Source organism: Dromaius novaehollandiae, chromosome 2, assembly GCF_036370855.1.
Source record: "Dromaius novaehollandiae isolate bDroNov1 chromosome 2, bDroNov1.hap1, whole genome shotgun sequence".
NCBI classification, from domain to species: Eukaryota; Metazoa; Chordata; class Aves; order Casuariiformes; family Dromaiidae; genus Dromaius; species Dromaius novaehollandiae.
In genome coordinates this window covers 36,460,719-37,017,762 of record NC_088099.1, presented here as the reverse complement: position 1 = coordinate 37,017,762, position 557,044 = coordinate 36,460,719, and the positions used below count along the sequence as shown (strand labels likewise).

Genomic DNA, 557,044 nt, shown 5'->3' with positions numbered 1-557,044 from the left:
AAAGTTATTATTAGAGAAAAAATTAGTCAGTGTGAGTGCATGCTCCTTGCCCTGTCCTTCGGGGGGGGAAGCAGCCAGAACTAAGCTGAACCGAGAACACACTGGATCTGCCAGAAGGTTGCTCTCATTTACACCAGTCCGACCAGTGCTGCAGAGAGACTCTTTCCTCCTGCCAAACCAGCCCCCTTGTGCTTTGGCTGGACCCTCCCTGCCTCTCAGCATGCCCTCAGCTTTCTCCCAAACCTAGGCTGAATTCTCAGCTACTTGCTGTAAGGGGACACAAGACTAACGGTAACATACTGCAGGGAGTTTGGGTGGAGATAATAAGCTCGCATAGCAGGCACCCTGCATATCCAAATGCACTGGCACAAAGCAGACAGCATAAACCAGATCCACAACAGCAACTTGGAGAAAGCAGACAACCCCTCAAAAATGTGTGTGTGGGAGGAGTTGAGCCCAAAGGAATCCAGAGGTAAATGGAGGCAAGAGCTGAGAAACTGCAAGGAGACTTAGGCTAGATAGTTCTTTCAGGTGAAGAAGCAGACAGAAATTAGTGCATTTTGTTGTTCTGAGCTGATTTTTTTTTTTGTCTTAAGACTTGGTTTATGGCTACATCTAAAGCTATGATGACATGGCATGATTAACATCAGCTCAGGCCCAGGGTGCACAGTGCTACCTGGTTTAAGAGGAGGAGTATGAGCTAGAGGAAGGCCTCAGCTGGACCCAGAAATGGATTATGGTAAACTGGTGCAGCACCACCTGAGCTGCTTGGGTAAGTTTAGAGGTGCCATGAGGAGACACTCACTGTCATACATTTCTAGCCTCATTTCATTAAAGGTGTGCAGCAGGCACAGGGTAGAGGTAACGCTGAACATCCTTCAAGATACAAAGCGCTCCGATAGCATGTCGACTCTCAGACAGCATACAAGGGCCAAAGCCAGCCCATTCTTCCTTCCTGGGGAATCGTCCTGCACACAGGAGCTGGGACAGGCTACAGAATGGTCAGGCCAGTTGTGTTCCCACCAACCCTAGCCATGCACAGCTCTAGCAAAGCATTGCAATCAAGACCCAGCTTTTGACTCTTCCTATCTATCCTAGAGCCAAGGCTGCCCGGCTGAAGGCAGTGCAAAGGTAAGTTCAGAGGGAAAACAAGCTTTCCTCATGGCAATAGCTACTGGCTACTGAGGCCCCACCATGGGAGACTCCAGCCTTGGGACTATCCCCAGAATTACCATATTGCATCCATTTTCTTTATGGAAAGGTTTTAGTCACACCCATTTGAGAGCTTGGCCCACAGGCAATAATCACAAGAGAAAAACAAAACATCCTAAGGATTAGTTTAAAGAGCGACAAATCATTAAGAAAGGATGAGTGGGAAAGGAAGGATTAAAGTTAAATACCACCACCCTTCAGATTAGAACAAGCAAGTGAGGGTTTGGGGCCATATGCTGAATTCTTTGGTCTGCCTTGTTATTGCAAGTGGCCTAACTTCTTGTTGTCTTTGACCTGTCCTGTTGCAATAGGAACATTTATTTTAGCCACGTATAAACAGAGCACTGGTGCTTATCATTTGCTTAAAATGCTCTTTCTGCAGCACTCCTGAGCACCATTTTTCCTCCAGCCTCCTATATTCTCCAGTGCAACACAATGCCATGTTTCAAAATGACCTCTCAAAGCTGATAAAAAATTTAAGACGTGTGTTCTGATTGTATTAGGTAAGCAAATACCACGAGAAGCCTGACCATTACTGAACGTGATCAGCCCATTCCCGAAGGACTTGCTGGCTGAGCAATCCAGATGAGCCTGAACTACAAGCAAGTTGGGCAGTCGTCTGTCCCCCAAAACAGGGGAACTTGGATGGATATTTTGCAGGGGATGGAGGGATTAACAACCTGTACACCCAATGTGAAAACAAATATAGATCCAGATTCAGGTCCAGATGCAGAGATAGAAATAGAAAAAGGAAAAGAAATAGACGTGTGCATGTGTGTGTATGCATGTAGCAGTTCAAGCAGCTGTTTTCATAGGGCACTGCATTCAGCTGACAGCAAGTCAAGCTAAAAGAAGCAAAATACTTGACATAACTGGTCAGTTCATGTACAAAACTGAGGCAAAAAAATAGAGAAACACATCAGTTTAAAGCTGGGGTCCTCTGGATTATAATGGTTCACATAAAGAAGCACAGAGCTAGGATTTGCACGGAAGGACTCTATACCCTCCCCCCACTTTCTCTTTGGTTTTATTAATCATTCTCATTCTGTGTTATAAAGCAGCAGAACCAATTCCAGGCTAGCAAAAGCTTTTTGTTAGCTACAAGAAGCTGTGCTGAAAAGACAACGTATAGCTGTGTATGAGAAAAAGGAACTGTCCACAGCAGGACATCTCCAAGGATTCAGGTTACACAATATTGTGTTTTGTATCACAACATGGGCAGTTGTTTTAGTTTGGCTTTTTTGTTGTTGCTGTTGTTTTGCTTTAGCTATTCCATGTGCTTTGATCTAAAAATTAAATCATTAGAATTAAAGTTCAAGACACGGTTTTCAGAACGCTGAACACAGAGGATAAGGAAGTGATTGCTTTGACTTTGTTTTGCCCAAATGCTAGCTTGCCTTAAGAGGCAAAGCTATTATGTATTATCATTCACCTTGAGTATATGCAATCTGCACTGACTGACATCACCTTTGCATCTAATTACCACAGTCTTATCAAGTCCATCCCCTAAAATAGTCAAGTGACTGTTGGCCCCCTACAGAGGTGTTCCTGTTACCTCTTTTGGCTAATACTCTGCGGAATGGAGGGTCTATGGGGCACCTGGAGCCCCACCACTTCCGCACCAATACACTGAGACACCACAGAAACCCTGCTCCCGTCCCCCTGGCCACACCGACAGCAGGGTTTGCTGGGGTCCCCCTGGGCTGGGCTGCTCCACTCCAGCACTGCAAATAACTGCCTGCACTGCTAAACTAAGGTCCCAGTGAAAAAAGGGAATTTGCAGAAATGGAGTCATGTGGGTGAGCTCTCTGCCTCTCTTGGCTCCTTTGCAAGTATATTCACCTCGCAATTGAGGGATCTCAGCGCAGCAGCTCCACAAAGTGAGACCAAGAGCTCCCTGAGCCAAGACAACTTGCTGTGACAACAACCAGGGAAGCTATCGAGGATGGAGTTCTGGATGCATCTTGAGCCAAAACAGCAGTTTCCACCAGTGAGAGGTCTGGGTTTCCCCCTCTTGTTTCAGGCCCTTCCTCCCCATTCACCTGATGGTGCATTATGAGGCCTGTTGTTCATCTGATTGTACCTCAAGCCAATTCGACTGACTAAAAGAGAAGAAAAACACACAGGAGAGGCATTTATCGAGTTGCCAGATTAGCAAATTGTCCTGGCTTATCATGCAGCTAACTGTAAACACCAGAGCCCCAGGGAGGGCAGGAGGAGAGTCACATGCCAGTGAGCAGAGAGTGAGCAGAAAGGGGAAAGGCAACAAGGCAGGGATGGCGAGGAATTGCTATTGAAGCTGTTCCCCTAGGCCGTCTCTGATAAGGGGAGCAGGCCAACTGCTCCATTACAGCCAGGGGAACCTGAGGGAAACTGCAATGAGATGGTATCTACAGCATGTGCCATCAGCTAGAGCTGTGCCGCCCCATTGTCCCTGTGGGACTTATCCGCTTGCCTGCGGTTGTGGTACTGACCGACAGGCAAGGTTTCACGCAAAGTTTTATTGCCCCTGCAAAGCCCACGGAGCCAAAAGTAGCTTTAAGACATAACGTCCTTTCTGTCATCAAAAAGTCAGCAAGTCTCACTCTGTAGACACAGTGAAAACAAAGCTGATGATTAAAACAATGAATATTTTTCTTATTTTCATAGTTGCTTTCCAGAGCAGAGCCCACATTTGTAAGCACTTTGGAAGAGTTTCAGGCTTATCTTCATGAGGGCAATTTCCTGTTGTATGATGTCGAATGTCACTCAAGGAGAATGGTGCAAAGTCCTTTTTGCAGCAGCAGCACACTAACATTAGTGCCACTGCAATGCACAGCCCTGACGCAACATTTTGGTGCCTCCTGGAAAAATGGTACTGCTTCCCTTGCAAACCCAGCCTGAGTGCGGGGAGCACAGGGGCCTGGGAACAGCTGAGGGATGATCTCGCTGGAGGAAGCGGGACACCCAAAGGGACTCTGGCTCTAACAGCTCATTTTTGCAACCGGATGAGACAGGCCCATTTAATCCAGAAAATCTAGTCTCCTCAGCTCGCTGAAATCACTGAAGATTTCAGGAACAAGGCAGTAACTCTTCCAGGAAAGTTCTATTCCTAATGTCATAGAAGAGCAGTAGGATATCATGTGTGTCACAAAGCGGAGCTCCTACAGCCGCTATTCAGCTAGCCTAAGACAGCAGTTATAAGAGAAAGCCAAGGACAGCTTTTAAATGCAAACGGCATAGAGATGAATGAAAAATATTAATTTTAAATGGATCGACAGTGGCCTTGGAACTTTCCACTAAATAGACAAACTTCCAAGCCTGTCAGAAGGGAGTAATGAAGACCTTTAAATTTGATGTAATCACCTATCTGTGGCTGTACTAGAATATTTGCTGTGTAGCACCAATACCTTAGAGAGGACCCCAGACACATAAAATTATGAATGTGCTGTCCATGTTCGGGGTCTTTCATCAAAAAACTTCAAGCGCTTCTCAGGCTGTAATTTAGTGCCATAATTACCCAGGGAGTTAGGTAAATATAATTGTCTTCATTCTCCCAACAGCATGCAGAGAGGAACAGACTGACAGAATGAGGAACAGAAACCAGAAAATGTGAGCACGTCCCCCACTTTCCTACCCCCATTTCCTGCTCTTACTCACAGTCCGTACATCAGAGCCTAGCCAGGAGACTGCAGGCAGGCAAAGTTTTACCTGTTGAACGCATAACAATTCAGTCCTTTCTAGAGACTGTAATCCTTGCCCTTAAGCAGAACTCAGTTGTTTTGCTTTCTATTTGTCCTCTTCAAAGCTCTGACCAAGCTTGTCCTCATTACCTGGCCTTTAAAACACCAATGTTTTTCACATTATGATTTCCTCTTGCATTAGATGAGAATATTTTTATATGCTGTAACAAGATTCTCTGGCACTGACATATCTTTCTTATTTGCCCAGCCTAAGAGCTTGCAAGATACATCGCATGAAGGGGAAGCCATATCAGTGTTCAAATAAAATGCTACAATCGTATACAGAGGCAAGAGGAAAGCCCTGCAGTCTCATTATCCAAACCTGCACATGGTTATAATCAAATGGGGGGAGGGAGGCACTCCCCTGGCCAAGGATACCATTTATTTTTTCTTAAGTTCCAATTCTGTAACTCTTATTCATCTAAATATAAACGGGCTTTTCAGGCAGGGAAAGTGGGCTTCAAGACTGGGCTCTAAGGGTTTTAATGTATTCAGTTGTCACTTGCCTTTTACATTCAAATTTTGATGGGTCAGACTTCCTAGACAGTATTTTTCAACACCTAGTAAGTCACCCTGCAAGCTCCAGTGCTAACACAGACATCTTCTTATCAAGCTTGAAATGCTTTTTTGGATTATTTTAAAGATATTCTATGGTGCTCTCTCCCCCTTCGTTTACACTGACTCCTTCACAAGGATTATTTATGTAGAATTTCTTTCCCATTACACAGTCAAAAACATCACCTGTTTCAGCAGCAGATTTCTGGGGTGAGTGCAGAAATATTCTGAGGAGTTTAGTCATCGGCATTTGCTAATGGAAAATCTAGTAACTGAAGGTGGGTTTTTTTAGAACCACATTAAATTTTATATTTCTTACTGCTGGATTCCCATTAAATGCATTAATTACAGGAATGTTTAATGAAGCAAATAAAAAAAACATTATGTATAGAGCACTGTGAAAAACACGGTATTCAGCAGAGTGCACTCTTATATATTTTTAATAAAAGTCCTTACCTTAAGGTAAAAACCCAATAAAATATACTATAATGTGCTATGGGACCCACCGTTGATTTACAATGCATTACTCGTTTAGCAGTAAGCAACTTTTGCACAATACACAGCAAGCTTTTATATATTTATATGTAAGACCTTTTTTCTTCCAACAAAGATTTATTGAATTTCCCCAGAGCATATTCATTTTCTAAAAAGTTCTTTGTTTTGCTCTACTATATTAGTTGTAATAAAGGCAATGATCTCCTTCCTGATTGACACTTGCAATATTAAAAGTTCAAAAAATATGGGAGTCAATATCACAATAATTTAAATTTATTATTTCTATAATGCTAAATGCAAACAGGGTTTTGTTAATATCTGCTATTTCGCAAAACCATAGCACATTGGGCGAGGTCTAGAAATACAGGGTCAAATTATCATAAAGTCCTCTAATTCCTCTAAGGAACTATAAATGAATAACTTTTAAAATAAGTTCATACACCTTCTTCTGTTCCCTCCAATTTAAATGTGGAATATGTAAAACCCACACCAGTAAGTTAACCCTAACCACAGAGAAGTTAAATTATGCATAACATCATGAACATAGGTTGAAATCCTTTAAGAAGTAAAAGAGGATTCCCTAAAATACACTTGCCAATCCTTCACATGTCATCACAGACTGTTTTTCAGGAACGATGTAATGTCTCATGATATAATGGAACAGTATTCTTAATGTTCCATATTAGTCACACTGATTATTATAGTTGGCACAGTGTCCTCTCTGCTTTCATTCCTCAGAAGTATTGAAAACTTTCTGTTTGCTCTCTGATTTCCATTCACTTTACCATAAAATCCCCAAGATCCAAGGCTGGTTGTAAAAGGGCCCACTTCTCTCTGAACTTCACCTACAATAACAGGAGGGAAACATGCATGGCCCTTGCCCTGCAAATACATGCACATACGTGCAGAGGGACTGTCCCGCCAAAGTCATGGCCACGCAAGTCAATGCCTTAAGTTCCACATGCACTTAACTACGCACAGAACTATGCAATACACTACAATAAGTGCAAGAAATTACGGGGGAGGGGGGAATGTCTCTCTGCTTGCTTTGATCATCTGAGAAAAGTCTGCTTTGCAGACAGCCAGTTTCCCCTGTGTTTGCAAGTCTTTTGGGCAGCAGAGTGGAGAGGAGATGCCTCTTTTGATTGCAAAGCCCAAGGTATGCTGAGGTGGTTGGAAGCACACAGGCATGCGTGACAGTATGGGCTTAGTAGTGTGTCAGGAAAGTATGTAATCAACCACACGATAGTGGCTGGATTCCTACATTTTACTTTCTCTTGGTGCTTTCCAGGGAGCAAAAAAGCAAATGCTCCTAATATGATTGGCTGAGCGCACTTTGTGTGCATGAAGAAGATCAGGCTTCATACATGAAATGAGGTTTACATTATATGTTTACCAAATCTTTTCAACACCCTGGATCATCTTACAGCACTTTGAAACAAGCCAACTTCTTACTTAGGCAGGCCTGTGGCACCCCCGTCTCCAGAGCTGCCTCCCTGGGGAAGAAGACGCTGAGGCCTGCCACATGTCTTGCGGCATCACCCCCAGACGCCGCAAAGGGCTTTGCCACCAGCTCCCCTACCCGTGCCCTTCAATCGAGGCGAGAGCGCAAGTGGTGTGCCAGAGCGCCACTCGCCTCCCAGCAGGCAGGGGCCAAGCCTGGCTGGGGCATGCACAGGTGGCAGGGGACAAGCCCCAAGCGCCTTCTGAGTTTTGCAAGGCCTCAGGCAGATGTGTTTGCTTGGCCAAGACGAGCGTGCAGCACCGCCAGCTGCGACACATGCATTGTGACATCCCGTTCGCTATGAGGGATCGGGGTGTCGCAGCAACCGACGGGAAGCCTCTCTGGGGCCGAGGCCCTGCCCTGGCGGCAGCGAGGCCCCGAGCCCGCACGGCTGCTCCGATACGGGGCTGCGAGGCCAAACGCGCATTAAGCGGGGGCGGCGGGGGCGCGGGGGCGGCCGGCGGGCAGGCACGGCGCCGGGGGCCCCGCTCGGCGCGGCTGGGCTGCGTTGCCGAGCCGGCCATGCCCCCCTGTGGCGCGTCTGGGAAGCTCAGGCGGCCGCGTTCGTTTGCCCCCTGGCCCCGAAGCGCCGGCCCCTAACGGTCTCTAACGGCCGCGGGGGCGGGAGGCGCCACCACGGCGGGCGGGCGGGCGGCGGCGGGAAGGTGGATGGGTTTTTTTCCGAGCACAGTCCCAACTCGGTGGGTGGAAATAAGGTGGCATAGCGCTGTTAAGAAATCCGCGGGGCCGGCCAGGCAGAGATTGAGGGAAAGTGAGGCGAGGTGCGACGTTACACCCCTCAGCTGGGAAAGGGAAGGGCATCCTGCAATTTGGCGGCAACCCCAGAGCGCACCAGGTCAGTGGCCATGTGGAAATGACACCGTGATTTACATAACGACTGTCATTTCTCTGTGCTACTCTCACCCTTCCGGGAGTGCCCCCGCAGATTCGGCAAAGGGGATGCACTTGCAGTTTCTTCACTTTCCTGTTTCAGAGCTGACGATTTCCACTGCCCTCTCAAGTCCCTCGCTACGCACCTGAAATTGCTGTCCTGCTCTATTTTTCGGCAAGAAACCCACTATGAAGTGGCAGCTGTGGGAATGAGAATGAATAATTCCAGCCAAAGAATCAAAACTTCAGAGGAATTAAACCAAGACATGTCTGCTGTACAGCAAGGGCAGTGCTTGAGCTTTCTGAAGCATTTCCTGTTAAAACACTCACCACAAAATAAGTTAAATGAGCATCATGGAGCTCTTGGCTGGCATAGGGGTGCACCCATGGGGTACAGCATCACGACCCATGGCAGCAAGCACCAGCTGCATCCCGTTCAGCTCTGCAGAGGGATGACACAGCCTGCAGAGTGGCACTGCACACTGGGCATAAACTGCAGGGTTCAGGGTGCCCTGTGGGTATAAACTGCACGGTAGCTGGGGCTGCAGGGTGCCCCATGTGGGAGGAGGCCACAAACCACCTCGTGCCAATCATAGCTGGCTCTGAAACCAATGGAAACTGCCTACCGTCCACCAGAATTTCTGCCAGTCAGAAAAGATAGAACATATTTAAGAAAGCAAGTGGCAGGCACAGGGGCAGGCGATGCTCTCAGAGACATGGAGCTGGAGATGCACTGCGGAGGACAGGCCTGATGAGGCGGCTGGAGATGCACTTTTGGACAGAGGCACTCCACACAAGGGGGGGCTTCAACCCCAAGGGACCACAGCCAGGGGTGACCCATGCTGGGGCTGGGACACCCCCAAGGGTCACCCAAGTGAGAAGTGAAGAGCAGCAGAGGAAAACCTGTAAAGGAGCACAGAGCAGCAGAAAGAACCATGAACCGCCTGGCAGACAGACCATTACTCATACGAGCCCAACCTCCTGTGCTGCCCGTGGCCTCACCGAAGGGATTGGGGCAGGCTGAGTGTAACCCACTTCGAAAATAAGGGAAGCTGGGACTAGGAAGCGGAAGGAGAGGTGTTTGACATAAACATTGGGAAAGGGGAGGAAAGGTGTTTACTTAAGTGCTTAATTGTTTTTGTTTTGTTTTTCACAATAGCCTAATCAACAATCAGAAGTTTATGTTAATTTGCAATAAATAATTAAGTAAAAATTCCCCAAGTTGAGACTGTTTTGCCCATGACGCCTTGAGCACATTATGTTGGGGGACATTAATGAGGAGGCCATAACCGCCTATTACCCATTCATGCCATAAGTCTACCCCGGTACAATACACACTACTCTCACCGTCCTGAAAATGATATTATTCATTGTAGTAGTTACTCATGCATTTCCAGCTATCTAATTCATCTTTGGACCTATATCGTATGGAAATCTGGCAAATTACCTTTTGGGTTATTGATACTTGAGGCTTCAGTGGGAAGAGCAGGAAGCGAGACAAAACACAAGCAAGTGCCCAAAAAAGCCAGATGGGTTTTGAATATTTGTAAGTTTCCAGGAAAAACCACTAAAACAACGGGTGTAGAATGCAAAAGAAATCTCAAAAATCTGAAAAAAATTCTAAAAGTTTAACGCATTTTACAGTTCAAACATTGTAAGTAAATAGAATTAGAGACAAATACTGTTATTATTCACTGGTTAATTGGTTTTCTCCATTTTGCTGTGTGTCCTGGCAACTCCCTTTTATTGAAAAGATCCTTCTTAACAAGATAACACAGATATCCTTCTTAATATCTTTGTATAGAATGAATACTTAAGGCAGATGCCCCAAACATAAACTGACCTTTTGAATCATGCTACTGAAAGTGGGTTCTGCTGAAAACTGCTTCTAAAAATAATCATTCGTTTAAAAGCAAAGTTGAAGCCCTCCTTCTTTGCACCGCTATTCCAATACTATACAGAAGCTACCTGTGCATGTGCTGATTTTTATGTCTGTGCTTAACTTTCTCTACTGTGGGACTATTTGTGGTAGTGAAGATAAGCACAAGCATAAGTGTTTGCAGAAACCAAGCTTATCTCAAGTCTGTATTAGCAGGATTCAGGATAGTCAAATAGACACAAACTGTTTTCTCTCAGGAACCACAGGATGAATAGGCTCCAAGTTTCGTATCTCCTTTTCCACTTTAACTTTAAAGTCAAAAACTTCAAAAGTCTCCAGTAAGAACCTTCAGGGATTAATGTAATTCATTCTTTCCTGTCCAAGTTTTACATTGTGAGGTTATTACGCTGCTCACCACCACTGCAAACTGTTGGCCCGAGACAACTGCTTGAGTTTATTTTAACAGGGTGTTTACCTTATTTAAGTAATAACAAAGGATGACTGCATTAATTACTACATCATGACCCTCCCCCACCAACCCTCCAATCTATTAATTGCATCTGTAAGTCAAGTAATTGAGGGATTTTTTTATTATTATACCTTTTACCCCTTTTTAAAAAAAATCCGTTTTGCAATTAATGGTGTCTCTTCAAGAGAAAGTTACCGTTCTTCACTGAGAGGATGAGAAGATTTAGATCATCTCCTCACATGTGCTAAGAGGCTTGAGGCTTGATTCATGGTTGCTCAGAACTTTCTGAAGTGATACATACCTGACAAAGTGATTTTAAAACGCTACTATTTTCAACTAGTAGCAGTTTAAACTCGCCTTCCCCTGGTATAATGGGTTACAGGGGTGCCAAAAAATGGTAAACCTTCAGGGCTGTCTTATCTCCATGCATGACTGACACTACTGTTGTCACACTGATGTAAATCCAGTATTAAGAACGTGACCAAAACATAACTATATTTTTTGCTTGTACTTTTTGTTTTAGTTTCCTAAGGAAACTATGGTTATTTGCTGTGTGCAGGGGAGTGAGCAAACATGTTTATGTCCTTCCCAATAACTTTTTAATCCATTGAACAATTTCAAAAAGACAGATAGGCAGCAGTCACAAAGTTTTGTGAAAGTAAATGGCTGGATAAACAAGAGTGAGAATGCTTGTCCCATCAGTGAGGAAAAGGTTAAAATGTGAGCCCTTACCATTCAAACATGAGGCCCAAATCCACAGCACCACCACTCCTAGAAGAGCGTGGACTTAATGTGTTGTTCAGTGTTTTGGGAGACACCAACTTTTTTGCTTTCCCAGACCCACACCATTGCAGATGACCATCCTGGATATTTATTTGCCCCTCAAACTCTGAATGGATAAGTGCAGTCAGTATTTTTAGGGGCAGGAGTTCATTTTTACATTACAGGGGGGAGGGAGCACCTCCTTGCAAGCTGTGTGCAGAGAGAGCAGTATACAGAGCACAGCCTTCTGCATCACTGGTGAGTATAAGCAACAACTCCCGCGGCATTTTAGCAGTACCCTATATCTGCCAGTTGCAGCTATAAGGTAGAAGGACAACAGTGGAGCTGGCTGCTGCTTCCCAGCTCCAAATTTATCTAAACCAGATCATGAGCAGTTCAAAAATGCCTTGGGGCTTCTCTAAGCTAAACCAGCTGTTTATCAAGAGCTAACAAGAGCAGGGGATAGCAGTACTATTAGTGTCATCTCCTGTCTTTGGCATTCTGTCTACCACCAGCTGCAGAAGCCAGTGGGGCCGAAGATTTCCCAACAATGGAATAAATTCCACGGTGGGAAGATCCACCTCTTTCTGGTCCCATTGTTCTACCAGTACAAAATGTCTCAGTGCAGCAGAGGATCTGTCTCTGTGCATCTCTCCCAGCTTCTAAGAGATTTCAGCAAGCAACTGTGTTGCTTCTCCCATTTCCTTGAGAGGACATCATCTCAGTCAGAGATGCTCTAACAGATGGGGGAGGGGACAAATTTTGCACATCCAGCATGTTAACTTAGGTTGCTCAGGGTGGAGATAGAGAGAAATTCAGGAGAGGCTTCTGCCCTGCTGTTTTTCATGGCAAAAATACTAAGGCAGAAGACCATTTTCTGATGTTGCATGCTCACCATGTAAGTAACAACCTCAGTTTCACTAATGCATTCAATTAACAGGAACTTTGCAAACAAAATTTTGAGAAGGTTGTTGGTATCTCTGGGTCAAATTCTGCTAGGGGTGCTTCCATGTGGCTTCCATTTCCTTCAACTGGGGCCTCATGTATTTATCCAAGAGTAGCATTTGGCCCAAAAAGGGGAATTGGCGCTTCTGTTAGAAGCATTTGGTACGTCTCACATGGGATTTCATTCCTGGACGGAAAAGTCTGGGGAGATCGACAGGGTTCCTTTGTTGCTCAGTGATTTAAGGTGTGTTGATTTGCATGACTTCATCTTCCACCTTCCAGCACTCATGAGGCTTTACTGAATTAACCGAAAGGAAAGAGAGGCAGCAGAGGAGTGGGAGAATGGGACCATCCCACACAGATTGTTCATGTATGCTGGTATTTACAACATTAGAGAATTCCTGTATTTAGCAAGAAAAAAAATAGCCCACCCACCATTGCTGCACCCTGGTGCTTACAGAACTATGCCATGTAAGTAATAGAGGGTATGTTTGTATTTAAGGGAGTGTTTCAAAGCCAAGTGTGGTAAAGAAAATACCTAGCTTGATAATAAATTACTTAAGATGTTTGCAATCTTATAAAACAGGGATTGTTGAGAATTTTCATGTTTCATTCCATTTTTTCTTTCAAAGGGATGGGAGGAGAGAAAGTTTTCGATTTGTCTTGCAAACATGCAATTTCCATGTTTGTGTTATATCTTTAATTATGGCAATGAGAAACACTAAGCAGAATTTTCTTCCTTTGCAACGCCTTCTGAAATGAAGAATTAGATTCCATGCTAGTTGTAATAACAGGATTATTCTCATCTTCATTAAAAAAAAATCCTCGCACTTAAGGGATTTCACTGGAACTGAGCACATGTAAGGAACAATTCAATGTTCCCAAGCCCAGGCATTTAATGCAATAGGTGTATGGTAGCCCATGGTGCCCTGTGGTATCCAAGACTCAGATAGCTTGCCAGCTTGAGGCTGACAGATGTGGCAGAGGACGTATAGAATATCCGCAACCTCTGGAATGGCAGGTGAAGACCATGCAGGGTGTCTAAAATGACACTTGTTACCATTGCTTCGGCACTGGCATTGTTACCCAGTACTGCCATAGATTCCTGCGTAGGTCTGGAATTCGCCTGGTTCTGGATTCAGTGGGAAACACATTAGAATATGTGTGCCTCTGTCACTTATTTATGTCCTACTCTGTATCTTACTGAAAATAAAGTAAGTTCTGGTACAGACTGGGGTCTCTTCTCTAGTACCATAATACAAACAGGTAAGTATTGTAACAATCTTATTCTCAATAATTCATTACAAGTCCAAAGATTACTTCTTCTAACACAGGCAGGTAATCTGACAAAACATGGGATAAGATTCACCTACCCTGATGTTTTTTTGCCAATACTGCATTGTACATAACACTGATGACTAAGTGACAAACAGGTGTTCCTTTAAACACTGCAAGAACATAATACTTTGAAATTATACATGAACAGCAGAATGACCAAAGTAAAGGCAGCAGTTTAGCTGGGATGTGTTTGGTGGCAGTAACAGTCTGAGAAGATGAATGTACTGAAGAATTTACAAAAGAATATTGAAGCATGGAAAGAAACAGGCAACAGAAGCTGCTGGCAGGGCAGACGTTCATGTGATGGTGGCTGGAGAGAATACAAGTTGATGTAAATGAGAGAAAAGAGCATCCATATGAAGAAGTAGATAGCACATAGATAAGACAGTACATTTATATTGTGGTGATTGTAAGGTAGACATACTTGAGCAAGAGATGTATAGAAATGATGCTATAGTGCTTACTGGACTTCTCCCTCCATCTCACTGACAAGATGAAGCTCCATCAGGAGTTGACTGCAAGTAGGAAACGTAGAACAGAGTCAGAAAAGGAAAGGCTCTTCAAAGGCATAAAGATAAATTCTGGAGCACTGGCTTCATGTAAGTTAGGTTATGTAACCAGTATGTTCCAATATGACAAGAGTCATTGACTGTCACTGTGATCTGAGGAAAGAAGCACTCCCAGAACTTATCTACAGTTGAGAATTTATTGCAGTAACTACTCCGGAATAACTGTCCTTAGAGGTAGTTACCCAACATGAACTGAGCGGAAATCAGAAAAAGATACGCTCGTACAGAATAAGGCTGTCTATGCAGCAAAACAACAATTCTGGAATAGGTATTCCAGAGAAACCCAAGATTAATCAAACCTATGGCCTTGAAAAAAAAAGAACTTTAAACAAAATCTATTGGGGTAATGCTTCAAAGGTTTCCCTCACTTTATTTGTTCTTGGCCCAGGAATTACTTTTTGACTAGAGCTTTACTACTTTTGGAAGGTCACAAAGAAAAGCACTCAGTTTTACAAAATTAGAGCTCCTTCGGTAGTGCAGTGTGGTACTGTTCCCCATGGTCTCAATTGGAGGAGCACTGCCCAAAGGCTAAATTGTACCCTTTGTTGGGAGCACACAGTTCTCACGGGTGTCAATAGAAATTCTGTACACAGCCCTAGCTAGTAAATTGCACTGCATACTTATAGTAAAAATTGGTGGTAAGGAGAACACATGAGATCTTTCCGGAACTTGTGCTTTGTGAGAATGATTGATATCATTATGCATAAAGTACTGAATATTTAAATGGGCTGGGGAATCTCATCTGCTGATTACTTGCTGTTAAAATATGTCATTTCAGAACTCAGAATACCCTTTCAAAGAATTTTCAAACTTTCTCACACTCTCTGGAGTCATTAATTATACGGTTTTGAGAATCAGTCAAGGGACATACTTAGCTTTTTCTCCAATAGGCAGAGAAATCCAGTTCAAAGTGTTCTACCCAGTCTCCCAGCAAATTAATAGACTGCCATATGGGCTTCCTTGGCTAACACTTTTCACCTGTGACAACTACAGGTAATTATTTGCCCAAGTGAAACTGATTCTGGGCATTCTCAATGAGAAACCCTTTCTTTCCAGGTTCAATAAAATTTGGTATATGTTTCACCCTTGGAACTTAGATCTTTCATTAAAAAGTTGTATGGCAGTTAAGAGCTGACTCTTTGCATTTGAATATTAGTTTCCAAAGAGACAGTGACAGTGAGAGCAAGAGTGCCAATATTATTCTTTAAAGACGAGGTAAGTTACATCCTGCCCAAACTTCAGAGAGAAATGAGTTTGTACAGTTATTTTTATTATGACAGGATTGCTTGCAGTGGTTGAAAAAAAGCAGCCGCCCCAAGAGTTTTTTTTAGGAGAAAGGTTGGGAAAAAGTTGAGTAATTCTCTTATTTCCAGTGGAATTGGCTACAACCAACCCTGAAATCTAAAGGCCAACAGAGCTTTGGCAAAACCTGCTATTTTATAACTACTGATTGTTGCCCAAATGTTAACAGAAATCCCATCAAAGTAAGATCAAATGAAACATCATGTTTTTCAGGTAGACCCTTCTAAAAAGGTCTTTGCCTTTGCAATCATAAAAGTGACAAAGAGAAAGCCACAGAAAGGTTCAAAATTCAAAAAGATTTCAAGACTTCTAGCAATTGTGTTCATAACTCACACAGCAGAAGAGCTCGTTAGTGCCTCCCTTCCAGCGTCACTTTTCAAACTGGTACCATCATGTGTTTTGCCATATATGATCCCAATGCCACACTTTGTGTTCTTTTGAGGAGCTTTGTTATCGGAGCTCAGCTGTACTTTCTAAGCCACGTGGCTGTTTCAGCATCTTGCTGTTAACTAGCTGACGTACGTTCAACGAAATCTTAGTCAGGGCTGATGCAAAGGAACAAGGTAATGATGAATCCACTCAGCTTTAGTTATATCTTAGGATATTATCTTTGCCTATTTACTTGCATGATCTGAGAAGAAATAAACAGTATACTAGAGGAGACAGCATAACAAAACTAGTGTAATCATGGCATTCCGAGAGTTGTTTGTAAAATATTTTCAGATATTCAAATGAAAGATGGGCAAATTTGGGATATCACTACTAAAAATCAAAGCAACTATTGAAGTATTCCTGAAGTGAATGCAAGAGTTACATCATTAGTCTTCAAAAAACTTCTCACAATTGAATTCAGCAGATCAGCAGACAATGAAATTACTCCGTTGGCTATTGGCTGTGGTAATATTCACTTCACTACTACAAGTCACTTTTATTGGGCATTGTTACATCAGCTAATCATTAGCAGGTCTGCCCTTAGGAAATTTTGTTTAGCAAACCAAAAATATATCTCTTTTTAATGTAAAACAGTTGACATGAAGGATTATGGATATTAGATGAGGATTGGATTTCGAAAGGGGGAGTTGGAATGCGAGAGGCCACCAAGGACATATATTCATGAGACATCCATTGTGCCAGCTACGCAAAAGTCAAAGAGGACCAGAAACCACTTAAGCAAAGGCGCTCTGCCGTGAATACCAAGGCAAGGAGAATCCACGCAGACAGGAGCCTGAGAGCCACACACATAAGGGCAGGGAGGAAAGAGGAGCATCGGGAGCAAACTGAGGATCCAAATTGCATCCACTCTGCTTTTTGGGGCCCAGCACTCCCGCCAGCCACTTGCTAGAAACAACTGGTGCCTTTATAGCTATGAACGCTGCAGATACCTTTCAGGGCAGTTCTGGAATTTGGATGCTAGGGGACTGCTCAAGATTCATTTGCCCTTTCTCATGAGGAGAGTCTCTGATACTTTTTTCTCAAACAGCCAGCCACTCTCTCCTGGAAAAATTCCAACACTGATGAAGACTGAGAAGCAACTTTAAAAAAAAGAGAAGAAAAGAAAAAAAGCTGCAGTCCTTCATTCTAGTTAGAGAGGAAATCAACCCACTTTCCATGGCTGTGTCATGAACACTAGTGTGCCATTTCTTTAGGCAGCAATGACTGCACTTTTCATTCGATTATTCTAAATACTTTTAAAGCTGGCTTCTGTCATAAGCTTTTAAAAAGCTAGTATTAAGTCCTTGAAAGGTCAAAAGTACTATAGAATAGATAGTTAAAATGTAGCACAATAGATCTGCAAAATAAATTTAAGGGCATAGAAACATGTCATGAAAACTTCTACAGCAGAAACACACAGTACCCATCTCCTGTTAAATAGAAACAAATACGAGGTGGTTACTTCAAAACCCACATTTTTCCTTGCAAGACCCAAACACATTTCTGAATGGCACTGGGATTGCTCACAGGAGTAAGGAGAAATTCACAGAGAGTTTTCAGGATCAGTCTCTCTGAGTCAGAAACACCTCAGACAGAATCTCTCACTAAGTTCAGGAGGCAAAAAAAATTGTTCAGTCTTCTTGCCACTAGGCCTCTGTTCTGCTCCATGGAAAGGCAGCAGTTGTGATGGTGGCCTTTTGTGGTGTAAACGGCATTTCACTCATAACAGAAAAAAAAAGATCACTGAGCTTTTCAAACCACTGGAAAGAGGTGACAATTTTCATTCCCTGCTTGACTGAAATTTAGTCTTGAATCCTGTTTGTGGAAAAAGCATATACCCTTCTCATCTATTCTGTGACTGACTTCCAGCTTCCAGATTTCGAGGTAGAGGAGGAGTTTGTCCTGTTCATGCCACCCTTCATGGACTAAAAAGCCAAGAAAATTAGATATACAGAGTCAGAGAGCCATGGGATATCAGCCTTGAAGATTTTCATCTCCACCTATCCACACTCTGTCCATGTGGTACAGAGAGGCATAAATACAGAGTTCACTCATTTCAAAGTCTGGACAATGTACAGTTTCTCACTGCCTGGCCGCAAGCGGAGAGCCATTGTTTATTTACTGAAACTCATTTATTTTGGCAAACGTTTGCTACCATGTCACTATTGCCTCCCTTCCTTTCACACACGTGCCCCCACAGCTTCCTGACACCACCCTGCTCCCAGCACCTTGTGCCTGACTCCCTCCTCACAACAACACGAGGCTCCAGCTGAGTTTGGCACCCTGGCTATCCAGAGCTGTTATCTCGATACAAACCAAAGGCCTATGGCAGCCCCTGGAGACCTGTGGCTGAGGAGCTGTCTCTTTGCAGACGGACAAGGTGGATTCAAAGGGCAGTATTTTTCCCTTCTGCATGCAGGTCAATTGGCTACTGCTGCCAGCTAGGGTGCAGTTCATCTACCCACGTAGGAACTGTCATTGACTTTGGAGAGGGTCTGAGGTCACCTCATACCTTTTACATGAGCTAAGTACATTGCATGATACCTCTGCTCCCTAAGGACAATTTGCTGTATACTTTTCAAAGTGTTGAAAAAGAACTTTATTTTCATTAATTTGGCAAGCAAAGGAGATGGGATTTGCAACAGAAATTTCTCATCGCAATTAAACAACATAAATTGAAAAAGGAAAAAAAAGCTACAGATTCCATTAGGAGAATAAAAAGTGTAAGACCTGGTGGGTTTCCACCTTTTTATTTATAATTAACCTGATGTTTAGAGAAGTAAGATAAGGTGTCTAGATGAAGTAATTCTCCATATGGCGTTATAGAGATTCCACTATAAATTCCTTCAATTTTACTGCACCACACTTTATTTAACCTCATTTATATAAATAATACAAATGATTTAATTGCTTTCCATCTAGCAAAAGTTATGTAAATATTATTGAGACATTGACTTTTTGTGCCTTTATTTACACTGCCTTGACAGCAACTCACTCATGTAAACCAATGTTCTTGAGCACTGAGGCTTGATGTCCAAAGATGTGTTTAATCATGACGCTTCAAAGGCAACACAAGGAAGAGGAAATTCAGAAACATCACATTTAAAGCAATTATTGAATATGCCGTAACAATTTAGAGCACACCAAACATTTCACCAAATGCTCACCAGCTCTCATCTGTGGTACAGGATTAAGAGACCAGTTGCAGTTTTGATGTGCGAAATGACCAAGAAATCTCAAGACAAGACATGTATTAGCCCAGTGGTACATCTCTAAAGCAACCCAGATCCATTGTATCAATTTAGTGCCATAAGGGCATCATGTAGCTGAAGAGAAAGTTTTGAATACATAAAATGTATAGAGGATGCATGGATATGAAGTATGCCATTCAAATTTTTGGAAGCATATATGCCCTGTTTGTCCTAATATCCAGCCAAATTCCAATTGGAGTAATTAATGCTGTTTCTTTAAAGTTCAACAATAGGATTTGAACAAAAAATAAAAACAAAAATACCCCCACAACCCCTTGATGTCCATCCAAACCGTCTCCCAGTTTCTGCTTAAGACCATTATCATAAAATTCATAAAGTTTTCAACTTATCAAAGATAAGTCCCAAATAACCCTTCAATTCTAGAATATCCTAAATCCTGGAAATTTTTGTATGCAAAATTCACATGTTGTGGAATTAGATTCCCAAACTGAAACACCATCATGCTTGAAGAAAGTTAAGAACAAAAACTTTATTTGGTGGCCCAAGCTTTGGTGTGGTTGCTGTGATGAGAAGCAATAGCTTCCCAAATAATCACATGACATGTTCAACCGACATTTTGGAGAATACTCAAAAAGAATGACAATTTATTTACTGGAAAGGGCAAAATTACATTTTTGTTATGCTCTAGTAGATACCTATACTATTCCTTACCTCCTGTAGGGGTCCAGCTCCTATGAATCTTCTATTGGCCTCACTGAGTTTTTAAGACAGGCCCAAGGATAAATAAGTTGAAAGACCATGGTTAAAATAAGAGTTTTGCTTAGTAAATAGAAACAGCCTTTTCAAAGAGGCTTCAGATTCTGGGTGCACCACTGGCCTACTCTTCAAAAATGTTCAGCACCTGCAGATCCCACCGCAGAGACACTGGAGAATCATACATTCATATATTCCTCACCTCAATTAGAGTACTCAAGGCACAAAAGTTTTAATTACAATAAAATCCAAAACAGTGTTTTATGCAGATTTACCTTATTTACAAAGTTGAGCTTTAACAGGTGTTTTGCTGACCAAATTTAATAATCTTTTAAATTTTTCACTTAAGCAATCAAGCAGAAACTCAGTTAAATAAATACATAACAGTATTAACTCAGTTAAATAATTACATGGCTTTTGCCATTCTCATTTTGCAAACGTCATTGAATCACAGAAGACTGGACATCATCATTACAAAAAAAGAATGCCTTATAACAAAGGAGAAACGAATTATGAACAAACTTGCATGTATAAGAGTGCCTTCCAAGAGAGACTGAATACTGGATGAATAGAGTCCTCGCAGTAAAGCTTCATGTATTGTACCTTCATTCTTGGACTGTCAGCATTATGCCTTGCCAATTTATAATTAACATCTGCTGTAGCTAAAAAACCTGATGCCAGATGCAAATCGCTAAGGTCCTTTTAAAATGTTGCACTACAAGTGCAAAAGAACAATTTTGCAGTGAGGGGGAGAGAGAGATTCAGGACGTGCTCTACAAAGTGATTCACTTCGAAGTCAGATAAGCATTATTTAGCTATGTTCTTTCTGTAGTTACCTGAAAAACAGTGATATGGAATTAGCTTGTGGGAACACTTTAGACTATGATGCCACATCACCATCACAGCAGTGACTTAGCTTTGAGTCTTCATCCTGACCTGGCACGTTAACTCAGAGGGGATATTTTGCCTATATAGTACCAAAAAGAAAGGCTTTATGTCCTTCATATATTGCCCATTTGGCCATTCATAAAGGATTTTGTTATGATCACCTGCAAACCTTTTTAGATGATGGCATGTAATCCCAAGAAATAGATGTAAGAGAATAACCTGGAGACCTTTAGTCAAAAATATACTTCTATCCAGTAAATAGGAAGGTGAATTTAAAGGTAAAAGAACTGGAGCCTCCTCCAAAATTAAAATTCACTGTGGTATCAGCAAGCAAAGCTGTGTGTGTGCATACAAAATTAACACTGTCTGTGAAAATAAATAGCCTTGGCAGCAACACTCCAGAGCCAGAGCATAATTGGCCTGCATTTTACTCCCTTCTTTCTCCTTGTAATTTCTTTGTGCTGTGTTTCTTTGTGTAAAGAAACCCCCATTCAAGGGTTTTATAGCCTTTCAGGGAGGAAATTAAAGATTCAAAGTTTCTCTATCAGCCACAAAGAGATAAATTTGATTTTTAAAATAAATTATGGCTGTTATTTGTGAATGCAGTTTATCTATGTATCTTCAGCCAACTTTAGCCATTCTTGCATGAGAGTTTGAAATGCAGCAACTGATGAGTGTGACAGGATGGAGGTTAAAACAGGAAGCCTTTCTTCTTTTTCCTCCAAGGCATATTCAGAACACTGGTTCATCTGAAGAACGAGAAGACAGTGCATATTTGTACCTCCCCCCCTCACACTTGTGTGCATCAGACTGATTACCAGATTTAGTTTCATACCATTCCTTCCCCCAGTCCTCCCAACACTTGATAAAAATAAAACTCAGGCAACAGATTATGCATGCATTTTTTTTCCTCCAGACATTACACTGAAACTTCAGGGAAAAAAAATGAACTAAAGAGAGTCTTAAAAGCAGGGTGAGAGGTTATTCATTACCTCCTGCAAACTGAACTGCTTTAAATGCCTAGCCCTCCAATAGATCCGATCCTGAAAGAGAGGGAAGGCCAAAGTCCCCCAATGAGCATTGTGTGGCAGACCCATTTGCGTGCACAGGATTGCGCTGGCCGCGATGAAATAGTCTGACCTACTGATGGCCAGCACTGACCATGCCACAAGGTTTTTCCAAGAATAGCTACAATTATTCATCCTAAATTGCCCAGAACGTCTAGAGCAGCTCACATAATTTTGTTGAAAATTATGTGTGCAAACAAAAACTCACAGTTAGCTGCAGACTTAAGAGGGAAAAAATTAAGTACCTAGTTTGTTCTAACTGCTTAAATCCATTTTCTCTTAGAAGTGTGAGACTTAGTCTGGTGATATATAACCAACGTCTCTCTTCTGAAGACTGCAACAACTGGAAACAATGAGAAGTGCTAAAGCTAAATCCGACCTCTGGGTAAATTACATAATCCTCCCCTGTGCCAAAATGTTGTCTGAGGAATTCCTCGGTGTTACACTAACCTGCTGTAATTCTTTTAGATGTCCCTTAACTCTCATACCCCTCCCACAGGCACATGAGATGTGGCCATTTTACTAGGCGCAGGCGTTGGGACTGCATAGACAGCAAAAGAAGAATTATACAGGGAATTGAGCTGATATGTTATGAAAACAAATCAGTACTATTTTTCAAAGGATAAAAACCAACATAAACATTACCAACATTAAAGACTATCACTGCCTCATTTGTTGTACAATCCTCATGCAGAATAAAAATAGCTGCTCTCCTGAGCTTGTTGACCACAGCCAAATTTCACTCCTATTTAATTTTGCCTCATTAACTTGGGACAGCCACCCAGTATTTCAGCAATGACCTTTTCTCTTTTCATTCAAAAAAATCTATTTTGGGGCAGAGAAAGCTTTTTTCAGTACAAACTCAACTACATATTGATCTGCATGGTACTACCTTATATTTTCAAACTAATATTCTTTTCTGTACATATATATGTTTCATATAGCAACATCTCAAGTGCAATTGTGAATTATTGTGATAGGACACTTATGAGTTGAATCCAAAGACAGTTTTCCTGAAGATAGACTAAAAAAGACCTGAGCAAGACTGTGAAGCACAGAATAATGCCTTGGCCATGAGAGGAAGGGAAATCATCACCTTTTCCTAAAAGAGAAAAAGGAGGCTAACTCTCCCAACTAACGACAGAACAGAGTGGATCCACAGCATACTGCATAAAGTGTCAACTTTTGTGGCTTGAAGAAGTATGTAAAAGACTGCAGAGGTAGATGTGATAGCATAAAGTTGTGTATAAGGAGTATTATAAGCATCTGAACTCCACAGGGAACAGGGACAGAAAGTCCCTGATACCTCACAAATATATTAGAGTTCATCCACTAAACTGGCCAGCACATGGTCAAGCAAGATGGAGTTGACTCTGCTTGCCTGAATTTCCAGAAGACGTTAGGTAAGTTCTCTCACCAAAGAATGGTGAAGAAGTTAAGCTGCCATGGAGCAAGAGGGAAGGTCCAGAGGGAGGAACGAATCATCAGTTTTCTCAATAGGAGACCATCAAATACACTGGTAAAGCCCAACAGAACTGTGCTGAGATCCACACACAAATTCTTAAAAATACAGGAAAGGGGTGAGTAGTGCAGAAACAAAGTTAGATCAAGATACTAAATTACTGGGGATAGTAACGATAATGGTCAGCTGAGAAGAACTACAGAAACATCAGAAGATGCTAACTGATTGAAGAAAATGGCAAATGAAATTCCAGGGGAACATACCTAGGAAAGCAAGTTCTCATTTGTATATTATTTACATGATGGAGGCTGCTGAACAGTCCATGACCACTCAGGAAAGGGATCTTTAAGTTACAATTGCTCTGTGAAAATGTCTCCGTTCCAAAAAGCAGTTGAGATGGACAGATCATATTACAAAAATCAGTATGAAAGGGGAAAGAATAAAACGGAGAATGTTTTAATGCTGCACCTCTGTCTTGAATATTGTGTGCAGTTCTGATACTGACCCACCTGAGAAGATGCAGAAGACCTAGAAAAGGTGTGAAAAAGTTGACAAGGATGATCAAAGATATGGTACAGCTGTTGTATCAGGAATGATTAAATAGACAGATTCTTCAGAACTGACTGAAGGGTGGCATGCTATAGTCTGATGAAATCATTAGTGCCAAGAATAAGGTAAATAGGGAAAGAAAGGTTATTAATTTGGGGGCAGAGAAAGCTCTTTTCAGTATAAACTCAACTATATATTGATCTGTATGGTATTACCTTATACTTTCAAGCTAATATGCTTTTTTGCGCATATTGTATCTTCCAGTGCAAGATCTAAAGGGCATCTAAAGATACAAGGAAGTGGCAGGTTCAGATAAACAAGAAGAAACATTTTTTCATACAATATATTCTTATGCCATAGGTCATTTTGGAGCTCAGATTTATGGAGAAAAGTCTACAGACACCACCTTGTTCCAGGAAGTCCCTGAGTGTGAAAAGCTGTAGGCTGGGAGAGTACATCACAGAAGTATCACTACATGTTTTCCTCTTCTAAAACTCCCCCAGGCATCTACTGTTGACCACTGTCAGAGATAGTAATGCCCTAGGCTTGTATATATGAATTAAACCAAAAAAAACCCTCATGTACTTGAGTTGCAGGAGAGTCATGGCTTAATGGGGTGGGGGGTCATCTTAGAAGACAACTAAAAAGGAGACACTGGAACAGTACCTAAAATAATGCATAATTCACAAACCGTAGGCCAAAGAGAAGTTCCTAATCTCTTCCATTGCAGGAACTCAAGGGGGCATTCAATCAAAAGAAGTGTTGACAAAACTCAGCCAGCTCAAGAAAACACCTTTCTGCATGATGTATAAAGAAACTTCAGCATTCACTGCACTGGGAAGTTGTCAAGGCCATGAACTGAATCATCATTAATGATGATTACTTTGGAAGAGACATTAAAATTCACACTTCTGAGGTTAAGCCAATCCTTAAAGGCTAAGCTAAAAATCTAATGTGGGAAGCAAGTCATCTAACATCTGCTTGTCCTGGATTCTCACGCCTTCCCTTTCCGTCAGGCAGGACACAGGCCTACGTGGCCCCTCACAGCAAATGATGAATTCTACCAAAGGGGTAATTTTGTATCTTTTTCTATTTTTGCACCAGTTGTAGTTTCAAAACTGATTTATTATGTGCTTCTTCCTCTTTTTAATAAGAATTAGTAAGGATATTGCATGATACCTTAGTGTCTTTTCTGTTCTTCGGAGAAACGAATAACAGGTGAAGCATAGAGTACCTGTGAAAATTGGCCTTTGTCAAGAGCTTGATTTATTCGCCATGTCACCACATCCTTGGTAATAATCATAATAACCAACCTGTGAGAAGGGGCTAGAAATGCCCAGCCATATCAAAAAAGAAAACACAGGAAAGATCAAAGCAATAAAGTGTGGAGCTATTACCTTGAGACTATAAAGCACACAGAGTTATGATACTCATAGCAAGGACTGTAATGGTAACAGAAAGCAGCACCATATGAATCCATCCAATTAACAAAGATCACAGTAAAATAAAAAATAAAAAAGACAAAATAATTAGCCTATTGAATCTGTCACTTACGAGCACAAGCCTGAATTATGATTTCTAGGCAATCAATAACTCCATAAACAAAGTTTCATCAGTCTGGGGGTGGTGAGAATTATTTAAAACAGGCCAGTCAGGTGAAGTTTACCCACAAGTCTTTCTTTTGATAAAATTGAAGCCAGTCTAAACCCAGATCTGAAAGAAATGCTTCCAAATTAAAAATTAAAACAAAATCAATCTCTCCAAAAAGCAATGAGTGAAAAGTCTTCTGTGTGTTTTGTGTCCCAGCAATATTGTATCACTCTGTGAGAAGGACTGAAAAAGGACTTAAAATAAAACCGACTAAGCTCTTTGCTTGTGTAAACAAAGGGAAAACAAAATGCAGCAAACCTAAGTGACAAAAAATATTTTCATATTTTAAAATGTTTCGACAATCACTGCTACTGGTAACTTACAGGCATAATTCACCTCCTTTTTTTCCCCATGAGCGTAACACTTATGACTACTAATTTGGTCAATGGCATGACCTGCTGGCCCAAAGCAGCAGCATCACCCACACATTTGAGGAGGCTGAGCTCTGTGGCAGAAGGCGCCTGCATCACCCACCCCCGTACCATGCGGTCCCAAGGGCAGAGCCTGGGAGCAGCTGTGGAAAGACACTTCTGCTATGGTCCTGGAGTAATAAACTTCAGGCCTGGTCCTTGTTTCCCACCACTTCCCAAATTATCACACCCATTAACTTCATAAAGATGTCAGGAGGCTTCACTAACATCTGTGAAGTGCCTTAAAATTATGTCATATTATTAAATGTGTGTTGTACATGCCAAAAGGGCTCAAATCCTCCAGCTCTGGCTTGCCCAAATCATTCAGCTAAAGCCAATAGGAATAGTAATATCTGGGTGAACAAGGAAAAAAAGTCTCTTAAGGAAAAACACAGATCAAACCCCAGGGTATTTATTGTGAGAAGAGGGGAAAATGCTTATTTTACGCATTTTATGACATACGAGGAGCTATTGCGCAAAGTTGCCCTCAGCTGCTTACCCCAAGGGGTTATATCCTTTCCAGTGATAGCTGTCCTTGCCATTTGCATCAGCCACTTTAGCCCCAAGGTCTGTTCTCGTGGAAGTTGAAAGACATTTTACTGGGGCCGCGTGCGGCAGCCTCCCTAGCCTAGCAGTCGCTGTCGACATTTAGTGCAATCAATCTTATTTCCACCACTAAAGTGAGGAACTGGGTAATCTTCTGCGCACATAGTTACAAAATAAGTATTTATAAATGAATATACAAAGGACTTATTTAAAAGCAACACAAAGAGGACTTGAGAGGGTACTGGACTTTATGACCCCAGTACACAGTTAAAGCGGATGGACAAAGGAGTGGGGGGAGACATTAGAGAGTTAAGAAGTTTTAAGGATCAAGTTTTAAGGAATTTTTTTGGCATGGAAATTAACATTAAAGGAAGGCCAAAAAGATTTCTTTGCTTCTTCATTATTAGATGTAAGCCATTATTGCATAGAACTGAAAAATGAAAACCTGTATTGTATATGTTTTAAACCAGGGTCGTGGTTAAGTATCTTTCTTAATCTGACCTGCTCTGGAAAGGGACAGATCCCTCCTTCACCCCTTTTTGTGCCACTTGCTATCACCACCTCTCCTGTGCCATCATGGCTCCGTTGAACAGATCTAGCTGAAAGCAAGCCCCCGTGTTTTTTCTTGAATTACCCATCAACCAGAGCAGTTCCCAGATCTGGCTTGCAGATATTCATGGCCCAATGTGGTACAGGCAAGCAAGCAGCTGAACCACAAGTGGTCAGTGGAGGGACAGAAAGTGGGAAGGACTGATCTATAGTAGAGAACAGTAACAGGTAAAGTGATTTACTAGGAATTAGAAGAGCGATCTTTCCCAACTCAAAAAAATCCAGGCGGGGATTATTGAGAAGGAATACTGCTGCTAGTAACTAGAATCTCAAAGGAGAAAAAAAACCCGAAAATAATAAAATTACAAGATTTCACAGTCTTTCTGTCTTGCTTGCCTTGATAGCCATTTGCTACACAGCTTGAAAATGTAAACATCTTTCAAAAAAGAGCAGCAAATAAAAGATGTAGAAATTCTCTCTCATATTCCCACATTACTTGTTCCCACCTGTTTAGAGGCTGAACAGGATAACTCTACCTGGATTTTTACTACAGTATTAGGATCATAAAGCCTAGAAGAATGACAAAAAGGTAGGTTTTAAGCAAGTCTTTTACTGACTGTTTGCATAGCCTCGTTCTAGTGGGAATATGTTGTGCGAAGCAGCATATGTGAAGCATTCTGTTCAACCCTAGTAGAAGTCTCTGTTAAGCCTCAGAGCTCTCCTGTGGCTGGCTCTTGAAATATCATTTGAAGCTCCAAAATGAGCATCTGTAGCCATAGCATGAAAGCATGAATGCATGAGCAAAACTAAACAAGATTATTGCCATTCTTCAGAGAGTCAATAGATTTTGGAATGCAGAAAGGAACAGTATGATTTTAACTGCATAGTTAAAAAGAATATTAAAATGAATATAAAATATAATCTCTAGCATATAATAATTTCAGCTGAACAGCTTTAGAAAAGAAAACTGGTTTACAGGTATCCTCTTTTCAGGCTCTGTGGATGATTCTCTCATTTTGCTCAGCTTGTTTTTTTTCTCATTAGTTAAATCAGAAAATTAAAATATTATAGCACCATGGATTATGTTAAAACATTATAGGACCAGGCCTGATATTAAGTTTTGGACTAAAAGCCTCATGTAAAACACAGTGTTATCCAGAACCCTACATGGCAGCACATATGCCTAGTGACAGGCTGGGGGCATGACTGAGTTCTAATAGTTAAAACGAAAAGCATTATAAAGCTGTTGAAAGTTATAGAAGGAAAAAACCTATTGGGTTATTCAACCCACCATGCTGCTGGTGCACGCAGCTCTCTGGTGTGTTCGCCAGCACCTTTCGGACTCTAAAACTCTTTAACTTGAAGAGTGTCCAATGTTTTAGAGTGCAGCGAAGGTGCCGGTGCAAGCAAACAGATTTAATGGATTCCTTTTGTATGGTACTAGGAAGACTTTAGACTCTGCAAAATGAAGACAAAAAAGAAAAAAAAAAGACATTGTGTTGAGTGTTTTTCACTATCTATGGTATATCTCATTCTTACATTTCTCTTAGTTTGAAAATTAAGAAGGGATAATTTTGTTTCTGGTTTCACTTTTATAGTTCACACACACTAGCTAATCATACAACGAATACACTAGGTTGAAGGGTATTTTTGTAATTTTTGCTGCATTTTTTTTAAAGTTTCATGAAAACCCCCTGTCAGGCTCACAAAGGTTTTATTTTCAAAATCTAAACGTGAATTGAATCATCGTACTTTTAAAACAAGTTCTTTGCTGGGTCACATTGAAGAAAAAAAGGAGAAATAGATTCAGACCAAGTCTTTCTGTAAAAATGTTACAGAAATTTAACAACATAATATTACTGAATTTAACAAAATAATGCAGTTCATGATATAGTGTGGCAGCTACAACATATGATCATTTATGCCTTTCTTGCATTCTCACAATATTTAAGAAACATCTTCATAATTTTTTTTGTAAATCCATGGCAAAAAACTTGAATAAGAGGGTTTTATATTTGAGCAGTCTTTGAAACCTTTTTGTAGTGTTTCATTCATTAAACAACATTGTCAGTCCTCACTTACTGTGATCACTGATGGAAGTAAGGATATTTTTTTAAGTTGAGCAAAATTTGCAGGTATTCAGACACCTCAAGTTTGCAAGTTAGTAAACACCACATGTTGTTTTGCAGAAATATTGGCAGAACCAAAATAAAACAGCTTGAAGCACCTCAAATACAAGCAATTCATTTGCATCTAGAGGAGGTAACACCCTGTACTCCTGAGATCCTTTACTCTGCTTTCTTCCTTCCAGCACTGCAAAAAAACATTTAGCAGCTGAGACCTTAGACCACTTCGTTATGGATATTATTGGCTCCATTTCTCACGGCTTCTTCCACTACCAAGAATAACATTGCATTTTACAAAAGAAGAGCCAATTTCTATGAAAAAACTGTCTACAAGGACTTGTTCCAACACATGTAATAATTCCCGGCACCACTGGGTGGTACTAGCTTTCTGCAGGTGAAAAGCAAAGTTAAGCAGAGGGAGAGGATCTTGCAGAGGGAGGCTGAAGTGCCGCAGCTGCCGAGCAGGCTGAGCATTGCTGAGGAGGCTCCTGGAGCCTGCGGCTGTGCTCCACCAGAGGCCAGCATTGCCGCGGTGACTTCGAGGGAGCGATACTTCACGTTGCCTGCAAATCACCGAAGTTTTATGGAATCCGCAATTTATTGCAGTCACAGCTCGTTTGAAGGGCTGTGGATATCCTGCAGGTACTCTCTGGCTAGCCACTTAAACGCTCGTTCCTCTCCAGAGAGTAGAGCATGGCATTGCACAGATACTGCTGCAGTCATGCACTCTGCACAGTTGAGAAAACTGAGTAAAAAATGAGAATTTTTCTAGACACAAATACTATCTGGAAACCCATAAACTAAGATGTTCTTACATGCTAGTTCCAGTAAAAGATTTCAGCAAAGTGTGTGGATGCTTTTATTCACATTTTTGCAACCTCAGTGTATCTTCAGATATATAATTGTTGCTGGCGTTTAATCCCAGAGAAACTATTATTAGGAAATACATCTTGTACCAAGCTAAATAGCAACTCCCTCAGTTTCTTTAGCCACTGCTGAGCATGGGCAGAGAGCTCACTGGCTCTTGTAAGCAAATGATGTGAATGTTATGTTGACGAGCAGAAATACTGATTAAGTATGCTGGGCCCTAGCAGAATCTATAGGGCTCCGTAAGTATCTTTGAGCCTGCAGAATTCTTATTACTTGTGATAGATGAGCTGGAAAAACACAGCTTCAATCTCAAACCCAGCTGGAGGTTGGAACCAGAATTTAGCCACGGTATCCTTTTACTTCTGAACAGAAGAAATGTCTTAGAGGGATTGGAGAAATCTAAACATAAAAGCAATTTACATCCTTTCAAGCCCTCTAAAACAGGTCAACAATTCCTATCACAGTTTAGAAAGATGTGCTGCGGGCTGCTAGTTCTCAGCAAAGTGAGTGACATTAACATCTTAAAAGACCAAGGACACCTGTATCCAAATCACATATAATTCTTTCACACTGCTGGAGCGGTGAGCAATTTCTAAAAGCTTCACTTCGCAGTGGCTCAAGTGGGGGGCGTTTTTTTCTGCTAGGAGCAACACACTGTGAAAAATGTGAGCTATGTAAGGAGTGATTTGTTTAGCAACAGGGAGATGCTGGATTAGCAGCTAATGAACTGTTGTAATGATCTGTCACAGCAGCTCTGTGGCCTCACTATCTTGATCCATTAACAACAGGAAAGTTGCAGCATCCTCTCCAGCAGAGATCAGTTAGCTGATGCTTAAAGCATCGTTTAATCATGCTGAAGACGTTAGGGTTGAAATTCAAAGTTATATTTTAAGATAGCAAAGTCAGACTTTGGAAGTCTACATGCTTTTGTTCTACTGCAGAATGCATTTGTTCGATTACAAACCAAGCACAGAAGCCCTGTGACCATCCACTGATTTGGCTTCCCACTCCTCTCTGAACATTGAGACTCTGCACTACACTTTATGGAAGTTGACTACATGAAAGCCAAGTTATCTCATATAACTGCCTGCAATTCAAGATTGGTCCAGAGACTTGTTTTCCATTTTTCACACTGAAAGGCCATGGGTCAGCAGCAGGACTTTGCCTCTTGAGCTCCTACTTGAGCTGGACCTGGTGGGGATCCAGCACAGGCACATACCCTACATTTATGTCATTTGGCTTCTGTGAGATTTTCCCACACACGCATGTGCTCTCTCTGCAAGAAGGGCTGTAATTAATGCTACTCAGTGCACTGTGGGTATCTTTATTTAATTAGCATTGTTAAAATACATGGTTAAGAAGCAACTCCTCCTCTCCTTTCATGTGCACAAAGGGTCCCACAGACAGCAGAAGTGGTACCTTCCTGGAAGCCAGCTTTGATGACACAAGACAGGAATTGTTCAATCCCCAACACACCATAGACAGCCTCTGCAGACTGTGTGTGTGTGTGACTGAAGACAGAAGCAACAGCCTGAACAGCATCAAATTGCAGCTCCTCTTAGGGCAAGGTCTAGTATGTTGTTGATTGCTTTCAGCCCTGTTGCTGCATTAGTACTGTCTTGAATGAGGATTGCTTTTTGCCTTATTTCTTTTTGCCTTATTTCTTTCCTCTCTAAATTTATTTCCAAATCACAATATGAGTTTGGACAATGTACAGAGGAGTCATTGTCAAGTGTCCAATTAGCATGGCAACAGGAGACCTATCATTCAAAACAAGGAGCAGGAAAGAACTTTGGAGCATGTTTTAAGGTCCTATAGTACATGAGCTCACTAACATACTCTGCTTTCCAAGAACACAGATTTCTGTATGCATCAGTGTTAACAGCTTGCTCAGTACCTGAATAAAATAACTTTCCTGCAAACATTAAACTACTGAAGCTGGATGTTTTATTATTTTTGTTCCCTTTACCTCAAACTGATCCTCTCTAAGAGGTATAGATCTTTCTCTGGTTTAAAAGTACTGGTTCTGCTCCAGTACATCAAGTGGTTTTAGTCTATAACAAGATTGTTATTTTGTTACATGTACAAGGAAATGAGAGGGAGGACTTCTCCATCTGGCAGATGATCCTCTGAAGTGGAAAAGAAGATGTGCAAGCTTATGCTATTAAACTTTTTAAGTTCAAATGGAATCCAGCTGTTTAGGATCCACAACATTCCTGCAGTTTAACTGCTCACAGTATGTATACTTTCAATCCCTTTATTTTTGTTTTCTTTAATTGTTGGGGCCTGAGATCATAAAGGCCTCAATGTTTCAAATGTGAAGTGCAGCTCTTGGTAATTCGCTCTAATCAACTGCAGTAAGAAATGTCTACTCCATAACATTGAATGCTTTTTCTCTCCCCTGACAACAGAATATACTTTTTGCAAAAAATAAACATCTGGTTTGAATTGAACATCAAATTGCAGTAACTTTAAGTGCCAACTATTAAATTACCTCAAATGTTTTATGTTTGAACATGATTTTTCAGGACAGCTAAATTTTTTAACTGTGGCACAAATGTACATGTAAAATTAATTTAGAAGGTTAGTTTGCTTGAAGGTGCTTTTTTTCTTTTTAACACGTGTAGCTTGGTCACTCTTTCTTGGTTATCCACAAAGGTTTTTATACAACCAAATATGTCTCATCACATGCTAAGAGAAGCAAAAGTACTATCTAGTGCTCAGGGCCTTGACTGTGAACTATACGGCATATGGAAGGATTGTCAAGACTGTCCAGAATCCATTAAATCAAGCCAGAAAATCACATGTAGCAAGATTACATTCTGCATTTCAATCAGGAAGATAAACATTAAAATTCATATCTAAGACTTCTCTCATTAATAAAAAACACTTTATCTAACAATATTTTCTGGGGCTGAATCTTACAGCCTGATTTCCAACACAGCATTTCAAACATACAGCTTTACAGAAATACTTTCTTTAAAATATCCAGCTCTTGAAGTGCTAAATTTTTATAAGAAAACTTTTTTCTTACTTTTTAAGTACATTTCCAGCCCTCTCATAGAAAACTTTTAAAAATAGAAACCATGATGATTTGAACTATTGAAGGCAAATTCAAATGAACACCAAATCCACTGTTTTACTTATGCTCATAATTTTTGTATGTTTGGGACTTACAGTGTTGCTGAGGCTTCCTTATGCTGCTCTGGGGAAGCAAAAAAAAGCCTATGAATTTTTAATTCACTGTGAGAGAGCTCTAAAAGGGCATAGGGAAAGTGTAAACGAAAACCTTTTTTCTATTCCCTTCAGCATTTCTACATAACCCTCCTCCAAAACAAAACAGAGCAACTGCAAGTGCAGACCAACGCTAACCATTGTTTACTTATTCTTCCTAGACACTGATCTAAGTGAAACTACAAGGAGAATTGAAGCAAAAGAAATTAAAAGCACAGATGACTACAGCTGGGCAAATTACTGGCAATTACTCTTGACTTCTAAATTGGACATGACCCAGTGTCAGTGGCTGTCTAGGCAAGTATTTTCAGAGAAAGTGACTGTAATTGTTGTGATGATAAAACAAGATTACTCCAAGGAGGAAGTAGCAATTTCAAAGGTGGGCCCCTCTGATCAGAAGTTTCCGTGTCATTTAAGTGACTATTTATACCGACTGTGGTTTTAGCTGTAATATGTGAATACTAAAACATGGATTAATACTGCAACTATTCACTGAGAAAATAAAATGAAAATTTGATCATAATTTACTGAATTGTTTCAGGTATTGCATGGGAAAAACAGACTGATCATGGACAGTTTATAAATAGAAAGAACAACCTAATTTAGCAAACATCTTTGCTGAAAGTGATCTGAACAAGCTTAAGAGTAACCAAGGTGAAATCTAGCTCAGACGATGGAGAGGACACTTTCATTCTGGCGGAAAAAAACAACTAACCGACCATTGCTAGACTTTTAAAGTGCTTAGGCAATGGAGGCATTTAGTTTTCATCTAATGAACTTCAGCAGCACATATACTGATACTGAGCAGGGGAAGAAACAACATATCTTCAACCAGCCATACTGCCTGTAACAATGTATTTTTTCCTAGATGGTCCCTTCAGTGAGCCACCAGCTTACAGTGCAAGGTAAAGAGCTTCAGTTGCTATTTATAATACGAGTGGCTAGGGCTGAGAGATCAGTAAACTCCTCGCTAATTCTATTCTTTAACTTCTTTGCTGGACAAGTACGTTTCAGTTTGTTACTTATTGGTAAAATATACTGATAGAAAACATGGTGAAAAAGAACTTTGAAAAACTACACTGTTCGCTGTTATTTGAGTCCTAGAGGAAAACTGGATCAGGAAGCAACACTAAAATTGTGGTCACGCTAACAACACTATTGCAAGGAAAATACAGAGCGGGGAGGTAAATCCTGGAGGCACGGCCTCATCTTGGGTATGCAACAGCTCCATCTAAGTGGAGAGCTGAAGCTGCCTTCTGGAACAAGATGGGGTGAGCTTAGTAACTAATATGTGAATATTCAAACTGACATGCAATCAATAGAGTTTGCAATTACATACCTTAACAAAGTAGAAAATGTATTCCCGAATACCCATTCAACTATCAAAGCTAGTTGTAATTGAAACAGTATAAATTATTCCACTTCTACGTTTTTTCTTGAAAATTCAGCTGTTTGACTAATGTAAACAATAAAAAAATAGAGGGGCCAATAACCTTAAACTCCTAGTCTTCACCTCAGGTGGCTTCCTATCGACTGAAACCTCTTCTGAAGAAAGCCACAGTTTTCAGGAAAGCCTCTCTACCGCAGCTTCCTAAAATAGCTTCCTCACAACTTAACCCGTTAGGATAGGCAAGCCCTAAAGCTCTAAGGCATGTTCACATGTAAAGATATTTTCCTGTTGAAATAATTAGTGGGAATATATTCTATTTGAAGTTATGACATAATTATGGAACAGCACTGAATATCTGAGCACAGGGAAGACATCATTTTTCATACGGATTATTTCATGACTTTACTACACAAGGGTCTATAGTCAGTCTTTAAACACAGCGTCAACTACTGAACTGGATACGCCTGGATCAACAGTGAGGTTGAAATCTAATATAACAACTTTTTATCTCTGTCTATGGAAGTGGCTGGAGACTGAAAATTACTAATTTCAGAATAAATATACTTCCAGATTTTATGAAGGAGACATATAAACTCATTCACCAAGTCAAACAAGGATGTTTGGACAAGGGAGAGAATGAGATAAGCATGATTTCATGCTGGGAAAGGGGATGAAGTTAAACAGGGAGAACGGGGTCAGAGAAGACTAGCTGACCTAGAAATGCTCCACATTTTTCAGGAGGAACCATGTACAGTAAGAAGGGGCCTGGAGTCCAATGGATGTTGCAGACTGCTAGGGAAACTAAGGCAGAGAATACATGTGCCGAGACTGTGCATGTCATCTAGCTCTGTACATCAAATTAAAGAGTAGCACATTTATAATCCTATGGTAAAATGCCAACTCTGTAATTATGTGCTACGACATCAAAATTCTGAAGAGATAAACTGTGTATCCCCAAGGATGAACTTCCGAGGAAACATGCTTGAACTAAGACTTTTCAACAGGCTTAAATGGGATGATTTGTAAGCCTCCCATTTTTTGAAGCAAGAAAAGAGAAGCTGTGCTCAGGAAATGGGTCAGAGTTACCATGAGAAAATCAGCATGTCTGCATAGATGCTGGGAATCTTCAAAATACAATGTATCCTTTTTTTTTTTTTCTTTCTTTTTTTGCAATGCAGCACAAAAACTTAATCAATATCCAGCCTGAGAGAACACTGCAAGGGCTCTAATGTATGTGCCGGAGCAATGTCAGTAGCAGGGAGTTAGATGGAGAAAAAGTAGAAGGAAAATACAGACAGAAAAATTAGTGAAAATAAAAAAGTGATGGTCTTCCTTCTCTCTATTCCTATGTAAGAGTTCCAAATCTTCCAAAAATTCAGCTGCTATCTTGAACATACAGTAGTGCTTTCTCCCCATATCATAATAGCTTGTTTCCGGCAGCTTCTCCAACCGTATAGAATCTGTAGGGGTTTTGGCTCTTTCTTATCTCTTACTCTTAGTGGAAAAGAAGGGACATTCAAGGTGGAGATACATACACAAAGGCAAAATGGAACAGAGTCCGTATAATGCCTGAAATGAGTAGCTGGACTGTTTAAAAAGATAATTATTAATGTGTGCCTTGAGCCCTTCTCAGAGCTGAGCTTGTCAGCTTCACTGGGGGTACATCACCGCTGGCTGAGCCCTCAATCTAGGAAACTCCTTCTCCAGAGGTCAAGTCTTTCCCAAGAGCTTTTCTGAAGACAGTAGGTCACTCTCAGTGGGGAATCGCCCTGCACACCTCTGCACTCTGTATGAGACCTGCAGGGAGGGCAGAGGAAGGAGATCCTATTCACCCCAGGACAGCACCTACCTGACTCAATTACCTTAGTGTTTTGTGGCTAAGAACTGCATATCTACCCATATCTCACTTTTTCTCTCATAAGTGGAAGAGCAACTCCATGTGAAACCCACCTACATCTGCTAAGGATTATCCTTGAATGTCTAGCCACCACCATTAGCCCAATGGGAGCACAAACCTCATTCAATAGTGCAAATTTCCCACAACTTGCAGCAGCTTTTAAAGAAATGACTTTTTTTTTCCAATAAATGGGATTTTTGCTTTTGCTTGTGACTTACAAGCATCAACGCATGGACCTAACCCTAATACTACTTACCAAATCAAGTGGGAGGTACTAAAACATGCACAGGGAGAAATGGGCAAGCAACAATGCTCTTTGACAATGGTTGAAGCTTGGCCATGGTGCCTCTCCTTTCAGCTTCCCCAGAATGAGGAAGAATCTGTGATCTTATTTGGACTGCTTTTAGACTTGTTTACTGCCATACAGTGAAACTCTGCTGCTGGAGGTGGCAGCCTACAGTGTGGCTGTGGCTGTTTTTTCAAGAAAAATTCTGTCTCCAGAGGTCTCTGACAAGTGATTGAGAAAGTGTTGAAATGGTCCTATGCCTTTCTTCTGGGGCAAAAAAAAAAAAAAAAAAAAAAAAAAAAGAGGAAGCTCTATCTCCTGACTGCCAGACAGGGATAGAGGAGTGGAAAAATCCAGCAGGCCAAAACAATCCCACTAATGCTTCTGGCCTTGAATTTTCATAAGCCGGTCAAAGGTCCCACATACTGCAACCTTTTCTCCTCACCAAGCCCTGTTTGGCTGTCTTCATTGTCCTCAGTGCAGTTTTGTCTCCAGGCCTTCCTCTTTTTCACATCTCTACCTACTGGCTGCATAATCGGTCTTGAAGCTTCAGTTCGTCCTCTGGGCTTCTTGCCCACATGGCTGTGGCGGAAACCTCAGGGTCCTCATGCCTTCCCACGCTTATTCCAGCTGCTGCTCTCTGGGAGGCAGATGAATGCTGTCCTTTGTGTCTCATCTGGTTAGAGAGTAGGAGAAGCCTGCAGGGATGGAGCTCTTGCACACAGGGAAGGATTTCAAGATCTGAGTAGGAGGAACTGCTGGGCATGGAAAGCAGCAGCAGGAAGGAGCAAGGCATGCTGGAGTCAGGTTGCAACAGCCAGTTAGAGTCACCTGTGATTTTGAACAACCAGCTTGACCAAACCAAACGGAACAACCCCGAGTGCACTGCAGCTCTAAAATTGATCCTACTGAACCTCTTCAGTGAGGGCCTTGGGTGTGTAGACCTGCCACATAATGATCATAATCAACATAATAATTAAATATTTGCATTTATCCTCCCTTCTCTCCTGACTGCTTTATCTGTTCACTTTTCAGAGTGGGATGACCTTTGATCACAGATCTATAATTTGCTTTGCAGAGTCGACTGCTGCTATTATTTGTCATTCACATTCACAGGTGCAAATAAGCAAACCAGTGATCCTCCAATGCTATGGGAACTGCAATGTATACTGCCAGGAGTGCTATTCTTACCCAATACATGAGTTCAGTGGAAGGATGGAAGGAATAAGCACCCACAAGCAAATGGGACTATTAATTTAACAGCATTATGGTTTATGCTAGCTTAAACTTACCGTGAAACTACAGCTTGTTTTCCTCAGCCAGCTTTGCTCAGCACACCAACAGACAAGGGAGTCATGGATTTACAAAGGACAGAGAACTTGAAATGCACATGGTGTTTTAAAGAAATATGTGGAGAAATATTCAAAGACGGTATACGTTAACATGCAACAAGAATACTGATACAAAACTGCGGTCCATTGGGATATTTTCTTCTGGAGAGACAGCATGCAAAGTTTTTGAGAGAAAAACATTTCCCCCATATTGTTTTCTAATCATTTGTTTATCTTCATCCTCTCCTGTTCTTCCTGCTTGACATACTGCTCATCATGAGAATCCAGACAGGCTTCAAGAAGTGCCAAATTACAGAGACCTCAGGGTTTTCACAGTTAGTTGTTCCTTTCACTGTTGGATTCTTCTAAAGCAAATGAGATTGAATTAATATGTTTTTACTGTATCTGTTCCTCTACTCTACTGTTTCCCATGGCCTAACAGAGGAAGTCTGATTGCCAAGTGTTTTCTCATTTTGTTTAATCTGATACAAAAGGTCACCTCAAGTATTCTTTTGGTATTTGCTCCAGTGCTGTGCATAATAGGTGGCAACCCCAAGAAGAATGCATGTTGCTAAACTTCAGAAATGTTTGGGGTTTTAGATACAAACAGATGTTTCCTTTTGGTAGCTTCATTTTGCATGTGATATTCCAAGAAGTATAGTGGGTGTAGCTGAATCACAGATGAACATTTTCCAGAAGCTAATTAGTTTCACACGCTGGGTCACAAATAATGAGAGTATAACCTGTCACATGAAAGAAATCATAATTGATTTGTTTAATCAGAGTCCTGTTTAAATAGACTACCACTTCTTCTCAATAGGCAGAATTACTTCTGCAGTGGAAGTGGGGAAATCGAAAGCCCGGGCCACATTCAGGTTTGATATAAATCCACTGAAATTAATAAAAATGGGATTGGCTTGGGATGCACTGTGCTATTCCAACTTGGCATTGTGCATTTACACTGATTAACTAAATTATTCTAGGAGTAACAACTTAATTTGGAGAATTAGTAACCAATTGTGGTTTTATGTAGGCTGTAATCCTGTAGTCTACATTTCTTAGTAATCTGTAGTAAACATACTCCTACCTACACCACAGCTGTTCTCCAAAACATTCCCTTTTGCAAAGTAATATTTAACTGTATATAATTTTAAAGGGATGGTTAATAAAGTCTTCCTGGAGCAATTGAGAGGGTTTCTCTCCCCTCAAGAAAATACATGCTATTTCAACCTTTTCAGATGCAAAGTATTTGCTCTTTGGAAGTTTTTATTTACAGGTCAGACATAAAGGCTTCTATGGAAAAGATGAGTGAGCCCTACTCAAAAAAACTACACTAAGTTTTCTAGAAGAGTAAATTGAGAATTTCAGGGCCCCAAAAGAGCAGAGGAATTATTAAACAAAATTTATTTTAAACATTTCAGCATTCCAGTTAAGCAGATAAAGCATCAATTTTAAGCCCTGGCTTCAAAACACACAAAGGACATCAGTTTCTAAGGTTCTGCTGTAATGATCCGGTTGCAGTAATTCTCAAGTTTAAAAACTTAATATGGCAAGGAAGGAGGGGACATGGATGGGACCTATTATTACACAGCAGGAAACAAACAAAGAGAAGCAAAAAAGGGGAGTTCTGAAAAAATGCAGGCGAATCCCAGCAGCACGCTGAGGGGTGGCATGTTTCAAGGGAGAAAGCGAGTGCTGTGAAAGGCAGACAGTACTTCCCTTGGGGTCTAGAGAGAAGGCTGTGTAAAATGAAGTTAGTGTCTTTGAGAAGTATGCTGGACTTGAAGTTCCTCTCTGCAATGTATGAATTGCTGTTGGTTTGGTTATTGAAATTCTTGAATAAAAATTCTGTTTCTATCTGATTCTGACCATTTTAGGTCAAAAGGGCACTGCCTGAAAAAGAGGAAGCTACACAATCTCTTCGATGTCAGGATGTATACAGGTGATAAAAGCTCCAACACTGTCCCTTATGTCAGAGTTTTACCTAAAGTAAAGAAACTTAAGCAACTAGTTTCATTCAAAACAGAAAGATCACAAATTCAGAACAGGAGAACTCCACAGCTATTCCCCTCTCAAGGCAGAGGCAGCAGTTTTTCAGAAGAATTAGATAAGATTACAAAACACTAGGGTTGCTTGCCTAGACTATTGTCAGGAATGGTAAAGCTTTAGGAAAGAGCCGCATTTTTCTAAATCCACAATCCTTTTCCTCTTGTACTTTGTTCATACTACATACAAACAGTATGCAGTGTGTTTACGGGCCATGTGCTCTGGACAGAAATGAAATCTGAGTGGCTACAATAGCCAGGACCAGGTCAAAACGCAACCTAAGAGGTACAAAGCTTGAAACACCATTACAGACCCCAACAGGAATCAAAATGCAGCTACTCCAGTAACCAGGATAAGGGGATAAACAAGGATGAAAAGCACATATGAATTTGGATCGGTATCCACCTAATGGCCAGAACATTGGAACTTGAGTGCCTCCATAGATCTATTTTTTGCATATTTTCCAGGGCATCACATTTTCTAAGCACCTGCGTCTTCTCAGACATAGCAGATGCTCAGCATCCTTAAACACATATTTCAGTCACTTTTGCTGCACCAATCCAAGCACCTCTAGCCAGACAAAGATAATAAAACAGAGGAGAAGACAACACCTTGAAAAAAAGCACAGTAAAAATAACTTCCAAGTCCTACTGTTACAAAATCACTGCTTGTGATGTTTTGTCCATTCCCAAATTTCGTGGAGTTCCCAACCTGAGCAGCCAAATGATTCCTCCAGTACACACACATGTCCGGGAGCTGCTGCTCCTGTCACTACTGGTAGCATATAACTTATGCAGCTGCAGTATATTTGCAAAACTCTAGTCCAGCAGTTATATACCACAGCAAAAAATCACAGTTTTGGTTGTTACAATTTGGCTCTGGGAAGCTGGGTAAACTGTCAACTCTCTTGTTTCATAAGCAATTGCTTATCAAAAAGTCTAGGAGCTTGTAGATTAAGATGATTTTCTATCATTGTACAAGTGAAAAAGCTAAGAGAAAAAAGCTGTAAATGAGAACGTCAGCAATATTCCAGGTACAGTGGTGCTAATGGGAATGGCAGGCAATTTTAACAGGTTGTGTAAAGACGTGTGATCAGACTGAAATTCAAGAAAGCCTGAGGTGTACTCGCAAGTACAAATTTAAGCAATGAATGCACCCCAAATCTAAGCAGGTCAGTACCATTACAAGCTAACAGTTTGGAATTCATTACTATTTTCAGCCAGGGACATATTCTAAATACCTCTAAATAAAACCTATGAGAAACTAATTTAACTGAGTAAAGTGTACCCAGTTGCATATTACAGACACCTCAAAGACCTGTTAACACCTTCAGCAAACTGCCAGTTACTTCAGTCCATGCTGACTTCATTTTAACAGAGGAAAGGTAAGGGGGTTTTGTCTTCAAAAACAACAGGTTTTTGATGCTGCCTTTAGTGTAAAACCTAAATTTAACTCTGTGGTTCTAAAATATGCTTAGGTCAATAAATCTAGTGTTATAGCATGAATAAAATTCTTAGCCATTCCAGTGAAAAAGATGCTGCCCCTGAATCTCTTTCCCATTTGAGCCACAGAGGTGGAAGGAAGGCATGTCTTTGGCTCCCACTGGACCTCTGCAGTCTCAGGTTCTTAGGGATACATCCTGCTAGGAAAACCTGAAGCCACTATACTTTTTTTTGTGCCAACAGAACAGTATCAGTAATATTACAGCAAATCATTCCAATCACAAATTGTTCATGAATAAAATAACTTCTGTTTAAACAAGATTTATTTAAAATTCATTTATCCCATCTGTTTCTTTTAAAAGAAGTACAGACTATTTTAAACATCAATCCTCTCTCTTTAAAATCAGATAAAACAAACAAAAATGTTTCTAACCTTATCTACCTCTGTCCCATTCCACATGCAGCAAAGCTCCCCCCACCAGAATTTATGTGCATTAACCAGGAGAAAAAAACCCAACTTTCATAACGCAGAATAAAAATACAGAAATAAGAAAATCCAAATAAATGAATGGATACCAGGTTGAACAGAATATCCCTAATCTGTTCTATTGAAAAGCTGGTAAAGCCTTAGAAGCAGTTGATGCTGCAGCAGTGGGAGCAGTCAGGCAGGAGGCAAAAGAGTATTGCAGACTGGACAGTCAGGACCCATGAATCTGCCACAGGTTTATAGATACTACTGGCAACTTCCAGGTATGTTGATACTTTTAGGACATTATTCATCTTCATACTGAATTCAGTGAGCCCAGTCATCTCTGAGTTATTCGTGCCCCTCTGGCATTATAAAGTTACAATAGGTTGCAGACTTTTATATTGTCAAAACCTAATGCATCACAGCTGCTGTGAGAGAGAAAAATTGAAGGTTTTGACAAATATTTAAACAACAAGTAGGTCTTTTTAGGCAACAGGAGGAAGTAGAGAAGTTTGGTTTTGGGGAAAATGAGTTAACTGGATGTTTATAACAGTGTCATTAGCAATGAAACAGTTGATGTCTGTTTTGGCATCTTTAGGTTTCAGAGTTAACAGCTCACTACAATGAACATGAAAGATTCCAGCTCTTAGATAATTATCAGTGGAGAACGACATCCTTGCACGACTTGGCAATCAGGTTCATCACTCCAAGCTGACCAGACTTGAGAGCTGAAAATATTTTTCTTTTTTAAGATGAACACTAGATTTTAAAGCACAATTCTGCAATACAATCAATCAAGTCAATTGCCACAGACCTGTTGGTGGGTACCTACATTAAGAGTCTTAAACTCATTTCACTCTCACTGAGCAAAAACAGAAGCAGGATCAAGCTGTTTCTGCCAAAAATGGCATACTAAAACATCTGCTGTATGTCCTGAGTGACACTCCAAATTGTCTCATAAGTCTAACATATGAGCCTTGTCTTGTAGTATATGCATTAGAGACTGAGATCGTGATACAGCAATGGCAAATATCCCATGTCATCTCTCAATTATAAACAAAACAAGTTTTTTTTTTCTGAAAGCATGCTTTTCCTGAGTATATTCCTCAAAGGTAAAATTAATTATTTCTGATCTCTGATCTGATAGGCATAACCACTGAGTATTTTTCCCTTATTTTAAAATATTTTATAGTAGTCAGATAAGGACTGCTACTATGCTAAGTAACTACAGAAGTGTGACAGTGTATCTTTTATCTTAAGAGTGACAGCAGTATAATCATTTCACTGAACTCTCCTGGATCCAAATAGGATGCATGCATATCCTCATGTAATACAATTTGGTAATGGAATGTCGAAGTTTTCTCTTATTTCCACGGAATTAAAAAAGATTCATATAATTATTTACAACCTTTCTAACTCCTTCATGTTCTAATGAAAAAGAATACCCTTCTTGACTTAAAATAGGCATTCAGGTTTATTTCAAAGACAACAACGTCCCTGAAATATTTGTCCCACAGGAGATAAATTTGTCTCTCAAAGAGAAAATGTATCCCATTATCTTTCTGTAAACGATTTTTATCTATTACATGTATCCAGACTTTCATTTAAATACTCAAATGATTTCTAAACATTTACTAGAACTAAACAAACATATACTAAATTATTGACAATGAAATGAACCACATACTTGATGAGTTAATTAAATGAACCAGACAAAAATCTTGCCAATGGGATTTTTGCCAGGGACTTCACAAAAAAGCTTATCCACTGTATTTACTTAAAATTCATAATTCAGATCTCATAATCGAGTTTCTAATGACAAAATAACATGAACTATACTCAACTAGACTGATACATAAGGAGCTATACTAGAGTAATACATCTGACGTAGCTAGAAGGCACAGCTATGGCGCTATGTGCATGTTTTGCTCGTCATTAATTCTCACAAGGTTATAAAAAATAAAATCCTCTCTTCACAACCTGTTAACATTTGCAACATTACAAGGTGGTATCATATATGGACTGCCAGATTACTCTAATGTTAGTTCAGATTCTGTCTTGGTATAAGATCCACATGGATGAGTGTCCAAAGAGCAGTGAAGGTGAAAAAATATTAACATCATTTGAGAACATGTCTGTCTGAAGACTAAAAAAAGCCTTTGGTAAAGTAAGCATTACACCTATTTATCTGAAGCCAAGGGATACCATTTATTGTATTAGCTAAAGGACTACTGTGCCTGGCAGCAACTTCAAAAGAGCTTTGCAATGAAAAAATGGACAATATATTAATAAGTATTAGTGCTTTTAACAGTACCCGGAATTCTTTGTAGCACTCACTGATTTAAAACTGTATCTGCATGGGCACCTCCTCATCTCTGGACTAACAGTTTATTTCTGTGATATAAAATTTTTACACATAGATTATCAAATTACAGGTAAATTCACCTTGAAACATCCAACAGCAACTGAGATACACATCATACTATAAATGATCACAAATTCTCTTTAAAGTGTTAGATTCTTCTTTGATAATAAATATCTCAATTACATATTTAGGGGGGTTTCTTGAAGCTATTTATTCATACTGTATTACTCATTTTAATTTTTATGGCCTTGTTTGTAAAAACAAATGAGATATAGATTTACTTTAATAAAACATATCATGGAGCATTTATATAAATAAATTCATGTAGAATGATATTAAGATAAATATTTGTGTTCAAATACAATTGACTGTTTTTCTATGGGAATTTATTTTCTATGGGAATTAAAGCATGCTCTTGAGAAAAGTCAACTTTTTATGAAGAAAAACACAACAGCAGTATTTGGACAAACTGCCAAAACTATGCTATATTTAGAAGAGAACAAAAAGAACAAAACCAGCACCCAACAAACACACAGTTCCCTAACATTTATTCCCCATTTCTACTTAACAGACATCAGACTATAGATCAACATGTATATAGCAACTCCTATAAAAAGAGTTGCCCAGGTGAAAAATCATGTATATTAGTGTATACATATAATTTTGCTGTTTTGATTTTGAAAACCATTTTTTAAGCAAAGCTTGACTTGTGGACCACACGCAATATATGTATGTCCTCGGTGGCCATCTGAATTAGTGTGTGCAGCCACATTTTTGGAAATGCAGTACCGTTTCTTTTGCTCACTGCAGGAGTTTACTGCAAATACACATACTATCATGAATGCAGATGATTTTTTGTGAACTCATACACTGCAATCTAAATGTATGTTTACTAATTAAATCAATATACTGATGAAACTGGAGTGGATTTCTTTTTATCTCCCAAGCCCTTGTTTTCCAATTCTCACCCAGGAAAGAACAAGAAGAAACAAGAGGCACAAGAGAGACATATCGCATTTATGAGATCCCTTGTCATAAGAGTTAAAACATGGCTTAAATGATGGCAATACTTTAAAATGTGGCATTTGCAGCACATTGTGAAAACTGAAGACAGCACTGCATAAAGAAATTTGTATTTGTATAAATCCAACTGTTAACCCAAACTCTGGTCAAGCAGAGTTCTTTTCAGTAACAAGGGCTCTTCATGCACTTGTAGTCCTTCACTGACACAGTTATAGCCCTGTTCTCTTCAGATTATTCCTCTCTAACCATGTGTCTTAACTTCAGTGACTGTTTTCAGGATCTCATAGAGGAGTTTTAAGCATTTTCAGTTTCCCGCTGGTTAACAATTCCCAGTAAAGGTATGAATTCCTGTACACAGCATTTAAGTCCAGTGGGAATAGTCTAGCTTTTCTTAGGCTGTGAATACATTTGGTGTCAAGACTACTGAAGATTGTTTAAGCAGCTTTCCATCTTCAGCCGCTCTTCCCTGCTGCTCTTTGACTGCTCTGCATTGCACCCCTGCGTTTTGCCACTACCAATACTTGACCAGGATCAAAGAAAGTCAGCTGTCTGAGAAAACAAGGGAGAGGGAAGGTACTAGTAAAGGTTATTTTCCAGCAGGATTAATTTCCCAGTTCACCTTACAGCTTCACAAACAACTGTGCCAGTGGACTGCAGAGGATGGTCAGGGCTTGTGGGTGGGCGAAGGAGGTGGGCAGAGGCTGCTGAAGCAAGCAGTTCTGCCAACAGGGAAACCCCGCTGCCCTTATCTTCTGCACGCCCTCCAGCTGCAGTTCAATAAACCTGACAGAGGTTTATCACGTGAGTGATTTTCAATCTTTGGGCTAACTAACACGCCTAGTAATTAATTCCCAGCACTCAGTGCACTTTTCCCCAAGCTGCATGGATTCCAGGAGGAGATAGGACAGTAACATTCTAGTTCTGCCAGAAAAAGAAATATTCTGAGCACAGTTTGATGACAGATTCGTTCAATTAGAAAGAGCTGTTTTATGGTCATTCTTTTGAAAGGACCTTCATTTAAAAAGAAGAAAAAATACATAAATACTTTACTACTGGTAAAACTAGAACCATGTAATATTTACATCATTCAGTCACTGAATGTCACTGACATTTCTCTTTCCTCACTCACTTGCTAGTGCAGGCCCCCCCCCCCCCAATACAAAAAAAGCCGTAAAATCATCAGTACACAAAGCCTAAGCATTCCTATAGTAGACATGACTTTCAAGAAGTCACCAACTTCATCGTGTTAACTATCTTTTTTTGTTATGTAGATCTACATATTTACTTCTCCTAAGTTGGAACAAAGAGCCATTTCATTCTTATCTCTAGCATTTCTTGAGAGGTTTGTATAAACTCAAAAAGCAGCAGTGAACTGTTAATTAGAAAAACATGTATATGTCCAGTATGACAACACATTTTTATCATTAGCCTGATAATATGGAAAAACCCTCAGAACCGTAACTTCCTATTAGTATAAAAGGTTGATACTATCCCAAACAATTCATCATTTATTATTTAGCTTAGAAAGGATCATTAGTTCAAGGATCTAACAGCACTTTATTAGTCTATCTTGGGCCAATGCTATTACTGTCTCAGCATTTCTGACCATTCTAACTATTTTAGTGTTTGCATTATTGGTATATTGAAAGGTGCTCTTTGTCTGCCTAAAGTACCCAAACTATCTTGCACTAGCCCAACATAATACAAGCAAAAGAGAAAACATAATATATAGGAAAAACACACTGAAAAGGCAAGACAGAATGAACTCTGAAGAGCTGCAGTCCTAAGAAACTGCACTCTAGTAATATCAAAAAGTTACAGCTGGTCTAAGTATGTCATATTGTATCACTCTTAAATCAGTATTAGGACACCAACTTTCTTTCAGCAAATGGATTTATTGACATATTTGATTATAACCATGTACAGCATCTATGCATCTCCCATTGGAAGAATATCCAGTGATAGAGCTAACATTAGTGTGATACACAGCTTTACTCAGTAATCCCCATTACATTTCTAACAATAAACAGTGGTGTATTCCATAGATAGTCATAAACAGCCGATAGCACCTAGGTGTCCAAAAAAGAATAAAACTTTAAGACTTTTAAGGACCTGATTCTGAATTCCTTCAGTTAAATTCCATTAAACATTGTATCTATAAATGTTATGGCTCTTAACCTATACACTGACAGTTGAGTTTGGCCCCTGATATTCATGAAGACTGCTGCCCATCAAAATGAAATACCGAAGGACTTTTTGCTAAAGACTTGAATAGAATCAAGACTGAACTCTCAGATCTTCTCTCCCTCTAAAAGGCAAAGGTTAAGGCAACTATTCACCCACTCTCTCCTCTCTTACTGTTTGGATATTAAGATTGAACAAAAATCCCTAAGAACTCAAAGTCTTGTTCTCTCCATTCACTCACTGAACTCCAAATGAAGGTACCGGTTACTATGGTGTCTTTTGCAAACACTTGCTCATTTGAAAAGAACCCCTCCCAAATTGCCTACTTGCAAGTATGGTAACAAATAACTTGTCGTCACGAACACTTTGGGTCAGCAGTGAACTCATGACATTGAGATGAATGTCTCCACAGTCCACTAACCACTTCCTCAAGCCACTCCATTCCACAGGAGTTCATCTGAAGTTGCACATTGAATTCAAAGGAGCTGATGCAGTATCCGTGGTCTCAACAAGTTACCAAATGCCATCTAAAACTTTCGCATTTCAGATGTAACCACAGTTTGGACCTTTTTAATTAGTTCACTTCTAGACCACACAGAGAGACTTATTAATGTAAACTAAACCACCATACTTAATAGTAACAGAACACATTCTGTAAATATTTAGAAACGTAAAAATCCCAGAAAGTAGAGAGCAACTGATCATAAAATGATTAGCATTGCTCTAAAGACGAAAAACCCCAACGAATTAGAAAAAAACCTCTCAGATATCATATACTACTTTCTAAGGGTTTAACTTCAGCGTTACTCACTCAGCTACACAAAACACAGAACCTAGATTAACATACAAAAATGATTTATTTCACAGTGAGGTACATAAAGCTTCTAATTTTAGCAGACTAAGGCTAAGAGAGAATTGCCTGTTAGGGTAAGATTGTTTCACATTTATGAAATATCCTCACCTACCATTTTTTCTGAAGAAAGGCACCTATATCATTTATCCACCAACAGTTTACCTCTGCATCCACTCACGCAGAAACGAAGATGGATTATTTGGGAGTCAGTGAGCTACTGACCATCACGGACCAGAGAACTAAAGCACACGTTTAGTGTACAAGTACCAAGCGGTATTTATTCAAAAACAGTTTAAAAATATCTCATTTGTAAACATATTACAAAACTCTGTTAGTTTTTCCTAGTGGCATCAGCAATATTTTCCTGTAGAACTAACCAGCTGCAATATTGCTTCCCACCTACAAAAAAGTATGAAAACGCCCTCACGCACATTACATTGCCTCGCATTCAGTTTGAGTTAAAAAGGCACATCATTCAAACTGCCCGGCACAACGCCAGCGCATCCAGCCCTCTGGCTGACCTGCGGGCTGCGCAGTTCAGCTGGATCCATACTGAAAGATGACCCTTCGTCCAAACGTTTGATGGGGAAGGCCCGATGCCTTCTGAAAAGGTCCATTCGAACCACCCCCGCACGGGGCCAGCCAGCTACTCCTAACTGTCGTTCTCAACCGCAGCCCGAGAAAACAAGCTGCAAAATATGGTATTAAATGTATGGCTCTGAGGTTAGCAGGCGGGAGGCACCGGTTGTGTCCGCAGCAGTGCCCGCCACTTTGCTCTCTCCACGGCAAGAAACCGTTACTTGGGAGTCAGGGTTTCGCCTCGGGTTAGTGATCTTTTTTGAGGACACAGAGACTGCCGAGCAGAGGAGACGGACCAAGCCCATCTCGCGGGTGGCCGCTGTCCCCACCCGCCCGCAGCAAGGGCCCGGCAGCGCCAACAGTCACCTCGCCTCCCCGCAGCCCCTCGGACTACAGCTCCCGGCAGGCCTCGCCGCAGGGCGGTGCTGTGCCGCCGCTCGTCTCCTGCGCGCGGCCTGCCGGGAGCTGTAGTCTCCCGGGCTTAGTCGGTGAACCGCTGCAGCAGGTGGTCGTCACCATGCCGGACGGCGCCGCCGCCGCCACTGCTGTCCATGAAGCGCTCGCAGGGGAATTCGATGAGGTCGGCCTCGCTGAGGGCGCAGACGGCGCTGCGGGGCGGCCGGTGGGACTGGAAGCCCGAGAAGTCGGCAGAGACGCCGGTGCCCATGGAGCGGAGCGGCCGCCGGGTGGAGTAGAGCTGCCGGACGTGGACGGGCGCCGCTTTCCGCCGCCGCCGCCCCAGCACCTTCTTGCGCGCCAGGCGCGAGGCCCAGGCCGCCACGGCCACGAAGAGCAGCAGCGCGTTGACCGCCAGCAGCACCAGCGTGAGGAGCTGCTGGTCCGGCCCGCGGGGCCCACCCGCCGCCACCGCCGCGTCGCCCTCGGGCAGGGTGACCAGCCCTGCGCAGTGGTCCCGTGGCGCCATGGGGCACACGCGGCCCCCAAGGATGCCCTCGACGCACACGAGGTAGGGGGTGTCGGGGCGGAGCTCCCGCAGCGTGGCAGCCGGCTCACCGCGCTCTGGCAGGTAGACGAAGCGCTGGAACTTGACAGCAGCGCCGAAGCGGTCAAAGAGGAGGCGGAAGCGCGCCGGGCCCAACAGCCGGGGGCTGCGGTGCGGCCGCACCGCCCAGCGCACCGTCACCGAGCTGGAGCTCACTGCCTCCACCGACAGGTTGCACAGGAACAGCTTGTTGAAGTCGCACGGGTCGGACACCAGCGGCAGGCCCCCGGCGGACACTGGTGAGCGGGTGTTGCCGGCCCGCCGCGGCCACGCCACGCTGGGCAGTGCTGGCTGGGAGCCCCCCGGGCGAGCAGGCATCGGCGGCGTGGGGCTGGCCCCGGCGGTGCCCCCTGCCACCGGCACCACTCCCTCGGGCCCCCCCAGCAAGCGTGCCGTGGAGGCAGACGGCGGAGCCCCTGGCGGCGCACGGGGCAGGCCCGGGCCACCGCTGCTGTTGCCACCAAGCCCCTCAGCAGCCGGCAGTAGCCAGTGCTGTTCCTCTGCTGGCGGTAGAGGGGATGCAGAAGAGAGAGAGGCGCTGTCATGGCAGGTGGTGCCGTCAGGCGGTGGCAGCAATTGAGTGTCTTGTAGGTAGTCAAGGTACTTGCCGGTGAGGGCGGGCGGCAGGCGGCATTGCACAAAGACGGTGAGCAGGCGGCCCTGGGAGTGCCAGGCCCCCAGCCAGCGCTTGAGGCCACGCAGGCGGCAGTCACAGCTCCAGGCGTTCCCCTCCAGCTCCAGGCGGTAGAGAGCCGGGCTGGAGGCAAAGAGCTCGCCGGCCAGCGTGGTCAGCGCGTTGTCTCGTAGGCTGAGCTCCCGCAAGTGGGTGAGGTGGCCAAAAGCGGCAGGGTGCAGGGTGGTCAGCGTGTTGCGGCTCAAATCCAATGCCTCCAGGCTGCTCAGCGGCTCCAGCAGGGCAACGGGCAGGTGGCTCAGCAGGTTTCCCTCCAGGCGCAGCTCTTTCAGCAAGCCCAGCCCCATGAAGGCATCTGGAGCCAGGTGAGAGAGCCGGTTGCCACTGAGCGAGAGCTTTGCTAGGCCAGGCAGGTGCTGGAAGAGCCCTCCCGTCAGCTGCTGCAGGCTGTTGCTGGCCAGCAGCAGGGTATGGAGGGAGCGTAGTGGCCCAAAGATATCTGGGTGGCGAAGGGAGCTCTGCTGGTTCCCAGAGAGGTCCAGAAAGCGCAGTTTAGCCAGGCCAGTGAAGGCGCCGCGGCTCAGCCAGCGGATGCGGTTGGACTCCAGGTGCAGGTAAAGTAAGTTTGGTAGTCCCGAGAAAGTGGAGTCACCCAGCGAGCCCAACTCGTTGCCATCCAGGCGCAGCTTGACCAGGCTGCCAAGGCCGGAGAAGGAGGCGGCGCTGAGGCGTCCGATCTCGTTGGCGTTCACGTAGAGGATGCGCAGCTTGGCCAGGGCGCTGAGGGTGCCGGGGGCCAGAGCCGGCAGCAGGTTGTTGCCCAGGTAGAGCTCCTCGAGCCGGCCCAGGCGCTCAAAAGCCTTGGGGTGCAGCGAGCGGATCCGGTTGTACTGCAGGTCCAGGCGCTGGAGCCCAGCCAGGCGGTGGAAGTCGAAGGCGGAGATGTTGGCGATGAAGTTGCCCCCGAGGCTGTAGGTGAGGATATCCTGAGGCTCAGCAGCCTTGGGCACCGAGCGCAGGCCCCGGTTGGTGCAGAGGAGGTGCTGGTGCTGCTGGCAATCGCATGGCTCGGGGCAGATGGGCTCCGCCGCGGGCAGCAGGAGGAGGAAGAGGGGGACGGGGCAGCAGAGCATCCGCGGCAGCCCCATCAGGCAGAGCCGGCGCGGCGCCCCCATGCCGGGACGAGCCGTGGGCTGCTTCCCCCGCCGGCTTTGTGCCCCTGCCGCATCCCACCGCTGCTCCGCGGCTGCTAGCGGGCCCCCGCTCCGCTGCTCCGCGGGACGAGCCCCGCGCCGCTCGGGCGGGAGCCGCGGCGGCTGCCGGTGGCCGTGCGCCGCACCATGGGCTCGGGCGGGGGGCGCCGAGCGGGCTGGCCGCCTGCCGCAGCCGCCCGGGCCCGGCTCCCGCTGCTCCGGAGCTGCGGCCGGGCTGCCGGCGGGCCGCTGCTGCTGCTGCTGCTGCTGCTGCTGCTGCTGTCGCGGCGCCGGCGGCTGCGCGGGGGGCGGCGGCGGCCGTGCGGGGCGCGGCGGCGGCGGGGCGAGGGGCGGGCGGAGGGGCGGGCGGCGAGCGGGGGAGGGCGAGCGCCGCAGCTCGCCGAGAAAACTCGGCGGAAATCCGTACTTCCCACACCGTGCCCTGGGGGACCGGAGGGTCGGATGGAGGGAGGAGGGAGGGGGGAGGAAGCCCGCGGCCGGTCCTGGCTGCGCTCGGCGCGGGCGGCGAGCAGGGGCGCGGAGCGGGAGAGCCGGAATTGGAACCGGCTGTTGCAGCCTGCCCGGCCACATGGGCTGCAGGAGAGCCGCTCGCCGGCCGGGGGGAGCGGCAGCGCCCGAGCCCCTCTTCTCTTCTTCATTTCCTCCCGGTTGTGCTTAGAAGTCTGCCAAAGGCAACAGTTACGGTTTTCCACAGATTAGGGATTTTGTTTTGCTTCAGACGAATGGCAATCAGAGGGCAGAGCCACCTACAGTACATCAGGGAGTGCATTTTCAGCCTTTCTCTGCGTATCCTGCCCAGTAGGGTCCCGACGAAGCTGACAGCGTTTGAACATAGCCCCAGCTCCATGCCGGGCTCTTCAGAGTGATGCAGGTGCCCTTTAGAAATCATTCCCGTTACAACGAGTCTTCTGTCTTGGCAGCATATACATTCAGGGTGAAAGGACGGTGTTGGAGTGCATACTGAGAAACAAAATAGGCTGTGTACCTGGTCCGTTCCGTGACTTGTCTTTCCTTCCTGTTGGTATTTTTTGTTTTCCTAAGATGTCAGCAATGGGGTAAAGTAGGAATTGAAGGGAAATGCATTTTAAGGAAAAGCAGATTGGAAATATGGCAGAACACAAGGGAAATTCAGAGGCTGCATTGAAGTAGGATCTTTCCAGTACCAGCCCTTTCTGTTCTCCCTCTTATTTTAAGCGTTTGAAGGCAGGAGGAGAAGAGCAGGTAGGAGGGCTATAGAGGGCTGTCAAGGATGATGAGAGAAAGAAGATAATGCCCAGCGTATCGTGTTGCAAATTTAATAATAAATACTTTGGAAACAGCATCATCACATCCAACTCAATACACTTCTGGACCAAAGCAGTACACAAACCACACTCCTTTCTCTCACCAGAAGACAGGCTTTAGATAGCTTTCATGGAAGCTTTGTTTGTTTTTAGTGGCTGTGTCAACATTAGCAAGTAGTATGGTGCAGTAGCAGCAGATCTGTTGAGCAAAACAGCTTGTGCTGAGGCCCTGTTGCCCACATTTGTGGATAGGCGTTACTTTGGGCTAGCTCTAATCTGGTCCTGTGGACCAGTCAGTGGCATTTAATGGTTGGAGAATGTGAATTGTCCTCCAGCACTGCTCTGCAGTATGAACCAAAGTGTACCAGTGGAGATGATTAGCAGATTTACTTCAAAAGCACACTGTCTATCTGAAGAAACCATGCGGAGAAGGCATAAGGCTTGGCTTGGTGAAGGGAACATCACTATGAGCACACTGATTCTTAGCACTTGTAGTTAGCTGAGGCTGGGCGTTATGAAGGAGAGTCTTTTGGTAGTGCTAACTGCATTGTGCTGCTGTGGGAAATCATATTTGGGGCACAAGAGTGGTATTTCAGATAATCTGGATGAATTTTGCAAATATCTTCTTAAAATCACGACAGCAGCTCTCAGCTATAATGTGCTCATTGTGAAAACCCAATGTGAACAGTGGTGTGCTGGAATATGGTTATGGCAAAGTCAGATGGTTAAGCACGATCATGAAATTTGAAGCTAGAGATAGTTTTTAAGGGAGAAATGACAGTTGCAATAGTCAGTCTAGATAGACTGAAGAGTAAATGAAGGGTTAGGTAGATTAAATTTCTACCCAAAAATCTGTAGGGGAAGGCGCCATAGTATGTTGCATCAAAAATTAAAATTTTCAAAGCAAAAATGTCAGAAATCTGAGTTGTCAGATTCCAAAACTTGTCAAGCATGTTCTTAGATTGATTTGATTTAGAATTGTGTAATAAATTGTAGGTACATCATTTTCTAAGGATAGAGAGATGTGCTTCTGCTTATTGAAGTGGGAAGTTTCTGTTCTGACTATTTCCAAGTACTTCATTTTGAACAATGTATGCTTGTTAGCAAGGTATTTTTTTCCTGAAATAAATTGCGGAAGAATGCCATCTATCATTCATTCATGATTCCAATGTCCATCGATTAAGAGTCCAGACGTTTTAGCTCAGTCCCTTCCTTACTGAATGTGTTTTCACTTGGCTTTTTTTTTTTTTTTTCCCAGTATCTATCACATCACCTCTAATATTCAGGAAGAAGTAGAGGGATTTTTTTCCCTTACAAAGACCATGGGTTTCTTTCCTCATTGTCAATGCCTTTGCATTGTAAGGGGGACATCCTGGCTCTCAACGATTCTGAGTAAAGCCTAACCAACTAGTGACTTTTTTTCTGCAACAAATTTGATTCACTATGGTGTTTACTTAAAATAGTGAAATCTTGTAAAACAATCCTGTATAATAGTATGCCTATTTTCTGTTCCTTTGGGTTTTCCTTTTGAAACATACTCAAGTTTATAATGGCAATTTATGGATTGTCCTTCCTGCAGAAACACTGCCTATCTTTTAGTAGTCTTGGGTCATTGCAAATACTAAAAGTTTAAGTCAAATTATGTCTTTTATATATGTGTATATATATATATATATATATATACATACACACACACACACACATACATACACATACATATACATATATATAGCTTTCAATTTATGATTTCTGTCATTTAGCCAGCACTATTAGACTTATTAAGCACTTATTAGTTGTAAGTAACAGGAATTTAATAAAAAATTTTACTAGTGATTCTTGAGAAGAGAATTCATCACAGTCTTACTCTAACGTTGAAAATATTTTATACAAGAAGCAAAATAAACATAAATACACTGGATTTGGGGGGGATTTTTTTAATTCAAGTAGGAAGTTATTATTCAAAATACATTAGGACCACATCTGTTCAGATGAAAGATGCCACATTTGTTTTCCTACTTTGGAATAGGAACTTTCCAACTGCAGTAGTTCTTGTTTCCCTATGCAAGTGCATCAACAAAATTTTAATGCATGATTGAGAATATAGTTTTTTTTTTTTTTATCCTAAACTGAAAGAGCATTAATCTGACTCTGGAAGCCCTGGGAGAAAGAGAAATTTTAAAGTAGCGTATTTTTAAAAGTGTTAAAGGTTACCTTAAGATGGAACTTCATGATTAAGATTTGATATACGAGGACTTTTGAAGGCCAAGAACAAATACCAAAACAGAAATCTTGTCTTTCTACTGATCCTTATCTATTCCTGGCTTGATTATGAGAAAACTGACCTTAAATTGGTTTCTGTTTCATGGCTAAATAGTATCCACATGTTTGTTATCCCTAAGACCAAATGACTTTTTTTTTTTTTTTTTTTTTTTTTTTTGCAAGGCAGATGTTGAGAGAACCTATCTAGGCATTGGTCAGAGGGTTGGTGGTTAGAAGTGGTCAAATATATTTTTAAATAGAATACAAAATGGAGTAAAAGAAGAGTCATGCTCAGCATAGCCTATCCCAACATATATTGGGACTGTAGCCATATCCCCATGACAAACTTCCATTAAACAAGGAAAATTTATTCTTGACTGATACCGGAGCAGGACAATACTTGGCACCGAACTGGTAAGTTTAAGGGCTGATATTTGATAACTTTATGTATTTACCAGGAACTGGAGCTTTGTCTCTCAAAAGAGAGGAATTTTCTTTCGGTCTATATACCCTTCCTTTTTTCTAGCTGATAAAGTATCACCATTGCATATGAAGCTGTAGGAATTTATGCTTTTGTAGGTATCTTTACTTTTCAACAGATAAAGATATTGCAGAACGCTGCAAAGTATTAACATGTCTGACAAAACAATTTATACACTGTGAGTGTCTTTGTTAGCTGCTCCTGCATCTCGTGGATTAAAGCATCTTTTAAGTGGTTGCTGGTTTTGCTGCTATTACATATGTCAGTGCCAGTAATGCAAATACCATAATGTAGGAAAATGATAATTCTAGTACCAACTATGCTAAAATATTTTTTCCTTTAAAACTGCACAAACAGTTCACCTGTGTTGTATAATTTATGCTGTTTGCAATTATTTTAGTAATTAACATTTTAAATAAAGCTTTTTCCTGATGTGATGGTTTGCGTTCATTTATAATGGAATGTTCCCTGAGACATGCAGTTCCTCTTCAGAAATAAAGCATGAATCCCAGATCACCGGTTAATATTATATGCCTGTTCTGCTTCTTGGAAAGAAGGCTACCAGATGTTTAATAGATATCTGAGCCCATTATCCTTAGGGGTCCTTGGGCTATAAGGCTCTGCTGATTGTAAATATCTTTAAATCTTTTCAGAATTAAACATCTGAGGAAAGGATGTGTATTATTGGTGGCACTAATCAAGACTTGCTTTTACTATCATGTGCATGTTTTCCTCAAACAATGAAACCCCACTGAATTCTCACGAAGTGTAGGCTGCGCTTCTTAGGCTTCCTCTGAGCAGGTGATTCCAACATTTAGTGTTGATTATAGCAATTGACACCCTTATGTGTTAGTACCGCCCAAGCAATTTGAAATCTGGTTTTGGGAGCTCCCTGTGCAAACTGTGTAAAAAAACTTGTATTTTTATCCACTAGTAATATAAGATATTCACATGTTCTGTTGATAAGTGAAAATAAGCTAGCTCAGTCTATACAATTAAATTCAATAGAAGTCAAGGAACGTTGTTCCTAACAGTACTTCATAAAAATAAAAGGGGAAGTTATGTATCTGAATTCTCATGTGCAGTGATCACTGCCAGTATGGATCACTTTTAAACTAGCTTTCATCAGTTAGATTGGTTTAATCATACTTGCAAAGGTCTAACCAATTATTTAGCTAGTATATTTTGTATTTTCCAACACTTACTTCCTGAGGGAGAGACTTTTTGCACAAGTACATACTTTATTTGTAGTTCAACATCTGTCATGGTAAGAGAGGAGAGAACCTGACTCGTGTCAGGAAAAGAGTGGTGTAATTTATGTAAAACAAATGCTTATGTAGCTTATGCAGGGACAATTAACTGTTGCAGTGTCTGCAATTCTTTTGCATGATTATCTGTTTATATATCAAATCTCTGCAGTATTGTTGGAGCAGTTTTTCCATAACTGGGTAACAAATCAGACAAGTATTCTTGCAAACATTTTTCCCTTCTCTTTCTCCATAAAAGGATATGTGTACTCATGGCAATCTATTTTATAAAGGATAAAACTTTCTTGCCATCCTTTTTAGTGTGATAGACACTCTCTTCTTTTTCTTACCGTCTGAGAGCAGAAAACTAAAACAAAACATCATATGGACCAGGACTTCTGTGACTAATTTGTAAAACACGTTCTGATAGATATGCAGAAAAATAGAAAAGGTTCACCATTTGATATAGTCAGATAGTACCTATGTCATAGAATCATTAAGGGTCGAAGAGCTCTCTCAATGTCATTTAGTTCAGCCTCCCAACTAGATCTGGCTGCTCAGGGCTTTGTCAAGTCTCCAAGGATGGAATGTCTCTGGGCAGTTGTTTTGACCATGTTTATGATGGAAAAAATTTCTTTATATCTAATCAGAATTTCCCATGTTTTTCCGGTTTTGGTTCCAGCTGAGCTTTAGCTTTCCCATCAGTATCCCAGCAAGCTCAGGCAATGTCTGTTTCTCCAGGTAGCCCGTTCCTGCATTTACCATCTGTGGTTTTCTGCCATACTTGCTTGACCTCCTGCATGTCAGAAAGGACCATTAATGTTCAGTGAGGAGGCTGTCCTTAAAAATCAACCAGTGCTTTTGGGTCTCTTTGTCCTCCAGGGCAGTATCCCATGGGATCCAGCTAAGCAGATCCCTGAACAAGCCAAGATCTGCTTTCTTGAAGTCTAGGATTGTAATTGTATAGTTTGTCTTCCTTGTTTGACTCAAGACTTTAAACTCTGCAGTGTCATGGTTGTTACAGCTAAGGTTCCCCTCAGCTTTCACATTCCTGACCAGTTTTGGCTTGTTCCTGGAAGCAGGTCCAGCAGACCATCTCCTCTACTCAGCTTGTCAATCACCTCTATCAAGAACTTGTCATCAACACACGTCAGCAACATGTCCTCATAACACCTATTTCATAGCTAGTATATATTAGTTCTAAATAATTGAAAACTACACGCTAGAGGCCGAACTGGAATGAATCAGCATACCTTTGGTGTTAATTGTGTTTTTTCACTGGAAGATCGGGCCTCATGGCCCAGATGTTTTTTAAAAAAATATTTAAGCACATGACTAAGATATGATTAGAAAGACTCTCTGGTTCACCAAGTTTAGTCATCTGTTATCAGAGTAAGGTATGTCATATGAGTCCTTTCACAAGAATATCAACATCCTTCCTAAAAATTATTTAGCTTTTTTTCTCCCTTTGCTGCTATGGCAAGCATCTTGCAGAACATTCTGGTTGCAGCAGGAAACCTTCAGATTTTTAACCTAACTGTATTCCTGTTTAGTATGCATTTGTTCTTGCAGGTCTAAATTATACTTCAGTGCGAAAAACTCTACTTTTCTCCTGGCATTTAGTGTTCTGATATTTACAGAGAGTCTGGTCCTATTGCTTCTGACTGTTTTGCTATGGTAAGCCATCCACTCTGGTTTAAGCTCCCTTAGGCAGATAGACTCTTGATTCCTCTGAGGATGTCAGTGAGTCTCATCCCTATTTGAATTCGTCTACCTTGGATATGAGTAATCAGAATTGTACACACAACTCCAGGTAAAGTCCCTTTAGTGCTTCAAAAGTGTTTCATGTGCTTGAAAGTATGCTTGGTTTGAAATCGCTTACAGGTATTTCATTCTGCCCCCTTCACTAATTTGTACACTAATGGGCGTATCTCAACAGTGACACCTCTAGATTTAACTGAAAAAATTTGTAAAATTTTGTCACTGCTTCTCAGTGCCACATTTTTGCTATATATGGCAATATGTGATAATGTGTCATAATTTTTAGAGAAAAATGTGTGGTAAGGCAGTTATACAATCACTCAGGCTTAATCACTTAACGTTTCTATATAAGTTGACTTATATAGACATATAGCTATATGTCTATATATGTATATACACATATAGCTATATGTGTATTTAGGGTAGCAGGCATAAACATTATGTCTTTCCCTTAACACTGTAGACAGTGAGCCTTTGGGGCAGGAGAAACATATTTTTAATCTTACAATGGGAATAGTTCTGTGCAGCCACTTCATTTGTACAAGTACCTTGATAAAGTGTTTGTAGACTTTTTCAAAACATTTGCTTATTAAAATGAGAGGACCTAGAAAAATGAAGTAGAAGCAAAAGCATTGTAGCCCTTGCATTCTTTTGTTTTTATAAATATTTGCACTTTGATTATATTGTACTTAGTACCACATGATGAAATGTGGTTTTGGATCAAAGCTGTTGTTCATGCTGTAGCTGAGACTTGTTTAAAATGGCTGATTTGTTAGTAGTGTTCCATTATTCTTCATAGGATTGGGTTACAAATTACATCAACTAAATATGTTTCAGTTAGCTGAAATGAGGAATAAGTGATACTGTCTGGCATGTTACGACACCTGACTTAGTGTATAGAGCTGGTAAAGAAAGAGTTATAAGGAGACAACATAAATAATAAGTAAATAATAAGTATTCTCAGAATGTAGGAACATGTAGGCTAGATAATAATATTATAAGGTGGAACTAAACCTGGTGGGAGAACTTGCACCTGACCCGCATTAATAATTACTCTAAAAATTGTCGGGTTTATTAACTTTGGTTCTGATAGGATTTATTCTGTATCTGCTATGGGTCATTATATATCCTTAAAGGTCTGGATGATGGAACAGAATGTGCTGACTTCATTTGCTGGCAGTGCTAAACAGTGGAGAGGCTGCAGATACTGAAAGATAGAGTGAGAGTTCAAAATCATCTTGACAATTAAATGATCTGAGGAAAAAAAAATCCTAATCCCCAAAAGAATATAGTTGGGAAATGGGAAAATGTAGAGAGGGAAGACAGCAAGGATGATGAGTGTTTTGAAAGAGTTTTGATAGTAGAAGAGGATCAATAGCCTGGGTCTGTGCAGTTTAGAAATGAGACAGCTAAGGAGATCTTGAATGGTACAGAGAGGAAGAAGAGTAAATTATTTCTCACAGTAGCATGGAGAAGCACCTAATGAAATTCTCAGGCAGCATATTTTAAAAGAAAGGTATACTTTTTCATATAATGTGTAATTAAATTGTAAAATTCCTCTGTACCTCTGTAGAGGTTGAAATATAAAGACTGAAAAAGAGATTAAACAAGTTATGTGGAGGGTGGATTCATTGGTGTCCGTTAAAGATAATGGTCTCTCTACAACTACCAGTTCAGGCGATCCCTGGAGTGCTGACTGCCAAAAGCTGACAGGGTATATTGGGGCAAGAAACTCTCTACTGCTACTGCCCATGACTTAGGTTCTTAACATTTAAAGAGCTCTAATAGTCCTGTGAACTGTGGTGGTTCTATATATATATATGTGTGTGTATATATGTGTATATATATACTTTTTTCTGTATCAGATTGTGAAGAACAGTCTTTACCTCCTCCCAAATAAGATCACTATGATAACTGATAGTCCTGCTTGAAATTCAATCTTCTGAAAACCCTGCAGGTGATGCTGAGTTATGTTCTGAACTGAGTGTTTTCTCTGATTAAGAAGGCTCCCTTCCTATGTAGAACATATTCCTTATGCAGCACACTGGATTCAGAATATAAATTTCTGTTGTCTTGTACAATGTGTTTTTTATTTCTGTAGACTTGTATAACATGAATTGAATAACATGATACAGTCTCAAGAGGGCTTGTGCACTGAGTCTTGTTCAATTAATCATAATAAAACTAAGTGTCAAACAGAAACTAATTCAGATTAACGCTGGATATTTAGATATCTGCACCGACACTTTTCTGTCAGTGTTCTTTTAAATCACTGTTGTTTCCCCCTTCCCACCTTCATTTGTTTAACATGATGGGTAGTGTTTGCGCACAAAGTTAGGAAAACAAGCTTATACCAAAATTAGCATCCCCAAAGTAATAAAACTTAATAGAATCTGAATTTGTGATGGTCTGCTTGTTAACAGCAATCTATAGGATCAATGGAAGCATTTCATATTACAGATATCTCATGCTAATCAATGGAGGTTCAGAAAGCTAGTTTCAGAGATAGAGGAAGGGAGAAATTCTACAGACCTAGCAAAAGGATCTTTGTTGATTTGTATTTTTCTTGTATTTTCAAGTTATTTGGTGAGGAATCGGTCGTTCTCATCTGTTGCTTTTATAATGTAGTTTATTGCCCTCATGGCTTATTTAATTGTCCGTACTATTTCATCAATTAATTTTACATTACGGTCATTCGTTATAGATGACCTATTTTTGATTGTAGAGTCCATCTGAGAAAAGGGTGGGTTGGAGTTAACAGCTCAGCTTCCATTACTAGGTGCATACTGCATAAACTTTGCTTTCTTGAATTTATTGTTATGTAAGTAAGTAACCACTAATGCAGTCAGGATGCTTGCTTAACACAAGGCAGTGCTATCCAACATGAAAATATGGGAATTGGTTTTTATGAACATATTCATTTGCCTGGCATGTCTAATGAAACAATATACTATGGTAGACCATACACATACTCTTCTTAAGGGGTAAGTTACTATTTTAGATGCAGTATGCACATAATATTCAATTTGTATTGATTTCTATGCCTCAGTGACTGCTCTGTTAAACTGAATTTAAGTTATATTTTGGGCCAAACCTTCACTTGGCATAATTTGGTGCAGCATTACTGGCCTAAGTGCTGGCCTATCAACATACTACATTTTTAATTATTCCCTACTGTAAACATTTTCAAATCTTCCATAACCTAAACGGATTGAGTTAGTTACCTGTGTTACAACATGTATGAAGGCAAATTACCATAAAAATGAAACTGAAATTTTGTTTCCAAGAAAATAAAGTCTTTTTTTTTCAATAGTAATAATAGCTTGCTCAAAAGTTGGAATGTAATGGGAAAGGTGGAGAGAGGATAGCTGCCTCTTTTCAGTTATAACATTTCCTTTTTGTATGCTGTAAAGCATGCTGTAAAACAGATGTGGATCTGAAGCAGGTCCACTGTCTTCATTAAGACTTACTGTGGACTTCACCAATATAATATTCATTGTATAAAGGGTTTAACATTCAGCAGCAGGGACTTCTGCCTGTTATTTTCACACTTGAAATAATCATATGCATTATAATTTGTATGTTTAATGACTGTTACATCTTTGGGGGATGATCCTTGTCTTTTTGGGCTAGTAGCAAATGATGCAATTTTGTATCATGCCATAATTAATTGTGAATACAATCTATTTGGAAGACTGGCAAGTTAAAATTGGCAAACTCAAATATCAGTTATTAAAAGAAAAGTGTTAGTAGCTCAGGGATTAAATATCTGAAACAGAAATAATGGAAGAATTCTAATTAGTTGCCACTTGTGCATAAAGGTTGTAACGTCTTTTTTTTGTCATGTGAGAAGCTTTCAAGCTTCACAGTCTCAAAGAAAATTTATTTTTTCCCATTTTGGGATTGTCAAGTTTGTCAACAGAAAAAAAACCCCGCAAAATGGAATGCTTGGAAAGAAGCCCAGTATATGGATGGGACTCTCTTCCTTCTGCTATAGGAAGTTCAAATGGGAAATGCCAATGGCAGTGGGGTCAGATCACACTCCCTTGCCCAATAAAAGTGAGACTCTTTGATCCTGCTCCTATCTTAAAGACCTGTCTCTGGAAAAGAAAAAAAAATCAAATTTAGCCTTGGTAAGCTAGAACATAAAATCCATCAGAAGCCCAGTGCTATGTCTGCATTTAAAATAGAGGCTTTACATATACAGGCTTTACTCAACTGACAAACTTTTGACAGTAAAGAATAAGTTTCTGAAAGAAAAGAAATTCAAAGAGTGAGATTGTAATTGTGCACAAACAAATTTTGGTCACAATTTCAATTTTAATGGGTTGTACAAATTATGAAATTTAGAAACCTTACTTAGATCAGGAAATATAAGACTGAAGACTTCTGCTGTATGCTGGTCTGACCTTAACTGGCCTCACTGGTCATAGGGAAGCCAGTATATAAACAGAATGGTTTCTCAGGCAAATCCAAGGCTATGTGTAAAGCATTGTAGAATAGAGCCAATAACTTGCCTGACAGCTGTAGACAGAAGAGAATCAGCTGTGTCAAAATGTTGAGGTAACAACAACAAACAAAAACATTGCAGAGGAAGATGTGGAATAACCTATCCTACCATATGCATGAGTGTTGCCTTTTATTCACTTGTGTCCTTAAGTCTTTTCTTTTTCTTTTTCAGAAAAAACATTTAGTTTTTCATAAAAATGTCAGATATTCCTATTTTTGACATCCTTCTTAATTCTTTCCTTTGGTTTAGATCCAAATTTCTATTTTCTAGAAATTAGACTTGATTCTACAGTAAAGGAAGATTAATATGCTCTTCATGCATTGCTACTTGCAGTTCACTATAAAACTGCTCTCGTGCAGCCTGATCAGCTATTTCTGTTGTCACACAACAGAGCTGGAGTTTTGCCTAGAGTAGCACAATCTTTTTATTCGCTGGAGACACAGCTAGTCACCACCTCAGCCATATGATACTCTGCCTACCGCTATGCAGGAACATAGTTTCTCACTGTTTATGTGCTAATGCCCACACCTCTAAAGCTCTGTGATGTCCACACTTTATCATTTCATTTTTTTTTACTAACACTTCTCTGTATTCCTGGTTTTCATGTGTTTCTGGTGGTTTCTTCCGCTTTGTGCTCTCAGTAAGTGCCTGACTGGACTACTTGTTGGCAGTTGTCATGCCAACTCCCAAGCCTGGAAACTCAAGTAGAGAGAGGATTTATCTTTTTTTCCTTTCTTTCTTTTTTTTTTCCAAGTACTCGCTTCACAGTTACCAAGGTGCATGAACTGAATGCATAAGAAGTACTGGCAAACAGCTCTGCCAGTTTAGTCTGACACTTAAATTTCCTAATATCCATTTCTGCTTCAGGAGCAGTTTTTTCCCAACCCTTTCTTAATCTGCGCTGCTTATCTTCATGCTGAAAATTGGGAAAATTAGAAAGAACAATCAAGTGGGGAAAGGATTTTATAGACTAGTCACTACATTTTTCCTATTTAAACTGAACTACAAACATCTTTCAAATGCTGTACATGGAAGTAATTTTTGAAAAATCCATGAGTCTGCTCAGTCTTTCTGAAAGTTAGGTATTACTGAATTTGATTCATTTTTCATGCTGACTCATTCGAGAATTATGTGTATCGGCTTTCCAAATAACCAAGGTGAAAAATACAAGAGAAGTACAGGAAATTAAAAATGCAAACTCTTAACTCCATATACCAAGATCATATGTAGTCATTATGTCTTGTTATTAATGTATTTAACAAAGATGTAGTTCCGTGAAACAAATGCTATCCAAAATAAACAGTAGTTTAAATAGTTTTGCCATAATTGACAGCTACATTCACAGGTGAATCTCATAATGGGAAACATACTGTGTTTGAAAGGAATTGGTTGAAAGAGGAGGAAACATGGAAATTTTGGCTCAGACAATATCGCTCTTTGGAGATTCCTACAGATAAGTATGTTCTAGATCTCATAGGATTCACATGTATGACTTGTGTAATATTACACCTAACGTGTAACTTGCATTTCTCAAGTTCAAAAATTTGTCATTTGTCATTGAAGATATTTCATGTATAAATGCTTACTGGAATTCATTACAATTCTTATTTAAATAGAGCTTTTCTGGCTGCAAACTTTTGCTGGGGAAATGCATTTTGCATGAAGAACTTCAGAGAATGATAGAAACTGGCTCAGCTTTTCACAGTTGTTTATTAATAATTTCCTTTTCTTCTACCGTATCAGACAAGTATGTTTGCTTTAACTCAACCCATTCTGAAGTGGAGGGCTTTTATATCTCCTTGAAAAAGTCAAGAAACCTCAGATAACTAAAGCTTTAATCTAGGAGGTGGCTGTTGTGGATCAGTGTTCTAGAGCTGTCGTACACGTTGTCCTGCAGTTGAGCCACCTTGTAGTCATCTCAGATATTACTATCCAGTTCCTGGAGACTATGCTGTTCATCTAAAGCATTGATTTCTTCTAGCTGTAGCCTCTTGCAGAGGCTTCAGATCTCTAAAAGAACAGTCCGCAACTTGCATTTTGGCCTTTTGTAAGAAGAGAGGACTAGAGGCAACTGGGCAGCAACTACAGATCTTGGTGACTGTAGGTAATGGTGGAATAGACTTTTAGTCTAAAAGTATCCAGAGACCATCTGTACCACTTCGCACCAAGCACCCCACAAAAGCCTGTAAAAAAGGCCATCAGTTGTAAATTGCTATAGGAAGCAAGATGAAGCATTGCGAATGTTTTGGGTTTCTGTGGTAACACAACCTTTGATCAGTAGTTTCTGCATGATCTTTAGAAGTACAGATCACACACGACAGTGGAGGGCAAAAAATTCCCAGCAGACCTTGCATTTCTGATCCTAATTCAGGTAACTTAAGTGGATGTGTGAGCAAGGTGAAACAGGCTGTCCCTGAGATGTTTTAACACCTTGAGGAGCACCAGCACAGCTCAACTTGTTTATTTCTTCATGTACTTTCCATCATAATGCTTGTGCATGATGAGACAGAGAGGATATAAAGCACATACAAAAACAGATGACCGAGCTACCCGATGACCAAGAAAGATTGTTTATATTCTACATCTGTCAAGAGGAAATAAACTCTTGGTCTTCTATGCAAGGAATGCAGCTCAAAAAGCAACAAGACTTTCACATCATCTCCCTGGTACCTCCTTGATACTGCCTTTTATGCAGCTTGTCCTAACTAGATTCACTGTGAGAAAATCCTGGAAGGGGAGGACAGAGGGGCAATTAGGGCAGCTAATCAGCTGGAATGCTGAGAACTACTGCCCGGAGACCTCACATCAGTGCAGTCCCATCACATGCGTTTCACTGAGGAAAGGAGAGCCTGTTTGTTTTGGCCATGGCTCATGTGAGCAGAGATAACTAAAAGCTAGGGAATCCAACTGGATAAAGAACATCTGCAAATGATGTTCTGTTAATGCGTGTTATATCCAAAGAAGCCTCAATGCTCAGTCCGAATCCAGTGTCGGCCACACATGTTGCTTCATCAGGTTCATTCAGAATCAGCTTTTGTTTCCTGTAAATAAAGGGGGTGCAGAGTTTGTTTCATGCTAGTCCACAGTAACAGCTTTAACTATTTAGCAAAAAAAAGAAAAAAAAAGGCTAGAGTGTGGAAGTCTATTCATGAACTATGGATTTAGCAGCTCGGTCAAGTCTTTGTTTGAATCTTGCCTACATTTCTGAATGTTTTCTTTGACTTCAGTAACTAAAGAAGATGGACTAATTTGGCAGTTCATCAATATGAGAATGTAAAAAAATGAGGGTCATCTGTTTCAGAATTTTTATATCCTTCTTTCCTGAACTCTTGGACCATATGTACAGCAATGAATGTATTAGAATTAATAACAGGTTTAATTATTTGAAATGGGTAAGTGAAGGAGAATATTAACTGCAGGTTAAGCCAACTAGAATATTCACAACTTTCTGCGGAAGTTAACGTTAGGTGCAAACAATAAGCAACATTGTTTTGATGCTTTTTTCTAATGGTCACCCTAAAATGTTCCTTAATGTTGTATTCTAAGAGTGAATGTGTGAGTCTGGAATAAAATTTATTTTAAAATGTACTTTCATATCAAAAAAAGAGGCGAAACATGTTTTGAATTATAGAGCTCCTTTTCTAGTTGGTACTTCTTCTTTACTTAGGAGAATCTGATTTTCTTTAAGCCTTTCAGGATTGGACATTCAATTTTATTCACTCAAAAGAATTTGAATTCACAAAAAAACATGAAAAATGTTATTGGTAGCATGCTTTTAAGTAGAACAGATATATTCCTCCCCCAAAAAACAGATACTAACATTTGAACTTAGCTACATGTGATGTAGAGGGCAGAAAGGTAAATATAAAATTTTGAAGAATTCTGACATGCCAGGTATCTTCAGAGAGGAAATTGGATAGTATTCCTGCAGAAGAGACTGCTTACTGTTCTTCCTAGCTGCGGTACACTTGTAGAAAGCTTACCTGTAGAATTAGATTATAAGCAATCTATGATTTTGATCTAGACAGCTGGAAGGACTGGTTTAGGCTGGACCTTTCATGAATCTTTTTTTTTTCCGTGGATGCTTTCAGGGTAAAGGCAGGTAATTCAGTATTAGTTACCAGGTATGTGAGCTAAGGTACTTCTAAGACACAGTAGGTGGAGCTTCATTCTGATAATCTTTTTCTAAAGCAGAAACTTTTATTATTCACTTTCAGGGTCCTACTGTATTGATAAGCAGGAATAACTGGTTATTACAGCTGTGCTGTATTATTAGCTCAGCACAAGTGTTCATTCTGTTTGGTTTATTTCTAGCAATGTGGGATGAACACAATCTCAAAGTTGCTTTCAGAGAAAAGAATACATCCAACTTTTAGAACATAAGGTTGGAGAAAATACGCACTCAGGATGAAACCACATTTAGTTCAATTGCTTGAAACCACAGGTTGAGTTCTGGTTGGAGAATTTTATGTCCTGCACAGGTACTTCGCAGCAAGGACCTGGAAGATAGGTGTTGTCCAAGGAGGTATTGTTGCAATACCTTTCATTAAACTTCTGTCTCAGCGGTTCAACCCCTGATTTAGGTTATCTTCTTTGCAGCCTTTTTTTTTCATGAAGAGAAAAAAAGATTCATCATGGAGTGACTTACGACTCCTTAATTTTTATGGCATAGCCTCCAACAAGGTAAACAATATGTTGATGGCCAATATTTCATTGTCTAGCAATTACAAACATTTGTTTCCACAGAGTCATCTTTTATGAAATTGGATTGTTTGGCAAATTAAGGTAATAACCTTCACTTATTTTACTACTAATTAATTTACTTTTAAAACTACTTATCATTTTACAGTTGTTTCAACATTATGTTTAAAAAATAAAATATCTACATTTTCTTCATGACTATAGCATATCAGACTGACTTGTCAGCAGTTTAGACACTTTTGGAAAAAGAAAACTTAAAGTTGAAAAGATTTAGCTGTTTATACATATATCACTATTACAGTCTATGAAAACTATTTTGTAACAATATAATTCTAAGTAAGTCTGTCGAAATTGTCACATATCCTCATGAAATAGCTGAATAGGGACCAGCTGCATTGGTTCTCTATCTGCTGAGCACTCCAGTCACCCTAGGTAACATTTTAATTGAAAATACTCATCTACTTTCTACCTGAGAAATGCAAGGAATCTGGAAAGCAGTACAGAATGGAGCTCTTTCTACACAGAGAGACCAAATAAAATAGCTCTCGTGAGCTATGCTGCCTCTCCCCTCATCACATGAATTACTTAAGCCTATGAGAATCTCAGGGAGGTTGTAAATTCACTCAGGAACTTTGCCAATGTCTCTGACTTGAGATATATAAATAGTAGCCTGAAAATTTGCTGCTATCTGGACAGAATAAGAAAAATTTTCAAAAGCATTTATATGAATAAATTAAATTAGTGAGTCATAACAAATCAGTTTATTGCAAACGTCAGCTTACATACACTCAAAGCCTAAGAGCCTAAGCCCTAACTCTAGAACAAAATACATAGCGTTCAAAAATTATCCATGCTTGATATCATAAAACTGCAGGAATTAGGACTTTCATGCATGTGTATACTGTTAAGTAGTTTTAAAAATTTAAACTATTTTTAAACTAAAAGATTTTAAACTAAAATCTTTTGATAAATTGAGTTGCTGACTTCTTTCCAAATTTAAGCATTTTCCTCATAAGTTTAGGCAACTTCAGAAAGTGGGATCCAGACTTTGTTCTCTTTGGGCATTTTATCGAAGTATAGTTTCATCAAAGAATAAATAAATAAAAAAGGACACTTCTATCCACTTAATTACTGTCATTTTCAGTTTAATGATATTTCCACATGACAGTGATCTTTCTATATGGTCATAATTTCTCTGAAACACTTGGAAGGGCAGCTCATTAATACTGTCTTTTTAATCTTCATTGCAGTTTCTTCTTCCAGGCACAAATATGTCCATCACATCCCATATCCTTTCAGGCTGGTCAGGACAATGAATATTCTCCATCTTGAGCAATTACTTTTAAGATGAGAGGATGGATTAATACTAATTCTTCATCTTCAGAAAGTACCTTTTCAAAATTAATACTGGGTTTTAAGAATATAAATTGTGGAGAATTTGAGGATTTGATGCCATTAGTGACTTAAAGTCAATAATTTGTAAATACAGCTGGTTTTATTAAAGTTACGTTTTTTCCACTCAGTGACATTAGCCTCAGACAATTCAAAAATGCAGCTGATAGTCTTTGATATAAAGGATGGGGAGAGTATGAATACAGTTTGTGATCTAGAGAAGATTAGTAACTTATCATTGCATCTTGTCCGTTATTTTTCCTAATTTAGTCAGGTATCCTTTTCCCTGCAGTTAAAACAATATCTCTGCCAACACTCTATTTTCTGTGGGTATTACCCAGTATTGTGTCAAAAGAAAAATTGGGTTCTTTCTAGAAAGTGTGAGTGTAGGATAGTTGATTTTATTTTCATATTAACCCCTTATTTTACTTGGTAATCCTATTGTGTTAGTATTAAGCATTGTTCCATCCCATAGTATTCCAATTTTTATATATGTTTAGGAGGGAACATATAAATATATGTATCATAAAGATACATAATATTTACTGTATTAAAACATTTTATTTATTCTGATTGATTGAAGGAATCGTGGGAGGAGAGTTTCTGTGAGGTATGCTATCGCCAGTTCTTTATTTGATTTATAAACCATTTCCCTCTCCATGTTTAAAGCATGTTACTGTTCACTGGGTATTACCCCTTCTCCATGCCAGCTGTTTGAAATTACTATCAAAACATAAAGATCAGCTTAAGTATAGTCTGGCCCAATATGATCATTAGGAGCCTAAATTACTCATAGCATTGGCTCAGGTTGTTGCTGAGCATGGGCTTACATTGCCAGAAGATTTGGAACAGGCTCCTGGACTAGTTTGGGGTTGGAATTAGCATTCACGTGGGTCAGTATCTTGCAGGGGCTAGAAACAGCCATCAGGCTAGGCTGAGAGCCTCTTTGGACTGCAGATACTTAGCTGTATTTAGTTCTGATCCTGGCAGGAGCTACACTGTGCGCTAGAATTAGTATAAAGGCTCCAGCCCTGGCTGTCAGAAATGGGTGATCCCATATTACAGCTGATCCCATATTATGGTACCCATCAAGCAACTTGTGTCTCCCAGTAAGCTGGGCCGGTAAAGTGTGCTGAGGTGTAAGTCCAGCTGTATTTACTGAACAATTGTTGGGTGCTGGCTTATTGTGAGACATAGGTTTGGGCTGACATAGATGAGTGTGTCTGTGTCGCTTTGGTATCTAGAACAGATATCAAAGTGTTTATAGTTGCTGCCAGTGAGGGACACAGAACTGTGTTCAGCTCCATGTCTTCTGAGAGTTACCAAACTAGATTTATGAATAGCTTTTGGGGTGTAGTCAGGACAAGGTTAGAGCTCAGATTAGGTTATCGTATCAGGTTAGGTTAAGTTATGACATTGTCTGCCATTACTGTTGGGTTTGAAAGAAGCTTTTTGGGCTAGATGTGGTACTGTTACCAGTTGGCAGTGATGTTGCCTAGATCTAGGCGGTGTAGTCAAGCTATGTTTAGGATTGTCATCAGCAGGAGCCACCTAACTGTGCTTAGTTCAGAGTCTGACAGTGATTGTTGATTTAGACATAGCTTTAAATTTAGGATTAGTATTAATGTTAGGCTGGCGCGGGCAGGAAAGACTGTAACTTCTTGGTCTAGTCAGGTCAGTGAACTAGGATTTGTGTTCTTGACAGAAGGATGTGTTTCCTGCCAGGTCCAGAAGTACTTACAGCTACGTAAATGACCCTGGTCCACAGCAGCTCTGTTTAGACTCAGCAGCAAATCAAGTTTCTCAGGCAACCCTGGTCCTTTCATGAAGCCTTAAACTCTCCCATATTCAGAGGATAGTGTATTAGTGCCACCATTAGTCATTACTCTCAGCAGAGCTCGACAACCTTTCCAGGACCTGCAGCAACTCAGGTTTGCCAGCCTTTATCCCCTGCCTTTGCCTACCCAGGACTACGTTAAGGGAATCTCTAAACAACAACTGTCTGCTTAAGCTAAACTCAGTTGTATCTCCCAGGCTATGCAGTGATTAAGGCTCTTTAGTCTTTATCAGCTCTATCACCTTTATCAGGCTCTTTGGTCTTTATCAGCCCAAATTCTAGTGCTATAGCCTCTCTGAAACTTACTTTTTAGACCAAAATCTCCTACAAAGAGCAGAATTAAGTGCAGTTAGCTGGCTCTTGTCTATAGCAACTGTAAACATACATTGATGGCCCCTTCTTCAGTAACCCAAACTCTCCCATCCATTCTGGCCTGAAGTCCAGTCCTACCCTACAATCCCTTTGCTCAGGAGGATGGTTGCATATCTGAGGGGTGCTAGTAATCCAGTACTTCACATCATGCAGAGACTTTTGTTCAGTGTTAATTGGTGGGCAGAATCCTTTTGATTCAATAGGTAACTCTTCCTGCTGAGCTACTTTTTAATGTGAAGTACTTCATGTGTCTTTGCGACCTACTAAAGTACAAACAGAGCAAACTTTGCTCATGCCAGAGCACCATAAAGCACAAAAAGGGTATGGCTTGAAATTTCTGAATATCTGTGAATGGCTATTACAGAGTTTTAAAGTGGAAATTTTGGAGAAGGGTTTCAAATGCCTTTAAATAACATAAAAACTGAAATACCTTCTTTTTTGGATGAGTGACTTAGTGCTATGTGTCCAACTTGATTTTAAAAGTAGGACATTAGTAACTTTAGAAAATTTTGCCAATATTGTTAAGATACATTTGTTAAAAATTACATTTTTGCAAATAGACATTTACAAATTAATTGTTGCTCTACTATTTGGTTTGCTTTGCTTTGCTAAAAAATTTTTGCATGCCTTGCTCATGGCAAGAAAATAAACTTAATACATACTAGGTTGCATGCAGCTTCAGCATGGCTAGATATACCAAGTATCAAATGACATCTGAACTATTCTTTCAACTATATACAAACATGAGCAAAGAGGGTCTTTCTGGTTGCTAATCTTTATTGTTGAAAGAAAAGTGAAACCCACTAAGGTAAAATAACAGAAAATCTGATTTAGATCACAGAATGACAACTTTGCTTTAGCCTCTCTGCTATGTTGCTGTCTAACAGCATATGTGTTAAACCCCCTATCAGTTATGTTTTGTTGTATTTTGGCCAAATTAGACTTCTAATCTAGAGTATCAGTTTCAACTCATAACGTTCACCTTTTTTTAAAAAAAGAAATATTACTTCTGTCTATCTAACTCGTTTTTACCAGTTCAATTAAATACCTAGAAGAAAATTATACTATCTGGTTTTCTAAAGTATGAGCTTCTCTTTTCTGGAGAGACTTTTGAAATTTGTATTTATTTCCATGGGAGGATTAGCAGAGCTTCAGGATCCGTGATTTCTGACATTCACATCAGACCAGAAGAAAACGCAGGAAGAGAAGCGTTACTGTATCACTCTGTCCCTGCACCTTGACTCTGCCTAGGAAAACCCAGACTTCTAAGGGTGAGAGAAAGTTCAGCCTTCATGCTAAATCAGTTTTGGGCCTTGCTCCCAGGATTTGCCAGCTACTCCATTTTTTTTTTAAGGGCATACACTGCAAGATAATATTAACTGAATGAAAACCACAGCCACCACACTCATTTTTGTTTGGCTGGGGGATCAGTTTAAATCCCCAAAGCGGCCAATGCTGTATCCTTCCAGACAGCCCTCTCCCGCCTAATCCAATCGCTACCACGGCCAGAAGCTGCTAACTGCTCTGTGGATTCCCAGATTTCTGTCTTAATTGCTGAACTGCCGCAACTGCAGGCACAAAACAATAGCTGGCTCCATAACTTGAGCAAACAGCTGCAGCCCCCCCTTCTTTATGCTCTGCTTCAAAGAAATGCTCACGGCTCGGAGAGAATGAGCTCGCAAAGTTCACATGCTTCGGCTGCAACTGGCACTCTCACAAGAAACAAAAGCACCAGTGGGATGCAGCGTCCCTGCTTACATTTACTGTGACCCAAACTTCCTTCTCGACCTCTGTGTTATTGCTGAGAAGGGCAGTGGCTGTTGGATGTGGCTACACTCGCTGATTGGGGACATGCAGGAATTTAAGTAAGACCTAACATCCAGCTGGTTTAATGGCATCATTGTGGGTCTAAGTCGTGCTCACATCCATGGAAAGTTCTGATTAAAATCGTCAAGACTAAAATAGTCTTTAATCTCTGTTTTAGTTTTATTACTATCTGCATGAGAGGTTAGATGCTCTGTAAGACAACCCACGCATACCTCAGGCGGAGCGTGCTGCACATGGAAGTTGCTGCCCTCGCCCCAGGTGTCCTGCTTACCACGTGCAAGCTCAGATACTGCTTTTAAAATTTTTCAGTCTCTCTTTGAATCAAACCGCAGCCGTAGACCGACCTGCTGCCATAATGAATTCCACAGGCCGACAACATGCTGTGCAAAGCGATGTTTCTTTTGGGGTTGTATTTACTTACCTTCCTTTTACTTCAAGCCGCCTTTTGTTCTTTTATAAATGACACAATTTAAAAGGAAACCGAACCTTTTTTACTATAACCTGCCTGTTGCAGTAGCTATAATAGGTGCCTCCAGCTCTCTTTTTAGTATCCTTGTCTCTATCTTTTCCCTGCCCCAATACTTTTGACAAGTATTATCTCTTTCTGGATGAACTTTTTCGTATTTCTGATGAACGCTGTTCTGGCGAAGACTGGTCAAGTCTCCAGAACATACCTCCTACAGAGAAGCCAGGATTGGTATGGACATAAATACAATTGCATTTTTCACTCTGCCCAGCGAAGGACTGAATATTAACAGCTACCTCTGGAGGCTTGCTGTCAGGACAGCTAGAGCACGGGCTTTAAGTCCCTGTGGCACTTTTGCAGCACTGCCCTTGAAAGAAGTGGAGGGTGTGTTTCTCCACACCGTATTTTTACAAAATAGAGCAGCAGTGTTCCACATCTTAAAGATGAGCAACCAGATCAAAGTCCCACAGGCTTCGGTGATGACTTCTAAACATAATGCTTACATGGGCAATCCTATTGTCTAGAATAAGTACTGAAACAATTGGTGGAAGTAGCCAATTTCCCCAAAGGATTAATAGATTTTAAATGGGGCAGTGTGTGTGTCCTGGGTTTCACCAAAAACAAGCTCTCACCCACATTCTTCTTTTTCTCCAAAAAAATCATCACTAACAGCAAGCCTGAGATTTAGAGTGAATATTGCAGATTTTTTTAAAGTAAAAATGAATTGAATTTGTGCTTGTACTTAGCAGCATCTGCAGACAAAACATTAATATTTTGTGATCCAGAAATAAAAATAATGTTACATTGATATTTGTTGAAAATGTGCTATTTTTCCCCCCTTTCTTTTCTCCTTCCTTTGTTAGTTAGTGAACTTTATACAAGTGGTTCTTTGTGGTTTGTCTAGGATATCAGTAAGCATGTACAATTAAGCCCATGAAAGGAATACTGCAAAACAGATGTGGACAGACCCGAGCGTAACTGGGCAGGTAATCTGCTGGAAGCACCAAGTGGAGAAGGCCAAGCATGTTCCTGTTTGCTGGTCTCTGGCAGGGGAGTGCAATTGGCCAACAGTGGATTTTTTGAACAGCCCTGTGGCTTTGTGGTAATACGCTGCAATATCATGTGGGAGACCAGCTGGATCCCTGATGTGGAGTTGTTGTTCCTGGCTGGGACGTGCCGGGGAAGCAGCGTGCCCCGCTTCAAGACCTGCAGAGTAACCTACCTGCCACAGGGAAGACTGGAGAGCAGAGCGCTGACAAGAGACACCATCACATGGGTGGCTGGCAATGGCTGGAAAATGAGAGAATCGGCATCAAGTGAAAATGCGAAGACCAAGAACTATGGGGTGGGCAGAGATCAGTGGTTCTCAGATTGATTGTGGAACAACTTCGAATGAGTGGAGTGGGTGTCTTAGCTTACGTTCCCTTCTGTGGTTCCCAGTGACTATAGAAAACCAAACTGGAGCACTGAATTAGTAAGTATTGACATCACATAATCAATATATCAAGGTTTTAGCAAACAGTTTTTGCACCCCACATATTTAATTCCAGCAGTCAAGTAAATATTGCTCCTCACCTGGTTCAAGATCTTAGACATTATTGGAATACTGAAACTATGAAAACCTTGTATCTTTAGATAAAGCTTTATGAAACATTCCAGAGATAAGTTCAAGTTTTCTTCAATTTTAACTTTAAATTAACTATAACTACAGCAATTAGTTTAATTTGTTTCTCTTAAGAATAAACCCTGTACCTTCTACAGTGTTTTCGCAGTAATAAAGACAGCGAGAATTTAATGTGAACTCACATACCTAACAGAAAAAGATGAAACAGCATACTGGACAGTCAAACATCACTGTAAAATCTAACCCAGCTGTACAGTTTAAAATAACAAAGCCAAACTTTTTATGTATTAAACAAGTGTGTTTCCTTTGTTGGCTCCCTACATCATCACCAAAAAAGGACCATTTACTGTTCACGCTCCTTCGCTTTTTGCAAGAGTGAACACCATGGAGGAGGGTCCTGCTCTCTCTGAGGAAGAGTGTGCAGGACAGATTCCCTCTTCACTCTGTACCATGCCCCAGAGAAGTCACCACTGACTCATAATCAGTGTTAGCAAAGGCAATACCTATTCTGAGTCAGTTGTGAACACTAGATGATATAAAGAGCCTTTTATTTGCTGTGACTTCTTGCTATGAAAATCATTCTATTAAAAGCCACTTCTTTCTCTCCCAGCATAAACTAAAAATTTCTTCTAAGCTGTTTTCAACACGACGGTGGTTTCTGCCTGTCCAGTTTGACCCTTAGTAGTTGAAATGAATGTAGCAGCTCTTCATTCTGCAAATACGAATGGCAGCCCATACCGCATTTTGAACACACTCTGTAAGCTGCTCATTGTGGCTGCACTTGTGTTTTATGTAGTGGTTGTCAGCTGTACCACTTGCATTCTTGTTCCAAGACAAAGGAATCCCTGGTGATTCAACAGGCAACCGTGGGAATCTGGAGCCTCAAAATAAAACTGAGGTCACCAAGAACTTATTTGAAATTAGTTAAAGCCATCAGCTTCAAATAAATGCAATAAAAATCTCAGAGGGGGAGGTGAGAGGGGGCGTTGCTTACTTGTTCTATGAAGAAGGCCCCAGCAACGGGCTAGATTGGGGTCAATCCTATTTTGTCATATGAATTTCATTCAGAGCTGCATCACTCAATCATAAAATGTTGTGTTACAGTTACACTTATGAAGTACCTAGTGAAGACTGCAGTCTTCTTGTGTTACACATCTAAGGTGCAGGTATTTGGACTCCAAGGTAGGTCCTTGGGCTCACTTTGCAGTCCCCCTAAGTGACTTACAGGTTTTCACTTCCATGTAGTATGACAGAGTGGTGGGAACATAATTAGTCCTTTCTCTTTTCAGGATATTTTCAGCATGTATCTTTGCATGTTTATCTCAACCAGAAACTGCAAAGAAGAACTGTGTGCTATTTTTCTTGGTTCGTGTAATCAACCTGATTGGTTAAGTTGCAGCTATGTAGGTAGTTGAAGTGGAGTACTCACATTCACTTCACGGAGTGAAAGGACAAGCAAGAGACAAGCAGCAATAGAATCGTATTTTTTATATATTCATTCTATAAAGGTAAAAGTTAAAGCCAACCAAGCCAAGCTGAAGCAACCAAGTTGCTCTCTTGAAAACATTAATGATGCAGGCCTTTGAGATACGCAGGCTATTCCTGGCAGCCTCAACTATTGGTGAAGAGGTATTGGAAGCACGCTAGATAATTAAAGACAAGACACAGCCACCCATGTCTGGGGTTGCCGGCATATAATTGTAATTTGACAAACAGCAGTTCAGGTGGAAAGCTATAAATGATTTGGCATGTTAGGTTTTTTCAGTCACTGGACAAGAAGTGTTTGTTTAACACATTAGGATTACAAAGGCTGTGAAAATAAGCAGGGTCACAATAAAAAAATACAAGACGGATTTTGACAGACTGGACAACCACCAAAGATTTTTTAAATTTAAATTAAAAAGGTGATCTGGTGGGCCGAGTTAAGCTACTGTTCTGTGATTTCCTAATTCTAGGAATTGTTTCCTATTTAGAATCACTGCTATCTTGAGAATGCCAAAGCGGGCTGAGTCCTATTGTATTTGACTACCCAAACAAAATCCTAGTGCAGTTAAGCTTCTCTGAACTCAGTCTGTGATACACATGATTGAGTTTTTTAGTAGTGACATTGCAAAACGAACATATACTGAGAATTATATGTGAGGAAGAAAAAGATAATCTAATGATGACAAAATATGTACACATCCATCTATTGGGTTGGTACAGACTTGTATCTAAGAATTAGTATCAAATACTCAGAGGGCCTATACTGCATATGTGTTATACCACATCTTTCTCTGAGTTTTATTTTCAGAGAGCTGTGCCTAAACACAAAATGTGAATCGTATTCAGTGCTTGGAGGGCATGTGTCTGCATTTCTAATTTAACAAGGGCCACAATGAAAATCAAGATTTGCTTCCTGAGAAATAGCTGCTCCAGCAATAATTATCCCAAATCTATTTAGCAGTTTGCAGACTGATTAATATGATGTAGTGTAATGCAGTTGCAGTAATCCAGAGGAGCCTGAATTCAGGAAAATGTTTTAAGCACAATGTCTTCGACAGGTTTTTGAGACTTAGCCTTGTATAGCAGTAGTTTGTTCCAGTTCAATATTAAATATTAAGCAGTATTTTCTATTAATAGCAGAATTTTTGTTCTTAGGTTTTAATTATGATGATTAAATAACTTCTTCTAGGACAAAGGGGAAAAGCAGAAATACTCGATAATATCGTTTGTCAGTTATCTGTAACTGTTGACTTTAAAAGATCTTGCTTAAAACATAAAAAAATTTGCTTTTTTTTAAAACTCAATTGTTTTGGTTAAATTTCACACTGCTTCCTCTGAGGTTATTACGTACATTAACACTGTGGCTTTAAAAATTATGGTGCAAATATTAGGGTTTGATGAATGTCACACTTGCTCTGTTGAAATGTGACTAACCGAGGACCTGCCTCTAAAGGCAAAGGCATTTGGGGTTGTTTGGGATTTTTTTGCTTTTGTTTTGCTGTCAGGGCAATACATGTAAATCTGTTCTAGTTTGGTATAATAAGCTAGCACTCGGAAGGCTAATCAAAATCCCATTTTGAATGTACAAATGTGGCAGCCTGTTACTAAAATATGCTTTAACATGGCTTTAACACCAATGCATTGAAGTTCCTATACTTCTTTCTTTGTGGTGTCTAAGCATTTTAGTCTTTTTTCTTCCTTATTTTATCAAGATATCAGCATGTGATAAATTTGCAGGTATTTTCCACCTCCGTCGTGTATTCCCCCAGAGGCTCAATATTGCATGAGTTTATCTTTCTCTCTCCCCCCACCACTCCCTCCTCCACTCACAAAGGTTATAGGAGGGCTGGGGAAGGGCAGGGAGACCCATCGGAGGAATCCACATCCACCTGAAGAACAACTCTTCAGTCTGGAGAGGGGGCAGTTGAAATGAAATACAATATATGACTATCAAATCATAAGAGGCATGAGGAGGGCGGATAGGGATCAGTCGTTCACTGTCTGCAATGCAAGCACTAAAGAGTAGCTAATAAAACCAGAATTAGGCAAAGTTAAACAAAAGGAAGTGGTTCCTCACCTACCATGTAGATGATAAGCTATGAATCTCCTTTTCCCACAGTACGGTGATTACTAAAAGGTAATAGGGAGTCAAAGGGAGAGTATAGGAGAATTGCATAGAAACCACATTTGGCTCAGACAGTCCCTGAATGATGGATGGCTGCAGGCTGGGACAGCCCTTGCTCAGCTCTCAGTCTTCCCTAGAAATCTGCTTTTGGCCAGTGTCAGAGGGAGGAGACTGACCTTTCGTTTTGCTCAGTAGGTCCGTTCCTATAATGCCAGGCAAAGTATGAACTCAAGTGTGGAAGTGTGCTAAGATTTGTATTACTGGGACTAGTGAGCTATACCATGTAGTACTACCATGTCTTTAAATCTTCATGTTCTCCTTTCTTTGGCCTGATCTATACTAGAAAGTGTACCAGACAAAATGTATTATAAAGAGATTCAGTGAAATTGTGCAAATTCCAGAAACATATCTATACTTTAATTATGTTAAGTTTGACTTCAGTGGATCCAGCAGAAATTGGTAATATGTTAACTTTGGTTGATTTGAAAAAATGAGTTTGCAGTGCGTTCAAGATCAAAACTTTGACTGTGTCCAGTTACTTGGACTCATGTTTCTTTATTCTTAGTATTATGGCCCTTTTGTTTAAAGATGACATTTTCTCCCTGTTCTTCAGTACACTGAGCGTGGAAACTAAGCATCCATCACATTATAGCTTGTCGTACAAAGTTAAGAGCCAAAGAGTTTGGCAGCAAATGTCTTCATTTTTGGTCAATATAAACATATGCTTCTGTTTTATGTAACTAATGCTAAAATGAAAGTCCATAGCAATTACTGTCCATTTTTCCATTATCACATGCTTATCATTTGTAAAGTCTCTACAGATTCAAGTTTCATGGAGAATGCTTTTTTGTTACTGCTCAACAATTGTATTTGATTTTTGAGCAGTAAGAAGACAGGACCTCTGCCAAAGTTTTTAAATCACCTATATAAAAATGCAAAGGCCTGGATATGGAATTAAACACTTTTTACTTATCACAAACACATGTAAGTCTCTTTTTCTTTTTCCTTTCTGCATGTTATGAAATGTTAGACTATCTTCTCAATGTATGCATAGAGGCAGTGTGGTCTATTGGATAAGTCACCAGGCTTAGGTTTCTAAGACCTGAAAATTCTGTCCTTGACTTTGTGACTGGTCCGTTGGGCACCACAGAAACTCCTGTCACTTCCTTCTGGCCAAGCTTTTCACCAGAAAATGGAATGACAATAGAATGAGCTAGATGGCCATATAATTATTTATGATTATGTGCTTTATTTTATAGGAAAAATTAATTGTAAGCTGTAATTTGCTAGTAGCTTTTGACACCAATAAAACAATTTTGATTGCCTTTTTGTGTGTCTGTGACTGTCATATTCTGGTTTAAATTGGATATACCTTCCTGGTTACTAGCAACTCCAAAAGCACCAGCTGCCACTAAGCCAGGCAAGTGAGGAAGGGTGCTAAGGTCTTTTTGAAGACCTTGTCTTCAAACAGGAGCTTATGGTGCCAAGCATTTTTGTTCCACCTACTATATATTTCCAGACACATAATGGAAAAAACAAAAATCGTCTCCTCTTCTGGCAGGGTGATGCTTTCCCCTGGAGCCAGAGCAGGGGCACCACCCACCAAAGGACAGCACAAGGCAGCTGTCAGTGCACCCTGTGAAGTGAGCAGCTTAACAAATCTTTCCTGTTGGACAGGGTCTGCCATCAAACACAATATTCACAAGACATTTCTGTGACTTTCTAAAAGCAAAGAACTGGACTGCCTCCAGCTAAGAGGTGCACTTTTTCTAGGTGGTAAATTGAATGGGAGGAAGAAGAAGGTGTGAGTGGAGGGGACGGGGCCAAAGGGAGAAGACAGGCACATGGGAAAGCTGCCAGAGCAGGACAGCACAAAAAAGTTGTGGGCCTATTCTCAGACAAGATTACTTCAATCTGCAGAATAAAAACTGTGGATGGACATTAAATTTAACCCAAATGATTTACAAATCCATAGGATGTCTGTGCTCTCCAGGGTCACTGTTTCTATGCCTCTCTGAATGGGATCCTTAGGGTCACAGACAAAATTATTCTTGGCTTTAGCTATAGGATCAGTGTGTGTTCTGGCACTTTTCTTTTTAACCATTTTGTGTCTAGGTGGAGCAGTATTAAATCAAGTTTCCATTTTTAATACATTTTCATTTTACCAAGAAGTACATTTTCATTTAACCAAGAAGCGACTACAGACAATTTAAAGAGTATTTTAACAGGAAGGAGTTCTGGAGGAAGATTCAAAAGAAATAGAACTGCTTTCAGGTACTATTTAAAAGAAGCGTGTTCCCTTCTGCTCTGACAATCTTGAACTCATCCCTATTACACTCCTGAATAGATTTTGGTGTGTAGAAGAGATCACTAAAGAGATCTCCATCTGTTACCATCCCCCTTCAAAAGTTTGTCTTTCTTGTAAAATATCCTTTACATTTATAGACATTTATCTGAGCATTTTGCCAACTTGTTAGTATGACCATAAGAGGCCTCAGACTCTCAGTTTTCATAGTTATATTCCAAAATCAGTGTTCTCATGAACTGGCAAGTTTCCAGTTTCTGAAACAAAGTATGGCAAAATCCAGCACTGTGAGCTATTAGCACTTGTCCCTACATCCAGTGTCCAGTCGCCGCTATTTGTGTTCTCCAGTTACCTGCAGAAGGTACCTGTACTATAGTAAAGAGATTATGTGTAGTTAGAACTGTAATTTGGTTAACATAAAATTTAACAAGGGCCACAAAGAGGTCACACTTAAAGTGAAAAATATTATAGGAACCTTAAGAATATGCTTCAAACACAGCAAGAAACCTGGTTATTTGGATACTTATATTTGCATTATTAATGCTGAGATAATTTGGCTTGTATGTTGGAGATGCAGTAAAGAATTCAGACAAACTCATTTGGATTTCTTTATTAGTTGGGGTTTTTTTTCAACTGGAGACCAGGCTCTTGTTTTAATTTTGGGCAAGAGAACAGTCCTAGTGAAGAAATTTCTTGAGCCTCCTGTCTCCGGCTACCTCCAGGGGCGAGAGACAGCGCAACTCTCCCACTGTGACACCGTGAGGTTTCCTGAAATTGGGGGCTGTCTTCCGTCCTCTGCCCTCTGCCAGGGCTGTGCTGGTAACAGTTCTCAGTACTGATTTCACTGTCTGGGCCCTCCGACTTGACGCTACCCTTTCCCATGGTGAGAAGATGCCGTTCTTGGCGAACCCTGGCCTGCTCCTAACAATCCCAGTTTATCATTGTTTACAAGCACAGGGTTTCTAAAGCCATGCTGCTGTATTTGAATGCATTTTGTTTCCAGGAGAAGTGCTTTGTTTCCCAGAGTTGTTGAGGTGTCACTTATCTGTAGACAACCTTAAAGGAGACCAAAGAAGAACAATGGATCCCAATATAGCTACAAAAGACCATGAAAACAAGAAGATACAAAGTTGGATTATTTCTGAAGTCAGTGACTTGTCTTAGCTCTCCTTTAGTGGTACTTCTGGCTGCTGGGATCAAAGGGATTTCTTGGCTACAGCTGCCAGGGGACCAGCATGCTGACTTTCTGTGCGGGCTCTGCTCCCTGACTTTCTACAGCCCATAGACCCGTATGTCCCATATATGGATTCTGTGACTGAAACTGCACTTAGTAATAACGCATGTCTCAAAACCTCTGTACTTCTAACTTCAGGAACCTTGTACTGCAGACTTAGTTTAGCAGATCTCTAGGCTCGATCCTTTATTTTGTGGAAAAGCTGTATCTTGGTCCATCTTCCTTATCAGCTTCCTAGGTGTACAGTTCTGGTTCGGGAACAAGAACTAGCTCTGTAGTTCTCTAGTTGTCCAGTATCCTCCACTATTCTCCAGTTGTCCCTGCACCGCTTAGCATGCTGATAAAAAGAAAAACCTTCAACCAGCAACAGCAACAAAAGTGCTATTTTTTTACAGGTACAATTGCTGATAAAACCAAATGATAATCCAGAAGCCAGTTTTCTTCGTATTTTTTCTTGGCCTTCTTGATTTCTATGCATATGTGCAGAGTTGCTTGTTTTAGAATCAGAAAGCTAAACACATAGAATTATATCCTAAGCATTTGCACTTCACACCAATGCCTGCTCATGTCTTGAAAACAGTTGGTCTTTACCTGCTGTAATTGCTCCATTTGGCAGATGCACACAGCCAGAGCCTTCTCATTGGGGTGGATCTTCCAGCTGAGTCTGTCAACAGTTTTGTACTCATCAGCTCTTCCTTAGAGCTTAGGCAGCTCAGGGCAGAAAGTGCCCTATCACCGAGGATGCTATTAGGACACCAAATTGCCCATTGTATACCAGAACCCAGGAAAACCCAAAAGATACTGAGGAATCTGTAAATCTCTTACACTCCGAATGCAAAGTTCCTGATTTAGTGTCAGTTCACACAAACGCACAGAATAGTTGGGGTTGGAAGGGACCTCTGGAGAGTGTCTAGTCCAAACCACTGCCCAAAGCAGGGTCAACAAGAGCAGGTTGCTCAGGACCACATCCAGTCAAGTTTGAATATTTCCAAGGATGCAGACTTCACAACCTCTCTGGGCAACCTGTTTCAGTGTTTTGACCACCCTCATGGTAAAAAAAGTTTTTTCTAATGTTTAAATGGAATTTCCTTTATTTCAATTTGTGCCCATTGCCTGTTGTCCTTTCACTGGGCATCACTGAGAAGAGTCTGGCTCCATCTTTTTTCCCCCCTCATCATATACTTATAAACATTGATTAGACCCCCCCCCAAAAGCCTCCCCTTCTCCAGGCTGAACAGTCCCAGCTCTATCAGCTCAGAGGGAGCTGAGACTCACAGGAGTCTCATATGTCAGATATTCCAGTCCCTTAATCATCTTTGTGGCCTTTTGCTAGACTCACTCCAGTATGTCTGTGCCTTTCTTGTACTGGGGGCCCCAGAACTGGATCCAGCACTCCACATTTGGCCTCACCAAGGCCGAGAAGAGGGGGAGAATTACCTCCCTCAACCTGCTGTCAATGCAGCCCAGGATACCATTGGCCTTCTTTGCTGCAAGGGCACATTGCTGACACATGGTCAACTCGCTGTTCACCAGAAGCCCCAGGACCTTCTCAGTTTGGCTACTTTCCAGCCAGTTGGCCCCCAGCATGTACTGGTGCATGTGGTAATTATTCCTTAGGTGCAGGACTCTGCAATCCCCTTTGCTGAACTTCATGAGGTTCCTCTCTGCCCATTTCTCCAGCCTGTTGAGGTCCCTCTGAGCGGCAGCACAGCCCTCTGGCATATCAGCCACTCCTCCCAGTTTTGGATCATCTGCGAACTTGCTGAGGGTGCGTTCAGTCCCATCAACCAGGTCACTGATGAAGATGTAAATGACATTGGCCTCAGTATTGACCCTTGGGAAACACCACTAGCTCTTACTTGTTTACTCTATTAGGTTTATCATCTTTTGAAGCAGCCTAAAGTTTCAAAGATGAAAATGCCTTCAAGCAATCTTTGCCCATACACTTTGCCTTTTGCCTCCTGCACCATGCCTTCTGAGGCCACAGAATCAATTTGCAGCTCTGCTCTTTTTCTTTTTTTCTTTTTTTTTTTTTTTTTGAGAAGCAAATCTGTGCGAGGCCCAAGTTGTTGTCAGAAAGACCTCAAAATCCAAAGATTACAAGGTGTATTTGACTCCAGCTCCCTCAAAAAACTCCTAATACCCAAAGAACAAATAAAACCAAAAGCACTGTTCTCTGAGAGGGCTCAGTGGCAGCATTTTATCTGGCTGTTCTTTTTCCTATATAGTGTACATATATTTTGTATTTCAATAGCAAAGGAGAGACTCACAAAGGTTCACTTCAGTGGAGAGGCAGATCAACAATAAGGAGTTTTGGAGGGGTGATTTAGAGCAGGAGCTTAACTTTAGATGGTCTAAATTGTACCTCTCTCTGAAGGAGCCCCTTTCTTTCCATTGCCTGCAGAGGAAGTGCAGAGAGATTAGCCTCCATCAACGCTCCTCTAAACGTCAGTGCAACAGATTGCATATGACTTGTGGTTCGGAAACCAGATAGTTTAATGCAGCCATTAATTAAATGAAACCGTCAAGCCGGTCTCACCATACATTTCTGGAACTGTAACTGAATGAGAATTTCAGTGTTTGGAAGGATTTTTGTAATTAACTGCATCTGTGGAGGCAACAAAATAGTAACAGTGTCTGAAAAATTACCCCTTGATGCTGTTAGCATATTTATGTGAGCAAAAAAGCTCCCCTGCCTTTTCAGAAGTGCACTTACGGTACAAAAAGAAATGGTTTGAAGAACTGTCATTCAAAACATGGTATATAACTGTTACAGCATATAAATAAAGCAGGGTGAAGACTTAGTTAAAATATTTATACACAGTGTAAGATTTAATGTTTCCTCAGAAACACCATTTACAAAAATGTTTGACATAGTAAAAAAAAAAGCACTTAACCCTTGGACTGTGCGTCTGAGCATTTACTGGTATAGGTTCATGGTGGCAGCACCAGGAACCATAAATCCAGAGATGACACCTCTGTAACTGTGCGAATCAGATCTTCCTGGACTCCATCACGTGTGCAAGCGGGGGGAAGGAGGCTGATGCTTTATGCTCTCCGTTGGCCAGAGAAAGAAGGAATTGTACCCATAAACTGAATGCCCACATTACTTTAAAGGAAACATATCATCAATAGCTAAAAAAATACCTTGGGTAATATTTCTTTCTAAATCCCACGCTGAAGTAGTATTTACATTTTCTATCAATCAGGAGCCAGCAGCAATTTAGTAGGATTTAAATCAAGATAAAGACCCGTCTATGTGTAGAATATGAATGTGTTTCCTATATAAGTTTTTCCTAAAAAAACCAAGAAGGCCACAAAGCTTTGTTTTCTAGAAGGCTCTTCCCAAGCATATGAATGAATAGCTGCACCGTTTATATATGTAAAGGATGTGTGAGAGATCTGGATTCTGCACAACTCTAAGAGAGTTTTCTGCAGCTGTTATATTTACCAAGATAGAAACCATTATATCTGCATTATACACCACAATATGGGTGAGAACACAAATTATTATTATATATCTAAGATTATGCATTTTAACTGTGGCATTTTTCTGTGAAGTATTCTTTCAGAAATGTTAAGAAGCACTCAGATTACATTCATTATTGATTTCTTCTATTGTTTGTTACTGTGAAATGTTTTCATTACAGTGTATGCAGCTTTATCTACATAGAAAAATGCAATAAAATGTATTCCAGTGTAATGCAAATATTGGACTACAATACAATTCAGCTACAAATCATAATCTTTTTCCATCATTTTCTTCATCAGCAATTGTGGCAATAAGGAGCTTATTTGAGACAGAAGAATGAATTGCTAATTTAATGATTTTTACTGGAAAGAGCTGGACCTCTAATGTGCAAGAAAACTCAACAGGGCTGTATGTGTTAAGCAGATTACTAAAAGAATGCAATATGGAAAGATGAGCTAGACCTTTCCAGTGCATATAAAACATTTTCTCATTAATGCTATTTTATTCAGAAGCAGTCATAGATTTATTAAATGCAGTATCAGTTTACCAGAATTTCTTTTATTTTCAGTGCAAATAATTTTCTCTCCTTTCCCCCTTGACCCCACCTTAAGGCTCTGGCATTGCTCAGTGGTAATTATTAATATGATATCAGTATTTTGGCCCCTATTATATAAATCCACATTAGATATGCAGGTCCTGAGCCACAGAAACACCATCAATTTTGGACTGAGGAATTCAGGGGGACGTATTCATGGCAGCTGAGTTACGGCCGATGCAGGGTCGTGGCTCGGCTCCCTGCCAGCCTCCCGAGCCTGCCTGCACTACCAGCCGTGGCGGGCACACGCTGCCGGCGAGAATGTCAGTGCAAGACTGGGTAGGAAAGCTGAGACACAGGGAAAGGCGACCATGGGAAAGCCGGGTCTGAGGCGGCTTGGCAGCAAGTCAGCTCCTAAGCAGCGATGCTTGTATTCAGGACATTCTGCCTTCCACGCTTAGAAGTAATAAAATTTGATTGAAGACATGTTCAGATTGCACTCGGTCTCATGCCAGGTATTTAATATTAAGTAGATTTGGGAGTTTGGCTATCTGAAGCAAAAGGGATTTATTCCAGACTTTCACAGTAGAAACTTGCCCTGTGGCCTGGAGCTGCTGAGCTAGAGAAGAAATGGCTACTGGGGGTCTGACCACCTTCCTTTTCGGCAGAAAAACTCAACGTGCTTTGCATGCTTTTCTTAAAATACTTCCACTGAAGGAGGAGTTACCATTTGCCGCAACACTAGGAAATCCCCATTTTTTCCTTAAAACTGCTGCAGGGTCCTATATATATTACATATATTTTTTTTTCTGAAAGCACCAAGACTGGGACTTGTGTGACAGTGAGCTCTTGTCCTCCCTCTGTCTCACTCGCACACACACCCTTTCTACCCCTTGTGCTTGCCAAGTTATGTTTGCTGAAAACTATAGGCTCAAAAACAAAGAAGCAAATTAAAAGAGCCACAAGCAGCATATCGGGTTTTTTTTTAATTTAGAAAGTTTTCTGATTCTAAGCCAATCCAATTATATTTGAAGCCTGACTCATGATTTTTTAATGCTTGATGACATATCAGTATCCTTGGGGATCCACACAGGCTATGGCTATTGCACAAAACCTGTATTAGGTTTATATACAATTCTCCATCTTAAAGGAAGAAGGACAACCTTGCCAGTACATGTTTTTCATTTACTTTTAGGTGATAGGAAATACAGTGCCTGTATTTGAAGTTCTGATTAAAGAATTTATTAGCTCAGCATTTCATATCACTAGCTCTCATATCACTAGCACACATGCAAATACAGGCTTTATTCATTTGGATTTGCATATGCATGCATGGTTTAACCTACAATGTAGCCATAGACTTTTATATTGTCACTAAAGTAAAGTGTTTACTGAAGGAGATAATGCCCTGCCTGGAGCCTAAACAACAAAGAATTTAAAATTGAGAATGCCCAGAATAAATGCATCTGCAGGATATGTCTCCTTTTGACACTAAGTGCAGGTAGCTGGAGGGAATTATTTGACATCCTTCCAGGTTCACTTATGGGCTCAGAAAGCAGATAACCAGCCACAGTGTCCCTGCAAGCCTTATCTTCATGATACTCATAGTTATATGGTTACAGTAACAGCTGGAAGTTGTTTCAGGCTCTCTGCTCAATGCAAAGGAAGTTTTACTCTTCTGTCTCAGTTTCTTTTGCATTTTTAAACTAGTTTCTGTGTTCATCTTGACCTATTTCTAGCATGGGATACTATTCTGCATACAAACCTATGTGCCTTTCCTACTGACCCAGCGACCTTAATCTCTAATGGCTTGTGGTTTCCTGTTTGGGGAAGCACTAGAGCAGCAGCCTAAGCTGCTTCAGCCAGCAGACTGATCTCTGTTGACTGCAGTGTATCTGCATTTTGAATGCTCTTGTATTCACTGACCAAAACATGCCACTAGTCAGGAAGTCAGTGAAACATCTGCAAGGAATGGTTGCATATTTCGCCTTTCCATTACTGGAGATTCCTAGCTAATCTGGGAATGCTCGTGGCTACAGCAACACTGTAGTTTCAGCTTTGTGCTGTTTCATGTGCAATGTGTTCTTCTCTTGCTGCAAGGGAGGAAGGGGGAGCAAAGGAGTTTACCTGATGTAATTGTTTGAGTCAGATAAACTTGCCATAAACCTCTTATTGAGGAATTCAGTTCATTAAAGCCAATTTAGACACCAATGGCTTGATTTGCCTCATTAAGGCTTATTTAAAGTAGCAGTAACAGTAAACTGCTTCGAGATTTATAGCGAGACATTTAGCTGACTGTGAACAGACAAATAGCAAGACCAAGGCTTTTCCTTTTGCTATATTTTTCACTCACTCATACATTTGGGCACAGATACATATCAAAAGTACATTTACTGGAGTACATTTACTGGAGTACATTTACTGGAGTCAGACCCTGAACATGTAACAAGGAAGACATTAATGAATATAATAATTTACCTGCAATTCTTCTGTTTGTCTATTTAAAGGACAACTATTTTTTTCTTTGTGTTATACTAGGTGAAAAGACTCAGAAAGCAAAGAAAATAGCTTTTTTTTCAAAAATATAAAGTTTATCTTTTTCCATGAAACTTGAAATCAAAGAAAAGAAATTCCCTGCAGAATTGGTGTTTATTTGCATTGTGTCTTCCAGGTAGACAGCAGAATTGCAAGAAAAGGTTTATTTGGCTTCTGAAACAATTACGTTGCAAGAGTCTGTACATATGTGAAGGAGAAGGATATGGGCATTAAGAAACGCTTGGGATTTCAGCATCTTTTCATAATGAGGATTCTGGGTAAGAACGACGTAGGTAGCATACCCAGTACTTTCCGAGGCCCAGGTCCTTGTGAATGTGAACTTTGGTCCTTTTCCTTACCAAGATAAAAACAGGAATGAGATTATCTGATGCTTCAAACAAGGCACTACCCCAGAAATGGCTACAGTTTTGCTCTGTGAGTATAGCAGGAGATCACCTGCACACTTCTGTGGATCTATACCTCTGTATACTCTGTAACTCTATATCACTGGCATCAGTTTGTGGTTTCTTCAGCTTAAGGCCCTTGAAGACAGAGGAACAGATCACAAGGCTTAAGTGCTTGAGCTTTTGAACTTAAAGGTTATTATTTAAGTTTATAATAAAGTTGTATAGCAGAAAGACAGTGAGTTTGGCTCGTATTTCTCTGTTGTGCTAGAGACATTGCAAAGATATGCACGATCGAGAACAGTTTTAGCTTAAAATATCAGCTGTTTACAGTTAAACTCTCAGACAAGCTGCAGACTGAGAGTTCATCAAAGCCATTAGGCCATGTCTAATGAATCAAAAATTATATGTATGCATTCAGCATTCACAAACAAATGGAAATATGCAAATAAAAATATTTATCCATCTCAAATGGAAAGTCACTTCTGATATTCTGAAAAGAAGCTAGAGTTTTAAGAGTGAAAGAAAACAAAAACATAGCTGCACTCACACACTGCTCAAGTTCCCAAAAAGTTCTGTTGAAGCCTTGTAGTCATGTCTCTTAGTAACAAAGAGATAAATCCTACACTAAGACTTTTGGAAATTCATCTTCAAAATATCCATTTTTGCCATAGCTCTCTGTTCCCATCATTCTTGCTGACCCCTTTCAGAGAGCATGACTAGGAAAGAGATCCTGAGAAAAGATAGTCTCCCAGCTCTGGAAGCGTCTTTATTTATTTTTTTTTTAATGTTCCTTCTCCCATTTACCTAAGAGTCACTACTAAAAAATGTCCATCTCGCATGCTAGAGCTCAACGTCATTTTGAAAGCCGTGTTAAAATCTAAATGTTGAGATGTACTTCATCTGGAAAAGTCTCCTTGGTGAAGTTCATGGGACAGATCAGGAGATCATTTTACATGGAAAACCTGAAATCTGTCATAGTAATTTAGGCAACGCAAAGTGAGTTCTCTCAATTAAACTTAATTCCCATTTTCCCAATAGAAAATTTTGTATCTGAGTATTTGTACATGCCACCTAAGGGGAATTTTTAAAAGCATCTATGCAGAATACCCTTCATTCGATGCTACCTGGACTGCGAGTGAGTCTACATTTACTGAAAAGTTAAAATCAACCATTAGAAACTGCACCACAGTGCGGTTTGATGAGCAGTTGAGCTGGTCTAGGCTTGCCATTGCCAAAAGGCAACACTTCCCCCCTACTGCCCCTCCTCACACCCTCCCCCTCATCCCACTTCTCCAACTTCTCCCCCAGTGGTTCAGCCCCTCCAGGCATCCACTCAGGCACGCCACAGCCCTAGACACAAAGAAGCAACAATCTGAACAAAAAGGGAAAACAGAGGCCCAGAAATTGAATGATTCTCTCAAGATCACACAGTAAGTCAGCAGAAAAGACCAGGCCAAAGTTCTGATTTTTTGAACTTTGGCCCTTGACACTGGTCCTTGCTGTGCCTTATCTAACCATTCAAAGATAGCAAGCTCAGCAAAATAAGAAGAGGCAAAATGAGCAGAGGATTTTCTTCTCCTTCCTTTCAGGAAAAAAATAGTAAAATCAAAGGAGCTGATTTTCTGCTTATATTGCAAGGAAGGCATTGATATATAGGTCATTTTTCTGTTTGACAAGTAATACTGAATAATATCCAATTTGCGCAAGTCATAGGTGAGTGCAGCAGTCTGTTTTTTAGCCTGACTTCATAAGGATCTGAGGCTTATGCAGCTGTGGTGGACATCCATCTCTCCCAATCACTTTTGAACCCACTGGCCATTTTCAACCAAATCTGATACAGAGAGGTCTCAGAGATATTAAGCAGATATTAACCTGAGAGATATTAACCTGAACAGAGGAGGGAGAAACCTGAATTAATACTCTAATGAAAACAAGGCTATAGTCTGGGGTCATTTAGGAGAGAGAGGACAGAAACCATGGTATTGTGGGAGGATGTAGGAGACATGGACGTAGTTTAATGGACTGGAAGAGAAGCTGAGGCTATTACCGTAGAGCGTTGTAGGAACCACCACCATAGGAATCTAGGTTTGTTAATTCTGCTGTTTCTTTCATGGATGAAAAAATACATTTGTGGGTTTTCTAAAACTGCATAAGGTTTGAAACATTCCATTCAAAATCTTTTGACTGACTGACTGCTTTCAAAGAGGAAGGGCTTAAGTGTTAGAGTCTTTTATAGACAGAGATCTTATGCAGAAAATAAATGATCAATACATTTACTTAATTTTGAATCTTGCATGACCACAGACTTCCAAAGCAAAAACAAAACCACAAGCCGACAACAATGTCTGTATTTATTTTGGCCTTTTCAAAGTGAAGTTCTACAGCTTTTTACCAGGGTGTTCCTAATTGCTAAAGTAAATGCAAAATTAGATCCAAAATTTGAAATGAGACACCGGTGACTGACTGAAATAGGAAAAGAGATGCTTCTGCTAATTGTTTTCCTGTGAGAGAAAGACAATGCAATAACGTTCCTGAACAGCGTGACAAGTTCAGAAAGAAGTGCGCAGTCATGGGCTGTTGCACATCATGGATTTTGTCTTTCAGGAATTAATGAGCAAGGTTACCGTGAAACAGCTTTAACATTTTACAGTCCATTCAGAAATAACTATGACAAATATTCCTGGATGATACAAGCCCAGGAGCACTCCCTCATGGCCTTTCCCAACAGCTCTTTATGGATTCATATCCCTGATTTTTGCCTGCCTTCCTCGATTCCTCCCCGCCAGCTGGTGCTGGGGGGGTGTGGAGAGGGCATTGCTCTGCTCTGTCAGAGTGGACTCCAGAGCTCACCGAGCCACATGCTCCAGCACTGCGGAGGGTGTTGAACTTGGCTTGGGAGCTAAATATTTCTCAGTCTTTCAAAATCAATTATTGTCTGAGCTTTTTGAAGAAACTCCAGATTATCTCATATCCCCTTATTTTTCCTTGCCTGGGGGGAGAGTGATAACCAAATAAAACTCATAGCATTTAAGTTAGAAATGTTATTGTGTTCCAGAGCTGTCATTCCTGTTATAACTTTTGGAGGCTGTGAGGGGCACACGCAGCACTGGGAGCCTGGCACGTGCTCTGCAGAGCCCCTTCTGAGCCCTGCTGCCCTGCTGAGCAGCCCTGCTCCCATCCGCGCCGAGGCTTTCCCAACGCAATGCGCAGTGCCTGAAATATCAGAGTCATTGCAGATTGCCCCCAGGCTGCCACCTGGGCTAGCAGGACCTCAAGAGTTAAACAAATCTATCCAGGGGAGAGCCAGCACCTTCAAATTCTCCGCATGCCTATCAGGTGCACAGCTGCAATGTTAGGAATAAACAGAGGCGTCTCAGCAAGACTCCAGCAGTATCAGCTTCAAAAAGAGTAATAGCATGGGCACTTTTTAGTATATAAAACAGGCTGCATGAAGACTATCATGCTCATATTATTCAGCTGTTCTCCTATCCCCTTCATACTAGTCAACAAGAGAAAAAATAGGTCTGGAAGAAGACTTTTGGCCTCTAGCACTTGATAAATTAATGCAAATTAATAACTAATCTGGGATGAATTGAAAAATCACGGCTGAACGTTTGTATTTCTGTGCAGAAAGAAGTATGCAGGGGTAGAGTGCCTCAACATCAATCAACAGAGGAAGGGAAAAAGACTCCAAGAAGGCTATCGGCCCAACAGCCAAATGAAACCCTTGTAGGCTTTCCCGGAGAGCCTGGAACACTGCCTCATTTATTCCAGATGTAACCTACAAGACTCATTTGTTCTGATGATGGCTAGATAGCAATATTTCATATATGTGTCTCAAATAGTAAGCGACTAGAGGTTAAAAATAGCAGTCACACAAGTACTGTTCACATCCGTAAGCAGGAGATTTGGGATCAAACTTCACAAGACCGTCTTTTGTTCTGAGTCCCCAGAGGCTGAGAGCATGTCACCGACAGTGGCACGAGATGACTCTGCTTGGTCACCACATGAGCTTTAGTTCAGGGAAAAACTGCCAGCTCCTCAACATTTTTCTGTGCAGTTAGTCCAGTGTTAACTTCTCTGATCCCTGTGTTTTTTCATCTGTACCATTTAGATATTCCATATATCACTCAAGTTCTACAAGACCTAATTTGTTAGTATTTATAAAGTTGCTCTGCTTTGGAAAATGTACAGTGACAGCTCTCATAAGAAAGTTTAAGGGTTCCAGAGTTTCTTAATAGGAATAACTGTACTGAGATCGTCTTGGAACAAGTAATGATTAGTATCCAGGCATCATTATTTAGGATCAGAAGATTCATGAGCAGTCTTGCAAAACTGTACTGCCATTCTCTACAAATAAAAGTGCGGCTTTTTAAAAAATAAAGTTATGCCATATTACAACTTAGAGAACAATCCCCTTACACGTGGTAGATATTTACATTAACTACAATTCTAATTTTTTGTAATTTGATTTTATGGGTTTCCCCCCCCTCAGGATTGTTCTTTATTACTTTAAAAAAATAGAAAGCATGTCTGAAAAGACAGCCAGTACAAAAGAACAATATAATTACTAAAAGCAAACTAGTTTAACAAGTATAGCAAAACCTAATAAAAACAGCTGTGATGACTAATGTGTCAGCACGCTTACAATTTCAGCTGCTCATGGACAATTACACAGTGAAGGTATATCTAAAACAAGACGTTTAACTAAAAATTGAACTTACTTGCCAAGGATGCTTATTTGAAAAGACAGTTCTAGTCTTGCCGATCAAGTTAGAATAACGATGATGAAAATGTTGAAAAATCAGAAATTCCATGCAAAAAGGCAAGAACCTTTAATTTATTTCAGTGATATGAATGCAGTTTGTAGTGGAAGGATTCTCGCTGCTACATAAATTCTTAAGAAAACTTGCATAACAAATATACACGTCTATTTTCGAGTCTTTTTTTAACAAAAGAAACTTGCCAATAGATAAAGGTGGTTTGGGGAGAATAAGAAAAAACGGCATTTGCCTCATTATCATTTATACATGACTGAAAGAGATCACTTTCTTTAACTGCAAAGTAAAAGTCAAGAGTTCAAATGCAGACACAACTAAGCTTGGTGCAGCTCATCTCCATCTTCAAAAGCCCATGCTGGAGAAAAAAGGCACTCTATCACAATTTTGACTTGCGGGTGATTCCTGAGGTAAACTCATGTGAAATTGTGATGAGTTCTAAATTATGCTCTTTCTTTACTTCATGATAATAGAAAATATCTGATGTTGTTAAAAGCATCCAAGAGTTAGATGCTATTTTTATTTCAAGGAGAAGATATGATATATTCCAGCATGCTCTTTAAGCTGGACAGTGGCAACAGAACCTTTTGGAAACAAAAATATACTTTGAGAGTTCCAGTGAAGTGTAGGGATGTGCTATTTATAGTAAATCACCATTAAAATAATTTCTCATGTAATTTTGTTTATGAAACATTTCTCTGGTTGTCAAAGAGACACATAATGTGACTCTTCACAGCATACTATATGATGACAAAAATGTAATAGATAATTCTTCAGGGAGTTATTCATGAGAATGGACAGTTAGAGGGAGAGAAAAGCAACAAAGAGTAAATGAGAAAGAAACAAGTAAGTTTCACACACAAACTAGAGTATCTTACACTAAAAAATATCTAATTTCAAATACATTTCCAGCTGTTTCTGGGAATAAGCACTCACCTCTTGAACAACTGAGCTAAAGGACTGAATAACCAAGGTGTAATTTTAACTTTATTACAACCAGTTTAACCTTTAAATTCTATTGTTTTCTGTACAATAAGTGACTAGAACAGGAAAATGATTTTGATTTTAGGGTTTCAGGACCTGGATACCAGGGTGAAGCTGCAATTAGCAGAGATTTAATGAGCTGTGTAATGATAAGTGACAGGGATATGCAACTTTACAACCATAATTTCCTGACTAGATGAACTCTTAAATACTGCAATTCTATGTCCTACCCCAAGGCACTTTGACCCTTCTAGCTGCCCAGAGGAGAAACAACAGCCTACAAAGTTTTTAGGACCTACACAATATTTTAGCAACAGGAAATTCCTATAGTTTCAGGGCAATTTCTTACTGTGATCAGAACAAACATCATTTTCCATGCTAGTCTAAACATTTTCTTGCTCCTTCTAATCTATTTTATGTGGCTAGAAGAGTTTGTCTGATGACAAGAGGATCCTCTGAAGTAGCCACAGATGGATAGAATATCACGGGCATCCAATATCCTCAGCCACATCAAATACAGTTTGGGTGATGGAAAGGATGCACAAAGAAAGCCTATAATAAAACACCTCATAAAATAAGACCAGAAATGCAATCCCAGAAAGAAAGCAAAACCCAGCATTAGAAAGACTGTATTTGTAGCATTCACAGACATCAAGGAGAAATTCTACTAGATAAAGCATGGGTCTGAGAATCAGGTTATCTGAAACCATTAATTGCTTCTGACTATCCACGACTTTGGACAGGCCAAACTCCCTCTGCCAATCTTAACATGGGGAATGTTACAGCTAACAAAATTATTTGAATGTGATGAAGTCCTCAGATTCCTGATGGCAAACACTAACTTATTGGTAATGATTTAAAACTCAGTAAAAGGAATATTTTCTTTCAAATCTTAATCTTTCTTAGATAGATGAATTATAATACATGCCATACCTATGTGATCACTTACAATTTTTTCTCCTTCACTCACAGTTTGCCTCCTTCAGTGCTTAGCATGTGTTTGTTATGATTGAGATAAGCGCTCTGTAGAACAGTGCCTGAATTTTATTCCCTATTCTATTTTCAATTAACTCAGAGTAAATCCAGCATTAAACAAACTACATTCTATCCTTCCATTTTAACAGACTTTATAGTGAACAAAATTGAGAGATAATGTAATTAAAGAGTCCTTAGAAAGGTCCAAATGGCCTAGATTCTGCCTATACTGAGATGCTGGCAGAGTTTAAGTATCTGTGTCAATGCGAATGATAAAAATCCTGTTCTCCTGCAACAAATATCCTTGGTGGCACCCAAAACCTTGCTAGACACCCACATTGCATTCCTGTATTGCACAAAGAGGCTGATGCTCTAGAGTGGTACAGAATTTCTGCGTAAGTCATGGATGCATCCAGTACTTGGGATTCAGCAGAAAACCCAGCTGCGTGGTCACACCTGCTGAAACTATACACAGATGAATCCGGCCAAAGCTGGCACTGCTTAGGGCTTCAAAACAAAAAAAACTTACAAAAGTGGGTGACAAGAGAGGAAGTGATGGAAAAAACAGATCAGACAAGGCATCACCCAAATGCCAGGTCTGTTGTCTACGCTGTTATATATCTGTTACAACGGGTGTATAAAGCTAGCAATATGATAAAACTCTATGTTTATCAAAAGCATCGTACAGGTAATACTTGCTATGACAGGTAGTTTAGAAGTTCTGAGGCTATAAAATGTTTGACGACATGGAAATCTGCAGCAACTTTACCAGGTTATAACATCTCTCAGCCTCTCTCCCCGCTGCCTGCTGCTCTTTCATTTCTCAGTGGCTTGACATTGAAGATGAATTTTTTTTCCTGGGCTGACAGCAAAATACGCTTTTTTTTTTACTTGCCCTTTTTCACTTATGCTGGAACGGTTCCCTGACCCAGTGCCTAGTGTGGTGGACAAGCAGTCACATTTGCACAGCCGAGAAGGCATGGCTGATGTGCAAGGGAGCAGGAACGCATTAACCTGATTTTGCTACGAAGGGTAATGTGTCATGAGGCCATGTAAGACCTGTGGTCTTATCTAGCTGTGAAAGCAGGTGTCAAATAGAATTGCAACTTGATTAACATCCTTAAGAATTAATTACCAAATACATTTTGTGATAAAAAGCTGGCCTAGCATCGGACAAATATTACCAACGCTTCATTTGCAGTACTGCCAGCACCCACAACTATTCAGAACTGCCACAAGGTAGGTCTCCAGTGTTTAATTGATTAGGCAAGGAGGAATGCGATTGTGCAAGACAGATCTTAGCATTTACAGATCCTAAGCGCTTTGCTGTGGAATTCTAATATAAGCAACTTTCTTCTGCTTTATCTAACCAAAGGGGATGGGAAGCAGGATGGCAGCAGGTAGGGCTCCAGGACACAGCTCCATAGTACCAAGCTTATGCTTGGGAACAAGCCTCTATCTTCGTTTCTTGTCTAAAACTGGGCAAATAGCAGGAGTGGATACGGAAATGGATTTTGCTGCAATCTTGGTGGCTGCTCTGCACAACTGTGTGCTGGATCAGGCAGCATCGCTGAGGGAAAGGCAGAGCCATGATCTGTCTGCCTTTGGAAAAAGCCAACCCATTTCTTTCTTGAGGAACGACAGACTTGGTAAAGAAGAGGCCAGTTTCTAGCAGTACTGTGTATTATGCTCTGAGGGAGGGGAAGAGCAGAAAAAGCAAGCATTGAGCTGTCTGGGATGTCAGGTTGTTACTAGCTACCTTTGACCCTGGCATATCTATCTCCCTGCTCCTAAAACAACTTCATGCAGAAGCTGCATCTTCACAAAAATCAGAGTTGATGGACTGTCTGCTGATAGGCCTTGCTTTTCTTTATTTCCTCACTTATCTTTACAGGCCACTCTCTTGTGCATTTCTCAGACTGTGAAATGGCTTTCAGAGACTGGTGGATAATGTCCAGCTATGACAAAAGCTTTCAACAGTCATCTAATGTCCCAACTGAATAACTCAATCTGGAACACAAAGCCCATAGAACGAAGTGCCAATAACAATTATATCCAACCTTTCCCAAATAACTGCTGCAACATGCACAATTATCCCTTGCCAAGTAACACAAAAGTGAAAAGTGATGTAGCGCAAGACTTTGGGAAATAAAGAGAAGAGTCATACAAATCACACTGGCAGCCCACAAACAGAAAACCACTGCTTGGTCCGTATAGTACTTGGATTTTGGACTATTCTCATATACCATTGGCATAGCATAATCACTGGTGTGTGGATAACAAGACAGTTTGCTCTGCTAATGTTGTTTTATGAAACCTCTTTCTCAGCTAGTAACAAGGATTTGAAGAATACAGTGTACCATTTACCTTATTTTTCAATTAAAATAACAGCAGCCAACCATTTAATGCTAGAAGATTAAATGTATGCGGATAAGTTCCCGTAGTCTTTTCCTGATTTTAATATGAATAACACAGCTGAAGTTGTAGGATAGCCTTGAAAGATGGCCAATTTGCCTGCATACCATATTTTAATCACTGCTTAAACCCGTTGGTATAAGATTTCCTTGGAAGTGGCAGTATAAAACATCATCTGGAAAAGCTTGATAAAAATCTGTAAACAATGCAATGAAATTCTTAAACAGCTGCAAGAGGGAAAGGTACCAAATTTTCTACTTTAAAGGCAGCTTGATAGAATCATATATCCAAGTAGTGGAGAAAAAATCACAGCCTAACTTCCAAAGCACAGCACAGGAAAGAATCCATCTCCTGCTTCCAAGTAGTGAAAATGTTTTCATAAGATTTGCACACTTTATCTTCAGTGAAATAATATGAATTAATTAAGAACCCTTGTTAAACATGCTGGAATCTAATGCAAATTTGAGAGGACGAAGCAGTGAGGAATCCATGATGTTTTTGATCCCTCCTGAGGACTGAATCTGATTTAGTTGTCTGTTGTGCAGGACTGTCCAGGCAAAAATCCTCCTAATGCAGCAGCTCCCTCACTTGCAACAGTAATTCATCAAAACAGTTAAGTCAATGGAAATTATCCATCCCCTGTTCCAGCATGAGTATTGCATGATGAAGACTAAGTGGCCATTTGGAAACAATCACCTTCTTTCTGTTCCCTCCAATTTCTCCCAGTAATTCCAGTAGTCCTCCTAAAATAAGATTTATAGCCAAAAAAGGGTTTTCCCACCCTAGTGAGTCTTTAGCTTTGCATTCTTATCTGGAGGAGTACATATATTGATAATGCTCCAGTCTCAAGACCCCTTGCATCTAATTTTCAAAAACAGCTGGTTGTACCCATTAACCAGAACAAGCATTTATTTTAATTCCACCAGATTTTGCCTCCATGCAACAAGTACTCTGCTATGATTAGAGCAATATGGAGTTGGAATCCCAACCTAGCATGTTGAAGGCATATTCCTTTAATTCATTTTTCACCTATGTGCTCCAAGGCAATGCAAAGTTGTTCAGCTGTGCACTTCTGTATCTGTGTGATTTTCCTTGAAGTTTAATCTTCGTTCTGGATTCCTGAGGACGTAATGCTTATTCTTAGGGTAATGATACCAAAAATGTAACATATTTGCTCTTAAATGACTGATTTATAAACAATCTTAACTGCAGTCTGGTATTACCTCCTATAAAAGGACCTCCTTGTGATTCCAACATCAAAAATTTTATACATATAATCTAAGTAAAACAGTCAAAGAAAAATGCTTTGGTACAATACTTGTTTGAAGATACGTACCATGCTAAAACATTTGTTCCTACTAAGTTGTGGGATTGTTTTTTTTTTTAACTCTTGTTACTGTCCGGGGCTTTAGAGCAGCCCGACGCTGTACATACCCATCCGCTATGGCTATTCTTTGTGATTTCTTGCAGCTCGGAAGGGGGGAAAGGGGCCGGCGTTGAGACTCACAGGCCTTGGAAATGGTGAAGGCAACAAATTTCAGAAACTGCAGCAGGCTGAGTGGTGAATTTGGGCAGGCAGCTGATTTGGAAAGTGCTGGCATTTGTAGGGGACAAAAACTTCTGCGGTAAGGGCCAAAAGCACCAATTCCAGGGCTTTCAAAAGAGTGAATAACATTAATCACAAGGTACACTGAGAGGAGACAGGCGCTGGGAGGCAGAGACAGATGGGCAGCGTAACCTTCCAAAACACGCAGAGCCTTTGGGAAGTTTCATGGCATTAGAGGCAGCTAATAAGTGGATAACATTTTAGTTTGAGAACGCTGCATTGACCAATTAATCCCAGCTCCTGATCTCTGTATTGCTCTGATCTTCGATCTCCTACCCCTTAGTCCTGCTTTTCTTGTTGATCTTAAACTACAGGTTGAGTTTTCTTTCAGGAATCTCCCTTCTTCCCTCCCCTTCTTCCACTTTTTTTCAAGACTGAATATTTCTCCTGTGTTATGGGGTAAAAACCAACCTATGCCTTAAAGGAACTCTTCCAGGAAATGCTTCTTTCAGAACAGTCTCTTCTACTGTTCTCAACAGAAATGAAATTATTTTTTCCTATTTTAGGATTTTTTTCCTTCTTTCTACCCAATGCTCACTCAGCTTCTCTTTTTCTTTCTTCTTTTTTTTTAAGTTTATATTGTTGGCTATGTCCACATCAGGACATGAAACAAGGGCATGGCATGATTTCCAGCACTTGCATTCATCCATACAGCTCAGTCTCTGATAGGATTTTTACCTGTGCTAAGCAGCACTCCCTCATGCAGCGGCCAGCCCCACCAGGGGAGGAAATGCATGCTCAGGACTGTTTGTGAGGGCAGTTTGGGGACAGCCCCCCAGTTGTGGGGAGGAAGAGAGTTCAGGTACATGGATACAAGATGAGCTAGGATGCTTTGCCACAGGGGCACTGAATAGCTTCTGACCTCTCTAATTTAATAATGCACATGTAGCTACTGAGTCTAGGAAGTAGGTATCATTTTAAAAAGAGGTAGTTTTACATAGGATTAAGAAGTAATGGGAAGTGAAGTCTTTGAAAGGGAAGCTTTGTCTCAGTGAAAAATGGGAAAACACAACCATTATACATTCCCTAGAGGCAGCTAATGCATGAGATTTCACTGAGTTTTTAACTAAATGAGAAGTTTAAACGTCTGTATTGTTATTCAGATCAAAGAAGTCTTTTGCAAGTAAAGCTAAATTTCATTAAAGAAGTCTTACTTAATTTTTACCTCAAGTAACTATTAAATCCAGCCATATTCTAAAGTTTTCTGTATAAGTCTGGAGCAAGTATCCTATCTCATTTGTGCCTAGCAAAGTGTTTGAATGCAAACTGTGCTTCATGCAGTCGTCGTGATCTAGATGAAGAAATGTGGACAGAAGTGGCTGAATTATTTCTTAGTGAATAAGAGAAAGAAAGTTGCACTCAGCAGCTGGAAAGTGTGGCAACAGCCGAAAATTAACTCAGACACATGGAAAATAAAGCATATTACACAGGGCTTAAGCTAATTGCAATCACTAAGTGAAAACCCCTTCTGGCTTTTGGACTAGCCTGAACCAGTTGCTTCACTTGGTATTTGCATTCTGCACAGATAAGCTGAGTAATACCTGCCTCAGCAAGTATTCAGGCAGGATTTGTACACTCAGTTCAGTCCCTCACTGCCAGTTTGCAGCGCGCAGGTTTTTCTGTGACAAGGATTATGCTCCATTTTAGAGGACAAAAAAATATATCACTCATCAGCACACAAGTTGTGCAGCTAAGAAGCTTTGTAATTAAGAACCTTCACAATTGCATTCCGTAATTTATTCATAGTATCAATTACGGGATTCCTAGTAGAGAAAGTCAACCTAATTATATTTTTAAAAATTTAAATTAGTTTCTTCTGTTCAATTAAGGCAAGCCAGAAACTCTTCAGGGCACCCACACTGCCAATGGCAAACTCTAATAACTTTGAAGCAAGATGGTCAGCCGGAGCAGCTGGTGGAAGAGTACTCTTTGCAAAACAAAAATTCTAGTCAAGCCAGGTTAGCTGGTTTAGTCTTTCTGAGTGAGTGCTTAGCCTGCTGAATACAGTAAATTAGGACTGTTTTTATATGTGATAGAAATTCTGAAACTTCTAAAAACAAAAATAGCCAATGGGAATTACATTTAGCAACTCCAGTCTGCCTTTCAGTATGATGAGTAACCTTTCTTGTCCCAGATGCATAAGTGCAGATGACTGTTTTTGAGGTGTATGTTAGGGACAGCGTCATCCAAGACCCAAGTCACCTTCTGGGCATGTCTGGTCCTCTACATTGATAGATAAGAAGCTTCCTAAAGCAGGCCCCTCACAGGCACAAATGGAGGGGGTGGGTTTGGTCCTGCATTCCCAGAACATGGCCGAGCTTTGTGTTCATGTAGCCCTAATGCCACGTGGCTTCTCAGAGATGCTGGCACCGCTGTGGCTGGCGGAGCAGCCTCCAAACTGATACTGCTAGTCCAGGGGGCCAAAGTCAGCAGAGCCCCACTTTGCACCCTAGGCTGCACCACTGCTTCCCCTCTGCCCTCCTGGATGAACTGGCCCCGTTTCTTCTTTTACTAGGCCAAGGACACCAGCTCAGCCTGGGGGAAGGTTAAGCTTTTAGTTAGAAACAAAGCTACTCTATTTATATTAGATCGTCAAAAGAAAAACATCACAGCTAGCAACTAGAGCGGTGCTACAAACAGTGTTTCTGGCAGAGAATGCTGTGGGCATTTTCGGATGTAATTCCAAGTACCAAATAAAAGAGCACCAGGTATGTAGTTCATCCACAAATGCCTCTGCCCTGATAAAAGAACAGTGGGCCCCAGGACCCATCACAGCAGTTATTACAGGACATTCCTTCACATATCCCACACAGTGAGCTACAGCTAGCTGCATTATAAATCCAGCTGTATTTTTAGGTGCATTAGTGGTCGCTTGACTACAACTGAGTCCGGTCAGAGTTCAGATGTTTGGTGAACTTTTTTCATTCTTCCTTTTCCTGCTAAGAGCTATAAACTCATTTTCCAGATATTTCACCCAAAAACCTCAGGGCTGCAACTTCCATCTACTGATTTGGGATTATGATTTCTTTCAAGAAATTTTCCAGAAGGATAAATAAGTCCCCAGGTAGGTTACTGTATTTCCTAATTACAAAGTGAGCACATTACCAGATCAAGCAAAATCAGCACCTTTTCTTTGATCCATTCCTCTTCATACATCAGTCAGTCTTTGGTAGACACTTCCTAATATCTGGATCAATGATTTCTGCATGACCAGGAGGTGAGATATAGGCAGCATACAAGTGGCAGGGAAACTTATTTCTGCACAGAAACAAAACCAGAGATTGGGTGGTTAAAAGCCCTTGTATTCATTATTGCAGTTAACAAGGCTTTATTGTCTTCATCATATCTTCAGTTAAAAACTGTGCGACTACAGCCCAGTTGTGGAAGGCGTGGTTTCCCACATGGGTGAATTTATTCAGTTCTGGGAGTGATGAAAGGTCTACAAAATAGCTCCAGTCTTCAGGCTTCTCTTGTAAGGGAAATTTGGTGAGAAAGCTGCTGTAAACAAAATAAAAAATAGCCCAAACAACACAGTCTGCACCTATTTACCAGAGAGAGTCAATGACATATTATGAAAAATACCACATAAATGAGAAAAGCATCTCCTGATTTTGAAACCTCTCTTTAGCACTTCAAAGTCACTTGACATGTTTCATCATATTTGAGTCAGAAGGGGGAAAAACAACAACAAAGTAACCGAAACACTTCTCATGATCATTTTCTAACAGAACAGGAGGAGGAAGAAGGTTTTTCTCAAAATACTAAAATGATCATGCTTTAGAAACCACAGCCACAATCTCACTTTCTCCCTAGACCATGCCATGGGGAAGTAAAGGTATCATTCATAGTCTGTCTTCTCTCCCTCTCAGTGGGACAGGGAATGAATAGGTACTTCATGGACTCTGGACCCAAAACATTTACTTTTCATTCATGCTGCATAATGAACAGAAGCTGATTACATCAAACCCACTCTCAGCAATATTGTAGTGCATTCTTGGTCAGCTGACCAAGCTGGTCTGTGCTCACAAGATCAGATCTACTGTTTTGTTTCTGGGCTATATGGTGGGAACAATAAACCTTATTTTTTAAAAAAGAGAGGTGAACCACTTGAGGTTTACATTTAAATTTTAGCCTTTTAAATATCTCTTTGCAAGAAAACTTACAGAGCTTGAGGTGCAGCTGTACCTTTAATCAGTCATTGATTAAAAAGTGTTATCAATAATGCCAAATATCTGATCTTCTCAAAGATACAGAATGTACAAGTAACACTCATTTAAGAATTCGTTTTCCACCTTTAAGATAATTCCAAGCAGAGTATGAACATCTTCTTACAGACTTAAATACACCAATAATCAATAACTGATACCAGTAAAATAAGTCTCACATAAAGAAGTTCCTTAAAAAAGTTTTTGCGTGGGACCTAAACATCCAGTTGTGACATACTTTACCAAATATTTTGGATCTTCATTGTGAGAATTTCGAAAGATCATGGTTCTAGAAGGGAGTGCACAAGTTACAGGCAGTGTAATCAGATACATCATTTCACTTTTGAATTTAATAGCCAAAATGACAAAAAAAAAAAAAAAAAAAAAAAAAAGCAGCAATTTTCAACAGTTTGTCTTCAGGCAACAAGATCAGAACATGACCCATATCATTCAAACTTGCTCACAACATCTGTGAGTGTGTCCACTGCTGTCTGCAATAACCCCTACAATAAGGGGAAGTGCCTTGACAAAAAATGAAGTGGAGGAGAGATGAGATCAAGACCATGCAACAGAAAGGAATTCATCTCCAGCTAGAGTCAAAGATCTAGTATAAAACATGATCAGGCTTGAACTTAAGAGATACAGAGAAGCTTGCCAATGTTTCAAAATGCATTTACTGAAGGTGTCTTATAGACTAAACTTTAATCTAAATGAGCACATAACCAAATTTTAGGTGTACAAGTAGTTTCTTTGAAATCAGTGGAACTGCTCCTACACTTAGATCGACATACACTGAAATGCATGACTAGACAGTGAGGATAAGCTAAATTTTACACGAGCTGCATTTAGACCATTTGCTAATGCTGGTATAAGAATAAGACATTTTTATTTTTTGCTTGTGCACCATCTGAGTGGCATAGCAAGGTTGTTTGTTTGAATCATATTGAGTGCTTATCTGGCAAAAAAAAAGGCAATTATAGAAGTTAATGCATTCTGTAACAGTCTTAGAGAAGGAAGGAAGATGTTTTTCATTATTGTAAAGCAAACCTGGTAATATGGGCAGAAACGATCACTGTAAAATAAGATGAATGTCTGTATTTAAACCACAAAACCTATAATCAAAATTGATTCCTGCTTGAATTGGTTCTTTAGGCAATTTTCATGATGAAGTTTAAATTTGAATCTCATTCCAGGTATTAATGTTACATAACTGTGTTAAGTTCCTTATACAAAACCTACAGTGAGAGAATAGAATCCTTTCACATTATACAAAGTGTTCCCTTACACCTGGAAGGAACTGCATTACTTTTTTAATTTAAATGGCTTTCAAATCTAAGCTTAGCTACAGTATAAGGAAGAGTCAAAGGTTATCTAGTCTCTGTGGAAGCTAATTTAGAAGTATTTGTAGAGTGTAGGATGAGTCTGTTAATGTTTGTGGCTGCCTACATTTACTCATGGGTTTCAACCATTCATTTTGTCTTTAGTTTTCTGCAGGGGACTTGACTACACAGAAAACTCAGTCTGAACTGGAATATTCTGTTCTCCCATGAATATTGGGTTTTCACTTTCTTCCTCCCCACCCTTAACACTGGTTTCTGTTTGCTTTCTGGGTACACCCCAAGACCATGTCTTTGAAATATTAACAAGTTCAGGACTTGGTGACCCTTTTTAGCCTCCATTCAATAATCCTTGATTTCTATCAAGATGTTCTCAGAGAAGCTTTCCAGTCTGAATTTTGGTTCAAGAGATTGAGATCTAATGCTATTTGAAGGGAGCTCTGCAATGTTTCCAGCCCTAGAAAGATTCAAAGAGAAGGCTCACACATACATTTGAACAGCAAGTGCCTGACTGGCTGAAAGTGAACTATCCCTGCGTGCATTTTCACTGCAATTAAGCACACTCCTCGTGAGCGGGATCTCCTTGTGCCAGGCACAGGGCAGACAGCAAAAATGCAGCTTCTTCAACTACGTTATAGGCAGGTCTTTAGCTACTATTTTATAGGTCCCTGTGGCATCCATGTATTGTCCTATATGAAGAGTTCAGCCAAACTGGATGTAGGCTAATTATCACAAAACTTCTCATTCAAAGTAACTATAATGCAATTTATTTTCTTTAACAACAGTCAACCAATAAATGCTGAATTACTATTTGCCTGAAGCTTCTACTAGAAAAGCAAAATGATCCTTAAGTTTGAACTTGTCTTATAAAATGGCCTGACATGTATTTCTTTGAAGTCTTTAACTTTGTTGTTTAAATTCAGTATTTGTGATTATCTGAAATGTAAGCTGAGTGATAATGTAATTTATTCCACTATTTTACTGGCGGTCTTCTCAGATACAGTAAATATCTTAGAAAATTGTTAAGTTCTTCACTTTGGTTCCCACAGCAGACTGTTCATTTTTAAACATCAAAGCTTGTGGTAGTTGAAAAAAGAACCGAGTTGAGTTTAAAACTGATCTGGAATATCTTCTATTACTCTGACATTACTGTCACAAATAAGCTCATTTAAGATGGCAGCCAACAGGAACAGGCTCAGCAAAATAGATTAATGATTAGTTCACAGTCACTGAACTTCTGGCCTGAACAAATACCTCTTTTCTTAATATACTGTGATAGCTTTTATTACTCACACAGATGTAATATGCAAAAGAATCGCTCAGATATACTAAATCAGAGAAGCAAAATTCTTTGCTTTCATTTAACAGTTGACACATCATTTTTACTGAGACAAAGATTAATGGAACAGATAGTTAGTGTAAATCAGCTTTGTGGTCCAATAATTTTTTTACTGCAAGGTTATGAAAGCCATCTTCAAAGGTTTATTTTCTTTTTACGTGACACTTATTCAAAGTATTTATTTTTCATCTAAGTTGTGGCATTAATTTAAAGCACATCAGCATCTCAGACCCATAATGGTATTCAGAACCCAAAAGGACCATGTCTTCCTAGTCATATCATTAAATATTGTTCTCAAAATTTCCAGCACCCTCTGCAGGGGCAGGATTTTACCCTGAGGCCCATACCTGTTATGTTGTGGTAAAGAAGCTATGGAGCTGAAGAATTAATATACGATTTGGTGTTCCCAAGCAATCTTAATTTCCAGTTTCAGATTTGTTGTTGTTGTTGTTCTTTGGATTCAAATATTATCTCATCATGGGGCACAGAAACAGACTGTAACTTCTTATTTCAGGGATGCTGAGAACAAAAGCAGTCACCATCTAAACAGACATTTGTGTAAGTAAATTTTGCCACATTGCTTTGCTTTCATTAGCCTTAAATTTTTTGTTCCAAATTCAATTTTGGATGATTCTGGAAAATTCTGAGTGACTATATAGCAACTTCCCAATAGCGCCAGTCTGAGGAGAGGCAAGGTTTGTAGGGAAAGGTCATACTTCTCAGTTAAAAAGTCTGAAATTGGCTTCCTGCAAGTAAAAATACAAACAACAACAAATTTAAGCCTCTGGATATATCTATTGCCAAATTTTCAGAGTTGCATAACCTGAAATTATGTCTATATTTAGCCCTAAAACAGAAGGGACCTTTCCTTCAGACATAGAAATGTCTCATTATCGGAGGCAAACAAGTGGCAGACACGAGCTTTGCAGAAGTGATACGTTGTCTAAATATGGATGTAGATACACAGATATTTATCTGACTTTGCTCCTACAGTATCTGAATACTGTGTTGTCTTTAATTAATTTGTCTTTGTAGCATCCTTGTGAGGTAAGACATGCTGCTTTGCCTGCTTCACATAGGGGACACCAGCAGGTGAGGCCCTATGGGCTCACTGCAAGTCTTTAAAGGCATCAGGTGAGTGGAAACAGCCAGCACTGGGACTAACAGAGAATTTAGGTCCAGTGAATCTGGACCTTACCTAACGGAGAGATTTAGCAGGTTTTGAAATATGAGAACAACATACAGCAGAGCATGTTTAGTGTGGATGCAGCCGTGTTAGCAAAATGTGTACTTTATGAACTTGTCCCAACAAAGCCAAACAACGTACGATAGTGAAAGCTGGCAGAAGCCTCTAGTAGAGCTGTGATTTTGCTGGTATATTTACTTCATGGCCCAACTGATTGACGGAGTTGTATCAACATCTCATCTCTCCTAGGACCACTGTCCCAGCGACGCAGACAGGCTGCTCCAGAGCCAGCTGTGCTGCTAGGGGATACTCCTGCTGCCGGTGCTGAGCGCTGCCCGGCTCCCAGAAGCCTGCCCATGCAGCAGCTTGCCTGTGCACCTTCCAGCACGTTGCAGGCACCAGTCAGCTGGGTTAACGTGGCAGGCTGGGTCGAACTGTTTCAGCTACCTGAACAGATTTCCCCCAAGCAGATTACAGAGTGCTTGCATTAACTGCTCTATGGAGAAGAAGGTACTTTCGGTAGGAAGCAGTGATGGGGGGCTCCTACAGAGCAAGCTGTTTGCTCAGTGACTGTTTGTCTTGAGCCTTATTCTGAGCAGAACTTTTGTGCCCCGACCCAGATGAAACACAAAGTCTTCAAGGACTTAGAGGCAGGTGTCCAGCTCTCAGAAGGCATGTTGACCAAAACTTGTCACCACATATATACATACATATATATATATATATATATATATATATCTCAAGCTCCAACTTTATCAAACTAGCTAAGTGTTCCTCTCCAAAATGAGTATCATACTACCAGCCCTGCTGGGAGACTTCTAATAGAGCTTCACCTCCTTTTTAAAGTATAACCATTGTCTTAGTTGATTCCTTTTTTTGCAAATGTTAATGAGGGAACTATTATCTCCATACTAAACACATAGTAGCTCAGCTACAAGGGATGGGCATTTTCTGCACAAATATAGGATGCGGAAATATTTATAGGAAAGCAAAGTTATGCATTAGACATACAAATGATAAGATTATCAAGGTAGAACTTGCTGTAACTTATTGGGAGTTTCTTAGTTTGTGCTTAGAAAATGTATGTGCACCATAACCTTGTTGGCAGCTGCAGTGTGGGCATCCATCACAGAGAGCAACATTTCCTTGCAGCTGTGCCTTAAAACACATCCACCATTCCTGAATATGAAACTTATAAAGCATGCAGTTGAGTATGCATCACCTCTCTAGTCTGCATTTCTTCTGATTTCCATGGGATAAGTTAAACCTTCAGGGCATGCAGACATTTAGTTAAAGAAATTAAAACACTTCATGAAAGACACGATTGTATAAACACACTCTGAAGGCACTCTGTTTGAAATTAGGCCAAAGCAAATGCTGTGGACAGTTCTTCCTTTTCCTCTGGTTCCCGCTCCTCCCCTCCGCCGCGTTCTGCAGGACACCTCTGCCAGACGGCTTCTGACCTCCACCGCGCTCCTCTCTGACCCTGAAGCATTCAGCTGCTTTTAATTCCTGAAGGCCAACAAGAGGTCCTTCAGTATGTACTTTAATGACATCTCTCCATTTCTTCTGCTGGATATATTTCATTGCTTGCTCAGTCAACTGCTGGACACACTCCCTCAGCCTCTCACCCTGTAAGCCAGTTAGGCAGAGGAATTTGGCCAGCGAGGCAAGCAAGATTTGAAACTGATTCCTGGGGAAAGGATATTTTACTTCTTGAAGATAATTTCTCTTTGTTTTTGGTAATTCTAGCAGAAAATTAAACAGGTTAGAGCACATTTTATACTTAGAAAACAAAATGAATAGTTGGTTCTGTGACATTTGAATTTTTTTGACAGATATTAAAGGTTTAAAGCTATTACAAAATCATTTAGAAAATGGCTTTTATCAAAGTAGGACAACAAGATGATAAATAAGTCTACTTAATTACACACAAAAGAAGAGAGGAAAAAAAGAAAAAGTAAAGATTATACCACATCTGAGTCACAAAACCCATCTCCAATAGCAATTCCTTTGAAGCTGATCTTAACCTAGGTGCTAGGATTATGGGTATGAATATAGTACCCAATAGTAGGTGCAAACTTCCCAGCCTAAGACTGAGGGAATAGCAGGGTGAGTGATTCAGTGGGTTTGATTAATTTGAGATTACAGTGCTCTATTGTGTATCAGTGCTGGAGGATTTCTCTGTTAGATTGCTCAGCAATATTTCTTGATTCAGCTTTCATATGGTCGCTGCAGGTTTCTGGGTGTTTTATTTTTTACTTCTTGGCAGTGTGCGCCTAATCAGTTCCTAATGAACAAAGACTATACTTAATATCATAACCAAAGGACTTTAAGATTCTGTGGGTAAAAACTGTCAAATCATCTGGAGGACCTGAATAACAAAATCTCGTTACTTAGGATGGAAATTGAGCAATCCAAGCACATAGAAATCTGATCCTTTAAAGTAGTTTTTGTCGAATGATTTTATATCATTAGCTAGGAACACAGTGACATGGCATATCAGCTTTGTTTTCAAGCTTCTGGTTCACTCTGCACAATATTAGGTTTATTTAAACAGTGCCTTTAGTAGTTATGGTCGCAAAGAAAAACCCCAATGTCTGAGCAGAATAACAGGTGCAGAGCACCTGGAACAGTAGCATGAGCAGGAGTGAACTGCCCTATTCATCCCAGTGGGCTCAAGGTGTAGTTTTATGATACAGCTGAGCCACTCTCTGTGCAAATGGCTTGCGAAGTGGCCTCAATCTCCTCCTCCCACCACTTCCTTTGAGCCAGCCCTGGCGTCTGTTTGAACACACAACAAGACAGATCAGGGAAATGACACAGAAGAAAACTTGCCCTGCAACCCCCTCTGCCCCAAAAAAGAGAGAAGGAAGAAAGAAAACACTTTATTCCTTAAACTGAGGGGACGACGACAAAAGGCTTTGAAATCTGTGGGCCACAAATGCAAGAATCCAGTAAGTTATTCCTCTCTTTAGGTAAGGCCCAGTATATGATCAAAAACCTTCCAGTCATGAATATTAGTTACCTTGTTAGGGCCCTCTGAGCAAGCTCTGATGGCGCTAACATACCCACACAGCACCCAACCAGCTCCCAGCAGTGTATCAGCCACACTGGCACTTTACTGTCAGCCGCCCTAACAGCCTGCCTCTAATTAGCAGCCTTGGCCAGGGGGCGACAGGAATTCAGCCTCCAGTAGGGCTATGCTGACACAGGGCCTCATTCTGCACTTTGCATTTTTAACGTGCTAGCTTGGAGGGTGCTGTGCTCCAAAGCTCTTTTGGAGGTGAGATGTTCTGCACTGCAGTTCCTTGAGGAGCTTATGCCTGTTATCTCATCGTTTTTCCCAGCAAAGGGTTCCCATCCCTTCCCAGGGGAATATTCATGCCTATTACTGTATTCACTCCTCCTTGTACAAATATTCATGCAGCCACCCAGTCAGCAGATGCACGAGCTGGGGGAACAGACAGGGGCAGGATGGGACTGCACTGCATTGCTCCTTTTTACACCCCCTAGCACCAGGAGAAATTTTTAAGGTGCACAGGTATGTGTTCATGGCATAGCTATGCCAGCAACACTTTCTAGACTAGACTGGCCTCTTTACTGACCACCAGCTTCAATTCAGTGTCCTGTGTTGCTGCCACTGAGGAGACTGATTGCCACTATCTGCACAGAGCCAAGGCCAAAGGGCCAACGGAGTCCCTGGACCAGAGCTTAGAGAGTGCACACCTTCTTTGTGTCTCATTTCGCAGTCTTAGATGGGTAGAAAATGATAGGAAAATTCTGCTGTTAAGCTCATTTATAATTAGAATAAAAGAGCCACCAACCAACAAAGTGAGAGTTACTTGTCTCTTATTATAAAATTTCTTATTTCATCTAGTGACTCAATCCCAGTATCTTCAGGAAATCAAATATGGAGTGAAAAGCAGCTGGCACAAGCTAAATCTGGCAGGAATGCAGTGATTCTGGTCAAGTCTGAAAAAAAGAAATGCTTCAAAAAGTATCTATCTGGCACAAAACTAATTTTTTCCTTCACTCTATCTCTGCTCATGTCAGCGCAAAGATCCTGTTAATCCCATCTCCAAGTTTAGAAAATCGTTAGAGCATCAGCAAAAAATGCCTTTGACTCTCTTTGCAAGCAAAGATCTGATCTCAAACTGTTTCGTAGTTCTCAGTGCTAGAAAAGTGGCGGCAATGCAAAGAGTCTCACTCTGGCAGAAAAACATAGTCTACCTGTTCCGACAGCTGCAAACATCCCTGATGTTCAGTCATTTCTTTGCCTTCCAAGCACTGCTGTTCGAGTTTCAAAATTTAATCTTCGCTTTCCACTGTCACCTCAAAATCCACCTATCTCATTTCCCAGACTAATTATACAAGACCTAGACAAAGTATTTTTCCTGTCAAAGGAGTTTGGTTTTCATGGGCAGAATCTGTGGAGTAAAGTTCTAGTAGTCAGAATTAAATTAAGCTACCCCTAAAGCATTCCTTATCATTTCCTCTTGGATAAAGATTTTCCCCTTCAATATTATGTGCATATTTTTATTACTGTAACTCTACTTTTGCCCAGGGCAGGAAGGGAAGCAATCTCCCAAAGCACGAACAAGAAATAAGTTCAAGCCCAATTCCAATAAGAGAAAAGCAAAGAACAGTGAAATGTTCATATGCTCATAAATCTAAATAAAACCATGTAAGTTCAATGCTGTAAAAATCCAGGTAGTCTATAATATTTCATAAGAACAGAAACTAGGAAGGCATCACATTTGTTCTGAAGTTGGACAGTGCTTTACAGGAAAATGAGGCCAGGTCTCTATTTCAGGAAACAGAGACCAATTTTACACTCAGTGTAAAATGATCCGCTATGGTGGCAGATAAGTGGAGTGACAGCCTATCTTAGCTTCTTTCCAAAGAATAGAGCATGCATTTTACTTCTTTTTAAACAGATGAAGCATTGCTACTTTATATGCCTTTTCTGGCCTAATTTATGCTGTATGAATTAACCAATTTCTGTGAAAACAGGCTGACCTATTTTCTAGAAATGCAAAGCATAATGAAAGGAACCTTTCCAGAGTGTTAGTGTTAGATACTGCCCCACCCACGCTAACCTTTTTTTAAGAAAAACAACCGTTATCAGGTTTTCGGTGCCCTTGCCATTCGTTATTTGTAAAGTAGTGGCTTTCCTAATGAAGAAACCAAACTGGAATCCAACACTTCAGAGTCAGGGTAGCTGCAGAGAACAAAACTATAATGAAAACAATACCTTTCAACCAGATTTTCACATGTGTTAGTGGTTACAGTTGCCTTTCTCAGTATTGCCTATCTGCATAATGATGGTCTGTAAAGTGAGTTCAAAGGGCTTGTCTACATACAAACTTCCACTGCTTCAGTCACAGCAGAGTGCATCCTCGTGTGAGCTCCCAGCAATTAAAAGCTGAAGAGATTGTTTTGGCTTGCTCCTCTCACACGGAAAAGCAAAACTTGGGATGGTCCACACAGAAAGACGAACCTACTCTGATCCCCTCTGTTAGCTTAGCTGTTTAATTGTTATTTTGTCAAACCGGTATTAAATACCACATTTAATTCAAGAATTCCCTGACACAGACAGAGATTGCTGTTCTGCTGCTATTTTCTCTCACAGGCATTGCTATTGCTCTGCTGCCAGAGACAGGATCACAAGCTGAACAAACTGCAGGTGTGACATGATACAATTTTTTTTTACATTTGATGTAACTCTGGATTTAGACCAAGGATGAAAACTTGGCTCTAATCACATAAATGGAACTTTGCTATTAACTTTATGTGGTCCAGGGTTTTACCTCAGAACTTTAAAACCAAACTGTGCAAAATTGGGAATGAGTTTCAATTAAAAATATGTATATTCTAGAAAAGAATGTTAAACTTAAGTAAAGGAGCATAACAGCTCTATCATTTAAAACCCCACACTGTCAAATTAATACTGGCCCAGCATGAAAAGTCCCTCAGATACTTCACTGAAAAGTTAAGTGAACCAGACATAATAGCTACCACACTGTTTTCTCTAGAAGTACCCTAAAACCCATTGTGTGGTTACCAAAAAGCCGATGGCTTGTGCTCCCTCAGCTGGTTAGCTTATGAACATTTCCCAGAGCTACGCTATTACTGACAGCTAAATTTTGTGCAGCTTGCTATTATCGTCACATGTGCAAACATATTGTCCTTATAAAAAGAAGTTACAATAGTCATAACAGTATGACGCAGAGAAGCAAGGAGACTGACTCTTGGGCCCCTGCATATTATCATCAATTGTCTGACAGTAGTATCTAAAGATCCCAAATGATATCAGGAATTCACTCTCCCTTCACCGCTCCACATACCAAATTAGACTATACCCTGAGAAACCTATCCTTTAAATAAACAACATGAACTAGTAATTCTATGCTCTTATATAGCATTTCTTATGAGATTGTGATTCTTTCAGGAAAATATGGTGCTTTCTACTGTTGAATTTCCCAAAGCTTTTTTCCTGTTGTTTTCAATGGCTTTTTATTTTTCAGGCATTGCCCTTTGAATGAAAAACGTGCAGGACTGAGTGCACGCTCTCAAATATACAGTTTGTAGAATCTTTCACTGTACAAATCCAGTGTAGGCTTAAAGAGACAAGTAGCATCTTCTCATCCACCCAGCTGTGGTTTGTTTGAAGTTTTATTTGGGACACCGGGAAATTTAGTTTTGTTCCTGTGACTCTTTTTTTTCCCAAGGAAAATCATTTGCCATTACCTTTTGTTTTATTCATTGATTTCCTATACTGGTTAGTCTCTCTTCCTTGCCTTCATTTTTAGGCAAATCTAATCAAAATGTGGTAGGCCTGCTTTCTCTTATCAAGTTACTGTAAAAATAGAGTGCAGGTTCAGAATGTTTTGTGTAAATATACAATAAAATGCCAGCAAATGAAATTTAATCATTACTTGTAATGTACATCTTTTGAGTAGGTTAAATTATTATATGCTTAAACAAAAGTGGAGATTTCCTTTAGATGACAAGAAAAAAATTCAGAAATTATTCCAATGGATAATTATTCCGTAATCCGTATTTCTTTATAAATAGCCAGGTACACTGTAGGTATCTATGACCTACAGCTGTGCTGGATTGGTCTCTTTTTTAGTAGGGACCTGAAATTTGCCTGTACTAGACTGGTAAGTTGAAATAAAAATCATAGAATCTAGTTATTCCATTTACTCATGCAAAGTTGGCATTGAAAACTGCTTTTATAAGAGCTCATTTAACACCAGCCTGAAAAAGGTATCCTCCGTTTTACTGTGTTCTGTATCTGAAATACAGGTAACATTCCACAGTAAGAATAAAACTTTTTGCTTTAAAGCCTTAGAAAACAATTTGGTACAGGATTTACAAGTCAAATTAAGAAAACTTCACAAGTGCAGTGGAATTCAATGGAACAAAGCAATCCGCCATAGACTTATATGAAGACCGATTCCTGATTCTATTTAATTTGAAAGTCAAGTCTTTAAATTAATGAATAAAGAATAATGAATAAAAAAGTCATTAGAAAGTATTCAGATTCCCTTCATGCCAATCAAGGATAAGGTCAGTCTAGTGCAGGAGAATAATAGAATGTGAATTGAATGCAGGTTGATACGGGAGGCGGGGTAGCTGCCCTGACAAATGAAACACACGCTTCTCCCCGGGGCCTATCCAGGCAGCGGTGATACCAAACCTTGCACAGATGGGCCTCAGCTCTCACAAAGAAGCCTTGGCAGGAGATGCCAACTTCCAGCCAGTCCTGCAACGTGAGTCAAGGCGATGCCCAGAGTGCAAAGAGTGGTGGTGCACAGGGTGAAGGCCACAAAGGCTACACTTCAGCTCTTCACCAAGATTTCTGCCAGCAATTTTAAGGCTGAGTGGCTAGAAAAAAAGCATCTACACACCTCTAGACCACCCCTGCATATAATTATGTAGAGTCTCTCTAATCAGAGAAAGGAAGAGTGCCAGCACTCTCAAAAGCTATACCTTTCTATAGAGTGAGTGATGGAAAACAAATGCCTATCAGCTGGTAGAAAATTTGTTTAAAGGGCATTATTTCCCAAGACAATGACTACCAGGAACCTCTAGCAAGGTTCTAGGTGGGCTCCAAGACTCAGTTACATGGCAGTTCACTAATTTCTAATTATGGTTTTGAGCCTAACTTTAGAAATCCAAATTTGAGAATTGACATTTGCCTAAACAGCAGGATCTGTCACCTGTACTATCAAAAAAGGAACTTACTGAAATTTTGATAATATTGTAATGATAATTTCATGGAGCTACTGTAATAGTGCATCCTGTAAAGGAGCTAAAATGAAAAAAATCAATTCCAGGCAGGTCTCTAATCTTGTAAGTGTAAATCCAGTGAGTAACCAAACGGTAAAGCAAAGCTTTATCCAAAATTTATCTATAATGAGTTCTGGGAAGTTGGTTAATATATTTATTTCGTATACTTCACAAGTAATGGTAGCATCCACTGATAGACAGCTTCTCTGAAGCAATTTCCTAAAGGAAGTGGGAAGGAATGTGTATCAATAAGAAAGATGTATGTGACCAGTCTTCCTGTGAGGTATATAGAGAATTTACATCCTCCCTTCTGTCAGGTGATCATTTGCTAGTCCAGTAACAAAACTAAAATATGCCAACAGAAACCTTAAGAAGCGGGCACTGATGCAAAGAATTACACTGTATTTCAAGTGGTCCATATTCTGCAAAGAGAAGGAATGCAGGATTTACCCCAGAACACTGACAAGGATCCACTTTACCATAAGGAGATTCTAAATCTTCCCTTTCATCATTCCGCTATCTGGTGTCTGTCACTGAGTGTAAGGCAATGAAGATTTATTTCTCAAGCTCTCAAGTAACTATAAAGTAAGACAGTTTCCAGGGACTGGGGCCAGTGTTATCCAAACTCATTTCTCCAGTATCACAGAAATCATTTTTCTGGTAGTGAGAAAATCACTGGAAAACTGGATAAGTGTACTGGGCTATAAATAAAAATATAAATCAATCTTACACAGGAAATGTTCAATTCAAGCAACACATTTTAAAGCAGATTTACTTGAAATACACAGCAGGATCTCATAGAGAGTTTGAAAGACATGTTTGTTTGGATAGGTAGTCAGCATTAGAAAATTAATTTTGCTAGGTTTATGGCAATTTAAAAAAATACAACTGCCTTTTTTGCTTGGTGTTGAATATATAACCCCAGACTGAGCAGTCATCTCATCCAGAATTCACATATCTTCTGGGAAATGCAGCCAATACTAGAGGACATCACAGGTCACAACATTTCTAAATTGACCTTTGCAGACAGCAATTTTTTTGCAACAACATGATATTTAGAAATTCTTGGCTCATTTGAAGCAAATTTGCATGGTGCCTATGCAAGCATTAAAGCTGAACTAAGTTCTGTTTTCTTAATTCTGTATCCAGCCAGTGGATATCATTCAGTCTCAGTGGAAATGCGATATGACTGTTTTCATCTGGTGAAGCTATGAACGGTGTTGTCAAAGGAAACAGATCTGTCCTTTCAAAAAGATAAAGAGAGGAAAGTGTAGCTGTCTTTGACCTCTGCCCATGCCAGTTTTCTCTCTGATGTGCTGTAGATACCTCTGCAGTTACAAGGAGGCAGTAAACAGGTTCAAGGTTCGAGGAACCAGTCCCAGGGTTATGAGTGAGAAAAGCGTGTTAGTCCTGGAGGCAACAAGCAGCAGCAAAAACGATGACTAAATTTTTAAGTGAATGAAGGGAGGACATAAAGCTCAAAATGGCCCACTAGCCCTTAATTTCCTGTAGCTAGGCATGCATTTCTAGAGATTTTAAGCTTGCTTTTGCTTTCCTCTAGATTCTAGGGAAGGGGTGTATATTGCAGGGGCAGGGGGGGAAGGGAGGGAAGAGGCCTGAAAAATGTGAAACCTATAAAGAGACAGCTGAAATCAGTTTTCTGCACTACCCTTTGATTAGCTGTTCTCTAGCTCTAAAACCCTGAAGCTAAAAGAACTAAAAAACAGCCATAAACAATGAATGCTTTGAATTAGCTTCTCTTCATATGTCATGCAAAAGGAGAGGAGTCACGTGCCCACAGTGCATAGCCACACGGAAGGTCAGCTGGAATTTAGAGCAAAGTCCAAGGGCAGAAACTAATAGCTAAAAGCATCTTTGGGACTCTCAAGAAAAGATGCATTAAAATCAAGACATCTGCTAATTAAGCAAGTAAAATATTTGCTAATGGAGGAAAACACCCAAAACGTAAATCTACCTGAACATGTGGCAGTGCTTGGGGCTCCAACCTGTGGCCATGTGCAGCTGAACATTTCTGACCTATTTCCTTCGGTGCTCAGCCTCCCCTCGGAGCATGTCTTGCTGCTCAGGAATACGAGGAGACAAAGGCTCTGGAGGAAAATAAATATTCCTAAAACAAGAAATTCAACCTATCTATTAGAAGATTTTCTTCCTTAAAAGACCAGCAAAAGAAGGTGATTATGCTTCAACTAGGAATTAAAAAAAAAAACCCTTTAAAAATAGGTCTTAATAATTAATAATAGGCCATCCATTTTGAAGAAACCATTAACGCTCTTAAATCATAGTCCTATTCTGAAAGTGATTCAAGTAGGCCTGTAATGATGCAGGCTTTAAGTCCAGAAATGGTCTTTTCACACAGTTATTGAAAGAAGAGGTGAAGGCAGACACTGGAAAGTAAACCACTTGTGAAAAATCTTTTTAAAGCGAAAAAAAGTATTTAGCCCAAGTGGTAGGAAAAGAGCCGAAAGACGTATATCAGACAAATCCCATGAAAGGTTTCGAAAAACTATTTGCTACAGATATCCTGTTCTAAGTCTTATTTCTGGGAACCAGAAATTATGAGGATGATGCCAGTAATTTTTTTTACCACTTTGTATCACTTTTTAACTACCCACCTTTATTTTTGCCTTAAGTATTCTGTTTCTGATTTTCTTTCCGTTACTAGTCTATATTACAGGGAATTTGGTGTCCCAGAGAGATTCCTGTGTGATTATGACTTAAATTAGCAGTTCCTGGTTCTTCATAGCCCCTTTTCATATAAATCCTTAAATGTTAACCCTTAATATTTAAGGGAGAAAAATATGAACTAAAAAGGTTTTAGAATTTACCCAGTGAGCAGTACCAAATTCTGCAAGCTAGACAGCAAGTGCCCAAAAGGAAAAAAATATATATGACCGAGGAAGCAGCATTTACAATTCCCTCCCCACATCACCTTCATTTACTACATATCCTGCTGCATTAGTAAAACTAAAGGCAATCCCAACCTAACAATAAATCAAAATGCATCGTATTTGAGAAAGAAAGGTCTGCTCCCAGCTCTTTAACAATGTCCCTCAGGTGTGGTTTTGTTCACTTTTCTTTTTACCATCTAGGAAAATAACAGCATGTTGTTTCTTGAGATTACAGTCAGGGTCACTAAATTTTGTAGACCCAAGACACACTTGTGTTTTTTTCACATTTAATATTCTAAATAAGCCCAAGAAGAAGGGAATCCATATTCCATTTTATCAGTCCTTTCTTTTTAATCAAAAAGAAAGACCCAAGCAGTTTTTAAGCTCACATGATTTGTCATTGGTGAATTTCTGTCTACCACTCAGACATGATGTCCACCACATTCCCGGAACTAAGAGAGTCTTCTAGTGGCTGCTGTCTTGCATAGCTCAAGATGGATTTTTTAAAATTATTTCCCCTAGGAAAATGGAAAATGTATTATTTCCTCAGGAAGAAAATATATGTTTAAGTAAAGTTACTCATTTAGTCAAAAAAGAGTAAAAAAAAGGTTAGATGGTTAGAAATGGATGTGTACATTCATAGCTGCAAAAGCATATGCAACTGTCATCTTCCCTGTGTATACACAAGGTTCAGAAAGCTGTCTCCAAAGCTCTCTTTGCATATTAAGAACCTATTGTTAAAAGAGAGTTGGCAAGTATACGCCATTTACTTTCAGGTATGAAGAAGGAAATGTTCAGTGTTTGCACTTACAACATTACGAATGGAAAGCATGGAAAACTTGGATGTGCAAGGAAACTTTTTTATTCACTGTTAACAGCTTTTTGGTCAGCTCTGACTTTTTTAATTATATTAATAAAGGAATTTTTCTATGAAAAACAGAACAATGCAGTAGATGTTTTCTCAGTTTACTGTGATCTCCAAAAGCTAGACGTCTCCCTAGTTTTGCTAACATGTGCCACTAATTTCACTGGCACATGTTAGAAATAGCTTTAATACCAGTCTTATAATATCAACATGGCCGTGGAAAATGTGCACATGCACAAGAGACATAGCAGCTACTGTATTTTCCCACTATGTTCTGTATTATAAGTGCTGGATCCTTTCCATTATAAGACTTGTTTCCAGTTGCCAAATTTCAACCATGCTAAGTTGAAATTTTCTATGCCATTGTCCTGACCCAGGATGTTTTAGGGGAGAAAATTTTCCGTTCATTTTTTTCAGTCATTTCCAAGGGTCGTCTTAAAACATCCTGGTGAGTTTCCCTTTAAGCAGGTCCTATGCTTCTGGACCTTGAAACAGGTACCTTGGTGGGGTGGCTACTGTGTCCACAATGTGCCAGAGAAAACAAAGCCTGTGTAGAAAGGAGTGAGGATGGGGCAAGATGGGTGTGGGACTGGGAAGTGCACAAGAGAATATGCAGACATTTGGGGTGAGGGCAGTGGAAGTTGTCCTCCTCCCACTTTAGCCCAGATACAGACGTGTCTTAGGATGGAAAACACTAAACCTGGATGAGAAACTGCAGGAGGGAGAGCTTGTGTTTAGCAATGGGAAAGAGGCAGCAGGTGAAAAGGGGAATAGACCTGAGGAGAGCTGTACTGCAGGAAGAAACTGGAGGTGGCTGAACGAAGAGTATGAGAGCAGATGAGGAGCCCAGTGAGGGTTGATATGAGACTGGGAGCAGTAGAAGAGAAAGGTCAGATGATGAGTCCAGAAGGATTGGCTGGGTAAACAAAATTACCCTGGAACCTGGAGAAATGGGGATGGAAAATGTTAGTACTAGCACAGGGAAGAGACAGTATTAGCACAGAGGTAGATGGGAGGGGAAAGATAGAGCTGAAGGTCAGACTTGGGGCTGGAGAGAAGTGTTGGAAGAACCTATGTCTCACTGAAAAAAAAAAAAATAACATCCTTTTAAAAGAATGTTATTGTCAAGTGCTTGAAAGCTAGAAAGTTTTGCTGTTAAGACTGCTCATGTAACCCTAATTCAGCTGCCTTCTGGGTGTTTTCTCCACAGGACCAGCATAATATTTCACTCAGATTAGCAAAACTTCTTACTTCCATGGCACCTCTTCAGTTTTCTTTAATCATTACACAGAAATCAAAAAGAGGTTGAACTGGCTATAATCTAAGCTATTTTGCTAGGAGAATGACCAGACAAAATAATATGTCTGAATTTGTCACAGCTTTAGTCTCCTGTGTTACAATGGTATGCATTCCAAAACTAACCCTATACCCGCTGCCTCAGAAAATAAATTTTCGTTTTCAAGAGACCTCAGTAAGGGAGACGAAACATTATGACAGGTTACACACATGCAGCAAAGAAAACACAAAGAAGAAATAATGTTGGTGAGAACACTTTTTCAAAGTGTAAAGTAACAGAGAAACAGGCATTTCAGAGTTCACTGCAAAAAGAAATGCTATAGCCGAGATTCTTGTTAGCAGCAAATGGGCCATGTTTGATAAACAGCCCAAATAAAGATGACATTTCCAGTCCACCTCAGAGCTACAGGAAACAGAGGCATTGCCTAGCTGCAGCTGTTTAAGAAAGAAACAAAAGACGCAGATACTGCTTTTATAGTTAAAAAGAAGTGTGAGTCTTTATTCAGGTACCATAAGTAGTTTTGAGTTTCTCGGAAGCAAACATTTTATAAATCCCTTGGACAGTATGCTCTTGATATGTGCAACTCATCCATAACAACATCCTTTCCTGAAAGTTAGATACAAGTAAACACAACCTGTACAATAAATCAAAACAATAAATAAGCAAGTTGCACACTGAATGGCCAACAGAAACATATTGCAGGGAAACCTATTCAGGGGCAAAACATAATTGGTTTTTATGTTGAGGTAGGCAAAGAAAAAGAAAATAGGTACTGTATAGGTAACAAAGTTTAATGGGCTGTAGAAAAATACAGAGAAGATATTTAAAAACATCATGAATATTTAAGATTGCATCAATATCCTATCTAGTGCGACCATTAGGATTCAGGGTCACTATACAATCAGAAGGAAAAGGCAGCCCAGATCTGGAAATTCCAATATAAAACAGCAAGGTCAGCAGTAATAGGGAGTATGGGGCAGTACTGATCTTGAAAAATCAGGAAAGGAAAAGTATATGATGACTTTTGCTCAACTGTTTCTAGTCAAATTCACTATATTTGCACTCACAGTATATCAAGGAAATGTGGATGTTACTTGTCAGTGCTGACTTTTTTCCCTTATAAATGCAACAAAATTCTTCAAATGAGCTTCTGCCCACATAATAATACTCTTTAACAGTTGAAGGGAGTCTATTTTACTGTAGACAAAATAGAGGGACTTCTGAAATAGTCTGCCTTATTTCTCAGAAACTTTCAGAACCTTCCAAATCCTATTTTCAATGGTGACTGAAGTATTTCAAAGCTCCCTGTGCTATACTCTTCTGAAGTCTTTTCTGATAACAGGACTTGGGAAAAGGGATTTGTCCTAAAACCACTCTTTCTATACCAACCTGACAGAAGAACCAGAAAACTTGCTGTGAATTGTCACTTATAATCTTTCAATAAAATTCACTCTTCATTTTTTTAATCGAATGGTAAATTACTTCATTTAAGGGTTGCTATTGATACAGTTACAGTCAGAAAACTGCCTTCAGTGTCCATCGAGTTCTTCTGATGCCCCCTGCAGGCCAAGCTATATAGAAAGCAGACATCCCAGACAGAAAAAGGCTGCATAGCATCAAAATACCTATTTTATTAAGAAATAGAGCTGCCTCCATTTCAGCTTGTCTTAAAAACTTACTGACATGCAATCCTTTCTGTTCCAACATGCACAACCAAAATTCAAAACAGTTCTAGATTCTTTTGTGGGCACCGAATTATGCAGAATGACAAAGGCTGACAGAGTGACGCAGTGCAGCGATGCGCAGGGCCAAATGTGGAGGTTAGATTTGATGTGACTGTGGTACGTGACACTGGAGAGGAGTCTGTTCCATCCCTGTGGGGACTATTTTCTAATCTAAAGACACTAACTTGCTGTAGGACACTTAAGTCCACGTACGATGGTGACTCATACAGATGAGCAAACTTCTGAAACTAGTTAAATCTTTAATGGCACAGCTAACTTGAGTCAGACGCCTTGAAGATGCTGAGGAATACTTGTTGTGGTGGCTTCTCCCTACTAAATGCCCTCCAAGACTTTGGACTTTTTTGGACTTGAGATTCAGTAATACCTATGCTCTGTTCTTCAGCTTGGTGCAGTGTATCAGGATCCTTGGGGACGAATGTGATAAAACTGCACTAGCTGGTTATTTCTCATAATTTTCCTTTTTAACCTTGGAGACTGCACACATAATACCTTCTTGTATGGGTTTACTTTGCTAGTAGTTTAGAAAAGACTAGCTTTCTAAGATGAAATATTCTACTTCAGTACACAGGAGAAGGAAAAAAAATGTAATTGCACATCATTAAATGAATCACCCCACTACCTTAGCAGAATGTAACAGGATGCAGTGCACTGTGAAAACCTTCTTTAGAAAGTTAAAATGACTCTCTTTAAAAAGCAGGCTCAATCACCCATCTTCTTTTACAAAAAAGATAGGTAAGATCTAGAAGGCATAATTAAAACATGGTGGGATAATTTGCAGCTAAAAATATGAAGGGGACAGATTAAAGAAGAAACAGAAGACATTAATTTCTAAAGGATGTTTGTGAGATGAGTTGCAGGAAAGAGACTAACACTGAGAATAGATAATTACCGGAGGGAAATGAGTACAAAGGAACCTGAGGTTCTGATAACTTTTCTGTTCCTGCTATCATTTGTTTTCTAGAAGGAAGCAAAATTAAAATAATAATAAGAAAGCCCTCTAAGATATGTTCACCTAAGTTTGATGTATGCACACAAGCTGATCTGGGATCATTCTGGATGTCTTAAATCAATCCACAGCAATTTGGAGCCAACATGCAGCCAGTGAGAATGTGGGTAGGACAGAAAGGACACACGGCACAAGCAAGCATCTCCAGAGGAATCGCTTCTGTTATCTGGCCACTGTTACACAGACATTAACTCCTAGCTATTTTGTGTGCTTGTTCCATGTCTGCTGTCTAAGGTACAGTGCTTTTCTTCTGAAATGTCATCCTTCTATTCTGAATACTGGAAAAATTGCCATGCTGAGGTTTGGGGGTGTTTTGTTTTGTTTTGTTTTTTAGGGTTTATCTCTGCCAGTCTCTCATATGATAGCTCTACCTTGGCAGAGAAGAATCAGACGAGATTGCTGTTGTCTTGCTCAATATAAGGAAACCAGAATAATGTTTCGTATATATTCCTTGGAGGGGACCAACAAAATTTAATTTCCTTCCTAAAGAGAGAGGAAATTAAAGCAAGTGTTTAAAAGGAGTGGAACATACGCTCAAAACATTTGTGAGAAAGTCAATTTTGGTTAAGCCCCCCTACACCCTATTTTGATAAAGCTTTAAGACGTCATCTGTTTTTACTCATACGCTGAAAATTCAGCATAGATGCAATCCAAAATACTTCTCTGAACACAGCGTTTTTCAGCTTAGGATTTGTTCTGATTTATTGTGCTGACTGAGGTGACAGTGATGACTCAGGCTTCTTTGTGCCACAAAAAGTGGCTGGATGTGAAAAGCTCCATTTCAGCAGACAGTAACGGTTGCTTGGGTAGTGGTATATGGTGCCAACAGAAGATACAATCCATTCAGCATAGCAAGTCTGTCATTATAAGGCATAAATCGATGGACAGAGATTTCTCACTCACAAAGAATGGAGGGAAAAGAATAAAAAGGGAAGAAGAGTTTAACTCTGGACATCCTATTCCCCTAGAAAGTATCACCATTCCAGCATCTTTACTCAAAGGAGCTGATCCTTTCTTTACAGACTATTAAGAAATGGAGAATAGGGGAAAATCCACTCCATCAGCATCTAAATGAGGGCAAATGTGAGAACAGTTTGGTTCCTACTCCAGTCTGTGGGAGGCCCAGTCCAGTATATAGCCCAGGGCTGTATCATGAGTTTGGGGGATCCAGCTGAAACCTTCCAGGGGTGAGTGTGGTTCAGGTTCTGTGCTCTCCTTCAGGTGCATCACTAGACCACTGCAGTTATCCTCATTACATATCTCCGACTAAAGCACAAATACAACAGCATACATGTAACTTCAGGATACTGAAGGGGAATAGAAGTGATTTTGCTTAAAAGAGAACTTCTAAAATGTGTCTGTATGGGGGGAGTAACTTAGCTTTTTAACAATCTTATTTCTTCTGGCATGAGGCATATCACTTGAACTAGTTTTGCAGTATCTTACGTTTTTGCTAGATATTTAGTAGAAATTTGAACAACGTAAGCACTTTTTAACTTGTTATAATGAGAGAAGATGAAAGTAAAAACCTCTTCAGTTAACATAAATTGTAATTCTCAGGATTTTGTTTTCCAAATTTCCAGAAAGTTTTCAGAGGAGAGGTCTCACGTTTCTAAAAATTCCTTTAAAAATGAATTGCTTAACAGTGCATTCAGTAATATTTCAAGCACCACCACAGTTAATGAACTCTGATGTTGCCAGATGAGCACTACCTTAGGCTCCATTGTTGCAGTCTTACATAATTTCTCACTTTGATTCTTAATTCTTGCAGCTTCAAAAACTGGCAGTGGACAGGGGTCTCCAGATCCCTAATGAAGGCTAAGCAAAGAGTCTGTGAAGTTGTTTTCACTGTGTTGCCATTTTCAATAGGGGTAAGCAAGAGTAGCTGCCCTGGATGTCCTCTCAATGGCTTGCAATCTTAATCTCTTTGAACACTGCCCTGCTGAGTTCTAAGATCTCGTGCCGGCTCAGCAAAGCCAGCAGATTTGTTGCCTTAGACACTCTGTCACTTAATCATCCTGGGTAAGAAAAAGTACAGCTCTGACACAAGAAGGGAATCTGCTGCTGTGGTTACTTTGTTTTGCTTAATAGTCTACCATGTCATCCAATTTTATCCCCACCTTAACAAGGTATGAAGAATCCTCTAGGGACCCTTTATCTAAGATATCCTGCAGAATAAATTGCTTTCACTTCTTTAAGTTGTTCTCACTTTCACAGTAATACAGCAGAGGAAAATGTTTCTGATGATTTACAGGCAGGAAGCAGATAATGTGCCCTGCTGGCATAACTGAAGGAGAAGCGGGAAGCTTTCATAAACACATTTTTAAAAGGCAAGATCAGGAACAGTACATTGAAACATCAGAAAGGCCCAAACCGGAGTTTGCACTTATGTCCTGAACCTCTTGCACTTTGGGATTGTTCAGCTCTCAGATACTGATTTAAGGCCACTCTCCCATGATATCACAAGTTAATTCAGAATTCTAAAAACAGCACTTTTTACAAAGTGTTATGTGTTAGTGTCACTATTGTTTCCTGTACAATGGAAAATGTTTAAAAAAAGAGAAGAAAAAGAAGGAGCAAAGACTACTAAGGCTTAAAGCTATTTGGGTCAGAGAGGTTCAGATTCAGGTCTCTTTCTTCTGGTGATACAATGCCTCACAAATCTGTGCTCAGGATCTTGAGACTGTGGGAAGAATATTGAAGAACATTTTAGTCAGAAAGAATTTCCCAGCAAAAGCCCCATGGGTTTGGTAACATTGAAACATTTTTCAAATGTATGTTGGTTTCACAGAAATATTCACCTAATACAATGAAATAAGCTCCATCATTTTGACATTATCAAAGCAAAAAAAAAAAAAATATATATATATATAAAAGTCTAAACACAGTTTCATCTAGACCTGAAACAGTTTTCCTAATTGTCCAGAATTTCTAGCAAATGAAAAATCGCACATATTCTGTGGAGCTCTATTTCAGATGTTTTTACAATAAGGAATAGATAATAACACTTCCCTGAGGCCTTCTGACATTAGATTTTGCAGAGAAAAATAAAGAAAGATATTTCGGTGGTTTTACTTTCATAAGTTCATTTGTACTTTTATAAGGATTGCAACAGTACAAGTACTACAATAGCATGCTGGGCCTTGCAAATGGTCTGACATTTTCTCAGCTCAGGGTTCAGGAGAAGGTAGTCCACAGATGGATGTAGTTCTACAACACCACATGCACAAGACCAGAAATAAAAATCAGGCCTGCTGTTCATTTGAAGAGAGGATCTGTGGTGAGGTTCAGCTGTTTGAGCTAAAACACTTCAAAATAAACCAGCTAACGAACATCACAAGTTTGCACCCACACATTACCATGTCCATTCAAGGCTTTAATTGCATTTATAGCAGATGCCAGAAAATATGCTACAAGAGGGCTGGAACAAAGACCAGCTTCTGTTACTAAGAGAAAACAGACCTATGTGTACTATTCAAAGGGCCAAGAAAACTGTGTGAGTTTGGAGAGGGTGGGAAGGAAATTGGAAACAGCCTGAAAGTAGTATTAATAAGGTTGCATTAATAACTGATAGTCTTTTGGAGATTTAGTCCTGGGAGAAAGAGAAGGAAGAGGTATTTCTTATTGCTGAAATGAAAATCTGAAAGGACTATTTTGATAAGCAGGAAGATTGCTTGAGGTTTTTGGACACTGAATGTTCCATTCGATCTCAATATATTTGAATCTGAAAGAAGAGAAACAATCTAAATAGTTGGAGTCACACAGTTGCTAGTGCTGTTGAAATGACTCACTAGCGAAAATTTTAAACCAGCAGAAGAAAGTGCCAGATTTTACTGATTTTATTGATTTCCTATTCTGCAACAGAGATCCATTCTGATCGTCTTGCCTAGTTGACCTTAGAGCATGTGAAATGGCCACAACAGGCAGCTCCGAATGCACCTTGCTCTGAAAGAGCTTACAGGTGAGAAAACAAAATCAATTCCTCTCTTAATGAAGCAAAGAGACATCCTAAAGAAAACAAAGAAATACAAGAACTTCTTACCCATCTATAACTGTAGTTTATCAAAAATCTTCATAGTTCTACAAAAAATTACAGATGGACCATCATTCATACAAGGGTATAGCCATGCTACAAGCAAAGCTGTTTCTCTCACACTGTTCTTTATAGGTTATGCAATAGGCCTAGACATGTTAGACTGAGACCTTGGTTAATCAGTAGATTACTTTGGATTCAGCAATTATGTAGGAACAAAGCTGTTGTGTGTTTCACAACCTATTACAGTATAGTAATTGTACTGTAGGCACAAGATCGATTGTAAAGCTACAGAAGAAGAAAGTTGGTGGTTACACCTAAACATATCTCTCAACCTGAAGAACAGGAAGAGCTTAAACTGTTCCCTTAAACTGTTTTCCCAGTTTTAGCCTTAAAGAAAAACATTGCAAGAAAAAGTAGCTGAATTGCAGCATTACTAAAATCTGAGAAAAAGCTTCAGTTCGGTCGTGCATCTGGATGAGCTGAAGTGATTCTTTTTAAAATGATACTGGCTGTTCAATACACATTGTTCACTCCGTGACTTCTTTACAAGGCAGCAATCAATGAGCGCTCCATTCATCAAGCACAAGTCATTACAATCTAACTTTACAGCACAATTCTGATTTCCCAACATGACCACCGCACAGAATGCTCAGAAAAAGTATTTCATGCAAGTCAGCCATGTCCTTTACCATTGGCTTAACGCTAATTGAACTGCACAGACTATGGGAAAAAGATGCTTAAAAGCAAATCCTTGTGCTAGAACTTTGGCAGCACAGTGGCAAGGCAGTAAGGCTGAGAATCATTCTCTCAGGATTTCAGTCACATTTGAAAGCTTTAAGTGAAATCTGCTCTCTGACCAAGCTTCATATAATGCTCAGACTCATCTTTCTGACCCATTGTTCTCATGGAAGCCTGTTTTTGACAAGTAATGTCCACTGGATAATTAATTGATATTCAAGAATTTAACAGACAGCAAAAGCAACTTGCCCTGATGGGTTTCTCTTGACCGGGGTCCAAAGATACACCACTTTGCTTGGTATGATTAGTAAGACAGTGTTAACCTACAGCTATAGGGCAGAATCACTTGTCCAGATTTTTGCCTCTCTCCTGGAATAGTTGCATGCAGGTGAGATGGATGAATGCTAACAAGAGGTAAGCTGTTTTATGTAACTTAATGTCAGCTATCATGATCTCATAACAAAATCATACATGAGAGGCTCTTTTTTGCAACCAACCACTTCCTTTCACATCATCACAGAAAGCTAATAATGCCTCAAGTGAAAAGGCAAGGTTAAAGCATAAAGGCATACTTTTTTGCATAAGTAGCTAATACAATTCCTTGTAAAATGAAATCCTTTTCAGATGTTCAAGAAAGTTCAAGCATGCAGTAAAAAGACTGGCTTTTCTTTTGATAAATCCATGCAAAAATACACTGAATATGATGAAGCCAAGGACTTAGTATTTTAGGCCAGATTCCGTTCTACACTGCTGCCCACGTAATCTATAAAGTAGTCTTAATCTGACCAGTGTAGGATAATGGTCTTTCTATGTGCACATACAGCCAACTCTTAGGGCTCTTAGGGCTGTCACTCTCATCGCACCAGAGAGGCGTACATACACCTTCAGGGGAAGGGCAGGCTGCCTGCCCCACCACGGTTCTCTGAAGCACTTTTCCTCCCTGAGCTCATTGCAGCCAGGTATGCAGGACAGGAGCAACTCTGGCAAAGCTGAGCTTCCTGCCACAGCAGGATCTGGCTACTGCTTTTCAGTTTGATTTGTCTGTCAGAAAGAACAAACTGGCAACTTGGCTTTCTTATGCTGGTAATGCTAAATTGCATTTATCATGCTTATTTCAGTTAGTGTGTTAGTCTCCGTTTCCGTACAGTTGCCAACACTCAGTCATTCTTCCTGTGGGTTACCTTAATTTTAGACTGTGTGTGTGCGTCCAGTGCTTACTTTTGTTTTTCCAAGCATTTTATAAATTCCTCCCCAGTTCAGCACTGTAATACCTGATGAAAAACAGGTGAATGAAAGGCTGTTCCAATGCTCCTTCCCAGCAATATTCTGGCGGTGCAGCAAAGTCATTGTGCTACTTGTAGTGTTCTGCAAAAAAAGGAGATGGAACGGAAAATAATGATAAACTGTGCTTTTGCAACAGTATGAGAAACACATTAGTTCCACTCATATAAAACCAGTCAACCTTCACTGAACAGACTGCCTGGCACTGGGAGTTTTTTGATGGATTTAAAGAAGGAAATAGTGAGCAGGAAGCCTCAGTCTTGAGGATACAGATTAGTGACTAGACAACCAGGGCAGCCCAGTGCCACTTCCTATACAAAATACCAGTGATTCATTTCTTGAATATTCTTGATTTAATCTTGTGTGGTGCAATACAATTGCCTCACTGTATTTCAGTCACCTGAACACTAATTCTGCATTGTTCTGGGTGCAGCACTCCAAAAAGTCTGAGATAGTTTTGTTTCACAGTCTTACTTTTTGGAGGCTTGGGTGGCTAGGAGGGTCACAGGTGGGACTTCTACAATCATCTAGAAAACTTGCACTTGGGGGAGGATTCACTGAAAACAGAGGAGCACACTGAGGAGTGAACAGATGTACTGAAACAGAAATTAGGTGCAGTACAACATAGCTGGATCAGCAAAAATAAAGGAGCTACTTTTTTTAATCCATGTGACACTGCTACAGCTTTTTACCTTAGGAAGAATGGATCCAGCTAGATGTTTCTGCTGAAGATGTTAACTTTTTATAAAGTTAAGTCCCTGATGCAAAGTTAAGGAAACAAGTGGAATTCGCATCAAAATGTAAGCTCTTGGTTCAGCCTGCCGAAGACTCGCGAACCTTACTGACATTGGGAAAATGTGTCTTGTACGTCAGCTAGATATTTTGACAGCATGGTGTTTGTGTGTTGTTTGGTAAGCGCTGTTTTAACCATCTGGTAAGCACATTAATTCCTCCAAATAAGGAGACAGAGACCATGACAAACACAGGGCTGATTTACTCCGTTTACATTAAGGCTTTACACCCAGCCGTGAGGCCACAGAACTGTGCCTCTGGAGCAGAGTTTGGCAGCAAACTCTACAGCGTCAAAGAATATCAGGCATAACCCTTGCACTGTCGGGGGATGCATTTCCTCCTCTCTCAGTGGCAGATATGGATGCCTGAGAAGTACAAATATGAGAAAACTAACCCTGAGCATGCTGTCTGTGGGGTGTGCCATCAAATCTCCTGGAAGTGCTACTCCAGCATACCAGTACGTGCCAGTCTAGTTCAATCACTGTTTCCACATCATAGTAGGAGTAAGTCACAGGAAATGGTGTGCAAGGAGTAACAGCATGGAGAGGACACGAAAGACAGCTATAACATGGATTAGGAGAAACAGAAGAAAACAAAAGCTGGCAGGCTGTATCCAGCAGGATGGAAGATCTGTTTTCAAAAAAAAAAGCAGGAAAGTGTGAGGGAACTTAACTTCCCTTTATAATTGTTGGTTCTTTTACTTTGGCACAAAAAGAAAGCACACAGATTTTATATTCTTAGAGGTCAGGGGAACAATGCACTTCCTTTAATTTTAAACATAACTACTAATCAAAATTCTGCTATTCCTACAATAGCTGCTGGTAGGTAGGCTTTCCCATTGCTGGCTCTGAAATGTTCACTGAGGAATGTAGCAGTCAGCATGACTGGGGATGACATAGTCTGAACCTCTTTTTTGGCAGTGAATATTTCTGTCTCCCTTGTTAGCCTTATTTAAGGTTTTGCATCAGTCCTCTGACTATTGCCTTCCCCATTTCCCCATTCTCTTCCATACAAGAAAGACATTGTTGGAGTCCAGAGTTGTTTATTGGGTCAAACAGGTTCACCTGTAAAGAAAAGCACATCTAAAATCCTTTACTGTGATTTGTCATCACTTGCAGTTAAATTAATTTTTGTTTTTGGCAGTGTCCATTTCAGTCATCAGAAGTTTCACTGCATCTCAGCATGAGCAGCAAAGTTTTCTGATAAGGCCTATCAAAATGAATAAACTGGTGATATTCAGGTTATCACATTTGGGAATGTGTAAGTGCCAGATGAGTTTTACAGGAAGATCAGTTAGCTGACTTTCAGAAAAGATGTTTGGGTCTTTCCCACTGCCATTAAGTGAAGTGTAACTGCTTTGACACTTTATGGAGCAGCAAGCCACAGTTCTGGAAAATGATAAAATTACTCTAGTGTATGTCTCAGCCAAGTGACAAACAAAACAGTATTAAGTTAGTAGGTAAAAAGCCATCATATTCTGTCCAAAGTGAGCTGCTATACAGACCATACAAGCATATACAGACCATACAAGTTGCTTTCATTGCTGTTTTTTATGCGACTACATACAGGGCATGGAAAGACAACTCTTGGGTGAGGACATATCTCATAAGCAGTTCTGTGAAGGTGAAGACGGTACTTTCTAAAAAATTCCAGGATTCTCTTCTGAAAACTATCTTGAGACAGTGATGTTAGTGGAGAGACACAATGCCAGCACCAGCTTAACCAGTGCGTTGGCTTCCAGACTTGTACCAACATATCTTTATGGAAAACTCATTTACAGGCTGTTTTTGTCATGAGATACAGGATGGCTTGATACTGAGATTTTTATCATCAGTGGCTAGAAGGAGAACATTCAGAAAAGAATGCAAACTGATTAATGGGAATTACTTCTGATGATGTATTCTGCCTGAGAGGCTATACTCTCCCCTTAAGATTGTAATAGATTTGTATTCTAGGATATATTTTCAAAGGTAATTCCAGCATAACTTTGGTTGGGAAGATTTGTTTGGCTTCTCTTTTACTTTGAATGCTAAAAATGCCGGAAGCATTTTCTTTTAAGGAAAACTTAAGATTCATTATTTCATTTTCTTATTTACAAGGATATGAAAAAAGTGACAGAGCCAGGACAAGAACAATGGAGTGGCCAGAATTAAAGTGTAAAAAAGGAAGTACCTTCTCTCACCACATATTGGTAGACTGGAGAACTCTTTGACGCAGGGAGCTTCGCAAGTCCTGGACAGTACCTTAGAAAGTCCTTAGCAATGTCTATACTGGAATGGCACTGATCTGGCCAAGACTGTTCTACCTCCTGAAGCCTAAAGATCTCAGGCACTGCAGGATCCCGTTTCACTGTATGTGGCATAAATCCCACAAGTGATGCCAAAGACAAATCAAATATATCAGCAATTTACACTGATCTTTACAAAGTGCCACAATGGATTAAAGACAGATGGTCCTTTAAAATCCCATCACTGTGTCTGTGTTTGCATGCTAACATAGCTGCCCTTAAGGTTTTGTGTAGAACTGAATGGGAAAGGAAGCTGCTAACAGCTACAATCATCCTGTGCACACGGCTCGACACGTAAATTGTTTTTATATCATTAAAATGTTAGCATCCATGGCCAATGCTGAGTTTAGGAGGATGGTGCATTAGCCAGTTACTGTGTATGTAGGCTGGGGAACAAGGACAGCAAGACTCCAAGATTAACTAACGAACAGGACCACACTGAAGTACTTGACTGAAATTAGTCAGTGGTCTGATATCAAAAGATTCCAGTGAAAAACAGAGGTGTTCCTGAAGCAGGAAATCACTGCTCAGTCTATGAATTAGGATTACCTCTGGTATTCAAGTTTAGACATGACTAGAGAATGTAATGAGCACTATCAAAGTAGCTGGTACTCCTTTAATTTTCAAGTCAGCCTGAAATACAAGAATAAAAGAACCTTAAAAGCTAGTGACAAGCAAACTTTTATTCCAGTACTGAAAAGATAGAGCCCCACAATAATAACTGTTAACTGATGAACAGTGGAAGAGGATAGTAAATTTCTGAAGCTGTTCTTCAAAAGAAGGAAAATGTATGACAAAAGGCCCTCAAAAATGAGTAATGTGCACACCAAGGAATAACTAAATAAACAGATTCAAACATATTAGGATTATTCTCAAGGAAAACAGTCAGCAGCGAAAAGGCTCAAATAGAACCAATAAGACTGCACAGAGCATGCCTTACCTCTGTGATATTAAAACCATCAAAGGGTGGTTGCCTAAAACAAAATGCTGGATTAGTAAAGTGGTTAGGCCTAGTATGGCAAAACCCTAATTCTAACCCCTCTAAACCAAGTGGATAAAAATCTGTAAACCAGCTCTAATCTCTCTGGACTAGAAAAACTGGACTTCAACAAACTGGAAGATTTAGAACATCTGATTTTTTGGAAATTCCTGGTGGGATTCAGCTCCAGATGGGATTCTAGTTCCAGTAGGATTCAGTTCCAGCAGAGCATGCAGAGTGAATCAGCTCTGCACTCTAAAACAGATACCTATTATCTGGTGAGGCGAATGCCTCTTTATGCTCCATTGATGGTATTGTCAAAATCTTGATTGACTATAATGGGAACCTAAGGCACTAAAGCAACTAGGTATCTAAATGTAGGTGTCCTAATCTTGGACTGGATCCCACCCAATATGGGGTGACTGAGTTGATTCATAGCAAGTCTTCTCTGTCACAGTATCTCAGATAAAAGCACCTAAGGACCCAGAAGGCATGCTGAACTCTAGTTAAGCCTGAAAGAAATTCAGAAGTCAAAGGAAGAAGCAAAAATAAATATCACTGCTCTTCATATCTGTTCATTCACAAAGTATAGTTTGGACTATCCAACATATTTTGTGATCTGTTGTTGCAATCCGAGAAAAACTGAAAAACAAGTACAACTAGACATCAAAAAATTGTGTATTGTTTCAAGGTTATAAAGACATTCTGAGGCATACTGAGTTTAGACTAGGAAACAAATTCCTATAGCTTAGGGTAGATAAGTGTAGTTTTGAGAAAAAAACAAAGTTAAATAGTTTATGAATCCCAGTAAAAAACTACTGCTTATGCTACTAAACTCTAAAACGAATAGTGATAAAAAGATGATGCTGATTCTGGACTTTAGTAAACTCATTTCTTATTTTGGTACCAGTTTTTCTGTTAATCCTGGCTTGATTCCTAGGTCAAGTAACTTCATTGACTCCCTTTTCCTGTCTCCAGCTCATTTCCGCCTATTGCATAGGCACAAGTTCTCTTGGCCTCTTCACTTTTTTCATCTTACTTATAGCTTAAAGCTCAGTTCACACCGATTTTATTCAATAAAGTTCTGTCAAATTATTTTCCAAGAGCATATCTACAACAGTTTTCTAATATTATGGTTCCCTCCACTCTCTCAAGCTATAGCCATTCACTCATCTTGTACCACTTCTGGGACAGGCAGGCAGACATTATAGACACACTGTTCCTCTTCCATTTACACATGCAGCTGCATCCTCAGTGTGTCCTAAGAAGTTATAATGCTTAATCATTCTCTGCCACTGAGTGATCCATGGGGAATGCAGTTCCTAAGAAGATAGTCCAATTTGTTTGATGTCATCATCCCTCAGGGAATCGTGTTTATGACTGAGCTGAATGTTAATGTTCAACATTCCATATTCTAAAAATGTCAAAAGGTCTACTGAATAATCCCTGTAGCTACTTCTTTGATGCACTGTCAAGGATAAATATTAATAGGTCTGCTATAAATATAAGCATTTGTCCTACAAAAAGCACTTCAAAGAGTATAAAATCCATCCTAGCATCTTACATATACCAAATCATGCACAATAATGACTTCCTGCATAATGATGGTATTAAATAGCAACTCAAAGTCATGTCAGTGAAAATTTATTTACTATTTTTTACTTACAGGCATCAGAGGAAAATGAGTTAAGACTGTCTTGATATAGGCTGTGACAGAAACATTTTTCTTCCAATGCTTGTAAATAAGAAAAAAGGAAATAATTTACTGAGAATTTGACAGGATAAGACTTTAACCATCTATAAGCATATACTTATGAAGCAACTGTTTGTTACTCACAGATCTAGTCTGTACAAGTCACCATACTGGGTGAAAAACGTTTTCCATCCCACCAAAGGATGAAATCAGTAGTCACAAAGCCATGCCAAAACTGATGCTCGACCTTCCACTTGAGTTCTGACTGAAGTTGACTAGCAGTTTCTGACTCTAGACAAAGTAGAATCAGGTCTTTTATTAAGGGGCAAAATAACTTAAAATTCATTTAGTGACTAATCTTCTGCATTTCCAATATCATGAGAACAACAGTATGAGAGCTATTTTTAACATGTGGAAAGAACATTTAATTTTATCAGAAGGAAACAATGAAGAATTTAATTTATTCTCCACATGTGTGCAAAACCCCCATTGATACTAATAAGAGTTAAGCAGCCTATGGAGAAGAAAATAGGCCCCCAGTTGTGGCAAAATATTTTAAGAAAATTATCTGCAGCTTTCTAATGACCATAGAAATTATTTCTTCTATACCAGTGGAGAGAGAAAAAGGATTTCATATTCAGCCAGTCATGAAAAGTCTCTTGCTCTCCCAAGGCTATATGTATGCAAGCAGTGGTACATACACACACACACATAGATGCACTCACAAGTGTTTATGGCTGGTTTCTCACACACTTACCTAAACACATCCTTCTCAATCATTCCCTTATTCCAGCCAGGCTGATCTATGGAATGGGGCTATCTGAAATTCTGCTGCCCTAATTGCTGCTGTTCCTAATTAGGGTTGAAAGAAGATAAATTTTGCTTAATTCATGTGTTTTTTGAATCTGAGTGTTTAACACAGTCAGAGGTACCTGACAGGACCAAGAAAGGCTGCTGAACCACCTCATTTGCCCTGTGCCACATTTTGCTTAATTCTATTATCTTTCATCAGTTTGGAGGGTTAATCTTGGTCAGTCATCAGCAAGTCTCCTCAGCTGCCTAGTAGCACTGCTGCAAAGGAAGGTGCTTTGACTTCATCCTTAATATTTGTATCAGGCATCTCCATTTTTTTTTTGGATAAACTTTGGTATAAGAGGATGGTTGTTATCAGATTATTCCACCTAATACTTCATTGTTCTGAGGCATTTCCTCCTGAAGACATAGATATTTTACCATTCCTGTGGTGGAGCTCTTTCCCTTCATTTTCTGAACTTTTTGAGGCTGCAGTGTTCCTCATGCTCTTGGGCAAAACCACCATTGGTAAGCAGGACTTCTGAGAACGTCAGCTTTTTATTGGTGTTCACAGCAAGGGTTTAACTGAATGGCATACAACTTTTTTTTTCATTGCATTCTCTGGGGAACTGCCCAGGCTTTGAAATACTGCATTGTATGTTCATTGTAGCCAAGAACCTGTACTGCTGAACCACATCATCCTAAGAACATTTATAGTCCCCATTCTGTCCAACTAAGCTTATAATGTGTTAAGATTATTTACACACAGATGCTTATTTACAGCTCTTTTATGTACCTTTCACCCAATTTTATGTTTAATTCAATGTGCAGTTTTAGAATCATATCATTTGAGGCACTCACCTCTGAAAAAATTCACTAGAATTTGCATTTCACTTAATGCTTTTACATTTTTCAAAATGTCAGCGTAATAATAAGAACAGGACTTCTGAGCTTTTGTTTTATTTTTATATCTGTGGAATGAAAGGCAAATTGGGCTGGGGCACCTTTGTTTACTTTCCTTATGAGTCACATACAGTAGGACCTTCAGTTACTGCTGAAAGCTCATTTGTACCCTGAACATTTTCATGTCCATTTAAGCTAATTTTATACAATGTTCAGTCAATTATGCACAAAATGGAGTAAGCCAAAGAACTAGCTCAATCAAGCCTCTCTTCTCCTTAAAAAAAAAAAAAGGCAAAACAGAAAAGAGCTGATAGGAAGGCAGTAAGGTGTTGCAGGCAGGTTCCTGGCCTGGCTATCAGGAGACATTTGTTCTCTTCCCAGCATGGTCATTTACCTTTGATGCTGATTTTAAGCTGGAGACTTCACTTCTCCTTGGTTTACTTTGTCAGTCTTTTCCACTCTAAGTCTCAGATAGTTACTTAGCAAACCTCTATTTGTTGTATAGACCATATATATATTTATGGTAAACTCTATTTATGGTATAGGCATGTTCTTTATTATATATTTATTAAAATACTTACCTCAGTGAGGCTCTAATCTTTGCAGGCCCATAGACCCTCCTAAATCACAAATAGCAGGTTTATAAATACAGATTTCATATAAGTATTACTTGTAGTTTCATGGAGGAAATTTAGATGACAGTGATTTCGATGAAGGTTTGGCTTCAACTGAGATCAAGACCTGGCCTTGGAAATCAATGCATCCCCTCCCCTGACCAAAAAACACATGTCAAATTCTGAAGAGCTGGAGTCAGCAAAGGTGTCTAGATTGGTAAGTAATGGTTAGAGTTTAAGAAGTAATAAAGTAGTGCCTAGACTTCAAAAATCTCAGCTACAAGTGAAGGGAGTCCCTGGCATTCTGCAGGGAAGGGAGAGCACTCTTGTCTTCCCTGTTCCCCCAGAACTGTCATCCTTCAGGATCAGGGCAGTCATGTACTTAGAATGGACCCTAGTTTAGGAAATGAAATGGGGTCAACTGCCCAAATTGTAAAAGCTTCCATCCCTATTGCTTGGTGTCTCTATAGCTGTATCAGTATACTGCAGCAGCATCTGCATACTAGGTAACTATATCCAGTTCTGAATGTGAAGCAAAGCTCGCTTCTTTTCCTAGGAATCTGGAGAGCAATTGGTTGCAGGATACAGGCAGTTTTATCATTAACTTTATGGTAGAACTCCATCATATCACCACTTAGATGATGGTTCTATACTTTGGATACTTAAATTACAGCAAAGGATCTCAAGCAGAGGATAGATGTTTGGAGAAATTGAACTACATACGCAAGGTCATCCATGATGCCCTCTCTCCTTTCTTATGCTTGAATTTCAGAATAAAGTTTAACTTACTATAATCTAGGATTCCCCAGAGTCATGCTTCAACACCCAAGATATGCAGAACTTCTTTGATACTGGCCTCTTTCTCACTCATGCGAGCTCAAAATCCCACTTCTAATCTTTGTGATTAAGAAATGATAGAGTAGATTTGCAGGTAAACATAGGCTTATCTGACAGCTGCCTTTGGCGGAATGGCACTAAGTTTTTTTATTACTCACAAGGATGTATATTCATTTAAAAATACAACAAACTGAGTTTTGTGAGTCAGGAACATTTCTTTCTCTTAGTTTATCTTCTTCTCCCACTAGTACATGAAAATATATATTGATGTTGCCTTGTGGCATTACAGTTTTTACTGTGTCACATCATGGTTTCCAAAACACATCACTTATGATACATGGTAGCTTAAAGGAAAAGGCAGTATTCAGCAGGGAAACGAAGGGTGAAACACTGGCCCCTTTGAAGTCAGTGAGAATAACTATTTTTGCCTTTAGCAGAGGCAAGGTTTCATTCCAAGCATTAAGGGACAAATGTGGAGCCGTATACTTATTTGATATCTTAGGTAAAACTGTAGAGAAGTGAAATGCCTTCATCTGGAATCTAGGATGCTTAATATCAGTAGGCCTTTAGGTACATGTAGCTGAATGATACACTGGCCCAATGAATAATCGAAAATCTCTACATTTGACCTCTGGTTCTATAAATGAAGAAAAGAGAACCGAACAACTGCAAAAACATTATAGTCCACAAGATTTCTATTTACATACATAATACAGAGCATCCATATCTGGACATATCTTACATAAGAACAAAACAGCCAAGCTAGTGGCTACCTGAGTTTAAATGAGTAAATTGCATAAGGACACAAAAATATATTTAGACAGAATTTCAATAAAAGGGCAGAAAACATTTGTTAAATCCAAAACACATTAAGATGGGATTTCTTCTCTGGTAGCTGCCCTCTCTATCATTAAAAATATCTGTATCTAGTTAAGAGGATTTGGTATCATAGTTAAACATGGAAAATGGTGAGATAAATAATTCATGAGCATCTGAATAATTTCTAAATAGATATTTTGACTAATTTACTTTTGACAAATGAATAAGTAAAGCTTTGTTTTTGCAATAGTCTGGTGAACACAGTTTTCAGTTCTGTAGCTGAAATAAAATTTATTTTGGACAACCGCCGATTTAGTTTCTGAAGGCTCATAACACATGACTTAGTTAACAAATCATACAGCTTCACCACTTGCTCATGAATTTTGAGTATCATAATACATTTCTGCAGTGAATAGTTGTCAAACAAATCCATTAGCCAAAATTTGTCAGTGTGAAGAAATGCAGTAAGGATGCTGGAACAGTGAAGAAAATAATTAACTAAATCTTTATAGGTTTGCACACAATTCACATACACAGAAAAAATGACAGAACAGTTAAAGCAGCTCTGCTCTTAGCTCAGCTCTTTCTTCTATTCTAATGAAAGAATAAAGCTGAGGCTTTGATATCACTGCATTGTCATGGTAATGTGAAGTTATGAATTCAAGATGATGACTTTACTGTAGGTTTAAGAATGAGAAAATTTTAAACTATGGTGAAAAGACATCAGTCTAGACAAAAGGCCAAAGGTCAACAAAAGCTATGCACTGCCCATGCCATGGAGAGTCACTTTGTGATTAAGTATGATCTACTTGAAACAACTGCACAACAAAATCTCAATTTAGTATCAATATCCCCATATTTCACATTGTTTAGTATGTAGCTAACATGAGACTCAGAATATTTAGAAAAGGAGACTGATTGCCCTTAAGTTCTGCAGAATTCTCCCTCTTCTTCCTTTTCTGCCTCTCCACCTACATCCAAGTCTGCAGTATAGATACTGTTTTCAATAACTGTAGAAGAGTGGTTGAGTGTAGCTGATATACAAACATGCCCTTCAAACTAAAATGTCATCCATTTTGCTCAGAAAGAGGTAAGGCACATTCGTAAGCAACATGGAGAAAATTCTTCTTTTCCTATGATGTATTTGTCTGATACTTGTTCTCTGGAACGACAGAAAGCTTCATTGTCCAAAATGAGTGTTTATGATTCAGTAACGACTTCAGCCTTTGGCACTACTGATTTTTAAGTATTATTTATGTAACAGGTATGTCCCATTTTAAAATAGGATGAAATATATAAAGATTAGATATCTGCTTAAATGTTTTACTGTAGTCTTAGATTCCATCCCTGGAAAAATTTAAACCAAATGCTTTCATGTTCCAAAGTAAGAGCTTGATCTCTATGTGAAAGATGCAACTGCAGTTGTAACTGCAACTAGTTTGCATTTTATAATTCTGTCCTGTAAGTTAAAGGATTTGAAAGATGTGGCTTATTATTGAGAGGAAAGGAAAAACACACTGAAGTTCAATTTCACTAGAAATTTTTCTGTACATTTTTTTGGCAGTAACATGTCTGACTAGTGATTTCAAAATCTTTATCAGCTTCCAAGCACTGATTAGAGCTCCACTGTATAAAAAACTTTAAAAACAACATGACAAGGAAAATCTCTGCCCTGGTGAGCTCTCAATCTGCAATTTCATTAAAATAGGATGTATGAGACAGGAAGAAACATGAAAGGGCAAATAGGATGAACATTCATACATTAGCCACAGGAGCAGGTTTAGCACTCAGAAGCAGTGACCAGCCTATTTTCTGTATGTTTTCTGCAGAACTAATAAAATTCAACTGATGTCTCTAGCCTGTTCACCAATTAAAGGTGCAGAGCTAAAATTTGCACCAGGTCTGAGAGGCCTCAAACCTTCCTCTTTGGAGTATGAGGAAAAAAGTGAGCAATCACAAAGCGTCTTCAACTACACCACCACCTGCTGTTGCAACCATTATGGCTCACATAATTTGTTCATACCAGAATATAGTGTACATCTGCTATTTACTGATATTTTGCTTTATTTTTCTTACATTTTTCTTATTATGCCTTGTGCTAATATTGAGTAAAATTGCCAAGTACTGTAGAGGTTGTATAAATATGGATTATATATTGCTTATAAAGGTCTTCCCTTTTCGTAACGTCAAAGAATGAATAATGCATTGCCTCCCTTTCCAGCTAAGCAATATAAACATCAAAAGAAGGATTAGCATTTTAGGTCTTGACAACACTATAATTTTGTGTCAAATGTCTTCCTGCCTTGTGCAGAACATTTATATTTTTATTCCTATTACATAATCAAAGCAGTGGGCCAAACAGTTTTTGCTTTCCTTTAATTTACATAATTAATTAAAACCAAACATTTTTGCCAAGCTATTTACACTCACACTGAAATAATAAATGCCAGGTTTCCTCCTGAAATAAATGTTAACTAGGTTCCAAACTCCTGTCCTTCCTGCAAAGCAAAAGTTTATCATGCACAGTAAACCACTGCTACTTTGTTGGAATAAGCCAGCAGTCAGACGTAACGGATTATGCCATATGAATAATCTGAGATGCTGTTACTCTAAAAGTGGAAAGGTCTTAAGAGTCAGATGGTCTACGGAGGCTTGGCTGCTAAGAGTCAACGCGAAGCTTGGCTGTTAGTACTGGATGAGGGGAGCTTATGCTTAAGGAGACTCGGGGTGCACTGATTTCTGGCCAGATGGCCAGAGGAGTCCAAGAGGACTCTTGTGTAATGGCTCCTGTATAATGGAGACCTCAACAGATAGGAGACAGTGATATAAATGCTGTCTTAGATGTCTTATATGAATTTCTTTCAGATTCAGTAAGTCCGACTGATGCAGAGATCCATGTCTTTACAGGTTCCACCTAGTGACCTATCTAATCATTTTTTTCTATCTATATTTGTGCTTCAGATCTCTCTTTCTGCAGCTATAAAGCAAGAAGCATTCTGCCAAGTCAGTAAAACAAAGAAAGTTCTAAGCAGCAGTTGTTGCCTCCAAAGTGAAAGTGTCTACTTTGTCTAAATTTGAATGAGAGGAAATCAGGATGTTAAATACATGTGAATAGTTAGATACGCAATAAGCTGTTTGCTTGAAAGGGAAAAGTCATCTGGAGTGTTGAAGGAAAGCAGCATAGTTCTGTGCGTTTTCCGTTATTTGTTATTTCTAGGTTTTCAACTTGCTGTTTGGGGGAAAGGTGACTTTCTATTCTCTTTTATCTGATGGAAACATAAAAACCTATTTATCAGCTATGATTTGTCCTCTGAGATTCACAAAGTCGTTGTTAGTTAGGTACGATACTAATGACTATTCAGTACTCATGTGACCTGTCTGCTCCAGAGAGCCCTTGTTTTGAAAGTAAAGACACAAACCAGTCCATACCAATTGTCTGGGGAACCAAGGCCACTCCATAGTATGGAGCACAAAAGCACTATAGACTCAATTGTCAGTCAGAATGGTTTGCACAGATGGTTCTCCAAATGTAGGTCTTCATCTTGCACGTACCTGTAATTCAAAGTCACTTTGGAGTTTATGCATAGTTCGAGAACTGGTTTGTTAAATCTTTGTTCTCTGACAAACTCTTTATTCTCTCCATTAAGAAAGAAACATATTGAAGCGCTGTTAGTAAAAACTGTATTGAACCATTCTAGAAGCTGGGAAATCTTCAAAAAATCTCCCCAGAAATGAAAAACAGAAAAACTGCCAGAGCTTTCTCATGCACAGTACAAAGCATACAGACTGGTATTTTCCTCTTGCTTTCCTTTTGTTAGTATCAATGACCGTGTCCATATATACGAAGGTTTCTGAGATCATACATAGAGAAATGTGATTTCTCTAAGTTATTCAAAACTTTGAGAAGCTTGGGCTTATCATAAAAATGCAGGTATCATGAGAACAGGCAGAATCATTTAGTCCCACCAGGAATGTAAACTAAGTTAGAGATTTTTATCAGGCTATATGAAGCACACACATGTGGAAAGCCAGGGAACAGTCTGTATCAAAGACAGTACCAAGTTTAAAATTTGTAGTTTATTCTTGTTATCTAAGTACACCCAATATTAGTAATGGATAAATTTGGGCTCTGCAGAAATCAGACTAGGACCAAGTCTGTTCACAGTTTCTACAAAATAGAACTGGGATTTAAGTGTATTGTACAATATAGACAGCACTTTGAACTTTTACGCATAGCAAGGCTACTTTTGTTTCTTTTGAATTTGTTTCTCCTTTGATAGAGTAATTTCCCCTCTAATTTCATGGCTTCTCATGTTCTTTTCTGCTAAATAGAAAGAGGCTACCCTGTCTTGAAATGTGAAAGAGTTTCTTTTTATCTACGGGACATGTCAATTAGCTGCATTAATTTACCTTTAAATGTTGTTACAGAACCCCATACCTGCTATTATCACAAAGATCAACATTTGCCTATCCTTCAAAGGTACACAAATTCATAACCAGACATGTCAAGACTCACTGACTTTGGACAGGAAATACTTCATTTGCAATTATTGGAATATCTAAGGTAGCCATTCTCTGGAGAAACTCCTCTCCTGCTTCATTCAGATTTATAGCTGGAAAGATCAGTTAAAATTAACAATGAAAATTCTCTTCTGCCTGCAAAATCTCAGCAGAATCTCAGTCTTTTTCTTTCTTCTAGATTATTTACCAAATATTTCTGGTCAAACGTTTAGAAGTAGCTGATTAATTTGGGGGATCAAAATCTGTTTTATTTTGAGTGAACACATGGGTAAAATGACAGGCTTCTGTTCCCCACAAGAACAAAAGCATTTAGAATCAGATTTCTAGTGTAAATGATCACAAACAGGAGTACGAATATACCACTAATATTCTCCAGCATCTGCTATTTACTATTGCCAGGAATAGTTCACTAAAATTTATTAGCAGAATATTCACAGAAAGCAAACTCTTAGGGACTATAAATTCAGACAGTACAAATGAATTAGCGTTTTGAACAAGTATTCAGGCAGATTTCTTTTTATAATGCTCACCAAATTCAACAACATTTTTACTGTTTTGAGATTCTTCATAATCTACTTTGCTACCTTCCTCTAACCTCCAAGAGGTTAAGTAGAACTCTATTTCTCTTTGTCTTGGGTGTCCTCTTTCACTGCAGATTCTGTCGGTTTTGCTAACAACACTGTATTTCACCAATCATATCAATTCAATCAATCAATATCAATCAATTCACAGTATTTTGAGACATGAGAGCAAGACAGTGCAAGATTATGGAGGGAAAAGCAAAGACATATAACATGTTACAAGGAGACAAATTCTAGAATAATATATATAGCAGTAGAAGCAGGAAAAACAAACACGCAAGAGAATACCACTCCAAAACACCATATACTCCACAGGCTCTGCACAAATCAGACTAGGACCTCTATGTGAGTGGGCAATTTACTATTACAATTTTGACATTTACCATATTACATGATATACTGCAATATTTTTCTACATCTCAGGTATCAGCCTGGTTCTACAACCTAGTCCAGAAGATAAAAGAACTAGCTACCTTTCCCATTTTTTTCTCAGCATTTAATGCTTAAAATGTGTGACATGAAACATTTGGCTAAAGACCAGAGGGCAGTGGCACACCTATATTGTATTTATAGATGTCATATGATAATTTACAGATTAATAAGAGCTAAAGCTTGTTTTAAAGGTTGTTGCTTCTCATATGAAGCAAGCTATATTACCAAACAAAACCTGGAAAAGCCAGTTGCATCAGATGCAACCATATAGCTTCCTGCATGGATCCCCAGAGGGGTTTTGAGACCCCAGTCCCGCTGGTCACTACTGCTGCAGGAATGTTACTGGTTTATGGCTCGGCCACTAGAGGGGGTCTCGATACCTGTTTTCCCGGAAAAAAAAGGGAACTGAGCATAGGGTATTAGTAATCTGGATTTTCTTTTTTGGGAGGAGGTGGAAGTGACTGGGTGCAGGCTACAGAAATTGCACATAGTTCGTATGTTCATTTTGAAAAGTGGTGTAACTCAGTGGATAAGGCTCAGTTAGTAAAAGAAACTTTAACTCTACTCCTTGGTCTGCTTGAAATAACTTTATAGACTGTTATGAAACAGGGAAGGCGTTCACAAATCATCAAGGCAAACCCAAAAAGGATTATAGGCTTCTTACAGATCTCATGCCAGCAAGACTTGCCATGCCACCTGCTTTTGACAACCATATGACAGCCGACCACGTTCCCGCAGCCTTCTCGCCCTCATTTTACAAAATGGGAAGGAAGCCTTGTTTGGCGATAAGAGCACTGTGGAAAAAAGACAAAAACAACATAAGCAGCAGTCAACAGAGGGAAGCTTTCTTGGCTCTTAGTCTTTCGCCTTTTCCATTAGGACACGGGGCAGTGGGTGAGGATGGTCCTGCTCCAGACTCTGCTGTGCCACACACAGTGGGGCGGCAGCAGGCCTGGCCGGTGGCCAGGGTGTCCCCAGGAGTGGGGCGGCAGCAGGCCTGGCTGTGGTGTTCCCAGGAGAGGGGCGGCAGCAGTCCTGGCCGGTTCCCCAGTGTCCTCAGGAGCGGGGCAGCAGCAGGCCCGCACCTTGGCCTCCACGGCCAGGGTGGAGTACCTGGCAGGGACAGCCTGGTACCGAAAGGTGCTGGCCTCGATTTTAAGAAAACGGGAGACAGGAAAAGTAAGGGCGAGAGTGTGCCAGGCGGGAGGAGGAAGGCGGCAGCAGGAGAAGGGAGCCTGAGAAGAGCCGAAGCGGACAAAGGGAGGGTCGGGGCAAAAGCCTGCCCCGCATTCACCACCCTTTTCAGCGGGGGCTGCGCTGCCCCCGCGGAGCCCGGGCCGGGAGGGCTGCGAGGCCGCGCCGGAGCCGACGGCCCCTGAGCGGGGGGGGGGGCGGCCGGTGCCCGCGGGGGCGCCTCGCCGGGGCCGGGGCCTCCCGCCGTGCGAGGCGCGACGGGCGCCGGCACACGGCCGCGGCAGCCCGGTGCCAGGCGGCGCGCAGAGGTCTGGGCTGCCGCCTGCCGGGGCTGCCCGCCCCGGACCCCCCGCCCGCCTCGGCCGGGGCCCGGCAGCGCCGCCGCGTCCTTTGTGTGCGTGGGGGGAGGCGGGCGGCGGGTCCCCCCGCCGGGCTGTCAGCGCTGCCCGGGAGGAGGCGGGGAAGGGAAGGGAGGAGGCGAGGGAAGGAGCTGGCAGGGCGGCTCTCCCGGCCCGCCACAAGGTAAGCCTTGCTCGCCGGGCGGGCGGGAGAAGGGCACTGGCGGCGCCGCGGGGCCTCTTCCCCGACCTGCCGAGCAGCAGCGCCTCGGCGGGGCGCCGCTGCCGCCCGCTCGCGGCCGCGCAGGAAGCCGAGTGCGGGCTGCGGCGGCGGCTGGGCGCTGCGCGGCGCCGGCACTCGGCGATGGGCTGGCGGCCGCGGCGGCCGGACAGCAGCGGGGGCCGCCGCCGGGCTCGCAGCTAAGGGGCGAGGAGGAGGAGGAGGAGGGACCATGGCAGCATCCAGCAACTCCAGTTTGTCCGGCTCGTCGGTTTCCTCCGGTAAGTTTTCTCCGGCGAGCCCGGGGCTTCTCCCCCCCCCCCCCCCCATTTTAGCGGGGATCTACCTGTGTGCGGACCGCTGTGTGGGGCGGGGAGGGCCGGGGACCCCCGAGCCGCTGGGGGAGCGGCGGGTGGCGGCTCCGTCGCGAGGAGCCGCAGCGGAGCAGGGAAGTCGCGCCGCGTTTCTGCGCGAGGCGGCTGCAAAATGAAAGCGGCGGTGCGGGCCCGCTGTGCGCTCCTGAGCCCCGGGGGGACTGCGGGGAGGTTGGAGCCGCGGTGGGAGAAAAAGGAGCCGGCAGGAAGTGCTGTGCTGGTGTTCTGGTATCTTACTGGGCCGAAGGAGCAAATAGAGAGGTGAACAACTTCGAGGTACTCGTCACTCCGTGTTTTATTTGAGGTGCCAGATTGAGAATTTGTGCGAGCTCTTTTTAAACATAGCGGTAGATCCTGTGAGAAGCAGAAAAGCAGACAAGCTCCTTTTACTGCCGATACAACTGCATAAAATACAACTAAATTTAAAAGGCAACGAACGACTGTGGGTTTTTTAAAGCTGGTGTATGTGACTTGTTCACCTTGCTCTGTGTGTCGGTGTGGCCACATGTGACACTTGCAGCTAGATCCACAGGAACAACTGGCTCCTGAAAAAGAAATATTTATTGTCAACCTTTATAATAATAAAAACTCCACAAAAAATGCAAGTCCTGATTACCTTAACCAGCAAGTAGCTAAAAGAAGTAGGCATCTGCAGTTCTGCCCTGTGTTTGCATTCAGGATGCGAGAGTGGTAAGACCTGAATGAAAACACGCAATAGCCAGCCCAGCTCAATAGCCTGCTGGCTAAGGCGCTCCTTTGGGCAATGTGGTTTTCATTTTGTGGATCCTTTATTTTTTTTTACATCAAAGTTATGTGATAAAACCAGAAACAACTCTGAGAGCCTGGACAGGACTGTCTTCCTCAGTGATCTGTCAAGCTGCAGAAGCGCATTTGCTGCCTGCTTACTTTCCTTGCCCCATGAACCTCAGCTTCTTCCTTGCATCGTGTTCCAGCCTTAACAGAAGTGTTTTGAGAAATGATGCTCAGTGCATGTTTCTGAATCCCCTGGGGCTATACTGCATCTCGACTCTGGGATCTGTCTCCCAGTTTGACAGATGCAGTCCCAGTTCAGGTACCTGAACTCCAGGTTAGAGGGGGAGTTCAGATACATCCTTTGCGTGAGCATTTGATACCAGCTAACTCCAGATGGCCTCCCATTCAGCAGGTGAATCTGGCATGAAACTTTACATCTAGCATAGGCACCAAACTGGTCTTTAGATCCACCTGACTCATAAGTATCGTCAAATGTTTCATAAAAAGACTGACGGCCCTTCACCTTCATTCTTTACATTTTTTTACAAAAAACCAGTGTTTTCTGTTTTTGTTACAGTGCATTCGGTCTGTATTTTTTCTGTGCGCATACCAACCAGAAGTTAAATTTGCTACACTATGATAAAGTTTCCAATATTAGCAGCTGCACCATATCTGACTGTGAGCAGCCATATTTTGGCTGTCTGTGGTTTTGGTTCTCAGAACTCAGCAAGTTTTGGAGCATAGTTTTTACATAATCTAACCACACAGGCTTGCTTATAAATTTACTTCGGTAGAATTTATATGCATGTTCAACTTACCAAGATGAAAACTTCCAACAATATCATTATTTCTATTCAGCGGAAAGGGGAATGTTACAGTATCACAATACATTTTGCTAATGCAGAAGGAAGCTAAGTTTGTGGCTGATAGCAGAATACTGCTGCAAGACTCAGCCCTACCACTGACTTGATGCTTGACCTTGATCAAGTCATGGAATGTGCTGCTGGATCATTTGCTCAACTTCAGAAGTTGTGCAGTGTTCGTCTGTCTCATAGGGAACTTCTGGAGTCAAATTAAGGCATTTTCACATGGTGCTTTCAGATCTTGAAATAATTTAGGAACAATTTCCAGATTTGCAAGTGCATTTTAAACTGCAGCAAAACAGATATTTTAATTATTGTAGCCTTAAAGATATGGCCTATGTACCAGCATTCTGAGAAGAAGTAAAACCACTCATCTCAGGAGCATATAAATAAAATTCCTAATTTGAGACCACTGTCAGTGTGGTTTGAGGTAAAGAAACTGCTGTTTTGAAGTAACAGCAAAAGATCTGCCCTGCTTTTGGCCTTAAATTAGTGTTTATAACATCCAGATATGTGGCTAGGTTTGAGCACAGGGATATGATACTTCAGCAGTTATAAGGTGGCTTGTTGTTTCTTTTAGGAATTTTTGGGGGTGATAGCTGCCCCACTGCCTGCCCTGCGTGTGTACGTGTTGAGCTGGTTCATAGCTAGATTTTGGTCTGTCTGAACAGTGTGCTGCTGAGTATCTTCAGGGTCCTTCTATGTGGATCAAGAATTTGATTAGCCTCTTCTCCCTGTGTGGAAATGCAAGGGTTAGCTAGAATCTGACTTACGTGGCATGAAAAAAGTTTATTTACTGAGTGATAGTGGTAGAAATTAGCATTTGAATAGCAGAGGGGAATTTCCATTCATTTTTTTAAAGGAATGATGGAAGAACATCTTTTACCTGCCTTTCTTAAAACACAGTTCTCCTTCCTTAGATAGTGTTCATCACCACTCTCTTCTTTCATAAGGACACATATTCATTATACAGGTGAGACAGTTCTGTTGGAGGAACAAAGCAGTCACATTAAGCTCTGAGGGGAAAAAAGTCCGTTCATGAATGCTGACTGCTGAAGCCTGAGAATATGTCACTGCAACTGGCCACTTGTGAGGCAACATTTCTCTTTTTGTGCGCTGCCAGTTCATGTCAATGAGAAAAAATGTAAAATATCAATTCAAATATATTTAATGGGAAGAAGCTGCCTGAGAATTTTATGGTGTAGATATTTTGCCTGCCCACTTATGCTTTTGCAAATGTGCAAGTGGGATTTATGGTCTTCACTTGAACTTGTGTCTACATAAGAACAGGATCTGGCTCTGTCCCAGAGCAGTCATTTACAAGCACTACATGCATGGTGACATGGCGGGGTGGTCAGTTTTAACTGTTTTACAAATGGAGAGCCAACACACATGAAGAGCTATGACTTCAGCTATAAATCAGTGTTAAAACAGGTGTTAGTACATAGGAATCTGTTGCTTCTTTGCTTTCACAGCTAGAGAATCTCTCTCTGTCCCTTCTTCAGTTCGTGTGCTTTGATATCGGTCTCTGCAGCTACTCTCATGCTGCTAATTATAGGTTCAGTAATGTTAGGTGCTTGCCATGGGCCTGACCTGACAGGAGCCTGTGAAGGATTTTTTCAATAAGCCAGCACTCACTGGCAACACAATAAATCTTCAGTGCAAGAGAGCAGTGGATATTTGTATTGCATTTCTTTGTGTGTAACTCTGCTTTTGGTGACAACTTAAGCTGCTCTTTGACGAGTAACGCTCATGTTTGAATGTGGCTAGGGGAAAAAGGGATATGCTATGTGGGGGGAGGAAGGTGAACATGTTAAGCAGTTAAATTTTCAGTATTCTCCTTTGATCCTTGGGTAAATCTGCACAGAATATGAAGTGCTGAAATTATAATTACTTCCATTGGGAGCTCCACTTTACTTTCCCATGATCTCTTCCATAGCAAGTGCCCAGGTGATCTATTAGCTTTATTCCTTGCAAGCTCCTAAATTTTGTTCCTCTTGCTGGCTGAAGTGCTGATTCAACCATAAGCAGCATCTTTTCTTGCGTGTCCTCTCCTATCCTCTAATGAGAATTGTACATATTTGTATGGTTTTGGTCCCTTTCCTTCATGCTTCTTTCTTCTTAAAATAAACCTAATCCCTTCTTCCCCCCCACCCCATCTTAGTATTGACCCTTATTCTTACTCATTATGATGAAAAAAATTTTTTTTTAACTTTTCATCCTTTCCTAGCAAACATTTTACCTCCCTCACTTCATCACTGGCTGCCTCCAGTTTCCTCCACCCAGTAGCCAAATGGTGGTTGTTCATGATGGACAAACTAAAGGCCTCACTTTCTGGAATGTAAATTCAATAGTGAGTGAAACCCAAGTGAGGAGACCTTTGTAGCTATGTCTGCTCTGCTTTCTAAGGAGCAAAAAAATCCAGCATACTTCCTGACTGGGCTTCATGCGTCTGTATTCCTAGAAGCTGGATATCTCAGCCTCTGTGCAGTTGTGCCGTCTAAAGCTAGCAGAAACTGTGTGTTAATCCCAGGTGCCTGTTGGGCCCTTCTAAAAAAGAGCTCTCCTTGACAAGCCGTCTGCTAGATAACCCCTCTGTAACAGGCAGATAGGTTAGGCAGCTTGGGCTGTCTATCACGCAAGGGAGATGGTGGCATCTACACTGAAGGTAAGTGCGAATCTGGGTCTGCTAAAGGCTGGCATGTAATCAGACCTTCTCCTCCAGCAGGACTCGAACTGCGCCAAAATCTTTGCCTGAGTATGAGCTGTGCTCTGAGAATACTACACTGGAAGAATTTGAATGCTGACCCAAGCCAAATATATAAAAATAAGTGCCAGTATATCCAATATTTTGTCTTTTCTGTGAATTCAAAAGATAAATTTGCAGGTGATGGAGAAGAGGTGGGACCTAAGGAGATAGCTGTCCACCTTTTTGCTTCCCATGTGAATCACTGCTTCTTCACGTGGTACGTGCATTCAAAACAGTACCTGTCATTGGACTGAATGATGCTGCTGAAACACATAGGCAAGCTTTCTGCTGCAGACCTGAAAAAAAGCTTTTGTGTCTTGTCTGGATATTTTTATTTTTCAGCTGTGTCAGCTGCTGTAATGAAAGATACTGGTTCTCCCTACAAACCTCCTATGTTTTTATAGACTTAGAATTCTATGTAGAAAAATACTGCTATAAATCCCTCTTTGAAAAACACCAATTATTGATGATTTTTTTTTATTTGAAAATGGAAAAATATGTTTTTCTGTCCTGAAGTTCAGGAAAAAAGGCTTTTAAGTATCATTGAACCAGTGATCCTCATTCAATCAATAATGCAGTTTATGGTTTGTAAACTAATTCTTGTCATAAACTAAAAGGTGCAAAAACTGCTTTTTTATAAATGAACAGATAAATGTTGTATAAAGGCAGCATCATTCTCAACTAGGTGTTTTCTCACATACAGTGCATTGTGAGAAGGATAAAAAGTGCTTATCTAGGAAAGAAGAGAAATCTTTGACGGTTCCAGTAACTTAACAAGGTCAAAATAAAATATTAAAGGCTCATGACTCTCTGGGGGTCATGGAGGTGCTAAGATGTGAAATAGGCAGCTATACTGTAAAAATGAAAGTCAACATAGGCTGATTTTAATTAAGATGCTAGCAAGTGAGAAGAAAAGAAATTACTATTGTACACAGATTCAGAGAGATTCTAATTGGGAAAAAGATTAGTAAATGAACATAGATGTTTATTCTCAATGATTTACTAGAAATAGTGTTGTGAAAATGGTACATGACAGTTATATAAATAATGCTGCCATTATGCTGATAAGGTATTACTTTTGATTCAACAAAGTGCAATAAAAGTTCTTTTTTTTTTTAACCTGTTCCTTATGCCAAGTTTCTGCTAGCCAGGGTGGTTTTGCTCTAAATTGAAGCTTAAGTCTTTTGTTTTCGACGATTATAAAGAGCACACCATTCTTACTAAAAATAATAAGAATTCAAAGGGAAAAATGCTAAAGTACCCTATTCTGATGTAATGATTGATCCAACAGTTAGTTACTGAATCTGTAGGCTGCAGATAACTGAGAATAAAATATACTGGAAACTAATACTCTACGTGTGTGCTTCACAATTTAGCTTATATGCATACTCATTTATGAAAAAGCACTTTTTGCACCTTTTAGTTTAAGACAAGAATTAGCTTACAAGTCTTATTTTTCTTACGGATCTGCTTGTCTCAAAGACATATGTGTGGGATCAGCCATACAGGTTTTCATGCTGTCATTATGGTGACCTTTTTGGATACCCTTTCAGTTGACTAGTTCCAGCCTTCTGTTTGACTGGTCCTAAGAAGGCTTAGCTATGCCAAACGCTAAAGGATTAAAAGAGGGAATATTTGAGGTGAGTCTTACACACAACCCCCATATATTTCTGTGCCCATAATGTTTTACAGGGCACTTTTCAGATCGCAGTCATTCAGTTAGTAGTGCTTAGGTAAGTCTTAAACAAAGTGTTTCAGACAAAGAAATGTTTTAAAAAGTTGTTTACATACAACAAAAGCATACCTTCAGCTAAAGGGCAAGGATGGCAGGGTTTGCCTCGCTTGCCTACTCTGAGTGCTGGCAGAAGGTGTTCCCATGCTGGGGGGCCAGTCTGTTGTAGCTTGCTCTTCTCTTCTACAAAAGGAAGAGCTTAAATATTTGGAGAGCTGTGTAATAAGGAATGGCACATAAATATTGCATGAGAAAAGCTTTTGTTGCAGGGGAATGTAGCAGGATTTGTACAAGCAGCTATAAATCTATAATTCTATATATATCACATTCTTTACAGGTGTAGTCACAGTTCATCTAAAAATTATATACAGTAGCTAGTGGAAATGTATAGTTTTAACTGCTATGAATAATAACCCGTTCTTGATGTCTTTTTCTGACCTTTGATTATGAGAATGTAAATTTGAATTTTACATTTGGAGGTGGTTATTACAAACCATGAATCATGCACAATTCAGCAATAATAGTTTCATCACCCCGTTTTACTAAGCAATAATCCAAATCCTGAGGCTGGAAAGGGAGTGTATTCTTGGTAAAAGAAAACTTATGTTGCAATAGTGGCCCTTGTAACATTAAGGTGCTTTAAAGTTTGCTGAAGAACAGGTTGAAACTTGACAGCATGGACTCATGCATTTGGTAAGGTAAGGACAGATTAAAAGGTTTTTAAAATTCAGAAGAATGTGCAAGTGTCACTTGCTTTGTTTCTGTTATTATTGATTAAGGTCATCACAAAAGAATTAGTTCAGTAAATAAGACATCTGTTCTGAGGATGTCTTTATCAGGCAGTCTGATTCCCCTGAGTCAAGGTGTCTTGGTTTTAGTATTATTACTGACAGCATAGGAAGTACTAGGTGGAGCCTTATCATCAGTAAATCACATGTCACCTTCTGTGACCTATGTGTCAAGTCACATTTCTGAACTTTCTTATAAGCTTGTCATGCAGCTGTTCCTCTCCTTTCCTCTCATCTTCTTGTTGCCTGTTTAAACATTGGTCTTAGCTTTTAAAAATGCTATGAAGTGCATTTCTGGTGTTGTTTTTTGTTTCACCAAAGAAAAAAATTGAATGTTAGAAAAGATGGAGAACTTTTCGTTTATAAATGAGATTCAGCTTGCTGAGCGGATGCTTAATTGCTAAAAATGTGTCATGTCTTGATGGATCAATTGGTTAAATGTTTGGCTTCGTTTCATGGCAAGGAAAGAAAATGAAAAGCACACATCATGTGTATGCATGCTGGAAGGGGCCATTGGAAAGGCAGGCTCACGTTCCTGGGAGAATGTGCTTCCTCTGTCTCAGCGCCATATAACATCCTAGAGGAACTATGCTATGTTCAAAAGATGCCTGACAGCTCTTTAAAGATTAAGTTTCCCATCAAAAGACGTGGAGTCTATGTTGCAGTTTTTCTCTAATGCTTGAAGCTGCACTGAGTCCACCTGAATGTCTAGAGCAGAAGTGCCACAGAGGGAGGAGGAAAGGGGGAGAATCCTCAGAGGCCCAAACAAATCCCCCAATTTCAGCATTTCCAAGGTAGTTAGGTGGCTGTTAAAGGACCTGGTATTCTTTTGTGTGGCTGAAGTACTGCCTCCCTTACAGTGTGGTGTGATCAACACTACCTGTCTGGGAGGTGGTGGGTGTCTCCATGGCCTTGCTAAAGGCAGCAATCAGTGGGTCCTGAGGAGTGCTGAATCTCATTTTAGGCTTAAATCTAGGATAGGCAGTTTCTACAGTCTTTTTTTGTGATCTACTGTGATCTACTATTTAAAAGCCTACAGGTACAGTAGAGTCTTTTCATTTGGCATTTACATAGGGTTAAATTCTCTCTCTCATTTTAGTGAAGCTGCATGTAACAACTGCAGTATTTGCTTGTGTATATTATGTTGTGCCGTGGCCTTGCAGACAAGGCCAGCCTTGTATCTTCCAGTTTGAAGCATTTATGCCGTGCATGAGCATGTTCCCTGTTTAATAATAAACAATATCCTCTCCCAAATTAGGAATTAGGGACTGTCAAATGACATTGTCAACAGTAGGTACAAAACAGGGTACTTCCTGGCACAGAGGTACATATAAACTGTGGAACTCTGTGACTCAGGACCCTGGGGATGCTGATAGCTGAGGAGGACTATTCACATATTTAGGTAATTCTGTGAGAAAGAGATCCATCCAGGGCTGTTAAATGCAGCGATATCATCTCTGTCTGAAGAAGTCTTTGAGCTGTATTTAGGCTGGGAAACTGTACTCACAAAATATATACACTGCCATATGCTTTTACTCTTCCTTAGGTATCCACTGATAGTGACTGTGGGAGATAATCTGCTTATCTATCTCATCTACTGCTGCTGTTCTTACAAATGTAGCTGGTAGAGTTACTGCTGACTCAGCATGACAGGACTTCTAGGTCCTGCTTTCTAGCATCAACAGCTCCTAAAAGATGGAAAAAAAAAAGGGATAATGAAATATGGGATGTTGACATTCTATGTTCCAGGTTTTAAAAAAAACCCTGAACCTATATTGCAAGTAGGCCTGGTGGGAAAATCTTGCTAATAGTGTGCTGTACAGAGCACTGTATAGAGTAAACGATACATAGAGCATTGAGCTGGTTTTGTCTCAGTAACTCATAGAGGGGAAAGTTGCTTAAATTCTATGTGCTGTCCTTTCTGTGTTGTCAACTCAGTACACAAAAATAAGTCAAGGCAGTCAATCAGATTTGTCTAAAACCCTTCTTCTTTTAATGACTTCTTTTTTCCTTCTTTTCCTTTCATTTCTGAACATAAAGCTGTAGCTGGATCACCTTTCTTTCTTTTTGACTCGAATATTAAGGCTAGCAATTAATAACAGCAGAGTTTTTCATATAATCACATGGTTCCAAGATTTAGGGCTTTACAAAATAATTGGATGTTGCAATCAAACTTCTGTAAAATCCAGAAATCTTTATTCCTTTAGCTCATAGAAGTGTCATGAGCGTAATTAATTGCTTGTAAAAGATTTTGTTTTCTGAATGAAAACCCTTTATGAGCACAAGATAGTTAGTCCTGACCCTTCAAGCTGCTGAGTACCTTCTGTTCCCTCTGCATTGAGGTAGTAAATCAGCATCTTGCAGGACTGGGTGGTTGCTTATCTGAGTATTTTTATGCAGTTTCCATCAAAGCAGCATCTGCTGTTGTGATGGGGCAAGTTATTATAGGCTATGTAGTAAACCTCCCACTCTTCAGCTAACGATACCTAACATGTTTAATATTGAGGGCATTTACATCATATAAAGAACATGTCAATTCATTGGTTATGAATTTCCAAAGATGATGTACAAGACTTAAATTATAGATAATTTGGATAAATACCTGCTTCTTGAGAAAGCATATTCTCTGTAACTCCTGATCTCCTGCCAGGCAGACCAAGATGATCGACAGCTTTTAGCATCATGCTGCGAATAGCTCTGTATCTGTTTTATTTTGCAATCTGAAGTATGTATTTAGGTTGTCTGGTGTTGATGAATTTTGTTACTGAAAGAATATTGAACCCTGTGATTTCTTAACAAAAGTGGAAAGACATTTCAATTCTATGCTTCCTTTAACCATGCTAATATAACAGTGTGTGTTGTAAATTTTGCTTAAGATCGAAGAATAACAATAAATGATGACTTAAACAGGAGTGGCTGCCATGGATAAAACTTTAAAGCTCTTTAGTGAATGCTTGAGGCTGGGAGAAAAATTAGAGCCATAGAACTAACAGTAGACAGGCATATTTATTCTCCTCTCCCATTATGACACTAAAGACAACATTAAAACTGTAAACCATTGAGGAATAAAACTGATTACCTGGAGAAGGACTTAGACAAGCAGGTGTCAGATTGGTGAGAATTTACTAAATTATTTGGTCAAGAGAAAGACATGTTTATTTAGGTTATATATAGACAAAAATGCAGAAATCTGAATTCTCTTTACAAAGTGAGTTGGTGTATCGGACCATAGTATTTAACAAAAGTCAAATTTTATGTTTTTAGTGTAGAAACTCTGGTCATTTTGGTAGTAGATGAGTACCTCCTGGCACATGAGAGCAAAAAGCCTTAGGTGCACTAACAGTATGTTGCAAAACATTGAGTGTGGTCACCCTATGTTGGATTCAGGCCTTATCAGCTGTTTCTGAGGGAGTGCACGAGTGCAGGAGCTCTAAGGAGTACCTGAAAACATCAGTCATTGGCCTTGACAAATTAGGTAATAAACTTTTTTCCTCTGATTGAACCAATAGTTGGCTGTTCAAGTATAAGAAGCATCCTCTGCTACAATAAGATTTCAGGTACGTTTATGATACAATACAATTTCTAGAATATGAGGTTCAAAGTTCTTATGGACTCACTGAGAGCGCGTATTTGTAGCAAAACAGCGCCTGGTTCACATCTGTGGTGGCTTTCCATATTGCATTTTGAGCAATTTCTCCTAGAATTTGCAAAAGTGTTGGGAACACAAGAGGAAGAGGATTTCTGTGCGTGCTGTTGGGGCAGCTCTGCTGGGTAGTGCTGCCGTGCTGTTCTAAGCAGTGGTCTTACTTCCTTTCAGAAGTGAGGAATTACTTAATTCAATAAGCTCCAAGGGGAAGAAAAAAACAAGTTCTCCCAGGTCCATTAAATTGCCTTATACCTTTAATTTTAAAAATAAAACTGGAAAAATAAAGTTTAAGTGCAACTGTAAAGGGTCAAGTGTATTATTAATGATAAATACAACAATAAATCTTCAAGCCTTGAAGACTTAAGAAATCATATACTGTGATTTCTGCTAGAACTAAAAAATTTGTATACAGTTCATATACTGGCTTGTTTGTTTGATGAATTTATTTCAGAAAAAAGGTCTAAAGATCTGCAATGAAAAAAGCGTTCTGACATGGAAATATTCTGGAATAGCTATTCCGGAGCATACTATTCAGATAACTCATAGTAATGTAGATCGTTAACTTCAAAGCTGCTGCATGAAAGGTGTAGAAATATAACATTGATTATATTCATTAGTGGAGTGGTGCTAAGCTGGTTGTGTTCGTGCAAGCCTGCTGCTTCCTCTTTTCAGAGCTACAATGCACTTTTGGCATCGGGAACTTAAACCTGCATCTGCCGTTTCCAAGGTTCTTTTTCTTTCTTTTTTGTATTTCAGTTTGATGTTGTTTAGCACAGGGGGATGTTCGCATGGTGGTTAAGAAAAGTAAAAAAATTAAGGGGTAAGAAGACCAAGAAATAAGCTGTTTCATTTCAGAGTAAGTCTTTGCTAAACAGAACAGATCATCACTAGTTAAAAGTATTCATATCATGCGTATAAGAGCTGCAGTCAGGATTGGAAGTCTACTTTCCTGAGTGCTGTTGAACAGGATATTGTAATTACTGTGTTTTCCTTTATACTGAGTTACATTTGTATTGAGATTCTGTGGAAAGGCCACAGCAAGGTTCGGGACTGTGTAAATACAGAATAAACTGTTGAGTGAATGTGAGTATGTTTAAGAAACTAATAGCAAGAGCAATGTTTAAGAAAATAGCGGGAACGTGCACCCTTCCCCCCAAAGGCACACACTAGCTGTTTCTTTAATTCTGTTACAGTTTTAACTAAGGAGGAGGCACACACTGTCCTCAAAGTACTGCTGTGGAGGGCTTTGAGTCATGAAAGCCTTTTCTTTTTAGTTTCTGTCTTCTATTTGTTTCAGTTCCTTTGATCTCTATTGGTTTGATGAGTATGTGTCATCACTGGTACTGCAATTGCTTCCTCTTGCTCAGATATGGCAGTAATAAATATATTCACTGAGAAGTGTAATTTAAAATTTATATTATTCACAGTTATAGTAATTGGCACGTACTGCAGCCTAAATGGGGAACATGAGAGGGAGTTCAGTTTGATTTCTAAAAATAATTGGTCAGTCTATCAGTATGTCTGATAAACTTATCAAATCAGGCTTCTCAAAAATAAAGGAAGAAAAACTCGATATAAAATGATGGTAAGTGTAACTGAGTAGTGTAATTTACTTTCACTTTACAGGAAAGGGCTTTCAGCTCCACCTCTTAAGTAGCTTTAGAAAACTGCTCACTGACTCCTGGCAGTAGTGTATTGATTAAAAGCTTCCAGAGTGTCTAGAAAATGTAAGTGTACAAAAATTTGCCTGAAAGTGATGTATTTTGTAGAAGGAAGGTCCATGATTGTCTGTGGTGTGTAAGAAATACATTAACTTCAAAAGTATTGGGTATACTATTCTTATTTAATAATGAAGGACCTGACCCTAGGGATTTTTAAAAGAACTTTTTTCATCGTTCTGTAAATACTTAACTAATCCTAACCACACCTGGTTCATAACTGAAAGGAAGAATTGGGCAGAAAAATGAAACTACTCGGCTAATATCAGGGACCAAAATTAAAGTCAACAGGGGGCAAGAAAATAAGATTTTTTGATAAACATTCTCAATTCATTGGACTGTACTGCCATCTTAGACCTCTATGGGAGTTTTGGCTCATATAAAAGACATATTTATAACTTGTTTTTCTTCATATAGTTTACCTTATTTTTGTTTGGTAGAATAATGTGCCACATATTTGTCCCTTATGTTGTGATTCTCTTCATAGGATCAGTTTAGGACATCTTTTGTCTCAGTAAAATTTAATTATGTTTTCCCCTCCTTTCTCATAGTTACTCTTTCCCTCAAAACCTAAAGCTGTGCAAGACTCTCTGAGGCCAGGGCTTAGCATCGAGTTATGGTTAAACTAATTAAGTAAATCCTAGTAACTTCGATTATGTGAACAGTGTTATCCTGGATTTATATTCTTGCAGTTATTCAATCTGATGCTGACTTTCCCTATCCTTGATGATCAGACTCATCCCTAAGAAACATTTCAGGAGACATTTATTGGTTGATACATGCTTGAAGAAGTGGATGTTGTTCATTTCTGGCGCTGTTGAGGACCTTTGGGGATGGCAGCTGCTGAGGTAACAGCTCTGAAGGTGTCCCCTGCCACCCTTGAAAGGAGAAAGGTCTTTGGTGCACAAAATCTTTGCAAAGTATCAATGACATACAAGTCTGAAAGCATTTGCATATTTTCTTTTAAAAGGTCTTTTTCCACCAGGCATATATTTATCATGCTTGCATATACTAAGTCTGATTGTTTGATGTCAAGCAGAAATGACTTTGCAATGTTTTGCATATCTAATTCATCCATAAGCACATAAATAAGGGCATTTTCTTTCTGATTATCTTGCCAGGCTGTAACAAACATAAAAGTATATGTCATGCCTGGACCCACTTTCTGAAATAGGAGAAAGAAGAGTTTTGTAGTGAGGTGATTACTTGAAACCAATCCAAATTGTAGGCCAGTCTGTATTCAGCTGATTCCCATTGCTGCCATCAAAACACCCAAGACCCCTTCCCTTCCCCCAAGTAAACACACCAGTCTTTATAATCTGTGTTTCTAAGGAACCAAATGTGGGGGAAATTCAGTTGAGTTGCACCATTAGAGAGTCTGACTTTAAGGTTTCTATGAGAAGTTAACTTCTAGGACTAGTGAACCTGTCAGACCGGTGTAAAGTTGGCATCAGTGCAAATAAGAATGAAGACAGAAGTGTTATTAAGCATGTGAATCCATAGTCTGTCCTGTTAAGTTTGTATTGTCAGGAATAATTTGGGCAGGGGGCAGCCTTAATAACAGGAAATAAAAATCAGCATTATAACAGTACAGGTATGATGAGAATACCTGCAACCCTTAGCATCACTTTCTCAAAAAGCCTAGCCTGTGTTGGTCCTTGCTTTCCCTGCGTTTGGAAACAGTTGGCTAAACACAGCAGAAGGTGGGTAGGCTGAGCGAATATGAAGGGGAACACACAATATTCTTGTAAGATGACTTTGCAGCCGTTATATTTTCCTTGTTCTCAGTCACTTTGCAAGTGATTTGCCAGTGCTTGGCAGATGGTTAAAGCCCAGCACTTAGTACAATGGCTAAAACATGTTTGCAAAGGAACAGCTGTACAACATTGAGCACTGGCTCAGCTGGAGACCTGTGCCTTCCTTCTGCCTGTGGTCAGCAGCAAATGCTTAAGGAAGAGTATAGGAATAGGGCAAACACACAAGAATACGCTTCTGCAGAATATTCTCTCAGCATCCAGAATGGCTTGGGAATTTCCTGAGATAGAGAGGTGGGTTCTTACGTTTAATACATATATTTTATTCTTATACTTCATTTCATAAATTTGACCAGTTGCTCTGGTCACATAAACCCATGTAAACCCAGAACATCCTGGGACAAAGAGCCACAGAGTTCATGAGTGTGTGCAGATCTCAAAAAACTTAATTATCTCTTTGCTGTGGCCCTAAGTGCTTCTTTTATTACATGATCATGTATTGGCCAAAGGGATTGGCAGGCTTTGCATTCCTGATCTGCATGTAAAAGGATTTATTGTTAGTTTTCATGTCTTCTGCAAGTCATTCCTCAAGTTCTCTTTCAGCTTGCCTTATTGTGGTTTGAATTTGCTTTGGGTTTTTTTTGGTTTTTTTTGTTTGTTTGTTTAACCTGCAGTAGCTTATGAGTCTTTCTACTTCCTTTCCTTCATTTGGACTTTATTCCAGCTTTCAGAAGGATGTTTTCTTGCTTCTAATAACCTCTCATACCCTGCTGTTTAGCTATGCTGACTTCCTTTTCTACTTTCTCAAATCTTTTTTGATAGGTGGTATATATTTGCTTTGGGCCTCCAATATGGTATCTCTGTTTACCACACTGCCTGCAAAGGTTTAACTCTGTTAGCTTCCCCATTTAGCTTCCTTTTAGCAAGATTTAATGTATCCTCCAGGGTGACTTAAACGTCAGATTTCAAAGGTTTTATCAGTCCTGTCAAAATTTCCTAATATGTGTATGAACACTACCTACAGTTACAAACCCATTAAAAATGTCCGAGCTGTAAAAACTGTGTGTGAATGCGTAAGTACATGTGTCTGTTTGCCAGAGATAGGGAGCAGATAATAGTTCTTGACAAGAGGAAGAATTTTAAATGTAGAAACTGAGCAGTCAACATTTTTTGGTTTGTTTTTATCAGATTCTAAACAAGCAGAAACTGTCCCTTCTGATGTAATGCTTCCTTCGCTGGTAACTAGGACTGCTTTAGGGATAGACAAGCTTCTTCTTGTGCCCAAGAAATCTGGGAAGCCGGGCTGCAGTTTTGCGTTCTTGCTGCTTGGAGTGCTGACTGAGATGGGTTTTTTAGCATGACAGTCTGGAAATATTGGAAATCTTGTTTGGAGCCAAAGCAGGCAAACTATATTACCCTAAGACTCTGAAGCAGTGCCCTAAAGTTGCATATTTTTGTCACAACTGACTGCAGTGAATCTAGCCCTGGGATCTGTATGCATTAATTAAGGCCCTTAATGATTATGGACCTATATGATATAAACAAGTGTAGTGAAGTCCTGTTACCTAATTGCTGGGGGGGGGGGGGGGTTTAATTAGAAACTCAAAAGCAAGAAAAATTGAGCAGGATTAGTACTTTTTACATATTATAATAGAAGAAGGTAAAAGACTTTCACAGAAGATGAAACAGGGAGCAGACATTCTTCCTTTAACCCAGAATGTTTGTTTAAATTTAATAGTATAGTTGCTTGCTATACATGTACTCAAAAGCTGCCTCATTAGCCAGTCTTGATCTGACCTGTTCCAAACAAGAAACACGTCCTCTGTGAACTTCTTTCTCTAAACTTCAAACATGAGCTCTCTTTAGGATAATATATTTTCTGTAGTGTCTTTCTGAACTTTTATGTATGTGTTTGAACTTCACGAGATTGAGCTTTGTCTGAAAGTGAATTTATTTTTAGGCCTTAAAAGAGAGTAGTTGCATGAATAAGATTCAGTGACAGAGAAGCATGGAAATAGCCCTCTCCAAGAAGCACCTCTTCTTGTCTGGTTAAGCCTGATTTTGGTTTGCCCATGGTATGAAAGCTAGAGGGTGTGCTGAGTGCGTACCAAAGCCCTCACTTGGCTTTTGAAGTTAAAAATTGTGTGTTTGGTTTCAGATTATGTATTTCTGTTTTATTCATATTTTTATTTTTATTTTAAAATGAGGGGCACTAGATAAGGTGTGTAGGAAAATGTAGTGCAGGTTTATCAAGCACGCTTTACAGGGGAGTCCCGGAATGCAGATCCCACCGCAGCTTGAACAGCAGGTCGCTGCCGGAGGTGGCTCAGCCGGGTGCCTGCGCTGGGTCCCTGCTCGTGCCACCTCCCTTGCACAGCTCGGGTGCTCGCCACATCTTTCTGAGAACTGGCCGAGGGGCAGGTTTCGAAACGGGCTGAAAGCAGAAACCCCAAATCTCATTCTAGCTTGTGTTTAACACGATACTCATCCACTTCCTCTGGTATCTATCACCCAAAGTCTGTTAAATCTGATTTTTCCATCCCAGGCATAAGCCATATTGATCAATTCTTAAGCTTTGTTATTCAGAGGCTTTCTGAAGTGCCAGTGCCTTTCCCCACCGTCGCACCTTCTGAGAGTGACTTTATTTCAGAAACTCCTCAGCCCCTGCATAGTTCCTCTTCTTGCCCCGTTCATGCGTACGTTCTCATTCATGCATCTAAAATGTTTAGGAGTTTGTAATATTCCATGCCTTTCAAACATGAAGAAATATTAGTCGTATTAATTGTACATGTATCTTGCCAGTTCCTTAGGATCTGAGGCATTCTTGGGTTTTGATAGAGAGTCTTTGTTTTTTGGTTTTTTTTTTTTTTTGCATGTTAGCCCAGCTAACCATACTGGCAACTTTCTGAGGAAAAAGACAATTTTCCATAGTACAAACAGAACAAAACTGTACTGCTAAGATGCTATTACTAAGCAATGAAAAGTCATAAAATACCAAAGTTGGGGGTTCAGGTACACTTTTTCATGGGCGACTGTTGACATGAATATTAAAATGTAATTGTCAACCATATGATCACGCACTATTTTTCAAAAAATTAAGTAGAACATGTAGTTTGTGCTATAAGTGCGTCTCTGTAACACTGAGTTTTATTAGGTCTATGAGCAGGAATTCAAGAAAGCTATTTTTAAATGAAATATGCACATTAAACGGTGATAGCAATATCTCTATAATGCCAAAGGAGTAAAAGAAAAGGGCGGGGGGGGGGGGGGAGGAGATGTATACACGTACATGAATGTTTTAAAGTTCTGTTTTGCTGTCTACATAAAAAGACTTGATTTTTTTTTTCATATTTTGCAGTCTTTTTTTTTTTTTCCTGTTCCTTTGAAACAGAAGACTGGAAACTGCAGTGTTCTGTGACCTATTGTATTAACTTGGACTAGTTCCAAGAAAACTTTTCTGCCTGAAGAAGTAGTGCCAATTTTCAGGTTCAATATTTCCTACTACCTGGGCTAAAAAAATATTGTGAATTTCTGTGCGGCTGGCAGTTTGTCCTTCCAATTCAATAAAGCAGTTATTAGCAGCTTGTTAATTATTAATCCTTGATTCAAAGTCTTCTGATTATTTTATTGTATTTTTTTTAAACCTAAACTCTTCTCCTGAGTCACTCTGGGTAAATAATACCTAGAAGGAGGTGTATTTCACCATCTGAATTTTTAAACTGCAGCTTTCAAGGGCTGAAGAATTAATTTAACTCCTTACATATATGAAATATTTTACAACTGAGAATAAGATAATTTTAAAAGCAGAGAGATTATCAGAGTCATGTCATTTTAAGAAACAGATTCCTCTAACTTAAGCACATTCTATGCCCTTTTTTTAAAATCTGTCAGTAACTTGATAAGTTTAAATTTTCAGACTCATGATGATCTTGAATGACATGATAGGATAAAATGAGGAACTTAAAATCTCTATTTACATGAAACACTTTCTCCCATTGAATCTTGGGAAACAATTCATTAAACATCAGTAGCCACCTAGGGAATTTCAGAAATGACACAAATGTTAACTTAAACCTTTTTGAAAATACAAGAATGTTTGAAAAATATAAACTCTTCAAATCTTTTCAGCAGGAAATAATGTCCTCTGTACCTAAATTGCTGAAACCGCTTTGATGAAGCAGTAAAAATGCTTTGGAGAGCGTTAAAATTGGAATTGGCTCTGTGTTTCAGAATACTTGATCCCTGCAAATGTTCATTAAGATATAATGAGGATAAGTGAGAAATCCAACCAGGAATGTAAAGAGAGGCTCGTTCTTGCAATGAGCTCCATATGGATAGACATTTCTGCTTTTGCAGAACATCACTTCTATCAGCGGGTACCCACATATGGATCAATTGTGTAGAGCTGATTGCATCATCAGAATGCAGTGACAGCATGCTTCAACTGGTTGGCTAAATCTTCAGTGATATTCGTCATAATGAGGATAAAACCTGTGATTAGTTTGTTTTCATTAGCTGTCTCAATTGGGTATTTGATCCAGCTATCCTTACACTCCTTTTTTTACTATTTGGGATAACATAGGCATAGGTTTGGGGTTTGATTTAAACCACTTACTCCTAGCAGCAATTGGTGAATTTCTGATGGTCAACTTGGGGATGACAAACTAATAAAATAAGGCATTCTCTGAATAAAGGAGCAACTTAATGCTTTCTTCTTTGTCCTAGGTCCTCTAAACCACTGGGTGCCTTAACCTCAGGTCCCAGTTGCATCCTACGTGAAACCCTACCTGTACTGCTCCAGGCACTGTCCTTACCTGCCTTTCCCTCACACTTGCTCATATTTTCACCTGGGTCCTAGCTTTCCACAGCCTTACCTAGTTTCTTCAGCCTCCTCACAGATCTGTAAGCTCTCCATTAGACTACCCGTATTTTGGGGCTCCTTGGTTGGGCAAGAGCCACTGTGTCTTTTGGTTACTGTTGAGGTCTGTGTGCGCTCACCGGCCGGGAGCTGTATCATGCTTACTGATCAGCCAAGTGGGAGAGTATTTCTCTCTCTGGAGAATTATATTCCCAGGGTTTTTCCCTCTTAACACCATCAGTGGTGTTAAAGTCTTTGAGTTCTCCCTTTCTTTCCCTCTAAGCTGAGTCTCTGTGCAGCTGCGGAGTTTCACAAAATGTGTGGGAACTTCATGTCTTTGAGATCTTTAACTATCTGCTAAATTTAATGGTAATTGGGCAACAAGTTCAGAAGCTGTGGGAAGCCTTGTTTGCCTAAGGTCCTGTCATTTTGGAACAGATACTAAGTCTAAACTGAACTTTCTAGGGAGGTGAAAGCTAGTTTATTATGTCTGCATGAGAATGCCTGTGGTCCCTTTCTGTCTGATTAGTTACATACTTTCCAAATAAAAGGGGAAAAAAAAGGAATTCATTATGATTTAAAGTATATATGTGGATGAAACAATATCAGTATTAATAAACTTTGTGATTAATTAAAACACTGAGCAGCTTCAGCTTCCTGTAACTTCAAGTTAAAAAATTTCCCTTTTATCTTGAGGCTCACCACAGCAATAATTTCAGTCTCTTTAGATTATATTTATTTAGTAAAGCAGCTGATGGTCTAAGTCTTTTGATCGTTTCTAAGATAGTACCTGTTAAAGTAACTTTGGGGGCCAAGTCAGACATTACCACATGGTTTGATTTATGATACTAATACCTTACGTTCATGGAAGGCATTTAATCGATTAGGAAATTAAGGCACTTCACTGACTCTAAAGAGAATGTGGGGCTTAACTGCTGCCCTAGTCCTGCAGCCTACAGCAAGGTCAGCAGGTTGGTAGAGCAAGTTAGGAAGCATCTGCTGCTGCAAAAGGGATTTGTAGGTAAGCAGGCTGTGAGCACCCCAAAGGGGACTTGGCAACAACGTTATTGCCTCCTCTTGTGCAAAATGCATCCTGAAATGAACAATCTAGTGTGTTGTTTTATGTCTTTTTTTGGAAAACTGACAGGTTGACTTTTCACACTGTGCTGGGAGATCAGCTCAGTGAAATTGCCAGGGAAGACATTATCATCACCTTCAAACTAAAGACACAAACCGGTTTCTGACTGGTGTTTTTTCACTCCAGATGTTTCATGAGCAGCTGTGATTGTTATCAAAGTCTATCACGTTAGCTACATTTTAAGACTTGAGAATGCATTGACTTAGAACAACGGAGGTAGAATTCTCCAAATTATTCTGTCTGAACGTGCCTTTAGTTACACTGGCTTGAAATAACGTAGAACATAGATTTATAAAAACTGAAATATAATAGATATTGCCTTGATATATTTGGGGGAAGGGACTGCATAACCATTTCATCATGACTCTGATATGTGAAATCAGAACCTGCGTGGCTGATGCTAATGAATGAGCCAATACCTGCTTCCCCTTAGTAAAGCTGTGCTTTTACAGTGTATGCTTGTAGCCTGTAACATGTATTTGAACAATAAACATGGGCACTGAAGCTCACAACTACTATTTTTACATTAATTTCTAAACTCTAATACTTTGCAAATACACTCAAAGTATGATGTAACATATTCCAGAGAGGAATTATTTATTCTGAAAAGAATTTGGCAAATATTAGTTGGGGTTTTTCTTTTTTTTCCCCCTCATTTCTGTTAAGTACCCTGTGAGTTTTCACTAACAACTTCTGTCTTCTTAACTGACATATAGAAAAACCACAATGTTGGCACGAAGTTATCTCCCAGTAATAGTGCCAGTAAAGTGTTATTTTGCTGCATTGTTTAATATAGGAAAGTGCTTTGCATTTGGTCTGTAATTCCAGCTTTTCTGAATGTTTCTTTTTGGATTCATAATGTTAGTACTGACAGTTTCTTCTGCATTTTGAAAAGCCTAGTAAAAGAGATGATGATATCATGAAATATTTCTTGGTGAGCTTGTATTTTTTCATGCAGTTTCTTTTATGCATCTTTGATTACTTTTCTGTGGCAGATATTGAGGAATAGCTATTCTAGGAAAAGTTGCAGTATAGAAATACCAACTTCTTTATGCATGAAAGTCTTCAAGACCTGTTTGTATTTTGCATAGGTAATTCTTCAAAGTTTTATATTACTGCTAACGTTAAGATCCATCTTGGCTGATTAACAGTAAACCTGGTGCTGCTCTGTTAGCACAGAAAGCAAAATTGCCAGTTAAAGTTAAATACCAGTCTTTGCTAAAGGCAGTAATGGGCAAGACAGGAAGAAGTGGGATTTCCACATCCCAGTTTGTTTCCTGACTTACTAACTGAGCAATTTTGATTTGGGAAGTAACTGAGGCTAAATGATGTAAAAGCTTCACAGTCCTTTTAAATAATAATAGCTAACATTTTTATAGCTCATTGTAGATAAAATTCTGGCTGTGTTGAAGTCAGCATTAAAAGTTGCACTGACTTTATCAGAGCCAGGATTTTGCACACAGTGTTTGAAGCACTGTCAGGACATTGATTGATTCTCCATTGCCCTGTCTAAGAGGTGGATAGGTACTGTTACCCTTAATTTCAAACCCAGGATAGCAAAGTGAAATAACTTAGACCTTGCTTCACAGCAAATTTGTTAAATCACTAGGACAGTAATTCGGGGTTTCATTGATCTCAATAGTCAACATGCCTGACACCATCTTTTACAGACACTTTTGCACAGTATGCCTGCATGTCAATTTGGCATTCTGTTCTCTGGCCTTATTTTTACTTGCCCATCTCTTTGCTAAGCTTTTCATTTATCATGTACTTCTCTAACATTTTTTTTTCCTAGTTAACTTACAGTGGTTCTATTTCTGACCATCAGATTTCCTCTCCTCCTTTTATGGCCATAACCGAGAACACTTGTAAATCATTCTTCTTACTGCATTGGCTGCCTTCTTTCTGCAAAACGTGAGCAACTCTATCCTGTCACTATTATGCAGTAACATTTAGCAGATGTATTTCCATTGTTCCAGTAACCATTTTCATAAAATTTTAAAATGTTATTGTTAGGTACTTGACTCTTGAAAATAACTTTACTAGCCTTCAGTCTTTCTTCATAAACTTAATGGATGCATTCTAATATCAGTGTGTAAATATTTGTTGAAATATCTTCCTTCTTATGGAAATATCTCTACAAGCTTAATTTTTATATTACTGCCAGTTGCAGACAATTCAGTTAGGTGATGTGAAATTCATTTATCTGGGTTGGTTGTATATTGTATTCTACACAAAAGCTCCAATTACTTGTATAACAAAGACATCATCTGAACAATGGTGGACATGCCTGCTGTATCCAACATCTTATGCTGTGCTTCTGGAAACAAATAATACACTATCTTTTTAAATTTCCTATTCATTTCTCCAGTCTATTACTTGTTGTACTTGTTTTCAGTTTAATGCTGGCTTCTTTCCTCTATCAAATTAGATCTTTTGGAGTACCTTGGCATGCTTTTGTGATTTAATAGTCATTAATTGGTTTTCTCTTCTGACAAAGAAAGGCTGGCACATCCAGAACTCTAAAGACCCTGCGCTCATTCTCTGTTGGATTTTTTTTTTCCTCTCCTCTCCTTGGCTTCCCTTGAGCCTCAAACTCTGGCTTTTTAACAGCTTGGTCTCATCGGTGTTCCTGGCTAGTTGGTGTGAGGATTCATCACTGTTGTTCAGAGCTTCTGTCCTTGCTAGCACTTTGGGGTATTCTTACTTCCAGAACAATAGCTTGACCCCCACCTAAAGTCTAGTGTAAAACTCACCAAAATCTGTATCCAAACTATTGCTTCTTAATCTGCTTTTACCTATGTCATTGTGACTGATTTCATAGATTTTGAAAGAGGAAAGGACAAAGGAGGAACAGCCATCTATGGGACTGGCTTAATTCGGTACGTGTTCTGTAATGCATTCGGTGACTGCCCTGCAACCCTTCAGGCTCTTCAGTCTAAACATTACCATCTGCTGTTCATGGAGGTATAGCTGCCATACTAACTTCAGCACGGGATCACACTTTTTTAAATAGTTGCTAAAAATTGTAAGCACTTACTAGATGTGTAGTTTTATACTGGCAGAATCACATGGACTACTACTATTTCCTTATCTGTTTGAATAATCTAAAGATTTCTTAGAGTACAAAATAGGAATATACTTTTCTACCTTAAGTATGACTAGGGGAAGAACAGTCATATATTCCTCCAGAAATTTTGGAAATATCTGGATAGGTACAAACTATGAGATTCAGTGATTCTTCAGATCCCTGAAATATTGATTGATATGTAACAGAAGATGATACTAGGCTTCATTCAAAAATTTTGAGTATTCATTTAAATCTAAGAGTGCTTGTTTCTGTGAGTATTCATTGAAATCCAAGTGTATTTGCTTTTTATGGAGGAATTCAGCATTGCTGGAAAACCATTGACATCAGCTCTCACTCTTTCTGCATTGTGTCTGCATTGTGAACAGGCCAGATGGTGCTTTGCTGCATATGAGCAACGCAATAATTGCAGTTCTCAAAGTGAATGACTACATTTTGCAGCATGACACCAATTTTGTATGAAAATGAGGCCCAGTGTATTGACAGGCACAAGCCTAGTGAAGCCATGGCCCACAGAGTGGGAGTGGACTTGCATTCTGGCTATTCCCTCTTATTATTCCTTAAGTACATTAACAATGTAAATTAGGACTGTTAAAAGATGTATTTGTTCATGGTGAAGTTTCAAAAATTATTCCCTTCCTCCCCAAGTCTTTATGTTTCAGGATTTTGACATGCTTACAGTATTATGAAAAGGTGTTAAGTGTAATAGATATTATTCTGTTTTGGAGTGCAAGTTTTTGTTGGTGGTAACTGGAGACAATACAGCTGTTTGCAGCTGGAGATCACTTTGCCTCCATTTCCCTTTATCTTCTATTACAAAACATTTGTTTCTGAACTCAGAACAGAGTTGTTTCCAGTGTCTCAAATAATTTTACCTGCCCTACTGTTAAGTACATTTTCTTTGCCTGCATGCTCCTCAATAACTATTCTGCCGAGATCTCCTCACTGGTCTCCTGGCCCTCATGGAAATAAATAAGCAGCCATGCTCTCCTCCCTGTCCTTGCCTCTTTTCACTTCTCCCTCTCACCAGGATGCCTTTTCTCCTCTCACCCTGCTCTCCCTCACCCAAGCATATCATTCCCTCCTCGTTTAGGAGCCCTGAAACTTCAGTCTCTGCAGTCACACCATGCTCAGCCACGTGGTCTCTGCCTCCGCTTTCCTTTCCTAGGTCTTGCTTCCTTGAGGTCCAAGTCAAAGCTGCACTGAACTTGCCTGGCCTTTCTGGATGTATGGGGAGGAAAAGGAAAAGCAGGTTGTCCCCTTCAGCAGGTCTTAACAAGCAAGGATGGGAAATTGGGGAGGGGAAGGGGGCTGAGGGTGGGAGGAGGTTGCTAGGGATTAGGTTTCCATCTGCCGCTCACTCATCTGTCCTTGCTCTGGTGCTGGGCTGCCAGCGCCCTCCTTCCCTTCCTGACATAGCCCTGCTGTTGAAAAGATGGAAGAAAGCAGGGGCTTTTGTTTGTTTAAAAGCATCAAAGAAAGGGAATTAAGCCCATTAGTCCTTCGTTATTAGCCACCATTGACTGTCAGGGGTAAGCCTGAGTAAATTAAGGCTAGCAAAACTGCATAAAATCATTAAAAGCAGCAGTTAAGGGGAAGCAGAAAGTCCATGTTTCTTTTCTGTGAGTTTAAAAAATACCAAGCACAGATGATTTTACATCGAAATGTAAAAACTTAAAATCCATCATTGTATCACTCGTTGCGCCTTTCCCTCGTACTAGTTTCCAAAAGAATGTGAACAAATTTTAAATAAAAATTGAGATTTTTTTTGGATCTGTTTTGCAATATGCATTACCGAATTGGATTGTGTATTGCCGTACCACTTCCAAGAGGAATTTCTTTAGTTTATCTGTGTTCTAATGTAACTGAAATATATATGAATACGTACATCTGAAATATATGAACATTTTGAAATAACTGTTTGTGTTTATTAGGATGTTGTTTTATTTGGGCTTCAAGTTTTTGTCTTCCTACTCTCTGAGCATTGTTGGCTTTATCTTTGATGAATACTGTGCTAGAAAATAGACCTAATTCTGTGTTATCTGCTGTGATTAAAAAAAAATGGCTTATACGTTTTAACCTTAGAGGCAGTATTCCTGTTGACGAGTTTTGGGCTTGAGCATACTTAGAAATACACTGGGTGCTGAGGGTACTTAGTTAACATAATTTTTATGATACAGAATGCCTAAATGCTGAATGTAAGTCATTTGTTATGACATTTCATAGTAATAAGCAGATGGCATTTGATAGTGAAATAGACAAATGCAGAACACAGGTAGGGTAGCCTAAAAATCTGCAGGCAAAACTAGTGATGGCTGTTACTGCTGCGACTGTTTGAGCTGCTGTTGCTAGCAGTCAATCTTTATATGCGCAATAGCCTGTGAGCCATTCCCTCCTCTCCCCCTGCACCATGCCCACACGTCCTCGTGCGTGTCGCCAAGCCCAGGAGCGTCCCGAGGGACGGAAACGCATTTTTCAAAACAGTCGTCCTGCCGTTTGCTCTCCCGTTGGATCAGAAAAGCAATGGCGCCTCTTGGGGTGAAGCACTCTGTAGCAGTCGCTGCAGCAGCGTCGCGGCGTTCGGCTCGGACAACTCGAGGAGCAGCCTGCGCTGGCCTGACGCGAGGCGTGACTCCTGCGAGAGCTGGACCATCAGCGCCATCAGTCTAGTCCTGCCGTGCTCTGCGTCCGATGGCGCTTTCTGGGCAGGCATCTGCTGCCAAGCTTGTCTCTGGTGTCTACGTGGGGGCAGCCAATTTGCATCGAAACTTCTGTTAACGGAGGGTGGTGGCAGGTGAAGGTGTTTGTCCCGCTGCAAGTAGGTCTTGTGGAAAATAAAAACGGGCACCGAATTTTTTCCCGTAGCAAGCACCCTTCTGCTGTGGAAGTAATGAGTTTTAGAGATGTGTTACAAATGAGGTAATTGCTCCTGCCGTTCTTTGAAATTAAGAACATGAGTACATGTTGTTAGTATGTCTGTCTGTATAAGCTGTACCGTATTTTTATACGATTTGCCTGCTCTTGAAGAAACCAGTGAAGACATTTTAGCAGAGGTCTTTGAGACAGATAAGAGAAAACAGACAATAGTTTACAGGACTCCTAACAACACCTTTGTGATGTGTCTCATTTTTGAGTGTCCTTTTATCTACATTTCTAAAATTAAATTAGGTCTCCATTACTAAAATTAGACGGAAGAGTCATTGGATTATATGTGCTTTCTTTCTGATCCTTGAATGAATGAAAGAAGCTTCTTTTGATAAAACCGTAATAGAATTAAATGCTCTACATCTCATCTCCTGAAACCTTATGGATGGAATATTAACTTCATTATATCACCAGGCTAAAAACACCTCAAAAAGTGGGACAGAATTTTCTGAACAGGGAAATAAGGTTTCTGTGAATAAGCAAGATTAGTCATTCAGGCATAGTATTACCCTGACATACTGGATTTTGTTTTGGAGGCAGCCTTTCCTTTCTTCCTTACACAGAAGTCCTGTTGTATTCAACAGAAGTTTTGCTTGTTTGAGGCAACATGCTGGCCCTGTCAGTGGATTATGTCGATACTTAATACTAAGCTTGTGCGTGAAGTACTTTGCTAATTGGGCATTCAGCATCAATCAGCTCTGAAATCTTAAGGGCCTCAGGATTAATTCAAGTTTTTGCCGCCGCGACACAATATGTGTGTTTTGTATGATCAAGTATTTGTACGTTACTAAAATGATTTCTCTTTCACTCCAAGACTCATCCATAGCTGAGTGCCAGGCAGGTTTTTTTCTTTTTAGGTATTCTGCTCAGAAGCACGGACAGAATTCTCAGCAGAAATTGTGTGGGGAGAAGAGCGACCATCCCAAAAGCATCTATGCCTTTAACAGCTCTGTGCTGAGTGCCAGATTCAGCTGAGTGCCAGATTCAGACATCCCAAAATAGTATCAAAACTGTACGTTTTACTGTTAGATATATCCAATCACTTGCCAGCTAGATGGCAAATGATTATTCTAATATTAAAAATGAATTTCCTCTTCCCTAGAACCAGAATAAATGGCTAATTTTTCCTGATGATTTAAAAAGTAGTAAGATCAAACATATCCAGAGAATTTTAGCATAACTTGCCCTTAGGAAAATTAGAGTCCCTCAGGGTTGTTGCAGAATAGGGTTGGTTTGGTGTGAAACTGCTCTGCAAGAGCTTTCACTTGCTGCCTGCGCTGGTGTGAAGCCTGGGCCAAGGGGGTCGAAAGATGATTTTTTTCCCAAGCAGTTTGAGTCTGTTTATGCCAGTCCCATGCTTTGAGAGGGTATGGTGGGGGGTAGTGGTGCAGCGGGATATCGGATGAGAAGTTCTCTGTGGAAACATTTCAATTTCTTACCTGTGCTAAATGGAATAGGACCGTTATTGGACAAATTCAGTTTCATGTGGACGAGGCACGATCGAGAGGTGCCTGAGTTCTCTTTACAAAGCCTGAGCTTTCGGCCAGCCCTCATCTCTAAACTGTGCATTCAGTGTACACAAAAAGCTAGGGCTCAAGGTAAGATGGTTGACTTTGGGTTGGGGGGTGAACTTTATACCTCTTTTCAGAGGCAGCTGTGAGTGCCTACTTTGTGAATTTATCTTTGAGCTGAACAAGTAAAATCAGCATTTGCTTTTCTTCTCAAAACCTAAGTGGCATAGGAAATAAAGCTGGAGTTTGAAGTTCTTTCATATAACTGGGTCATTTCTAGACCAAGAAATTTGCTCACTGCGCTCAGGTTATTTTAGCCTGATGCATTGTGTTCTGTAATAGGAGCAAGTCTGTTCCATGTCCTGCATGTCATTTTTAGGAACTGAACTGTAGGGAAGTATCTTTGAAAAATGCTAAGATGTTATTTGCAGTTTTCATAACCTTAGTCCCTGTTCAAGCTGATACATCCTTTATGTCAGCAGTCCCCCAAACGTAAATGCTATGGGCTCTTTCCTGCCTCCCAGCCTGGCAGCAGTGTTTCCAGCCGTGAGTCTCAGTGCTGTTCTTGAGTGACCGCAGCCTCTGTAACCTGCTTCTGCGTGTCTTCATCCCCAGTGGGATTGTAAACGTGCTTTCAGGCCTGGTGCTTTCTGCCGGGGTAGCAAAGCCTGGCCTCGCTTTTAGCCTGCTTCGCAGAAAAATGTGAGGTTTATGGAACATAAGGAGCTTCTGTCTGGGATCCAGGCCTGTGTGGAGATAACAGGGCAATTTGTGTCATTCAGAGAAATAGCAGACATCTGCTAGGGAGAGTGCGAGTCCCTGGGGAGCGGGTTTGTGCGGCAGCGCTGGCTGCGTGACGCCGCACATCTCCTGCGGAGGAAGCCTGGGGGAAAGCGCGGAGTGGGAGCTTTGAGAGCGATGGGAGCTACTCATTTTACTGATGAGGTGGTTTTTGAGCTTCGGAGAGACGAGCTGCGGAGCTGCGAGCAGGAGCTCACGGGGCTGTGGGAGGCACGCTGTGCAGGTGGCACCGGGGAAGCCTGGGCAGGGGCTGCTGAGAAGACACTTGTGGTGTAAAATGTGTTTGACCAGGGAAAGAAGGGGGGAGTGAATAGAAGACAAACCTAAATACAGATCAAGAAAGTGTAGTGCTCAGGTTATGCAAGTGGAGTTTAATATTAGACAGTCTGTCTGATTTTTATTTTATGTTTGGTTTTAAGAACTACAGCTTGGACATGACTTAAAATCTTAAGCAAACTGCTAACTGCAGAAAGTGAAATTCCTCCTATCATCTTTTTTTAGGTTGGAAGAGGCTCGAAATGGTAAAGGATAGTCAAGTTCAGAGAGGGACAGGATGTGGCCAGAAACACATCCCTGTGCTCAGTGAAGCACGGATCTAAAGAGGAAGTGTTTGAAGGGTGGATAAATGCCCACATGTATATTTAGCCAAAACCTCCTGTGACAAAGAGAACCGGTGGCTGGAAGGGTTCACAGCTTCCTAGAGTGCAGCCGTGTGGCAGCGGAGCAGCCAAGTACCTGAAATGGGGAAATAGCTAACCATCTGCCGAGGCCGAGTGCTGGCAAGAAAGCCCACCCCTAAAATTTTCCCTTATTTGTCATTTCAACATCAATACAAATTGTCACTTTATACAGTAATAACTTGCAAGTGTATTTCAGTGAAGGCTAGCAAAGCATTTTACAAGTACAGCATTTTAACTAAATTGTATAATCTGTGAGGTCCATGTCAATATACCCATTTTACACATAAGGTTTTTGAACTACATGGATTAAATGTTGTGATCGCTATTCCAGAGAAATGAGTGGTGGAACTGCAGAAGGAATAAAAAAATCCAAAGTCAGTTTTGTTGATTCAAATATATAAATAGGTCTTCTCAAGAGAAAGTGGTTGAAAAAGGTACCTTGCAAATTAAAAACTCTGTCTACAAATACCATTTTCTGTTTATTATATATGAAAAAATCTTTCTGACTTGTGGATTGTTTATATACGAAAAGAAAGCTAAATTTAACTTTTTGGAAAATACAGTACTTTCTAAAGTGCTTGGTTCAGAATGTATAACAGTTTTTTTTTTTTTTGAGAAATCAATTCCATTTAACGGCATTAAAAGAAATGTGAGTGTCTGGCAATGTAATAATAAGATCTGTAGTGCATTTCTCTTCAAAATACAGCTGAATGCAGTCTTTCCCTTGATATTTCTGATGAGAACATGATAGCTATATCATGAATTTCAAAGTTACCCATTTTGGCACATTAACTTTTTGATGGGAAATTTTCCATTAAGTGAATATTTCATAAATATGTATTTAATTAATTAGAAATTAACTAAGAGGAAATGAGGGCTAAATTATAAATGTTATGTAGGAAATATTAATATGGCAATAATTCATGTATTTTAAGAGTGATTTGAGTTTGTGGTTCTCTTTCAAATTTGAGTTTGCAGTTCTCTTGCCATACGTTGCTTTTAGTAGCAAACCAATCAAAAAACTAACAATTTGTTCCCCCAGTATATTTTTGCCAGTTTCCAAAATAAGTAATGTCAAGTGAAGAACTAGACTACATGCTTGTGTTTTCTGTAAGCAAGTTTCCCATCCTGTAGAGAAAAGTTACTTTGAAAAAAATCTAAATGTAATTCATATATCCCAAAAGCAAATCTACAATGACAGTCTGGAAAATATAATTTGGTGGTTTGCCATTGTTTTGCACTTTAGGCAATATATGGAAGAATTAATCAATTGCATAAATTTTAGTAGAGGCGTTTTCTTTATATCTTGCCAGCTAACATCTACATTTGTATGTCATACTTGCACACATATATATGCTGAACAGAGAGAAACCTGTATGACAAGTTTTCTTGATACTTGCAGGTCCCAGGATTTTCCCACTACCATTCATGTCAGCAAAGCTGCAGAAAGAAATCATTTATTCTTGGGCCCCAAATGCAGCTCTTATGTACCCCTGCACCACTCCACCAGCTTGAACTTTGTATAATCTCTTGAAAAGTGCTACACAGAAAGATCCAAAACATCGGAAAATACTAATGCAAATAGGTCATTTGGCTTTTGAAAAGAAGGCTTTTTATCTTCTGTTTCTTAGAAGAAATGATGAAATAGTACCTGTATTGCTTTAGATGATAACTAAATTTTCATCAATCCTATGGTAGATGTTAGAGGACTGCAGTATAAAGAGATCACTCTTTTGTGAATAGCATACTATTCACTTGTTTACTGTGTGTTTAAAAGGTATAATGGACATTTCTGTATGATTTAGGGTTTTTTTTTAGTAATGAAATATATATTTATGCCTGGCATTGCAAGATTTTTCCCTTTCCTGCTCCTGGAAGACTTATACTTTGGACAATTAGTCCTCCCCTGTAATTTTGTAATTGTTAGAATTAAAGTGGTACGGTTGCTGTCGTAACCATTGCACTTGCAGTTGTAATTGCTTCTACTAGGTCTTGTATTTGGGTCTTCAGTCATTTGTTGTCTTTCAAGTATCATTTTTGCTGGTTATATGTAGAAAGTTTCACCAGCAGAGCACCACGAACGCACGTAGACTTAAGGCAATATTTGACATATAAAAATTAATGTAGAGGGAAAAAAAGGAAAAACTGAGCAAATGAAACCAGAGCTGCAAAATGCTAAGGGATGATAAAATGTTGCATTGCATTTCCAGAACAAAAACAGGACTTTTTTTTTTAATATATTTAACAAGTAGCATGTGCCAGACAAGGCTTTTTTCTCTCTTAAAACCTGTAGTAGGATTAGCAGAAGAGGTAATGGTGTTTGAGCAATGTATATGCTAATTTCTAAATGCTTGAAGTTTATTCCTTTTTACTCCTTGCTAAATCTTCTCAGCTGATTAGTAATAAATCACTTTTAAGCCAGGGCACAGGGGAGTATGGTACAGAAGAAAATGCAAGGATGACAGGCTCATTTACTGGCTTAGCACACCAACATATTGGGCATATTGCCATTAGTCATCTTGAGTTTGGAGTACAGTTCAAAGAGATGCTTGTCAATGAATTTCCAGAAGGATATGTTATTCATTTCCATAACGATGCTGGTGGTGACTGTACGCTCAATAGAAGTTATGAAGAAACTGCGATTTCCTTTGTTCTTGATTTGACAGGGGAAATACAGTTTATATGAGCTAGGTACTGTGGAATTAAATAAAATAAGTAATTACATTATTGTCTGGCTGGAAGAAGGTTGGAAGCACACTTTTAAAAGCACCTAGTTGTGCCCAGACTGCGGCAGGTACCTCTCTCTGTAGGCTGTTGTCCTGCATTGCTGAAGAGAATGTGTCCTGATCCACTGGCTGGATGAACCTCACCTGAAGGGACTTCCTGGGGCTAAAGCAGGGCTAAGCAAGCTGCGGCCACAGGGATGCTCAGGAATTGCGTGTCCTGGCATGGACCCCACACTTCTAAAGGGCGCCCACATCTGTACACCATCCTTCTTCTCTCCTTTCAAAGGACAGTGTCAATTAATTGTCATTGAGTAACGGCTCTTAATAAGCCTTTATTGGATGGCAATTCAAACAGCTGTCTGTATTTAAATGTCTCTTACTGCCCTAGTATTTTAATGGAAATTATGTCCATTTCCCAAGTATTTTAGAACATTACCAACAGCAAGAGCAAAACAAGTAGTATCTGAGCCCTCTATCTTAGCCAGGAGGAGGAATAACTTAAATTTTCTCAGGGGAATATATCAGCATGCAAATAACTGGCTGTGGTTTGTCTCTTGAAGAAGAGCTGTGTGGAGGCTTTCCTCTACACAGGAAATGTGTTTTTCACACAATTTGTAAAGCAGTTAGGGTAATGGCCATTCCCGTGTCCTGCAGGACCAAGGCTGGAGGCTCCACGTCTCACAGTCCAGAGCTTCCTTGTTTGGCTGAGTTCGCTTGAAATGTAGTTGTCACGAAAGGTCATGGCTACAGAGGGGCAAAGGCCCTCGCGGTACCTTTGTAGCTTCCCTAACAAAATTGGTTTCTACTTCTATTAATAAAACACCTTTTTCATTAGCACATACTCCAAATTCAGTTATACCAAACTGACTAATAATTTCTCTGGGAGTTTGTATTGGGAATTCTTCCGATTCTGAAGGTGGAAATCCAGTGCGGCTAGATCAGTTCAAGAAAGCCTTTAAATATGTTGATAACACTCCTAGGCTAGGCCCTGGGTATAGTGGAGGGAAGAGAGGTTGTAGAAAGATTCCTTAAATAGATGTAACTGCATGTCAGAGACCCCCCCCCAAAAAACCCAAAACCCCAGAATACAAATTACATCCTGTCATCTAGGAAAAAAACATTCCTATCTACTTTTTTTACCTTGCTTGCCAGCATGAGGTGTTCTGATCATCCTGCAAAGGAGTGATGAATGTCCCTTTTAAAGAGCTAGTATGGTCAATATCAGGAAGGATGATGTCCTTAGAAAACCTTTAGAACATATTCTTTCAGAAAAGTCGCAAATTTTATTTCTTAAAAGAAAGGTTCCTTGCCTAGGGAAGGGAAGGAGTAGCTGTGGACTGAATAGATGCTGCAGAAAAATACTGATGAAGTCATTGCTATGTTTTGTCAAAGGACGTTTTAATAGGTCTGATTCTGCAGCTTCTCAGGTAGCTAAGTCTTTTGTGGCCATAGTATTCACCTGAAATTTGGCCTTGGTGCAACTTGTTAGAACTGAGCAAGCCTGTATGTGCACTTTACCTGACCTTCGTAGCATAGATTCTACTTTAACAGTTTTATTATGCTGGCAAATATTCTTTCTAATGGAGTAAAACTTCTAACACTTTTTCAGATGTGTCAATAAAATTAACTATGTCAAAATTGAATTCTTTTTTTTAAGATAAAATTCCACGTCTGTGAAGTTGTTTTCCCCAGTCATTGAAAATAACCAGGGCAAACGCTGTCTTCTCTTTCATCTTTGTATTTAACACCGTGTATCTTAGTTTATTTGTTTTGACATCCACATTAACTACGACTGAACCTCCAGACATTTGTAACTTCCCTAACAAAATTAGTTTCTACTTCTATTAATGTAAAACTTTTTTTCCTGTAAAATCACATACTCCACAATTAACTATACCAAACTGAATTTACCAAACTGGAAAATTTCCATGGGAGCTAGAATCTGAAGAATTCCCTATACGGTGAGTGGAAATCAACTGCAGTTAGATCAATGTGATTCCTGTTCTTACTTATTTATACAATAGGAACTAGGCCATGCGGATACGTAAGTCAGCCTTGAAGTGCAAAGCATATGCAAATGTGTGAGCCAAAGTTTGGAGTCTGGAATGTAATTACATGAGCAGAAGAAATACCGATGATGCAGAAAAGTTACATGACTCTGTATGGCCCACTTTCCAAGTGGAGTTTACTGCATTTATGAAGTCTATCTTCATGTCCAAAATCATTTTCATACTTCTGACTATAATTTCGATTGTTAAGCAGTATTGTAGGTTATTTCAGTCCATGGATAGATCCTGTACATATTAGTGTTCATACGTGGTAATCATCCTTCCTGCTGTTTATGTAGGTAAGGGACTTTTGCACTTTGCTTCACAGTATTTGGATCTTAACAAGCACAGCAGTTCTCAGAGTGCTTGAACTTCTGTAATTTTGCTCTTCAGTTTCTCCTTCTTCCCTCCCGATGTAGCATCTTTCCAGCAGCAGCACTGAGGTGATATACTCACCAGCCTTAAGGAAGAGTTGAGGGGAGATGCTAGTACAGAACCAGGGGTGTGGAAAAGTAAAGGATGAACACACAGAATTAGCATATTAGGAAAATGAAAAAAGTACTTGTCAATGGATATAACTGCTAGCAGAAGAAAAAGCCAATTGAGAGAATATAGAGAGGCAAAAAATATAGCAGGGCAGGAAGAAAGTTTTGAACATTTGAATAACAGGGATGAGTAATAGCTGAAATTAAGACTATTTTAATGGTAGAAACCTTGTATGCATTTTCAAAGCATCCCAATCCCATGCTGGCTTTTTTTGTTTGATTGTTTTTCCCCCCACATTTCAGCTTTCCTCTAAAATCTACAAGTGCTTTAACTGAATTTTTTTAGGGAATGCACTGCAAGAGGTACTCACAAAATAGCCATGCTCTTGTAAGTAATGAAAGTTAATGAATAAAGGTGAGTACTCTGTAATGTGGGATAGAGCTCATAGTCCATTAGCTGGAAGTCCATTTAGATGAGAGAAGTTCTTCTGGAAAATGATGTTTGTAGTATGCAGTCCCACTAATGGGATTGTTCACATCAGCGGGTGTTGCAGCATTAGATTGTGTATATATAAAATTTACAAAAACCTGAAGTCACTTTTTGCAGCTTAATCACATACACATAACGATTGTGCCTGAAGCAGTAATATTACAGTGGTACCAGCCATGAGTCAGAATATATGCCTGGATGCTGACGTACCACTGTAGTTTTCTTCAGTGTGTTGACCACACAAGCAGTGGTAGAATTCAGTGACAATTTGTGAAGGTAGCACTTGTCTGAAGTGAAAAAAATGGCAAGGGAACTCTGTCTTTGGTATATTAGTCGTATTTGTTTTGCAAGGCTATTGATGACAAAATGCTGGTGTTTTGGTTTATGCTATAAAGTTTCTTATAACACACATGCAACTGACAAAAAAAGGAAGAAAATAACACCTTATTCTAGAGAAGAAAGTTACACAATATACCTTGACACTTCCTGATATGATTGCTCTTCTGCATCTTGCTTGCTTGATCAAAAAAACCCAAAGTTTTTAAAATGAATTTGAAACATGAGTTAGCCTGTATCTTGCATTTAGATGCCTCCTACTTGTTTGGTAGGAGAATGTATAATAGTAGTAACAGTATATAGAGTAATAATTGTACAGTGCAAATTTATAGATTAAACTTCAAAAGGGAAATGCTCTGTAATGAGAAGACTCTTCAGAAACGTGTCCAGTTTATTGAAATCTAATTTTCAGGTCACAATCTTTTTGACCTCCAGAGGAATAAAATGTTCTAAGTCCATAATTCTTAGAAAGACTGCAACAAATATGGAAGGCGTATAGAGCTAGAAGCCTCAGGTAGTAGACAACTTAAATTTTTAATAATGTTGAGAGCAACTTATAAAACATTGGTATCCAAGATGAATATGTTGGTTTTGTTCTTTACTGTTAAAGATCTGCTTTGAATTTTAAGTGGTAGAACACTTGCAAGCATTTCCCCCCCCGTGATTCTTGCTTAGCACAGGATCACAGAGGTGGCTGGTGAAGACCAACAGGAAATGATCATGTTCAGCCCCACACGCTTTCAGTCCCCTTATACTGTAAACTTTGTTTGCATCCTGTTTTGTTAAATAGGTAATGATTGTTTCACAGAAGAGGAGAGCTTCCAGGGTACAGTATTTTAACTTTGCTTAAAAACATTTTAACATGCACTTCTCTTTCCTGGCCTGGCAAATATTTTGACTTAGTCATGTCTTTTATTGTCAACATACTGCCCATAACGTTCAAGCTGAGATTGGGAACCTCATGAGATAAGTGCTGCACAAACAGGCATTTACCACTTCAAAAAGCCTTATTCATACTTGGCCTGTGTCCTGTGTAATACAGGATACTTTGCTGGCAGAAGTGAACGTCAGACTTGTGATCATTAAAAGGCCGTGTTAGTTTAAATCTAAGAGATTTTTTTCTTCCTTTTGCTCTCTGCTCAGCAAAATCACCTGGGTGTGCACTGTACAATATGGCTTCAGGTAGTTGTAATCCTTTTGCTGAGGAAAGAGATTATTTACCAAGAGCTGCAGGCTTTTCAAGGCTGAAACCTAAGAATACGTTGAGATTTTTGCTCACAGGCCCAACCTCTCTGTATCATTTCCCCACGCAAAGATGATTTTTACATGTTATGAGACTCTTTAGAAATGGCCCCCGTATTCTGTGTACTCCATGAGCTGCTGTAGATGGTGTTTTGGGAATGCGGGAATGCACATCAGAACCTTTCTGCACACTTTCTTGCAAACAAAATAGGTTAAGTGTTGAACAGGTTCTTCACTGACAGAAAATGCTAAGTCCATGGAAGGCTGCAGTCGTCACTGATGTGCTCAGGATTAGAATGAGCTTGCAGAAGATCTCCAGGTGCAAGCAAGCTGTCTACTCTGCATGATTTGTGTTTGGATTTTTGGCTTTATTGTTATTTCTGGAAGATTTAGTTGTGGGAAAAATATTACTTTGGCTAGATGTTTTTGGATATCTTGGTGTATAACAAAAATACAGTGATTTCTGAGAGTATTTACCTTTGGCAGCATCCAATAGCAATTTGTAAATGCTGTTAGAAGATGAAATGCCAACAGAAGTTATTGTAATGGCCCAGCCAGATGTTGTTAGAGCACTGGAAAACCCTAGAGCATGCCAGGAATTTTTATGCTGTGGCAGCCATACTGCATATGCTCCAGGTTAACCTGCGTGGTTGTTAAATAGATCCATACTAGAGATGAGAGCTGGTAGGATGTGAACAGTTTGTATCTTCTCTTGAAAAGATGATGATCCTGTAGAAGTTGTGAAAGAAGTAGCAGTGTTATGTTTATAACACTAAGCAGTGTTTACTGCTTAGACAGGGGAAAGGGAAGAAAAAGAAATCCCCTTTAGCTTTCTGAATTTAAGTGATAGATAGGTTGGTGGGTGACACCGGCAAATGGCTGAAGGCAGAGAGCATAGAGAGTTTGAGAGACAAGGAGTTTTACATTTTAAAACAGAAAGATCCTTTCTGAAGATTAGCTTTATTTCAGGACCTGTTAGAAGTGGGTGTATTAAAGACTTTTAAAAGACTTTTTTTTTTTAAATGAACCTGAATGTTTTATTAAAAAAAATCACTTTCCACAACATGCAAATTTATACTACTGTATGTTACATGTATTTTTCCATAAGTTCAGACAAATGCCTTAAGGAATGAGGCTGGTATAATCAACTTCAATATTAACAAAATTTTCAGCAGGGAGGCGCTGTTAATACAGACTTAAAATGGCAGTCTAGAACTCTTTCTAATAAGAGTTCAGAATTAGTCTTATGTATCATATGTATTCTCTCCTGCACATGTTGCTAGAAAGATACTTCACTGTATACTGCTATGTTTAAAAACTGGGCGGTAAGAAACCAGTCGTTATCCACCTCTGGGCAAATGCCTCAACACCACTTCCACTTTGAGCATTCAATAACCCAACTGAAAACAATTGGGCCCAACCTCATCCTGTGTTCAGGGATGATTGACTGATGGTCTTGCTTACTGTTTTGGGGTACGTGAAGCTGTAACAGTATAACTATCTATTGTGTCAGGTGTCTCTTGCACAGAGTGCCAAGATCATGACACATTTCCAGTTGCTATTAAGTATTTTCTTTACTTGACATTAGAAGAGGAAATGAATGTCTCACTCTCATTTAAAATGTAAAATCCGGATAATCTATATTATAATAACTTAGAAAAACTGAATCATGAAAGTTCTGATTTACCTCTTCAGATGGTGTTACTGCAGCACCAGCAGTGAAATTTTTATTTTCAGCCTTACTTTTTATGCAACGAGGGGGAATACTTTTTATAAAAGGTGATTGACTTTTAGCTCCATGTTCCTGTGCAACTATCATTTACATTTAAGTCTATAATTTATTCTCTAATGTCTATTACAAGGAAGCAAGACATGATTATATGACTGTGAGAGATCAGAAGTGTAAAGTATTGTGAAATAACCAACCCAGCAGTACTAGCTGCATTTCTTTATGTAATGCTTCCTATGTTTTTGCTTTATGCTACACATGAGGATTTTTTAGTAGGAAGCTTGATTCTGAATACAGTGGAGCATGTCAACAATAAAATAATTGTTCTAAGAGGCACTTTAAAGGGCGATAGTCCCAAATTTTACCTACATGGGTTTTGTTTACTCTATGGGCTTGATGCTAGTCCAGACCTGCCTGTAATGCTACTAGCTTCAAAGCTTCTGAGGTCTAAGAGGAGCCTCCCTCTGCCTTTTTTCCTCCGGCAATGTGGTTGTTTGAAGCTGCTTTTTGTTTTCAGTCTGTAACATCATAATGTTAGTCTGTATATAACACAGCCATTCAGGTCCTTTTAACTGTATGTGGTAATCACGTTTATGAGAACGTTGTTAGGGTTGTAGACAAAATGTTCGTTGATGGTGCAAGAGAATGTCGTTACCTCATCTGTAACTTCCAACTCTCCTCTCTTGAGGTGGATAGCGTGTCCACTAGTTCAAAGTAACTAAAACACAAAGTTGAAAAAGAATCAAAGACAAATACACTTTGAAGAGTCTAATTGACTGTAATTTTATAGTGTGGAACATCCAAGATGAGGCATTTAGTGAGTCTGCAGTGGTTCCGTTGCATGCGTATTCAGAATAACTAAGCAATTGAAGTTTTAGGGACAGCAGCATGCAACAAAGAACTTCAGTGCAAAGAACTATATGTAAATGGAGATTTCACTTGACAAAAAGGAAAAGAAAATTTGAACAGTGACTTCAATAATAACTTATATATCCCAATTTTAGGTGGGCAGCTTGAGAAAAAGATTGATAGAAAAATATTCTGAGAGCAGCTGGTGGGAGGCTTCTAAAATTGAAAAAAATAGTAGTCAGAATCTACTCCTTCGAAAACATAGCCAAAGTGCCAATTAACCTTGACTTTGCAATGCCAAGTCATCAGTATTTCAGAAGTGTGGAGAGTTATCATGTGCTGATGCTGACACAAAGACAGAACTTGAAGGAAAAAAAGGCCTCATTTTTAATACTCAATATTAGAACAGAAGTATTTACATGTGTTTTACAAAATAAACACTCATTCTTTATAACACCACAGTTTGTTGAAAGATTTGCATGTTACTTTTCTTTTTATATGGTTCCAAGTTTTAATTAGTTCTTGAATGTCATTAGTATCTGATTCAGATAGGCTCTTCTGTCATAGGGTGTGACTTAGTGTCTGAGAGTGATAAGAGACAATCACTCTTCATAGCCAGGAGTATGGTAGAGAGTGTAGAATACCATTTAAATTTACAGGTATTTACCATATCTTCATTGCCCAAGCATAAATAAGTAAGGAAGGAACTTGGCAATTTCTAACAATGAGTAACATGGCTGGCAGGTTAATTGCAGGCTTAGGCATGAATACGCGTATCAGAGATGATTCCCATTTGCAAGAAAAAAAGGACAATGAATAAGGTCTTTGGCTAGATGTACAGTTATGCCAGGAAGACCTGGCACCAGAGAGAGAAATATAATACTTCCCTGATTGAGCAATCACCATGATCAAGAACAAGTTGTTCCATGAGCAGAGCTGAAATGAAACCTAGTTTCCGATGAGTTTGTAGCATACATCCCGCACTGCATGACTTCACCTCCTTACCATGTGCTTCACCACAATATCTGCAGCTGCAGTTCTCATGTTCATCGTGCTCCCTTGCCTCAAAGCAGTCTCCTGTGCTCTCCCCCCATAACACTTGCGCCCACCTCTCATGGTCCCTCGACTGCCAGCTGGGCAGGAGGCTGCATGCACTGCTGCAAAATATAACAAACCAAACTGTTAAATCTGTACTGTGGCCTTTCCCGCTTTCACATATCATGAGTTTTAACCTTTGTTCTTGAGAATGCAGTTGATAAACAGTAAGGATAACCTTGAGACACCATTTAATAGGAAGAAATCTTGAGAGGGTCTAAGTCCACATTCAGATGAAAATTCTGCAACTTGGAACCATTTTTTGTATCTATTAAATGGTAGGATTGCAGTGGCTATTTAAAATCTCTTGAGTCCTTAAGATGCAAAGAGACCTTTGACTAACTTTCAGCTAACTCTAACTGACTTAAAAAGGAACTAACAGATCATCCATTCTATCAATTATATTATTTGTAGCTGGACATTTAAGTTTTATCACTTCTTTTGTAACTATTTTTTTGCTGCATAGAGGAATAGGAAAATTCTTTTAGTATGTTTAACAATGGGAGTGGTGCTCTGTTGTGGTTTTGTAACCATAAGAATTTGCAAAATGCTAGTTCACAAGGTGACCCAGAGTACTAAGATAAAACTGGACAATCTTCCAGCACATTGTGTTTTTAGCTGCAGTATTGTTTCAGAATAAATGCATAATGAAAGGTATGGCCAAAAATTAGTAGGAGTATTTGTTGTTGTTTCGGTGCGCTACAGTTGCACTTCTGTTTCTCCCTGGTTTTGCTCTATGCTCCACTTGGTGACTGAGAGTATTGATTAGCTCTGCCTTTTTTGTGACTTTTCAAGTAGCCAGAGCAATGAAAAGAGCTGGAATGAAATGGAACATCAGCTCTGGTTTTGCTTCTCTACTGGTTTTGAACTCTGTGCATTTTTCTCACTGTGATTTCAATATAGCACAGATTATAGAAATGTGACATTTACCACAAAGTACTTGTTTTTGAAGAATTAAGATTAAACTGGGGTTATTGCTGTTTGGGTTGTACCGTAGTCAAGCTTCGATCAGTAATCGTGAAGTGCAAAATTGCTGCTGCTGTCTTTAGTGGATGTAAATAATGAGGAAGACGCAGTCATATGGAACAATATGCTTGCGTAAGCTGGGTTGATTCAAAAAAATTACGGTAGTTTCTTCCTTAAAGGGGTTCTCTGCTTGTATCAGAATGGGGTACAGTATCTCGGAAAGCAGTGGCTGATATTTTCTGAAGGGTCATAGAGAAAAAACAGCTTGAGAGAGGCTTTCAGAAAATGAGCTCATAAACTCTGTGATCATATAAACAGGACAGTAATGATCAAGAGCAGACTGATGATTTTACAGTGTGTGTGTCATTGGTGAAACTGATACTAGAGTACGGTTCCTTTGAAAAGGAAGTTGTAAAATGTAACAACAAATGAAACAGACGCCAGAGTGATAAGATGCGTGAATAATGTGTCTTCCACAAATACACATGAAGCACTCATTTGGCTTATTTTATCAAAAAGGAGTTGGAGAGAGAGCTTGATTACAGGGCGTGAATTCCTCCACAGAGGGGAAAGAGGGAGTGCTAAAGGCCTATTTAATTCAGTGGAAAATGAATCAATAGTGAGAAATGGAAATCAGATAAAGTCAAAGTAGAAAGAGGGTACTCATTTTTAAGGAAGAAGAGCTGACCATTGCAATGAATTAGCAGTGGAACTGGTACAGTCTCTATCCCTTGATTTCTTCTACTCAAGACTGAATGCTTCTCAGAACTGTAAATTTTAGTTAAACGTCAGTAAAAATAATGATGTGATACGTAGTACATCAATCTGTACCGTCAATCTCAGGCCTTTTGTCCTGTGAAATTCATAACAGTGCTCAGATCACTTTGGTTGAAGACACTAATATAGCCATTAATAGACTAATAAGGCCTTTAAGTACATTTAAAATGCCTATTTTACGTGCTTAGGTATTGCAGTTCTTAAGTACTTTAGTACTTAAGCTCCTCGTGAGAATTAGTCGCAAACTTATTTCAAAGTAACAGTAATTTCTGTTGGTCCTTTAAACATCATCTCAGAACACTTCTGTTTGTAGAACAGCGATATTTATTAGTATACACATGGTGCTGAAAACACTGATAGGTGAATGGTACTGAAGAGCCAAGAGAGGATGGGTAAAATGTTGTTTTATAGCAAACTCACAATAATTACTGGCTTAAGTTGAATGAATGGCATAATTCAGTGCTTAGCTCCTTCTGGATACAGAGCCAAACATAAGACATTTTTCTGAAAGTTTCTTGTTTTGAAAGCATCTCCTAATTTTAAGAAGGGGAAGCAGGAGGGAGTGGAGATTTTCAAAAGCATTAGACAAAAAACATTTCAAAAGCTATGTTGGCATTAGGCAATGATAGTACTTATCACTAATAATTGTTAGGACACTTCTGAAAGTCATCATCTTTTGAAAATGTCACTATTTCTTTGGAGTTCACTTTCTTCCAAAAGGAAGTTTTCAGCAAAGATGATAGGATTTTGGGGTGTAAATTGATAAAAGTTACTGTGCTATTTTTAGGAACAAGGAAGTTTCTTTGGTACAGAGGTCAGAGTGATTTTTGAAGTATAGCTTAAATTTTTGTTGGTGGTAGTTTCTTCTTTCTTGGCTGTATGACCTTTTCCTTTCTGTCAAAAGGAACTGCTGGGGAAGGTCAATTGAGGCAGTACAGCTGATGCCTGCTGGGAGGAAGAAATAGCTTGGCATACAAAGTACCTTGTGATTAGGATCCCCCTCAGAAAGATCTGAGTGCTGTAATTAAAAGCAGTTTTTTATTTTGTATGCAGCTTCAGTTCTGGGAAGTACAAAGTACCCTCAATTTTAGCTGTACTCAAATCTGAAAATGATCAGTTTCAGGAACAATTCATGATTTTATGTGTTTTGGACCGTATACCTTGTCAGTCTGTTATGAAATCTATTCTGCATCTTGACCTCTACTTCTTGTACATTGATCTGTACAAAGAGGACCAAAAGACTCTCCTATCTAATAGAAAAGATGTAGCAAGAAACACTAGATGATTCTGAAGGCAAAAAAAGTAATAGATGAGATTTGATTCAAAATCAGGTGCAATGCTGTGCTATTTGATTTTCTCAATATATTTTTACTCCAGATATTGTACTGTATTAGGTGCCAAGTGAAGGAGCAAATGTCATTGTTCTTATTTTTGCCATCCTACCATTTAAAACTAAGTTTGGGTCAGGCTTGAGAATAATCTTCTGTTTCCTTTCCTGTCATTAATGGGTCTTTGAGAACTGAATGGATTTTAGAGGGGGTTATGCATTTCCCTTTGTTTTAGTCCCTGGCATAGTGGAATAAACTGCAGCCTGGTAAATATTATTTCTGTAAAGAGACCCTCTTGGAAAATAAAGTGAAAGCTCTGCCACAAATCCAGTCCCAAGTATCCAGTCTCGTGAAAGGGCTGTGTTTGGTAATGCTGTTATGGGATATGATGCGCAGCCACTATTCTTTAGAGCCATCTTTGTGAGGGAGTTGAGATTTTCAAAAGCGTTGGACAAAAAACATTTCTTCACTAAATGGGTATCACATAGGAAGATAAAATAAAACATGTGTATTGTTGAAATTCAGCTCATTTGAGGAAAAACATGTTCTAGTATCAAAAACATCATTGCTAATGGTCATTTAGTGTCACCCTTTTTGACTTTCCCTGTCTGAGCTTGTGCCACTAAAGAATGTGGATCTTCATTCTTTCTCCAACCGGAAATATTAGGAAGATGGCTAGAGCTTGTGTGTGTGTGTTTGTGTATAGAAAGACCTGAAATGGAAACTCAGACAAGAAATACTCTTAAGACGGAAATCCTTCATCCACGTCCTTACAAAGTTAGATAAGACAAAAGTTAGATGAGACAAACATGTCTTTGAGAGCCTCAGTGTCTTCCATAAACTCTGATACCTAGCTTTCTGTGTTACTGTTCTCTTGCTCATGATTGCAGTAATACAAAACCAGAATAAAACCACCAAAGGTAAGTGGTAGATCCTACTGATTGAGTCGTCAATGAGGATGAGCAAGTCAAATCAAAGAAATGGTTTTTTTTCCCCATCTGAAGTTGAATGTGAATCCTCCTTGCTTCCTTCATAGAAGTCATTAGGAAGGATTAGAACTCTTTTATGGAGCAAGAAAAAACTTAGCAAGCCAGGACTTAGCTAGTTTGTGCTCCTGAAGCTAAATATATTTGTTGTCAGTACTGAGCTTCATGTGGTGGCATCTCTAACAATAAATCTTAGCTGAACAGGTCTTCCCCAAAAGACCTGCAGCAGGCAAACAAAATTCTTATTTTTTAAAGGATGTAAGTAGGCATTAAAACAGGAATGAGGATTACTATTTAATGTGATTTATGAAATTCAAGATTATCTGGAACGTACAGTGATGTTAGCAGCTCTAACTCTTGCCTGCTTTAATAACTGTTCAACTGCTTAAACTCTCCGTACATAATACATTTGGTAAAATGAGTCTATTTGCCAGCTAAATTATGTTGTACATAACTGGTGTTGGTGCTCAGCAGAGAGGTTCCAAGTTGGTAGGCATTGAATTTTGAAGTGATGTTAACGTGGTTCAAATAGGTGTCACTGACCGTGTAGAAGATGTCTCTGAATAGTATCACAGGAATGTGTCTTTTGATGCAGAGGTCTACCTTCATTTTTGGAAAGTTTGACCCTTAAGATCTATGTGGAATAGGCAGAAAACAAATAAATTACATTAAGAACTGAAAATTTAGACCACAACTTCTCAGCTGTGCTACTGCAGCCCATAAATTTAAGGAAGAATATATTGTTATCATATGCCTGAATTAATCACATAGGGCTGGAGTTTGAATGTCAATTTGCTGGGTTTTGTAGTTAAGTAGGTCTTCAGTTTTCACTGAACATTTGGGTAATATATCCAGATGCCTTTGAATGAGCTGAGTCACTGTCTCTCAGCTGTTCTTCATAAGGGAAACTTATTAAAAGCAGGATTTAGAATCTAAAACAGTCATTTCCTGTCTCTGTGTCAAAAGAAATCATTTTCATTATTTACAATTCTGTTGCCATTTCCTACCTTTGTTTCAAAAATGTCTGAAAGTATTCTCAGCTGAAATAAGTACAGTTCTAAAGATATTCTCTGAGCAGAGCTACACAGCAGCCAGCTTCTGATTTATAGAAGACAGATAGTGGGAGAGAGTTGTGGGGGCATGCTTGGGGTTTTCTTTACATTTGGTACTCAACATTTTAAGATTAAATTTCTTTGGTGGAGAAAGGTTGTACAATATTTCCTCATTGTTGAGCCACTGTAATGCAGTTAATATCAACAGAAACTTTGCCTGTGTAGCAGCAGCAAAATATGTAGCAAACATTTTTGGAAGGGTTGAAAATTAATTTTCTTTTGCATGTTTCATATAAATAAACTCTTGAGGGACAAATTTTGCACTTCTCTGAAATGAGTTTCATGTGTGTGTTATTCATCCATGTATTATTGATCCCATGAGTTCTCTATCAACATTCCTTAATTCATTTGGGAGAAAACAACTTGGGCAATAGTATCTCAGTTTTGGAAATGTGTTGTCCATTTCTTTTGTGCAAGCACTGGTTCAGGACCGCTTCACAATTTTGGATGAAAAATTCTTGATTTCAGATTAGTTGCTCTTCAAAAGTCTGCAAATTTTAGTGATCTAGTTAAGCAATATTTTTTTTATTTCTCTTGTATCTTCTCTTCCAGCATGTAGCCACATAGCAGATTCTGTGCTGCAGAGGTAGAGATGAAATTCCTCTCTAACCCTCTCCTATGAAGGGCCACTTTTCATGCTGTTCTGAAATAGCTTCTTCCCTATGATAGGAGTAGAGAGATGCAAGTGCCTTGGTGGAAGGGAAAGGGAACAGAGGAGGAACTTATTCCATCCATTGTAAACAGTAATCAAACTCTTCTCCAAGTGTTTTTCTAGACTGACTACAGAAGTAGCCTAAGTGACTAGCTGAGGCTAGATGCACAACTTTTAGATGGCTAAGATGAGGTGAATCACTAGAAACATCTCATTATGTTTCTCTGTGTCCAGGCTTACTTAGCCTTTGGACAATCCCAGTCCTGACAAAGAGAATAAATCAATGTGTCTCAAGCAGCTTTCTTGTAAGTAGTGCGTTTGTATCCAGATGTTCTAATACACAAGTATGTCTTAAGTGTCATCAGATTGGATCAGATTAATGTAATCTGTTTTAAATAAGTATAAATTACATGCCAGCCTGCCCTACCATTTCCCTAGCAGATTCAGACAGAAGCAGAAGATGTCTTTGATTTTATCTTCTTTGGAAAGAATATACCAGGTACTGCATCCCTCAGTAGCCATGACATCCTTTGTGGCTTATGATGGGCTTTCTGCCACTGGATTCTCTCTGTCAGTGCCACACCGTTGTGTTCATTCCTGTCTGCCTACTGTGCTTGAGGGAGCTGGGACATCTGGCAGGAAGGCTGGGTGGGAAAGCTGGGCAATAATTTTTCATAGAAATGTTGGTTGGAAGGGGTCTTTGGAGCTCTTGAATCAACCATTGCCAGCACTATATCTGGCCAACCATGCCTTTGTCCAGCTCAGTCTTGAAACCTTCAAGAGCAGAAATTACACTATTTCTCTGGGCAGCCTGTTCCTATGCTGCACTGCTACTGAATTTCGTTTATTCATGTTTGTCCAGTCTGAGTCACCCAAGCTGCAGTTTGTGATGGTTGCCACTTGTTATATTGTCTGCTACTACCAAGGAGAGTTTGGCTCTGTCATCTTTCCAACTGCTCTTTAAGCAATTTTAGGCTGTTATTAGATTGCCTCTTGGCCTCCTCTTTGCCATACTAACCAAGCGCAGCAACCTTAACCTCTCGTTGTAGGTCATTCCCCCTCTATATGGCGTTTGTATTATTTGTGAGGAAAGCATATTCTTGGCTCATATTCAGTTTGGAGTCCACCATGACCCTACAGTCCTTTAAGCAAGGTTGCTACTCAACTTGTCGGTTCCCAGTGTGTAGTGATGCATGGAGTAATTTTGCCACAGGTACAGAACTTCATGTTGAGCTTGATTAGGCTTCTGTTGGCTCTGTCCTCAGGTTTACCAAGGCCCCTCTGAACTGAATCTTCAGGAGAGATTAAGATGCTGAAAGGTCATTTAGGATTGTCCACAAATTTGCTGAGGGGTCTGTTGTATCACTCAGGCAGTTGATAAAGATATTGAACAATATCAGCCCACTCTTGATGTTTGGACACTCTGCTTAGTTGTCAAGTCATGGATTATTACCTTATTGGCAGTCCAGCAGATTTTCAACCCACCTGCTTTTCTAGCCCGTACTTCTTCAGCTTTCAAATGAATATGTGGTGGGACACAGCCTCAAAAGTCTTAATAAGTCAAGGTATATTACATCCATCTCTCTCTCCTCATCCACATAGCGGATCATGTAGCCATAGAAAGCGATCAGCTCAATCAAGCATGGTCTGCCTCTGATGAATCTGTTGCCTGTTCCCGATGGCTTTCTTGTCCCCTGTGTGTCTGGGAGTGGATTCCAAGGAACATATTCCATGATCTCTCCAGGGATCGAGGTGAGGCTGACTGGCCAATTCTTCTCTTCATCCTCCTTCTTGCCTTTCTTAAACTCGGTGCAATATCAGTGTTCTTTCGGTTGTTGTGGGCTTACCCTGATCATGTGCAGCGTTTCATAGATCATGGCTACACAGTCACATCAGCGAATTCTTTCAGCATCCTTAGATATATCCCATCCAGCCACAGGTCTTTGAATAAGTGTGTTCACCTTTTCTGACAGATACCTAACCTGTTGCTTCCCCACTGTCAACTGCCCATCTCCTTCCCAAACTGTGGCAGTACATGGAGAGGTGTAGAAGCGGCCTTTTCTATATTGCCTGTCTGTGGGTTGTCTGCCCTGTTCATCAGTGAACCCACATTTTCCCTGAGCTTCCCTCTGCCACTAGTGTACCTGTAGAATGCATTCTTGTTATCCTTCACATATGTGGCTAATTTAGCTGTAGCTGGGCTTTGACCCTCCTGATGTTAATCCATAGTGACCGAGCAGTGCTTTTATACTCCTTTTCTGTGGCCTTTTTAACTGAGGAAAGAGCTGTTTGCAGAGGATGTGTATCTGCAGGTTAGGTGTTCAGTAAAGGACACAGAAGCATGAAGTGCACAGAAGGTGTTCCTCTCTCCCTCCCTCCAGGGCAGAGGAGTGCCAGATGAAGATACAATCTTAATATTTACATCACTTCGCTCACCTGTTTTTGTACACATGTAGCAGGTCATGAGAAACTATTACTTTCCATATCCCTGATGGCTATTTACAGTATGACTACTTTATCTCACTAGGTGCTCTATTACGAATACATATTACAGTAGGATGCTAGTGTAAATGGTTGTGTTGTTCAGAAGAATTGCCTTGGCTTACCATAATACTTGGCCAGTTTCACCACAGTGTAATTGTTCTTATTTCAGAGGAGCTACAGTGGCATAATATGGAAATATGGGAAGTGAACCTGTCTGCAGTTTGTTTATTTTTTACTTCAGAGACCAAGTAATGGCAGCTGGTTATATCTGATACTTTTTAGTTAAGAAAAAGTAATGCACACAGGTACTTTTCATCTGATTATTCAGTGTGGATACTGATTTATGCTGTGGGATTGTTTGTGTCCTAAGCGGCCTCTAGTGAGCAGGTTAAGGTGCAGCTTTTGTGCTGTAGTGTGGGGAGGAACCTTCTTCAGGCCAGTTGCCCTGCTCTTAACTCTCTCCCTGAGCAAATGCTACTGGCCACTGTTGGAAGCAGCATGTTGGGATTAGACAGACATTTGGTCTTCTCCTGCTATCCACTTTTATGTTCTTATGACTTTTTGTAGGTGATACTTTTAACTTTCACTTTTTTATATATATATAATTCAAGTGTATGTGGTTCCAGTACATTTTATTAGTAACTAGGAGTTGTCAATAGAATCAATAAATATTAATATGAAAGCTTTTTCAAATCAACCTTTTGACATATCTCTTGGTTTCATAATGCATTACTGACAGCACAAATATCTACTATTTCATTAACTGTATGTCTTATTCAAGCTGCTATGACTTATTTCTGGGTTAGTTTCCGCTACCAGAATATAACGAAAGAACAGTTGACCTTGACCTTAATTCAGTTTACTCAGTGTGACAACAGCATGTAAGGTCTGCTGCACAATTGTATTTCAGAATTATGCCTCTTTTAAGAAAACATGCCGAAGGTCACAAGAGACATTTCGAAAAGATTTTCAATAACAGGTTGTTTGCAGGATGAAATACCAAATCTGTGAATGAATAATGAATGGAGCTAGAATTGGATATATAACAATAACTTTAAAAAAAAAAAAAAGGGTAAGGTAGGAATGGCCTTTTCCAACTTGAAAAAAAAACAGAACTACTTGAAACTGTGAAGTGATACGTGAACTGTGCAGCAAGTTGAGATTTGGTTTCATACTGTTTTTTTATTTTTCCTGAATTATTTTGTCTGTTCCTTCATGCTTGGATTTTTTGGTTGGCAGGGAACTTTCATCTCAATACTTCAGTTACTTCCTATATTTATCTGTTCTTTCATGGATTTAGGCAGTACTCAGTTATTCATGCGGGGCTAAATCCATCATCACTTTCTCATGTCATCTTGCATTGCATCAGCTTCCTTTTTCAGATGAAATGGATGGGTGTAGCACTGTATGGAGCCTAGCAATACTGTTTGCTGGCTAGGTTTTGGGTGGAGGTTTCTCAATGGCAGTTTAACATTTAAACATTACAGTTAATTTATGTTTATCCATGCCAGTGCAAGACTTTGGAGTTTAAGCATCATTGAGGTAAATGGATATTTTTACTGCAGTGATGTTGTACCATTATCCCTGCAGACATAAGTGTATAAATTTGCATTTTTCAGAGGAGCTGGATTAGTATTAGGAGCATAAGCAGGAGAGAGGTGGGTTGTAGAGGCATAACCAATGGCATAATTTGTCCTGCTAGCATCCTGTAATTGGTAATGATGCATTAGAAGAAATAAAAGAACTTGGGATTTTTGTTTGTGGCATTTCCAATTAATCTCTTTATTGGGGGCTGAAGCAAATTTGTAAGAAGGTGGAGAGGTGCCAGACAGAAAAAAAAATCGAGTTTACTTTTCAGTCTAGAACTACATTCAGATTTAAGTAAAACTAAAATCCTATTGAAATAGAATACGGAGACTTTCTCCAGCATAATGTTGTATGTTCTGTTCCACTCTGATTTAGTTCCCTGATGGCACAAGACTCTGCTACCTAAGTTAATGTATTAATATTCATTGGCTAGATCAGTATTGCACTGTTGGAGCCAATAAATCTTGGTTTAGTTTAAAATCAGAGATGATATTTTATACATTATGTTAGCATACAATTTTTATTAGCATATCAGACTTTGAAAGAGTGATGCATTGCAGTAAAAAGCCAAGTATTTCAAGTTAATTGCTATTCCATTAAGTAGAAGTGGTGGTTTCAGCTTAAAAGAGTGTGGAGAAATGTTTGGCTAATGAAAAGAGTGCTCGGAGTGATAATAACCATTTGATGTAGTGAAGATGCTGGCTGAAAATATTCACCTCAGTGGTCAGAATTTAAGGCCCTCAGAAGCAGGTGGTGAATTAGGAATAATTGAGCCTGCAGAAGCACTTACAGGATGAGCTGAAATGCCATGGTGCCCACTGAGGCCCAATCACACCATTAAAAAAATAAATAAATAAACAGCAGCCAAAATAAACATTGAGTAGCCACTTTGTTTAACCTGACCTGCTCTTTTTTGTCCAGAACAAGTAGTGCAAGAGATCAGCAACCACATTAAAGTCCTCACTTAGAGGATAGCTGGTAGGCATAGATGTGATCCAGCGAATTCTTGTGTATAGTCCTGCTATCGTGCTGCCAGCTCGCACAGAGGAGAGGCTGCTCTCACGTGGACCACAGCTAGGGCAGGGAGGCAAGGTGGGCTACTTTCTTTTTTTCTCTCCTGCTATCCCTCCTTTGGTGCTTTGAGCCATGGGTATGGAGCCATCATTTTCTGGATGTGCAGCCAGGTTCAAGCACAACCACCCGAACTCTTTCTTGATTTCCTTCTGCTTCCACATCCCTACAACTTCTTACCTCCACAGCCATGGAATAGGAGAGGCTGACAGCTAAGGTCAGTGGGGGAAGTCCCACCTGTGAGGCTGGGAGATGTCAGCTGGAAGCATGCCTCCATCCTCCCAGTGCCCCTGCCTGCTACAGAGCTCTCAGTCTGCAAATGTTCAAGCAAAGCCCTGGAGACGCATTTCAACACATAATGCAATAGCAGTTTCCTTCCTCATATCACTCTTCAAGGATTCTCTCAACAAATAAACTGATTTCTGTGCCCCAGCTGGGGCACTACAGCCCTACAGTGTTACTTTTGTCAGATGAGAAATACTTACTCCACTGGACTTTGCACTGAACATTGGATTTGTTTACTTCTCTCTCCCCTCTCTTTCTACTCTACCCCTGCTTTGTTCCAGTGTACAAAGTGGCTTGTTTTAGAAAAGTGCTCTGTTATTCATAGTAGCCGTAGTATTTGTTGTTCATTTTACTGTATTGTCTAAAGGCTGGATCCAAAACTGGGATTCTGTCGCTGCACATGGGCTCGGTGCAAGGTGGTGCAATCCCCAAGAAAGCTTTCCGCCTCTGAGAGGCCGAGAGAAAGGTTGTGTTGTTTTTCTCTCTGTTATAGAGATGAAGAGTTAGATAGAAAAGAGAAAAAAGATTATGTTTCTGCCTCAAGGTAACACGGGAAGCATGTGGAAGAGTTAGAAATTAAACTCAATGTCTGAAGTCTCAGTATTATCCTTTAATTGCACAGCTATCCTTTGTCACTCCTAAATATCAGGGTGTTCTTTCCTGATATGTTTCTGGGTTGTGTCGTTGTTGTTCTGTTGTCTAGCTGGACATGTGAAACTATGAATGAAAACTTGATAAAAACATGAAATTTATTGTGGAAGTCAGGAAGGAAGGAAGAAAGAAGAAAAGGTACTGATCATTCTGTATATGCTTTTGTCAAAAATCCACTAAAAGAGCAAATGATCAAAGAAGTAGTGATAAATGTGTGAGATGGCAAGGACCGGCCATGTTTTCAAAAATAAAGATTGCATTTTAATGGATATATAGGGTAGATAAAGTAGATAGGCACATCTACGTGTGCAGGTAACTGTACATGAGAGTACTGAGAAGGATCCTGACGAACCTTTTCAGCTTAAATGTATCCACTGATCCATTTTAAAATCTGATTCTGTAATAGTGGTCTTTGGTCAGGGCTACTGTGTTTTGCTGTGTTTTTATATCTTCATCTATACAGGTTTCAGTTCTGAAAGGAAATTATCTTCACGATATTTAGTGATGACGGAATTGGTCTTAAGCAGAATTTGAATTTAAAAATGCTTGATACTGCTTCTAGCCTGAGATTTTGGTAGTTTTTTAGCTTGGTATTTTTAAGAGGTTGAATAGGTTTTCATTTCTTATCAGGCTAGACATTTTGGTGATCAGCAGAGTCTGTGTTTGTCCAGTGGATGGCTTGAGAAGCTCAGGATTATACTTCTGTAGTTCTGTAGGTCATTTTAATCTTTACCACTTCAGTGGTTCATGTAAATTCTGACATAGGTGGATACTTGTGCAGATCTTGGCATGGATACAAAAATCAAATACCTTTTGGAAGGCAGGAGTTCTGGGCTGTCAGGGACAGATCGGTGAGTGGCAGGCTCTGGTTGCTATTGTATACTGCATGAATAAAATTATTAAAATTGTTAGATGTGAGTACTCGTTACTTGAATGTGAAATAGAGTACATTCCAATTATTGATACTAAGATTGCTGAGAGGAACGTGAGAGCCATCTGCTGTATTAACACCACAACCATTGGGGCAAAATGCTCCTGAGCTCGGGATGCCTATATGTAATTCTGGACAGCTCTTTAACTGTAATAAATCACACCCACCCTACTGAAATCAGTGGAGCAATGATAATTTTATCAGCCAAAGTTTGGCACTTTGATACTGAAATTTTTACAAAGTTCTAGTATCACTGGGATTGACTTGGCTGTAGGTTGCATTCATTTTCTACCTCCCAGGAGATGTCCCTTTAGGACTGGTTATGCTACTTTATTCCTGCTTACATTCATTTTCTGATAAATATAAAGCTAATACATATTTTGCAGTGTGTTTTAAATAAACCATGTGAGTATTTGTAAGCTATTGGACAGAAAACAATAAAGACAGTGGTTTAGAGGCAGAACTAGTGGTGCAGGGATGTAGTGCACTGGTCTAGGATGTGTAAAAAGTAGTATGCCTGCTAGGCTAACACTTCTGTACAGCTGCAGCAGTAGTCAGAGCACAGCTCTGAAATCACAGTCAAAACTGGTGCAAAAGGATGCCTGTGTTTTGAAGGACTGCCACTTAAAGTTGAGTCTGTCTGTTTTAAGAGAAATGATGAAAGCTGCAGAGGCTTTCTTCAGAGTTGGCATCAAACAAACCACTTTGGCACTTAATCAGTCATCTTTTCCGTTGTTATAAAACCATTGGAGCATTTTCAAGTGAGTGTTTTGAGATTAGCATTCATATAAATCTTTCTTACTCTATTAAAGGCGCCTGTAATACGTTTCTTGAGGTGGTGTGATTTGCAACTAATGATCATGAAGCACCACCTCACTTTGATATTTCATCAGTGCTTTTGCACATGACCACTGAGTCTTTAGATGGAAGCTCACATTTCAAATCTTCTTTTAGCCAACTGTTATGTCACCATAAATTGTCTGTGACAAAACTCAGCGTTCTCCTGAATTTCCCTGGCTGATGGCACCAATAGTGTGCCTTGTGTTGCCTCATCAGATTTACATGACTGCTTTCAAATCTGGCCTGCTCACTCCAGTGGGGACTGAATTTTGGACCTAAATGAGTGAGAAACTGGGAGGAAATGTAGTTTTACTAGACAATAAATTATTTTACAGCGTGCAAAAAAGAAAGAAGCATTCCTCTATTGAAAATGTTTACCAACTCGGGACCCTGAACTAGATTTTGCACAGCAGCAGTGTAAGTAAATTGACTGGCATCAGACAAAACGATGTACTGAAATCAGGCTGTTAAGCAGTAGGGTATAGGTATGTCTTTGAGAATACAGTAATCTCATGCACATTAAGCAGGGAAGGATATTCTCCACGTGAGCTGCAATTTCCTTTTGAATAATTTACTGTTCAGTAGAAGTAAGTTATTAAAAAACCTTGATCAGGATATGTTGTTACTTATGTGGTATGTCACTTCAATAAAAATATATCATAAATGTACTGAGGTTATTTTTTCTCATGCTCTCAGAAGGAACTAAATCTCCACCATTTTTCTTAACATTTATAAATGATGCTTCCTAATATAATAGTAAATCAGGTGAAGTTGTCCTTAGTGTGTTTGCATGATGCTCCATGGCTCTTAAATTTTTGTTTTTTAAGACCACCATCTTCTGTGCTAAATTCAGATGAAGCTAGGTTGGGGAGGATGCACCGTGACTGATACCTACTACTCTGACATGGATAGCCCTCCTGTTACCCTTTTGCTTTCCCATCCCTTTCGATTTTATCTGTTGGATGCTTGCCATACACTGTAATCACAAATACTTTTAGGTCAGCAACTGTTGTGTTTTATTTTTAAACTGTACACGTTAGCAGTTGGACACAACACCAAACTTGGTTTGGGGTTCCAAATGCTGCTACGCTGAGAATATTTAATGATAATAGGAGACTTTGGTACTGTCTCGTTTGGACTTCCACCTAATCTGACTAAGCAATCAGGAGTTACTAGGCAGATAAAAACTAAATATTATTACTCTGTAAAACCATTTAAATTTGATTAGCCTTTTATTTGAGATGCATAAGCATTTTTCAAACATTCAGTCTGTTACTAAAAATTATATGCTATAAAAGAAGCATTTGCAGCTCACTTGTAAAAGTGAACTATAATATTGGTGAGTTAGTTGGAAGCTGGTAGATATTCTGAACAGATGACACAGTGAGATAAGCAGTAGAGCTCAGGCACAATTGCTCTAGAGGTCTTTCTGAATAGTTGTCAGTTTTATGCTCTCCTAACACAATAATGGGCATTCCCAGGAGGTGCAAGTCTCATGGGATAATTATTCTTCTGAGGTTTAGATTGGTTTTGCTGTGCCTTTTCTACAGATGGACAAGACTGCCTTATAATTTTTCTCCTCTTTCAGGAGATTTTTCTAATGTAGAAATTAATAGAATTAATTTTGTATACATGCACTGTAGTTACATTACCTAGCTTATTAATGAATTTCAAGCTATACTGAATGCTATCAGACAGCAATAGTAACTGGTCTGGTTAGCTTTTATCTTACAAATTGGTTTTTATGTCTCACTGTACTTGCCTTTTGAGATGTGTTTCTTTTTAATATTCAGGTCTATTTTCTGCTGTCATCAGCAGGCATATTTACTCTCTCAGCCTGGTTTATTATTAACTATCCTTGAAAATAATAAGCACAAGAAGAAGTAAAAGTTTAAAGTAAATATATGTTTTATAATTGTACAGTATTTTTACAGTTCCTGGTGCACGAAGCTGGCATAGTTGCTCACTGTCTTGCTGTGAGCATCAAATAATGTTGATGAAATGAAGCAAAAAATTGGCAAAAACTTAGCTTTCATTCAGAGTGGCTTGAAGGAGAACACACTGTCTCAGCCGTTAGTTACAAACCTTTGGTATTGCTAAATAAACCCACACACAACCAGCAACTTCGGCCTCTGGATCCTCGAGAAGATCTATATTTTGCGAGGTGCAGCTATGAGAATAATCTGACAAGCTGTGACAGGTTTTGCTGAGTGGTATAACAAACTCATAGGAAAAGTATGAAAATCTAAAAAACCTTTCTCATTTGTCGGTCTTTCACAAGATTTAATATCCATCCTAGCTCTAGTGGTGTTGGAAACGAGGATACCAGCTCATCGTTTTACCTAGCTTTCCTGTCTCCTGAGATGGAAGAAGTGCAGAATGGCGGCTAAGACTTGCAATTCTTGCTCAGCACAAACTATTTCCTTTAGCTTAAAAAAATGCATCATATTCCTTTGGAGATTTACTGATTCTTTCTGGAGGATTGACTTGAGTTTGCTTTGTTTTCCCTTCTCCATGCTCCAAAATAACATTAATCTAACAATGCTGGCAATTTTGAGTCTTTGAGCATGAATATACACGTTCTTTCTTTGTAAATAGAAATATAATTGAATATGAACCATGTTTTGTTAGATGAAAACTAGCATTTTATCAGAGGAACAAAACTCTTCTTAGTTACATTACTAGGGAACAACTGATGTAAAACATCTTTTTTTGTGTCCATAGCTGTTGATCTGTCAGCAGTCTGGTATCTTTATACATGCTCTAGGAATGTGGACACATGGACAAAATGGCTTTGGGAGTTCTGCAGGGCGTTCAGTCTGGTTTCGTATTTAAGGCTATGATCATGTCCATTTAAAGGAATTCTGACTCATTTGCTATTCAAAGAGGAGGCTGTGCTGGCTCATACAAATCAGCTACAGACACTGGCCAACACAGAAAGCAAGTCAGAGGGTATTTGGCTTCTAAACTTTATCATTCTGAAGAAATAAATCACAGTAGCAAGTGTACTTGATTATCGATATTGCGTTGAATATTGGTTGGTTATTGCTTAACTGCCATTAGCCTAAAGCAAACATATTTGCTAATCTTTTGATGACTATTGCTTCTTTTTCCTGTACTTCTACCATGAAATATGTTAAATATTATTGTGCCAAAGCCATAGCCTTATTCATAATTAATTGCTTTTAAACAAAGTGTTTCAGTGGGATGAGTCAGAGGGTTTGTTCAAAATTGCGGAACCTGTACATATCTTTAAAAATAACTCAAAGGGAGAGGATTTTTTTTCATACTGTGAACTAAACTAAGTTTGTGATCAAAGATCTGCTAGATGAGCTTTTAAGTACTGGTTTGACAGTCTTCTGAGTGTATCTGCAAGATACGTGGGGAATAATCTTTTAAGAAACAAATTTTCCTTGTGACTTCTACAAAGGTGAAGAACAATTCCAAAAAAGTTGTTGAGAAATATTTCTACTTCCTTTATGTAAAAGGGGGAAAAAAAGAAAAAAGGCAGCTGATTTCTGATTATACATTAAAAAAAAATTCATTTTTACTCTGGGAATGATTTTGTTTTCACCTTGTTATCACATATAAAGAAGCTTCATGTGTTCTGAAATACATAAATGCAGAACTCATGTGTGCTATATGCATCCTTAAAAATTGCAAATCAGGAAACCAGGATGTTAATGAGACTGCAGTTGCATTTGCCTTTATGCATCAAGGGTGCCTAATTTCTGTCCTGCTTAGTGCCACTGGAGGCACTAGCACATCTGAGGCTACCAGTCTATCCTCTGAGTGCTGTTTTGGATGTGATTTGCTTTGACGGTTACGATGTTACAGAAACATGGGGTTTGCCTCAAATGACATCCCCTTAACTGCAACGTTTCTAGAGGAAATAGTAGACAAAGCAGTGGTATAAAGCCAAGCTGTAACCCGTGCCCAGGCATCAGGATATTTTGCACAGCTGTGCTGGTTAGTGTGATAAGACTTGCAGGAGATCCAAGTGTATTTTGAGTTTTATAGTGTTTGTACAAGGTATTTTGCAACTATATGATACTGTCAGAACTCGTTATCAAGGGTAAAAGTGCCAAGCAGTAGTAAAAACCTCCTGGAAGAATTGCAGACCTCTTCGGGGCAAAAAGAATTCCTCCCGAGTAAGGAAACAACACACAAACTATGTTCTTCTGAGAGGAAATGGTCTATGATAGTATTCTAACAATTTTAAAGTAATATTAGTTGTAACTGCTTTATTACTAAGATTGCATGGAGGAAAGTATAGTTAGATAGACCTTTTTATGACATAAGAACCTTGTCAATATAAAAATATTATTATGGAACTTAAATTTAAGAAGAAGATAAACATTTTATTATTTAGATCAGAGTAAGTAAGTGTAAGAATAGCAGTACTAGGGAAGCAGTTAAATGCGCAGGTAGCAACATAATAGAAAAGACTTGTGAAATCTTTGCCCATTTTTGCAACATATTTGAAGAGAAGATGGGTGCCTCAGTAACAGCTGGCATTGATTAATCAAAGCTATTTTTTAAAAAAATGATAAGCTGAGGATCCAGAAGCTAAGTTCACCTAAAATAATAATTAAACTGGCTTTGAATGCAATTGACACCAAAAGTCCACCAAAAAAAGAATTAAAAGAAAATTGTCATTTTTTCATACAAAGAGAAAGCACACAGATAAAATGTAGCTTGTTATCTTAGGAGCCTGATTGTTCAGAACTTTATCAAAAAGTGGTGGGAATGTTTAGCAGAGTTTGCAGGTGGGGGTTGTTTTTCCTGGTTTTCATGCTCTAATGTGTAGAAGCAAATATTGCAGCAAATAGTACAGGATCTGTAAAGGAAGCCAGAGCTCTAACTATGTGCCAGCCTGTTACTCTTCTTAAGGTCATTAAGCATGCTCCGCGTGGCACAGTAGTTTCCATCTCTGATGTCCGAGGCTCGAAACTGTGTTTAGGCTGCAGAGTTCAGCATGGTTCCCAATATATGAGTAGCCCCAGGACTGAGCACAGTGTATTTTCTGATCTTTATGAATTCCAGCTTAAATTAACTAAGCCACATGGCTTTACTGAGTGATAGGAATTACTAGGTTTCCACCTGATTCTGAGTCTGCAGTGCTGGCCTTCAAAAATACTTATATTTCTTTGTCCACAGAAATGTGAATATGAGGCTAGGTGGGAAAGCCTGAGATGAGCTGAAAAGCTGTTGGAGAGCTTCCGTAATCAGCTACAGGAATAGGGCCCCCTCTTACACCCTTCAAGAGTCAAAAGAAAACATTTGTGCCATTGGTTAGAGAGAGGATAAAATGACACGTGTCAAAAATAAGAGTTACCAAAAGCAATGATTGGGATTTTGCTAAAGGTTAATACGTTTTCAGGAAATGTACTGGCTCTTTCAACAAGCCGGATAAACGGGCACCGTGTCAATTTATGAGAGCGTTTCTGGAACGGGGAATGTGCTGACACTATTTCAACAGAAACGTTCAAATTGAAATACTTCACTGTGATTACGGTGACCCTTTTAATAGGGTTTTTGGGCATTTTTGCAATTATTTTAGTCACGTGTCTTTTCATACAGCGCGTGGATTGCTCCGTAGAGTCCAGGGATCACTGGCCGGAGAGTTAACTTTTTGCTGTTTTTTTAAATTGCCATAAGTAAATGACTGGAAAAATATTGCCACATTCTGCATAGTGATAAAATTACTTCAGTGGAGCTGCTCTCATGTATGCCAACTGATTATCTGGTCTTGATTTTTAGCCAGGAACTAACTGGTCATTAGCTAGAAGCAAAAGTCTATCTGCAGAAGATACAAGGTCTACTAATGTAATATGATTTAACTCATGTTGTGTATTTATTCCTACCAATGAAATGTCAATCTCTCAGTCATACAGAGCCCTAATTGTGCCATTTTAATTTCTTGATACCTCTGGTTTCTAGATTAAAAATATGAAAATGTGAAAATAAATATGTTGCATTTTAATTACGCTGGCTTTACTTTTAAAATAGATAATGCCAGCAAGCATTGAGGCTTAATTTTTGGTGACCAGATTAAATTTAGTGGCAACCATTAACTAAGGCGGATGTCTAGCATCAAGTGTGAAGGAGGTATTTTGTGATTTTTTTTTTCCCTGCATCTTTCTTCTAGTTTATTAACACAAAACTCTAATGACTTGGATTAGGAAATTCTTAATTCTTGCTGTGAAAGTATTCACAAGCACCTAAATCACACAGATTCTTAAATGCCATCAGAAGTCAAATAGTTTCAGAGTGATTCAGTGTTCAAAAGGACTTACCTGCCTAAAGCTAGGTAGAGTGAATACCACTATGGATTCTTAAATCATATACATTTCCCTGAAAATATTTAAAGCACATCAGCTGAGATTAGATCTCTGTTGGGTGCTGTGATGTGCTGTCTGGAGGAGACTGTACCAGTACTGCCCTACATATTGGCCCTAAGAAACACAAAAAGTAGGCTTGTACAAATACCCTTCCCTTTTACATTTTTCCTATGGCTATTGAGAATTGTGTTTATTCCTTCCCTTCATTTCAAAATTTTAAAAAGGTAGGATTCTGTCTTTCAACAGTTTTCATAACAATTTTCTTTACAATTTTTGCGGAATAGAAAGGCAGATTTTTTTAATTAAATGAAATATTGCTATGATTGGATGGTCATAATGATCTGAACAACACTCACCAATTGCAGAACATGGCTCTTTTTAATCTTTTGTTCTACAAGTTTAGCTATGGATTCAAATCAAATCCCCTGTGATCTTTTGGAGAGCAATTCACCTAGCAATTCACTTATTTCAAGATAATATTTTGTCATTTGATACTTGATAACCCTTCCAATTATTAAATTTACATATTTACATGATCTTTCATCTGGACTTCAGTAAAACAGACGTATGCATAAAACAAAATTACTCATGGAACTGTCCCCTGTATAGCAGTGAAGAGATACTGTTTTGAAATCTGAAGCAAAAGCAAGAGAGAGCACAATTTGGAAAGGTTCTGATGAGTAGAATGGACAAAAAGGGCTAAATTTACAGCAGTAGTTTTTAATAACAAGTTTATGATAGGCAAATGCAAAAGATACAAAATAGCTGTCTTTTTATATTGTACTTATTAAAAGCTTGCTGTTTCAGCCTAATTATTGTGCAGGATAGAGTTCCACCCCTTTTGTGAGCATTTTTTGACATTTTAAATTATACATTATCCCTGTTTCTTTTTCTTTCTTTCTTTCTTTTTTTTTTTTTTTTTGAAGAGAACAGCACTGTGGGAAGCACCCAAAATCTGAATTAATATATCAGTTAAAAACTATGTTGCAAATAAGCAATTTGATAATTTCTGTTTCTATGCCTTATACTGAAAGTGAAGTGTCTCATTAAAATAAAAGTTGAAGTATGTTTCCGTGTTTGAGTTGTCCGTGTACTGGTGAAAAGAAATTTCAGCAGTAAAGCTGGCATCTCCTGGCTTATCTATAGGTAATACGCATTCTGAATGAAACATTAAACAGAGTTTATGGCACACTGAGATATTTCCACAGCTACATCACTTATTATTAACTGCGAGGGAATTAATTTTGCTTTTCAGAGGCACACTGAGTTTTTAGGAGTCACAGTGAGGTTCTCATTTGACAGTAGGATTATTTACAACTTAAATAAAAAAGAATGTTCTTTCTCAAAGTATAGTCAGGCATGCTTGTAAGGACAATTACAGTATGTAATATAAGCAAGCAAAACACCTAAATGAATAGGCCAAATGAAAAGCAAACACAGAAGAAAGTTGCCTGTTTAAAGTAGTTTGCAAAATTACTGCAATGTGAGATAGTTGTGTACACATATGTATTAATTGGTGAGGGAAGGAAGGTAAAACAGATGAAAGTAACCATTCACCATCCTCCATTCTAGCCATTAGGGGTTCAGATAAGATGAAAAAAAAATTAAATTCAGTAATTGGTAAGTGTTAAGCACACAGCGAACATTAAATAATGCAGCGGTGATTTATGTATTGAAAAAGAACTGGCCTTATCAAAGAAATTCCCGTATTATTCTTTCACTTTAATCTCCATCCTGATTTTGGTCAACTATCTAATATAATTCTGATTTTTTGAAGAAAAACAAAGGAAAAAATACATGTCCCTAAAGAATACAAATACTGTTCATATCAAGGCCTTTTACTCAACAGTTATATCTTATCCTTATATATATAATTACCTATATAAAAATAAGAAGAATGTATTTAATAACATACACTAATGTTTTGAAAATGAAGTTATAAAAATGCAAGTGCTGTATGTAGTAAAACTGCATGATCTTTTTATTATGTTAATACCTTTTGTTTATTTCCCTTAATAGTTATTAGTCTTGGTCCTGAAAATAAGAATAAAAGATGAAAAAATCAGTTACTAGACTTCTTCATCTGGTGAATCATTTATCTGCACACTGCTAACAAGCCAGTGGCTTGCTGTTCAGTTCTTCCTCATTACTGCACATACAAGTCATGGATTTAAAATTAGTCATTACTGGAAAGGAAGTCTGAAGTTCAAACAATGATGGCAGAAAGTCCAGGCTGAGGCAGTACTTCCAGGGTGAAGTGCAGATTGGTTTTTATAATCCTATACTGAGGCCAAAGGCCAAAAAAATTATTTTTCTTCTCTTTCCTAATGACTGTGAAGAAACTAGCAACGAGTTATGGTGACCCTTTCGTTGATCAAACTGTCTGGCTACGGTGCAGCTTAAATATTTAGTACTGTAGAAATCGTTAATGCTTTTTAGAATATCTATTACTGGGCACGGCATATAGCTACAGTGCAGAAGTATGTTACTGTTCCCCTTATAATTAGAAATGCCACTTACAAATCAGAAATACTTAATGGTGTGACGTAATTTCTGATCTTCCCTGTAAAAGAGTTTTCTTCTTGCTGGTGCATTATCAGTCTTAGTAGTCAAAGGAATCAAAGGTTTAGCCTGACGATTATCATATTAGATCTGCCTTAGCTTGGCCAGTCCTGGTGCTAGTAGTACCAAGAATCAAGTGTTGACATTAAATCATCATCTTCACAAAGTACAAGGAAGTAGTAAAAAACAGTTCATCCTAAGAAAGTATTATGTGCTACTGCAATGTCTTTCACAACCACATCCAAAAAGATGGACTTTGTTATAAAAGATGGCCTTTGATATATCTTTGGTTTAGAGCCAGGCAGGGTGAAAAATGAGGCTTGAAGTCCATCAATAAATTTGTTTCCTGAATCATTAACATAAGCTTGATTTTTTTCAGAATTTTTTTTAAGCATGGCTCTAAGTATTACCCATTTACCAAGCATCACTTACAGAAAGAGTCTTCTATCTTCATGTTTCTTTAAAAAAACTTGCATAATTTTACTTTTAATCTGATTGCTTAAAGCTTTGCCAAGATTTCAGTAGTCTTTTTACTGCCATCTTTCTGCTTTTATTTAGCTACTACATTGCTCCATCAGCCTTGTGAAAAAATTTCATTCCTCAGATGCTTTTCATCCTCTTTCTACTCTGTGAAGAGTAAAGCAAATTAAGTGAAGAACTGATGTGCTTTTCCTTATTCCCACTTTCCAATTCCATAGTATCACTTTTGGTTTGCCAATTTTCTATGGTATCTTTTTCTGTCTGTTGTGACTATATTAGTGTGCAGTGAGAAAGAAACCTGTGGGTAGCTGAAATATTCCCCAAGAGTCAGCATTCACCATTCATTTTGTCTTTCTGCTTAACATTTAACCGGCTTCTAGTTATATTCTTAGCTCTGACAAGTATTCATCTTCTACACTGTTATGTTTCAAAGCTTTTGATAGGTAATATTATCTCTAATATTCTTCATGCTAGTCTCTTATTTTTTTCCCAGTTCTACTCTTTCCAGTTTGGGAGAGGAATGAGTGCTTGTTAGGTTTTCTGGTTTTGTTAGTCTCTTCTGATAAAGTATGGGTAAGACTTGAAACAACCTCACTAGGCGTGAACTTCTGGGCAAGATGTAATTCTTTCACAGTGAGTCTCTCTAAACTCAGAAAGGTGTGTCACAGCTGGCCCTGTAGCTTGGGAACTGTACTCATTTAGTGCTGCCTATTTCTTCTGTGGCGACTGCTTTCAGTCTTATCTTTAGCTGGTTCATTTCTTGAATTTAGACAACAAATCAGTGTTGAAAGTGTGAACCCTTCAAGAAAACAGCAGCAGGAGAGATCCTGTTTTATTACCTAAGAATGTGCCAGTGAACCTTTTTTTCACATACTGCCTATCACCATTGTGATAAGCGTTATGATCAAAGTTCATGTTAAGAAGGAAATTTAATGGGATATCAGCATGGGGTACTTCTCACTGATGCCAAGTCTGATTTATTTATTGATTGATTCATTCATTTTTGTTAAGTATGTCAGACAGGAGGTCTGTCGTCCTTGCCGAGATCACTACTGTGGGCAGAAGTGAAGACAGAAGTTGTGACGTAACTGAGCCCGCCACCCAAACTACTACTGGCAACTTCTGTACTCCGGTGATCCTGCTGTATTAAGCTTGGTGATGGAGAGTGATGGACAACTTCCATAGTTTACCTACCCACAATAAAAAAGGAATAATATAAAAAAAAGAAGTAGAACAGAAATCTCAAGAAGAGGCAAATAGTAGTAATCCAGTGTGCTCAGGTGGGATTCGTCTCATTTGACCCCTGACTTGTGAACAGCTGAAGTTTAGTCTAAACTAGTTATCCTGGATGGGAGTCCTAAGTCCTATTTGCATACAAGGAGGAAAGTTGGTGTATTTTTCTGGTTATTCAGTCATGGTAATTGCTATCCTGCAGCTAATTTCCACGCTGGCAGACATGACGGCACCTTCATTCTTACGTGGGCCATGTCTACAAAGGAGCCACTGCCTGCCTTCTGCAATGGGGGCATGAGGTCCTTGTCTCAGCTCCATTAAACATTTCCGTGATCCATAAGCATGACTTCTGTCTCTGAGTTGAATTTGAATCAGTTATTCTTTGTTTCCCTACAGATGTGTGCTATCAGATGTCATACACAGTAGCTTGACAATAAACGGTAATAATAATATCACCTATGCAGTGTTTTTTCTGTGACTTAAGAGCATGGTATCAGCTGAAAGGATCACACAGAATATCGCAGTACCTCATAAGAGAGAAGATGGATCCAGTGACCCTTGTTTTTCCACTGATTGTGCTGCCCTTAAGAATTATTTTATCTATTGAGAAATGGTTCTGTTCATTCTTTCCTGGGTTGACAGATTAACCATGACAAATCTAACATAATCATCAAGAGTTTTTGTTTTATGACTATCTCCAAGATGATTGCTCTGTACCTAGACTATTTCCACACCATCAGTCCATCTAAAGCTAATGAAGCAGTTTATGGCCACTTACAGATGAACTTTCATTGTTCAATTTACTTTGCTCTTTCTAATTAATTTGGAAGACTATAGCAACAGTGAATACTCATTGGTTTTTCATTGTTTCTCCCATTATTATTTGCTTTTCTGAAGTCACAGGTATAAATAAACTGATTTATGTTATCTCAATGTTTATCTTACTGGAAAAATATATTTAAGTTAACAAGCAAATTCAGAAATTCTGTTGCAGTAATATGGAAGTATCACAAAGTAATTTAATACACAATATTACTGTGCTATAATGGATGATATGGGGAGCAACAGATGTATAGAAGAAACTGAGTAATAAATTACCATTATAATGTGAGAGGAAAAAAAATTGGTTTGCTCTTGCATGAATAAATTTCACTGGTCTCATGAATAGCTTTGGATAATTTAAAATAATCCTTTTGTATAATGAACTTGCAAGCTAATTTCTCCTGGATTGCCACAGTATGGTGTAACTCTGTTAGTCTGAGAGCACTTTAAAATTTTGGCAAAGTTGTAAAGCGGATTTAGTTGAAACTGAAATTGAATGGGTTTCCCAATCAATATATCTGCAAAATGTTACAGAATATTATTACAGGCAATAACTGTGATAACTGCTAGGTTTTATTCTTCGTTAAAACAATGTAGTTAAAAGTGGCAGATGGTAGCTAATGATTAACATTCCTAGTAAACAAACTTTTGCATGGATATATTTAAAGTGGTTGCATGTATATAAATAGATCGGAGCATAAGCTATGCAACTATAATTGAATTTCATTAGCATAACTTAAGTAGAAGTTTAGTAAACACCAAACACCTTAATTAAACTTGCACAGTATTAGGAGGTTAATGATACATCCACAATAAATGACTCTTCAAAGTGTTTGGCAACAAGGCGGTTCAGAGCCAAACTAATACATGGTTCCCCACTCTTTCCAGCTAGCGTATGGCAGTTTCTTTGGAGCTGTGTAATTAACTCTTGAAGTTCAAGCTTGTCCTTTGCTGGGATTTTTGGACATTGAAACAACAGCTTTTCTTACAGCTGGAAATCTCTTTTGAGGTTTGCAGGCTCAGGTACTCAGTGTGGCCATCAAGTGGTGCTAACCTGCATTCCAGAGAGCCTTTTACACCCCTGGCTCTTAACATGGTGGGTTGTTTTTTTTTTTTTTTTAGCTCAGGCCATACAGATTTACACTTTCAAACACAGAAGCTTGGTTCCCTTTGCCAACAGTTTACCCAGAAGCATTGCATAACCCTTGCACTAAGAGAATAGATCAACTCTTTTTGAGCCCCTTTAGTTGGTAAGCGCAATAGTCGTCATCTGTTTTCAGTTGCAGTTTTTCCAGTCTTTCCTTTTTCTAACTTTTTATTATTATTTTTGCTGATGCAGTTTCTGGAAAATATGCAAATTACATATTATTGTCAGTTCAAGAAGTGTAACTTAATCTCGTTGGAACTGTCAGATCTGTACATCAGAGTCCAGTCTGAGCTATGCATCTTTTTACCTAAGACATATATTATTCATTAATGCTTATTTTAAAATTGTAGTGGAGGGGTTAGAAGCCTGATTGCAAATCGGTAGTGATTTGCCTGTTTATCATGCCAAGTAAAGGAAGTAAAGAATTCCTTCTGTAGTTATTCTAGTTAATTACTGTAAGAATACTGGTGAGTTAAGAAACTATATGCAAATTGGTAAGAAATTAATTCCTGTTGTATTTGATTAATTTGGAAAAAACACTTTGGCTCCACAAGTGCTGAAATTTATATTCTTCTCTTCCATAGCTAGCATCCTTCTTGGGAAAGAAATGTGAATTTCGCTGACAAGCTGAGGTGTCTCAACAGAAAAATGCATGCTGCTAGTTTGACCTGGTGGCCAATTGACTGATTTCTTTCCCACCTTTTATTTCTATTTTAGATGCTGAAGAATACCAGCCTCCAATATGGAAATCATACTGTGAGTACACCTGAAATTTGAATAATCTTATGACCTTACCAGGATGTCATTGTTAGGTCTTTTCTCTTTCTTTATTTAAAAAAAGACATAAATGTACTAGGTGCTTGTAGAAATTACTGTATGGGCCACCAGCAAAAACTGACATTTTCTGGTTCTGTGTAGAGCAAGTGCAGCAGGGCTGTCAGGGACAGATTCTCTGGGTTGCTTTGCTAATGCGCAGATCCTGGGTTTCATGGTTTCTCTGCTGAGACTGTCAGGAAGGATTTCAAACGTAGAGGCTAATCTCTCATGTGTTTACTACAGGTCAGACTTGAGTATACTTGTCTTTTTATATGGGTCACCAAATCACTTTCAGATAATAATATTTTTGATCCTTAGCACTATAAGCTGATTTTGAAGTGGTGGTTTAGAAGTTGGAGACACCATTATCAGTTCTTTGAACATGCCTGTCTGCCCTTAGAAAAATGATTTACATAGAGTGTAGTGCAGAAATGCATATTTGATGCTTTTTTTGCTTTGTTCCAAATGTGTTTTCTAATAAAGTAGCACTGATCTAAGACAAAACATCAGCTTTTAAAACCCTTATTAAAGATTGCCTGTACGTTTTATCTTTTTATATTAAACTTTTACTGAAGCTTTAATGAAACTGTAGCTTAGGGGGTTTTTTCGCTGTTTTCAGTTACAGAGCTATCCTAAGCAAAAGTTATCCCATTTATAATGGCAACTTCAAATTACATGCTGCACCTTTACGGAAATGGAACTACCAAGACAGGGATCACAGTAGTTACATGCATGTGCATGTATAATTTTAAAGACTTGAGTAAACTTGTTGACTTCGCTTATATGCACATGTAACTACCTTGCTGACTTTAAAGCCATTGTCTGCATGCTGTATGCTAAAATTAGAGCGCACTATTGAATAGCAAAATTTGTTTTTCAGAACACTGTTTTCCACTGACTTACATTTTTCATTGCAATATTTTGTATATGCAAGAGAAACCAGCTTAAAAGTCAGCAGGATTACACTGGTTTTAGTTGGACCATTCCACCACACTGATGCAGCAGACAGATTAATACATGCAGTGGAAAAAGTTTGGTTACGTTTGCATGATAGCTTATCTGTAGTCCAAGGAAACATTAAAAAAAAAGAAAGCAGAATGAACTAATAGAATATGAATATATAATTTCTTATTCAGATATATGTAGGATGCCAGTTTTGTGGTAATGACAAAGTTGTGGCCTCAGCATCTGAACTCCATGCATGAGTGTCCTTGGAAAAAATGACACAGTTCCAAAATGCAGATAATAGTTTCAGATTACAGAGATTTACTGCTGAGACAGCTTAGCCATAGACATATGTTTTTCACTGCAATGTTGGGTAAAAACTGCTTCTTTACTCTGTTATGAAAATCCCAATATGGTAAAATAGTTATAGAAATTATGTCCAGTGGTAGTATTAGTCCATGATGCAAACTAATGCTGCGTCTTATCACAGTTTTAATTTAGTGTTTGTATTTTGCTTTGCTTTATTTTATTTTATTTTATTATTAGTGCATTTTAGCTAATAACTTATCTTTAATTTTGCTGACATACTATTAAGATACTTTGCATATAGTTTTGATTTCTTTTTTAAGTCTTGTATAAATTTATGTGCACTATGTTGTGTTTTATTGGCATAATAACCAAGGCTTCAATCCTCCTAGCTTCTCCACAAAGGCAGATTTTCCTGTTTACACAGGCGAAGTATTCAAATAAACAGTATTCTGCATATCCATGGGCAAATGTCGAACAAAATGGAACAGCTTTCAGAATCCAAGCCTTGCACTTTGGCATAATTTATATGCTTGTTTTAGCTGTATTTGAAATCACAGTTATGCTGAACTTCTGCAGAAAAGATGGATAGTTCTAGTCTCCACTTGTATATGAAGAATTGTTAGAAGGCACATAAGTTTTAGAGATTACCAGGTTTTTCAGACATTTTTTGTCAGCACTGGGAGACAGAGAGGAAAAGAATGGCAAGAACAATTTCATGTTACCAGGAAAGGACTTGGAAAAAAGTTGGAAAGTAGTGAGCAGCGACCAGTCTCTTAAGCATTTCCATCTCAGTAATAGGTAAATAAATAAATATCCAACAAAAGAATTCTTATTCTACCCTGTCGTATGTTAGAAATAGTATATGAAATTATATTTTGCCTTTTTACCATCACTGAGGTAGGAAACAAAGGAAGATAAGAGTCACAGAAATGTTGTTTGGCAAGGACCTCTGAGGTTATCTAGTCCAGCTTCTCACCTGCAGCAGGACTGTTTTCATCTGTAGCCAGCTTTATCAGCTTTATCTTGCTGAGTCTTGAAAACTTCCGGGGATTCTGCCACCGTTCTGGGAAACCTGCTCCAGCACGGCACTGCCCGCTTAGTGAAGAAACAAGAATCCTATCTGCTTCCTGTCACATGTAGGCAATTTGTTTGGCTGCTGAAATAGCTTAGTAAATTTTGGCTTCCAGCTACAGAGCACATGTTCGTGAGTTTTGAGGAGATGTCTCTTTGTCTCCCTTTATCACTGGTGAGATTGACATGCGCTAAGTCTGTCAAGTGTCAGTGCCATTTTAATGGTTGTTTTCGTTGTTTGAGATCAGTATGCTGGTGTGAAGGACAGCAAAGTGGCAAGGTGCAAAACAGTGGTTAATGCCATGATCCGGCTCCTCACAAAGTTCCCTTGCCTTCTACCCTGCAGGAGATAATCAGCACAATGTCTGAGTCTCAGATCTGCCAGAAACTAAGGCCTTCTTTCAGCCGTGCACTTGGGCTAAGCGTGTGAGTAATCCCACAGGAGTGGGACAGCGCCTATCATTCAAGTTAGGCACATGCATAAATTCCTGACTGAGTTGAGGCCAAAGAGGTAAAACTAAGGAGCTCTGTGAAGCATTTGCAGACAGAAGGGAGTATGTCTTTTTGCTGCTTTGTAAAAGCGATGATAGGAATTTTTCCTCTCCACTGGAGCATAACTGAACAGAAATCATAGATGAGTTAAAATAGAAACTTTGAGTTGCTGGCACATTGCAGAATGAAAGAAGTATGAAGAAACTGGTGATAGTCCTTCTTCCCTGGCAGAAGAGGAGGAAGGATAGACCTTTGCATGTCACTGCTTTGTTACTTACCCAGAACAGATTTCATAATTAGACAGTTCTTTCTAAAATGTTTTGTAGAATTTCCCTTATTCATTCCACCAGACAGTTCTCGTTTTCTCCCTGGAACAAAAAACAAGATACATTTTCTAACTAGTTACTTTACATCTCAAAGAAGCATTCCTCTAGAAGTTAGATAATCATTTAAAGTTTTGTTAACTTTATAAGCTCTCAAATTGATTATGCTACTGTGAATGCTGGCAACCTGTTTGATTTATGAAACTTTTAGAGATTGTTACAGGGGTAACTAAAAGGTGTTGGCTTTTTCTGTTGCACTGCTGCATTTTGGTCAGATATTAAGTCTGCATTATTACTGCGTGTTTTGTCTCTATCTGGACCAAAAAGCTGCTGCCAGTCTGATGCTGTTCTCTAAGCAGTAATAATACATCTCCTTTTCATATGCAGTTGATGTTTTATGAGATTAATTTTCTTAGGGCTGAAATAATAATGCATCATTTTGTTCAAAGTGTTGTCTTTTTTATGATCAAAGTGAATTTGTGTCTGAACTGTCTGTAAGTCCTCAAAGCTGAGATAGACTGGGTCAGATGTCAGTCACTGCTTACAACTGTATTAAATAAGTCCATTCTTCTGTTACTTCAGTCAACTATATCCCTGTAAATAGGAATCTGTATTAGAATTTTCAAAAAGGAGGGGGAGGGAGGAAATGAGGCAGAAAGGTGAAATTTGTCATCATTTGAGCACATAAGTAAGGGACATGTTTTCTGCTGTTCTGACCGTTCGCTGGACTCTGCTGGGGTCTCAGCAGTGTCAGCCAGAGTGGTGAGAGCCTGGCACTTTTGAAAAAGTATGTAATGAAATCAGGCAGAGCTGCGGGATGTTCAGCACTTCTGAAAATGAGGCCACTTAATGAGGTGTCTGTGCTCATGGGAACTTAGCTTTAGGGCACACATTTTTTCAAGTCACCTTAGCCATAATATTCACTTGCATTCATACCTCATCTGCCAGCTTTTATATAACAATCATTCGAAATGAAAACAGGATAGAACTTTTCTGGAAAAGAACATATCTTTTGATAGTGTCACACTTGCTTTCCTCCTGAATATCTTAGTGTTTTTCAGATACTGTCTTTTCCTAGTTTTTTACTTATTTGGCCTTTCATTGTTTTTTACCTCCTCCACTCTTGCCCTGCTGCCTGTCTTTTCTGAGTATTCTTGGCGGTTGTGTGCTGGCCTGTCTCTTCTTTGCTGTTTCTTTCTCGTTGAGTTGCTAGGCTTCACTTACGCTGATGCCAGTGATGGTTCTCAAACCTTTCTTTCTGTTCCTGATCTGTCTTCTTTCCCTCAGTCCAACTGTTTAGCATCCCTCTCCAGTATTTGCACTGGGTTGTCTTTCTGTCAATTTAAAGTTAATGTGGCCTAATCTGAATTCTTTATCTTTCCCATGAAACCATTTCCCATTCATGTTTACTGTGATTACCACCATTCACAAGCTCAGTCATGCTTGTTACTTGGGGCCATTTTCTCATCCTGCACATTTAAAGCAGCATGTAAATTATTACTATTATTTATTTGTATAGTAATAATCTTATTACATTCTCCTCTGATGTATTTCTAAATCATATCTCTTTCTCTATTCAGATTATTGTGCAGATTAATTACCCATGCCTCTCTGAAAATGACAGCAACCTTTTCCAGTATATTCAAAACACAATTGTTAAGATGATTTGTCTTGTCATTCATTGTGAATCCCTCCACTGATTCATCCCCCTGCATCCTATCAACCTCCAGTCTTTTCTGTTTGCTTTCAAGTCTTTCATATATCTGCCCTTTCCTATTAGTTATTCCCTCCTTTGTTTTGCGAAATGCTGATTCCGTTCCCCACCCTTGCTTCTCTAGTGAAATCAGCCTCAGTCATTCTTTTGGGTATTTCCAGGAGTTCTTTATTTTTCTCATTTCTTATACATACAGCACATCACAAGATAGATTCCATATGTGTTCTTCAGACCACTTTCTTTTACACCACAGCCATCAAGTTTACCTTAGAAACAGCTTCATTAACTTACTTTTCTATGTCAGTTAATAATTAGCAGTTTTGATAATTGAAAATAGGATTTTTGTGAAGAATGATTTTTTCATAATAATTGAAAAGAATGTATTGGGGAAATAGATCTTTTACTTTAAATGGTGAGGAAGCAATCATATTCTTGCAATATTTTGCTTCCTTAGAGTTCCTTTTCCCCACTGGAAATGTATGGGTGAAGAAAAAAGTTGCTCTTTTCCTTTTGAATATGTTTAGTATTAAGCATGAGTTACTTCCTGAATCAGCAGTTGTGGTGATTTCAAACATTCAAAAATGGACCCTTAAAAGCATAATGTTGGGCTCCAGAATAATCAGAATTTTCAAGCATGGTCTCTGATTTTTGAACAAGAGTTTTTATGCATGACTGGATGGAGCAACTAATCCTGGACACTATTTCCAGACATGTGAAGGACAAGAGGATGATTGGGAGTAGTCACCGTGGATTCATGAAGGGGAAATTGTGCTTAACCAACCTGATAGCCTTCTGTGATGAGATGACTGGCTTGGTGGATGACAGGAGAGTAGTGGAGGTTTTTTACCTTCACTTTAGTAAGGCTTTTGACACTGTCTCCCATAAAATCCTCATAGACAAGCTGATGAAGTGTAGGCCAAATAGGCGGTCAATGAGGTGAATTGAAAACTAGTTGGACTGCCGCACTCAGAGAGGCATGATCAGCAGCATGAGGTCCAGCTGGAGAGCGGTCACCAGGTGTCCCCAGGGGCCAATACTGGGTTCAGTACTGTTTAACAACTTCATTAATGACCTGGATGATGAGACAGAGTGCATCTTCAGCAAGTTCACAGATGATACAAAGCTGGGAGAAGTGGCTGAAATTGAGGTGGCTACGCTACTATTCAGAGGAAGCTTGACAAGCTGGAGAAATCAGCAGAGAGGAACCTCATGAAGTGCTAAGTCCTGCACCTAGGGAGGAATAACCCCTTGCACAAGTACAGGCTGGGAGCCAACCAGCTGGAGAGCAGCTTTGCAGAGAAAGCCACAGGGGCCCTGGTGGACAACAAGTTGGACATGGGCCAGGAATGCACCCTCATGGCAAAGAAGGCCAACAGCCTTCTTTAGGAAGAAGTGTTGCATTAGGAAGAGCATGGCCAGCAGGTCGAAGGAGGTGATCCTTCCCCTCTACTTCCCCAATACAGATTGGTGTGAGGCCACATCTGGAGTGCTGGGTCCAGGTCTGGGCTCCCCAGTACAAGAAAGTACTGAAAACTGTTAGGGATAGAGAAGACATTTAAATGAGTAGAGTGGAGACTTTGAATCTTACTCAGTCATACTATGGAAAGGGGTAAGAAGTACTACTGGTTATCACAAATCTTGTGCAAAAGTGATGGGAGGTCTGGCAGTGCCGAATGAGGCAGGTTATCTTAGTAAAAATTCAGAGCTGGAACACATTTTTGTGCATTAAAACTGATGTGGAATATAAGAAATCATGAACTATCTTGCTATGTCCCTTCTAGGGACCAGGGATGGAGACAGGGTTGGTAAAAGCAGAGGATATGTTTTTTTCACTTCGAAATTAGCAGAGAACATCATCCCCCAAACTTTCATATTCCCTGAGTAACAAACTTGTAGGTGAGCCCAGGACTTCCACGCTCTTCAAGTTTCATTGCAGCTGCTTCCAGCCCCATTTAAAGAGGAGGTGTGCAAGGTAACAGAAGAAGCTGAAGAGTAACACCTACCATTTCTATTCATTTTCTGCAGCAGGAACTCCTGCATTTATCAAGCCTACAGGCATTTATTTCTCCTGCTTCTTTTCCCCCCCATAATCTACCACCTAATAATTCTGAGCTCCGCAAGCACTGTGAAGAGCTCTGTCCTAGAAACTTGGGTTTTTAAAAAAACCGTGGACACAACACGATCTTTCTGAATGCAAGAAGATCGGCATACAGAAGGCCTTTGTTAAGGGAGGCAATCCAAACCTTTGGGATTTTTCCTGGAGTTATGGAGAGACAGTCTGTCTGCACTGGAATTGATTACTGTCATTGTCTGTCAACTTCCTCTCCTGACTTTTGAGTGGAAAGGAAGGACAGGATCTCGTTAAATATATGAAGGGAAGAGGCTGGGGGCCAGAGTTCAGCAACTGCACCTAGCCTCAGATCTCTCTTCTGGAGCCCTAAGAAGATAGGCAAAATTGATCCCGGGCTATTTGAATATGGTATAATTACTCTAAAAGCAATTGTTGCTTGCTCATAAATAATTACCAGCACAACTTAAAAAAAAATAAGTTATAAGATTCTAGTGAACTCTTTCAGATTTAGTGGGCTTTTTCTTGGCCTATCAAAAAACCACTGGTGTTATATTTAAAAATCCTGCTTGAGTTGTTGCGTCATAGTGTATGCAAAAGCAAGATTTTATCCTGAGATAGTCCTAGGAAATTCTTCTCTGTACTTTTCCCCAGTATAGAAACATAGCAAGTAACAAGTACTAAAGGAGATAACACTTCTAAGGGTTAAAACAATTAATCAGTTTAGCTAGTTTAGAGTTCAGCCACTGGTTTTCATACAAGTGACTTATGTACACTCTACAATACCTCTGTTTTTTTGTCCTTCTCTTTGCTTTTGCATTTTTCTCTGCAGGCCCTGGCTAAAATAAGCATCTGAATATAAGTTTGTGTATGTTGCAATCCTCTAATTATCTTTACATTTTTATGTTTGACAGTGTATCAGTTACAACAAGAGGCACCGCGTCCCAAGAGAATCATTTGTCCTCGGGAGGTCAGTTCTTCTTTTACTCTACCTTGTTAAATCTGATGAATTGTCAGCAGCATATTATTCCTGAAGATCTTTTGTACCATCCGAGGGTAGTATGCTCTTTAATTTTTCTACTCCATCATTTTAGGTAATCATTTTTCCTGGGGTTGATTAATTAAAGCAGATTAATATTTGCTAATTAGGCTTGGAGGCTGAAATATACAAAATTTTACCACTAGAAGCCCCTTCATTAGACAAATACTCATTAATCATTGCTTACTGTGCTCTTCTATATGCTACCTAACGATTTGTGTTTCGTTATGAAAATGGAGCAGCATAAAGTGTATTCCCTTCCCATATCTGCATATTAAAGTATGTAAGATATGTTTCAACGTGATTCATGCAGTTCCAGTTTGTAGAAAGCACTTTGCCAAAAAATTTTATTCAAGATAAAGTCGTGAATTGGTAGCAGTAAAACTCAGTTCTGTCATGGAAACTTTAAAGATTGGAGAATATTAAGAAATCTGTAAGACTGAAAATTTTGCTGAGTCATCTTGTCACCCTGTTTTTTCTTCTTTTTCTGTATTCTCCCATCTCTAGGTAAACATATCAGTTCCTTAAACTGCATTGCATCACTGTAGTTGAAAAAATATGTAGACTTCTCAGCTCAATCAATAAAATTGTGATAGTTTTAAGATAGTTTTATCTTCTCTGATGTCAGGGACAAATTCTCGGCAAACCCACATGTGCATATTCGCGACAGAAATGCTAAATACAGGAAGCAGTTACGCAAGGTATGAAAAGATTCCGTATGTGAGAACGGATATAAACTGCAGTACATCAATATGATATATAGCTCTGTTCTCAAATATGATCCTGAGCTGTGAGCAGCTTGCCACCGTGCGTACCTATTTAAATAGACCCCCAGCACAGCGTCTGTCAAACATTAACAGATGCCGTCACAGAGTGCTTCTGTGCGGGCAGGAGGCGTTGGACCAAGGCACAGGGAGATGAAGGAAATTGCCCATGAGCACGAAGAAGATCCATTGCAAAGCCAGGAATTAAATCCAAATTTCTTGAGTCCATCTCATGCCCTAACTGAAGGGTGGTTGCATTTTTTTCTCAAATGCCATCGGCTAGCTGTTTCAGAGCCGAGGGAGCAGCATCGGAGCCTCAGACTGGAAGTCTCTCAGCTCTGTCCGCTTACCCACTAGAGTGGGTAAACCCTCATGTCCTGCTTTCTCCCTGTCACAAATGAAGCTCAAGAAAAAGGACTATGCTGTAGCCCGGTGGGCTTTCGGTGCGTGTATGCTGAGAGATTTTAACAAGACTTTCCTCTCTGTGGCCATAGTATTTTCAAAAGGAGGGAGCATTAAGATTTTTACTAAATGAATATCACAGAACAGGTATTAAACTATTAGTGGTATAGCTGACAATAATTGAGGTAGACAATTTATCCACTTCCAGTATGGCCTTAGAAGAATTTCTCATTTTCTGTCTTGAAGCATTGAACAACCAAGTTTATCCATTATTTGCTTTATCTTTTCATACTGGGAATTGCTGTAAGGAAGAACTTATCTGCAGAAAATATGGTTAATCTGCATTGTATCCCTTAGGATCCCTTACCAGCCATTTAGTTACATTCGAACTTCTTCATGGGGACAAAAGTGATTGAGCCTGAATAAATATAATCCAAAATTTGTTACACTGACTCAGATTAAAGAATTTTTAGCTTGCCTACATGAGAGCAAATTTGGATCAAATTAAAATGTGATTATAAAGCAGTATAGCAATTGGTATTCTTGTTTTAGAAATGAGAGCATCTACATAAATAAATGGAGTAAATGAGCAATTGTGAACTCTTTATCAGCATACTATATTGAACTTGTTTCTTAGATACAGCCTGTTATATATAACTGAAGTTATCCTTTCTTCGCTTTTCCTGATGTTAAAAGACCATAAATATTTAGTTCCTATTCAAGTCACTTCTAAAGATGTACTAAAAGAAGCTAAGACCATACTGTATCAACCAAATGAATGATTAATTGACAAACCAGTGCATAACAAAATAAGTAAAAAATATCTGATTCATATTGTTTGTTTTTGATTCTGACTAATGAGCCATTTTCAGTGACTCACTTTCTGGACTAGAAAGAGTCCTATTTTGATTTGGTTTGATTTTTTAAATTCAGTAAAACGTGAAAATAAAGAGACTTTACTCAAGGGTGGGGAATATGTAAAGCAGAGCAAATCCTTAAAAATGTGATCTTTGACTTTTTGTTACTTGGATTATGAATCTTTGCATAGATCAGCTGTATGTGTCCACAACCTGATTTCTGAAAACAGATTCTCTGACTGCGGAGGCAAAAAATCTTGCTCCAACACTGATGATATACTTAATTTTTATGTATTTATTGTTACATATAATGTTTTAGGGTTTTTCTCCTGATGTCTAGATTGTTCACTAGATTCACAGTATTGCTTTTATACGAAGTAGAATTATATAATGGTTTTAAAGAGCATCACAGATTATTTAAAAGAGGAAATTCAGCAGTTTGTTCCTATGGCACCTATTAGTTTTTCCTTAACACACAAATTGTAGGATGGGTTTTTTTTGGTTTGTTTACTTTTTAGTTTGACTTTAATCTGTTCTGATGACCCTATAGACTTTCTTCTTTAAGCAGTGGCATCTTATTTGTCCTAGATTTTTGTCAGTTTCATTGAAAAATCTCAAAATGCATTTTTTAATAATCTGTGTGGAAACATTGATCAGCAATGTGATAGTTATTTAGTATGCAACATAATGTTCATCCAACATCTGGAGAGCAGGTGTCAGCAAGATATGAGTGACGCTGTAAAAATTTCTCTCTCCATGTGAATATCATAAGAACTGGACTTTGTTGAGGGTGTTCTCTTGTGTGATTTAGGATTCAAAGTACTTCTGGCAGATGTGATAAAAAATTTGAAATAATTTTAAATCCTTCATGTTTATGGGAAGATGTTTTTCATTTGTGATAGCTGAATTCTGCCCTGTTTGCAAGGAAATTCAGACATCTGCTGAAAAACAAAATCTATGACACAGATAAGCCTGTGAAGGGTTGTTTTTTCCTTTCACCAGTTGGCTTTTTTTTCATTCGTCTTCTCCACTGCTGTCTTCCACGATCTCTGCATGTATTTGTTCCTCTGTACTCAGTAGTCACAAAGGTTTTAGCCTCAGATCTCGGCAGTTCTACCATCTCATTTGTGTGGATTTCTTCATTAACTACAATGTGAAGACAGAAACCACCTGTCCTGATACACAGACAATCAGACTAGAAGGGGGACTGGGACTGTAAATAAAACATGAACATTTATAGCTTTGTGTCTTTGAGCTTTGCTATCATGATTTTCTTTTTCTCTTATGCCTGCATAAATATCTTGCCTGCAAAAGCAGGTCATTCCTTCAATGGGAATCATATTGAATGAACTGTTGGGGCTTCAGGTATCTAACGACTTTTAATTAATCACTACTGGCAGCATGAGTAGTATGAATATCCTAGCTTCCCAATAACACTGGATTTCTGCCAATAGCCTAATTTGTAACTGTATTCCTTCCAGCAGTGTTTTAATGGTTTATTTTTTAAATAAAAAGTTTAATTTAGAAGCACCATTCAGGTAGAGGAATAGCTTCTAAGTATTGTGCTAGTAGATGCAACTGCAATGGTATGCAGCAAAGATGCAGATTAATTTTGTGAGGAAGTTGTATTAAAAAACATCTTTTAGGATTTATGCTATAGAAATGATGATTAAAAATGACACATCCACAGAAAAAAATTCAAGCGAAGCATTCAATTTTCTGTTTTTATTCAAAAGTAACATATTAAACGATTTTCAGTTTTAAAAGATATTTCAATAGGCTATTCTAAGTTAAAATATCTTTTAAAGAAATTGAGCCTTCAACAAAGTAATAGAATTAAGAAAGGAATGGTTACATTTTTAGGGAACGTTTTCAGCAACTACTGGTAAACAACAAGCTTGTTACAGATTTCCTTCAAAGAGTGAGTCTTACCTATGACTTTTGTGTTACTTGTCTAGAGTTGTTCAGATATTCATACCTGTGAATGTTATTCCTGTTCTGTTCCATGAAACTCTAATAGCTGACAGCAATTTTTGAGGCTGGTGAGTTTGTCTGCATTAGACCTTTCATATTCCTAACAGTGTTTCAGCCAAGCCAGTGTCAGCAACAGTGAGAAACTTGTCTGAATTTCCCTAGTGTAGACAAAGCCTTGGAGCCTTAACTTATATTATTATGTAGAAAAATGTCAGTTAATTGCCTTCTTCATTCTTCTGAATACCAAATAGGTTGTGTCAGAAGCAGTAGAAAGATTCTGTATCTGCCCTTAAAGCAGCAAAATTATGGTTCCTTGATTAAAAGCAAATATGATTATAATAGGGAGATTCCACCCCCACCCCCCACCCCCCAATTCCCTTTTTTCTTTGGTTAAGTGATTCTAGGAGACTAAAATAAGGGCATATTCAGACTGTCCTAAACTGAACCATTGCAAATTGTTCTTTACTCAGGTATCCTCAAAGATTCTTTGGAAATATGGGATCTAAGCTAGGAACAGTAGAACATAGCAGAGTGTCATTTAAACAATCACAATATTGAAAAGTGCTTTAAAAATTCCAGATTACTTTTGTCAGTTCTGCTTTCAGATACAACAATATTTTATTCTTGTACCTAGGAAAAGGCTTTTAGTAGGGCAGTTCCAGAATTACATAAGCTTGAGCAAGGGTACTAAAATTAAGCCTTAGTAAGATGCTTCCAGACTACATAAGAGTGGATGATAAGCATTTAATCATTGCAGGAAGTCTTCCATGAGTTCCCTTAATTCCACAAACTTAATGACCTTTATAAGCTGAATACATTTTCTTTCCATCTGCCCTCACCTGTCTATGAACAATGTGTATACTGTGGTAAAGTACTAGCGAGCTGTAATAGGCGTTGAAATTGGCCATACAATGGTGGTAAATAATGAGAGTAAATGGGAATTTTCACAGCACTTGTTCAAATCACTAAACTGCAAAAAGTCAGACACTACCATGAAAAGGTGTCTCTTACTGTCAGTCCTGAGAGCTTATCTAAGATTATTCAGAATATTATATTATCTTTTTCTTTGAAAGAAACCCCAGAACACACACAGTGACACACCAAGAGACCCCATTAGCCAGCAATTAAATGAAAATGAGCAGAATTGTCCTGAAACCTATTTTCATTAATGAAAGTGTTTGTACATGTAAGACTTAATGGAGCCTGTATCCTAAAATTATTACAATATTGCTGCTGATTTAGTTGTGTTTTTATAATCCTGTGTTTATGGTAGAAAAAAAAAAGAAGAAACATGGAGGATGCAGCAGTCATCTGTGGGTTGCAAGTAGAGCTGGAGAACAATTTTGAATAGACATTGATGAAAGGAGGAAAGTTCTTCAGCTGAAATCTGTGATGAAAATAGAAAGCCTGGCTGCACTGGAGGGGTCGTAAAATAGTTGAAGGCCAAGAAGGGTCTTTGTTTAATATTTGGGTAGTGGGCCCACAGACTGCTGAAATGTGTTGTAACCATCTTTTCCTAAAATGACCAAATGTAGGTTTTTGTTTTAGGTTTAAGATGTGGGTTTAGACCTAAGGTAGTCCTTCTATATCTTCATAGTAAAGTTTGTCCCACAGAATGCATGTGGATGAAAAAAGCAGGGCTAGAATACTGGTTGTCTAAAATTCAGTTGTATTCATCGCATCAGAAAGAGTTGCCGAATCTTTTTCTAAAGCACCTTAAGAACTCGTAGGAAATCTTAACAGCAGGGAACTGGAGCACTCAGCTGTACATGTCATCCTTATTTTAGTGGTCTGATGAGTACTGAATAGAATAGAAAGTTTTCTAAGTATTCTGCGTACATGAGAGTTACGGAAATAGTTACAGATAAACAAAAGTAGAGTAGGTTTGTCTATTCCACTTGAATTTCATCAAGTTTGATTTACTAATGTTGTAGGTTACAATTTGCAAATTAGGCTGGTGTTCCCCTTCTCAGTCAAATACAGTAGGAGCAAGTAGGTCTGTTTATTGATTGCTATTGAATGAAACAGTTAAAGCTACTTTTCAGAAGACAAGATGGCAACTTTGACTAATGAGCAATAATTATATCTAGCTTACTTTATGGGCTGATAATCTTGTTAATTATTCCTCTGGTTTTGGTTGAAAGCTTCCGTGGGAAGCTTCCTCCTCCTCTCCAGTTTTCCTTGAAAGTGTGTGTTGTATGTGTGTGATTTTGCTGTTCTCCTGACTTTTAACTTCCTTTTATCTTTTTTATATTAAATATCAGTCTTGTGGTCTAGTTCTTTTTATTTTGATGTGATGTCAAATTTAAGTTTTCAATCCAGAATACATGGAAGCCTGTCTCGTACCTCATTTTAGATAAAGTTTATCAGTAAGCCTATGCGTAGGTGAAAATTCTATGTACTTTTATAGATTTACACGTCTGTTCCAATTTAGGCCAGTATTCCTTGTGGCTGGTTAAAATAATTTATCAAAGGAAGTCTTACTATGTCTGCTTGCTGACTGATATTTTGTGAAGTGTTTAATGTCTTTTGCCAGGATTCAAAATGAGACCACAATATGGGGAGTGGCTGATCAATCCATTTTTCTTAATATGAATAACTATAGAAACTTATATGCATATCTGTCTGTATGCATCTATGTATCTTACTTCCTATCTTGCTGCATGTTATATATATATACACCTATATATACAATGGTCAAATCAGCCAATATACGCTTCTTTCTGGAACACAGAAGAGAAGTAGGCATGAACATAGTGGAATTTGTTTTGTTTTCACACAAGGACTCCTGAATTTCCAGGGTTCAAAATGAATCTTGAGAAGTTTTGCGAAGTAAATTTCTATTTATCCTCTTTATTTCAAAAAAAATGTGTATATCTCTTTGAAAAAGCAGCATGACAAGCCAGTATGTACTGACCCAGTTCAACTGCCCTGTACAGATAAGGAAGCATCTGCATGTGTGTGTGATAGAGACGTTTTCATATGAATAATATATCTGAAAAGTTGGTATAAAAATGTTCAGCTTTGTTGAAATGAAAGCACCTGTAAGATACCAGAATGTTCATCATTTGGGAAACGTTATCCTAGTTAGTATTTTGCAGAGTCTGTAGTAGGATCTCCACCTGCGATTCCAGAAAAGTAGCTAGCACTAAGCTCCTTTATTCCTGTTCAGACTTTGCAGATAGCCTGACTTAACAGAAACATCTGTTGTTACCAAGTGCAGAGCAGAAGTATTCATAAAATCAATGACAGGAGATTAACTGAATGAATCTTATTCTTCCTCCTCAGATTTTTGTTTTCATCCTCCTACTATCCCCATGGACAGATGTTCTCCTAATAAACTGGCAGTATATACATCCACCCTGTGATGCTAAGCAGGGGATTTTCTAAGGCCCCTCTCCTCCTAATATTCTGCCTACCTCTGTCGACAGTCTCAGTTTGGATCTTGTGTTTCCTGATTTTCCTTCCACAAACAAACCTAAGGTCCTGTCCACGTCTCCAGTGCATACTCAAGTTTCTAACCAGGCTTCAGCAGGCTGGTTCTAAACGTGCATTTGGTACTTCACAAGCATATTCTATAGGCACCTTGCTGAAAGGCTATATTTTTACATCACATAGTAACACTGACCTGATTAGGAAGCACAGCTTTTGGTGATGCGTTGGGCTAGATGGCATAGCACCAATGCAACTGTGCAGATGTACTGTCTACTGTTATGGCATGTGTTGTGTGAAGGTTATAATGATCCTTACGGATTACAGAATTGCAAGCAGTGTTTTGTAGCATTGATATGACTTAGTGCAGTTACCTGTTGCTATTGAGGACCTTTTCCCTCCCATTTAAATGACTCAGTACATCATTCTTGGAAAAAGGGGAGCACAGTTTAAACAGTATATTTATATTTTTCATCCTGCATTCAAGGTAACATTGATCTTCCTTCTTATATTTAATGATGCCCTTACTGTGTGATGGAAACTGCATAGCAAAATAGATGACTCCTGCTTTTGCTGTTGAAGTCGTTTGAACCTGACCCTGTCTCTGTCTCCCCTGACTACTTAGCAGCAGCATCCTTGATTAAGCTGCATTTCAATTTATTTTAGCTCATGTTCAGGAACACATTATTGTCTTTATTAGGTTACAAAATGTTTGTTTTTTCTTTTGTTGTTCATTCTTGTTTTTCCCTGTTAGAGCTGAATGTTACATAGAAATGTATTCTGATTTAATAACAATAGCAGATGTCATTGTCTGGGGAGATTTTTATTACCTTCTGGAGTTTAGAATATTTTATCTTGTATGTTGATTATTGTATACTGGACAGAGGGAGTTTGCTCAAGGTCATGGATGGGAAACAGCTCCAAGTTAAAGATACTCTCATAAAGGATGCCTTACAGCAGCTCTTTTGAAAGTTTGATACAAATGAACAAACAAATAAACCCAATACTTGTTAAAGTCTTTGTCCTTAAAAAATGATAGAAATAACATTGATAGAATGGAAATCACCCTGCAGTAAATGCCACAGAAACAATCAGGGCTGCAGAGCTTTCCTGGGTTTCTTTATAATGTATTATTCTTCTGAGAAAGGATCTTTCTGCATCATACATTCTCCATAGATTACAGCAAGCCACCAGAACAGAGGAGCTGTGCGGCTTTGAACATTAACTAATAAAAAAACTCCCTTGTATTCTTTACTTTTGTCTTTCCTTTTATGTTCTCCCTAGTAGTGAAGAACTCCAGTCCTGCGTTCTCCTACCCAGCACTGTAAATTTTATAGTAAAATATTTGCTTGAGGATATGAAACACAGTTTGGCAGTTTACTCTGCTGGTAGATTTATGCTGTTTTATGTTACTAAGCAGTGACAAGTTTATCACCCGAAGGTTTGGCCTTCTCCACTAGAGCAGTTCAGTCAGCCCACTACCTGCTCCCTGCTGCCTTCTGTCCAGAGAGCCTCGCACAGGTGGGCATCGACCTGACGTACATGTTTTATATGTGATTTATACAACCTATTCAGACAGTGTGCTCCCTGCTGATCCCTATCTCCTGAGAGCACCCCAGGCAGAGATAAGGCTGGATTGTGGTATCCAAGGGCTGGAAGAGACTTCAAGAGGTCATCATCCCTGCATCAAGAAGAGATGTTTATATATTCTCCTCCTAAAGGCTTCCAAAGCTGAGATTTCATGACCCCCTTTGCTTATTTAGTATTTAATTATTTTTAACTCCTATAGTTTAGGCTGTGTCTTCTTTTCTGTAGTTTAAGCCTATTACTTTCTGTCTGGTCTACTAAGCACACAAATTTCTTTATTTCCCCTTGAAGTCTGCCTTTTTCATAGCTGTCTGCTACAGCCCCTCTCAGCGCTCTGTTCTTTAGGCTAACCTCTTTTCTTACATATCATGTTTTGTAGATCTCTGCTGACTCTTAGTATTTGTTCCAGTGTTTCCTGAGATGTGGTGCCCAAAACGGCACTCAGTATGCCAGCTAAAGGCACTATGACAGGAGAGGATCACTCTAAGGTTTCTTGCTGCCTATACTCTTAGTTTTATGTCCCCATATGGCATTTTGGTTTCAGCATTTTCTTTAACAGACAGCATCAGTGATTCAGGTTCAGTTTATGACCCCTAATGATCCCTGGATGCATTTCTAGGAAACCTCTTTAGTCATATCCCTTCTGTTTTATTGGATGATTCTGACATTTCACTCACAACTACTCTCTTGGGTTAGAGGCACCATCGTCCCTCACCACCAAGTTACTGACAGTGCATCCATGGGGTGGCCCTAATGTGGGCATCCCCATGGGTTTGTGACTAAACCACTGCAGACTGCCAACACTATTCATGTGATCATCCTCTTTCTGGACAGCCTCTGAGACATGGACAAAATGTGGGGAATATGTTCCGGCAGCTTGCGCATTATCAATTTCTTTCTGAGAAAGGTCTTTGGCTCCTCCCTTGTCATATAGCCAAAATACATGTACATACCCATTGGGTCACGTGGCCTGGATAGGCATGCCATGAGAAGCCTGTGCCATCAGTAGGGCTGAATGCCATTGACTAAAAATCTTACGGGATAAGACCTGCATTATGCATGTACATATTGATTGTGTATAATTGGCCTATCCATGGCTGGGGAGTATAGATGTTACTTTGCTGCTACTCCTCCTAACAATACTAGCTGACAGCCTTTATGATGTGATCCTTCTGGCAAAAGCAAGAGTTGTTTCTCTTTGAAAATTTTGGTGCCAGAGCACCTGATAAAGTAGTAGTAGAAAAGATTGGTAAATATTTCCCTGCAAAAAGAGTACCTGCTGAATTTTCTTCCAAATTAAATTGCTTAAGTCATTGATGTAAAATAATTTGTTGTATTTGGAGGGCTAGTTAGACTTGCTGATTGATCTAAGTAGTTATTCCTTTAAGAAAAATTTGGAGATGAAAACTTTATGTTATAGAAGTAGTGAAATACAGTATAGCTTTTCTTACTTTAGTAGTGGATTTTTCTTTTAATGTGGGCTTACAGTCTTCCTTAATACTTTTCTGTTGCTGATTCTGAGGCAAAAGTTTGCAGCTGGCTCATGACAATTTTGTCAAAAGCGGAAATGTTCTGAAGACAAGTTCTTCCTTTTTCTGCACGGTCTGTTGTAACTGGGCTTCTCTTGTAGGCTTCTCTTCCAGCTCTTCTATTTCTCTTTATGGTAAACTGAGCTGGGAAGTGTACTTATGGATAGTCAACTAGAATTACTGAAAATAATCAGGATTGCTCCAAACAGAAAATATATCAGATTAAACTTCCTTTGGGAAAACACCTCACTGCCTGCACTGAGTGAACACACTGGCATTATTAACTCTTGGATCTTGTTTCTCTGCTCTCTCTGTGGATTGTGGAGAAGAACAGAGAGAGGCAGAAGCAGCTAACCACCTTGCTGCTTGCCTTCCCCTTTTATATTCTCTGTATGGATGGATTAAAGCAGTGATTCAAACACATAGGTATATGGTGTTGCTAGTTCTTTTGAAACATGGACAGATTGCTCTCCCAGAGGGATTTCTAAATTTTCATTACAATGTTTCTGGGTTTCAGCTTTGGCCACTGGCTAAGGAAATATGTCTTATGCAATTAAGTTAAAGAGAAATAAAATTTTTCAAAATTAGGATTATCTTATTTCTGCGCTAGCACTTAGGCAGAAAGAATTCTTTAGGGCATCTTCATATCTTCAGTGCGGTGTGGCTTGGATGTTGATGCTTGCAATGAAAATCTATCACATTAGGCCATACTCGCCTCCCGCCTGCATGATTCCCAGTAGTTTTGTGATGAGTTATCTTGCAGAGTGATGTAGGATTTTAATACAATAATCTGTACATTAGCAGGAGTATGTCATTCTAGGGCTAAGCCATCCTGGTCAAAAGAGAAGCCACAAATCCCAGGGCATTAAAATTCAGTAAACCTCAAAATTATGTAAAAGCAGTGTATTGAATTATCTCAGATAGCTAATGTACTTTTATGAAGAAGGTTTATTTCCTCCTCAGCATTAAGTTTAAACCCTGGTGTAACTGACTGCAGTTTATTGTAAAAAACTTACGAAACTAGGCTAGCTGTCCCAAGTGAGTCTTTTGGGGGATGGGGAGAAGACCTGTTGTTTAGGCTGGGGGACAAGGTTAGAATACCCCTGTTCTCTTAAACACGGACTTCCAAAGGCCTTTAGAGGAAGACAGTGTAGTTGAGCTAGGTTTCATTTTTATTTGCGTGTGCTTCAAGATTAGATGTATTTGAATGTTGCTGACTACGTGAGTGCTGGATTGGCAGTGATTTAGGCTATTTCACCATGCTTCTTATTTCCTGGTGAGGTAGACTTTAGTTTTAAAGAATTTTGGCATTCACCAATAGCTCATGATTCATACAACTGCAAATTTCAGAAATAACTTTCTTCTGGCTAGTTTCTGGCACGATGACCAGAAATTGCTGCTCTGCAACAACATTTTTGGTTTGAGATTGGCGATACCTTCTTCTAAACCAGAAAATTACCGTCTCACATTTGTGTCGAAAGCTGCCACTTACAGTGGAGACAGAGAACCCATTTATTAGTTCTCTATGCTGGCGCAGTGTAAGCAGGCTGCAACGCTGTTTAAGGCAAAATATATTTTCACTTAAGGCAAAATATATCTTCACTAGTGAAGGCCTATTATTTGCTTCATGTAATTTTCTATGGTTTTGTATTTTGTCTTTGTCTATTCACATGAGAGTCCTAAATGCTTCAGTCCCTCTGATCTCTCCCCTGGCTAAACATCTAGGGAGTTGGGGCAGGAATACTGTGCAGGTGAGGAAAACCAACTGATTACCTAGGAAATACTATCATTTTTTCAATGGAGAAATTGTGATGGCTATATGGAAAATGATAAAACTATTCTTTATAGCTCATTATCTATGAAAATCAAGTAAGTGTACGTGTTCTCAGAATAAGGTAATTATTCTGGGCTCCCACCACATGGAAAACTGTCACGTTTTTGCCTGAGGATTGTCTATTCTTTCACGACTAAGAATTCTCTGTATCAGACCTGTGTGACTATATGGGTGTGCATGTGAGTACATTTACAGCAGGAGAGGAAAAAAGCTAATCCCAACTGCATTTCAGTCACCTTTGCCTTCTGGGATATATAGAATTTCCCTTGAAGTTTGTACAGAGTCTTCAGTCAGTGTAAAATAGAGCTGCCAGCTTCTTTGATAGTTTTAAGCTTCTGCTCCATCAATTGTGCAGGCTTTTGGGTCATTTCCAAGTTCAGTCCAACATTCTGGTTTTGATCTAGAGACCCTGATGTTATTTTGATCTTTTATCATGCTATAACTTTGTTTCCTTCTGTTTGTTCTTAGCAATGAAGTTGGTTAGGAGCTTAATGATTATTTCAGGCTGAAGGTTGCAGTAAGCAGAGAAGAGGATTTTTAGAGGTTAGCACATCAGAGCTCACAATTTTTTTTTTCCTAGGTAGTCTTGCAGATCTGGAGCTTTATTTCAGGATATACTACAGTATCTTTCCTGCCTGAAAACAAAGTGTTCTCATTATGTCCATTTAGGCATATGGGTGCTAAAAGATGTTGGCACAAAGATTTCCATTTTATGGAGGGGGAAGAAGATAGGATCTGATGAGCTTCGTATGGCCTCTTGGAAGAGCAAATCTTTTAACTCATGAACAGCAGGAAAAATGCAAATCACAGCATTCAGGGCATTGCAGTCAGTTGCTATTTAATGATAAAAATTTTACAGACAAATTTGGATTTTTGCATAAAAGATATTGTGAGAGGGATTATAAATGTACGTCTGTTTGCTCAGGGAGGTATTTCCAGATTTTTTTTTCCTTTTCTTTTACTATTTTTGTTATATTTGTGGGGGAACTTGTGTAACAGACCATTCAGGGGGTGGGTGCCAGTAGTGTTAATTCAGCCCCGTATTTTTCTGAGGTAAATTGAAAATGTTGGTGTTTATTCTGTCTGTACAATCAGAACAAATCTGTTTCTTAAAAAAGAAGCAGTCACTCCTTGGTGAAAGTCATGCTTCACCTTTGGTGGCATAAAGGCTTTGTTTTGCTCTCTGTGGGAAAGAAGTTTACCTATTTGTTCCTTGTCACCAATTTCAATGTATAGAGTGACCATTCTTTCCAAAAAGAAACTACACACCTAACTCGGCTTCAGATACCCATTTTTTAAATTAGTTCCCAGCTAAGAGATGCAGTACTGTTGCAAAATAATAAAGTCATGTAATGCTAGTAAAGATGAACAATATGAACAACATCCTTTCTAAGGCAGTATGACTTTTTCTTGTTTTTTTTTTCCTGGAAATATATCACTGTTCAGGGATATGATGAGGCTGGTTTAAAAGTGACACTTTCACAAAGAGCTCTCTAAAATCTTTTCTAATTTCTATATTATTACTTGCACATGAATCCTTAGCACCCCTTTTAACTCTTAAGTTCACAACAATCACGTGAAAAGTGAACTATAAGAGTTAAAAACTGAATTCATACAGTATCTTTTCTGATTTGCAGTATATGCACATAGAAACTCAGCACCTGCACTTGGCAGTTCCTCTGATTTTGCTCTCTCTTCATTTCTGCATTTGCTTTTTCCTTTTATTCCTTGCCCCTTCAAGCTCAAAAATGTTTGCATCAATGTCTTGTTCCTAGGCAGGAGTATCAAGGGTATGATACCACTAGTGCTGTGCTAGAAAAGAAGTGCAGTAAGGATGTGCGTGAACTCCCATAGGACTTCTATTGAAGATTCTCATTATCTTGTACAGACTTCAGTTAATTTTGCACTGTATTTTGGCCTTAGTGACTGTAGGGTACAAAGTCAGTTGCTTCAGTTTAGTGCATAGTGTACAGATTACTGAATCAAAGAAGTGACATTTATGTATTTGCTATTCAGAAGTAAAAAACCTTTGTAATTTTGCAGTTTTTATACGTGTAATAATGAGAGTTAATCAAAACAAGAACAAGGGTCCATGTTCCAAGTCAAATGAGATGGTGAAAATTCCATGGTTTTATCCTGAAGGATCAGTCTTGAAATCACAGTTTTTCTATGTGTGTGTCACTATGTATTAAGCAGTAATTCCATTTTCATGGGGAGCTTCATTCAGGTATGTGCGCAGCTTTTCTTTTTTAGTAATTAAGTAATTTTTATATATGTTGTGTTAAATTCTCTCATGTTCACACATGTAAATGCTGGATGAAGTTGCAGTTTTAAGGCCCTGGAAAAGGGCACTATTATATTTTCTTTATAAATGCCGTAGCCAAAGAGAGACCATAGGGGAGAAATATCTCTATAAAGACTCTTAAATGAATGCGTATATATGAATAGGTCTTAAAATCTGAAAATTAATATGTAATAATCAAATACGTTTCTGTGAATGGTGATAGTAAACAAACCCCCATGTGAAACCTTGTGAAGAAGCGCCCCCTGCTGGCTTGATATTTCTTTTGCTGCAGAGAGCTGTGCGGGTACCGCGCCTGGCTCAGGGAAGTCACAGGGAGAGACACATTTTGCAGTTCTTGTCACTTTTTTATGTATAAACTGTGTCCAGGAACTTTGTAGATTTCTTAGAATTGTTATCCTCATTTAACATTTTTGCTGAATTCAGCAAGTTAAAACATCCCACAGTGGTATACTGGCTTCATAAAATCAATTGTTCAGTAATGAAGACACGGGCAGAAATATGAGTCTTCTTATTTCAGAAAGTCAGGCTGCAGTTGTGCATGGACTGCACGCAGGAGCTGGGACTGTTCAGGCAAAATAGGCAATTAAGCAATCTGGACAAAATGAAGACAAAGGCTTTAGATGAAATAAATGGCTGTGAGGTTGAGGAGCCTGCTTTTTGAGAACTTTTCGAAGGATTGGAGTCTGAGAAATGTATCAAAACATCAGACTACCCCAAGTTTATGTATAAGAATATTACGTTCCTAAAACTTGGTTCAAAGCTCTTTAAAATAATTGGGAGTACTTCCAACAACTTCAGTGTACTTTGGATCAGGCCCACAAATTCTTGAGACTTCCAGGAATTTAAGACCGGATTTAAATCCAGAAACCTTTTTTCTCTTAAGTCTCCAAAGAATATTTAATTTTATATCTTAAGTTTTGTGCCATATATAGGCAAAATAGTTTTAAGAAGCTAAAGGGTGTATAACAGAAATAGTCTTATTTTATACTATAAATGTTAGATTAGCAAAAAATGCAGTAAACTATTCTTTATCCACTTGATCAGATTTTATAAAATTACTTGTAATTCTGGTTTTTTCACCATTAGCAAGTGCTGTACTTCTCAGAAGTCCACCAATAAATCCACCTATTCCATTTGCATTTTTCTGTTCTTCTGTGTAGTCATGCTCCAGTCACACTTTTGAATCTGCAGAATTTGGTAACTTAGATGGGTGCAGCAGTCTTCATTAATAATCAAACATAATTTATTTGTATGTTGCTTATTTAAAATTGAGTATGTTTTTAATATTTTTTCCTTTCTTTCAAAATTTAGGTGGAGAACAGACCAAAGTATTATGGAAGAGAGTATGTATTTTTCTCTTTTAAATATTTGTTGGGTGTATCTGAAAATTGTTATCATAGAATTTTTTTTTTAAAGTCGCAGTACAGTTCTGACAAAATACTTGATTTACTTTGCACTTGGCCAGGGAGGTAGATATACTGAATATTTAATATTTCACCTATGTTACAATCATTACTGCTACTTACAGTCCACAGACTGTACCACTATTAGAGGCTGCATATGTATGTTGTTTCTTTCAGGTCAGTTTGGAACAAAATTATTGACTTGAGTATTTCTTCCTTCTGCTTTGATTATAATTTTAACCTGCCTGTGAGGCTACAGTGGGTTAGGGAGGAGGGGAAAGGCTTCTCTCTGTCACTGCCTTTTTGTATGCGTTCCTATACTCTTTCTACTGCAATACCCAGTCCTGTTTCTGGATGTCCACCACTGCATGCCTAAATGCTTTACTCCCTGGTAAGGTTACAAGGTCTGAAATACCCAGGGAACTGGTGCATTTTTTGTTGTAAGGAAAGTAACAGACCACTAGAGTACAATTCCTTTGTGCTCAGCTGTTTTCTTGTCTATAAATGTCTTGAAAGGGGCTGGATTCTTCATTGGCAAGGAGGTTTGACCAGGTAAAGTTGAAGGCAAAAGGCACTTCAGTGACCACCTGGATCTTGTAGTTAAGCACTGTTTGCAGAGCTGGCATTTGGCCTTTACTCAAGTAATCTGCTGAGGCCTTAACCCTTTTCACTAGCTAAGTTGCGTAGATTCCATGTTCTATTTTTTCTTCCATCCCAGATACATCAGCAGTGTTTAATGATCCTTTTCTACTATGAAAAAGCTCAAGAGCCTGTAGCCTGCCCCTAATTACTGTAGTTTCATTTTTAAATATTATCTTTGACAATGGGGAATTCCGATCTAGCCAGCAGAGTACAACAGAACTGAAGACAGTACTGAGACAAGTAACCCATCATGCTTTGTAGAGCAGAACTTCAAAAACCGTTACCACAGTCTTTTATCCAGTAGACTGGCTGGTTACTGACATAATGCAGGGTAGTGGAATGGTAAGGCTGGCTTGAACTGTAAGAGGTCAACTAGATAAACCCACCAAGACAAGATGACATTAGTTATTACCATTCAGAAAGAAGATTTCAGAACCACTGGGGACAGTCCTGTAAAAGCAGTTGGCTCAGTAGTGCTGGGAAAGCAAATTAGGAATTGCTAGGAAAAGAAGCAGAATATACGTGATCATGTTACTATATAAATCCATGACGTGGCTGCATTTTTTAATAGTGCCTGCAGTTCTGGTCTCTCTCTCTCCCCATACCTCCACTCTTCATTTTAATAAAAGGATAAATAACAAATGGAAAGGTACAGCAAAGTGCCGCAAGGGTGGATCAAAGGGATGGAGCATCTACTAGCTGAGGAGAATAAACAGACATTCCTCAGCAGATGTCCAATGGATGTCCATTCATAGTGGGAAATTCATTGCCACAGGCTGCTGTAGAGGCCAAAAGCATGAAGATATTAAAGGTTTTACAAGTGGAGTTCTCAGATTCATGAAGGATAAGGCCATAATTGTTCAGATGCAACTTCTGGCAAAACCGGTGATGGATGGGCAGGGATATGAAGTGATAGAAACATTGACTGTTTCCTGTACTCTTTCCGTAAAGCTTTCTTGTCTACTGCTGTCAGGGGTAGGATTCGGAGTTCAGAGGATCTGTGGCCTCATCATGGACAGCTGTTTTTATGGCCTTACATAAATGTATCTAGAACATCCATGAGAAAGCGTGGGTTGCCCAGTACTTAACACCTCTGGTTAAAGAAATTTCACAGATGTCCCAAGTATCCTGTCCCAGTCGTTCATTATACTGATCATTGGGAAAGCTTGTTGTCTAACATCTAACCTAAAGCCTGCTACATTTTATAATGAGCTTCCAGTGGTGAATAGTAACTGATGCTCATTATTTTTAACTAGACTTAGGAATTGCCATGAATTTACTGGTAAAGACATGCTTAAGTTATGTCATCTAGGGGATGCTGTTTTTAATTTGGATGTGGCAGAAAATGACTGCATCCTACCAATGCAGGAAGAAAGTATGAATCAATTTTCATCATTTCAAATAAAGTTGCTGTGGGAAGATCACCTCAACTCGGTATTTCCAACATGTATTAGTTGTGGAAAGACAACTTAAGAGAACTGAACAACAATTGCATTTACATCCAACATGTTTTCCTTCTTTTTCACAACCAAGCCAGAGGCAGTGTTAGAAATATGCCACTTCCTATGTATTGTCAGACAACAGAAAATGCTTACAGCCAGTAGCTTTTAGTGCCTTTTTTCAGATCGCAGCAAAAATAGAAGCTTTCAAAAGCTCTGAGGAGATCCTCAGAGGCCTATCACCTAGCAAAGTATGTGTAGGAGTTAGGATTCCAACTGCTATGAATACTACATTTGTACCTACAGAAACATCACAGCCAAAATATCAATTATTGTAAAGGTAATTGTGTATCCCAGAGCCTCTTTCTTTCTTAAAATAACAATGACAAAAGAATTACAGAAAATACTGCTTTTTCCAACACTGAATGAGTAACTTGACTGAAATAAAGAAAACTGCTGTTCTCAAGGCTATTGTGTAGCTTCTTCAACTTTAATATATATGGAATACAACTCTGAATAGTTATTTCTATTTTTTGTCTCAGTTTCTGCAACAAATTTAAAGAAGCAATGTTAATATAAAAATAAAACCAATTGGTAATAAGAATGACCTTATTTTAATTTTAAGTCATCTCCTTTATTTTAAAATAATACCATTATTGTCCAGTTTTCAATTCTGTCATATAACCTCTAGAAAGGAAACATGAAAGAAAGGCATAAACTGGTAGAGGAGAAATATTGTGAAAAGATGGCGCATTTGTGGAAAAATACATTTTTGGGTGCTGTTGAAGTGTCATACTCTGGCAAATTTTGTTCGGTATCAGATCCACTGAAGCTCTTCAGAAAACTTTGCATTAATTTTCATGGCAAGTCCTAAAGCCACGGTTTCCCACTTGCAGTTGATCTCATCTTTCCTCCTACTGACCCACCACGCTCAGCCTACTACCTGATCCCACCTTGTATCAACACAAACATTTGTGCAGCATACATCGTGGAAGTAACGTGTCTGAAAACTATTGTGGTAGTTATTGTTTTTGTCAGGTTTTATTTTTCATGGATTGATTTTAACCCCTGTCTGGTATGGTTCACCATGTAGCTGCACAGGTACTTGTGTGTATGTATATGGACGGAGCAGGGCAATGGTGCTGGTGGGGGCAGATGAGGTGGGAATTCCTCTTTAGCATCAGTGCTAGCTTATACTGGCTGAAGCAGTGTATTTTTCTTCTATGCCTCTATGCTGGGCTTGCCCAGACTAGAAGATCGTTCTGCCACTTTTACATACTTGGAAGCTGTTGACAGCTTCCTGATGGCTTAGATCACAGTCATGCTCAATGGTTACTGCAAGACATTTGCACAGCTGTCTCATGGCTACATCAGATTATTCTTTACTCTTCCCTTTTCTCTTTCCCTGTCCTCACATTGGCAGGGATCTGAAGTGATGCTCAAATTATCACATGGGTGCAACATTTGATGTCATATCCTGTTGTATCTGTGCCTAACCTACAGTCTTATTTTGGAAGTTTCCAAATAGTTTCTGGAGCAGAGAGGGAGGTGTTTCTGGTCGCATTATTCTGTAAATCACTGAAATATCTTCCCTTAGGTTTCATGGGATCATTTCTCGAGAGCAAGCAGATGAAATACTTGCCGGCGTAGAAGGAGCATATATTCTTCGAGAAAGCCAGAGGCAACCCGGCTGCTACACTCTTGCTCTCAGGTAAATGCTGTTTTAATAGAGGCTTACAGTTCAAATGTAAATGTGTTTAATGGAGGAGGTTATATCAGTCCTTTCGGAGTGAAGTCTATATGCACCATTAGTTAATACACTTCACGGTGTCAGAGTGATTTTAGACCCTCTTGTCTGCAGTTTGACAATCACAGCCCTGCAGTCATTCAGTCAGCCCTTTAGCACTTGGCTAAGAAGTGCCTTTTCGGAAGCAGACTGTGCCTGTTTTCAGAACTTTTTTTATCTAGAGTTGAGTCTGTGGTGAGTTAAACATGGACCTTATCCTTGAAAACTAAGTAAGAGACTAAAGTGAGTTCACAGAACACAAGAGAATTTGGATGCTGTTAAGAAAAAGAGAGCAGCAAAAATGGTGATGTGGTACTACTGTCCTTTTAACTAGTTCATCCAGGGGAATGACCCAATACAAGACACAGCCAGATTATTCTCTGTGCTCAGTGATGTATTTTACACAAACATCAGTGACAGTGGGAGATATTTAAAGAATCCCACTCTGGAAAACCGTGAAGTTCGGTGGCTGGCCACCTGTCAAAGAAGGCATACAAACTTCAGTTTTCTTTTCCTAACTGGAATTCAAGCTTGCTGTAGAAATACAGTGTGAATCATGAGATGCTGCTGCTCAAAGAAGTAAGATTCTGCTATTCAGCTGGATTCAAAATTCAATGGGAGTCTAAGCTACAGTCCCACTGCTCCTCACAGGTTGCTTTTCTTGAAAATGCAGCCACTCCTGGCTTTGCTGTGATTCAAAACCTGCCCGCCTGACAACCTTAAGGCTGCTGTGGGCTAGTGAGAGGAGGCCCAGACACTCTATTGGGTTTTGACAAAATAAACTCTGTGGCAATATTTTACAATGTTTATAACATTATTCTTTTGAGTGGGACATGCACACAAAATAGAAGTCCTCAGTTTTACCCTTCTGCTGGTAAGGCTGTAGCAAAAATTCTTCAAGGAGTTATCCCAAGTAGCTGTGATATTGTGCTGAAATCATCCTCAGAATTCCTGTTGATGTGCAGATGGTAGAGCTAGAAAAGCTAGTGATTCATGCCAATTAAAAAGTGTTGTAAATTAAAAGCAACTTTCGTCAGCTGAAAAAGAACAAGCGTAATTTTTTTTAGGATTTTGGCCAGCTATTTCAAAATAAAGAATAAAAAGAGCTACCAAAGGACAGGGATTATGGCAAACTGCCTGTTGTTTTGACACAACAGTGTGATTTCTAAATTCATCTGGATAATTATTTGTAGACTCAAAAACTGAATTTAAGTATAAATTGAGAATTTATATCAAATAATGTGTGGGGAGAAATAACAGTTAACTATTTGGTTTTGAATGCGCAACAAAGATAGTATGCAGAAACATATATATTTTATGCATTATGCTGGACCACTTAACCCTGTGACTTATCTTTGAATCATTTAATCAAAAATAGTATTTCACCTTCATGTTGTAGACAGAATGTGCTACTACAGCACCCTTCTTTTAATAAAGTTTTCAGAAAACATAGATTATACTTGCCATAAATAGCTGTGTAGGGCCAGAGTTATCCCACAAAACTTTAGGCATTTAATTCCCCACCCACCCACCCCAAATTAGGATCTTAATCTCCCTGGCTTCCCTCCAGAAGATGATTCAGACTCTTAGGTTTTGAATTACTTGCAGGAGATGCCCGTCTCTTTCCACTGACTGTAAAAATGCCCATGGTGGTTGAGCTTCTAGTTTCAGCACCTTAGAAATGCTGCAGGATGAAACAGCCCTTAACACAATTACACATCCCAATACAAGGTCTTGTCAGTGAAAACATGCATTTCTGTGTGCTGTGGTAGTACCTTTAGGATTTAGATTAAAAATGTGTCTTTCTGGGTTACGTGGTTTGTTAAAGACAACTGGCCTAAATTCTGTAGTCCAGTCCATGTGATGCAGTTAGGTTTGGTTTTGAATTTGAGCTGTATCCGCAGAGATCCAGTTGCAGCCGTGTGTATATTCCATATGTAATCCAGATATATAACCTAGCATATAGTCAGCAAAATTACTTCCTGAGTGTTTTGCCAGTATGAATTCTCTCTCTCACTCTTCCCTCTGTCTCTTTTTCCTCTCCCTCCTTTTTTTCTGGTATATGCAGGTTCGGTAATCAGACCTTAAACTACAGGTTGTTCTATGATGGGAAGCACTTTGTTGGGGAGAAAAGATTTGAATCAATCCATGATCTGGTAACAGATGGCTTGATAACATTGTACATAGAAACAAAGGCTTCTGAGTATATTTCGAAAATGACGACAAACCCCATCTATGAACACATTGGATACGCCACTTTGCTTAGAGAAAAAGTGTCCCGGAGGCTGAGCAGAACAAAAAATGAATCAAGAAAAGCAAGTGTAACAAGTGAAGAAAATACCCCCGTTGAAAAGGTAAGTATTAAGTTTAAAATTTTGGCACTCAATACCAGTCTTTCTGTCAGATCTAGAGAAAAAGTATTTTGTCTAAAGACAATTTTTTTTTCTGTTTTTCTATAGTTCATTAAGTATTACTAAGCCACTGAAGTGTGTATATCCTGTTAATGTGATCTTGGCTCCAAGCTAATATTCAGCTGGAGCTTATGATGAAAGTATAAGTATATATACTGGTATTTCTAATCAGTACTATGCAAATGGTTTCACTGTATAAAATATATGTATACTGGTTAGCATAGGAACTGCATCTTATAATGGTCACAAAACATGTTTCTTTATCTATCCATGTATACTCAAGCGTATTCAGCAGTGGTCTCTGATAATGAAACTGGTTCCCATTGACCATTCACTACAGCTCAAGTTTGCTATCTTTCCATTTACAGTGCAAAGCTCCTCTTTCCTGCCAAATCTTTGGTGGAGGGGTCTGAAATTGGGGTATTGCATGTTTTCTTCCTTTTCTTCTCGCTCTTCTGATTTAAAGTGGGCTTTCTTTGGTCTCCTTCTCTCATATGCCATATCCCAAAGCATTGTGTGGACCAAGTCATAATAATAAATCAAGAATCCCATAGAGTTAGTAACCAACTGAAATTTAAAATTAGAAAGTCTTTTACATACGAAAAATGGTCTTAGAAGTAATAACATGTGGGTATTTTCACTTCCCAGGTGGTAAGGCTGTAAGAACTGTCAAACAAAAATTTCTTTCTGAGGCAGGTGCTTGTGGTGAATTGACTTACTAATGTCTGTGAGGGTATTTCTGCAGTATAACTGAGATGATTTTAACATTCAGTGCACTGCCTAGTAGTTGATAACTAGAGCTGGTTTATATTTGGGAAGTAGGGAGTGAATTTGCTGTCATGTAATATTGAGCGTTAAAAAAGATCTGCTTTTTTGTGCATATCTCCATCACTCTAGTACATTTCTAGGCTCGTTATTACCTGTTCAGGTTCACATATCTGCACTGACTGATTATATATTGGTTTGGATTTCTCAGTAGTAATTATTACTCTCAGGTAACTGACCTGACATGCAAACCTATTCATCCTCCACAGGAAATTAATTCCATTAATAATGCCATTTTTTAGGAAAAGGATACTGCCCCAGGGAAATCCTTTGGACACTAGGAGAGCAACAAGTCCTCCATTCAGGTTTTATTTCAAAATGAATCCACTGATGACAATAGCTTTGGATTCAATTGGATAGTACTGTAATATGCAAGATACTGGATACCATAGAGAGACAGGTTTCATGCTTGTTCAGTTGATTCCTGTGATTGGACACTGGTTGGTTGTGAATACTGTATCAGGCACAAGAAATTTGATTTTGACTGTTTTTGAGGCACAATGAGAAGCAGACTTTTTTGTGTAGGCACGAGTCAGATCAGTCAGGGAAATAATGGAGAATGGTCCGGATGATGTTCTGGAAAAGTTTTCTTTTATATTGAGAAAATACTGGATCAACACTGGGATGACTTTAAATATTACTAAATGATTGTAATGTAATAAGAGCAATCATGAGAGTGGAAAACTGTGCTTCTTTCTTTATGAAATCAGGAGCTATTCTTTGTACGAGAAAAAACCAAAAGCCAGGGTATTCAAAATTTTGTTTAATTTTAGTTGCAGTGCTTGCAGTTCAAGTTTTGTATACTGCAGTACAGGCAAAGACTTCAGGGGGGGTTGTTTTAATAGGTTGCTTTTCATAACCAATTGTGTTTTCTTTTGTGCTTGGGCTTAGCCATCATTTCTCAGGTTAGATGGTTTCAAGTTTGTACTGTGAAAATACTTTTAAACCAATAAACATGCAAGCTGCTGCTGAAAGGTGCTCCTGCCCTCTCTCCTTCACCATGTTTTTGCTGACATAAGGTTTTATGGAACCACACAGTAAATGATACTAGAAAACTGCTCCAGATTAAAATTAACTCAGCCAGAGGGAAAATAAGGCAAATTTTCAGCCAGATCTGCTCCCTGATCCAGCTCACATGGTGGAAATACAGCACAAAGGAGAGGGCAGGACTTCCTTTCCTGGCAGATCAAAAGAAATGATAATACTGGTTTAAAGTGACTAGAGAGCTGCATCCTTAGCCCCAAGGACCTGTACTTGAAAATGTCACATTTGGATCTAACGTTACCACTGTCAATAGCAGCCGAAAGACTGGACCTCATTAGTGATTGGACAAGGTCTTTTTTGTATTTCAGCTGAAAGATGATTCACAATGCAAAAGCTACTACCTTAAGCCCTTATCCCAGATAAGCAGCATTTGTGCTCATTGAGAACTTCGTACATGCAGTTAGTAACAGCCTGCAAGACTGGGGCTGCATTGCTGCACGGCCATGTAAAAATAGCCGGCTTCGACTAAGCCATTACATTGCTGGCAACTGTCCCTGCCATTCTCCCCACTGAGGGGAAGCAGCAGAAAAAGAAGTAGCAGCTGTTTCTAACATATTTTGCTTGCCAGGAGGAGTAGGAGCAATCACAGCTACATGAGGAGTGGGGCTAAGTAGGCAAGGTGATCTGTTCCCAGGCTAACGACCTACCGTATCACCTGAGGTCTCAGTATAGATAATTAAGACTCCCAATGGGCTTCCTTCCTAGTACCAGTTTTCCATCATTTGCTTCAGTCCATAATGTGAGAAAAGGCTGCTTCAGCTGAATTATGAGCAACTGAAAGAAGATGCAAGTCTGTTCAGTGCCTATTGTGGCTGCTTTTGCTTCATACGTTCCTGGGGAAAGTTTGTGAGAGGTTTGCGCAGCAAAGACTCAGGGACCATCATTCCCATTTCTTCTTCACAGTAACCTCAGTATGGATTGGGCTGTGAAAAAAATCAATGAAATACCAAGTATTTGTCAGTAATAACATATAGAGACAGAAGAGGGTAAAGGGAATTTAATGTTTGTTTCGATACAGTCCCCTAAAAAATAAAAATAAAACGGGGAAAGTGGTAGTTCAGTGGTAGTAGTATTAGATGTTTTGCTTGTGTTTGTCATATGTTGTTGAGCATTTTAGGCAACGGACTTGCTTTGCCCACAAATCAAAAGCTTCCCTCTCACCAGCTGCTAAGACCATTAAAAACAGATGGATGGATATTCAGTATGACATATTTCTGCATAGGAAATTTCTAGATGCATGAGTGACGACATAACTGAACTGAGTGGGTTTTCTATAGTCACTTAAAGTGAACAAATAAAATGTAAATTTTTGATAATTGAACTGGTTTATTTGAATGTATGCCTGGAGTGTTTTGAATGTTTCAGAAGTGATAGGGAAAAAGCCTTACATACAGGACAGAAACTTTCATTTTTCTCAGGAGAATTTTGCAGTCTAAGGTTAAGCATTGCTACTTGTATTATAGCTTAGGCTTTTCAGAAGTGAAATTTTGTTTCATATTGAAACCAACTCCAGAGTGTGAAACTACAGCTGAAGGCATTCCATCCCCATAGTAGATTTGTTACACCATCCGGGGAATCTGTTCGTTCTGTCGTGTCCCATGTTGACAGCAGAAATTATTAAATGTCTCAGTCATTTCAGAGATGCTTTCCCCCTTTGGGTAGGTCGATGGAAGGTTGCCACCACGGCACTGGCTGGCAGGAGAAGCGCACGTTGGAATAAAATGCCTTGGTACTGCCTGGGGTATCTGTCTATTCCCATAATTATAGTTTCTTGGAGGTTGTAATTAGTGGAGTCATGCTTATTTCAGAAGGATGTGATACGTGGGCCAGATTAAGCTGTTGTTGTTTGTGCCTTTTTACCCCCCCCTTTTTTTTTTAAATATGCCTAAGGAAATGTTTATGCTTTGAGATTCTTAATAATGCCTGTATTTCTTCCAAAAGTATTTCTGTCTAACTTTAAAGAGGTGCTAGATTTACAGGCACAGTTTTCAAATTTAAGTCTAAATAGCTTAGAGGATCTTCAACCTAAAAGGAGACTCACTGGCTTTTAGGAATGAAGTGTTATGGGAGAGCAACATTCTGCAAATATTTTCTCTGCAGTGCAGACAGTTGTCATTTTAATGTGATCCAACTTACAAAAGGATTTTGGATCTTTTGCGAAGAGCGCTGGAACATTATATACAGTCTAGGGTTGTGATTTAGGCTTGAGCAAATCACGCTTGCGTGTTTTGTGCTTGTTCTGCTTAGGGAATGCTGTACTGGGGGCAGATAAACATAGAATAGAAGATGTAGGGCAGATAAGTACCTGATACTATGAGTGTAGGAGGAGGCTTGTGTAACTTGCTGTGAGCAATTAATCCTCAGGTGTAGGAGAGAAAAATTTGCAGTAGTCACTCAGTAAAATATGTAGTTCTGAAACGTTTATCACTGTAACATATGTTATCGTGTGACTGCTGCCATGGCTGCGTCAGTGATCTTTATATCTCAGGCAAAGAGAATAAATTCTTCCTCTCTAATCCCACACTGGCAAATGTAATTCAGGAAAATACACTCAAAAAATGAAAATGATGGAAGCGAACACGAGCTGGAGTCTCATGAGCGCTCTGAGCAGGTAGACACTGTCGGGGCCGCGGGGAGGAAGCAGCGCCCGTTCCCTGCTCCTGCAGGTGCCTCTGTGCTGCTGTGACCTGCGCTTGGTGCTGCCACGGCCACCGCGGGCCTTCGCTGCGCGCTGCACACCAGGACACAGTGCCCTGGTCCAAAGCAGGAGCAGTTCCCCCATTAATTTGCCTTGTAGCTCCTCCAGTGCTTGTATTAGCACTAGAGAGGAAAGGAGAGGGGGAGGCTGCAGTTAAATAAAATCTTTGGCAGCAGTTGAGTATTCAAGTATTCGTGAAAACAGTGTTCTTAACCTATCTGACAGAGGACAAACTGTTGGTAAACAGTAAAATTAAGGAAGGTTTTGTTGGTGCCAAGTCTCCACTTGCTTGGATCCTGGCAAAACTCCCATCAACTTCTCTCCAAGTAGGATCTGGCTCAGTCAATTCAAACATACCAATTGTACGTGGAATAGGAGCGTGCTTGGAGCTGGTCTGGAAGGCTTGTTCTGCTCTTTGGTTGTAAGTACGTGCCAGGAGCAGCAAGAGGCCTTTAACGATGATTATCTGTGAGGAATAGTGTAGTGTTTTGAGCTAAAACAAGGAGGAGCTGTGTGGGGGGACTTCACTTAGCAGCAGGACAGCAGCAGCCACTGAATATTGCTGCTTGACACAGTAACCTCTCTATCCATTTTGCTGGAGCTCATTACTGTGCATTTATGTGCAAATGACAGAGGCCACAGTTAATACTGTAGCCGGAACTGAAAAGCTGAAATGATAAGCATATTACAGAGTCTGGAAGGTTGTAGATTTTCTCAGCAGAAAATCCCCCTCAAATAATAGACAGATAAGACAGCTAGTCCTATTAAGGAAAAGGTGACAGAAAAGGAAGAATAACTTTGTTAGAAGTAGTAATAGGTATTACTGTCCTCATTAGTCGTGCTGTTCACACAGTTTCCCACAGAACAAAATGCTGGACTTCCAGGAAGGACTGTTCTCTGATGCCCCTTAATCAGAGATGTAATCTGGTTATAGAATTAGATTTTATTAGGAACACTACAGTTTTCATTACATCAAAACTGCACAAGAGACAGCCATTTTTAAGGGAACCTCTGGTTTGATGAAGTTTTTGTAAGTATTTATTTATCTACATTGCTATTCACACAGCATCCCTTTTTGAAGGCGTTTCAGCCTCATTCTACCACTCCATCAATTGGCTGAGTTTCCTATGGGTCCTGCTGTTAGCCAACAGGAAAGAAATCTTTCGAGGCTTTCATTTATTCATTATTCTTCCCATTCTGCAGCTCCTGTAAACCTCTGCTGATCCTATTACAGGTTACTGGCTAGTATTCAGCGTCTCTGCTGGGACGTCTATCCAGATGTTGTGCGTTTCCTTCTCCATGCTGCGCAGATCGTGAGCTTAAGAGGAGAGTGAGCATAAATGTCTGTTCGTGCAGACTCAGGGCTAGGACTGCACTGGTATTCTGACCCAGTGCATTTTACATTTCCTTGAGCTCCCGGCTCCTGCAACGGACTTGGCCAGAAGAGGTTAAAGCGCTCAGTTCTGCAGGGAAGTTAACAAGCCGCTACCTTCTTTCATTAGGGTCTATAGTCTCAATCCCATATGCAGATTCCCAAAATTCACAAGGCACTTCTATGTTTCTCCTGATTTTTCATGGAAGAAGCTCAGATGCAGCAAAATAAACCCTGTGCAGGAAGATAGCCTTCATCTGCACTTTTTAGTAGTATATGCAGTGATAAAATGTGTGGCATTTTTGCTGCTAGAACAAACGAACGGAGACATCAAAATGACTTTGGGAGTAATTAATTCCTTTCGTCAGCCATTCCTACTTGCCCCAGAACAGCAGTATTCTAAACACAGGCGATCACATGGTTTTACATGATAGTGCACATATATATACTTATTGCATCATGCGCTGACATGAGTATTTAAGTACATACCTCACTGTCTTCTTTAAACAACTGCTAGCATTTAGTATTGATTTAGTACAGGATACCCTTTTGTATTATACTGCAGTGAGGAGGAGTGGATATGAATAGAGTAGATCTATTAGTATGTGTATTTGAGTAAGCAGTTCTACATTTTGAGTGACAAATACTGTCTTATTGCAGATTTAACTGGATAATCATTTTCTTTTGCCTTTTAATGTCAGCATTCTTTTATTTATTCCAGTTGTGTTTTTTCAGCTTCTTTTTTGTCTCATAAATATAAAACAGGCAATACGTAAAAAATAAACATAAAAAGATGCCAAAGAAAAATCATGGAAAGTATCTTTTTGATTTCTTCCCTCTGGCAGTCTATGTTTGTGCACAAAAAAAGGAATGATTTTTTGTAGCTGACTGTAGCATTCCTAACCAGACCTAGTCCCAGTGTTTTGCCTGATTAGGCAAGGATTCCTGAGAAGAATAATTTGGTTCCTTTTAACAGTAATGGAAATTGAGGGAATCAAGAGAAAGAGAGGTTCCGTTAAGAAGTTATTTGTTTACATTGCTTCCCTTAGCTGTTAACATCTCTTGTAGGTTGCTGGTTTATGTTATGCTGTTACCATCAGCCCAGGATTCATGACTTTTGCCTTAAGCTGAGTCAGTGATCTGATTATGCCTGAAGAGAGCTTGTAAGCTGAGGGAAAAATAATTTACACGGCTGATATGAGACAACAGATATGGTCTGATCCAAATGCTACTGAAATTAATGGGGAGACTCCCAAAGATTTCACTGGGTCTTGGATCAGTTCAGGACAATACTAAGCATATGTAGCAAAGGTGATTATGAATTTTTTTTTTAACAGAAGTATTTCCTGATCCAGCCTTTCAGAAAGATAGCCAAGCAGAAAATGTGTGAATACTTCATACTTATATACCACAACTGTAGATTGAAATTTGCTCGAATGAGATGGTCAGATTAGTACTAAAAGTGCTTAGGTACACCAGAAGTGTTTATGGTAGTCCTAAAGCAAATTCCACTTGGCTTTGTGTATTTCTTAAAGTACAGTGCTATATCTGCAGTCAGGCTCTGTCAAATACATATATTGATCTTTTCCTCTTGGCTATTTCCCTATTTATAAACACATTCATATTTTTTATAAAATGCTTATTGTGTAGAAACCATGCCTAGATTGATGTATTAAAAATAAAAGGTTTATATGAGGACTTTTTGACTGTTTAAATAGTTTGATGGTATTAAATTAGTATAAACAAACTTCCATATGCTTTGGTATGAAGCCTTCAGCTTAAACATTTCATTTGTCTAGTCACTGGAAGTAAAAATCCATTTTGTAAGTAAAAATCTATACTTAATTATCTCACATGGATAATGAACTCTGAAGGTACATTCTAGTCCTATTTCTCCGTGGTTTCTTTGCCTGAAAAGAGGCTCAGATTCATCCTATCTAAATGAAAATATCTTACCGATGCGGCTAAGGAGCATAGTTATTTAGTTTCTTCCTGTATAGTCTGGAGGAAGGTACATTTCACCTTAAATTCTGAATTGCCACCTCACCAGTTAGGAATTAAGTGTAGCTACCATCCTAATTTTCAAGGCTTCCACTAAATGCTTATTGCTAGGAAAGATGTGTTAAGTTTTTCCTCTCCTAAATCCTGTGCACTCTGCTGACCTTCTGCTGAGGAATGTCTTGCTGGTTGTTTGCTTTCTGTGTCCCTTCATGCTGATTGGCACTTGTCCCATCACTTTCTAGATATTATGATTTCTGAGCATAAAACATGTATGTCCAGGCCATCATAAACACTGAGACTGTTCCTTTATAGCCAGGATGAAGTAGGTCTCACCGCTGCGGTATGTGTACACTAGAGAGAAGTCACTGCAGAGACCACGCAAATATCCTGTTTGATCTGGATTCTTGCCATGGAGAACCAGCTCAGCAGTCTGCAACCTCATCCTAGAGCTGGGAATATGATCTTCCTGGTTACTTCCAGATTAAGTTAGCTAGTCTTACTAACTCAGTCTCAGAGGTAGGGCTACCAGAGCTGGCAGGAGGTGCCACGCGGTAACAAGTAGCAGCTTGGCAGCCTTGGGCAGAATGAAGACTAGTAAATGGACTAGTAAATGAAGCATATTCTGTTGAAGTTTTCTCAGCTGAGGCTTGGCTATAAAGGTCAGGAGACTGTGCTTTATGTAACAGTTAATGTTTGGAAAAGAGGACATAGTGGTGTGAAAAGCGTGAATAGTAACAATGGGCTCTTTTTTTATAAAATATTCTCAGCCCCGAAGAATCGTAGAACTGTGCACAGTAGTCAGCATGGGTTTATAAAGAATAAGTACTGCCAGTTAGGCTTGTTTGCCTTTATAATAGATTTACAAAAGTACTGAATGAAAAGAATGCAGCAGATGCAGAATAATTGGATTTGTAGCAATGTTGCATGAAATCATAGTCTTCACGTTAATTCACATTGGTTTTTGCATGAATGTGGTCTCATGGACTGAAAATAGGTAGAATAATTTCAAACAAGGTGTAAAGATAGGTAGCAACTTGTTAACCTAGGGAGATGTAGCTGATGAAGAACTGCAGGGATTGGAGTTTCATTTAAGATTTTTATTGATCTGGAAAAAGTTTAAACAAGACATTACTAAAAACTCAGGGTGGTTTGTGCTATCATGTTACTTAGTGTACAAATTTAATCCCTAGAAAGATAAGTATCCATGACGGAAACTTAAAGAGAGTCTTGATTAGAAGATTTAAGAAGAAAATATGGCATGTTTCATGCACGAGAACGGGGGGCAAGTCACATACATGCATAGAATATCTCTTTTGTTAACAGTGACAGGATTGTTTGCCTTTAAGCCAGGTGGGTGAATGTCTTGCCACTACTGAGTGGGAGCTAGAAGTAAGGAAGAAGACCACTGTCATAGTCTCAGAATGACACTCAACAGAGTGTCAAGAAAAATGTTAGCTGTTACACTTCAAAAGTATATTTACCTAATTTCGTGTTGGTTCATCCCTCCATGTAAACAATACCTATTGTCATGGTAACTTGTTGTCCCCTTTTGGGAAGCTGTTAGCTGGGAAGAGTGATTCTGTTTCTCAAAGTTATTGTGCCCAGCATCTGTAGGCAGGGAGACATGGAAAGCACCTCTTCCTTCGCTCTGTACCCTTGTGAGGGACTGGGTGCCATTTGGCTGGTAGCACAAGTCAGCTTTTTCCACAGCTTTTATTGTTTCCATCCAGCCTTTTGGAGATCCTGACAACGAGTGAAGCCCCACTGCTACAGGGCAACTTCTTAGTGCCTTCTGAATTGCTCGCTGCTGGGGGCTCCTCCAAAGAGAAACCATGGTAGGAATTTTTCTTGGCTCTTTGTCCAAGTCAGTCAGGAGCTAAGCAGTCCCAGAAGAGGAAGATGACCTATGGACCCTCTCTCATAAGAATGCTGTACGGTGTTTTTATTTTGGTGGAGAGGGAGGGGAGGCTCCTCCGGATAACTCTGCTGGACACTTAGTCGTGTGCACCACATTGACTTCTCAGGGAATAGGTTTGGAAGAATCAATTGAGATGATTTATGAATGAAATTGCCCCAATTAAACACTAGGTGGCATATTTACTTAAGAGTTTCCAGGGACTGTATTATGGTGTCTTTCGCAGTTGACACCAGTATGTGCTGGTGTGACTGGAGGAATACCCAAAAGTGGTTTCATGGGATTGATTTCTACCAACAGGCATTCTACATGTTCCTAAAAAAGTAATGACTTGACATACAACAATAAACATGAAGTCACAATTACTTACTTCAATCTTAAGGTTATTCTTTAGCTTCAAAGTTACTTCTATATTAATACTTAGATTATTAAATATAGTGTGATAAGGAGTAGGCGTACATGGTAACGGTCTTACAGAAGGGTCTGCTCTCAGAAAAATTATATAAATAGTGGGAGGTGTTAATACAAAAAGACATGGTACACAGTAATCTGTTCATTTTACTTGTCTGAAAGACCAAATGTAGGAATATTTAATGTGTTTTAAAAGTTAAATGAAGGAAAGCTAACATTTTTCCCTGTGTGAATGCAAATAAGGCTTTTGATTTCAGAGCTGGCATTTTAAGGTAATAGCATTGAGTGGTTAGGATGAAATACTCTGAGGCAGAAAATACGCCTTTATTCTGTCTGTCTGTGGCACCTGTTAAGTCAGCCAGGACGCAGTTTTCCATATGCTACAGCTTCTTCATCTGTGGGAGCATAAATGCAACTAGCTTGCAGAAATGGCTTTTCATACAGTACATCTTTGAGAGACTTAGTGCTACAACCACCAACTGGGACAGAGCAAAGCACTTAGTCTCTACCAAAACAACATCATATTTAGTATGTCTGTTCTAAAAATTCTTAATTCTTACTATTGGTATTTTTAGAAGAGGTATGAATACTTCTACTTCAGAGTAGCTGCAGATCCTGTGGTACAAAAATAAACTTCTCTAGTGCGCAAGTCATCCAGAATGTTTTTTGCACAAGTTGTTGCAGTTTTATGTGGAACGATGTTGTAGGAGATACGCTGACCTGCATTCACCACCAGTCAGATTTCTGTGATGAATCCTGTAGTCTGGCAGGCTGCTGTGTTGTAATTCATGTATTGACCTCAGATTTGACAGAACTATTTATAACTATTCAATGCTTGCTCTTAGAAACAAAGCAGGCTACTTAAAAAGGGAGATAAATATGTAAATCTGAATTGGGGCGTGTTCATTTTGCCAATGCAGAGGAGCATGGGAAATAGATCTTGCTATGAGAACAGGATTATAGGGAAAATGCTTTCCGGTAGCATGCTGTTTCCTGACACTGACTGTACCTGGACAGGCTTGTCCTGTTCAAGGGGAAAGAAAACTCTCATTCCTCTTCCCTTGTCTGTCCTCTCCTCACCCACAAGAAGTAGGTTGTAGTTATTGCATTGTCTGATGCCAGGAAATGTGGTGGGGTAAAAGCTGAACATCTTCCAGCTTGCCTTAGGAAATCAAAAATGTGTCCAGAGCATCTGTGCTGTGGTACCAGGAGAATCTGGTCAGGTTCATCTCACAGAGATGAATTTATACCTATTTCTGTTTGCAGTAACATCTTTTGAAGCCCATATTCTGGAAGGTTTTTTTGTCTGTTATTTTTCCAGCTGTGAGGAATAAAAGATGGTAATAGACCAGCATGGAATTCTGATAGTAAACTAATGACTGCTGCCCTTCACAGTGGCTAGATCCCCTAGCCGTTACTAGACTGCATTCACAAGACTGTGTTTTAAAGTATAAGTAGACAGAGAGAGACCTGGGGAACTCCAGCTGTTTCAAATAAATTAGTTTTATTTATTTATATATTTTAGGAAGTAGAGGGAGAAAAATATTCCTTTGATTTCCCTCCCTTTGCTTTGATTAATTCAGTCAGTGCGGTTTCCTAAATCCATCTGGTCTATAATGCCTTGCCGAACATGTCAGGCCAAGTGAATTTACAGACAGTTTAAGGCACTTCCAGAATGGCTGAAAATGAAATATTCTGGCAACAGAACTTTGAGATTGGAAAAGAGAGTGCATCTTCAAGGGCACTGTTCACATCATTTGGTTACTTATAGACCTCAAACTGCTAGGAATTAAAGAAAAAGGCTTGATTGTGGTTCCTCTGTGGGCTGGCAGAATCCAGAATGAATAAAGTCAAGACATCATTTGGTATAACTTGCTTCTTGTGAGACATTGCATGCAATGCAGGATATGTATAACTTTCACATGATATTTTGTAGAGAATTTTTGCATGTGTGGTTTTGGAATAAGCTCTCATTGCAGTGGCCCAAGTTTCATTCTCCACGTGTGAGCAGTGTATAAGCTCTGTATCATCTAACTACAGACAGTGAACTTCACAAGAAAACACAAAACTGATTCCCCTTGTGCAGAGACTCCCATGCCTTGGGGCTGGGGTGGGCTGCTGAACAGGCACAGCACAGGTAGCGTGTGCTTTCAGGCGGCTCGTTCAATGCGTTGGATCAAGTGCACGTTCCCAGAGTGCGTGGGCTATTGCTCTGACCAGGTTACCTGGTTATGCTGGTAGATGCGGCTTACTGGGTGGCAATAACGGGGACAGTAAAGCTCACACGAGAACACTGATGAAGCTGAGACGTCTACCTGTTCAGTGTCTTTTAAGTAGAATTTTCTAATGGGAATATATCAGTCCATTTAGTTCAACTTAGTATCCACAGTTTTTAAAGCACAAGCAGAATATCTCTTTTAATTGCAGCAGAATTCAAGATCAGACTTGGGAATGGAGTACTCTGTCAGCCAGTGGCTGAGATGGGGTGGAGTAATAAATATTCATATCTTTGCTACTTCAGAGGAATGCTATTAGGTGCAAAGAAAAGGGGATGCCAAATTTGATTCTTCTGCAGATTATGTTTGAAGTAGAGGATTGCAAATAAAGGGATGGTGACTGAAATGTTAATGCTTTCCTATTTTATTGCCTATTTTCCGTCTAAAATGTGAGTTCAAATTTTTGAATAAAAATAAATCATGACATTAATAAGAAAGAGAAGAATAAAAATTTCAGCCATCAGCAGCCTTTTGTGAATTTATGTGGTATTGGGTTAGCAGATGTCAAGGTTTGCGCTGTGACAACGACACCTAGTTTTTTTCTTGTCAGGTGTTGCTAAGAATAATTAGTATTTTGAAAAGTTATATTTATATAGACATGTGCAAGAATCCAGAAGAAGTCCTTAAATATTTAAAATTCCGATAATCAGGTGAAAAAAAAAAGATAATTCAGTAGTTGATAGCACTTCCAATCCAACATAACATACACAGAGCTAACTGAGAGAATAATATATTCCTAAAGACTTTGAACATTTTTCTTTCTGTATAAAATTATCAGCTGGATTTGTGCAAAGAAAATAAATCTCAATATTCCCAGCCTCCTACTCCTTTTAAAAACTCCAGTCCTGATTTCTAAGTTCTGTGTCATCCTCAGAAGTGACAGATACAACAGAATTCAGTAACAATATAACAGAATATTTATTGCAACAGGGAGATGTGTTTTTCATGAGACTTCAGATATCAAAATTACGCTAATACTGAGGGGCGAGTGGGTGTCCCATGCAAAACAGAAATCAGAAAATAGGCAACAGTTCTGTACTAAGTCATGTGGGACCGCTGAACATTTTGGATTAGCTATGCACCATGGGTAATCCAGTTTACCTTTCTGTTATTGTTGTTGTTCTGTTCACAGTTCAGTGTATTTTAAGATGCTATCCATGGCCTTTTGGGGTATAATTACATTTTTCACTTGATCTGTAATTTAGTAGCTGGAGCAACAAGACAAAAGGTTATTTGGAATTAGAACTGACAAGCAGGAGGCCAAAGTGCTGACATTAGTCTGCCTCCTGACAGGTCTATAGCTCATGAGTCGTCTGTGTGTGTGTCTGCGATATATTTAAAAAGCGAGAAACCTGGCGGAAAGGATTCTCAGCCCACACATAGGTGCAGGCAGACAGCACAATAACGAGCTGCCGTCTGTTTTATTTTCAGCGTGGTGCCTTTTCTTGGCTTGCTCCCACTGAACCTAATGAAAATAGTTGTCACACACAGCATCAGAGATGCTTTGTTACTCCAGAAAGCCCATTGTTGCTTTCTGTCCTTCTCAAGTTTTCATCTCATTGGTGGTGCATATTCTGCTGAACTTGAATCAGTATTTTTGTGCTGATTGTCTGTCGCACAGGTTTTATGGAGAGCAGTTGGTCAATCAGGGTTTTCTTTTTTGCGTAGCGAACTGAAAACCTGCGCGTTGCTGCTGTGTTCTGCCAAAAGCACTGGGTATTTTTCACTATCTGCCCTTCAGCACAGTGGAGGTAAGGCTGCACCCAGTTGAAGTAGCTTTTGTATTTCAGCAATTGGAGCTGCTGGGTCCTTATCTCAATTTCTCTTGCATGTGCAATGCTCTGCACCAGTGGCTTTACACATGAAAACATTCTTGCATTGATTCACAGAGAGGAAGGCGGGGAAGTGCGCGTGTGCACAGACAGGGGAATTGGGACACCAGTGCAGATCCGTCTCTTTCTAGAATAACATGTCTCTGAGGCACTCATGCTAGTTGAGGGTGTTTTGTACAAATGTTATCATGATGGTTTATTTGGAATAGTAATGCTGATGCATGATATATTTTGTATATCTAATCACCCTTAGAAATAACTTTTTTTAAGGAGAACATCTGTTTGTTAGTTTTAAGGAATGGCTATGGCTAAATTGAAGGGCACATTTGCATTAGTAGAACAGTCACTGAAGATTAGGGTTGTACTTGAGCACATTTCCATGTACAGAAACAAGACTAGGCCTAATTTGGCATTGTTAGTCAAGGCCAGTGATATATTGCAGCCAGGGCCTGTGATAAATCCAAAAAAAAGTAAAGAAAAGTAAAACCTCCAGCAACTTTTCTTTTAATTAACATCTATTTACTGATCTCAGTGGCAAATGCAGAGAAGACAGCTATTTTGAAAAAACTAGAGAGCCATGAGAGACAAAAAGAGCAGCAGAAGTTGTAATAGAAGCCTACTGTTTTCAGTCATCAGCCTTTGTCCTTGAATATTTTTCTGTGGTACAATAACAAAGACAAAACACTGCTCTACCAGACTTTTATAGAAGATGTCTTGACAGTTGAAGTATAGGATCTAAAAATTATAGATACTTTTAACACATCTATATAGCTAGTATTAAAACAAATATAGAAAAAATAATGCTAGAAATATAATTGATTTTACTTTCCAAAGCTTGAATTTTCAAATTCCCTAATTTTAATGAAGCTTCACTCAGATGAGTAGGTAAGCATATGACTTCCATCTAAACACAGCAACATTGGCACACAGTGAGCCGTTAAGTGAATCAACTGTGGTCATACAGTGAGTTAGAGGCAAAGCCTAGGTTTGAACATGGGTGGTCTGGGCTCTTAGTTCATCCCTCAGTTCAGTAGGTCCCACTACCTCTGCTTTGTAATTTTCAGTAAGATTTCACAGCATCTGCTCAGAAAAGACTTATATTCTTGTTAAGTAGAGTGTGCTTTTCTCAGTTAAACACTTTGCAGCATTCTCAGCTATGACTAACCCCTCATGGGTTTATCTCCAATAATGGTGCTTCAGGCTTTATCTTCCTTAGCTTTGGGCCCTTCCATTCAATCTAATTATTTGCTTTTTACAGGACTTCCCCTTTTCTCTCAAAACCAATCTTGAGAACTTTTGGTGATGTACTAAAGGAACCCAGGGAACTTGTTTTGGCAAAGGAAACTTTCCAAGCCAGAAACTAATGAGAGATGTAGTTTTAAACTACAGCCTCTAAGAAAAAAAATGAAAAAAGTTAGTGGGGATAGATTCCACAACTTCTGAAGTAAGCACTTCAAAATAAGGAAGTATTGCTGAATCTGACTGTTGTGATTTGTATGAGAAAAGAATATATCCGATCTAATTAATCAGTTTTTCTCTATTTTAAATGTGTCATTGACTTTCTAAAAATCCAGGTGCTGTTCTGTCAGTTCAGAAGAGGTTCTGCTGCTCTGTCCCATGGGAGCAGCAATAAAATATAGTGTTGTCTTTCAGTACTGCAGTCACCTCCAGCTACACTTCAGCTGCTGCTTCTTCCACTGAGCGAGAGTGCTGTGAGAGGCAGTGATTCGTAACTCACCTGTCTTCACTCGTAAGCTGGTGGGCTACAGGAATATGTGACCAATAGGTGTCTAGAAAGCCCCATATATTAACTACTGCAAATTGTCGCCACCAATTTGCTCCAGAGTCAGAGACACTGAGTTACTGATTCCCCTGAAGGGAAAAGCAGCAACTTGCCTTTGGAACCTGCTATTACCTCCCTTTAGCAGAGGGGAAATGCTCTCCGGCAGCAGGCCATTGCTGATAGTTAAAAGAAGTAACTCACTTGCCTGGTGCTTGGGAAGAGGCAACACCAAGCTCTGTCCTACTGCCTCATCCCTTGCTTGTCCATGGGTTGGCCAAACGTGATAAAAATCATAGCTGCATTGTGGTATCTATCCTTTCTAATCCTGGGGGAGGGAAGAGTGTGTAGCAGCACTTCTTGTTAATAATGCTTCCTATTGGATATTTCCAGGTCTCTCCCAGTGTTTGGATACTGCCCTGAAGGGCAGGAGGTTGGCTCAACCCCTCTTCTGCAACATGAAGCTCTCACCCAGGATGAAATAACAAATATTTTTTTGCAGACATGGTGTTCATCAGGTTAACCCAGATTCTCTTGCAAAGAGAAGCACCAATGATAAAAACATTTAAGTTCCTGTTGCTGCTACTAGGGAGGAGAGCAACGATAATCTCTTCTGATATGTGACATCAGTTTTAGGGAAGAAAGTAAACAGCAAAAATTTGAAACAAAGATATTTCCACTGGCAGATCCTAGTTCCGTTGACCTCTCTTTTCATTTAAACAATATAGACGCATTTCAAAACAAACCGGCAAAGATCAAAGTTGTGAATTGTTGAGCGATTTTTCAATTCATTGAATAATAGTCTTGAGGAATGAGACAGTATCTCAGTTACATGAACTCTGACAGTTAATGAACACAGAAACTACCTTTTTATCTGTCTTTAATCTTAAGTGACCCTAGCATTGAAGTTACTGCAAAGGGTGGAAAGGAAAGAAGTCTTCTGATTTCACAGCAAAGTGGGCGTAATTACATATGCCCTATATGTTAAATACATATGTGTGTGTATATATATATATGTAAAAAAAAAAAAAAAGGGTTGGATCTAGCTAATATTTAATACTGAGCTACAGCGTTCAGTTTCAGGAATGACCCTTTTAAAGTAACTGGAAGTGGTGATAAATGCTGTGCTCACCATCGTTTGAAGGAACAAGGTCATAAATAAATGGAAACAATTCTTTTTTTGTCCCAAAGTGTGTAACAAGTATTATGTTAATATTATGGCAAATTACATGAAACAAAAGTAGTTCTGGATTAAGAAACTGTTGGATCTGGTTCTCCAGAAGCTTGCATCAGCTTTAGGCTGGTGTAATATCTTCTGCCTGCCAGAAACAGGCATTGCAGAATTGGAAGCTTTATGTTTAAGGTCATGGTAAATATACATATATATATATATATATATATATATATATATATATATATATATACACACACACACACACACACACATACATGCATATATATATTCTTTTTTTTACAATAATTTTAAGAAATTCCACCTCCCTTAACATTTTTCTTTATGAAAAAAATAATTTTTTTTTTCAAACGTATGGTCATGTACATAAGTACCCAGGAAAAAAAAAGTGTTGGTGCTATGAAGGCTGCTCTTTTGTAATTCCCCAGCAAAGTCATCAAGGCTGGTTGTGCAATGCCCTCATCATGAATTATTTTCATATGTTACATCAGATGTGTTGCAATCCCTGCCTTTCCTTTGTTAGCAAGGGGGACCATGGCATTGCACTGTGTTGGCTGAAGCAGGATTGATCAGAGCAGCATTAAGAGGACAGACAGTCTCTACAAGGATGCTCAGTCCTCCTGGTTCAGCCTATGCTGCCTTCTTTCAGAAGCCCAAGGGAATCAGTAGAAATGGCATTCTCTCCTGAGAATCCAGAGTGCAAGTTGCCCAGGGACGGTATGAAAAAGGCTGTTTTCCCCAGTATATTAATGAGTCTCCTTTCCTGAAACCGGGCCTCATGAGGAGGTATGCCTGTCTGGCTGCATGCTCTTCCACTTGTAGCTTCTTTGGAAGAGAGGAGAGTGGGAGGAAGAGGAGGGAAATTGCTGATAGCAGGGATCCTGAGAGAAAAAGGCAATTCTGAGCTGCTCCGTGGAAAAGCACTACCCCTACTCCCTGGGAGCTAAAAAGATTGGTGTGACTGGGAGCACAGGGTACTTATGGCATATGGCCCTTTACTAGCAGCTGCTTGTGGTACGCGGAGCCAAGCCTCTCAGCTCTACCGCTGGGCTGTGCTCCACAAAGCCGATGCCCATCGTTTCCCCTCAGTCCTCATTCACTGGCAGCAAGCAAACGCCCAAGCCCCAGCATTTCAGGTCACACAGGGAGAATCTTACTTTGGGATTCTGCCTGCCGCATCCTCAGGTGTTGCTCTGAGAAATCTTGAAAAACATGTCAGTGATGGCGACTTTTGCCCCAGTCTTCTGTAAGGAAATGGAGCAACAGGTTGCAAACTTAATTGCTAAGTACAATTGTTATCTTCCAAAAGCATCCCCCAGTAGGCGCTTTGCCTAAACAGTTTTTAATATAGAAGGAGGCCTCTTCTTGGTGAAAGTATCACTTGAGAAACAGACTTGTTTCCAATCTGATGCATTGGAATATCTTCTCCCGCCATGGTTTTCCTTCAGTGAATTTTTTTGTTATTTAAGCCACCATCCTGAAAACCACCCTACACCACCTTTATTTTTTTTTTTCCTCATTATTTCCCCTCTTGCCTTCCCAGGACAAGAAAAAGTCTTTCTTTTGGCTTGTTCCCACTTTATGCTTCAGAAACCCCAACACAGATACGCTGGTTTCTACCTATGGACCATCGGCACAACCAAGGAAAACAGTCACGTTCTGCCACAGCCCAGAAGATGCAAGAAGGACCAGCAAAGGGCTTAAAGGGAGCCCCATAGCAAAGATTTGCAATGCCCTGAAATTTTAAGAGTTAAAATCTGTGAAAACATAAAAGGATAAATCTTTGTACAACCAGATATTTTTGGTTGACACAAAACTCTTGGAGCCAATTATATAGGGGGGGGTGTGAACACTGCAGTTAGTGAGGCCTGCTTCCCTATTGATTCGTGCTCTTTCTACGCTCCTTATTCCCACGTCAGTAAGCCCAGCCATCCCTCAAGACCTTGCCCACATGCCTCCCCCATGCCAGTTCCTCCTACTCTCTTCTCCCTACCACATTCCCTTTCTACTACTTGAGAAGGATGCAGCAGGCATTGCAATGAGCCTCGTATTGCAGGGACACTGCCTGGCCAGCTGGCAGGCCAAGCAGAAGAGAGAGCGTGTGAGTTCAGAGTGCAGTCTGTGTCTCTTGCCTCCGTCCAGCTCACAAATATCATGAAACTCAGATGTCTGCTCCTCCATCAACTTTGGCTGAAATTAGCCAGCTGGTTCAACAGATAGTCTGGGGAAATGGAGCAACAGATAGACAAACACTGCTGTCATGTTTCTGTAGGGAACCAAGCTGATTAGAGCTTGATATTTCCTTTTGAAAAATAATAGTTTTCTTTAGCTCCATAGGTACAATTTCCCTTAGGCATATCTTTTGCCTCACTGTAAGTGTAGATGTAGTGATAAGGTTCACCTCTCCTTTTTTTTTTTTTTTTTTTTTTTCTTCTTCTTCTGTAGGTAGGCATAGCTCCTCTGCAAAATACCTGGCTGCAGTGGTCCACCAGTGCCACGCAGACTACTTCTGGGTGTTTTACAGAAAGCTGGGTGTTTTACAGAAAGCTAGCTAGTTACATTGCAAGTTGTCAGCTTATTATATACCACAGATTGGATTCAGATAGTTTAAAACTATGAAGTTTTTCCAAATTTTGCCTTTCCCTGAATGCCACAGCTATAGCTGACTGCAGTTTCCACTGCCTGACTGTTGGGAGAAGACACGGCTGTGGGTGAGTGGAGAGCCTCCTTGACAAAGTCGGAGAACTTCTCATTTGAAACTGAGGTGGATGACTCCTGCCTCCTCAGAAAGTGGCTGGGGGGTTGTATGGGCTGGAGAAAAAAGAGATTTCACTGTTGCTGCTTTTCATGCTACTGAGTAACACAGAGAGCTCCCAGCCTTCTCCGCCCTTTCCAGGTAGACTGAAGGGCAAAGAGCAATTGCACTGCACTGGGTGGCATTTGGGAATAGCAGTTTTGGAAGTGACGAAAGGGCCTCCTGCCCTTGTCTCTTGTTACAGAGGATACAATGGAGGGAATCTGTTACCTTGTCTTCCTCTAGCAGAAATCCCTGAGAAATTGCCCATTTTTGCCTCCACCTCTCAAAAGAAGGACTCTGTGCGGTAGACAAGGGGCTTCACTCTTCTGCAATGTAGTTAAGTCCTTGGCTGAGGGGCACACACTGTGTCCTCACTGGGATGGCAAAAATGGCCTCCAAAGTAGGCCTTATGTTTTTACCTGAGTAGACATTGTATCATCTAGGACAACCTCTATTGAACGGGTTTGCGACATCTACAGTTTCCCTTGGCTTTGCTTGGAGATGTGTGTGCTCAGCAATACTAAAACACTGCCTCACAGAAATATGCATGAAATGGTCTCCTCTAGTTTGGTTTCATTTAAATGTCCAAATAGACAACTTCTAAAACACATTCCCTAATTTTTGACTGGTCTGATTCCAAGTGAGATTTGAGTTTCCTTTACTTCATTAATGAGACTGGTCCTACTGAATTACTTTCTTGATTGTGCAGAGGGATAAATGCCTGACACTCTCAATTTAAAAAAGGGGGAAAAAATTGCTTCCAGTTTTGCTCAGCCTCAGTTGTTTGGCTGAGAGGTTTCCATGTCATGTGTCAAGCTGGTTTTTCTTCAGCTGCAGCAAACTGCTCAAATAAGGTTGAGGGAAAGTACGAAGTTCTGACAGCATTTAAAAGATCACAGATAATTGAGTTCATAGGGAATTTTTCAGCACAACATTTTTTTCTGTTGAAAATGCCAACTCCATGTGCAAGAAGGTCAGTTTCAACAAATTACCCATTTTAACAGAGACAGCCTGAAGGAAGCAGAGGGTAAAGAGGCCAGCTTAGACTGGTGCCTGCAGTGGGTGGTGCTTGTATCCCAAGCCATGAGCTTAAAACTTCTGTGCCCTAAGTCTCATCAGTGCCTTGCTGTCAGCAAACAGTTATGAAAATCTGTTGATGTCTCATGCTCTTCTCATGACTGATCCATATACAAAGTCATAAGCTGCTCTTTGCTGACAGTTTCTGTGCTGGCTCATAGAACAGCTTTTTGTGCTTTAATTTTTAAGCTTTGGTCCAGCTTTGATGGTTAACCATTGGGGTCATTGGGATTCCCCAGTTCAAAATTTCTAGCCTGGGTGAAGGGGTTCATATTGCTTCAGGAGTCCCAAAAATTAAGGAAGAGCGTCATCATTAAAAGAACTTCCAAGATGCAAAGCTAAGCACTTGGAAGCTAGGGAATGCCAAATTGAGCATACAACATCACTTGTACATTTATGTAATGGTACTGTTTTTAATTACATGATCCCTTGTCTTTCCCTGGGGGGCTCCTGCCTCAATCAGTGCGCTGGAGAAACTTCGTTCAGCTGAAGGAGCATGGTCATGTAGTTAAAAGCACTGTGGTCCACAGATTGGATTCAAGTGGTTTAATAAAAAAAAAAAAAAATCCAAATTTTGCTTCTCCCTCAATGCCACAGCTGTAGCTGACTGCCCTACTTCCACTACCTGATGACTCTTAAGAACAGACTTGGCTGTGAGTGAGTGGGTGACTGTGGGTGAGGATCCTTGCCTTGCTATTTATGGAACTGAAAGGCATATGAGGAAAAAGAAAAAAAACTCTGAATCAGTGATGAAATTGGTTGAAAGTTGCACAAAGAGCTGGATTACATCCCAGCCCAAAGCTCTCATATAGCTTTGGCAAGTAGTTCAAACATATTCAGAGGCTAATGAGGCTACTCCTGCTACTGGGTGCACAAATTAGATTCTGCAGAAGTACTGAGCAAATGCAGGTTAAACTAATGGGATCTGTTCTCTGAATATAGAAAACGATGTAGCATATTAAATGTTCTTAGAAATATCCAAACTGCAACTCAAATTAGGTGGCAAAAGGAGAAGAGATTAATATCATGAGCCAGGCACTTGTCAGTAAAATGGGAATAATACCAGTCCTTCCTCTAGCTGTGATGTGGTGAAAGTTGTTTGTGAAGCATCCAAACTCCACAGCATCCCATTTCCCTGGCCTGGCGAGCCCGGGGGTAAGGGAGTGGAACTAACTTCAGGATTCAGAACGAGTTTGAGAGAGGACTGTCCATGATGTGAACTGGCCTGGGGAAAAAATGATCTATGCTCATGTAGACACAGCATCATAGGACGTGAAGGGTCAGAGCTGAAATTGAATTAAGATAGATATCTCTTTTTATAATATGTGCTGTTGCAAGAATGCAAGAAGTATTGCCATACTAAAATTGGTTGTAAAATTCTGCTGGATGCTGGGATTTCACTTTAAAAGTAAATAAGGAGGTTCTTTTCATTTCTCTTCCTTGCATTTCAAAGATTTACATCCATGACAGTGAGTAATCAGCTGTGTGCTGAGTGCAAGGCAGCATGAATGAAAAATAGCTACCGGTTTGTTTCATGAAGTGTTGGGAGAAATAAATGAAACAAATGACATAGGGAGTGTTTTGCTTTTTAGGAGCATAATGTTACTGAATAGAGCATTTCTAACCACTAGAAGTAGGGCAGAGGTCTCTCAGCTTTGTGGTTGATGCAAGCAAAATTGTAATCATAGTATTATAACAGAAAGAACAGAAAATTAATCAGACAGCTTTTTCAGAAAATGCTCCAGAGACTTTCTCCCTAGTCCACACTTCTCCCTTCAGTTGTCACTTGCTTTCCATCAGCCAGAAGGAAGTATCTGCTCATCTCACAGATATCCTGAGGATTGCTTTTAATATTTTCTCTTCCTATTAGTATCTGTTTTCTACAAAAGCAGCAGAATGTACAAGCCACTTTACAGACAAATAAAAAAGCAAGTTACTTTTCCTAGAAATTTGCAGTCAGTAGGGGTTTGCCCGAAGTAGTGTAAGATGGATATCTCTGGGCCATCGTTACTTATGTATTACTTTTAATGATTTATCTTGCATGCCCAACTGTGACAGCTACTGTTTTACAAAAACTAGAAATGCAGTAGGTGATCCAGAGCAGAATCAAAGCATAACCTGCGGCTGGAATGATACTTTAAAAAAAAGGAAAAGGTTCACAAACCAGTCTTGCCTGGTTGCTTTCATCCAGTTCACCCTTCAAAATCTGACCATCTCAGAAACTCAGACAGACAGATGGTTCCTGTAGACTGCCAAATTCACATGTTAGAAGGACATGGAAGAAACTGAAGTTCTCAGTGTTGATGGGGAATCGCTAGGGAGAAGTGAATCCTGAGGAGCTGTAGGCCAAAAGCAGAGTGAGAGCATTATAGCTGGTTTTAATTATCATGCAAGGTATCAGCACGCTTCAGAAGTCGAAAGGGGGGCGAGGAAAGAAGGTGCACCAAGAGGGAGCTCAGCGCAGACGTTTCATGTTTAGAGCATCCTGTCCCCACTAAGGATGCTGGAGGCTACAGCTGTGTCCTGTTGAGCTTCTAGCTGGTGTTCGAGGTTTAATCCTGAACAGTGACATGGAAGTAGTTCACCTTGGACGTGGTAAAGCAAGGAAGTCTCTTGCAAAGTCTACATGAGAGGAAGAAAATCAGAGCCTCATCGTCATTTTAAATGATGTAAAGCACTTCAGTCTCCTTCCCCCCCCCCCCAAAAAAAAAAACATTAGCTCTAACAAAAATCTGCTAAAATCATTTTAGAGAAAGGTGATTTATTTTCCTTCAGTAGACAGCTCCAGATTCCTGCTTACCAAACACGCTCCCTGACAGTAAATGCATGTAACAGCTCAAGATAGAAAGCTATTTTCATAGTATACTTTCTAGTACAATCTTTTTTTCAACATTAACATTTGAAAGGTATGCAGGAGGATGGGCAGGTGGCACTTTTTTGCTTAGAATAATGGCTTTTCTTCATGGTGGCTGTGGACTTAATTGTTCAATCTTTCAAACTGCTGTACTTTTCCCTGTATAGCCACTGATGCAAAATGCAGTACTGCGTGACTACAATATCCAGATTTTTGATTCTAAAAGTCCAATTATTGGCATATTTCTGATACATTCTGATAACTATATTTTACCTTTACACTATTTAGCACAATTACGCCTTAGTAAAAGACTTCAAGAATATGAGGGTGATGGGCATTTACTGTGCATGACTCCACTTGACATACTGAGACTTTCTTTTGCTCATTATATATTTTGCAAATATGGTGAACTAGTTAAATAGATAGAGACATGCTTATAAACTAATATACCTATGTATATATAATATGTGCATAGCATGTCAAAAGATACATACATATACAGAGGTACTAAAGACAAATAGTATAGCGTTATATTATCTGGGCATAACAGATTCATAAATATAAAATACTCCCACTATTCTTTGGGTTCCATGTAGATTTGTGGTCTACCAAATGGGTTAAAGCCTATGGCTGCTGCATAGTGAAGTCAGCAGCTGCTCAATATTTATTTTTATCTTCATTGTGGAAAAAGTAGACCCACTGCTCATTAAAATAGTTCTGGCTCTTCCAGTAAGCACTGTCTATCTCCTTCAGCAGGAGTCCAGATTAGAGCTATTTGGAATTTTTCCAGCAACACCTACTTTTTTCTTTCTTCTTTTTTTTTTCCCCGGAAAATGTACATTTGAGCCTGAAATGTTTCATTAAAAAGCAATAATACTTCACTGATTCCAAGCAACCATACATATTCATGCATCACACCTCCATCCTCAGCATTCCCACCTCAGCACTTCCTTGCATTTCTTTGGGTGTCCGGAGCCTTGGTATAACCTACCTGATGGATTTGCTAATTCTGGCAGAAGCTAATACTCCCCGGCCCTTGGGCAGTCTGCCATAAAATTGGGAACCCTGGAAACACAGTCCCTGTCTCCCTGCAGATCTTCCTCAGGCACAGGAAACCTGAAAGACTCTCCATTTTACCCAGAAAACTACTTTCACCAAATGCCTACCATTTTCCCTGGGTTTTTAATATTTTAGAAAAACAGAAAAGGAATTTACATAGAACAAAACCCTTGCTTTTCAGCCAAAACTAGTCTATTTACACCCCCTGATAAACCATCATGTTAATTTACAACACCCTTATTTTAATCTTTGCCCCTTTCCTATTATATATATGGATTGACAGACTGTAACATATATATATATATGTATATATATATATAAAAAACTGGACAGAATATGTTGTCTGTAAGTAGGTAGGTTCATGTTGTGCCCAGCAGAGCAGGGTTGGAATTATTCAGATAGTTCTTTGGTATGTCTTGGCTCCTGAATGTTTTAGTTTGCAGTCTATTTATAAACTTAGGAAGTTATTTCAAAGATGCATTTTTTGGAACTAAACCATTTGTCATTTTTCAGTAGAAGTTCTAAAAATATTTTCTTTATATATAAATTCTTTTACTCATGTATGTGTTGTGGACTTGAGACTTTTACGATAGCAAGTATTGGTTCTCAGGCAGATCAGTGTTTGTTAGAAGTTACAAAATGAAGTATGTGGCTCTAAAATAATATGAAATCCATGAAAATATTAATGAAATTTTTAGATTTTGATGAATATATTGAACAAATTGTCTGTCGTTTGTTGTACACATTTCTCTGTTGAACTACTGCTGATTTATTCTCTGAAGAAGTTGGGGATATGGCTATTTTGGGCAAAACACTTGCTGCAGGGAGAAAAACCTATAAAAGAAATGTTCTTATTGAATTGGAAGGAGGTTTCCACTTCCCTCCTCCTCTTCATTTGCATGTTAATCACTAATTTATCACTAAACTGAAGGAGAACCAGGTGCTTTACTACTTAGGGTATTATATGTACTGCACTTCTAAAACACTAAGCATATCTCTGGTAGTTTACTCTTGGGTCCTTGCTCAAATATTTGCAATTCTTCTTCACAGTCTTCAAAAATTAATGTCTTTGTCTGTTATGGTTATGTTCCATTTCATAAATATTTTTCCTTACAAGAAAGACAGTACTTGTTTTAAAGATGGGGCAGCTTTCTAGACTGTAAGCTCTTCAGGGCAGGGAAGTATCTTTTATTCTGGGCTTGTACAACATCACTGTTGTCTTGGCCTGGTCCAAGGCTCAAGCTCATGTGCACTATTGCAATGCAAATAATAAATATTACTAAAAAATCTGAGTCTGTTAAGTCAATGGGAGTCTTACCTAAGTACGAACACATGGAAATTAGGTGCCAAACTTGTTGCTTTTCATTATGTGCGCTTTAACAAATAGTAACAAGTTAAAATAGTAATAAGATTTATAAATTAGCCGTGCAGCTAGTTGATCCTTTGTAGACTTTAGAACATTTGTTGATGATAAATGTAAGGACATTTCTTATTAACAATAAATAGTGAACCTGTATAGATTTACCAAACAAAGAAAAATCCTTCTTATTTTGTGACTCCACCATTTAAAAAGCCCTTGAATCGTAAAGGGCTTCTCTAATTATAAATCAACATAAACTGCAGAATTGCTAAAGCATACAGTATAGCACTTCTGCAAATAGAGTGTCTGATCACTCAATTCACTAGATACATTACCGTATAGTTAACAGTAGAGGACATTTCATTTTTCTAAAAAAAAAATTCTCTAGGCAATGAGTTAATGTGTATTAGTGATTCAAGACATCTTGGGGAATAAAAAGGAAACTTTACCAAAGGAGTTAACTCATGAAGTATTTTCTCATTTGATGCTCCATGCAGTTATGAGAGGAGAGTCATTTCAGTTAAATATGAGCAGGAAGTGACTGAAATATTGATAGTATGGATAGCTTAGGTAAAGCTGCGTTCAAAATAGTGGCCCAAATGTGTTCAGTAGGATGGATGGCCCACTTCTACCATAAGACAGGCAATTACACAAACAGGAAGCAGAAGATGAAGAATGTGAAGGATGAACTCTTCAGATGGTGCTGAACTATAGAAGAATCTCAGCAGAATATTCACTGAATTCTCCCTTTCAAGTGGAGCTTTTTATTATTCAAAAATAAATAATAAAATACTGTAGTTTTAAGTTGTGTTTGACGTTTGACTTCTGGAAGAGGAATGCTTTATACAAATTGCTTGGATGCTCAAGAGAACTTGCCTGATTGCCTGACAACTGATGTTTTACTGATACAGTGCAGCAGTGGAAAAATCTATTAGAATCTCAACAATTTTTTTCACCTGTAATGTAAACTCCCATGACATTTTTCCATGTTAAACTACGAAGTTAATCTCCTTATCCTTGACTGATCTTTAAGGCCTGTTTGAGCTGATTTGGTACTAAGCGCCTGCTATGTTTTTTAAGAAAGGATGCCTCCCTCATTCAAGTCCCTTCCCTTTGAACACAATGTACCAAATCCTGGTTATATTGCCCTTACTGGCCTGGTATAGATAGCTGATACCTGGACAGTTCCTAACTCTTTCCCTTATCAGTGAACATGTATGTATTTCACACTCTTGAGACCCTCACAGATCAGACTGCATCAGCTTGTCAGTGCAAACAGCTGGGGGAACAGCTATAATTGCTTTTTAGTGGCTTTGCTGTGAGCTGAGAGATACCAGTTGTTTATTTTCAGTTGTTGCTTCTGTTTCCCAAGGGCTCTCTGGGACAGATGTTTGCTCTTGCCTCTTCTCTAAAGAGTATACGCAATTGCGGAGTTACTGAGGAGGTCTATTGCTTTATCCTGCCAACACCCAGGTGTTTTGTCCCATATGGGTAGAGGCAGCAGTGTGATAGGCAGCAGCACAGTCTTCCCTTTGCAGGGCACCTTGGAAGAGGACTTTTTGTTTCTTTCATCTAGGCCCTAATTCCTAATTTCTAGCAGTCTAACTGAAGCATGAGATAAAGTGGAGCTGAATCTGGTTGATGTGTTGAAGCAGCCTGAAGGTATATTGGGGATTACAGCTGTTCCTCCAAGTCAGGTATTTGCTTGACATTTGATACTAGAGCCTGTAGTTGAGGGCATTGCTATACCCTCAGCTGCTCTTTGACATTTATATGCAGTAGTATTGACTAAGGGCTTTCTTTTTTAACCTGCATCTACCTGGAGACTGGAGTGGTTTTCTTTAGAAACAGATGTTGCCACCAGGATCAGTCATGTTGCTGCTACTGGCTGCATTTTGGGCTGTTCCTAAAAACCAAACTAGAAACTAGAAACTGGGGTTAGAGCAACCGCCCCTTCAGTGGATCATGCTTTGTGGGGCATGTTGTGCATGTGCTGTAAGGCACATGTTGCCTGTTAGTTTGCAAAAATATGTACAATGCTGAGTTTTCACCTATAAAGTTTTTGGTGACTTGTGAGCTGTGTCACCTGTAGAGATTTCTCTCTGTGACATTTCGCCACCGCTGAGGTAATGCAGAAGATTGATAAGAAAGCAACAAGTCCCCAGATGGGAAGGCCTCATCCTACACAACATGAAACCATCCAAATCTGTTGCCTGGAAAGAACCATCCATCCTTTACCAAGCAGCAATGGAGACTGTGAAACTGGTGTGTGAAGGAGATGTGGAGCACAGTGAAAATAGAAGCTGCTGGCTTGCTTTCTTTGTCAATCTTGTAGCTGTGTTAAATTACCAAGAACCCATGTTGGCAAGTTGCAAAATATTGCTATAAATTAAACTAAAACAAGGGCAGGATGTAATGATGATGATGGTGATAGAAGATGGCAGTTCACTTAATGAAGTCTCCCTGTATTACAACAGTAATAAGCCAACTTGTTAAACTTCTTAGAGCAAATTAGATGGTCTTAAAATGAAATGAAAATGCATTTAAGTGATAAATTAACTTACTCTGTCTGAATCTGCAATACGAACAGTGCTCAGATGATTTTTCAAAATGTAGAGCCTAAGAGCTATAATTCCTAGTGAAGCAACTTAAAAAAGAGTAAAAATTTTGTCCTAATTTAGAAATTAATAAAAATGGAAGCAATCAGTGTAGTGTAAAAATGTACCACCCAAAAAGATACATGCAGAGCTGTGGTCTTCTTTAAATACACCAAAGTCTCATTTTTGTTTTTGCCTTGTGCTCTGGAATGTCTTTGCCTAGTTTGTATAAACACAGGGTTTAAAATGTTGCACTGTCTGCTCCATGCGGAATAAATCCTTCATTAATGCCTGCTATATTAAGGCTGTCTCTGCCCTCCGCCAGGGTCGAAGTGCTATACTTTACCAACAGCTGAGAGGCTTTCTAAGGCATTCCTTCAGGGAAACTTGTCTTGAATAAGCGTTAGCATGGCTGTGGCGCAGTTTCTTTTTCTACTATTGTTTAGATTAAGTCTGTCTCAGCTGAAGTCCTGAGAAAGCAGAAATAAAACCAGAAAATGGCAGTGATTCACATGGGGCTGCTGGAGACACGATTCTTTTGTTGCCGCTTGCTGCAACCATGAGGCTGTGATTCTTCTCTGCTTAAAATTATAAAGTATTTAGAGTTGTGCCTTTTTGTTTTAGTAGCAGGAAAAAAAGGGTTTTAGATGGGACCGAGGCTGTCACTGCAGATTAAAAGAGCGCTAGGGAACAACGGATTAGCAGAAAGAAAGAGAATATGAGGCCTGCGTGTCTCTACTGAGCTGGTACGGGGGACTGCAACTCCCCTCACAGCCTGCTGCAGAGGAACGCCTTTGAAACTCTGCGAGTTTACCAGAGCTCTGTAGCAGAGAGTTATAAAAGTAATGGAAACTTTGTCTGCTGTCTTTTTTTGTTTCTTCATTCTGAATTGTGACAGAAGTAAAAGACTCTTTTTTTTTTTTGTAAGCTAGAACTGAGGAAGCTGGGTAAAAGGCAGAAGGAGATTTGAGTTAGGCTGACTGAAACTGTTCCAACTGGTTTTAATATTTTAATGTTTTATTATCTATTTTTAATGCAATGTTTCAAGCTGGAAACAGGACATTTCTTTTTAAAATATGTCAAAGTTAAACGTTTCCACAATTTAAAAAAAAAGTAGAATTCAGATCTTGGTCAGAACTTCTTTGTGAGAAGTTCCCATTCTGATGAGTCACGTTTTCTGTCACGAGAAATGTTTCCCCTAAAAATTCCCCACAAGTTCTAGCATAATGACTAATCAGGAGTTCTACTCTCATGATTAACGGAGCAAAAAGTGGTGGTACTTTACGAAGCAGAGGAGTCCTCCATCTGTGTTAATCACAACATCTGGCCTGACTCTATGGTGTGCTAAATGCCGTCAGCTCTACTTGAATTCAGCGGCAGAGGAATATGTGCAGCACAGTGTCAGGCTGGGCCCATCCCGCGTACGCTGGTGTTACCGGTAGCGTTGCTGAGGCAGTAAAACGAAGCGTGAGTTTGATGGGATCTATCAACGTCTTTTGTCTTATCAGCATAATGGTTTGCTGCCTTCCAACCCACTAGCTACAGCTGCGCAAATCCTCTGCAAGCAGGGGGTTTAGAGCAGAAGTCACGCAGACAGAGCTGGTTTATACAGCTGCGCCTGGGGGAATAATTTGAACCTTATTCTGCGTGGTTATACGCAAGAAGAAAAAGGCTTAACTTGGCTCTTTGGGCAAAACCACAAAGAGCCAGTGACGTCTCCCAGGGAAGTTGTTCTGCATCTTGTGAATAAAACCGTCATCAGACCTCGGGGTTAGGGCAGGAGCTCAGGGTGGGTGGCGAGTCCTCCCAGCCCTGACGTGTGCTGAGTGGGGGACGTGGAAACAGGTCTTTCCTCTTCCCTGTCGCTCACGGAAGCAGGAAATTGCTTTAGTGACTGGAGATGCTGGGGGCTTTCCTGGTCTAGGTAATGCCCGTATATTGTACTCTCAGTTGTCTCTGAGGAGACAGAAGATGCTTGATACCTTTGGGAAAAAACACCTCTCAGGAGCCTTTTTTTCATTGTGGAATGGTTTTGCCTGCATATGCCAGTGTCCCTCCATGTCTAGTATCTGTCAGTTGTTTCATAGTGAAATAAGATAGCCATTTGGGAAGACTGGAGAAATCATTGTTTATTCTTGGAAGCATTTAGTGATAGTAGCATAAAGAGTGTGATAACAACCATGTGGCACCCTCCAATGGTTGTCTTCAGTGTGACATTCCTAAAAATAGTAACATCATTTAGAAGTGGATTAAAATGAACTTTATTTTTTGCCTGTATGAGTTTTATTTAAAAAAAAATTTTCAGGAATTTTACAAATTTTACCCAACTATCACTAGCCCATGTAAGATTGTACTTATATTTTGCTATTCCCCTTGCACTCTCACAGTGGCTTGTGAGGACTAATTAAATTTTACAGAAGTCCCAGTATTATGGGCAGGCTTTTATTATGTCAATTTTACTGCTGGAAAAACTGAGGTGTAAAAAGGTTAATTACATTATCCCAGTCTGTGTGGTCAACAGCGTAACAACAGAACCCAGGAATCCCACTCTGACTGTGGGTAATGCCATATATCCGTGATAATCTCTCATTCTGAAATAGCACCTTATCTATTTTGCTGACTTATTCTTGGGAGGTAACACTTTGGAACAATCTCACTATTATTTCAGTGTTGGGACTTTCATTTCATGATCTTTATATGGTTTTGTTAGGAACTGTGTGTGCTGCAACGGAAAAACCTGTGCTTTGCAGAAAAACATTGTGGCACCAAGTGCCATACATGCATAGAGGCCAAATTCCCCCTGTCCCCAACAGTAACCAGGTAATGTGCTTCAGACAGTATAAATGCTGACTAGGTAAAATGCAGAAAATACTGGACGAGATCTCTGTATGCTCAGTCCATTTTGGGTGTCCATGGTTCTCCTGCAGCGCCCAGCGGGGAGACTGCTGCAGCAGCTGTGAGAATTCAGAGTGCTTTAACAGACCCGGAGCTGAATTCAAGGCAGAAAAATTGCTATAAAGCGAACTACTTCCAGAACTAAGTACCAGACGAGACTCTGTTCTGGAGTTTTGTGCTATTCAGTTCCATTGACATAAGCGGGACTATGAAAAATACCTTACATAAAGTCCTTTACATACAAAAGTCTTAGCAGGATTCGTCCTAACGGTGAAACTTACTTTTTTGGTTTTATGTTTCCTCAATCATTTCTTTATAACCCCCTCATCACAAACAAAAGAAAAATAAACAAATAAGCTGCATACCAATTTATTGCAATTGAGCTACAGCCACAGTGAGAAGTAGGGTAGAACATTAGTCTTACTTTTTTGATTACTTAAAAAGTGCTGATGGTGACAGGACAGTATCTGTTCAGATTAGCTTAAGAGCTGTAACAGAATATGAATATTAGAAGAGTAGCAATTATGTATTTCAAAACAAATATCTTTTGTTCTGCAAAATCTAAACTTCATCCTTGGAGTGGGCAGAATCAACTGCAGCTTGAGTTTATGCTGGTGGTAGCCCCGTAGGTCCTGTGAAATAAATCCCCGGCTGGGTAGTGATGTCACTCCCTCCGTTCGGTTTTAATCTCTTTTTTGTATTGCGAGGAGCCATCTGTCCCCGCGGAACAATCACGGAAGCAGCTGGGCACGTTGGGCCACCGCTGACAAAAGCCTCTGCTTCGGACCAGAGGGCAGCGGGCTGCAGGTCGCTGGGAGTTATAAGGATATCAGGGTCAAGTGACACCTGATGCCATGCTGTACGGAAAAATAAAACTAGGATTATTCAGCCTTTATATGTTCACCCACCAGCAGAGGCGTAGGGTCAGTCTTTTGTCTGGGTTTTTCTTTAATGAGCCATGGGAATGCATATGTGTTTTGAAGGATATCTGCACCACTACTTACCCACAGGGTAAAAATATAACAAAAACAGCTCCAAGCAATGCTTAAAGCAAACATGCCACAAAATGCTTCTTTGAAGGGAAAATAAAGCAACATGGATACATTCTGGTACTTTATACAAGTTCAAAGTGTATGATCTCAAGCGGTTTGAGTATCCTGTAACACACCCTTATAAAAGCGCAATGAATCATGCTTTTTATGTTTGGTCTGCAGTCGACAGTAGTTCCCTTGCTTCTCTGTGGGAAAAGAGAACCTGATCCAGGGCCTAGTTCTGCTCAGAAGCCCCATGCTGGAGATGAAGATGGTTATAAATTGAACTGCTTTTTCTGTAGGATGGGGTGGAGGGAGGTGAAGGAGGGTACATATTCTGTAAGATGAAACTGCCCGTTCCTACAAGCAGCTTTCTACTTCTTTTCTATAAGTGATGCTATTCCTGTCCCAGCCACTTTCGTTCCATGCTGTGTCCATATGGAGAACAGAAGCTAATAGAGGTTTAAGCTATAGGAACTGTTCTTATATACTAAGGAGTGTAATGCACGGGGAAGAGTTCACGTACACTACGAAACAGGTAAGTGATCACAGGGGTGTGCAAGCCTCCTGTCTCTTCTTTAACACCACATCACTTTTGTCTGCATAGATTCCTGTTGTGGTTTCTAAGCAAACATGCATTTTGGAGCCATTAGTCAGAAATCTACCAAAGGTCATAGAGCCTTACTGCTTCTTTGGGGATAACAGTCATGGATCTGACCCTGTCTCTCATGAACAGGGTGACATTCCTTTGATGGGATGGAAGCACGTAATCAGGTAATGCATCTTTGGACACGGAAGCATTCATGGATGCACAGCTCAGCTCAGTCAAGCCATAAGACAACTATGGCTAGCCAAGCACTGGAATAGGTGATCCCCTCTTCACTTACGCATGTGGAAAATGGTTCCTTATTGCCCTCATTTTTTGTCCATGCAATAGATGGATAATGAAATAGAAGTTTGCAATCATAAAACATGACTTTTTTGCAACACTAGTATATTCCCACCCCCCTTTTTTTTGTAAAATGTAAGGGCTCAGGCTTGTTGAAAATAATTTTCATGACAATAGTCTTTCAACCTGAAAATACCTTGTTTTCTTATTTGCTAATTGCTTACTTTGTGTCCTAACTGGTATGAATAATTATTTTCACCATATATTTTCTACGTGGTTAATGTGTTATCACTGGAAGAAGTCACAAGTTATTGCAGTAAAACAGGACAGAATGCTGGATGGAAATGGAAATGATGGAAAACACATTAGTACATTTCTGGCCCACTGCACTGTTTATTTTACCTGACAGTATGATTTCTGCTGAGTAACTCTGTCATGCTGTTCATAAGTTTGAGACTGAAGCTATAGAGTTCCTTCACAATAAAAAAACTGCCAAAGCTAGAGAAAAATCTCATTTGCTGCTTAATGCTGATATTGGCACTGTACTTCCTGCAAATTGCTTATCATCTTCATCTCCCTGTGAGCTCCAAAAGAATAGCATATCACACCTTTGAGGATCCAGTCCTTAACTGTTACTTTCCAGAAGCCATTAGGTTTTATAGATTGCCATTTAATTAGACATGCTGCTCACCATTTCACAGATTATTTGTTCCATTTCACTTACATAAATCTTTTCTTTAACCCACCTTCAAATTCTCTTATTTTAAGCTGTCTTGATCTAGGGCAAAACTCCTGGTGATGCTGTTAGTTCCGGAGAATGGCACAACGTACTTTATATTCTGGCAGCTCTGTCAAAGTTGCTTTATGGTCCCTGCAGAGATCAGCTGGCTCTGGTGAGCCATTAGTGCCTCAGAACATACGTGCTGTTTCTGTCTAACTCTGGGATTTCTGGGTAACTTTTCTGCAAACTGTTTTCCTCTTTGTTTTGTAATGATCCCAGATGGACTGGATTTTTCTTCCCTATGTGAACAGAGGCGCTGATTTTGGCCCATAATGTTCAGCCTAGAGCATACGCTGCAACGCTGAGTTGGTCTCATTCTGCAAGAAGTTTCCTCCCACCATCACGCAGTATCAGAACTGAGAGTGAGAAACAAAAGATGTTTTTTAAAATCGACCTTTTAAATGTCACTGTCTGTGGAGCATCCAGCAGGTGACTCGAGGGTCTGCGTTACTTTGAGATAACACCTGCCTGTGGGGCATTGTGATGTCTGAGACACCGAAAGGAGAATTATCCCAAAAGGGAGTAGGTAGGTGTGTGTTTAATGTGCTATGCACATGTTTAGGTGTGTGATGAGGCACATGGTCAAACATCCAGGCCTTACGCCCACTAGCTATATAATACAGTAGCTATTTAACGCTGGAATTTATTATCAAGCTCATTCATTTAATGTCCTGACATTGAACAGACTTAATACAGTCTCACAAAACATAGTGCTGAATTTAACCCCGTGATTTAGCATGGCACCCAACAGGATCTCTCCCCCAAACAGCTCGTTCAATTCACAAGCAGTGATTTTTAATGGCAGCTCTAAAAGAGCAACCTTAAAGGGCCTTGAGGGCAGGGCCGCTAAGTTTATTGCCGCTTTGACCTCTTTGCAGTCTCCTCAAGGGCACTGCCCTGAGAGCCTGGATTTCAGTAGCCACCACCTTTCTCGGAGGGGACGTTCTTGCCTTCCCCTCTCTCTCCAGACTGGGAAGTCAATGCGGTAACTTCTCCCATCCATTGTGCTGCCTCAGCAGTTCTGGCTTTAGTTCAAGCTCTGCAGTCCTCTTGCAGGGCAATGACTATTTTCATTAATGGCAAGCTGGCTTTTGTAAACAAAGTGCTATTTCTTCAGGAAAGAAAAGCTTTATAGCAAAAACATAAAATGGTGAACAGGTTATACACGTGCACCTTTGCTGGTACTAAGCCAGCATCCAATGAGAGTCAGGATAAAGGCTATAATATTTAAGATCCTCTTTAAAATCTCTGTCTCTTGACTAATAGTCCCATATCTTGCAGCGAGCATGAGTCACTTCCCTTTTAATTCAGAGAGGCCACTGGATATCATATTAAGTTCATTATGTTACTAGGCTATTTCCTCTGTGGGTGAAATGGCAAATGGCTGGCTACCTATATAGTCAGCATTAGAAATTTGCATTGGTGAGAGGCTGACTCCTCTGTACTTATACTTTCTGGAAAAGTTCATGGAATGAACCCAGATAAATCCATAAAGGTACAAGCAGCTGTGTAATAATGATACAGTAAACTGTGGGTATTCCATGTTACCAGAGCATCAGTCTGTGTCTCAACTATGGAAGTATTAATAAACAAAGCAAAGTACAATTATTATTCTAAATTACTCATAGATATAGTTTAGGCTGATAAAGGATTCCTTATTCAATTTATTCCAAAATTGAATAGAAAATAGAAAAATGGAAATAGAAAAATTGCTCAGAGAGAGATTGTTATGTTTGAATTTTGGTTAGACTACAGACCAGATCTTATTGTAGATACTCTTTTAATTTATAGATATGATAATAGTACTCATTTGCATATGTTGCAGTCTGTCAAATTCAGCTCATGAAAACAATGTCATATGTGTTCTGTCTGTACAGAGAACAAGAAGTAGTTCAGAAATAAATTCAGTGCAGTTTCCCTGAGAAATAAATAATGGGACTCCTTAAACACTCCATATTTTGGTAGAAAAGCTGGGAAGCTGATTTCCAGGTGGACTGAATTAGAGCTGCCAAAGCCAGGCTGAGATGCCAGAGTGAGATAGCTAGAATATGAAAGGGGATGACATAAGCATAGATGGAGAGATTTGGGAGCGATTGACACCAAAGAGCAGCTGAAAACCTGGAAGCAGATCAGGGTGCCAAGGAACCCCCATTGGAGGGGACCAATGACAGAATTTGCAGGGACGTTGACAGCAAAGGTGGGAAGAGGAACCACACAGGAGGATACTAAAGAGAAATCAGGAGGAGAGAGGATAATATATCAACCCAAGGAGGATCAGAAACTATTTGTACTGTTAAAAGGAGCAGGTATGGAGTAGAGTCAAAGGAAACATTTTGGCACTGTTGGCTGGGATCTTCATCCGTGCTCCTCCTGGGCTCCTCCTGCCCACTGCTGGGGGGGAACTGGCTGGGGGGGATGTCCTCGTCCCCCCTGGCAGCAGCAGGGCTGGCTGCACCCTGGTCTGCGCCATTTAACCCTTAACCTTCCCTCTTTCGCCCCGCTGCTACCTTTTGGGTAATGAATGTTAAGCACAAGGGACAGGTTTATGAACTTGGCCAGGAAAACGTCGTTAATAACCTTGACAAGTATGGAGCTAGATTGGAAAGGATAAAAGAGAGAGTGGGAGGAAAGGAAGCTGAGGCAATAAATAGGCTAGACCTGCTGTTACCATGTTAATCTCTACAGGCTTATTCAGGTGAAGCATGGAATTAGTTCATACTATATCCAGGTCCTTCCCTTATTTCTGGACTTATTTCTTTCTTGATACTACAATATATTTGTAATGCAATGCATATTTATTATAGTTTAAAAAAAACAGAAATAAAAATACTAATTTAGACCTATTAAATATGATGATGGGCATTAAATACACAGCTTAACACATTAAGTGATACAGTTACCTGACAACATAAAGGGTTTTAGTCCACCCATTGTTTTTAATAGGAGATGATTATGTAATTGCACACCACTTAATGTAACCTCCAGTTGTTGTTCCATAATAGGTAATAGTTTATTTTATTAATACTTCATGAGAAATTTACAGCAAGTATTATTTTTAGTAATCGTCTCTCTAGTGCCTTCCTGAATCTACAGCATTTCACCTCTGGCTATTGTACTCTTTAATTCACTGCATTGTTTTGAGAAAAACAATCATGGTGTGCACAGAAAAATCTGTTTGAGAAGGATTTAAAAAAGAAATCCGAAGTTTTACAGAGATTATATTTTCATTTGCCATAGGAAAGTCATGTCTTTTATCTGCATGGGAGGGGATTGAACACCCTGTCAGAAAGAAATGGACATAAACAATTGCCCACTGTGATGCTGTTAAACGACAATAGTAATTTAGGAGAGGTGTAAAGATTTGAATTTAAAACTTCAGAACATTTACGGCAGAAGTCTTCCTAAAGGTGAAATTCCTTTTGCTCTGAACTGGGTTATCCTCAAAAGAAAAGGACATCAGTGAGGACAGACACTCTAGTATGGAGACTTTAGGCTCAGAAGCAGTAGGCACCAGGAGGCCCGTCTTCAATTCAGGTCAGGGACTGTTGGGACTCCTCTGATTTGCATGGGCCAGCAGCAGTCCTCTAGAGATCTTCCAAAAACCCACCCACAACCACAAGGCACCAATATATCTCTCTTCTCTCTTCACTGAGGAGGAAGGCATATAAACCCAGTTTGTACAATGCTATTTCTGTGGGACATGGTGGTGATGGACTCTCCAGAAGGGTGGGCCCGTGTAGGTAGTCTGCCACCTTAAACACATACGACATACTGTTGGCAGTCTTCTGACTCACAGTTTGCAAAGAGACTTGTTGCTCTTAAAAAGGAAGGAAAAAAAACACTCAAACTCTGAGGAGTAAAGAGCAAAAGAATACAAATATAATTATATTTTAACACTTTGAAAAACCTGCAATGCTGTTTTTTAATGAGGCCAGACCTTGATGTTCGGCTTACTGAACTCCAGCTCACCTGAAAGGAGGTTTTCTGTTGGAACCACTAGATTATTGGGTTCTTTGTAGGCAAAACTGCATCCTTGAGGAGTTCAGACTAACCTGCATTCAGGGAAAGCTGTTGTCCATTTCAGATGGAGCTTTGTTGAAGAGAGGAGTTTATCAGCCAATTAACGCTAATTGTTTTGGTGTATTTATTTTCCAGGGAGAGCTTTGTGCTCCTCTGGCAGTTCTGGTGAATCTCAAGAAATGTGAGGGTAGGATCTCCCTTCAGATGGAAACTTCCATCAAAAGCTTCCCTGAAGTGACATGGATTGTTTTCCTCTCACAAGCAAATCAGAGAGCAGCGGCAGACCATTTTTTGTGCTGTCTGACTCCTTTCTTAACCCCAGGCTTTGTGTTGGGGAGCTTCACCGTCCTGCACATCTCTGTCATCTGTGTGCACCTAATTGATATCAAGAGACTTCTTCTCGAAGGGAGAATTTCTTAGGGAAGTGTATTTTGCAAGATCAGGTTCCCAAGTGCCGCTTTACAGACGCTGTGCTCTGCTTCATCTATAATTATATTTTCTACTTGGGGCTTGTCTTCTCCCACTATTTCACCAGTAGGGATTCCTAATGTTTTTGCAGTAGGAGACGCAGACTGGATGCTTTACTGTACCTCTAAAGCCCTTCACTGGCTAGCCTTCATGACCATATCCCCTCCAGTGCCTTGTGTTTTGTTAACAGTGCACTCAGATTACTGCGTTACCAGTGGCTTCTTTTGAGTCGTCTGGTGACAGCATCATGAGAATAACTCGCTAAAACGGGGAAAATCAATAGTTGCAAGATCCTTGCACTGCATGTCATCTCCACATTGTGTTTTCAATTGAGCAAATGTAATCAGTCTGGCAGATTGCTGAATATGCTGTGCCCGTGAGGGACCAGGCCTCCCTTTGACCCATGACTGCATGTATGTGCAGTGTTAAATGTACGGAGTTAGAGATTCCTCATCATCCTCATCACAGAGCGATCTTCCTTTTAATTAGTGGTCTTGTCCATGGGGACCTGCGTGTGCCAGTGCTGTGCTGGCTGTAGGTGTGCCTTTGGGCAGGCAAAGTGGCAAGGGTCTGCCATTCGGTAGCCCTCCCTTGCCCGCCACGCGCAGGCGTGGGGGCTCCTGGGAAGGGGAGGAGAGACGCGGTAGCTCTCCGCGGCGTGCAGGGCACATCCTTGCACGTTGCACTCGGGGCAGGGGAGGGGGACGGTATTTATTCCCCCACACAAGCACGCAGGATGAGCCACAGCTTGTTCTCAGCAAGTCTTCAGCACTGCCTACATGGTTAAAACTGAAATCATGCAACATGTACAAAAATGAGAGCTTTTCATACTAAAATTTATTCTTTCCTACCCCCAAGGTCTTTGTTAGCAAACAAGATGGTAGTGTTTTAGGGAAAATACAATTGCATCGTTCAGCTCCTTCTACAAAGGCATGCTGAAAATGTCACAACAGCTGAATAACACTCTTCCTCCCTCCGGCCCCTTTTATTTTATTATTCTGGTTCAGTGACATTTATTTTGTTGTAAATGCCCAATTTGCTGTACAGTATATATGTTTTACAGAGAGACTAGCAAACTAAAATCATACGTTTTGCAGAAATCCATTAGTCTGAAAGTGCAGACAACCCCATATTCACCTTTCAGTCTTCAGTAGTTTAGGTATTTGGTCACAACCATCAAAATATTTTTAGCCGCCGGCATTCTCTGCCTTAGCTGGAGGCTAACTTGTGAACTTGAGCAGGAGATACTCTTTAAATGAGCTGATCAAATGTCCTGTGTGGTAAATTTTATATAAAGAAAAAGAAAAGCCGTAAAAGAAAGCACTTCAGTGCTTGGACTGGCTTAGAATATCAGTACATTGGCGCCAATTACTTTTGAGACTTTCATGTTGCTGCTGTTTGTGCTTTATTTAGAGAGGGAAGGGGTTATTTTGCGCCCCAGCTCTTCTCAGTTGTGCCACACCATTTCAGACCAAACCTGGTTTGTATGATTAAGCTTCTTAGGAGAATGCACACGCTGCTGGCCGCCTGTGCATCCTGTTTTTGCAAGAGATCCCATTAAACAAATATCTAAGCAGGGCCCTAGCAAGACAGATAAAGCAACCTAGTGGATAAATAAAATTTCGTATACAATAAACAGTAAATACTGATCTGCCTTAGTCATATGAACTGAATTAGCTGAGTTTTCTTCCTCTGCGTCAATGAAGTTTAATGCTTCTGTGAGAACAGCCAGAGTTTCCATTGCATACCATACTGTGTGTCTGTTCCTAGGATGACACTGTAATAGTCCAGAAATAGTTTAATAAATATTCTAGGATGTATCATCATAAGCCAGTAGCTTGGGTATCAGATCTGTGATGTTACGTAAAAAATACTGGTTACGTAATGGCATTTTTATCAGTCTAGTGGCATAAACACAAAAACTAGAGCATTATTCAGAAGCTGACCTCTCTCTGACTTTGGATCGGTTATGCGGCAAGTCAAAGACGAAGTATCTGATATATATATTGGGATTTGCAAGCTGCAGCTCCAGAGCTGTCTAGCAACTCAAAGTTCATTTGTATTTCTTTGTCCTTCTGACAGATAAATGTAAATGCATTTAAAAGGGCACTGAGAAAAGAAGCTGGGATGTGATAAGCACTTTAAGCTGCTCCAGAGTTTCTTTCCTCATGGCCCAAAGTGAAGTCACTGCCGCTGGGGGCAGGCGGGGTGACCCCGGCACCAATACTCCTCATTTCGTGAAGTGTGTTCAGAACTGGGCTGGGCACGTGTGGTCTGTCTTGTAGCAGGTAGAGGCACCGGGCTGGCAGAAATCAGGACTTACCAAGGGGAGGATGTAGAGAAGAGCAGCAGGGATTTCCTCCAGGCAGAGCAATATTCATACATCCGTCGCAGCCAGTTGACGGCGGTGGTCAGTTGGCAGTGCCATGCATTTGAGAAGGGTCTGCTCCGGGGACAGTGCTCCCACACACCCGGGTAGGGTGTGGACACCCTGCCTATAGCATAACAGCAGCTTTGGAATATCGCAGCTTGTAAAACAAAGTGCTATGAGTCACCTGGGAAGGAAAGGAATTAAATATGTTATACATAGAAATAGACGCATCGTTTTATAACTGGAAAGCTGGTTTTGCAGGTTGCAGAACTTCATGAAAGCCTTAAGTAGAGCACTATATGAAATTGCAGGGCCTGATGTTACTGGTGGCTGACCATCTGTCCCCACAGGCTTTCAAATCAGTAGAGCACGGCTTTTATGAGGGGCATGCAGTCTACACGGTGGAGGTTTTAATAGGTGAACTAGACGAACCGTCCAGCTTTTCAGGCTGAGATAAAAGCAGACACAAAAAAAGAGGCAACTTCACAAGTTAACCTGAGTGAATTCACCCAAATACTTTAACGTCATGTGGGGGAGCTGAACATGCCTCCCGTAGGAGGCTTGGTGTCACCCATCTTCCGTGTCCGGGGAAGGGGCAAATACCTGGCCACAGAGAAACAAATAAGTTGCCCAAAGTAATAGCAAACTGTGGTGGAGACCGGTCAGGCTCCAGATTCCCCCTTCCCTTTGCTTTAACCAGAAATCACTTCCCCCCCCACCCCCAAAACCTGCTTCGAATGTAACCTGATTGAAGGACAACTGGTGTTTTCACCGTACAGACCCCATTCCTGCAAGCAGGGCCGTGCACGTGGCCTTCCTACCTCCCCAGGAGGCTCCGTGGCCTTCGCCGGAAGGCTGCACAGGGCTTCCTAGCCCATGGCCTCCCAGATGCATTTGCAGCTTTCTTCAACAGTGATCTAACTCCGGACTATTAAGTGCACTCTGGCAAAATGTTGTGATTTAAAAAATGGCATGGAAGTGGTATTAATCTTTGGAGTGCTACTGGATTTTGCCCTGGTGCAGGATATGAAAAAGGAGAGATTTTAGCTCTGTGAGATTAAACAATCATCATGGTTTAAAGGGCTTAATCTGCTGGTATGCAGGCTGCTGGTTTATAAGCCCCCAAGTCTGACTGTAATTGGACACAGCATCAGATTCGGTCGTGTGGGCTTTTCCTGGGCTTTTTTGTTTGTGTCTTCATTTTTAATGTGTGACGGAGTAGAAGCGGTCTCTCCCTTGAAATGTGTTTGGTCATGAAGCTATAAAGCTGTCCCCCGGCCAGTATTTCATCTGTCCCTCGCTGGATGCCACGGCGTGGGGAGGGGGCTCTCCGGGGGAAGCTTGCTCCGTGTATGAATTCAGGCTATTGTTTCAGGCACACATCTGCCTTAAGAAATAGCACGGCACAGGCCGTTACTTATTCAGATGCAGAAGCTTCTTCCATCCCACAAGCCGGCCCATTCAAGTCACATGCCTGAGGTCTCGGCAGAATGGGCTGCAGCTGCTGCAAATCTGCTCGCTAGCATTAGAAGCAGTTGGACAAACTGTGCTGTGCTGACTACAGCGAGCCTGCCGGGCGCCGAGGAAGACAGGGAAAAGATTTGGGATTCCAGCGCGATGTTCTCGGAGGAGCTGTGGCTTGAAAATGAGAAAAACTGTGCGGTGGTTCACAAGTCGAAGCGAGGAAGGAAACGCCAAGAGCTCCTGGCAGTGGCCCTGGGGGTGAAGGTGGGAGTAAAGGGGGCACTTCTGTGGCAACCTCTGAAACTCTTTGCCTATTCGCAGATCACCTCCTTGGTCAGAAGAGCAGCCTTAACTCAAAATGACAACCATTTCAACTATGAAAAAGCACACAATTTTAAGGTAAGCACAACTTCTGCTTATTTTCAGCCTAAAAGTTCTGTTTTGATGCCTGGTGTTGGGGGTGGGGAGCTGCTGTGAGTGGCTTTCCACATACCCATCTGTACTACCTCTGTGAAAAGTATTGAAAAAAACATGTTTCTTTCTACCCTAAGTTCCCTTGACTGCTTTCTTAGTATGCTTTTACATAGCTATTTAATCAAATAATAGTTTTGCTACTTACTATTTGATCTGTATTTTAGCTCTTTCTGCCCCAATTTAGTTTTCTTTTTTTCTTCACAAAAAAGGTACTTTATATTGACTATCTTCACCTTAAAATGTATCCACTTTTAAATGATGAAAAGGCCTCTTTTCAGAATTCTAGCTATTATCAGAAGCCATTAACATTTTACTGGCAAGCGTTTTATACCAACTCTATTCTCAAGAAGTTGAGAAAGCTCCGGTGCTCACTAACAATAAAGCAGAGAGTGGCGGTGGCATTGTCTCCTACCTTTTGTTCCAGCACCATATGCTAAGGAATTGCTCTTACAGTCCCACTGAACTGTAGGGGCTAAGCTTGTGCTTGCATGTCAAACTAACACAGAGAGCTGCAGACATGCAGGGATGTTTAAATGGATGGTCTTGTTGCTGGCTCATCCATGCAAAATGCAATTTTTGGTTTTTTTCCCAAGTGCTGTGTCTGGAGTGCTGGAGCAGGGAAGTGACTCAGCTCTGGAAACAGACCTTCCAGGCAGCTCGTGCAGAACCCTTGTGCCAAAAGGGCTGTGCTGGTTTCAGAGCGTGCCAGCCAGTTACCCTGTCTCCTGGTGTCAAACTGTGGTTTGATGGATATTGGGATGGATACCGAGAGCCAGAGAGGCAGGAACGGAATGAGAAAGCAATGCATCTCGGTTTTGAGAGCTTGGTTTGCTTAACGCTCCTGGAGGATGCCGATCGGGGTCACTGTCAGAATATTTCCGCTCATTAGCAGAGAGGCAGTTTTCTCATATTCACCTCTGGCCTGTCAAAAAAGGAGAAATTAACATTGACTAAAGGGACTTCACTGATTTCCTGAGTTAGCAAGAAAGCTTTACTTCTTATTTCTTTATTGTATTCTTCCATGCAGACATTACTCTACTCTGCAGTGTTTCTGCTGTAGTTGGTAAACCTGTTAGTTTTCTTGTGTGGTTAAAACATCTTTTATTCTTTCTGGGTTTTGCCCTCATTATCATTTTATCAAAACTATTTTAGTTGACTTAGAAAATATTTTCTCATGACTGAGACTTTTTTCCACTTTGACCCATGCATTCTTTCCTCTTCAAAATTCCCCTTGTTTTGGCTTTGATTTATAATTGGAAATGTGCCCAGTTAACTTTGCATTTGCACAATCTAGATATTGTACAGTCTCTGTTCCTTTCTATTTCAAAAGAGTCATAGTTTAACTGGCAAATCACATGATTAAAATATGTATGTATTCAGAAGCTTGACAGCAGAAAATTATGGTTTTAGCCAAGTGAATGAAATAAAAAATGTAAGGAAGTAACATTAAAAAAATACATTATCCAGAAGGAAAGGCCAGTCATTAAGTGCTACATTTACTTAATGAACAAATATATTCACTATGCAAAAGCAGTTAGTTTTCCAAAGGAGAATATTAAAATATGTCTAGCTGTTACACAACAAATGTGGATAGAATGCTTAGAGTAGAATATTGAGAGTAGGAACTCTGCTAAATTCAACTCTATTATCTTTAGTGTGTTCCTATATTTATTACAAAAATGTTAAGAAATGATTTAAAAGAGAAAGAATGGTCTTATGGGTCTTGCAGCAAAATTCTTAATGGCCTTTGACAGCATACAAGTTACAATGATAGGGGATTTCTCTGAAGGAGGATGCTATTTTGCAGACGTTCAAAGAGATGTCTTTCCCATTTTTAAGTGAATACTGACATGTATTGTGTCATTCATTTCAGTTCTTAGGAACAAAGGTTACATGTCACAATGTCCATCATAATCTTGCCATAGGCTATTCTTCATGAGCAAACAGAAACTCTTTAGCCCTTGTCCTGTAGGGTTGAAGAAACATAAAAATGAAGGCCACATTTTTAGTAAAACTAATGAGATTTTTGTAGATCTTATACCAAGGATCTTGTAAGTTCAACTAGAAGAGAAAAAGCACAAAATAAAGAAATAGACTCAAAGCGCAAAATTCAGATTGAGATTTGAATGCCCCTCCGTCCTTTCCAAACAAACGTCAAAATTAGAAAGCAGCACCAGAGTATGGCACATGAGTGCCCCAGGCTCTGAGATTCTGAACAACCATGCTGTCCGATTCAGACCCTCTCCCAGATTGCAAGGTACTCCAAGCCAAAGAATGAAAAGAGTTTTAGGATTCAGACTGACTTGTTAAGAGGTATTTAGGTTTTCCACTGGCAATTCTGAAATAAAAAGTACAGCCTCTGATAATTTCACATTTTTGAGTTTAATAACATCATGAGATCAGATGTGTGAGACCACCTCAGAGATGTGGCTGAAAGAGAGTGGGGAGTGGGAAGAGACCGCGGTAAGTTTTTCTGTTGCCACCACACTAACGTGAGGGCCTGGCTAACTGCAGGAACAGAGGAGCTCCCTCCCTCCCAAATAGTCTGGGACATGCAAACCATCTTGGTCAGGAAGATACTGTGCCTTCATCCCGCTTCTCACAGGTCCCCAGCAAGCTGGGTTCATCCTGAGCACACCACACCATCATATGGATTTGGGTTTGGAGCTGGCTCCTGTCTGGCAGGACAAGCTTGCATAAGCCAGTGTAGACAGACCATAATTTATTGAAGAGAATAGATCCCTGAAGCTCTATTTAGAAAAACAGAGCCTATGTGTTTCAGCCTAACTGGGCTGCAAAGTCCTCTCACATCTCAGTAAGGTTTGGATCCAGCGGAGAGTTTGGGACATGCTTTACCCACCGACTTCAGTGGGGTCCCTTCCAGTAGTGAGGCAGGCTCATATCTGAGGGTCTGCAGGGTGCAGTTTGTGGATGTCCCACCCGGTTTGTACTAGGCTAGGAAGTCATGAGAGGGTCTCTGTGCCGCTTCAGCTGAGCAAATGCAGCTGAATAATGCATATTTGCCACAGCATTGCACCTATTTGCCACTGAAGCAGGGGCAAATCCCACCACAGACAGGCTACCCTGTTGCAGATGGGCTGCTGGAGTAAAGGGAGCTGTTTCCTGGCAAGTCAGAAGATCTGCCAGGAGAAAGGAGGCTCTGGCATAAATTTCCCCTTGCGTTATTCACTGCAGATGGACACTGCTTCTGTGAGACAGAGAGTTGGGGAGAGGTTTTCTTTACAAACATCGTGAAGATGATCTGTATGTATTTAAACAGAAATAACAGTGGAGTCAGCTTTTCTTCCCTGCAAACAGCTCAGGTTCAGTAGGAGTCCACTGGAGAGGAAAAACGCACATGTATTCAAGTGAAAGTCTGCAAAACCTCTTTGTTTTCTTTGGAGGCAAATAGAAAAGTCTTCAAGCCCAGCCAGATAAACACCAAAATTGTCTCAGAAGCAGCACCGTGTAATTCCTATAACAACTACACATTTCAATTCAAGGCAATTTTTAGTTTACTTCTGTAATACTGTTAAAGGATTATTTTGTTTTGCCACTATATTGGGACTCCTTAACTTTTGTCTTAGTTTCTCCCTCTGTAAATACTCATTATTTAAAATACCAGACACAGACGAAAACTTAATGAGATAGTAGGTGTAGGATAAATCCCATCATTTGGAAGCAAGGACGCTGGACTATTGAAAGGAGAAGGTCGGAGCACAGGAAGGCAACACGAATGAACCTGCCGTGTAATTATCATGTGAGAGCCCAAAGGTAGCCAACAGAGGATGAGTATCAGAAAGCAATTACTTTCCATTGAAAGACTTAGAAAGGGATTGAAAGGAAACAGTGAAAAAGTTAGAAAGAGTTGGACAGTGTGGAAACGAGATGAAAGACTAAATAGGAAAGTACAGTATGTAGTCTGAAACATCATGTTTTTGGCATATATGAAGAAATATTTCACTGTAAATTCTTCTTAACAGTTTAAATCATATGTAGACTGTAGTAAAAGCAGCCCAAGCCTATGCTCTATATACACAGAGGTTTCTTGAGACTGCAGAATGGGATAGGGACAAATAATAAATAAATCTTGATCATTTTTCCAGAAATCCAAGCCCAGTTCATGAGTAAAAATGCAGTTACAAAGGACGGGGGAAAAACTGCAAACGCATCTCAGAGTGCTGAGACATCTGCCATTACCTTTCCTTGTTTAAAATAGATATGAGACCAATCTTGAAGGCAAAATTCCCATTTACTATGCGAAAGTTTTGCATGTAGCATCTGCCCAAAGCTTTGGACTGAATTGAAGTGTTACGTTCATAAGGGTAGACTTCTTTCATTAATTTTTTGAAATTAATGGCAAGCCAGTAATAAGAGACTTATTTCAAAACTGTATCTTAAAAGATTTTTACACCTTCATCTAGAAACTTAAGGTCTCCCTTTTTCAGTTAGAGATAGCGGCTATTACCCTATTTCAGCTGGACCAGAAATCACCAAGACTAGCTTTTTTAAGGGTATTTCAGTTGGGAATTTGCCATTTGAAACAAAATGCAGAGCTGTGAGAAGTTAAAGTAAATGAATAAGTAGAGCTAAGCTTTGAGGGCCGCCGGGCTGAAGGAAGCGAGGGAGGGGTGCGCAGTCAGCACGCCTCAGCTGGAGCCCTCGCTGGGTGGTTCTGGCCGTTCCCCGTTAGTGACAGAAGACATAAAGAAATTATCAGCTACCATTTTCTAAATATGCTATAGCAAGATCAACTGAATTAAGCTTTATGTAAAGTGAGCAAGTAGGACCCAAATATCCTAGCAACTGTGATGTATGTTTGGTAGAATGTGAAATGGTGCCATTTTAAAAATCCTGAATGAGCTTTTACAGCCACTTCTCAGCAGGTTAGCCCTTGGAAACCCCAGCAAAGCGGAAGATATAGTTAACTATATTCCCACAGCACATGCCTTTCACTCACAATTACATGCAGGTGCAGACCCACTAATTATGTGGTTATCAATCTAAAAATGCAGCCATAGTTAATTGTGTCTATAGTTTTGTATCCACAATTTTGTGTTGAAGGTCACACAGAACATATGCCTTAAACTCAGGTCATCAGCTGATGTTAAGTACCACTGTTTACTGCAGCTAAAAGCCTTGCCTGTATTTCATGCTACTCCCTCTGCAAAATGAGCTATGAAATAGGCAAGAAGTGATAATGTACATATACATTATAATATAGATTGTAATATATGTAATCTATATCAAAGAAGTTTATTACAAAGTTATGTAGCCCAGGGGTAGAACTTTTACTGGGAGCTAAAACACAGTTTCAGAAAATAAATATGACTTAGTCAGATGTTCCAATTTTGACCCTTTACTATCAAAAGGGAGGAAGAATTACTATTGCTTTAAGCTTATTCATGAATTAGTGACTGTATGAGTTAATGGTCAGGGGTAATTTGTTGTCAGGCACTTCTGAGTAGAAGTGTCGCATTTTTATCACTAAATCAGAGAGAGAGGTCCATCTTAAAATTACAATATTTCGTCTCCCTGGGTAATAGACTTAACAACACAGACTTGTATAGGTGTGATGCTGCAGACAAATGGGACTAAAACATTAGCAAGCCAAATGCTTGCCTTAAAACTGAACAAAGTTTATTTGAGAAGGGCAGCAACCTCTTTTTCCCAGCTGAAGATTACTTTATGAAAAGTAAAAGGGTCACTTCCCCCATGCCAGCGGCGGAAGCGGTTGTTCAGTAATATGCAGAATCAGTAAACAAAAACACAGAAAAGGAAAAGGAAGCATTAGCAGCCTGAGTGTACATGATTTATGTTTTGTTAAGCTCAATTAAGTCTCTGGCCAGATCTAGTTCATACTATGTCTGTTTACACAGGCATAGACCTCACTATTTACTCTTCTTTCCAATGAAAACGAACTGTTTACTTTACCAGAACGTATATCTTAAATAAAAAGGTCTTCCATCATAGCCTTTGTAATTGTAATTGAGAAAGCAGGCTTGTGGCAAAATGTGGCGGAGGAGCCGGTGAGTTCTGTCAGCCTGCTGCAGGTCTTTTTTTTCATATTTAGTGTTACGTGGACTGCGGCAGAATGAGGTTTAGTGTACGGAAAAAGGACCTAGTGACATCTTTTGCCTATGTGAGATCAGTTTGCTTAACCCAGTGTGGAAGGGTGTAGTGTGCCTATGCCGCTAGTGGATTCAAGTGTGCAAAATCAGATCATTGCCCAACCATCGCCTGGAATAAGTGCACAGATCATTGATTATTTCCTTTGATACAATGATGCCATTGAATTTTGTTCAGTGTCCTTGTGCATAAATGCACATGTAACGCCATAGTCGTAGTGTGCTGAGGCCTGCGTGGTATTGCAAGTACCACACAGCTACTTCCAGTATAATTGCTCTGTGCGTACACTGGTTTTGCACTGGATCTGTGGGTGCATATGTTTATCAGGAAGCAGCATGCGGTGTGATTGCAGGGAATTTCTGTGCCTTCATTTCCCTTACTTTAAGTGAGCTGTTGAAGAGAGTGTGAACCTCAGGAACAGCCCTGTTTTGTCTGAGCTAGTCAAATAAAAGCACTGACTGCAGTTCTGTGGATTGTGCATTTTACTTTTTTCTCCTTTGACTAGTGAACCTGGTTTCCTCCTCTCTGCTCTAACTTTGCTAGCTGGAATGTCAGCCAGCAAAAATGGTTTGGTTTCAGTGTCATACACAGCCCAGTTCTCTGTTATGTTAAGCCTATTGAAAGATAAACTTCCAGATCAAAGCAAGTTTCTGTTCCCATGGTTTATTTCATCCAGACTTTGGAAAGATGTGGGCACTGTGTGCTATAGATTTACTCCTACTGAGTCCTCTGTTGTTTATCCATTTTACGTGTTCCATCTGTCAGACCATCTGCCTGCCTCCCAGTGACCCCATTTCTTTCTTTTTCCCCCCACTTGTGTTACAGGTCCACACATTTCGAGGTCCGCACTGGTGCGAATACTGTGCCAACTTCATGTGGGGTCTCATCGCTCAGGGAGTGAGATGTTCAGGTAGCTCTTAAGCATTTTCTGTCTTGCTCTTGAAATGCTCAGACATATGTCTTCCCCCCGCCAAGTCTGCATTCCCTGCAGGCGGGAGGCGTAGGGATTACTTTACAAAACGTGGCAAGAAATCCTCCTGCATGAATTAGAGTGCTGCGGTTTTGCCCAGTCCTGGGAAGTACAGCCTATTACATATACAGGGTTTTAAACAGAAATTATATGTATGCAGCACCCGCAGGCCAGGCCTGCTGTTAGCAAAGGAGAGTATCTCTGATAGGGCAGGTAAAAGTCTTCTTGCTTTCCAGATGTGAAGACCGAACACAAATGGGACAGCAGGCTTTCCCAGTTGGCATACTGGAGTGCCCAAGTTTACACAAATACTCAAAATCGACTGGAAAAGAAGCTGGACTGTGCTTTTTTGTTGTTGTTGTTTTGTTTTGTTTTGTTTTTTTGAAAATTGACCATAGCTTTCCAAACACAGCATTTAGAAATGTTGTCCTGTTTATTTTCCTACCTTGGCTGGTTTAGAAATGAAGCCATCAGCCCTCGTTCACTGCAGGTGACATCCTTCTGGTGGTACCTTGGTCATGCCCAGGCCTGGGGGTATAGATCACGAATTCTTCTTGTGTTCTTTTTGATGTCTTTACGTTTGCCCCTGGAAATGCCAGCCATCAGCTAGGCTTCATAACTCGCCTTTTTGCCACAAACTGTTGAAAAGTGCCCTTGTCTGCAAAAAAAACCTGTCACCTGTTTCCAGTAAAAATACCATGTGTTGCTGCAAGCCTTATATATCCCACCTCGAGGGAAAGCAAAAAATATGACCTTCATTGTCCCAGAAGGATTCGTTTTCTGCTGCCTCTGAACTGTGTTAGCATTTTAATGGCTTTTTAATTATTTTATATTTGTTTGAGTGTGAAAAAGAATCATCTTGCAAAAATGCAATAATTGTTACCTCATGATCTTTTTGATTCAGGAACTGACATCGGATTTGGTGCCTTGCAAATGGGGTTTCATAACCTCATTCTTCTCTTCCCTTTTTCAAACGAATATGCTGCTGTCTTACCTTTCCCTGCCCTAACTTCTGGGTGTTCCTGAACTCAGATTGTCACCTAACACATTTGACTCTGACATCTGCCTTTCCAGGGTATAGGATGTGACTGACATAAAATTTAGACAGCAGTTTGAAGAATGAAAATATCTTTCAGAAATTTAAAGTATTTGGAAGTGCAGTCGCAGTTACTGTGACATCTTTTCTGCCTGTAGATGAATAATGATAAGACAAAGCATATGAAGAGAAAGGTAAAAAAAAAAAAAAAAAAAAAAGGAAAAGGAGTAACTATTTGCTTTTCAAGCTATTTGATCTTGAACACAAGATCAAAAACTGATCTGTGCAGAAACTGGCCATCACTAGTGCGTAGAGATGTATTTGTTCACATACATAAAATATTAAACTTATGAAAAGGCATATTTATTTAGTATGAAACATAATACTCCCTCTCATTAAATTACTGACATTTAACTCTAACTAGACAGATGCATTTGGATTTAACTTCACATGCTTGGAAAAGAGCGCTGAAAACAATGCAGGGAGGTTCCTCACTGCAGCTGCTCGCATTTGTTTAGATTTCACAGAACAATAATCTATTATCCAGTAATTATTGTATGAAGAAACACACAAAACCCGCCAATTCTATTGAATGTGTAGGTGTGTTTGTAGTGACGATACGATTTTGCTTGATTATTATTTTATAGAGAATGATACGGAAATGTTTTGCAAGTAATAGAGACGTGTTTATGTTTTGAATGGCTCAGGCTGTAAATCTACATGAAAAAGCCATCACTCAGTAGTGATGGTACGAGAAATGTTAAGTTACCCAAAAGGTACTGTCAGTGATAGGCATGACTGTGGGAAGGCATTAAAATAGCAGTCACATTTCTGGGAGCCAGGGTTACTCATGAGGTTGGTGTTTGCTTTACTGAGGCTTATAAATTTATTTGGCTGAACTTTTGAAGCCATTAGAAAAATTCAATTTGCGGAGATCAAGCAGCATTGTTTAAGTTAATAGAAACCTACCAGTGTAACCGAGAGGAGAATCGGACTCTGGAATAAGACACCGAGAGCAATTTGCCATCTGAATCACTTTTGTTTACATCATGCCTTTCACCGTGTTTTATATGCTTAAACTGACTTACAGACTAAACATCGGGGTCACCTTAGTCACCAGTGAAGTGAGGAGATGGGGGTGGCGAGGTTGTGACCGCTTAGCCGCCCATGCCGAAACACGGCACTGCAGGAATGCAGGAGGGGAAGGGCAGCACACCGGCCCAAGCACAGTGAGAATTGAAGTGCTGACGTGTATTTTAGGTCCTCAGTCCTTTAGCAGTGCTAAGCCACAAGCTGGCCTGGAAAAGACAGTCATTAATGTACTAATTTTATAAAAAGCTAAACTAAAATGCCCAGAAGTTAAGTCCTGCACTTTCAAATGCAACACCTAGAGCTAAGCACCTGACCGCAAGCTGACCCAGGCATCTGCAACTGTGCAGCAACCGTAACCATCAGGCCAGAGGTGGGGGAAGAACATTCACAGCTTTTATAGCTTTTTAAACAATTATGCTGGAGTTCACTTTGCCCATAACATTTTTACAGAAGATTTCTGTTCTTGTCATTCTCCTCTTCAGTAATTCAGCAGCACAGTGAACTGAATGTCACCAATTCCTACCAGCCTTACATATTGAGAGGCCAGCAAAGTCACTAGAGAGCGACATGAAACATCTTACTTACTGTAGCTTTGCTGAGTGATGGGAAAGCTATGCCTCTTGTTTGGTGTGAACTAAAGAAAGAAATGGTTAGAAGAAAAACTATCAGAATTAGTATTAATTAGTTAACCTGGCAAACTTTGCTTGCAGACTGTGGGTTGAACGTACATAAGCAGTGCTCCAAATATGTGCCCAACGACTGTCAGCCGGACCTCAAGAGAATAAAGCGAGTCTACTGTTGCGATCTGACCACACTAGTGAAAGCCCACAACACCCAGAGGCCGATGGTTGTGGATTTGTGCATCCGAGAGATTGAAGCAAGAGGTTTGTAAGAGTTTGAAACTGTCATTTGGCTAGAACAGTGTGTTATGCTTTGAAAAGCAGCAGACACAGTAAATAAAAACGAGTTGAAGTACATGCTAAGGTAGGACAAAATAGTATGTTCATGTACACTGAAGACAGGACGAGAGAAGGGTTTTTTTAATGGAGGTGATACATTGCTTTGCATGAGCTAGTAAAATTAAATCGTGACATTTCACAATACAATTTACTGGAATGCTTCTTGAAAAACATGTCAAAACATGTATTATGTTACATTTTTGAAAGGGGTGAACTTTAAAGTGAACTTTAAGTTCATGTTTATGTGTCTTTTTTCATTACTTTTTTTTTTCTTTTAGCATACCTAGGGACACTTCTAATTTCAGAGTAATCACTTTAAATCAAACCTGTTATTAATAACCTTTCAGGGCACCATGGGAAAGAGAACACAAGTGAATGGAAATTACTGAGCCAAATGAGGTCACAGACTGTGGCATTTGGCGCTGCACTGCAAGCGGCTCAGGGCAGCACCATTCACACGACACTCCGCTATTGCCTGATGGGTGCCGTGGCTGCGGCGGCATGTCACGGCCAAGACTCCAGCCGGTGACAGGTTTTGCTATGCAGAGAGGCATGCCAGACTGAAGAAATACCATATCCCCTGCAACAAAACAATCGGATCATATATTTTTGCTTTTGGTAGTAAATGTGTACGTCGCATTACCCAATAAGCCGAATTTCCTGGTTAGTCATAGCTTTAGCACAGAAATCTCATGATGTTGAATTCATGGCATCGCAGTAATCTGCATGGCAACACAGTGATACTAGCCATAGGGATTTCAAAGCCACACATCATCTACTGAAATGGATCAAAGATTTACAGTTAAATCCCCCGTCAGCTCCATAAATCTCTACCAGGATTATATCCTCATTGCAGGGACAAATAGAAGGAATAGTTGGGTCTAAGACAGAAGAGCTTTACTGAGTCAGATGAAACAGCAGGAAGCTATGCTGCATTTGAGATATAAATACCTATTTGTGCTTTTATCGATTAAGAGCAATCTGCCCACTGTCTGTCTTTTCAACATCTCTCAATTTCTTTAATTGCTGTAGAGCTATTCATTTCTTTTCAAATGCTGATTTTGTTCTTAGGAAAACAAAGTGTGTCTGATGTAAGCTAGCATGGTGCATGGTCACAATAAGGAGCTCTGGGATTAAAACAGGTGACGTCTGCCTGTGTTGGGCAAATGGCCTGCTCTGCTGGCGCCCCTTTCGTGTGGGCATGGAGAAAGGTGGGAGTGTTGTGCCAGTGGGCAGCTCTCCAGCGGTGCAGGAGCAGTGGAAGGGCTGTACTGACGGGGAGGAGAACAGCCTCCATCGCCTGCGTCACTTGTGCGTAACTAAACGGTGATGGCAAACCTGGGAACAAACGTGATCGTAGGGGAAGGCAGTCTCCTCTTTGCATTGCTATTTACCATGAAGCAACCAGTAAGAAGACCTTTAAAGCTTTACTAATTGTAGATAAATGCAGAAAAATCTCTCAGATAAAATGAATAATTCATGATAATACTGCATGCCCCAGGATTAGCAAATTGCATTATTTTCCTCTGATATTATCTATTATGTTCCTATCAAAATCAGAAAATATGAATTTTAAAATTCTTTAATCCTTCAGAAAACAATTTTAAATTACCTTGATTCTTCCTCAAATGCTCTGAAGTTTAACATCGCCATTAATATTTTTGCTATACTTATTAAACCTACATTTACTTTAGCTTTGTTGGTTTTGAGCCTGAATATTTGTTGGTTGTTAAAGCAAAGTTAACCAAGAATTTTGTATTTCAGGTTTGAAGTCTGAGGGCCTCTACAGAGTTTCAGGCTTCACTGAGCACATTGAAGATGTGAAAATGGCCTTTGATCGAGGTATCACTTTTTAAAATTCTTAAAAATTTTTATCGAAGCTTTCAGTTCTATGACTTTTCAGTTATTTTCATATTTGCATTAGGTGATAATACAGCCGGTATATAAGCAGAAATACAGAAAGCAGCCTGTCTTTTCTGATTTTTTAAATGGATCTACAGTGCTTTTCATAAGAAGAAAATTGTCGTTCGTAGTTAGAAGGAATAATGAAATACTCAATAACTAAAGGTAGGCAAAAAAGCTAAGTGCTCAGGTGACTGGGTGGTTGCTCAACCTAGCAACACAGTCCGGGTCCCTAGTTCAAGTGTGAGCCTAGAGAGGACGAGGGAAAAGTTCTTAGTCCTATTTTAGCAGACTCAGTGTTTTATAACATGATGATCTGTTTATGAGTTTAAGAACCAGGAACTCCAACCTGGGACTCAGCCCGCAGGTGGCCTTGATCACAGCACTGCGCACCCAATGGCCGTTTCCATGTCTGCACGAGAGACCGGAGGAGCCTTGGGTGGATTAGCTGCACAGCATATTGAAAACCTGTGATAATTAAAACACTGCCTGCTAGTCATCATTACCATCCTGGTAACCCTTCTGAATTGGTTTGGCTGATTACATTAGTGCCGGTCGTGCAAGCAGTCTTTGCATACAAGATTAATTTTTAAGTATTTATGTAAGTGCTGCAGAGCAGGGCCTTCATGAACAGGTATCACATTTTCAGGTGCAACATTTCATAAGATATGTTAATATTCGTCTCTTTTCCCATAAATGGTGTCTTCCCTCCTTGATTTTTTGAAGTATAACAGCTGCCATGTTTTAGGAAAAAGATTGTATCATTGTATATACGTGGGTTGGGGCTGGGGGGGCCCATGGTGGGGCTGGAACCCAGCACTGCTGCAGCGTCATGGGGCAGAGACTGATGGCTTCAGGCTGGGCTGCAAAGGTCTCTGGGGCCCTTGGGGCCCTAACACATGTTACACTGGCTGTGCCTGAATGATAATTGTTTGCAGACAGCTTGCCATGCAGCTGTCCTTGGCAAAGAAAACCCAGCTGTATAGGTAGGAATTCCTTAAGTAACTGTTTTCATCAAATAATGAAACAACCTTTGAAAAATGCTGCTTATTTTAAAATAGTGTTGGATGCTGCAGTTGTGAACATACACGTACACACACACACACACACACACACACACACACACACACACACACACACACACACAAATGAGGGCTGGAGGCAGCCGTGATTTGGGTAAAAGACATGCAAAAGGACATGGCTGCTCTCCTAGGATGACGTTTAGTGTGCATGTACCACCGCGAGCAGTGCCACGGAGAGGATCGCGTAGTCCCCACAGGTCCCACGCTGCTCCCTCCAGGCGGGTCTGGGCTGACAAATCCCATTACTGTGGGGTTCATTCTCTCCCCTGCCGAGTGCCCTAACCTGGGTGAAGCTGAGAAGCAGGAGCACAGATTGAAGGGGGAAGAGTGTGGAGAGAGCAGCTGGAAATTTATAAGTGAGCACATGACTTGAATACTATTGCAGTTGTAGTTGCTTTGTAAATGCTTCTAAGCATTGGAGCCAGTTTAGTTTTGTAAACAGAATGTTCTGTTATTATTGCTTATGCGCATGTCATCAAGCTGGTGGCAATAAACACTTGAATGAGACCCACAGTGAGGAAGAAAGTGTAATTTACTGGCAAAAAAACCAGATTCTTGTAACAGAAAGAATAAAGTCACTGGCCGTACTGGATTTCCAAAGGAAAAAAGTATGAGCAAACATGGAAGCAGAGAAAGCAAGACTTGAGTCTGTATACGCAGGTATACACTGGCTATGGGGGTAAGTTCATTTCGGGGCATAAATTAATAAAAAGCTGTATCTTCAGTTTCTTTGGACAATCTCATGAAGGCAAAGGGATGTGAAAGGAAAGAAAAACTGTTGCCATGAATGATGCTAAAAGCCCTGGAAGAGTGAATGAAAACCTGTGCTAAGAACGTGTGGCCGGACTATTGCTGAGCCCAAAAGCTGAGAACGGCGCTTTCCAGTTTTGAAAAGGTTTTCTCCCCATACTGAGATGGAAAATGCAGAAGGATATTTTTTGCAGGAAGGGATTTAAAGAAAACCAGAATGGATTTTTTGCTGCCTTGGGGGCTGCACAGCGAGGAGGGGGTGATCGCTGGCGGAACGGTAAATTGGCTGGACACTTTCACCCTGGCAACTCCGGGCTTGCTTGCTAGCCCCGCAGGTGGGGCGCCCCCTCCTCTGCGTTAGCCCTGCTTTGCCCCTGGAGCCGCAGGAGCAAGGAGGGCCAGGTCCCAAGGACGTGGTGCCGCCCAGAGCGCCAGCCTCAGCAGCAAAGCTGGGAGTGGTGGCAGGCTCTGACCGTCCCCACTCCAGCAGCGCCGCAAGGCTTTTGCTCCAAATGTGGTCTCTGCCCAGAGCGCGACATCCATGAGCATTTCCCAGACCTGCCGTTTCCACCTTCACTGCAAGAAATTAGCGTGTTTGGCAAAAATGAAAATTTCCTGTAAGAAGAAGATTGTGCCTGAAATACAAAATGGAAAATTCCATTTTACAGATAGGTCTTGCAACAGAAACAGCCTGATCTGTGGTCGTGCCCCTATTGCAGACATCTCTGGAGCATGCTGTATAGCAGAAAGTAAATGCATTTTAAAAGAGCTTGGAATATTTAGCTGTCAAAGCAAAGGTGGAGAGTTGGAGTATGGACCCAGGGAAGGGAAGTGTTTAATCTAACGGATAATCTTAGCACAATAGCAGAGGGTATACACTGGCCACAAATAAATTTAGTTTGACAATTTAAAGAGCATTTTCTAACTGTCTGAATAACAACACTCTGAAACAACCTTCTAGTAAGAGTAGGGATTAAAAAAAAGAGGAGGGAGAGAAAACTAGCTTTAAAATGGAGGTTGAGCTGTTTGTGAAGAGGATTTTATGGCGTGGTGCCTGCAGTGGTGCAGTACGGCACCCTGTGATTACAGAGGGCCCTTGCTGTTTTTGCTTCTAAGCCAGTCGCTATGCACCTGGCCACAATGCTGGTATGTTTTTGCATCTCTGGAAATGCAGCTCTTAATAAATGGTTTTGAAAATAAACAAGCAAGGAGCCCCCCCGTTTCAATACGCGGGACACATACTTCAAGTAATGCTGGAAGGCTTTCCAGTTTCACAGCCTCTTCATCAAGCACCCAGAGTCAGAGGCAGTGTAACACAGAGACCTGGCGCCAGGGCTGATGGCCACCCTGGCCAGGGCGTTACATCTCCACCCCATTTTGTTTGCAGCTGCAGGGGAACCAGGAGCAGAAGTCAGCCTGCCCGGGCCTCCTGGTCCTGCCTTTGTCACAGGGACATGCTCTTGTGCCTTCCAAGAATTATAATGAGAGCAGAAAAGCAAACAGGTTTGAAAGTTAACATCTTCCAGGACAAGAATGGTATCTAATGGTACATTATTTGATCCAATAAAGCTGTGATACTTACTTTAAAAATTGGAAGAAGGTGGTTCTCCTCCTGTTTAAAGGAAGGCTCCCTTCCGAAGCCAACTGGGTGTAAATGTCCCTACTGTACATGAGAGTTAGGCTCTCTGACACACTGACAATGTTCCATTTTAGTGATTTTTATAAGGAGAATGAGAGGAATAATGTGGATTTATTTAATGTTGTGAATGTTGGTGCTGTAGAACAACAGTTGCTCTCTGTGAGCATTGTTGAGCTTTGGCCTTCTGACAGCAATAAAACGCTTATTGTGCAGGTTATCCACAGAGCCGCCATTGTCAGAAGTGCCTTCTGCCCTTCCCCTTGTTCGTATGACTGGCTGGTACTATACACTTGCTGAAAATACTGTGCTGTTAAATATTACATACAAGTACTTAGAGGCATCCTAACTCACACTTGCACTCTTGTGCCAGTGTACCTGGGAACTTGTTCAGTTCCAAAACCAAGAAAAACTATGAAGAAGCAGATGAGCTTGAGCAAAGTTATGCAATAAAAGCAGAGCATTAAAGAACAAGTAACTTAAGTGGAAGTAGTTCAGTATTCAGAGGGCAGAGGTATTCAGAGTATCCAGAGGTATATTAGCTTAGGTTTTAAGAACACAATACTTATTCCATTTCCTTCTCTAATAAATTCTTTATCTATTTATGTGGCTTCCAAAGTCAGCTGAAACCTTTACAGAACAGAAATTAGACTTTCCTTGACTTGAGAGATCCATGCTTCAACATAACACAACAAAATATGTTGAGAGACTCAAAGTAACAAGAAAAGAGGAATGACAGGTTTGGGGGAGAATTAAGCTTATAGAGCTTAAATGAACTAAATGTTTGTAACCTAGTATAAGATTGATTGCATTAACAGATAGCCACTGCAATAATATTGAAAGTGCTAAATACAGTCTGTGGAAAGTTATTGTACTGAAGAGTTAAAAAGACAGTTGTGGGAATACCATATAAAACACATGTAGTTCGTACGGTATGTTAGTGCAGATGTAAAATACGTCATGACTTTACCTGAAATGAATTAATTTTTCCCTCTTAGTGCTCTGAATTTTAGGTGTGTTTGAACAAAATACAAATCCAAGAATTTGGGGAGGACAAGAAATAAGTGTAGCCTGCCTCAGGGCCTTCAGTGGCTGAAATTCAAAGAAAAAAAAGACAATCTAAAATCTACCAAAGGAAAGGAAAAACCCACCTTCCCCTACATACCTACTGCAGAAGTACAGAAATCCTGTAACAGACATATCATTATGCTTACTGTAAAAAAGTTGTCAGTGTGTTTCCAGTGGATCTATATTTGTCTCTGAAGTGAAGAGAAAAATCTTTGACTCGGGAATTAATGCATTTTTCCTGCAGTAAGCAAACAGATAAATAAGAGGTATGTTTGAAGTACATTTCCTGTAGCTGAAGTGCCCCTTTAAGGAAGTGTGCTGTGCTGCTTTGTAAAAGTACTAAATAAATAACACTTCCATTTAGTGTACTGGTGACCTGGATAATAGATGCAACCTTCTCCTTTACTATATCTGTTCTGATGCAGCTGCTGTCTCCTTGAAGGTATATGTTTTCAGCGGAGCATTTTGAGTGCTCAGCGTCCATCAATTAAATAGAGCTCTCTACACACCACTTTATAACACTAATGCTACCGAGCCTGGAACGTGTGGATTAAACAAAAGATCGGGACAGTGTAAACATTCTCCTGGGGGTTATTGATGCTGTATTAAATTAAATGCTGATGGATGTATTCAAACTGCTCAGCTTCATCAAGAAAGGCTGCTTGTTTTAAACACTTAAGCACATAATCTCCTCTTGATGAGAACATGTAGTGCTGTTAGTCTTAATGAGAATTATGTGCATACATTGGACAGGACATATCCCGTGAAGATTAATGCCATAGGTTTGTATAAAATGTCTACGATCAATATAAACTGTTTTACTCTGCTGTGAAAGCCTTTATCATCATCTTAGAAGCAGTGCATCAAGCACACCCACTCATCTCTCTATATCAGGGCATGTCTACAAGCACTAGTTATTGTGAGACAAGCAAGACAGTGGATTTACAGCTTGTCAGCACCTGAGCAGGGCAGGCCAAGTTCACGCTTGTTCACGCATGGCACATACAAGCAAACTCATTTCCATTGCTCCAGTAAGCCTAACTTTGCGTGGCCCAATTATCATATTGTCCTAAGTTTTTAATGTCTTTATCTTCACTACCTCCTGTGAGGGGAGTTCTGTTATCACCACTTTACAAGGGAGGAATAGGAGCTAAAGAGTATAATTGATCTTAAAGAAGTCTGAGGAAAAGCTGGGAATTAAACCCAGGCTGCCCCAGTCCCTGCTTGGCCAGTGCCCTGTCTTGTCTTTCTAATGGCAGATTGTAAAGGGGCAGGCCCAGAGAGGAGACAGCACATTTCCTTAGGGCAGGGGAAGACATCAGAATGTCTCAAACTGGAGAAAAAATCTGGGTATCAAGGTATAAGCTAGAACAGAATAGAAATAGTCATTTAAACATGAAAAATCATTAAATCAGTCTTGCTGGTAGTTCTTGTAATTTCACTTCTTGCAAGCCAGGGGGTTATTAGCACCAATGTGAACTTCAAACTCATGATTAAAAATGCTTTGCAAAGGAGTTTTGACTTACTGTATTACAATATGTGGCAAACAAAATATATGTCATTTTGGTTGCATAATTTGTTTATTTAGCCATTCATCCATTGCAGCTATCCATATTCATTTAACTGAAATTGTGATCCACATTTCAGAATAATTTGTGTAGCTAAATGCCATAGCACTTCTGTTTAAATTCAAATCTTTACTGTAAACAAGTAATTAAAATAGGAAGACATTAAAGGAACATCCAAATAATAAGAAGGCCTTGGGACTAATCAGCATGAATAGACTGGTGCAGGAGTTATAAGAGCTGGTGTCTACTCTGAATTTTGCTTCTGGTCTCCTGAGGGATGTTGGAAAGTAATGTCATTTCTCTGTGCCTCTGTTGCCCAAATCAAAATAAGAACAGTGATTCATACTCCTTTGCATCGTGAGATCTGTGGATAAAAAATACAACATCAAAGCAAGGTACTAATAGTTTATTTTCAACATCTAATAAATAGGCCAAATTCAACAACTATATATAATTCAACTTTTTCATTCAACACTAATTCAGCGTATGTGAGAAGGCGCACTGTAGATATTGTTGATGTAATCACCAGCTTATCCAAAATATGTGAGCAAATAAATTATTTACTAAATGATAAGGAAATTACCATTCCTCATTCATATACCAAAGAGTTTTCAGCAATACATTCTTACTTAAGCTTTCTAAATGCTTTCAGGTTGTTTTTTCTTGTCAGACTGGACACAGTAAATCTGAATTAGAAGCCTAGCCTTGCGTCAATCAGGATTAGACTGTTTTCAAAAAGATTTCTTTCTCCTCTTCTAGATGGTGACAAGGCTGATATTTCTGCCAGTATCTATCCAGACATAAACATTATTGCTGGAGCACTGAAGCTATACTTCAGAGACTTACCGATTCCTGTGATCACCTATGACACCTATTCCAAGTTCATAGAGGCAGCAAGTAAGTATTGCATAGCAATTTGTACTGTTCTTTAATTACATTTCCCATCTATAAAGATTAAAGAAAAAGCCAACAAACTGTAAACAAGGACACTGTTCTGTTCATTACTTCTCTGCCATGTGCGTTGCTCATGTTAAACTTGCCTGACTATTGCTGCAGCAGGGACAACAACCTACAACAGGTTACCTTACAACAGGTAAAAAGATACAAATAAACGTATAGTGTAAAAATAACTCATTGGTTTCAGAAAGTGTGGTTTTCATATCAGTCAGTGAAGCTACACCTTGCCCTGGGCCCAGTCTTTAAATGGAAGTGGCTCTATTGTTCTAAACTACCCAAATTCTGCACAAAGAGGCAGAATGTCTAATGCCATTGCAAGGACTGAATGTGGCACTGGGCGGGCACCGGAGCCAGCATGACCGCCACAGTGCTGGCTGCCAGAGGTGTCCGAGCCTGCACAATCAGTGAGCTCTGTCAGTCCTGGGGCCTTGCAAGTGCTTCCCATTCACCTACTGGTGTGCACCCTTCCCTCCACCTCCCATAGCCTGGGCACCAGAGCTGCACTGTTCTCCAGCAGGCCCCCATCTTCAGCCAGGCACGGATCAGAGCAATGAGGTACCGCACCAAGTACACCCGCCGCACGGTTCAGGCGCATCCCCCATTCACTAGATCCTACAGCATCTAACCCATGTTCAGATAGGAAGCAGCATGCACTGACCTCCCATAGAGCCAGCAGGTGATGGGTGCACACTGTCAGGGAGGGAAGAGGGCAGCAGCATTCATTGCTCTGGTTTTACCACGATGTTGGCAGAGAGAGAGATAAGATTTACCTCAAATTCTGCTCTTCAGGGCACAGCCTTCCACATAATGATAGTCACTAATGAAAACTCAGCAGATGGAATTGCATCAAAATGAGATTATCGGAAAAGATTTAAAAGATCTGAGATCTCTAAGAAGTAGCATGCTTTCTTCTATGTAAGAGTCCTGAGAGCTTTTGAAATGGCACACGGCACATCGATGGCAACAGGAACAGTGTTGTGTGTGACTGTGCTGGCTCACCTTTCCTTCTGGCTTACCCCTCCTTGCACTCCCCTGGCAACCACAGATGCCTCTCTCTTGCACTCCAGTGTTCCTCTTGTGGCAGAGAAATTGTTCTTGCTTGTCACTAGTCTTATAAATAACATGCTTAGAGGAAGCAATTCCTATCATGCCAACCTTTTAAAAGCAGAACATAAAGATTTTTCATCTTCTAATTCAGACACTTGCCTTTTTTATGAGAAGTCATGCAACAGATACAACTCTGACTCTGTTCACAGCCTAGGAATCTGTATTTTTCTTGTAAAATACATGTAAATCCTGCGCAAATTTTCAGAGAGATTGCCAAACAGTCTTAAATGAGCATAGATGATCTCAGATCACTGATACCTGCATACTGAAATATGTTCAGACATCTTTCTTTGCTTACGTAATGTTACATCATTTCAGTGTCTCTAGCAAAACTGTAGTATAGCTCAGTATATTCAAGCAGAGTCTCTGAAGCATCTGCCCACACTCCCATCTCTTTTTGAAGGCTATGGTAGGTAATCTTTTCTAAGTTTTTAAAGAGTCAGTTCCAGACAGAGTATTATGAAGCAGTTACAAAGCTCAGCTACTGTAGATATACCAAACTGTAGCTCGATATGCAGACTGTATTGGTAGACTATTGGGTGGTCTTTGTTGCTGATTTCTGTGTAAGACCATTTCTTGAGGCTGCAAAGGTTGCTGATAAGCTTCCTATTTATGAGTTTAATGTTTAACCCTACAAGCACAGTCAATGGCTTGTAAATGATTCCATAATAATAACATAGCTTCCTGAATTATTGCCTGTTTACAAATGTAAAGCCATATTAATATTGTTTGTTGTCTTATAGAAATCTCCAATCCTGATGAACGACTAGAAGCAATCCATGAAGTGTTGATGTTACTCCCTGCTGCTCACTATGAGACACTTAGATACCTAATGATTCATCTCAAAAAGTGAGTTAATTGGCATGCACGATAATACTTGGAGAGCTTACAAATTTTCTGCTTTGAAAGAGAGATATTGCAGAAAGTACCAATAAAGCCTCCATTAGGGCACCGCCACTAAAGCAATTATGCTACAAGTAAACAGACAAGCTGTGTTTGTGTAAATGCATATAAGCTATGCACATATATAGCATAGCTCCTTCTGTCAGCAAATCACTACAAGCCTTTGAAGAGTTAATTCAGATTTGTCACATCTCTCCAAGGTAGATAATATCTGAAAAATACCAGAATGATAGTTACTTTAGAGATGTGTTAGATGTGCTGTGGCAAGTCATTTGATCATGCTTTGCTTCTGATTCCCCTTACCTTCTGATTTGTCCTCCTGAACTATAACCCTAAAAGGAAAGAACTGCCTCTTACTAGTTGTTTGCTCACATCATAGTTAAGCCAAGAATCAAGCAGGGCCTATTTTTATACTACTAGTAAAAAGCTATACAGGCACTTAACAGTTATTTCATATTTCTTTCAATTTTAAACACACTCTGCCTTATTCACTTTCTAAAAATTCTTTAGTCCTAAGAAATATAAAATTTGCAAAAGTGCTTAAATTCCATTTTGAAAGTGACTTGGGAATTTAGTGTCATATTTTCAAAGCTTTTAGCTAGATACCAAGGCAAATTATGAAGTGCACCAAAGAGGGACAAGATGCCTCACCCACTAATTTCAAGCTAAAATGTTTTTCAAAAGCATGCTAACACTACTATACTATTTTGGGCACCTAGATATCTCATAAAGTCTTGCTTGTAAGTTTTTGAATATTGAAGCTGAGTAAAGACTGACACTGTCATTTTAAAGAAGCCCTTCATTTAAGAATATATTGCCTGAGATATGTGCCTTTTCTCTCATTAAAGTTTATGAGATACTTGGAAACAACCAAAAAAGGGGGTAAGGGAGAAACAAAACTGTTCACCTTTGTCACAGCAAATCTTTGATCATCCTTCTTGGCTGTACCACTACTTGTAACTACTTGGCTGCAAATGGGGTATTTTCTGATTTTGAGATAGATCTGCATTATTAATACTGATCTGAAAAAAAAAGACTTTGAATCTCATAAAACTGCATTAGAGAGCTTCTGTGAAATGCATTTCATGCTTAATCAGGTTCTCATTATGCAGAAACTTCTCATTTTGAGTTGTCTCAGGTCATTACGCTGAGTAATTTTTTCTTTTGATGAGATGTTACCTGGGCATGCAGGAGCTTCTTTGGACTCTGCAGAAATGAGATGTGTAAGCACCCACCCCTTTCAGCACATATGCCTAGACAATTCAGGATGTACCACATCGGCTTTTAGGAAGACCTGTGCAGACTTTGGACAAGCTGGGGACCCACATGCAGGATACATGCACATGCACAAACTTTCATGTCCTGAGAACAAATTTCTAAAGCTAAGAATTTACTCGCCTTCTTTCTTTTTCATGAACCACAGTACAGGCAGGTCAGCCATTGAGCTGAACTGCTCATGAGACAAAAAAAAAAAAATCCAAACAGCTGATTAATCTTTCTGTCTCAAACACCTGCAAGTCAAGCAATGGACTTCTTTTCCTTTTCCAAATTACAGTTTTCAGCCTCAAGTGCATGTCAGTTCCTACAGACACTCTGCCAGAAAGATCTGAATGAGAGGGAAAGTTCCTTTAAGTTGAGAACATCCTGTTCTGTAGTTTAAACATAGAGTCCCAACTCCAACCCCATAGATCCTGCACAAACAAAACATGCACTGATGTCAAGGAGTCTGTTTGTGTAAAGATTTCAGGATCACAGCCTCTACACGAATGTTGTGGTTCAACAGAAAAGAAACTGCACTGAGTTCTTGTCATAGGTACTTCATATTTCTTTATCAGGCAGAAGGACACTAAATCCAGCTCAATCGAAGAACAAGTTTTGTATTGCTTTTGAAACATTAGAACTTCCTTTCCTGAATCTGTTATCTGTTTATTGCCCTTCTTCCTCCTCTACTGAAAGAATAGCCTCGCCTAATCAAGAAAATTTGGCAGAGGATAGTATCAGCAATAAAAAATGTGCTTGTCAGTCAATTAATTAATTGTTTGCTGTTTAACTTGCAGAGCAGTTTTCTTCAGTCAAATAGGAACATTCTTTCTGACAACTTTTTACTCAAAATTGGAGGAAATATAATAGAAAGAGCAGTCTCCTGTGTGGTGAAGTACATGCTAGTAAGACGCATGTGTCATTGCATAGCTGCATCTCTGCTGCACATAGACACAGAAGGAAAGCAGAGAAGTTATTCATCTACTTGCACAGTAGTGGCAGGGGCTAGGCAGAGCCTAGATTTGCCTTTTCTTCCTGCAAAGCACCAGCTAGCATGCATGTGCTGGAAAGTGGTGAGGTGGGGCACTAGCAGATTTCTGTCTTCCTGAAAGCAAGCAAGAACTGTGTCTTTCTGTGCTTCTAGAATAGAGTCATTCTTTCAGGGCAGCTAACAGTAGAGGCAAAACCTAGTCTTACTTGGACCTTGCAAACACAGGAAGACCAGATTACCTCATTTGGTTTCAGTCTGTTTGTGTTCTCCTGATGGCATGAGGAAATCCACTGTCCACTGCTATCCAGTTGAGAATTGCTATGGCCAGAGGCAATCTTAGCTGTTGCCATGAGAGCTGGCTTCAATACCAGATATGCTCCACCCTGGCAGAGGAGCTGTGCTAGGAGGAGATGTCAAAATTTGCCTGTGTTCTACTTTGTAACAGCAAGTGTCTGGTCCATGGGGGACCATGACCTACTAAGTGATTGTGGCTCTGTCTCTGTACTGCAGTGCAAAAACACACTTAAGACTGAACTCAAATGCCAAAGGACTGCTGGAACAACATCAGTGTGATCCAGCTGTACAATTTGGACGAAATCCTTGAGCACACCTTGCATTTTCCAGTAGGCCTAAGGGCCCACTTTTCTGCAGCTTGGACAATCCCTGGCAGTCTGTGTTTGCTGCAGCCTTGTAGCCCATCTATCCTTGTTTTTACATTACAAGACCTATGTCAGGGGAAAACACAGCCTGGGCGCCTTCCTAGAAGTACCTCTGTTCTCTGTCAAGGATGGATGGCATTTGTAGCAGTCTGACTTCTAGCTGGACACAGGCTGCCTACAGAAAAAAAAAGCCACATGCAGCAAACTGAGTTTCCAGATTGCTCCAGGTTTCAGCATGCTCCTAAAGTATAGGAGTAGTCAGAATAACTCAGCTGTTGGTTAGCCCAAGATAGCCAGCAAATCCAAAATACATATACATGTTCCCTGAAGGCTGATTTTCTTTGGGAGCATGGGGGTCATGGGCAGTCAAAAGAAATTATGGGTTAATATTCAGGAAGCCCTTGCATACCTCCAGTGTGATGCACACTGAATCCAACATGCCACAGAACTATATTACAGCAGCGTAGGGGAATGTTCCATACATCATAATTTAAACTGTGATTATGCTCTTCAAAAAAGCAATTGCCTCTAATTCTTATACCTTAAATGTTAACCACAAGGCCAAATCACTTAAGAGTTGCAGAAGGGGTGTTTAAAGGTACTGGAAAATACAGCCCCTCCCCCTCCATTGCATTGTACTTGCGTGGAAATAGTTACTATGTTGAGCATAAGTAAAAATTGTTACTGAAAAATGCCATTATCTAGCAATATTTGATATGAAGCAGGGCCACAGAGTAATGATAAAATATGTTCTTTTCTGTTGGCAAGTAAATGGTAAATGGCTACTTACTTTTTTTTTTTTTTTCTATTTTAGAGTTACTTTGCATGAAAAGGAGAATTTTATGAATGCTGAAAACCTGGGAATAGTGTTTGGGCCTACTTTAATGAGACCTCCAGAGGACAGTACCCTTGCTACTCTGAATGACATGCGGTACCAGAAGTTAATTGTGCAAATTTTAATAGAAAATGAAGATGTTCTCTTTTAGACCGATAGAGACATATCTTCATAGCCATTTATTTTGAAACAGTTAGTTTGAAGGAAAAATACATTTCTTTACAATTTTTAAAAAATGAAGGAAAAGTTCCTTGGCTGCACTTCAATTTCTGCAAAGTTGCAGATAGATGCCAAAATGCTTAGGGAAAGCCTATGTCTCATAGACATATGCCTCTTTGCAGAAGGGAAAAAAAAGGTCAGAAAAAATCCTCTTACCTTGTATCTTTTGCCTTGCCTCAGATGTATATTTGTTTTGAGAAGTTGCAAACAATTTTATTGTTAACTTATTAAGAAACACAAAACATATTTTAATATGGCTAGAGAAGCAAAAAGGTACTTAATCAGTGTTACTTGTATACAGCTATACATTTTCCCTCTCCATAAGACATAATTATATATGTCAATTGTGAAACAGAACCTATATTATAAAGATATTTTTACTTTACCTAGCTGAAAGAATGGCATTTTATTTTAGCGAACTATAAACCAATGCGGTGCATTGATTATTTTCCACATAATTCTCTCCTGCATTTTTGCTATGATATATTGAAAACAATTACCACTAATGCAGTATTATCCTGACATACCTCTTTCATTGCAAATGTTTTAAAGGAGAATTCTTTTCTTATGTGTATTCCAACTTTCTTTAGGTTTCTTTCTTTGTATTTTAGGCACTGGCATTCTAAGATTGTATAGTACACTTTTAGCCATTTGGTATTTCTGAAAACGTATAGTATTTTCTCTTTTTTTCTTTTTTTTTACTCCCATGTCAAATATGGTATTGAGAATTTTCAAAAGTCCTGGTGGTAGTATCAGTTTCACATGCCAGATTTTTCTTGGATTACAGTAAGTTAAGTGATGCTGGGACACTGGATATTTTCTGGCCTTGTTGAAAAGTTAGCACTTTTTTGGGTTAATTATGAAGGATTTGGTTTTTCTGTAAAAATCAAGCTATGTTTTGTCATGTTTCTGTATTTATAAACGTACAGTAAATCTGCTGAAAATGTAGGTATTTCTCTTGAATGTGTTTCCTGATGGTTTGTTTTAAAAAAACAAGAATGTGTAAGAAATGTGGGAGTTGGTAAATTTAATTATTACCAAATTTTAATACATTTCTCCCCTCACAGACATTGACCTACAGAGTTCATAGTCTAACTTCAACTTATTCCTAATGTTAAAACTGTTCTCAGCATGAGGTGTTTCTGCAAGCATAGCACATTAGCATACTTTACTACCAAACTCAATTTTCAATACAAAAAGATATAATAATCCCTCATCTTGATTGTTTGAATCATATGCTTGGTAACTCAGTGATGCAGTTTCCTGAATTATTTCAGGGAGCACTTGTTTCTATTCAAATTGAAAAATATGTGTAACTATGATAATGAAGGGAGGTGGAGGGTATTACTGTAAATTTGTTGTCTTCTAGAGAAGTAACTAAGGGCTAGATAGATTAACCCAGATTGCAGAGCAAATGCTAAATAGTCTGAGTACCCAGTACTTCTATAGGTCCTCCTGAATTGTACAGGACTATTTGTTGTAGGTTATGTACTACTTAATACTGTCATAAAAATGATCTGGAAATGGTTTTATTTTGTGAAGTGAAATATGCTTTGTAATTTATGATAGTGTAAATGGAAGGAAAATCCCATTAAATGTGTTAAACGGTTCTGGTGTCTGTCACTTTGACCACATGGCAAACTGCCAAAAGAAAATCAATTGCTAACTACTGTCCTGACATTGCTGGAGAGTTCCCTGTTTGCAAAACTTAGAATAGTTTTACTGAATGTCAGCAGTTTCAAAATGGTACTTAGATGTTCATACTACCACAACCAAGTCTATAAACACATTTCTTTACTGAGATCATTCTGAACCACCTCTGTGTAAAATTTCAAGCAAGCAAAGAATCAAAACATCAATCCAATGAATTCTATACTTTTGAAGACACAATGTTATCATAGCAATTTTACACTTCCTTGAATGCAGACATTTGACTGACAATGATTTCCTTCATTTTTTCCAGTCAGCTCAGTAATTTGTTGGTTTTTAAGGCAGGAACTGTATTTGAGTGCCATTTTTGATTTTGCAGAAAGACAAATAAGTCTATGCCATTGTGCTTCTGTTTCTCCCTTTCCCTGTACCATTAGCAAACTGGTACCTTTGACATATCTCACAGTCTGTGGCCTTTAACATATGTCCAATCCTGAGGGTTCAATGACTGTACAAAATAGTATGTTCAGAAATACCCATATGAAGTGTCTTTGGAGGGTGGAAGTTTCTGATCTGTTTGACAGAGAAAAGAGTATGATTCTGCATCTTAGAACACAAATATCAAATGAATTGTCAGTATTTGTCTCAGGTAACCAATAGAGGGTGGGCATACTTACTGTGGAAGTAAAAGGATCTCATCCCCTCCCTATCTCATTAGCACTGCCTTGTGCTGCACACACTTCATCTCCAGTGACAGACTTACTGTGGCTGTCACAGCTGCACCTGGGTGTAAGCAGCACCTCTGAGATCTGATTGTGGAGCTTTGTCTGTCAAACAGACTGTCTGCTAATGTAAAAGGCAAAACATATATATCTTTAATGTAAGCCTACAAACCACTACCCAGGAAAATGTTGTGCCTGCATTACACTAGCTCCTTCTCCTTCCTTCAAAGCATCCAGCAGAATACTACATCTTATCTCTCTCCAGGCACTGCTACAGAGTAGAGTCATTTGAAAGATGCTCCAGGAGGTTCTGCTATAGCTCGCATAACTTCCCCTATAGGTCATTTCACCTGAAGTGACACTGGAAGCAGGTGAAATCTCTGTGCTTGACTGTGCTTTAGCCCATTTGACTGCAGCTGAATATTAGGCATGAACCTTGTTCCTTTCCAGGTACTTGAGAAGGCCTTTACTAGTCCGCTGCAGACTCAGCAGTAGTACTGAACTGCAGGCATCCACACATGCTTACATCTGCCATTCAGCTAGCCCCATCTTCTGGTATGCAGGTGCTATTCTGTACCCCGTTACAGCTGGTCTTTGGAGCTACCAGGGTCATAGGACTTCCCTATCATAAAGCAAAAGTATCTTAGCCATGCTTAGTTAAACATTACATAAGATAATGATTTGTAAGGTAATAACTTTTATGAGTGCCATGAAACAGCTGAAATCCCTTCTTTACTCATAGTCTTTGTGAGGCCTATTGCTGGCAGATTTAAATAGTATGAACTTTATGTAAAAACTGTATGAAACTATATGAAAAAAATGTTCCATGAAAAACAGTATAGTCTGGTTTTCTACAGACTGTATCCCATACACCACAAATCCTAGCTGTGCTGTCTCCCTCATGCCCACAGTATTCAGTTCGCCTTACCTCAATTCCTCTAGGCCCCTCCTTAGCCCCCCTGCTGCAGATCCTGTAAATACCAAGCTGGAAAAGAGACAACATATGCTGTGTCTGGCTCCAAAGTATGTGTGTACTGAAGAAGCAGCTGATAGGCAAAACTGAACAAGGAACTGTTGAAGGCTTTCCTTAACTGGGACATTGACTTGAGGCTTCTCTACCAAGACACCAGTTGTCATGAAACTTTATCTCTCTCCCGCTGTCAAATATCATTGAAATTTGACAAAGGATTCAAAAGTTACTGAGGAAAGAGAAGAATTTGCAGAAAGAAAACAGAAAAAGAGTGTAAGTGCATATATTTTGTTTCTTTAGGAAAACATTTTAAAAAGGATTGCAGAGGAGACAGCCTTGCTCTTTACTCCACTTTTCTGAGTGATTTCTCTGATGTCAGTTTAAGCTACAGGATTGGTGTAACAGAGCACAAAATTGGTTGAATTGGTACCACATTCATTTCAGTGCTAAGCAAGAGGGAAGAGAACAGTTTCCTATACATTCAATAGTCTCTGAGCTCCCACATCACTTGAGGTTAATGGAGACAGAGCTGCAGAGGAACTTTACCTGAGGCTCTGGGAAAGAATCTATATCAGGTTTAGGATCTCTTCTGAAACAAAGTGCCTGAGGAAAGACCCAAGTTGTGCATCACTGCCAAATTTAGAATAGGGAAGGGAAGAGGGATCATGGATATAGTACTGGGCAGAACTCTAGTCTTACTAAGACCTCCAGAGAGACTCTGGGAGTGCCTGTGGTAATAAACATCTGGGCTGAAAGGAGGCTTAAAGCCATGTTACATGAAGAGGTGAAAGGGAATGTAGGTACAGAGAAGGGTTTGCAGAGCACGTGAAGCAACTGTCTCGTTCCTTTTACAATAAGCTCAAACATGGCACAATGTAGATCTGTACAAATGAGATACTGAGATGACCAGCTTTGTTTGCATAGGGCCCTACCTGGACTCACATGTCTGGAGGGAGAGCATTTTCCTAACCCAGTTAGGCTGCTTCTCTCTCCCCCTCTCTCCTACTGCAAGATGAAAGAGCCAACAACCACTGCTGGTGTACGCATTAGCTGCTGCCAGTATCACATTCCCCCCGGACCCAGCCCACACCTTACCAATAGGGGAAAAGCCGCCTGCTCCCCCCCCCCCCACCCCCCCCCGTTCTGCTAATGGCTGGAGCTGGCAGCAGAGCCTGGGGATGGAGACGCTGTCGTCTTGTCAAAAAAGGAGCAGAAGAGGAGGTGGGGATGGGAGGAAGGTCTCACAGAAGTGCATTCCCAAGTGGGCACTGCTCAAGCTGTTCAAATGCCCCAAAGTGGCAGCAGCTGCAGAGGCTAAGGTGTTTTCCCTGGATGCCATACTCTCCCACCCTGTACAATAGGCAGATGTGGTAGGAGCCCATCTGGGCTCTTTCTTAATTCTTCATTGACAAGTACAGACTCAAGGTCTGCAGAAAATGGAGAAAGAAGATCCTACCGCCCACAGACCCCACTACTGATAAGCAGGAATTGATGAAAAGTCTGACTAAGGTAATTCACAAACACTTATATACGGGAAGAATGTCATCAGACTGGATCATCAAAGCAGGATTATATTGCTATATCCCCTGCAGTTAACTAAAGGGAATAAAGAGACTACAGAGCCCGTTGAGATAAGAAGAGGGAGGGAGTCAATGCATCTCATGTTCTTTAAGCTGTAGAGATGAATTCTTTGAGTAAAGATTATGATTAAGATTCCAAAATCTGAACTTTGAAGAACTGATAGTTGCTGAATGCTCTAGGGCCTGCAGGTATAGGAAGTCAATGAGCCGTACTAGGGGGCCACACCTAATATTCTCTTTCACTCTTTCTTCTTGAAGGCATGGTCTTTTGGTTAGAATTATGCTGATGTTACACCGAGAAGCAGGATTTGGGAGTCCAAAGCCTGAAGGACCCAGTTTATTGCTGGATGTTGTAAGGACTGCAGTTAGGAAGAAAGTTTGTGTCAAGTGGGGCCAGTGCTTGGTAATTACCATAGAGATGAGCAACTGGTTATAAGCAGTGATACTGTCAGGGTTCAGCTTACAATAGAGCTTGGAAATCTAACATGTCAGGAACCACCCTTATCACTGGAAGCTGGGAAGTTGCTTTATTGCAGGGTTCTGCAGGGCAGGATGATGTGGGAAGAAGGCTGGAGCTGGTGGGGGGGGGGGTGTCAAAGAATTCCCTTTTCTCAAAAGTATGAGCCATTTGTTATCACTAAGATGAGGGTTAGAATGATGGTTAGGATTAGCTTTAGGGTTTGGAACTATCAATCTTGAAGAACACAGATTGCGGCTGGCTGCTGCAGGCCCACATAGCTGGCAAGGGACTGAAGCCAGTATCTGAAAATGCCTTGTTTCCTGTTTTGCTATAAGGTGTGCATGTGTATGGTCCAACATGCATGAAGATCCAAATTTGTTACCACATGTTGCTGCCCAAGAACATTAGAAAGGATGCTGGTGTTCATAGGTATTATTGTCAGCATATGCCCCATGTTTAAAACACAGTAACAGTTGGGTTAGGTTAGGAATCCAGGTATTGAAGAACTTGTATTGTTACTAGATGTGCTGGATGCTGCAGGGCCATCAGTATTAGGAATAAAGCCTGGTGTCAATAAAGGCCGGTGATTTATGAGATTTCTTTTTGTTGTTGTAGCTGTAAACATGTCTCACAGTTATAATTAAGGTAAGAATTAGGATTAGACTTTGGAAATCTACAGACTAAAGCACTGAGTTGTTACTGGAGCTGCAAGGACTGCAGTGTATTGATAACAATCAATAATGATCAACTCTATCTAAGTGTGGTCAGGAGTATGGTTAACGTCTGGGTAAAGGATTCTACATCTGGAGAAACTGAATTTTTTTCAAGACCTGCAGAGCTAGGAAGGATACTGGTGTCAACAGTCACAAATGTCTTTATTTTTCTGTTCTGTAGTAGGAACAGGCCCTTAGTTTTATCTCCAGATATTATGAGGGTAAGAGATAGATAAGGTTTAGAATTCAAGACTCAGAAAGCTGAAGAACTGAGTTTGCTGCTGGATATATGGACATAAGAAAAAGGCTGTTGCTGCTAGGGGCCTACACTCTTCTGTTTTCTTCTGCTGTGGAGATTAATTCACTGGATACAAGGTAAGGGCTGCTAGCTGCTCAGGAACTGAAAGTTTGAGGAGCTTTGTTTTAACGCAAGCTGCTGCAGGGCCTACAGAACCAGGGTTAGTGCTGGTATGTAGTAACAGCTTTTACGCTATGTTGAAAGGCACCAGTGCTTTATGGTCTCTTTTGATCAAGTTCTGGGCCTTGATTATAGGCATGACCATTGTTACGGTAAAGTGTCAGAATCTGCTGTGTTCTGAGCCAAATTTATTCATGAAGCTGAAGTTACCAGTGAGTTAGGATGAGCACAAGCACTAATACAAGCCTTATGTTCCACTCCAGGGCTAGTCCCCTCCATAAAGCCAATGTTAAGATTCATGTAAGGATATTGTCTGGGGTAGGGTTGGAGGCAGAATTAGGAAAGCTAAGACTACCTCTGTATCACTCAGTAAAACAGGGCCAGGGACTTCTACCAAGGCAAGCAGCACAGACTTGCCATAGCCATATTACATACTACTTTACATACCACTGTTGTCACCTGTGGCCTTTTAGAATGTTTTTTTCTGGCGGGCCTCCCTCCAAAAATTGTGATTCAGTGTCTGAATTAACATGAGGGCTGTGTTTCAGCCCATCAAACTGGTCATTTTCATACCCTAAGGCTGAGATGCTGCAATGCATGTCCTAGACTGTAATATAAGCACTGGTGACATCTAAAGTGCCTGAGGGGGCAAAAATCTGTTGCAATAATGCCTGAGGACTATGGAGGGAGACAAACTGGTGTAGCTTTGCCCATTCTGCCTAGAGGGAATAATCCTTTGCATTTACAGCCTCCAAACCATGCCTGGATGCTGGATGTTAATTGACAAAGGCCAAAATCATGCCAGGGAGTTTCCATTAACAATAGGGCCAATTCACCATGTAGCATTCAAAGTCACTCCCTGGGTTTACTTTTTTTGGCTGTACAGACATAGCCAGGTATGTGAAATGCTGCCTTTCTTACAGGATGAGGCAGCTTCACAGCATTTAAGAAGCAGCTTGCTGACAACAGAGAAAATGTTCTTCCATTTTACTAAAGGGTTGCAGTCCATCATTATAGTTATAGTAAAGTTTAAAGTTTGAGGTGCTACTAGCTCTTGTAAATCTAAAGCTTAAGAAATTATTCCTGGCTTCTTCAGAGGAGGCAGCCTGATGTGGATGGGAACCAATTCTTCATGTGGTCTTTTACTGTAAGCATGGGTCACTTGTTTATAACTGAAGTGACATTTAGCGTTCAAGATCTAAGAGTGTCAAGAACTGATTTTAATGCTGAATGCTAAAAGGCTCCCAAGTTCAGGTCCACTTGTGTCAACAGGTATCAGTGTTGCAAGCTCTCTTCTACACTAAGAGCCAATTGCTCAGTTGTATGTGAGGTCAGGGTTAGTGTTTAAGAATCTGAGTTAAAGAATCAAGTGTCCTGTTGAATATTGCTAGGAGCATGGACTTAAGAAGAGCTCTGCTCTGTTTATAGGTGCCACTGCCATATGTTCTTTTCTACTGTAGGATCAGAGACGTTCTTGGCCTTAAGAACCTAAAGTTTCATAAGCCCAGCACAGTTGCCTGGATGGTCTGGGGCTTCCGAGCAAATAACAGATCTGACAGCAATACTGGCTAATGCCCTTTATGTTTCTGAAGGCATAGTTGGCTCCCCTGTGTATCATCACAGCTGCCTTTAATATTGGGGATAAAGTTACTATTAGGCTTTGGAAATTGAAAGGTTCCAGAGCTCAGCTGGACACTGCGTAGTCCACAGTGTCAAGAAGGCTGTTGTCTGCAGTGGATAGTGCCTCTCTTCTACTGTATGTAGGGATGGGGCCCCTCAGTATAATTAGGTAAGGGGTGAGGTTTAGTAATCTAAAGTTTTCCAAGTCCGATTTCAAGTTGGATGCTGTAGGGTCTGCAAAGTTTGGAAAAGGAATGGTGGAAAAAGCAACAAACACCTTTTTTCCACTGCAGTTAGCTTACTTTGCTTACTTATTCCAAGCTATTTTGACAGTGACACTAAAGATTTAGTCTTTGGGAATCTAAATCTTAAGGATCCCAGTTTACTTCTGAATTTTGGAGAGCCTGCAGAATTATGAAAGGACCAGGTGTCAATATGGCCAATCCAACTCAAAAGAAGCACGTTGCAACATAGAGGAAGAGACTCTACAGTGTTTTATTTTACAGTGTACTGGGCTGTCTGCTAATATCCTGCACATCCACCGTAGTTGGGATTACAGAACTCCACTAATTTTTATCCTTCTTTTCCAGCAAAGGACGGACAGACTTTAACTGAGGCAATTAAATGCTTATTTAACTACTTATTAAATGAATATAGTATCTGACTTCCATGCATTGAAAGAATCAGGTAGTAAGTTATTTTACTTTCCTTTTTATATCAGTTCTGTAAAGGTATGTATACTGAAGGAGTGCAAAATGTACTGTTGAAAGGGGCAGAACATACATTTTCACTTCGAAAGTTGTTTTTATATAAACACTCAACTTTGTGACAATCTTGTGTAACAGTATGTTCTGACTGATTTGCAGTAGTGACTTCCAAATGCAGAGCAAGATTTGCTGTTCTCCTACCTGCCACACACACATACAGTTAACTCCCTCACACACGCACACACAGTCTCTCACAAAACTTTCCAAACTGTCTGTCTCCTTTTAGCGGACCCCTCTTCCAATCAAGTGTCAGAAAAGACAAATCTCTTTCATTGTAGGATTCTTAGAAACAGACTGATCTGAAAAGAATGCTGATTTGATGCAAGTCTGGCATTATCTCAACTAAGAGGCCAGGTCTATGGTAATCAAAGTAATATAAACAAGTAACATGGTGGCAAATGTTTTGTATAAGCCTATAAGCAGTGCAGAAGGTATAAAAGTCAACGAAGCTTTCTGCAATAATGTTTTGCAAAAAGTACATATAATAATAATAATTACTCTTATTTCTCCATAAAATCCCTTTCCCTCACGCACTTTCCTGGGACAAGAAAACAGGAGAAATGTTAGTGTTCTCTTTCTCTATAGATACAAATGTATGTAGCTTAGCAGTAGGTTATACTCACCGAGGAAAACTTGGCCCTGTGGTTTGTTGCTGTCTTTGACCTAACAGAACCCAATGCCCTGCTGCTATGAATCTCAGAAAACGTTAGTTGCTTACTTTTTAGCATGCAATATAAAGGCCATCTCTTTTCATTGCAAGTAACTGGTTTATTCCACAGAAGAGGTCTCTTGCTGCTGACATCTGTTATGAGAGACATTTTCGAGTGCTTGCATGTGTGTGTGCACGCGCCAAAACCCTTTGTAGTTGAAGGGAGCACTTTAAAGAGCACACACCTTCGCTACCGTCACTCAGTTACCTCTATTCACCAAGCTCCATAGGCCTTATCTTTATAGGCTATTCAAGGGAGCTACAAGTAGCAGAAGTTGATCAGCAAAAGAAGATGAAGTTGAAATACCACTTCTTTCACAAGCTCTTCCACATGACAATAGATCTCCTTGAAAAACTGAATGTGTAGCTGATCAGAGGGGTGTTAGGAATCTAAAGATTTTTACATGGCATATTTCTCCAACGAAAGAAATCATCATTTTTAACACAAAGCATGGTATAAGCAAATCTTATTCCTCTTTCTGGATGAATAAAAAAGGCACAGATATTTGTATGTCCACATGTCCATCATCATACAACAATTCAAAGTCCTAATTCTAAGCCCGTTCCACTATAAATATTAGATTGCACTTTTTCTTAGCAAGTCAGCTACATTTGTTTTTTAAAGGCTGCTACTTAAAGACATTACATTTTCTTCAAAGCTACAAAACATCTATCATGTGCACACAGGAAATACATATGAAATGACTTTGTATGTGTTCTTGTTACAGCAATGTACAATGACGACACTGCATCTATTGTTTGTAGCCCTGTATTTTGTTATAGACTTATTGCGCTGCCTTACCTGAACTAAACCATAAGGCTCTCTCCTCCTTCCTGTCTTTTCTCTGGAATCCTTTTCATCTGTGCTGCCGACAACAAATTTGCCAGTCGACTGACAAACAATGTTTTGAACCAGTGAGGGTAGATAGATTTGGCTTAATATCTTCTGCTTATTTCTCCTCTTTGTAAAGCGAAAAAGCATTTCAGCTATGTTGTGGTCAGATCTGTATGTGGTACTTCTGGGGCTCACATGGATCTGACTGAAGGACTAAGCACTCAGATTTGGGCGCGTCTGCCAGCGTATCGCTGCCTATAGGTAGGATGACGGCAGCTGCACGGCCATTCGGGAGCAGTGTCCCCACTCCCCCAAAACTCACACCCCCCACCCTCACTGGGAAACAAGGCATTTTTAGGTGTCTTTCCTGTGCATAAAAGCAGTGCCCCCGCAAATGTACAGGTTGCCCAGGCCAGCCAGGCCCTCGTGCACCCCAAACTCAACACCCTCACCGGTGCCTTCAGGTGACACCAGCTTTTCCCCACCAGCCTCCCCCAAGCCCCCAAAACCCTGCGAGGCCGAGGACCCCCGCGCAGCACCCCAGAGGTGGCCCCTCTCCCTGAGCCGCCGCCAGCTGAGGCCTAGCACAGGGCGACGCCATCCCTCCCTCCCCGGGGGCTGCTCCCCATCACCCTCTGCCCTGTCCGCAGCGGAGGCCGGGCCTCTCTCTTCGCTCGGTGCCAGCGGAGCCAGCCCGGCGGCAGGGAGCGGCCCCGGCCGGAGGCAGCGTGGTGCAGCCGCCTCCCCGCCGGCGCCCGGCGCCTGGCTAACGGCCAACGGCCGACCTCCGCCGCCCCGCCCACACCTGCCGGCCCGGCCAATGGGGCGCGGGGCGGGGCTCGGGGGGCTGCCCGGCGGGCCAATGGGGCGCGGGGCGAGCCGCGGGGCCGGCCGCCACCTGCCGCCGCGCCGCAGAGCCGGGCCGGCCGCCGCGCGACGGGGCCGTCGGGGCGCGCCGAAGGAGCAGCGGCCGCGCTCGCCCGCGAGAGAAGCAGCGCTCCCGTGGCGGGCGCCCGGAGGTCAGTGCCTCGCTAGCTCCTCGCTGGCTCCGCTCCCCCCCCACCGGGGGGCGGGGGGCGCTGCTCGGCTCCCCCGAGCTGCGGGGAGGCCGTCTGCTGCCGCCCTCGACCTGCCGCCGCGGCCGGGCCCGCGTTGCCTGGCGGCGCCTGGCGCTCACCGCGTCCCCTCTGCCCCGCAGGAACCGCGGCGGCCCCGGCGCGCCGAGATGGCGGACAGCGCCGCGGCCGTGAAGGGCGGCTCCGCGGCGCCCTGGTGGAAGGCGCTGACCGGCAAGAAGAAGCCGCAGGAGGCAGCGCCGCCGCCCGCCGAGCCGCCCGCGCCGCCCAGCCCCGGCGCCCGCGAGGGCCAGACGCCGCCCGCCGCCGAGCCCAAGGGCAGCGGCCGCCGCGGCCTCCGCGTCTCCCACTCGGGCCGCTTCAAGGAGCGGCGCAAGGTGCGCGCCTCGCTGCTGGCCGACGGCCCCGAGGTCTTCGACGGCAGCGGCCCCGGCCCCGCCGGGCGCGAGTAGCCGCGGAGGGCTGGTGCCCGCCCGCTTCGCCCCGCCGGCGGCCGCCCCCGCGGAGCCGGGCCGCGGGCACCCAGGGTGACCCGCGCACCTGCGGCCAGACGGGGCGGCGGGGGGCCTGCGGCGGTCCCCGGCGCCCAGGACCGGCCTCGCCTCGCGGTGGCGAGGAGACGCGTCAGGGCAGGTCCCCCGGGCCGCAACCCGGTGCTGCAGGGGCCTGGCAGCACGGGACCGGGACTGGAGCGTTGCCGACGCTGAGCCAGAGGACCGAGGCCTGCGGTGAGAGGACGTCGTCGCGTGCTGTACCACACCAGCAGCGCCAAGACCGAACCCTGAAATCGTGGGATGATGTGATTGTCTTAATGGTAATACCAGCAACCACCCCCTCGCTGTCCAGTGGTGAACGGACTCGGAGGTGCTCTCTCAGGGCTAGCACAGAGGCCTCCGTGCCTTCCCCCGGCCGTTTCCGCGAGCCAACCTTTTTGCTTCTCAGAGCTATTACCCAGTTTTTCTTGGTGCTGTGGCCGTGGAGGCAGTTTGCTGCTCTCATATGCTGCCTTTTGAAGGAAGGGGGGTGAAATGTTCTTATCTAATTTCAAGGCCAAGAACCTCCAGCGGTGCCTTAGCTCGTTAACAATTGTGTTCCTGTCCCGCTGTTAGCGGGCACACTAGTAAATGAATGCTTCTGCATTCAGGGAGTCATAAGAGGGGTATTGTAAGGGACAGGTACGTGGATTCTCCCGTGCCTCGCATCGCATTGCATTTAAATGTGCAAAAAGTGGAACTGTATGTTTTGGGGTTTGTTTTCCCCCCGCCTTGTCACTGTGTAACTATAAGCAGGTGTTTCAGAGGTTAATCTCCTGTAGTTCTGTTACAGAGAGGCTGGTTACTATCTAACAATTCATATTACTTACCCAGGAAACACATGATTCTTGCACAGTTGGTGGTACTGGTGTGATGAAGTTCAGCTGAAGAAATGTAGTGACAAAATGTAGAGAGAGCAGAGATTCGCCCTGATGAGAATGGGCAGAGCTGTGTGTTAAATGTGGAAAGAGGCTTTGGCACCACTGGAAGTGTACATAAATGTTTATTTTGTTCAAGGATTGTGAAGCGAGGTTAAAGATTCCCAAGTTTTCTTTCTATAGCAATCTAACATGCTTTAACTTGGGCAGCTAGCTGCTCCTTGTAACAGCTCCTGGATTCTTAGACACAAAGTAAAGTATAAACCAGATTTGTACTGGTGATGTGCCTTACAGAGCAAAATATTTAGCTATTACACATTTCTTGATAATGTTTATTTATTGTAAAATGCATTCACTGTATATTGTTAAAATGGTTTTAGACCTGCTTTTCTTTTTTTTTTTTTTTTTTTTTTTTTTTAATGATACTGCATAGTGGCTGGGACTGAAAGTTATTTACTGAGAGTCAAGTATTAGGCAGTTAGGACTTTTGTTTGTTTGTAATTAATTAGCTACGGTCATTCCAGAATCAAAAGTGACCTGAAAGGAAGAAGACCTGAGAAGTACATTCCAGGTGAAAATATGAATAGACGATCACTGACAGTCATTGAAATAAAATATTAAACCAGTAATAGATATAGGGCAAATGCCCCATGGTTCATAGTATATAGTAGTATATAATGAACTTCGAAAGCTCCTGTGTGATAAACTAAGACAACCTAGCTGGATTAGTTACTCAACAATCCTTCCCTCGGATACTTCCTCAGACTGTTAAATCAAAGGACAAAGAAACTGTATCATTAAAAATCTATTTCCATAAAAGATTTTTTCCACACAGTGTGCAGACATATGATTTTTTATTTCATTGAAGTACAAAGTACCGATTGGTTTTGGACTGCCTTTTTATGTTCCTGACTAAGTGCTGACAAAGTGAAGAGTGTGTGTGTTGGGGGGGTGTGGGGGGTGCGCTGTTGCAAGCTGCTCCTGTATGTCCTCACAGATACTTCTGTTGCATAGAACCTCCTCAGTCAAGGGATGTCTGAATTCCTGCTGTGAAGCAGCAGCAGATGGAAGAAACCCAGTTATGAAGGGATGCGAGAGAGAAGAGGGGAAGTTTTACAAGCTTGGAATGGACAGATTGGTGAAAAGGAACCTTACCTCAGTGACAATTAGTCCAGGGGGAAAAATGGAGGCAGAAAGAGGTGGCTTTGCTGCCAGAGCTGTAATAGTACCTTTGGAGCACAGCATGTTCACCTATATTACAGGGCGGGGGGGGGGGAGGGGGGGAACCCTGTCTGTATTTCTGTATTCTAAGGCCTGATGTATTTTTTTTCATCCAAAACAGAAAAACATGTAAGTAGCTACTGTACTGGTGCACTTCTTATTCACTTCTCGCATAGTGTAATCTCTGCTTAGGTCAGATCTTCAGAACTATCCAGAGGCCTTAGTACGGAGATTACTGTTTTATAAAACTCACGCATGTGCTCTTCTGAATTTTTAATCCTTATGCTGCTGTGAAAGAGTAGTCTTTCCTCTCTCCTGTTCCTCCAAGCTACCCATTTCTACAGTGAACATGTACTTACTCCTTGGAAGTGTCTCGGTTTCATCAGTTGAAAGTCTCTACCTGCGCACGAGATATCTACACTTTATGGTTTTATTTCGGAAGAAGTTTGGTAGGATGTTCAGGTGGTTGCTGTTAAGATTCAGTAACAGTACTGGTTAGTATGTGAGTAAATATTAGCCATATCTTGAATCTTCATGTATGGGACTTTGAGCTTGGAAATTTGGCCAGAATATGAAGTCAATTACATAAAAAATGCCTTGATAGCAACCATCCTGCATCTTTATCCTGACCTTGAGCTGTAGGAAAGAGAAGTAATTCTATCTTCCTGCTCAGTCAAATCCTTGCTTCAATGAATTTGATAGTAGCTACTGAAAAACTAGATCCATGAGAAAGCGGGCTGAATGCCTTGTCTCACTTTCCAGGCCCTCTGTGCAATGGCCATGCAGCAGTATCTTTAGGTTAGTGCCAATCGGGGTTAGGCAGCTAGAAGAGAGGAGTCCTGCTGGCCATTACCAACTTGTATCACAGAGACAGTCCTCGTTTCTTAATTTGAGCATGAGATCAAGCTTGAAGCAATCTATATGCATGTAAATGAATTAAGCTGGTACACAAAAATACACCTTTTATGGAGCATCTTTTTTTTTCATCCTTTAAGTAAAGAAAGGTCAATCTTTCTTTTGTATTGGAGAACACTTGTTCAGATATAACAGCAGTGCATTTCTGTGCATTGAATTATTAAAGGGCTGTCAGCATTCTTAATATAGGTATTTTTCTCATCTCCTTCATAAAGGTCACGCATAAGAAAGAAGGCTTAGGAAATGGGGCAGCTTTCTGAGAAAGTAATTGCTGTTTGTTTTTAAAAAGAAACAGTACAATGTTCACAGAATAAGTAGAAAGAGGAGTTAAACCTCAACTAAGTTAACTGTAACGAAATTTTCTTAATATTTTTCCAATTAATACTAAGGATTGCAGCTTAAAAAAAAACTCCTGGTTTGTGACAAAATAAATATTTAGTAAATAGAGTGAACTTTTCAAATAAACTTGCAAAGTATATGCCTGTTTTTTCCTGCTCCTGCCTGAACTAAAAATAAATCTCTGAGTAGCTGTCTGGTGAATCATTCCCTGCTGTTGTAGGCTGGTCAGTTTGGTACTGAATGAAGATTACAGGGGGCAGGAAGCCTAGAGCAGCACCTGCAGAAAATGATCCTAAATTGGAAATACTGGAATAAGTGCCTTGAAAGCCTCTAAATCTGCAGATGCTTAATAAGACTCTTAACCTGAGATGTTTTGTCAGGATATGTCTTAAGCTGAACTGAGAGAAGGGAGAAGGGACTGCTTGTGATCTTTACTGATTTTTTTTTTTTTAAGTTCTGTCTTCAATATAGTGTAAGTGATGATAATTTTATATTTGAAATATCAATTCCTGCATTTATTAACAAGATGAACTAGATGTCACCTAGACATTTGACAGTTGAGCATGATGTCATATCGTATAAGGGTTAAAATCTGAAGGACAGAACTCAACCTTGGCCTGAACAGTGCATCTGGATGCTTCACTTTCGAGCCCATTTTTAATTTAGTTCATTAAGATTAGAATAATTCAAACATCTGATACTTAATTGGAAGAGAAACTGTTCCAAGTACCGGTGCAAACTGGAAGATCATTTTGTAACCTTTTGGGATCCCACCTGATAGAAAATACCAGGTTTGGGTTTTCTCTATTTTACCCTAAGATTTCTTTCAAAAAATTAGTGTGGGAGCGTTGACTATAGAGTAATGTTTAGGACCATATAATTACACCATTAAAAAAACCAAACCTTTCTCCCTCATCTCTAATTTATTGTAAACAGGATTGAAGACCTGCTGGCTGGGATTTTTTATTTCAGAAGAAAGCAAAGGGTGTAAAGTTTGCTCACTGCTCATATACACCAGATTAGAAGTGCGGTAGGTTCTCTTCATCTGTTTTGGCCTTAATGACATTCCCGTATAACTCAGAGAAACAATATTTGGATGTAGTCTTCAATTAAAGCATAATAATTAGCGGCTGTAGCTTAAGAATTGCCCACTTTATCTGGATAAAGCAATATAACGACAGATAATATGTGTTTTGGGGACAACAAACAGCTTTCTGTAGTAGCTATAAGGCCTAATTTTACATGAATAACTTTACTCTGGTGAGTAGTCCTTATCAGAATTAAATGTCATATTTCATATGAATAAAAATGAATTATAATATTTTTTCAGGGCATTAGTTATCAGACTATCAGATGTTTTTAAATACACAGAGATTTCCAAACACCAGAAGTAGACTTGATTCTCAGATGCAAGCCTTTATGTGCCATAAATTTTCTGCTGTCTGTTTGTAGCTCCTCATGCATTTTGGTCTTTCCACTGATGCGAAGGTTTTTTTTATTGTAGTAGTTCCTCTTACACTAAGTGGGTGAAAACCATGACCTCCATGTTACTGGAAATAAGAACCATACCTATGCATGTCCATTCAATGAAAAATTAGAGGTACTATTCATCCTTGTACTTCAATGGCTCACCTTTTTCTTTTCACTGCTGACTCCTCATTCTATTTTGCTTTCTTTGTTTTATCCTCAGTCTGTAAATGTCTGAATAGATAAATTGTTCTCTGATCTCAGAAGAACTGCTCCATGACACAACAGTGGGCAGCAGCTCAGTGGTCACGGGAAGAAGAAAGGATACAGTAGATCCATTTCTGCATGTGCTTCTGGGCATGTTCCCACTGGATGCTATGAACAGGAGCAGAACGGAGCCTTCATCTTGATTCTGGAAACAACCACTACCTGAGAAACATGGGGAGCCTCACAGTTTGCACACCCTTGGTTGCGTTAATCTTGACACGTGCTTTCAGAGATAGGAGTTCCCAAAGTCATTGTTGGCTTACCTGTCCTATTTAATATCTTTGGGATTGTTCCTAGGAACATGCTGCAAACATAAAATCCTTCCAACATTACTTCCTAGAAATGCAGACCTCTCAATTAGAAGAAGGAGGAGAGAAAAAAAACCTAAAGAATCAGTATTTTCTGGACTTTCTGGTTTTCAGGTTCTTTTTTGGCATGCAAATGCTACAGCAATTTCTTTGCTTGACCCTAAAGTGGCTAGAGAAGTAGAATTTATGAAACAGGTGCAAGTACAGAATACACAAGGACAATATTTTATACTGGTATTCTCTGTAGCAGGCGACAAACCCACAAACAGCCATTACATTGGGCATTTAAAGATAGTTTAATTCCTCCTGCAAAGCCAGGAAGCTATCGTTTGTTCCTGGCACAGTTCTTAACTGGGTGATATTTCATACATGAAAATGCCTCCAGATAATACTTTAGCTGTCACAGGTATTAATTAACATCTGTTGGATTACAGCTGAAATGGAAAACAGTGAGAAAGTAAAGAATCATACTAGAATAGCCAATACTATTGACCATGATTCAAATTCCATAAGCTTTGGAAAGCTGAAGTCACATTTTAAGTGATCCCTTGCAGCATTTAAAATATTAGCTTTTAGTGTTATTTTTCCTTAGCTCATGTGCTTTTATTTATCTGCTATGATAATGTACCATACAGTTACCTTTGTAATGAGTAACCTTCTTTATCATATATTACTTCTCTAGTTGTATTTATTGGTTTTCTCTTTTTTGTGCTGGAACAGAAATTTGGCTGGATTGTTCTCTGCAAAAGATTTCAACAAAGTCTGAAGATATTCCTATGACCCTTCTTTGCCTAAATCTAAACTCGAATTAATGATAATACCTCGCAGTTACCGAGAGTTCTGGAGAAGTGAGCTCACCACTGAAAACGGATCCTTTTATGTTCCTGAAAATAAACATGAATCATCCCTACTTTAGAGATAATAAATTCAAGATATAGGGCTAAAGTAAAGCTCATGAGTAACTACCTGAACTGAAGCATCTGATTTGCTCTTGTCTCAGACCAGAAATTACACTATGTAGAAATTGCCTAAGAAAAATGAGCTATAATAAGCAGTGGCAAGAGGTTCAAATAGGCATTCGGAAGTTTTAGATTCCTGAAAGGAACCTTCAGACATGTGAGAGTTTTAACCTCACTTAAATAAACTTACACGTCATTGCACAGCTACCTCCAGGACAGTTACTGAAGCTGCGCATTATCAACTGTGCCTGGGACTTTAAAGAGAACTTAAGAGACTAATGAACAAGTCTCACGGAATTTTAGTTGTATCAGTGGTACTCGCACCCCACTTCCATACATGGGAAAATAACTTTGTTATAACCTAAAATATGTATTTAAACTAAGGCAGTTGTGTTAGTGTGCATCTCTTGTGATGTAGCTAAAGAAATCCAGTGTGGTCAAAAGTTCATACTGGCAAAAGGATTGAGGTGTCTAGTTCCACTTGCTTCAACAGCATCTCAATACCTTTGTGGATCTGAGCTTCAGTAAAATCTCTTAGAAAAGGCAGCATAGTTACACAGCACTATCAGAGCTGTAGAATGAGGAGGAAGTTAAAATGATAAATTTGAGGTTTATTTACAAAGGCAGATAGAATTAGCTGTGCAAGAGTTGCATATTAACACATGTATTTTTTATTCTGTATTTCCAATTGTTTGTGCTGAAGTAGGAAAGCTCCTTTCCCCCCTCCTCCCTGGTAAATTCTTGCCTTCTAGCTGCTAGTTGATCTTTTCCAGTCTTTACTCAAAATTCTTTCTTACAGAATCTCTCCATGAAGTGGTTTCAGTTCAGCCCAGTGTAACGTTTCAGCCCAGCCATTGTTCTTATGGGTTTTCTTGTGCTAGATCAGCATTTACTTCTAAACGGCTTTCTTTATAAACCCCACTGAAATGGTCCCTCTCTCTTTTTGTCTGTATTGAGAACAAGGCCAAAAGTTGAAGATAGTTTCAGGTCCTGTGGTGTGCAGGTCCCCCCTCTCTCACAGCCTTTCAGTGTTGATTACTGCTTTGGCCTTTACCTGTTCAGCTTCGCCAGCCAGGACGGGGCACACCCTCTCCCTGCACAATACAAACCCATTTAATTGAGAGCTATTTGAGCTCTTTTTTTTAAAATGTTTGCTTCAACAAATACCAGTGTCAAGCAGCAGTCATAGGACACCTTTCAAAAGCTGCCGATCCAGAGCAGAAAACAGCAGAGCAATTTTAACTCCCTTTTAGATCTGAACTGTCACCATAAAGATCTGCAGCCTGTTGCCAAGGTTTGCTGGTCCTGCCTGGCATTTGCGTGCTCTGCGATGGTTTCCACAAGTAGTACCAGGAAGTGTCAATTCTATTTGGGGAGAGGGAAAAAAACGGCAGTATAAGTAAGATTTCTTGAGACCAGGCAAATATGCAGTGTGCACTAGGAAATGTGCTGTTTTCAGGACAGATATAACACCCAGCCTTTAGTATCTGCATGTAATATGTCACCTGCAACTATGCATGGAAGATTTGCATTTAGGTGAGGACCTGTGCAAATCAACATACGCTATTACATGCAGGAAGCGTTTTGAAAATGTTGCCCTTCCCATCTCGCTGGGGGGTTGTAGCACTAGCTGTAAAGTCCCTGCATGCGCTGCGTGACTCCTCCATGGTACTGTACGAGAGAACAGCCTGAGTCCATCACACCTTCCCAGGCATCCCGGGAGAGAGGAAATAGGGCCTGCTCAAACAGCAAAGTAGAAAGTAAAAGCTACTACTCTAGAAGGTGATGCCACAGGAAACCTGGAGGAGCACATCTTAAATAATCTTCTTTGCCAAATCAGAGAGCTAGTTGTACTTTGGCTTGTGGGAGAAGTGTTGCTGTTGTCTCTTGCTGTGACTGTTTCCCCACCTGCTTTAATTTGCCTTTAAGTAGTATGTTAATATTATCATTTGGATATGTTTGATGGTTAGATTTGAGAAGGGGTGTGGTTCACCAAAGGCTAGAGTATAGAAAGAAATTGGAGAAGAGCCATTTTCACTAGATAAAATAAAGCAACTACACCACCAGGTTACATTTATGGAGAGGGATGCCCCTGTCTAAGGTCCATATCTGTTCTCAAACACACCCAGGAAATTCCTATGAGTGCCAGTTATCTGAAGATGCTGCCGACTACAGAAGGACCTGGCCTTGGTGCCCTCTCCCTCCAGGAGGAAGGGGCATGTGCTCTGAGGGACCTGAGCTAACCTGAGACTCCTTATTCTTGTTAATGGAGCAGACCCCAATGCTCTTCATCTGTAGGTTATGTGCAGACTTTTCACTCAAATAATTGGCTTAAGAAAGGCACATAGACAGCTCTCTTTTCTCCTGACGGTAGTATATACTTTCTGTGCCATTTTCATCAGTCTTGCTTGGGGTGTTTGCTCTCTCTCTAATTGTTCTCTGCTTTGGACAGCTGCCCTATTAGGCTATGCTGTTAATCTGCACTGTAAATCTGCCCAGAGGCTATTAAAAGTATGCCTAATGATGAAGATGCTTTGCTCCATCAGGTAGTTGGAGAAACCTGCCTATCTTACAGACTGGAAAGATTTGCACCCTCAGGTAACGCTCCTGACAGAGCTAGGTTTGAGTTTCCTGGGGCATGAGAGAAACAGATCCTACGTATCCCACTTCCCCGTTAAATTCCTGGGTATCTTGGTACTGTTGCTCAACAATGATTAGGCAAATTTCAGGGAGGAAAGTCCGTCAAGAGCTATTAACACAAAGATGTGGACATAACCCCCAGTCAGGAAGTTCTAGACCAGAAAGTCTTGACCTCCTGTCAGAAGCAGGAAAACACAGCAGAGAAAATATCCTGTGTCTGTCCTGTTCAGGAGAAGAATAAAGGGAATATTTGCTATCAATGGACCAGATGGATGTTTGTTCTGACCTAGTCAAAATCTTTCTTTCTTGTTCCAAAAAATAACAGCAAGTCCTATTCTCTTCTTGGAAGAAATGGTGCAGGCACCTATGCTTGGGAGGGGACTCTGGGCTCTGGAGCCTGCCTTGATGGAAGCACGTCCCAGCAGATAGAGGACATGTTAGACTCACGCCTGTCCCCAGGACTTTATTACTGGGCCACTCACAGCAACTGAATGCTGCAGCACATGAGCTTCAAGGAGTCTGCAGCCCAGAACAGAGTCCAAAACCCTAAGCTCATTACTGAATCTGGGTCTTGCTAGCAGGCCAAAAGTCATATATGTCATTTATGCCAGACCAAGAACCCTTTACACAAAATTAGAGTGGGTAAGAACTGTATTGCTCAGTGTTGATTTGCCTGCAATTCAGGCCTAGCAAACACCATTTCCAGATGCTGGGGAGCTATATTTTTGCTATATTTTATCTAAAAGTGGCTATATTTTTGTACATCATGTATGTTAATTTCTGTATAGGTCATATTTGCTAAATGCTTTGGAATTCCTCTGAATGAAAGCTGCATGAACAGAAGGGTTGACTTTCTGCTCCTAGGAGTGAATGAGTACTTGGCAGGAATTCATGTGCCTGCAGTGGGTCATTAAGTATTTTTATAATGCCCTGTCATACTCAACATTTGCAAAAAAACAGCTCAAGACACGTGCAGGGTGACATGACACACTGTTTTTATATAGCAATAAAACTGTCCAATGTTCAAACAATAAAATATTCATTACAATACCGAGCAATAGAAAATGTCCTTCCTGCTCATTGGAGGGGCTGATGTGAGAAGCTTTTTACCCACGTCCTCTAGGAGGAACTCATGTCCTCTGCCATCTTCCCACAAGAGACTCCAAAGTCTGTCAGCCTCAGGGGCTTTCTGCCGTAGATGCCAGCTTTTACAATCCCATACTGCTTTTAATACTCTCCGGATAGTAAATTTACCTACCACAGAAAGTATTTTTGTATCACTTAAAGTATAACATTAAGATGATTTAGTGTGCCCTGGCAAAGGTTTAGTCTCCAAGAAGAGTGAGAATTTTAGCTGTACAACTCCAGCTGTTTAACGTTGACCATTTACATGGTCCTTCTTGTGCCTACATAACAATGCTTAACATTGATAATTTCCTGAGCTGGAGCATACTAGCTTCTTATAAATTATGCTCTTTAGCAGCAGCCTGGCTCTCCTTTTACAGCATGGTAATAAATCCCAGTATCAATCACTAACATTGCTTCCTTCGTCATAGGTACTTCAGAGTCTGATTAAAAAAAAAGAAAGAGAAAATTTCCAAGATTTGGGTTTTTTAAGGGAACTACAGCTTCCTCTAGACCAGGGATCATAGCGAGTTGCATGATCTGTGGCAAGGAGCTCAGACTGCCCTTTACAAGTCTGCTCTTTCAGTAACTACTGAGATTTTAACATCTGTGAATTCTGAATCCGAGGCTCAGTCTACTCCTCGCAGAAGTTTTTTTTCTCACCCTCTTATCAGTTTGGAAACATACAGTTTACAAGATGTATTTGTTGGACCCTGAAAATAGCTGTTGTTATTGACTCTTATTCTCTGTCAAGAGTGTATCTTGTTCATGGGATTTACACTTTCCACATCACTTAAAGCTTCTGCTCTTTGATACATGAGTCATAACATCCTCTTTGCCCTTTGAGGTCTGGAAAGGCATGCTGAAATCTCATATTGGTACTTCAAGGGGAAATATGACCATAGGATTCCAGGAGGTTTTAATCAGGCTTTTAATGATGCTAAACATACATACCCTAATGCTTTTAATTATTAGGAAGAGGAGTACATGTTAATTCTTGTGTTTGCAAGCCTTACTCTTGACACTGGCAACCTGACAAAGGCCACAGCTTTCATATGTTTTCTAAGGCCATCTCCTACATATTGTCCCTAATGATAATATTTTGGAGGAATAACTTAATTTAACTAAAATCAGGAGTGTTGTGTATAACTAAATCAGGACCAAACCAGGGCTGTGATTTCACTAGATTCCACAGAGAGGAAGTTAATCTGAAAGGACGTTCTTAGCACTCTGGCAGAAGTACCTCTCGGTGCTCAAGTCATTAAAATGCATGAGCATGCCAAAAGTGAAGAAAGTAAGAGCTTTAGGGAATAACAGATAGTCCTCTCTCTAATTCAGTATATCAGCCTTGTTTTGTCTTAGGCCTGAAGCAATCTCAGTGGGCACCAAGATGGTTTTTACTCTCTCCTTAGCTGCCTTCCCTAATAACTTATTTCACATCATGTGGTTGTTACTGTCCTCTGTTCAGTTTTATGTAGATTTTAATGCTTAGGTGAAGGGTCCTTCACTCGCATTCTCTTTAGATTGTGAATTTTCTTACCTAAAGGCTTTTTAATTTCCCAGCTTTGTATGTTAGAGGAGTTCACTTTTTCACTTGCTAAGTGACTTTGTTTTTTGTTGGCTGAGAAAAATTGATAAAGGTGTGTCTCCAACAGTGTATTTATGCCTAACACCAGCTACCCAGGATAGTTATGACATTCTACGCACAGTGAATACCTGATCAATGCTCTGCTTCTGCAAATGTCAGAGAAGGCACCTAAGAATGGGAGCCAGAACTCTCCAGGGAGAAGTCCTTCTCGTCATCACCAAGCACGTGAGGAATACAGTGCATGCTGCCTGTATTTACTGTGAGTGCTGTGAGTGCTGTTGGGTTTAAACTATAAATTGTGCCAGTGCTAAAAGGTTCAAAGAGTAGGAGCAGCAGCAGCTGAGGAATAGGATATAACGTGCTCTGAGCTGTTGCTGTTTACAAATGCAGCAGGGTAAACTTCCACTGAGGAACAAGACATGACAGTATGTCTTCAGAAGTGACATCCCTTATAAAACAGTTCAGGCTGTAAATATTTATACATGTTGTATGCTCTCTGATGGGCAAGCAGTCTGACTTGGTAATGTCAGGGAAAATAGCCTAATAACACGTAAGGTGCAGGGTTGACACTTGTTCTGTGTTTTATTTTATATGCCTTAGGATCTTGACTTAATGCCTCCTAACAAATCCTATATTGGGATTTTAAGTAGTAATGTTCCAAAGCTGATCCTGATTCTTGGCTGATAGATGAAAGGGCATTTAATTTCCCAGTTGAGAAAAGCTGCTAAGGACAGAAAGCCTTTCTGACCGGGAAAGTGAAGTAAGTTATGCCAATTACTTTTCTGTGAACAGAGGTAGGTGAATATTGAACGCTCCTGCAAAGCTTACTTTCAATATCAAAGCAATGAAACAGCTTATCCTGATGCTATCTATACCATTAATTCCTCCTGACCTCAACAACAGTTGAACAACTGTGAGGTTTTTCTGTGTCTGTTCTGCAAGTTTTATATGCAGAAAATCTAGATTTCCTGCTACTTCTAGAAAACAAATGTTTATCACTATATATGCTCAGTGCTTTACTGTGTTTTGCAGAATATGGCATCACTGCACCACAGGGCTATATGGCCAAACCAATGCTTTGATTGAATGTTCAGCAATCAATGTATATCTTTAAAAATGATACATATTTGACTGTAGGATCCGGAACTGCCATATTTAAAGACATTTCCTTGTAATTCTGAGTGTGATAACTGAGATTTTAAATGTATAAATTCATTAAATTTAAAAGCTATGTTTTCCGCAACAACCAGATCTTGACTTCAGGCATGTTACAACAAAAAGGAAATCATATCTACATTAATCTAATAAAATGTGCACTTTTTTATTCACAGAGATGAGTTGTATTGAAAGCAGTGATTCCCCTGTTACTTGGGAAATAATTTATTAAATTGTATAAGAGAAAAAGTCCTCTCATGGATCAATAATAGTTTAAATGAAAAAAAAGGGGGGAGTCAATCGGTCGATTTTCCAAATGCAGTAAGTGGCTATCAGTGGAAAAGGCAGTGGCAGGTGAGGTGATAAACCTATTGATTATTCAGATGAGTCAGAGGCTAAATTAAAGGCCAAAAGTTACAAAAGGATCTCAACACTTTGCAATAAAATGACAGATGAAAGTCAACATCAGGACAATAATGGATATAGGGAAAATAGTCCTAACTATACAGCTGCAGTGGTGAACTCTCCATATGTTACTACTATTCAAGAAAGACAATTTGGAGCTTTTGTGGATATTTCAGTGACAATGCCATCTCAGGACTCAGTGGCAGTCCAGAAAGATAAATAAAATGTTAAGATTTATTAGTAAAGGAACAGAGAGCAAAACTAAAAGCTGTAAGTTCGCAATGTGGCCACATCTTGACTACTGAAGACAGCTCTGGTCCCTTGGTCTCATTCCAGGGAAAATGTGGTAGAGCTTGAAAAAGTTTAGAGAAAGGTGAAAAGATGACTGTAGGTCTGGAAAGGGTTTTATGCAAGGTGAGATTGGACATATTTGTTTGGAAAAAGGGCAATAGGAAAAAGACATAATAATACAGCTATACAAAATCATGAATGGCAAAGAAAGGTGAGCAGGGCATGATTATTTTCTCCCCCTGCTTACACACTTGGGAGAGCTGATTTAAAATAATGAGGAAGTATTTTTCACAGTCAATGAATTAAGCTGTGGAACTGATTGCCATAGCATGTTGTGGAGACAAAAAGTATAAACAGGTTCCAAAAGTGACTGAATAAATTTATGGATGAAAAATCCATCAAGACCTATCAAATACAAAGATCTGGATCTTTGGATCTAACCTCTACCTCAGGTAGTCCCAAACTGTAGGCTGTTAGGGTCTGGGAGGAGACACTCGAGGAAATGTAATTGCGTGCTTACCTTATTCTTGCACACTCTTCATACACATCTGCTACGGAGCACTGTCAGAGGCTGCTCGCCTGGACAGACCTTTGTTCTGATCCAGTGTGACTGCACTTACGCCCTGATGGGCACCATAAATTTGACTGTCTGACAAGCAAATACACTGAAATGAAATTTATGCATCAGATAGGGCTGCATGATACACAATATCTTAGGAGAGTTCCATAAAAAGTATACAAGCCATCTATCTTCTATTGCAAATATATTGCTGGGGAGCTATTATAAAATGACATGATGTGCTCGTTATCTACACTTTATCAGACTGTATCAGTAGTAACTCCATACTGTTATATTGCCACAGATTATATTATTTTCATAACACAGGTCATGCCAGAGTCTTGGCGCCACATCTTATGGTAGTTTAAAAGGTTATATCTCTATTAAAGTCAGATGATTGCCAGAGATCAAGGTCTGGCTAAAAATCACCCAGTTTTAACAACAAATTAATATACACCATCTTAAAAGTTAGGATCTGCCAAAACTTAACTCTAGGTCTGAAACACATTAGAGTTTGCAGTTTTGGATGCATCTCTGAAAGTAAGACATGACTCCAAAGAACTGAGAGTTTACAAAATATTGCCAACCTGAATGAATTAATATTCTGAAGCCATGTGTTTGAGAGGGTTGAGAAAAATAAGTGTTTGTTTATCTTTAATAAGGAACAACACATTTTGCTATCCATGCAGTACCATTCATCATCTGAGGACCTCAAAGTACTTTATAAACAGGAATTTGCCAAGGGCTATGAGATAGGCAACCACTATACTAACTGCCTTTTTAGAATAAAGTTTCACTGCAGAAAATTTAAACTTTTTGAGAAATGTTTCCTGGCAAAACAGGTGGCAAGACAGCTTTCTCATATATCCATGTCTGTACTGTGGTGTATTTCCACATTATTTTAACATGCTGTGCTTGAATTAAGCAAACACCAAATATTTACTAAAGGGATATCTGGCTGTCCAGTAAGAGAACGTATTTTATAGGAAAGGACACACTTTTGTAGCAGTGGCTGAGTTCAGCTGAACTTCACTGTTTACAATCCTGTTCCTGTTTGCACACTCCACTTCTACAATTGAATTTCCACTGGCCTTGTGACTCACAGCAGTGCCACCTTCTCAAATTGCAAGCACTAATTCGGGACTTGCTTCTTTAATGGGAAATTTCCCTCTAGATTAAATTCTCATACTTGCAATAGCAAAGCCTTAGTCATCGATCAACTGATATTAATCTTCTGCAAGGGTGGAGAGAACGTACCTTTTTGGGGAAGCTGGAAGCTGACAATTAGAGCAGAGCAAAGCTGGTGTCCACCGCTCCTGCTTTGCTATGAGCTACTGAAAATGTATGCACTGGTTTACCTAGAGTATCAGCAAGTGGAGAGGTTTTCAGCAAACAGGCTTTGGGGTTGGAGACAATGAATCACACCACTTTCAAAACAAAACAAAAAAAGCACATGACCTTTCAGTGGAAGCAGCCTGGGCCTCTGTGAAATGACTCGTGAATGTAAACAGCAAATACAAAGGAAGGGCAAGGAGCGGAAGCTGGACGCGAGAGCGAGCACAGAGTTAAAGCTGGTCCTGTTCAGCCCTGACGCCTCTGTTGTGATCTGCTGAGTTTTGCAACCTGGGTCGGAAACAGTAACTAGTAACTGGATGGGATATTTCCAAGGGAAGTTAAAAGACAGTTGAAAAGAGCCTTGGTGCTTAACGTTGGCAGGCACGGTGAGCTTGCCCTCGATTCTAACTCCTGCCTCTGTCTGGGCAGTTCTGATTTTCAGAAAATGCTGAGCTCTTGAAAAGTCAGTCTCTTCAGATTTTTTTCAGGTACCCAAATCATGAATCACTGAGGGGGGGAAACAGAGCTGTTATCCTTTGGATCCTAAGTATAAGCCCTCTCTCACTCACTTTTACTCTCTAAGTCATTTCTAGCCCATGGGGCACCGCGATGTCGATGTGCTGGGATGAAGCTGCACAAAAGTCCACCATTTTTGCAAGGACAGCGAGAGCTCCCAGGTGTTCACAGGAATTTCCAGTTAATGTGTACACATCTGGGAAATATGTGCTGCCAGTTATTGCTATCTACACTAACCAGCTGTTGGAATTAGTATTCTCTAGCTCCTATTCCTTCTCCCTTGTTGCTGGTCCACTCCAGAAGTAATTTCTTGCATTAGCTAGTGATCAACTCATGCTTGTATATCTGTTTAAATACCTTCATATTTTCTGTGGTATATTTACCACAAAGTACCAAGATATGTTTCAATATCCTCTATTTTAGTGAAGAAAAATAACAGAAGAAAGGCTTTTTCAGAGAGAGACAGAACAAACATACTCTCTGCAAATGGTGAAATGGGTACTTATGTGAGAAAGTGAAATGTTCAGAAAGAATCACAGTATTTTCAGGGAATTACAAATGGCACCCTTTAGCTTAAAAATCTTCTATAAATAACAAGTAAGCAATTAGTTTAAAAACATTCACTTATTTCAGAAGCCAGAGGGTGCTGCACAATTGCACTTTATAGAAGTCTCATATATTTTTTGAAGAAAATGGCTAATCAAAAAAACCCTTCAATTTTAATATTAATATCTCACATATTTTCATATTTGGACAGAGGCTTAGAATATAATAAAGGAGCTGTGTAGCAGAATTTAAAAGGCATTTACAGGTTTTAGACACAACTTCTGCTGCCTTCCAGGGGGAACAGGATGTGAAATTCCCCTAACCAGTCTTGAAATTTCCTTTCTAGGTTCCTCACCTCTCTAGGTGACCTCAGCTAAGCACTCTGTTGATTTTAAGGAATTCAGAGAATACAGACAGGAGGATAGTGGTTGGTTTATAGAGAAATCACCATTTGCAACCATGGAAATATTGTTATAAGGGTGAATTTCACTTTAATATGGAATTTACCAGGAAGGCAGTGCAAAAACTGCATACAAATGAGAGGCTCAAATAGCAAAACAACTAGGGCAGCAAGAATTGCTGCACTCTGAATAAACTGCATCACAGAAATAACTCAATGAAAGTGAAGAATGACAGTAATTTACCAAAGAGTCTATATCCTTAATGAGCGTAAGATCCCTATAATTTCACTGACAATGCATTTGATGTACTGTGCTTTAGTTTATTGCAGAAACAGCAGGTAGTCTCTCTGAAACCAAAGCAACAACAAAATAAGCAAACTGTTGAAAATTAATGAGTGTGGCTTATACGTCCAGTCCTTTGAGTCCTTGTCTTCGTGATGCTGAATTCTGACCCCTGTGATCAGGAATGCCATGGTGATACTTGAACTATGGAGTCACTTAAAAACTGCGTCTCATTTTTACACATCAACAATGTCATTATACTGTTGCAAAAAAATCACTGAATCAACAGTAGCACAGCCTGGGAAGTAGTTCTTCATGTCTCTTCTGCACTGATGACTGCAGCTAGAGCATGCATCCACTTTTGCATCCTTCAGGCATTAAGAAGGGAGAGCAAGTAAAGAGAGCCTTGGTAGGAGCTTAGTACTCTTGAGCAGAAGTCGAGAAAGCATGATATATGAGGAAAGACCAAAGAAATTGGAGCTGTTTAATCTAGAAAGAGAAGGAAGAGCAGAAGGCATAACAGTCTCCAAACAGCTATAAACTTGCTGCAAGAAAGAATAATCTGCTTCCTGCGTCCTTGGTAGCTAAGGTAAGAAGTAATGGGTGTAGACTGCAAAAAGAGAGTTTTAGATTAGACATTTGAAAAAGCAAAGCACGAAAGGATTGCCTTCACCATACAGAGTTTTAAGAGAAAGACCTCGTTGATATATAGCTGATGCTGCCTTCTGGCAGGAGGCTGGCACAGGTGAGCTCTTCAGGTTCCTTCCAGGTCTCCAAATAATTGGTCACAGAGGGAAAAACAGTGTCTGTGTGTCTCTATTGACTGTCTTGTGGGCACAGAAGGAGCAGCTCCACTGAGGAAAGAAATTTATACTAAATAAATCTTGCTGAAAGCATTTGTTTGGTCCTGGGACATGAGCTGAATGATTATATCCTTTATATGGACCTATGATAATTTTGATACCAGTGAAGAACCTAGCCACCTTTACTGATCTGATAGTGCTATATCTGGCATGTACTGTGGGGAGGTAGAGTAATAGAGTAAAAGCCACTTACTGGGGAAGATTTGGGATATTTCTCAGCAATAAGATTTGTAAGGGGCTGTGGATGCCAAAACATAGTCCTTTCTAGAATGACGCTGAGGAGTGCAGCCATCTGGCCTTGGGGAAGCTGAAGCCATAAATGACTTCTGCAAAGTGCACGTTAAGAAGGAATGACCAACTCTGATGAAGAAGTGACAGATAAAAGCTTTGTAAGAGCCTGCCAGGGCAGGTGTTTCCAGGATCCAGAGCAAGCCAGAGTAGGAGGGATTCCAAATCTCACTCCAGCATGTCTGCCTTCCTCTCCCAGCACTTCTCACAATGTGCCCACAAACATTAGTCTTTTCCAGCCTGAGCTGAAGCCAATCATTTCTTAACCAAACAAAAATGCTATTCAGATAGTTTGGTCTGCAGCTAGACAACTGTAAAACAGACATGAATCAACATGTGGGAATACCTCAGCTCAGCCCCATGCAGCGTTCCCTCCATGTTTCATTTACACAGCGGGTGACACGGAGCCCATGCTGGAGCTGCGTGTATCTGAGGAGACTGAGAGCAAACTTCTATAATCACATCTGTCAGCAGCAAGCACAGCCATGGAGCAGTAAGTCTGCCAACTCAGGTTAGAGTTTAGTAATAAAAATGCAGAAGAGCACGCCCCTGAAGCAGAGATCAAGCTGCAGATGTGTGCTGCTTCAGGAGTGACAGGAGTTTGCTCCCAAATCCCCTCGCTGTCACTGAGGTAGAGTTATCCCAGCCTTCCTCTCTACTCAGAAGCTTTTGAGCACCGTCTTTGTGCTTGCTGAGATATACCAGTGCCTCACTCCCCTCTGCTCTTATCCAAGGCAATGGAAATGGGAGACTGGGAGTACCTTCTCCCTCCCAAAGGCATTTGGATTTTAGTTTTGAAGGTGGGATGGAAAAATTGCAGGAAAAAAATCCTCTATGCTTAAATACCTTGAATAAAAATCATAGAATATAACATATGGAAACCCCTATGCACAAAAATGTGCATGGGGAGACACTGTACAGTTTCACGAAGAGTAAAAAGAATAGAAAATTGTATTGTATGTATTTTTAATAGTTAAAACTTGATATGTCCAAAAACTCATTGTCAGTGGGAAATTAGCATGGTTATGTTGCCAGTAAAATCTCACATGAATTGGCTCTTATTTTTATGTCATTTAACATTTTTTATCAGTGAAATGGAAGAAAACATATTTCCCTATCTTAGTAATTACTGAAAGTTTGAGCTGACTCTAAGACTTAAGGTAATGGGTAAATAACAAAGAAGACATGTCATAGAGACCAATCTGGGTCACATCAAACAATACATAGAAACAAAAGTGAATTCTTACAGAGACTGTAGGGTATCCAGAGCTTGCAGGGATTCCCTGTTGTGAGCTTCCAGTGGCCAAAAGATCTAAAATAAACCTTGATGTGTAAACAGGGGAATACTGAGAAGGAGTGGTGATGGCATATTGCTTCCATTTCTCCACTGGTGTGTCCACTTCTGAAATAACATCCAGTTCATTTATCTGGGAATGACTAGAGAGAAGAATGATCATACAAGATCATACAAGAATGATTAAAGGACTGGAAAATATATTTTATAGTGTAAGACAAGAGGAGTTCAATCTATTTAGCTTAACAAAGGAGTCACAGCATGACAAAACTTTGATCTTAGGCTCCTTGATCTAGCAGATGAAGGTATAACAAGATCTGGGACAGGATGGCAGCAAACTCAGATTATAAATAAGATATCATTTAAAAAAATTTTCAACAAATTTTAAACTAATAATAGAATTATTATAGAAGAGAGGCTACTTCAAGCAAGAATTTGGTCAGGAAACTCTCCTAGTTTATGGTATATATGAGGTCAGATTCAATAACCAAAATAATCCCTCTGGCCAGATAATCTATGGATTACTGAGATTTCCCATGACTATTATGTTATTATTTCATTATATGTTATAAGGGTGTCTAGAGACACTAAACAAAAACCTGCAGTTCTTTGTAGTTGATACTACACAACTGTCTTTCAAAGAGAAAGTCTCTGACCCAAAGGAGTTCTAAAAGCAATTATTTTACACCCTGCTTTGCAAATTACATAATTTGACCAAGATCAGATAGGAAACCTGTGGCAGAAAATGGATTTGAATTTACATAGTCCTTAGCACTACCTTAACCAAGACGTCATTCACATCCCACTGAGCCATCTGAGAAGGCTATGCGCTTGCAGAGTGAGGGCACTTCTTGAGAGCTTTGCAGCGCTCGCACATGCTGGGGGATTGCCCCTTGCACCACGAGATGCCAAATGGAGGAGCGCAGAAGGAAAGAGCGGAGGAATACTGATACATGCACGCACTGCATGTGGGAGGCATCTCTACAGCTGCTTGTAGGACAATTCTGGTGGGATTTTTGGATCACCATTCCCTCCTTTTATTAGAGCCTGCAGGAGACAATAAGACAAGACTCCCAATACGTGAATTAGCTGTTAACTTGCCAAGACCAACCAGAAATAGGGACTCCTTCTTTCTGAGGAATGAACTCTGCTGAGGAAGCAGCATCCACATACAGTGTGTTTAAGTCCAGAGTCCTTAAATGAATAAAAGAAGAGCAAGTGTCTTTAACCCACCTGGAGGTAACAACTGCTCCAGGTCTGTCCTGTGCATGTGAACAGCCCAGTGCACAGCAGCTCTGCATAGGGAGGGTAGGCAGCGACCTAGTAACAGCAAGCATTTTTCATGGAAAATTGAGCATTCTCAGTTTTCTGAGCTGAAGAACTGGATTTTGTTCACAGCTGTTCTTAAAAATACTGTTCAGGTTTGAATTTATTCCATCTTCCTTTTCCCTGTTTACAAAAGGAGAGGAAATTATTTTTCTTTGCTTTTGTTTTTGTTTTCTTTTTTTCAGCCTTCATTTTCAGACTGCATTTCTAACGATGAAGCACAACATTTTGAGATGGCCATTTTTGGATGAGGGAAGAAGCAAAGAATGGGTGTTTTACTTAAAAAACGGAAGCCCATTGTCATAGTGGTCTTGTATTGCAGGTATGGGAACATATATATATCCTCTGGGGACATAAAGGAGAGAATCACCCAGACTCGCTGCCTATTCCTTGTGCAGGGCCCTCCAAATGCTTCGTGGCTATTATGTGTTGTACAGAGTGGGGAAGAAAAGCCTTTTTATGACTATTGCCTCCAAACATGCCTGTGAACATGCACGCGTGCATGCACACACATGCACACACACACACACACACACACACACACACGTGCGCACATGCGCGTGCGTGCACGCGCACACACACATACATGCACACATGCATACTCACACAGGCTTTGCCTTTCCCTTTGTCCTAAAGATTCAGCTCTTTAGGCTGGTGCTTGTAAGTGTTTATTTAACACCATCATTGCTGGTTAATACATTGGAAATGCTGAAGAGCAATTAAATAACAATTAGTAAGTTGAATGCTTTATTGTGGTTATAATTCCTTTCCATTTTACCCAGGGAAGGCAAGAATGTCTCAGCCGCAAGCCCAATGATTGCTCAGAAGGGTGTTTATGTATTTCCACAGCATCCAGAGGGTTAAGTATCCTGCTGAAATCCAAAAGCCAGCAATGAAGAAGCCTGTGAGATACGTGTCAGGAGTGACTGCTATTATAACAACACTTTACATATGGATAAAAATTCTGGAAACAGTTCTCCGGTAGCAGAGTTGCACTCTTCAAGTCTTGCAGCTCAGCTAAGGACTTTTTCTTCCCTTCCACGATACCACTTTTTATTGTTTCATACTTTGAACACTATTGTATGACCTCTAAAAATTATGGCACTTATTTTCTTATCTCATTAGCATAAGCAGCAGAAGAAAGATTGTGGAGATCCAAAGACCCTTGTCCATTCTGTCCTGTTCACCTCTTCAGCATGTCCTGTGACTGCAAGTTTAGGCTGTCCGAAAGAAGGCATATTACAAGCTGTTCAAATGCAACTAAGCTGACTAAATGAAAATAAAAGAGCGAAAGGGTAGATGGGTGCGGTGCCAACCTTTGCTCATGTGCTTTTGTTTGCAGTTGTCCAGGCTCAACCTATGTATCTTACTCACTGAAAACCATATTGCTGTATTTAATTGTAGTCAAAGGGAAATGGGCATGTCTTGTGGCTTCTGATTGGGTTATGAAAAGGTAGTAGTCACCTAATATTAAATCTGTGCTTTTGCTGACAGGACTGTGGTTCCACCCAGGCCAAATGTGGAGCTGGTTATGGCTGGAATTTTTAAACAGCCCACGAAATATAGCTATAAAAGTGTTCTTCAATCATATTTCAGTATTAACCAGAATTATCCTTAAACTATATGATAATTATCCTTAAACTTTCCAAACAGATTAGAGTAATACGCACATCTGTGAGGTACGGTGTCCTAAGGATATTGCCCTTTGATCTTTAAAATGTGCCCTTAGTACTCTTTTACTAGGAATAATCTTGTTTTTATTATACAATAGCTAACTATAAACAATACCTAATAAACGGGCTTTCCTAACTGAAATAGGATCACTTTTGTGAACCTTCTCAAATGAAGAAGATTTCTTGTCCAGAGATGCAAGACTGGCTTCCGTCTAACCATTTGTACTTGAAAAGCTTGCTAGTTCAACTAGGTAAGAGAACTTGCAGGATTCAGCAATGGTCCTGTAGAGAACGTGACTTTTTAAAGCTACATGATAAATCCATTTAGAAATTCTGTCTGTGGATAATACACACACTCTGTATATTGAAAACACTAGTTCATAGTTTTCTTTATATTTGGCTGTCTTGCTGCTTATATTGCTGCCTCCACTGACATATCTGAGAGCATGAAAATGAAATGAGTATATCCACAGAGCAGAACTTGGTATGCCACTGTTGAAGGTAAAGCTTTTCTGATGTCTTCATTATCCAGATCTGGACAATAATCAAATAATGAGAGGAAACGTATTTTAACCAGCTATTCCATTACGACTGTTGAATGTAGAGAGGGATTGTAAACAAGAAGTACACCAGCATTACATTTACTAAAAGTTCAGCAAAAATCTTAGTGCCTTTGACTTTAGGAAGCAGCATGGTGTTATGAGCAGATGGTCACAGTTCACTCTCAGTATTACAAAATTTGCAAAACTACTAAGGAAAGACAAATTAGCCATGTGAAACTGCAGACCTAGAGAGCTTGATTTCATTTAGGCATGTCCTAATATTAAATCAGTATCTATTAATTCTTACAGTAAGTAAGCATACATTTGGGACTTGTTGCAATGACAGAGTCCCTTAAGGCTGAAAAAACAAAGAGTGAGTAGAGTCTGTTCTGCTCGTGTGCAAATGTAGCTAGATCAACAAAATCACACCCAGTAATTGAAAAGCAACTATGAGTCACTTCAAAATGGAAGTCAATCAGAGAGGATTTACACCTAAAACATTTCTCTACAACTACAATGTTCATCTTGTTGCGTAGAAAGCCCTTTGCATCTTCTGGGAAATCTGAATAAACTGCAGTATATGAATACTTTGGTCACAATGGAATATTGGTAAAGCTGCTTAAACACATATCTTATCAATAAATCCAAAGCCGACATTATAAAATTATATTATTATTTTCAATATAGCCAGATACACTTCGATGTCTGACACTTAGACTTGGGGACAGTGCTTTCCTTTAGACTGACTGCACCACTGCCAACTGGAACTGCTAAAGTCTAATTATTGAGTGTTCCTTTAGATATATCGAAATTAAAATATCAAGTACTTCTGTCAGGCATAATTTTTAAGAGATCGCCACCCAGTGGTAAAAGAGAATTAATGCCCTTTTTCGGCTCCAACAGGTAGAAGCAGCGAGCACAGTAGCAATGCTTTGAAAATGACTATGCAGATCAAAACATGCCCAAAATAACATACAAAACAAATATTACAGAGGATGCAGTCAAGTGGATCCTTTTTATTTCAAAAGGGATTAATCACAGAGGTAACAAATGTGAAATGCAAGTGACAAAAACACACATAGCTTTCAGGAGTGATGGGGAACTAGAGAGATATTGCTATGCTTTGTTGTAAAAGAATCAATCCAAAATAGGTAACTTCTTACTTGAACTACTGATGTTGGCTACCACGAAGACACCTGGACAATACAACTCAGACTTGTCACCATTCAGAAAATTCAATAGACATGAATGTTTTAACACTTCTACTTCTTCAACTGCCTGGGTTTCAAATAGCTCAAATCTCTTTAAAAATTAGTGTGTTATTAGTGAATCACAATTTTTCTGGATTAATAAATGTTACTAGTAAACTGCATGACTTGCAGTGCAAACAATTACTCATAGGGTAATTATCTGGTTTGTTTCGATTTACCATAGCGAGCTCACAAAAAGTTATTGCTTATAAGTGAAGTTACTGATTCACAAAAGGAAACTTGAAAGCCATTCAGTGCAAAAAGAAGGCAGAACATGGATTTCGTATGCTACATGTACATAGTGGCCAATGCATTTAGTCCACTAACTTGTGACTTTAAAATTATGTAACTCATTCTCATTTGCTTGCCCTTTCAAAAATGTTTTTAATCATCTATGATAGAAGTCATAGAAGACACAAAAGCAGCATTGCTGATTCTTCTACATAGCTGATGCACCTTCGGATCAACTTTTAGATTATCTTAATACTTGGGGTCACAATCAGCAATTGTTTTCAAACAAAAGTCATCTTTAAAAAGTGTTTTCAGACCAATTTAATTCGATGTTCCACAGTACCTTTGGACAGTTCTGCATTCACAAGGCCTTCTCTGCTCTTACATTGATTGACTGCTCAAAAAAAGCCAGTTATGCAGAGGAAAAACACGGGCCTCAGGAAATTATGAATTACCCTGTGACATGTGCAAAGACACCGTGCCTGGGTATAGGAGCAGTTACAGAATCCACCATCAGAAGTGGCCAGCGAATGGCCCATGGTGTGTCCACACCGCTGCTCCTGGACTTCTTAGGATCTAATTTCATGCAGAACTTCTGCAGGCTGCGATCTGCTGCCTAAAAAAAAAAAGAGGGTGTTTGGGAGCCTGCCCTTTGTGAAATGCAGTGCTTTCATAGTCATTAATCCTCTCCTGTTTATCCCAGTTTTTTATAATGTCGCTCATGAAGTGGGGGACAAGTTTCTGGTTTCACATGATTTATTCGATGAAAAATAAAAATGCCAAAGAGCAACTTCCTTCTGGGCACTTAAACAAAGAAAGTCTTTTACATCTCCAGTGATCCATGAACCTTATCATCATAAAATGTTCATGTTGATAATTCATTGTGATGTGACCAGCCACATAGAGTACCTAATGCAAGCAACTCCAAAAATGGAAAAGTACACAAACACACACACACACACACACACACACACACACACACACGCACGCACACACGCACACACACAGGGAGCCTCCTGAAGCTACATTGCACCCTCTTTAGAGCCCATCACCCAATACAGGCAACATCGGCTTGGGAAGCAGCCCTGTGTTTCGGCAAAGACCGTTCTCCAAGCCACTGATACCAATGGGTTTCCTGCTGAGGGCAGCTACAAGGACTGAGCACCTCTCAGGAGTAGACAAAAAAAAATGTTGACATAAAGGTTGCTACTTTGTAGAATAACTTAGTCTTTTGAGACAGATCTCAAACTTAGGTCCAAATTCTCTGAAGTGCAGAGGAAGTTAAACCTAAAAGCAAGCTCCAGCTCCATGACTCTGCAGGTATCAGAGCAGACTGTGCTCAGGATGTGGCCATGATCACAGTCGCACTGTACAGCATGTACAACTCACGTCCTGAAGATACTGTGACAGAGCTAAAATATCCCAATGGTTTATCATGCATGTAGTTATACAAACATTACTCATAGTTAGAATATGTTCATAAAATCATGTGCATAGGCATGTTTTTGTTTAAGACCTGGGATGAATGCCAGAGCTATATTTTCCTGTTACCTGCTGCTTTAAGGAACAGGGTGTAGCTGATAATGTCTTGTGTAATGAGCAGGATGCAGTCCCAGAAGAGTGTGGGAGACGAAAGGCTCCAGCACTCGTAGGTTCTTACAGGCTGGTGAGACCTGTTTTGGATTATAACAGTGGTCTTGGTGCAAACAATCACTGGTCAGGGATAAATTCTAAATTCAAGGGAGTAGGTCAGCCAAGGCATTATTTTAGCAGGATGGTTGTCATGTATTGATTTAATTGTATCTGTTTCTAAACTGATATAGTTTAAATGGTCCAAAATCTAGATGTAGATTGGGCAGCAGTAGGGAATAATGAGGCAAAGCAACTCAGTATCAGTATACATATGTCTTTTGTTCATGTAGCCACTGGTGGATTAAACTGCCTGATTTGTGCTTCTTGTTGTAATAATTATGTATGCAAATTAATCACACAATTGCAATTCCGTGATCAGTGCAAAACCTGATTTAGTGGCAGCACCATTACTTTTCAAAGTTAATGTCCCAGTCAACTGCATGGACAGCTTATACATCAAAAGCTGCTGATGCAGGCTGCCTAGGATGTGACAGTGTCTAATCATATTTACTATGCTATCTTCTCAATCATATCAAGGTCTTACATACAATTTCTTTTATGTAATGGGAGCTTGTGTGAAGGCTGCTGTCTTGACTGATACATTGAGGAATGAGCCAGGGACCTTGGGAGGAAACAAACCTCAAGGATCTATGTGCTGCTGTAGTTTGGGCTGAAGAGTTACAGCATCATAGCTGTGAGCTGTAATACACCTCCGTGAATCAGCACAGATGGGATCTGTACCATACACCACAACAGGTTTGCACTTTGGTTCAGCCAAGTCTGGCTACCTCAGACAGATGAAATTCAGCCAGTGGGTTGAACAATGAACTGGTGTGTTTAGATCTCTACTGGTCTGACGAATAAATAGCTATGAACAATGCACAATGCCATCAAAACACCCTCTTGGCCTCTTTGCATTTACTCTCATTTCTACGGAAATTGCAATAGGAGCTATGGCACTTTGTGACTTCTAACCTCTGTGATGTGACAAGGTTATTAATCCTTTCGTCAACTTGAGTCATGCTGAGAGACTGAAGCAGAAAATGAAGATCAGCTGTCTTTATCAGCATCCTCCTGCATTCATGTGTGTGTATACTTTATTACCGTAATGACAACCACATTTATATGAAATCAAGTCCTTGTCCTTTTTACATATTCATACACATTCATGGAAGTGGCTGGTTTAACATTTTTAGCCCAGATTTTATTGCTCTGCATAGGAGAGTATGATGAAAACAGACACAATTTTGGCAACTGTCTCAGAATATAAAGATCTCCTTATGGGTCTAAGGCAGTGTTTGGTTGCTTCCAATTAATCTGTGCAACTCCCTTGATTACAAGGTGTTTATATTATTTCATTAATGTTAAAGTAATGAAATGGTGAAGCAGGCCAACTGTGTTCTGCTCACTGACCCAAAACTGCAATGAACAACCTGTCAAAGAAACAAAAACTCTTGTAGAAAGTAATCACCTTATTGCAGACTTACAGGGCAGATTTTGTAGGTGTGATTGCACTAAGCTCTTCTGAACATGTGGCTGCCTCCTGGTGACTTGGCAGCATGATTTTGCTGCACCCAGCTCTACCAGCCATTGACAGGTGGTCCTGTTCTTCATTTCACAGTAAGCTATTAAATAACTGCTGCATTTCAATACACAAAAGACGAGGGAAGAAGATTCCTGAAGTTATTAATTGTAGGGAAAACCCTGAGATGCAAAAATCTCATCCACATTAGCTCATTTTTGGAAACAAGGCTGAATTTGAAATCTAGTGAAGCTCTGATGTAGACATTGCTTTAGTTCCATCTCTATGTGTTAGCACAGTAAGCCAAGGCCCCATAGGCTAAAAACATGGATGAGAAGACATTAAAACAGCTCTGTTCATTCGTTTAACATCTGTTGTGTCTCACACCTTGAGAGTAAAACTCACTCACTTGCTCTCCTCCCATAGCCCTGTGGCTTTGGCTGCTCCCCCAAAGTATGCCTCACCTCCCTGCTCCTGAATCTCCAGGGTGCAGCTGCCCAGCTACAGTTGGCTGTTCCTAAATTGGTTTCTAATCCTATTTTTTCCAGGGCCCAAATTCACTCATAACCCTGGTCAGCCACAGAGTTCAGCTTGACACTAGATTTATCCCTTGGCTTACTTTATTAAGATAGGACAACAAACAGCAGTGGTTTACTGCCAGTCCAGTTGTGGTCAATTGTCCAGGTACCTGAAACGCATAACCCTCAACCTGCAAGTCCCTTTTGTACACAAATAATTAATACCTTACACCTTGTAATATAATCCTGTTGGATATTACCTTCTTATCATGCACTTTCTAAATGGTTAGTTACTTAACCCAAACCCTAAGCATGCACACACACAAGCTCAAGCCATTAGCAATGTGGTATATTCAGATCAGGCTATATGTCTTTAAATGCCATAGCTGGACTTGTCCCAGTCTGCAGATGCAATACTACAGGTATCTTTTGTAGACCACTATTAGTCCTGGGATGGACTATAGACATTCTGCTCATTTATCTTGTTTCTAACTCCTTAGCAGGCACACTTTCACTCTCCTCTTTACTTGAGTTGCACAACTGTAACAATTAGACTTGCTGTTTTCCAGGCCCTCTTTGCATTGCATTAACCTATTCCTCACTGCAGAGTCTGCATCTCCAGCATTTGCAATACAAATTCACCTGATGTAAGGCCTGCAGCCCTGGCAGTACCTCTGAGAGTTGCTCCACAGGCAAGGACTGCACCAAGCTCGTGCCAGTGGGCACCAACGTCATTCCCGAGGCAGTAGCCACACACCCCAGCCTTGCTTCTGTCAGGTGGCCTCACACTCTTTGGTGCATCCGTTACACTTCCCTTTCTGTCCATCATATTGATCAGACCTTGGAGTCTCAGGCATTGGCATTCAGGTAAGATGAGAGGTCTGTTTTACAGCTTGAATTCATTTAGGAAGGGATTCACTGCCTTTGTGTACAGACTTGCTTGCATTCAAGCTTGTTCTTTCTTTCTCCTGTGCTGAAAACCTTCCTTTAACCAGCCTGTAATCTTTAGTACAGACATCCACATAAGAGCATCTTTCTTCTTATCTTCATTAGTCTCTGCAGTAACAGTTACTTAAAGTGAAGTAAAAAACCAAAGATTTTAAAGGTTAAAAGAGTAGCAGGAGACGATCTAATTTCTTACAGGATAGGGGGATCGAGAGCCCAAACAGACAAATCAGTGCAACTGGAATAATGATACCCAGCAGCCTCCCAGGAAAGTACGTAGGAGAGAGAAGCCCATCGTGAAAGAGGTTTAAGATAACTCACATTACACTGCATTTGCTGTGGGCTAAGCCTGCACAAAGGACAGTTGTCATGGCTTAGCTGTTGTGCAGTAACTTCTTATGTTCTCGTAACTCAGTCACATCTGTGACCCCCAAGATTGCAGAAGCAGCCACTGAATAGATGGATATTGGAGCAGATTGGCAAAGTTTGGTAAAAGCATGCAGAATTTTAAGAAATAGGAAAAGAAAAGAAGATCTGATCCAGAAATTCACAGAAAACCACTTCCCTCCATCTTATGTAGTTTCAGTTCAAATTTCTGCAACCCCTCAAGCTTGCAGTATCATGATATATAGAAAGAGAACTGCTACATTAGGGGTGGGAGCTGACAACATGAAAACATATTCCGGATAAAATAGTGTAAAACTAAACATAAATTTCAGTTGTATGCTGAAACAGGTGAAGAGCAGAATGGAAAAATTGAGAATTTCAGTGAGGAAAATGAAATTTTCTAAATGTAAAAAGAGACAGGTTAGCCTGACATAGCATGACAAATGGATAAACTCATAGGAGACAGAAAATTCAGATGCCATTATAGCAATAAAATTGTCTTTTATCCATAGAATCAACTGCTGAAGCTAGAAAAGATACTGAAATCTTCTAGAACACCTGCAGTAGAGCTGAATGAAATATTTTCCAAAATTATGTATGAGACAAACAATGTTATTTTGGAGAAGCCAAAACTATGAACAAATTCTCTTGCAACAAAATCTCAATGAAAGGAAATTTCAGAAATAAATGTAGGACTCACTCTGGCTTTTCAATTTGATGTTAGATTTGTAATAGACTGAGTAATCATGCACAAAGTCCCTTTCTTATTCTGTCACCTGGCAGGAGATGGTTTTCCAACCTCATCTCTCTTTCACTTGAATCACCCTCCTGCTACCCAGATGAGTGCTGCAGTCAGTAGTTTGTGGATATTACAGGCTGCTTTGTCACAGTCTTTCCTGAAGAATTTGTTCATTTAGCTCAAATGTTCTTTGGGCTAGAGAGTGAGCTGCTGTGCTGTACGACACTCCTCTGATTTCCAGTCCCAGCTCCAATGACTGGAGCTAAATAAACTGTACAGTTTCAAGAGAAGAGATTCAAATTCTTTCTAGAGTCAAAGTACCAAGGTTCTCTGTAAAAATATCAAAGATCTGGATGTAATTCCTTGCTCCAGATTGGGCAAGGAAGGGATGTGAACACAGATCTTCTGTATCCTAAGCGAACACTGGATATGTACATAGGTCAGCTATATAAGCATAGACAGAGATCTCCATGGGTGGCAGGTATGGATAGACCTGCTTCCTGCCTTGTCAAGGCCAGAGCCTGAAAACCAACTGTGGCTATTGCTTAGGATAGGGAATGAACCATTTCAGAATCAGCAGTTGTCATCTTTACCCATTCCTCTGGCAGCAGCAAGCCTGGCTCTCCTGAACTGTCCTCTCAGCTCTTCACCATAGCTCTGTCCTTCCTCTTCCTCCCTCCATTCCTGTGGTAGGAAGAACCCAGAGCTCAGCCCCTCTTTCTCCAGACAGAAAAATTTCAGTTTCGCTTGTGCTGCTGAGGTCAGCCTTAAGCTGACTCTCACATAAGGACAGACACCATTTTTGCCTAATACATCTCATTTTATTCCAAACTGTATGTACTTCTATTAAATTCACACAGAAATGCACCACCCTCCAAAAAAGGTTTTGTTTAATTTACAAGATTTTTGTGAAATCTCAGTTAAAAAAGTAAAGATTTCTAGTCAACCCCAAAGGATATTTTCTGTACTTCCTTCAAATACTGAACAAAAAATCTGGAAATCTTAGAATGAAACTAAGTAAGTGGGCAATCTGTTATAAATTGGAATGAAAGAGAGACACAGATGACCCCAAAGGTGAATAGAGAAAGAGATCTGTGGAAAATAACAGATTATTAACTACAACAAAAGCAGTAGGTGTGGCAGTAGCCACTTGGTGTGAAATATCTGATTTCAGTGAATCTTACAAGAAGATTCTTCCCTTTTTAGTGGAGACTCCACAACTGGCCTCTAAATGGCAAAGGGAGTAGTGTACAATAGGTTGGGGAGCGCTTAGAAGAAAAAGAAAAGGCAGAAATTAGCTGTTAAGACAAAATAGCTGCCTGCTGGGTAAAGGGAAAGTGGCATAACCAGTGAAGACACAGTGACCTTGTTGCCTGGAAACACTTAAAGCGTGTTTTGTTAGTGACTTTACCACTGGCTGGAGTAGACTTGGCAACCATTACAATCTAGAGGTGTTGGCTGACTGCTAGTAATGTGCCATTGGCTTGTTTTCTACAGGGACGTCATTTTACCCTTTGTAATAAGACTAATTGATTGGTGAAATGTGCTGCAAAGGCTTTGTTTTTGCAGAGCACCTGCTGAGTTTGGCATCTGCCCTTCTACGGAGTTTTCTAGAGGAAAAGGAAACTGAACTCTCTCTGGGTGACTTCATGGGAAGACCTTCCTGTTCTGCAGCCCACTCACACTAAATGCCAGAATAATCAGCCTGATTAGTGCTGAGCTGTTCTTCTGCACAGTGTGGTTTTGCTAGCCTTGGAAACTCAATTAGAAATGATTTAATCTTTGGTTGTGTTGTTTATGTATTCATTTAGCTTTTTAGTTAGAGTGCATGCCATACTTGTGAAATGAGCTGGCTGGACAGTTCTGGATACTGCAATACTTTCTAAGGGAATAAGTATTCTTATCATTTTTACTGCTGTAATACCTAGGAACCCCAAACAACTTTCCCTCACTCTAATGTAAACAAGACACTAAAAGAATAAAAAGATGACCTTGGCCCTAATGCGTTTAATCTCTAAGTAATTTCTAAGAACATGTTCATCATTTAGCCCTACTTTACCTCATGTTCAGGTAAATTTTCTTTATGAGAGTTTATCTGTATTTGGACACAGTGACTTGATAAATATATAATCAAAAAAAATTGTCAGAGCACAATAATAAGACTAAATGAAAGAGAATGGCGAGTTTGCAGTAGAGAAAGTGGAAACTAAGATCCTATCTTCTGTTCTCAGGTTTCCCATCTGTGGGACTTTTATATTTTTACACATTACCATCTCCTCTGCAAAAGACTGCTATTAATCTTTTTTTTCCCTAGGAAAAGATGAAAGTTGCAGTATTACTCATGTTGCCCTTTACCAAGAAATACTAATGCTTGTGGCTACGTAGGTTAGTTTCTCACTGGTGAAGAAATCAGCAAAAGAGAGCTGGATTATTTCCTCTTTGTGTTTTTTCTCCTTAAACAGGGATGGTAACAAATCCCACAACAGCGGTTTTCTCTTAACAATGAAGGTGAGGCATCTTTGTCTGCTTTAATAAGAACTGTGGTTGGTGTCTGTCTCAAACTCACACAAACTCAGAGAAGTCCAGCTGCTTCAATAACCAAATTCTGTTTGACCTCCCATCCTCTAATACTGTACACTTCACAACGAGAAAAATCCCTCAATTTTATGTTCATCTCAGAATCTAGAAAAGACAAGCCGGCAATTAAACCCCTTCTATACTGTACAAAAGAAGGGGATGCAAACAACATGCAGAAGAGCATTTTTGATACAGCATGCCTTTAACAATGCTTTCAGGACAGTTTACTGTATGGCAATCAAACTCATTCTCTGGAGAGTTTTATCCCAGATACGTAAACATCTGACTTTTAATGCAGAAGTCCTTAGTACTTCAAGTCATAATAGCAGAAAGTGCATTGAGATCCTGAAACAAAACCAGTTGTTATTGCAAAGTATTACATATTGAATAGAAGAAGCAACTCCTCAGTGGCATGTAATAGTTACAGCTCTTATTCCACAAATCACTTACAGCCACTTATAACTACTATTATTAGCTGTAAAAGCCCACTTGGGTTTTATGAACACTGGAGCACTGAGACAAAAAGACTGCTTCAAAAAGAATAGCGTCTTGTTCATTATTACTCTTTTGGCCCACACAAAGATATGGTCGAAAGAAAAATGGAGATTACACCAGTCCGATTACCTAGAAAAATGTCTGAAGATTTAAATGCAATTCATCTAGGAAAATTTTATTTTAATTAGAACATAGCAGATTAACAGCAGCAACTTGCAGTGATATTATCAAATCAAGGCTGTTTCCATGGGAACACCACCAACTCCCAGAAATGATCATGTCAGTTTGCCATAAATAGAAAAAAAAGGAAAGAAAACAAGAGAAAAAAGAGAAAGAAAAGGAAAAAAAAAGATAGGAGAGAGTGAAGAGGAATATCTAGTCCTCTCCTTTTGATGTACATTACCAATACCTTGTCAAGTTTTATTCTGAAAAAAAGTGTTTGTACGTAGTGAGATCAAAATTTCAGTAAAATTCATGCCATTCCTGCCACACATTTGAAGCCTTGAACACCTTTTCTGAAGACTTTCTGAAGAGGCTTATGGAATAAAGCACACAACACACTATTCTATACTGATCTCCCTGCTGTCTGTGCTAACTTTCTGCACAATAAAATGAAAACTGGTTTGGGATGGAGAAATACTCTGTTCATAGATACTTGCTATATATCCTCATTTCCATTCTTCTGCTGCCTCACGACATTGACAGTCCAGTCTGAAACGGATAGAATTACAGATCAAGAAAGGTAAGCAATGAAAATCACAAATGAAAGCTATTATTTCCCACCATCTGCTTATCTAATTGCCTTCCTCTTCTCATAGTCTTCTTCCCAACAGCTATCCCCATTATGGCATCTTCAGCAACCACACTCATATCTACAAATGCAGGGGAAAATACTCCAGTTCCTCCTGCAAGTATCTAGAAATGTCTTGACTGGTCCAGACTCCAGTCCAACAGCATCTCTGCAATCTGGCACTCAGTGGGCTTGTTTCTTCGGCACTTCTCACCACTGTGACACACACTCTTTCGCTGGTGTAATGCCTTTCCTATGAGCCACAAAAGCCAGCTGAAATAGCCTCTCAGCACTGTTCCCACCTTTAAAATTGTCTCCAGGTTTGTGACTACTCACTTTCCCACTTATGAGACCTGTATTCTACTCTCAGTGATTTTCACTTATTCCCCCCTCACCAGTCATTCCTCCTGAAATCATCCATTATAATCTTTTCCTCAGCCCTGTCCTATTGTGGCTACTAATAGTAGTTGAATGTCACACCATAACCTCTATCGCTTGCTTCATATGTACAAAGAAGAAATTCTTTGCTTAGAAGAACTCCATGGCACTAAATTATTATTGAATTTTATTTCATCGAACAACTGAAAATAATAAAGTGACCTGGGACAAATCCAGTCAGTACTGATACCATCAGTAATTGCTGCTGAGAATATTGACAATTTATTTTCCCCCTTCAACAATTTGATTGAAAATCATATCTGCATACAGTGCAGCAGAGGGCACTCCTTTCTTCAGATCACTACAATGAGTGTGAAGTATTTCAAATGGTCTCATAGGCTTGGAGAGAGATGAACTATATTTCAAAGAGAAGAATGCCAGAACGCAGAACAGGATTTTATGGCTAATAGTATGTTTAAATCTTGAGTTCAAATGAGGCTATATCCTTCTTTAGGTACAAGGGTCAAATAATTATTATTTCAAAGGAAATCTGAAGCGTTTGCAATAATATACCCACATGCAAAAGCTGCAAATTTGCTTACGCAAATAAATCATGAGACCTGCTTCCCACTCATTTCTTTCTATCCAGCTATGTAGCCTGATCCCTCTACATGAGCACGCTTTTAAGGACTGCAGAGTCAAACAGTGTTACAGTGTCAACCAGTGGTGAACTAGACAGAGACAAGAGGAAATCCAGAGGCAGAGGGTAAGGAGAGTACAGTAATGCATTGACAATCGTCAGTTAGACTTGAGTTACCATCAGGAGCAGTAGGGAATATTGGAGCACTTGTACCCAAGATAAATAGACAAATACTTGCACTACGCTTTGAATATACTAATATTTAAGCTGCATGTGCAATGTTTATAGCGGCACATGCCATTATGGAGGAGATTTTTATTTGCTGTTTAGCATTCTGTACTAGGTAAGCTCTCAGATAAATCTTGTACTTTACATCAATGCTTGAAAAATGTGTTCAAAATATGTTCAAAGCCCAGGATGCAGAAAAGCACTCATGCTGCTTCTCTGCCAGAATGTGATAGCTGAGGCGAAAGGAATTTCAGAAAGAAAAAAAAAAATGCCTGCAAAGATCACAAAGTACTTTTCTATTTCAAGAAGGTGGCAGAAGAAACCATCATCTTCAAAAACGCTATTTGTGCCTACTAATTATTATCTTTGAGTACACTCCCCCTGGTGGGGATGAAAAGGTTATACTCTGAAGAGTGAGATTTGAAAATGGTATTCTGATTCTCTCAGTATTTCACTTTTCACCCTAATTGCAGAACAGCACCAGGCATGCTTTCAGCTCATTATTCTCTACAGAGGCCTATTAATGGTATTTTATCTACTACCTAATTCTATAGCTTTAACATGGAAAAATTCCTTTAAAATTCAATACTGATGGAGAGAAAACAGTAGGCCTGCCTCTCTGCTTTTTGTTTAGCTGTTCAGCAACTGAATAAACATTAAGCAGCTGGATAGTGCAATTATAATTTTTTAAGGTACTATAAATGCTTGCAACAGCATAGTATCTGGCAGCCTCACAAATATTAATGAATGCATTCTTCTTCCAGTCATGCTATTAAGAGCGATTAAGTACTTTACCAGAGGTCATGCAGAAAATGAATGGCAGAACCAGGCACTGAAGAAAATCCAAAGCTTTATCATTAAGAGACACTTTTAAAGACATCCCACACCACCAAGAGAAATAAGCAAAAGAAATAAAATTAGTAGAAGGAATTGACATTAGGTACTAATTATTTACTATGAACCTGAACGTACTCAAGACATCATTTCTAATGAACCTAGCGAACAGCTTACCCAACAAGATCAGGAGCAAGGGTTTAGGATTTGGATTAAAATCACAGAACAAAAGTAAACTCTAATATTCTCCTCTAAGGAAATCATCTCTACTAATTATTTCTCTACAGCTTTCTTCAGTATTGTTACAGTCTAAACTGCATTCATAAACATGGCGCCACTGCTCTGTAGTAAGCAACTTAGTCACTTTTTGGAATTTCTTACTAAAATGTATGAGAGCAAAATTCAGGTTTTGAGTTCTTATCTACTCTCTAAAGAAACAAAAACATGGAATTTGTATAGGTAACATAAGGAAAAGATCAGCATATTAGTGATAGAGACAAATACATGGGAATATCTGCTAATTATGGAACTAGAGCTAACCAGGTTATCACACACAGTGGCTGAGACTATTATGGTAAGAGAATTTTGACATGTTGAAAGCTGTTCAAAAATGTAATAAAAAATGCAAGCTAAAAGCAAAAAACGTTATTTCTGCTCTTAAAGCTTCTAAGTTTTATGCATTTTTATGTGAAAACTATTTTTCAAGTTATGCACAAATGCCTGGAGCTATAGGTATTTTTGTCATGTCTTTAAAAAGTCTGTATGAATAATGACAAATACAAACCACTCCCTATTTTCTGACAGATGTATTTAACCTTCTCCAAAGTTGATAGTATTTTTTTTACCTTAAAGTAAAATAATTTTTTTGCTTATGTTCAGTGCTTTCTAGCAAACTTTACTTGTGCTTTTTATTTAAAATACAATGGCACAAACGCTTTAAGGGACTGAGCATTTTCAGCTTTTTCTAATATTGTCTGGAGGAGGAGAAAAAATTTGCATTTCTCCTAGATTTTAGGTAAGATACTATCATTGATCAAGACATACTACACTAGCCCAAATAAGCTTATAAGAAGGAATATATCAGATATTAACTGATTTCGGAACTTACCCTGCAAATTAAGTAAAGTTGACAGAATACTGCAAAATAACTTCCAGGCACATGTGCATTTTAACTACTTTAGGTAAACAGTTAAATATATTAAAAAGCAGCAAATTTATATATTAGCTTCATCAGAGTAATTAAAATGACACAACAAAACTGAAGACAAATAGAAACCAGATTTGTTCTGACTATGCTTGTGTCTTTTATTCCATTTCCCCTTTAACTGCTAAGTAATGTACAAATGTATGGGCAAAAGTATGTGGTTATATGATTCTTTTCTCAACAGAGGGTTTTCACAGCAGGCATCAAACTTGATTTTTCAGTTTGTGTCAGCCAACCAGCAGCAAAAACATCTCCAAACCCCTGCCTGTGTGACCAAACACCGGGCGAGAGCTGGAATGTCAGCTCTTGGGAGTCTGCACGCACAGGTCCTGTAGGAGAAATGAGTTTGTTTTAAGCTACCTCAGCTCGGTACTGCTAGCAGTAGCTCCACAGCAGCACAAAGCTCAGTTTAGGCAAACTGCCAGCCTGCTCACTTTGGGCCTTTGGGAGATTTTTTGGTCTGTGTTGAGCTACACTGCTCCTGGTTTGCAGCCACAGTGCAACATGGTGGTCTAGTCTAAAGCGAGATTGAGGATATCAGTATGAGCAGGAGTCTTACCTTCATTTGTACTACCTTTTAATAGCTAAAAATCAAAGAATCAGTAATCTGGAAAATAATTCAAATAACTGTCCAACAGAACTCTTTTCATTTGAACACTAATAGATGAAATAATGTGAATAAACTTTTGTGAGTACTTTCTTTGGTAAATATTTATGTTGACACACACCAGTGATGCATCCTAGATATTTCTACTCAAAATCAGTAACGATACCCCAAAATAGAACATTTGGTACTTCTTCCTCTGTCTGGGACACTCTGTGTTTTCTTAAATGGTGTGCTTTATTTCAGGTATTTTTCATTTTCTTGTGTGGGATTTTGGGGGGTCTTGAAGATGACAACACTGTCAAGAACACGTTCTTATCGTGGAAAGGTATTTTTAAAGAAGAAATGGTCAGTGATACATTTGCTAAGAATAATTACTATCCAGTATTGAATAAGCTATGAATGGAAGGAGTCTTCTAGGGTTAAGTCACCAGAGACCATTCTCATCCCTCCTGTCTCTAATGGTCATGGACACTGTCTCTTATCCTCAGTACAGAGGACAGAGATTCAGCTTCCTCCAGTTTTAGGTTAGGTTTATCCTGTCATTTGTTTGTACTCTTGTTAAACTAAATGTCAGTGGTTTCTTAGAAAATACAGGCTTATAATAAATTTGTTTTCCCACAGACTGGCTAGGAGTAGAAATGGAAGGGTGCAGAATTTCTCATTTAGGCTGTCAAGGCTGTAAATATAAACTGGGATTCAGCCGTGCAAGACGCAGCAAGGGAAGGAAGAGCAGGTGAAAAATACTGGCTATAGCAGCTATTTATTTGGGCTGGAATAACAAGATGACAGACTGGGGCTGCTATATTGCTCAACACAGCCACCCAGAAAGTACTCCCTAGATCTACCTGTGAGACATGTTCCCAACACATAGCTAAACCCGAAGTAAGCCTTACAGTTGCTTGTAGGGTGATACAAAGGAACCACAGTGAAAGTCATACCAGCAGCTTTGGACTAGGACAGGTCCAAAGGTTATCCTTTCCTGGAGAAATTGACACATCTTCTGATCCATGTTAAAATGAATTTCTTGAGAGTGAAAATATAATTTCAATATACAAAATAAATTTTTTAAATTTATGCAGATGGAACGTACTGAAAATAAACCTGTATTTATGGCTATGTTTTGTAAAACATACCATTATCAAACACAATTATGTTTGATACAGTGCTTAATTTAAAACAATTAAAGTGTATTTAATTTAGAAAGTTAAAGTGTTTGAAACACTTTAAATAATCATAAGTTGGTAGATAATAAAATGCAGGAACGGCATATGCTATATCATAATTATGGGTCAGTTCTGTCCCTGCTGAATTGCCTTTTCTGGGCTCTTGGATGCAGCTGTGATAAGAAGGAGGATTTCATCTGGGGAAGCAGATAAAAATGGGACAATGGGTCTTTGCAAAACTCCTTGCAGTTTTTGTAGAAGTCTTTGACCCCCTCCACCACCACTGTGTGTTTCAAAAGCACTGCCACCTGATATAACATTCTGATACAACATTGGAAAGTGAGCACTTTATCCATTTTCACCTATGCCTCTGGGTGACAAAACAGAAAGACTTTTAAAATTCTTTGGCATGCAGCCCCTTAGGATTCTTTTTTAATAAAACCAAATGAGCAACAGCTTCTGTAGTTGGCTACTACTGCCAAGTGACAAGTATTAATACTTCCGTTTACTAAATGTAAACTATGCACTGTGGATAAAGCTGGCTGTTACAGAATAGACCAGTGCATAAACTCGGTACCAGCTCAGTGCAGCTGCATAGGTAGAAGTGGTCACTGTTGCACTGTGCAAATTCTGCTCTCATTACTCGGATCGAGCTGGGATATGGAAGTAACTGGGCATTAGTCATAAAAGACAGGAACATGAAAAAGATATTTTTCCCTGCTCTCTTGCTACTTGTTTCTCTGAAGTTCCCTTTTAAGTTGAACCAAAAGGTGAATGAAGTCCATTTCAGTTATTAGTAACCTAAAATCAAATCTCAGGCGAGATGAAGCTGCAGAAATAATGAAGGTGTCAAAAGCTCAGAAAAATGACTTCTAATCTCAGCTAAAGAACGATGTCATGGTCTTGCAGACTGGCACAAGTTATTTTCAAATTTGACGTTAAGTACATTTTTTAAAGTAAAGGCTTACTTTTTTTTTTCTGATATTCTACCTATGGCATTTGTGGTTTTGTTTTGTGTTTTGAAATTCAAACTAGTGACCAGCTGGAAATGGGTTTAGAGCTCCCTGACCACTGTGGAAGCAAGCGGGGCAGATACTCAGGACTGAAAATTATTTGATTTGACAGGATATCAGGAAGATATTTTCAAAATAACAAACCAAACTCATACGTCCAGACAGACAGGACAGCATGGGAAGAGAGGTCTGGGGCATGGATTTTCATGCCCCAGGCATGATAAGCACATAGTGCCATAGGCTGTGAGTGACTTTTCATTAGTCTCAGGAGCTGATATTTCCATTGCCCACATCACCGTGACATTAATTTTCCTTGACCTGGTTATAATCAAGCAAGACAACGAAGCACCTGATTTGGGATTTCTACAACTAACCAGGGTAGCCAGAGAAACCCAGAGAAAATGTGCTTCTCAGCCATCTGGAAGTACCTTCAGAAGGTCACCAGCGAAACAAGAAGCTGCGCTAAGATTTCTATGCAGCCACAAAGTGCTTTCCTCATTCCTAAAAAGTTTGCTACATGACAGAAGTCAGGTGCCTAACTCCTTCGGGTTAGCAGGGAGGTCACAGAGCAGGAAGTTCCTCTCATGGAGAGAAATAAGGAAGGCTCCGCCAGGGTGATGCCGTAATACTTCTCTCTAGAAATTGCCTTGAAAAATCCAGAACAAAACAAGATTTCTGCATATATTGATGGTGCATAGTTTGGGACAGTGTGATGCAGAGCGAGGACATCTAGCAGGCTCCAAGTGCAGGCCCTGGGATGGCTGTTGGGCAGAAGCGGTTTGGCACGTGGGTGGTGTTTTGCGGCGGCAGGGGCTAGCAGCCTGCTTTCCCTGTGCCACTGGGTAACGCATTTCCACGCGGGTTTTTAAAAACAACCGAGATACCCGTTTATGCGACAGTGTGCCAGGCTGCAGCAGGACTTCCCTCCCTTCTTGCATTAGAGCTGCCCCACACTTGAAGGACACGGAGGGGAGGGTGAGCCAAAAGGGGGAGACAAGGGGGGCAGCGTGGCGCCGGGCTCACCGGCCGGAGGAAACCCCCGACTTCGGCGGCGGCCCCATGCGACTCCCGCGCCCGTTAGCGAGCGGCCGTTAGCGGGCAGCCGTTAGCGGGCAGCCGGAGCCTTCGCGCCAAACCCGGCCGGATCTCACCTGCCCACCGCGCTGCCCGTCCACTTTGTCTCCTGCGCAGGGTTTTTTTTAAATTATTACTTAAAAATATATATATATTATTATGTATTATTCCCGCCGTGCGGATCGGGACCGGCTTTTCCCTAGACCTTAAAGTTCCCTCCTCCCATCCCCCGCGTTTCCCTGCCGAGCAGCCGCGGGCGCCCTCCCTCCGCCTCCCCGCCAGCCGCCGCGGCCCCCGCGGGGAGGCGGCCAAGCCGCCCTACCTGGCGCCCTCTGCCCGGGGCGGAGCGCGCCGGCCCGCGCCGCCACCACCGCCGCCAGCGCCGAGCAGGTGGGCGCCGGGAGGGGCGCAGCGCCGCCGAGGCCGGTGGGGCGGGGGGGAGCGGCGGCCGGTGTCTCCGTGCCGCCGAGGCCAGCGAAAGGAGCGTGGCGGAGGCACAGCGTGCGGACGCCGAGCCCGGCAGGTGGCTGCGGGCGGGGAGGCTCCGGGGGCCCCCCGCCGTCTTCCAGCGGCCCCGAGGGGCGAGGCGGCCCGAAGACCAGAGCCCCGTGGGCTGCGCAGGACAAAACAACTCGGCAGACAAACTTGCTGCCGGTCCTTAACCTGCCCCGGGGCGGCTGCTGGGCAGCGCTGGGTCCCGCCTCGCTCTCCGCGCGTTCCGCGGGGGCTGCGCCGCCGCGTGCGGCCAGTGGGGCCGGGGCCGGCTGGGACGCTCCCTCGGGCGGCGGGCGACGGGGAGCGCCGCGTAGCTGGGAGGTCGCAGCCTTTGGGATGTGGTTAGCCAGCGCGGTGGAGCAGGCAGCGTGACTGCGTGCTAGCTACAGGTTTTGTTTCGTACCAGGTTTGGTTTCCTTTTTTCTTTTTTCTTTTTTCCTCCAAGTAAAGAAAAATAGGCTGTCTTCGCGTAGCGACGGGGAGGGAGAACTTTTTCTAGTTGTTGCCCTTGAAATAGATGTGCTGGAATAGATCTGCTGAGGAAAAGTGGATTTGAGTAACTGCACAAGCTGCAGTGTATTGAATGCTTATGTACGTATTTCAGGGGGATTGCTGGAGAATTGTTGGAAATGATCTTTAAAGCATTATTATTTAATATTAATTAACTTGGTTAAAAGCTTGGCTCTTCTGCATCAGTCAGTTTGCACGAATACAGATCTACAGGGAAAGTATATTGTTACAGGTTAGTAATTGGTTATTAATATTGGAAGGAACTTAGGGTTTACAGAGGCATGAGAGTGGCAGAATGTGGCAGAGTCTGTGTCTCTGCCAGTTCAGGGAGGAATGGAGAAAGTGTGTGTTGGCATAACTGAAGTTAAGGACTTCAGGTGTTATAGGAAGGACACATCCAGGCCAGTGTGCTTTTTTGCTTTGTTATTGAAAATGGAATATTACTAAGTGAGATGACTGAAAGGTAGCAAAATAAACCTGATTTGGAAGACATTGAGATACAGAATAAGGGTTGAAGATTTCAGCATAGAACTGTCTTCAGACAGTCTCGATTTATAGGCTAAAATTTCCAAGTGCTTTTGTTGATGCAAACTGTGAACTATTGCTGAAATTATGTTCCTAACAGTGATACGAATTATCATCTGTGCTGCATGAATGGAATTGCTGAGCTGCCTCCTGGTACAACCAGTATTTTAAATTTCTCCATCTGTATACCCAGCACAAACTCACATTTATCTAAAAATGTGTGCCTGTATAATCTTTCTTAAAGTCTTCAGTTCATTTGCTTTGTACTGAAAGAAAAGCTGCAGAGAAAATAGTCAAGGGAGTTACACGAGTTTATTCTGTGATGACAATCGGAGCTGGTACAGTTGCTAGGTATGTGTGAGTGAGGATGGTTCCCGTTCACCGCATGGACTTGCGGCCCAAAATAGTGTCGCGGCTGGCATGCGCGGGCAGCGCGGGCACCGCTGCTGCCCCTGGCTTGCCAGGGCCCTTGCCCAGCCTGAGGGGGAAAGATGCAGCCTGCTCTGCCGTCAGCTGCCACGTTCCACGGAGAAGGCAGGGTACAAGACGCTCAGTATGGGACCCGTAGAAAGGACTGTGAGTGTGTTTTGTTTCACAGATAGTGCTTTGGATGTTTTGCTTTAGAAGGTGATAACAGAATGTGACTGACTTAGACTCTTAACCTGCAAGAAATTCAGCAGGAGTGGATTCTCCTCCTGCAGAAGGGAGGAGGCTTAGCAACTGACATGCAACCTTTTTTGATGTTACAGTAACATAGTTATTAAACATTTTTCAGTATTATCTACAACCTGTTATTAAGATTGAGGCTTCAGTATGCTAAGTGGCATGCAAAATTGCACAAAGGTATAGTGCCTGTACCAGCTTGCAATCTTAGTATGAAACTTGAATTTAAAAAAAATCAGGCATATATATTCTGTGAAGACAGGGTGTATCAACAGTTTAATGAAGCCTTTGCAAACTGGCTTTGTTAACCTAGGGACAGGTGCAATGCTTAATTTATTAGATGCAATACTGAACTCATTGCTGGTTTGGTTCTGTTCCTGAAAATGACAGAGATGCAATTGAGATTTTGATTCTGTCATTGTACAGCACTGGAAAAAGCCACATATGACTGTATTTATCAAATCATATAGTGTAATAAGAAGCATCTGCTACATTTTCTTCTCCCTCTCCATCCCCAGTGGCTCTTCCAAAAGAAAATGTAAATTAAATAAATAAATAAGATGTAAATATCTGGTAGCAAAGGGTAAGTATCCAGCACATCTCAGTTTCTGTTATCGGAATATCATGTCAGGAAGGACCATAGTAGGGGAGACTACATGTGTATTTAAGTTAACTACTAAATTTGAATATGCAGAAATTAAATATTTAGATTTTTTTAAACAGTAAATCAGTAAATAACAGTATCTCCTCTCAGTAATCATTCCATAAAAATTGACAATGTTTGTTGAATGTCTTGTCTTAACAAAACTTAGCATAGATGCTAATAAATGCTCTTTATACTTCAAAGAAAAATCTTTTTCTCTGGTTAATAAGATCAGTATTTTGGGAAATACATTGTCCTGTGAAAATAAGACCTTGAACCGAAAACAGTATCTTAGCCATAACAAATAGAAGAATGTTTGCATATTTTAAGGCATTTTAATGCACATTTAACATATGTTAAAAGCTTTGAAGCTGACTAAACATATGATTTAGTATTTTTAAAAATAATCTAACCCAAAGTGGAGCACAGCAGTAAAAGGACTGGCTTCAAACTGCTTTGTATGTTTCTTAGTCATAACCTACCTACAAGAATTACATGCTTTTCAAAGGCTCCTATTTCTCTGGAAGCTTTTCTTCCCTCTGTTCAGTTCTGTTTAGTTATCAAAAGGAGGTGAGATTGGACTAGCTCACTTCAACTCTCTTCCCCTTGACTTTCATAATTTATTGATCCTGAATGTGTGTGAACATCTGCTGCATTATTATATAGATATTTTATGCCATTCATCTAATAAATCAGATCATAGATGAAAAGTTGAAGCAGATTATTGCTTTGGGAAAATGATACTAGACTCTGTTGTGCCAGAATAAAGATTCCTGGCTTCTGCAGAGTGCATGTAAGCTTATGTGTAAATATAATATTTTAATATGTAAATAAATATATAAACCAAATATAATATCCAATAAGTACTTTAGTTTATAGTTTATATAGTATAGTCTATATAATATATAGTATATAGTTTAGTCTGTAGTTTAAAAGTCTTCAATACTTTCCTTATACTGAGTTACTAGTGACTGCTATGCAGTTTTGCAGTATAGCTTTCTGGAACACCTTTACAATTATTCTTAGAGATCTTCCTTAATTAGTCTGTGCTCTTAAACAGAATACTTAATTCTCTTTGCAAGACTGAAGCTTTCTGAAAATAAGTTCATACTAATGGAACCTTAATGGGACTTTACAGTTGTTTTTTTATCTGTGGTCATTCTGTATCAGGGTTGGCCAGAGGCTGCCATGCTTTCTAGCCAGAATGAACCATCATGTAAATAGTGCTGTATTTGCAAACAGAAAAAATGCCGTAGGACTTCTAAATCAGAGAGAAAAAGAGTACATTTTTAGACCAAGTCTTATACTTTCGAATATGGCCAACTTAATTTGACATCTGAGTATTTTCAAGTGGGGTCATTCAGTATTGCATGCATGACAGCTGTAAAGCCTCCCTTGGATTTCTTTGGAAGTACATGAAACAGCTAAAGAATTTTCACAAGGTGTGAAAAGCGTGTTTTTGTGCCTTAGTGACTCAGACAACAGCTGAAGTGGATTTCCGTTAGACTCCCGGAAATATTTGTCTCTTAAATAGGATCCTGCATGGGGAGCCTGATTCTTCTTTGCCTTGACCCTGTGTCATCATTTACCACTGATCCAAATAGATATCTAACTCTTTTAGATGAGAATGGAGTCATTTTGTAGCTAGCCTGGGCAGAGGAGAGCGACAGAACAGCCGTACCATAGCTACAGTACAGATGATAATACAAAGCGAAAAGTAGAGGAAAAGTGGACCCAAGGTCTCTACAGGGCATAGTTCGCCAAACTTATGAGAACAGAAAGTTCGGCGTGGAAGCACTTGCTCAGTCTCGACACTGCTTTTACAAATGTCCAAGAAAACTGCCTCCTGTACCCACTCTGTAGCTTCGATGTAATGAATATGCTATATCCTTTATTAACATTGTTGGCAAATGCAATGTCTGTCTTGATAAAGTAAAGCAATGGCTAGAAATTACAGTGCTTTTGCTTGATTTTGTAAGATAGGGGTAAAATCCTTCCTTCTAGATGAACAGTGAGGTTAACTGAGTTAATAACTCTTCTGTCGGTCCCTTTCACAACCTATAAAGCAGGTCTGTAAATGACTGCTGCACCATTGAACTTTGCTTCCAGTTACTATATCATGTTGTCCTGGCTTCACTATAAATAACAAAAAAAAGGGAAGAAAAAAGAGGAGAGCAGAATATGACTCCAGATCACAATGGAGATAGTGGGACCTTTTGTTCCTCCTTCATATCCTTTCTTGTTTAAAAGGTATTATGTTGTTCCTTTCCTAACTGGCATAGTCTTATGCAGTGAAAAAAATGCAGACACACCAGCACTGCTGACTGTGTATAAAGTAGTTCTGGCTGCTTTGCAGCCTTTGTCCAGGTCCATTATACTTTTGATGTATGCTAAAGAAAAGAAAAAATACTATCTCTGTACAAAATCCATAGGTCTGCTGAATTATTTGAGCAAACATAAAGAAAATTATGAGGAAAAGAAAAGGTGAGACAGGCTTACATAGTAGAGCAGAGTGTTTCTTTAATAACTTCATTTCAGGGGGGATGTTTGCTTCTCTTGGGGATGTGTCAGTCACTATAAAAACTTTGTCAAATTCTGCCTAGAATTTGAGCAGAAAGTTACTTCAATTGATCAGCTGTACAAGCACACACAGCCTAATATGTATTAGTGATGTTACTTCTGTTACTGCAGCTTGTATTTACTTAAGTATTTTCAGAATTAAACCCTAAAAATTTGACCCTACTCCTACTAAAAATGATAGAAAATTTAGCAAAAATTATTTAAGAGATGGATTAGTCCCTGAATTAGTACATTGATAGAGTGGATGGACTATCTCTCTACTGTACTGAGCAGTGGGACCCAACAAGGCATTTCATGCAGAATGAAAGGGGTTTTTTTTGGCCTTGAAATAACCAATGCAATGAAGTTATACAAAAAGTTATACAAAAGCGGATTGTGGATTCTTGGATCAAGTGATCATGAGCTTACATTGACCTAACAGCAGGATAAATGATGCAATGCCATCTGGGAATACCTGAGCTTGCTCTAAACCGGCTGTGCCAGGATCTGCAAAAGCCCAGTATAGCTGCAAAATATGTATTGTGTAGTTACTTTGCTGCTTTCCTCTGCCCAGACTGATTTACCTGTTATTTTTCAATATTGCAATCTTGGACCCAGTCTGTCAGATGAGGCCTTGCACATTGCACTAATGCTTATCTCCCCTAGTAAGGAAATGTTTCCCAATACCTCCTAGAATCACATTTTCTGTTTTTTCACAGCTGTTATCAGCCTGGTTCTGCATTTCTTCTGTTTTTCCCCGTCTAACAACCTGTGTTAGTAATCTCTTAGCATTGTCATGCAGAGTCATATACTTTGGCCCCATGTGAACTGTGTCTTTTTCCACCGCAGATGACCCTAGCTTTTTAAATGAGTTGTGTCCATTTGTCTTGCCTTGCATCAGCAGCAGGCCCCAGGTGAGGTGAATGATGAAAAGAACAGAGGGAAAAACGTAGGAAGAAAATGGGGAGGGGGAATGAAGAGGCTGGTAAACCAGCAGAAAAGCGGAGACGTTTTCACAGAGGGAAGTGAAGAAAGGGCTCCAAATCCAGACTGAGAAAAGTGAAAGCTTGAGACCAAAACAAACATAAAACTTGACACCAGAGTTAATCTTAGTATAAATGAGTTCTCCCCTTCCCCCCTGCTTGATCTGACAGTAGGAAGTACTGCCTGTATTGGGAATGTGCTTGGGAGTTCATTCTGGCATTGCAATAGTGCTGTGTAAACTAATCTACTTGTTCAAAAAAGGAAAGCTGTAGAAAACCACTTTGCTCCTTTTTGTCTCTGATGAGGAATATTCTATTGCCAGTTAATCCCCAGAATTATTTTCTTCTCCAGCAGACAGCAAAATAAGTTAAATATTTTTGGTTTTCTCGTGTTTATTGGTTACTGAGGTTACCTGCTCCTTGTTTTTTATATCATTTCTGTGTGTATGTGTAGATATCAGTCGCGTTGTCCACTCTGAGTATGGTGACTTTCACAAAGAATTGCGGCTGGAGTCTGACTTGAAGGACTGAATCTTCAGTTTAATAAAACTCACAGTGTTTCCTCTGAGCACTTTGTTTTACTAGGAAATCAGAACTGGGCCCACAAGTCAAAACATTCTTTGTCTGGGCGTTTTTAGGGAATTAACAGTTGCAAGTGTCTTTGCAATTTGTTGTTCTTTGTACAGACTGAAATCATTGTCCTGAGTAAACTGATGAAAGCTGTGAGCTAGATATTTTGCCTATTGTCTTTAAAATAGCCAGTAATTTTCTCTATGGGAAAGAATAGTTGTGCTTTTTTGCACATAGGGAGTTTTATGAATTTCTCGGCTGTGGCAGTTTAGGAGCAATAAAAACATTAACTTTGCATTTTATTTATTTCAGAACACTGAATTAGGTAAAATAAAAGTACAACATTATGGTAGTATATCTAGTCTTCCTTAATAATATAGGGTATGTAGCTGTCTTTTACCTATACAAACGGAAGCCTTACCCTGCTGTTAAGAGCAGCTAAGATGAAATGATGGATTATTGAATTGAAATGTTGCTCCATTGAAATGGAACAACAGTTTCAACGAGATTGAGGGATCAGGGCAGAAAAGTAAGCATGTATGAGGACACAGACAAGTTTCGGTTTAATTTGTCAGAACATTAGAGCTAGCATTCTTACTTTTGGAAGTAGATTTGGGAGGGAAATGAAGTAGCCGCAGCTTCGCTGAAAACCAGGATAAAAACTTCCCGTTATTTTTTTTGAGGTGAGGATTTCCCTGGCACTTTATTCCTGGAGGTGACCAGACCATCACATTTTACATCTCTTATGAAAGATAATTATCCTTACAGCATAAAGTGACCACAGCCGCATGCTGGGACATGATGCTGATACTGTGGTAGGGAAGAGTGACTCGTATTGAATTGCCAAGATTATTTTCCATTGCGTTGAGAGCATCAGACTGTTCTTTAGACTGGTAGATCTCAGCCTGATGTGGCGTGGATGGAGGTTTCTATAAACTTGTATTTCCAAGATGGAAAGTTGAGGATGTTTAAAATAGGAACTTCAATGAAACATCACATGGTTGAAAGTGAAAACTGTGGAATGGCTTGAGACAAAGATGTTGTGAGTCCTGTAGGTATCTGATGTCCGTGTTTGCAAATTCTTTCCTCTTCATTGGCGTTTGAACACAGACATTTGTTGAGCTGTGTATAGCAAATATAAAAAAAAGAAGTATTTCGAATACTACCTTGTTTGGTATTTTTTGTTTTGTTACTGTTTAATACTAGCTACTTAATTGGAAAGCAAAGCTTTTTTCTGTTGGGGAATTGATCAAGCAACTTGTTAGGAGCTTTTTCTGGGGAAACCATTCTATGTACAAGTATACTTTTCAAATATCACTTTTTATATTATAAGAATTTTTGAAAACATGCAATTTGCTTCTCTGCAGAGACCACAAACCTTTAAAGTGTAACTTGAAACATCAGATTGTCTCTACTAAGAGATCTCAAGTGCTGTTCACACTAAAACACCTGAAGAGTAAAAAAGTAAACCATCATCTTCAGAAAGTGGCAGTGACCTTGAACTTCAGCTGAGCTACCCTTTCTTCATTTAGCTCAGGCCAATGAATAACTTTGCTAACTAACGTATCAAATTCACTGTTGTTTATATGCCATGCAGTGAAATAAGCCGTGTCTGTGTTTGTGTGCACAATATAGTGTATTTAAAGGAAACTCTTTGTATAAATTGTTTCCTTTTGCAGTGGTATGTCCTTGTTCAAAACGTACGTCTTTGCTTCTAATATACCTCAGTTCTTTTCAGACTCCTCATCTTCAGGTTAATACTATAGTAGACATAAGGCATTTCTTCTTTTTACATGTAGTTATTTTCTCTTACTCATTATTTAAAAGAGGCTGACAAATTCTTTTATTCTTTTGCCTTACAGCAATTAATCTTCTACAGTAGCTCCTCACAGAGCACAGGAAGCTACACTGAAATAATCATGTGCAGGGAATATGAAGTGATTTGCGCAGCTTTGTCTTTGAAGGAAGCTTTGTCAGGAGATAACACTTTAATTTGTGGCCTCAGCACTATAGGGAGCCCAGTGGAGAAGTCTCTCCGCGACACCCGTGGAAGCAAAAGACATCTTCAGATTCCCAGATTGTATACCAGCTGAGCCCTGGCCCGTTGGATACAGTGTTATCAGGCTCCTGATAAAGGGAACAGGAGTTGCAGTGGTTCTTCAGGCAGAGAGGGGTGCAGCCCTCTGCTGGATCAAGGCTAATGGAAATATTCCAAGTACTTATGTTCCTTGGCTTAAATGCAGAAAGCAATGTACTGTGAGGCAATGCTACAAAGCCTGTGTAGACAAATGCTTTGTAAGAGTGTTTCCTATACACTCTGCAGTGTATTAAATGCAGGAAGAGCCTCTGAGGTGTGTACATTTCAATGGAAATGGAAAGGCCAGGTTTTGCTTTTAGTTGCACCACTGTAAATTGGGACTGTATCCAGAATTTCTCTCAAGTTCTATACAATCCAAGGTGTTAGAAAATGGTATTATCTACTGAAAGGCTAGACTTTGTTAGTTAGCTGTAAGAATACACCTGTGGATATCTTAAAATGTATATGGTAAGAGGTATATGCTAGTGTTTTAAATTTGCAGTTCTGGTGAGCTGTAAAAGAAGGATAAAAGAAGGTTTCATGCTTTTACACTGCTCTTAAATCTGGATAAGGTCAAATACAGCAGAAATCATCATTAATTGGTGGTCAGGGCCATTTTCACAAAGGAGAGAGGATGCTGTGAGGACAGTCAGAGGCTCTGCTTTGGTTCATTCTTGTTTTGTTCTCTAAATAGAAAAAGGCATTCACACTGAAAGTACTAGTTCTCAGTTGGAGTAAAAAGAAATGTGGCATCTAGTAATTAAAAGTTACCTGGTTTGATTTCTGTTAGAATTAAAATGGTTTGTTCATAATGGAAGCTGTTTCAAAGTCATTTTCAGTTGTGTGATAGTGATAGAGAAATTAATCTGTCTGTGTAACATGTATACTTTTCTCTGTTTTTTTCCTCCTTTCTGTCTCCACAGCTGTGATAGTGTCTTTAAAACATTTGTAGGGTGCTTGTACCAGTGATTTCAGCTGTTCTTCAGCGATGTTTGACAGGAACAAGTGTGAGAACAATTAATCTTATTGTCTGCTTTTCAGATCATGAAAGCTGAGCAAATGCTTATTAGTGCTGTTTCTCAAGTGTACTTTAAAAATTCTTCCAGTTTTCTGTTAAAATACAAAGACTTAAAAAGTAGAAGTCAGAACAGTATATTTAAAGGAGAAATTATATTTGATCATCTAAAAGCTGTCCAAAAGCTAGAAACCGATTTAATGGTCTACTTTTTTTCTTCAATTTTTAATCACAAAAATAAGGTCAATATTTTAGGTTAGCCTTCCTGCATGCCTGCAAAATAACTGATTATGAAGCAAAAATTGCAAATTTCCTCAAAACTGAATTACCTAGCTCAGAGTGAAGGGGTTGTGATGATTGTTAAGCCAGTAATAACAAATAAGTTATTTTGCAGTCCTTTCTCCAAATTGATTAAAGTGGTTGAATTTTCAGTTCCAACTGTGTTGTTATATCTTAATGACGTGCAACCTAAAGACCTAATGGCTGTAGCCATTAAAAAAAAAAATGCCACTATTAAGAAATAATTTTGTACTACGTACTGTGTGCATTTAAATAATTGTGACTTTTTCGTTCTGTCCTTCCCCCTTCTACACATCATTCCAAACTGAAGGTACAGCTGTTACTTGTCTTTTACTGATGGGTGAAGGTATTTCAGCCTAGCCTCTGCAGACAGACCTGTTGTGGTTCTGCTGGGCTTCAGGGTAGCAGGAGACAGGCCAGCTGCTATTGTTGCTTAGAGTGGCTCTGTGCTCCCGATAGGACCTTGTCTTAGCCCAGCACTGTGACAGTGACCTTTCAGAAACAGAGCTTTTGGAAGATTTTGGATCAGGGCTTGTGCACATCTGGGTGGTTGGGTGAGAGCAAGGTGAGCCCAAATCTAGATAAAAGTCAAGGCAGACATTCCCAGTTTACCACAGATGAATCTACCACAGGACTGAGGGAGCAGACAGCAAGGAAGAAATATCTGCATCTAATCTGCATTGTCTGGCATTTCATAATGTAAATTTGGATTAAGACTTTATTTGGGTGTTCAGATGTTTGGTGCCTGATTTCTATATTCAAAACTGCACTGCAGCTCTTGCCTAAGCTCAGCTGTTATTCAGGCGAACACAGTCAGAAGCAAGGAAGGAAGAGTCTGTGTAGTGGCACCTCAAATTACCATTCAGTTTTAGAATCGCCATTATCGGGGAGACAAAATAAGACAAATTGTATTGAGAGGACAATAACAATGTTCAGTGAATGATGGGATGACTTGTGAGAAATTAAAACAGCTCAAAAAGTGTAATTGGTACTTTAGAGTTATAATTCTACAGATCCCTCACAAGGCTTACACTGAGGAGTGGGAGGAGGAACTATTCTGCTTGGCACAAGGCAGTCATCTGCACTGGAGCACAAGTGGGATCAAATTAAGAAAAGGAGAAATTAGGCTGAATGTCAGGCAGTTTGAACAGTGGGAGCTATTTCACTGTGACAGCGCCTCCCAAGGGAAATAATACAAGCCACATTATTTGGGACACCTAAAATTAGATGTTAGAAAGCACTAAAAAAAGTACAACCTTGTTTTGGTAGGGTAGTGGACTAGAAAAGGCAGGGTTTGGGATTTTCTATTCTTTTTTTTAATAAATTCTGCAGTTGCTGGGTCTGATTCTGTTCTGTAACATGGAAGTCAATGGAAATTTAACATTAGTTTTTGCCTGAGAAAACCTAGCTGAATGCATGTGGCTTCTCCCCTTCACTTATCGCCAACTCTTCTATGTCAAATACCTTTATCTTTTTGTTTTTGTGGCTTGAGGATTGTTCAGACCTCGCCCTTCCAATTACAAATATGTATATTTAAGACAAGCTTCCCTGACACTCCAAATTGGAGTGGCAGTGTGGTATTAAAGGAGGGGGTGTACTCATGCAGCACATTTACCTTAATCTATTAGTTTTTATTATTTTGAATAAATTTTTTAGTAGGGAGAAGAGGGTTTTACAAATGCAAAGTAATGCTACTAAAACAGAAATAGAAGCTGCTTGGAGTTGAGGGGAGAAAGGACATATATGCCTTACGGATACTTTGTGGAGTTCCTCTCTTGTCTAGCTCTTAACAGACTTTAGAACTAATCAACATGCTACTCATTGTTTTTCTTCAGAATTTATTTAATAATAAATTCAGAATTTATCTATCTCATAATATGCAAGTCCATAACCCAGGCATGTTCTGAAGCTGTTGTCTGAAAATACCGTCATCCGTATTTTAACTAGCAACCTGGGCAGGGGGAAGAGGTAAATGAAATACAGCCTTTAACCAAGAAATAGAGCCCTTCAAGTATATATCTCAATATATGGAAGTGTTGAAGTCATCTGAATAATTTTATTTAAATACAAACTACATACAAGATAGTACAGTAATACAAGTTGTAATACACAACAGTCATAGCTGTTAACATGTGTAGATCATAGAGTTTTGGCTAAATTTTAAGAGCCTGTTTTTTATTGTAGGTTTTTATTGTTTATTTTGCTGTTCGAAGCTGCCTGCCTTTATCTGCATATGATCTTTACTTTACCACCAGTATCCGCTTGCGTGAATAAGAAGGCTGCTTCTTCCAAAGGCCACTGGAACAAATAGAACTGTTCTGTGCAAAAAGCTTCTTCACTATGTAGATATGGGATGTTACCACCTTCAGAGTGTAGTAGTACCCATACCAAAAAAGTATGAATCTCTCTGTGTGCACAAAAGCTTGCAAAGGTCGGGACATCAAGGTGCATGGGCAGAATTTTCTGAAAGGCTGGATACTTCATTTGAAAAGGATTTGGAACAGCATGAGAGGACAGCTATAGGAGATCTCCAGTATTTCATCCAAGGGTAGTGGGCTATAGCCCCCCCAAATGCATTCTTCTCCTGTGTCACTGGCAAGAGCATTCAGGTGAGGTGAGTGGGATACATCATGAAGTGAATAATAACATATCCTATGCACTGTTGGGTTGTAGATGGCTGTACAGTTTCTGGTCCTTGGACTTAGGCTGCCTTTGCTTGGAGGAGTTGGTACTGGGGTTTGCACTGGTGAGACAGACAGCTCAAAAAGTCATCTGATTGCATTTCAAGTTATGATTTCTAAATACCAAGCTCTGATTCCCATTTCCTTTCTCCCACTGCTGCTCGCCTCCAGTGTGCTTTACCTCCTGCTGCCATGCACATGGTCTGCCACAAAAGTGTGGGTTGTGATTTTTTTTAATTTGACAAAGAGAATATTTCCCAGTCTAAATCCTTAATGAAGACAAAAGGCTTGTATTGCAGGGTAGGAAGAAACTATCCCAAAAGATATTATTAGCAGGGGAGAGTCATTCTCCTTATGTCCATGTTTTTGAATTACTTAATTGAGGAAAAGAGATGTCTTCTGATAATAGCTTTTTGCATAGGACAACAGTGGGGGTGGAATGGCGGAGACTTCCTTGGAAACCTTCATTAAGCCATTATTAAAGTGACTGTAACCAATTCTGTTGCAGATCCGGAGTGCATTGGTACACTAGTCCTTTGCACAGTGTTCTCTCAAGGGTGAAAGCAAATGTTGCAGATGCTCTGCACATTTAATTTTTGATTGGTCTCCAGTAAAGTATTGTACAAGATATAACAGGAGGAAATTACTCAGGTATTGCCTGGTTGTTGTTCAGCTACACTTGCTGGGACGCAGAAAAGGCTGCACATAGCTTACAACTTCATGGCCTCTTCTGATCTATCCCTTTTTAACAAAACAGGTCATTGTTCACCTAAAGACTTACTGCATTTCTGTCTTGTCCTCTCCTGAAGTTCTCCAGATTTAACTGTCTCACACCTCCTGCTTACACAGATGATTCTTAAAGTACTTGACCAATAGGTTTTGAGCAGTTGGAAAAGGGTAAATAGCACATCTGCTTTTAAAAGTAAAGGTGAATAGGGCCTGGGAATTTTAGTCCTTTCAACATAACATCCATTTCTAGAATACAAAAATGGTGAAAATATTTCTAATGTTTGGAGGAATCAGGAAAATAAATGATGATCAACACAGACATAAAGAACAGATGTGTCAAATCATTGTAATTTCCTGGTAAGATAAGTCAAAAAGCCTACAGACAGGGAAGAAACAATATATGTCATATTTTGTTGTGTTGTAGGGCTTTTGACAGCCTCACATGACATTGTGAAGAGTTTAAGGAGAGAGTCATGACACGACGGATGTAAAACTAGAGGTAAAATCATGTTTGGAGCATTTGTCCAAGGGTCACTATCAAAATAAAAATAGTTATCAAGTATGGCTTGCAGAGGGCTGTCTTTGGCACTATCTAATATTTTCATTTGCAGTTTTACTGCAGAAATAGAGGGGTTGCTTGTTAACTTTGCAGATGACTTCAAGCTGCAAGGGGATGCAATATTTCAGGATTAGAGATGAAAAGGGGTGAGTGCTGCCCTGTCATTTTGTGGGAGATAAAAAGGCATATAACTTAGGAGACACATGAAGTAGCCCATCTGTTTTACTTGGCATTTTTAAGATGTTAGCTGGAGTCGTGTGTCTCACTTGGCTCTTTCATCTCAACAAAAGCAATTGGAAGGCATTCAGAGGAGGGCAACAGGAATGATCAGAGGTCTGGAAAATACCACCTGCAAATGAAGTTTAAAAAATTGGGGCTATTTGGCATAAAGAAGAGATGACTCGAGGGAGAGGTGTAAGCCTTCAATGCTACAGACCACTGCAAAGAAAAGGGAGATAGCCTGTTCTATGTATAATTTCTTGTTTCTGTTCAAAGTGAATCAGAGATTCATGTTCAGCTCTCCAGAAAACCTTTCCAACACTAGGGGTAACTGGAATAGGCAGTCTGGGGCATGGCATCTCCTTCACTGGAGGATTTTGAGAACAGGAAGGACAAGCATAGGTGAAATGCCCTACACAGAGTTGAAAAAGCTGGACTGCTGGCTTTCTGAAGCCTATGCCACCATATTTTACATGACTCTTTTGTGGCTGTTGCAGTCTGTTGCCATATGCAGCTTGCATCCTTGCTCAGACTTTTCTGTTTCTGGTCTTTCACCCTGACTTACTTTCCACAGCTTACAGGACTGCTGCCTAATGCATTTTATCAAAGTCCAGCCTGGTTGCCTTTTTTTCTCATTTCACTTCAGCACCCTTAGTGCTGAAATGGGTTCCCTTTCTTTATTAATATATGGGCTGCTTGCTTTCCAACTCTTGCCAAAAGGAGATGGAACCAGCAATGTCATTAAGCTCGTATGTATTAAAAAGACATTGCAGAATATACCTTGTGCTTCTTAACGAAGAAAAAAAAAAGTGTGTGCATGTTGGTGGGAGGGAGAGGGCAGGGGCTAGATTCTTTGACCTGACAGTTAGGATTTATCATACAGTATGTGTTAGTCTGTCATGGATTCCTGCAGTTCCATTTTAAATTATTGTTAATGGTGCCTATTTTCTTTTAGTAATCACGTGGCTTCCAACGTGGGATGGATAGTAGGAGTCTTGGATGACATCACTGCCACTTTACAGCTTGAATAGCTATTCATGCATATTTAAATATGTCCAGTTTAGAGCTTCTGTAATAATCCTGAGCCTAAATATAATGCTAAAACTGAGTAAAATTGAATCTTTCTTGAAACAATGCACTTTCAGCTAAATTCACTTAGAATCCAGTCCTCTTAATAGATAGTAGGAAAAAAAGTCTGGCTGACAATCCATGATGTTCCTGGAATACAGCTAGCAGGAGCCTCATATTCAAAAAGTAAACTGCAGTCAACCAGAATCTCAGTCCTGAACCCAGACTGTGGATTTGAGTTCATAATGTGATATGATGGGATAATAATATGATTTAGTTGTTAATATTGTTTTAGATGCATTTATACAAGTTCTGAATATTGATACCCACCGGTCCCTATTTGTAAACTATTACCTTCACCTTTTGTTGGAAGATGTCTCTTTTTGGTCTAGTTTAGTTCTAATTGTGAGAAGTTAACATTTAAAAATGGCAGTAAAAATGGCATATCTGACTCAAATACTTGAAATGTCTGGTCGTTATATGCTGTCATGTGGTAATAGTACTATACTTGATGAAATTTTAATCTGTAGAATTACTTCTTCATTGATTATTCAGTCATGGGTTCTTTTCTCTATATTGGAGCAAGTCCAGTGATGCTTACAAAGTTCCCTGCTCTGTCCTTAGAGCAGCAAAGCTCTGATTGAAAGTCAATGGAGTTTTTGTCCCAGCAGGAGCATCTATATTTGGTTTATTGTGATTTGTTCTCTGCAGAATTGCATTTCAGGGTATGGGCTAGGTTAATGCAAGGCATAATAGTTAAAGCTGGACAGGTTGGCATCTATGCATTTGGTATTCATGGAACTTGTCCAGGTATGTGAGTTTGCTCTTTAGATGAATATTGTCATCAGATAACTATAATGAGGCTGTTTGTACTGTAGTTCTAGAAGCAGTGTGCTACAAAAGTCTTCAGTCTGCTGAGAGCTAGCAATTTGGCTGGTCTTCAGCTTACACTGTATAAACACATTCTTCTTTTTTTCCCCCCTTCTTTTCTTTCTCCTTCCTTCCTCCTCTCCTCAAGGACATAGGGTTTGGCTATATTTTTTCATAACTGTGTGAAGCTATAAATCTAACGGATGCCTGTGCCGCCACCGCCGCCACCACCTCCTCCTCCTCCACCACCTCCACCACCTTCTGGAGGGCCCCCTCCACCACCACCTCTGGTAAGACTAACTTTTCATCTTAAGTAGCAAAAGCTTAGCTGTAGTAGCTGGCTCTGCACCCCCAGAACTTTGGGGTGGACATTCGTAGCAAATGTCTGGTCTGATGCTTGTTTTGCTGCCTTTTGTTCTTCTATTAATGAGAGCGCATGTGGGTGGGAATTCAGCATCTGTGAAAACCTCTTGAGTCACGGGGCACTTATTTTCGCACTGGTAACGTGCAGGTGGTAAGTGTTAATTTCTCCATTCCCTTTCCTACAGCTTCTATTGAGGCTCGCAGTGTTTCAGGTGTAGGTGTTTCTCTTTCTAGCACATGCCATCTTCCTGGGGTTACAGCACAATATGCCTTTATACATGTGCTGGAATAATTACTGCTGTAACAGATCATTAATCTGTGTGTTATCAAGTAGAGCACGTGCCCTGCCAGCATGTTTGCAACAAGAGAAGAATGCTCTGAGTGGGGTTTCGGGATATTACATTTTCATACCTTCACAGTTAATTATTGTACCCTTGATGAAACATGTGCAAGTCTTTCCTTGTATACTGCAATCGTTTGTTCATAGCCTGTTTCTACATCACTGTTCTTGGACCTTTTTTGAAATTGTGAAACCTGGCATGGTTATATTCAAGACCCAGAATTTCTCCTGATTAATTTTCATATATTTTTCTGCTGCTGCTCTAATTATTTGTGGCGTATGTTATACCTCTAGCAAAACAGTACCTGGTACTTCAGAGGTACTTCAAAAGTGTGCTTTTTTTTTTTTTTTTTTTTTTTTTTGAAAAAGCTTTATTTCTCTATTGCGTTCTCTGGCATGTGTGCTTGTTTTGTTCTCGTGAAGGACTGTTGATTTTATTTGATAATGTTCTTACTTTATCTTCTTCCAGGAAGAGATTTTCCTAGCATGTTCCTCTTTGCTACTTTGCAGATTGAACCATTTTGTAAAGTTCTCCATGCACTGTGGAGACAAAGAGGAAGAAGGCAAGGACAGTACATGAAATCAGCAGTGCTCAGTTCTTCTTATCATTTTATTTTAACTTTGGGCACCATGACCAGTATTTTGAAATAGCTGCTCTTCTGGGTTCGTATACAACCTATAGTTAGATACAGAAATGAGTGGGCTGACTTCCATGAGCAACTTAGTGCCCACAACTGCAATTAAAGTCAACAGAAGCTGCAAGTGTTCTTATCCTAATAAAGTCAGGTCAGTAAGTGTTTAGAGACATTTTTAGACTGCTCTAACATACACTGGTTGTAAATGACTTCAGGAAGCTAAGAAGACCCCTAAGGACCAATATAAACAAGTTTGGGGTTTGTCCCCCCTGCCCTTTTCTGATAACTAAAAAAAATAGACTGACAGATGCAAGTCTTGATGGAAGTCTTATATTGTATTTCCATATTTTAGTTAGGTCATTCTTTTATTAATGCAATGTTCTGCAGGTAAGAATTTAGGGTCAGTTAGAATTTAGGGTGGGGGATAGAATGCAAACCAAATGTATTTCTAAATAATGTCTGGTATTAAAGCCTGACTTTTAATGAAAGTGTTGACACTGGAAAGAGGAAATTAAACAACATAAGAACTTAGTAAAATAATGTGACAGAACATTGTTTTGCTGTAGTAGTGAAAGGACTTTTCCCTGTCAAAACTAAATCAGAGACGGACCTAACTTTAAGAGGATCTGTAATCTGCCTGATGAGTTCAGTGAAAGCACAGTGCAGCTTCGAGTCAGATCTCCAGCTGGTGCTAAGGTTGCAGCATAAAATCTTCTAATTGAGGAATCTATGACAACCTGCTACAGACCCTAGATTCTTTTGCTAGGAAGTTATTTTCTAGAACTTGGCATCTGTCTTTTACAGTTGCTGAACTGTCCAGCTGTTGTTGCAGCTGCTAAATTTACAATTGGAGGATGGAAGAATGAAAATTAAAGCAGGGGTGTAGCTTTGAGCAGACATTCAAAACAAACAAGTTTTACTTGATCAACACCCAAAGATGCTCCAATGTAAAGAACACTGTGATTTTTATTCTTTTATAGTGATATAATTAAGCCAGAGTAACATTTAAATGTTAGCAAATAAAAGCTAGGTTGTAATTGGTGTATTGAATTGCAGTCAGTCCACTAGTTTAACTGATTTGGCTTATATTAAAAAAGAAATATTTGTGTGTAGGGTGAAGTTTTAGAATCCTCTTGTTTTGTGTGGCATCATTGATGGGTGCCATAGACTTGTCTTGCTTTTCTAATTACGTAGATAATAGCTGTGCTGTCCTCTTGCTTTCATTATAGGAAGTTTGTTAGCAGACGTAGTCACTACATTACTTGTTTTTTCAGCACATTTTTTCAGTGAATATTATAAGCCATGGTCCCAAATGATTTTGCAGTTCTAACTTCATTGAAATCCTAGGCAGTGTTGGCACTTCACATTTTTGCGCTGTTAACTCCCCCTTAGGGCAGAAAAAAGTTAGGTTCTTTCTTGTTATTTTCAAACACTTTGAACTTGAAGATATTCTGTAAGTATTTGTACTGAATTCTACTCACTGCTTGCAAAAGTTGTTGCAGGGCAGTACTAAAAGGATTTGTAGATGGTTTTCAAGACCCGCTAGGAGCCACCTGTGCCCAACAGCTGAAAAGCTACTGGTTGTTAGAGCATATTTAAAAGGAAATCAAATGGATTTTGCTGTAGGGAATGGTAGGGTATCTGCAATAGCAGATGTAGGTATCTGAGTCAAAATGTAAATATAATTAACTGGATTAATTAAGTGTGTCTTCAAATGCCTGCCATTGGGGGGGGGGGGGGCGCGATAGAGATGAGAGGGATGAGTAGACAGAATAAAACTATGCCCCCAACATATTTTCTGGCAGTAGCTTATAGAATTAACATCTTTTTGCTACTCCTCTTCCCCTCTGCTGCCAATAAAGGAAACTCAGAAATGAGGTGTTAGGATTTTTGTCCTAAAGCTCTTTCAGTTTTATGGACCTATGTGCTTCATGTAGGTTTTTTTTTTCTTTTTTTTTTTAAATCTCTGTATTCCTGCAAGACTCCCTTTTATTCCACCTCCATTTATTTTACCCCTTTTGCTTTTAGTCTGATGCACGAGACATTCCAGTTAGTTTTGGTTGTCATATTTCCAGAAGCAGATAACACTACTAAGACTGATTAGAAAGTTTCTCTGGTAAAGTTCCCAAGAGAGGAACAAGAGAGAATTTTGCTTTGATAAATCATGTTCGCTTTTTAAGTGCAGTGAATGCTGCCTACTGCTATGCTGCCTTCGTCTATAGGAATGAATTCCTAATGTTATGTTCAGTCATCACATATTTAAATGTTAATATTGGAGGAAGTGTGTATGTGTAGCAGGCCTGCTGGGTTGTGTCTTATTCAAAGATGTTTGTTTAATGATTCATATGTTTGTGGGATTTAAGAAAATATTTCTATTCTCCTTAGAGTTGTTATTGTTAAAAAACTCTTAGGATAGAAATTAACCCCAAAACATACAATGAATCAAATGATTAAAGCCAGTAGAGTAGCACCAGGAGTTGGTTTGCCTTGTTGGCATACTAAAACGTAGGAGAGCTGGACAAGAAAGGACTGTGTATACTTCAGTGGGCGAAATGCGAAACTTGAAATAATGCGGAACGCTAAACTAGCCCATAGGTTAATCCTAATGGTTTACTGTGTTCTTACTTAAAAAAAAAAAAATAATAAAAAGGAAATTTCTGTTGTAGATGAATATATGTCAGTGTTTACTGATTTTGTTTTTTTTTTTTTAATACATACAATACAAACTCAGAGGAATAATTCCTCATTGTATAACACTGATAAATGCATAATTTAAAAAGAGATAGGCTTTCCAATGTTAAGGAAAACATCAACTGATGATTTTCCTTGAGGAGATTTTTTTTTCTTCTCCTTCATGGAGTTATCAGAGTATGAATTTTGTTGTGCTGTCTCCCCCATCCTTTCCAAGACATTCAGAGAACTACCATGCTTATCTGAAGTTGTGTGGGAGTTGTTTTTGCTCCTATCATATTTAGTGTTACTGTTGTTTGGAAAGAGAAATAATGATGTATGTAAAATAGCCTGGCAGAAGAGAATGATGATTTATGTTAATTTGATTTGGTCCTACCAAATATAATCAGAAAAAGAATGTGTGTATATATGTATGTGTATACCTAAATGTGTGTGCACACTTGCTAATTATTTATTGTAAAAACAAAGGTCTTTTCTCCAGTTTTCATTCAGACCGCTCGATGTACAAGCATAACACTGAAAGCTTAACACAACAGTGCATAGTGCCAATTCCAAAATATTTAGGAATGTGTATATTAAAAGTTTATACGAGCTGTGAGTAAGATGATATTTAATACTTTGTCATGAAGTTTCTCATTCAGGAGATATTAAATCATAATATTTATTGCTGCTTGGTGGAAACATACCAGAGCGAGAGAGAGTGCAGGCTTGGTAATTATTTTGGTGATGGGCCACCGGACAGACTGTGCAAAGTGCTGGACAAGGCATATTTGAAATTCGTGAGAATGTTTTATTTCAGGCAAAATAAAGGAAATGGATTTATAGAGTTTTAATAATGTATGACATCTCACGTCATTCTGTTTTCATGAAAAAGTGAGGAGCAGTTAGGCAGAAAAAATGAGTCTTATGTGGTTTATTGACTTTATTTTCAGATAGTGGAAGAGTGGGCTTGCACAGTTATGGCATCTTGAAGCATTGCTGCTGCAGCCTTCTGCATTTGTAACCACAGATACAAAAGGATATGTATGAGCTGTGAAAGGTGGGGAAGAAATAGCATAAAGAAGACACAAGTACTAGGGTGGCATTGCTGAGTGTATTTTAGTTGGACAGGTACAAGGGCATGTACTGCATGTATTTGCATGTGCTAATCCTCCTAAGTGCTTTACTTACCTGGAATCCCTTAAGTCACTACTTTTAATGTATTTAGGCAGTGAGTTCTGTTTCACAGTTTTTCTCATAATGGCCTGTGTTGTATTTGATGTCTGAATGGAATAGAAAGCATTCAAATTTATTTTTCTTATTCTGGCTGTCTACTTGTTCATCTGCATGGTTCATGTATCACTTTTCTATGTTTAATGGATAAAAGTATGGGAATTGCGGTGTGTTCACAGAGGTACCATAGCTAGCTGTAAATGATAAAGCACAGACGCTAGAAGAAGTGTAGCTGCAGAGAGCTGGCTGGTAGGTTGGGTTGCCTTCCTTCCCACAAGGCATCATTGCCCCGAAATACCACTAGCCCTTCTGTAGTATATGCAGTGGCTACATGTTGAACACCTTTTGTCAGTTAATATTGCACTTGCAGCCTTTTAATTAAAACAAAACTCAGAATTACAGCAATGCTTGAGTTAATCGTCTCTACATGGCTGGAATGTGACACTGCAAGAAATTTTAGTTTCTGTGTTAACCTGACCATAACTTTGCACTGATGCTAAAAGGCATTGCAGAACTATATGTAACTGCTACACAGGTTACAACCTTACTGGTTAGGGTGGAAGACATGCTATTCTTAGAACAGAGCTAGATTAAATTGTGATGTACATAGGTAGTCCCAAGTTGTTGAATATTTTGTTTTCACTACTCGTAATAGCTCTTGTCATGCCAGGGACCCTGCTGCAGTAAAGAGAGAATAAGCAGAGGTAGTGTCGCCACCTCCCACTGCAGTACTTTGAGTCTTGCTCTGTTTGACATTTTCATCATAATCCCAGAACCTGAGGTTTTCTTGTTTATATAAGAATTTCAGCTTTTTTTTTTTTTTAAAGATGCAGAGGAAAATGTGAGAATTTGGATTCCAAAAATTAAGAAACCAGAAGATGAAATTCAAAATGATTTTTGAAGTCAGTCCCAGGGTGCTGTTACCTGGCTTGTGATCTTTCTGAATTGCTGAGGAATGCTTTACAATAGCCTAGATTTTACATTGCCTCCATTTTGGTGGCTTATGTTACTGCATATTTAATTTTCTTTTTTTTTAAAATGAAAGAACTGCCAAAACTTGTGTTTAGAACGTGGGTGTCAGGAAGTTAAATACGCACTGAAAAGCTAAATAGCTCAGCAGGTATAATCATCATATTGATTCTGTTGCATTTTTGTGTATAGATGCAAAAATTTAGCAACCCACACTGGAAAATTTTTAGTACACTCTGTTAGTAAGCCGGCTATTGTGATTGTAGCAGGACTGAGCCAACCTTTAAATATGCAAGATTTTACATTGATCGAGTGATGCTAACATAAAGTGAGGAGGGTTTTTTTTGGGTGCAGTAATGTTCATTGCTGGTGGTGATTAAATGGACACTGGAATAAAGCTGTAGAAGAGAATAATTCCTGCTATGCTGTTTTTTTTATCTTTTGTTCCTTGCCATTGCCTCTCCTGATACTTTCCAAACAGGTAGAACGCTAGTGCAGAAAAGGCACTGATATCTACTACCATTAAGACACCTCGTGATTTAGACCTGCCAACGTCAAGATTAGGCAGTGGCAGAAATGCAAGGAATGGATCTGTAACGACGTTCGCCCAGCACTTCCCTTGGTAGCGTTTGATGAAGGAGCTGAGCGTGGACACAGCCTATCTAAGTACACACATTGCTCGCTGACCTTTTAAACCTGGTAGATTCAGATTATGGAGCTTTGTGCAACAAACGCTGAGATCATAGCTAATAATTTAGCTGAGTGTAGATGAAATCATGAAACGCTGGTGCTCTCATTCTCCTGAAACAATGCGCTTATTAGCTGCCAGGAAGCGATTTGGCAGGTCCCTTCGTTGGCTGGGTAGTGGCCTTGCATGGGGAGTGTTTGAAGCTCAGCTTTTCTAGAAGGCTGCCAGAAGCTTTTCTAGAAGGCTGCCAGATTGCAGTGTTTACCCAGGTCCACCAAGTGCCAAGAATTAATTAGTCTCCTACTATGCTACGGAGCAGAAATACAAGAAGCAGCTCTGATCTTGTGATTGATGTGCAGGTGGAGTCTTGCACAGCGGTGAGGTTTCCCATCATTGAAAAGCTTTAAATCAGAAGTGAGGGCTCTATTGTGAATAGATGAACTGGAACTCACCCATACCATGTCTTGCAAACTTCTTTATAAGCAAAGAGTTTAAAATATTTTTCTTCCTCAGGAAGTAATAGGCTTTGGTTGTTGAGATTTGTTGGATTTTTCCTTAAGCTGGAAGGGGTTTTTGCTTTGATTATTTTATTTTATTTTTGACAGTGCATGAGTGAAACCACACCTGATACATAATTTAAAGCAAATACAAGAAGGATGACTTAATGTTTTTCTCTATTTTGCTTCTGGTTTTTGCTTGCTGGAAACTAGGTTTATTTTATTTTTTTAATAAACTCTTGTTTTTGTTGCAATTGCATTTCTCAGGATATTCCCAGGAGACACTCAAGCTGCCAGTTTGAGAGTTCTCTGTAAAAACAATGCTCTTGCCTGCTGGGCAAACTGCTTCTGCTGCAAGTTTAGAATGATGAATTCCTAGCATAATTGTAATCTAGTGATAGTGGACTGATCTTGAAAACAAGTTCCTCCAGTGTTTCAGGTTTCATGTTGGACTACTAAACCGTAAGTGACTTCTGTAATCCTATGCTATATCATGGAGACAAACTGGCTGGGCTTACACTGAGACTTCTGGTCATCTTCGATCTTCTACCTTGTTCTTAAACAACCTCATTCTTTGAATTAAAATTATGATATTGTAGTTTGTTTTAATGTTTTGGCATCTTACTGTCGATATTTTTTCTGTAAGTTTTGTTTTCTAAAAGGACACAGTCTTTTAAAAGTTGAATTCATTTAAATACATCAGTGCTGATACTTACAGGCATCTCCTTATGGAACATGCAGCTTGTGGTTCAGTGGAAGGAAGTTATGGAGTAAGTTGCTCATTAACAGGTCTCCCTTGTTCCTGGTCAACTCTCTTTCCTCATTAGCGTTCCCAGAAGGGTATTTTAGCATGTTGTTGCACCTTTCCTGTACAGTGGTCCCTCAGTCGAATATCACTGCAGTTTAAGACTGTTGTGAGCCCCTGTCCTGTGCCTGCCCTTCCTCCAAGGGAGCAGTAGCTGTATGGCTGAATGAGGACCCAGTCACCGCCTCTCCTGCTAAGAGAAGCTTGCTGTGCCATATGGGCAGTGACAACACTGATCATCCTTCCTCAGCATGATTTACCAACCCCCCAAAAGTTGTGTTTTCCTCTTGATACTTGTTCTCAGCCATCTCTGATGTGCTGCATATACAGTGTTACAGCTAGCTTTACCTTTATTGTCCTCTTCCCTGAACAGACCGTATTTGTCTACACCAGGATTCCAGTCGTTGTTAATACAGGAAAAATATTTGGGTTTGTGTCCTATTCTAATTGTTGAAACTCTTCCTTTGTGCCATGCAGGTTCCTGGAGTTTCAGTTGTTGCTCACCGTTTGGGCACCATTTTCTCAGACAGACTTGTCACTGTCATGGCACTGACTGCATTGCCTACCCAGCTATTGCTCTTTTCATCGTGCCTGTTGTTTTATACACTGGTATTAGTTATCCATTGCTGTGTTTGTAGACTTACTTTTTCTTTTAGGAGTAGAGATTTCATTGATTCCCCTCAAAGTTGTTGTTGCATTGCTTAGGTTAAGTTTGGTCTGTGAGTTGGGTCTGGTTGGATGCCAGGGAAGGCCAGTGCTGGTCTAGGAAGCCCCTTTCCATGAATGTCTGTCGCAGTGATCAAACACCCCCAGTCCTAGGCCTTTCTGCTGGTCTTTCATTATCTTGCTCTAACTTCCTTCCCCTTTCTTACCTGCTAGAAAAGAATAAAAACTGAGGTGCTGCAGGCTGCGTTGGTGAAGATTCTCCCCCTCAGCCCATGTCTGTGCAGGTTTGCTGAGAATGGCACCAAAAAAAAGCGGGGGGGGGGGGGGGAGCAGGGAGCAAGGGTTTTTCAGAGTGCCCTTAAACTCTTCTAGAAAAATGTTCACTGGATATGCTGGTATCTGTGCTTGATCTCTGCATCAAATTCCTCTTTTCTCTAGGGGGAAAAATTAGGGGTGGGAGAAAGGAAGGAGAATTGACACCAGCTGCACAGAAGTAAATGAAACTGCCAGCAGAAGACAGCTCTCCCCAGCTTATCTCATACTGTTTTGGTTTAAATTCCCTCTTGTAAAGGAGGAAGTTGAACTAGGGACGCACCTATCCTTGTATTGATTTTACGCACCTTCTGGCAAGTTCATTAATTGTATGCAGTGAATCTTTTGTTTCCATTGGTTTTCATGCATGCCCATAATACAACACTGCTTGTCAAATTAAATGATTGATTTATTTTTAATTCTGTCATTATACATCTGACCAAATAGATATTGTTGGGAATAAGCCAAATATATTTTGACTTCCTCTTCTTCTTCTTTTTTTTTTTAACTATTTCAAATTAACTAACTAGTTCAAATAAATAAGTAAATTTTCTACACAGCTCTACTTACATTATTAACTATAAAAAGTGACCAGGAAAAGGTATCCACAACGATATAATTTATTACACATTAGGAGTATAAAGTGATCAAGTAAAAGAGAATATATAGAGTGTCTTTGGATGGAATCATGTCTTATTTTATGTTATTTATGGCTCCTGTTATAGTGATAGAGTGCTGGATCCTCTTTTCCCATCGGCTGATGAGTTTATTCTGAAACAAAGGTCCATGACTGCCTAGATACGGGATTCTCCAGAAGGCTGGGTGTACAGTTTTTGCTGCAACTGTCATGTTTATGAAAATCTACACTACCCTGAATTACCCAGCAAATTGAATAAAGAACTTATTTAAAAATCAGAGTAGACATATCCATCCCATTTATGGGACTATTTAGGCATCCATTGTGACCTGAACTACCTACATGGAGTATGGAGGATGTCCCCTTTTCTGTACACGGGGCTGTTCTTTAAAATCTGAATGATAATGTAGTTCTTCCCTATAATTAGTATTGCCATGGACTTTTTTAAATGCATGTTGCCTTTTGCACTCACATCATTTTAGAATCTGAGCATGTGTACTTCTTAAATATTTTAAGTATCAGAGTAGTCCAGAGAGTAGGTAGTGCTCGTATCCATTTTGCAAGATATAAAGTGACTTTCCCAAGGTTATGCAAATATCACGGCAGTAATGTCCCCAGAAATAGAGCTCACTGTCATGGACTTTACTCAATTTTCTTCTACAAAGCCTCTCAGCTCTGAATTTCTGCCAGATGTAGCCCAGTTTAGGGTATTAAGAATGAGATTAGTTGGGGCCTAAGCCTTGTGTGGTCTGTATACATCATGTAAACAGAGTTGTGTGCTTTACAGAAAGCCCCTCTTCCAGAAAGGATCCAGCCTTCATCTGAAAATCAAGAAATAGGTAATCTCTTGCTGTCCTCAGTGTTTGCTCCAAGGCATAATCACCTTTGCTGCTTATTTACGTGCTTTCTAATTGGAACTTGCCTGGCTGCGTTTTACATTAATTTACAAAATGTCTTTCTGCTTAGTTAACAGACTCTTAGTACTTACCATGTCCCTGTAAAGGCTTGTATATTCTACAGGCAGGTCAGCCCTCGGTCTTCTTCAGGGCTGACTGATCAGATTGAGCATCTCAAATCTGAGCTGTTGGCTCCAGTTTTCTGAATCTCGCTTTGGCTCTCTTTTGTGCACCTTCATTTTATCGACATAATTTTTCAGATCTGGACACCAGAACTGAAATTGTTATTCCAATTTTGCTCTGATTGTTTTTCTGTAAAGATAGTATATGTCCGAGAAGTATGCTGTAGCCCAGTGCTAGAAGGTCAGGCTGACTTGCTTGCCTCCTCCCATTGCTAGAGCCCACTGATAGATTGAGACTTGTGGCAGTCTGGATACAGGCTTTCATTTCAGAGGTATGGCCTGAATTTTTCATCTGGTAATTTTTAGCTTAGTGTTTGGCAAGTGTATCATCTACGTATCTTTTTTTTTCTTTTTTTCTCTCTCCAGTGTTGAGGGAATGTGTTTTGGTTTGTTTGTTTTTGTGTTTTAAGCGGCCTCAGGTTGCAGCAATTCTGATCTCTCATTATCCATTATCCTGCCAGTTTTCATTATCACCTGCAAATTTTGAAATGTTTATTTCCGGGTCATTGATGGTTGACATTCTGGAGTATCACTCTAAATTTTGTAATTTGATGGTATTTTCACATTGACAAGTGCTTTGGAGATCTGTCATGTAACCAAAACATTGAGCCTATACTTTACTGAATGGCATAGCTGAGAGTGTGATTTTAGGACACTGAAGACAAAAATATGAAATAGGTGATATGGAAAAGCAAGTGTTTCTCATATGTTCAGCCTGTTTATATGTGTGATTTGTTCCATTCCATTTCAAAGTATATATTAAATATGCCATTCTTTATGTTTGAAATAGTAGCAGAATAATGTAATGGTTACTTAGGAAAAGTGAACCCACTGTTCCCTTTCCAATTCATGTAACCAGTATGTATGGAATAAAGTATGGAATTTAATTTCACTGTGTGTTACCTTAGGCAGCTCTGGCATCTGGTAAAACAAATGATCTTCACATTCTTCTCTGCTTCCCTTTTGACTTTCAGTGAAAGACTGAGGTGTTTCTTTTCCTGTAAATAAATGCCACTGCTTTATTGATGGGAGGGGGAGGGAAGTTCTCCAAGAATGACATTCTTTGTCTTACAGCTGTGTTTCCTCTGTGACTCAAAATATATCTGTCTTCCTTCTTAAATGCATCTATTTCATATGATTAGGACTGAAGACTTAGCCCCCATAGGAGTTCCTCTCTTTAATTTTTTTCTTGATGCACAGCTGGTTATTATCTGTTCTTGTGCGACGGACTGCAAGCATAATGTGAGTGTGAATCCTAATCAGAGGAAGGAGAGTTCCTTTCTGACTGTGTATCACAAAGCAGTATGGTAAAGGTGTGAATTTGCAAAGGCAGGACACCAACATGAGCCAGTGGGATACTTCACTGGGGAAAGGATTCTTGGTGTGAATTGGCACAGGCCTGGAAAGCGCAGGCAGCAAACAAGAAATCCGTAGGAGCTCTGACTCCTGTGCAACCAGGCAACATTACACCCCAGACCATCCTGACTTCGTAATGGAAAAAGAGAATCCGTATCAAGCTACTCAGCAGCTAATCAATCACCTGAGTCCACCAGGCTGGGCACGATGGATTGTATCTCTTACATACAGTAGGAGGAAGAAGAAACAGCTGGGGCATGGGATGGGGTTGTACTTGAAGTAAGGGGATCCGTCTTAAGATGATGACTACTTATTTCACTGCATTCTGGGCTTGCAGAATACAGTATTTCCTCTTTTTTATGTTAAAAATCATGAACAAATTAATATCTTCCTCCTGTTAGACTGATATCAAGTCAAAGGTCACTTGCCAATATGAGCTGCCACAAGTGGTGTACTTTAGTCTAAAAGCTATTTGCATATTAAGAATTTTTATATTTCGATATCCTACCTGCTCAGAAAAATAGCCTGGGGAGACGGAGTGGACAGCTGGCATAATATACAGACACTTGAACCCGGAAACAAAAACACAGCTGCCACATCTAATTTTAAACATAGGTCTTGATCAGATCCCTCTAGATCCTGATTGCCAGGCTACGGCAAACTCATGCATGGGAATAGACGTGAGGTTCTAGATCCTGGTAAAAGGCTTTTATGAGAAGGAAAATTACCCTTGCTCCTGTTATGGTATTTCCATTTTTCACAGTAAGTATTGTGAACTTAAAGAAAATGTGAATGAAAGTAGTTTCTGGCTTGTACTTAGTCTAAAGTGGCTTATACCATGCAGCATTTCAGAGCTGTCATAACGGGAATTCATATTTGCTGTCTGTAAAGCACAAAGGCAGATAGCGCTGCTTCAGAAATTAGGAAATGATATAACAGTGTATTTTTTCTATTATTTTCTTAAATAACATGGTTACAGTATCAGTCACAAGATTATAATTCAGAGTTTTTACATCAGGTGTCAGGAATGCAGCTGGCATTAGTAACAATCTGGAGTGCCATCTAGTGGATCTGTGCAAATCGATTTTGGTTTTTTTGGTTTTTTTTGTGTTTTTTTCTAACCTAGTACAAAAATAACCACAAGCAACATCATAACAGTATAATTTTTCTTCTAAGATTAGCAGGTTAGACATTTTATTAATTCAGCAGCTGGTAAGTATTTTCAAGCTTCTGCTTTGCTTTCAGAATGCTGTTACCAACTTTTTTTTTGTTGCTTTAAAGTATGATAGTATTGTTGTGCTTTACTTTATTATGACTATGATGCTAAAATTAAGGCTTATAGAAACATTTCTGCCATTTGTCCTTTTAAGGACAACTAGGTAACCTATAAGAATTTGCTGTAGATATGGAAACGTGCAACATCTTGCACCTGTGATGTCAAGATTCTCTGGCTGTTGTTAAACCATTCTGTTAGCCACAAGATAGGTTTGGAAATAACAGCTTTGCTGGGTTTTATGTGCTTCAAGATAAGCAAAACTTTTGAAAGCAGAAAATACTTCTGATTTTTTTATAATAAGAAACCCAATAAAATAAGAGAATACTAAAGAATAAACATATATTTTGATTTTTTACAGATCTTTAAACCTGCCTTTCCATTTATGGGCCTTAGCTAGGCTAGGAAAGCTATTACAATACAATCGTACTGCTCTAAAACAGTCTACTTAAAATTGTCTAAGTCCCAAAAACGGTGAGACAGTAATGATAACATTCAAATATAAATGCAGTATGTAGTTAGCAGGGTTTTTTTCCATAAGAACAAATGGGTAAAACAGAAAGATTTTTGTTCTAAGGTGGCGTATAAAATCTTTGTCATAAAGCAGCATAAATAGAATGGAAAGAACTAAAGAGAGAGGCAAGCAGAGCTAGAGTTGTAGGGGAGAGACCTAGTTGTTCAAAAAGCAGAGCTGGCCAAGCAATAGATCAGATTTCATTTAAGCCTGTCTCCTAATTTCTTTTAAATAACGCTAACACAACTAGTAGTAGATTGGTGTTATTTTTAAACTTTCAGGTTTCCTGCCTCTTACACAGCTGAAGCTGCTCTTGTTGACTGGATCTGAAGGTTTTAAAATGACAGCTGCCAGGGATGGTTTATTTCAAATTTTCTATCCCAGGTTCATTTATGTGTCCTTTCTCAGCATTTATTTTCATTTGTGCCTGCTGTCTCATGCTCTTATCTTCAACAGACAAGTTCAGAACTACCAAAACTGCGAAAGGAAGACCAAAAAGCACGAAGTGCGCTGTTAGCTGATATCCAGCAAGGGACTCGCTTAAGAAAAGTGACTCAAATCAATGACCGAAGTGCACCACAGATTGAAAGTAAGCGTGTAGCTCTGGGAAGGGTCTCTGGGTGAGCTTTGCTGAAGTCTTGGTTGTGGAGGTCGGCTGGGCTATTTTCAACATGAAGGGCAGTTCGTCAAAGGTCAGCATCTTCATAATACTTTAGGAAGTACAGAGGGAGAGTTGAATTTTCTAATCTTATATCCCATTCTGAGATTAAAAAAAAGACTATTAACAATTCAGAATAAGTCTATAATGATATATCACCTTAACCAGCATTCCTTGTTCAAAAAAGTCCATGAATGATGAAACCCATGAGCATTTTTCAATGAAATAAATGTTTAAACCGAGAACTGTCGGCTCAGGCAGAAGAGTTGTTCTTTACTAGATACAAAGAATAAAAGATGCCAAATTCTAGAAGCATAAGTTTAATTCCTTTAAAACAAGAATGTTTATCTTGATGTAGGTCTCTCTTAGTTAGGAATACATGTTTTATCAAATTACCCATCATTTAAAAGTAGGGAGAAAATTAACTTTTAACAAATTATAGAGGTTGCTTGAGTCTTTTTTTTAGTGTTTGTTCTCACCCAAACCATTTTCCAGGCACCTTGCTAATGGTAGATTTTTTTTTTTTTCCCTAGTGTGATAATGCTAAAGGAAGTATCTTGAGGATAGTGGGTAGAGGGGAAAGAACATATGTGGTAATATGCATCTGATCCACAAATGAACAGAGCTTAGGTGAGCTGACCTAATGACAGAAAGATAGGGTTCGAAGGATTTTGACAAGTTTGATCAACTAAACCCTTCTTGACAAATGTTTTACTTAACCTCTTCCTATCAATCTCCATTGAGGACAAGGCATTCCATTGCTTTGCAATCAGTGAGGGAGATTCTCTAACAAAAACAGTGGCATTTTTTTATAATTTGTGTATTTTGTCACTGCCTGCTGCCTTTTGAAATTGCATAAACACCTGAGAGATGACCATTTTCAAATGTAGTCTAACACAACTTCTTGCTGGTGTTATCACTGATGTGGGATTAGAAATCACCAGAGGGTGCTGTGCTCCAAGACGTTGGTCAAAGTAATGGTAGTTCGTTGCAGCAACAATTAACTTTCTTGCTGAGTCAGTTTGAAGAGGAAAAAGTCTGGTCTTGGCAATGTTTGTTAATGCTATATTGTTACATGCTAAGTCATAGTACTCTCAGAGCAAGGATGAAATGGCTTTCTGATATATTTTCTTTTTACAATAGAACCCAAAGGAACTAACAGAGATGGAGTTAATTCAGCCATTAACAAAGGTGGTTCTCAGCAGCCTCTGGGAGGCTTATTTGCTGGTGGCTTTCCTGTTCTCAGACCAGCAGGCCAGAGGGACATGCCAGGTAAGGGCTGCTTCTGTGTGTGGGGAAAAAAAAAAAAAAAAAAGAATAGCTGGAGAGAGCTAGGGTTTGGAATAAAAGTACTTTTGCAATAGCTTTAGTTAAGTGTTTCTTTTTTTTTTTTTTTAACCCTTGATTCATCTTGTGACCATAATAGGCTGAATTAATAATGTAGTTGGAAATCATCTTTCTAAATCTCAAGTGCCTTCTTTCTTAAAATGTAAATAATAAGCTATCTGTATTCTAGATAAGAAAGAAATTTAGTAGACTTTATATAGTTTTAATGGAGACTTTCTATATTAGTTTAATGTAAACTTTTAATTGTGCCTCAAATAGAGTGTTGAAATCTGAGCTTACCAGCTTCAACACAAAAAGTAAGTCTCATTTCCTTCCAGTCGTTAGTGTGTATTTCTATGGGGTTACACATTTGTGTGCTGCTTCAAAGATTCACACTGAAGATTCCTCCCCTCTGGATTTTATAAGTACAGTTGTGATCCAGCAAGGTAATTTATTGATCTGAAAAATAAGGGAGCTGGCACTTGACAAGCACAAAACTAAGGCATGTGTTGGAGACCTACTGCTCCTTTCACATCAAGGAGTGCCAGCATCATGAGGGGTGGACTCTTCGAGTCCCAGCGATGATCTCAGGCACTGTTAGGCAGTTGGTACCAATTCAGGCAGCACGGAGCATAGTAGGTATTTGTAGGGAAAGGCAGAGCTTGGCTCTACCTTGTGTTCCTTTTCTGGAAGACAAGCCCGAGATGCTCAGCCTTGCTTGTGATTGGGCTTGCTCAAATAGCTCCATCTGCAGTGGTTACTTTGGGTTGTTCTTAAACTAGGAGCATACTAGGACTATATGTGAATATAGAATGAATTACCTTTCTGACATCTTGTTTTCTGAAAAATCCTTGACATTTATATAGGCAAGTACAATATGTAAGTCAAGAGTCTTTGTGTGTTTGCTGTTTAAAAGGAAATAATATTTGAACCTATGCCTTCTTGAAAGCATTTTAGGCACTATTTTAGTGCCTTGGTACTTTTAAAAACTGGGCTTTTATCCATGGGACTGAGATAATTCATATTTGTGTAATTTTTGTGTGATTTTAACTTTAAGCAAGTGCTTAATTTTAAGGATGCAAGTATCTATGTTGATGTGTGTCAATCTACTTGTATTCTTAGAGGCCTTTTCATTGGGTTTCTTGTGTCCTCCAAGCAGACCATTCCTCCATGTTCAGCTGGCCGTACTAGTGAGAGATGGGCTGCTACAGAGAAAAGCACCTTCTCCTTAAAATGTTTCATGTTACTTTTACTCGAGGGTAACTGAGGAACTGTGACAGGAGCAAGGTCTCTCTGCAGGCTGTTGTACAGCTAAGCACAGAAGCGGCTCCGCAGTTCCCAGTGCCACATTGCCTCCTGAGCCCAGCGTGCCTGTTGGGCACATGCTGTTTTGAGAGCAGACTTAGTGTGGGGAGACACTGGGCAGACAAAGATGAAGAGTTTGCTTTTTTGCGCTGTTTTGTCTGATGACTCGAGATGAAATCCTGATGCCATTTTGTGATGTGTAATACCTGTTTTTCAGCTGGGAGGTTTGGACAGCTTCCTGGGGTCCGAGCAGCGCCTCCCAAGACTGCAGCCCCACCAAACAGCACGGCAAAGGCGGGCAGTAACCCTGTGCATCTGCCCGATGGTCCGAAGGCAGCTGCCCTGCCAGAGCCGCCCAGCACTTCGCGGCCCGGCCCGGCCCGGCCCAACCTGCCTGCCCCTCCTCCACCGCCTCCTGCTGCCAGCAAACCTTCCCTCACTTTCCCTCCTCCGCCACCTCTTCCCCCTCCGGTGGAAAGGCCTTCCAAGGGGATAGCGCCCGGCTCCACTCCTCTGCCACCACTCCCTTCTCCTCAGGCTGACAAACCTGCAAAGTTTCAAGCAGCCGCTTCACACCCACCCCCGCCACCTCCTCCCTTGCCCCCTATGCTCCCCTGTGGATTTCCAGGCAGGACGACTGACTTCTCTGCTGCTCATTCCTCTCTACCTGAAATAAGGGATTATCCACTGCCCACACCACCCCCACTGCCATCCCCTCTGCCCACCACACGTTCCCAGTCCACAAACAGGCTCTCCTTCCCACCCTCCCCAGCCTTTAGCAGTGCTATAAGCAGTGGTGATGCGCCCCCTCCACTGCCCCCCAAGTCTCCGCACTTGCTGTCGCACTTGCATAAGCCTAATATTCAGTCGCTCCCTCTTCCTCCCACCCCCACCCTCTCTCAGCCAGCGGTGGTGGTGGAGACCAGGAAGAAGAGACCAGGTCGAGGCGCAGGTAAGAGCAGCATTCAGAGTGAGGCTTTAATCTGCCTTTGGCTAGTGGGGGGAATTGCAGTGACAGCTAGAGAGCCTGCAGGGGTGGGGGTGAAGAGTACACGGAGCAGCAGGGTGAAGTCCATCACGTGGGAGGAATGAACGCACTAGACTTGAAGCTGTTCTTACTGTTTAATCTGTGTTTCTTGGAAGCAACATGCTTTATCAGCAAAAGCAACATTCTGGGACTGCCGGGCCATAGACAGGTAAAGACAAACATGGATGCAATCCTCTGCCTTTCATCAGAGCAGTGACCAGTGCCTCCTGTGATCAAGTTGGTAGGGCCAAAGGCTTCTCTCATTACTCGGGAGGTGGGGATATTAGCTGGTCTTTCTTTGAGCAGATGGTTAAGAGGAACTTTCTTGGACTTCTCTTGTATAATGAAGATAAAAAATGAGTCTAGATCTGTGTGGGTTTGAGAAATACAGACAGCTACTTAATAAGGAACATCTGAAGAGTATGTTCTGTACCCTGCATCTTAGCAGCCACACATCAAGAGAAAAATTTTTGGTTCCCTTTGACAGCAATGGGAAAGACCATGTAAGTACAGGAGATCAGGTGCTTAGAGACAGTGATTAATGACGCTCAGGAATTGCCTAATGAACTATTATTTTGTCAGAATGCCTGTTCCTAATGGATGTTTCCATCAGATTAGCCTGCCTTTCTCTTGGCTATCTGTCTAGGGGGAAAGGCAGCTCTGGGAGGAAGCTAACTTGGAGGCCTTGGGCTCCCTTGCCCTTCGGCAGTTCATGTGCTAGGGCTGCACTGAAGATGTAGATTTTGAAGGCCCTTGCAACTGCTGAGTGAAATGCATAAGAATAGTGGTAGTTCCACTGAGTAGCTGCCAGAGTGCCATGAAATGATTCTGCTTTAGAGACACCGCCTAGTGATTTTTCTGAAAGAAATATGTTCATGTGAAAGTTGAAAAATAGTCTTCCCCTCCAGAATAGGACAAAAACAAATTTCAAACTGTCAGGCTTTTCCCAGAACTAGAAATAACACACTCGAGTCAGCTCAGATGGTGACTTAAGTTTAAAAGTTGATGCTATAAATCTGTGGCCAGGCTTGGCAAACTGCAGTTACCCTACAATAGGTATCATAGGTAAGTTTGCATGAAATACTGCATTCCTTCTACACTGTCAGTTTTTGTGCAAAGCTTACTATTGGTTTTGTTAAGTCATGATGATCTTTATGTGCTGCTCTGCTTCCTCTTTTTAAGGAACTAGTGCTGGGAAGCTAATGACTCCTCCACAGCCACCAGCAAGATCACCAACAACTGAACTTACAAGCAAGTTTGGAGTCTCAGCCTGGGCAACAGTTCATGACCCTTATCCACCTCTTAGAAATGGAAATATGCATATCATTGGTAATATTATCTAAGTAAGATCTTTTAGTCTTAGTTTAATGATTTAAGTACAAAAGCTTGTGTCTCAGACCTACCAAAAAGTCTTTCGACTTGTTCTCATGACAAGAACAGCGTTGCATAACTAGGTGCATGGAAACATTTTGTGCAACCCTGTACAACGAGAGAATATAAAGGTTTTTGCACAGATGTCTTGAACCATCCAATAGACAAGAAGAGAATGTACTACCTGCAAATTTCTTTAAGACGGTGAAAAGCTTACATTACTAGTCTTAAAAACAGTTCATGGACATTTAGTAGCTTCAGTCCTATAGAATGGAGACTGTTAAGAACTGCTTAGCGGTCTGATGAATTGGCTGTTCATTCTTCTTTGTAACTAAATTGCTCTAAAACCACCTAAGAATACATCAATCAACCACAATATCATCAGTGTAGAAAACTGTAACAGTAGCCAGAAGCTTTACTTCCGTTAGTACCAGGATGGCATGTGCAATTCAAGTCAGAAAAGTAGGATGGCTCACAAAAGTACCCTTCCAGATAGCTTACATGGAGTGAGCCACTATGAAATGCAGGGGAAAATTCTTCAGCATTTTGAATTGAAATTACTTGTGGCAATCTTTTTTTTAATAACTGTTTAACAATGACTTATGTTTACTTCTCTGAAACTTCCCAGATGACTTTGAATCTAAATTTACCTTCCATTCTGTGGAAGATTTCCCCCCACCCGATGAATTCAAACCATTTCAGAAAATTTATCCCAGCAAGATAGCTAGAGGTAAGTGTGTAAACATGAGGAGGTCTGATATTTATCCAAAAGCATTAAAAACAGGAAGTGAAAATAAAGAACACAGACCAATGTTAAGATGAAAAACTGGTTGCTACCGGTTGCTACCACGTATACAAAGAGGACTGGGATTTGTTACAGTGGTAATGAAGAGCAAAGATTCAGTAATGAAGTGTTTTTCATTTTAAAATGTTAGTGCCAAAAAAATAAAATGAAGTGGGTTGGCATGTAGTTTAATTGTATTCTTTGCATTAAGTTACAGAGTGCCTTGAAGTTGAAAACAATGTAATATAAAAAGCCTGCTAGTGAGTTGGTTTTCTCTGTTCATAAACTTGTGAAATCACAAAGGAAAGGTGGTTATATCTTATACCGATAAGAAATTTTATATTTGATCCACATATTTCATCACGTTTTCATTTAAATCCTAAGCATGGTGTTTAAACACCTGAATAACAAAGGCACTCAGTACCTGAACCTCCACAGGAAAGTAGGGAATGACAGAACCTTGCTTTGTTTGTGCTTAGCTTAGAAACTTATTATCAGGTCACTGTGGAAAAAGCAGAAGTTCACACTTCCAGCTTTGAAAACTGGCATTTGAAGGTGCCTAAAGATATCAGGCCTATATTCTGCTTTTTATAAAACCCTGTATTTTCTCTATTACTAGAGCAACTGTTTATCACCAACTCTTCATTAAGTTCTTCCCTGTCAAGGTACTTTGCATTGCTTTTCATAGCAGCTTAAGTCAGTCTAAATCAGCTGCTGTGGTTCCCCCACCTGCCCTTCCACTTGCACCTTTATGATCGTATAGCAAGATGATTTGATCACAGACTTTTTTACTAAAGGGCTACAGACCATGAGCAATATATATCAGTTCAAGGGCAGGAGGAGATAAATGCAGTATTCCTTACTTGATTAACTGCTGTGGAACTACATCCAAAGTATGTATCCAAAATATGTATTTATTTACTCTGATTAAACCTGTCCTATCTATTTACAGATCCCTCTAAAAATCCTCCATTAAGAACACATGTGAGATGAGAAGAGTCTTCTGATGCTCTCTGGATTGGAATTAAAAATGGAGAACATCAAGATAATATATGAAATAGAAGGGGGTCCCCTTTACAATGATAGAGATTATATTTGAATCACAAGTGCTGCAGTGTTAACATTTCTATAAACTGGAAGAGAAATTTAAATGACGCTTTTTGAACTAGCCTATGCACCACAGGAATGTTAGCACAGGCTTTTAACTCATTGTATATATGTGGATATTTTTTTAAGCAAAGCATCCTAAGCTTTAAATTCTTTGTGGTGTTCAAACGATTCTCATTTTAATCATGGCTGACATGATACCTCAAGTATAATTTTTGCATTAAATGGCTGTAGTTCATTTTTCTCCCCTCCATCATCATTTTTTTTATTTTGGAAACCCTCCAGAGTTATTTCTCAGATATTTTTCAATGAACTATCAGAAACTAATGTGATACCTTTAGTCTCTTTGTATATTTCTTCGCTTCTTGTATTCTGCCTATCCTCAAGTTGCAGCAGAATTGCACCTTCATCAACAGATGGGCCCGCAATCCTTTTCTCACTGAGCACAAAGAGGGAGAGGATACTGGGGTGCAGCTGTTCTTTAGCCTACCTCCTATTGATCACACAGCCTTATAGGATGGTAAACACATCTGAAGGTGCCCTGAAGTATGTATATAAGGGCATGTGTCTTTTGCTGCTGGCAAGGTGGATATTAACCATGTATGTGACAAGTTGTCTTTACCCCAGCAGGAGAAAAAGGCTTTTGGAGCCTGTCTGAGAAGCCCAACACCTACATTTTAGAAAAGCAAGTGAAGCTACTATTGTTCACTCACATTGAGCAGCAATGAGGATGCATTGTCCAAAACAACACATGGAACAAGCAATCCACAAAGTGGTTGTTCCTTTGAATAGAGTTGGTTGAGAAAGTAACAGCCTATTAGGGAACAAGATTCAAGCTTCCACTTTTAATGTGCAGCTGGTGGTGAGGTCTTTGGATCACCAGTGTTCAGATCTAGGCATCAGGTGTCTGTTTCCAGCAAAATACTCCCTACAGTTTTCCTGGGTAGTTCAGTGTGACTGGTTCACCAACTTGAATAATGGCATTGCTCTGTCAGGATGAGCCTGATAGTAAGTCAGGCTATTTAAGGTTAAGATATTATTTACATAATTTAAATTCCTCTCAGCAGCAGCTGTAATAAACATAGGCGACAGGTAAAGATCCTTCCCCATTGCCATGTCTTTGAACAGCAGTATTTGGGAGAGGTAACTGCATCCTTATATCTCTCTGCTTTTTTCTTAGATGTTGCAACAGCTCAGCTATGCTGTGACTCCTGCACCCATACGCATGCTTGTGATGTGGTGATGGTGTAAGGGTAAAAAAGCATTTGAAGCTCTTCCACTCACAGGACTCTGAAGTGTCATTAATCTTTTTCCAGCCCATCACAATACCTTGCTGTTCTTCATGTGAAAAGGAAAAAAAAAAAAAAAAAAAAAGTAGTGATGCTTTGACCAGTACTTTCTTCCACCAGTATTATAGTTACTTGATCAATATGCATGAAATATGGTAATAAGCAGGGGGTCAGCACATACACTGCTTCTCTTGAACAACTGCAAAAGTTTAATAGTGCATTGAAGAATGTTTTGTTACAGTACTATTAAAAGTGACATTGCTGGTCCTTATCTGTATTTCAGATTTGTATACAGCTGTGTAATAACTACTGTTATAAGGATTTTAAAGCTATTCAGGTATCTTCTGGCAGGTGGTCTGAACATTAAAGGAGAAAAACATTTTACTCCTACTTTTATTATGAATAGAGGTATTTTAGAAGCAAAGAACATCTTTTAGATATTAAACTGGAAAGCCTGTGCACACTTGCAAATGTTAAAAATGCTTATGTAATGTTAGTAAAGTGCTATTTGAATACACACTGAATCCCCACTGCTGAAGATCCATTGCAACTTCAGAAGCTGCTAGCACCTGAGCGTACAGGGACTCACACTGTAACCTAGCAGGAGTTAGTCCCACTGTGTATCCAATGCACTTGCACTGTTCTGAGCCACAGCCATGCTCAAGACCCAAGGAAGTCTCAGGCCACAGGGTGGCTCTGGTTTTCTCAGAGTTGTAGGACTAGTGATTGCACTCAAGCATGTTGCTGTAGCCCACTGTTTATTTTTTAATGCACTATACAACTGAAGCAAAAGCAATATACTACTAGAAACTCACTGCCTGGATCACTGTGCCAAAATCAATTTTAGTTGTCATTGAACAGCTCCCAAAAAGGACAAATTCCCACAAGCTGATTGCAGATGGTTGTTGTTTTGCTTCTTCTCTTAAAAAGCAGGCAAATAAGATGTTGTTAGCTGGAACACCCTCCTATTGCATTTTGCCTCCCTCCCACCTCCAAAGGTTGGAAGGCTGAACTGTGCAGAAGAGCAGTGTGAAGTGATGCATCCTAATCTCTGTTCTCTGGCTGGGACAGTCATTTTATCCCTCTTCTCTCCTGTTCACAAATACCCAGCTACTCCTATCATGGTGCTAAGCTCCCAGCAAGCAACAGCTTTAAAGTTCAACTTGCCCTGTGTTAAATAAACTCTGATTAGGACTATTTTCATTCAAAGCACCCTTTCATTCCACAAGTGGATTTCATGGGAAATCTATTTACTTAATTGTGGACTGTTAGCGAAAGCACACTGCTCTTTCAGCTAACTTCATCCAGGACAAAACCATCCTAAATGGAGTGTGCTCCTTGCCATCACTATTCTGGCTAGGAAGAGAGAAGTTAAGGTTTAGTGTTTATTTGCCTATTTTCTCTTTCCTTTATCGACAGTTTCAGAATACCTAGGCATAAAAACTGAAATTAATAAGAAAGATCTGGCCCTCTACAGCTGTTCCTGCAGTAGAGAGCATGAGAGGGGTATCTTGTGTGAGAAGACAATGAGGCAGGCCATCAGAAAAAAAAAAAACTTCATGTTTACTTTCTTCAAGTGAACAGGCTCAATACTTTCATTTTCAATTATCAGTATTGTCATATAAGGCAATACTGAAATAATGATTCTGAACAGAGTAACTTCATTAAAAAAGTATGAGAATTCAGTGTGACAATACCACTGTGCCTGTATTTCCCTAATTCACAACTCTCTCACAGTTTCAAGTTGAAATGTTGCCTTCTAGAGGAGCTTTTAGCTCCTTAAAAGTCTGTGGTTTGTAATTATCCCCATTCCTGAACAACAATGGATTTGAACTCCATATGCTAATTTCTACCTATTAAAAGTATGGACTTCTTGTCTGTTCCTCCTCCCATTAAAAAAGAATATGACACAGAACCCAGTGTTTCTCAGCTTCATTCTTAAAGTATTTGCCCATCTCACTTCCGGAAGAAGAAAACGCACAAAAATCAAGTTCATCTGTCAGTCTGTCAAGGAAGGGAAACATGCTGCAGAACTGCACTTGAGATAAGGAAGCGAAGACAGACAGCCAATCTAAGCTTAACCAGCTGGATCATTAACTCACTGGCACTTGATGTACTCTTCAGCCATGTATGCTCGGCCCTGAGATCACGAGGAATTGTTGAGCAGTACAAAGACAAATGGAGACAGTAGTCAGGTGCTGAATGACGCCCAGCATCTATGGCCCTCAAAAATATTCCAAAAGTTGTAGGTCATATATAAATGGTATCTTAAGAGTCAATTGGTTATATGTAGTTGCCTTAGCTGTCCTGGCTGGCTCTGCCTACCATACCCAGCAGTAGCCAGCTATGTTACAAACACACAAACTACTTCAAGTTGTGAGCAGGTAAAGGCAAAACCTCCCCCGGGGACCTAATTCTGGTCATTTTTACATGCATAACATCAGATGCTGAGTCACTACAATCAGATAAGCCAGTACAGCAAGTTCAAGAACCAGGACTTACTTCCCTTTAAATCCCCTTTAAAACAGGGTTTTCAACTCTACCATTCTTTGTATGAATTATCAAGAAGGGAAAAATACAATGCATGTTAGCTTTGCTGCAAGCCTAGTCCTGAGCAGTAGAGAAAAAAAGTTTGCTTTCAAGGATGATATGGCAGTTATCCTGATGAAGTTAATCTTTGCTTTAATTGGTTGCCCAACATACATATTTAAACATTCTGTACTAAGTTAGCCAGCATGCACACAGTAATTGGACCAGTCAGTGACTTTCTCCTTTCACTATACACACACACACACAAACAGAAACACCACATGATTGGACAAAGAAAAGCAATTTGTTAACCAGATACAGCTACTAAGGAACATTTTTTTCCTCTAGAAATGTTTTTTTTCCTGCAAATTCACAAGTGTGAAGACTTTCTTTCAAGGCCTGAAGAACTTTGCAGTCTTCCTGTGAAAAGGCTAACAGTATCCACTGTGGCTGAAACGAGATAACATTGGTTTAAAATTGATTCCAAGCAATAGTAAAATTGAAAACAAAAAACTGCCCGCAATATAACATAGGGAAAAGGGACTTTGGGGACAATCCAGTGAGATGCACTGAGGGAGAAAGGTTGCTTTGGACCTGATCCTACACACCCTTAGTTTGGTGTAAAAGAAGAAGAGGATGCTCAGAATTAGATCCAACATCTTGCATTCGCTGATACCTATTGGTATCAGAAACTCAGTATCTAAAGAATTAAAATATTTGCTTACTTCATTTGAAGAACTTAAGTTCTGTGTCAACACAGTCATAGAAAAGATCCACTACTTCAGCAGCATCCAGAATCTCTGTACGAGTAAGGATATCTTCCATCGCTTCCAAGCCTTGTTTTTCAAGGTCTAACATAATCCTCATCAGCTTCTGGCCTTTATCCTAAAGGCAGGAGATGACCAAACTGAAATAACCATTAAACTAGCCCATTAAGCATTCTTACTATTCACTTTTATTAGGTGGAACCTTTTAAGTCTTTTTAAAGATGAGGAGAGGAAAAATAAAAGCCTCTTTGAATACAGACTATTTCTGTTAATAGTTTTTTGGACAGTCAGAGGTTAATAGCAACAGTGCTTGATACTCTATATATTAAGAGCTGTAACAAAGCAGTTCCCATGTTTAAAGCCAGGAAGGAAGGAGGAGAGAAAGATGGAGAGCAGAAAAGTGTATAAGGATTATACACATGAGAAGGAAGTAAAGCAACTCCTTAAACTAGCAAGCCAGCAAACAGAACTATTTGTCAAGACTAGAAGCCCTGAGGATTGTACGGCTCATAGCATGTACACATGTACCCCTCAGATCACCATCTTTACCTGAAAGATAATGATTAGATCTGAAATGATGTGTAATGTAACAGCAGTAAAACTCCAGACACCAGGGAAGGCTTTCTGTGTCATTCTGGCTTACTTGTCTTCGTGTTTCTGGGTAGGAAATCTATTCCTGAAGAAGGTATCATTTTGTTTTATCCAGAATTTATTTAAAGCCTTCTTAAGTTCTTAGGGGACCGTTTTAATGGAGAAGTGCTGTTTGTTTTGTTTGCCGCTTTCAAAATTGAATTCCGGAAATAAGAGGTTTAGAATAAATGATGGCTCTGAGCTTTTTTCCAGGATTTCATACTGGCATTTCTGCAGAAAGATCAGGGCACCTAAGCTAAGCTGTATACTATAAAAACTGGCTAGGTGAGAGCGTAAAGCCTAGCTAAAACTACAATTCCCTTTCTAACACAACTTTTGGTGTCACATTGCAATGCTTTTTGCTTTAATAGAGAAGAGCCTACCAGCTAAAATGCCCCTTGTGGAAATTCCCTACTAGGTTTCCCTGAATCAGCATCTCTATATATAAACTCAGAAATGCTATGAGAGACAGTTGCACATTGACTCAGTGTTACTGCAGAGGCAACAGGTTTTTCAATTGAGCTATTCTAGGCAATTAAAACCACATCTTGCCAAAACTGTATTTCAATGAAGGTCTTGCTAGCAGAGGTTACCATGGTTTCCTAGATCACTAATGGACAAGTCTGAATGGTGTTACGCTCTCAGAAAGTCTCTGACCTACACAAATATGCAGAGTCAACCCTGCTCCACAAGGATACTGCAGGAAAGCAAGTGTGCTGTGAAAGCTCAAATTGCCGGAAATACTAATACTAGCATGACTGGCTTGACCTGCGTGTTCTCTCCCTCTGTTTTACTTCCTCCTTCCCATATACCTAGGCATTGCTGTACAGTACAAAAAGTTTTTAGTATTTCAAATAAAAAGCTGAATAGTTTTCAAAAAAACGGACAGAGGGGACCATAAAACTTCTGTGATGCCATTACCTCAAGCCAAGCCATCATCACAAAATGTTTTGGAGTTAGTGCTCTTGGAATTGTGTACATTTACGTTAGAGTGCACGGTCAGCATACCCAGGCCCTCATCCTGCCATAGTAAGAATTAGAACATTCTAGTGACTAACAACATATTCACTTCATTTTTCTTCTTTTTCAAGGAAAGATAGTGAATTTAATAACCAGCTATCCAGTTTACTGCTGCAGTTGTAATTGCAACTGTAAAAGAACAGTTACTGGACTACTTATGCTATGACAGCTGAAGTTATCTATCAGTTAGAAAAGCTGTGCAGACGGAATAATCCACTTCCTGCTTTTCTTTATTCTCATGAGTGAAGTGAATCACAAAGTGATTTTGAATCACAAAGTACCCATAAGTGTTCACCACTGAAGAATTTTATGCTAGAAGGTTTTCAGTTCTCAGGTACTTGGTGCATGACATTGGAAAATGTCCCTTCTTCCTGTATGGCATTTAAATTTGTTAAGTTCTCACAAAGTAATGCAAATGCACACACTAAACAGACTTATAAAAACTGTAATGTGCAATATATTCTATATCCCACATTGGACTAGGATCCAGCATCCAATAACCAGCTAGAAAGACTCAGTGCACAATGGGTATTGAACAATATGCTGAACTTTGTAGGGAAGTCCTGCAGCTTCCCCATCTCTCCTCCTGCTGCCACACATATGAACAAGTTAATCAGCTTATCAGTTTATGACTTTTCACTTTCTGAAAGTGATGGAGCAGAGCAACATTCACAGGATAACTGAAAAAAACTATGTGGAATCGTTTCCCCCTCAGAAGGCATCAGGATGATGCATCCTTATTCAGAATTCTTGTGGGTTCATCCTAAGAATATTCAGAGAACTCTTTTTGGATTCCAACAGTATGCAAAAACATTTATCAGGTTGTATCCTTGTTTTTCGGTGAGTGACCTTAAAGTAAATTATGAAGTTAGTAATCTACATTTATTTCCGTAAATTAGATCTGGTAAGTGTTTTTATGGAAAATGCTACTAGAAGAATCGAGGTCATGAAACTATTCAAAACTTTTGTTTCTTTTTGATCAAATCTTACACAGATAGGTTTAAGAAAATCTCTACAAGATTATAAAAGGTTGTAGGCCCCACAGTCTTACCTGATCATTCTCGAGGACAGATCGAGCCCATTCATGTGCCTTATACAATTCATGCCTGCGATCAGGTTTCTCCTGAAATCGAGGTATTTTTTTAGCAGGATCATCATCACCAAAAGAAGGAGACTGCACTTTTGGTACTAATTTGACATCATCAACAAAAATAAAGGGTTTAAATATGGACCTGAAAGAAATGAGAATTACTGCTTGCAGTAATCAGATTTTTTCTGTACATTATCTAACTCTTCACGTAGGCTATTTTAAAACAACACATACAGAACAGCATAGGAAATGCTAACAAGCATGAACAAGGTTAGCAAGATGGTACTACCCACAAGCAAAATAAAAAGAACTAGGTCTGCCAATTATTGTATTACTTTTCAACTATAGGCTTCTTTACTCTCCTTCATGCCACTTCTACCACTTCTTCAGCATTGTACTTTCTAAGTTTTTTTGTTGTGCAAGTCTCAGTGTTCAGCCCCACACCATTTTTTCTCCTCTATTCACACTGCCATCTCCCCTTCTCCCACCCAGATATAATTCCCATGGACTACTTTAAAAATCTTAGGATGTTCAGAAGCTCATGCACCCCCAAGCTTCCCTGTATCCCCACAGCTGAAGTCTCTATGCCAGTTCTTTGCCAATGTAAACAAATCATTCAAAGACAGAGGAATTTAAAAATCACACACACACACACACACACGCTTCTGCGGAGCAGAGAAGATTACATAGCCTGCTCAGTATCAGAAGATTTGGTGTATGGCCAACAGCATTAAAGAGGTTTATGTCAAGGAAAGAATAAAGACACAGCTATCAAGGTTGTGATGCTGCGCAAGTAATTTCAACACTGAGTTGGATCTGAACTCAGAAGCAGAATTCCAGACTGAAACTTGGCCCTAAGCTACAGGGAAGATCACATCTTCCAAGGGGAATCAAGGATCTTATTCTTGAGAATCTGAGAGAAGGGTCTTCCCAAGTGCATGGAGGAACTGACCCTACATTCTGCAGTAAAGAAGCTGCCAGAAGTGTGAGACTTCTGCAAAGCATGATTAATAACCACTGCCTGCACACAGTCAGCAGATTCTGCTGCTACCCTATCTGTCACTGTCAGGAAGCCTTGCTGACTAAGAGTTAGCGTGAGTCACTATCTGCAGTTAAAATAATGCTTTTTTAATGCATTAAAGCATAAAATAAAGCAAGAAAGGCCTCTAGTAAGTGGGTTTTTTTTTTTTTCCTAAAACAACCAGGCTGTCTGTGTTAGGAAAGTACAGATATCCCACCAGAACAGTTTGAAGCCTCATTGCTTTATTATCCAAATGGATTCGCACCAAGTCAAAGAACAGTTTTGGTAAGCAAGCTCAAAATTCTTAGCCCTGAAGACTTGAGTTCCCTATGCAAGGTGGGAGGGAAGTCCTTTCGACATGACTGACTGCTGCAGCACTCAGCAGTGCCTGATGCATCATACTACTACCAGTCTCAGGAATGACTGTCAGCTGTTCAAGACCACCATGTTCTTCTCCCCATAACCTCTTTACCTCAATGCAAGTGGCAGATCTCCTTAATAATTGCAAGTGGTTTAGTTTAATTTTTGCAAATGCCAGGTGGATTCTGGTTAAAACACAAGATAATTAATTAGTTCTTTGATGATCTGCCCCATGAGTTCCCTTATCTCCTCTGTTGCTTTCAGCTGCTTTCAGGTGAAGACATCATTAAAGCAATGGAAACCATCCGTCCATTAAAAAACATACGTGGTATATCTGGGAGTGGCAAAGGTTTTCCTCCATTAACATTCTGATGTCGTACAAGGCTACCTGGAGTACACACTCTCTCTTCGCTAGTTAGGCACTTTACTTGTTCAGATTTTATACCCACCTGTCCAAAAGAGGTAACTGAAATGGTCCACAATCCTATTACTTCAACAAGAACCCAACTGGCAAGCAACCACAGACTCTAGTGTAGTAGTTCCTGGGTCCTCCCTAAACTGCATTTACCCTAAAAGCTTTGACTTCAGGCAGCACTCCAAATTTGGCCTTCAGGTCCAGTGCCATCCATTTAAAACTGCAGGTCAGTAACACAGGGCTTTTCAGGGCTGTCCGATGGCACACCACAGACCACTGGTCACATTTCTGAATGTTAGAACATGCTCTTGAAGCACTAACATGTACTATAAATACATGAACATTAGGCAGTGTGTTTGTTAGGAAGTATGTGAACTATTAGATTTATACTGCCTTTTTAAATTCTAATGTCCTAGACATTAATCAAACTATTATGTACTTACAGCCTAGTGAGCAAAAATAAGGTGACTTGAAAAAAGGCCAATACAAAATGCTGTCTTGTTCTCAAATTATTACTTTTCAGATTTTAATCTCATGGCAAAAATATATCCTTTCAATGAGGCTTGAGTGACTGGCCATTAGGTCGGGTGTAAATTAAAGAATTTCCATTGACCTCCCTCTCCCACAACAAGGATTTCATCCAAGGCACAAAAAAAAATTCCTGACAAAAATAAATGAAGTACCACATTAATCCGGGAGCACCCTGTACATTGGATTCTTGTGCTTATGTGCTTATTTTTCTCTAACGTCTCAAAATTCCAGTGTTTTCATTCTACATGTATTACATACTGACAGAGCAAGAACATCTGGATCTAGAAAACAAGAGCTGCATACTATTATCTGGCAGCTAAGTGAAAGGACTGTAATTCAGAATTTCTGTGAGTTATCTTCATTTCACTTTAAAGAATGAAACACCTTGAAGCTTACAGAAGCTGATTGTTTCTTAAACCATAAGCACAATTCAAAGTAATTTAAATGTCCAAACAAAACTTAAGTTCAACTTTTTTTTTCCTGTTGGGCCTGTTTTTTTAATGGAGATGTTACACTAAAAGGGCTTGCTTCCATTGCAAATCCCTTTTTGATGACCAAAGCTAGCACACTGAACAAGTTGAAATGTCAAAGTGGAGACTTAACTACAGACCAACTGGATGGAATGCATCCTTTTTCACCAAAAATCAGCCAAAGTAGCTTTCTTTTCTCCCCATGTTTACTCAAAATTTCTACTTCATCTATATTCAGGAGAGATCTATAAATACATCCCATAATTTGAAAAGCAAAGTGAGAGACTCAAAGGACAGACAGAAGATGACAGGGTATTTGAGAGGGCTGAATTCATGGTTAGTCTGCCTTGTCAGAAGACTCCTACACTTGGTCTCTTCATAGTGGAGGCTTTAAAGCTCAAGAGCCCTCTCAATCATACAGCAATATGGCCTCTGTGAGCTGCAGGTTACACAACCATAGCACATTTTCAACCTGAGAAACCAGACTGGTGTCCCTAGAAAACATTTGCTGGCCACAATTTTGTGTTGTCTAAGCTTAATGGGATGTAATAGTAAGTGATATCTTTCTAATCCCGTCTGCCTGGCCTGGAAGTTATGCTGTTAAGCCTCTTTGTTAGACACTGGTGTTTCAGCCATAGCCACATCTTCTCTTGACCTCACACCCCGTAATACATCCCTTCCTCTCTCAAGCTAAGGTGACTGATGCAAGAGGCAGCAAAGACCCCCTTCAGCAGCAGAAAGTGGTTCCAGTCAATGAGAGCTCTTTTAAAATAGGAGAACGAGGCACACATCCTGCCTCCGCTGTAGATCAAGGGAAAGATCCTACCTTGGGTTTCTCAGGAAAGGAAGCGCCATGCAAACAGTAGCTTCCTAGTAGCTACTAGGGAGTGACCATAACTGTTTTTCAAACTACCTTTGTGCCACCATAATTCTAGGTTTGGCTAGTATTGGGAGCAACCTTATGGGTTCCCAGAGCTTACAGTTTTCTAGACTAGAGACAATCCTGTTGACATGACTCAAAAGGCCTCTGGAAAACAGCTAGGATAGTAGAGACACTTCTCTCTTTTGTTCAATTCTGATAACAGGATTTGTTTAATAGCTTTCAACCCATCACCTACTCTGTGCCCGGGGACCCACCAATAACGTGGCTTACCTTGAAGGGTCTGGTGTGCCAGTGAAGTAATGAATACATGGAGAACTAGGGTCCTGAGGCAGAACAGACACTATGCTAGCTGTAGTAAGGAAAGATTCAGAGTCCACACAGACACCACTGTCCTTATCACGCAAGACATCAATCATAGTTTGTGCAGAAATGTCACCTATATAAGGAGGGGAAAAAAAAAAATCCTGAGTGTTCAATTGGCTTAGACCCCAGGGAAAGATTTTAACTTCAATGGGCTTTGTAGGCCTAGTAAGAACTGTGACACTCAGCATGGGCATGTCACAAATCCCAGTTAATAGCTTCTATTTAAACAGTGTAAGCCCAGAATTAACTTGCATGGCTAGTAAAAGAGAACAGTATGAAGCATTAGTAGAAGCATTTCAATGGCTAGGTAGGGAGCAATCTCATTTAAAAAAGGTATCTTTCAGAAAGCAGAAGGCTATCATGTCTGTAACACTGCTTCAGCGATCACTGTAAACATATCACTTACATAAAACACCCATTTCCCCCCTAAGAAGCTACCTCTAGCCAAGTCCAGGCAGCATGGCAGCACCCTGATCTCCCACTTCTCATCTATTACCATCAGCTCTCTCTCAAAGCTTTGAGACATCGTCTCATGTTCACCTGGTCTTACAGCAGCAGACTTGCATGCTGAGGGTTTTCTCCAAACCGCTATCTATGAGAATCCCCTGCTCTCATGCTACTTCCTGCGCGTGTCCTATTAAAACTTTCTCCCCATGTGCCTCCATGTTTTCTTGCACTACTTCCTTGGCAAAAAGGGCCTCTTCCCTAGCAGGTCCTCAAACCCTGAGCTGACTGGCCCTTCCAAGCAAGGGTGCCTCAGTCCACCAGGGGACATGGAATAGCCCAGTGGGTCTGAGAGATTTGCAGCCATAATCATCTGTTTGAAGTAGTCCTCTGGAGTTTTAGTGCTATAACCCAGGTTTATTAAGACCTTTCAGCTAAGGTCCTCTTCAGAGTTACTGTCCCTCAGACACAAACCACACTCCAACTCAGGCCTTAACAGGAACTCTGTACTGCAATAAACATTTCACCTCTAGAATCTCCTTGACATCTGCCAATATGTGAAAATGCTAACCATATAGTAAATACACATCTTTACCAGTAGGTTAACTTGTACCATTCTTCACACATGAAGGAGCAGATACATCAGCCATGCACTGCTGCAGTCATTTCAGAGCTATTTTGGCCAGATGCAGTGCTCTTAAATCATTAATAAACTTTGGTCTGGAAGTAAACCCTTCCTTTGACTGAAGGCAACTGGCGCATTATCTGCTCTGGTAACTTTGTTCTGCTTGATAATGAAAAATGAAGTCACTAGTCACTCTTCCTTAACCAATGACATTAACTCCTTCCAAAAAAGCCTAAAGGAAAACCCAGAAACATGGTATCCATTCAGATAAAACTTTGATATATGAGGCCATATTTTCTAATACGAGCCCCTATAATTACACTAAAGCACACATGCAGTGGCACATCATACATACCAGAATAACAGTAAAGAAAGTTATTTTAGAACTGCAAACCTGTTTTAAAACCTTGACCTTGTTAGAAACTAATGGCTTCATCCTAAATTGGGGCAAGTTTGAGCCTTTAGCTCTGGTCTTCCTTTCCACATGGTCTACATATAGAGGTATTCTCCTCAACCACTTGTAGTTCTGCACAGAGTGCCTGAGTTCCAGAAAGGAGAAAGTAGTCACTACAAAAGATGATTCACACTTACCACCTTGTTTTTCTAGGCTCTCCCTGCCAGAACAGCACGCTAAATGGTCATCAGCAAGAGAGAACACTTCAGAAAAATTGAAATCTGTGTCTCCGTTCCACCATCCTTGACTTCTCACATAATTCCTCAGTTCAGGATGCTCAGCATCAATTTTTGTAGTTAATGAAAGCTGATTGCAAATGCATTTCACCCCCTCTATAGAAACAGCCACATATCATAAGAGATCATTAATACAGTTTTTCTGGGAGAAGCTAGAAGGACAAAATAATTGCAATTAGGAAACATATTAAACCACTGGTTAGGATGTACATTTGGCACGATTGGGTAACTACACATATACAGAGTAATCAGCAACTGCAGCTTTTGCAGCTCAATTCTCTGTGCCACATTTAGTCATTTACACTGCCTGGTGATTAATAGTGCCATTTAGTCAATATAGCAGTTTCATGATTGCTCCATACCTCATACAGTCTGATCCTGAAGTAACAGAAATATCCAATTGCCAGAAGGTATAGCTACAACATTAAGGGCACACAAGCCTAATCTTTTCTCAACAATGTTTTCCTAAGTTCATCCAGCAGCACCACCACAACAAGGCTTTAAGTCTGACTTGATTTCAAAATATATTTCAACAAAACTCCATCCAGATTAATGAATATCTTTGCCCCAAAATTGAAGATTTAATTTGGAAGATTTTTTAAAAGCTATTTAAGCTTACCAATTGAGAAACAGTTCTATCTGTAAGCAACAAAGATAGCCTTAAGTTCAAGAAGTTAATTTTTAATCTATTAGGGAAAAAGCATGGTTAAACTAATAATGTTTCATGTGAAATATTTAATATAGAGTGAATGTTGTCCTGATTCTATAAATGGTGAAAAATGGCATGAAGTAAAAATAAAGAGTAAGCAACCTTTAATAAATTTTAAAGGTCTTTTGATTTCCTTTTCCCAAAACTACTGCAGTGCTTATATACATATATCTACCACATGACTAACAGTGTTTGCTGTAGATATTCCTCAAAGAGAAGAAAGTATGTGCATCAGAAGCCAGGAAAAGAGCTGACAAAGTAAATCTGCAAACTAAAATAAAACCAGATTCTGGAATTTGGCCCATTTTCTTAAACAGAAACAAAAGCAGTATTTATGAAAGTTATCAATACTGCCTTCCAGAGAAATAAGCTTGCCTTTCTAGTGCCCCATGAATGCAATTCAAATAATGAGCAGAAACCCATACCAGAAAGTTCTGTGCAGTCTGCAGAAGAGTTACTGTTGTCATTGAGTTCTGACTTATAATGGGTCACTGACAATTTGTTTCAATTTACACTTTCAGAGAGCACACCTTTCAGAGGGTTTTCCTTACTTGAGTGATAGGAATATTTGTGTTCATATCAAGCTTGGCAAGCTACTCCCAACATATTTTTAAATATTATATTTAACAACACATGCAAAATGATATTTCATGTTTCTGCTCTTTCCACCCCCTCCCCCAAGACAAATTTATCAAGCAAATTGATTTCTCTCTTCAGATTAGGAAGAACAATAGTAAAAGGAAGAATTTTAAAGTGCTTGTCCTCAAACTACAATCAAAAAAAGCTGCTTGATGAACATTCACCATAGGCTTTACAGAATTACTGCAGTAATATTATAAAAAACTCTGATGACAGGGTCGGGAAAAAAAATGCCTTTACACTGCTGGGGAATGGCACATTTTCCCTCTTTTCCACATTTTCCCTGAATGCATTTAGGCATTCATTTGCAAGCTTAAGGGCCATGCTTATGGATGCAACAAGAACATTTTGAACATAAAGTATTAAATATAGAATTCTTACATAGCCAACAACCCATTCCCTTCCTTCCTGGCAACCTTTGCAGGCTGCAGGAGATGGAAACTAGTCAATTTAATCTGCTGCTCAAGGGGGCCTGCTGAAGAGAGATGTACAGGTAAAAAATGAGAACAGTGCTGTAGTATCATTTCAAAAAGCTGCAAGTAGTAGATGAAGACAACAGTTTATTTGCTGGGAAGAAGGACATGGTTATGTTTTGCTGATGGAGCTAAAAAGGTTAAGTAAAAAATGCTGTTATTCAAATGTTAGCCAGGTAGATCAACAGAAGGCTGCCATCTCATAACCCTAGGAAGCTAGGGGCAAATTACTTCCCAGAATTTGGGTTTCATCAGGTTTTCAGTCACTGGGTTCATCAGGGTTTTAATTCAGCATTATTAATCTTGGATATCTATTTGTGAGTGAAGACTTCCTGCATCTTGCAGCTACCCCAAAAATGCAAGCTTTGCATTTTCATATTTGATGGCGTGAACTGACAATAAGCCATTATACAACATTACAGAGCCTGGTGTTACTTCCCTGCTTTGGTACAATCAAGAAAGTTAAACACTCCTCCTCCCCTCGTCTGTTGTCTCCTACTTCAAATGAAGGGGAAATCAAGAGAATTGAATGGATGTGTTATAGCTCACAGCATGGATGATAAAAATCCTCTTAATCACATTTGAATACATTAAAAATACAAATAGTTTAAGTTTCAGAAACAAACCTTGCTCTTCTGAAAATAAAGATCCCTTGAAAACTAAAAGCAGCAACCAGACTACATTAAATATACTCTTTAATCATATTATATTAAAGCAGCACACATTTGCTGGCAAAGTTTTGAGCAAGTTCAGCTATCAAGCCAGTGAAAACTACAAGTCTGTGCATAGCTAAGCAAGTTTGACAGCTCTGGCTTCATGCATACAGAAAGAGAAACCACCTACAAGTTTTAAGAGCAGAAAAGTATTGTTTTCCAGTACTGGAGAAGAAATGGGAGTAGGAGCGGGCTATCTCTATTGCAATAAAGCACCAGCAGCAGCCAGTTCAATTTACCACATACATGAAAGACCTTTTCTCAATATTGTCTAGCTCAGCCTCTGCTCTTAGTATTTTAGATATACAAGTAATAATTTGTGAATTATTTCCACTGAAAAGATGCTCGACACATTCCAAATTCCCAATTCTACTTACCAAAGATTAAAATTTAAGTACAATGATTATTACCCAGCTTACGTATACAGGTAACATACTGACCAACTTCACAGAAGACTAAGTTAAACCAACTCAAATCAATGTTTAAAAAACAAGTAGTAGTACAAAAATAAAAGAAGGCTAAAACTGATGGTTTACTCAGTGTTCCCTAAGTAATTGCATAAGTTAGTCACTTATTTAAACTCAGTGACTTTAAGGCCAATCATATAATTATAAATAGCTAGCTTGGCCTTTTATTATAAACAGCTATAATTATAAAGAGACTTGCTGTAAGTTATAAACTAACCTGCGATTTTTTCTGCTGCCCAGTACTTCCCAGAAGTCTCTAGTATCCACGCTTCTTTTCTGTCCACAATCAGAAATGCGCTTTGGAAAGTATGGCAGGAATTCCCATCTTCATAATAATTTCCACCTTGTCCATGCTCCTCCAACAAAGCAACAATTACATCCAACGCTTCTTTAGCTGTTGCACCTCTTTCTAGGCCAAGTCTATAAGAAAAGGGTAGAATAGAGATCCAGACAGAGATAAAATAGTGAGGTCTTCATGGGTTAACGATTTGAAACAGCAACACTGATCTGGTTTTAAAGTACCAAAGTGCCAAGTCTGCCAGACAAAAAAACTTGAAACAAATCAAATAATTTAATACCGTATACTGTAGTTCTATCAGCTCATTAAAGCAAGAATTTTTATTTTCTGCATTGATTTCTTCATCCTCAAGTCTATCACAGCTGGTATTTAGTTTTTAAAAAGTCCAATTACTAATGAATGACCTAGTCCATGTGAAACTCTTAGACCATGTTCTAAGAGTACAATGTTCTATTTATCCCCCTCAGACAGAATAAATTTGGAGGACAAATTTCAAACGCCTTTCTAAAATAACAGCAGTATATAAGCTTACCTCTCCTTTATAGAGCAGTCGAAAATTAGTAATTAATATTACCAGAGAGAAGGGAAGGAATATTCAGTGTTAGCATCTGTCTACAACCTCTCTTTTCCAATGCTCAAATACTTAATTCCTCATCATGCTTTGGAAGCTAAATGTGTGCTACACACAATGCAAAGACCAATCCAAGGCATAATGCAGTGCTTGTTGTGTACTGTAGACAGAGGTATTTGTGCACGGGCATGCTTCGGTGCTCCTGCAGAGGTTTTTTTTTCCCCAAAAAATGTAAGGTATTTGCCAAACAGAACCTGAATAGCTTGAAACAGGTAGAAAAATAAGATTGCAGATACTAATAAGACTTCATTCAGATATAGAACCAACTCAGAATAGAAGTGTAACATCTCTTACGTGTAATATAAAATTTGCATAACATATATATGTATATACACACACACACAAATAAGCATACACAAACTGCATAGAAACTCAAGTAATTACCTACTAGAAAGAAAATACTAACTGCAACAAATGAGAGGTTTCGTTTAATCTTTTCATCAAGAAAACTGACATCAATTAAATACAAATTTGGGGCATGTTTATATACGAACAGCTATACATTAATGAGGACATTCCAAATTCAACAATCCATCAAGCAATATTGACTTACAGGGTTATAAATGTCTGGTAGTTATGCTAGCAGGTGTTTACCCTCACTTTCCAGAGAATCACAGAACTGCAAAAGAATGAACTGGACTACTTTTCTATGTTTCGAGAAAGTCTTATTTAGCTTCTAGCATGGAATACTTGGAGTAGGAGTCAGATTCCCAGAAGATTTCCAGGCTTTGGTAAACAATTGGATGCATGGGCTGGACCTTCAGTGCAGCTGAGGAGCTACCCTTACCACTGAAGTCTGCCTAAGAACACAACCATCTATGACTAACACATCATACTGCACAGGGGAAAAAATATGCAAGCTAAGACTCTGCCCCAAGGATTAAACACCAGCATTGTCTTTGCCATTACAAGAGGGCTAATTAGCTTACTCTTACACGTATCATCTCTGAAAAAAGGTTGTGTAGCCTCACGGGCCTACTCTATAACACGTTATCTGATGCTACAACTGTGCTGTGGGCCTTCTTAAGCAGTGCTGACTCTTATGTATGCTTCTAATGCAGGTGCAAAGGCAGTCCCTGGCTTAAGACAGGCAGAGCCTTTCTTTACTCGCTGTATCATCAGGCCACGTTTTGCAATGTATAACTTTGTTATTCTGACACCAGGTGTCAAAGTACCATAAATTGCTTTTGCTTTCAGAAGTGCACCACAAGAAGTCACTTAGTATAACCCTTTAAAAGAAATATTTATAAATCATCCAATAGTAATTTGCCTAAATCTCCACTTAAAATTTCTAATGATGAGGATCCTGGTGTCCCCTACCATATTTGTTTCAGTTACTTTGATTAAGACTTTTCTTCCTCCGAAATTCAATCTAGTTTTCTTTACTGCCTCTAGGGAATCAACAGCGTTCAATCAAATAGTCTTCCATACTATAAACATGAGACCCACTTTTAGAAGGGGAGAGAAGTCAAAACAACATTCAGCTAGATGACTTAATTCCATTCAGAGGGATAAAGGGGCGGGGGGAGAATGGGATGTGGGAACAAATAATGACGTGAGAACTTTGAAAGTAACAGCACAGCAAAAGAACAGCAGCTGACATGGATTTATTAGAAACGAGTCTCATCAAATTCATCTAATATCTCGCTATAACAAAATGACAGGATATGTCGACAGAGAGGGATCCATGATTTTCTGTTTTGGCAAGCTTACTGACACCTTCCTAAGCAAGCTAGGGAAGTGTAAAATAGATCAAAATATATAGTAGGCGCAAAATTGATTGGCGGGGGGGGGGGGGGGGGGGGCAGAGCAACCTACATCCAAAGAGTAGAAGAAGCATCCAAACAACATTAGGATCTGTCAAAATGGAAGGATATACCAAGCAGGACTCTTCAAGTATTTCTGGTTTGCCACTCAGTGTTTTCACCGAGTCTGTTCATAAATGACCTAAAAGATCATGCATCTGAATCTCTTTTGGAAAAGATATAGAAGTTATCATCGATCAGAAGGTAAACCTGGGTCAGTGTCATAGCATGCCATGACAGAAAAAACAGACACCACACTAGTCATTATATGTACATAATAACAAACAGAAGCGCAACCTCCAAGACGCATGAATATTCTGCTCTGCTCATTGACTCAGCTGAAATCCAGTCTTGGGCACTGTACTTTGAGATACATGGCCCAATTAAAGATATTGCTTTTGTCTGAACTAGGAATGACCACACATCTAGAAGAACATGATTTAAAATGAAATATAAACAAAGCAGAGGTATCTTAGGAGAAAGAAAACTGAGGTACAAGAGTAGATTTGACAAAACTATAGGGAGTGACTGGATCCTGCCTTGCAGAAATGGGATGAAATAATCTCTTGAGGCACCTTGCAGCCAGATCTAAGTTGATGATGAAAACACTAACCAGAAGAGTCCAAATCAGACCTGTAAGTTATTCCATTGAATTATTCCCAAAATGCAACTACTGATAATTAGGAAATGCAGTATTTCAAACAATGGCATATCATCTCATGAAAACAACTTCCCATTTCCTAAGGGAAGAAAGAGCACTGAGCTGCATCACCTCTCTGCTTATCATTAGCTGTATGTGTTTAACAATGCAGGCAGCCTGTAGAAGTCTTGAAAGCTAAGAAATTCAACAATTGCTGCATTTGTATATAGCTCCACAGAAGGAAGACTGACCTTAAGTGTCCCAGGAATTACAGTCTAAACGTAATTAAGACCTAGACTTTGCTTTTGCTTGGGTGCTCCTGTCTGTCAGTCACAAAGTGCAGAAAACAAAGACTCAAACAAAACGAAAAAACACTCTACACAGCAACTACACAGTTCATCTCCATGAAATTGTAGGTCTTGCCAATTATCTTGACATCCATGTCCTGGGTAACTGCAGCACAGCCTTCCCACCAACATACTTCAGAATACTCTGCAAGGGCCACTGGAAGAAAAGTTTTAAATTGTTTCACCCCTAGATAGGATAGCTTGAATCATGCATTAAGAAAATTTCAGTGACTCAGTACAATCCACTACCTCAGTACCTCCAATAAGGTATCACACCATATTATAATCTTGTCAAAACAATATTCTTTTAAGCTTTCCCACTTCACATCTCAGTTACAAGTGCAGACTCTTCAACTGAAGTAACATACATGGTGACAACATTCTACATTGTTCAGTTTTGACCTAAGGAAAGAAATAGGTAAAGTGACTTTTCAAGTGCTTTCAAGGGCATATTGAACAGGTTTCTTCATTTATATCTTCTGTACGACAACATTGTTCTGTCCTAACTGTACCAGCATAGGCAAAACAGTACACCAGCTTTTCATATGAATGTACTTCCCTAAGTAAACAGGTGCCTTACAGAGGCACTGTGCCCCTCCCCCCCAAAAAACACAGCCACACTAGAAAAAACATCTGAATAAACCCCCTGATAAGCTAACAGATGTAGCAATACTGGTGCAGCTTTTAGAGCCCAGGTTTTGAATCAATCCCTAGAACAGGGAGAAAAAAAAGAACCTGTTCCTTAGAAAATTGTGCTGGATTTGTGTTGGAACCTGTTTTCTTTCCAGTTTTCCGTCTGCTGTGACTAGCTTCATATTCTTGACTTAAACTGGGATGGGGACCAGCCTGTGTAAAGTAGGACCAGCTTCTACATTCATTCCCTCAAGTCAATCACACAATCTTCATCCGTTTCTTCTGAATCATTCTTATGTTCAGACATGCTGCACTGTGACATACTATTAAGCTAATGATCTGTAGATACCTGTTTTACCTAATATACTGCTGTATCTGAGGAGTAACACACTGTTACTAGCCACTAAGTCAGCAATGAGTTACTAAACAAGCTAAGAACTTCATGAAATACACTGTTACTGGTGTCCATCGTGGTCTTTAAGGAAAGCAAGTTTTGTCCATGAGTTTGCAGGATGAATTTTCAATTTCCTACTCCAGCAACAGAACATGCTGACTTCAGAATTATATTACCATACTACTAGATGCCTCTGGTCTGTTCAACAGAATGCACTCTCAAAACACCCACCTACAATCTTCACCCACGTTGGCTGGATTTTAAATCCCAACTTAAAAGTGACAATTTCAGACAAACTGCCGACAGGCTCAAAGAAACAGGAAGTCTACCCCAATGAAAAGAACAATCACCTTCAAGAGAATGTAGAAGCAAAGTCTTAGGGGAATCTCAGCGCTCAAATAAAGCCTTAATTCTACAATCCGAATGACATTCCTGAATTGACACTCTTATGCCTGCTCTGAAGAACGTTATTCAGAGTATGAAGGTTTTAGTTTCTTTTCCAAACAGCTGAAGACGTACATGCACACTCAAAGTGTTACTCTTAATCCTTCAGCTAAGATCTGACATAGATGCACAAGTCTGACAAACACATAGGTGCGAGCAAAGTTTGGCCAGCAAGGGTGTGCATTTTGAAGCAGGATTGTACAGGTTTGAAGCGCCCCCATTTATTTTCCTTCCAATAAATCCTGAGTGATAGAGCTATCAAGTACAAAATCAATCACACAGACTGCAATGAAGCAGCTAGCACCAGCTGTGCCTCTTCTTAGCCATTTGCAGAACAGGCTAACTCTCTTTATTTTATGAGGTCATCAAACACAGGTAAGCTTAAAGCAGCTGGCCAAATATTCACAGTGAGAATCACTTTGGCTGGAATGATAGAGAGATGGTACTCTGCAACACAACTCTGCAGTCCTTGCCCAAAGCACTCACCACCTTTAAGCTACAAACAATTTGTTCTGCAGATAAGATGGTGGGGAGGGAGAGTAATACCCACAGGCGAGACTCAAAGGTTGCTCATGGCCAGTTTCTCCTTATTTTGGTATCTCTAGATTTGCTAGTGTGGGTGCATCTAGAGCTGCTGGATGACATAGCTACTTCATGTTAAACAGTATTTTGAGACTACAATAGTTGTGACTAAAATAAGCAGAATATTGTATCTAAAACAATGATTTGTTAAAATTCCAAGAGAACAGTAGGAGGAGGAGAAAAAACTAAGGCAGGGCATGGGAAGTCACATTATACATCCTTCTTCCTGATAAAAGCTTGTCCTACATTTTCTTAAATAACGCCCCCAATCTATTGTCTCCCTTGATACAATTAAATTCACTAGTCCTCCCATGTACAGCTTCTCTTTAGATACTATCAGTGTATAGAGTTCAGAGAAAATACAAGACAAAAACATAACCCCAGTTCCTTCATGCTTTTCTGGTGGATCAGATTCTCAAGATCTCTGATGAGACTTCCCAATTTTCACTGCATTCTCTCCAGCCAGTACACATTCCTCTTGATTTGTGGTAGCTGGAACCAGATACTGAATCTCTGCAGAGACTTCACTAGAGTCAGAAAACATTTACATTTACAATTTCAGGCAGCTATACACCTAACAGGAATTTCATCTACCCACACTTCCCATCTTGCTTATGAGAATGCTTTCTAAGGTTTTAATGGCCTCTTACAAGTCAAGCTATCTATCCTCTATCCATAAAATTTGTTATCTCATTACAGGAGAAAAATGGAATGATTTGACAGGATTTTTCTTGACTAACAGTGAGCACTGCAAGTATGTTATTGCCTTGACATTTAAGTGGTTTTTTTTCCTTCCCCCAGGAACTGAGGTTAAGCTGGTCTATAACCTCAGCCTCCCTCCCCGCCACCGCCGTCTTTCAAGGACAGCCATGATACTTAACTTTTTCTAGTCATCCAGAGCATCCCCCATTTTTCACTAGTTCTTAAGAAAAATGAGAATGCTTCTGAAACTGGTTCAGCCTGCTCATTAAGCACCCTATGGCAAATTTCGCAAGGTGAGCCTGCTTTGTCCAAAATTGATTTGGTTAAATAATAACTGACTATTCTGTTATCCCTTTAAAATAAAGTTAGTCCATTTGCTCCCTTTCCCTTTGTGATAAGTCTGCACCATGTCCTCTTGTTCTTTCATTTTCATCTTTCTTCCCCCACCCCCTTCTTTAAATTCTCTTCACTGCAAGCTCAGCATGCAGGCTGAGATTTACAATGCAGCGCAAGCCTTTCAGGCAGCCAGCCTCCACTGAGCAGGCTTCCAGGAGTTTGTTTGCCAGCAGTCAAATAAGGCCAATGGTTTGCATTGGAATGCATGGGCTGAAGTGAGGCGACAGTAGCTTGTTTATGCCCACACTTGGATAAAGGCCCATGATGAGCTTTTTAGGTTGGAGTAGGCTGTTTTAAGGCAGGGGAGAGCAGGGCACGCCAGCAATCTGGTGCTACAAATTAGTTAACAGTTCCTTACTAGCAATGTATTACATCATTATTTCTCTCATCTGTCAAAACAGTCATTGCTAGACTGTAGGGTAGGTAGACAGGGTAGGTTCAGTGAACTCACATTAGACTGAAGCAGCACATCCTGGGTAGCCAACGTCAAATTCCAAGTGCTTTAAAATGTTAACTCAACTGTGCCTCAAGCCCTGCCTAAACAGCTCCACTGCTTATATTGTTTGAAAACTTCTTAATGCCAGCACCACAAAGCTGTTACCCAGTATCATCATCATCATCATCTAAACCGTTAGTGTTTAAAGGCTGGTCACAACTCAGCAAGTCACCAACCTGACAAGATCCATTCCGAGCAAGGCTTCGGATTCGGAAGCTGGTTCTCTGGTCACAATGGCTTCGTTAGCTACGCACACTCCATGTTCGTTAGCTCCCATTTCTGCGCCCCAAAGCCAGGAAGGCCTGCTCAGCACAACAGCATGAGTCTTCGGCACCTGCTCAATCTCAATATATGTGCACTGCATTGGGGAAGGGAAAGTAGGAAGAGAAAAAGCAAATGAATAGCAAGCACTTCATTTAATGCTGTGACTAAAGTAATGTAACTTCAATGTACAGACAGGACACACAAAAAATGCACTTCTTGAATACGAGCTTCAGTATAATATAGTGGGGAATTTTTTTAAACAATATTTAACTGTCACATTCTGACCTTTACGTCTTTATACTGCTGAAAGCCTGGGAGAATACATCTATTTTAACAGTTATAAGCTTCAAAGAATCATGCAGAACCCAAGCACTAGAGACACAGTAGAAAGTAGCAGTAGGTAGACCATACTGTTTCCAATAAAGAAACATAGGTTGTTTTCGGCATAGTAACAACACCGGACAATTCTATCTCACCTAGGTACAGTCTTGGGTACTTAATTAAATACATGGCATGACAACAGTAACTGGATAAAGTACGTTAGAAGGCCTCCACCTCTCCTTTGCTGCCTCCCCTGCAGCTGACCAGACCTGCTGTTGGTAGGAAGAAAAATCAAGACTTGAAAGGGTTCAGTGGAATGCCTTGATAAATGCTCACAGGAAGAAAAACACTGGTATTGTTTTTGCTTAAAACTGATGTTTTTGCCATTTTAAATGGCCTACGGTAGTCAGAGGTCTGAGGATATATTCTGACAAGACAAAAATACAGAGGAAGGCTGCACAGAAGTCATTGAAAAGGCAAAGAAGAAAGAATCCATTATCTTTCACATATTTTCTTTTCTCTTGCCCTAGGACTCAAAAATAAGCACTGTTTCCCCAGAGAGCACAGAAGAGAGCTTGATCCATCGCTAGGTCATTTGCCTGCACAAGCCAAAGCAGCATGCTTTACATTTTAATCCTGAAGTCACATTAAGTTCTTCAAGGACTAAACTCCACAGAATTTTCATCTGAGGCAACCAAAACTGGTAGTAGTATTTATGAGACAACTCTTAGTGGCTAGCATACCTGGTGTAACATCTTCCACGCAGGAAGTAATTTGCAACATTTTTCTGGAGGAATATTTGGTCAGACCCATCAAAGCACAGCACGATGAGAAGAATGGATTTGTGGACTGAACGCTGCTTGCCACAGCAATAAATTCTGTGTCAATATTAAACACAAAAGCCAAAGGAATAAGTCCAAGACTACCAGCAGCAAGAAGCTCTCTGGTTATTTTTAATCAGTGTTTCCCCTCTAAAAATTACACAGCACAATCTTAAGTCTCCAGTCTTGAGCAATAATTTTATAGTTAGTCTACTATGCAATAAAATGTATGATAGATCGTCTTTGCTCAAAGATGGCATTTTTAGAGTCCTCTACTCTCTGACCATGCAAGGACACAAAGCAATGAGTCTGCCACCTTCATAAAGAATTGCATGTGAACAGGCCAAACTGCTGGCAATCTATAAAGCTAGGCAAATTATATGTGAAATAAGGAGATGATTTATCACAGAAGATTAGTTAAAGTGAGGACAACTATTCTGTTCTAATGAATTAAAAATAGGTTAGGGACATGCTCCCCTTTTCCTTTTTACTATGCACTTAACTTTGACTTTTGGCTTAAGCAATAAGACCCCAGCAGGGAATTATCTGCTGTATCTGTTGGAGAAAATCTCTAATATTTGACCAAGTTAGAAACTAAATTGCTTATATAGCAATACACTATGATTTCGTAGAGACAGAGTTCCCACCTACTGAGGTGCAGAAACACCTGGCACTAGCCAGGAACTGAGATCCACCTAATAAAACCATCACATACAGTAAACCCTTTGTTTCATTTTCAAACCAAGCCATATCAGAGCAGTCATCTGATATCAAAACTTCCCATTCTCCATTCAAGCTGCCAGGAAACAAATCTCATTTTTGACATTCTATGCAAATTTTTCAGAGCTATAGGTCACTGCTGTTTGGGAAAGCACTTAATGCGCATGTGTGAACAAACAGAGATTAACTATTTCTTGGAGGTGCCAAGGAGGACACAAAACTACAATAGCAGGGAAGGGGCTGGGCCAAGCCCCTTCTCAAATGCCATGTGAAGACATGACAGGCACACATAACAGGAGACAGGTCTGCAGCCAGGGAGATACCAACCCCTGCACAGCACAAGTCTTCGCTCCCAACATCTCACATGTGGTCAGCAAGCAGGAGCCATCCTGCAGTGCACAGCATATACCTTCTCATCTCTGCAACAGACAGCAAAAATCTAATGATGGCACAGAGGAGATTTCAGTACTCCATAAACCCACACTTACATGGCATTCTCCAACTTAATAGCCCTGCTATAACTGCTTGCACTTGTTTCAGTTACTGCACTGGAGCTCTGCTTTTCTAGAAGGAAAAATGATGAAATAGGTAGACAAAAAAACCAGCTGAATGCTTTTTCTCTGCAAAAGCATCATATTCCAGCCATCCTTGCCACCAAACCAAGCATTACCAGGGCCAATATTTCTTATAAAGATTTTATTGTCAACAGTAGCAACCAAGGAACATAAAATAGGAAATTGTCTGCACAAAGGATCCAGAGCAGTCTGCAAGAAGCTGCTTTATAACTGTGCAATCAGAAACCAGAAGCCATCCCGAGGCCTCCTTACGCACCTTTTTCATTTATGAACACATTTCTGTCCGTAACGGAGACAAATGGCTGGGCACAGTGGGAAGCTGGTGAAGTTGCAAACTGACGGAATACAGCTGTCACCTTCTGTATTGGCTCTCCATGTTCTCTAACCCAACGATAAGCAAACACGGGCCATATTTTCATATTATTGTTTTCAGCTTCCATACAATAACCGATGTGCAGAGACAACATCCATACCTCATTTATCTAAGTTGTCTTAGAAGAACTAAATAACAGAAAACTATTCCAATCTGCCAGCATATGACATGGCATGGCAAAATATCATAATTTTTGTATTTGCTCACCTGTCTTTTGCCTTGGTTGTTGAAAATACCAAAAAAATTGCTGAAGATATTTTACTTTCCCATTAAAATTATTTACTCCAGTAAGTAGGAAAGCAGGCAGTCAATATAACTGGTACTTTAAGACAGGTATCTAGTTGACATTTGTTAGTAATAGGCATGGGTTTTTTCAATAAACTAGGATCCAGATGTGAACTAACAATACTGTTCATTTTAAACTTAAGAACCCCTCATAACTCCAACCCCCCGCCTCAAAACAAAGTCAGAAAACAATTTTCCAGACATAAGAATGTCTTCATGCTAGGAATAAGAGGCAGGAAATACAGAAATATGGCTATCCACCTGGATTCGAGACACAGCAGCCCTAAAGGCGATTTGATATTAAAACTGGTCACCAGATTTGCAGTGCAGCAAACCACTGCTATCTATCCCTCAGGTATCAGAACACAGGCTTAACAGCCAGATAGGGAAGGAAACAGTGAGGGAAAGACAATACTCTCCACCTAAAAACTCGTTGGCCACTAGATCACTAGAACTGGAGTTCAGATGGAGTTCAGATGAAGGCATGATCCCAAAAACAAGCACAAATCACAAGCTCCTTGTCCCTCCTCCTGCACCCCACCAATTTGGCAAATCCTTCCAGCGCAGTGGCATAGCAGCCTGTTCTAGTGAGACTTTTGCCAACCTAGGCAATGACAAATCAAATAGACATCAGGTACTGCTGTGATCCTGCCTGCTGTCAATTCTGTCTTTAAAATTCCTGAAGCCCTCCGCATCAAGGTTTCCTAACACTAATATTTTCATTACAGTATAAATGTTAAAAATGCAAGAATATATTACTGACACGTTTGGTGGCAATGGCTGTTAGTGAGTGCAGTGTCGAACTCCACTCATTTGCTAGAACTCCAGTCCTGAAAGTGGCATAACTGGCATCAGGCCCTGTGATGATAAATTCAGATCAGCAAATACCAAAGTAAAGAGCAGAGACTTTACATGCAAGAGATGCACCCCACATCTTTAAAGAGAATTGAGCAAGCTGGAAACTAATGACATTTTTTGCACTTATGGTATCAAGAAAAGAATCTCATCAAGGCAGTTCTAAATATAGTACAAAGCACAAATGTACCTTCCCCCCTATCTAGGGCATGCATCTATGTTGGAGGTATTCCAAAAACAGAGAAGACAGACATAACACAAGAGATTTCTTCTTTCATTAACGAAAAGCAACTATTGTGCAGCCTCTACTGTATTCAGGCTACAGGAGCTTGATTCCTAGCACTGCCAGCCAGGTCATTATGAAATATCAGTGAAATCACTGGCTTCAGCCCTGTATAACAAAGGCAATAGTCAGGGATTGCTTTAGAAAGAAGGGATCTTTCTGTAAAAGGGTCATGAGACTATAGATTACAGAATAGATACCCCTTTACCACCCCCTCATCAGATCCAAGCTCTGTTTCAGCATTAACTCTTTGCTTAACTACCTCAAGCACTGCAGTGCCATACTGTATATTTGAAAATGGACAAGAGGGTTGGAAGCAGCCATGATGCAACTTCTTTAATTGCAATTTCTCCAATTACTGTGACAATATAGAAATTTTGTCTAAGAGAGGGATGGCAAAACAGAATGCGGCAGCCTTGCAGCATGCTGCCTCCATAATCCTCAGGACACTGAGGCTGATGGCCTGGTTGGAGATGGCTGGACAGGCAGTTCCTTGGATGATACGGGTACTTGGGCATTCCCACACCTGAAGTGAAGGATTGGAAAGCTTAAATATAGTTGTTTCAGAAAGCCCTTCAGGGCCATCTCCTTTGGATGACCCTGAGAGAGTGCAATTTACAGATACTTTTTTTTGCTGCTTATTTACATGAAAAAACTCAATAGAGCACAAAGGAGCAGGAAATAACTGGTTGCTGAAAAAGAAGTATGCAAGCAGCAGCATGCAAGGCAAAAGACAGGGCAAGCTGATGCTGCTACCACTGTCTGCTTACGCACTGAGCAGCAGTACCAGTGTGCAAGAAGGCACGTGGACTTTACAACACCCCATTAAGCACCCTGATGAGATGACGTTCCCTACTAGCAGTGATACTGTTGTGCCAGAGACACTCTGATCAGAAGTAGAGGGGACTGCTGTACATCTGAAGTAATCAGCTCTAGTTCTAGCAGGTGCGTAGTCAAAGCAGAATGGTGACCATATCTCCCTCCAGAGAGGTTTTACTCAGGTTGCCAACCTTCAAAGACACACTCCAGATGAGTACCTCTACCCTCACATGGTTGCCAGGCATAGCAACTACTACAGTTGCTGTAGTGGAAGTCTACAAATACAGAATAAAAACAACTTCTGCCACAGAAAAGTACCTCTTACCTCCTCATATTAAGAATAGTTTTTCCTCTCTCTATGAAGGCTGTAGTACACTTGACAAACTTCTGTAAGCAACAAGAGTACTGGAACAATATTGCATATTGTTCCTACCAGTTTCTATTCATTGCAACCAATAACTGCAAAAATTGAATCTCTAGGCCTCTGATCTCTGGAAGTATCATTTTGCAACTTAGTTACTAAGGCTGATTGACAGATTTTATGCTAAAAAAGAATCTAGTTCAGGTTTTCTAGCCTCTCATTCCCCTGTCAAACAGCAGAATGACACATTCTGGCTCACTCTTCCAAGCTATCAAGGACCCTTAGCCACGTGAGCCGAGCTATGGAAATGAACTCAACAACATGAAATATAAAAGTCTTTAAACAAACAAAACACCAGTGAATGCAGCAAAACACCCAAGGCAGAGAGCATTCTCTGGAGATACTGTATGCCAGAACAGATTTAGTAATCAAGATTTTGTCTCTTGTTTATGTAATTTAAAAATCTATCAGTCTCCTGAGACTCAGGAAAAAGTGCTGAGAAAAACTAGAACTGAAATAGGGATGAAGCTTATTAACATTATTTTTTCAAACTGGTAAGAATCAGATTTCAAGGAAGTCATAAAAAGCCCATCACAAAGATATCCTTGGTATTCACAAATATCCTAGGACTGATTGCTTGGGCACTTCAAAATTTATGCTCCCACATATGTTCTGCCACAAGCAAACAGCCTGGGTGAGACACAATAGCTTTTTTTTAAAAAAACAAACAAACAAACAAAACAAAACAAAACACAATGCCAGCATCTTCCCTCCTCTTTCACTCTGTCCCAGTTAAAAAAAAAAAAAAAAAGATAAAGAGATTAAGTAAAAATCTGTAGTTCAAGTTAAACAGTTCTGCTTAGGGAGCAAATCTGTAGTTCAAGTTAAACAGTTCTGCTTAGGGAGCAAAGCAGCAGCACTCCTACAGTACAAACACAGGCTTTGAGGAGTCAAAAACAGCCAAGAGACTATGGTTTCTACCCTCTGAACTGCTGCCGGCTTGTGCGCTGTGTTACAAGTCAAAGTCAAACAGATTAGTTTAAAGGCCAGTGGCCTGCAATGGAGCAGAACAGAGAAAAAGCTCACATTAGCCAAGCAATAGACTCTGCTGAAGGCAGCATCCACTTTCTCTCTTTTGTTAGCTGCTCTCTGCCTGCACATTGCCTCTGCTCTATCCTTGCATGAAGTCTAAAGGTTAGCTGAAACAAGGTGTCTGGCTGTGTCATGAGACGGGCAGCTCACACAGCCAGTTATCGGGTCTCAGCTGAGTAGCAAAAAAAGTAAATTCCTAAATCGTGTCTCAAATGTAAGCCTTCAGACTACAGCCTTTTGCTGGGATAAATGAAAAGCTTCATCATGGGCCCAGATGTTGCTATGTTTCAAGTGTTCCAGCCATCCAGCCCTTACCTGAGGAGGTGCCCTGCGCAGCACTCAGCCAGTCACACAGGGGTACCCAGGGCCACATTCAGGGCTGTGCTAACACGACTGTGGCAGTGCAATGCTGTCAACCTGATTTGGAGGTCTCCCAAAGAGTAAGTTCTCAGGACAGTTTCAGCTGCTGCTTGACTTTTACCACCAGATTCTGAACACCTTAAGCCCAGATATAATCCAGATAACCCAAACAGCTGTCATAAGAGGGAATCAAAGCGTATCAGAACTCAACTGTAGCATTCCAGTGATGCGTGGTGATTATGTTACAAATTACTGGAATTAAGATATCTCCAGGTAAGATGAAGCCAACTTTAATATGGCCAAAGTCTACTTTCCAAACATTGTATCTATATTACAACAACAGAGATCCTCAAGTGAGTTTGCACATCTGCAGTAAAAATCTTATTGTTGCTCTGAAAACTCAAAGCAAGGGAAGAAAGGGTGGTATCCTTCTCAAAAAAATTATTTAAAATAGAAAAAAAAATCTTTAAGGTATAACTCCAATGAAGTTTTAGAGGACAAACTCCCTCCTCCCTGACACAGGGCAGGCTTCAAGCCTAGCAGAGTATTTAATATCAAGATATTAGAAAATCTTCGCATATTCCACAGTTTGATAGAACAGTGCTGTGAGCTTTGTTGTAGACCATCCTTTCTTCTTTCTCAACTCCATTCCCCCATAAGAAGCTGTGTGCTATCAAGAGTTTTTACAGCTCTGTCCTGCAGCAAGCAACCACAATTGTTTTCAAATCACGGATAAAAGGGTCAGATTAGAAGAAATGGAGTTTGATCTAAAAATAAATTGGAAAATTGAGCAAGGACAATTCAGCAGCAGGTTACTGGACAACAAGAGAAATCTAGTCAGTAAAGTATACCTTAACAATAAGGTACAGGCCTGCATCTTAACACTCAAGATTTTCAAACCACATGAATTCTTTACTAACGTGAAAAAACATTTAAAATCCGTATCTGGGGAGGAAAAAATCCACACATTTACTTTCAGTAGAGGAATTCAGAAAAGGAATCTGTTTATGCTAAAGGGAACAATATTTCGCCTGTGCACATGTGTTTGTAAGAATGACAACTACATCAAGCAAGAATGCCGATCAGCATCTGCCACTGCAAAATTACAATGCAAAACCAGAACTTTTGAGAAAGTCGTCACAGACACACACACAGAATGGTCTTAATGAAAAGCCCTATTGTTCAGGGTCTTGGGAACCTGCTTACACAAAGTGAAGGAATTATGCTGATGAGTTAGCTGCAGGGTTACTGTCTAGTAGATTGTGCCACAATGATCAAGCTTAAAATGACTTGCAGTATTCACCGAATATCCCTCTTTCCTTGTTCAGTGCCCTACCACAAACAAATAGCTATTTTGCATAGCCTGCCAGATTCCTTTAAGGCAATAAACCTGGCTAAACTATTCAGCATTTTCAGTTGCACTGTGCATTATCACATTTCCAAAGGCAAGCAGCACAGAACATGAATAGGATACAGACTTCCTGAGGGAGTCTTATAAAACAATCTGTGTTATAAGTGTGTTCAAATCCACCACTTAATGGGACTTCAGAATGTGAGAGATGGAGTTACGGAGAAGTAACCCAAAAATCAATACACACATTACCTGCGAAGAACAGAATATAATGAAAAATAAGCCCACCATCATTGCCCAGTGAAGGTAAAGGATCATGTATAGTAGAAAAAAGTCAATACAGAGCCACATTATGGAATGGAGGGAAAAGCTGTTCATTTGTTAAAAAGGACAGGATGGATGTGAGGATAGAAAGTCTAGTTGGAGAAGCAAAGGTTTATTGACTTGGAAGAACAGTAGCATGAAACTGGTTAATTACATTTTTGGGTTTGTAAAATGTCACACTTTTTTTTTCAGACCTACTTCATTTCAGTTTTATAAAATGCAAGGAGAAGGAAAGCTGTGCCAAAAAAATACAAATGAATCATTGGCAGTTTTCACAGATTTTATAGAACAAGGTAATATTTCTGAATAAGTCAAAGGCTACATCTAGAAGCTTTAACATTCCTCTCCACTCCCCATATCAGCCAATGAATTCTGACAGCTCAATAAGTTTGTTTAAAAGTGGTTTGCTTAACTTTTAGGGGTACCATTAACAGTACACAGGGAATTAATAAGCTGTGCACAAGCTCTCTATATAGGTAGCTAAGTATGTCTTTGTCCTAAGACAAAGCAGCATGCTAGACAGGTTCCTATAATAGGAGAAACACGCATACGGTTCAGCTAATTAACAAAAAAATGGAGACCTTATTTCTATTCTGCTGTCATGATCAGTTAGTAAGCTTTAAATTGCAATATAGAAGCTATTCTCACTAATTAGTATCCTTAAGTTCATAAAACAGTGAAGTTTACAAGCAAATCTAGCAGCCCGAAAATTCAGTTCTAGAATCTGTCTTGATGTGTTGGATTATTCACAGCTCCTACAGTAAAGGGGATTATTACAATGCTCTTTGAAAGACCTTGAAGTGACCAGTTTAAGAAGAAAAAAAGCAAGGGTTATTTCTAAAGAAAATCCCATCTTTCCAACATAAATATTTGCTAGAAATGTTTGTGATATTGAACTCTATAAAGTAGAAAATAGCTTGAACTTTAAAGGAAAACTGTCAAGTAAATCTATACTTAAATCTCACTAAAGGAGAACAACTACAGGGCTGTGCAAGGCTACCAGACAGCCTTTAGATCCAATAAAACAGTCAAAATCAATAGCTTGTTTTAACCAACTTATTCTAACAGAACTTAGTGCTGAATGAAAAAGGTGAGGAATATGCAGTGATAAGGGATTGCTTGTACCAATCCCAGAGCAACTGAAGATGTTTTTATGCTGTGCTGGGAAGAAACATGAAGAGTTTAGGTGAATAGCTGAAGCCATATGTTTTTGTACACCATTGTACATGCAAAACCTCAAGCTAGCTAACGCAGAGTTATGCAGTAGATACACTGGGCAGAGGCCAAAGTACCCACCTACTTAAAAAAAAAAAAAAAGAATATTTAAGATATTAGCCTACTCCAGTCCCCTGTAATAATGGATCTTTACCACACTGTAACAAATCTTACCCTCCATTAAAAAAAAAAAAAAAAAAAAAAAAAAAAAAAAAAGCAGCATTCGAGGAGAAGGCTTGTAAATATTGATTAGCAGAATAACCTCTATAGAGTGCAGTCTGCTAGCAAAGCAATTGTATTCCCCATTTCTGAAAGGCCTGGAAAAACACAGTCCCGTTTATGACTGAATTCTGTAGAAGACTTTAAACTGGTGAATTCTAGGGTGACAGAGGGGTCCACAGTATGTTGTATATGGCTCAGCTACACCCTACAACAAATTATGATAATCTTGTCAAAGGATGGGGCAAAGAGACCAAAAGAATAAAGTACTCTAACATTAAGCTCTTACAAAGCATTCTCCTTTGAGGCTACAAAAACTCCAGAGCAGCTATCAGAAATTCTTCTGCCATATTAGCAGTATATTTTTTTCATTTTCTGTTATGTGAAGGGAAGCTTTAAAACACTGCTCTTAAGTTTTCTCGTCTTCTCATTGTCACAGTTGTGTTCTGCATACAAGCACAGGTCTACTGCAGTGCTACCGACGCAGCACTGCAGTTAGCGCTTTTGGATGGGGGAGGAGATTTCTTTATATCCAGGATTAAACCATTTAACAATGCCCAATTTGTACCGCATGTCAGTAGTGATTTGAATCAGGAGAATGTTAATTGCTCCAAAGAGGAACAGTACTAAGTCCTCTGAAATACAAAAGCGGTCCCACTTGGGGGACAAGGTAAAACTGGCCTTAGGGTCTCTTCCAAAAAGGATCTCTACGGAGAAGAGAGATCAGCCTGTTGTGGACCAGCTAGTGTCCTCAGCCTCCTGCACGGCCACAGGGAAGGGAGGAGGCTGAAGGCAGGGAATCTCAAATTCCTGCTTTTCCTGTTGCCAGAAAGAGTAAGAACCTGGGGCCTCAAAAATCTCTCTAAAACCCGACAGTGCTTGCTGGGCTCTGAATCCTCTGCTCAAACAGCTACTCCCATCAACTCTCCCTCTTTCCTTCCACAGCCTCAGTCTTCTCATTCCACTTTCACTACACCCTTGCCTCTCTGCCTGTTTTCTCACCTGACTTACACCTTTGTTTACCCTTCCACATCTGTTTGTCCTTTCATTTGTCCTGTCATTAAAATGCAGCTGCAGTAACAGACTATAATTAACGACTTCCAGAATGGTCTCTCTGAGAGATCCGTGGCATCAGAGCCCAACTTCAGGACTCCACATCCAGTTTGCATTCAGAGAGAAGCCACAGCACTCAAAATGAGCATGATGCAGGTGCCTCGACTAGAGGCCACATCACCATGACCAACTATACAAGAATTATATTTGGCTTACAAATTTTAAGGTCTTGTTTTCCTCCTCTCCCATTTCTTTATTAGGTAGCCATAAATCTCCGCCTCAAAGAGCTTGCAATCTGGTTTGCAACAGGCCTAGCACAGTCAGGCTCCATTACAACTGTCAAAGAACAACCATGGACGAGAAAACTAATACCGAAAATGATCAACTTTGAAAAAGTTGCTTCTACTTCCAGTTAACCCGTACATTTTTTCCTTAAAAGGAAAAGGCAGTCTCTGGCCTACACTGTGAAGGTATCTGAGATCTGAGCAGTTTGGGCTGCCTGCTGGAGAAAGTACAGATCACTCACTTTGAGTCTCCCTTTAAGGACTTTCAAAAACCTTGCCTTCTCCCAACTCAAGAGCAGTTTGAGTGAAGGGAACAAGGACGCCACACTCTAACAAGAAAACAAGACGGCTGTCATTTCTTGCAGTGATAGTCACTTGTCACAGTTCGAATGTAACAATTAACCCTTACCTCAACTTTACTTCCCAGCTCATGAGCTGCAGCAGCAAAGTAGACCACCTCCTGTACTTCATCCCTAGGCCGTGCAGAGTTTTTTCCAAACACCACCAGCCCATCTTTAGAACATGGGGGAAAAGCTACAAAACAATAACTTGGAGGAGCTGCAGCCATCCTAGAAAGGAAAGGAAGAGGTAACTGTATCTGTTAGAGAATCATTCAGTTTACCACTACTTGTTATAGCTAAAAACCAACACATACTCTTTATTTTTCAGTTGACTGTGCAACGACAGTGAAAAACAGGCCAACTCGGAGTAGGCTTATCTGGGTTTAACAACAGGAATTAGTGATTTTCAGACATTTTTTTACTTAAGCATTGTGAAGGCATAAAGAACACAAGAAAAGCCAAGATGACTGTCCCAATGGATAGAAAGAGTATATTCTGCACTGGAGCTGTTCAGGAACATATGACCTAGATGTAGCTGTTCTGCTGACTCAGACAAGTGCAGAGACAGAGGAGAATTTTAAATAACATAGTCTCATCACTCCCATGCAGTTTAAAATTTATAAAAAGAAAAGAGAAAACATGTTAGAGGCATCCCTGAGGGAGGATAATGGCGTAAGGGAAACAGAACAAAAATATAGCACACTTGTGGCAAAAGCTATCTGTCAGTTTATCTACTCAAATCAGAGAGAAAGTAAAACACTAATTGCACTTTATCTCCTCTGTAGTTTGTCTGCATTGCTGTTCTTACCTAAAGTTAATTGATTGCAGTTTATTTGTTTATGCAGGCTAATGTGAATACTCTTCAAAATGCTTGTAGGGTAGCACAAATATTTTAAGTGTTTATAATGACAACATATTTATAAAAAAAAGTACACTGTTTCAGGCCTACAAAACCACTGTAGCTTGTCTTATATATATTGCCACATCTAACAATTTTTCTCCATTCAGGATGACTTGTGACACATATGATTACAAAAGAAAAAGGTGGAGGAATTATTGCTTATTAAAATAGCATTCAACACCGATCTACTGAGATCATTTCAGAGATCTTATCATTGCATCAGAGACTCCCCCTCCCGCCCCCAAAATGAAAAAATATGTTCCTCTTCCCTTCCAGGTTACCCTGGACAGGTAAAAACATAAATACATTGGGACTCCTTAGAAACAACCTATACAATCAAAAGGTAGATTTAGATTGTAACCCAAACACAACGGCTAATTTATGAGCAAAGCACAGACATAACCAAAGCATTGTCATAGGGTGAAGTCTAAACTTCCCCCACAGTTTTTCCAGACACACTCCTGACTGTCCTAGATACTCCATTTTTGTTATCCCTGGGGATAATCAACATTGTTTCCAAGCCAATGTAGGTGTCCACAAGAACAAGGGTGGGAGCTTTAACACTGATTTCATCTCAGCCTTCCACAGCAGTTTTACCAGAACAATAGGCTATCTGGTCAGTAAAACTAACTTTTTCCACTCTCACTGCTATAATTCCTTCCAATTAAAGCTGGTCTTCAAAAGGTGCTTTAGATACAGAGGCTGCTGAACTGCTGGCTGATAAGCTCTTAATGCTTTCTGGTGATGACAAGCTTTTTCTTTAATTTTTACATTGCAAAAGGGATTTGAGCTGCTTCTAAACTCCAAAGAGTACATTAAAGTTTTTACGAAGACATACAACCTGTTTCTGTATATAAAATCTATGGCTTTTCCTCACTATATTTTGGACTTTTACAATGCAGAAACCCAGCTGTTTTAATGCTTCCCAATTATTTCAATAATGTTTAAAGATTAACAGATTTGTTTTTATTGCTACCAGAAAAGACAAGTGACCCAATCCGCAAGAAAGATTTACAATGAAAAAAGTTAAAAGGAACATCTGAGCAAGGGTCCTCAGATTTGGATTTAGCTTATTAAGGCTGTCTCATCAGGAAAGGAAGAATATACTGAATAGGTGACAATATATATTCCCTTAACCCTTTCACGTCTTAATGGAGTTGCAGGAGCAAGGTCAGATCAATTGTGAAAACTTTGCTTATGGTCTAGTTGTTGGTTTTGAACATATACTTTAACCTTCAGATTAAATTATTTCACATGCCTGAGACTGGTGCTTATTTCAATTTACAAATCAAGCCATTGCAGAGATATGTGATCACTGCATGCTGCAGCAAAGCAAAGCAATGTTTCCAAAAACAGAAATGAAAAGCAAAATTCATTCAGATTCAGGCACAGAAAGACGACAATCTGAAAGGCACAATAATATTATTGTTCCCATCTTAAGAGACATTGGAAGGTTATTTTTTAAATTGAAAATTTGGACAGTTTTAAAACATGACTTACCAGGAGGGAGGAAGGTTGCATTTATTAAGAAATTAGAGAAGCAAAGTGCATTCTTGAGGATAAAGCACAAAACTGTGCCAGATCTGTGCATTCCTACAGTATGAACATCTCATTAAGGGACCTTAGTCAAACTGTTTGACTTTTTCCCCACCGCCCATGGGGAGCGATACTTATTGGCCACTTAATGGAGGTGCCACATGCTATAGAAATGCAACTCAGCTTTGACTGCCTTTCCCTCTAGCCATGCCTGAAATGAGTAGTCCAAGAGGAGTCACCAGATGCCGAAACTTAGCAAGCCAAGTTCAACTCCCTCCCCCCTAAAGAAAGAAGGAAAGAAGAAAAAAGCCTCCAGGAAGGAAGGACTCTCAGCTGACTTTCACCAGGATGGCAGTCAATGGAAACAACAGCTTCTAAGCCTCCAGCTTCTAAGTCCTTTATCATTGCCATAAGCTAAAAAGTTGGACAATGCAAATGTTAAAAATCAAATCTTAAAAGCTCTCTTATATTTAACTTAAGGTCTCACAGCTGAAGAGATCTTTCCTTTAGTTAGAACTGAGAAAGTTCATTCTCTGTTCTATTTAATTTCCTATTTTGCTGAAAAATTCTTAGAAATTATAGCAGGATGAACTACAACATTTTGGAGAAAACTACCAAAATCTCAAATTTCTAATCAGAGATTTTGTACAGATGTTTTATCCAGTAACTTTACTTTTATTTATGATTTACAAGAAGTAGCAATTCCCTACACATGTGTAAAGCCTAGTTGTATCTCAAAGCTTTACTACACAGTACGTTCGCTTCAGTCATTTTACTTAACAAATTTGTGATAGGCCTGAAAGGAATAGAAAATATTTCTCTTTTTGTATGTGGAAAAATTTGAGACCTTCCTGACAACAGCTGCCAGGCTTCTTAAGTTTGTCTAGGAAATTAGATACTGGATGTGAAATGAGCACAGCAAAAGTCTTTAGCATTTAAAGTCTTATAAAATGGTAAGAACTCAGCTGTTAGGAAAGTTTAAAATCTCCCAACCAACCAGCTCTATTTTAAGTGTTTAATACACGCTCAACTGTCCTTTCAAAGCAGGCATCTTTCAAAACAAAATAGAATCTTATTTTTTGCCTCAAGTAATCCAAATGATGTTAATGAAAACTAGTTCTATTTTAAAACAGATTAGGTTCAGTCATCCAGAAGACAACAGATTTCAATCTCATTTCCATCACAGACTGTGCATACAAGGAGAAATTCATTATTTATAGAGACTTTTTCACTCGGTTGATGTCAATGTACTTAATTAAGTCTCCAAGCAGACAGAGGACTCTCTCTCTTTTGTAGCTGTTATTCTAGCCTCCAGTCTAGGGTGCTATTTGTAACACTCTCCATACCTGTTTTCCCACACAAGTTTTCTGCCTCTGTCACCGATGCAGAGAGCCTAGTGAGGAGCTGCTGGCATATAAGGAGTATCTTTGTACATCATACAACTGGGTAATGACAAGTAGTCAACTGCTGCGGAGTATTCAGGAAGGTAGCTTTCCCTGCTTGTAAAGAGCCAGTGCAACCCAGTTTTGCTGTTCAGTTAGGTCCTAATCATTGCACAGGAGAGACTGTCTACCACCATATGTAACTGGCTAATGCACACTGACAGCATAGTCATTTCAAATTAGCAACATCTACATCTTAACAAAGGGCAAAACAGGAAACATCAAAGTATCTTGTTGGAAGCCTCTGTTTATTTTATTTTATTTTTTTATTTTATTATTATTTTATTTATATTGAAGAAAACACCCAGAACAACAGCAAGTGTTGAGACACTAGCAACAGAGTTTGTAAATGTTACCATTTAGTGCAATACTTTGTGGCAGAAACCAGCCATTTCAATACCTTACAGAGAGGCAGGAAGAGAGAACAATGCCACGCAGCTTCTTGTTCTGCTGAGCTTACAGAAAGCCAATACAGAGACAACATCCAGCTTCACAGATCTTCAAGTCCGTATTCAACAAAGAATTTCTTATGGGAAGCTTCTACTATAATAATAACTAGCACACTTTCCACTCACAGGTTGTGGGAAGCACACACTGCTGACTACTTCTAAGGGAGAGGGTGGATAGCCAAATTCAGTAGTTCTTTACAAAAAATACCAAGCTCAGCAAGAGCCAACAAATGGTGCCTACGACACATCCTATTTTACCAGTAAAAAAATTACAAATGTCTTCAAAACAGGAAGCTATCACAGACATCTCAAACTCTGAGCATCAGAAATACTTTTTGGGGAGCAAAAAACCTATTCATATCAACAGAAGTATTCCATCCATGGCTTCTACCTCAGTATAACATCTGTCTTTTCAGACTGTCTGTGTAGGTTCTGGGATCTAAACTAAAGTTCAGAGTTATAACAATATGACTGGATTAAGTTAACTTCAGGCTTGATTCATCTTAAGTCAGTGGAAGCCCTATGCTCATGGGGACCAAGTTCCTAAATGTATACGACTGAGAGTTTGTTTTGAGGTTTGGTTAACTGGTTGGAGGGTTTTGCGTGCATGTTTTGAACAAAACAGCATGCTTAGAAGTCCCTAATTCTAAATCAGTTTTTATACCAATAGTCTAAATGGTAATAGTATATAACTAATGAAGTCACTTACTCTGTTTCCCCCAAGTTCATGCATTTATTATCTTTGAAACTAATTGAGTGAATTTAACAACAAACAGCATACACCACATCATTTACCAAAGCTGCTGCAACGCAACTACTTGCCCAAGATTATTAAATCTGAAGTCTCACATCTTACAGGCATGATGGCTTCACTCACAGTTAGCTCTATGGAAATTTCATAGCAGAACAGATCTATACATAGGTGCACTTGTAAGATCGGGGACCTGACAAAGCTGTCTGCTGCTTGAGAGGCTGGTATAACGTGATCTTTTATCGCCTAACTACAAGTACTGGAGAAAATGCCTTTAAAAAAAAAAAAGAGAGAGGCAGGTAAATCATAGTCTCTAGGATAATTACAGCACCACAAATAAAGGCATCAGTTCTGCAGACTCACACAGAAGTAAGCCTGCTCACCAGCCCGCTCTCGCGAACGAAACCATCGCACACCTGAGCGCGACGGCATCTCGACTTCAAGGTGATCTACAGGAAAAGGCACCTTCGCAAAAAGAGGGAGGGCGGGAAAGGAGAAGAGCCCCGCTCCGTCCTTGCGGAGCAGCCGGCGCGCGGCGAGCGGGGCGGCGGCGGGCAGCGAGGCAGGGCGGCCCCGGGCTGCCGCCGGAGGGGCGACGGGCCCCGCCGCCCCCGGCCCGCCGCCGCCATGTTGTGCGGTGCAGTACCCGCCGCCCCGGAAGGTGCGCGGAGCCCCCCGCCGCCGCCGAGGCCCGGGGGGGCCGGGAAAGGGCCCCTCCGGCGCCGGGGAACAGGCGCTCCGCCGCGACGCCCGGCCGCTCGGCTGGGGGGAAGCCGGGGCGATGCCGGGCAGCGCCCCCGACCCCGCCCGCGCACCCCGCCACCCAGCGGAGCGGGGCCGGCCCGGCCCGGCGGGGGAAGGGGAGAAGCCGCCCTGCCCTGCTCCGTGCCGCAGCCCGCTCCGTTCTGTACCTCGCCTCGCCTCGCCGCTCCGCGCCGCACCTCCCGCTCCCGGCGCTGCGCAGCGCTGCGCTCCCCGGCGCTGGCGGCGGCCCCTGGCGGTGCGAGCGGGCGCAGCGCGCCGCCACCTCCTCCTCCCCCCGCACTGCGCGCGCGCAGCCGCCGCCGAAGCGCTCCGCGCGGCGAGTCCCAGCCGGTGCCGCGGCGGAGGGCGCGGGGGTGCTGCGTACAGGCCCTGCGTGTCCCTCCGCGCCGGCCGCGTCCCGCCCCGGGAGCTCCGCCATGCAGGCACCGGCCGGTGCCCCGCGCCCCTCCCCTCGCCGCTGGGGTCTCCCCTGGCCCCCGCGGCGGGGAGGCGCCTCACCCGCGTCCCCCGCTGCTCGCCAGGGCCGAGGGGCGGCCGGCGTCACCGCCCACAGCGATGGAGGCGTCAAAAGGAGAGGGCCGCTCGCTCCTACGAGCGAGGAGTCGAGACACAGATATCGCAATGGATCAGTAGATCTAACTTAGTGCGGGGCCTTATAGGAAAAGAAAAAACAGGAACGAAAAAAACCCGGACCCATGTACCTAGAGGAATCTCCTCTCACCACCACGAGTGACAGAAGGACCCGCGGGTCCGCGCGGGACTAGGAATCGTGGATAAGCTTCGGGCACTGTTCATGTCAAACCTACTTGCTGACCAGAATTTGCGTCTTCATTCGGTGACCAATAGGGAAATTAATTTGGTGTTCCCAGTGCAACTCACAGTGGGCGAATGTGAAACCTCGCCACATTTTGCACCTTCCGGGGGTTCATCAGTAACCTGGATAAGGACTAAATTAGAAGTCATTGCTCAGGCTCAATGCTTTGATTCAAAAACAGGGCTGATCAGTAGCATCATGGAGGCCTTGTATCCATATTCCAGGATCTTCCACTGTGTATTTTAGACAAGACCTTTGATTTTCTGTGCTGTCGGTTTGCTGTCAGTTAAGTATGTTTTGCAACAGAAAGAATAGGAGAAAAAAGGCTGGATAGCTCCTGCTTAAAATGTCTAACTGGAAGGTGACTTGAATCAATATTGAAAAGCTGGGAAGTTTACACTAATTAAATGGAAACGAGTTAAGCATAACAATCCAAACTCCTTCCTCTGGCATTACATCCAGGACAAACTGCGTCATATACAGCTTGCTTCTTAAAATCACAAAGATAGCTGATGAAAAGAGCAGGTGCAGTTTAAAAGGGCTTTTAAATCATACCCTATAACATATCACTTACATTACCCATATTATGCTCACTTAGATGACTAAGTCTATTCTCCTAATTACAGTAGAGATGATTATGGCTGAATATAATCTACCTAAGACTTATTAGACTGTCTACAGGATGATTACAGACTGCTTGAACAGAAATCTTCAATGCTTACACTCTGCAAGCTGCCACAAACTGTGTAAAGCAGCAAAGGTGAGCGCTTAGAGCATGGTCCTGGGAATCAAGAGACCTCGGGAATATGTCGTTATGCCACAACCTTGCTCCTTGGCTTTGGATAAATCTTGTAACCTTATGGCAATTTAACTACCTCATAAATGAAATGGAGAGAGCATTTACTCACAGCTGCTTTGAAATCTCTGAATGGAAATTGCTGTGTAAATAGAAAATACCTAATTATTATAATTAGGACAAAGCTATAACGTTAATCCATTGATTATTTACTCTTTTTCTTTAACAACATGACAGCAGAATTAAGGTTATACAAAAAATGTGGGTGTTTCTCTTGCAAAAGATGAGTTCCCAGTGGGATGCAAAGTCAGAGAAGGAAAGCAGGAAGGACACAACTCTAGAGAACAGAAAGTCAAAATACCTGATGTTTCATGTATGAAAAGAAGAGACTGAAAGCAAACATAGCAACATATAGTTTTAGTCTGTATTTTTATTCCTCTTTGAAACAAGTCCTTAGTCAGAGACTGAAGCCTATTCATCAGAACTAGTGTACCAGATCCTTTAGATGCTACAGCACTAATCTATTTGATTCATCATTCCTGAAATACTTTCCTCTAATTTAGAGAGAGCAGCCACATAGGCTTACAACCTATGGAACTAGTTTTCTCAGCAAATAGTGTTTGCAGGGAGAGGAGTCAGCTTAACGCACAGAACAAAAAAGTCAAAATGTTGAAATTACAGAAAAAAGTCATGATAGATGTTTGTGAAATGGTTGTATGGCCAAAAGATCCCTTTTGTTGGTATTCTTTTTTAATATTTCAAGCCATCTTCTTAGTCCTGTTCTGCTCTCTGGTGGAACACTGATTCAGAGTACATAAAAATCAGATGAATTGGGGCTGTACAGAACAAATTTAGCTGGTTGCTTCCAATTCAGAATCCTGAGCCTACACCCGCAAGGGCATTCCACTAAACTTAAAGGATTCCCGTTAAGTGAGTGACAGGGGCCAGAATTCCTCAAATACAGAAGAGTTCACCCTGTGTAATGTTGAAAAACCCTGCAAGCCCCCAGGATAATAGTCATATCCTAGATCAATAAATTCAGCTGATGATACAGAACAAAAAGTATCAATGATTTTTTTACAACTATGTAATTGCGAATGGCTGCAGCTGTACATAAGATGTCATTGTAGGCACAATGGCAAGCTTAAATGCCAGACTCTTACTCATGCACCAAAGTAATTCATTTCTCTATTATATAAAATGACATAACAGAGCACAACAGCTTAGCCAGTGTCACAGGGACAGAAGAAAAGAGCATGCTCCAAGGACTTCGGGCACAGTGCTAGAACCTCAATGTCTTGAAACCTATCAGACTCAGCACTGAACCACACAACCAGACTGTTCCATTACCTTTTCAAAAGGTTTGTCATTTCTGGAGTTAATGGTAGGATTTAGCAAAGAGCATCAGTATGTTATTTTATCTTCGTCATTTTTATAGTTTTCTTTGCTGTAGTTCATAATACTATAATCTGCGACAGCATGTTTATTTTCATAACAGTAAAAGGTATTACAGGACATACTATTATTGGCTTATAAAATCTGTGGGCCTAGAGCTTTTTTAATATGTTAGAAGAGCATTTGTAACAAGGAGGCTAAAGCACTTGACAATAGATTAAGATTCATAATAATAATAGTGAAGATGGGTGGAAGAAGGAAATCTGTCATCCTGAGAAAATATACCAGTAACAACAAAGAAGAATCAGAAAATACAAAGACAACAGCATTCTTTTGTTATGCAATGATCGTCTTTATCTTCATATATACTGTACAAAAGTGCTTGTAACAGACCAATGAACAGGAAAGGGGGTCTGATTTTCCTCTGCAAGAAATCAACTATAGTCTAATCATGGTATATTTTTAGATAATGCAATTTCTATCTTGTTAGTCTTACTAAAGAAGTTATATTAAAATTTAAGCATAGAGTTTTTCTCAGCTTAGTATTCTTCTTAAAATTGCAACAGCTTAAACATTAAGACATAGAACAAAAATAGTTGTGGTGTTATACAGGTGATACAGGCATTTGTTAAGGTGACTGCATACCTGAAGCAGCTTTATATCCTATACTGCTGTGTCATGTCTGAATAATCCATGTGTAAATTGCTGCAAATTAAATCACAGCACTTAGAGATGAGAAGATTGGACAGTAATACAAGAGACAGAAAATGCCACTACATGATTTATCAGCCATCTGGTGCGGTGTAGATAACACTCATTCAGAGGAGGTTACAGTCTTCTGATTAGTTACCACAGCAACAGGTCTGCTGAGTACACTTAAAAGTCATGCACGTGTCAGCAACTTTTTTTCCCTCTCACACATATCATACACTGGGGACTGCTGGCAGTAGCATGTCCTTCCTAGGCTAAATGTGTTTTTGCTGCAGCATTTTCCATTATGTAATTGTTCTGCTTTTCAGGGGGCTTAAAACTTGGGCAGCTTTTTATTAAAAAAAAGTCATGACTCCAAAAAGCCCTCAGTGGTTAAGTCACTTTCCTTATACTCAAAAGTAGTAGATACCTACAGTTTGGAAGGGATCCCCAATAAAGGAAATACTTCAAACTAAAATGAAAAATTAAAGTAAAACAAAAGTCCTTTTTGTCCCATTACTTCTGAAACAATAGGAAAAATATATTAAAAACAATATCCATGACTGTGTTTTTCTTTCTCATAAAAGAGCCCAAAGTCACATAAATGGCCTTGTCCACAATGCACAACCAGAAAATAATAGTTAATAGGAGGTGGGAAAAAATAACGAAGCTCTTCAAACTGTAAGGAAGATTTCACATTGTTTGTGTGCTATTCCTTGTATACACATGTCAATAAAGAAATAGCAACAAAAAGTTACCCAGGAGTTTTCAGACTTCCTTATTCCAGCTGTGGATATTGTCCAGGAAAAGCTGGCTGGTGCAGAGAGCTGGTTCCCAGCCTTCCCATTTCCCCCCCACACACACACTGCCCACAGCACAAGGGCTCCTGAAGTTTTCTTCGAGCCTGCCCTTACCATCACCCCCGGGCAGCACTGGGGCTGCTGGAGCCTGGCTCGTGCCGTTCCAGTGCATCCAGAGGGACCGGCACGTCTCTGTGTTGCACTCCCAGAGCTGCCTGCTCAAGGAGCAAGGTGCAATGGTTCGGAGCCACCAGAGGCTTATTAATTCCTATATTACTTCAGGCCCTACAGCCTGCCTCCCCAGCTGAGCATGCCTCTGCACAGCCCCGCCACTGTGTGAATGGCTGCTTGTGGCTGTAACAGTGTCACAGTGGCAGGCTTGGCCCAGGTTAGCAATAACGGGATCTGTTATGAAGTGAATAGGAGTGCTGGCTGTCTCTGCTCCAGAGCTGTTCGCTTTGGAGTTCATGCCCATCTGCCAGCTGCAAGAGGAGCACTATGCATCCAGGAGCTTTGCTTCAGGCTCAGCTCTGCAGAGGCAAAGTGATGGGATTATTTCGGAGTACAAGTCTGCATTGCAAATGTCCCTGCAACCACCTTAGACACTGGCTTTAACCTAACTAATAACAGCAACAATAGCAATGAGGACATGGCAGTGTGGGCTTCTGCAAGGGCTGGAAGAGCATATCCAAATGTAGATTCTCACCTTCTGTTAAAAGGAGCATCACCAGCCTTATCTTTCTAAGCAAGTACCAAGGCCAGAGTTGCTAAGAGCAAAATCCAGCAGATCAGTATTTTCTTTAAGCCCCTATTAGTCTGTTAGCTATAGCCATATAGATTCCATATCCAGAGAAGGACATTGGGTCACTAATAACATTTTGCTTTGCATGTAAGGAATGAAAACTTGCTCTTCAAAAATACATCCCGATGAATTAAAGAGACCAGAGCTAAGCTGTGTCATTTACTCCCAGAGACAGCAGGCCAAACACAAAAGAAAATAGGTATTCCTTGTTCATCTTTCAGGGAAAGAGGTAGAAAAGGAATCATCAGCTGCTTTAAAGAAATTTCAGTGTCAATAAAATGTAAGAGGATGGGATTGATTTAATGCTTTCAGTCTGAATGTCAGATGAGGAATCAATTATCCTGTGTCATTTAATCTTCTTAAGCAGGCCATCGCACAACTAGAAACTAGAAGCGTTCAATCTAATATGAAGAGCAGCTCTTAATGATAGTTAGCATCAACCTCACAAAATTTTTAAACCAGAGGAAAACATAACTGGGATTTAGGGAGCCCCGAAGAATTGGCTGCACTGATTTTCAGCAGTCAGATCCTAATATTTTAAAAGTTGCTTTGTTCATTATTATTTACCTAATAGACATGCATAGCCGTTACAAGCAGAGAAAAAAATAATACGTGCCGGTGGTCACGTACAATCCTTCCAACTGTGCACAAGGACAGTAAAAGCTCCAGGACACAATTTCTCCCTGTTGCCACTTACACAGCTCAGTACAGCCCTTGTAGCTGCATTGCAAAAGGAGAGACAAAGAAAGAGCTAAGCAATAAGGAGAACCTCTATATACCTAGAATTGCTCCTGCATCCATAATGTGTCAATAACAGAATATTTTTTTTAATTTCTAACAAGCCAAAAAGTTTGTAAAATAAACCAACAGAGGTTTTAGTTTTTCTCCAGTGAAGGTCCTACCCACCTGGACAACTGCTAGCCCTCCATCAGAAACATAGCCTTCACACACCTCACACAAAATCATGATCGGATTCGTTGATATTTCAAGCCACCACGTCTCTTAGCAGTAGATTCTAAGCTAAACTAAGCTGTAAACATTTTACATCATTCAGGGCGGCAGAAATACCACAAGGCTGCCAACTGGTGGAACCTGCAGCTAAACCAATATGCTTTTGGAGCAGAGCCTCCCAGAAGGGAAAAGGTGAAGCTGAGGAGGCTCCCACCTGAATGCCCTTCAGGGCACAAGAGCTGATAACAGAGGTTCCTGTCCCTGTAACAGATACAGAGCTTCCTATCGAGTTCTTAGCATTTCTTGAGTGAAACTGTTGACATAATCAAGCACAAATACAAAAATAGGAGCAGGATAGCTAAAGAAAGATTATTATTTTGTCGAGGAGCTGTTTTTCCTATGCACTGGGAGAAAACTAGGGCACAGAATGGTAAGCATCATGATTAACTTTCAGGGGAGGATAAAATTATCCAGGTTTATACAAATATAAGCAGTTTTTGTCTGTTTTTTTTCCTGTTATCAAAAATGATTCCCTGATGAAAATATAGGAAACTTCCCCCCACCCCCCACAGAAGCTTTGAGTCTGATGAGTTTGACTGCTTCTTAAAAATAAATCTTACCTATTCTAACTACTCCTTCGCAGACCTTGAAAGTCCGAGTTTAAACGCTGGTAACAAGCATAAAATCCACACAGAAACTGGTTGAAGTAGTGATTTCTAACCAAAGTCAGATCAATATCCAGCCTTATAATTTGCAGTACCTGTATCAGTGTTTTCCAGTGCTCTCTCTGCCAAGTAAACAGATGCTAAGTCTTTGTTTCCTAGATCCTCTGCATTTCTCACATTGCTCTTTGTGCTTCCATTGTCTCTCACTGCCTTTCCCCCAGATTTACCGCTTTACCCAGAATGTCCCGGGGCAACAAACTCTCCATCGTGCTGATACTCACCTGCCATCTGAAACTGGGGTCTCTGGATCAAGGGATAGACCTCCTCATCTAATAGATTCTGGGTCAGGGCAGCACACATGACAAAGACAATTGTAATTCAAAGGGAGATTTGTACCACATATTTTTATACTGAAGCACTTGGGAAATGTGCAATGGGTCATTTTGGTTCTAAATGTCACAAACAAGAAGCTATAGTAGCAGTTTGTTTGATATGTACTTAACACTGCAATTTTATGACCTTGTCATACACAGCACTCACCAAAACAGGTCTATACTGGGAATGTTGGTGACAGCACAAGGAGAAAAGGCACTGAGAAGCAGAGAAAGACTTAAGACCCAATAATGTGATTTTTTTAGTTTCAGCACTGTTTGCCTTGTCAGTTGACCTCAAAGAAGAAAGCTTTAAAAAACATTTCAGACTATAAGCACCATTCCTGATGCATTGCCAAAAGCTATCTTGTGTCACTGCATTGCATATCAAAAATTTTCAAATAAAATGAGCTCTGAAGGCTGTTCCTGCACCTACAGAAGGCAGCGACTCCCACTGTAATTGGTAGGGAGCAGCTCTGAATAACAGGCTGCAGTTCTGAAGAGCATCAGCATGTGTTTTCCTATGTAACCACAAAATGACAAGGAATACTTGAAGCAGGCTACACGCTGCAAGAGGAACGATCCTGTAGATGCTCATATCACTGTTTTGAGCCATTGTCACTTTTTCAAGTGCTGCATTTTATGGCAGGCAAAAGCAGGTGCAGGTTTGTTTCTTCATGGGAAATGCACAAATTTTACACTCAAGCTGGCAGAAGTGTTGTTGAGCGGCACTGAAGCATCAATATTTCTCCTCCTCGGATAGGCAGCTGCCTGCCTCCACTCTACAGCTGGCAGACAGCTCCTGCTGACAACGCAGCTGTATCCCCCATGGATTAACAGAAGATGCAATCAAGAGCAAGACAGGCAGTGTGCTATTTCTACCCAAGAAATCCCAGCATCTCATAGACTTTGATGATAGCAAGTGGTAATAGAGCTGAAGTAGCTTCCCAAACCTGTTAGTGATTCTGCACTTGTGAAAACAATTTTTACTTCAATTTCAGAAATTTAACACAGCTACCAAGAAAAGTAATAAGAAAAAAAACCCTGCCCACTCACCTACTCTAAATCTATGCACAGTGCACCAGATAAGCATCTTTGTCCCACAGCTTTAATACACTGCTGACATTAATACGTCAACTCGTACAAGTTTATTTAAAGTTATTTTTATAAAATGCTTTAAAAATCTAAGTAGAAATAAGATAATGCATCACTATGTTTCACTATATCCACTAACTCCTATTTAATACAAAGGAAACAACACAGCTCTTACTGTACACATACAGTGGGACCCCTTAAGTTTACCCATTTAAATATTTGGCCAGGAGATCAGGGCCAAGCTTTATTTCATGCTTTTATGCTTTCGTTTCCGAGCTAGATGTTCGGACAGCATTGCTAAATACTGCAAACTGATCTAAAACCCTGACAGACCCAATCCAAGTCTCAATTCCTCTCTCCCAAGCAGTGCACACCCAACAGTATTTGTGTTTTGGTTAGTCAGGTACCTGCCAGTTCCCACATACCAAACAAAACTGCTTTAACAGCCAACTTCATACCCTAGTAGCCCTCCTTAACCAAGGCTATGCTAATTGTCTAGGCTCCCCATGCAGTTAATGGAGAAAGACAGGCATCATTTTTTGATTAGGCATCTATCGGGATATAACATGAACAATGTAAATGGGATGAATCTTGTTCAGGGTTCTTAGAGTGAGTCCATGCTCTGGGGACCATAGCAGAAATCCAGACGCCCAGCACAAAATGAATACACAGCCTTGGGATAGCTAAAGTCAGACAAACTCCATCTCAGCAAGTGATGCAGAAGTGGGGGAAGTAAAATCATGACTTGTAAACAGAGGTAAACAGGGAATGATTGTTCATTATTTTCATAATATAAGAGCCAAGGCAGGCAACAAGCTTAAAAACAAAGGGAAGTATTTTCATACACAGTTCTACAGTGAAATCCACTGCCAGAGAATGTTATGGAAGCAAAAGTATGAACGGGTTCAAGGAAACCAGATGGTTTCAAAGAGCCAAAGGCTCTTGAAACAAAAATACGTGACCACAACTGCCATGTCAAATAGGCTGTAAGTCACGAAATGATAGAGGCTTAAACAACAACCTCCCTCCTCAAAAAAAAAAAAAAAAAAAAAAAAAAGACAAAAAACCCCACACCCCAAAAACCCACTACACATTCAAGCTCATTTTTACTGTTCTCTCAAACATTCACTACTGACTCCTGTCAGAGAAGAGACAGCAATCTTCAGCCAGTTCCTAATGCTCTGCCCATATGAAGCTGAACTCTAATAGTGGTTTTCTAATACTTGCACCACTAGAGGGCAGGGAAAACAATTTGCTCATCTGTGTTGAGAACCTGGATTGTGGAGTCCCACTTGGTGATGCTACTCTGGTATTAGTGCCTTGCACTAATACCCCTTTCGCACAACTGATTTGCCCTATGTCCCTCTACAGCCTTGAGCAATGCCTTCCAGCCAAAAATGCAATATTCAGAGGCCCTTTTGTTAGAGGTGCCAAAACAGGCTATCCAATTTCTTCTGCAGAGATGCCTTGCCCCTTCGCTTAGCCATTATCCATGGGTTCCTGCCTGTTTTTTCTTCTCCAGGCACAAACGAATATAAAATAGAGTTGAAATCTTCATACTCTCCACCTCTCCAGAAATACAGCACCATAACATTTTTATACCATGCATATTTTTCTAAAAAGTCACTTTATTACTTAAAAGTTCAAACCACTTGTCTGTATACTACTTGTGAAAATACTGCAAAGAGGCAACGACAGGCAAGTTCTGCAACTCAACAACAAAGCAGGCAGGCCAATGCAAGGGTTTTTTCAGGGCCATGTTTACCTTCCTGTCAGTATACCTCTTGCCCTTCTGCAACTGAGAACTACGGATTTGCAACATTTTGTCTTAAGATCAAAACTTGAGAGGAGAAAGTTGTAGTCCTTCTCTATGAATGTAAGCTCCGAGTTTCAAAACAAACACTGAAAAAATAGGAACATCACCTATGCACTGCAGTACAACTTGCTACTTTTCAGATTACAGACACTTCCTAGAATGTTACTGACATGGGGAAAAAAAATAAAAACAAACAAACAAAACCCCCTGATATTTAACTCCTACTTTGTTCACATCATTAAAAAAAAAACAAAAAAACAGAAAAAAAACCAAAACCCCCCCACAATTATTGCCATGGTTGGTAACACTCTCCATTTAGAGGAGCAAAATCAGCACAGAACAGTTATTCTTTTTGTACAGCTTTGTATCAGCTGCTAAGCTGCAGGAAGAGATGCTGATGCTTTCTAGTATATCTTTCCAAAATCTTCAGAAAGTAGTGAAATCAGCATACTGCTTTTCAAGCAGTGACTTACACAAGAAACAAGACCAAGTAATTAAGCCATAACCTAGAAGTTATGCATTAAGGACTCACTGAAAATGGCTTTAACACACACATGCGCACACACACACACACACCCAGAAAGGTACTGAACTGGATTTCAATTTTTGTAGTGTCGGATATCTGGCAAGTTTGTTCCACTTCTGAAAAATAAGTTAATACAAAGTTAAAAAAAATTGATATGCACATCTGCTGCATAAAAGGAGGTACATTTTCATACTTTAAAATACTTTAAACATTTATACATAATGGACAGAAGTTCTCTTTAATATAAAAAAAAATGTTTCTTTGCCAACAGCAACTGTCAGCTCGAAAACAATGAATCCAGAAGATGAGAGAACCAGACATTCTCCAAGTCACTGCCATTTCTGCACCATAAGAAATTATGCCACATTTTTCTACAGCTCATCATGCTTGTATGTGAATTCCCTTGCAGATATAAATCCATCACTGTCTTCATCTTCTTTATCAAATATGTCTTCAACCAAAGCATCATGCTGGGTATCATTTACCACTGCTCCATGCTTTTCAAATTCTTTCTTCAAATAAATTTTCACCTATTACACAAAGGTTGAGTTAATATTTGGTAGGCTTATGAAAGAATTACATTATTGTAGTGTAAGAGAGGGCCACAGAGTTTGGGATAGTAGCATTAGACAATAAGACACCTTCCTTCCTAGGCCACTTTCAAAATAATACTTGCCTGACTGACTATGTAGCCCTGTTCAGTGATGAAAGACTCTTTAGTAGTAAGAGGCAATACAACTAGCAAATAAGTTGCCATAGCTTTAGCATATCTGATTAAAAAATGAGCTAGGGAGAGGGAGACGGAGAAAATTGGAAGACAGCAACTGCAAGGCTCACCCCACTCCATCCCACTCTAACTGTCCAGCAAAGACTTCTGAGGCATCTTATCATTCACAGCAAGCATATTAATAGTTAGCCTAACAGCTCATTAGTTCCAGCTAGCTATTCTGTGCATTACCCAATAAATAATTAGCTTAAGTGCTCTTAATGTAATGCATGTTCTGCTTGCAGAGTTGCTCTGTGGATAGTAAGTGTTGTCTGAACAACAGCAACCAAGGGACAGAGGGAATTACAACTTCCATACATTAAGATGCCACCTGACACTTCACCTAGTGCTAAAATCTAGCTCCAAGCATTTAGATACTTCCATAACAGGATCAAGTTTAGCTTATCTTCCCCTTTCTGCTCTCGCACCCTGTAGGTTTGTTAGCAAGAAAAGTAACCCACTAACCTCCTGCTTGGATAGTTTCCAGTCATCATTAAGATCCATCTCTTGGAACGACTCATGAGATCTTGGTCCATTCCTAATTTCTAAAAGGTCAATGTTGAATATCAGCGTGCTCTCAGGTGGAATTTTTCCTGCCCAAAACATTAAGCATGGAGACAAGTTAAAAACAATTACACATTCAGTGCCATACAAAAGCCATATGCCCCTGAGCAAAGTTCTCCTAATCCTACTTATTTTGAAACACTCTGCTATTTGAACTACTGAGGATAGATATCTGTAACAGTGAGCAGTGCGACCACTTCAAACTGTAGCCTGGACTCCGAGCAGCCCCTACAGCACATACGCAATTTTAGATGTGACCAGTTTTGACAGAGACTACTATGGGTTGATGCAAACCTGTATTAAGCAGTCATCATCACAGGTCTATGATACAAGGTTCTGGGATCTGTTTGTCATGGTCAGCGTTAAAGAATAGCGAACTGAAACTGTCTAGAGGTAGCTGCTTAGCACAACTTCTATAAAACTTGCTTAGCATGAGTAGCTAAATTTGCTGAAGCCTTAGGCCGCACTTAGATAAAATAATGAACTTTTACTTAGTCCAGTAAGAAAAGGGCCTCAGAGCTGGTTCAAGCTAGGAAGATAAGGAAGTTACAAGCAGTCTGCATTCCTGCGTCTCACACTCCGAAAGGGAGGGTGTCAAGGCTTTGAAATAAGACCAGTGCAGGGCATTAGGACCTTGAGGGACAAAGCCTTAGCTCACTGCTGGGGCAGTGTTAATTGTTATGATTTAGAATCACCTCCTCCTCAGGACCTTGAGACACAACAGTAAGACCCCACAAAAACAGAGGTACAACCGTCAGCAGAGACTGCAAAAAACAAAAATAAGGAGAAAAACAGCTTACCTCAGAATGACAATGAGACCCAATGAGAAGCAGGAGACCCCAGACCAAAAAATTACTATTGGTCTAACTACCACGTGAGGGGTGGGAAATGTAAGTTGAAAAAACTATAATTGCCCAGGATTTGTTTATGTTAGGGTCCCTCTTAGGAGGCACCCAGCTTGAGCTGTAATTATGGCACGCGCATGATTACAATTTAATTTGCTTTGATTTGGCTCTGAACTTTACTTGCGGGAACCTAGGGTCGAGCCCTGTTATGGTGGCCGACAAGCCTGATTTCCATAACAGTTTGGCACCCCAGATGGGACCCTAGGCGACCACTGTCAGGGCCTCTCATCTCCAAACGATCATCTGGCGCCATCGGGTGAGTTCACCTGGGATCTTTCGGCAACGAGAGGCACCGGGAAGGTGAGTCTTAAATTCCCACCTAAATTCTAATTTCTGGTCTGGTAACAGTGCACTGAAGGGGTACGCGGGCTGGCCACCGTAAGGCGTATCAGGCAGGGGGGTACGCGGGCTGGCCACCGTAAGGCGTACCAGGGGGACGGGTGCGAGTCCCATCCCCAGGGTTTGAGTGGGTTGTAAGTCCCAGCTCAGTGCGGCGGAGGAGGGGTGCGCAGCCTGATCAGCATAAGGCGTGCTGCAAAACTATAAGACAGAAATCTAGAGTCACTGTGACTGGTGTGAGTGTGAACAGTGCTGTGTGTGTGCGCGCGTGTAGCCTGGGAACCGATCGGGGCACCCGTCGGCTGAGAAGCAGTCCTCGCAGTTAAAGACTTGGGTGGTGTGAGTGCGGTTCCCAGAGAGTGAGAGAAAGTGTGTGATTCCCACCAGCCACAGGGGCTGGTGTTACTGGTAAGGAAGTGCGCTGCCTGACGTGCTTAAGATGCACTTTTCAGAAACTCAATATGGGGAATAATTTCAGCAAAGAAAAGTGGACGCCCTTTAGCTGAAATTTTGGAATATTGGCGTAAGATTGATGGTACCAAAAAAAAAAAAAAAAAAAAAAAAATCTAAGGAAAAAAGGTTGATCCAGCTGTGTCAGGAGGATTGCCCATTCCTGACAAAGGAGGGAAACCCAGCGGAACGGTGGCCACCACAAGGGACTTTCGATCAGCAGGAACTAACTTTCCTGTGAAATCGTCTAGAAGACAGGTTTCCAAGTTGAATGGATTACTGGTATGTTTGAGATAACTGGGCATGGACACGGGAGCATTTGAGCCAGGAGGGAGGGAGGAAAGAAACCTGCCGAAGGTAACACTTGTGCTAGCATATACTAGTACTCTGGACTGTGCTCCAAAAGTTTCTGCTCCACCTTATATGCCTGATGATATATCTGTCATTACTTCTCCTTCTCCTCCTCCTTCTCCCTCTTCTCTACTGGCTGCCGGACTCAATCCTATGATCTCCAACGTGCTGACTAACCCTGCCGCTTTTCAGCCAGGGGGAAAAGGAGGGGCCAGTCCCCCTCCTCCTGTGCTGCGGGTATTTACTAATCAACCCTGGAACCCTGGCGATCTCGCCTTATGGGGGAGTAAAATGCAGAGATTAAGAAAAGATGCAGAGCAATGTGTCCAGTTATTTTCTAATATATGCACTGGGCACAACCCAAACTGGAGTGATACCCAAATTCTTTTGAGGAAATTATTTCAACCAAAAGAATGGGATAAGATAATTAAAGATGTGGAAGAAGCGCAGCAAGCCGGGGGAACAGAAACCTCTGGCTAGCAAATGATCCAAATTGGGATTGTAATAATGCAGGAGATTGACACACAGCTCTTACAGGACTTTGAAATTTAGCGGAAGTAATTAGAGCATGCAGAGAGTTAGGAGTAAATTGGACTGAAGTGCAAGAATGCAGACAGTGGTTAGATGAACACCCCCACGACTATGGGGGACTTTTGCAGTAAGCCCTGCTAAAATATGGAGGAATGACCCCACAAAACTTCAATGATGCTCTTGCAATTAGTGTTTTTATAGATCAAGCAGCCCCTGATACACAAAAATATTTTAAAGAGCATATGCCAGGCTGGCAAGGGGAGGGGCACGGAAGAACCAGAGGAAATAGATGGAATCAAAGTGAAGGTGGTATACAATTAAGAGTTAATGATGTTTGTTATCACTGCGGGGAACAAGGACACTGGAAGCAGGAATGCCCAGTGAGGCCCTGTGTACTTGGGAATAGAGGGGCCAGCGTGAGACAATCAAACACTAAGAATGAGACCAGGCAATTCCCAGTCAGTCCACAATGACAGGAGATAGGAGACTCAGAAAATACTGTGAAAATTGGGGTAAATTTATGGGATATACATTTGGATTTGAGGGGCAGGTAATGGCAAATATAGAAGGTTTAGAAGTTCCCTTTCTAGTAGATACTGGAGCCACCCTTTCCCTCTTAAATTTTGAGCCTAAAGGATGCAAGTCATCAGATAAAACAGTGATGCAAGGAGTGATGGGAAAAGGTGGATGAATGTTATCTAAGCCCTTATTGCTCGCTATTGGGGGTAAAACAGTGTGGGGACATTTTATAATTTCCACAGACTCGCCCTCTTGCCTCTTAGGGAGAGATCTCCTGCAAGCCTCGGATACTCAGATCTGTTTACAGCCGGAAGGGATAAAATTAATAATTATGGGCTCATGTGTTCTGGCTAAGACACCAGAACCAGAGTCAACTATTCCAACAAGTTTAGAATCAGTTTCTAAAAAGTTATGGAGCTCTTCAGGAATGGATGTTGGACTACTGAAATCAGCTAGTCCAGTCTCAATAAAAACAAAGGGGGGATTGCCTCCCACGGTTGAACAATACCCTATTCCAAAGGAAGCAGAGAAGAGTATCCAAGAACAAATCAAACATTATTTGAAACTGGGTATCCTTAGAGTCTGTGAATCCCTGTACAACACTCCAATTCTGCCGGTTAAAAACAGGCAAGATTCTGATGGTGAGCTGCAGTATCGGTTTGTACAGCACTTAAGAGCTATAAACCAACATGTAGTTGTTCCACATTCAGTAGTTCCCAACCTCTCAACCATTTTACTACAAATACCTCATTGGGCAACTTATTTTACTGTGATTGACCTAACAGCAGCCTTTTTTAGTATACCGATAGCTGAAGATAGCCAAGATCTCTTTGCTTTCACTTGGAAGGGACAACAATTAACTTGGACGAGGCTGCCACAGGGATTTACTGGGTCTCCGACTATTTTTTCGCATATACTCAAAAATGACCGCTCAGATATCAAACTTCCAGGACATTCTATATTAACACAGTACGTGGATGATTTGTTATTAGCAAGTAAAGATTATGAGACATGTTTAAAAGATACTGTTTCTCTATGTAACACTCTTGCAGAAAAAGGGCATCAGGCATCTCTGTCTAAACTTCAGCTGTGTCAAAGAGAGGTAAAATATTTGGGTTTTATCTTAAAAGAAGGACACAGGTTAGTTGATCCAGAACGAGTAAAGACAATTCTTAATATGCCTTGTCCTGTAACAAAAAAACAACTTAGGGGATTTTTAGGAGCTGCAGGATTTTGCCGACCGTGGATTCCTGGGTTAGCAGAACTTACTAAGCCTCTAGTACAGGCAACAGAAAAAGGAGGAGATAGAGCCTTTGGCCTGGGGCCCAGAATGGGAGAAAGCTTTTACATCTGTGAAAAAAGCGTTAGTTTCAGCCCTTGCTCTAGGGTTACCAGATTATAGCAAACTATTTGAATTATTTGTCCATGAACGACAGGGAGTAGCAAGTGGGGTACTCACCCAAAAACTAGGTCCTCACCGTAGACCAGTGGCCTATTACTCCACGCAACTAGATGAGGTAGCTAAAGGCACTCCAGGAAGCATCAGAGCAATAGCAGCTACGACAGCTCTTATTGAAAAAAACTTGCTCTTCGAAAATACATCCCGATGAATTAAAGAGACCAGAGCTAAGCTGTGTCATTTACTCTCAGAGAGACAGCAGGCCAAACACAAAAGAAAATAGGTATTCCTTGTTCATCTTTCAGGGAAAGAGGTAGAAAAGGAATCATCAGCTGCTTTAAAGAAATTTCAGTGTCAATAAAATGTAACAGCCACAACTGATAGAGCAGTAAGAAGAAGGGAGAATTCAGTCCTCCTGAAACATCCCCTCTCCCAAATATCCAAATTCCTTGCCACTGCCAGTTGACCCTTTGCATCTGATACTCTGCCACTGGAAAAAACTCTTTTTGTGGAAAAGGAGAAACAGGCAGGAGTGCTGTCCATGCCCTGCAGCTGTCTTAGGGCTGCTTCCCCCCTCACCAAGTGATTTCAGTTTATCATGCACTGGCTTTTTACAACAATCCGGTATCCCTTCACGTTAATGACTGAAGCAACTATCAGAGACCTTTTAGCACACCACTTGCCCCCCCCATGCAGAGGCTGAATAGAAGTAAATATATTTCTATATTGGCTGGCAGCACTCCAAAAATATTCCTGCACCTTGAAAAGACAGGCAGAAGAACTAATCCTCACATACTGTTTTGGAGCTGTGGTGTTAAATATACCCTGAGCTGCAGCAACAGGCAGGTTTACAGATTTACAGTATGAAGAAATACACAGATACTTCTAGAAATATAGCCCACAGTAACCTGCTCAGGGTCTGGCATGCAGGTAATATTTCTGAGGGTTCCAGAATAAGGCATCTGATTCATCACTCAGGTCAGTCAGCAGTCAAGGCACCAGGATGGAGGCTAGTAAAATCATGTGTATTCTGAGGAAGTACGGAGAAAATGAAATAATTCTGTCTGTCTTCCAGGGCATCACTTGAAAATAGCAATATTCAGACAAATACTTCAAGGTTTTCCTAAAGCAAGTAATTTCTTAAGCAGTCAGCAGTGTTCACTCTTTCAACCTTTTTCCATTAAATACATGTGAGGCTTGCAAGTCTTTGAAGACCAACTGTAGTGCTTTGCACATCAGTCTACGCAACTAATTCTCTAATGTTAAGCTACTAGGTGAGCACTGCAGCATTTCATATGTTTTTGTGGAGAAACGTACAGCTGTGCCCCACATATAGGCAACTGACTGGCCACCAAAAGTTTCCTGTTCTCTACTGGAAGCAAAATTACTTCTAATACAAAATTACTTCTAATATTATCTCTTGAATCCCAAACCAAGGCTTCTAGAAAAAGATTTTTTTAAAGGATACTTTCAAGGAAAGAGCATATGGAGTACACTGTCAGTAAGTACTTAACCTATGTTCCTTCCTACTTGCCAGAAGATACAGACATTCAAACACTCCTCATCCCTAAAAGGATTTCAGGCTAATGGGAGAGGACATACCAGTAAGAATTATACATCCTGAGGCACTTATCCTTTCTGCTTTAAAACATTGCATTATCTTATGTCATTTGTGACCACTTTTGTCATTAAAATAAGCTAACTAAAACAAATCCCACAGAGCAGTCAAAGTAAGCTTCCTATGTCGTTCAAATTGTCACTTGTTTGACTACTAATTCCAAATCTGACCATCCCATTAAGAGAGGGATTTGGAAGTGTCTGAAAGGGGGAAAAAAAACAAAACAAAACACACACTTTTAGCAGTGGACAGGTTGAGAAAACACTACTACTAAGTATTGAACAACAAGATACAAGCCACTTTCAGTAGATGTCAGTATGACTCCCCACATATCCACATTATGGATTAATTATCGTGGATAACAGGCACTGCCTAAACTGAAAATACCTAAAAGAGGGGAAGGATTTGCCTCGATGGAGAAATAAATGGTGACTTTTCACTGTATGACTAAGGACATGAGAGGATGGGTAGCAGTACAGCGAGTTTCTCTGGGTTCTAAAAACCCACAGACAAGTAGGAGGCTTGCATATGCGCATTCATGAAATATTACCACAAACACAGATGCAACAGCCAAGAAGTCAACAGTTACCTAAAGCAGAGCACTGTTGGGTACTGCTCTAACAGAAAAGATGCTCAGAGCATGCAGCACAGCAGCCACCATCAGTTCTAATTTTTTTTCCTGTGTTCACCACCTAGCCACTTAATGGATATTTCTGCAAAAAAACAAGATTGTGAGAAAGAGTACCTGACTCCATCAATTTCTCTTATTTAACAGAACTCACCTGGAAAGCTTGAAAACTTGCCAACCTCTTAGACCAAAAAGAATACCAGTAAAATACATGGATAAGAACAGATTAAAGTAAGGAGAGAACTTCAGGTGTTTTACCTTTTCCCTCTTTTCCATAAGCAAGGGATGGTGGAATAGTTAGCTTTCGCTTCTCTCCCACACACATGTCCTTCAAACCTTTGTCCCAGCCTTTGATAGCTTCCCTTATGCCAAGGGTAAACCACATAGGCTGCCCATTGTTATGCTTGTGGCTGGAACAGAATGGAATACAACACTTAATCTTTGAACAGTAACCTCCACAATAGGTGTGTGCAGCAGACAGAAGATAATCACAGCACAGAGTTACCCAATAGAAAATCTTACTTGGCACCTTGGCGTTTCTTAAACGAAAGCAGATCTAAGCCTTTAAAAATCTTTAAAACTTATGCCTTGCATTACAACATTCCTTAATAAAACAGCATATACAGGGTGTTTATGACAACACTGAGCCACCTGGATCCCACACTCATCTCCCTGATCATTATTTTCCACTTTGTAACTGATCAGACTACAAAAGCATTCCTGCTTAAAGCATACATTCAAGGCTGTGTTCATTCCTCGGTAAACTGCAGATCAAACACCAGTTTCTAAATCTTGGTCATATTTACAGTTTACCCTGTCCCATGCTTAGAAGCATCAGCAAAATCTCTTTTGAAAACAATCATTAGGGGAAAAAAAAAAAACGTCTACACAACAGTGTAGAAGAACAGAAATAAATACATGCAAAACACTCAAGCTTAAAATAGGCAGATCACTCCCTTTTTCCAATTTAACCAGGTGGTACACAAGGACTACCTCCACCATACTGGCAGGCACAGAATTTTAACTACAGTCAAAAAGCTCTATTTACCAGTCATGCAAGAAAGGTGCTTAACAAGAAAACAGAGCACTTACAGAAGTTAGTCAGCAGCGAAAACTTAGAATGTCACTAGAGCTCCTTTTAGAGAGGCAGGTTAGCTACAAGAGAAAGTTAGTGAGATTTTAGTTTAAAGTGCCTACAGAAGAGTGAACATGCAAAACACAGCCCTTTTTGTATGTTTTCCACAAAAGCAGACTTCAGAGACAGTCTGCACATACCTGAGCGTTTTGCCATCTCCCACTATTAACACCGAGTTGATGTTTTACGGGAAAGGCAACATTAGCAAGTCTTTGCAGACTCTTAAACAACCTTGAATTTCTGGCTCTTATTCCTACTTACATTACAGTTGTCCTGGTATGTTGATTTGTCTGGTCTGGGGCAGGGGAAGAATATGCCATTTCCGTAGTGAAAAGGTACCATTGTTCTATCAGCATTAGAAAGATTTTTTTTCTGAACTAGAGGCAGACTTCTCTAGAAGTTTTCCTTAGAAACTAGAAAGAAATCTGTGCACAGCACAAATTGGGCACCTAATAAACCACTCAGATCATACCAAAACCTGTATCTAAATTGTAGAAGAGGCGTCTAACATTCCCATCTTCTAAAAAATATAATTTACTTTCAAAGACTAAGCAGAAAACAGAAGCTAAATGGAATTTATTTTAGAGCCTCACTCTAGCAAAGGGACAGAGATAAACTTTACTGTTGATGCTCATCTTAAACAGTATTGCAAGTTAGTGTTTCCTAAACTCTTAAAACATGAAGACAACACAAACTTTCTGGTCGTAGTGTGGGGTGGCTATAGCGTGTAAAGGGTTTCACAGAACAGTTTGCTCGGTGTTGCTAAAAGTTGTATTAATTCACTAACAAATAAAAAACGAGGGTAAATTCTGAACGTGTATGCATTCTTTTACTTCCCGCATATTGTTTGCACGCATGTGAACCTATTTTGGGGCTTTTTTTTTTAATTTTAAAAATAAAAACCAACTGGCCCTCAGCATAACACTCCTTACAGGACAACATCGCAGGCCATCGTTTTGCAGCTAGGCTGCAGGCCACAGCGTGTGGCGCAGACTGAAGTGCACTGACAGGAGACGCCGCCCGTTTTAAAACAGATATATATGTATTTGCAGGCAAACCCACCACCCAGCTCGAAGGCAAGGCTCGCAGAGCCAGTGACTTACGTGGAGTGAAACATGGAGCCATCCCTCTCCAGGAATCCCTCGTAGTGCACCAGCATCATGTCTCCCCACTTGGTCCTCCTGTGGCAGAGGAAGGGCTTCTGCAGCACCTCCACCTTCACGTCGGCCGCGGGGATCAGCGCCGCGGCCGCGCAGCCCAGCACCGCACCGAGTAGGGCCGCCCGCAGCGCCGCCATCGCCGCCCCCCAGCCGGGCCCCCGCCCGCCTTACCGCCGCCGCGCCGCCATGCCGCCCCGCGGAGCCCCACTCCCGCCCCGCTAACGGCTGTAACGGCTCTCCGCAGCGGGGCCAGGGCGCGGCGCGCAGCCCCCTCGCGCCCGCCTAGCAGACGTGGCACCGGCCCTCACAGCTGGCGGCTCCCGGCTTCAAAGGGGGCAGGACCAGGGGTAGAGTACGCCCTCTGATTGGCTCACCTCAAAGTGAGCCCAGCAGAAGCAGCCGTCCATTGGGGCTCGCCCTTGTCTGTCTCTCGCTCTGACAAATCGGCAGAAGAGCTCCGCGAGAGGCTCGGTGGAGGAGGTGGGCGGGCCGCGGCGCTCCAGGAAACGAGCGTTAGCGAGCCGGGGAACCCCGTGGAGCCCTCGCACAATAGGGGCGGCTCCTGCCGGCCGTCGATTGGACAGCGCCTTTAGGGAGGGAGTAGTTCTATTGGCTGTGGCAGACCACCTGCTTTGGGCGTGCTGCGGGTGCCTTCCCCTTTCGCTTGCCGATCACGTGGGTTGCGATTCTCAGAGCTGTTTGCGTTTCCGTAGCGCTGCAAGGCAGTTCTTTAGAGCGGGAGCGCCGCGGGTTCTGCGCCAGGAGCGTGGCGGCGGGCCGGCTGGGCGGCGGGGGCCGGGGCCGAGGAGGGCGGGTGGCGCCCCGCTATGGCCCTGGGTGCCGGCGGCGCGGCGGCGGCGGCGGGGCCATAGCGGGAGGCGGCGGCCGGTGGCGTGACTCCGCCGCGGGGCGGCGCGGCGTGGGGCTGCCCGGGGCCCGGCCGCCCTGCATGGGGGCAGGGACCCGCCGCCGCCATGGAGGGGGTGCTGTACAAGTGGACCAACTATCTGAGTGGTGAGTTGCCACCCGTCCTCAGCCTGCCCGCGGGGGGCGGGGGGGAGGAGGAGGAGAAGGGGGCATTTTCGCACAGCAGAATAAATACAGTAATATTTTCCAAAGTTAAAACCTATATGATTATGAATTTATACTTCTAGATATATTTATTTTTTATAAATATATATATATATATATATACACACAAACACTTACTTATTGGATCCAGACCAGTGCTGGCCTGATAGAAGAATGGTACCTTTCCACTACAGAAATGCCATAGCCAAGCCTCAGTGTGAGGTGGGGACTGGCTCTGGTGCTTCTTGATTTTTATTTATTTATTTATTTTCTCCAGCTGTATTGCAAAACTATCAGGGAACCGCGATCCAGTACTCAAGAACTCCAGGACTCGTTTATTCCCTTTGTGGAGAGTAGCTTTTATTTGGGGTTTCTTGTATGTTCTCTGGGTTTGCTGGTCGGGTTTCTTTGTTTGTGGGCTTTTTCTTTTCTTTTTTTTTTTTTTTGATGCACATAGGTTGTATTCACCAGCAAGCTTCTTTCTTTGTGCATCCCTGTGAAACTTAAGGTTTTGTTGCCTTTTATTGAATTGTTTCTGGAAGCCTAAATGTTAGGAAAATCCTAGACATCTCAGAGAAGAGGTATCAACATTAAGTCACACGTGGGGGATTTGGATGAAAACACAAAAAATACAGGGGCTGTCCTACTCGCTCCAGGCCTAGACTTGAAATTTTTCAAGTGCTCCTGTGCCATGAGGTGCTTCACTCCCTTAGCAGACTGAGAGCAGCTGTGCACGGTCACCGTTTCCTCAGTGGGAGTTAAATGTGGGGGTGTCAAAAACTTTGCTGAGGCTGAAAAGGTCTGGAATGATACACGTGTCACTGTGGGGTTTTGACTGCTGAAAGCATGGGAGTCTGGGGCAATCCTTGTAATTCTCTGTGTGTATGGGGTATTCCTAGGGTAAACATCTCTGTGATGTGTTGAAACAACCTGGGAACCAGACGGTCAGAAAAATAAGTATGACCTTGGTGGTGCCTGGTGGAAATCTTGCTCTGTAGTACGTTTAAGAGGGGGTGCCTTCTGGTCTGAATTTTTTTCAGAGAAGCTGGATCAGCTGCACCTGTCTTTTTAGCTGGGAAAGTGTTGGATATTAAAATTAAATAAAGAAGAAGCAAAAACTAAGCTGAAGTGCAGATAGGTCATGAATTCATGTGAATGAGGGGTGTTAAGGGGAAGGAGTGATGCATGAGGCTGGATTTATTGGTGCAGTAGAAGGTCGCTATGTTTTTTCCCCTTTGGACAATAGCTGCTTGGAGAGTAGGATATAAAATTGTCAGGTCTCAGCGAATAGGTGTGGATTTCTTGCAGGAGAGGCTTTATTTGTGGCCTTTGTGGGAGTGGGAGCAGCCACGCTTGGCTCTGCCATTTGGATTGCAAAACTCAGGCAGTGTTACTAGTCTTTCCTCATAATAATAATAATGTCCATGGTCCAGCTGATGCAATGTTTTAGGTGTTTGTTTTAATTTGTGTTGCTTTGGTGCTGGGACATATTTGGAACACTTATGCTTGTTTTTGTGCTGTGAAATTTGGGGAGTGTGTGTGGGGGGGAAGAGAAACCTAGTACTTATTTAGATTAATGAGTGGCATTTGACACTGGGGCATTTGTACTTGTGTGTGGGTGTGCTAGGATCTGCTGGACTTGCCCTCTGTTTTGATGGCAGAATTTGGACTAAGAAACAGAAAACTTTAGGTACCATCAAAATTTAACTTTTTTTCATTCGTCTCCTTGAAAAGCACTTTCAGCCAAATCACTTTTCATAAAGAAGGAAGATGCTTTGCAAACCTCTGTTCAAATTAATGTAGAACGAAGGAATCTCTTTTCTTTGTGTGAGACATACCACAACTCGAAACCAAGTAAGGTTGTTTTTTGTTTTTTTGTTTTTTTCCAGAGAAGATGCACATGTAGTGTCTTCTCTGTCCTTCTTTACAGGATAAATTCTTAGGCTGTAGGATGCCTGTCTGTTGTGTTTGAGAACAGTAAATTTGCTTCTCTGTAAGCTAACTATGCTTGTGTGCACTTTCTTTTGGCATATAATGAAGAGGAGTGTAAAGGACTTCCTGCCCTAAAGGTTGTACATTTGCAATAATTCAGAAAAGATGAAGTGTTAGAGTATGGTGTTTATGCTATCAGAACTGTAGAGTGAAACCAGGTCGGGCTGCAGGATGAAACAGAAACCAGAGGTAGGATAAGGGTTCAGCAGATGATCCACAACAGTTATTTCTGTCCATATTCTGTGACCAGTACGCTTCCTCTTGCACAAAGTTAACAAATTTGGTATAAGTGATATATGCAAAGAGTAGGTAAAATAGGAGTTATCTCTGTATGTCAGTGTATACTCCTATGTCAGTAATGCTACGGGGATGTAAATGTGCACAACAGGTACCTTAGGGCATTTCCTCCTTATAAGGAACACGTCTTTGTTTCACATAATCGGAGAGTAGGTGAGACAGCCACCAGAAAAACAGACTTAAAGCTACTGAAAAGGAGAACAGCTGCTCTTACTGCCTTAAGAGGGGTCAGTGGAGTCTGTTGGTACCTGAGTCTTTTCTGGGGATTGTGTTTCTTATAACCTATGCTGTCATCAACATCACGAGAGGCAAAGCCCATAGCCCTTGGCGAGCAGCTGGTTCTGCTGCGTAGCTTGCGGAGTTATTGGCAGCAAGAAAGCTGCAGGTGTGGGAAGTGAGTTGGGTTGTCCATGGGCAAAGGTCAGAAGGCTCAGCTTTGATTGTAAACAACTGCAAGATAGATAAGCTTGCCTTACTGCTCAGACAAGTTACCTTGTTTAATAACAAATAAACTCGCTTGCTTTGTGTAGATTAGGATAAATTGTATTAGTGTTATTTGGTTTCTTCAGATAGGAAGAGACAACTTTACCTTTGTACTGAGGTGGAGCAGGGCTCTGTCCTGTGTAGGTGGGTTCCTCTCACCATGGCATTGATCCTCTGCTCATGCTGTAGTTTCTGTGTGCAGGTGTCCCAAAGCTGCCTTTGAAATCTCTGAATTTAGAGAAATTAGATGAGATGTCTTTGCTCTAATAAAATAGCCACCAGATAGTGGTGACTCACACCAGTCACAGTGACTCTAGATTTCTGTCTTATAGTTTTGCAGCATGCCTTATGCTGATCAGGCTGCGCACCCCTCCTCCGCCGCACTGAGCTGGGACTTACAACCCACTCAAACCCTGGGGATGGGACTCGCACCCGTCCCCCTGGTACGCCTTACGGTGGCCAGCCCGCGTACCCCCCTGCCTGATACGCCTTACGGTGGCCAGCCCGCGTACCCCTTCAGTGCACTGTTACCAGACCAGAAATTAGAATTTAGGTGGGAATTTAAGACTCACCTTCCCGGTGCCTCTCGTTGCCGAAAGATCCCAGGTGAACTCACCCGATGGCGCCAGATGATCGTTTGGAGATGAGAGGCCCTGACAGTGGTCGCCTAGGGTCCCATCTGGGGTGCCAAACTGTTATGGAAATCAGGCTTGTCGGCCACCATAACAGGGCTCGACCCTAGGTTCCCGCAAGTAAAGTTCAGAGCCAAATCAAAGCAAATTAAATTGTAATCATGCGCGTGCCATAATTACAGCTCAAGCTGGGTGCCTCCTAAGAGGGACCCTAACATAAACAAATCCTGGGCAATTATAGTTTTTTCAACTTACATTTCCCACCCCTCACGTGGTAGTTAGACCAATAGTAATTTTTTGGTCTGGGGTCTCCTGCTTCTCATTGGGTCTCATTGTCATTCTGAGGTAAGCTGTTTTTCTCCTTATTTTTGTTTTTTGCAGTCTCTGCTGACGGTTGTACCTCTGTTTTTGTGGGGTCTTACTGTTGTGTCTCAAGGTCCTGAGGAGGAGGTGATTCTAAATCATAACAATTAACACTGCCCCAGCAGTGAGCTAAGGCTTTGTCCCTCAAGGTCCTAATGCCCTGCACTGGTCTTATTTCAAAGCCTTGACACCCTCCCTTTCGGAGTGTGAGACGCAGGAATGCAGACTGCTTGTAACTTCCTTATCTTCCTAGCTTGAACCAGCTCTGAGGCTCTTTTCTTACTGGACTAAGTAAAAGTTCATTATTTTATCTAAGTGCGGCCTAAGGCTTCAGCAAATTTAGCTACTCATGCTAAGCAAGTTTTATAGAAGTTGTGCTAAGCGGCTACCTCTAGACAGTTTCAGTTTGCTGTTCTTTAACAGAGCTCTCAAGTGAGGTTTTTTTAAGTTCAAGTCATGTGTGCCAGCTTTGGATCTGATTATGCATGCTCAGAGGCCTAGCCTGTGAGCGCCCGCCTGAGATCTTGTGTTTGCAATAAATACGTGTTTTAAGACTGCTCCTGTCTACCCTTTTCCCACTAAATTGGTTAAAACCATAAGGGAACAGAAACTCTGCAAGCAGGATTAACTCTAAAGTAGTAACTGTGATAGTGCTTTTTTCACTTGGGCAAATATATGATGCCTCTCCAAACTTCAATTAACAAATCCTCAGACCACCAAGAGTTGGGCATCTTAAATAGTGAAGGCATGTAAGTTAGATAGCCTCAGCTGAGTCCACAGTCAAAGCGTGTAATTTGATCTTAGAAAGTTCCCGGGTTTCATCCTTTGCCCAAACTGTCTATCTAACAGAAGCATTGCTTGGTGAATGCACCCTGAGTCTTCCCTGTTCCTCCGCAGTCAGTCATGGCAGCCTGTGGTCCTCGCTGAGCATGAAGCGTCCTGGCCTGGGCAGTATCAAAGCTGATTGCTAACTGAAATGTTGTAATATGACTGTTTTGAGACTGGGGGATGCTAACTGCAGAACAGAGAAAGAGAGAGAGTGGAGATGAATTGCATGCGAAGGCTGCTCTTTGCAGTTTGGGAGCTGTCTCCCACGTGATGCTTCTACTGAACTCCAGCTGTTTTGTTAAATTTACTTTCCAGTTAAGAAAAAAAATCTCTAGTCTTTGGCAATTACCTTGTAAAAATAATCTGAGACTTTGATTTCTCACAGGTTTATAGAAATTATCACTTACCCTTCGGGGGGAAAAAGAGAATGGAGTTGGGGAACACTTTCACTTATGTGCCCAGTAGTTAGGCACTTTCAGGGTTTTTTGTTGTTTTTTTGTTTGTTTTCCCCTCCTACTGAAATTCAATTAAGTTCAGGTCTTCAGCATAAGACACAGTTTACCTGCGCTAACTGGCCACAGGCAGGAATCCAGCTGCACTCCGGAAGGAAGGAATGTGTCAGGTCTTGGCTTGGGGATTAAAGGCAGCTTAGGCATTAGAAATGGAAAAATACCGACAGCATCCACTGATCTGCCTGGTATTCTCTATATGATCAGTGAAATGACTTTGATGACTTCTTGTCAGAAAGCTAAGCCTTTCCTGCTGTTTAAATATTCCTTTTCTTAACTGTGCTGAGTAACTCTAACCCTAACTTATTTCATCTTCCTTGAAGCATTACACCCTCACGCTCATGCCGTCATTAGTTATACTGCATCGTACCACATACCAGCGTTAGCTCTTCCCATCTTCCTTCTTGAATCATTCATTGCCATGTTATTGTTGTGCTCTGAGTTCCTTTCAATTTATTTAAAATGCCAAGAGCCCACACCAAGCAATAAATCTCAGGTTGCGTATAAAGCTTTACATTACTCTTGTCTCTAATGATTCAAAATTCTGTAATGAACTCGAAGGAGACTAAAGAAAGATCATTAGTTTTTATAGATTTATTGTGGATGCACATGCTAGTACTGCTTAGAGTGACTGTATTTCAGGAGCTGAATTTAAGAAATCTGACCTTTCAGAATGGGAAACATGTATACTTGTAGTTGATTTCAAGCTCTGAAAAGAAGGTCCTCTGTTTCCAGAAAAGGAAGCTGTCGTTGGAAGCTTTGCACTTTGGTAAATATTTGATTCTTAAAAAGCTCTTGTTTATCATTGTTTTCTCTTCTTTTTAGCCCTCTGGGTCTAGTCCAGGTTCTGATGATGCAAAAGAGAAGACTGGCTTTTGGGGAGCTGGAACTGGACAGCTGAGATTTCTGTTGTCTCCAGAGCTGAGATCTGGCCAGTATTACTGATGATAACTGCTCTGAGACTGGATGTTGGCTTGGGTGGACTGTGGAGTCTCACCCAGGCCTGGCCGTGCTTCTCACCCAGGTGCCTTCCGTGACGAGTCAATTCGCTCTCTTTGGATTTTGCATAATTATGTTTGTGTGGTTTGACTTTCATTCTCACCTCTCTCTCTCTCTCTTCCTTCCTCCGCTATTTTTTTCCTCTAATGCAGCAATCTTACTTTTGTCTAACCTTTTTGGACTTCAGTAACAGAGCAAGTTTGATGAGGCTGCAGGAATTGGAAATGTCGTCTCCCCTCTCCTTGTGTAGGGGAGGGTGCTGGAGCAATGCCGTATAGCCTACGTAGCTGCGCAGAGTTTCCCACTAGCTGTGCTGCAGTACCGGTGCCTCTGCATTCTGTCTTTATGCTCTTGTACCAAAATAAATAAGTTGATCACAGGGAATAGCTGGGTAGAACAGCATCAAAAGGTGTGGCAGAGTGATGGTAAAGAGATACCATGGTGTGTGTTTAAGTAACTTTGTTTCATTGACTCAGTCTAGCCTGGTAACCACACCACAGATCAGAGATGGGAGCTGCTTGGGCTCAGCTCTGTAAACAGAGGAGGAAAATCCCTGGGAACTCAAGAGTTGAATTTTTTGTTGCACGCAGTGGCCTGAATTATTGAACTCTTGCCTCCATTTGCCCTCAAAAAAATCACCTCTCTGCCCTTCTTCATCCTTCCATTGTGTATACTTTGAAGATGTGTGTGCTGTTCTTTCCATCCCTTAACAGGACTGGTACCTGGCCATTGGAATAAAATTCGTTTGCTAATAAGCAAGCAGGCCCAGTTGCTGTGTGAAGGCAGAATTACTTTTCAGCACTGCTAGCACTGCGGGAACAGTTGGATTTGGAAAGGAGGGGTGGGCTTTGTAGGACTCCCATGAGAAAATCATTTGGGAGAGAGTCACTGTGTTATAGCAGTTATAGCTGTTGCCTGCTTCACTCGAACCTCTAGCATTTCTCAAACAAGTGATAAATTTCCTTAAGAAGTGATAAAATTGCTGAAGTGCTGAGGTTTTTCTAAATTTTGTTAATTTAAGGGGCTCTAGGTGAGGGGATAATAGCTCTGAGGGGATACATGAACTGTGACACTTGTCTGCATCTGCACTGTTCTTCATGGGTAAAGACTGAATTTTTATACTGTCACTAAAGAGCAGGCAGCAATTTTGGTGCAAGTTGCTTATGTCAAGAGATACTTTACTGTTTTAGTTTACTTTACAATATGAGGAAAGCTTGAAGTTTGGTCTTTGCAAGATATTCTTCTGCTAAACACAGCTTGTTCTCCAGTAGGAACACTGTGATGACTGACAACATTAGATGTGCAACAAAATGAATCAAAAACGAGTCTCACAAAAGGTACACACAACTGGTTTTCAAGATCTGAATTCTAAGATTTAGTGTGTGGGTGTGTAACACTGGGAAGCAAATGAGATTTTGAAAACTATTGTTTTGTCCATTTGCAACATGGAGATTTCTGTAGCCTTAATTCTGTAGGTACAGCTGTAGGGACATGCATTAAGCGCAACAGTGTACATTTTGGGCCAGTATGAAATGTCTGCATTACATAGATACGCAAGGAGCTCAGTGCAAAAGTAAGTTTTTTCTTTTCAGCATGACCCAGGGCAGCTCAGCAGTCTTCCTCCTAAGCTGAAAATAGGGTCTCTTGACTTAGTCCTGTGTTTCAGCCATTAGAGATGTGTCCTCTAATTGAAAAAACTGACTTTCTTCATAACGGCAGGCATTTTGTGTATGAGAGTGCCATGTTCTAGCCGTAAGTAAGAGGAAGGAGATGTGTTCTGGGCTACAGCTGCTACCTGAAAAACCAGATGCAAACAAAGATGCAAACTTCATGGTGTTCATGGACTTAAGTCAGCCCTGATAACTGGAGGAGGATGTCTGCTGGCTTTTCTCTTGCTTTTTGCAGGGTAGCGACACTGCCTTGGTGTTGTTTCAGCTGAGTTTTGTGCAGCTTTCATCCAGCTACCAATCCTGGACGCAGTGCTGGGCAGAAGCTGTAGTTTGTCTGCCCATCGCTATTGGGAGATAAAGGTGGTGGAAGGTGGTGGTGGTATGTTGGAGATGTAGCACAGCTTTACTTGATCCAGGGTGATAGGAAAGGGTGGCTATTGCTTGTGCTTGCTGTCCAGTGTCTCTGACTGTCAGAGCGGCCACTCCAGGCTTCTCCTGTGACTTTGCAAAGAAAGGACGAGGAGCTGCGCCCACCTGCTTTGCAACTGTGCTATGGGCAGCAATAAAATCTTAGGGCTGGCCAGTGGTATTAGCAGTGGGGATGCGATGAAGGCTTTAATTCCTCCTATTAGGAGAATGTTGCTGTAATACAGAAGTTCCAGAGTTTATTCCTATCCACGCTTAATATCTGAATTAAGGTCAAAGAAATCCAAGGACTGTCTGTCACATCAGCTTTTTTGGAGATTTCTGTTGAAGCTCAAGAAGTTAAGAAGCACAAAGTATTACATGATCTAGTGGGAGACAACCAATAATAAAAACCTGGGTATTGTCTTTGTGCCTTTTAGAAATGCAACTGAAACTGGTATTTCTTAATTGCAGCTTGTTTTCCAGGTCATCGGTTCAACTTCTTGAGTATGTAATTCTCCCAGATAGATGGGCTTTGTGGATGTCTGACATGATCTGCATGCCTTCAAATATGTTTTTTCCTTCAGGCTTGGCACTTTGGAACCAATGCTTTCTGGAGCCTGAGTTGTGCAACATTAAAGTTTGAATTATGTCCAAATTTCAACTGTTATCAAGAAACGTCAAGTTTGCTCAGTGATAATTGCATCCAGACTTCCTGAAGTGTAACAATGGAAGTAGGCAGATCTTTCAGTTTGTGGAAACTTCTAAAGAAATGCTGAATCCTTAGCAGGCACAGACTCCTTAGATATGTGTTTCTGTGGTGGACAATATCAGATCTTCCAGGTACTAATTCTAAGTTTCACACAAGGGCGCAATATCTATTAGGACCTTAACCAGTGTCTGCTAGGTTGTCCGTAATCTCTTCGTTCAGTCTCCTTATGACTAGGTGGCCCTTAAGCTACTATTTGCTTTTCATGTGCCTTGTGTTTTATCAAGCTTTTTCTGCCAGCAAGGTCAGTTTTTACTGTTAATGGCTCTGTGAGCCTGAGACAAGCTGTGGAGGTATGAGTTATGTTTTGCCCTGCCCTGTGCACCAGCAGTGTAAATAAGCACAGTAAATTCTTCTTCAAAAACGTCTTTACTGTCATTATCAAGGCCTTGAAGTATTCAGGTTTAACTTTCTATCAGGTGAAATCTGAATGCTTAGGCCCAGGCTTTGCAGTTTTCCTGGGAGAAGTAATGGGGGGAGAATAAAACTGAGTAAGCCTGAGACTTGTGTTAATGGAGTGACTTTTTGTTGCTGTGGATTTTTTTTTGTCTGCTCTTTGCTTGTCTGCAAATACGAAGCTCCTGTAATTGAAGATTGCATCCCTGTTGCGGTGTCGGGGATTTGTCAGCCCCACGTTATTTTTAGCTAGTTGTTTAGGATAACCTTCCCATGGCTGCTGAGTCAGTGTCATTGAGGACCCACAGGTGGTTAGTACCTCTTCTGACAGAACCTTGCTGTTGTTTTTTATCGGTTTCCTTTAAGAAAAAAAAGTGTTTTTATTAGGGTAACAAATTCTGTTCTGAAATATAATGTGTCCTTGTTAACAATTGCATATCATTCTTTTTAGTACTCATCCAATAAGGAAGAGGTCTGCAAAGCAAGACAGATAGATAACTGCTGCTCTCTCTCTCTTCCTCCTCAACCCCCCCTACTCCAAAACAACAAAAAAAGAAACTAAAAAGCCCTCAACAAACTATATTGACTTGCAGCGTATTTTTAGGCGATCTCCGGCGGGTTGGAGGCAGAGTTCTTTGTGCTCTGGCTAATCAATCGCACAGCCTTTGATTGACGGGAGGTAATTTCGTTGCGGGTCAGCTGCTGTTGTGAGCCCGTGGGGTGCAGCAGCAGGATGTCCAGGCTGAATTAGAGGTGTGTATTGACTGTGGAGCTGTGTGGTGTTTCAGGGGTTGGTTCTGAGCCATTGACTGGCTGAAGTAATTAACAACAGTTCCTCTCTGAGGAACAAGCACTTTTTTTTTTTCTTTCTTTTTTTGCCAGTTCCCCATATCGCTAAGGATAGTTTCTCTGTTTTGGTGGGAAAACAAAGAAAAAAACCTAAGCTTTTCATTTCTTTTTTTATTTTGTTCTCATTCCCCCCCCCCCTTTTTTTGACAATACTTTGACATTTATAATTTTTTTTTTATATTCTTCAAGAAAATATTGGAGTACTTCAGAAGTGTGTGAAAAAGGATTTCTGTTTGTTTTCCTGCCACCCCCGAGGTTCAGTAAGCAATTGGAGCGGGTTGGCCCTGGTGCCATAGTATTGCTTGTAAGCAAAAATGAACCATACTCCTGCTATTTGCATGTGGCTTTAGGGTTTTATAAAGCTGAATTGAGTTGTGGTTGGTAGCTTAAACCACGAGTTCTTTTGGGGGTTTTGTTTGGTTTGGTTTGGTTTTTTTTCCTGTCTGTTCACCCAAGAGTGAGTTTTCCAGCACAGCATTGGAACTTGGGTAGCTCAACTCTGCTGGACCTGACCAGGGAAACTCGTTGCAGCTCAGTAACAAAAGCTGATTTCCTCCAATGAACACTGCTGTCTTATTTCTTCTTATGTTAATGAGCTCTTATTTTATTAGACATAAATGCCAACTGTCATGTCTTGTTCGTTTATATGTTTTAATGTTGGAGAAGTGCTTCCAAAAGAAGAGAACAAAAGATGTGATTTAGTTCTGAAGTTGGGCAGCAGGGTGGGCAAAAGTGGTACCCAGCACTATTGTGATGGAGGCCAGGGCAATGTTTTTTTGTCTAGCCTGATGTTTTGATTATTCTCTGGGAATGGATCCAGAAGTACAAGTTATTAAAAACTTCTTCTTTCCTTTCTCTCTCTCTCGGCAGCATGGGAGTTTCAGGAACTACTTAGAAGTGTCTAGTTGAAAGATAGTATTGAGAAATCAACACATTTCCTGCTGTTCCCTTTTTCCCTTGACTTAGAAAGGAGTCTCTTGACCTTTGTTTCTCAAGATAGTTTGACCAGCCTTTTGGTGGGGAGAGAAGATGTGTAAGATGAGACAGCTGTGGTGACTTTTGGAAAGAGTGAAGAGGTGACTGGAGAGTGATAGGAGGAATTGAGGGGTAGTGGACTGAAAAGCTGGTTTTGGAAAAGAGAGAGCCAGTGATAACATTGCTAGCAAAACTACTGAACATGGCATATGGCATTTCGTGAACATACTGCCAAGGTTTAGCTGAGAGCCTCTGAGTCCAACTACGTGTTGGATAAGACGTGTAATTACCAGCAAGCAGGGGTTGTGGTGTGCAACATCCAGGACTGTCCACAGTATCTTACCTATTCAAACAGATTCCTTTTTCTGAGTGAATTGCTCTTGAATCTTTGGCGGGGGTCTTATTTATGGTGATTCTTTAATTATAGAAATGTTGGAATTCCTGGGAGAGAAGTAACTGAGAAATACAACTTTGTTTTTCAGGCTGGCAGCCTCGATGGTTTCTTCTCTGTGGTGGTATCTTGTCCTATTATGATTCTCAGGAAGATGCCTGGAAGGGTTGTAAGGGAAGCATCCAAATGGCCGTGTGTGAAATTCAAGGTAACTAAGATACAGTAGCACTCTATGAACAAATTTTGTCCAATAAGTGTATGTTGCATTTGAGATGAGACTTAGGTCACAAGAGCTATCTGGTGTCTTCATTTCTTTCTTATGTATTTATAGTAACTCAGTAACTTGATCTGTATGCAAGATTTTATTCTATAGTATTTTGAAAATGTTACAAGAACTGCAGGTCTCCAATGTAATGGATATAATTCTACGTGGAAGCGTGTCATTATTCTTCATCCATGGTAAAAGGGCACATAGCTTCAAATGGCTTCCTAGGCACAAGTTAAAGTTAGAAATGTGAGTAATGAACTTCAGTACTGGACCTGCTTACTCCTGATGGTTTACTTGGCATGACTTTGAGGTTTGGTTTTGGGCAGGGAAACTGAAAGAGAGGCTTGCCAAAAGAGAATGCCCTTTTGGTAAAGAATCACAGATGGTGAAGTACTATCCACAAAATTGCCTTTCACAGCTTTTTGTCCCTCACCTGTTATGTATGTGTGTCCTGTCTATTCCCTAACTCAGTTTAAGGGTTGCAGAATGGCCGTGGGGGAAGTTTGGGGCTGTAGATTCCTGCTCTTCTGTTATTATTTGACTTGCCATGTACGTATTTGTTGGGATATTCATTTAGGCTGGGATGGCTGAGGGGGAGGAAGTGTGTGCCATGCTTATTAGGAGGGGTCTGGCCTGAAATCTGTGGTGCCTCCAGTTCATCCCGCAGATAACACACGAATGGACCTGATCATCCCAGGGGAACAATACTTCTATCTGAAGGCAAGAAATGCAGTTGAGAGGCAAAAGTGGCTGGTTGCACTAGGAACTGCCAAAGCCTGTCTGACAGACAGCAGGATGCGGAAGGAAAAAGGCAAGAACTTGCTTTTACTGCTCACATACTATTTACTTTTTATTCTCCCATCCTTACCCTAGGATGTGCATGCAAGGATGACAAAATCTGTACTTGAACTGTGTCCAACCTGTGCTGCAAGTCTTCAATGCCACTAAAAGCCAAGCCACATGAGGACTCTAGCTGGAAATGTCAGCCATTAACACTCAGTGCAGAAATTTGAAAACTGGCTTTTCCTTAAAATATGCTATGTATAAATCATCTGAAAACTGTGGGCTGATAGCCTGCCTGAGTACAAGGAATGACTAGCTCCAGGCTATGGGTTCCTGGGATGCAGGCTGTTTCTGTTTGTGTGTGGAGGCAAGTTTTCTCCACCTCTCCGTCTGTCTGCTGACCTACTGCCTTATACTAGTGTCTTGTTCCTCTTTAGCTTTCCAGTCTCTCAGACCTTTCTAACTGGGCTGTCAGTGCCCTTCAAAGACAATTAAAGTAAAGGTTTGCAATTGATGTTAGATGTGCATACTAGTCTTCAGAAAGTAAAATCTGATCTTGGTCAAGCTATAAACATTAATAAATTAATCTCTTGGCTTTTACCAACAGTATCCACTTTCACAAAGAAAAGGCCTCTTGCTTACAAACTTGGTGTTTTTCATGAGTCACGCTGTGAGACCTTATGCCTTAGCCAGGTACAACCTCAACGCAATGGCTACGTGGAAGATGGTAAAGATAAAATGATTGTTAGTAAATTGGTGATCCTCAGGAAGTGCTTGGGGGACAGTCTTCCTCTTACCTTTCCCTGAAGTGAGGAATAGCTTCTCTCTTGCTAGCTGTACCATGTGTCTTCACTAGGCTGTGCAAATGCCAGTTCAAACTGACTCTCAGCAGGAGATGCTAGTGTAGGGTCCTAAATAAAATGCGGATCTGATCCACAATGCCTACATGAAGTCACAAAGAAAACAAAATTATATCTATGAGTTGACATGCGGTAGTACAGGGTAAGAAGCTGCTGATATGTTTGCAGAACTAAATCATATTAGTCTTGTTAAGATATACATTATTTCATGGCATTAATAATTCTTTGACTCTAATGTCTAAAAATTACTTCTGAAAAATCTCAGATTGACTATTAGTCATAAGTTATCTGTAGTACTGTGCCCAATTCTGGGCCCCCCAGCACAAGAAAGACATGGACATACTGGAACAAGGCCAATAAAGGGCCACTAAGATAATTAAGGGGCTGGACATCTAATATATGGGGAGAGCCTGAGAAAACTTGGATTGTTTAGCCTGGAGAAGAGAAGGCTCTGGGGGGTTATTATCAGTGTGTATAAATATCCGATGGGAGGGTATAAAGAAGATGGAGTCAGATTCTCCTCAGTGGTATGCTATGAATGGACAAGAGCCAATAGGCACAAACTGAAATAGAAGAAATTCTGTTTAAACATGAGAGAAAACGTTTTTTACTGTGAGGGTCATTGAACGCTGGAACAGGTTGCCCAGGGAGGTTGTGGAGTCTTCATCCTTGGCAATACTCAAAACCCAATTACACACAATCCTGGGGCAACCTCTTCTAGCTGACCCTGCTGTGAACAGGGAAGTTGGATGAGAGGATCTCTAGAGGTCCCTTGCAACCTCAACTGTTCTGTAATTCTGTAATATATATTAAATGATTTTTGTCAGAAAGAACCTGTCTTTTCCCTCCTGTTATTTTCAACCAAGAACCTCAGTCATCTAATTCACAGTGTAATTGTTTGCACCTTAGATTTAGTGAAAACAAAAAATACTATATCTAGCAGTTTAGTTCTATTAAAAAGGCTTGTTGAGGTCAAATACACTGTACTTACTACTTTTCTTTGTTCTAAGTTTCTACGTTACATTTTAACTTTTGGAAAAGCCTAGCTGGAACATGCTATTCTGTCTGTGATAGCAAAAAAATTAAGCATGTTTTCACCTCTCATAAGTGGAATTAATGGCCAACCTAGATGAAGTCTGTGTCTTCTGAGCTGATAGAAAATGTTTTGAAATGGAGAAGTATTGATTGAATTAAGCTGGATAATACTGTTTCAGCAGCTCTCCAAAATCCTATACTGCAAGATGGGTAGAATAAATTTAACTCTTCTTTTGTTTCATTTTTAGAGTTCACTGAAAATACGGAAGCCTTGAAAACTAAAATGTCTGAGCTTAGACTGTACTGTAACCTCCTTGTTCAGCAAGTGCATAAAACTAAGGAAGCCAGCATTTCTGGTGTGTCAGAACCAGAGGTATAGCTCCGTTTTCTTCATGTAGACCAGTTCTGTGAAGTCTTGAGTATTTTGAACTCCTGATTAGCCAATGCAATACTCATTCATAGCTATTTAGTATTGTGCTGTCTTTCAGCTGAGGTCATGTGGGAAATAGCATACCTACACAATAGTTCTTGTTCAATGAAATAATACCGTATTGTTATAAAGAAAGGTAGCAAATAACTTTCTCTGGGTAGTAAGCAATGAGATGACCCTAGAGTTTGGAGATCTGGATGGTAACCTATCAATGTCTTCTATTTTAGTGTAGATCAGGTGTATATAGTGGATCAAAAAGACAAAAAATCTTTTGTGAAAAGATAGCTTGCAAGAGGTGCATGTTTACCTGCCCCTAATTAGATTGCTGTTCAGAATCATTAAAATCCTGCTTCTGGGGGAAAGAAAAGATCTTTTTCTCAACTGAAACCCTTAAAAGGTCAAGAGATAACACAGGCCTCAAAGAAGCAAGATTGAGAGGAAGAGCTGCTTTGTTAGCATCTGCAATAACTAGCAGTTACAGTTTCAAACCTTAAGAGAAAACAAGTTAGTTTTATGAATTTTTTGAGCAAAGAAGCATCATTTAAGAAGAGTCTCCTACTGTTAATGATCTGCCGTGTGATTTGGGAGTAAGTACGTGAAGAGGGAGGCCCTTCGCTTCCTAGAGAAGCCTGTGAGAAAGAAGGTGGGGGAGGTCCAGATGTCTCCAGGAAGAGAGACCTGTCCTCAAGTGCAGAACAGGCAGGCAGAGCACCTGAAGGTTAATCATCTGCATGTCTGAACTATCTCCCTAAAAATACCTGACAAACTCTTTACAGTGCATTAATGTGGTAGTGCAGACTGTGATAGTGTCCATGATGTCATGTATAAATGACTAAAAGGCTTTGTTAGAACTTGCAGCTTACAGATGTCAGCAACAAACCTATAACATGGTGTTTATCCAGCTCGTAGTTCACTGGTATGGGGGAAAACTCACGTTTCCTTATCTTGCAGCTATTTAACTATGAGGGTTTATTGCTAAAAGCATTTCAGCATCAATAACTGCACTTTGCAGAGATGAAGAATTTTGTGACAAGTGGTTCTTTATTCTGCTTGTTTGGTTGCAGTAATTTTTTGCTCATGAGTTCTTGAAATTACTGTATCTTCAGATCACTGTGTATTCATTTCACGTGCTTACTCTTCATTTCTCTTGTCAGTAGTGCCTTCTGCAATGCCACTGTTGAATACACCAAGGCTTGTATTTAATATACTTTTAATGCCAAAGATAAGCGATGTGAACAGACATTGCTGTTAAAATGCAAGGATACTGAGCTTGTTGTAGTGAGAGGCCAGCAAGAGCAATAATGCTGTGAGGGAGCATAGTCTCAGTAGTATGTGATGCCAGTTCTGTGTCACTTTGCATTTTAATTCAAGTGAAACAGGAATCATGGCTGTAGCAATAGTGGGCTTTGTCAATGATGGATGCTCCAAGTTAATCTCTTGTGGTGAGTCAACGTCTTCCGATTTCTTCCCACAGAGCGGGATTGATATGGGAGCTCTGTTGAAATCAACTTGTGACACCTTCCTGAAGACTCTTGAAGAATGTATGCAGATTGCAAATACTGCCTTTACTTCTGAATTATTACATCGGACTCCTCCTGGATCCCCACCTTTAGCAGTTTTCAGATCAAACAAGGCCTGTATCCTCTTCTCTAAGTCTTGACATGGAAAGTAAGAAGCCTTTTGGTAGGGTAGCATTTGTGGAAGTCGAGAATGAAATTTTCACCCATGCAGTAGCTAGTAGTCTTCCACTAGGCATGCTGTGTCTTGCAAGTGATGCAGGGCTTTGTTTGGTTGGTTTTTTGGGGCTTTTTTGATAAACAGTGACTAATCTCTAACTTCTGATGATAGGTGGAAGTTACTAGTCAGTAACTTTTAGGACCTGATCCAGCTGCAGACATTGTTGTTTCAAAATAGCCTGGCTATACGGCAAGCTGATCCATTGTGGGAGCTCATTGCAGTTATTATCTTCTTAAGTTATTGCAGTATCGTATCTGTGATGATATGCCAACAGGAGCTGGTGAGCTTATCTTTTCAGTGGCAAGGGCACTTTCTTGGATCCTGGAACCACAGCTGCAGATGCAACTCTAGCAAACAGCAGATTAAGGTGTACGCAGGAAGGTAGATGCTTCACGGTATCTGGGAAGTGTGAGTTTACTTCACCTTACCTGGAATCTGGCCTCATATTTCTTGACAAAGTCTTTTTATTTACTCATTTTTTTCCCCCTCTGAAATAAAAGATGTTGTGTATTTGGTGCTTCCCACCATCATTGCCTTAGTTTTGTTGACATGCTGTATGGAGTCTCCCTTGGCACTTGCTGGCTAGCTAGCTTCTGAAAGAAGTGTCTTTTAACAATACTTTAATGCTGTAACCGTGTAGCACTTTTTTTGTTTGTCTGTGTACAGCCTCCAGCTCAGACAAATAGTGAACATATGCTTAGCTCTTTCACTGGCTCTAGTTTGGATGTTACAAAATGTGAAGTTTAAGAAACATGATAGGCTGCACTTGGTTTAAAGAATATTTTTCCTCCTTATCTCACAGATAAAACACTCAGTCTTGTCCAGTCACATCACAACAGAAAGGTATAATAAAAGTCTTTATTGTCAATCTCTTTCTAATTTGCTTTTGGTAGTGTCTGTTCCTTCCATGTTTTTCTTTGTGATATTACCAATACTGGATACAGGCAAAACTGTATTGCTCTGAGCTGCAGACTTGGAAAAAGACACAGCAAAAGGGAGCTGGCTCAGCTCTGCCTCATATTTTTCCTTTCTCTGCCATTTCCCTCTTATTTTCCTCCTCCCCCACCATTGCTTTGGTGACCACCTGGTCACTCATCAGTCACCTCTCTCCCACTTCAGTGCTCTTTCCTGTATCTTTGGTTCCACTCCATATGCTCATAAAATAATTGCTAGAGAGCAAGCTGTGATTTGTGCAGTAGATGTCAAGGGTGTATATATAAAAGCACTCCTGAGGGGCTGTCTTTAGCTACAACAGCTGCCTGTAACTTCTTTTTTTGTAATCAGTTGTATTTTTTTGACTCTTGTCTTTTTAAAATCATTGTGAATCTATTCAATAATCCATGAATGGAGGCTGAATCATTGATACATATCCTATTTGTTAAACCTACCAGTGCCTTTTATTATTTTAGGCAAGTTAGTTGACTCAGTGGCCTGTGAGAGCCTAGAATTCTGGTAACTATTTTTCCCATCATTTGTGTGTTTTCACAGGGAGACTCTTACCAAGCAATGCTTTTATACACTAATCATTATTCCTTTCCTTCCTTCAGGCAGATGGAATTGAACCCCTGTGAAAATGGCTCTGTAAAGGCAGAATTTAACCATCAAGAGCAAACCCTTATTAAAAGCCTGGCGCATTTAAACCTGGAAACAAATGAGGGGAGCAGTGATGTTCTGGTTGAAGACCACATAGAAGAGGATTTGGCAGGTGAATGTATGTACCGTGTTTTACTTGGGATTGTTACTCTTTAAGAATAATTGGAGGAAGCCTGTGAGTGCTGATACCTTGCCTCCCAGGAGAGGGGATGTTAGTACAAGACTAATGTAATTTAGGCTGGTATCTGCCTGTTGTCAAGTCGTCTTAGCATAGCTCCTGCCTTTGTTGATAGCTAATAGTTCTGAATGGGGAGGGAGATTAAGCCCTTTCTTGAACAAGAGGAGGCTCTTCTGGATGCTGATTGACAGAAGTGGTAATGCAGTTTGGCAGAGCTTGGGCTATTCTTGCTCTGTGGATGGACACTTCATTCCCAGAGGCTCTCCCTTAACACCTCTGCTAGCACATAGAGCTGCATTGTCAGAAGGGGATCAGGGAAGTTTTATGTTGCTGTCTGAGAGGGCTGGACCTTGTAGTTGCACATAATTGCTCTGGCAAATCTCTATGGAAAATTAACCCTTTTCCTCACAATTAAGAGCACATTAGAAAATACCTTATTTCTTCCCATTACTTCAGCAAAACATGAAGTTTGGATTTGTGTGGCTTCAGTAAAATTCTATGGAATTAATTCAGTATAAAATTCCGTCCAACGTGATTACATTGTTAAGGGCTGCTGAAATAAAAATCAAGTCTTTACAAGTAACATAGTTTCCATTCTTCCTTCTGTTGAATGGACTATATCATGTTCAAACAATACCCTCCTTTGCCTGGCCGTTATTCCAGAACTCAACACTGGGGAAATTATAACCATGCAACAACTAGCCCATTTTTCAGGGAGATGAGTCTGCTTCCCTGCCTGTACCTAACAGCTTCCCCTTTGAAGCTCTTCCCTCCTAAGGCCGTCCTCACTGAAGATGTGCAGTCTCACCTGCGTTGGAGGCTGGTAGCTGGTTTGTCTGATGCAAAAAAAAAAAGTCTCAGCAGCCGACAGCAGAGGAAGTGTGGCGAGTGTCACAGTGCTGACAGGGAAAGGTTTTGAACTTGCGTGTTCCAAGTATACCTTCCTTCGTATAGATGCATAGAACAGTAATAACAATATGAGTATATGGTTGTGGTTTTTTTTTTGTTTTTCTTCTGTTTCCTATAAATGTAAGGTATTAAAGAAGATGGAGAGAGCAAGCTGCAAGCTGTAGAAGGCTTTGGTACCCACAAGTTGCTGCAGTCAGAAACAGATTCTGTATGTGGATTGACTTTATCATGTGAGGAAGACAGAAATGAGAAAGATTTTCCTACCTTCTTCAGTGTCATGAGCAATAGGTAGTACACACTGCAGATTTAAATTACAAGGATATTCAGACTTCGTGTTAAGCTGTTAATTGATTCCGAATTAAGTCTGTTCTGTCTGCAGAGCTGTATCTGCTGGGATTATTTCACAGGACTAGTTACAGCACAGTAATGGAAGAAGATCAACTTTGTAAAATCAGTTGTGCAGAGTGGTTTGAGGGCAGAGTCATTCACCTAAACCCAACTTTGAATGACTTCCCTAAGCCCCTCCCATTTTGGAGCTGAAGCAATTGTTTCTCTGCAGATGTAACTGCAGACAATGTGTGAAGTTCTGAAAGCATGACTGTTAGTGAGTTTGTGTTTGAGCTATTCTAAAATATCTCTATACTGGCAGTTGTCTTTCATGGTTTGTGATGACAGACCTTGCTTGCACACCACCAGATAAATGTGTACTTTCTGTAGTTGTTTAATGTACTGAAATAAAAGCCGTGTTGGTGGCTCTATGTCCATAAATTTTACCTCTATTCAAATGAAATGGGCATGAAATGCAATTTTGTCTTTAGAAGCTGCATAAAAGGAGTTTTTACAGTAAAAATATCTTTTCTGCTTGTCCTGGATCCCAGGTTCAGTGATATTGAACTGTGTGAGGAGGAGGGCATACCAACAGAGGAGTTTTTGGAGTCATGTTATGCAATTGTGCCTGTTCTGGGTAAGCAGCTCCTTTTCGTGGTGTGCGTACATCTGATTCCTTTTGACTGTCACTAGGTAGGAGAAATGGTGGAACAGTTAGTTTGGAGAATTCATTTCTTCGCTGAAGTGGTATAGTGTAAAATAGTTTCTAACAGCAGAATCAATATGACTAGTACCAGAAGATGTTTCTTATTCCTGCCTTTTGTAGAGAATTCAATCTTGTTTAGCTGGGACCCCTGTATAAGCTCTCTGGAAATCTGAGTGAATCAGGAACAGTGATTTCCTCCTCTGAAGAGAACAGTGTAGAATGCCTTATGTATAGCACAGCTGATGGTAGCATCAGCTATACTGTCTGTTGTGGCTATTTGATTTTTCCAAAGACTTTCATCTCCAGCTACTGCAGTCCCCTGTCTGCTTGACCTCTGAATCTGACAGTGGATGTCACAGGTCCCTTTAAAGACTCCCCAAATTAGTATATTTTAACTCTCGTACCAGATGGAGGGTTTGGGTTCTATAACTGAAGAAAGACTTAAATTTGTGTTGTTCCTTTAGTATTCTCCTTCTATTCAGAACAATTGGTAAGAGTAAATGAAATGAGTTATTACTAAGGTACAAGAAGTGGGAAAAGGCGTGATTTCAAAATGTGGCCTTTCTTTCTTTCCAGACAAGCTGGGGCCAACTGTTTTTGCTCCTGTTAAAATGGATTTTGTAGGTAACATCAAGGTAATAACTAACTTCTAACACTGACTTTAAACAGGACTCCATTTAGCCAGCATGAGTCTGAACAGATGATCATAACCTTGTTGGAACATCTAGCTTGGATACCAGAACTCAAGAATTTTTGTTGTAGGAGTCAATACTTGAAGGCCTTTTTAATGTTTGTTAACATTGCTCTTTGTCAGAGCAGTATTCTGAAATGTCCCTAATTCCGCTCTCGGAGTGCCTGCTGTGTTTAGTAAATCCAACCGTTTTTCACAATGAAACTTTTTAAATTAAATTTGATTGACTGCCAAGTAAGAAGTCTGTTACAGCTAATAAATGACTTTGATTCTGATCTGAAAGGATTATAAGTTGTGATGTGATGGTATCAGTATTGACTTTAGACTGGAGAACAAACGAGAAGAAAGTGCCCTTCCTCAGCCAGATCAGGGAAAACAAGTTCACTAAGAACCAGCTCCTCAGGAGCTGTAAATTGGAGTGGATCCTGTAGCTGAGGTTCCCATTCTGAAACTTTTTCCACCTCTAAGTCTGCAAAGTCTTGGAGCACTACTTGTGCAATTAGAAGTTGTATATAACAAACTTTGGAATAAATTAAGAAACATAAACATGCTGATGGCTGCTAAGTATAATTGAGAGTTTACAGTTTAGCTGTTGTCAGAAGGTGATCTTGCTTGTATTTGGAGCTCTGGGATGATGGATCTTTGTTCTATGTGCAGGCTGAGTTAACACCTTTCCGCTTGTATGTAGGATAACACATGAACTACCTAAAGAACATTGTCAGACATAAATGGCAGGTTCTGTGTAAACTGTGGAATGAGCCACTTTCCTATGATTGCGTTTCATGGTAGTAATGTGGCAGGCACGTGGTAGGAGCTAAGTCATGGGGTTTGTTTGGTGGCTCTGTGCTCTCTCGCTCATACCTGCATGCCCAATCCAGGCTAGCAAGGAAGAATCTTGGTAAATACCTGGTTTGTATGGTACAGGGCATTGTTTGATCTTAAAAGCATAAAGCCTTTCCTCTTATTTTTCTCCAGAAAATAAACCAGAAATTTATAACCAACAAAGAAGAGTTTGATACCCTTCAGAAGATAGTGCTCCACGAAGTGAACACGGGCGTAGCACAAGTTAGAAACTCTGCTACAGAGGCTCTCTTGTGGCTTAAAAGGTAACAACCTCATATCTATTTAGGCTATAAACAGTTAAGGTGTGAGGACAGTTCTTTCACCAATGCAAGCTTGTGTTTATGGAGCAAACTAGTTACTTTCACAGGTCCCATCAGTCCAAATTGACTAGGGTCAAGTTGATGTAGTCTATAGTACTATCGCTGTCACTTTGCCAAAAGGCCTGAAAAAGCAATCACAGACAACCTTTCCCCTGCCATCACCCATAAAAGTGAAGAACAGATCACACTAAGTGACTGTTCCTGCTGGACTAGTGTATCAGGCAGAAGGTTTCAGGTTGCAGCACAATTCTCTTAGCAAAGCCTTTTTCCTTAGGCTAGGAGAGAGGCTGGAGGAGGTGACTGCATTTCTTTATACAGATGAAGAACATCTATTTAATTCTGAGTTTTATAAGCAGTGGGAGTTAAGCTGGGTTAGTTGGCTCCAGAATGTCCCTCTAAGATACTGAAATTACGAAGTGCCCAAAATTGCATTGCAAACTGAGGGGTTTATTTGGTTATGAACATAGTTTCTCTTTTGCTTTCTGGGCTCATCCTGACAGAGGCTTGAAGTTCCTGAAAGGATTTTTAACAGAAGTGAAGAATGGAGAAAAGAATATCCAAACAGCTCTGAGTAAGTTCCAGTAGCTTTATTCTTCATGTGTCTCTGAATTTACATACTCAGCTGTTTTCCTCCTTGTTTAGAACCTGGGTTTTCTTTTCTCCTGTGATTATTGATAGCTAGCCTCCAGAATGCAACTTTTTTTGAAAATCATGGCCTTCAGGCAGATTATTAGATAACTGGTCAATCTTGATTTAATGCCAGATGAAGATTTATCTAATTGGTGTGCTTTTGGCATGAAGAAAAGGCTATGTAAGTGGCATAGCTTATTGGGACTGCCTGAGAATGTCACAATGGCCTTCATCAAGGGCTGTGTTCAGGAGCACTCGCAAGAGACATACTGAGGATTATTTTAATAAGAGTCCGATACTTTCTGTTCTAAAGGGTTAAGGCTTTACCCTTGTGTAAAGAGACTTTGTTTAATGTCTGAGCTAACTGTTTGGATTGAGACTGGCTAACTGTCAGCTTGCAGGATAATTTCATCCTCTGTAATATTTTTCCAGACCTGCACTCAACTGAGAACTAGAGAGTGGAAGAAAAAAAACAGTCATGAGGCAAAAGTAGTCAAATACAAATTACATTTCCTTCCTGTCTGTTCAAACAACTTTTTTGCCATGGATGACTTGTTTGAGATTTGACAGCAGAGCTGAGACCCCCAACCCAGAAATCCTAATTCTGTCATCTCCTTTTCTCCTTCCTTTCAGTCATATGAGTGATGCTAAAAAAAGAGCTATTATTTGTGTGCAACAACAAGAATATATCCTTAACTAGTAGTTTCTAAGCTCTGACTTTTCATTGTGATGCAAACTTAAAACTTCCATACATGTATCCCTTTTTCTTTTTCGTTGTGGTTTTTTTTTCTCTCTCCTTCAAGACAATGCTTATGGGAAGACGTTACGGCAACACCATGGCTGGGTTGTACGTGGGGTCTTTGCGGTAAGTAATTATCTTGGCTACTAGGGGTCTTGTTAATGTGATGTTATGTTGTATTTACTTAATAAACTGTATTAAAATTGTAAGCCTTGAAATGAAGAGATTCCTTTTGTCAGACCTTATCTTGAGGGTGAGGATTGTGGCTATTATGTTTAGCATTGGACTTCCAGGGTGGAACCTGTTTTTTTGGAGCCAAAACACCTGGGTTACATTTTTGTGCATAAAGTTTTCATTATTTCTTTTGCAACAGTGTTGCAAGTCTTTTATAAGAACTTAAAATACTGTCGTATTCGGAGAGCTATTAAATGAAGATGTGGAGTTTTGGGGGTTGCTTTTTGAGGATGGATTTTTCTTTGGATGACAGCATTCAAGAAAGGCTAGTGTGAAGGAGGCTAGTATGACCCAGAATATGTTGGACAGAGGAAGTGGTTTATTTTTTGTCTAAGCTGACAGCTCCCTCTTGTGTCTGTCCCTGGAAATTACCTCTGAAACTGTATGAAAAGCCTTGGCCAGGTGATCATGACAGACTATGGGAGAAGCAGGAATGTTAGGGAGAGCTTTCTAAAGGGGGTTGGAGTGTGACACTTAAACACTGAAGTGTGTGAGACTAGGTTGGGAGCTCTCATAACAAATTTTACTTTATTTGGGTTTTGCATTTAATACTCTTTTTAAATGTTTGCTGCTGGTTTGTACAAAATATGCTGTACAGACACTTTCTAAAAATCAGGCCTAAGTGGGTCTTAAACTGGGCATCTACATAGAGATGATGATAATTGTTGCCTCCTTATTAGTTAAATCTTAACTTATGCACACACACACAAAAATAAATTAAAGCATTAACATTTGTGTAATCAAAGTGCAAAGAGGGCTATCTAGAAGCTTTTTCATGGCTCCAGCCGGGTTTCTTTTCCTGTTCCATTTTTTCCAAATCTAAAGACTTTGGTTCCTTTCCCAGTTAGCTTTAAGGGCGGCTCCAACATATGAAGACTTTGTGGCAGCACTGTCTGTGGAGGAGTGTGACGCTCAGGAAGAAACCTTTTATAAAGGGATGCAGAGGGACCTCAACATTTACTTACCAGCCATGGAAAAGCAGCTAAATATCTTGGACACTCTCTATGAAGTACATGGTTTGGAGTCAGATGAGGTGGTATGACTACAGCAAGACAGCGTCTTAAAACTTCAGGGACTGTGTCCATTAACAAAGTGTTTTTTTGTGGATTTTTTTGTTTGTTTGATTCTGAACATTATTTCTGTTCGTCGAATCTCTTCCATTGAGAAGGGCACGAGTGCTTTTTGGGGAAGGGTACGTATGAATATGTGTGTTTGTGTGGGTTTTTTTTTATGCTTGTTTTGTGTTTAAATGCAGAGGTACTGTTTCTCTTAAGGTCATAGCTATGTCCATGATGAATGCTTTTGACTGAATAGCTCCGCACCTCTCTTGCCTCACTCCCTCTCTTCTCTTCCGCTCATAAATGTAACGGAGCAGAACTTGGCCTTGGCCCCCTCGCTTCATGTGAGAGCCGTGTGTGCAGCAGCACGGTCTGCACTAGCAGGTACTCCTGGCTCTGGCTGTGCTGTGCCATGTGCCGGCTCATGCGGTGACGCTAGCCTCCCTGCGACTGTGGATTAACTGTGTAGGAGGACAGAAGCAATCACAGTTACTGTCATCCTGGTAGGAGAAGAGAAGCAGCAGTTAAATGCCAGCTTATCAGGTATGCGGTGAGTTTATTCCTCTCTTTTTTTTTTTTTTTTTTTTTTTTTTGACTTATTTTGGATGGAAGCACTTCTGCTGTTCAGTGCACCTCCCCAAACATTAGAGACCTTTACCGCAAGTGTATGTGGCTAGTGCTCTGAGCTTCCCCGGGAGCCAGCCTTTGAAAGTGGATACCACGCTGTGTTCCCTGCACAGCTGCCAGCGTGTGCCACGTTCTCCCTTTCAGCTCCTGCCACTGGGACAATCTGACACAGAACTTCCCCGGTGCCCTCCGTGGCAGCAGGATGCTCCTGCCCAGGTACCTCGTGCCGCAGTGCGGGGAACCCTCTGTGCCCCCTGTTACTCACGGCAGAGGAAGGGGAAGCGCCTGCATGGCCGCGGGAGGAAGGCTGTGAGCGGTGGGTGCTGTTTCTTTAGCGCTGGTGCTGCTGCTGCGTTCTCTGCCCCGTGTCATCCCAGTGCTGGGAGAGGTGAGCCAGGGTCTTGGCTGCTACAGGATGGCTGAGTGCAGCTCATTTCAGTGGTGCTGCACACATTTGCAGCAGCTGATGGTCTGCTCTGATGTTGATTGTGTTTGTAGGCAGGGTAATGGTTTCCAAGGTTCCTAAGTCTCAACTGCAGTCAGCATGCCCTGGTGCAATAGAAAATCATGTCCATCATCCTGGGTTTTGGGAGGGTTGGGGGGTGGGTGGGTTGGTTTTGAGTTTAGGGCTTTTTAAATCAAATTCACATGAAAACATAATATTTGCCTTTAAATTGAATACAGCTAGCAGTTTATAAAGCAGTTTTTCTTGAAATCCTTCCTAGTCTGGCATTATGGGCAGAGACTTCATGAAAGCAGATATGAAATGAGTAAAGCCTGCACGAGGTTATAATTTGTCACTGAGCCATTATGCATTTGGCCAATTACAAGCCTTTAAATCCAAAATTGTGTAGAAGTGGCAGAGTTTTAGGAAAGTAAGACTTTTGCTGCTTTTTTCCCCCTTTTGCTGGTACAGATAATAATGTGCTCTTTTGCACAGAGCCATTCAAAGCCCTCTGTCACTACTGAAAGACTCACTTACGCCTTGAACTGGCAGTAAACAATTCACAGACCTTGTACTAGCCTTCAATACAAGTTAGGAATTTTGCCCTTTACCATGTCACTAGTTAAAAGGACTCTTAATTATTATTTTTTTTTTTTAATAGCAGCAGTACTAAGGGTTGAATTTGTCATGTACAAGAGAGAAGACTGCTAGTTAGGTACTTAGAAGGGAGCAAATCTTCATGAATACAAGAGAGACGTTTCAGTGTTGCCTTCTGCAGAGAAATACTGGCTTTTGCGAGGCTAAAACCCATTTGCATCCTAAGTAAAATGAATGTGCTGCAGGACTGCTTTCTGCTGATGCAGTGTTAGGAGCCTCTCTGCATTCTTAATACTTGATCCTTTCTATAGAGTCTACCATTGCTAGCTTTAAGAAGAGCATGTGATGAGGGAAGAAAAGACCAAACATCACACTTGGTGAACAAAGCAAGATACCAGAACTGTAATTACCTGTGATTAAAAAGTGTAACTTTTCTCCCTCCCCACCCCCCAACATCTCCTCTTAGAGCTGCTGGCTACTATAGTTCCTACATACTCCAACAGTAATCGGAAGGATGTAGGATTTGTTTTAAAGTAGTATATAAAATACTATTTATGCCCAGACATAAAGTCAAAAGTTTTGGCCAAACTCCATTCAGTTATTTCACCAGTTGCAGTGCTAAAAATGAAGTAGAGAGCCTTTGGGATTTGCCTGTCCGCTTCTCTTGAGCATGAATGCCGAGAAACTGCACTTGCAGTACAACAGCCAACTCTCTGCCCAGCGTGGTTTCCTCAGGCTTTTCAGCTAATATGTGGTAAACTAGAATAGCTCTTAGCTGGATGCTCTGAGAAAATAATGGAGACCACATTTCCACATAAGTATCAGTTGTGGTAGCAGGAGGACAGGAGGAGATCCCTCTTTTGTAGAAATTAATTGTGAGAGTATGATGAATATTGACCTCTCTATTACTCTAAGCTTTGGCAGTAGCAGCAAAGAGTATCAGCACTTACGGACTTGGAGGGTGGTGAGAGTTTTGTGTGTGTGGTGTTTTTTGTTGTTGTTTTTTTTTTTCCTGGTGAGAGAACCACTAGTTTGGTAGTAGTATATCAAACCCAAAGCTTGATGCGAAAAATAAAGAAGCTTTATTTCTTGAATAAGAAACTTCCCAGCTTCATTAGGCTGTTAGCTTCAGAAATTACTAACTCCTCCTCTTCCTCTCACTCGTAACAAGTAGAGAGCACTATGTGGTGGTCTGCGTATTGTGTAAGTGGTGGGGCTTCCCGCCTCAGAGCAGCCTTTCTGGCCTTACTCCACCTGCCTAAAAGCCATCTTTCTGAATTTTGGAGTTGGTGCTTGAGAACTGTCTTATGAGACAGTGACTTCAGGAGGCCCCTGTGTGCTTGTTAAATAGGGGACTGGCCAAGATGGGACTGAGCAAGGTCTCCTTTTTGATAGCTCTCTGCTTTCACACCTTACATTCCACTCTGCACTGCTCTGACAGTGAGCACTGTTAGTGTTTATGAATGCTTCTTTTCCAGTCAAACTACCACTAAGAAAGAAACCTATACAGCATGTTGCAGAGCTGAACTCTGTTTTCCACCACTAGTAAGGATGCGATAGAGCAGATTGCCAAGCACAAACAAATACACGGCTAGACAATTCATTAGTTTCTTTCTTTGTGGTGTCCGTTTGGCAAACAGAACTGTTCTTGGTTTTAATCATAGAGAACAAGCAACTAACTACTGACCCTTAAATTCAGAATCGGAGAGGAGGTGTGGTTGTAGCGTGTGCATGTTTGTTTTTTATTGCTGACACTGAAGAAGTGAGCTGTGTACTGATAGGCATCCATGTGACTCTCAGAGAACAGCACCCTTGCTCTGTATACTTTAAACAAACCGCTTTGATTTCTTAAGCTGCACCCATCTGAAGTTTTCCATCCCTTTCCTTTGGAAATGCTTTTGGCTGTTTCCTTCAATGTCTGGCAGTTGCATATTCTCAGGGATTTTACTTAGCCATGGCAAAATAAGAGTAATCACAGCCTTATCCTAGGGGAGTAAGGCTGCTTTTTGTGAAATTAATACAGCCGAGTGTAGAGCTCTGGTACAGCACGTGACACTGACACATCTATGCAGTGTGCATCTTTGCTGAGACACGGTAAATCCCAAAGCAATCTGATAGAAGTACTACCTAGTACTGAATAATGGCTGTCAGCAGATTTTAATAAGGATCATATACATATCTTTGTAATTTAGTGCCACTGGCATTAGAGCAGAGCTCCCAAATGATTTCAGTCGAGTTCTGCATAGCAGTGGGAGGCTTTTATTTATTTTATTTATTTTACGTTTTGTTTTGTTTTTAAAAACCAGCTATGTTCTGGAGCCCCCTCTGCTATTTTTAAGACACCATACTCAGTCGCGTATTGAAGTTCTGTGACATGACATTACAATTGTAGAAGATGAGCTGGATACTCAAGTGCTTTAGGGTAAACATGAGTCACTGAAACATCCTGTCTTGATACTGTTATTGTATGGGTCTCCCTTTAATAAGCGCACTTAAAGTTAAGGGCCGTATACCTTCACTTACAAGATTTTGTGAAGCGTCATCAGGGTTTAGTTACAGCAGTGTGCTTTAAAAATCTTTCATAGTTTGACAATTGTCACTTGCTTGGCTGGACCTATAAAAAGTTTGCCCAAAACATGCTCCACTTATGTTGCACCATGCTTTGACCAAGGGGTGTGGACCATTCTGGAAAACAGTGTTGCTTGTGTCCATATGCTGGACCTTCAAACCCTTTTTTAATTTTTTTTTCTTTTCATTTTCAATTCTGTTTCTGCAAAAAGCTTTAGAGAACCCTAAAATGCCTTTTAGACACTAGAGGAGAGCATCAGCACGTTCCCGTCAGGCTGTCTTTCCCTCTTCCCCCACATGTTCAACCTGTTTGCTGCTGGAGCTGCTGCTGTCAAGTTGAAATCTTGTAGGTGCCCCAAAGCAGGAGTTCATAAGTAATTAAAAACAAACTTGGAAAAGCAGGTTTGAGTTGTGTGGCAAGCAAGCAAACACACAGCCAGATGGAGAATGTGCTGCTTTTCTTTGAAGTTTCTCCCTGGTTTGGCATATTTTGCCAAGAAAACTACTCTGCTTTGAGATTTTAATTTCACCAATAAAATTTAATTTGGGACACTTAGGAGCTGGCAGTTCTACCTCTTACTAGTGAAAGCACAGGGATTTTTTTTTTTCTTAATGGGCTTATTTCTCTTCTCTTGCCTAAAGAGTACTAATAGAGAGGAAAAAAAAAAATCTGAGTTTGTGCATTTTTGCCACCCTCTTGTGGCCTCTTAGTGAACAAACGCTGCAAGCTTTGCCCTCCTACGTGCTCCGGGTGATGTAAAGTCGCTGTTGTGCAGAGGGCAGCAAAGCACGCTTACTGGCTCCAAGCAAGCCCATACAGTAGCCGGTCCTGCTCACGGTTCACCCAAGCCTTTAAGCACCGCTGCGATTTCAGAACATCTTCCCTCCATTAACCAGTTTGGTAACTTGAGCTCTACTACCGAACACTTAATTTTTCCTTTTTTCAGAAAGCATGTGGGCTTCAGCAGGTGTTTAAGCCCATATCTCAGTTCCAGCTAAGAAGGCACGCAAGTACAATCCTACAGTGAGAGAGTAAAGCACGTACTCCTGTGCTTCCCTGAATCAGGCCCTGGAGTGGCTATGCCCTTTTATGCATGCGCATCTACATGTGTTTCACTTGAACACATGCTCACCTATCTTACTAGCAGGCAAAATGCAGCCCTTGACTAGCATTTTTTGGTAGAGTATCCCCCTCGGGAGTACTCCAGATGTGCTAAAGGGTTTTTATATAGGAAACTTTTTTGCTTCCATGTCCTGATTGCTGTACAAAGTACTAGGCTTGCTTGCTTTATTTTGCGTTGCAGCATTCAGAGGTCCAAAAATTATTCTTTGATACCCTTATTTAAAACAGTCTTGAAAGTCTGAGATTTATGTCTACTTAAAACAAAGCTTAGCAAGTAAATTGCAATCCAAAATATAGTGACTAAACAAAACCGAAGTAGCTTGCTTTTCTTCTTTCCATTCCTTTTTTAAAGCCAATTTTGGGCATTCGTTTTATTAATGCCAAGCTGGGCTTACAGTGAGCCTTACTTAGATCAATACGTTTTGAGATAAAGAGAAGGTATACAGCCTTCCACTTTAAATTTACTTTGTTCTAAGGCTTGTTCATGCCCCCAAAATCATCTCTTTTATTTGTAGGCTTTGCACAAACTGCGCTGTTGTAAACAGTTCAGATTCAAAATATTTTGGAGTTTCCAGTTTGCATCATCTCTGAAATTATACAGCATCTGTCTTTTTTTTTCCTTTTTGAGTATTGTTAAGACCTTTGTCAGACTTTTATATTATTTCATTATAATAAACTTATTTAAAATAAGCATGTTTTAAAATCTCACTTCCTCCTTGCATGGGTTTTGTTTCTTTTACTAAAATAGAGGGTCTAAAGCTCTCTGCAGGACTGACAGCTGTTCCAGGTACTGTCTGAACAGTCGGAAACAGTATGTTTCTGGTTAATGGAAACTACATGTATGTATCTTTGTACAAAGAATGTTTGAGCACATGGAGTCTGTTTTGATTATGAGAATAAAAGCTGCATCTGGCACATAGTTGTGGGTCCTTGGCCAATCCACATATGTGAAGGCTGTAGTTACAAAAGACAATCTGGGAGTGAGAGAGATTGGTATTTAAAAATTACATGTATGGGAGGGGTTGGTTGGTTGGTTTGGTTTGGCTGGACTTGTATATCTTCCATGCCGCTGGCTGCTGTAGGAATTTCTCAAGTCTTCCACATCCCTTCGTGGTCAGCTTGAGATGCAGATGAAGGCTGTTAAGACGAGAGCCACTTCTGCCTCAGCAGGAAGGCAGATCTGTGGTACCTGAGCACCTCCCTGTAGCAATGGTAAGACCCTCTGATAAATGGCAGCATCCAGTTGGAGATCTCTAAAGTTTCTGACATGCTTTCTGAGCTGGGGAAGAGAAGATGAGACTGAATCACTGCCAAGACCTACCCAGCCCCATGGCGCAGGGAGGGGAGGGTGTATGTGTCCTGCCACAGCAGCGATGCTCAGCTGGAGTGCTGTCTCCTGTGGGGATGCAGGAGCTTTGGAAGCTGTAGACCTCTAAACCCTTGTGTGGTTGCTGTCAGTGTTGGGACGGGTCTAACTTCTGGTTGAGAGAGGCCCCAGAGCATCAGCTCTGCAAAGGCTGAGTTGCTTGTGCTTTGGCAAGGGCTGAGCACTGCTGGGCGTCCTAAACTCAGCATCCCTCTGCCTGGCTCACCTGCCAGGGCTGAGCTGGGGATAGCTGCTAACTTGGTGAGGGAGGGAGGGCTTGGAGGGCCTGTCTGGGGCAGGAGAGGACAGGGTTTAGTTCCCTTTTTCACCACCCAGGGGTTTTGTTCATCATCTCCCCTTCCTAAGGGAAGGTGCTAGTTGTCAGTCTCCTAACTGCCAGCTCTAGGAGGCTCTCCTGGCGATGAGACTTTGCTGGGGGAAGCATTCAAATAGAAGTGGGCAATTAGGGGCCTGTAGGAGAAAGGCAAAGCAAAGCCATGCTGGTGCGATGGCAGCCGGCTGGCACAAGATCGTTTCATCACTGCTACCTGTTGCAGTTAGATGGGGCTGCTACTGGGCAGAGTCCTCTCCTCTGTCCTACATGCAGTCAGCACTTACAATGTCCACAAGTGCTAGCTATCATTTCCATCAGCATTGTGCGACTGGAGGAGGAGGAGGGGATGTGATGGGGTCCACCACATCCCAGTGTCCACAGATCTGCCCCATATCTGTCAGGACTTTGACTAATGCCTCAAAGCCCAGCTTCGAACCCAGAGCTGCAGCATTTATTTACCAGCGGGTTCTGCGGTGTCCTATTTTTAAAACATCTGAGCCTGCCTGTGAGCAGAGGAAAGCAGGGTGCAGACATGAGACGGGATGAGGAGGTCTGCAGCCATGCTGAGGTGCTGGCAGCTGGCATGAGTCACTTTAGTCACCTCTGTACAATGTTCTGCTATCATAAATAGCCTGACCCAGGCCAGCAGCACTGCACTAATAGAAATCACATGCACAAAAAGATATCTGCAAGGCAAATAGCTCCTCACCGCAACTTCCACTGGTTTTTAAAAAAAGCAGATCTGTTGCCTTTGCAGGAGCTCAGATGAATGGCAGAAAGAGCAGGAGGAAGAGCTTTGCCCAGCAAAAGCTCTGGTGGAGTTCAGGCTGGTTGTAAGTAAAGGTCATGGGCTTTGGTAGTGGCCTGCTAAATTCCTGTCCCTTGTCCCCATCCCTAGAGGAAAACACCAGTTTAACATGCTTGCACTAAGCTCTTCCTGCGTCAGAGCCACGAGGAGAGAAGTTTTTTCTGTCATTTGGAGGACTGGTAGGGTGAGTGCCAAGCACAAGTATTAGCTCCGAGAAAAGGAGGTGCGGGAAAAGGTTGCGTTAATGTCTGAAAGCATCTGGTGTATTGCAGCAAGTTACGCGTCTGTCTGTCCATCCAGACGTCCAAGAGGTTTTGTACCTTTTTCCTAATATTTCAGTACATCGACCCAAATATATTTCTTAATTAACAGATACTTATTTCTTCTTTCTCTAACACAGATTTCGGGCTTGTTTTTTGTGTGTTTTGATCAAAAAAATACAACGGCCTTAGAAAGCTTCCCATTTTCCTTTTTTACCCCGTGACGGGACAGTTTCTAGAGCTTTGGCAGTAATTGGCAGTGTAGGCGCAAGCTCCAGCTTTGCAGATTAGGGAAAAAGGCTTTTCCAGGTTCCTTTGTTGTCTTACATGCCCCTAACCTTCTACCAGCCCATGGTGCTGCTCTTCTGGCTTGCAAAACTGGGTAAAAGTCTCTCCAGGCTCTTTCGCTGTCTCCCCACTGCTGTAGCAGGGAGTCACCACTGAGGCAGGAGTTTCTCCTCCTGCAGCAGGAGGAGCTGAAACTGGGGCTACTCCCGTCCCTCCGGAGGCTTCGAGTCCCTGAGGTGCTGCCTTGCTCTCGGGGCCCCCGGCAGATCCTGGTGCCAACCAGCAGCGTTGGAGCATTTACCTTGCTGTTTGCAGAAAGATGCACTCACGTGGGGCCCGGTGGATTCCCGCAGCTCTGCCCATGGGAGAATGGGCCCCTGTCCTCGCAAAATCAGACATATCTGAGACCTATAAATGTGTTTTTCATCAATTTGTCTATATGCCAGAGCTACTGCTCTGGCTGTGGCTTTCCGCCAAAATAATTTCCAATTAATGTAGCATCTGTTTCCAGTGTTGGTATCCTCAGCTCATCTGTAGTCTTCAGCGACCAGACGTGCCTCACATAGTTTCCTATAGGTCATCGTTTTCCACTTGCTTTTTGGCTTAACAGCTGGTATGCGTCCTCCTTGCTGCAGGGGCCGGCGACCATGCAGCCGCCCCGCTTCACCCTGGTGCCCTCACCGGCCCTTGGCCACCGCTCGACATTTGAGCCGCTGGCTCAGGTGTTCAACGCTGCTCGGCCCGACGCGCCACATCCCGCGCACCGCATGGCAATCCAGCTGCCCCAAGGTCAGGCAAAGAAAGCGTTTTGCTCTGCCAGAAGGACATGCGTGCGCATGCAGCAGGGCGATGTGGATATCTGTGCAAAAAAACACATGCCAAAACCACCAAGTTTCATGCGAAAGCCACTGCAGGAGAGTCTCGTCGAGCACAAAAAGCAGGTTATCCCGCACAATAAACAGTCACTACTAGTTTTGTCCACTTCAGACTTTATCGGTCACCTTGAGCAAGCTGCATCCCCTGACAGTTCAGGAGAGACCGTGGGTAGAAGGTGGGGAAAAAGCGCCGGGCTGCTGCTAAGAGTGTGGGCCGGCTTCGCCTCGGCACACCTGAAGGCTACTGACCGTGGACCACTGCATGTGGTGCTCCTCACGCTGGTCGTCTTTGATGTGTGCGGAGAGTTCATGTAGTCAGGCTAATGCTCCTTCAGGGAGGTGCCCCTCCTCTGCCAAAGCGCTTCTGCTTTGCATAAAGCAATTAAATATTAATTAATTAACATTTTCTTAAGCTGTCATCATTTTCTTATATTCTCTAAAAGGTCTGTGAGTATGTAGCTGTTTGCAGGACAGGAAGAAGATTCATCTAGCCACATTAGTATTTTTTGTCCACAGACCATGTCAAAAGGAGTTTTACCTTCCACTACGAGAAGAATGAGACTTTTTGGTGCAGACACTCAAAAACATATACGAGCAGGATATTCCTTCATGAATGCAACTTTTCTAAAATAACTATTTATTACTGCCCTTTTTATTAAAAAAGAAAGCAGTGAGCAAATAGCCCTCTAATTAGGGCAGCTGAGGTATGCAGCAGCACTCCCCCAAACCCAAGTCGCTGGTGGCCATTGCAAGAACAGGCTGGCAGGTGAAATAAGCTCAAAGCACGTTGTTTTGTTGCCGACAGCAAAACGGCCCGCTTGTGACCAGAAACAGCTCAAACCGCTTCCCAATGATTTGTTTAGAGAAATAATCACATACTCAGTAGCAGGAAGGCTGCCGCGGTGTCCTTTCTGTGGCACATGCCATCATGGTCCTGCGTTAAATGACCTCTGTTGCAGGCTTCAAAGTTTGGTGAAACCCAGAGAGGGTCTGGAAAGCTGCCATCGCATATATCCCTAAATAAACTGCGGACATGGCTGATCACCTCTGTAAATCAGCGCTGTCAAGCCCGTGTCCTTCTGCCTTAGCGACGACATTTCGTTGAGCCGTGTGGCAAGTGTTTGGAGGGGAATTCCTCCCCCCCCTGAAATGCCGATACGGTACGCTGGCCACTCGTACAGCAGAAATTACGAAGTCTTTAATCTTCGCATATTGACTTGCTTTGCAAAACAGACCATCACCCTGTGAAATCTGGGCATGGATGCTCCAGGCAAGGAAAAAAACCCTGAGCCTACCGGCATTACCAGCCGCAGTGCCTGACAGTGTTGCAGAAACCCAACAGCTCATAAATTGCTAATGGCCTTTTGGTACCTGGGACCAGTTGAACTTTTGGGGTCTCTGATTCAAGACTGAATGGTGCCACTGCAAAATAGGCAGCATTTATGCCAAGTTTCTGCTCCAGGGCGCTTGCCGCATGGTAGCTGGTTCCCATTGCAGCTCAGGTATCCCCTGCAGCGCTGTCAGCTGGGCGCTACTTTACAGATGGTGACTCCGTTGGTGATGGGGCTGCAACATGCTGCTAAGCAGCTGCTAATGTAAGTGCAAGGTTATAAAAAGCGGTAAGCCTGTCATAAGGCAGGGCCAACAAACAACCTCCCCAGTTACTGCTGCTGATTCTTATTTACTCTGCGTTTTTCTAGCAGGGTGGGCCCCAGCAGCACCCCTGCAGATCCAGCAGACCACCTTCCCTGGGGCCTCTGCAGACAAGCACAGCAGTGCGCCTGCACCCGGGGGGGGGGGGGGGAGGTGTGCTGCAAAGGGTGAAGGACACGTCTGTGCAGGGGTTTCCAGAGGTGGTCTGCAACCCTGACTTGGTCTGCAACCCTGACCTGGTGTTTCAGGACCAATTAATGAAGGCGATTTGGGCAGTACAGCTAAATACAGCATGGATTTCCCCTTCCAAATGGCTGAGCAGACGCTTGACTATTGAATGCAGGAGGAATAATCATATTCTTTGTATGTCCTTAGGACACCATTCTTCCTTGCCTGCACTCAGCACAAACCCGCCTGTATCAGCCTATTTGCCACAGGGGCCAGGCACAGCGCTTCGGTCCTCCTTCCATGTGGTTTCTCCCTGGCAAAACTCCAGAACATCATTTCCCATCAAAGACTGGGACAGCATGGGGGGGGGGGGGGGGGCACAAATATTTAGCGCATTTAGATTAGCATAACATCTTGCTGTCGGACGGCTTAAAGCAAAGCCTGCAGCCCCCAGGCGGCAACAGGTATGGCCTCTGGCTTTATTTACGAGCTGCAATCAGCCCTGCAGCCTTTGGCACCAGATGTCATCCAGCCCCAGAAGCACTCGCCCTGAAGCAGCATTTCTCCCCTTCGCCGCACCTACAAGAACAGCGCAATGAGCAGCTTCATCGCCCTGGTCCCACACTGCTGCTTTGGGGGGTGGGTTTTTAAACTAATCCCTAGTGAAACGACAGCAAAGCAGTAACTAAAGAACCACTGCTGCCACCGGATGGTTTATGGTTGTTCATCTGAATGCACTGGAGCATCACAGCGTTTAAATCTAGCTTTTTATTGTACTTGCCACTGCTTGGCCTCCCTGTGTTTTTTGGTCTGTAATATACATGGTTCCACAAGACACCTCTGGACAGCTCAGCTGCCTGAACTATTCCCTGTTTCTTACCCCTAAATGAGTATCCTCTTCTTCAAACCCAGCAACAACTCCACATCTAAACAGGGAGCAATATTACCCTGCAAGGCGCAGCCCACCCTCGGAGCGGTGGCCCCAGGTAAGACAGCCGCCCCCTGAGCCAAGAGGGAAATACAGAACGGGAATTACGTGGCCCCGAAGCGGCAGGTCGCAGGCCGCCCCGTGTCCGCCCACGGTGTGCGAGAGGCCGCAGGGGAGCACCGCCGGCGCCGGCTCCTGCCCCCGGTTTCCCGAGCAGTGCCCGCTGCGGGGAGGGCTAGTCGTTCAGGGGGGAGGCTGCAGATGGGCTGTGCGTGTTGATGACAGACTGGCAGAAATGTCCACATCCAAAGCAGATCCTACATAAAATACGCAGGCAACTGTCAGAGTGAATTAAAAGCCCCGAAAGGATGGGGCTATACCTCAGTGCTTTTTAAGCTCCAAGTTTTTATTGGGGGCCGGAGGGAAGGAAGTAGCCACTAATGTAATTTCCAGCAGGAGTACAGTCCTCTAATATAATTTGGGCTGGCTACCCTCTCCTCTGCTGCACTGGTTCAGGTCCAGTCTCTTAAGGACCCAGTAACTACAAATGCAATCACAGGATACCGTCAGGCTCTGTGCTGGCTGGTGCGGAGTGAAGTGACACCAGCCTCCAGCATAGGGACCCACTGATTTGCAGCAAAGACCATGTTGCTGAGCACAACTGAATGCAACAGTATAGGTTTTTTTCACTGACCATGGTAAATAAGGGCCCAAAATGGCTCGTTTGCTTAAGCGTTGTTCCTTTTACTCTTTGCTTCAGGTTGGCAGCAGTCAGGCAGTCTGTGAGGTGCACAGTCCCTAACCAGAGCAATAAGCACCTGTTAGGCTGAACCAGAGTCCTGATCCAAACTTTACATTCAGTGTTTCTTGACTTTGCTTCATCTTTCTGCCATCATCTTTGGCTATGGCAGGGAGTTCAGTAACTCATTGCTCGGTGCTTTCCATCTAAGAAAAAGGTTTCCAGGGGCCTGAGCTACTTTTCAGTGTGCATTTCCTTAGGCAAAAGCTGTCAGCATTTGCAGGAAGAACCTGAAAGTCTATTACAAAAGTGCGCACTTCTGTCTTGCCCTGTATGAATGACAACATTTTCTTCCAGCACCTCTTTAAGATCTTCTTGCCACCTTGCCTGCAGATTGGTGATATACTAGAGTGTCATCCACAGCACAGGTTTCTCTCTCCCAGGTTTATTTTGATCTTTTTTTTTTTTTTCATTACACACTCTGCATTGCAGTGACTGATTGCATGTGGCAGCAGAGTGCCAAAGTTATTGAACTGTCCTCAGAAGCTGCTCACCGAGGGCTCACTGCTATTATTACTCACCAACAGCTGGCGCTGAAGAAGGACAGTGCCTGCTCCAGGGATCCCCAGTGAGGGGATCCTGCCCCTGCTCCCAGGCAGCGGGAAGGAAAGGGGAATTGCTCGCTGCAGTTTTGGAGACATTCAAGTTGGCTTCTCTAATAAGCACAGCAGAGCCATGGATTTAAGATGGCATGAACCGTGGCCATGGGGCTTTGCATAGGCGTTTAGCAGGGCTGTGGCATGTGGAAGAAGGCAGAAAGGTATCACCCGAGAGGCTGAAAAAGGAGCAGACAAGTCACGGTGCTTGTGGAGCAAGGAGAGGATACAAAGGATATGAAGTCTGATGCCGTTAGAAACCATGAGAACAAAGCAAGGAGAAGAGCTGCGTGGTCAGATTTGTGGGCAAGCCTCTGTAGCTGGCAGCTACAATTTGTATGATTTGAAAAGGAGAGAGAAATGATAAGGATTCAGGAAGCCAGAGAAGGGAATGTCACAGAAGTTGAGCTTTTATAAAGGTCAGTAAGGGGAAAATATATTACCCAAAATGCCAGCAGCTTTATATCATCCATTCTCTGATCATAAATATACTTGTATTTCACCTAATGGGAGCCAGTACTGCCCTCCTATCACCCACCCCATGCATACAAAAGCTTCAGGAGAGTAGACTCACTGTCTGCCGCTGCAGGGTGGAAGCCTGTTTCTGAAGTCTCTCTGCTGTATTGCTAGGCATGAATGAACCCCAGGCAACAGCATCACCATTTCTAGATTGGGTTAGCAAACGTAGGTCACCCAACGTTTGCTTTCTGGTTTACGGCCCTCAGTTGATCCTCTGGCAGATGTTACAAAACAGCCAGTACTTTACAATGTACCAAGAGGAGCTAATCCCTCAGATTAAGGGCTGGCTGCTGCTCATGAGGAGCATTAGCAGTGACTTAAGCAGGAATAGGATCCGTTCTTCTCAAGACCTCAATAAGCAGCATGCAAATTTCTGGCAGTAGCAGCATGGTACCAAACACTATTAAAAGCAGCCCCGGTGATGCCCATTGCAGCCAGAAATCCATGAAGGCCAAGTGGTTCTGCCCATCGCTTATGGCACCGGCCAGTCTGGGGCTGCGACACGAGGGCCAGCCCGCGGGTGCTGTGACATGAGGGCCAGCCCGCGGGTGCTGCGACACCTAAGCACACCCGAGCTGCGCCCAGCCGGGAAGCGCCCCATCCTGAACAAAACGGGACAGCAATGCAAGCGGGAGCTGAAGCGGACGTGGGAGAGGCAGGACTGCAGAAGTGGCAAGAGAGGAGCGCACGCTGCAATGCCAGTAATTACCCTCCGAGGCCTTCCCATCCTTCTCTGCTCTGCCACCCAAACCCCCACTAACCTGGCATTTCTGTGCAAGCCAGCAAATCCCTGCAGCTCTTCCTCAGCCTCTTTCCCTTTTCCCCACGTAGCCCCCTGCCTCTCCTAACCACTTAGTTAACTCAAGCAGGAAATCTTCTAGCTTTACCTTTTCGTGCTGCTTCAGGCCCATCTCCTGATGAGGATCCAAGTTAAATGCCAGTATGTTCTTTTTCCTCCCCAAGATTTTGAACCGGGTAATTATATTTTAAAATAACATTGTAAAACACAAAATGAAACAAGTGAAAGTACCAGAACTAAGGCTGTGTGATTTATTGACACAAGCTATTAATACATTTTGTAGATAACTACATATATTTAACAATATATTAAGTGCAAGCTGGATTTTTAGAGTATAGTTAATACGGTGCATGTTATAAGCTCATACTGTGTTTTTTTTTAATTAATCTACAGCTGCATGCTCATCGTTAGAAAACTTTCCCACAAGCATTTGCTGCTACAAATGGCTGAGGAACTGAACTACCTCAGTTTTAACTTTTGAACCATACATAGTGTAATCTGTTAAGAACCTTAGATAAAGAAGGAGGCTAATTTATAGCAGAGCAGGCACCAGCCAGTTGAAGAATCCCTAATTAATTATAAAGCAGGTACTTCCAAAATAAGGAGGAAGGGTTTTTTTCTTTTCTTTTTTCTTTCTTTTTTTTTTTTTTTTTTTGGCAGGTTAAATCACATATACTTAATACTTTCCCAGATGTGTTTCTCATGCTTTGTCATCTGAGGAAAACAAGACAGTAACAGTAGTAAGAAATTTGTCTTGCGTCTTTTATGCGTTATATCTTGCATTCCTTTCTTTTTGTTAAGATGTTGAAACGTTTGTGATGTATTAATAAAGTGCATTTAAAATTCATGCTTCATAAATGTTTTCTGACCAGACCGATACATACATTTATGAATATGTGCAGCACACTATAATTTTAAGAATGTGATCACAACCTTTTTTCACGTTTCCCAGCTTCTGTGTACTTGGCTTTGCAACTTCAATGTCCTTCAAGGTGGATCCTTTTAAAAATGATATAAAACTGACAGTGAAAGGCCACTGGGATTATTGAATTTCTTGAAGACTCCAGCTTTCTGGAGGGTTAGAAGTAGAGATGGACTCCTTGGAAAATGCAATAAATTCATAGGGGAAGGGGAGTAGGACTGAAGCACTGAGGATCATCAGGAACGTGGATGCCATAGTATTTTTCAAAGGTTAATAGAGTTAGAAAAAGAAGGACACAGTCTTAGGTAAACCAGAAAGCTGTGATAGCTGCTCAGAGGAAGCCTGCAGCACAAGACGGCAGCAGCATGCACCAGCTGCTCGAGTGCCCAGCAGGGCTGGTGGGCATGGTGGCCTTCCCGGGAGCTGGTGCTCCGCTGGTGCTCCCTGGCACTGGTGTCAGCCTCCCACAGCAGTAGGGATACCTGCGCACATGTGGCTTGCACAAACACAGGCAGTCAAAAGGCAGTTCTTCTAGAGCACAAATTTCCAAAGCTTATGATAGATTTCTTGCCCTACTGGTTCCTTGAACATTTATTCATAGCTCTGCTTAAAAGCAAAAAAAAAAAACAACAAGAAGAAAAATTGTTCCTATCATTGCTGAACTGGACTACAAACATTGGTGGCTTGGCCTGGCTTCACAGCAGCATAAACAGTCCAGGTAAGAGATATAGCCATAAAAAGTACACTAACTGTGGTTTTTCTTTTTCTTTTTCTTTTTTTGAATTGGTAATTTCTAGTATCACTTTGGACATGCAGAGTTAAAGTCTTCTATACAGGTGGTAAAAGTTATATGTATTTATTGGTTGCTTTAATGCATTATCATTATAATATAGCATCCACCTTTATTTAACCTTTATAGAAGTAACTGCGTAAGTGCAGCTGTTACAGTGCTGTCATTGTTACATATAACTAACTCATGCATTTCAAATATTCATGTACAGCATTTATTGCAAAGCAGAAAAGAGTGACCTGTATGAAAATAACACCTTCTTTTAAGGCTTTTAAACCTGAATTCCACACAACTTTGTAGCATTTTCTTCTATTATAAACTCTTTTGCACATAACATATTTAATATGCTTCCCACATGAAATTTACTCTTTAATACTTGCTAGTAAATCAGTATATAATCACCCTGACTCCTATCAGAGCTAATATATTTGACCAAACTTTCTGAAAAACAAAAATATACGTACATTATACAGCATATAGACTGAATCAGCATCCTTAAACACACTACTCCAAGATTTGCTTTGTAGAGATAAAAAACCCCGAAGAACGTACACTCAGTAATACTCCAGACAAGACGGCAGAAACAGACAGCAGTACTGAGGGAGGCCAGCGCGCGTGGAGAGAGGACAGAATATAACCGGATACCTGAATGATGAAAGTCAGGTGGACCAGGGGAGGGAAACAAGAAGTAATAGCTTCCAGTGCAGAAACTGGAGTGAAAAGCAATGTGTACATGGTCTCGTGATTTCAGGCAGGGAATTGGGGGAATGGCTAACCTGAAGCTGTCCCAGTCCTCTTGGCACCACATAGGATGCAGCCAGCCCTACGACGGTGGAAAAATGAGCAACGTTCGTGCTTTGACCTCCCTCTCAGTCTGATTCCTCCATGGAGAGAGCTCCTTGGCTATTTCACAGTTTATTTGCCCAGTTTGGCCTTTGCGTTCTGCGATTTTAGGCCTCGTGTGACCGCTTCATTCCTGCGTACGCGCAGATGCACACAGCTAGACTTCTTAGCCCGAAGGCAAAGGTGATCACCAGCTTCTTTGCCTGATTTGCTGCCCTTTAAAGCACTTTCTGAACGGCATCAGCTTGCTCTACTCATGAGGGTGTAGAGTTAGCCATAACGGCACCAAAATCTTAACTCACGTGGATACAGCACTTAAAAAGTTCACATTGTAATAAAAGAGTCTCTATAAACACTGCATCCAAGATATGCATTGTGTTTATGCTGAGAAGGTTTAAAAACAAAAACCCTGAAGAATTTACATTTAGGTCTAACAGTGCTAAGTCGAGGTAATGTTGTCTTATTACGCAATATTCCTGGCTAGTGAAATTCAGTTTCCAGTAGTTTAATGTTGCATTTGTGATAGAGAGCAAGTTCCCACACATAGCCATGTGAAAGTCTTACTGGCAAAGGCTGTTTGACATTTTTCTATTAAGACAGGATGCAGTGGTCCTACTTTTCTTTGATCTGACTTCATTCAAAAAAAGAAAAACATTTCAAAATGGCCATCAGCAGCATGACATGTTTGTTTGTTTTCACACAGTTTTTTTTCTTTTTGTCCCAGTCCTTCTTGGATAGATGAGAGTGTAGCACCTAGTGTCCCCATTACATGTGGGATGCTAACCACCCCTGCGCTCCCCTCATGTGAAATATCGACACTGTGTAGAGTCAATGTAGCAGTAGGAAGTGCATCGTAATTTTCCGTAAGACCTAAAATGAAAGAGAAAAATATCAGTTTCAAAGTATGCTGTAGTTCACATTATGAATATAGCTTCTGGATGTAACACTCTGCAGGAATCAAGGCAATTCATGTAAGATGTTGCAGCAGAAAGTGCCAAGTGCAGCGACATTTGTCAACCAAAACAAAGGAACAATTCCCAGTAGTGCTCTATTGTGCTCCTCTTTGCCAGCAAAAGCTAATTCCCACTAATGTCAATTAAAAAAAAAAATCCCTGCTGAGAGGAACCTGCACATTGTCCAGTGCCTGTGGAGGAGGCCTCCATGCTAGTTCCAGACAGCTGTAAATTCTTCGGGCAATCACCAGGTCCCTGACACTGAGATTTTGGTAAGCATTTAATTCCTGTAACTTTTATGGGAAATCCACAGGAACTGGGTAACTAAATACTTGAGGATCTGAGTTAAGCATTTTCCAGTAACTTTCAATAGCTTCAGTAGATGTGATTTTGCCTTTCCTTTGACTTATTTTACACATATGTGAAATAATGATAGTGCCGCATGCCCATCATTGAAAGAATATAAAGTGAAATAAAAACATTAGATGCAAGTTTTATTTACAATGTGTGTGTGTATGGGGATACTTGCGAAATACGGAAAAATGGAGATCTTTTTTATCTATCTTTCCATTGACTTAAACTGAGCTGCAATGATTCTATGTACTGAAGACCTGACCAGATATGCTAATAAAAAAAGCAATTTTGATCAGTTTTTATTGCTACCATATGTTCTAGTGAATAATGCACCTTTTAGATAATCCAAAAGCATAGCTCCTTTAAAATATGTCCTCAAATAACCCACATTCTCAGAAAACCAGCACAAAATCTGAAGCAAAGGTGGGTGAAATATGAGGGGGGGATTTTGGCACTGGAAAGAGTAGAAAATGGGAAAATCAGTTGCAGCAGAGTTACTGGAGGAGAGGCTGCTTTGGGATGAAACTCCCTTTCGACTGCCAAGCTCACATATTTCTCTCACTGTACTGATGAGTCACAGCTTCTCTTTTCTTTTAGCAGATAATCAGCAGGCTGCATGCACAAAAATAAAGATTTCAGTCGCTCTTCAAAACCTGATTATATGTGGAAAGTGAAATGTAGAAAAATTTCTCATGTTTTTGCAGGACTCTTACTTTTGGCATCTGACTTCAGACTTTGAAAAGGAAATGGTTTTTACAGGCAGATAGCTCAACACTCTCTTGAAGACAAGTTCCCTTAACAATGTTTCAGGTTGTCGGGTTTGCTAGTCTCAATTTTAGTAATCTCTTGCACCAGGAGTGCTCCAACAATTGCAATGGAAGGATTAGCGCAGCTCTTGATTTACAGAGATGTCCTGTGGTTTCTTATTCCTGTCAATTAGCACATTATTCTTTCATGAATGATGAGGACTCTGCACATAATTTCATTTGCAAATTAAATGTTTCCTGTTAGCCAGTAACAATACCTGACAGTTAAATAGAGGTACTGCTGTTGGAGGCAAAATGCTGACCAGAGGAAGCTATTTACACAAATGCAGAGAAGGCAACTCAACAATAAGCAGATGCTTTACAGAAAGACACTGCTAAGCAGATGTATGGTTTTGCATCTGTTGTTCAGTGAATTTCCAGAAGGAAGGGTTAGTATGGTTGATTCAGAAACAAAGATGCCTCTAGAGTACCCATTAAGGGCAAGGGCAAAAGGAGACTGATCTGTGCTTTTTTTTTTTTTTTCCTTCCCCATTCAATGATCATGGTCTTTCCTGTTCCTAGTATGTTATGAGTGGACATTAATGCAACATTAACATTCCCAAAATGAGGAAAATCTTTGCGAGTAATGGTCAAATGTATGCCTGTATGATCTTCATTCATTTAGCACAGTAGGAATTGTGTGCATATAATGGAGAGGTGACATTTAGCCCTTAAGGTCAATAATATGTGGAAAGAATCTGACAGTCTTTCTCCCCCCCCCCAACTCTCCTCAGTGGTCCCAGCTGAACAAGGTTTACTTGGGTAACACTTTTCTCCTTTAATGCTAACAATGAAGCAAAAGACAGGTTCATACATACCCCGGGAGGTATGTTTTGCATGTCAAATATCCAAAATCCTTCCCATCACAGTCTTCGACCCCCTCATGTCTGTAGCCATCGCCACAGTAAGCACGGCGGCATCCTAGTTAAAAATACAGAAAGGAAGACCTTCTTAACACAAGTGGAACTGGATTTATAAGGGTAGAGCATAAAACAAGGCACTGGGGAGAGGCATCCTATAAGGACCTCTGTCTTAGGAGATGCAATACTCTTCACTACAAAGAATATTCTATCTTTAGCCTTATTTGGGTGACCAAGAAAAGAAATGCTATCAATAATTACTATATGAGCCATAATTACAACAATAATTACAATAATTACTGCTACTATAGATAGTTACTATAGAAGTAAATCAAAGGAATAAAATACAGTCAACATAAACGATTTGCGGAGGTCACATTTTCAAAAAACCGCTTCAAAATCATTAAGCAGTTTGAAAATCCCAGGCTGGATCTTCACCCAACATTGTGCAGTATTCACATGTGTCTACTGCAAGTGAGTTCCCACATACAAACAAGATTAGGCAGCCTATTGCCTCTCCATCAAAAAAAAAAAAGTTAGCATGTAGTGATTGCAAAAAAGGTGTTTTTCTCACTGATTCTTACTGTCTTCAGTGTGAGTGGGGCCTGAGACCTTTTTTCATGGTGACGGGAGTGTAGGCTGCAGTAATTTGTGAACTGTACTTCAACAGCCGGACTTTGCTTTTGATGTCTCCAACTTTTTGAGTATGACTTTGTAAGTTGAGAACAAATTCCTTTAGCTAAAATCCCTTTGACACCTCTTCAGAGGCATTTTTATTAAGCAGATTAAAAGGACACTCAAGCATAGAAAGTCTGTAAGAATTAGAAGTGGGTCATTTACTAACCATGTATTTGTCTTAGAAATCTCATTAATTGCACCAATGATCTGTTTATCAGAAATTTCTGCTTCTAAGAACAATAAGCCTATTGTACAATTAAACCCACTTAGCATTCAGTTAACCTTTTTCTTTTGAAAAGAGAATGACTGGCAGAGGCACACAGGCGCACAGGAACACAACGATGACCATGTGCTCATTGCTGAGTAATTGAGTTACAACTGTTCAGGTCAGGCCACATCGGTGTCAGAAGTTTACCTATTGCGATGCCTCTATTCACTTGCAGATGTGCCAAGCACATAGCACAGGGTAACACGATGGGCTTCCAGATGCATAACATACAACTGTGCGAGGGCTGGAACTAATGAGCGCAGCTTTCCTGTGTGTTTGTATCTCCTGGTTAACTGCAAATTCTCAATGAATTATTTTCTCATGCTTGGAGCCTCAGACGTCACTCTATCTCACTGGATTGCTCTTGTGGTCAGGCAAGCCTAGAGGGGGTGTTTATTTATATGCCTTGCTCTCTATACCTGTTGCAAACTGAATTGCCTTTGAAATTTCTTGTTTTCTAATGCAAAGTTGGCTAGGGATTCCTATGTTAGAAGGGGAAGGCTGGTGATTGACAGGTGGGTAGACAAAGTCACACACAGCGTGTCTACATACCTCTCATTTCTTAGAAAGCTGGGCTGAAAAATGGAGGGATATATAAATGAAAAAGAAAACTTGCATCTTTCAGTGTTGGCTGATACTTGTTCTGCAAGGTGAAAAAAGTCCATTTGCTAAAAATGGTAAGAAAGTACTAAACCTGTTAGGTGTCTGCTGTAGATGGTACAGATTGCTGCTCTCTGGGGAAGAAATCAAGTGGTAAAAGTGAGGCAAATGTGGCGACTTCTCATTTTGCACACTACAGCTGTGGTGCTTCCCTCTGTCAGTGTCTGCACTGAGTTCGCAAATCACAAGCTGCCCGCAAGCTCCCCCGTATGGTGTGCAACGCTCGTGTGATGTACGTGGCAGGGCACCCTGTGGAAATGACTAACGCACCTTCCACGCTAGAAGAGGAAAACGAGCGCCCTCAGGGAGCCATAACTCACCTATGCAGTCATCAGTCACGACCGCGTTGCCGTCATCGCACTCTTCCCCGGCCTGTACGATGCCGTCTCCGCAGGTGCCGCCATCCTCTACGGGGTAACCCACAGGGTAGAAAGGGGTGAGCTGGCCAAACAAACACACAGCAGTTAATGGGGTGGCACGGCCACCCGCCTGGGTAACACTGAAGAGAAAGAGCTGCCCAGGCGGCTCCAGCCCATGCAGCTTTCCTGCGGGGTGACTTATTCCCAAAACGCAAGCATTGCCACACCGAGGAGTGACCACGGCCCATCACTTGGCCACATGCAGCTCTGCAGTGCGGAGCCAAAGGTTTTGCAAGTTTAGCAGCTGTTTGGAAAGGCAGTTTTGGTTTAGGTTCCTCTCCCACATAAAGTTAAAACCTTTTTCAGGCGGTTTGTATACAGGGGAATCACATCAATGATTTTCTGTTGCAACCAGGTTTTCTTTTTCTGCTATTTGATGGTTAATAGGGGTTATACAGAGCCTGATTCAAACTCTGTTAAGGATCCTTCTGCTGATTACAGTGGGATTGGCTCAGTCCCTTGAAGCAAAAAGGAAATACAAGGCTTTGATTTGCAGGGTTTGTACTTTCTCACAACTTGGCACCCTGATGAGTTTTGCCTTATTTTGTGATAAATCAAAGACTCTCATTACCACCAGAATTCCCCAAACAGCCCCATTTCGTTCACTACTGGAGCATGGTTCACAGAGAGGTTAGCAGAATCTGGAACACTGATAAGTTAAGGCCTCAATAATTAAGATTTCTGTGAAAAAAAATTACAGAATTAATACAGCTGTGACACTGCTCAAAAATGAGCTTTTTCTTAATTTGTTTGACTGACTCTGTACCATATCTTGAGTTCAGAAGTATGTGCTATGTGCTGTGTTTAAAAATGAAACATACACTCACAAGTTTTTTCAGATCATAGTCATATTTTCACCTGGATTGGGAGCCATCCAATGGTATCCTTGAAATACAAAGATCTTTGATCTCTTCTAAAAGCTAAGGCATTTTCAGTGTTCAACCGCTCCAACTCTTCTTGATTGTTCACCACAAAAATCTGGGGCACAGAAGAACAGGTCATTCATAACCCTTTCAAGAAGCATTTCAGTTTATCATGGAATCTAGCTTTGCAGGCTGACATATGTATCTGCAACTACATAAATATTGCAAAGAAAAATGCTGTGGTTGTTTTCGGGAGCAGAATGGTACTGCAACGCCACGTTAGTCCATGTTCTGCTAGACTCTAAAAGGCTGTTTTGCAATGGTAAAAGAGATGAGTTTTCAAGAGATAATGGTCTTTCTTGAGGACCTAATTAAGGCTTCAGTGACCTTATCTCAAAATGCACAGCCACAGGTAATGACCATGCAAATACTCATGCATAATCATAGCTGCAAAAAATTTCAGATGCTCAAACGTTTAGATACTGGAACAATTGCAAAATCCATACAGGCATAAATGCTCTTTGTGGCTTGTCTATAATTTTTTAGGCATGCTTGTGGCTACAAAATAAATAATGCATTGCTCAATGTAGCCTTCACCTATTTTTTAATGCTTTGTTGAGACCTAACTGGCATTGAAATGCGTATTTCTTTACAAGCACACACTTCAGTCTAAAGCAAAGTCTTCAATTAAACAGAAAAAGATAGTTCAAAATGGAGAGAATTAGGATGAGCTTCCCTCTACCCACACTCTTTTAATGTCTTAGTCACTGAAATTGGCTGTTAGGGGCATTAGGAAATAATCTCTTCTTTCAGCAATTTAATCAAATTATTTTTAGCAAAATTCAAACCATTTTTAAATTAAGAAAAAGCAAATGGAATGTTTCTGAGCAAAATGGATTTAGTAACATACTGCCTGAGCCTGATTCCTACCAGCATAGACAGAATTAGCTTTTTTATAACAAATTACCCTGAAATTTTTACATAGCACAGTATTCCCAGAGCCCCTGACAAAGGCCAATATCATTAAAGAAGCATTGAATAAAAATGCCTTCAGCCTGAATGACAGAAAGCAAAGAAACAGAAAGCCAACAAAGAACCAATTCTGTAATTGTGTTCAGTAGCTAAAGTCCCAGCCTCAGAGCTCTAATTTCTGTTGAAATCAATGGAAGGTCTGTCTTCTCCGAAACTATAGATACTGGCCTTGTAAACTATAAAAGATTTAAAAAACAGAATGAATTATGGTGACAGAAAAAGGGAGTTTTGTTTCCTAGCCTCTCTGCTCCTCTGGCAGTCCAAGGACTTTGCAAGCTGAGGAGCGAGTGGGCTGGCTGCACTGGGGAGCTGCTATGGCAGGAACGAGTGGCTGAAACCAGGTGAATTCCCGTGTTCAGTGCTGGCTGCAATCCTGCTTTGGCAAAGCGGGACCTCCAACACCCCGGGACGCAGACACAGAGTGCCTTCTCTGGGGCTTTTCCACATGCAGCTCTAGCAACCCTGACAGCAGCCTCCAAGTGGTGCCAGGCTCACTAAGGCACTGCTACGTGGGGATCTAAATGGGATAAAAAGCAGTGTTAAGCTTGTGCTCTTGACACTTGAGGGAGTAAAACAAATGGGACAGGCATATGGGGAGTGCGGCTCAGCAAGCACCCCACTTTCAGAGAAGATGAAAGCAGAAATTTGTATGGCTTCCCTGCCTGCCTCTTTGTCATCCCCTCATTCCTGAGAACAGAAACTGCACTTGATTGTCACCACATAAGAGTTCATAGAGATGGCTCTGAGTTATTTATATTTTAGGTGGTTACACCTTCGTTACCTTCTTTAAAGTTCTAGTATTAAACTGTGCCTGATGGGGAAGAAGGTACAGGGGGTAATAAGACCTGCACGGAATATTGCAGGCCTTACACTTTGTCCTGTGTTTTCCATGCCATGAAATATATGATAGGTGTTGGCAATAGTGTGCAGTGGGATGTGAGATGCACCTTCATTTCATGTGCTTTCTTCTGTCACCATTAAGATCTAGAAATAACTGGGCTTTCTGGAATGTAACATGCAGAGGGATGAGCAACTAAGCTGACAAGATTTGCAGCACATGCGTGCAAAAGACTGGCCCAGTTTAATGAACAGTGTTGTATGTGCCCTTTCACGCACAACGGTGGCTTTCTGAAGAGGTGGCAGATGGGCAGGTTAACAAAGCTAACTGCTGTGTATTGTCATTCAAAGACAAGACATCATGCAATGCTCCTTTTGTCTGCATGGCAGGCCTACGCGTGCTTGTACACAGCAGCAGAAAGGTAGCATTTTCATTGCCGATTAAGTGCTACCATGCAGAGAATAATAAGGCAGGGCCCAGCTGAAGGAAAAGTACAGAAATATTATTTACAAAACCCAAAGAAATCAGAGAGAAAAAAGTCCTACATCACTTGCCAGCAGTGAATTGTCCTTCAGCGTACTTTGTCCAATCTGCTCATAAAAATGCTTTCAAGAAGGCTAGAGATTGAAATTGGGCTATATAAGTGTATGTCTACAGACAGGAGCTCAGAAGTCTGACTCCCATGGTTCGTGGAGACTTTTTTCATTCAAGGTAGAGGAGCTGTGTTTTGGGACAAAGTGCTATATATGTATATGCTATATGCTTGACCCTGATACTCAATTCTGAAATCACTGTGTTTGTAGACACAAAATATAAGCAAAAAAGAGATGCTTCCTTCACCAGCTGACCTGAAATACATTCCAGTTGACTGAAATAATAAGAACAGATTGTGTACATATAGTAAGGCTGAGGAAAGCATCCTCACGTTCAAAAAGGAGTTTCTAAAAATGTGCCACATCACTTACTGGTTTGAGATAGCTGCATTTCAGCATCTCAGTTACATAGTCCTCAGAGCTACATATGAGGTTAAATTCTTTTGCACTGACGGAATCTCAAAGGTTTCGGATAGTAGAAATAACACATTGCCCACATACAGACATCTTCCTTGTTAAATCCAAAATATTAGCAAACATAACACCTCTTATTAAAAAAACTACTTAAAAACAGTTGTCATCCTCTCCTAGAAAATCTGCTTACCGCAGGGACTTTTGGATAACTATGTCCAAACACAGATTCCTCATATGGTGGACTATTCACATTTTGTGGGGATCTGCAGAGACATCTCCCTGGAGGCCCTGGAAGTCCTCTTTCCCCTTTTGGTCCTATTGCTAATTGTCCTAGGAAGCAAAATAGCAGGTTGCCATGTGATGAAGTTACCATACAAAACACAAACACATCCTCAGTGCAAAAAGTACTGGTCAGGTGAATATGCACTTAGATACATTTTCAGAAATGCATATCTCCCAGCAAATCCACTGAGAGCTGAGGAAACTCATTACCAGAACCACCAATTCTAGCACTTTAGGAGAAAAACTAGAGCTTGTATCACATCCATTTTCTTTCAGCTCACTTTTAATTTTTTTCTACAAACTTTATAAAGAATGAGATTGGCCATTTGCTTATAATCTCCAGGTAAGTCTCAATATGCTTAAAGCTATAGAACTTCAGACCATGCCACATTTGTAAATTACTCTACAGCATCTATGCAGTGAGTATAGTGTAAGTGTTAGAGTCAGTCTTTGTATTATGTCTGTGTATGACTTGTGCATATATACAGTCAATTGAGCACTGCTGTCTCAGAGAGTTCTGTAAAGGAAATCCCAGTGAGAAATACAGGAGTGCTACAGATTAAAAAAACCCCCAAAACTATGGCTTTTTGACTTTCAAACAGTGTCAACGATGCAGTACTCGGCAGAATTAGAATTATGAGCTATCATGTTAATACTGTAAGCTGTGACATCATTACAGCAAGGTCATTTAGAATAAGAATTTATATGTTAGAGCAAAGAGATTGACAAGCCTGATACATAAATTTTCCAGAGGTGGAATAAAGTCTTTAAAAAGTAATCTCAAGATCTGGCTGCCTTCCCATTGGCATGGTGAAAATTCAACCCTTTGAAATTTTCTAGATAATTTACTCAGGATAAAGATGTTTCATAATGAGAGACATGAGATATATGAAGGGTAATTGTCAAATAGCCCCCAGGTCCACAGATGTACCATTTCCATACTACCAGAAGGAAGAAATCTCCTGCCCACTGGTGTAAGCAAGGGAAGAAAAAGGGAAAGAAAAATGAAAAAAAAAAAAAAAAGAACAGATCAGCTGCTGTACAAATAGTTGGTGTCCATTTGAGACAAGAATAGTTCCCAACTGTCTTTGCTTTTGTTTCTTTTCAAGACTCTTGTTATACTTCAGTAGAGAGCAAGTTTGGAAAAGCCCTTTCTGAACCGCAGTCACAGAGTATGACAGGTCGCTTATCATCTTTCATGTCTACACTCAGCCTCCCAAGAGAAAGCAAGCTGTCCAGAGCTCACGTGCATGCATAGTTTTGAAGCTGTATGGTTATTAGTTACACAAATGCAAAGAGCACAGAGATATCTACAAAATCTAGTAAAAGGAGAGAATCTTTTCCTCTCCCTTTTTCCCTCTAACTCCTGTCACTTTCCTTCTCTTTCCTGTTTCCCTGACTGTCACTGGGACTTGAGTCTCATCTGTTTTTCTTTCACAGAGCTTTGCAGGGTGAGTACCTCCTGGCTGACTAGAAATAGCAATCTGTCATTGTAAGCTAGCGTATCTGGAGAAGCAACAGACCTTTGGTGATGAAGATTAACTAGCTCCTTCAAGGCTGCCAGATAGCCTTTCATCATCCTCATCCAGTACAGTCCCACAAGGAACCACATGTTTCAGTTTTATCTGGAACGCCAAAAGCCATTATGAAGGCTTTGAAGCAAGGTATAAGATCCCTTAAAATGGACAAGGTTGGAAGGACCTGCCTTTTGGAGAAATCTCCTCACTGTAAGTGGAGAAGCAAACAAAGTCTTGCGGCGTTTTCTGTAACGGTGCTTATGTAGGCAGATGTGACCACTCAGGAGGGACTGGTGAGGAGGGGCAGTGCCTAAAATAACCTGATCCCCTGCTTACCTGATCCTGAAGGTCCAGGGGGGCCTGGCTGGCCTGAAGGACCAGGCCTTCCAGGTGGACCCATGATTCCCACAGGTCCAATGTCTCCCTTCTGTCCCTAGGAGAGAGGAGACATCCATTTGTTTGTTAAGTTATTAATAACGCACAACCTCGCCCCCTCTCCAGCCAGTAGAGGCTTCCCTTTCAAGAAAGCAGAGACATTTGCCAACAGGAGCAAGCACACAGCATGGACTCCAGAGCCATCACCCCGGGGAGAGGTGCGTTGTCATCTTCCACATGGAGATAGAAAGGTGCCTTCAAGCAGGGCTCCTGCTCCCAAAAAAGTGAATGGTACCAGTAGATGTGCACTGTGTGGAGTCGGGAACCACCCTGCTCTGACTTCAGTCATTCAGTGGCCTTTTTTCAAAGGTGGCTTTTCATCCCTGGTAGTTATCTAGGAGGCAGTACAGCTCAGGAAGAAAGGGCTAGTGGAGCTGAAATAGTGGAATCTGAAAATCATCAGTTGCTGTGTTAATGCACAACATGGAAAGAAAGCAGCTCTAACTTCTGGAGCTTAGGTTGACTTCGCAGGGCTGACAGAAAGAAATTAATTCATTTTACCTCTAAAAAGAGCAAAGTCAGTACAGAGTCAGCAAGGATGACATTTCCCAGGCTTAGGATGCATTTTTTCAGAAGCATCTAACGCTTTCGAACCTAATGCTTTGAGGCAGACACTTTATTTTCAAAAGTACTTCAGGAGCCTAGACTCCTGTATCTCCTTGACTTTCCCCTCAGATATAGCTATGTTAACATGTCATTGCAAGGTAAGCTAGGGCTTGGCTTTAAAAAGTGTAAGCCAGTGTGTGGTAACTGCCCTGCTGCATGCTGATGAATGACGTCCCTCTGGTCACTCAGTCAAAATGCAGTAAATTACCCATGGTAAAGGAGCTTACACCCGGTTACCCTGCAATGCTAGTATTCTTTAAAACCAGCTCCCTGATTTGCTTCTTGGGAGATTGTTTGTGCAGCCATCTCCTTAAGCATTTGAAAATTTTATCCTGGAACTGTTCAACACCTCTCTGGTTTTGCTCCCTAACTTACTATGGTGACACTTATTAAAAATAATTATATCTATTTTCTTATTCTTATACTGTCTGAGGTTTGGATTTCTCAGTTTTACAGAACTGATTTAGATTTCTGAAGTGTATCATACAGCTTAAAGTTTAAATATCTAATTTGCTTTTTATGTAACAACATACATTTTTTAGCATAACAGAAATGATTTGTGCTATGTTAGCTTTCCTTAAATGCCAAAGGAGATGAATTCCTTGAGCATTGTGTAATTTCAGGTTAATGTGCATTCACATGTGAATGATGGGCTGTTGCAGATCTAATTTCAGAGTAATGAAGCATACACAGTAATATATACTAAAATAATTTGGTGTTACACAATATGTTGTATCCTATGAATACATTTGAATGTCACTTGCACCATTTAACAGAGGAAGGTTATTTTTGCCATGGCCCATAAAGAACTAATTGAATATGTGCTTCGTTTAATCCTATTAGGTTAGCTCTGTGCCATCAAAACACTCCAGGATTTATGCGAATGTCCACCACGCTGATAGCTAATTGCCTCTTACATTATGCAATGTGAGTACACAAAACTGGCAGAGCAAGATTTGGTAGCCCCTGAAGAAGTTTGTGGGAAATCTCTTTTCCCACAGGATAAAGACCTGGCAGAGGAAATCCCATGCCAGTTGGACACATACTGCCTGAAAGCTACCTGACTTCTGTATCTCCTGTTTTGGAGGAATGATTGCTTAATGCCCTCTTGCTTAGCACAGATAGATTAAACAATGACTGAGGTTTCTATTAAATATCTTTGCCTTGTTTCTTTTCACATGTGCCCGTTGCATTCAGAAAAGCTTTTCCCATGGAAAATATTTATATTCCTTTGCCTTTTTTTCCAGGTAACATCATCTACAGCCCTAACCTTGTCAATGTTGAAATCCTAACTCACTGCTTAGCATCAATCAGTTCCTTAGGGTACATTATCTCTGTCTGAGGGCTCTGAGGCTGTGACTTGCAAATCCCACCTCCTCGCCACCTTTTAGGCAGAGCCTGCCCCAGAGGCAGAGCAGAGTTGAAGAAGTTAACGGGATAATCAAGATGTATCTCAAAATGGAAGTGGAAGTAACACCTTCCCAATTTAGCTGCTTTCATCTAGGGATGTCAGCTGGATCAAGAGGCAGGAAATGGCTCCATGTTGATGAAAACTATCGTCTCAGTTGAACAAACAACCGCAGAAGTGCAACACTTCAGTGTGACGAGACCAGCAGAGCTTTCAAACGCCATTTTAAAGTTTTTCAAAGGATTAAAAAAGAAGAAAAAAATAGCTAGATGACCCACTACAGAAAGGGAAACACAGTTTTCAAACAGAAATCATGCTGAAATCATTTTCAGAGCATCAGAAAGGTGTTTGTGTCCTGAGGTGTGAGCTTGGAAATCCTGATTTAGGGCCAGACCATAGTTCCTTTGTCACACTGATTTTTGCCTTAAACTATGAGATGTCTTATGTGACCACTTTTTGATTAAGATACTGTGTAATGAAACAAAACTTCTAAGATGAAATATGAAGTCCTTTCAGAAAAGAAAGGATAATGCATATGCTCTGTGTTGGAGCTGATCTGTAGGCACTGTGTCTTCTTCATCACTTATGCTACAGAAAGGCAACCTGTGCACATGCCTTTTGGCAGGACAGGTGAATACTGTTCGCAAAAATGTCAGAGAGCACACGTCAGCTTTTAAAACCTGCTAACTCAAGGACAAAAAATATCCTCGCTGGGTCACCTAGCAGACCTATATTACACATACCTTCCTTATGTTTGGTGATCTATTATGGGTTCCCCAACACCCAATTTTTAATTTCTCCCTATGTTGGGTGTTCTTTCACTTCAGATGCCAGCAGGCAGATTAGAGCAACAGTGAAGTAGGAGGGTGCCTCCCTTTGCAATACTAGATGTAACCAGACTGCAGCTAAGGTGCTTTCAGCTGTGCCTATTAACCACCACATCTACAGGCTCTGGTATCGGAGAGAGTGTACCTGAAAAGCAGCATCAGTGTAGCCAGAGCAGGCTCCTTCACTGTCCGTCAGTGGAAAGGCATGTGCTTCTCAGGCGGCAGTTCAGATTCTCAGAGGGACTGGTCTCCTAGGCATCAGGCTGGACTTTGTGACTGCTTCCTCAACCCTGCTTCCCCCCCGTACCATTGCTTAAAATAAGTACGCAAGGAAAGATGCAAGCAAAGAAGCGTATTTGGTCACTTGAATTGGTAACTACACTAATCTTGCTGCCTCCTTGGGGAATGCTGTGTTGGAACGGTCAGTACCAAATTTGCATACAGTTCACGGTCTCTACAGTTTATCTGAAATTCCAAAAAGTTATTTCCGCAAGCATAATTATTTGAACCCTAACTAAGAACCATTTGTCATCGTCCCACTCCATACCAGATTCCACACAAGATTACCATTCCTTCAAGTCGTAATGTGTTTGTCCTGACCTTTCTCAGGGAAGACGAATCTGTCCCTGGCACGCAGTATGATGGTGAGAAGTGTCATATAAATAAGCCAGACTGACAAAACAATCTTGTATTAGTATTAACAGAGGGAAAGGAAGAAACAGAGAGGATGTTTTAGTACTTTGATTCTTTGCACTATGTTTCGGTCATCTCCAAGGCCTTGCAGCTCTGCAGTCTGATCTGTACTAATCAACCCCGGGGCCTGGGCAAAGCCTGACTGAACCAAATTGGACAATGTTAACAGAAAGTACTCTCCAGCTGGGCCAAGCTGCTAGGTCAGCACCTAAAAAGACACTAGATAAACACTTAATGCGTATGTTAGAAATAAGGAATGTATTAAAGGACTGAGGTTTGGAAGTATAGACCAGTGATTTTCATTGCTGCAGACCACATATCAGTTTGACACATTGCAGCATGTCATTTTTAGTTTAGAGGACACTATTGCTGAGGCACACAAGCAATGTCTTTCTTAGTAGAGGTAGTATAGTTCTCCATAGTGGTGAGCCAAGGAGAAAATTCAGGAGCAGATGGGGACACAGGCAATGACATGTCTCTTGCAAGATGCCAACTCTGCCTATCTGCCCAGAGCTGCAGCAAGGAGGCTGTTTTTTGTAGCATGCACAGAAAAGCATCAGACTGTGCAAGAATATAGCTAAAAGCTGCGAAGTGTGAGCGAGGAGTGAAAGTATCCTCTGTTCTTCAGCAAAACTGCCTGAATTACCTCCCTCATCCAAAGCCTCAGAAATCCAGCGTTTACCTACAAACCTTCATTCTCTCATCTCAGGAATCTATTTCCATTGGGGGCTGAGGATGTCACCTGGGCAGGCTGAAAAGCAGTGAATTTTGGATAGCCCTCATGTTGCCATTGCAGCCTGTGACTTTGAGCAGCCCTGCTCCCTAAGCCAGCCACAGGGCCAGGGATGTGCAGCGCGTTCAGCACCGCAGCTGTTCCCTCCACCCCAAGCTGTGTCCCGTGCTGTCTGAGAGCTGCACCTCACGCTGACTCTGGAGTCATCGCAGACCTCCTTGTTGGAGTTACTGGCTGGGAATGGGAGCGTAACTCAGTGTTGCTTAGGATTCAAAGGGGGGTCCAATTCTGCTCAAGTTAGATTCAACCAGTTAGCTACCAGTGCATGGAAAATGCTACTTGCCCCATGATGTGTGGCCAGGGATTTGAATGCTGCAGGCAAGGTTCCAGTCCTAAAGTTTAGGCTTTAACCCCTATACAATCTGAGCAGACACATGAAGCTTACGATGCTTCTGTCTGCTCCCAGCATCACAAAACACAAGATACTGCTACGGAACAGCAAGCACAAGTATGCCACAACTACACAAATCAAGGGAAGAGAAAACACCAAGGTCCTACTTGTTTGCCTCGTTTTCCTGGTCTTCCTATAGGTCCTCTGTGTCCTGGTGCTCCAGATTGCCCCTTTGGGCCCATCTCGCCCTTTGTGGGTGTGGAGAAAAGGAAGCAGACCATAAGTACAGAAATGCACACTACCTTGGTTATATGTGCTTATACTACATAGCAGATGAACTGTGCTTTAATTTGTATGATTGCTCTAGATCATGTTGGCACTGTTTGTTTCTGAGAAACTCACAATTATAATCCAATATTTTACAACAAAGGCAAAGCCAAAAATCTCTCTTACAATTTCCCCGAATTTCCCTGAAAATCCTTTCCCTAAAGAGAAGGCTAAATGGAGAGATCAGAAGCATGCTAGAAGGCGAGGGGTTATTGAGAGAAGTTGGCTAGCAAAATTCTCTGACCCTTTTGACAACAGTTTGCTTTGCTGTTAAGATCTATGAAATAAAATATCCACGAAGAGGAAAGGTGGCTAATTCCCTGATCTCCTATCCTCCTTAGAAGCAACCATTATTTCCTTAGCCTAATTTCAGAGATAGGATGTGATTATCTCATAAAATGATCCTCCTTTAAGAATTTTATGCATAAAACAAGATAGAAGTCTGAATTATGATTGGTTTTCTAGTACAGAATAATGGTGAAATCTAAACTGGTCAGGATTACCACTGCTATTTATAGTAGCACCATTTTGATTGAGAGTATTGTGCAGGAAATGTCTGTTAGCTTTGTGCATAAAAAGTCAGAACAATTAGGCCAGTAATGAATCTATAATGGAGATTTTGAATATGTTAAATGGGAAAAAGATTATGTCCAAACCAATGTTCTGGAAATCAGAGAAATGACAACAACAACAACAAACTGAGCTAAATCTCCTATTTTTTCCTAAGATAAAAAGCCTGAAGGTCTTGGTCAAGTCCACAGCAACATCTCAATCAATGCTTTATGCTTTCTAACTACAGTCAAAGACAATTCTGAAGCCATTTGTTGACTCTATGCCAGCGCTTAACACAACTCCCCAGTACACCCTGTGAACTCACTTTCTGACCCAGCATTCCGGGGGAACCTATTTCTCCCTAGAAAGAAAAAGGAGAAAAATCATTAAAACATGTGGAGTGATCTTTGACAAAGACTGGCAGCACCAGTTTAGGTTTTTAAGGAAGAAAAACAAGTATCATGTGCAGTCCATAGATATCTGTGAAAATTCCAAGTTTTGGTTCAGTGCTGCAGGTGACAGTGTGCAGGTATTACATGGGAATTTTATTGCAAAGCCCTTGGTACGGTAACGCTGCTCATCTGTGCAGTCTTCTGCCATCTGCTTTCTCTCCTCCGGGAATGGCACACTGGTTGTGCTTTTGTCCACAGGTAACCCTGTCATCTGAACAACTACCAAAGCCTTTCTTCGGGAATGGCAATTCTTCATTTATGTCAAAAGGGATTTACTTTCCTTTTCTGAGATAAAAGGACCCGTAAGTCCCAGATCTCACTTCTTTCTCACAGCAATATAATGTCACCAGGTAGAAACATCTTGGAAAGCTGTCATGGGTCTGGACTGCACAGGTTTAGGTTGCCTACAGGGCATCCCCATCCCCTTGGAATGGGGGGCACAGGGGCACAGAGGCTGCCCCACATCACATGGGGCCACCTCCTCCCCTTGCCACCCTGGCCCTCCCAGGGACATGCCTCCAGGCTCCCTTTTTGCTCTCAGAAATACCTCAAGTGTTCATTTAGCTTAAGCGCAGAGCCATCTTGAAAAAAAAAGAAAAAAAGTACCTGGTCTCCTTTGACTCCTTTGTCACCTGTGTCACCTCTGGATCCCTGGTGAGAGATAAGAGGGCGATAAAAGCTTAGTTACTATGTTCCACATGGAAGCAAAATATGTTTCTCCTATATGAGGCATTATTTAGAGCCATGCAGCATATTGGAATATCTTTAGAGTGTGGTAGAGGGTAGATACCCTAAAATGTTTCCCTATTACTTTCACTGACACTATAACAGAATTAAGAATAAGGCTGGTAGAAGAAGGTACACACTCTCCCTGGCTAATTACTTTGAATATGTGCTTTTTTGGGCATGATATTTCCAAACTTCATTTTTTTCCCCCCAACTGGCTTCATTCAAGTTCAGGTCCCACTGTATGCCCTTCCAGTAAAAACTATCCCTGTGCCAAAGAATATACAGCCTAAATAAACCAGATCAATAATTAAGGATTATTATGCCCATTCTACAGATAGGGAAACTGTAGTGAGGTGCACTGTAGTAAACTGTTCACAGTAAGATGGGATGTAAGACATGCTCCTTTAGCATCCCAGCACAAGCTTCAAGATTGCTCTCCTTCTCCATACTTGTTTTCACCTTTTAATGGGAGCTTTAGACTTCCCTCAAACAAAATTTTCTAATTTCTAGAGTTAATCTGTTTACATAATTGTTTCCAATTGTTAAATCATCCATTATTCTATCGTTGTCATACTGACCTTTTCTCCTCTAGTTCCAGGAAAACCCTAAAGAAAATGATAAATATTTTAATGCTTCTAATTTTCAGAATTACCCAAGATGTAAGTTCATATCTTAAAAGTGAAGAAAAAGAGTGAAACACAAATAATTAACTTCATCAACTTCTAAACACAAATGAATGTTTATAGCTTCTAAGAGTGCACTGAAATAGAATTACAAAATATGAATCAAAGGCAAGACAACTCAGCCAATAAGCCAACATGAAAAAGCCAGGTAAAGCCAGCAGGTTTTATATTGCTTTTCAAATTAAAACAAGGATAATAAAATTGTAACTGAACGTGAATTAAGCCTTACTCTCCACAATTAATAATTTAGAATTATTTTAGCAATAATTTTCCTCTTCTTATTTTTTCCGCTATGGAAGATACCTTTAAAAGACATTTAAGTCAGCTTCTAATATGAAGATTACTGTGAAATTCCTCTTTAAGAAACATACAGCAAACTACTGTATTCATTTCTTCTTTCCAGTGCTTTGTCTGAATAAAGTAATTACATAATTTTTTTCAAGTTCTGTAAAATATTGTGGCTAAAATTTGTAAATGCAAAAGCTGTTCCATAGACGTGCAGATAGTAGGACAGTCAGACCATATCGTGTTTACTATCCAAACTCTCAGTACAGAGGCATAGTTTTAACAGAGGACCAAAAGGATCTCAACAATCTTACAAGGTAGGTGAAAAACATTTGAGTCATGAATTAACGTTGCAGATATAATTAAGAACTCCAGTTGCTAGGTGGATTATATATGAGCTTTGCTTTTAAAAAGAATTTGTGCATTACAATAACTTACACGAAAGCATTTTCATGAGAAGATAAGAACACATTCAAGCCCGAACAGACAACATAACTTTGCTTGAAGGAGAGCATATCTTTTTAGCTGTACTAAAAAAGATACATATTGATAAATGCTTTCTAGCAAATTCATGAGGGAAGCAGCTGTCAGCAGAGCATTAGAAACAGATGTCTGAAAATGCAGCATTTGTTTAACAAACCTTGGAGCCCATTGGTCCTCTTGTACCTGGCAATCCCATCACACCCAAATCTCCCTTTTCACCCTAAAGGGGTCAATAAAGAGAGTTATTGATTATGGCTCTCTGATGAGGTCATATTTTTGAATGTCTGATAGTTTAATGGTTTTGTGTTGAATACAAGAGACAAGTCTGACCTTTACAAGGCTTGGCGTAGCACTATAGCAGAAGTCTATTTTGCAATTATATTCGGCCCAAGTCCTCTGATATTCTCTTTTTCTTCTATTTGCATTTTCTTGGGTGTGTAACTTGTGCTTGAGTTTTGCCAGATGCTATTAAAGGGCATTCAAGCAAATCAGCAGCAGTACAGCTTTTTCTGTTTGAAGGTGCATAGCCTCTACCTATCATATCTACGTCACTTCCACTGAGTTACAGAGAAGAAAGGCATTTTGTTGCAAGCCTTATGGCATGGAGGGACATACTGGTTACTTTTACATTAGCACTGAGACATTATCTGCTTTACAGTGGTTTGGGGCCAGCAAATCACCAAAAGACTTTGCAATGAATTCTCTGGCTGCTGTCAGCTAATTATCTAAGTTGAAATATGGAATACTCCATGCAGAAATGCAGCTGCCTTATCCAGTAGAATACAGTTGGCTCTCTTTCCTCTTTGGCTTTCACTGTGCTAGTGGTGAAGAGGATTTTCATATTGGCTGCTGCTTTGGCAGAAGTTCAGAGAAGACTTGAAGAAACAAAGCAGAAGAGATGGGAACTGGACCAAGGCTGTGTCTAAGGAAGAGCAGACAAGTAAGGAGAACCAGCTGAAGAAATGTAAGGTGTGGAGATGGGAATGAGAAGAAAAAACAGCTCACTGGAGATTTACAGCAAGATGATGTAAAGAATGGGTGTAGTGAAGACGGATATTGGGAGTTTGGGAAGACCAGAGGAAGAGAAAGGAAAGAAGGACACAATCTAGAGAGACAAGCACAGACACGTACTGGCTTCCATCCAAATAGTGTCTTCACTGACAGGTAGGAAACAGACATATATAAAGACTAGAAGAAATGAAAGTAGTAACTCTTGTAAAGAACAGAGGAGATGCAGATCAGAGGAGATGATAAAAGCAGAAGAATGGGAATTAAACAGCAATTTGGACTTGTAGTCAAAACATAGGGAAAATATTACTACTGAATGTGAGGAATGTTCCAAGGAGTATGATGAAAAAACATAACAATAGATGAAGAGGAGAAAAAATAGCACAAAATTGGGAAGACTTCATAAATAAAGCTAGGAGTTATGTAAGGAAAGGGCAAAGTGAACCAGTTTTCTGATGGCTCTGCTCTCGGTACTCAGACCACGAGGGAACAAGGTAGGGAAGCCTTCCTTCTGCTCTCACAGCTGCCATGGTGGGAAACCACAGCACTTGATGCTTTTGGGGGAGCACTGATTCCCATCTCCTGGCTTAAAGTGAACACAGGCTCCTCTACAGTACATGGATTCCTATTGCTTGCCTGCATTGCCACACACCACAATATGGTGTTCTTCATCTAACATAATTATAACACGATTAATGGCCTACTTTCCTGGAGTGCTTTGGATTCAGAAGTCATCCACTATTATTCTCTAGCAAGAGCTACTGCATCATGCCCTCTTGAGATGGTGCCATAATCCTCATGGAGCAAATGAAGAGTCGCAGATGTACTGGAAAATGCAGTTTCCAAAGTAAACATCATATGCAGTCCCTTTGTCTGAGCACATACTGGACTGAAGATAAACAGCTATATCAAATATCCCAGGAGAAAATTCATATACCTTAGTTCCTGTGAAGAGCTGTATACCTTTTGTATAAGATAATATTCAGTAAAGGACTGTCCTGTAACTTCTTTCTAATAAATGCAGATGAAGCAACCGCTCTACTATAGTAAAGCATGTCCTGCCATTTCTTCTGCTGTTGACTATGAAAAGCCACTGAAATGAATGCTTGTTCATATGGCACTGATGCCTAGCCTCTAGCAGTAGCAATGGCAAGGTGTAAGGACAGTATTACATGCAAAACTTTTACAGGGACAACTGGACAAGTTGGTGGAACTGTGCAACTGTGCTTAAAATAGCTGACCAGCATCCAAATGGTCTTAATCCTGTTTCCACGGTGTTCTCCCTGTGATCACATGGACACACACAGTTACACTGCCAAGAAGTACACATTCAGGCAAAGGGGTAATCATAAAGAGTAGTCACAAACACAGTGACCGTTTTGGAAACACTGATCCTTGTGATTATGAAAGACATCTGTTGTTATCAATGAGTATTCATGAGACTTGATTTTCAATTTTTTAATCAACATAAAACTGCTAGTGGTGTTAGGCTGAAAGTGCAGCTTCCTAAACTAGATTGGCCAGATCTTTGCTGAGGAGTACAAGAAACAGGACAAGCGCAGAATGTCCTTGCGGTGTTACAGCTTCCCAGAAGTCAGTAGTTTAGAAACTTCCTGAGTCAACTGTTGTGTTAAGATCACGATGTTTATTAGATTATCCTCTGTGAATTTGCCTAATCCTCTGTGGGTCCTGAAAGAAAAGTGTACTCACGCTCTGGGGGTAATGTAAGTGTTTTCATCTTACCTTGGGCCCCACCGGTCCAGGCCATCCAATTGGTCCTGGCATTCCAGGGACACCTGGGGGACCTGGTCTACCCTTGAATGGAAAACAACAGTTATTACAAACTCATTTAACATCGTTCCAAAATATAGGCCTCCACTGCCATCAGAAGATATGGAGGAATACAATCTTTTTCACAAAAAGAACTGCAAATGCTCCTTTACTTTTCTTTTTAATACAAGAAATACTATATTCTATTCATAATAAAGTTTGTATTGATGCTACTGGAGGAAACAGGGATTCCCAGAAATACTAAGTGATACTGATTCAAATAAATAGATGAATGGCAGAGGAAATCTACCTGCAGTCAAAATAATCATCCTAAAAACCTAGGATCAATAACTTAAATCCTCCTCTCATTTAATACAATATAAGTCAAAAAGACCTCCATGTAATTCTGTTAGCATAAATCCACTTTACACTAAGGAGAGAACCAAATCTTTAACTAAGATGTTCTTATTTATTGTTATTCTCATTATGAGTATTCTTATTTTACTAGTTATAGTAAGTATACTAGTATAGTATAGCTCTGTATCAGCTACTTAATTATATAACCAGCAATAACTACATACATGTAGTTTTTTATTTTAACTACTGCTTGTAAATCACTCTCTGACTAGGTCCTAAACTGGTACAGATTAAGGTACCACACACACTGCTTTATACCACTGGACAATATGGCCCTAGAAATCTGATCATGATATTTGGGGCTAAGAGTGATCTCACATAAACCACACAGCTTTTAGCAGGAATTATACTGCTTTATTCCCAGTCTATATCTGGACAACTTCTCTTTTGGGACCTACTAGTTTTTGTCAGAAGAATAAGTATTCCAGTGCTGAAGATTTGCACTCTCCTGTGCATTGACAAGTGACTCTGTCAGAGATGTTACGGTTTTGAACACTTGAATTTATACAGGGAATATTTTTGTTTACTGTAGAACATTTGCAATTTAGGTTAAAAGAATCATACCTCTTTTGTTTGTATGTTTCACATTAATTTGAATTACTGATTCGTACTTGCTGTGAAAATCTTTTGTATATTATTAGAACAGTGCTTCTTTTCCTGGTTAGTGACCTAACCTCTGCATATCCCTGATTTCATGCTGCATTTCTGTCTTCTTTTAAAATTAATTACATTAAATGGAAGCACTTAGCCACTGAGATAACATATTCTGTTTCATCACACATAGGGGCACATATTTTTGACAATATATAATGGCTCATATGTCACCCAGCATAGGATTGTAGTCAGCATATTGTGTCGGTGCCAAAACTCTGTAAGTGTAATCATTAATGGTTATTCCTCCTCCTGGGCTAGTCCTCCTTGTTTTGACTTTGGAGCAGTAAAAAATTTGATTTTGCTTTGGTTTTTTTTAATACACCTTTTATGATAGCTCCCATATTCTGCTTCCCCTGTTCACAAAGTTATAGTTCAGGTTATTTCCTGCTCTCTTTTAATTATCTGCTTAGAGCCATATGTTCTTACTGAGGGAATTTATCAAATTCAGACCACCTGCAAGGGCTCTCCAATGCACAGGGCCCGGCTGCCCAGTCCTGGGCCCTGAGCTCCCCATCTCACATCTCCAGTATCAGTAGAAGCAGCACAAGCAGGTTAAACTTTAACATTAGCTAATTTTTATTCAATTGTTTTCTGAGTTACAGCTGCTATTTATTAGAGTGCTGTCTGAGACAGCACCTTATTTCATACCTTTCTTCCTGGCCTGCCAATCTCCCCCTGTCAGAGAAAGGAAAACGTTAGTTGCATAGACACTACATGAAGCACAGTGGCTCGTTAGTCAACACATTCATGAGCAAAACTGGAAATATCTCTGGCTCCAAGACTTTGCTTCCAAAGACAAAATGAGAAGAGCTGATTTAATAGAGCTCCTGAACCTCTCCTGTGTTCTTAGCTCTAAATCTACACTTCCTTGTATAGCAAAGCATTTAATTACATGCCCAACTTAAGGTATAAAGGTGCTTAATCCTCATTATGGAGTAAATGCTTTGCAGATCTCAAGCCGTAACTAAACATACAGACTGCTTTTCATAGCTAACCTGACCTGTACAACACGCACTGCCTGGGTGAGCTCTGCTTCCCATGTCTTTCTAGGAGACAGGGCTTCCAGGGGCTGTTGCACTAGTAAGGTCACTCTCTTGTGCTTCTGAACTGCTTCCTTAACGCCTGCTGCAGACATGGGCAGTTATCATGAAAAGCCAGAAAAAATATTTCAAGCTCGAAAATGAACAGTGGGAGATGAAGCTTTAAATTACAGCCTCAAGTTGATCAACAGTTTCCAACTCAAATTTTAGCAAATCCCTACATGTCCTTAAGGCCTGCCATTGACTAAACAGAGGAGAAAAAGAAACAGGAGGCGAACCCCTTATCTCTTCCTTTGTCCCCTCAAAAACATACCAGACTCCTTAACAACAGGTACTTACTTTCTCCCCTTTTGGTCCCATTATACCAGGAATTCCTTGTGGACCCTAGGGAGAAAAGTGAATGCCATTATCTAATTATATTGGAAAGAAATTGTGGGCTGTTGCCTCCCCTTGGCCCATGGACCTGGATGTGTCTCTTGGGACTGGTGTGAACGTGTGAGGTCTGGGTGCCTGGACATGGTGTTTCCGTGTTGCCTCTAAATGCTAGAGCTGCGTCACTGCTGATGGAAGGCTGCAGAGTTGCACTGACACAAAAAGTCATTTTCTAGACGAAGAAAACTAGCAAGAGAAAGAGCTGAGGGAAAAGGAAAGCCGTGAAGTTATTGGAAACCTGAGGAATTAGTGACCGTGGGGACATGGAGACACAGCATCAACTGGCAACGGAGCCAGAGACCAGCTCAGCTGAAAGAAGGATAAGGGACATGGCATAAAATGCACGGGGTGGGATGCAATGTACTACAGACATGGAGAATTGTGGCTGCTCCTAAATCTTTTGCCAGCATAAAAAACACTGAAATTAATTTATTGGCATCCTGAATAAGGCTTTGTAGCCCTTTTCCCATCCTTGTCCCCACTTTCTTCCCACTTGGTTATAACACTTCTTCCATACATTACCCTGGGCAGAGAAAGTGGCTGTGAAGGCTAGGGGCTGGTCATACCTCACCTACAATATTTTGTAGCCATTTGAAGAACTTCTTTGTACCATGGACTTTTTCACAGAAAAAATGGGATCAAAATGGCAAAATCCACCTTTGAATATTATTTTGAAAATTCTTTTTCCAAATCACATTTCATTTGCCTTTTCATAAAAATAGCAAAACACTCCCAAACATTTCTTGCTTTGTGCATTTTTCTACATTTATGGAATGACATTTTCCACAGAATAATAGCTGTGAAATTGAAATACTGTTCTCTGAAATACAATTATCATCACTGCTGCTGTTTAAGTGTTCTGAAAACAAGCTAAAATAATTTTCAATAAATTGTCTCCTTCTCTGCTTAAACAAACCCAAAACTGTGAGATGGTTAGTTAAATCCCAAAGTTAGCCTTAAGTCTGAATTTCTCTGGACTCAGTATTACCTTCCTGCTGTTTGACATCCGGCCCAAATAGAAATTGTTCAGAGGAATTTGAGAGTACCTGTTTTCTGTGGGTGAGTTCAAAAAACATGAATCTGCACCTCCAAGGCAGCACCTCTGAGGTCTGCCTTTCAAAAATAACAAACTGCAAATTTTATGAAACTCTTTTCTCACTTTCCTGAAATTATAACGGAATTAATGTGACTTTGGGAAGCTGGACATAAATAATAGACAAGGATGACATAAGTTAGAAGCCATGGTTAAAATAGACTAAGAAAATCACCCCTGAAGTGGTGATTGATTAAGCCTTACAAGCCTCTGTAAGTCCAAAACCATGAACATATTTCTCTCTCTCAAATGAAACTGATTCTCCTTTCAGGAGACTTCTTACTCCAGGAAGACCTTGAATCCCAGCTCAGAAAAAAATCAGAAAGAGTTTCGTTTTCAGAATGCTTCAGTTCACAGACTTTTTTTTTCTTCTTCTTCTTTTTTTTTTTTTTTTTTTTTTTTTTGTTAAGAATAAAGGGAATTCCCCGAGTCTTCATAAGAGAAGCATTAGCCTCACCACACAAATCACTCCACTTTTGGATCCTGGCTGTCTTACACTATCCAAAACATCATGTAAATTTTATGTATATAGGAGTAAACTGTACCCTCAATTGCAAATTACTTCATATTATTTTAGTCAGTAGAGTTATTTTAGATTTTCAATAGTGTAAATTGGAATGTATCCTACTGGAGTCAGGGTCAGGTTTTGTCTTATTTCTTTCATTTTACCTTAGGTTATGCATGGGAGGAATTATACTCTTGAGTTATATCATTACAAATGTAACTCTCCTCCTTATGAAAAACTGTTAAAACTCAGCTCTGACTCAACAATATGGGTTTTGTTCAACTCATATGAAAGTCATGCAAGTTACAGAAGAAGATAATCCAGGAATATTTCTTAAATTTTTTTAGTAGCAGCATTTTTTTTTCACATGACCATCATCATAAAAATACTACCCAGAGGACTGCTGGATCTAACTTTGTCCCTTTATAAAACACATTCCCACAATTTGTAATTAAAAATTCCAAAGTCATGTTATACCAATCTTACTGTCTGCGATTGTGATAAAACCTGTTAGCCCACTATATTTAGTATGTTCTTGGAGGGATCACAGATCATTTGGTTGCAAGATTAACATTTATAACAAAGGACATTATAGAACAGTACAATGAATATTACTGTTTTTTCAATTTAAGTCAGAGATAATATTATGATTTTTTTTAAAAGGCAATCCAGTGAAGACTGAAATAACTACTGCTTCTTTCATACTTATTGCAATTCTGGATCATTTGCCAGCCACACTGCAGGACTGTTTCATAATGTAGAAAGACTCTTCTCAATACAAGACAGGACAATCATGTTCATTTGCCTGCCACTTCTCTATGCCCTTCATAATTCACATGCTAAATGAGTCTGCTTCATCCTGTGTCTCAGCAAAGATAAAAGGGCAGAACACTGAAGTCAAAGCTCATAAAATAAGACTTTATGGCTTTCACATTGCATATTCTAGACTATTTATGACTATATTACGAAGTATTGCCATTTCAATAATTAAAACTAAGCTATTTGCCACATAACTAAACCTTTATTGTGATGCCCTGTCCTTGCTTTTTAAATGGTGTGTGGGTACTTGTTAACTTCTCAGGTTCCCAAAGCCTCAGCCATAGCTTTGGTCTGCAAGAGCCTGCTGCAGCGTTGGTCCTGTGCCTGCTATTATCTGTACTGTAATAGCACCTGGAGGCCTGGAAGAAGATCCCTATCCCAAAGCACCAGGCATTGCACATAGATGCACTGCCTGTGCCCCTAGCAGGTTACAATGAGAGCTAGGGAGGAACTGGAGTGAACAGAAACAAAAAGGCAAATGGGTGATATTCTCCAGAATACAGATGGAGACATTTGCAAAGCCAACTACTTTAGAACTAAAGCATTTCCTCAGAAGATTTCTAACCTACCTCCTTACAATCTACATGGACGAACAGTGAAAAGTGAAATGGGAGCTCAAAGGGACTGGTCCAAGGCCATGCAGCTAGTAAGAACCAGGGACTTTGTAGGTCAGGCTAAAAGATGCCACATCTCCTGGATCCTACTTTGTCACCTTCCATGAAGCCCCTGTTTGTCTCTGGTCTGTATTGAGGCATATGCCTCACCAGGGATGTATTCCACTAACTTGCAGGTACATTGCACCTCTTGTGTATAAACTCCACAGGCTCTTTCTCCTCACATAAAAGGCAGCAGAGTCTAAAGCAAAGAAGAAACCAACAAAAGGATTTTACACTGATGCTTCCCACTGCAAAACTCCATGAAAATGGAGAGTAAACTTGAGGCAGACTGGAGTATGCAAGGCAGGGAAGAGAATATAGGAGTAAAAAGCTTACATGAGTTATGCATACTCATATCAAAATAAAATTAAGCCAGGGCTTGATGTTTATCAAGTGGCAAAAAGCATTTACAGAAAATGTTTAAAAGTGTTGTAAGGTCTTTAGAAAAAGTGGGAGTACAATGTGGTTTAATCACAAATGCAACACTCACCTGGGGGCCAGGAGGCCCTGAGGGGCAATACGATTCAGGTATAGAGGAAGACTCTGTTATCTGGAGCTCTTGACAAAAGTCTTTCATATCAAGGGCAAGCAGCTTCTACATAAAACAAAATCTATCTGTGAACATGCAGCGTACATAGCCAGTCAGACAAATAAACAAACAGTCACCAAATACTGCAGCCTGAAGAGAATTTATTCAGTTCCTTAAAAAGCAGCTTATGGTTTGTCACAAGGCTATCTTCACGGATGCTTAAATATTATCACTTCAGCATAATATCCTGTCCTATGTTTCCTCCCCCTTTCCCACAGGCTTGCCACGGTCAGGCTATAGGATGCCCCTCTAAGCTGCCGTGGGACCCAGATCTATTCTTGACTTGACCCCGCTTGCTCAATCACATTTTACAAGTAGCAACTCCTCTCCAAAAATAGCATCTTTGCTCTAATAATATAAACTACACTCAGCAGGGGTACAGACAGAATGAACTTGGCTCCAGTAGGTATTAACCAGGAGACATTCATTCACTGCAGGTCAAAGCTGATTCTTTTAAAAAACAATGGAGAGATCCCCACTGACTTCAGACTTGGACTAAATGTCTAATCTTTTGACTTGTAAATTAGGTGAGATGAATCCCACCCTGAGGGAGTGGACTGCATGAGTAAAGCGGCTCAGTTATGTCCTGTGACCAAAGAAGTGTCCCCTGGAAATGCAGACAAACACCGAGACAGAAACATGGGGATACTAAAACTCCATTCTCCAGACAAAATCTAACTATAAATGCCAAATCAGTCACTGCTAGTAATAAATTTACATTGTTCCCACCTTCTTAGTAACTATTTAGCTTTATAGTATGCTTTTATGGTGAGATGACATCAAGGATCATTTTACGTCTAGATTACTCTCTGGGCTGCCTGGGTGAATCTATGGGGGTCCTGGTCCCAAACTCATCCTTGGCGAAGGGCCTGTAGGAGTACACAGCATTTCCAAAGGAGAGCTTGTCTCTGGGTCTCCTTTCTGTGGAAACCAAGGCACAGGGTGCGGAGAGGATGAGAACGGGGGAGGCAACTATTTTTTTGATTTTATAGTAGTAGCACCCTGAGATCAATCCTAATCTCTCTGAAAACAACTAGGGTTTTTGCACTATATTTTTCCCTGGGTTTGTTCTTGTCAGGCATATTTATAATCATTATTTGCATAACACCAAAAATAATCACAATATTTGCATATGATAAATGACTACTGCAATTAAGAAATAGGAATTACTTAGTAGATAGAAAAAGTCTTTATCTTGGAATGGAAAATATCTCAGAATTTATAGATCCCTGGCAATAAACACAAGTGGGTAAACTGATATATTGTAAACCCATTATATACTGGATGATGTATATGTGAACATATGTGCATGGATACACATCATACAAAACAGGTATGTGCATAAGTGTATGTGTGAAAAGGCCACACCAGCAACTCATAGACATTCTTCTTTCTGCAGAGTAAAATGGCAGGAACAGAATCCACAGCAGGATTTCAGGATCCTCGCTTCCCCTACTGCATAAGGTAAATGTGATGCAAAATGGACACATATATGAGGTACAGGCTGGAAAAGCTAATTGTGTAGGGGAGGAAATTGCCTTTCTGTTCCTTGCTTGTCTTATGCTGTTTGCATTTCCTTTACTTCAGCTTTGTCTTACTCTAAGAAAGTCCTCAAAACACAGTAGGGTGAATATTTAAAGCTAATAGACAATAGCTAATTGTCTGAACAAACCCAGCCTCGTCTCATTCCTTGATCCATTTCCTTCAGCCCCAGATGGGGAGGCTGAGTGATTGCCCAGACAGAGCCGCGTCACCCCCAGCACACAGCCAGATGGGTTACTGAGGGACAGCATCGACCAGTGCTCAGCGACGTGCTTCAGACTTTGTCATACATTAAAAGTCATCTGCAAAAAGGGAAGAGAAAGGCTCTGGGGCCACACTCACTGTGCTCCAGCTGTGCCTGAAGTATGGTGGTGGGAACAGCGGCGGTGGTGGCGGGCCGAGGAGGCAGCACGCTTTGGGGCTGAGTCGTTTCTTCTGTTCCAAACAAGGGAGGTCTGTTCAATACAAACACTCATCCATTGTCTGCTACACCACAAATATCTCCTACAGAACAAGATGGGCTTCCATGCCACAGGAGTTTTCTACCTCCTGTGTCCATCCTGATGTGGTAGCCCAAACTGGAATTTAAGAATCTGTGCAGTCTTTTAAGTTCATAAGATTGTTCTTATGCTGAAGGCTATGCAGTTTTAAGCCCTTAGCACGTCTACGACAAAGGCTTGTTTTAGAAAATTTCAGGTAGGCAATGTTAGAAAATAGACTGAAATATATTCTCTCTCTCTCTCTCTCTCTCCCCTCCTCTCCCTGCCCCCATCACAGAAGAGTATGGGAACAGGAACGGAAGTCAGAAAACCACCTATGAACAGATGAGGGACAAAGAAGGTAGAAAGGCAATAGCAAGGTATGAGGAAAAAGCCTGATGATAAATGGTAGGAGCAAAATGAAGGACTTAAATGGAGAGTGCGGAGGAGGCTTAGAAGTGAGAGTTGAATGAAGAGCATTTTCAAGAAGAAAAGAACTGTCCAAATTACATTAAAGCATTTCTTCTGTTCCAAAAGAATATTAAAAATAGTATCTTCTAAGTTCCCATTAGAGACAGCATGCAAGCAGGAAGCACTCTGCTCCTGCCCACCCGCCTTCCCAATGGACCTAATCAGTTCAGGCACTTCGGTAATAACAGTGCGGGAAGTTGTTCCACAGCACATTTGCTTGGATTCCCCATGAGACTGAAATCAGGTTGCGTATTTCTGATTTATGCATCATCACTGAATAAAGACTCAGCAACCCAGATTTAGCTGGGAGCTTTGCCACAGACTGATGGGTAAGGCTTGCCCTCAGTTGTGTTCTGCAATGTATTTACCCTTTTTAAGCGGAAAATTTCCATCAACAAAATAAGCATCTGTGACCAAAGAATCACAGAGAAAAGAGGTGAAGATGATGCATGTATATTGTCTTCTTTCTGAATCTATGTACTCTTTGGGAAATAGATCTCTAATCAGGCTGAGGAACTTCTGCAAAGGTTTTGCTAAGCATTGCAAATATTTATTTATGCTCTTGTCATCTATTTATGATCTTGCTCTGGTTACTGGCAGCTAGAATGGATGTCTGTGAACTGCAGGGTGGCAGGGAGCCAAGTACACTCGGAAGAAAATCCCGTGGTAAAGTATATGGTATTAATAGAAAATCTCCAAATTAAGTTTATGAGAAGACAAATCTGGCAAAATTGCTACATTTGTGTGCAAATCAAATGCAGGCAGGATATTAGTTACATCTCAAGCTAAGATGGTTCAAAGACTGTCTCTTCTTTCACATATTATACCACGTAAAGCAATTCCTGCTCTTCCTGAAGACATCACCCACCAAGGTTACATTTAGCAGTCTGGTTAAATGAGCAAAAACAAGGAAATCTCAACTCTGTTTTGAAACTTGACTAGTAGTTTGATATGCCTAAAAGAGGAGGGTGTGAGAGGTACCTGGCAGCATAATTACTGCTCACAGCCACTGGGTGAATCCACTCCCACCGTGCCTCATTCTGCATTACCACTTGCTGCATGCCCCGTCATAAAATATGACTATTTTAATATATTGAGCCATTATACTAAGCCCTGGCTCAGGACTATTTCTCATGCGCTTCAGCAATGAGAATAGTCAGAGCATAGGAGAACAAGCACTTGCTCTCTGCCCAAATCTCTCCTTTATCCCCATGTTTGAAGCATTAGTATGGCACACATACACTAGCTCCTTTCAGCTAGTGCTTTTACCTACCTGGGTGGACAGCAAGATTTCTAGTTTTTCAAATTCTTCAGAAAATATATTATATCCAGTTTAACCGTGCCCCATTAGTTAGGACAGCATTTTCCTCAGTCCTGCTGCACAGAAAATAGCTGTCCACATGAATGTGATCTACCAAAGTGGCTACCCAAGAAGCAAGACAGCGTTTCATTATTTCATCTTGTCTCAGTAACAGATTTGTTAGTTAAGTCAGAGAGATGCCTCTGGTAGGCAGCCACCTGAGAATAGAGATCTGCTACGGTTGGTTCCGCTGGTGCCAGACTACGGCAAACTTCTGTCTGTAAAGACAAGGCAGGCACAAGGTCCAAGGAAATGCATTTCACAAACTTCACTTCAGCTACTTTTCTCAACAAGAATAATTTTATGAAGTGGCATTTCTTTCATCTCTCCAGCAAAAATTGCCTGAGTTTCCTACTGGCAGCAGAATTCAAAGGTAGTTTATATTACCCAGATTTTTTTTCTCCATCAAAATACTATTTGAAATGATTCCTTTGAGAAGCAAGTCATGTAACGTCTGAAAGGGTCCATTATTAAGAGACTTCCTGAACTTTTCCTGCCAGGTTTGAAACTCAACAGAAAGATTTAACTAAGGGGAAAGGAAGGAGACTTTGTAATAAAGAATAGAGATTATGTTGTTTCATTTAAAGCTTTAAAGTACACACCGACAACACCAATGACCTTTAAAGAGTAGCAAAGATTTGAGTTTCCTGTATCCATTTGCACAAGCAATAAATAAAATAAAATGTACAGTTAAGTTCTGCATTGCCTTATGCTAAATTCAGGCACTCTTACACAGCTGTTAAAGAAACCACTATTCAATTTAACTGCACATACTTCCGTGGTTATCTTAATTTCAGGATTGTATTTGAACATATATTTGGACTAAATTGCATATTATTAAAGCAATGGACAATCTGTAATTTAAAAGCATATAAAATGTGACTATTTTATTATATTAGGCCACATTCCAATATCATCAGGCTTTCTTAGTAATACCTTATTCCATGACCTAGTTAACTTTCAATAGAATTATTACTATTCAGCATGAATAAGGATATCAAAATCCAGCCTGACATGACCTAATTGCTAAGAGACCACTATCTGCTGTGGTAGAAAAATGTTTATACTGCTGCAATTGTACTGCTACTTTAAAAAATATTTAACAGATGAAAATGTCATTCTTTAAATATTTTGCAAAGGGAAGATTAAATACAGATGTACATATAAAGCTTTAATGGGATACTTACCACGTCCTCATAAGTAAAGTCAAGTCCTAGGTTATATAATATTGTGATTTTCCTTTTAGGAAGCAAAGCCTGAAATTCTTTGGGGCAGTTTTCATTGTGAAAACTCTATAGCTAGTACAGTGAGCAGCAAAAGTGCAATTGATTTCAGTCTTTATAGTCTTATTCCAATACTATAACACCATCGAGTAGACTGAAACACAGTTGAGGTTTGTATAAAAGGTGATAGCACGTACTGATCTCATATACAGAGACAAGAACAAATGTTATATAGCTATTACCATAACTTTATAGTATACAGTTATCAATTATATAAAGACATATGCAGTTAAAATTTCAGGGGCTCCATCATGAATCATGGTTCTGTTCTGGAAGATGTATTTGTAAAGCAAATATGTAAGAAAGATTGGCCCTAGACCTGAGGACCTCCCATGCTAAGGGATGGCAGGTGGATACAATAGAAGAGGGAGCAAAATATAAATGTGTCTATAGGTATGAATGCTATAACGCAATCTTCCTATAAGGACTTCTTTTTATTAATATGGATTTTGTAGCTGTGATAGGTCCAAGGTGTAAAACCATTACAGTTATGGCTTGTTTTATATAACAAAAAGATTACTTTGATAGGCTTACAGGCTGCCTGCAAAAACCATATATATTATTAGGCTTCAGGTTAATTTTGTTTGCTGTACCCAGCTTCATGATACTCTCATCCCCATGAGTGGAAAAAATCTCAGCCCAAGAATAGGACTGTCATAGTTTTCTGTGAAATGTGAAGACCCGGCCTACACAGCAAGCTCATTTACACATCTTGTATGGAAACTGCTCTTTCAACATCTTTAGCAGCAAAGATTCAATAACAAAGGAAGACAAAATGAAAATGTCCATATAAGACTTGCCTAAGTGGTGGTTGACCACAGAGAACAAAAAATTATAATAGTTGGCTTTAAAATAGAAATGCTTTAGCATTTTAAATTTCCAATTGTTATTACAGTCCAGATTATTTGTTAATATAATTCCAGAAAGTGCTTACACAAATCTGTGAGTATAATGGTAATGATTTCTTCAAAAAATTGTATATTTTAGATAAGCTGTTGCAACAGCTCTTTCTTTCTTTCTTCTTTTTTTCCCTGCAGGCTGCTTTTTGCTGGCTTTAGTTAGAAGTTGAAAAATCTTATCTGAGCCAGTCCAGTGCAGAGGCAGAGGGACCCCTTTGCCTGCACAGAGCCCCACTGACGCAGGGGTCGGGGTGCTCCCCCAGCCCTCCTGGGGCTGACCTTAAACACTACCAGAACCCCCTGGCTGCAGCGGAGGTACCACTGGAAAGAGTTGCCCCATGTTCAGTTTACAGGATTTCACTGCAAAAAATGACATAGAAACCATGAAAGGGAGTTTTATCCTAAGATCACACAGGTGCAGGCTAATTGGATCGACCACACTGTCAGAAAAAAAGACGTGCAATGAAAGAGACATATTTAACATGCCTCCCCCTTACTATTTGCAGCCATATCCACCCAGCAAGCCCCGACTAGCAGCCAAGCTGCCATCCAAAGGCTTGTCACCGCGACAGCGGCTTTGGCAGCCTGCCCACGCTGCGCCTTGGCGGGGACCTCTGGTCCCTGACATCTCCTCCAGGTGCTTCTCCCACCCGGATGGTGGGAATTCATAACAAATAGCCTGGGCAAACCAGCGCGTTAATGAACGTGGGCTCGTCTGTCTGAAAGTCAGACTTTCACCTGCTTTGTTTTCATTCATTTGGGTGCCTCTGACCCTCCCCGCAAGCATGGCACCATGCCACAGGTATTAATGTATATATTTATTGTAAGGGGACTGAGGCACTCTTTCCCTTTTTAGTTTATACAAGTCCTTGTGAAAAGTGCCTTCTGAGAACTCTAGGTCCAAATCCTCTATTTACAGAGCAAATGCAACTATTACTCCTTCCTGTTCCATATCCCTCCTTTAAAGCACCAAAGTCAGTATTGACAACACATATATTTGTTTTTTAAAAATGTGTCTTAGGAAGCTTCTTGATCCAAAATGTGTAACAACTGTAACAGTTGTAACAATGTGCAAATTAGCAAATAGTCTGAAGCTCTCCATGATCCTTTGGACTTAGGCTGCATGGTTGATGGCCTAAATACAGCATGTCCTATACACCAGGTAATGTATTTACATTAAAATATAAAGTAAAGATATCAAGCGCTACAGCTCATGTAATGGCATCTGTGCAGAGGAGGTAGGAGCCCTTCTGGTGACCCAGGAGGTTCCCGTGAGAGATACACGATGAAGCACAGACAGTGCTGCAGCCCTCACCAGCTTCTGGTTTCCTCCTATCTGAAATGAAACTTCAGATTCTTTATGGAACAGACCAAAGTTGAGCAGAAATCATTTCCCCATCCTTCTGATAGAAAATGAAAAATTTCAGCCAAAACCTTTCAAGTTTCTGTTCAGCCAAAAAGACCTAATACAAATATGAAGATGTTCTGTGCCAGAAACCCAATTTCTAACCCCCCGAAGTTGCTACTAGTTGGGGTAGTAGTTCGGTGTACTTTGACAGCTGGCTCGTGCTCAGAAACTGTCATCATAAATAAATAAATAAAGGGATTTAAAATTAGCTGCTGTCCAAAAAGCTTGACGATAGCACAAACACTGGCAGGCTGCCTAGACAGCGCCTTGCAGCATTCGCCTGGCCAGAGGAGGAATGTCCTGTCCTCCATTCCCTCCTAACATTCAGCTCCCAGTTCGGCTCACCAGGAGCCAGACCCTACCTGAGACCTCCCTAGGGTGGCCGGCAGCTGGTGGGCAGCTGCCGCTTTGCAGGTTAGTGTTAGAAAACACTGCAGAAATGGCAAGGCTCAGGAAAGCAAAAGCACATGTGAAATTTCTAAGCAAGGGAAAGGAATTTTACTTCTTATAGGCAAATACTTTAGGCATTTAATGGGTGTTAATGCGCATATATGGGGGCAATGCACCTGCCTAAAGATTATATGCTCCCCTCTCAGATTCATTAGGTAAGAAAAATTCTGAAATTAGGACACAAAAAGAGAGGACTATTTGCTTGGATTGGCTTTGGACCCAGTTTGATGAGAACACAAAAGTCCCAATAAAATTTGAAGGACAGAACACTTCAGTGGTTATAAAATGAGTTTATAAATAAATCCATGGTTTGTAAATCACTATAACCACAAACAGGGTTATTTTGTGCAATTTTGTTTCTATTGCCTTTCATTTGCAGAGCTCCAGAGCTCTAGACACTGCTAGATAATGTTAAAAAAAATCTGTGCTCTCTTTCAGTGAAAGAGAAACCAGGGCATGGAGAAGTTAAGGAGCTCCCCCAAAGTTATGGATGGCTCAATTACAAAACCAGAAACCGAGTTTTCAGTCACAGTATCCTGTCTCAGTCATTTTATGAACTGTGTTATAAAACACAATGGCTTTTCACTCCAGAAAAAAAGTTACAAATACTCTGAGTATTAAAACTGGAGAACTAAATACAGTCCCTACAAGGCCTGAAATCCTAAAGGTTAATGCAAGGTGACTGCTGTGTTGGCCCAAAAAGACTCCTGTAGGTAATCTGCTACCACACAGATCTCTCTTACTTTAGCTGTAAGATTAGTAGCGACAAGGCAGAGAAACATCAGTGCCATGTTTCTGCAATTGAAAGATCATAATCTGTCGGCAATTACAAGATCACAATCTGTCGGTGCTGGCATGGATCAAAAGCTATATTTGACTTTGATGTTGGTCCACAGCGTGTTCAAGCAGTCACAGGCAATGTGGGCACTGCTGTGCACTCAGAGGGACTTCAGAGAAACATGCCTGAATTACAGTCTGAAACCCTGATACCACGGACTAAATTAATTCCTAATGCCTCCCTCATTTCAACAGATTCACAGCCCAGCTGACTGTATTTTCCTGCCTTTCACACAAAATAACTCTGTACTGATGTGATACTGTAAAAACTTGTACCTTTGTCACTCCAAGAAGCTGAAAAAATCCACAGACTCCTTTCCCCAGGGAGAAGAAAATAGAAATTATAGACCTGGCTTCTATAGAAAAAACATCTCCTTTTATTTGTGTGGATTTTCAGGGACACGCATTCATGCATACACACTTCCTGTGGAAAATGGTTAAGAGCGCTTTTCTCTTTCCCCTCAGAGTCTCTCCTCACAGTTCTCTTCTGCCTACAAAGCTGCAGCATGAAATAGGTCTGGAAAGCCTCCCACACTATTTTTTGCATTTAATCCTAGGTCTGATCTATGACACATTCAACCCTTTCGTCTAAACCTGTATACTATAAATTTCCTTCCTTCATATAAGTGTCCTACTCCTAAGATTGTGAAACCAGTTCAGAACCTTTTAATATTCCCTATATGCCACAAGCCATACAAGCTCTTCATTTTATCTGAGAGTACACAATTTTCCCTGGGGAAAACATCTGGCCTCAGGGTTACACCACAGTCCAAATTTTGTGGGTCCTCTTGGTTTTCTTACTTAGTGTGAGGCAGCATTAAGGCACATTTTACAGCTGGCTGCTGTTTTATGAAGCATCCAGAGGGACTGGGTTTGCTGTTCCTGTTCTCCTTGGTACCTTTTACAAAGGTAGCTAGTATATTAGCTGATAATATCTCATTAGTATGTGGTGGTGAAAACATTCTGAATTCAGAGTTTCTTGATCTGCAGGTAGCTCTCACAGATGGAAAAATGGGGTGCAAAAAATCCACACAAATTTCTGGCAGTACTTCACTTTCACCTCATGCAAATACTAATCCACTATCAGCAAAGCTTGTCTGTCCTTACCTGGGATTCAGAGGCCCGAGTACATGGAACAACACACTCCTCGCAAGCCACTTTCATTGAGGGATCCTGCTGTACAGTAGCAGAAAAGCACATGATATGACTATATCTCCTGCCTGCATTTTACTGAATGAAAATGTACAAGTGGTTCATCAGATGTTCACCAGGAACGTGCCTGTCAATTTCCAAGGCATGCTATGACTTTGGAATAAACTTTTACTATGTTTTGGTATACCCACGTTCTATTGTTTCCCCTCACAGGTCCACACACCATTTTAATCTTTAATTTCCAAGCTTTCCCTGTGTGCCCAGCCAGCTCTCCTGGACATGTGCCGAATGAATCCTACGTTGCATGATAACTGAATTTGCCAACTGATTTTGCAATCACACACTATTCTAGCACCAAGAGTTAAAGATTGCAAGCCATGAGTTAAAGGCTGCATGGCCCATCCTGATCTCAAACTTCCTCCTGTATAAACACTGATGACATTTTTCTGTAGATTTAATCAGGACTAACAGTTTCTCTTCAGTAACACAATAATTTATCTCCTGCTGCAATTCCTGCTATCACTCTCTTGGTGCTCCCGAGCCAGTACACAGCCCTCACTGTAAGCACCGGCCTCTGTCCAACATGAAATGGGCTTTGAAAAACAGGGGGGAGCCTGAAGTGCCAAGTCACAGGCTGTTCCTTTGCTATGTAGAGGATTGGTAATATTGACAAACCCTCAGATAAACTGCCTGTGATAGGAGCAGAGGCTTACAGGCTGTGTCTGTCTGCAAGTACGTTGGGAATAAGCTAATTTTAGGGTGTTTTGGATCATCAGTGGAAACTGCAAGACTTCCACAGACTGAAGCTAGATACCTGTCTTGCCACTGACTAAATAAATATTTTCCCAAAAAACAATCTGACCTGACCACTGGTTTAATGCAAGCTTCCTGTATTTCGGAGGCCAGCAGTCAAACCTGGCTTCTACATTTCGGGATACCTCTGCCCTCATCAGCTCTTCACATGAAGCCAACCAGGTAATTGGTGCTGCATCCCTCATATTAAACCAAACTCAGGGAATACCTGGTCCTTTGACCTGGTTGTCTGCATTTCCTCAAGTGAATAAAAGACTTGCATTCATGATACTCACCCTAACCAGCTCACCCCACTGAACACTTCCCCTTCGTTTGTGTTAGAGCCAATTAACTTCTTTTGACAAACTGAGTGTCTTGCCGTTCAGTAACACCACGAGCAGGTTAGAAACCCAGCTTACATGGCAGTGTCCAGCTCCCTCACAAGCGGCTGCCTCCTCTTCCCATTCACCACTGCAAGGGAAATGCCACAGCCTCTTCAAGGGGCTCTCATGCCCTCTCCATGTCCCTCACCCTCAAGCCCAAGTGGACTTCTATTCACTCATCTACTGCTAATTTCACAGGCCCTCCTTCACTATTGCAGCTTGGGCCATGCTTTCCCTTGGGTCGCCCTGCCCAACAGCAAGCCGGGTGCAGGCACGGTGCCAGCGGACAGGCAGCGCGCTGGCTTGGCTGCTCTGCTCTCATGGGTCTCAGTGCATGCCTTGCACTGTAAGTCACAAGGCGGGGGTCTATGGATCCCAATGTAAATTCACCCCTGAGTATTATCCACACTGAGCTGAGCAGGTAAACTGATTTGGAATTCTTTCAGGCTGTATCTACTGGGGGAGAAATTAAAGGTAAAATCAAATCGGATGTTTCTTTGGCGCAACTTTGTTTGTTGTAAAGACCCATTTCCTGGAATGCTACACTAACCACAACTTACTAGACTATTTTTTTGCTACCAGTCCAAGCCTTTCTCCAAAGGCTGTTCAAAAGCTGCTGCCTTTATCATCTTAGAATCAGGCCATTCAAGGTAACAACATGACAGCCCTCTTTTTGATTTAGCTTTCCAGCTACTCACTTGGTCTGTAATGTGTAAATGGCCAAATAAACCTTTCCAAGGAATTTCTTATTCTCTCAAGCTAAAGAGATTTTGCATTAGTAGAATCTGTTGCCTCCCTTCTGGGCTTCTGTGCGCTACAAGAAGGCAGAAAACTTCTAAATATTCAGTCAAGTCCACTCCAAAAGCCTCTGGCCAGTCAGTTCCCTACCCAGGAGAGTGGTTTATCCTATGGCCAGTGACACTTGGATTTCCTTCTCATAATGAAGCTGTAGCCTTTGCCACTGCTTCATTTCCATCACAAACTTTTAGTCTGATCAAGGCTTTCCTGCTAAGGCCTGTTCCATGAGAAACCTTCTCATCCATGGTGTTAGGACCCCTTCTGGGACCATGCTGACTTTCCAGGACAGAGCTAAGCTTCCTTGTCTGGATTAACCTTTTTGCTCTCCAAAAGATTCACCTCTGTTTGCTAGTCACCCTTTGGGCTATTTTCCCAGTAACCTCTAGCTGCTCCCTTTGAGAATCTTCCAACTTTTGTTTCTGGTCTTTTAAATTTTAAATTCCTTTTCACGTTTCTTATTCCTGCAACAACTCTCATCATTGTTTTTCCTTTGTGATTTTATGAAAAAAAATGTTTACACTCACTCTCCCTAGAAACTAAGAACACGCACCTGACAGCTCTGCTATCCTTTCTGACAATATATAGCATTCTTACAGGTTGTTTCATTAGAGGAAGAAACTGCTGATGGAGTCAGATATGCCTTTTGCAAAAACCTACAATTTTTTCGTAGGACCAGGACCTGCTTCTTACAATGCCATGGAATCAAACTGCAAGACACAGTTCCTTTGCTCACAACCTTAACTTTTTTCAGCCTGCCTAAGAGCTCTTTCTAGGCACACGGGACTGGGACCGACACGCTGCGCTTGGACAGCTTCAGGCACATGACCTGGGTGCTACAGGCGGACTCCAGGCACTGTAGCTGCGGGTTGCTGGCATGCACGTAACCTGGTCTTGGCTTTGCCAAGGGGTGACCGAGCCACCGGGCAGCAGCTAAGTGCACTGCCGGGTGCTCCCCGTTGAAGCTGCCAGCCTGCGCAATTCAGATGCCCTGTCACCGTGGCACCTGTATTTGTGCCAAGGGTCTTACTGCTTCAGCGACATTAGGCCACAAGAAAGCTGAGCTGTTTTTTACAGTTACCTCATATGAGGTCTGGTCATAGGGAAACTCCGCACCTTCCAGATTCAGAGAGGTTGTGTCAGCTACCCAGTGAAACATGGTGTTTGTTTTCTTTAAAACATTGGTATAACAGGCAAAGGACAAAAATAATGTTAGCAATATTGTCAGTAGTGTTCAGAAGTTACAGTCCCATTTCATTCCCTTAAATTAATCAACCGTATTCATTTCATAGGGCTGTGTATCAATATTGATTGCAGGAAAAAGTTCAATCAAGTGATACGTTTATGTCACAGATAAAAGGAAGATTAGGTCAGAATAAGTATTGAGATATTGCTTTTCTTCTCCAGCTGTTGCTGGTATTTTAAGTAATTTCCTATCTCCCTGTAAAACCTCAGAAACCTTCAGCATATATCAGTAGAAGAAGGGAGCAGGACAGAAGGGAAGAGCAAGAGAGCCTTTCTACAACCTGATTTTAGTAGGTGGCTTGCTTCAGTCTCGTTCTTACCAGATGCAGGCTGGTCCACTTAACCCTACTAAAAATGAGGACAAAATTCATGCCTAGTTTTTCAGTAGGTAATCACAGTAGTGGAGGCACTCAGATGTCATGCTCAAGTGGACAGTGCAGGAACCTCAGCAGAGCAGAGCTCTGAAAAGTGATAATAAAGGACATCATAAATATGGTATCTGTAGGAGGGAAAATGCAGGTTGCCCTGAAAACAAACCTGCTGTCTCCAGGAGGCTTGAGTTACACTCCCGGAGGTCCCTGCTGCCATGCAGGACTGCAGTCACATGCCTGAATGTGTTGTAATATCATTCCCTGAAACATTTCCTCCAGAAATGACGTTTCAGCACCAAGAAAACTGACGGTTTGGTGTTGACACCACGTTTTAAAAACTTCCAGGAACAGTGATACCGTGTTGCTTGAGGCTGGTGGGACTAAACGATGGAGGTGGCAGACAAAGAGAAAATGATCCAGATCGTTATTCTTTCCCCAACTATTGCATATCATCAAGAAACATTTTTTCCCTTGCAGGTTGTTTATATCTACTTTCTAGTTATTGCCTTGTGACCTGCTAACCTTTTCATTTGCGACCTGTTGCCATGGAAAGATGCGTGAGCACAGAAATAAAACTACTTTTAGATCAGAATTTTTCAGGCATATCTGGAAAATAGCCAAATCTATTTTTACAGCTACAGGGAAGACAAGTCATTGCTTAATAACATCCTTGCTGTTAAATGTGATTAGTTTTAGAGCCTGCAAGTGTAGTGCTAAAACCTCTTCTTTAAATGTGTAATTAAGTCCTGGTGCCAGATGTAAATCATAAACTAAGCTGACAGCCACAGAAGAGAACATTTGTGAAACCATTAAAATAACATGGAACTTATATGGAATTGATTCAGTCTCTGTACCTACTGTGAGATATCTATCAGAAAACAGAGAACTTTGCTTTTTCCTTAGGAGATGTTTTGTCAAATGCAGATGCAATTAAACCACTAAAGGATTTTCTTTATTATGCGACTTTTCATGCAAAATAAAGAATCTCTTGACCCCATTAGTCAGCAGTATTTGACACACGGGTACGTAACAGCTCACCGGAGTAAGACTCCTAATCCAGCCCAGTGGTTGTGGCAATATGGCTGAATCATCCATTAGATGTTATTTTCCCACATCTCATCTAGTAAACATTTGCAATACATTTATGACAAAAGCCCTGCTAACTGGTTACAGAGGACAGCGGGCTGGTTACACAGGACAGCGGGCAGGTTTTGTGGGGCTTGGCCAGAAAAGCGCCGTGTGGGGCATCATGCAGCAGGGAGCCCAGAGCGACACCGTGCCCAACCCGTTCTACCTCAGTGCCCCTTGACTATTCTGCCTCAGCTTTCTTGCTGGGGCAGATTTAGGGCCTCAACTAATTTCCCTACCTCCTCATTAGCACGGTGGAATCGCTGTTGAGGTACAAACATACCCTCCTGCCCAAAAGCAGCAGTGGGGACAACAACAGGCCGTGCAGTTTTCCTTCCTATTTGCTGCTTCTACTCTGTTTTCAGCAGAGGCAGGAACTTTCCCCTCAGAGGAGGAAGGACTTATTTGTTGGACTGTTATTTTTTAAGAGAGTAGTTTAAATGGCTTCTCTAGACAAACAAGTATGCTCTATAAGAGAAAATCAGTGCAAGAGAAAGCCAAGGCCCTGTAAACGATGGAGACATGAACTTCTTGTTTATCTGGCTGGAATCTACTAGCTTCAAATAAATGTAAAGCTTCAAAATAACTTTTCAGGTCTAATAACTCACATGCTAACGCAAGACAATTTGAAACATGCCAGCGAAGATAGGGTCTTGATGACTGCTGCATCTCAGCATTAACTAATATTAACCTCATGGAAAAAGCATACCCAACTGAACAGAAACGATGACTAACATAAATGTTTTTAGCATCCTACAGAACTTAGAAAAGTATTAGTTTCTAGAGGTTCTAAAGAATGGATTAATTGTTTTTCAAAGGATGTACTTCTTCAAACACAAGGATTCTCTAGATGTTATCTAGATGTTAGCTTAAAGCTGCCTGAAATGGCCACAGAACTCTAATGGCTGCATCCTTAGTAAATGCTACAGGGCTTTTCCCCAACGGAGATCTGCGGTACTCTCATGGCCATCAGAACCTTATTATGTGAAAAGAAATATCTTAAAATGAATGGACTGTTCAAACCACTGGGAGTGAAGAGGTACAATGGGCTATAATGCTAATCCTGCACATTTTAAAAGATTTTTTTAAACACCCTAGGAGAAATCACTCATACAGTTGTTATTTGATGCAGAAATCCCTCATCTCATACAAGCTATCCTGCTGATTACTGTTCCCTCCTAAGAGCCTTAAATGCAATTCACCTGGCTCTATGGTCACCAGAGAGATGAGAGAGGGAGAGAGGGTCTTTAAATCAATGTGAGACTGATTTTATGCAGTCTTAAAATTTGCAGCCTTTTGGACACTGTCTTGATATTATAGACATAGGGAGGATCTGAAGGTATAGCAGACTTTGACCTATAAATCTCACTTGAATCATCTCAAATTTGACACTGAAGGAATTTAGGATTTTAGTTAGAAGCATCCCTACTGACAGATAAAGAAGAGCAGAAAGAAGGTGGGAGAGAGTAATTTGCCGTAAAATGATAGAAGTTTATCAAAGAGAGTTAGAGTTCTTGTCAACTTTCCCCTTCCTTTCCACAGAACGTGGTTGGGGGAAAGTCTTGCTGATTAAACTAGAAAATCTATTAAGTGGGATTTCTAGTGCCCTGGCTGAGCTGCCAATTAATTCATTTTGCCCTTGCCTAGCAGGGATTTTCCATGCAGTAGACTCTTGTTTGCTATGTCAGTCATCTGAGTATTTGTTTGTGTCATAGCCAGAGCGCATGTTGTTTATTCTGCTAACATCCAGCCGGGAGTCCAGCAGCACTCATTGAGGTCAGAGCTTTATTTATAGAAGCAGATATACATTGAGACTCACTTTCTTTCCTTTACTGTAATCTACCTAAGCTCATCCAAAATAGAAAGAAACATGCAGACGTGTAAGTAATATACTAATTGGGCCAGATCCTCCAGTGGCACAAATTAGCACAGCACCGCAGAAGCCAACAGGAAAAAAAGCATTTCAGAGCAGCTGAGGATGTCTTCTATTATTTCTAACAGGGAAAGGAAGGGGAGAGGTTTAAAATCAGAAATAATAAAGCAAAAAGCAAAAACAACCATGCAACAAAAATCTCCTAGCATGTGTCAGTACAGGTCTGCAACGTAAAATTCCTTTGCTAAGATCTGCAACGGAAATATTTTTTTCTCCTGTGTTCCCTATCACCGGCAAGTGTAGCATTTGGAGTGCAGAGGAGAGGTCCAACCAAAGAAAAGCAACAAGACTTAAAGCAATTTACCTGCTGAAACTGAGAAGACATTGTCAACGTACGAAGTCTGAGAGAAAGCAAAGCAGAAGACAAGCTGAAGGCAAAATCCCCAGGCAGCAGGGCTGAGGGCAAACATGCTGGCTGCACTCTGTAAAATCTCGAGCTAGAGACGCAGGTCTGCTTTGGGCTCTCCCTCTGCCTCTCCTCTCCTCTCCTCTCCTCTCCTCTCTGCCTAGCTTGCCTGCTCTCTTCCTCTTTTCTCTCTGCCTCCCCGTCTATGTGGGGTGTGTGTGTATGTCTCTCTCTCTCTCTCTCTTTCTCTCCGTGCCTTTAGGAAGGAAGAATGCCAACCATTTCCCATTAAATCTTCTCCTTACACTAGATACGGTTATATTTAACTCCTGCCCTGGATCGCTTGCCCCTGTTGTGGACATTGGCTGTTCAAACCGCAGCAGGGGGGATTCTGTTTTCCTTAACAGAAGCAAAATGGCACTTTGGATAATAATAACAAAGAGCAGCAAAGGGAGAAATTATCAGCTGGACTATAAACAGCTTCCCTCAGTACAAGCAACCAGACACTGATGTCAGGATGGATAAAATC

General features: G+C 40.5%; 8 protein-coding genes and 3 long non-coding RNA genes across 30 annotated transcripts; 5 read left to right on the top strand and 6 right to left on the bottom strand.

Annotated features, from left to right (window-relative positions):
* Window positions 1-47,515: 47,515 nt before the first annotated feature.
* On the bottom strand, window positions 47,516-52,397 carry TRIL (TLR4 interactor with leucine rich repeats). Its single transcript, XM_026103824.2, has one exon. It carries the CDS (start codon window positions 52,066-52,068, stop codon window positions 49,738-49,740), a length of 2,331 nt encoding a protein of 776 aa, XP_025959609.2. The 5' UTR covers window positions 52,069-52,397; the 3' UTR covers window positions 47,516-49,737.
* Window positions 52,398-92,271: 39,874 nt separating this feature from the next.
* On the bottom strand, window positions 92,272-148,586 carry LOC112985246 (uncharacterized). Of its 2 annotated transcripts, XR_003259708.2 has the most exons (5): window positions 148,317-148,586; window positions 146,883-147,012; window positions 130,959-131,052; window positions 103,850-103,981; window positions 92,272-100,236 (listed from the first exon to the last, which is right to left on the bottom strand). It is a non-coding gene; the product is annotated as an uncharacterized LOC112985246 (long non-coding RNA). The 2 variants fall into 2 exon arrangements; XR_003259707.2 differs by lacking the exons at window positions 92,272-100,236; window positions 103,850-103,981 and adding an exon at window positions 122,632-127,596.
* On the top strand, window positions 147,850-315,963 carry CHN2 (chimerin 2). The gene is made up of 13 exons (XM_026103711.2): window positions 147,850-148,251; window positions 215,324-215,362; window positions 223,259-223,314; window positions 239,379-239,410; window positions 243,149-243,262; window positions 245,406-245,691; window positions 289,079-289,156; window positions 296,186-296,270; window positions 299,169-299,342; window positions 301,182-301,259; window positions 308,183-308,320; window positions 310,231-310,336; window positions 314,115-315,963. Exons 1-13 carry the CDS (start codon window positions 148,203-148,205, stop codon window positions 314,284-314,286), a joined length of 1,407 nt encoding a protein of 468 aa, XP_025959496.1. The 5' UTR covers window positions 147,850-148,202; the 3' UTR covers window positions 314,287-315,963.
* A 10,060-nt stretch (window positions 315,964-326,023) lies between these two features.
* PRR15 (proline rich 15) lies at window positions 326,024-326,326 on the top strand. Its single transcript, XM_064505458.1, has one exon. The coding sequence runs from the start codon at window positions 326,024-326,026 to the stop codon at window positions 326,324-326,326; it is 303 nt and encodes a 100-aa protein (XP_064361528.1).
* A 2,241-nt stretch (window positions 326,327-328,567) lies between these two features.
* On the top strand, window positions 328,568-339,419 carry LOC112985241 (uncharacterized). The gene is made up of 4 exons (XR_003259705.2): window positions 328,568-330,790; window positions 331,265-331,360; window positions 331,451-332,760; window positions 335,727-339,419. It is a non-coding gene; the product is annotated as an uncharacterized LOC112985241 (long non-coding RNA).
* A 28,686-nt stretch (window positions 339,420-368,105) lies between these two features.
* On the top strand, window positions 368,106-409,101 carry WIPF3 (WAS/WASL interacting protein family member 3). Of its 11 annotated transcripts, XM_026103836.2 has the most exons (10): window positions 368,365-368,718; window positions 380,342-380,771; window positions 381,992-382,066; window positions 384,432-384,573; window positions 398,776-398,908; window positions 400,121-400,249; window positions 401,826-402,560; window positions 403,818-403,964; window positions 404,635-404,736; window positions 405,743-409,101. In XM_026103836.2, exons 4-10 carry the CDS (start codon window positions 384,487-384,489, stop codon window positions 405,781-405,783), a joined length of 1,374 nt encoding a protein of 457 aa, XP_025959621.2. In that variant the 5' UTR covers window positions 368,365-368,718; window positions 380,342-380,771; window positions 381,992-382,066; window positions 384,432-384,486; the 3' UTR covers window positions 405,784-409,101. The 11 variants fall into 11 exon arrangements, with proteins under 11 accessions (XP_025959618.2, XP_064362326.1, XP_025959612.2 ...); XM_064506256.1 differs by lacking the exon at window positions 368,365-368,718 and adding an exon at window positions 368,116-368,207 and having other exon boundaries at window positions 404,635-409,101; XM_026103826.2 differs by having other exon boundaries at window positions 368,364-368,718; window positions 380,342-380,766; window positions 404,635-409,101.
* A 750-nt stretch (window positions 409,102-409,851) lies between these two features.
* On the bottom strand, window positions 409,852-447,586 carry SCRN1 (secernin 1). 3 transcript variants are annotated; one of them, XM_064506253.1, is made up of 9 exons: window positions 447,300-447,586; window positions 441,378-441,537; window positions 429,570-429,751; window positions 422,243-422,445; window positions 418,926-419,120; window positions 417,173-417,338; window positions 413,184-413,364; window positions 410,441-410,600; window positions 409,852-410,165 (listed from the first exon to the last, which is right to left on the bottom strand). In XM_064506253.1, the coding sequence occupies exons 1-8, from the start codon at window positions 447,569-447,571 to the stop codon at window positions 410,442-410,444; spliced, it is 1,518 nt and encodes a 505-aa protein (XP_064362323.1). In that variant the 5' UTR covers window positions 447,572-447,586; the 3' UTR covers window positions 409,852-410,165; window position 410,441. The 3 variants fall into 3 exon arrangements, with proteins under 3 accessions (XP_064362323.1, XP_064362324.1, XP_064362325.1); XM_064506254.1 differs by lacking the exon at window positions 418,926-419,120; XM_064506255.1 differs by lacking the exon at window positions 441,378-441,537 and having other exon boundaries at window positions 447,300-447,453.
* Window positions 447,587-456,290: 8,704 nt separating this feature from the next.
* Window positions 456,291-468,598, bottom strand: FKBP14 (FKBP prolyl isomerase 14). Of its 2 annotated transcripts, XM_064506258.1 has the most exons (5): window positions 468,411-468,597; window positions 468,183-468,260; window positions 466,203-466,354; window positions 459,106-459,233; window positions 456,291-458,404 (listed from the first exon to the last, which is right to left on the bottom strand). In XM_064506258.1, exons 1-5 carry the CDS (start codon window positions 468,425-468,427, stop codon window positions 458,246-458,248), a joined length of 534 nt encoding a protein of 177 aa, XP_064362328.1. In that variant the 5' UTR covers window positions 468,428-468,597; the 3' UTR covers window positions 456,291-458,245. The 2 variants fall into 2 exon arrangements, with proteins under 2 accessions (XP_064362328.1, XP_025959511.1); XM_026103726.2 differs by having other exon boundaries at window positions 468,183-468,598.
* LOC112985258 (uncharacterized) lies at window positions 463,811-466,196 on the bottom strand. Its single transcript, XR_003259711.2, has 2 exons — window positions 465,906-466,196; window positions 463,811-464,728 (listed from the first exon to the last, which is right to left on the bottom strand). It is a non-coding gene; the product is annotated as an uncharacterized LOC112985258 (long non-coding RNA).
* Window positions 468,599-468,892: 294 nt separating the features above from the next.
* PLEKHA8 (pleckstrin homology domain containing A8) lies at window positions 468,893-500,484 on the top strand. Of its 6 annotated transcripts, none has more exons than XM_026103842.2 (15): window positions 468,893-469,253; window positions 480,960-481,076; window positions 481,792-481,947; window positions 482,527-482,646; window positions 484,063-484,187; window positions 485,719-485,877; window positions 486,784-486,824; window positions 487,529-487,692; window positions 488,787-488,949; window positions 489,540-489,625; window positions 490,271-490,329; window positions 491,361-491,491; window positions 492,049-492,119; window positions 492,982-493,043; window positions 493,996-500,484. In XM_026103842.2, exons 1-15 carry the CDS (start codon window positions 469,214-469,216, stop codon window positions 494,191-494,193), a joined length of 1,692 nt encoding a protein of 563 aa, XP_025959627.1. In that variant the 5' UTR covers window positions 468,893-469,213; the 3' UTR covers window positions 494,194-500,484. The 6 variants fall into 6 exon arrangements, with proteins under 6 accessions (XP_025959627.1, XP_025959625.2, XP_064362320.1 ...); XM_026103840.2 differs by lacking the exon at window positions 468,893-469,253 and adding an exon at window positions 475,264-475,438 and having other exon boundaries at window positions 487,529-487,686; XM_026103844.2 differs by lacking the exon at window positions 468,893-469,253 and adding an exon at window positions 475,272-475,438 and having other exon boundaries at window positions 494,000-494,102.
* Window positions 500,485-510,518: 10,034 nt separating this feature from the next.
* Window positions 510,519-556,631, bottom strand: COLQ (collagen like tail subunit of asymmetric acetylcholinesterase). Its single transcript, XM_064506247.1, has 16 exons — window positions 556,474-556,631; window positions 541,526-541,638; window positions 535,887-535,931; window positions 535,156-535,182; window positions 533,410-533,481; window positions 530,816-530,878; window positions 529,786-529,812; window positions 529,085-529,129; window positions 528,352-528,387; window positions 527,315-527,395; window positions 522,391-522,487; window positions 520,446-520,585; window positions 517,374-517,493; window positions 516,417-516,537; window positions 514,449-514,551; window positions 510,519-512,387 (listed from the first exon to the last, which is right to left on the bottom strand). The coding sequence occupies exons 1-16, from the start codon at window positions 556,577-556,579 to the stop codon at window positions 512,318-512,320; spliced, it is 1,266 nt and encodes a 421-aa protein (XP_064362317.1). The 5' UTR covers window positions 556,580-556,631; the 3' UTR covers window positions 510,519-512,317.
* Window positions 556,632-557,044: the final 413 nt, after the last annotated feature.

Coding starts and splice junctions, on each gene's coding strand:
- TRIL (XM_026103824.2), bottom strand. CDS start 52,068: ATGGGGGCGCCGCGCCGGCTCTGCCTGATGGGGCTGCCGCGGATGCTC.
- CHN2 (XM_026103711.2), top strand. CDS start 148,203: ATGGCAGCATCCAGCAACTCCAGTTTGTCCGGCTCGTCGGTTTCCTCC. Junction 243,263..245,405: donor TGCTACACTCTTGCTCTCAG/GTAAATGCTGTT, acceptor TGGTATATGCAG/GTTCGGTAATCAGACCTTAA. Junction 308,321..310,230: donor CAAGTTCATAGAGGCAGCAA/GTAAGTATTGCA, acceptor GTTGTCTTATAG/AAATCTCCAATCCTGATGAA.
- PRR15 (XM_064505458.1), top strand. CDS start 326,024: ATGGCGGACAGCGCCGCGGCCGTGAAGGGCGGCTCCGCGGCGCCCTGG.
- WIPF3 (XM_026103833.2), top strand. CDS start 384,487: ATGCCTGTGCCGCCACCGCCGCCACCACCTCCTCCTCCTCCACCACCT. Junction 398,909..400,120: donor AAGTGCACCACAGATTGAAA/GTAAGCGTGTAG, acceptor TTTTTACAATAG/AACCCAAAGGAACTAACAGA. Junction 402,561..403,817: donor GAGACCAGGTCGAGGCGCAG/GTAAGAGCAGCA, acceptor CCTCTTTTTAAG/GAACTAGTGCTGGGAAGCTA.
- SCRN1 (XM_064506253.1), bottom strand. CDS start 447,571: ATGGCGGAGCTCCCGGGGCGGGACGCGGCCGGCGCGGAGGGACACGCA. Junction 429,752..441,377: donor AGCTGGGAAGTAAAGTTGAG/GTAAGGGTTAAT, acceptor TCCCCAATGCAG/TGCACATATATTGAGATTGA. Junction 422,446..429,569: donor CTCGGAATGGATCTTGTCAG/GTTGGTGACTTG, acceptor CTTTTCTTATAG/ACTTGGCCTAGAAAGAGGTG.
- FKBP14 (XM_026103726.2), bottom strand. CDS start 468,376: ATGGCGGCGCTGCGGGCGGCCCTACTCGGTGCGGTGCTGGGCTGCGCG. Junction 466,355..468,182: donor GGCTCCATGTTTCACTCCAC/GTAAGTCACTGG, acceptor ATTCTGTTCCAG/CCACAAGCATAACAATGGGC. Junction 458,405..459,105: donor GGAAACTATCCAAGCAGGAG/GTTAGTGGGTTA, acceptor TTTGTGTAATAG/GTGAAAATTTATTTGAAGAA.
- PLEKHA8 (XM_064506248.1), top strand. CDS start 475,381: ATGTTGGCTTGGGTGGACTGTGGAGTCTCACCCAGGCCTGGCCGTGCT. Junction 488,950..489,539: donor TTCAGTGTCATGAGCAATAG/GTAGTACACACT, acceptor CCTGGATCCCAG/GTTCAGTGATATTGAACTGT. Junction 490,330..491,360: donor ATTTTGTAGGTAACATCAAG/GTAATAACTAAC, acceptor ATTTTTCTCCAG/AAAATAAACCAGAAATTTAT.
- COLQ (XM_064506247.1), bottom strand. CDS start 556,579: ATGTTTGCCCTCAGCCCTGCTGCCTGGGGATTTTGCCTTCAGCTTGTC. Junction 529,813..530,815: donor GAGGACCAATGGGCTCCAAG/GTTTGTTAAACA, acceptor CATTTTCTTTAG/GGTTTTCCTGGAACTAGAGG. Junction 522,488..527,314: donor CAGGAAAACGAGGCAAACAA/GTAGGACCTTGG, acceptor CCTCTCTCCTAG/GGACAGAAGGGAGACATTGG.